General features: G+C 41.5%; 1 protein-coding gene and 2 long non-coding RNA genes across 7 annotated transcripts; all 3 read left to right on the plus strand.

Annotated features, from left to right (window-relative positions):
• The first annotated feature begins 804 nt into the window (after window positions 1-804).
• Window positions 805-10,906, plus strand: LOC125149310 (uncharacterized). Its single transcript, XR_007145893.1, has 3 exons — window positions 805-882; window positions 3,076-3,157; window positions 10,524-10,906. It is a non-coding gene; the product is annotated as an uncharacterized LOC125149310 (long non-coding RNA).
• A 19,943-nt stretch (window positions 10,907-30,849) lies between these two features.
• LOC125149609 (uncharacterized) lies at window positions 30,850-32,746 on the plus strand. The gene is made up of 2 exons (XR_007145982.1): window positions 30,850-30,890; window positions 32,502-32,746. It is a non-coding gene; the product is annotated as an uncharacterized LOC125149609 (long non-coding RNA).
• Window positions 32,747-60,065: 27,319 nt separating this feature from the next.
• Window positions 60,066-436,926, plus strand: SETBP1 (SET binding protein 1). 5 transcript variants are annotated; one of them, XM_047827602.1, is made up of 7 exons: window positions 60,066-60,255; window positions 64,615-64,794; window positions 80,241-80,897; window positions 249,144-249,197; window positions 323,093-326,552; window positions 406,025-406,195; window positions 431,496-436,926. In XM_047827602.1, exons 3-7 carry the CDS (start codon window positions 80,412-80,414, stop codon window positions 432,116-432,118), a joined length of 4,794 nt encoding a protein of 1,597 aa, XP_047683558.1. In that variant the 5' UTR covers window positions 60,066-60,255; window positions 64,615-64,794; window positions 80,241-80,411; the 3' UTR covers window positions 432,119-436,926. The 5 variants fall into 5 exon arrangements, with proteins under 5 accessions (XP_047683558.1, XP_047683559.1, XP_047683557.1 ...); XM_047827603.1 differs by having other exon boundaries at window positions 64,615-64,790; XM_047827601.1 differs by lacking the exon at window positions 64,615-64,794.
• The last annotated feature ends 139,790 nt before the right edge of the window (window positions 436,927-576,716 follow it).

Genomic DNA, 576,716 nt, shown 5'->3' on the forward strand with positions numbered 1-576,716 from the left:
TCCATTCCTACATGCCTATTTTGCCCACTTTAACCTTCAAATAAAGTATTAGCATCATTGTGACCTGTCACAGTGCAGTTATATATCATACAATCATCAACTTTTGCTCACTCTTTGCCCAAAAAGTAGACACAAAACCCTATATGTCCTTTCATCTTTCAATAATGCCCTCCATTTTAAGACTCAGACAAAATTTCCATTAGTATCTTGTAATTTAAGCCCTGAATTATAGGTTAACCTACAATTAACATATATTAGAAATCGCAGATTGGGAAAGTGAGATGAAAGGATAGGTAAACATGTAAAGTACATAAAAGCAAGGAAGAAAATATGCATAACTCCAAAGTTCTCCTTTCTGATGCTGATCACATATCCAGGGTTGACTTAATAATTTCCTTCTCACACCATACATTCCATGTTTCCTTTGTCCTCATTCAGCACCTCAGCTTTTGATGAATCTTTACCTGGCAGGGTACTCTATGACTGGTTGTCAAAAAAAAAAATGATGGTTATAGAAATTCCACTGAGGGCAGGGAAATCAAATACAAACCTAGGCTACATCTATTTTAATAGAGATACCTTGTTACTCTTGGTGGGGAAGAGGTTCAATCTAATCACCTGTTTGAAACCACATAAGGGTTTCGTTGTTGATTTTTCTATAGGCAGGTTTGGCATTCAGCTATGTAGCAGACAGATCAGGCTTAATGAATAAAGGCCATATTGTTGACATCATATATAACTCCACCCCTGCCACTATGGGCCCATTGTTCATGAAATCATTGAGCAACACTGAGGTATCAGGAAGGAGGCTAACTGACACAGCAGCATAGGTCTTCTCAGCCACCTGAACTTGGGGAACCTCTTACCAGGAGTTACTATCTGGTGAGCATTTATTGGTACATAAATATCGCCATATTTTCTGTGCATCTGTGAGACCTTTCCACCAACTTCTCCCACAGACTTTGTTATTACCAACATTCTGATCTTCTTCCTACTAAGTCCATGACCACCTAGCTTAATCATGCCTGAATAAATGTGTATCCTTGATCATCTTTCCTATAGAAAAAGTGAACAAAGAAGTGAAATACTCAAACTTCTGCCCACTTGTAGAATTTCTCTTCACCACTATCCTCAACTACTCTCCTGAGACTGGCCACTGTACTCACTCACCCATTTTTTGGGTGGTGCTACCATACTGTGCAGAATTATTTATAAAGCAGGTCTATTTTATTCTTCCTTAATTGGCTGGAAGTAGAGAACTTCCCATGAAGCCATACATGTTGATTGAGGAAGAGTTATTAATGTGGCAAAAAGAAGTGCCATGAAAGTCTAGGTACATTGTTAAAATTGCAATGACACATTGAAGCTCCTAATATTAAGAGGTGGAATCTATTTTCCCATCTCTTGAATCTGGGATAACTTAATATCCTTGCTATCAAATAGAACGTGGCAGAAATAACTTTGTTTTGGTTCTGAAAATAGGCCTCCAGAAATCTCACAGCTTCTACTTGTATTTCTTGGAATTCTGTAATCTCCATGTGAAAAATCCTGGGCTAGCCTGAATAAGAGATATATAATAAAGTCACCTCAAATGTTCCAGCTGATGACCTGTGAACAGCTACACGGGTGACTGAGGCCAACCTAGATCATTCAGCTGCCAGGTGACAGAAGAAGACATATGAGCAAACCCAGCAGAAAGATCAGTGAAGCTGGCCCACAGATAAAAAGACTTAAGTGATCTGTAGATCGTTAGAGATGTAAGATAAATAAATGGTTGCATCTTAAACTGTTAAATTTGGGGTTTTTTTAGTTTTTTTAATGCTTTTATTTATTTTTGAGACAGAGAGAGACAGAGCATGAGTAGGTGAGGGGAAGAGAGAGAGGGAGACACAGAATCTGAAACAGGCACCAGGCTCTGAGCTGTCAGCACAGAGCCCGACGCAGGACTTGAACTCACGGAGTGTGAGATCATGACCTGAGCTGAAGTCAGACGCTTAACCGACTGAACCACCCAGGCACCCCTTAAACTGTTAAATTTGGAGGTTCCTTGCTATGAAGCAAAATTAATTGAGATAGAGACGTCTGGGTGGCTCAGTCTTAAGCGTCCAACTTCAGCTCAGGTCACGATTTCACAGCTCGTGGGTTCGAGCCCCACATTGGGTTCTGTGCTGACAGCTCAGAGCCTGGAACCTACTTCAGATTCTGTGTCTCCGCCTCTCTCTGCCCCTCCCCCCACCTCTCTTTCTCAAAAATAAATAAACGTTTAAAAAAATAAAAAAATAAATTAACTGACAGTCTTGGTCATATACTCATATACCTCAATTATGTATTCAGAGTCTTATCAAGCCTGAACATGTATATTTTATTTCCATGTTTCTGAGTATGCCCAGATTAATGACTTTGAAAGTCACATAGTAACCAATTAAAGGTAGATCATGTCACACAGCAATTTAGTATCCCATGATTAAGTGTCTATCGCTGCCAGAGCCCTGTAGAAAACAGAAGTTGCTTTCCAAAAGAATCATAGTATGTGCCCCTGTTCTCCCCCCACCAAAAAAAATCCCAGCATAACTTTGTCCAGTTTCCTAAAGATTTGGGCATGATTCTCCTGTTGATATTACATAGTATCCCCTATCTCTTAAAGACACTTGGAGCACTACTGGATCTACTTGGTCCTATAACTCAAGAAGCAGAGCACCTCCTGCCTTCTAGAAAGCTTTATGTTTGTTTATCTGGGCCCAACTCAATACTGGTAACAGATATATGGGTCAGATTAGCATGCACTCATGTCTATCTGCTATTTCTAGAATTCAGAGGCCCAGAGATGCTGTGCCCCTTTCTTAGAGGTGATAGGTACAAGGTGCAGGAATTTTTTCTTCACCTTGCAGGGAAATCTCAATATGCCCCAGACCACTAAACACCTAAAAACTTCCTGAAAATGGAAGATATCTGAATTTTTACGGCCATTATTTTCCACCTTTGTGGCTTCCATATGATTTACTAAGACATCTATCTACGGTATTTGCTGCATTGTGATCACCATTTCTAAGCACCATAATATCATTCATGTTACAGATTAGCATCATTCCCTGTGTAATGGTGACAGAATCAAGGTCCCTGCATGCTAAATTGTGACAAAGAGTTGGTATCATTTGAGGTAAGACAGAGAAGCTATACTGTTATCCATGCCAAGCAAAAGCAAACTGTTTATAGAATTTTTTTTTTTTTGCTAACAGGTATAGAAGATAAAAATAATCACCAAAGCAGCAATAGCAGAATGCCAGACATCAGGGATTTAATTGGCTTGTTCAAGTGCAAAACAATAATAACAAAAACTACAACTGAAAGAGCAGTTACGTCTGATGAAGCCACTTGGTTAAGTTTACAAAAATTGACGTTTATTCTCCAAATTCTATCTCTTTTGGGCAAGGCAGGAATGTATATTCCAAATCTCTGAACATATCACTAATCTCTGAAATTTTTCCTAGTGTGTTATATTGATTATGGTTTTCTACCAAACTACCATTTGGTTCTCATCATTGTACCTATCTTTCCAGAGGTCAGGAAGCCAACATGGAAGATTTTGCCACTTTCTGAGTGTGCTTATTCCAAGTACTCATTCAGAAGCTAGGAACATAACTAGTGGTGTTTCGGGTATCACTGAACCTATTTTGAAATAGAACCTAAGCCAAAACTCCATTATTTTACCTGTATAAGCTTCTGCTTTTTACATCTGTAGACTAAAAAGACATTTTGAATCCTCTAGAATTGGCATTAATTTAGATGTCAAGAAATCACTCAGAATTCTAGGTATTCCTCAGTGCATCATCACATTTATTAATGACCACAACTCAATCTGAGGAAGAGCAGGAGGAGGATACATGATATAAATGTTGGAGCAGAGTCCTTCTTCACTATGGTCACAAATTTTCCTTTACTTAAGAATCACAGGATCTGTGGAGTTGAGTCTGAGAATTGGGTCAGGGGCTATGACTTTCTACTGTGATTATGCGAATTCAACCTTAAACTCTTTATTCCCTGGTCTAACACCTATAATCTATTTCTACATACAAACCACTATAAATTGACAAAATATTGAAATTCTTCTTGGGTATATGGAACTTTCTAATCATAAGTTATGCTTTATTCTTATCCTCCTGGGTTTTACTAGGATTTAAGTCTAATTATGGTTCTGGAAGTAAAGAAAGGTAGTCCATGGGTCTAAAAGAGAGTCTGTATTTCTTGCAAGGTGAGTGCCTGAATTAAAATCACTATGGTGTGGTCACGTAGGAAAAAAAATAGCGATGCTTCTGCTGGCAAGGGAGGCCCAGCAGGTTTGGGGTGTTGATACTTAAATTCATTGAAATCTGCCCAGATTTCTCCTCATGATTTTCAAGTTTCCATTCCTTCTTGGTAAATGCTGTAACTTTAATATAAGAGACCTGATAAGTCTACACATTCACTTTGAATTTCAAATTACCCACTCACAGGATTATATTTTTTTATTGGGTTTCAGAAATATTGGCCAGTGGCTACAAGAAATAAAGAATTCCTCAAGACTGTAACTAAAGTCATAGTCTTTGTTTCTTATCCCATTCCTTGAATAACTAATTTAAAACCATGGTATTGAGTTTCTTTTTCCAAGCTTTACATTGCACTCAAAAGAAGCTGGCTCTATTCCACATTTCTTATACTATTTATTTCCACCATGAATTGTATTACTATTACTACTATTGCTACATAGCCTACCAAAGTCTTGCCTCCTGAGGATACATAACTCCAGGAAATTAGAAATGATAATGTAAATAAGTGTTTTGCTACTGCATATTATGGACTATCTATGACCTATCTTCCACCTGCACTGAAGTTGTTACTGCCTCCAATTATAATCCTATGGGAGAATCAATATGACAGTTTCATCCTTAATGTTTAATTATCCCAGAACCAATTTGAAAAAAAAAATCTACTAGTTAGAATTCATTCAAAAAATACAAGCCACTCTATTCCATGTATAAAGAATATATCAGGAAATAGGGGCTTATCAGAAGAACTTAGAAGCACAGTTTGGGGAAGCTGACCCTAAAGATCTTACCTGAAGCACCAACGCAGAGAGTTTCAAGAACTTTCTGGAGAACTGTTTCAATTCTCAAAAATCCCTCAGAAGTTTGTCCCAAATCTCTCAGTTCTCAGAAGTAAACCAAGTGACTTCTCTACACCTCACCAAGACCTAACCTTCAGTAATTCATCTGCCCCTGAATCTGGCTGTAACAACCTCCAAAGAATAGTGACATGCCATTACTTTCTTGTTACCAAATAACATGTGAAAATCTCTCATTGACAAACTTTAACTTGAAACCACAGAGAAGTCTCTCACTTCCTCTCAACAATGCAGAAGACACCATAGAAGGGGATAGCAATTATACCAAGTTTGCCACAGACAGCATGACACAGTAGTCTATCACTTTCACATGATATACCTTTAAATCAGGAGTTAGAAAATGGATCTCTGTATGCTAGAATTTTCACTGACTCTGCTTCATCGGTCTAAATCTTACCAAAGCATCCCCATTGAACATGGGAATTTTTCTCAGCCACTCACCTTGCCTACCTGCCTTTCCAGTCCAGCCTTGCAAAAAAGAGTCTGTTAAAAATATGTAAAAAAAAAAAAAGTTTTAAGTGTTTTAGTCATCCCAGGTGTTAGTGATGTTAATACTATTTCTATGAATTTTCTTTGTTCATTTCAAGCTAGAAAGACATTCAGAAGCTGAAAACAGAAGCTAATATTTGGAACATGGCCGAGTCACATGAGAACCTAGATTCAATTTAACTGTACTCAAGGGCATTTTTTATTTACATAGAGTTTACCTAGTATGGGATATAGGCTAAACAATTAGATTTTAACAGATTAGATTTCCCAGGCAAGGTGTTACCAAGAATTACAATGAAATGAATTGTCTTGGCTCATAACTTTACACCTCCTGATCTATCTAACTGTATTTTTCTCTTTTTCATGAGATAAGCCAAAGAATGAAATTTTTATTTTAGAAATAGAAGAAACCAAGAAGACTAGGGAAGATTGCTCACTTTTTAAAAAAATACTTTTAGAATCATATGGATATATAACCTATTAAAAATAACATAAAATAAATACAAATAGAAGAGATTTAGATTTGGGTTCAGCCAATGTTTTTCTTGTCTGTACCAATTCAATTAGTCAGTAGTGGTAGCTAAGAAAGCTGTGTTAAAAAGCATTCTGAGGTTAAGGCCTAGCTCAGGGGGGAGAAAGTAACATGATCAATTAGTAATGTCAGACCACAAGCCAGGAGGAGAGATGGTAACGCTATACGGTTGCCATATTTTTGACTAGTTATGAAAACCTTGCTAACCAATAAGAGTTAGCACATTTGTCCATACAGTTTTCTCTAAATTATGATTTTATGTCATTCTCAAAAATCACCAGGGAGGAAAGCAGTCCAGATATTATTATTCACATTTTACAAAGGTGAACTCTGAAGCTTAGAAATCTTCAAAGTGTGTTGAATTGCAGGTAACTTGTTGAAATGATCACTTCTACTAAACTAATATGTGGCAGGACCCACACCAAAACACACTGTCTGGGTCACGCATCCAAGCGTTTTTCTAGTAGTCCATGTAGGATGAAGATAACTGGTTTACTTCCTTTTAGAAGCCAAGAAGAGGCATGAAAGTGACTCTTTAAAGGTATTATAACTATTTCTCCATAGGCTAAGGTGTAATAAGTAAGACGGCATCTAACATTGAAAAGATGTTAGAGCATCACGGGCTCATTCCTTATGTCTGTCCTTTAAGGCCAATGTATTGTTTCGTGGGGACACATATAACTGAGGGCTAAATGTTTGACCTGGTGACTAAGAGCCTCAGCTAGTTAAGAAAAGGAGGGGGTTGGGGGGAGAAGAGAGAAATAGCAATGCTGACCTAATTTGTGGGGATGGAATTACCCAATTGAGTGTTGTAAAGTACCTTGAAAAAATGTGGTGTAAACGCTAATATGACTACCAAAGCCAGCTTCATGTTGTTATTCCATGTCAAAGTTCTCACAGTATTGATCAGACATGCCTTGCCTGCCTGTCCACTTCTGTGAAGCAGCATATTAAAAACTAACTCACCACCACATCCATTTTCCCACACCTATTCTTGCTCTCCTTGAATTTACTTTTTCATCTTTTTTTCATGGCCTTAGCTTCACACCATATTCAATTATGAAGAGGTGTTTGGTCCAGTCATCAGCATTCCACAAAATGTCATTAAACCGTAACCAGGTTCCTTCTTTCTTTATGATCAGCTTTCTTTTGTGGCTGTCCTACCTAAGCACAGTAGCTAGGCTATATGCCAATGGCTATCCAAAAAATGACAGTAAGACACTAACACCTCATAACTGTCTAGTCTTTTTATTTCTGCAAAGCAGTCTCCAAGCTACTCTCATAAAAACTATATGAGAAAGACAGGGCAGGGCTGATCACTATGGGCAGCTGAGTTAACCAATACATGAATAGTTTAATGACTCCCAAGTTCCTATAAATATGAAAGGGGGCTAAAATACTCAGCTACACAGTTAGGACAAATTAGTACAGTGCCTGATAAATCATAGACCCTCAATAATATTAGATGAATTAATCTATGAATGAAAGAAATAATTAAGAAATGAAAGCATGTGTTGGAGCTCTCAGCCCAATGCTCTTTGCACTTCATCTACTGATACTGTATTCTGTATCAGTTCTAACCTGGTAACATAGTACTTGGAGAAAGAGTGCCAGGTTAAGGTGAGTCCTGCTCCCACTTCTCCACAACTCTTCTGAGGTTGCGCCAACAAGCCCCGTTCCTGTAGGATTAATGTTCTTTATCCACAATCCCTCAAGGAATAATGGGATTAGAAAGTGACCATTATTTTCAAAGAGCATTTATTGAGGGCCAATTATAATAACTACTCATATTTGAAAATGTTTTGCCATTTGAAAAGCACTTTCCCATCCATTAGTCCATTTGTTCCTTCTAATAATGCTCTGAAGAATGTATCATCATTATCCCACATTTTACAGATGAGGGAAATGAGCTGGAGGGAGGTTAGGTAACCTGCTCAGGATTATATAGCTCATAAATAGCAGATCTGGTCTTCAAACGAAACGTACCAACTTTGAAATCAGTGTTGCTTCTATTGCGCTGTATAGTTTTCCAAAAATAGGAGAGTCATCTCTGGGATGATTTCCAGAGAAATGTAAAATTCTCCATCACCTCCATCACTTCTGTCTATACTTCCTTGAGCCCTCATACGACCACCCACCCAGACTTTCCCAGATTTATGAACAGGGCCCAAAGCAAACCCAGTAAGCAACTGGTAATATGCAGCCCATGAACTCAACCACATTCACTTCCAATGCGTGTGTATGTGATTTAGAGGTCATCTGGTAAAATCCTTTTTCTTTTATAATGCATTTTTAGATGACAGTGTCTTCAAGTGCTATCTTTCAAAAGTCTGTTGTATGCCAAAATGCAAAATTATATAAAAATATGGCAGAACTTAGGGAATTTAGCAGGGAGAGCAATCTAAGGTACATGAAGGCAAGACTGAGGAATGGTAGGCTCCATTTGTGAGTTACTAACCGAAAGGAATGGATATTCCAGAAGCTTTCAGTAAGAATTAGTACACTCACTCTTTCCTGCAAAGACGACTAGGTAACTTTTTACTTACAGGCTTACAAGATGCAAGATGATAATGAATGAGAATGAATGGCTTCCAAAATTATTCAGTTAATGTCTTCCTGTTTTCCACAAGTTCATTTATTTCACATGGCTTTTTTTTTTAACTAAGACAAGGTGGGTCTTATCCTTCCCACTGCAGGTGAGAGACACTGGTTCAATAGCAGTCACTTCATGCACTAGAGGATGACCCTGTTCTAAACTTTGCCAGTGTCTCTTTTTTGTTGTTGTTGTTCTGAGTTTTGTTCTGATCTGCTGTGTTTTTGTTTTTGTTTTTGTTTTAATTTTTTTGATGCCCATTTTTGAGAGCAAGGCTGAGTGCAAGCAGGGGAGGGGCAGAGAGAGGGAAACACAGAAATTGAAGCAGGCTCCAGGCTCTGAGCTGTAAGCACAAAGCCCAAGGCAGGGCTCAAACTCACAAACCAGGAGATCATGATCTGAGCTGATCATGATCGACTGAGCCACCCAAGTGCCCCTGTGTTTTGTTTTTTAAAGGAAAGCTTGCTGATCAGCAAGGCCCAATGTGTCTTTCTATTTGTAACTCAAAGAATCTCAGACAACTCCTAAAGATCACATTAAGGATGTAGGTCCTCTCTCCCACCTTACCCTAAAGCTTACTGTCCATTTACTTTACAAAGAAAGTCATGAGAGGAGGAAGAAAGAATTTGGGTTTGAGACTCATCACTAGAAAAGAGATTGAGGGTTGGCTACTAACACATGGAAGTGACTAGAAGCAAATAGACCTGAAGATTACCATGTTTTTGAGGAAAATGTATTGTGAAATAAAACTGACTACTTCAGACTTAAAGCAAGCTTTGAGTTCTCAAACTGGCACCATAAGCAATAAATGATGGGCAGCCCTCAAGGAGGGCAAACTCCCCAACACCAACCTCACATATGCTCAGAGAAAATGTTCAAAAGGGAGCCACCAAAAACAGTGCACAAAGGAGTTTCTCCCAGATGCGTAATTAAAGTCTGATCCAAAACTTTCCCTTTACAAGGACTGCCTAGCAAGACTTCGTAGTTCTTGGGGAACTTTGTAGATGGGACTTACTATAGTCATTATCCTGTTCCTCCTTTACAACGTATATTGGAGATAGAGGGCTGGGTTGGTGTGTCAGTGGGGTTGGGAGGGCAGAAAACTTGTCCTTAGAGTGCATAAGTCACCAGATCATAGGGAGTCACACAGGGACCTCATGGGTAGGATGTGCATGATCTAGAGTTCCTGCATGTTGAGTTTGATGCACTGAATGGATGGATCTTTTGGGCTGACTTCCATGAGGCAGGGACAAGTGTTTTCTGGAGAATTGCAGGGATATTTGAAACCCAGAAGAGTGGGCTGATTGACAGAGTGTTCCATGCTCACCACTGTCCATTCCTTTCCCTTCTGTGCACATAGTGAGACTACCTATTCCAGCCACACTTGAAATGGCACAGGGCCATGCTTTGAGTTCTGGTCAATAGAATAGAATGATGTATATCATGACCTGGCTTAGCCCATCTTCCCTGCCTACCTTCCCCCACCCCCCGCAACCTGCCAGCCAGAATTTAAAAATTCTAAAGCACAAAAAATGGCAAAACTACCAGATGAAAAGAATCTGGATCCTAAAATCATCATGTAGAAGGCAGCCCACTAAACATTGGGGTGAGAATAAATTAGCTTCTATTGTGTTAAGCCATGAAGATTTTAGGATGTCACTGTTTGGAACTTTGTGACACCTAATAATAAATAAAACTTTATTTTGAATGCTGGGGAAACGGTTTGAATTTTATTCTTCTGTTTCCTGCAGCTCCTGGAACAGTTCCTGATGCAGCTTCAGCACAAAGCAGGAGATGGACAAAAAAATATGTTTTCAATAAATACCCAAAGACGTGAGTGAAGACAGCTACATTAGAATGTTGAAGTATAGGATGGGGATTCCCCTAATCAAATCAAACAGGGAAGACTCCTTAGTTGTTTCATCTGCTCAAGGGGGTTAATATCTCCTTCATAGGGATGTTCTGAGAATGAAATTATATGATAGATGAAAAGTACTTAGCACAATGCTGAGCACAAAATGAGCACTTAGTACGCTGTTCCATTATAAGCTGCAAACTCCACATAAAGTGGTTTCTTAGATACAACAAACCATGTCTCTGAGAACAGAGGGGCAGTTGTTCTCCTGAAATTAAATCCTGCATCTCATTCATGTTGTGTTATTCCAAAGGCTCAAGCACAATCTTTTTTTTTTTTTTTTTTTTTTGGCTCAAGCACAATCTTACACAGAGAGCTGTAGGTAACGGTGAATTGCCTTCTATGGAAAGGACAAGGAAGAGAAATCATTTGAATTATATTAAAAAGAAATACAAAAGTGAGAATGTAGATAATGCTAATAAATAATGCTGTTGATTTATTATTTCTGTGAAATATAGTGTTGTGGTTTTGAATCAACATTAAGAAAATGTTTACTGTTAATTTTATTGTTAATTATCAAAAACTGAGCATAAAATTGCAAAAGGTCAGAATATTGCTGTAATTAAATCTCTGTAAGGTCCAAGATAGAATAAAAATACATGGAACCACTCCATTCAAATCTCGAGTTATTGGAGGATAAACCTATGTAGATATCCATTGAACATTTCCGACTTGGGAGTATTAGGAAGGCATCTCAACACCCATCTCAAGTCCCTAGGAGTCTCCTTTATGGGCATTTAACTATAGTTAAGTAACAAGTATAAAAATATTTATTTTTTCTAATATTTCCATATATTCACATAAAAAATAATTTAGTTATGAAGGGTAGAGGAAAAAGCAAATTATGCTAGCAATCTCTTGAAAATTCAGTCTCAAGACTTCAAAATAGAAGTATATTACAATAAATCAGAAAATGCTATTTATACTTACATGTGACATTTATTACCTGTGGAATGGGATAAGATGCAATAGAACAGATCTAAATAAGATCAAAAGGATTTAAATGTTACTGACTTAAGCAACAATTTCAATTCTGCAGCTCTCTATAATGAGAGACAATGGGAATTTTCAAAAGCAACCTCATTTTGTTCTCCTGGGTAAATGAATGATCTTAGGTGTCTCTAGATGTTGGGGATGGGTAGTCCAGGCACATTTCCAAACACTCCACATTCTTTGGAGAGAAGATATTATCACTTCTCAGTGTAGAGCCTTGTTATTAATTCAGTGAATCATGGGAGAAGAGAGTTGTGGGTGGGCCTCATGTTTCTTGAGCAGCCACAGCAGGGATTCAGGGTGGAAGTCAGGCAGGGATCCAGGACCAGCAAGGCTGGGAAAGGTGGTGATAGAGAGATGATTCTGCCTTGGCTTATGTGAGGGTGTGTTGTCAAGAAAGTCTGGGCTCCAAGGCTAAGTGCCAGCATTCCAGGTTCTTTCTCTTGGCCTAACAAGGAGACAAGCACAGAGTTGATCAAAACTTGCTCCAGGAATGCACTGAGAACACTGACTCTGTCGTCTGGAACCGATTGCCCAGGGCAGGTCATCAAGATGGGAGTTCACCTGAAAGCCCAGGGTGTGGACAGTCCTGGGAGCAGACAGTCTGGAGAACTGAGGATCTGATTAACCAGGTGAACACTGGCAGACATTACATACTTGGGCAAGCAGAAGGCTGCATTTCAGAATGTCAGCTCCGAAGCAACCAGTAGGACTAGCAGAATTGTCCAGGTCATGGAAGGTTAGCAAAAGTGATCCTACAAAAGCAGAAAATACCAAAGAAGCAATCTGATATTGGAGAAATGTTCTCTACCTGGTTCTGTCCTTCCTCTGGAAGCTGAATAGTCCTTGACTTGTTCATTCATCCATTCATTAATTCATTATTCAATATTAAGCACCAGTTATGTGCCTGTAATAGTCCAGACACTGGGGAAATAGCAATAAAAACAAAACAAAAACACAGGCACAGCTCTGTCCTAACAGAGCTTACAGTCCACTGTTAGTGGGCGAGACAAGCAGAGATAAATTTTTTTAAAGTAAAGAAAAATGTGTGGTTTGTCAGAGAAAATGGAGAAAAATAAAATAAGAATAGAGGTCAATAGAATCCAAGAGTTGCTATTTTACTTAGGACGAAATACATTCAGCTCCATTTCTCTGCCTGAGGATTTTCCCTCTGGAGCTAGGGAAGTATGTTCAACTCATACACCGGGCTGCTTAAAAGTACCAGTGACCAGAAATTTGACACCCTGAGGCAACCCTCTATCAAGGAGAGATGTAACTTGATGGATGGATGCCTGGGTTTCCTGTCCTTCTGTGGGACAGCTCTGAGGCTCCTTCACACAGACCACCATGCGACTGAGCCCCATTTGCACACAGTTTGCTAACACACACTTTACTGCTTTTTCTTCTTTCTGGCCTTTCTGCTTCCTAAATCATTTCCAAACCTAGTTACTTTCCCTCCATTTCTTTCAACACTACTTTCTGGGGGGATCCAAGTGCAAAAGGTGACAGGAGGGTGGTAGTTCAGATGAGAAGCTGTCAGACTATTTTGAAGTTTGAAGTTGAATGTGTTGTAGAAGAATAAAAGACAAAGAGAAAAAGTTATCTGTAATTTCACATTTAGAAGTAAATATTGTTAGCCTTTTGATACATATCATTACTAGCAGTTGAGTCTGCTTGGATATGTTGGTACGTGTGTATGTATACATTTTACACAAAAAGAATCATACTACGCATGCTAGATTTTAGCTGATTTCTCACTTAATATATTACAAGCATATTATTTTTCAGGAAACTCAATGAATATATTTATAAATTCAAATACTTAAAGTTTACATAGCATATTCTACTTCACATAGTGCAAATTTTAAACTAATTCCACTGTTGAATATTTTGTTTATTTCCAATTTCTCAATACTATTAACAACACTTCAGTGAACATCCTTGTACAAACATCTTTGAACATTTGTCTGATTATTTCTTCAGGATAAATTCTAAAATTGAGACTTCTTGGTTAAACCATGTTTATAATTTCAAGTACTTTACATATTGCCAAATTCTGCCACAAGCTTTTACTAATTTACATTGCTATGACAGTGTGTTTCTCTTTAATCAAGGGCAATACCCTGATTAGCTTTTGGAGGAAGGGAGGGAGAGAGAAAGAGAGATTGATTCTAGAGTGTACCAAAATCTGTTTCTATTAATTATTTAATTTTCATTTTAGTTGATGCTTAACTTTTAGAACGTATCAATTTAGTAATATTTAATTGAAAGATTCTATGGTGATTTATGAATATGAACATTCTAAAATATAAACTATTTTCAAAGAATCATTTTTCTTATAAAATAAAACAAAAATATTACCCAACAAAAAACTGTGCACCATTTTCTCATTAGAATCCACGTTCTGGTTCCCTGTATCCTTTTATAAAAGAAATAATACATTTCTCATAGGCATGAGGTAGGCCATAGTGGTTTCCATAATTCTTAGCAATAACAAAAATTTTCCAGAAGAGTAATCTATTAAACTCCACACAATTAACAAACTCTGATCTCGAAAATATTAGCATCACCTTTGTTTTTATTTTTGCCAATCCTTTGAGGGGAAAAAAACATACCTGGTATTTCATATTGTTTTAATTCATATTTCTCTAATTATTAATAAAATTAAAACATATGTAAATGTATGTGTAAACACACACACACACACACACACACACACACACACTTTGTTTTATTGTTTTATCTTATGTTCCATTCCCCCTCACCAAATTTACTGAGAGATAATTGACATGCAACATTGCGTAGGTTTAAGGTATATAACATGATCATTTGATATACATTTGTGAAACAATTGACACAATACGATTAGTTAACAACTCCATTTCTTCAAATAATTACAATTTTTTGCATGTGTGGTGAGATTATTTAAGATCTACTCTCTTAACAACTTTAAGTATATAACATTGTAAACTGTAGTCACCATGCTGAATATTATATACCCAGAACTTACCTTACAACTGGAAGTTTGTACCCTTCAACCAACATCCCCCCATCACCAGCCCCTGGCAACTTCCATTGTACTCTGTTTCTATGAGTTTGGGCTATTTTTTTTCTTTTTATATTCCCATATGTAAGTAATATCATACAGTTTTTAAACTTTCTCTGTCTGCCTTATTCCACTTACCATAATACCCTGAAGGTCAATCCATATTTTTACAATTGCAGGATTACCTTCCTTTTTATGGCTGAATAGAATTCCATTATATATGCATATATATACACACATGTAAACTTCTTTTATCCATTCATAACTCAATGAATGTTTCCACATTTTCTTTCACCATTCATAAGTCAATGGACACTTAGGTAATTTCCATGTCTTGGCTATTGTAAATAATCCTCACCAACACTTGTTATTTCTTGTCTTTTTGGTGTGATGTGATATCTCACTGCGTTTTTCATTTGCATGTCCCTGATGGTTAATGATGTTGAGGATCAGTTTGGGTCCAAGGCCCATTTTTAACTGGATTATTTATTATTTTTTATTTTTTTAGGTTTTTATTTAATGAATTATTTTTGTTTTTGAACTGTATGAACTCCTTATATATTTTAGATATTAACTAATTATCTAATATATGGTTTGCAAATATTTTCTCCCATTCTTAATTTGTCTTTATTTTTTCTATTTGTTTCTTTTCCTGTGCAAAAGCTTTTTAGTTTGATGTAGTCTCATTTATGTTTGCTTTTGTTCTTTGTATTTTTGGTGTCATATCCAAAAAATTAGTGCCAAGACCAACATCAAGGGTTTTTTTCCCCTAAGTTTTCTTCTAGGAGTTTTACAATTTTAGGTCTCATATATAAGCCTTTAATCCACTTTGAGTCAATTTTGTGACTAGTATAAACAGGGGCCTGATTTCATTCTTTTGCATGTAGGTTTCCCAATACCATTTATTGAAAAGACTATCTTTTCCCACTGAGTATTTTGGCTCTCTTATCAAATATAGTTGACCATGTATTCATGGATTTATTTCTGGACTGTCTATTTTATTGGTATATGTGTCTGTTTTAATGCCAGTACCATACTCTTTTAAGTACTATAGCTTTGCAGTATAGTTTGAAATCAGGAAGTATGATGCCTTCAGCTTTGTTCTTTTTTTCTCAAATTTGCATTGGCTATTCAGGCTCCAAAAAAATTGTATGGATTATTTTTTTCTATTTCTATTTAAAAATTACTCTGAAATTTTGATAGAGACTGAATTGACTTTACAGATGGCTTTGGGTATTATGGATATTTTAACAATATTATTTCTTCCTATTCATGAACACAGAATATCTTTCTGTTTAATTGTGTCTTCAGTCTCTTTCATCAATGTGTTATAGTTATAAGTGTACAAATCTTTTATCACTTCAATTAAATTTATTCCTAGGTATTTTATTATTTTTGATGCTATTGTGAACAGAATTACCTTCTTTATTTCTCTTTCAGTTATTTTGTTGTTAGTGTATAGAAATGCAACTTATTTTTGCATGTTAATTTTGTGCCCTGCATCTTCACTAAATTTGTTTGCTAGTTCTAACAATTTTGGATAGAGTCTTTATGGTTTTCTCTATATATGATCATGTCATCTGCAAACAGAATCAAGTTTATTCTTCCTTTCTATTTTAGTGACTTTTATTTCTTTTTCTTTTCTCATTGTTCTGACGAGGACTTACAGTACTGTGTTGAATAGGGGTGGTGAAAGTGAACACCCTTTTCTTGTTCCTAATTTTAGAGGAAAAGCTTTTGGCTTTTCACTATTGAGTATGATGTTAGCTGTGGGCCTTGTCACATATGGCCTTTATTATGTTGAGGTATGTTTCTTCTACATCTGATTTGTTGAGAACTTTTATTATGAAAAGGTGTTGAATATTGTCAAATGCTTTCTCTGCATCTATTAAGAAGTTCAGATGATTTTTATGCTTTATTCTATTACTATGGTGTATCACATTTATTGATTTGCATATGTTGAATCATCCTTGCATCCCAGAGACAAATCCCACTTGATCATAGTGTATAATCCTTTTAATGTGCTTTTTAATTCAGTTTGATAAAATTTTGTTGAGAATTTTTGCATCTATATTTATCAGGAGTATTGGTCTGTAGTTTTCTTGTAGTGTCATTATCTGGCTTTGGTATCAAGGTAATACTGGCCTCATAAAATGAATTTGGGAGTGTACCCCCTCTTCTACTTGGGGGTGGGGGTAGTTTGAGAAGGATTGGTATTAACTCTTTAAATGTTTGGTAGAATTCACCAGATGAAACCATCTGGTCCTGGGCTTTTCTTTGTTGGGAATTTTTTGATTACTGATTCAAATTCTTTGGTCATCAGTGGTCTGTTAAGATTTTCTATTTTTTTATGATTCAGTCTTAGTAGGTTGTATGTTTCTAATAAATTATACATTTATTCTAAGTTATCCAATTTGTTGGCATATGATTGTTCATAGTAGACTCTTAAGATCCTTTGTATTTCTATTGTATCAGTTATAATATCTCCTCTTTCATTTATAATTTTGTTAATTTGATTCTTCTCTCTTTTTTTCTTTGTTAGTCTAGCTAAAGATGTCTCTATTTTGTTTACCTTTTCAAAAAACTAACTTATTTTCATTGATTTTTGTTGTTGTCTTTCTAGTCTCAATTTCCCATATATCTGCTATAAACTTTATTATAATTTCCATTCTTTTGCTAACTTTGGGCTTACTTAGTTTGCTCTTCTTTTTCTAATTTCTTAAAGTGTAAAGTTAAGTTTTTATTGAAAGCTTTTTTTTTTCTTAATGTAGGCATTTATCACTATAAACTTCCACCGTAAAATTGCTTTTGTTGCCTCCCATTAAGTTTTGGTATATTGTGGTTTTACTTTCATTTCTCTCAAGATACTTTTTGATTTCCCTTTTGATTTCATCTTTGACTCATTGGTTGTTTGGGAGTGACCAATTTAATTTCCACCTATGTTTCTCTACTGTGAATTTTTCAGTTGATTCTATTGATTTCTAGTTTTACACCATCATGGTCATAAAATATATCAGATATTATTTCAGTCTTCTTAAATTTGTTAAGGTTTGCTTTGTGGCCAAACTTATGATCTATCCTGAAGACTCCTTCATGTGTGTGCTTAAGAGGAATGCGTATTCCGGGGGTGCCTGGGCGGCTCAGTCAGTTGAGTGGCCAAATCTTGATTTTGACTCAGGTCACAATCCCAGTCAGGCTCCACACTGAACATGGAGCTTGCTTGAAATAACCTCTCTCTCTCTCTTTCTCCCCTCTGCCCCTCCTGCATTTACATGCATGTGTAAAATTATGAACACAAATAAATTATACACAATAGAGAGTGAAAAACAGTAGCCTTAAAGAACTTCAAACTTCATCCTTCCCTGCATTCCTCGCTCTCTCTCTCTCTCTCAAATAAAAAATTAAAAATTAAAAATTAAAAACAAAGAACATGTATTCTGCTGATATTGGATGGAATATTCTGTATATGTTAGGTCCATTTGGTTTATGGTGTTATTCAAGTCTGCTGTTTCTTTATGAATTTTCTGTATTGGTGAACTATCCAATGTTTAAATGAAGTATTGAAGTTCCCAACTATTATTTTATTGCTGTTTATTTTTCCCTTCAGTTCTGTTAATATTTGCTTTAAATGTTTACCTGCTCCAGTGTTGGGTGCATATATAATTGTTATATCCTTTAGATGAATTGGCCCCTTGATCACTGTAAAGTGACCTTCCTTATTTCTTGTGACTAATTTTGACTAAAAGTCTATTTTATCTGGTATACATATAACCACTCCTACTGTCTTTAGGTTACCATTTGCATGAAATATCTTTTCCTATCTCTTCACTTTCAACCTATATGTTTCCTTAAGCTACAGTCAGTCTCTTATAGACAACATATTGTTACATCTTGCTTTTTTATACATTAAGCTACTGTGTCTTTTGATTAGAGAATTTTGTCCATTTACATTTAAAGCAATTATTGATAGGTAAGGACTTACTATTATTGCATTCATTGTTTTCTGACTTTTTTAAGTTTCTTTGTCATTTTTTCCTTTCTTATTGTCTTCTTTTGTGATTTATTTTTGTGATAGCATGCTTTAATTCCTTTTTCTTTATATTTTGTGTATCTACTTTAGACTCAAAGCCAAACAGGGCTGTAACTAAATCCTCAGGGATACAGAGCTGTTTCTGTGTCTGTAGCCAAGACCACAGTCAATGAATCAGCTGCCTGGTTGCAAGCCTGCATTCTAAAAACAGCTCTCCTTAGTCTTGGACTACACTGGAATTTCACAATCTCCTTCCTGGATCCCAAAGTTCCCAGGAAGACACTTTTGTCCATGGATGGATGCCAAATTATTGCTGTTGAGGGATGGCTGCACATGAGGGGCACCTTATTCAGCCATGTTGCTAATTCATGGGGGCCTTTGCTCTATTTTCTTTATTGAAGTAACTGCTTCTTTTCTTATAGATTTGAAAGAGCTTTTTCATAATAAATTTAACTCTTTTGTAATGAGAAAAAATAAAAATAAGCATATCTTAAAAACTGTAACTGAATAAAACAGATTATTTTATAAATATTTACCTCAGATTGTTATTTCCCTTAACTTCTACTCCCACATACAAAAAAATTTCATTGCTAATGGTTAGACTAATTTTTCTTCTAATCTCCAATTGGCTCTCCATTTGGTGTTACACTGAGAAAAAACTTATCTTGAATTTTCTTTTAGTTTGCTAATTGATTCATTTTTTTAGCATTTGAATTTCTAGTTTACCTGAAAATTATTTTTATATAAAATTTAATGTTTAAAGTTTTATTAACATTTTCAATGTCATGTACTAAATAATGACAATAATAATAATAGCTTACCTTTTTCCCCAGTATCTACAATGTACCAGATATTGTTCTAAAGACTTACATACATTAACTGATTCCTCTGATTTTGTCTAATTTGAAAGCCTATTTTTACCATCAAGTAAATTATTTTATGTCTTGGGTCTATTTCTTCTCTGGAATTTGATGTCTAAAGCAGATGTTACACAGGCAGCTAGAAAGGGTTTACCTCCTCTGATCTCAACAGGGTGAGAGATCTATCCAGGGAAGGATACAGTTTAAAGCTCTTTCAGGCTACTTTTTTTTTCACTCTCTACTGTGTATCTTTTATTTGTGTTCATAATTGACAAGGTGTTGTGTTTGATTTGTTTTAGTTTGGTTATTTTTTCTCCCTATAAAAGTGATACATATTTCTAAGGAAGATACAGAAAACCTAGAAAACTAAAAGACAGCTATCATTCTACTACTTTTAGTTTTTTGGAGCATTTCCACTAGTCTTATTTCCTAGCATAGTTGGTGGGGGTAAAGGATTGTTTTGTACACTTGTGATTATATATGATTTTAATTTTTCATATAACATTATAATATTATAATGTTAATATTTTTCAGTTAGCATAGAAGGTTTAAGATTTATGCTATTCTTCTAATTTAAATAATAGTTATTATAATTTAACTAATTTAATTATTATCCTAATGGACATTTTGTTACCTTTCTTTTGGTAGCTATGTAATGCTGCTGTGAACATCTTTGTGCATAAAATTTTCCTATGTTTAAAATTATCTTCCCAGCATATGTTTCCAGAAGTGACTGTATAGGGCCAAAACCCATGAACACCTTATAGCTTCTTTGGTCTTTGGTCACAGGTCCCACCTTTATTTTCAGTCTTTTTTTTTCCCACAAATTAAGCAAATCTGTTCTAGCTATATAGATGAATTCCTGATGTACAGCTGAAATGAAAGTTATGTGTCTGTAAATACAATGGTTTCTGTCATAATTCCAAGAATGATCTGCATTAGAGTTTTGACCAAGCAAACAAGGCTCTATAGTAATCAATACAAATACTGTCAGGTCTTATCATTCATATTGGGGGAAGATTGTCTTGTCTCCCTGCATTTTGGAAACAAGATGCGGAAGGTTAAGGCAAGGCTACAAGATTGGGCTGCATTTTATAAAAGAGGACTATTTCTAGAGAAAAAAAAAAGAAAGAAAGAAACCTGGGCAGGAGGACAGTAGCACTCAAAGAAAGAACGATTACTATGGATTCAGGCCAATATGGGAGAAAGGGAAGCTGGCAATAGATAGCACTGCTGGAACTAGGGAGTGGGGCACTAACTTCTACATCTATCTAGCAACAAAAACTCTTCCACTGGGTCCTGAGAAGACTTCATTCAAAATATCAACTTAAGTCATTAGTATAGTTTCTTCTACCATATTTACTTTGGAAACCTAACTAGAACTGAGCCTACAAGTGAGAAAGCAGATGCGAGCCCAGCTCTTAAGAGCCAGAGGCAGCCTCAGGGGAAAACAGGCAAAAGATGGCAGAACACACTGTTTGCAACTGAATAGAGGGCATCACACTCAAGATCTCATCACACCCAATGTCTCTATGCATTCTAAAGGACCCTTAATAGAGAGTCTGAGCCCAGATCCTCACTATTTCAGTGGCCTTATACAAACTGCATAAGCACTGTTCCAAATCTCCTCAATGTTGAGGAAGAAGATAGTACAAGAAAGACTCATTAGAGGACAATGTGAAAATAAATTGTGATACACTCAAAGAATGGAATACTGTTATAAAACTGTGAAAATGAATGAACCACAGACATCTATCAAAATAATATAAATCAGATATAAATAAAATATTAAATCAAAAGAAAATCATACTGATGAACCTAAACAATATAAAGTTGAGTGAAAAAGAAAGTCCAAGAGCTTATATGTAGAATGATACTTTTTTCCCATTTAAGAATACTTTTTTAAAATGATACTCAGTTTCAGATGAAATGTAACAATATATCCTAAACAATATGCAATTTTAGATACACACATATGTATAGTAAAACTATATTTCCAAAGGAAGGAAATTATAACACACAATTCAGGATACCCAGTACCTCAGGTGGGAGGACAATGTGTGTAAGGGAGGGAGGGGCCAGTAGGCAGATGACAGTTTCTGATAATGTTCTAGTTATCAGGTTGGATAATAGATCTACAGTGGTAATCACGATTCAGTTAATAATTAAATAAGCAAATAAATAAGCCTATTACTAATACCATCCTATGATTTTTATTTATTCATTCAGCAAGCATTTAATGGATTTCTGCTATGTGCCAGAGGAAAATAAACAAAACAAAACAGATGTGTTACACGTCAGTTGTGCTCTTATGAAGCAAAATAAAGCAAGACAGTGGGCCAGAGAGGGATAAGGGCGCAATCTCAGGTGGGGTGATCAGGAAAGGCCTCCCTAAAGAGGTGGCCATTAAGGAAAGACCTGAATAACATGAGGGAGCAAGCCATGTGAGGGTCTGAGGGAAGCATGCTCCAGGCAGAAAGAGCATCAAGGGGAAATCTCTGAGCCAGACATGTGCTAGTCATCCTTAAAGAATAGTGAAAGGACAAGGTAGGTGGGATGAACAAAAATGATAGAAATTAAATAAGAGGAGAAAGGCCCAATCAGGAAGGGTCCTCAAGGCTGTGGTGAGGACTTTGCATCTTACTTTAGCTATGGTGGGAATTCACTGGAAGGCTCTGAGCAGGGAATTGACAAGAACTGCTTTACCTTTCAAAAGGATCTTCTTGTCCACTGTGTGGTGAATAGACTTTTGACGGTCTGAATTGAGCAAGACCAAATCTCTTCACACACTGCTGTATGTATTTCTTTTCCAATACTGACATGCTAATGGCCAGATCTCAAGATAAAATTGCTTGCTTGTATATGTATATAAACAAATCTATCTCTCTCTCTCTCTCTTTTGTGAGAGAGAGAGAGACACTCACAAGCATATTGATAGTCATATATTATAGTTTCAATAGATAATACACTAAAAATCTGGAAGCTAATGAAGTGTATAAAATATTTAGCCTACATATGTGGTTTCATGTACTTCTAGTGTTAAAAGGAATTTAATAACATTTTGTTCTACAAACAGAGCTATTTGCTACATGAAAATATTTGACCAATGAAAGGTATGAACTTGCAAAATTAACACATTTGTGAAAGACAATTTTCTTTTATTGACTAAGAGCCTCCATATGAGATGTGTCCTCTTGGCTAAACATCAACTTTGTGAACAGGCATGCAGACAAAAACACAACTCATAGATAGGCTAATATTTTTTTTCTTTGTAGCAGGCAGATCTATCTTGAGCCATGAAGTGACACTAAGTCTTGGGTCACTCAAGGCTTTTCCCTTGTGTTTTACCTTACGTGGGCAAGTATATATTTCAGGATGTGGGACACAAGCCCTTGTAAACAAGGAAACTTTCTGGATTTGCAGATTATTCTTGAGAATCACTACATCACAAATCTATTACATTTAAATCACTCTGACACAAATATACAAATTCTTTATTTTTTTAAGTGTTATTTATTTAAGTAATCTCTATACCTGATGTGGGGCTCAAACTCGTAACTGTGAGTCACATGCTCTCCCAACTGAACTAGCCAAGCGCCCCTACAAATTATTTCTAAGGCCTAATTCTTCAGGGTTATTTCCTTGAATGTGGAAAATCTCATGAGCAATTCAGATGTTATACTTTCTTGCAGCACAAACTCCCATATATGTTGAGAATATTCCTACCTTATCAATTTTCTACTCATTCCTTGGGATGACCAGCTGAATTCTCTGCAGGGATCCTATATTTCAAAATCCAGATAAAGGCATTTTGCAGGCCTCCTATTCTGAGCCAAGCTAAAATCCTACCAACCCTAGGGGACTGTTGGTCATCCTTCTCTCTAACGCCTCCAAATTAGTCACCTCTGCTATGCAATTTCACATTTAATTATACAATATTGTTCTCTCTTGCATAGGGTAAAAGTTTTGACACTAATTTGATGCAAAATTGTTACGTATTTTCTACATCTTTTCTGTATTTTACCAGGTTCCTAGTAAAGTGCTAATTACATATAAGATAATAAAGCATCTGGATTAGAAAAACAATAGCAAAAACAAATATATACATATTTTAGATTACATATATTAATATTACATATATTAAGATATAATATTAGATTACATATATTAATATTAATGTCAGATTATAAACATTATATTATATACTAAGATTAAATATATTAATATATGTATTTGATTAAATGGATATGCTACCTGCCTATGATGTACTTTGGAAATTGTGGAATCTATACAAGTGCAATGCATTGTTACCTATATTAATATTAAATCGAGTTAAGTACTAGACAAACTACACAAGCTACTAATAATAACTCATTCTAATTGCCAAATGTTAAGAAAGTAGGTTGGGCCACCAAGTCAGCAGTCAGGTGCATCTTTGGCATTTAGGAGGTCAGGCTTTGCATTACTGGGATATTGGAGAAGTCACATTGACCTGAACCTCAGAGAGCCCTCCAAGAGACCTGGCCTCTGGGCTCTGCTGAGCCTGCTGTAGGGAAGGATTGCTGCCTTCCTAGGGGAAAACCTTACCCTTTGTCAGGATTTGACTGTGCATGTCTTCTTTAGCTGTGAATGTTCATTATTTCTATTTGTACCTGAGCCTATATTTATGGATAATCTATTGAGGGAGGAAATATGGCTCAGGTGAGTGGGAGTGACAGGGCTGTATTTAATGGCTACAGCAAATAACCTTCTAACGGCCGAAAGAGTGTCATATCTCACAGTTATGATGTCTTCAAAAGGTGATATTTCTGGCTGTGTCATCATAGCTGTGAAAAGCATTTTCTCAGCATCTAAGAAAAATGGGAAGACCGTGGGTTGATGGAGGTACACTCTAGACAGATTGGCATTAATCACAACATCCCAGCCTCAACTTTTGTCTACTTTTAAGGAGAGACATTTGGGGTTGGGGGAGGGTGGGTGGGAAACATGTAGACTTCCCACATTTTAAGGTGGGTAGTTCATGGTAATGCAACCATGGTGGGGCCATGCTTTGGGAAGATGGGTTAGCAGCACTGATTTTCTGTGATGATCCCCACTTCCTTCCCCACAGCTCTGTTCCTCCTATGCTTTGACCCATAGTTCTGCCTCTGGCCAGTACCAGCAAAGCCTGGAGTTTTTGGTCTATCACCTTATCTCACCTGCCAAACCTATCAAAGTTCTTTATGTGTCCAATCCACCTGTAAATGTGAACTGAGTTCTTCACAATGTACCAGGAATGATGTTGGATGTTATAAGGATACAGGAATTATAATACAGAACACTCATCCTTCCCCTCAGGTAATTCTCTGGAGACACACATTCTACAGAAGCATATACTTGACTGACACTGTAAACTTGCACAAAGATATTCACTGCATAATGTAGCTATGAATTTATTTTCTCTATTTTTGTATAAAGGGTTCACTCTTGGAGTTGTAGCATAAGGATCACTTAGGACTACTAGTTCACCCTGCTACCTCCACGAGAGCTGTTCCTGAAAATGTATCCTTTCCTCTTTACCTGGCTGCCCTCTAGATCTGACTCAATCAAACCTCTTTCATGGATCTAGTGCATGTCACTTTCTGCTGTCTTTAACACTTTGGGCTCCTATTGTTCTACAATACTCTATTCTTGAATCTTTGACCCAGAAATTTTGCACTACATTAGTATACAAACGTGTACTTTTGACTGATTGTTTCACGTAGTTTATCCCTGTAAACCTATAGAAGAAAAGACGTATTTTACATTTCTTTGTACTTCATGGTATTCAATTTAGATTAGGTATAGCTAAAACCTCTTGGCATATAAAAATTTGATTTCTGGTGGGAGTCTTAAATTTCCCGCTTTCTTAACCACACTCTGAATCTAATTAATCATCTCACTAAAATAACTATTATTATGTATCAGTACAAAGAATCTTTTATTATCCCCATGTGCTACAAATAAGATTCAGGTTGTTTACCTATCTAAAGCCACTTACAGCACACACGAAAGTGTTCTTTTAGCACACCTTTTTCTCATGAAAATATTAAAAAAGGGGGATAAGGAAAAGAATGTGGATGACCTCACATGGTTAATTTTCAAACTGTAATAGCAACTCAGTGTGTTAATCACAGAGAAAAAGTCTCAATCATGGGAAAAGATAGAGTTTAGGAGAATGTCCAGCACATAGAATGAATTCAATAAATATTTGCTATTATATGATATGTATTATTATTATACCTATTTATTATTATTAGCAATAATCATGCCTCAGGTAAACTTCATTGGCTATGATATTGACACTGTGCTCCATTATTATTATTATTATTATTATTATATCAGAATCATGTGGGAAGCTATTTTTCCCCTAATTTCACAAAACATCCTTTCAAACACGTATTCAAACAAATTGGGGAGGAAGAGAACAGGCATAAAGATGCACAATAAGATTTGGAATAAGTCTCAGATAATTCTGGTGCATCTCCCCTGCCCACCCCCTATAAACCCTCCATACACACACACACACACACACACACACACAACTCCTACTATTGATCCAAGGAACCCAGACAATATGATCAGTACTCTATTTCTGAAGTATAATTCAATTAACAAGCATAAATTGATTCTTTGTTATTATTTTGTGCATATGATGATGATAAAATAATAAAAGTGACTTGCCACTTTCCGTTATCAACACACACTTTAGATATGGTCCTATTAATTTCTCTGGTTAGTAGCCACAGCAGTTGGCATGACTGCAGAGTGACTGGGGGACTCCACATAATAAAGGAGGAATGTTGACCCAAAGAACATAGCCACATATGTCATCCACAAAATATGTGATGCAGAGGGCCCACTGGCAGTTTGATTGCTACTTGTTTGGAAAATGTGGCAGGATTTCTTGTGGTTCTGTTGCTGAGGAGAGTTGTAGTTATGCCAAGTGGGTGTCAGCAAAGTTTTGGGGGCACACCTCCCCATCATGCTTGTGTCTCTATAAACAAAAGCTCAAAAGGAATTAAGATCTCTGTTACATGGCTCTAAAAGAGGGTATCATTTTCCAAGCTACACACACAACAGCTGAAGTGTTTCCCCTTAAAGCAATTTGCAACTTGCAAAAGTTATTGTTCAGCTCTTGGATTTCCCCAAATCTAAACAAGTAGGAATAACTCCAGTAGAGAGCCTGGTGGAAAATATTACAGGCTACACTCTATGCATGCATAAGCCTTAAATCAAAGGCAGGACAGGTAAGTTGGTTCTGTTTGTTTACTGGGGTTTCCATGAGCGCATAAGAACAATATCCCATTTATTGTACAGCTTTCTTGTTTCAAGTTATATTTAAATGTTGTTATTCATCTCAGCCCAGACTTTTCCATCAGAGTTTCTATTTCTTTTTTTAAATTTTTTTTAATATTTATTTATTTTTGAGAGAGGGAGAGAGACAGAGTGCAAGAGGGGGAAGGGCAGAGAGAGAGAAAGACACAGAATCTGAACCAGGCTCCAGGCTCTAAGCTGTCAGCACAGAGCTGATGAAAGGCTCAAACTCATGGACTGTGAGATCATGACCTGAGCCAAAGTCGGATGCTTAACCAACTGAGACACCCAGATGTCCCAGAGTTTCTATTTCTAATGAGCCTTTAGGTACTGAAAGAAGTGAAATTTTAGCTATTTGTAAAAAAAAAAAAATGCAGGAAACAAATAATTCAAGAGAGTTATCTACACAAGTAGGTATTTAAGCATCCACGTTCATTCTTATGTTAACCATTTTTAATGAAAGTATTCTTTCCAATCCTTTCAAACCAATCGTACAAATACCTGCTACAGACCTGATGTGAGAAAACAGGGTCTTCACAACTTATTGGGGTTATGTAGATGTGTTCCCAGATTAAAAGCTCTCAACTGTTGTGCTCTGAGATTCTTGTGCTTGGTTTGGTTTATACAGCTCTTATCTCAGGCCATGATCTGTCACTTTCACTGGGCAGCATATTCAACTATGACAGTCCCTTGTCTATTTCTATTCTTACCACTGCCATGAAATCCAAGCCAAATTGGCTCTACAGGGGACCTTCAAAGGGACTCTTCTAAAAGGTAAATGCTCAAATGTACATATAGATGTTTGTGGAATCTGTGTTGCTACTGAGAGCCATTGTTTGCTTCTTTCTGTTTCTGTGTTCTGTGTTCTGATGGTGAGTGAGATTAAAGGTAGTGAAATCCCAGATAGGTGAGATGTTACTGACCTCTCTAGACTATCTTTATTTTGCAAATACCTACTGGCTTTGTGGAGTTTCCACAATGACAAGACAGAAATCATCTAATAATACCTACCATCTATGACACATCCACCAATGCTAGATCTTTAAACTGAATGATCCCACTGGATTCTCACTACTACAACTAAGAATGTTACTATGACAACCTTAAGAGAAGTAAGTGAAGTTTTAGAAGTGAAGGTATTCTTCCAACAACACAGAGCTTGTTAGTTGCAGAAATGATATTTGAACCTAAATGTGACTTGTCTCTAAGGCCTGAGTTATTTCCAGTGACCTTGCCACAGTCAGTAATTGAAAATATTTTAAACTGTGGCAAGATTATACTGAGATTGTATTTCCCTGTCGCTTTGCTAAAGTTTTTTTTTTAATATTATACTTTAATAACTTGTGGTGACTAACCATTCTATGTATTTTTTTTATTTTTTTTTATTTTTTATGAAATTTATTGACAAATTGGTTTCCATACAACACCCAGTGCTCATCCCAAAAGGTGCCCTCCTCAATACCCATCACCCACCCTCCCCTCCCTCCCACCCTCCATCAACCCTCAGTTCTCGGTTTTTAACAGTCTCTTATGCTTTGGCTGTCTCCCACTCTAACCTCTTTTTTTTTTTTTTCCTTCCCCTCCCCCATGGGTTCCTGGTAAGTTTCTCAGGATCCACATAAGAGTGAAACCATATGGTATCTGTCTTTCTCTGTATGGCTTATTTCACTTATCATCACACTCTCCAGTTCCATCCACGTTGCTACAAAAGGCCATATTTCATTTTTTCTCATTGCCACGTAATATTCCATTGTGTATATAAACCACAATTTCTTTATCCATTCATCAGTTGATGGACATTTAGGCTCTTTCCATAATTTGGCTATTGTTGAGAGTGCTGCTATGAACATTGGGGTACAAGTGGCCCTAGGCATCAGTACTCCTGTATCCCTTGGATAAATTCCTAGCAGTGCTATTGCTGGGTCATAGGGTAGGTCTATTTTTAATTTTCTGAGGAACCTCCACACTGCTTTCCAGAGCGGCTGCACCAGTTTGCATTCCCACCAACAGTGCAAGAGGGTTCCCGTTTCTCCACATCCTCTCCAGCATCTATAGTCTCCTGATTTGTTCATTTTGGCCACTCTGACTGGCGTGAGGTGATACCTGAGTGTGGTTTTGATTTGTATTTCCCTGATAAGGAGCGACGCTGAACATCTTTTCATGTGCCTGTTGGCCATCCGGATGTCTTCTTTAGAGAAGTGTCTATTCATGTTTTCTGCCCATTTCTTCACTGGGTTATTTGTTTTTCGGGTGTGGAGTTTGGTGAGCTCTTTATAGATTATGGATACTAGCCCTTTGCCCTTTGTCCGATATGTCATTTGCGAATATCTTTTCCCATTCCGTTGGTTGCCTTTTAGTTTTGTTGGTTGTTTCCTTGGCTGTGCAGAAGCTTTTTATCTTCATAAGGTCCCAGTAATTCACTTTTGCTTTTAATTCCCTTGCCTTTGGGGATGTGTCGAGTAAGAGATTGCTACGGCTGAGGTCAGAGAGGTCTTTTCCTGCTTTCTCCTCTAAGGTTTTGATGGTTTCTTGTCTCACATTTAGGTCCTTTATCCATTTTGAGTTTATTTTTGTGAATGGTGTGAGAAAGTGGTCTAGTTTCAACCTTCTGCATGTTGCTGTCCAATTCTCCCAGCACCATTTGTTAAAGAGGCTGTCTTTTTTCCATTGGATGTTCTTTCCTGCTTTGTCAAAGATGAGTTGGCCATACGTTTGTGGGTCTAGTTCTGGGGTTTCTATTCTATTCCATTGGTCTATGTGTCTGTTTTGGTGCCAATACCATGCTGTCTTGATGATGACAGCTTTGTAGTAGAGGCTAAAGTCTGGGATTGTGATGCCTCCTGCTTTGGTCTTCTTCAAAATTCCTTTGGCTATTCGGGGCCTTTTGTGGTTCCATATGAATTTTAGGATTGCTTGTTCTAGTTTCGAGAAGAATGCTGGTGCAATTTTGATTGGGATTGCATTGAATGTGTAGATAGCTTTGGGTAGTATTGACATTTTGACAATATTTATTTTTCCAATCCATGAGCAGGGAATGTCTTTCCATTTCTTTAAATCTTCTTCAATTTCCTTCATAAGCTTTCTATAATTTTCAGCATACAGATCCTTTACATCTTTGGTTAGATTTATTCCTAGGTATTTTATGCTTCTTGGTGCAATTGTGAATGGGATCCGTTTCTTTATTTGTCTTTCTGTTGCTTCATTGTTAGTGTATAAGAATGCAATTGATTTCTGTACATTGATTTTGTATCCTGCAACTTTGCTGAATTCATGTATCAGTTCTAGCAGACTTTTGGTGGAGTCTATCGGATTTTCCATGTATAATATCATGTCATCATATCATTGTGGTGACTAACCATTCTATGTATTTTTTTAACTGCCAAATAAAGTTATTACTCAGAAAGTACTGAAAGTACCCATTATAAAGAATTCCTTCACATCAGGAAATAGAACAAAATGTTGCAGGTTACAGAGAGGAATTTGCAATTCTCCTCATAGATTTTTCCCCCTCTCTCTCTCAATCTCTCTCTCTCTCTCTCTCTTTTTATTGTTTTATTTATTTTTAAATTTAATTATGGGTAGGTAATGAATTCACATGGTTCAAAAAACAAAAATTGTCTTAAGAAAATACATAGAATCAAATGTCTCACTGCCTTACTTATCCTTCTCTGGTCCCATCTCCACCCATCCCAATAGGCCATTGACAAGCTTATAAATCTTCTAGTTTTCATTTAGCTCTATAGAAGTATTTCATATTTTAAAGTTAGCATAATATTCATTCTTTGTTTGTTTTTTTTTTTTTCAGCTAATTGTATACCCTGGAGATCTTTCCATATCACTACATGGAGAGGACGCTCATTCTTCTCTACTTTCAGTGTATTCTATTGTATGATTACATCACAATTCATTCAAGCAGTCTCCCATTGATGGACCTTTAAGGTTTTTTCCATTTGTTTATTCTTATAAATAATGCTGAAATGAATAACTTTGGACAAATGTCATTTTGCACTTCTGCAAGTTATAGGATCCATTCTCAGATATGAAAATCTGGATCAAAAAAGGACATACACATGTCATTTTAGATATTTTTCACTTGCTCTCCAAAAGGCTTGTGGCTCATTTGCCTTCCCACCATGAATGAGATTGTCTGTTTCTACATAGCATTGCAATAGAATATAATGTTAAATTTTTGGATTTTTGCCAATCTGATAGGTGAAAAATAACATCTCAGTGACATTTATATTTACATTTCTCTTATTTTGAGAAAATATTTTCATATTTGTAAATATTTTCATATATGTAAAAGACTTTTACATTTCTTTAACTATGAACTGTCTTCTTATTTGATTTAACCATTTTCCTATCAAGTTATTGATCTATGATGAGTCGCTCAGTGCTTTTTTCTGGTCTGCCATTTGTTTTATGACTTTGCCTATGGTAGAATTGTGTTTTGCTTTTTTTGGTGTGTATAAATCATTTTTTCCCCTTTTTTCTAACATGTTAAAAAATTATCAATCCTTTCTGCATGTTTTCTGGATTTTGCATCATAAGTTAGATGGATTATTTTGGCACTTTAGACCAGGCTCTGGATTTGATGATGTCTGAGTTTGTGGTATAGAGTGAAGCACACTAGAATAAGATTCAGAAGGTTCAGGCACTAGGCCTACCTTGATATTCATCACTGGGCAAACATTGTCAAGCTATACAACCCCTTAGGGTACAAAGCTACAGAATCAACTAAAAACTACCCTCTTGTTTTCTGAAGGTATAAGCAGCTTATTTGAGAAACAGAAGGAGCTTCATAGTTGAATAACCAAGTTGATTCTTGTTAATTGATTAAGAACAAATAAGCCTAAGCAATTTAACTGTGTGTCAGTCAGCTTTGGTTGCCACAACAAAGTACCATAGACTGGATGGCTTAAATAACAGAAATTTATTTTCTCACAGTTCTGGAGGTTGAAAGTCCAAGATTGAGATGACAGCTCTCTTTTTAGCTTAAAGACAGCTACCTTCTTACTGTGTCCTCATATGCAAAAGAGAGGACAGGGAGGGGGGGGGAGAGAGAGAGAGAGAGAGAGAGAGAGAGAGAGAGATCTCTTCCCCTTCTTATAGAGCTCCAATTTGATAAGATTAGGGCCCTGCATTTATTACCTCATTTAACCTTAGTTACCTCCTAGAAGCCCTATCTCCAAAAAATAGTCCCATTGGGGGTTAGGGCTTCAACGTATGAAAACTGGGGGTAAACAACCCAGTCCATAGCAAACCAAATAAAGAGATTAACAGACTTTGCAATGCAGAAACAAAATTTCTTCAAATATAAACCACACATTGAGAAATAAATCATTCAAAAGAATTAGAATGGCAAATCAGAGCAATAAAGAATAAGCATCAAGCTTGGAATCATAAAGCCCTATCTTAATTAACTTTTGCTTTGTTTTGGGTTTGTTTTGTTTCTTGAGATGGTGTGCAAATGAGTAGAATAGAGAGTGAGACTGTGTTCCAAAGAAAAGCATCTTTAAGAGAGTCTGATTAAAGCTTTGCCATGAACAGCATCATCAGACCTGATGCCATGCACCTGCTCAGCTCTGCACCAGGCAAAGATGCTGAAGGAGGCTGGCCCATCACCACTTCAGACTTTCTCCCATCCCTTGAATCGGCTCACCTCCCAGCAGCCCCCAGTTCTGGAGACTCAGCTTTCAATCCATGTGACAGGCAGAAGAGCCAAATCTACAAGTACAGTAAAAATATTATGAGGCCTTCCATTGGCAAAATGCAAATATAAAAATGTAACAACATACCCTTCATCCACTAATTTTATAATTCTTTTGAGACAAGCTGTAAAGTTTTTTCGCCTGGTTTTATTTCTCTTTCTTTATATACACACATAATGTTTCCCATTGTATTCTTTATGTTTACAGATAGTCTCTTTGCTCCATTACTTTCCTAAATCAGATGGAAATCACTTGCAATGTTTCCAAGGCTAAACAGGAGTAAAAATGGGGAAAAGTGGTAAATTGGACACCAGGGATGGCCCTTAGGCAGACTGTTTTTACATGGTAACCAGCTCTCTCCTTCTGAGGCTTGGTTGATCTGATTGATATTAACTGATCTGATGAGACTATGAAATGGACAATCTGTTGATAATTGCCTTATCCACATATACCACACTTTAAATTTCAGAGAACTGCAATATTCACAGCCTAATTTGATCCTGACAGTAAGTTGAGTAATTAAGTGGGTACTTAATAGTAGGTACTTACGTTCATACTCAACTTTTTGGTAACTGTGGATAGGAGAGGTCCAGACATTTGGCATCCAAGGTAGAACTCCAGCTCATGTCTTGGGCCTCCTGGTAATTGATTATTTTGGCTTCAGCTGCCTAGATTCAGCCTGAAGCTGATTGAAATAGCATGGTTTACTCAACCACTGCCAGTCAGAAACTCATGGCTTCAGGCAATTGCTGCAGAAAGGACAAGGAGCTTTGGATCCAAGTGGATAGTTACACTAGTCACGTCTGATCATGTGTATTTATTATCAGAATTATCTGATCAAGGTTGTTCAGGCAATGTGTGTCTCTATAGAGCCAAAAGATAGTGAGGAACTGAATCAGTTAACTATACTTTCTGGCTGAGGGTTGTACCTGCATTGAATCACTAAAACTTGGCCAAGGCTCTACTTCAATCCGTGGATGTAGGGATATTCTTCCAAGAAAAAGGAATGTTCTACAAACAGTCTTTTAATTAAATAACCATGATTGTATTCAGAATGATGCTATAGAAGGTGAAATGAAGGTGTCATGCTACAGTGGGGACATCTCAAGGAGTAAAAAGTGGGTTCAAGGGGTGAAAGTGGAATGATAGACATACATGTATCATAAAGGCAAACAAATGAAGGTGACTCTAGTATACAGAAACCAGGAAGAAGGCAGTAAAGCCTACATAGGCTGTGACCATATCTGCGACAGTCACTCTGTTCTTCCTCTCAACACAAAAGGTCAAGCATGGAATCATAGAAATTCAACCTTTAAAACTCCTACAGGGTGTAGTTATTATCTTTCTTATGGTATTTCTCACATTATATATTTTGAGAATTTGAAAAGTACAAAGAAGAGGGGCACGTGGGTAGCTCAGATTAAACGTCTGGCTCTTGATTTCGGCTCAAGTCATGATTTCATGGTTAGTGAAATCAAGCCCCATGTTGAGCTCTGTGCTGACAGCACAAAGCCTGCTTGGGATTCTTTTCCTCTCTCCTCTTCTCCTGTTTCACTTGCTTGCCCTCCCTCTCTCTTTCTCTGTCTCAAAAATAAATAAACTTAAAAAAAAAGAAAAATACAAAGAAGAATGGAGCATTTTTCCATAGGCCTATCACCCATAATTAATCACTAACATGATATATTTATGTTCCTTTCCTCTAGAAACCAGCTGGCTTATGCTGATCTTGGTTCTTTCTACATGTCCCTCTGCAGAGACTCACCTGGGACTGAACTTCAAAATCCATATGTCTTTCTTCCATCTCTCCATTATCTAACCATGCCAGCCTTGTGTTCTGCTCCTTCCCCTCTATCTTTGACATTCAGATTTCCAAAGATACAGACAGCTGATCTGATAACCCATTTTGACAATTAATGTGTTGATTAATGGATGCTACTGTCCAAACGGCCCCACCCTTTAGTCTGTGTGATCTGTACACCTCAGTTGTGATACGCTTTCTGCAAACTCTGAAACTTGACCTGAATGGGAATATAGGTCACTGTAGAGGTCAGAAGAGAACTCTCAGGGTGAGGGGCAGGACCTACATTTCACACAGAATAGGCAATCACTTGTTGCAAGTAACATTAAATCAGTTTGTCAGACAGCGAGAAGAAGAGATTAAAGAGCTCTAAGATCCAACCAAACTACTTATGGAGAGGGCCTGGGTAGGCCTGGGTCTAAGGTTCTTAGGAGCTGGGAGAAGGCAGGCAAACATTAAGCAAGTTATGGAACACAACAGCCCTGGCCTTCTCTGAGCTTCATTTTTTTGCAAGAAGGAAATGGTAACAGCTAAATTGGGTCAGATCTGCTGCAGTGGCTTGAACAAAATAACAAAAGCAAAAGCTTGCTGTGTAAAGAATTATAGGACACATGAAACCTCATGAGACCATCTATTCCATCCCTTGCCAACCCAAGTCTTAGATGTGCCCAGAGAGACGTCTGCCTTTCCCACAATGCTAGGTTTAAAGATGATGGCCTTGGATGTTCCAGCCTCAGAACCATGGTGAAAACTCCTGACATCATCACTGGTGCTTCTGCATGTTCCTGGCTGGTGAGTTGTTGATAGAATAACGGGATAGTGCTACACCTGCTCTAAATGGCTTCTGGTTGAGAATCAGACATTTTAACAGGGTTAGAAATGAACAATGTATTAGACATGTTTTGCCTGTACTTTATTATATAAATTTCATAAGTATGATGAAGGCAGATATTATTTATAGAAAAGGAAACCAAATCTCAAAAATGTTAAATAATAGGCTTGTGGTCATGCAACTACTAAAGGGTCAGAAACAAAGTTGAAATTTGGACCTACACAGCCCTGAAGAACTTTCTATTATACTCAGTTATCACTGATGCAAATGAATCCGGGAAATTCAGAGACATTTTTCTTTAGGTCAGTCTCTATAAAGATCATATTATGCAATATGATATTCACCCAAAGCATGAAGACAACATATGGATGGAATGGCAATTCATCATTGCCTTCAATTCTTCAATTCGCTTCCAGAATTTCTCCTACCTTTTATTTTATTCACTCTTTAAAACATCTGCGAGTTAAAAGCATAAAGCATAAATGTTAAAGGTGGTTTAGCACAAACTTCCAGTTCCCCATCACTTTCAATAACTATTTAGCCTCCACCCAAGACTTTTGAGTTTTTCATTAAATGACAAACCCATGTCAGCCAGGCGGCTCCAGAGGCCTTTTTTACCCTATTCAGAACTAAGGCTGGATCACTTCCAATTATTGTTTCCCTTCCTACCGTTGATGAAAATCAATGTGTTTCCTGAACAGCAAGGCCAGATGCTTTGGTTTTATCTGACCCCAGTTTTGCCCCTTCCCTTCCCCTCCCAATGTTGGTTTTCCCAAGGAGTGTCCCTAAAAAGAATGCTATCAAGATACAAGAGAAGTGCTCTGAATTGGGAACCCAGAGACTGTTCCAAGAAAACTCTCAACAATTCCCTACTAAACCACAGTAGGGCCAGATGGTGCTATCACTTCAACTGTAAGAGGTATGCAATAAGAGGAGGGAATGAACACCATCATGTGAATCAAAGGGCAGTCACTAACAGTATAAAATGAATTAACACAATTACCAGTTTTTTCTTGAAAAACTTTGAATTTGGGGAACATAAAAGAAGGTGGGAAAATAATAACTAAAGAAAGAGGCTGGGAGTGGGTATGGAGTGGGTCTCATGTTGCTTAAAAATCTTATTTTCGATTCTTGGAAAAACCCTAGAGAATAACTCATGATTTGCACCATAAAACTTTGTCATAAGAGATGTATTTAGCTAACTATTGGATATATTTACTCTAGAACTAAAACTATTCTAGAAGTAAAACCAAAAGTGATATTCCCTATTTGGCAATTTTAGATCCTCTGGGACATTAACCTAATGTGTAAGTGTTAGATATTCATTCAGGCACAAACTAATATTTTAACAAGAAACCTCTGGTGACAGTATCTTAACACAATTAAATCAGCCTATGGATAGTCATTTCATTTGATAAGGAACATAATTTGGGCTAGGTAGGACCCTTTAATAATACAAATTCTTCCTCGTTAAAAAAACAGATCAAAAGTAAGAGATGTATACTGACTTTGGAATTCAAGCACAATGAAATATTACCTCCATCTAATGTGGTCATTAAAATACTAAGAAGTCATATGAGCTTATTGAGGTGCAGAAATAATAGCATGACATTCTGAAGAGCGCTGATTAGTTAGGAGTAGGCTAAGCAGTGAGTAAAGGAAACCCTGAACAAACGGAAACTTCAAGACAGTAGTTTCTCCTGTAAAATCCCAGTAGATGATTCTGTACTGATATAGTATTCCAAAGTGTCAGACTCCTTCTACCTTATTGCTTTACAGTGGGTAGTCTCAACCTCATAGTCCAAGATGTCAGCATCTGCATTCTAGGTATTAGAATAGAGAAAGGGAATGTTAGTAAAGACATTTCCTGAAATTTCGTATTCCACCATTCATTGGCTACATCACCTGACCACATGTGGCTGCAAAGGAGGCTAGAAGTACCATCTTTATTCCCAGTATTCATAAAAAATGTGAAGATACTATTATGTTGAGGACTAATGAGTGAATTGGTATCAGGACACAACTAGCAGTATCTGTCACAAGTCCTATTAAGAATTAGGCAATACTGGATTAGAAGCCATCAGAGTTTCATGTGTGTATGTGGGTGGGTGGGAGGGTATGCATCGCATATACGTGCTTCTTCACTGAAGGGGCTTTCAGTTATAGACAAGACATATATGTGAAGAAAGATACATAGAGAAACAGGTAGGAAATTAGAAGAGCCATTAAATGATAAAATGGGAAGTACAATGGTTTTGCTTCAGAAGATTATGGCTTCAGTGGTAGGCTTCTGGGAAGAGATGAGATTTGAGCAAGACCCAAAAGAATACTGACATTCATAGGTAGGCAGAGAAGAGTGGGAAAAGACATGGGAAGCAAGAGATCCCATTGGAAACAACATAAGGTAAACAATGGCATAGAAGGGAGGGTAGGTCTAGTCAGGCTCCAATATCCCTACTATGCTGTGCAGGATAAGCATTTTCCATTTTCACTTCCTGTCTTTTCAATTATTTATTTATTTATTTATTTATTTATTTATTTATGTTAAAAATTTTTATTTTAACTCCTAAGGTGTTTTCTGTACTTTGTGTAGCATATAAGGTGATACAAAATTATCAAATATTTAATTATTTCAAATGTTTATTTAATGCTCAATCTGCACCTAACACCATGTTAAAAGGCATGACTCAATTCAGAACCCTCCTTCTGAGAATCATGAAACTGTTCAAATGAGGATGTTAAGGGAATATATAAAATAATAAAATGTTTAGGTTATAAAATTAAAATAAAGATAGGAAATATTTGAGAAGTATAGTCCAAACAAAATCAAACTTGGTAATTAATCTGAATTAATCAGAAAAGAGAAAAGGGTTATGAGGTTAAAAACAAATAATAAAAGTCTGATTAAATTAGATAATTATTCCCTCTTGCCTTTGTCTCTAAAATATGAAAAACAAATTCCTTCTTGCCTTCCTCCCTCCCTTAGCTTGTTCCTTCTTTTTTGTTTTTCTCCACATAAGCATGACTATTATACTATAAATTTGAGAGAATCCAGATTTGTATCTATATTCCTTGCTGCTCTACTTCCAGTGCTCAACACATTGAAAATGCAAAAAATATTTGTTGAATTGAATTGAAATTTTATTCACTAATATGTATGTATACATTTAATAATATTATTTATGTAGCACACATATATACAAACCCAACATACATAATTAAAAATAAGTTCATCAACAAAATTATGTTGTAAAAACCAGTGCTTTTTCCCCATTTTTTTAAAAGTTTATTTATTTATTTTTTAGAGAGAGAGAGAGGTAGAGAGAGGGAAAGAATCTCAAGCAGGCCCTGAACTGTCAGTGCTGAGCCCCATGCAGGACTCAAACTCATGATCTGTGAGATCATGACCTGAGTTAAAATCAAGAGTCAGATGCCTAACCAACTAAGCCACCCAGGCACCTGTTTCCTCATTTAAATTTTTTTTTATTATTTATTTTTGAGACAGAGAGGGACAGAACATGAGCAGGGGAAGGGCAGAGAGAGAGGGAGACACAGAATCTGAAGCAGGCTCCAGGCTCTGAGCTGTCAGCACAGAGCCCAATGTGGGGGGTCGAACTCACAGACTGTGAGATCATGACCTGAGCTGAAGTCGGATGCTTAACTGACTGAGCCACCCAGGCGCCCCTGTTTCCTCATTTAAACAAAGATTCAAAGCATCTCAGAAATGCATGTATGTATGCAGGTCAATGGTAAGAAGACCTAGTATATTTTACCTGGTAGAATTATTTCAAATTTATGAATCATGAGCCTTCATGTGATTGCATGAGAGGCTACTCACCCTTTTTCAAAATACCATCTTTGGGCCTGTTAATTTACTGTATATTTGATGTCTTTTTAATTTCTGCCATGATTTTTCTTTATTATTTACTTCCTTCATTCTACTTATATAGGTTTATTCTGATGTTCTTTTTCCTAACTTTCTATAGATGAATGATGAGATCAATAATCTTTCAGGTTCTATTCTTCTCTATTACATACAATTAGGACTATAAATTTGACTCTAAGTTTGACATTAGCTGCATTCCAAAAGTTTCAATATATTGTATTTTAGTTATTACTTAGCTCTAATCTATCATTGTGGTTTCTTTTTTGACTCATGAGTTATTTAGAAGTATATTGCTTAATTTTCAACATTGGGTATTATATGTTATTTCTGGTTATCTCTTTTGCTATAAATTTCAACTTAATTCCATTTTGTCATAGATCATTTTCTGACCTTTAAAATGTTTTAACCTTTTGAACTATGTTAAATAATGCTATATAGTTTATGTTATATGCATATATTTTCTGTATTATTGATTTATGCTTTAGTCTGGATGTCTTTTATTGACCTCACTTCCAGTTTACCAATTCTTTCTTCAATTGTATCTAATCTGCCATTAAACCCATTTATAGAGACCTACCTTTCTGTCACTGAGCTTTCTTCCTTCTAGAATTTCTATTTCTTTCTTTCTTTCTTTCTTTTTTAAATGAAAAGTATTGATCTGGTAAAATTCTGCAACTTTTCTTTTCTTAAACATGTTAATTCCAATTATTTTATAGGCCATGCCTGACAACTCCAAAATCTGGATCAAATTTTACTCAGTCTTTATTGTTTCTTTTTTCTTTTATTTACCTCCTCAAATACATAATAACTTTTGATTGAATGCCAGACATTGTGTATAAAAACTACAGAAGTTATTTTTTAATGTTTATTTATTTATTTTGAGAAAGAGAGAGAAAGTGTTTGAGCAGGGAAGGGGTAGAGAGAGAGGAGAGAGAGAATCCCAAGCAGGCTCTGTGCTATCAGTGCAGAGCCCAACTCGGAGCTTGATCTCATGAACTGTGAGATCATGATCTGAGCCAAAATCAAGAGTTAGAGGCTCAACCAACTGAGCCAACCAGGAACCCCAAACTACAGAATTTCTGATTGATGTTACTTTTTTTTAGGTAGAATGTACTTTTGATTCTTATATTCAATTCACCTTTATTTAATCAGATAGTGAATTCATTTGGAGTTGGGCTTCTATTATTGTAAGGCCTCGTCTGTTTTTAATTTACTCTGACTCCTCCTGAGATGAGGGCTTTCAAGGATTCCAAATGAAAGCCTGGGAATATTTACCAGACCCTTCATTCTTGGTAGAGCCTGAACCATAATATTTTTTTCTCATAAGTTTGGCTTCAGAAAGCTCTGTTCAGCTTCTTAGCCTCTTAGTGTGTTTTCTTCTTGACCTCTCAACCTCTTGCTACATACTGCCTAAGGATCATCACATTTCTTAAGAGGAAAAGTAGTACAAGAGTTATTGCTCTCTGTTGTACTTCTCTTTGTGATTCTGGCCATTCAAGTCCCAGCTGTCTTGGAAGTCCTACACTACATTTTTTGTTTTCCCAGCCCATGATGTCTTCAGACCCTACTCAACTTTTCTACTTTTTAGGTACTACTTTATACTTGGTTTCTCAGACTCTTGCTCTCTGCAGGGCTTCTGAATCAGCAAATGTCTTGAGGGAGAAAACAATAGAAAATATCAGTCTTGCTTCAATGCATTTTCCTTCTTTGGGGGATGCTGGCACTTCATGTTTTGGCTTCCTTGGTTGCTTTTAAATGCCTTCAAACAAATGTTCTTTGTTTTTAGTGGGTAGGTAGGTATGATACAAGCCACTTCATTACAGCCAGAAGTGGAAGTCTATTTATCCTGCCATGTAACTGAAAGCCTACCGTAAGGCATCCTAAATATTAATCTTAAATTCTGTTTAGTCATTAGACATGTAGAAGGATAAAGAGAGCTTGGGAATATCAATAACTAAGTAGACAGGGATACAGGTGGGGAAACACCTGGCTGTAGGTTGCAAATAATCTGATATCTACCACTATAGACAGTGAGTAAACCAGCTGTTGCTCCCCCTGGCCAAAACTTTTGAATGTCCTAGCTTAGCTTCCCCTTTTCACCAATGGCAGAGTATCCTGACTCTTAGTGTGTGAGGCTAGGTAGGACCCCATGTTTCTGGCAGCCCTTCTTTAGGGTGGTAAGAGCTAGGCAGACAAGTATCTTATCTAGGTACTGTAGAAGGAATTGGTGAAAAATACAGAAAATAGTTTAAACAGAAGTTTTCAGGAGGTATCATTTGCTAGGAAGAGTTGTAGCAAGAGAGAAATATATGGTAAGAAAAATCTCTAGCAGTTGTTGGTATCCAACAAATAGTTTGAAATTTCTGAAGCAAAGTGCTTCTTTTCCTGATTCACTTAAAATCCACTGGGCAAGGAACACTTGTATTCACACAAGTGACATAATAATTCTGACTTTTTTAAGTGAACCAATTTTCCATTATTTATCTTTAAACCAACTAAAAGCTGGGCCTTAAGTAGAAGCTATTTTCTAACACAAATGAAACCATCTTTATAATGTATAACGACTTTTTAAACAACTCCCCTCATCCTGCCACCTCAATTCTTCTGTTGGTGTCTTCCTCACCTTTCCACAAAAGGCACATTGATTTCCACATAAAAATTCAATCCTGCTCCAGTCATCAAAGCAATCTGATTTAAGGACGGATTTAAGTAGTCTCTTTATTCTCCCCTTGAGCCAGTAGGGTGATTCTTAGAGCCTGGTCATTGTGTAAGTAATGTTAAAGCAGCTTAACATGCCCTTCTGCTAAATATTTTATTTCTTTTACTGATCATTGGACATGACTCACTGCCTGACCAGGGCTCCATTCTGACCACCAGTGCCATTCCACTTGAGTTTCAGACCTTCTTGCACATCACCACTCTTTAAGGAGTTCAAAAGATTCCACATTTGCTCAACTTCTGTTATGACCACCATTTCTAGTGGCCTGACTTGCATTGTATCCCTTTCCCAGATCTGGGTTTCTGTCTTACTCCAACAATCCCCCCTTTCTCCCAGTCCGTGAACAGATCTTGCAGATGCTACCTGCAGAGTTTTGCTACCCTGGCTTCACTATCACCATTCTCTGCCTTCTTACCTTTGACCCTTTATTGAAATGGTGACTAAATATTGATATCACTGTTGGAAGCTTACCCTCCCTTATGTGGCTGGTCCATTGCTTTTAGGGTGCTTTCCCCACTCTGCCATACCTTCAGGACAAATATAGCACTAAGCTCTGACCCTCTTCACACCTACCCCGGCACAACTAATAAATATATAAATCTTTAGATAGTAAATATAATTGCCTTTTATCAGTTTTATGTTTCACATGAGTGAAAAAATTTAGTCACCACTTTCATAGGGAGGCAGTCTTATTTAAAGAATAGTATTAGGTAAACAAACTAGTGTTTTATTGTATGCACAAAGGTTAAACAAAATTAAATTTTATTAATTTGTTCATTTCTTTTCTCCTTTGTTCTTTGAAACTTGGGTATATTGGCTTGAGATAATTGCATTATGTATCACAATTTTGCAACCATATACAGGTTGCTCCAGTGGTTAAAGCATTGGGCATAGATAGCAATAATCTCCAAATGATGACATGTCACCACGAGCAGAATTTTGAGTGACCTGAAGAAATGATAGTTCCTACAGAAGAGAGAAAAAGAAAATCTAAGTGGGTAAGATAATTTGGAAGCTTCTTCTACACCATCCTATGTATCAACCGCTGTGTTCATTGTCTTACACACACCATCTCATTGAGAGAAGGAATTGACTGTTGAGAAACTGAGGACAAGGAGGGAAATACATGTATATGCACATAGTTTAACTGAGGAAAGTTTCAGGGCCTGGTGGACATCCTTTATGCATATCAGTTTCCCTAATTTTAAGTGCAGATGATACAGATTGATTACAAACAATATAATCAACAATTGGATACCCAAAATATTGTAAATAAGGGATTTCATTTACTTATAATACTATGTGATATGTCCAGAAGTCCGTGACCTTGGTAAAATTAACTAAGGGTCTGCATAAGCAAACCTGCAACTTGTCCTATGTCATCATTTCTGACTGAACTTAGAATGATCTTCATTTTACTTCTCTGCAGACCTGAAACTAAAGGTTATGAGCACTTGTCTGGAATAAGAGTGTCTCCCAGGCTCGGATAATATCTTACCCTTCTTTACACTTCTCATAGTGCCTATCATTACACCTTATACCAAGTGGCTTGCAAGATGGATGGATGGATGGATGGATGGATGGATGGATAAATCAGTCCTACATCTTTCATTATGAATATATGACATTACAATAATTGATTTTGCTTTACAAAAAAATTTATCAACTATTTTCGAAATACCCCATATACAAGTTCATATTTAAAATGTATTCCTAACCTCTCAGAATGTTTTTTCTTTTACTTTTTCTTCCAGTATGTCTTCTTACCACTAGTTATTACAAGATAAAAATTAGAGTAATTGCTGAGAGAATATTGGTCTAATTGTGAAGCACTGAACCTTATTTTCTTTCCTTTGGGCCACAATTCAGGATAAAAATGAGCAATCACAAAAATGTGGGTCAAGTTGTTTTCTCAAACAGAACATCCCCAAGTTTCCCTGTTTTGAAGGTTATAAGGGTGCTCACTTGCTGAACCTCCTAGTTCTTGGTTCTCTTTTTTTTAATCTGAGTTGGTCTGTAGAGGGCACAACCAAGCCCTGGCAGCTGTGTATAATGAGAAAGGCTCTCGAATTGGAGTCCAAAATGTTTCTAAACCTGGCTTTGTCACCTGCATGAAAATTTGGGAAAGTCAGTTTATCTTTCTGGTTCTCAGTTTTCTTTCATCTTTAAAATGAATTGCTTGGTCCAAATTATTTCTAACGAACCTGCCAGCTCTATAATTTGAAGTTTCAATGTTACTGTGATTCATTTAGTTTTGACTGAAATCAACAAGTTCATTGGGTACATTCTAAAGAGGTGAGTGATATAAGGATCATCCAGGTGTCTCTGTGCTGTATACTAGCTAGGCAATACTGTAATAGAGGAGTTTGTATGGAACCATGGATAGGAGGGCAGGATTTGGAGTCAGACTACTGGGCTTCAAAGCTCTGTAAACTTCAAAGCTCTGTAACTTTAAGCAGTTTGTCTCAGCTTCCTCAGCTGGTTGAGTTTCACGGCCCTTGTTTGTACTCATTTGCAACTGGGTCTGATATAAAACCATTTTTGAATATCTATCTAGCTTCCATATCCATAGTACTTTATTTTGCTAGGAATAGCTTAACTATTAAGAGATCAAGAGTGACTCTGTGGATTCCAATCCCAGAGTCTGGAATAAGCCCATTAGCCAAGAGGCAGGGTTCAAATTAATGTTTGCTCATGGCCATTCTCCTACCATTCTAAAATCTGTCCTCCCCCTGTGACCATTAGGTCTTTCTAATGCTCATATGACAATGGTCAAGCCAAGACCCAACTCCAGTCAGCAATAATGGGCTGACAATTCCAGATGTTTATAAAATACTCCGTGGTAAAATTGAGCTACTCAGGTTAGATGCCCCAACTTTCTATGTCCTATATTTCTTTTTGGGGAGTTTAAACTGACCATAAAAGCTTCTGTTTTAACTGTAGCTTACTTGGATTTCTCTTCTCAACTCTTAGTTTCATAGCATTGTATGGACATACAGCACATTCAAGATCATTTCAGTTAATCTCTTTCACTTGAGGGAATCCTTTCCGCATCTTCATATTTGTGAGTAGCAGGTACAGTTTGCATTATCTCTTATATTTTGAATTTACTGGTTCACATATAATGTTGTCTGTCAAAATTGATTGCAAGTGCGTGAGGGTAGGACAAAGCTGTATATAGAGGACTCTTCTGCTATTAAGAGCTACAGCTGGTCTTCAGTAAGAGGTTAAGAATAAGCCGTAATGGGGGAGGAGCCAAGATGGTGGAACAGCATGGAAGTTTTTTGTGTCTCGCGTCCATGAAATACAGCCAGACCAACACTAAACCATCCTACACACCTAGGAAACTGACTGGAGGATTAACACAATAATCTGCACAACCTGAACCACAGAATTCAGCAGGTAGGCGGCACAGAGAAGTGAACTTGGGGAGCAAGAAGGTGCAGGAAGGCAGGTATTTTTGTGAGTGGAGACAGGACGGAGATGGGGTGGGGGGGTGGAGAATACAGGAAAAGCACCCCTCCCCAAAAGCAGCTGGAGAGAAAGTAGAAAATTGGAAACAGCTGCAGGGACTAAACTAAAAAGCGAGAGAGAAAAAAGGAGAAAGGAGAGAGTTTAAATTCCATTAAGACTGTAAACAAGGGGAGTGCAAAGGCTGCAACTCCGCAGCTCGATACCTGGCGATGCTCTGGTGGGAGGCGCAAATCCCCAGGAACAGAGTGGGGTCCCAAAAGTTCTCAGGCCACACGGGGAAAAGCAGTTCCACTGCGGGAAGGACATTTGGTAGAGACTGTTGAAGCCACCTGGTCCCAGCTGACCCCAGGGGATGGCCACACTTGGTGCTGGAACAGGATCGTTGAGGGTGGGGCCTGGTGCCAGATGTGTGTTGTGATTTTCCATAATCCCTGAAGTGCTACTGCTACACTATCTCGCGAACGTTTTCTGGGGCGGACTGGCATCTGGCTGTAGTCTTGGGGCACCAGCAGCAGCAGCAGCAGGGTCCAGCAAGTGTTCCTGGGTGCAGCCGACATTCGGCTATTGCTCATTTGGCCATTGCTCGGTGGGACCCTCCCACAGAGAGGCAGAGCAGGTCAAAGCCACAGTCCTTCAGAAGTAAGGGGCCAGGGAAAACAGCCACATCTGAGACAAAACTTGAGAGAGGTATTGCCTGGGGTCTGGTCACAGAGAGTGAAAGAGTGGGGAGTGGATGAAAGCTGAAGACAGAGGACGGGTCTGCGATTGCTGATCCAGAAGAGAGTGGGTAGCTGCGTGGCGCCATTTTTACCGGTCCCGTGCATGCGCATACGCACCGATGAGCACCGCAACAATCCACCCCAGTTGGCTAGCAGCGCCATCTAGTGGAGAACGGAACCATTACACTGAGCCCCGCCCAACTGGGCCAACTTCACTCTCAAGTACACAAGTCTCGCTGCTGGCTTAGTTTATGGACTATAAAGTGCTACATAGACTGATTCTAGAGGAAAATGAAATAATTTCAGTCCTACTTCAATCTATTAACAGGCCCCTCTATTCAGTTTTATTTCTTTTTTTTTTCTCTTTTACACTGCTTTTTCTTGAATACAGAAAGAGAAAAAACTCATTGTAATTTCGATTTTTATTAAAAATATTTCACTTTAATTTTTATTACTATATTTTTACTTTTATGTAATTTTTTTCAAATTCTATTCACTTCCATCATTTTATTTTAGTCTACTGCAGTGTATTCACTTTTTCAAATTTTCAAACAATTTCCTTTCTTTTCCTTATTTTTTAAAATCTTTTTTCTTTATCATTTTTCTTTTTCTTGAATACAGAGTAAGAAACGATTCATATTTATTTTAATTTTTATTAATTTTCTTTAATTTTTTCTACTTTATTCTTTACTTTTGTGTATATTTTTTCAAATTCTATTTTACTCCCATCATCTCATTTTAGTCTACTTCAGTGTATTCATTTTTCAAATTCTCAAATTATTTCCTTTTTTTAAAATTTTTAAATTTTTTTTCTTCCCTCCCCCTTTTTTTCTCTAATCTGTCAAACCACTTTCGACACCCAGACAAAACACACCTAGAATCTAGCATCATTTATTCTATTTTTGTGTGTATGTGTATGTGTTTAATTTTTTAATTTCAATATATTTTTAATTTTAAATTTTTTTAATTTTAATTTTTCTACTTCATTAATTCCTTTTCTCCCTTCAAAATGACAAAACGAAGGAATTCACCCCAAAAGGAAGAGCATGAAGAAATGACAGCCAGGGATTTAACCAACACAGATACAAGCAAGATGTCTGAACCAGAATTTAGAATCACGATAATAAGAATACTAGCTGGAGTTAAAAAATAGATTAGAATCCCTTTCTGCAGAGATAAAAGAAGTAAAAAAATAGCCAGAATGAAATTAAAAATCCTATAACTGAGCTGCAAGCATGGATGGATGCAGCGGCAGCAAGATGGATGAGGCAGAACAGAGAATCAGCGATATAGAGGACAAACTTATAGAGAATAACAAAGCAGAAAAAAAAGAGAGGATTAAGGCAAAAGAGCACGATTTAAGAATTAGAGAAATCAGTGACTCATTAAAAAGGAACAACATCAGAATCATAGGGGTCCCAGAAGAGGAAGAGAGAGAAATAGGGGTAGAGGGGTTATGTGAGCAACTCATAGGGGAAAACTTCCCTAAGCTAGGGAAAGACACAGACATCAAAATCCAGGAAGCACAGAGGACCCCCATTAGATTCAACAAAAACCGGCCATCAACAAGGCATAACATAGTTAAATTCACAAAATACTCAGTCAAGGAGAGCATCATGAAAACAGCCAGGGAAAAAAAAGTCCCTAACCTACAAGGGAAAACAGATCAGGTTTGCAGCAGACCTATCCACAGAAACTTGGCAGGCCAGAAAGGAGTGGCAGGATATATTCAGTGTGCTGAATCAGAAAAATATGCAGCCAAGAATTCTTTACCCAGCAAGGCTGTCATTCAAAATAGAAGGAGAGATAAAAAGTTTCCCAGACAAACAAAAATTAAAGGAGTTTGTGACCACTAAACCAGCCCTACAAGAAATTTTAAGGGGGACTCTCTGAGGGGAGAAAAGATGAAAATATATATATTTCAAAAGCAACAATGATTAGAAAGGACCAGAGAACACCAGAAACTCCAACTCTACAAGCATCATAATGGCAATAAATTCATTTCTTTCAGTCCTCATTCTAAACATCAATGGACTCAATGCTCCAATCAAAAGACATAGGGTAGCAGAATGGATAAGAAAACAACATCCATCAATATGCTGTTTACAAGAGACCCACTTTAGACCTAAAGACACCTTCAGATTGCAAAGAAGGGGATGGAGAACCATCTATCATGCTAATGGTCAACAAAAGAAAGATGGAGTAGCCATACTTACATCAGACAATCTAGACTTTAAAATAAAGACTGTATCAAGAGATGCAGAAGGGCATTATATCATAATCAAGGGGTCTATAGACCAAGAGACCTAACAATTGTAAACATTTATACACCAAATGTGAAAGCACCCAAATATATAAATCAGTTCATCACAAACATAAAGAAACTCATCGATAGTAATACCATAATAGTAGGAGACTTCAACACCCCACTCACAGCAATGGACAGATCATCTAATCAAAAAATTAACAAGGAAACAATGGCTTTGAATGACACACTGGACCAGATGGACTTAACAGATATATTCAGAACATTTCATCCTAAAGCAGCAGAATATACGTTCTTCTCCAGTGCACATGGAATGTTCTCCAGAATAGACCATATACTGGGACACAAATCAGCTCTAAGTAAGTACAAAAAGATCAAGATCATACCGTGCATATTTTCAGATCACAATACTATGAAACTCAAAATCAACTACAAGAAAAAAATTGGAAAGGTAACAAATACTTGGGGACTGAAGAACATCCTACTAAAGAATGAATGTGTTGGGGCGCCTGGGTGGCGCAGTCGGTTAAGCGTCCGACTTCAGCCAGGTCACGATCTCGCGGTCCGTGAGTTCGAGCCCCACGTCAGGCTCTGGGCTGATGGCTCAGAGCCTGGAGCCTGTTTCCGATTCTGTGTCTCCCTCTCTCTCTGCCCCTCCCCCATTCATGCTCTGTCTCTCTCTGTCCCAAAAATAAATAAACGTTAAAAAAAAAAAAAAAGAATGAATGTGTTAACTAAGCAGTTTAAGAGGAAATTAAGAAGTATATGGAAGTCAATGAAAATGATAACACCACAACCCAAAACCTCTGGGACACAGCAAAGGCGGTCATAAGAGGAAAGTATATTGAAATTCAGGCCTTCCTGAAGAAGGAAGAAAGACCTCAGATACACAACCTAAACTTATGCCTTAAGGAGCTGGAAAAGAACAGCAAATAAAACCCAAAACCAGCAGAAGACAGGAAATAACAAAGATTAGAGCAAAAATTAATGCTATTGACACCAAAAAAAAAAAAAAAAAACAAAAACAAAAACAAAAACGGAAGAACAGATCAATAAAAGCAGAAGCTGGTTCTTTGAAAGAATTAATAAAATTGATAAACCACTAGCCAGTTTGATCAAAAACAAAAAGGAAAACACCCAAATAAATAAAATCAAGAATGAAAGGGAAGAGATCACAACCAACACAACAGAAATAAAAACAATAATAAGAGAATATTAAGAGCAATTATATGCCAATAAAATGGGCAATCTGGAAGAAATGGACAAATTCCTAGAAACATATCCACTACCAAAACTGAAACAGGAAGAAATAGAAAATTTGAACACACCCATAGCCAGTAAGGAAATCGAATTAGTAATAAAAAATCTGCCAAAAAACAAGAGTCCAGGGCTAGATGGCTTTCCAGGGGAATTCTACCAAACATTAAGGAAGAGTTAATACCTATTCTCTTGAAAGTGTTCCAAAAAATAGAAATGGAAGGAAAACTTCCAAACTCTTTCTATGAAGCCAGGATTACCCTGGTTCCAAAACCAGACAGAGACCTCACTAAAAAGGAGAACTATACGGGGCACCAGGGTGGCGCAGTCGGTTAAGCGTCCGACTTCAGCCAGGTCACGATCTCGCGGTCCGTGAGTTCGAGCCCCGCGTCAGGCTCTGGGCTGATGGCTCGGAGCCTGGAGCCTGTTTCCGATTCTGTGTCTCCCTCTCTCTCTGCCCCTCCCCCGTTCATGCTCTGTCTCTCTCTGTCCCAAAAATAAATAAAAACGTTGAAAAAAAAAATAAATAAATAAATAAATAAAAAGGAGAACTATAGACCAATTTCCCTGATGACCATGATGCAAAAATCCTTAACAAGATATTAGCCAATGGGCTCCAACAATACATTAAAAAAATTATTCACCACGACCAAGTGGGATTTATACCTGGGATGCAGGGCTGGTTCAATATCTGCAAAATAATTAACATGATTCATCACATCAATAAAAGGATGAGAACCATATGATCCTCTCAATAGATGCAGAGAATGCATTTAACAAACTACAGCATCCTTTGTTGATAAAAACCCTCAAGAAAGTAGGGATAGAAGGAGCATACCTCGAGATCATAAAAGCCATATATGAATGACCCAACGCTAATATCATCCTCAATGGGGAAAAACTGAGAGCTTTTCCCCTAAGGTCAGGAACGAGACAGGGATGTCCACTCTTGCCACTGTTATTCAACATAGTATTGGAAGTCTTAGTCTCTGCAATCAAACACAAAGAAATAAAAGGTATCCAAATTGGCCAGGAGGAGGTCAAACTTTCACTCTTTGCAGATGACATACTGTATATGGAAAACCCAAAAGATTCCACCAAAAAACTGTTAGAATTGATTCATGAATTCAGCACAGTTGCAGGATATAAAATCAATGCACAGAAATCGGTTGCATTCCTATACACCAACAATGAAGCGACAGAAAGAGAAATCAAGGAATTGATCCCATTTACAGTTGCACCAAAAACCATAAAATACCTAGGAATAAGTCTAACCAAAGAGGTGAAAAATCTATACACTGAAAACTATAGAAAACTTATGAAAGAAATTGAAGAAGACACACACAAAAAAAGGAAAAAGATTCCATGCTTCTGGATACAAAGAACAAATATTGGTAAAATGTTGATACTACCCAAAGCAATCTACATATTCAATGCAATCCCTATCAAAATAACACCAGCATTCTTCACAGAGCTGGAACAAATAATCCTAAAATTTGTTTGGAAACAGAAAAGACCCCCAATAGCCAAAGCGATCTTGAAAAAGAAAACCAAAGCAGGAGGCATCACAATCCCAGACTTCAAGCTATACTACAAAGCTGTAATCATCAAGACAGTACGGTACTGGCACAAGAACAGACACTCAGATCAATGGATCAGAATAGAGAACCCAGAAATGGACCCACAAACGTATGGGCAACTAATCTTTGACAAAGTAGGAAAGAGTATCCAATGGAATAAAGACAGTCTCTTCAGCAAGTGGTGCTGGGAAAACTGGACAGAAACATGCAGAAGAATGAACCTGGACCACTTTCTTACACCATACATAAAAATAAACTCAAAATGGATGAAAGACTTCAATGTAAGACAGGAAGCCATCAAAATCCTCAAGGAGAAAGTAGGCAAAAACCTCTTTGATCTTGGTTGCAGCAACTTCTTACTCAACATGTCTCCATAGGCAAGGGAAACAATAGCAAAAATGAACTACTGGGACCTCATCAAAATCAAAAGCTTCGGCACAGTGAAGGAAACAATCAGCAAAACTAAAAGGCAAACAACAGAATGGGAGAAGATATTTGCAAATGGTATATCAGATAAAGGGTTAGTATCCAAAATCTACAAAGAACTTATCAAACTCAACACCCAAAGAACAAATAATCCAGTGAAGAAATGGCCAAAAGACATGAATAGACACTTGTCCAAAGAAGACATACAGATGGCCAACCGACACATGAAAAAATGCTCAACATCACTCATCATAAGGGAAATACAAATCAAAACCACAATGAGATACCACCTTACACCTGTCAGAATGGCTAACATGAACAACTCAGGCAACAACAGATGTTGGTGAGGATGTGGAGAAAGAGGATCTCTTTTGTATTGTTGGTGGGAATTCAAGCTGGGGCAGCCACTCTGGAAAACAGTATGGAGGTTCCTCAAAAAACTAAAAATAGAACTACCCTACGACCCAGCAATTGCACTACTAGGCATTTATCCACGCAATACAGGTGTGCTGTTTCGAAGGGACACATGCACTCCCATGTTTATAGCAGTGCTATCAACAATAGCCAAGGTATGGAAAGAGCCCAAATGTCCATCGATGGATGAATGGATAAAGAAGATGTGGTGTATATATATACAATGGAGTATTACTCAGCAATCAAAAAGAATGAAATCTTGCCATTTGCAACTATGTGGATGGAACTGAAGGGTCTATGTGAAGTGAAACTAGTCAGTCAGAGAAAGATAAAAATCATATGACTTCACTCATATGAGGACTTTAAGAGACAAAACAGATGAACATAAGGGAAGGGAAACAAAAATAAGAAAAAAACAGGGAGGAGGACAAAACAGAAGAGTCTCATAAATATGGAGAACAAACTGAGGGTTAGGGGAGGGGTTGTGGGAGGGGGGATGGGCTAAATGGGTAAGGGGCACTAAGGAATCTACTCCTGAAATCATTGTTGCACTATATGCTAACTAATTTGGATGTAAATTTAAAAAAATTTAAAAAAAAGAATAACTCATAATGTCTCTTTTCCTCAGGTTCAACCACTAGGAAAGAAAAGGAGAATTACCATCCTGATTCTAACATTGCATGGATCTCTTTCACCAGTCTGAAAGTTGCCAAGGTAAAGAACATTCTTAATGGTTTCTATATGCATAATACTAAGTACAGGTTGAATATGGTAGGTTCTCAATGAAAGTTTACTGATAAGTATGCATATATCTCCTGTACTCCTACAGCATCTACGTAATCTTGGCTATATAGGTGCTTATCATACATTATTTCATTTAACTGCACTTAATCTTCACTAATGCTCTGAAGAGGTAAAGTTACTATCAGTAGGTCTATTTTTCAGATGAAGAAGCTGAAGCTCAGAGAGATTTTTCTCAGGATGAGTTAAACCCAGGCCTTCCTGACTTCAAAGCTCAAGTTCTTCCCATGTGACAAGATGACCTTAGTGTTGGAAATACGTACATTTCCTGGGAGTTTTAGCTCTTAATTCTAAACACACCTGGAGTGCCAGCCCAGCCCATTCCCCATTGTAGCCACATTTCCTGTGGTCCTCCTGAAGAAATGCTTAAGGCTGGAGAGTCGTGTGTGTGCCAGCCCCTTGGCCTCAGTTGTAGGTACCAGGAATGCACCTCAGATTCATGGGAGGTGATCAGGTATTTTTCTATGATAAAATGGAATCACACACACACACACACACACACACACACACACACAAAAGTTTGCAGTTGAGTGCTATCGTGGAGTATAAAAGAAACCAAACACAGATCTATGCCAAAGTTGTGAAGGAGCAAAGCCAAGCATCTTACAGAGAAAATGTGTGCCTGTAAGGACAGAATAGATAGATACAGGAAAGAGTCAATGTGACCCTAGAGAAGGAGAGAGAGAGGAGCTGCCTGGCAACTTCCCCGTTCCCAGGAGGCCTAGCTATACTTCATATATCTGCTTTCCATGAGGTTCCCCTGTAACCTTTCCATAAATTCCCCTCAATTTAAACAAAATGTCTCTATAACACATTTCTGTGCATACTTCTACCTGTTATAGCCCAAGGAGGTAGATTCTTGGGGAGGGGAATGAAGAACCAGTATCTTCCCATGATATTTCTCTGGGATCTCCTTTTGGCTCCTGTGTCATGCACACTGATATAAACATAAAGTCTTTATAGCTGGGCTCCTAAGGCTTAGCTAGAATTGGGGACATTCCAAATCTTGTTGCAGATTTGGGGCACTCTGAAGTCACAGTGACAAAAAATCTGCCAAGGAGCCAGAAAATGAAAACTCAGAAGAATGCCCCTCCCCCTACCTTGTTGCCTTACAAGTAGTGAAAACTGCTCTCTTGGAGCATCCACAAGGAACCACATGCCAAGAATGCTTCTTTTACTGAATTTATTGAAGCCAGAAAGGCAAAGTTTCCTAAGCTACAATCCAGTTGTTGTCAGACCTGGAATTCCCTTCCTGGGACAATTACATTTTGCTCCTGCTTAGCTCCTTGTTGCTTAGCAACCGGAGTAGCATCAGGGAAGCCACTGGAGAGATCCCTTTCCAAAGTGGGGCTGGGTTGGGAGTAATCACGAGTGGAAATTAACTTCTCATTTCCTAAAGAGAGAAAGATATGATGTGGACTTCAGAGGGGGTGAATTAGGCTGCATCTGGAAACAGTCATTTAAATATCCACATCGTATTGAGTAATCAAAGCCAATATTTGAACAGAATTATCTAACTTGGCAATGTAACTTCATATCTGATATTTCCTGTAAGGCTCATGATGATTGATACCTTAGGACAGGATTATAGGTCTCAGCTTATGCATGAAGAAATTCAAGTAGAGGGTGCTGAAATAATGTGCTCAATTTCACCTATCCAGTTAATGGTAGAGCAGGACTGGAATCCAAATCTATCATTTTCTATCTCCCAACTGTAGCTTTTATTGACTGGGTGATTGATTGATTCAAGAATGAATGAATGGATGAATGAATGAATGATATAGGACTGATATTCTTCAAATATGCATAGATCGGCATGATGATATTAAAATATTAGAATTTTTAATTATTGCTCCAAACTCACCCATGCCCTTCACTCTATCACCCTGTTTCTCCTGAACCTCCATATGATCCAAAAACTAAAGAGATACCACCTGAATAAATAAGGTCACATGTCTGTGTTCATTCTGACCAATTAGCCCTATGTCATATCAATTGTTTAGTTTAGTATTTTTGGCATTCCACTAACCCTTACCAAACATACAGTGGGCTCCAAGAACAAATGTATACAGTGAAGATAAAGAAGAGTATTGCAAAGCCCTTCACCTCAAAGAGTTCACAGATTGTGGCTGGAGGGAAGTGAAAAATAAACGCACAGAATGTCTTCTAGAATACTTCTCATGACAGGGAGTTCATTACTATTTAAGACCATCTGTTTTCATCTCAGATCCAATCACAGAGTTTTCCATTATATAGACTTGAGATCTGCCTCCTCATTACATGAACTGATTGGGACTGTTATATCCTCCAGAGCAGAGTCAAGCAAACTAATTCCTATTTTTCCTGAACCTTCCTTACATTTAAGGGCAGCTTTCATGTTCTACTTCAATTGCTTCCAATATGTTCTCACTGTCCCGCTGGGACTCTCTTATGTCTGGGAATCAAATATGGAGAAAATTATATATTGTGCTTGATCCTCAAACATACTTCCAACCTCTACATTTCCAGAATTGCCCCCAAACTCCAAACATGGCCCAATCACTCTGCAGTTCATCGTGACTGTCACCTCCTTTGGTTAGGCGCACCTTCTATTCATGTACCTAACTTAGGAGGTTAGGAGCTTTCTATTTATCCTGATCATATTTTGGGGCATGACCTTTCAATTGGATTGGTGATTCTCGAAGTTGGTTGAATATTAGAAGTATCTGGTGTATTTATTATCAAGAACAGTTAAATCAACACGTGTCCCAAGCATCAGTAATTCTCTTAAGTAATTCTGATTCACAATAAGTGTTGAGAAGCACAATGTTAGATAACATTAGCTCATTTTCCAAAAAAGGTGAGACTCAATATTCTATATGAACCCCAAAAGTGGAGGTGACTGGCTCTGAGCATGTGATTATACATTCTGATCTCAACTTCTTATAAAGGAAGAGTGGATGGGTTTGACCCTTCTTTCTACCATTAGCTTCAGAGTGGTGAAAATGACATAACCTATCCTTGTACTTTGAGCCATACCTTACTTGCATACATGCCCTTTATCTGGTTCTCAAGTCATGTAGGATCATCTTGCATATCTTTGCAGTATCTCTGATGTGGGGCCTACAGCACGGAAATGGGGGTTTCATGACGGCTAATTTACAGGCCAGGTATATGGATGTCTACAGCACAAAGCAACAACGTCAGCTATTTGGTGATATCAGCTATTTGGTGTCCACACTTGTGGACATTGTCCATGCAAGATACAGCTCAATTCTCAACAGTTTTATCTTAGGTTGGAAAAACAGGTTACTGAAAAAATGTGTATGTGTGCAAAGGGGAGAAGGAAATATATATATATATATATATATATATATATATATATATATATATAAAATATTTGTATATATTGTATATTATATATATATTAGACAATAAATATGCAGTAATTCTAAAGAGGATATGGTTTCTGACCTCACCCTAGTATCTGCATCTGTGCTCCATGAACTTTGTAAGTGTCTCCTTTTAGGTATTTCCCTGTATTAGATGTAGTTAGAAGTCTGCATACCAATTTTCCCCACTAGGTTGTGAATTCTGAGTTGGAATCTCTAGTTGTACTACCATTGTGTCCTGCATAGTCCATGCTACATAATTATTTGCTGAACGACTGAAAGATGTTATCGTTGGAGACTGTTTAGAACTAAGAGATATGTGTTGTATGCATGCCCATCAGCTGTCAGGGTGTCCCATTATTTTCTCCAGGATCCTGGGGGCCTGGGAATAGGTTTCCTAAAATTACATAGTAGTAATTTTCAGACTGACTTCTTTACCAGCTTCCGATTTTTTTGTGTTTTAGGGTCCAGTTCTCAGATAACCAAAACTGCCCTACTAGGGAAAGAAGGAATTGCTGTGATGTTTAGCCAGGATTTGAATACAGGTCCTTTTATATCAATAAACATATCATTCAGGTATGGGTCTTTAGTTTTTAGCAATACTTTGTTATTATATACTAAATATTATTATATATTAAAAATTAAAAGTATATCCAAATATATGTAATATATATTATGTGTAGGTGTATATATACATGCATGTATACATGTGTATATGTATGTGTATTTTATATATTAATATATAAAACAAAGAGGGTTTCCTTTCCCTCCCCTTCCTGTAACCTCATAGGATTGAAAAGATGAGCTACACGCAAGGAAGGAACATTGGAAAAGAAGTCAAGGGACCGAGAGTCTATTCATGGCTTTGCCTTTACTTAGTGACTCTTAGACAGTCCATTGCATCTCTATCCCTGTTTTCTCAGCTTTAAGATAATGAGGTTTGACTAGGTGATCTCCCAGGTGAATTCCCAGGTAAGAACTTCTCAGGTGAACTTTTCCTGCACTATAATTCTGTAGACTTACTTAGCAGCTATTATAGTGAATTTTTAATAAGGCATGTGCTTCTTTGAGCTGCTCTTCAAAAAACAAAACAAAACAAAAACAAAAACACACACACACAATAAAGGAAGGAAGACCCTGTAAATAAGCCTGGGTTGGAGAAGGGCAGGGACTTGAGCAACAAGCTTTAGTTCTGGATCCGAGGATACCAGCCAGCCATATGCTCATGGGCAAACCCTTCTGATTCCTGGGGCTCATTTTCTCCATTTGGAAAGTGTTGGAAATGGCCCACATGCTATCTTAGTCCTCTGTGGGCTTTGGTATAGGATTTCAGAAATCTGTGTGCACAAGGAAATGGGCAAAGGTCATCTGATTACAGAGAACGGTTGTTTTGACATTGTATTTTCTGCCTTGATCTCTACTTCTATCAACAGCTCATTCTGCCCTGCTGATTTTTTTTTCTAATTAAGCATTACTTGCCCACCAATAACAATATTCCGATATAAAGGGTAGCTGAAGACCTATTGAAATGCTGTCACAACAGAGGTCTTGCAGTGATGAGTAACAGAGGACAAGTCTGGGGCCAATCAGAACCTTCCTCTGAAACAAAGAAGACAGCAAGGACACTTGGGTCAGAGGCAGGTGAACTATCTTTTCAGAACCAGACTGAAGCTCATCCAGGGACGTGAACCAGGAGAGGAGTTAGGGGCATCCTCCCACCAAGACGCAGTCTCTCTTGTCCCCCTTCACTGCAGCAGTACTGTGACCAGAGTGATGAGAATGAAGATCCTCTGTGGTAAAATGCAAACCAGCAGTCGACCAGAGTAGTCAGTGGCTGATGTGGAGGGTAGGGGGACATCCCCAGTCATTACCAAGTCAATTCCTCAATCCAAATGTTCAAAAACGCCTGTATAGAAGGGAGTCGTCATAGTCCTCCCAGAATCTGAGTTCTGAGTACACTCTACCCAGAGGTCTTTAAGAATAACCTTCCTCGGGGCGCCTGGGTGGCGCAGTCGGTTAAGCGTCCGACTTCAGCCAGGTCATGATCTCATGGTCCGTGAGTTCGAGCCCCGCGTCAGGCTCTGGGCTGATGGCTCAGAGCCTGGAGCCTGTTTCTGATTCTGTGTCTCCCTCTCTCTCTGCCCCTCCCCCGTTCATGCTCTGTCTCTCTCTGTCCCCCAAAAAATAAATAAACGTTGAAAAAAAAAATTAAAAAAAAAAAAAAAGAATAACCTTCCTCAAATCTTGAATCCTGTGTCCTATATTGTGCTATAATACAAATGTCCCCGAGGAGTTCCATTCCTCAGTTGCAAGTGAGTTGCTGGAAAAGCTCCCTTTTTTGCAGCCCAAATACAAACATTCAAAGGGATTAAAATGCCACCATATTTTGTATGAACTGAAGATATTTCATCTTATTCTTTCCACCACCCTAAAGATGGAACTTGCATGCCAACGTTCATGTGCCATCTCTCCGTGTCTTTCCCTTCATCAAGTGTCCAATTTTTGTGAATAATAAAAATATGCACATAAGCAACTGAGTGCATATACGTTGCTTAACAAAATAATAAAGTAAAATAATAAAATAAAATAAAATAAAATAAGGTAAAATAAAATAAAATAAAATTAAAGTAAATTAAAAAGTAAAGTAAAGTAAAATAAAATAAAAAATAACCCCCTGAAAGTGAAATGTAATTGCCAGGTTAAAAAAAATGCACCCAGTTTCCAGAGCCTATCACATCTCGCGCCTCGTCGCGCTGCTCCCCCCCAACACTGCTCCTGTTGTGTCAGATAGTGGCAGTGTTGAGCCCGGGAACCCGCTCCGAGCCCGCGGTGGTCCCCGCGGCCGCCCAGTCCCCGCGTCTGTCTCCGGCGCGCAGGAGCCACTGGGCCGCGAGGGAGCTGGGGAGCGGGAGGGGCGCGAGGGGCGGCGAGGGGTCACCGGTCGGCCTCCACGAACTGTTTTCCTCCTCCCCCAGCAAGATCCCACTCCCTCCAATTGATCGAAATTCACCGAAATTCACCGAGAGAGGGAGGGTGTAGGGAGAGGTCGCTCGCTGGTTAGTGGCTGCGCCTCCCCCGGCTCGAGCCGGGGAAGCGGCCCCCGGTCCGTGGGGCGAGCTGTGTGGGCGCCCGCGCCCCCTCCGAGGCAGATCGCGGGGTGGCGGTCCCCGCTCGGCTCGCCGCGCTGCCGCTCCGATCCTCCCCCCTCCCCCGCCCGCGCCCTCCCCCTTCCTTTCACTAGGACTCCGGGACTCGGGAGAGGGCGCGGGAGGCAGGCACACGGGCCCGACCCCACTCCAGCGCTCGCCGGGGACGCGGGCGGGCGGCGAGGGGACGCGGCGGGGGCGCGGGGCGGGCGCGGCCATGGAGCGGCGGCGGCGGCGGCGGCGGCAGCACTAGCGACCGCGGGCGGACGAGCGGGCGGGCAGGGCCGCCCGGCGCCGCGGACCGAACTGCACAGCTCAGCAAAAGCGCCCTCGCCCTCCGCGCGCCGCCTCCTGCGAGCCCAAACCCGGCAACATTTTTTAAAGCTCCAATCCATCCTTTGAAGAAAGGGGGGGAAAAAATAGCATTGATCGGAGAGACTGAGATATATATATATATATATATATATATATAATTTTTTTTTTTTTTTTTGGCTCCTGCTAAAATTAGCCGGGCTCGCCGCGCGCCTGTGTGCGAGTGTGTGCGAGTGTGTGTGCGTGCGGGCGTGTGTGTGTGTGAATGTGATTACTCCAGGACTCCTCGGGCTCCGGAGACGCCATTTTCCCCCTTGATATCTCTCTCCATAAATCGGTGGCGCGGCGGAGGCGGCCGCGCCGGGCGGGAAGCGCGGGGCCGGCCGGGGCGCCCGCCGCTCGCCGCCGCCTCCGCGCGCCCGGGGGCCCCGGCGCCCCCCGAGCGAGGGCGGCCCGCCCGCGGCTCGCGGTTTGACAGATGCTCATCGCCATGGAGTTGCCGCAGCAGCACCTTTGGGGGCTCAGGCAAGCGACGGGAGCCGGGATCTGAGCGAGCACCGGGGCCAGCGGATCCGGAGCCGCCGGGACATGGGTGAGCACGCGCGGCGACCTTGGCCCGGGAGCACGGCGCCCAGCCTCCCGCGGCGCCCCGGGCCCCCGCACGCCCGGGGCCGGGGGCGGTGTGTGTGCCCTGTATGCAAAAGTTAACGTCGCCTCGCCGGGGCTTTGACTTTGCACCGGGCGGGAAGGGGGAGATGGGGCCGAGGGGGCGGGATGCCGGTCCCCGCCAGGCTGCGGAGGATGGGCGCGATTCCGGCCCGCCCGCGGGTGGGCAGCGATGCTGGCTCATTTGGAGTGGCCCGTTGGCGGCGGCGATAGTGGAAGCGTCGGGCTGGAGGGCTGGTCGCTTATTGAGTTTCGCCTAATCTGATTTCCCCCCCACCCCCCCACCCCGCCTTTTGCACCCTCCCTCGGTCCTGCCGCCGGCTGCCTGGGCTGGCGGGTTTGGCGTTGGTGGAGTGGACTCGAGAGGGGGAGGGGGTAGGGAAAGAGGTGGGAAGGCAGCAGGATAGGTAGACATATATGTTATTTTGGGGGGTCTCTTTGTAACTTGCAGGTTAAGTGGAGCTAGAGAGCTACATTGTAACCTAGTTGGATATGGGGGGGGGGGGGGCATGTATCAGAATCTAACGTGTCGTTAATAGAAAGAAGAACAGGGAAGAAGTGGTCCAGCCGGCGAAGGTTGGTGTGTGCTTGTGTTGTGGCTGTGTGTTAGTCTTTCTCTTAAAATCTTAATCAATGGATCTGAGTCTCTGTCTCGTGCTCTCCGGTTTTGGGACTCTGAAAAGACAGGAATTCCCTTAAAAGCAGACGAATGCCTTTTTTTTTTTTTTTTTTTTTTTTTTTTTTTTTTTTTTTTGAAAGCACGCATTGTGTGTGTTTCTAGAGGAGCCCTGGGCTTGAGAATTAACGGCAGGCTTCCCCGTTCGGTGGTTTCCAGTGGGAAATCACTCCGGAAAGGGAGCCCTTCAGTATCGATTTATTGTTTTTGTCTTTCAAACCATTATCTCTTTGGCTAAAATACTGTCTGAGAAGTTCCACAGAGACAAAGTCAGGTAAACTGGACTGGGCAGATCTTTAGCAAGATGGTGATAACGGTGATGCTGTTTGGGGTGTCTGTTTGTGATGGAAGCCTTGCTGGGTAATAGCAATTTCTGATCGGTAGAGCATGCTGCTTCTAAAAAAATAAGTGACTGCCTAAATGCTGTCTTCCAGTCCCCCTCCCCTACACGCTGCAAACACCCCTCCTCCCTTGACCCACACGCTTACAACAATTCTGAAATCGGATCCAACTGGGAATATTTTCTTTGGAGATCGGAAAGTTGTGCAGTTGGAAGTAGAAGATGAGGCTAGAGGTACTGGGGGAGTTGTGGGGAGGGGGTTCTTATTGCCCCCTGATGCTGCATTTATTCTTTTTGTGTGTCTGTGTGGGTTCTGAGGGTGTGCATATCCATCTGAAAGGACTGTTGAGGGAAGGATTTCCGATTCGTTTCCGCTTCAAATAAACTGTCCTGATAATCTCATGGTTGGCGTCTAATACTAAAAGGCCAATTTGTGTGTCTCTTTATCGCCTCGGAAACTCTTCCAAAAGGGCAGTTTATTCTGGAATTCTACAACAGCTACTTTTCTTTCCACGCCCTCACCCCCTACCCTCCACTATCCACACCTTTCCCCCTAAAGTTTGGTTGGAGTCCGTGGTCTTTAAGGAAATCTAATACTACTTGTTTTTCAATAACATTTTTTTTTGTTCTCTTCCTTTTCATTCCTTTACTCTGTTTCCTGTTTTTCTTCTTTTCCTGTAGATTCATACAAAAAACTAGTTTTATAAAGTAGCTGTCACTAAAACTATCTTGCTGTTGGGGCCCCACCTCTTACCCTCTAGTAGTTCACTCAGGTAAATCTGATTTACCCCCATTCAAACTCATCTTCGTTTGCAAACGTGTGTGTGTCTTGGGAGGTGGAGACAGGAGTGTAGTAGAGAAGAGGGACGTAGAGAGGAAGGGTGTTGTTCTGTGCAGGCCACATCTGCAACACTGGGGCCAGACCTGTACCCTCTGGGAGAGTTTCCTTTGCTCACCCCAGTTAGATGTTGTCTGGCTGGGATGGGGAGGCGGGGCCAAACTGGCCAGGGGCGTGTGAGGGAGGAGAAAGTTTGCAGCTCTTTAAAATGTAGCCAGTTTACAATCCCTGGTCATTCCCTCCCCTTTCTTCTCCTTTCTGTGGCTTCCACCATCCCAGACTCCCAAGACTCCCGCGGGGAGGCTTGATCTCCTGCCCTGACACGGTTGTCCAAGGCTTCAGAGTGTAGCTGAGGATGTTCTGCTTTCCTCTGTGCTTAATGGGATTGCCTCCTACCAGAGACGGGCGTTAGGACAGATCCGAGGAGTGTGGTTAAGCACAGAGTATTTGTAAACTTAGGGAAGGTGGTCTAAGAAGATAGGGAGACCAGGTACTCTGAAAGTGCTGATTTGCACTAGATCTCCCCTCCCCCAGTAAGAAAAAAAAATCCTCGTCTTGGGAAGTAGAATTGGTGCAAAAGCTGGGCTGTGGGCGCTGCTAGCCACTCTAGTAACCTGAGCTGGGCTGGGGGAGGAGGTGGTGAGGGAATGTGATCGGGAGCCAGAGGAGGGAAACGGACTCGTCTCCCGGAGTTGGGAAAATAGACGTGTCACTGGAATAAACAAACTGGAGGTGGGGGAGGGGAGGGCTTGTAGTGAACATAAGGGGGAGTGGCTGAGAAGCAGCGGTATGGTAGGAGAGGGCCACTTCTGGCTTAGGAGAAAATATCAACTGCCTTATATGTTCATAAATGGGCTAAGCAAGTGAAGGGCTGTAATCCGATCTTTTGTACGTTAACATCATAATGTTACATAGGAAGGCGCTGCTGGGCAGGCCCAGTCCTGGACTTCACACGGGGGAATCCTAGGGGTATCCCTGAGTGAACCTAGGAGCCTCTTTGGTGCCATCAGGGCTTCTGGTCATGTACTCACATTATTCACAGCAGGCTACTTTGTAAATCACCTAACCTCAGTGAGGGTTGGGAGACAGAAAACAGTGCATGGAATCTTTGTAGAATTTTGTTGACAAAGGTAGGTGGGAGAGGCAGGAGGCAGGAGTTTGCCGAAGAAGAAATAAATAGGTAGGCATTTCCCCTGGATCCCTGATTCCCTTTCTGCTGTTATCTTGACTTTCAATTCCATTAGGGACCAAATCGATACTTCTCTGGCACAAAAATATACCTCTAGGAGAGTTCTCTCAAGCCAGTCATTATTTTTAGTTGTACTTCAATCTCTGCTTCGAAGCTTCTCTGTAATATGCAAAAGGAGGAAGATGAGAAGTGGCTAGATGGATGGGATGTCCTTTCTTGATTCTTGCAGAGACACTGAAACTTGGCTGGGCCTCAGCCTCCCAGAATGCCAGTTTTTCCCTTGGAGACTTGAAGTTTTAATTGAAACCAGAAAGCTATTGAAGGCAGACCCAGCCAATGAAACCTTGTTTTCTCTCTGCTCAGGAATGGGAAATAAATAATTTTTTGCTGATGGCATTTCAAGTTGCTTCAGTTCTGCCCTTGCCAGAAGAATGGGGTAAATTATTATTAACACATTAGCATTGTCAGGAGTAGCAGTGCCTTAAAAAATGGGATGATGTTATTGAGTTTATTCAGGGACCCACTGTGTGGGAGAGGTCTATGGGTGGGGGGCCGGTGGGGGGCAGGATGGGGGCTGCTCTTGCCCTGAAGTGGGACAGCCCTTCCCTGGAAAAAAGGAAGCCTCACAGAATCCTTGCTGCATACCACTGTGCTTGGTCCTTGGGTTCTTGCAATGAAGGGAACAAGTATCCAACTTCACTCCTGTTCTGTGGTCTATTATGAAACCTGGTGAGCTTCTCAAAATGGTTGAGGCCAGGATTACCGTCGTACATGTAGACATAGGTTTAAGATTCGTCTAGAACTGTTTCTAAAGGCAACCCTGGTATTTCACCAAATTTTCATCAAGCTTCAGTCACTTTCATCAACCTAACACTTGATAAATGCAGAAAAGGAAATAGCAAGGTGTCCACAGAATGTACTACTTCATGAATTTGGGGGATAGATGCCAACCTAAAGTTTTGTTTTGCTGCAGGTTTTCATTTCCATTTTCCCTTAGCCTTCAACTAGATTCTGATGCCCACTTAGACATACCAAGTTGGGGCAATATGAAGTTTGGGGGGGAACTGGTAACCTTAGATGGCTGAGTGCAAGTTAGTGGGCCCTTAGAGTTCTCAAATGGAAGTTCCAACCATCTTTCAAAGTTTCTGGTCAGAGCAGAGTCCCTTTCAGAGTGTTTTTTTTTTCTTTTCCTTATCCATAGAGGATACCCTCCAAAGTTGAAGGAACACTTTTTTTTTTCAGTGGCCTTTGGCTTAGAAACTCCCAGTTGACTTCCTATCCGGTTCAGAGCGAATGATGCCAGGGTGAAGCAGAGAGTGTGAACAGCCCTGAAGTCCACAGAACACCTGGAGAGGAAGCAGTCAGCCCTCCCAGGAACTGATGATGGATTGTGATCAGCAGACCCATGAGAAATAATCGTAGGTAAAGCCAGCTGAACTGACCCCAGGCAAGCTGAGGCTTCTACCCTTCCAAGTGTTGGGGAGGGATAAGGATGAATGGTAAGCAGATAACAGGTGCAGAACTTTGCCAGCTTGGAGAAATGTTTCCCTTACCCAACTTCTCCCATCAAAAGTACTCCCTTTCATATGCATAGGTCTTTGTTCTTTTCAAGATAGCTTCATATCACATCAGCCCCCTTGATTCTTCTAAGGGGGGGAGGCCAGATAAGGAGTTTATCCCCATTCAGAAGATGAGGCAATTGACATAGTGACTTGCTGAAATGACACAAGGTGGTGGCCCACCTGTGACCGGATGGCTGTGTTAAAGTGTGAAGAGCATTACACCTGAAGTGACAAGATCTGCTTTGGATCCTGTCCTTGCTACTTCCCAGTTAAATGGCCCCTGGCAAGTTATTTAACTTCTTTGAGCCTCAGTAACCTAATCAGGAAAATAGGGATAAAGATGCTTAGCTTGCCTACTTCACAGGCATTGTAAGGATTAAATAATACCAGCTAATTTCTGTAATTGAACTCTGAGAGGATTTCCATGCTGCCTCCTGGAAACTGGTGCCTGGGATTATTGTCACCATAGCCCAGAGATTAATAACCCTTTGGTGTGACCAGAAATGCCAACAGGGGCCCTTGTGTTCTAAGACAGTCAGGGAATACTTGTTTTCTGTTCTTGAGTTGACTCACAAGAAAAATTGTGTGTGTGTGTGTGTGTGTGTGTGTGTGTATAAATCAGTTGAATTATTGGAGGCCTTGTATATGTCATGCATATCTAAGACTCAAAGTCTCAGATAAGATGCAATTTGGACTCGCAGGTGTATAGGCACTCAGGAAATGCTCTTAGCATTAGGAATGAGAAGAAGAAAAGAAAAAAGATACGGAGGTGCACAGAGAGTTAGGGCAAGCTGGAGAGAGTGAGGGGGAGGTTCTCCATAGGGAGCCCTAGTGGCTGAGCAGTGACATTCAGGACAGTGTTTAGCCTCTCTCAAGAAAAGAGCTCATAGCAAGATTGCCTCTGTCCCAGAGAACCATGTAGGTTGTCTAGAATCAGGAAAGCTTTTCACAGTCCATTTGCTCCCTGCCTCCTTTAGATTGCTTCTCTTTCTCTCTCTCATGATTCCCCGCTTGTCCTGTCCAGCAACCTGCACTAAGCACCTGGTAGTGTTCTCCAGTGAACCCCATTTTACACAACACTTGCTGGCTTCTGCTCCCATCAGACTGGTTTCTTCACTCACCTTGGGCCCTCTGTACAGGAGTCCACCTCTGCACCTGAGTTCACTCTTTGTTTCTGCCTCCTCTCTGGAAGGTGTCTTGATTGGTCCCTTTTAGTCAGAGCATTTACCTCTTAGGATATCAGACCAGCTCTCAGCTCTGCACCCTGGTCTCTAGAGCACTTCAGGTATAAAGCACTTGCTTGGCAACCAGCTCATGCTGCTTTGCTGTTTGTTGTCACTACCGCCCTAGGCTGTGTGAATCCTTAAAGAAAGGAGCCAGGTTTGCCCACAAAGCCCTGTCCCTACTTAGGAGTGATTTCTGTTGCATGCATGAATCACAGAATTTATGCAAAGATAGGATATTAAAAGTAAATGTTGTTTAAGGTATACCAAAGCTCTGCACTGTCAAGCAACACAATGAGGGCCTCTTAAACAAAGTGAATAATAACCACTTATGTTAATGGCTTTTTATACTTTTGGCCATCTTTCAGGGGCAGTCACCCACTCTGTTTCTCCCTCGAAGCCTAAGAGATAATGATGTTTTACCACGTGCACATCCTAACAGTCACTGATTCACTCATTCATTCAATCATCAAATATTTATTAAGTGCCTACTAGAGGCTCATTGCCACACTAGCACACATAGCTCTTGACTTTCTCTGAAAATTCCGGTTGCATTTTTGTCCACCACACTTCTTTTGGTACTTAACCGTGCAATCTTCTTTGTTACTTTAATCCCAGTGCTTCCCTGCTCCTCGGTGACAGTGAGGCTGGCCGCACTGGAAAGGAAGCCAGAGCAGAGAAATGTGCTCAGTTCCGGGAAGGGCTCCTGAGAGGCAGACTGCATGCTGGGCTGGCCACCCGTTAGCGTATGATGGGGGACACCTTCTTAGCTTGGGGCACCTCGAAGTGAATGAGTTTGGTTGCTATGGATGCAGGGGACCATTCTGAAATTTTGTGATTCTATAGCTAGAAGTGTCCTAGGAGTTTTGAAGCTTTTTTTTTTTAAAGCTCAGAGCTTCTCAGACCCATTTAATGGCAGCCCAGCAACCATCCAAACCAATCCCACTGAGGAGTTGTGCCTTTTGCTAAGTGCTTGCTGTGGTAGAAGAGCTCTAGAAATGGAAATAGGGTCAGCAGAAGTTCCCCAGTTAGAACCAGAGAGCCAGACTTGGAGGACAGGGACAGGGAGAGGCTGAGATGGATGGTGAGCTAAGTGTGAAGAAATATCATAAAGAATAAGATAAAGAATCATGTGGAAGGAAGAAAAAGATTGATTCTCTACATCTTTTTTGAATACTGGCCCCCTTTGGTGAGATAACTGAGTGGAGTAGAGGGAGCTGATGCAGACAGTTTAGAAAACCTGGAGTGTAATATTCCCTATCTGGGCTCTGCTACTGCCTCCTGTGCTAAGTAAGCATCTGGAATCTCTGCTGTGGCTACTCCACAGCCCTCATGGATCTGGGGGGCTGGGTGTTATTTTTGGGCATGTAGGCTGGGCACAGGCTATGCCTGTGCTTCTGGGATGTCCTCTCCATCCCCACAGCAGAGTCTGTCCTGCATTGGCCAGGGTTCCATAACAGCGGATGATTGGTTTCTGTGCATTTTGAGGTCAAAGGGAACGATCCCCAGTTTGTCCGAAGCCAGAAGCCTCTGTGATTTGGGGTGGGGTGGGATTAGGAAAATTGTGCTTTGATCTGAAGCCCTCTGAAAGTTCAGTGGGAATTCTTACCTACTCACCAAGGAACACCTGGTTGGATATTTAGGAAGAGGGAGGTTCTATAAGCTACCAAGACGTGGCAGTTACTTTTATTCTAGGATTTACTTGGGATAGGGGGAAAACCAGGCAACACTATTAGCCTAACTTGGTGAAGAACAATTTCTTCATTTTTCCTTCTGTCTGCCAAAGATTTGCAATTCTGTCAGTAGAAAAAACTGCTTGGGTTTGAAATTGGGGTTGGAGCTGGAGAGATGGGAAGACTGGAGATGCTGAACTTGATGGATCCAACATAGTAGCCTGAGAATGCTCATCAGAAGCTGTGGGGCACCAATGTTGTGTTTGTAGCAGAATAATGAAATCTGGATGGCAAGTTCCTTGCAGTGGTTAGTGGCTCTTTCTGTGACCTATTGTTATTTGAGCTATGAGACCTTGATTTTTTTAAGTATTAAATTAATACTTACTTTGGTTAATAATGGTGGCTAAAAACAATAATATGATGTCAGAGCCATGTGGGCCTTCTTTCTGCTCATCACTTTGTTCTCAAGAGCTCACTTACAGTGAGTTTTTTGATCCACAAATATCTATTAAAATCTCAACATTGCTGCTGTGTGAGCCATTGTTCCTGACACTTTTCAGTGGAAAAGGTCCATGAGACATGGCTTTTGCCCTTGGAGAGTGGATAGTATATCTGTAGAGACATGCATAGCTCAAAAGGAAAGCTTCAGTCTGCAGCCAAAGTAGGAGTATGATCTAATGGAATTATGCTATTTGTGTGATCAGGAGCAGTCGGGGAAGGCTTTGAGAAGGATGTGGTGTTGGGTTTGACAGTAGCATTGGAATAAGGGGATATTCTTAGTGGATAAAATAGCTTTGGCACAGGAGCAGAGGTGGGACAAAGTTCAAATATAAGTTTGGAATTGCCACACACACACACACACACACACACACACACAAATGGATGCTAATCATGAAAAAGTACTGCAACTGGCAGGAGCAGGGTGCCCCTGATGACAAGGTCCAACTGGCTGATATTGAGGGGCTGATCACCCATAGGAGGCATCTTGATGGTCTGAGGACTTCTCAGTGGGAAGGACAAGGTCTCTAAGTTGGACCCAATCTAGCTGTCCATAGTTTTCATTCAAACTCATTTTCAGCTCTCCGATTCAACCGACTTTGTACACTCATTGACATTTAAATATGAATGTGATGAGACTCTGATGGGTGCTGGGGGTGGGGAGGCAAGGACACCAAGGGATGGAGAGGACATTGTCTCTGCCCTCAGTCTGGTGGAAGACTTCATAAGAACTCATGAAAGGCAGCTATCTAAGGCTAACTGAACTGTATTGGGAGTGCAGGGAAGGCCAGAACCGCTGGCATTGGACAGATCCCAGAAAGCTTCAGGGACTAGGTGGGGCTTGGGCTGAGTCCTGAACAATGGGACAGTCTTGCATAGGTTCAGATCTGCAGAGAAGAAGCTCAACTTGAGAATATAGAGGCAGAAGGAAGATCACTTCTCAGAGACCAGGGTTCTGTGGAATGTCAGATGGCCAGACAGATGAAATGGGGGTCCTGTGAGAAAAAGGCCAAGGCTGCATGTTGAGATGGGAACCATGACCAGAGTTTTCAGAATGCCAGGGGAATAGATGTGGGGAGCAGAAGGATGTGCCAGTCAGAGAACTTTCACACATAACACACAGGACAGAACCCTGACATCTGTCTGACTGTCCCATCTACCATTGGTATTGTTAGTTACCAACTCTTCAGTCTGGTATTCAAAAGAGGTATTTTCAGAACAAAAAATAAAACTATATACGAGCATTTAGAATAGGAATCAGCCACTCTGGAGAATAAAAATGCTCTGGTACTGGCATTTATCAACAGGAGTTTAATGTATAATTGGAGGAAAGACATACAAGTTTTGGTAACAATGCGGTATTAAATGGCAGTTCAAGATTCCTGAAGGAGAAATATCATAAAGGAAGGGAATGGAGCTAATATTTGTTTAGCTCTGGTATGCCTAACATCTCCTTTGTGGAAGAAGCACAAGCATGTAGGTGTCAAATTATACTTTATGTTCAAATGACAGTAAGCAAAGCGATTGTGGAATCAGATGGTTGAGAAGTAGAGGAATTTGAATTAGGACTGAACAGGTAGTGGGGTCAGAATTAGAGACCCTTGAGAGAAAAACTGTCAAGTTTATTATTTGCTGGATTGTTTAGTTTATCTCCATTGCCTTCACGTAAGTCTATCATTTTCATCCCCAGTTTACAAATGGCACGGTGGAGGACCAGAGTTTAAGTGGCTGCTAACTCTGGGTATTTGAAGACGGGTGGCATGATGAGTGAGTGGAAAGCAAATGACATTTGGAGTCAAAGAGCACCATCTCAGTGACTTTAATTAATTTCTCAACTCCAGTTTTCTTTTCTTTAAAATGGGCGCATCTCAGGGTTAAATAAAAAACTTAAAGCACTCGTTATATACTAACTAGATGCATGTTAAAACGTAGGATCATTTTCTTTGCCAGGTGGCTCTCTCTACTCTATTTGGACAGGAAATACTATGACTACAGTTACTTCTTACATTTTGCCGTATTTCACCTTTTAGGTGCTATTCTGCATATGCTATTTACTGTTGTCTTTGTAAAGTTTGGTGAAACGACTTGGAGGGCAGGTGAGAAAACTGATACTCAGGATTTGGAAATAAAATGAAAAGTCAGGTGGCAGACTGGTCTTGAAGCTCGTATCTGTAGAAGTAGCTAGGGGTATCACTTTGTGTTTTAGAGTCATTATCATGTAAATGTAAGAGTACAGGCTTTGGAATCTTATAAACCCTGGATTTGATTGTGGATCTGGTGTAGGTAATATGGGCCCTTGAGCAAAGTATTACCCTCTCTGGGCCATTATTTCTACATCTGTAAAATGAAAATAGGTCTTCTGTATTGCAGGGCTGCTGTCTTGATTAAACTCATAATACCTGTTGAGATCATTGGTTATATTTACCACCTCTCTCACGGTGAGTGTGTGCTTTCCTTGACTGCATGGAGAAACACAGGCAACAGATGATATGCCAGAGGTAGAACTTGCCCTACGAACTTGGGGATTGGCCCAGCCAGAGCTATACAGATCTCTCTCCAGAGGCTCTAAGGCTCATGCTGTTGTGTTGTGTTATTGGTTCCCAAAGGAGGCACTATTTTTGAAGCTAGAGCTGGAACTGTTGGTTAATGGAAAATGTGCCAGCCTTAGGCCTCAGAAGTTTGATTCTGCTTCTCTCCCTATCATGGAGATCCCTGAACACAGGGACTGATCCTTAGTTTTGCATGAGGTTCAGTCAGATGGAGCCATAGAACCAGCAGGATCTAGAAGGAAGTTGACAGAACCACCCTAGACTTTGAAGGACTCTGGTTGTCAAGTTCAGGAGATAAGGCTTAGCAGCTGAGAATGTCAGAGCTGAAGGAGCCACAGTTTACGTTTTTGAACCCCTTCATTCTGAAGACAGGGATGGGGAGACCCAGGGAAAAAAAGGAACTTGTCCAAGGCCACCTAGCACCAGATGGCAGAGCAGGGAATTGAGCCTGTAATTTGTGACTAAACCAAGTCAGTTTCCTCCATAAGACAAACTGGGAAGAAGAAGAAAAGCAATAGTCAAAACAACAGCAAACACTTAAGTTACCAGGTGCAAATTAAACTATTTGTATGTGCTTCCTATTGTATAGGGAGTTTGGGGAGGTTGGCCTCCAACCCCTGTCCCCTCAGGCTTTACTTGGGATCTGTGAAGAGAGGCAGCAATTAGCCAAACACTAGCTTAAATGACACAGGCTATGGAAGTAAATCAAATTTAACAAAATATTTGAGTGTCCACTATGGTGATCCCAACATGTTCTTTCATAATTATCTTATTTAATCTTCAATTACTTCTCAAAACAACCCTTGAGGTAGGATTATAACCCAATTTCCAAATGAGACTTGAACAGTGTAAACATATTTTCTAGGAACAGTTACTAAGTGGGAAAGAGAGGCTAAGTAATCTAAATATGTGACATCAGATTGGTGCTGCTTCCATTCTTCTTTTCAAGCGGAAACATAGCTTGGACACTTGCTGTTGGATCCTTACTGTGTATGCTCATTGTGCTCTGAACTGTGTCAGAGATCCATGTAAAACCCAGCTCCAACCCTTGTGGAGTTCCTGGTCTGGTGGGAGAGAGAAATAAGTACATGGAACATTGCAGTAGTTTGCCAAATGCTCTGTAGCAGAATGCTCAGGGAAGTGAGAGCAAGACCATCTGTGAGTGTAAGTGTGTGTGTGCGTGTGCGTGCGCGCGCGCGCGTGTGTGTGTATAAATACAAGGGGAAAGGAATAGAAAAGGAAGTTTCAGCCGGCCTTCATGAAGAATGTGAAACTTGAGGCAAATCCTGAAGAATGACTTAGAGGTTACAGTGTGGAGAGAGGAGAAAGGTCAGCTGGAGGAATTAGTAGGGAATCCCATGAATCAATGCAAATCAGGGGACTTTGGGGAAGCCACAGCTCAGCAGACACTGTTGGGGGAAATTGGTGGGTGCAGAACTCAGGAGCAATGCTTGGAGGAGGTGATCTGTGGATAGGAAGGTACCATCCAGATATGTGGTATAAAAAAGCCACTGAGTCTGACCTTCATTTTTCACTGTAGACCACTGGTGTGTTTGCAGGGTTAGAGAGAGCCATGGTAGCAGAGTTATGTTGCCCTCACTGATTGAGAGCTGGGTAAGGGTTGGGTCACTTGATCAATTTATCAGAGTTTATGGTGCATTTAATCTGGGTATTTCTGCAGCAGGAAGGATTTCAGGGGCAGATCACTCAGAGTCATGGGCACCTGAGTCAAATGGTGCTTGGTGGCCTTTGACACATTCTCTTATTCAGCATTTCCTCAGTGAATGATTTGGAGTATTGCTCCATGGATCAGGAGCTGTGCCAGGCTCTGGGGACTCCATGGTGAGCCAAATAGACTAGCTTTTACCCTCAGGGGCATACTGTCTAGTGCAGGAGGAGGCAGGGTGCAGAGTTGCACCCATGAGTGGCACATGCATTTATAAAATATAATAAATGCTAGTGAAGAAAACCTCTGTGCTGTTAAGGCACAAAATAGGGAGTCCTGATCTGGTTGTGAAGCTTGGGGAAGTGCCTTTAGACCTGGGCCTGAGTAATGAAGAGGCATTATTAATTCAAGGGGGCTGGAGGAGGACCCTAGGTTCATGCCAAGTCTTTCAAATGGGAAAGGCCACTTCTTACTCCCCACCTAAATACCTTAGGTGACATAAAGAAAGATGAACACTGAATCACCTCCAAAACCAGTCAGATCGTGACTGGTTTAAATTCTCTTAAAAGAATTTGAGTAGGGGTTCTTATAGCATTAGGCCAGTGAACCTAGGTTAACATACATTAGCTTCCCTATCTGTAGTTAGGTGGGATCACATTCTATCCTTTTACACCCTTTGCCTTCTAAGATCAGAAACTCCTAATTTCTGTCAACTAGAAAAATAGGCAGTTATCCGGTCTACTGCATGGGCAACTTTAATAAGACAACTGAAGATAGTTTCCTCCCTACCATCATTATATACATATCCTCAAAGTCTATGGCTTTCAGAAACCAAATGGAAAAGTCTGAAGGAGGGAGGTTTGAGAGGGGTGGAAGCAGGGCATTGACTTCTGGGCAGAGATGGCTCCTCAAGTTCAGCTCTGAGGTGGACACAAAGACCCCTTGTCACAGTGCATATGGGGATTTCAGCTCCTCAGAATTTCAAAGAATCTGGCAGAAGAAGCCCTCATCGTCCAGCAAAACAGTAGTAGGTAGATGTCTACTGTCAATGGTGTTCTAGTAAATGCTTAACACCCTGTTCTGCAGATTTGTTTTGAAGCCATTATTTGTGAAGTTTGCTAATTCCGGTGGTGTAAACACTCTTACCATAGCCAATTTTCAAACTACCAGCCTGACCCCATTGAATGTGGAGTTGGGAAGAGAGACACAGGATAGGCTCTCAGGATCCCCTTGAGGCTGCTGTCAGCACACCGCCATTACTGTTCAAGAGAAACTTAGATGATGAGATCATTGATAACAGCAGTAGCGCTGAGACGAGGATTTGATTGCCTTCCAGGTGGACTGAAGGTAGAGTCAAAAGCTGCCCGGTGCTTTTTCTGTAGATGAACACTACCTGGTATGACTCTCTTCTCCTTTACAGCATGAGCAAAGAGCAAGAACCAACAGGAGGCCTTAGAGGGAAAAACACCCAAATAAGGTAAAAGGAACAGTATCATGAAAATTATTTACTACAACTGCAAAATAAGAATTTCAGGAAGCTGCCAGACATCTGCATCAGGAAGAAGCATGACTGCCGGTGGGATAGGAGCACAGAGTCACAGGGAGGGAGTGTGCAGAGATGAAAAACATCAGAATCAGCTGAAAGGAAGATGCATGAAGTAAAGAAAGCCTGCAAGGATCCAAACTGTGTAATAGCAGAATTAAAAATCTGCAATAGAGACAAAGGGAACACGGAAAATAGAATTAAGTTGGTATCATGGAGGGTAGTTTGGGGTTTGCTCTCCCACAATGCAAAATCAAGAAATAAAAACAGTAAGAGAGAAAATGAGGGAAATGGAGGACATAGATGGGAATGCTAAAGTGAGGATTATAGGAAAAACTGAGAGAGAAGCCAGAACCATTGAGTAGAAGAAATAGTTAAAGAGGTACGATCGCAGGGGATATTCCTGCCTCTATAGATCCAAAATGCTCATCGCGTTGTAGGAAAAATAAAAGAAGAGGGATCTGCACTGTACTAATTTTGTCATTCATAAAATTCTAATACAATGGAGGAAAGATCTTCAACTCTAACAACGTAAAACAAGTTGCCTACAAAGGAAACAAACCAGGCTGGCCTGCATTTTCTCTTCTGTTATTTCAAATGTTAGAAGACAGTCTACAGAGTTTTGAGGTGGAAATGTTTCTGGTCTGAGGATTATGCTTTTACAGGTAAAGATGGAAGAAATGACTTATGGGGATTTGCAGGACACAGAGCTGAGGTGGGGCTTGTGGGGGGCACAGAAGAATTCTGTGAGAGGGGGAAGGTCAGGAATGAGGCAGGGGACTCTTGTATATTTGTAGATTGTTTGCCTTTAAGACCGTATGGGGTGCATGTTTTTAATTTTTTTTAATAAAGAGCATGTGTAGTTCTATTAAAAAAAAAAGATAATAGTCATAACCTAATAAGGTAGACCAGGAAGGCATTTGTTCCATCTTGCTGATGAGACATTGAGGCTGAAAGAGGACTTATGAGGGCTCCTACTTGACAGAACTAGGTACGGAATCTACATGTTTGACTCCTGTTAAATATGCCAAGGGCTCTGCCAGCTCCACCATATTGTCTCTTTGGAAGGCAACAGTCCAGCTGATGATGGCCTGCATGTGGGTAGTGCCATGGGAGCAGAGCAGATGGGAGAGGTGGATGATGTTGGGAAACCCAGGCTGTGTTGGGTTGTTCATTTATTAATTCAGTCAACCAGCATTTCTTGAGTGTCCATTATGTGTTGCGCACAGTGCTAGGCATTGGGACTGCATGCATGAATAAAAATGCAACCTTTGTATATTCAGAGACTCAGAATAGTGATGTAAGGGAGAAATACCTTTAAACACAGAGTAATCGTGTTCATTGGTCAAGGCAGGAGATAGGGGTAAGTACATACATTAGGCAAAGCCTAAGCCCATCAGAATCATCTGGAAGGCTTGGGAAAAGCCAGAGGGCTGGACCTCACCCTGGGAGTCCTGATTCAATAAGTGAGGCTTCAAAAATTTGCATTTATGCTGCTATACTCTGGGATTAGTAAGAGTTTTCCAAGGCTTCAGGATTAGGAAAACTTCCATCTTGCAGATTTGAACGGTAGAGAGGATGCGTTCCTTGGGACTCATTTGGGTTCTGAGACACATCTAGCCAACTAGGATTCCCCAGGTCCCTCAGAGAAATAATTCTGAAGGTCCACACTATCTAATGTGGAGTGTCCTCATAGGTCTGTGGCTGTGCAGGGTAAAATTAGAGTCTTGTGTCTGGAAGAGACCTTGTTCTATTCATTGCTGAGTTAAGTGTGGAGTAAAGGACTCAAAGCAGCCTCTCAAATAGTCACTGTAAAAGGGAGAGCCATGGGTAGAGGGCACGTTCCTGGACTTCTCCCCCAGTGTTCTTTCCAAGTACATCACCACCCTTCTTGCCCCTCTGTTTCCGTGGGACCTGCTGGGCAGTTATTTCCTAAGCAAGTTTTATTACTCCTGTGCCCTGACACCAGGTCCTACAGGAAGACACCAAAGAGTTAACTTTATTTGGACTAGGAGCCTGAGCCAAGTACAGAGTGTCCATTGTGCACCCGCCCCCTCTGGAGGAGTCGCTGACTGCTGGAATGTGACAAGGCAAAAGGTTTTCACCTTGCGTTGGCTCCTCTCCTCTGTGAGTGCACAAGTGGGTGCGTGTGCTCACGCTCACATGTTGGCAGGGGTACACCACAAGAGAACTCTCAGTTGTCTCCCAGACTCACCAAAAAAGTGAACGGTGAATTTGGGGTGGCAGGTATGTGCTGGGAGAAGGGAAAAGGAGAACAACAGCTTTGTGTGCTGGGGAAGTAAACAGACAGGTTAGGTTTCTTTGCTCTTCACTTTTGAAAGCTTCTTTATTTTTTTAAGGTGAGGGGTGCATGTGGACATGGGGGGCTAGATTATAATCCTCAGCATAGGCAGTGAATTTCACAGAGGGCGCTTGGGCTGGCAGAGCTGCAGTCAAAGTAGTTGGAACCACAGGACTTTGAATAGCTGTCAGGGGGCTAATTCATTTTCATTCAGAAAGAACTTGAAGCCCTTCAAGTACCCAATCCTGCACTCGGTGTTGAAGCAAATGTAAGGGTTGTACAACCACAGTCGGTCTTAGCCTGAGACTGAATTGCGATTGAGTAAGGAAAATAAGATTCGTGTGCTCGAAACAGCAAGAAGACGATGCAAGACTAGTATTTAGTGGCAAACTATACAGCTGGGTGCAGTGTAAGTCAGGCCAGGGAGTGAATGCTGTGGTCCAGAGTTTATAAAATGTTGCCATGAAGAAGTGAAGGCTTGGGCATGACCTTGAACTATGGAAAGGTTTGGGATCTGTGTGTTTGCTTGTTCATTCCTTCGCACAAACATTTGGAGAGGACCAGTTGTATGCCAGTTATTGCATGGGTCGGTAGAAGGGGATATAAGAAAGATTCTATAAAAATACCAAGGTGGAGAGAATTCTGTGTTTGTAATGCCACAGTGGAGACTGGTTTGACTTGAAAAGGCAATGCAGGTTGGTGGCTAATGAGCCCTAAGACTGGATTCTTAAAGTAAGACCGGTACAGAAAATCTGGAAGTGATGTGTTCGTGAACATTGGGATGATTTGAAACTGTGTTACTGTTTGATCTCTGTTATTTACCATGTCATACTCAGACTGCCCTGGTTCAGGTCCTCATGCCACAAGAATTGAATTTCAGTTGAGCCTCCTTATGGTCCCCCTGCCTCTAATATCAGGTTCCATTAATTCACCCCTTACACTACATGCCAGAATTATCTTCCTAACGCACAGCTTTGATAGTGCCTCTTTCCTACTAACATCCCTTAAATGGCTTTCCATTACCTGTAAGATAAAATCTAACTCATTAGCATAGCATTCAAGGGTGTCCTGTGATCTGGTTGTAACCTTTTATCTCCAGCTTTAACTCTCACCAGTCCCCATTTTGTGCCACATCTCCTGGCCAAGCGTCAACTTTCTCTTTCCTGAGCGTGACCCTCCTGCAGGCTCCTGCTTCAGGCCTCCCTGCATGCTGTTCCCTCTGTCTGCCATGTTTTCCTTCTTCCCACTCCACCTGTTGAAGCCCCTGAAGGTCAAAGCCATATTCTGTGCTCTCCTTGAAGCCTTCCTGTGTAGTTTCCCATCTGTTTCTCTGTACCTCACTGAAGCGGGAAACATTTTCTCTTCCCTTGTTTCTCTTCTTTACTATAGGACATATAAATATCTACTTTGTTGTAGTTGTTTTCCAAATCTCTCTTCAAGAATGCGAACTCTTTGAAGAAAGGGACTGTATTTCAGTTGTTATCTTAGGATCTTGACTGGAGGAACACTGAAAAATAAATTGTTGAATTTTCATTTTTTTGTGGACCTCTCACAACTTGAGTTTTAAGTTTCAAAATGTTGTCTTCAACATCAATTAATTCATGATTTATACCATTCAATATAAGGAACTCTGAAGGGAATTTTTTTTTTGATGGGAGAGATTTTCTTAATAATATACCATTTCACACTACTATCCATTCCTCTAAAGTTAGATTTCATCTTCTTTTATCACAGCACAGAACCTGCGATAGACATTCAGAGGTCCAGGTGGATTTGGTTTAGGTTAGGAACGTTTAATGGAGAACATGGCTCACTTTCTTGCCCTGACACAAGAATAACTTCATAAGTACGTACCAGGGAATTAAATGTCACATTGAAAATTCCTGCCAGAGGAAGCAAACCACTGAATACTACTGCCTTGTGAAAACATGGCTTGCAGTTTGGATGGACCCGGGGTACAAGCTGAGAAAGATCTACTGGACAATTGGTGCTTGACACACAGGGACACATTCTAAGGCATCTTGATGTCTCCTCAACAGCTAGTGTGGTACCCGACAACCAGTAAGAGGGGCCTCAATGAATGTTGACTTGAATATGACTTTTTAATAATTATATAAAGTTTTAGGAAGGTAGATCAGTCTGGATGACACAAATAATCTTACAAGTAAAAGAAACTTCAAGTGTCACCTGGTCTAACTGCCCTCCCCTGCCCCTAAGTGGGGACTTTGTCCCTTCTGTAGCCTGGGGCACAGGTGGCTGCCCAGTCTTCTTGTGACAGATTCGGTGAAGATGCTCTTGCTCTCACTAGGGCAGCCTCTTCTCTTCCAGAAATTCTGTGTTCCTTGGGTTTTCCCCTTAGAGGAAGCAGTTGTAAATGTGTCTTTCTGCAGGGCTGAGTGGTTTCCAGGAGCCGAGTATGCTCCTGGGCTTCTCTGGGGAGCAGAGAATGGCTGCCTTGCTGGCCAGCTTCCTCACACCATGTCAGCCGAAAATGTACTGATTCCAGAGGGAGAAAAGACATGCCCAGTCTCCAGGCTTCATTTTTGGCTGTTCTCAATGTGTCTTTGCAGTTCTTAGGCATTTTCTGGCGGGCACATTTGCTGGTTACTACCTTGAATTGCTGGGCTCCAAGGTAGAAGGTGTGCAGTAATGTCTTCTGCCAGGAAACCCCAGCCCATTGAGCTATTTAAGGCTTGAGTGTGATCTCACCTACAGCCTAGGGATGGAAGAAGATAGTGTCTTGAAATTTTGTGTAGCCCTGGGGCTCTCTGTTTTCTCTTGAGGATGAGCACTGCATTTCCTTTGGGGTCTTGAAAATGACGAGTCTGAAACTGGGAATAATGGGACATAAAGTGAATAAGGGTGAGGGATAGTTTAGCTGCTCCTATGATGGTCTGAAGAGAACCTGACTGATGTTTCTGGTTTCCTCTGGAAGGAAGGCAGACTCAAAGACCCTGGGGGTGGGGGGTGGGGAGAGTCATTGCTGATACCTCCAAAGGCCTGTGAAATGCTCCTTCTCTCTTTTTCCCTTTTTTGTTGTCATGTAGACAGAATGCCACTTTATTTAAGGACCAGAAGGGGAATGAAAGCTGTCTCGAATGGCTATTTTTATCTAAATAATTGATAATGATTAAATATCTTTTGTGTGGACAGAAACATTTTTAGTGATTGTTTTGTATTAATCACAGCATTAGAAGTGATTTTCCACTGAACTCTTTATGTTTTCCTCTTTCAAGCCTGCATCTAAGCTTTGCATTTGTTTTAAGAAATAAAGCTAATTTTGTGTAATTGAAATAATTTACCATGGAAGATGATAAAGAAAGAATGGTCAGGAGGTTAGCTAAATGTCCTTCCAACCAGACAGCGGAGGGCAGCTCGGGGGTTGTATTCAGCTTTGCAAACTGTTCTTTACATGTCAGAGGGAAGTGGTGCAAGAAGCCAGCCAAACGTGGTTCCCACAGACCTGCCTCAACACTTTAGACTTCCCTTTCGTCATGGTTGGTTTTGATGGTGACTCAGCTAGCTGTGGCTTCAGTATAAGAAACTTGTAACTTTGTATTGAACTGGAGGACTGGCTGCTCGTATCTTTATTCTTGGGCCCATAGCCAGAAAAATTAACCATTCAGTGAAGGGCTGTGTGTGTGTGTGTGTGTGTGTGTGTGTGTGTGTGTGTCTGCGTAATATAATCCAATATAATCCAATTTGGGGATGTGCATGTTCTGGTTTGGTTTTTTTCCCATCTTTTTTTTTCCCCCTGATGCCATAGATTAGGGGGAAGGGGCTTCTAGAACTTGAGTTACTTTTGAGGTCATTTTCCTTCCTGCCATGACTAATTATCTCTCTGTTTCTCAGTTGCAGATCTGACCTCTTCTGAACACTTGGTCGTGTCTCCATTCCTGGGACTCTGAACCCAGCAGCTGGACCACTTTGTCCTTGGGATTTCGGGTGTCCTCGCTTCTCACCTTTCCCTTTCCCCCTCTTCTCTCCCACCTCCTGAGAACTCCTGAAGACTGTAGGATTGTCATGGAGTCCAGGGAAATCTTAAGCACCTCCCGGCAAAGGGGGGACGAGTCGGAATTCCTGCCTGTCTCCTCAGCCAAGCCACCGACTGCTCCCGGCTGTGCAGGAGAATCTTTGCTCTCTGCTCCAGGACCTGGGAAGGGGATCCCAGTGGGCGGAGAACGCATGGAGCCAGAGGAGGAGGATGAACTGGGCTCAGGGCAGGATGTGGATTCCAACTCAAATGCAGACAGTGAGAAATGGGTTGCAGGAGATGGCCTGGAAGAACAGGAATTTTCTATCAAGGAGGCAAACTTTACAGAGGGGAGTCTGAAGCTGAAGATTCAGACCACCAAGCGGGCTAAGAAACCCCCAAAGAATCTGGAGAACTATATATGCCCCCCTGAGATCAAGATCACCATTAAGCAGTCTGGCGACCAGAAGGTGTCCCGTGCTGGGAAAAATAGCAAAGCCACGAAGGAGGAGGAAAGAAGCCACTCCAAAAAGAAGGTAGGGAGCCCCGTTTTGTAGGGTTTTTTGTTAATTCATTTTTGCCACACCCCCCCCCCCCCAGCTATTAAAGGTCTGTTTGATTATTACTTATTTATTTTGGAATTATCAATCTCTTTGATGGAACACTTAACACCCTCCAGAAGAAATACCTCTGATATCTTGGTACAGTGTCTAATTTATTATTATATCTTCTACCCACATGAAAATCAACAGCTACTAGAATTATAATTCTGGAACATTTCTATTTATTGTGTAGCAGCCTCTTGGGTAGGTCAGACCTGGCTAAGCTGTGACAAAATTAGAGGGTTTTTTTTTCTTTTTTGGCTTTAATATTTGCATCTGTTATAGTTAAGTGTGGGATATGGAGAGTTTTGGTCAATCAGAAGAGTCAAGAACCTTTATAACCTTCTTTTGGTTTCAACCACCATTGTTAAGCCTGTCTAAAATAGGCAAGTTAATCACTGGACTAAGGAAGTCACCTTCATAGTAATTTAGTCCAGTAGAAGGTGAGAGATCATTGCTCTGAAAGCCAGTGGTGAGCCCTGGAGCTCAAACTGGAGAAAGAAGAAGGGGTGGATAACTGACCTGAATCTTGGTCTAACACATCACAGATGTTTTGAGATTGGGTATTGACTGAACTTGGTTGGTTGTCACTTTCCTCCTACAGGCCTAACTGGTGGAAAGCAGCCCTCTAGGTGATTGGTGGTGGTATTTGGTTGGGAATGAATGGGACCAGGTTTCATTGTAATTATATCACAGGGGGTTACAGTGACTTCCCTTCTTGGGTGGGGTATGGCACTCAGCTATAATAGCAGAGGACTGCCCTAGTCTCGAAAGCGTTCCAAAACTCTCTGGGGCTTGTAAATGCCTCTGAAAGGAGCCCCCTTGTTGACAGAGGTTTTGGGTTCAGGGTGGTAGGAGTTCATCAGAGTCTTTGTAACTTTCTCCCCACATCTTATTTACTTGGGCTCTAGACATGATGGATTAGCTAAAAATAGCACAAATGAATGACCCTCTCTCCATTATGGCTCAGAGATAATCTGTAGCATTTTTTTTACTAGTGGTTTTTGAGCTTTTCTGTAATCATTTTCAGTAGAACTGCTAAGACTCATGTTTTTTCATTGGTGTAAGCCTGTGTCCTCCCTCACGCTAAGTGTTTGGGCTGATATATTGAATTTAAAATCCAAAGACCCGGATGAGGGGAGATTTTCTGGGTGACCAGTGCCTTCTGGTTTGCTCAGACTATCCCAGTTTTAAAACCAAAAGCCCTGAAGCCAGGTACCCCTTCAGTCTTGGGCAAGCCAGGACAGTTGGTCATCTTATTTTAACCTTTGGAATATAAAATAATTTTTAGAAATCAGCTTGTTTTCACAGAGCACAGAGGTTGTGCTTTCCTTCCCCTGTCCCCATTACAAGTTGCAGTGATTTCTGGGGTTTCTGTCATAAAAGATTACCTAAGTGCCTTTGGAAACTTTTGAAATTCTTGCCAGAAAATGGAACAGTTCACATTAGGCTCCACTTGGAAAGTGAGGCTTTGCTTTGGAGTTGGGTCTCTTCAGCTTTGAAAATGAGTATCTTTGTCTGTGGCCATTGAGATGGCCAGTTCTTTGTGCATTGTTGGATTTTTATGTGGGTGGGCAGTCTCAAAAACTGTGGTAACTGTTTTCCCTCCATCCCCATTACTCCAGGGTTTGAGCAACAGCCCACAGTTTGGGGTGTGCAAACCCAAGTTCATTACCCTAGAAAGAGCTACGTTGTCCTGATCAGTTACGACCTTCCATAAAGCCACAGGAGTGTTCCCAAAGATAGTCCTCTGCCTCTTGGAATGCCCCAGAATAAAACTCTGGAATTTGTGACATGGGGATGATTTAGAAGCTGCAGTGTGCAGTGGACCTCCATTCTCATTTCTGAAATTCTGAGGCTGGTCATCATTAACCAAAAAGCTGGATGCCCTTTTTGTGCTTTATCGGAAAGAGAGGTGACATCACTTCTCCCAATGTGTGACACCCCAAGTGAGTGTTTCTAAGTCTCAGAAATTGGAAGGGAGGCAAAGGGAGGGGAAGGACTAAAATTCAGCTCACAGTGTTGTGTTATGCTGGTTATGCTGACACTGTAATGGGAGTAGCTACAAAAATTTTAAATTGTTAGGGGCTTGCTTCATACTCTGCTTCTCCATCCGTCCTAAATTTATTTATGCCTAGAGCAGTTACTTCCCAGAAATGAATGAATAAAGTTATCAGTACTGAGTCTTAATCACTTGATAGATGATGGAAACGTTCTCTGATCTCTATTGGATTAGAATGTTAACTCTCTTACTCTCCAGAGTTCCTGTTGTTTGGAAAAGAGGGAGTTAGTAAAAGCTGAAGTTGAGGTGGAGAGGTAGGAACCTTGCTTGCTGTTTCAGGGCCATGAACTTGCAGAATTTACTCATTTGTAGGAATGTGAAACATGTGATCAGTAACTTCGGACGGGGGAAAGGATGAGGATGGCATTTGGTAAGCAACAGATCAGAGTCTGGCTCTAAAATCCAGTCTTCTGGGTCTTTTTTTAAAAAGCAAACTCTACCCTCAATGTGGGGTTCAAACTCACAACCCTGAGATCAAGAGTCGCAAGCTCTACTTGACTGACCAGCCAGGTGCCCTGCCACCACTTTTTTTTTTTTTAATGAGGCAAGCCACTCATTGGAGAAGTGTGCATGGAGTGGCCCCTGGGACTCAGGTCCTAGACTGGGAGCCAGGAGGGAGGCTCAGCTGACCTGATCCTTGAGTTGGTAGAGATGCCTACTTGGGGGTCACCTGAATATACGTGTTGGCTTAGAGCAGGGGTCGGCAAACTGTAGTCTGTGGGCCAAATCTTGCTCCTTCCCTGTTTTTATACAGCCCACAAGCAAAGAATGGTTGGAAAAAAATCAAACAAAGAATAATATTTTGTAACATGTGAAAATTGTTTGAAATTCAAATTTCAGTGTCCATAAATACAGTTTTATTGGAACGGAGCCACATCCATTTGTTTACATTTTGTCTATGACTGCTTTTGCACGAAGACGGCAGAGTGGAGTGGTTGTGACAGAGACTGTATGTCCCACAACGCTTAAACTGTGTACTATCTGGCCCTTTCCAAAAGGGAAAAAATTATGTAGATATACATGTATATGTGTGTATATATATACATATATGTGTATATATATACACTATTATTATTACCATTATTTGACGAGCCTTTTTTTAGGGAAAGGACATAGAGTTTCAGGATAACAAGGATTTTGTTTCGTTTTGTTATTAAGGATTCAGCCTCCAAACTTGGAGGCTGGGGGAAATTGGGTGTTACATCATTATGTGCTGACTTTTTTTTTTCCTTTTTTTGTAGACCAATTAATTTTGTTCAAGTCATTGTTTGACAGCCTTAGGCAAAGACAGCTTATATTGGATCCCAAATGATTTTCTTTTTCATTGGTTTTTGTAAAAAGAATACTCCTTAGGATAATGATAGCGTTCCTTACATAACAGAGCTAGGTTTTTGCTAGGCTAATTGTATTTCAGTATGTTCTACTACTTTGGTGTGAAGACGTGTGTGTGTGGCATCCTCAAGGGCTTTATTCCAAGACTGAAACCTAACACCAACCCTCCAAACCAGAGAGGCATTATAGATGTTGAGGCAACATGGCCTCTAAAGTGGTAGGATGGTAGGAGGGACCCATGAAGACACTCCCTCACTGGCTCAAGTTTGCATGGACTCTTTCTAACCAGGGGACAGGTCACCTGTCTTCCATATGAAATTGAGATGGCAACTGAAGTGCTATATGGCAGTGGGTTTCTGATGAATGAATTTATGTGAGGTGTAAGAGTAGCATTTGGTGAGAAGTAGAGGCTGAGAAGAGAATTCTGAACATATTTCAGGGCCTCAGAACTGTGCTGTGGATGGACCTCCTTTGCAGATGATCTCATTAAAGAAAGGCAACTTGCTCTTTACCATGGTACCGGCATTGTTGCATATTAGACTTATACTCAGGCAAGTGATGAAATAACATAAACTTCATGTAGTTCCCTTCTAGGTCACTCAGTGAAAACAATAGAGAACATGAGACAGAGTTTCTAGAAGCAAATTCAAGTATAGCACATGAGCGTAGAATGTTCCAACAGTGACAAGTCTTTGAAAGGCTCGCAGCTGGGCAGAGCTTAGCAGCTCTCCTCTTTCCTGAGAACTTTTTGTGAGAATCAGGAACTCCTCTCGAGGTTCAACAGGATGAGAAGGACAGGGGACTTTTACCCAAGCTCCATTCAGTGACCCAGGCTAGGAGATGTGGGTGACAATCTGTACCAACGGGCTCGGTGGCTTTGGATCCGGAGTATAACCTTGCTGAAGCCCCAGTTTCTTTATCTGCCAGATAGAGATGATAATTTCCACATTGTATAACTCAATGGAAAATTTTAGGAAAAATGGGTAACTTACAGAGCACACATCATGATAACCAGTTTGGATTTGTGGCAAGCCCTGTGCTAGCTGTTTTACACGTATTTACCTTCACTATTAGTCCTTATAACAGTCCTGCCAGGCAGATACTACTTCTTCACAGATGAGGAAATTGAGGCTCATTTGCTTCAAGAGAGCAGGAACAGAAATGGGCAGGGTTGGTCTTTGAAGCCAGTTCTTCTGTACTCCAAAGCTAATGTTGTATTCCAGTCCTGAAGTGGCCACACTCTAAAAGACTGCTGGAAGGTAAAGATTCTAAGCACTGGGACATTTCCTCTACACCTTCCAACATTAGTTAGGGTGACGAGATCATAACCTGGTATATTGCCCTTAATTCTAAGTGTTCCAGGTTGTTTGAAGGAAAATTCAAATCCTCATGAGTTAAAGTCTTGTTCTTTTCCTTTGTTGTGCTTACAGATTTTTATTTGCCTTTAACCAAAATGCAACTTCTATTTCATTTCTTTGGATTTAGTTTTCCCTTTTCCCAGCTTCATCAAGAGAACCCGTTTCCTCCAATAGCAAGAACTTCAACCTCACATTTGTCACGTGCCTGCCGTGGTCCTGGAACCATGCTTGGGATTTGTCCTGGACAATCCCACCTATACCATCTTCATGTGTCTATGGAAAAACTTCAGCATTCTTCTCTGAACACTGCCAACCCTCTCTTAGGAAGTTCAACGGGGCATGCACTCATTTGCCCATTCTTTAAAGAGCACCTTCTTTGTGCCGAACGCACAAAGTATGGATGTAGATGGGAAGCGAGGTTAGCATCAGATTGCAAGGAATGATGAATGTCAAATAAATAAATGGGTTTGTATTTAATTCTGTAAGCAATGGGAATGCTCGGTGGGCTTTGAACTGGGGAAAGGGAAGGTTTGGGGGCCCAGGGAATATAATGAAAGTGATGCAGAGCAAAGAACCTTAAAAGGGGAGTCTTTAGGTAATACAGTGTCAGTGATGAGGCCTGTACTAGGGTTCTCCATTTTTCCATAGGGTGTTAAGGGGCACATTTCTCTCTTGACTCTCTGTGGTTGTAGCAGTTTGGCATATCAGATAGTTGGGAGGGGGTGCTGGGCAGGAGAAAAAGTTAGCTCAGAATGCCTGATGTCTGGGTGCTGTACCCATCATCTCCTCCATGGTGGTGGTGGCCCTGGGCATCCAGCAGAGAGCCTTCCACCTTCCTTGTGGCTCAGGTGTCCTTCCCTTCCCATCATTTTGCCCAGCAGCCTCTCCGGTCACTCCTACATGCATCCCTGGGTTTGCCCTCCCTTCTTCTGGGGGGTGAGAATGTGGTGTTTTCAACTCCTGAGAGTATGAGCTTCTTCCCCCACAGCACCCTCAACCTGATAAGAGAGCAGGTCTCACCAGCTTTTCTTTGCAAGAGGCTGAATTTCCCTCTTGTTTAGTTTTATGTTTTCTCGCTATAGATTTTTTTTAAAGCAGCACATTCCTATTTATTCATCAGTGTGCTTGAAAATTTTGTTTCCTGATAGGTTTCTTTCTCCCTTGTTATTTTATAGCTACAGCTGCCTGAAAGGTGGTAAATGACCTTCTCCACAAAGTATTTGTCTTCATGGGGCAACAAGTAATGTTTGACATCTGGAGCTAAAGGTGTGCTGGACAGAACACTGGACTTGGGGACGGGAGCCCTGGGCACTAGCTCTGTCTCTGTCACTAACAGAGACTAATTTCAGCAAGATTGCTTCACCTTCCTGGGTCTCAGTTTCTGCATGATTAAAAAAAAAAAAAAGGATGAACTAAAAACAGCTTTTGACCTCTGCAGCCTTATGTCTGTTCTAAAAACTGGAAACTTTAAGAACCATTCTGCTAGATGGGGCAAGTCTTTCTCTTTAACAAAACTAGTTACTATAAACAAAATTTTTGACCTCTCTTTGGACCCACTGTTCCATCATCAGATTATTTCCTTTCTGCCCCAATGTCAAAAGGCCCACAATTGTGGGAGCAAGCGTCAGAGTTGAGTTTAAAAAGTGGTGAGATTTATCAAACTTGTGTTCCATGACGATATTCTGGGAAAGTTTGGTTCTTTCTTCCCTTTCTTGTATTTTTTTTCTTCTGTATTTGGGATTCTCTAGGGGTTTTAAGCACCATGCTGGCTCTTTTCCTCTTGGTTTTGATATTCCCTTGGTAGTCAGTTTGACTTTGGACTTCTCCAAGGAATATTCTTTGGTGAACTCCATACTATTGAAGATAACCTGGCAGAGTAATGAAGCAGAGAAACTGTGTTCTGTTCCAGTGGAGAGCCCTTCATTCCCTGAAGTGAGGAATAAGGGATCTGTTAGCAAGAGTCCATGCCCTGAGAGTGAATTGGAAGTCAGATCCCCTGTGTTCTGGACTGGGTTCTCACTGTCTTTGGAGGAAGAGACCTTGGGCTCTGTATCCCCTCAGGCACATTACTTAACCTCTTGAGACTGTGTCCTGATTGTGTGAAAATCAGGGAGGATACCAGCACCTTCTTGTTAGTGTCTTGAGGCGATGGAAGGGCCTGTGGGCACTTAGCACAACCCCTCACTCAGTGTGCATTATTCTGATTACTGTGCTAGCATCCAGCACATTTGGACCACCCACAGGACCATCCTCCGTGCAGGCACAGCTGACCCACAGTGACTTGCAGTGGTGCTGGGCTCCTGAGGGTGTGGGTTGTCTCAGAAGCCTCTGTTTCTCTAGGCTGCTTCTGCTTTCATATTGCTACAGGCTGTGTTGAATTGTGTTCGTGGACGGCAGTGCTGCTGTCTCATTTCTGATGCTGCACAAGCATCAACTAGTATCACTGGTGGGTTGGTTTCTTTCTTTTTTATTATTTATTTATTTATTTATTTATTTATTTATTTATTTATTTGGCAGTGGTGAGGATTGCTATGGGGATTTATTTAGAGATGGTTCAAAGGTCTTTTATCTCTGTGGTCATTTATCTGCCAAACCAGGATTGCTGCTGAGCTCAAAGCTTGACTCAAAATGAAAGTGTTAAAGCCGTGTCATAAGAACGACCAGTTGGGGTTCAGTGGGCGCTGCCTTCTCCCCTGGCCACGTTGTCAGCGTTTGCAGAATCTCCCTCTTCTCCATCATTGCAATTTCACATCCTCAAAAAGTTCTCTCAGAGCTGCAATTCCGGTTGATCTTCGATGACATGGCCTTTTTTATTTTTGATAAAAGGTGAGAGAAACAATCCCTTTTTGCTCTGCTCTACCCCCTCCTTTGATTCTTCTGATTCCTGCAACTTTAAGTTCAAACGTCCTGCCTTCAAAGCACTCCCATTCAGGATGTCCCAGGCATCTCAGGATGACCCCCGCCTGCCTTGCTTGTGCATGAGACACGAGTGGCTTTGGTCAGGAAGTCATTGGGCCTGGATGAGGGCATAGGCCGAGAGCAAAGGGATGTGGCAGGGAGGTTTTCAGAGCCTGGGTCCCAGGCCTTGGTTCAGGCTCCTGACTGCATTATATATAGAAAACAGCACAAGCCAATGAAGTCTTGTGGGGTGGGAGGGTTGTTTATTGACAGTAAGCTAAAAATTCAATGTTATAATTTGCATACGGCCTAATTGCTTTGAAGAAGGGGTTTCAACTTGGATGGTTTTCAGGGTAACCTCAATTGGAAGGTGGCCATGGAGACTCTGGGAACCACCCCCCCTCCCCCAAAGAGGAACCAGTGGCCAGAGGGATAGGCTGCCAGTGGGGAGGGCAAAAATTCAGTGGAGCCAGTTCCCCGGGAGGCATACAGACAGACATAGCATGCAAACACCCACATGGATTCACAGTTGCACCCAGCATGTGCAAGAGTCTGAATTATATGTCCTGGCTGGTGAAGCAGTGAGCCCTCTGTGCAAGCTGAGGCTGCTGTCTGAGCATGTCAGAACGTGGCAGTCAGAGCTCTGCGTTGTGGGCAGGTTTGGAGTACAGAACTTCGAGGGCTCCTTCTAGCTTTCCATGGTATTCCAGGGGATCTTGCCCTATGAAGGCAAGGGGCCTCCCTGTATACTTTGAATGTGCATTTCTCTCTGGAGTCCCAGATTTTTATTTATCTATTTTTTTCCCTCTCTGCCTACCCCTCCCTCCCTGGGCCAACTTCTCTCACCTCCCCACCAGCCTGTGACCTCACCAGGGGAAACAATGGAGGCCTTTATTTACCCTGAAATGTCCAAGCAGTTCCCATCTTGCTACCTGGCCCGTGAGGCCATTTGATAATCATCATTAGTATCAAATGCAGGTCACTTCGGTGTATTTTCTAGACCTTGTTTATTGTGTTTTTCCCCAGACCTTCTTCTCTGCCCCCCACAAGTTTCTAGCCAGCCTCACAGTGGGGGATCAGAAGTAGGGAAGGAGGAGAAAATTCTCAAAGCGAGACAAACTGACAGCAGTCAGACAGACTGACCTCAAGGTATGCCACATGCCTTGCCATTAAGAAGTATTCATTTGCAAATATGAATGTGCCCAAGAGCGTGGGCAGCTTTTTATGCTAGGCCAGTTGGTTCATTGGCTTAGTGTTGTGAATGAGAACACAGCTCAGGAGTTGCAGTGTTTTGCCTGACAGACTGGACCCCCAGAGAACCACCCTAAGGGAGTTGCTTCTTCTTATGGCTTCTTATAGCAGTACAGCCAAAGGGAATCTATTTTTAACCTATGATGGGAATTTCCATTTTTCCATCCCTGTCTTTTTTAGGGAGCAAGGAGGTGAAAACCAATGAATTTGGGTGTGTGGCTCTTCCCTGTACCATCAGGCTCCTAAAGTCCCTGTCTGCCCACTGGATTGCTGACATTGAATGGGTGGTGGGTTAGCATCAGGCTGGGGTTTGGATGCTGGTGGGTCATGGAGGAAATAAAGAGTGGGAGATCCAGAAAGGGTCTGAGACTAGGGGTTAAATCCATTGAGGGCATAGGCTGGACTTTGGCAGCAGCTCAGGGAACAGGGGAAGGCTGACCACAGAAGTTGTAGGTCAGAAGAAAAGAAGGGTCCACAGTTGGGTCACACTTCCAGAATCATGGAATTCACTGAGAGTGAGTATTTTCATTTAGCACCCCTACCAAACAGACAAAAGATACCTTCCAAAATCCCTCGTGGACAGTTATCTGTCATTTGGCAGCTGCTCAGTGGCCCTCAGGGAAGAGACTTGGTACCTCCTGAGGCAGCCCTGGATTTAGGAGAACTCTTTTTTTTTTTTACGTTGTGCTGAAGTCATCCTTTTAAAGCTCAAATATTTCCAGTTCCCGAAACTGTTCCTTGGAGTCCGTGATTTCCTGGTGCCGAACCACCTTGGTTCCTATGCTACGGATGCTGGTTTGTCATTGTTTCTCCTAAAAGGCAAAGATGAGGAGGTGGGTACTCACAGAACAGAGTACAGGACCCAGGCCTGGAAGGTGGTCTGGCCTTACACAGCACCAGGGGATTGTGACCTCCCCTGCTCTAAGCACACCACCTCTATTAACAGGACTCTGGGCTGTCCCAACTTTTTGGCAGCTTCAGAATTGTTGGTATGCACTGAACTCAAGGTCAAGGAAACTCACTAATTTAATTTTGTCTTATGCTACTCTTGCTGGTCTAAATGATCACATCCTACATTCAGTGGATATTTTGGACCAAAATTCAGGTGTTTGCATTATCCTTATTCTCATCTCTTTGTGCAGAGTTCTAGGCAGAGATGTGAATCAACTGCTAGTCAGTCTCGTCTGGGTCTGTGGACTACACAGAAGGCACAGAAATAAGGCGGCTTTGAAATGTAGATGGCCGTCTCACTCAGAATCCCTCTTTCCTGCTTTCTCTGGTGGGATATCTCTAGATGGGTCCACCAACTGCGAACATGCTTTCTCATTTACATAATGGCCTTCTTGGTTCTAACGGAAAGGGTTGTTAAAAGTGTGCTGTCAGAAGCAGGTTATTTTCTTCTCAGTTACTGCGTAAGCTCTCTGAGGACAGGTGTTATATCTGTTAATATAATATTCACTTATTTTATTTCCCCAGCCTGGATGTTAAACAAGTTCATGTTCACTGTGTGCCAATGAAGGTAATTCTATGGAAGACACTCTTTTCTATCAAAACACCTTCTCCCTAGTTAGCCCTGTGTATTTTGCATTGGTTCCTTAGAAACATCTTAAATCTTTCATCATGCCGCCTTTTTTTGTGCACTCATCCAGATACACCGTAGCAGAGCTGAGACATCTAAATTCTACACGAATCTACAGAATTGTATGGTGTGCTCAGCATAAGTGCTGTGTGGGGTATAGAAAGACCTTTATTAGAAAGAATCGATCTCAGGGCATTTAGGGAAAAACCCAGGGCAGTATGCATAACCAACTGTCCAAATACGTGTTCCAGATAGTGCCTAGTGTGAAAAATTGGTAGCAACCATCACACCTGACCAGCACCTTTACACAGTGTTCACATCTGCCCAACTGTTGCCTCTTTCCAGTTTGTTCCTTAGGCTAGTTCACTGAAGTAGCTGTTGTTCTTCCGTGTTTTAGAGACTTAGGAAGGGACTTGGAAAGCTTTTAAATGGCTTGCCCTGAAATTACAGGTAATTATGGGGTGGGGGGCCTCACACCCTCCTCAGACCCTCAGGTCTCATGGTTTCCAGCAGCGAGAAGCGATCATTGAAAGATGCACTCTAGCGGGTCCTGCTGAGACATCCTCCAGGAGAGAATCACTGAGTCTTGTGCCATCCACCTGCTTGCTCCTGCTGCACACCCGTGGACTAGCCTGTGGGGGAACCTGGGCATTGTGGCATCTTCCCAGAGACTCACAGCCCCTTTCTCGACTGCCCACAGTCATCTCCCCACTGAAAGACACTCAGCAGGGCACCCCAGCAGTGAGGTGTGGTAGACAGTGATGGCTGGCAACACAGCACAGGGCTGTGGGATAATAGGCTCGCGGCGACTTAATCTAGAAGCTATTGACAGTGTACTCTAAAGTGTCCCGGTTTAGACCGAAAATGTGGGATTCACAAAGAGCCCCTCCAAAACAGGACTCCAGGAGCTCTGTCTGGTCTGAGAAATGAAGGGAGGGTGGCTACCCCACACCAGGGATTCTGGGTCCGAACCCCCGTTCCGCCCTTAACGAATGAATCCTTGTTTCCTCATACTTAAAAGGGATTAGTACTGTCTCTCTTCCTTCCACATCACTTTGAAGATAATCTGAACAAATGGTTCTGAAATGTTAAAAGTGCAGTGGAAATATGAGGTGCTCTTCTGTGCAACTGCCCCGCAGTCGATTTCTAACAAACTATAGTCTCTAATTAAACTTTTTCCATGGCTTCCTCCAGTATCCCCTCAGCGCCTGGCCTCTTTCTTCCCCTGCTTTGAATAAAGCCCCCAGACGTGGCTGTGATGAACAGCAGCTGCGGGTTGGAAGCGGTCAGCAGCCTAGTCCAGATACCCGCCACATGGTGTAATTGCCCTTTGTGAAATTCCGGGGTGAGAGGTCAGCCCTCTTTGCCCATCTTTGTCACTTCTCAGTCATCTGTATCCTGGTGGCAGTTGTGTTATCCCAGTATCCTTCCCCTACCCCCCTCCTCCGCCCCCCTTCTCCTGGAGCCCAGGAAAAAACCATCTGCTGAGTTGGCTTTCAGAAGATTTTTTTTTTAAATACCAATTTCCCTTTGTTCCGAGGCAACCTCCAATCAGAGCTGGGGTCTGCTGGGTTTGGCGAAAGGCTGGTATTGTGTTTCGTGCTCCCGGAGGAAAGGTTGTCCACTTGCTTTTCTTTTTGATTCGATTCCCTGCCATTCTGCAGGAGAATCAGGGGTTGCAGCTGCTGCTGTCAGCTGTAAATAGGGAACCCCCTTGTTTAAGAACCTACACGTTAATCCTTTGGCAGGGGGAGGAAAAAAAAAACAAAAACACAATAACAAAACAGAGAAAAACATTAAAACCAACGCTAACAAAAGTCTTTCTTCCTGTTCCTGTCTCATCCCCTAAGTCACACAAGATCCTACTAGTTGCTTAATCTCACAAGAACTTGCTGGCTCTAAGGTTTTCTTGAAGTGTCTTTGGTGTCTAGCCTCTTATGTTTTCTGATTTCTTGCTGAAGAATATGAACTGCCCATTAGAGGCATAGGAGAACCATTTCTCATGGAAAACCTGAAATCACAGAGAAAGGCTGTGCAGGCTGCTTTCTTGGTCATAACAACGTCTACTGTTTTGGTGCTTAGAGTAGTTGGGAACTTTGCCAAGTGTTTGACACATATTGTTTACTAAATCCTCCCCACAATCACAGTGGAGATGTTATTATCCCCATTTTCCAGATGTATAAGATGAGGCTCAGACACCTCCAGTTACTTGCCTCAGGTCTCAGAGTCAGGAAGCTGTGATCCCAGCATGTCCACCGTCTGAGCTCCAAGGCCCATGACAGCTCACAAGGTGCTCAGGCGGACTGAACTTAGCGTGGACGTCAGAGGTCCTCACCTTCAGAGCTTGCCTTCTAGAACACCTGTGGGTGAGGTGCTTTCTCAATGCTTCCATTTCTCTGCCTGTAAAACTGGAACCACAATAGCTAGATGCCAGGGATCCCAGAGAGAGTTGGGCAAGTCTTGTGAAAGCTTTGTAAGTGCATCAATCTCTGAAGCTAGAGCTTGCCTTTATCCTCTTTTTCTATCACATTCCACAAAATGGGTAAAACTTCTCTCAGCAGATTTAGGACATGCTTTGACACATCCTCTCAAGTTACCTGCAACTTTGGGGACTGCCCTCCCTGTACACGCTCCCATCTTTAGCCAAAGGCCTTTGCTAGATGTTGGCCCTTTACAAACAAAAGAGTGTTTTGCTCCTTTATGGTGATAAGAAGAGGGGTCAGCAAGTGAACACGTGATGAATTCCATAAATTGGTGAAAATCCATAAAATCCATAAAGCAGCTTTGAAACATGCCATCTCCTCCCTCTTCTCACTGTTGGGCTGGGGCTATGACCCAGAACCCAGGAGTTGGAGAGGGGGGGGGGTGCTCTGGCTTCCCTTAGCATGGAATATAAAATAAAACAAGTGTGTGTGTGTGTGTGTGTGTGTGTGTGTGTGTGTGTGAGAGAGAGAGAGAGAGAGAGAGAGAGAGAAAGGTTAATATTTTCTCTTTTGCTTTCTTCTGAGGACATAGAATTTTCCTAGATACTTAAAATATGTGCATGTGTCTGTATTGATTTTAATATCATAAAATATATTGTAGGCTCCTATTAATGTAGATTATAAGAAATGTAGCAAGTTAACTGAGCAATATACTCATCTGGTCTCCAGAAACTAATAGACTCTTGCTCAGCATCTTACTCTATGAAATGAGGTAATTTTAGTAAATGTTCTCTCCTTTACTTTCCAGTACAGTCCAGACGTGAACACAAATCTCACCTGAAGGAATTAGAGACATAAGACCAGGTGAGGGAGGTTGTAAGCCCACAGACTGGGCAAACAGTGGGCCTGGGGTCAAGAGGAATTGTCCTCTTGCTCAGCTCTGTCAGCTGACATGGGCTGCATGCTGGGTTAACCAGGGTCCCTTTCTAGCCTGGTTTCACCCAAGGCTGCAGATCCCATAGTTGTGAGAGCAGGAGAGGCAGAGAGGAGTAGGAAACGGAAAATGTTGACTTCAGAACAGTGTGCTCTGCTGGACGTGAGCAAGATACCCTAACAAAGAGACACAGAGTGAAGATGAGCAGAACTTGGGTGCCTCTGTTAATGGGGACCATCCCACTTAATGTACTCTCTTTTTTCTGCATCACTGAGCCATTCACTACTGTATGCATTCATTTAATCAAAGATATTTTCTTCAATAACTATTTATTGCATGCCAAGCACTGTTGTAACTGGGCATTATTTCTCAAATGTCCAAAGTGGGGTAATGTGTCTCCCTTACTTGCAAGCTCTGTGTCTACGTAGAAAATGAGACAGAAAACCTTCTCCATAGTATTGCCGCTAGGAAGAAGGATGCCAAAATTCTCAGAAAATACCTTGTACTTGACTGGTTCTTTGATTGTTAGGAACAGTCTGTGGCACATTAAAAAGGTTCACAAGAAGCACCTCGTGAAATGAGATGTGAGTTGAAGGTGTCCATTCTGGTAGACACATGTGGCTTTATGGTATTGACGTATTTAATCTACGGGGTGTCCTTGGGATTGTCAGCAGAGAAAGAGGAGAAAAGAATGGCAAGGTTGGTTCTGAAAAATCACATGTCACGTGTTTTGGTACAAGGGACAGAATCCAGGAAAAATAATGGGGGTGTGGGGATAGAAGTGGAAAAGGCTGGTGTTTTGGGGCCAATCTGGTGCAAGGGTAGAAGCCACCAGAGAGCTGGCCACTCCCAGGGGAGGACAGGAAGGACAACATCTGGGAGAAGAGGTATGCAAGGGGATGAAGGGTAGGAAATCACATGTGCATATGGGCCGTGTTGGCATTTTAAGGTCTGGGGGAAGGGGCTGTCTCTGAAAGGCTCTATTGGTCCAGGTGACCTTTGCAGAGGAGGGATGGAGCAGTGGAGACACTGGGTACTCCTGGAGAAGCCTGGCTTGTGGTCCTGGACCTTCTCAAAATTGTTTAATGCTTCACCCCAGGTACTGGCAGGTTGGTACTGGCATGGAAGCCAGTGATGATAGCCTTCAAGGGGCAGCAGTACAGTTGGGTCTGGAGAGAGGCGGCTGTGGGCCAGGCCAGCTGTGCCCCTCTGCCTCCGGGGAGGAGCAGGTGCTGAACCTCTGGATGCCTGGCTTTCCTTCTGGCCTCATTGCTGAATGACAGCTGACCTTTGCTCCCAATTTTAGGCTTTTAGCCGATTCTTCTCTGTCTGGGCCTGACTGTGGAGGGCCTGTGGCTGCTGCGGCTCATCTCATTTAATGCAGGAAGATAATTGTCCATCCTTACAGCTTCTCTTTCTCAGAAAGAGGACAGCTCAGCTATGGGGCTTCAGTCTGCAGGCACTGGAGGCAGGGCTCGAAGAGAGGACAGATATTCAAGGTGATGGGCCAGGTCAAATCAATACACATCAGAGAGGGACCCATAGGCACAGATATCCTTCTGTCATCATATTTCTCTGACAAGCTGTGTCTGAGAAAGTAGTGAGGTCTGGTGTCTACTAGAGAGAATTTAGTGGTAGGTGAATATACGTGTGTGTGTATGTGTGTGTGTGTGTGTGTGTGTGTGTGTGTGTGTATGGCTAGATAGATGTTGCACATGATGTGATAGAGCCGTGGCCCAAGAAGCAAGAAATTAGGTCTGTGAACTTAACCTAAACCCTAAACCTGTGTTTCCTCATGTGCCTCTTGTTCCTCAGGGGCCCATCGTGAAATGAAGGTAATTAAGCAGAAGACCTCAAAGTCTTTCTCAGCTCTGATATTCCAAGAAATACCCATATAAACACTGATTCATATAATTGGGCATTTACACATGTAACCAGGAGGCATATTAATATATAGACAGGATTTTCCTTCATCAGCAGTATAATGATGTGCACAGTTTTTTTTAAATAACTGTCTATAAGGATCAAATACATATTTATTTGAGAAAAAGTGGACATATTCAGCCACACCTAATATGAAAGATGACCAGGAATTAAAAAGGAGGGAAGTCACATGAGCCTCCAGGCAAGTGAAAGGGTACAGAGCCATTATTCCTAATTTATATGGACTTGTCTGGCCTCCAGAGAGACCTCTGAGCTTCGTATCTTGTTGGGGAGATCCGAGTGTGATGCCCATGTTCTCCCAGATGCTGAGGTATGTGCAGAGCCCAGGGAAGGATGGAAGAAGATGGGATGCTCGAATGAACCTTGAAGAAAGCAAAGGACTGAGGCAGGAGGGAAAAGTAACCCGTGGCCTTTCTTGAGTCATTGATGGAGGGCAGAGTGCTCCTGGTGCACCTCAGGCTGATTGGCTGGCTGGCAGGGTTTACCTGGAAAATCTGGAATGCAGAGAAGTCTTGGAAGGCCAGATTAGGGAGATCTGACTTTTTCCTGAGGGCAACAAGAAAGAAATAGAGTTGCCCACTCTGGCACTGGGGAAAAGAGGATGGCAGAGTGTGCAGGGATGGGGGCTGCTTTAGGAAGTCATACTACAGCCTGCATTGGAGAGAAACAAGCCCAAAGGCAGAAAAGAAATAGAAGTGAACTGTAGCACCCAATGAGGTGAGGAAGGACCCTTGGTATTACACTGAAGAGGCCTAGAGAGCCATCAGGCAGGTGAAAAGGTGCCGCCTCTAACATTTTCATTCCTGGGACTTTAAGAAGCTTGGTCATTTTCTTAACAATTCATTGATTCATTTTCTGAGGAATTTCTAAGTGTCTTACTGACACTTACGAAGAGTTGATTGGAAAGTGCCTTGAGAGAAGAGCTTAAGGCATGAGCACAGGCTTCAGATGCTGCCTTCTTATCCTGGGGTTTTGTTTCCACTAGCAATGCCCAGTGCAGGAATGCTAAAAGGAAGGCATTCATCAGATCTATCTTCTTGTCCCTTTACAAACACAAGGTTTCCTGTACTTCAGGTCATCGCTCATGGTGTGGGGAGTTTAGATTTCATATGGAAGGTTCACTGTTTCTGGTCTGTTCTGTTTTCTGCTCTGCCTTGCCACTCATTCGTCTGCTACTGCAGAGTTCCCCAGCTTGGCTCGGGGCTCAGTAAATCTCTTCTTTCCCACGAAGCTTTCAGGGAAATGGGGGGAAAAGCCAGCATATGTTTGCTTCCACTATCATCTCTTCTCCAACCCCTTTTTAACCAAACTTTAAATGCGACCCACCCATACACAATGTGGAGGAACAAATTGCACTTTTTCTGTGTTAGAAAGGAGTGAAAATGCATATGGCTGTGATGGGGAATTTCCCCCACCCTCAGAAGATGGGGGGAACAGGGCAATGGTGTGAAAGAATGAATTAGTTATGGCAAATCTCGTTAGTGTCCATTGTAAGCAGAGAAGCTAAGCCATCTGTGGCCACTTGCAAAATTGTTCCTTGTTTGTTCAGCCTCCCCACCGAAGCAAATCTTTGTGGCTTCTGATAATTTGCATACTGTCACTTGTTTGCCAACTGGAGGGTGTCTGGACATGTGTATATGAGGGGGCATCTGTGTGGACATGTATGTGTGTGCTGAAAAGAACCCACTGTTGGTATGCTGCTGTTGAAATAGATGCCTGGGGGTGGGGGGGAGGTGGCTGGCTTTGACTGAGTTCTGGGCTTAGGAGGAGAGGAAGGAGCCTTGGGGGTCCTGTTAGTATTATTTTTAGACATTTCTAGTCAACATCTTCAACTGCCTTCTCGTGCTTCCATCCCTCACTCCTCTCCTGAGTCCCTTGTTGTCCTGATTCCTCTCCCATATTTGCCTTAATTTCCGAGTTCTTAATTAGTGGTGTGTGTTCTGCAAGAAGCAGAACATGTTTAGGGCAGCTTACTGTCTGAGTTATAAGCCAAGAGAGATGTCTTAGGGTAGTGTATGCCACCAGCGTGACCAAATCGTTCTGTGTCAAAGATACTGCTGTTTTATCTCCACTCATTCTAGACGTGTTTTACAGTGGATCTCCTGTAGACGAGTGGTATTCCAGATGCTCTAGGGGGCTAATGGCTGCATGACCTTTATTACCCCTGTCTTCGGAGAGTTTCTATGGGGTAAAAGTGATGCGTGATAAGCAGCCCATGCTCTGTGGATGGGATGAACACAGTTCTGGAGGTCATGAGTAGAGGGATTGGTCATTGTGGTCCAGCGGCCACTGAAGGCTTTGCATTTAAGGGCCTGTGCAAGACAGATGATTGTGTAGGGTGCATGGTCAGGAGGGTGGTCATTCTAGACTCCTAAGATGCCCCGGCTGGCCAAAAAAATTGGCAAATGCAAATCTGCGAAAGTTAAACAAAAATGTTCCTTCTGCTTATCATCCCATCATCCAATGGGAAGGATGATATAATAGGAGAAGAATCTGGGATAAGAGTCGGAGTTCTTCAGTATTTGTTTCTAGCAGCACCAGCAATTTATTCTCCCTATCTTGATAGCAGCTTACTTGGCCACACTGCACCCTAATGTCTCCCTTGAATAAAGGGTATCATGCTCTTTCCTTCTTCTCACTTCCCTTTATACTAGGCAAACTCTGACAAAAAAGAAAGTTGGCACTTTCATCTCTGTGGAAGACCTCTTTTTATACTTCTGCCTTTTAGGGTGGCATTTTTCATAGCTATCTAAGACGGTCACACTGCCTCCCATTGCTTGATGGCTACACACAAAGAATAGTAAAGATGAAGGAAGCCTTGAAGACCATCAGAGCACTCTCCCCTTTGCAGATGAGGAAACAGCCCAGATCAGTGATGTTTCGTATTTGTCTAGGATCATATGGTCAGTTAGTGATGATCTGAAAAAAAAATAGTCTGTCCAGTTATCATTATGCTTGGGGCTAAAAATGAGACTGGATACTTGATTGCTGTGGCCATTTATTGTCAGTGCATGGAATTCTTCCCTGCCTATTTGCGTGGCCCATCTTATGACAGGTTGGCCCTTCTCTCTTGAACCCTCCTGAACACACCATGGCTTTGCCCAGGAGAATCAGATAAAGGAGCCTTTTATTTCCTAGTTTCCATGTGCTTGCAGCATTCAGAGAAGAGGGCCTGGCAGTGGGAGTGGGGTGGGGAAGAAAACATTTGTCTTTCAATACTGGCCTGACATGAAAGCCTCACTGACGGGCACTTTGAGAACCCAGCTAAATAATGGCCACCACCAAGACAAAAGATAAAACTGACCCACTAGTTATGCGGTTACTTAAACATGATTTACCCTGCATTATACTGGCTGGGACCTGGGGGTCTCGTTTCTAACGAGCCAAGAGACAGCACAATTAATTACATGGGAAGGAACGCTATCAGACAGCAAGCTAGTTGTTGCAAAAGAAAAGGTCCTTAAATATTCCCTACCTTCCTCAAAAACTGTCAGAAACACACAGAAATAGCACAGCTCACATATTGGTGGACATAGGCAAGCATGGGGAAATGATGAGGGCAAGTGGTCCGGGTATAGGATGTAAGCAGGATGGGTGATCACCTGGAACTAGAGAGGTTGCAGTGATGGGGGACAGGGCCAGGGATTTGGAAGGGAATTGTCTTATGATTTGACTGAACATGAAAAGTCAACCAGGAGCTCTACGTTTCCACTGCTCTGGTGGACATGATTTCCATCCTGTGTGTGCATCTGATAGTCCATGGGGGCCTCTACCCTCAATGGCATGCCCACTTGTGGTAGTTAGGATGGGGAGTGGGGTGGGGAGCTAGAGTAGAAAGAAGGCTCAGAAGGTAGAGAAGCCCATGAGAATGGTGGCCAGTTATAGGAAGTTATAGGTGTCCACCATGATGGGCAGTTTTCGAATCATCTTTTAATCTAGAAGCAAATCCCTACAGCCTTCCTCTGACTTAATTGCATTGGGGGTGTCACCATATCTCCCCTCAGTTAAACATAGTGGTCAGAGAAGTTGGCTCTGGAATGGAGTGTGGAGCTGGGAAGATGAGAAGGTAAAGTCTGCAGGGTTTGAAGAGGGCAAGGCCAAAGGTTAAGGGAGAAAGGTTAGCAGCAGGCGAAGACCCAGGATTGAAATATTTGCTGAAGGCTGACAGGCAACAGAATAGAGTCAGACAAGTGGCAAATTCCTATTTTCTCTTCTAATTGAGAAAATATTTTGAGTGGTATTCAGTCAGACTGCATAATGAGTGGGGGTGGGGGCTAGAGATGGAGAGAGAGAATATGAATGAGAGAGAATATTACTAAATTACCACAGAAGACCGAAGTGACTACAGAGTTCAAGGAGTTGTGCAAATGTGCCATCCTCCCTTGGCTCCTCATTGGCCAGCTCAGCCTTCATTTCTTTACCCACTTGTTTAGCACATGGTCACAGAGGCCCTCCTTTAGATGGAGGGGTTGGTGGCTGCCCATAGGCATTAGAATCAGATAAACAAAATAGAGGCCAGTCCCCCCTTTCAAGGCTAGGCAGGTATGTAAGCACGCAATTCCAACACAATCTGTGACCCTTGATTCGATGCTGTTGTTACTATTGTTTTCTTTAAAACCTAAATTTTATATCACCTGGGTCTATGTGCAGTTTAGTGAATAATCTGAGATAATCTTGCATCTAAGAGATGATATAAAGGGAGTTGATGCTTAGTGGGGTTGCCTGCACAGCCCAAGGGATTGGGTAGCAGGGCCGCAGTCTGTGTGGATGGGGGAGTCTGGGTGTGGAGAAGTAGTTAGGAAGTAAAGCAGTTGTTTCTTGACTCAACCAGAGCCAGCTGCTCCCCCTCCTTCTCTGTCCTGCCTGCTCTTTCTTGTAAGAAATGGCTGCGGTGTTCCGGAGAGCGAGTGTGTTTGAGTTTCCCTGCTGGTGGTCAGAAGCACCGGTGGTCTCTTCACTCAGATATTTATGAATTGCAAGAGCATAGGGTTGGAAAGGCTGGGAAGGATCCCTTGCCGAGTGGAGCCCACAGGAGTTAAGTGAGGTCACCACCGTGCCTTGTGAGATTGTTGCAGAGCCGGGACCCTGCCCTCAGCCCCCTGACTCCCCAGGCAGCTCTGGGTACACTACTGCCTCTTTCAGGAAGTGATGACTCAGATTTTTTTCATCAACATCTCTCACCCCAACCCCCCTCCATTTTCTTCCCACAGCCACCAAAGCCAATAATAGACCAAAAACAGTTTCAATTTTAGGCAATTTCCTTTTTTACTTAGAAATCTATGGTTAGTGAGTGGTGATGGTGGCTGGGGGAAGCAGGCATAAGCTTCGGAGAGGATGGGTTTTCCTGGTTGTCAGGTTACCTGGAGGAAATCAGAACCTTCATGGAACCTTGAGTTGGTCTCTGAAAGAGCCCTTCCACTCTGAAGTCCTTTGGCTTTTAAGTTCAGAAGGGAGTCTTCCCCACCTGCCAATTCAAGGCCCATTCCTAAAACTAAATAAAATTCTAACGTAAGTTTTAAACTTTCACAACTAACTCATGTGAGCAGTTACAAACAATTTATAAGTGACATTCCAGGCTTCTGGATTTTAGTTCCAGTAGTCCTAGGTACATATTTCTTTCTTTTCCAAGAAGGTAGAAACTTCTCTTTGTTGCAGGGCTAAAGTTGGAAATCACTTAAAGAAATTATTAATAATCTAATAATAATTGGTATCTCTAACATTTTGTATATTAGGCTCCAAGCCAAGCCCTTTACATACAAATGTATACAACAACCCTAAGAGGTTAGTCATCTTATTCTTATTTTGCTGATGAGTAAACTGTGGCCCCGGGGACTCAGCTAGCATATAGCAAGTGCATATGAGAGTTAGTACTTGAAGTCAGGTCAATATGATTTTAACATTCATACTCTTAATCACGAAGCTATATAAGACCTCCCATTTGCAGTTTGGAGGTCACACACTGTAATAATATAGCTTTTAAATTTCATTAAGTGTTTGAGTCCAAATGGCGTGTACTTAAAGTTTATTAAATTTGTAAGGCACACAAAGACTTCATGAAGACCCTGTTTTAACAAATGCCTTAAGTCACAAACTGTGTATTCTGTTACATTATTTGGTTTTAGAATAATAGGTGGAGAAGAGCCCAAGATGAAAGAACCTGGCTGAATTGTTTTGTATCAGCTATATTCTCACTCTGGCTGTTCCTTTCACATTCTGGGATCAACAGGAAGACAAATCCCTTTGCCGTGGGTCTCAGTGGGCAGGAGGGAGGACTGTGGAGATGATGGCCACCAGAGGATTTTGGGAAGTTTAAAGTGTTATCCAAATGCCAGAAGAGAATATGTTAACAGCTTTTATTTTATTTTATTTTTTGTTTAACACTCTAAACAAACTTCAGTCTCACTTTCCAGATCGTTCTCTTTGAGATCCCTTTCCAGAACGTTCACTTGGGTAACTAGAATGAAGCCTAGTTTAGTTGGAATGTTTGGGTAGCTCAGTGTTCTGGTTCTTAGGAACAGTTATATATATTTGACTCAAATATTTGGTCAGGATGTGCGTAGGAATGTGTGCGTTTGTGTGTGCATATTTTGACACCCAAACAGAACCATATTTTCTGGTTTTACTGTCAGTGTCCTTATTCCTCTCACCCACTTTGGGGTAAGAGATTATGATAAATGATATCTGTGGAGATTTCTGTTTTCAAGACCTTCACATCCTTTTCTTTTCATTTGAAAACATTTTAAGGATTTGTTGCCAGATATCTTATGTGGTTCCTGAAGATGCATTCAAATGTGATTTTAAGCTTGCTGTTCTAGAGGCAGCCTGTGCCAAATGGCCAGCATCACCTTGCAGTCCAGGAGAGTAGGAAGCAGAGAGACACTCTCTTTGTGTGAGCACTGTTGGAGGTTTTCAGCTGGGTGGTTTGAGGTATCCAGAATGTTCCCTCCAACCTCAACAAGAACAGGTGTCATTTAAGCAACCTCTATTGTGTCTTCACCAAGCTCCCCAAATGCCTTAAATGTGAAATCTCAAACACTTTCATAAAATTAGATTCTTCCTGTGAAAGGGACCCATGCTGGTATTCTCAGCAGACACTTAGCCAGCCTCATCTGTGGTTTGTGAGTGGCCTTTCCATTGTTGGAGAGTTCTGGGCTTAGATGCTGCTTTCTTTATTGGGTCAAAGTAATCCTCTTTGTAACCCTACCTTTTAGTCTTATCCAACCCTAGAACACAGAAGCTATGCGAGAGAGTTGGTAACAGTTTTCTAAGACCCCAAAGTAAAACCCAGATTGCATCATAAAAAAGAGACTTGATTTGAGGGGAAGTCCTTACAAGTACCATTCATGCATCCCCTTGTTTGTTCTGCTGTCACTTATTAGGTTCACTCTAAAGAATTAATGAAGGGTCTCTCAGGAAGAAAAAGCAAAGTCTTCCCTCATTTAAGACTCATTACTTAGAAATATTCTAATTCTGAGAGAGTGAATAATGCACTTCTTCTCTATGGTGATCACTTTACCACAGCTTGGCTACTTTATCCAAATTCCTGTGTTGTACTGTCTATTTATTCCAGATAGCAGGGCAGACAGGAAATAGGGAGAAGTAGAAGCCCTCATGGTGTTTAGTGACTGTGCACTATTAGAAACTGGTGGTTCTCAGAACTGGCCATCTCCCTGGGTATCATCACATCTCTCTACTACATTATTTATAGTCTATTAAAAATCACAGAAGGCATGCATGTTTGGGGGAAAAGTTGATGTTTTGCTTCAAGTGCAAGCAATCAAATTTAAGGTACATCTGGGTACCTGTTATTAATGTCCCATAGTGATCATTTATTTGTTCCAGTAACATTTGATGAGTTTGTATTCTGAGGTAGTCATTGTATTTCACTTTAAGAATATAAAATCAAATAGGACATGTCGTCTTCCTTGAAGAATCATGCAAACTTGAGTGAGATAGGCAAACAAAGTGGAAATTATAAAATAATGTATTAAATGCAGTGAACGGAAGGGATGCTCCTCTAAATCACACTGGGGCGAGGAGAGAAAGCGGCAGGGATGGAGGTGAGGTAACTCTTGAAAGTTTTCAGGAGCAAGAGGAATCAGCTGCAGCAAGAAGGAAAATGATCATTCCAGAAAGTAGGGATGGCCTATGTAGAGGAATGGGTGATAGAGTAATAGATCAATTGGATTATAGGAAACACAAGTAGTTCTGTTCAAATTAGTGATGCAGAGAGTGTGTTGGGAGCACAGATGAGGGCAAGCTATGGGAAGAATGCAGATAAGAACTAACTGGTATTTATTGGATCTTTGCTAATGTGCCAGAGAGAATTCTAAGCCCTTCACATGTATATATCATCCAGTCCCCATAAAACACTAGGAGATAGCTCACATTATTCTCCCCACAATACAAATGAGGGAACTGAGGCACAGAAATATGAACTCATTTGTCACTGAGATAAAAAGAGGTGGAGTTTGGAATTGAACCCTTGAAGACTAGCTCTAAAGTTCACTCTGAATCACTGTTCTTTGGGCCTTGAGTATGAGGAGATTGGACATTATCTGAACAACTTGGGTTTACTTTAGACCTAGGAATGACATGGACAGAATTACATTCTGGAAAGGCCGCATGGAGAGCCATGTGGACAGAAGATCATAGGGAAGAAAGGCTGGAGGAAAGGAGGCCAGTTGGAGGCCTTTGACATAATCTAGGTGAGAAGTGATAAAAACCTGAAACACACTGGTGACAGGAGACATCATCAGAAGCGAATTGATTCAAAAGACATAAGCAGGTAGGATCTGCAGGACTCAGTGGCTAATGGGATGTGGTTGTTGAGTGAGAAGGTGGAATTTAAGTTATCCCTTAGGTAAATGGATACCACCATTCACAAAGAAAGGAAGGCTTGGAGAATGGATGCTAAAGCAATTCAGTGTGATTCCTGTTGTTTCAAGGGCCCATGGGATACCCATGTAGCAAGCCCAATAGGCGGCTGAAAATATTTGAGTTCTGCAAAATGTTGTGGGCTTGGCATCTGTTAATAGTTGAAAGCATGGGTGTGGCTTAATTTGCCTGGTGTAACATGTAGTGTCTGAGGACTATGGAGAGAGCCTTGGGGAATCACAGGCATTTAAAAGATAAGTGAAGGGAGAAATGAAAATGTTTTCAAAGGCTGATCTTGCCAGAGCAGGAGAAACCCCAAGAAGTTCCCAGGAATGTATGGTTTACATAGCATAGGCTTTGGCAAGACTGGTCGCTGTGATTTTTGGAGAGTGTTTTCAGTGGAATTGTGGTGAGATCAGAAGCCAGTGAAGAAGGGGTGGAAGAAAATATAGTATAGAACAATCCTCCCAGAAGCTTGCCTTTGAGTGAAACATAGCCCTGCACCAATGTGAGTCAACTTCTTAAACATACATCATGGAACATTTGAAGATACCTGGAATAGAGAGGCTGGGACACTCTGCCCTTGGTGTATGTAGTACTGAATTTCCACCCTTAAACACATATTGAATAGGACTTGTTTTATTGTGTCCAGGTGTGGGCCCGATATGATGGAATATGAAGGAAAATTATATGGTGTAAGTTCTGCCCTCAAATAATTTTTATTCTTGCTGTAGGGCTAAGACAAACATAGGAAAGCAAGAGAAAAAACTTGCTAAGCTGCCAATCAATAGGCTATCACAGAAGGGAGAGATCAGAGTTTTCTGGAGTCCTTGGGGATACAAGAGTGAACTCTATCCTAAAGGATAGAGCCAGGAAGGATCAGGGAACATGGTGTGAGCTTTGACGCAGAGATGCATGGGAATGGCATGCGCAGGTGGGGAGGGAGGCAGGCAGGAGCCCAGCTATCCCTCTCAGATATAAGGCTTTTCTTTTCTCCAGTAGTCTGCTTAACTGTGTATGCCTTTGTCCGGACTCCTCTTTCAGGAACTTTCCATGTGCTCAAAACCTGTGTTGCATGGTCTCTCCATCCAAGAGGCTCTCTCATGTCACTTCTGCCTACTAAGGGGGACGCATTTTGACATCTGCTACCTGTTACGCTTGTACTTTTCTTAGTTCCTCAACAGATCTTTGTTTTTTTAAATGTTTTATTTATTTTTGAGAGAGTTCAAGTGGGGTAGGGGCAAAGAGAGGGGGACAGAGGATCTGAAGCAGGATCTGCACTGACAGTAGCAAAACCAATGTGGGGCTTGAACTCACAAACTGGAAGATCATGACCGGATCCAAAGTTGGATGCTCAACCGACTAGGCCACCCACGTGCCCCCAGATCTTTCTTAATTTCAGAATTTCCCAGTGGCACAAGATATCCCAGTGGATATCAAGGGAAACCGTGAGAAAAGCTGTGGGTGAGAGTGGGAGACAGAGGAGTTGTATGATTGGATCATGTTGGCAGCCCTTTACCGAGGAGGCAGACATTGTTCTAATTAGCTACTGCCATATAACAAACTACCCCAAACTTAGTGGCATTAAAACTACAGCCATTTTATTATGCTGTCAAATTTGTGGATGAGCACAGTGGGGATGGCTCATCTCCATTCCTTGAGGACCAGGAACTCAGTTGGAGTGGCTGGGACAGCATGAATTTGCTGGAAATGTGACCAGGACCTTAGCCCTAGCTGTTGGTGGGGTCTCTTCACTGTTTTTCATGTTGTGTCTGCTGTGCACGTCTGGGGCCTGGGGTAGTTAGAAAAGCTGGGGCTGCCTAGGTGTCCCTCTCTCCACACAACCTCTCAACATGGCTGACTTGAGTTTCTTCACAGCATGGCAGTCTCAGGGTAGTTGGACTTCTTCCATGATATCCTTCCAAAAGAATCTGGTGAGAGCTGTGTGGCTTCTGTTCCTGCCTCAAAATTTCCAAACATCACTTTCTTCCACATTCTATTGGTCAAGCAGGTCACTAAGGCCAGTCCAGATTGTTAGACTCTATATAAGCCCTGCTTTTTCTATATGGCCATAGGAGAGAAAGGCACCACTTGTTTAAACGATGTGCTCCTGACAGTAAACCGGTGTCCACGGAGAAGTTTGTAAGAGTGTCACAATCTGTGTTGAGAAGGTGTTTGTACAGTAGTTTAAAGAGCCCTGAATTAGGAGCCGAGAGTCATGGGTTCTAGTTCTGGCTTCATCTCCATCTAACCAACACTAGAATACCTTTGACTTGTGAATTAAGATACTGGTCGTATTGATTTTATATTTTACACTATTAGACCAAGACCCTGGACTGCATGGAGTGAGATTGAGTGTAGAAGTTAGCGAATAGTTCTCTCTCTCTCTTTCTCTCCCTTTCCCCCTCTCCTTCTTTCTCTCTCTCACATGCACACACACACACACCAAGCACATTTACACACCAGGCAGACACATGCGCCAAGCACACACACGCCAGGCATACACAAATTCTTATATTCTCCATAAACTGGGCAAAGGGTTGAATGACTGACTACTCACACAGACGTTGGTCAGTTCCTGTTTCTGCCACTTAATAAACAGACACATGATCTTTCAACCTCGTTTTCTTTGTCCAATGGGGACAATATTAGTTACTACCTGGCCAGTGTGTAGCTAATATGAAATAATACATTCCGTTTCTGTTTAGAGTAGATTCTCCATAAGAATCATCATAATCATTATGATTAGTTGCACTGATAAGAGTCAGAATTCCCATAACGCCTGGCTGGACTCTTCATTACGAAATACCAGTGTGTGTGTGTGTGTGTGTGTGTGTGTGTGTGTGTGTGGTTTGGTGTGGGTTCTCAGGTTTTGTGTCGGGGCTGTCTAGACTTATTTGATGAAAGATGTGCCGTGCAAATGTACCACTGTGTTGGACTCTGCATGAAGGATTTACAATCAAAGCTGACCTAAGGAACTTAATTACCACTCAAGTAGATGATCACATATCCTCATTGTGAGTCTTGAATTGGCTGAAATTTATATCTAAATATGATATTCTAGGAGTTTATCTTACCACTCTCAAGATGAACAGGGCTGTGAGATTCTATTTTCTTTAACGTGCTGCAACTTGACCGCGGGGGCTGCCTGCCCTGAAGCCCCTGCTGTCTTCTGCATGTACAATCACAAACTCCTAGCTGTAGGAACTTGGAGCCCTGATCAGGCATCCAGTGAAGGAGGAAACCCAAAGCCTGTGTCCCAAAGGATAAATAAGTAAAGATGTTTGTCAAAATGCATAGAGTGCTATTTCTCACCCTTGCGCTTTTGACAGGAGCAAGCATATTGTATGTTGCATTTATTTAGACCCTTACTGCTAAGGGTAAGTGCTCTGCAAACATGCCCTATTTAGCCCTCACAGCATATACTGCTGCTTTTTCTGAGGTCTTTAATTCAATGAAATAAATTACTTTAAAAAGAAGTGCTGTGCAGCCTCTCAGAACAGTAAACAAGAACAGTTCAGGTCTTTTCAGGAACCTGAAGCCAAGGGATGGTTTGTTTTTTTGGTCTCCAGGAAGAGCTGGGACAGAAGGAGGTATTGACCTGGCTACTTTGGCCGGCACCCACCAGGTCCCTCCCTGGCGCTCACATTCCCCAAGCATGTAACTTAACACCTGTCCTTCTGCCTGCAAACAGAGCTCACAGTGATGGCTGAGCCCCCTCCTGCCCCAGCCCTGCAGTGGCTCTGCACCCTTTAACCTATGATTTCAAATCCTGACAAACCAGAACCAGAGAATACACATCCCCCCAGGATTCTGATTTTAGGCCAAGAAAATATTTAATTAGAAAAACAACTCCCAGGGGAGGTCCTAGGATCAGCACATCCCTCTGTTTCTGTTTCCAGACCTAGATGAGAAGAAAAGATGTAGGGGTCGCAGAGACATTTAGGACTCACAAGGAGCTTCCCTCTCTCCCAGAGATGGGCATGTGGGCCGAACAGCGTCCTCTCTCACCATTTCGATGCCAGCCCACATGAGCTACACAACACCCCCTACTATTTCCGTCTGACATAGCCAAGCTGAAACTCGGGTCAGTAAATAATTAATTTGGAAGTTGGGGATGTCAGTGGAAAAGTCAGCTGTGACGGGCTCAAATAACAAGTCCCAAATGTGATAGCCACTCTCTGGCCCTCTGAGAGAAGACCTGCCGGTTCTATTAGACCAGGACAGCCTTGTCTTCCGGCCTGTCTCTCTGCATTAAAGTCAAGGAACTATATCTGTCCATCTTTGAATCACATCTTTGTCCCCAAATGCTTGTGCACACTGGGCAGACTGGTGTTTTCTTTCCTAAGTCCACCAGGCCCATGCAAGTCTGCATGACTCATGAGAGAGATGAGTCTCGGTTCCAATATCTCTGTGGGTTTGGGGAGGGGTCAGGCCGTGAATAAACCATTACGTGGCTGATTCTACATCCTTCTCTTTCACCGCAAAAACCTCAATTTCCCTTTTTGTGGAAAACAAAACCCTCTTTCAGTGCCTCATCAACGGGACTGTGGCCTTTGAATTACATGGTGTCCTTGGAAATTTTAAAGATTAATCGGCTTTTGGATGGAGTGGCTGGGATAGCCCCTGACCCTGTCCACTGGGGAATGACTGGTCTCCACTTCTGTTCCTTCCGACATCGCTGCCAACTTCATGTGTAGATGAGGAAATTGATTGGTCTCTGAATGCTTTGCGAATCCACAGATGTGTGGCTGAGAGGCCCTCAAGGCATCCACCGCAGGACCAGCTGGGTCAGAGAGTTCCCTCACCCCCCACCACAACCCCAGGCCTCCCTGGAGCTGGAGGCAGGAGTGAGTGATGTTGGGGCTGCAAATCCCAGATTGCAGCAAATGAGGACAAAAGCTGGGACTGACTGAAAACCAGAGGACCTCTTGAAGCCTATTCTAGGGGGCTTTCTAGCACACTAAGTTGAGACATTTCTAGAAAGAGTAAACAAACAAAATTGGACACAAGCTGTGTAAGAATTTTAAAACTGTAAACGTGATGTGAGGACAAGATGTGATGCTTATTTCTTGAGAGAGTTTCTTTCCCCTTTTGTGCATCTAGATGTGTCATTTATAAGCTAATTAAATACCTACTCTGTGCTAGTTTTAGCTTCCTCCCTGGTCTTGCCCAAGACTCCATGTATATCCTACTAGGTGTCGGCTATGTGAACTCTCTTATATACTTTGGGAGTGTATATGGATTGACTTAGGCCCTGTAAATGCCAAGGCTCTTACGAGACATAAAAAGACAGTGAAATGTGCTTCCAATTTCACCCAAACTGCTATTTAAAGACTCATCTCTCACGACTTTCTGAGTGGCCTGTTCACTGCCTGACCAGGCTTCCATTTTCCCACTTCCTTTCTTCTCTTCACATTGCTGTGACCTTAAATGCCTTCCTCCCTGTCCTTCATTTAGCCAATAGTCACCTGTCCATTAACAATCCCCTCCCTTTCTGGTCTCCCCTAATCTTCTATCACCAGTTACTCAGTAGCAAATATGTCCCCATTGTCACATTTCTTCTTTTGGACTTAAATTTTATTTATTTGTTTGCTTTTTGCATTCTCTCCCATTTAGATTATGAAATCTCTTTTGGATATAAAGGATTTAATTTATTGGCACTCCCCATAGCACTATGCTCCTTGCACATAGCAAGTACTCAATAAATACTAATTGACTTTATATGATTAATCTCTGGACAATATATGAATATATTCTATGCTATTTCCACTCTCCAGAGGTATTTTGCTATCCATTAAGTGAGAGGAGATGGGGTTACCTGTAAGTCTATATAGAAATCCCACACAGAGATCTTCTTTAGTTAAACATTTTAGAGTTGGGACACCCAAGCTAAATTTCTCAATAGTCATTAGAGAAGAGCACCAGAGAAGGGAAATTTGGCATAAGGGCAAAGGATTTAGTACACGTTTCTGAATCCTGTTGAAAATGTGCCTGTAGATTCACCTGTGGTTGTGAGCCCTCAAGAGAGATTACAGGTTGAAATTGGCCATCAAGGTGATCAGATTTACTGAGGAGTTGAATTCAACAATGCCTTCCCCAAGCATTCTGCAGTTTCCCTAGGAGAACATGTTCCCTTATAGAAAAGGAGGCATTTAATTGATTGGAAAAAGGAAATGTTGAAATTCAGGAACATGACCCAATGGGCAACAACTCTCAGACACACCAATGTCCCACTAGAAGAAAAAAATGATTTCAACAGCTAACTGGAAGGTATTGGGACAGGCTACAGAGAACCAGGAGGTGCAAGGAAGCCTTCTGGTGAAGTCATCAGTGCCAACCAAAGCACAAGCATGGTCTTGGTGGGATCAGAATTGCATGTTGCATATCAGGCTATGAGCTAAGATGACATGACTGTCTTTTATATGGGTTCAGGTGGATGGCTTCCTAGCAGCAGGGGGATAGATTTAAAGGCCTTTAAAAGTGTTTTACCCCTCCGTATTTAATAGCATCAAACTCTTTACCAAGACTTGAACCAGAGAACCGGATTAATAATATTTGTTGTAGGGGCACAATCTGGGGTTTGCTGAATTAAGTTTTCATTTGGAGATAATATACACTTTAACCTATTTCTGAAATATCTCTGAAATAGGGAGTTATGGACCATTTTGTAACAGGGATCAGCTGAATCTGAATGATGCATTGATGCATGGCCAGGATGTAGAGAAGAGGCTCTGAGTTAGGAGGGAGGAGACTTGAATTCCAGTTCCTCCTCTTCCATCTGCTGGCAGCTCAGCCTCGGGCAAGTCACGTTATTTCCTAGCTCACTTGCTCCTTCCTTACAATTAAGGTTCTATTAACTGCCTGAGGTTAGAGGTCAAAACCTATATTAAAATCTATTAAATTTCCTTTATATATCTAAATTCTTTGATTCCATTATTTAATAAGATTAACCTTGCTTGCCGTCACACGATACATTTTAGCAAATAAAAACTCAACTGAACTGACATTGCAGAAACCGGTGCCAAATATCTGAAAGAAGGCAGATTGACAATGGCTGAGATAGACATGCCATGATAGGTTGTAATGGGCACAGTGAGGGTCAAATACCGGAGTGGTGCCATTTTTCTGGGATGAGAACAGAAGGATTGTGAACACCTTTAGAAGAGATTCTAGATGAAACCTGTAAGGTAGCATGGTCCTTCCTTTCTCATCAAAACCTCACCCATGTACCCACGCTCCACAGAGAACAGAGAGCTATGAGGTATTCCATGACTGCTGCTCTTGGGTTCAAGGAACCTCTAGAGAGATGTTAGGGTTGGCTCTTCGTGGGGCCCTTTCCCATAAAACATCTGGGCTGAATTCAGTCTTAAGAATGTACACTGCCATCCTCAGACACTTTGGCTGGAGGAAAGATCGTATTTCTTGGATTCCATTTTAGTAGCTGTCAGCTGGTGCTGCCTTGGAATAAAGAAGAATGTTTTTACCTCCAAAGGCAGATCACTCTACTGGTCTTTTGGGACAGTAAAGAAAATGCCATATTCCTTAAGAGAGTCAGGAACAACTTCTTCTTGAGTATAAATTGTCTCCCTTGTGTTTGCGTAGGCCCTATAAACTGTACAAAAGAACACAAGATGTGGTCCTCAATAGCCCAGAATTGACACTACTGTTGGAAAGACCAGGCTTACATACCTGAGGGTGTCGTTACCCTAAGTTGGGGGCATACTACCATCTTGTCTTGGAAACCTTCCCTGATAACAAGTCATTGCATATTTCCCTTTTCTGATTCCATATTGCCTATATTTGATCATTGGTAATATAGATTCTATCATATCTCACTTTTTCTATGTTCATGCTTCTTTCACATCAGCATGTATTTTAATTATAGGCAAGGTTATGTACACATTTTTATCACTTCAGTAACTCTGGAAATGTATCAAAGCAGAAGTCTTGACTTCTTTTCCTCTTATAACCCATACCACATGTATAAGATGCAGACACACAAGTGCTGACCAGGAATTTGTTTGTTGATTGATTCATTGCCACCATCATTTTGTTTCTCATGGAGTTTTCATGGATTGCAGTTCTTCTAAGGGAGTGACATTACTGGGGCAGACGGGCCTCGTGGGACTGAGAAGTTTATCTGGAACTGTTTTGCAAAGCCTCTCTGACTTCCACTGTGCCCGAGGCAGATGTGGCCACTGTATTCTCTGTACTCCCTACACCCGTGGTTGCCCTCCTGCAGGTGTTTGCCTCCCTAATTATATGTCCAGTTCAGGAGGTAGGGCCTAGCACACAGTAGACACTTAATACGTCCTTGTAAATGAATGAATGCTTAGTGAAGTAATGACTGAGTATTGAGCTCTGGGAGCTCAGATGTGATAGATCAAGGTGAGAAGGGAGAAAAATGCAGTTGCAAGTCTGTCAAGTTGTTTGGTGGGTATTGGCCAGCAGGCCTGGCTTGCTGGAATCCTGCACTGAATTTGTTTGGGTCAGGCCTTCTAGGTCACTTTTGTGACCCAGCAGGAACAGCTTTCATTACACTATAGGGCCCACCTTTCTTGGCTTACTGTGAGCAAAATGAAGTGTTAGTCTCTAGAAGTGTGAGCTGGCTGGTGGCTGAGGTGGGTAAATATAGCCTACTTGGACACAAATGGTCAGTACTCGGTTACCTGCTCTATGAGAGGAAACACTGGTAGCATGGTTTCCCCATGATATGTAGACTCACACACACACACACACACACACACACACACACACACACTACTGATTTGCCTTGGGAGTACATTGTGCTTATTTGTGAGAGGCCACATGGTGCAGTGTAAAATCCACCATATCCGAAATTGGATAACACAGATTCTGCTTCTAACTCTGGTCTTCCCTGAGTGTGTAACCTTAGAAAAGCCACTTCACCATTCCCAACTTCTGTCTGTAGGATGTGTGCATTGAACTTCATTATCTCGGAGTCCAAAACTAGGACTTCTCAGAGGTAGAGTGAGTTGCCTTTATGGCAATGAGTGTTCCATAGCAGGAATTCTGTGCCTTGGAGGTGTGGCTTTGTTAGATGACCATGAGTGTCTTTCCAGCCTGAGACTCTGATGGGGCAACTTTCAGCTGATTTGAAATCACATCAGCATGAGCCAAACTGACATCAGAGGAGAGAGAGGGATTACACTCTTTGTGTGCAAGCCACAAGTGAATTAATTACCCGCCATGGCTATTTTGATGGTAACAAAGTTATCCTCATTGCTCACCATTTTGAATCCTCTTTGTTCAGGCCTGTTATTTGTTGGGCATCTGCTCACAGGCTCATGCCCTTTCTCTTCTTCCTTTGAGAAACTGGCACCTGGAGTCCCTTAGGACTTGCCATAGAAGCTGCTATTGTAGCCGGGGGCTCAGGGTGCCCTGTGCTGGCCATGTCCTCTCTGCAGGAGGCTCTGCAGCCCCTAATGGTCTAATTGCCGTTGTTTGGAGAATGACTTCCACTCTCCAGTCATGTGTGTCCTGTTGTCACTGCCTCCACTCACTCTGTGCAGTCCTCCCAGTGTCTATGCTGCTAGAGATCTTTATCCACATCAACATGCTTCTGAAGCTTCACAGTCCTGAGAGGAGAATTATGTCACCTCCGTTTTACCTGATGTCATTTTCCTGAAGCCATGAGAGGACATGTTTTCACATTTTTTATAACTGTGTTTTATGGAGGGCATACGCATACGTATACACACACACACATACACGCACACACACAGAGTCACAACTTCTGTATTAGCCTCCTGTTGCATCTGTAACAAATTGCCACAAACTTGGTGGCTTAAAACAACCTAAATTTATGATCTTTTAGTTCTGGAGGTCAGAGATCTGAAATGGGTCTCACTGGACTAAAATCAACGTGATTTTAGAGTTGTATTCCTTCTGAAGGTCTAGGGGAGACTGTTTCCTTTTCTTTTCCAGCTTCCAGAAGCTGCCCACATTCTTTGGCTAATGGTTCCATTCTTCTATCTTAAAGCTAGGGACTTATGCTAAATCTTCCTTATACTTCTGTTTCTCTGGTTCTACCTTTTCTGCTTTCTCTTCCACTGTTAAGGAGATTTGTGAATCCATTGAGGCCACCTGCCTAATGCAGGACACTCTCCCTATTTGAAGGTCAGCTGAATAGCAACCTGAATTCCATCTTCAATGTTAATTGCCCTTTGCAATGCACCATAATGTATTCACAGGCTCCAGGGATTAGGACATGGGACATCCATTCCTTATTCTGCTTACCACACTTTATTTTAGCAGTTATGATAATTTGGATTAAGAAAACATTAAAAAACAGATAACTTGCCTTTAACTCTGTAATCTGCAAGTACTTCCCCAAGCACAATCCTTTATACTTGGAAATGAAGCTAATTGCTTTTTGTTTAGTCAAATTTGCTATAATTTGTAGAACTACTGGCATCGTAACACCTTTAAGATATATTTTAATAATAAGACATTTATATATTTGTAAAAGAGTCTGACTAAATATTTCCATTCATCAGAGGTTCTGGAAAATCTGCATTTCACTGTTAGTGATATCTGAATTTGGATTCAGGTCCTTCACATTTGAAGTACTCTGAAAAGGATAATTTGGCTGTACTACTTTAATCAAATGGACAAAGGATATAGAAGAGATTGGCAGTGTGTTTATTAAATTCACAAAACCAACATACTAGATTATAGTCCAGCGAGTGCCTGCCACATCTTACCAGGTGTCTGAAGCCCAGATAGGAGCAATTCTGGGTACTAGGAAAAGACTTTACTGTCATGGAGTTGCAGGTGCACACATGGGGAGTGAAGGAGTGGCCTTGTGATCTTCCATGATGATCCAAAGAATAGGGAGTCTGAAGAATAGATTTTGGTTAGAAAAACAGAAAGTCTGTCTGGAGTTGCTCTGGAATATGCCAGAGGATAGGGTATTCCTATCTGTTGAGAGTCGTCACAATTCCCTGGACTTTGTCTCCCCAGTCCCTGTCAGGGAACCCTCCCAAGAAACTTGCCAAGGTTAAGCATTTACGGGTTTTGCTGGTCTTGAGTATGGAGGTGCTGAAGTTTTGGTTATTATTCTAGAGAGGGGGCTCTGGATGATGGGGCTCCAAGGACTCGATGGTAAATTTACATCAACTCCTTCTGGCATTTTGAAGTGAGAATAGGCATATGCTTAGTGTTTTGCTGACAGCTTAGAAAGATTTTACATTTCACCTTTATACTAATGGCCACATTACATATTACACACTGTGGCCATTACACCAGGAAAGGAAATAGCAAGAAAGCTAGTAAGGAGAGCTGAGGACTGCCACTCTTTCACACTTGTGATCAATTACTTCATTTCCTCATGTTTGGTATGGAAATAATCATTCCTGCCCAATCTATCTCAAGAATTATTATAAAGACTACATATGATGTGGATGTACTTTCAAATTGTCAAGTACTGAGTTTCCAACACTTCAAAAGACACTGGAACAGAAAGGGAAGGTAAGAGGTAAGACTATCCAATTCGATTCTGTGATGCTGCATTGTTTTGTTATTGTTATTTTTTAACCACATCTCCATGGACAATGGGAAAAGGTAGGTTGTCTTTTGTTTTGAGTCACAAACCCTGCACTTTAATTGATGTTTCATTAATTAGTGGAACATCATTCATGGGATGGAGTTCGTGGAGTGTTAAATGGAAGGCATATATGTTTGGGGGTGGGTGAGCACAAGCTGTGGGATCCATTATCAGTTTATTTCTCAGCTTTAATTGTTTTTATTTTAGTGTTTTGTCTGAAATGATGCTCTACATTCACAAAACATTATTGGATGTCTCTCTAGGAAACAGAAGCCTGTACTTGGATAACTAACCTTCCATCCTGATTTCTCTATATTCTTGTGAACGTCGACTAGAGGCCAGTAGATTCTAGGAGCATGAAATGTTAGAAATAAAGGTGGCTTCTAAATGGTCTGGCTCAGAGGGTTTTTAAAAGAGAAAAAAAAACATTATGGCAAAAGTTGGGCATTTTTTCACTATAATATTTTCATTCAATCAATGAATGTTTTTGAGTACCTGTTCTGTGCCAGGCCTTGAGCTAAGTGCTAAATGCACCAAGATGACAGACTCCGTGCCTGTCTGTAAGGAGTCCTTGGTCCAGAGAGGAGCTGGGCATTAAACAATTAGTGTTCAGTGCTCGTGCTGGGTCTGGCTGATAGGAGGCTATGCAGGATAGACCAACAACAAATAGGACCTGTCTCGAAGATTGCCTGGAGGTGGGGGTGGGACGGTAAGGAAAGGCTAAGTATTTCCCATCTCTTTCTCTAGATAAATAAGACTGGGTCCATGAAGGACTAGTTTTCACTGCCTGCCCCATCAGGACCTCTTTTCCTTCTCAGTTCTTTGCCAACCTCTGACCCTGGAAGCCTAAGATCTATTTTTTGCCATCATCCTTCTTATTGTTATTATTTATGACGGTCATTGTTTTAACTGCTCCAAGGAGATAATTGCCTTAGTTGCTAAGGCAACCCAACATATTGGGTATAAGAGCAGCCAGCAGAAAGGGTTTGCCAAATTGCAGGGCTGGGTGGGAGGTGTGGGGTGGGAGAGCAAGGGAGCTCAGCTGTGGAGCTTGAAAATAGCCATGTTCAAATTATCTCTGCATTTCTTCCACTGAGGAGCGTGAAGCCACTTGGAATCCGGTGCCTGCCAACTCCTCACCCACCCCTGACGCTTCCTATTTTCAACCCAGCTAGTGCACTCTTTCACTAACCCTCAGTGCTCAGCCAAGAGCTTCCTGGGGTTCCAGTTCCCAGACTCACAACTCCTGTCTGCTGCTATTCAGCCCTGGAAATGTTCTTGCCCTTGATTTCGGGGGCCTGCAAGAGTGAAGCTGGAGGGGGTTGCAGCACACAGGAGTGTGCCTGTGCACCCCCTTCTCTGGGCACTGCTCATCGTCCATGGCAAGCAAGTCATAGTCCCTGCTGGTCTTGTTCAAAGCTTGTACCCTCCTCCCTAACTTGGGGAAGAAAACAGGGACCGATGACAATGACCTTTTTTCCACTTTAATTTTTGAAGACTGAAACATCTTAAGAGGTCAGCTTCGTTGCCCCCATTAAAAATAGGTAAACTGAAGCCCAGGGAGAAGAAAGTCATCAGATACATTGATGGAGCAAAAGTGGCTGTTCTAGGCCTTGAACCTCAGGCTCCTTTCCCCCTATGCCTCCGTCAATGCCACTGGCTTTTGTCCTTGGCTACTGACTATCTTAGTCTGAGGTTCAGGTGATTATACTCCATCCAGCCTCTGTGTCCTCTAGTTAACTTTTTGTCTCCTAGCCCCGTGTCCTTATGCCAACATGGGGAGTGGTCCAGAGGGAACCGTGGGGCAGGAAGATGCAGGAAATGAGTGTATCTTATTGGCTAGCTTTGTTTGGCAACATTTGGCCATCCAGAAGCAGCTACTGCCATCAAATAGGATAATGGGCAGAGGTAGAGGCAAGATGACAAAAGGATTTCTTACCAGAAAATTTGAGTGGGTGTGATTGATTCTTTCAGCAGCCCCCTTCTCCTCTTCTTTCCTGCTCACCCGACTCACACTCAGCCTCCAGGATGTCTGTGGGGAGGGCCGGGCTGCCTCTGTGTCCTTAGCAGCCTCCAGGGTGTCTCCCTAAGTGTGTCCCAGGGCCCTCTGCTCGAGCACCGCCTCAGAGTTGATCTATCTGAGCAGGTTAAATAAACAGGTCTGTGTTTGGGTTAATTATCACTGGTTCTGTTGCTCTCCATTACTGCTCCATCCGGGACTCTGGCCAAGGAGCAGATGGGAGAGGCTGCATCCTCACCCCTGCCTCCTCATTGTGTCTGGCTCTCCCTCCTTCTCTCTCTCCCTCTCTCTCTGTCTCCCTCCCTCCCTTATTTTTCTCCCTCCTCTCCCTTCCCTCCCCTCCCCCATTCCCTGCTTTCCCTTCCCCTCTTCCCTTCCTCCTCCCTCTATTTGCTCTCTCTTGCTCTCTCTCCCTCTCTCTCTCTCCACCTCTCTCTCTCTCTCTCTCTCTCTTTCTCTTTTTGGCTGAGCAAATAGGCCAGATGGCAGTGAGGGGAACAGACAACAAGTGAGGCATGGCATATGGGGAGCTTGTTTAATTTCGGCTCCTGTAGGGAAGTAGATTGGAGGAGGTGAGCTAAAAAGCAGAAAATGGAAAGGAGAGGGTAAAAAAAAAAAAAAAAAAAAAAAAAAAAAAAGAAAAAAAATAAGAAACCACCACCACAACAACTGACCCTTCCAAGGGGGAAATTGGATTTAATTTACTATTGTTGGCTAGTGAAGCCAGTTGAGAATGAAGTGAATCTAAGGCAGAAAGTACCCTTTGTGCCTCTCCTAGGTTCAGTCCCCTCCTCCAGTTAGCACCCCTTGCACCCCCTCTCCCTCTTCCCCAGGGCTCCAGCTCTGGGGGGCTGCTCTGTGGGGGGCAGTGGGCGCTGGGCAGGATTTCTTATGTGACATGGTAAATGGCTGTTTGTATGTCAATTCCAGGCAGAAGTCTGGCCAGCAGTTCAGGGACAGAAGAAAATAAAGGTGTCTGTGCCTACAGTAGGGGTTGAGGCAAGACTGGCCCCCAGTTAACCTGGTCCTTCCTTTGCTCTGAGCCTTCTGCCTGGTTTAATGTGCCTTCTCATTTTGATTCAGCTCTTCATGGGTAGCTGCCCACAGAACCACACCTCATCCTGTGGACCTTGTCCACTCCCTGTACCTGCATGGAAAAGTCCAGTCAGGCTCTCGGAGAACAGGGTATAGGGACCACAAGAAATGGCCCTTCGGCAGACATCCTTTGTTTTTCATCAGAATTTATTTAACCTTCATGGTGGCTGCCTAGAATGTCAGCCTTTACTCCTTTACTGGGAGTTTTTTGGAGAGATTCTGGCCCATTCCTTGGTCCCCCCAGGGCACGTGTTCCTGAATTACTCTGTGGCTTAGCCTAGCTCCACTCTGCCATTGCTGGACGATCTTTCTCAAAGTAGCAGATTGAGCCCTACCATCCAGGGAAGCAGGGATCTCAGGGACTGGGAGAGACCTAGGAGCCTTAACAATGACCTTAGGAAAGAAAGAAGACTACAATCCAGGCTCATCAGCCTGCCCCCTTCCCTGCAGGAGCCTCCCCAGCTCCAGCAGGCAGCCCGTTCGTGCAGCAGCTGATAACCGGATTAGGCAGCAGAATGGGGAGATGAGCACCCCGAGGGGCCCTGCCTGGGAGCAGGGGCTCCCTGGCCTGGCGTGGCGCTGCCACTGTCAACACCCTGAGCTGCTGCCGCTGGCGGGGCATTTGCATGTGTGTGCCCTACTCTACACGCTGCTGCCAGTGGGAAATGCCTGCGGTGGAGGTTCACACGGGCCACTGCTGCACAAAGCTCCGAGGCCAAGCCGCGCAGTGGCCCTCGCTGGCAAATGTCGCACACTCGGACCCTCGAAGCAGCACGGGTGCCACGGCTGCTCAGAGCTGAGCCAGATGCAGCCTTTGCCTGAGTGTGCCCGGCCGTGTGAGCCAGAGCACAAGCGGGCACCCTCCTGCCTCCCCCAGGCCTCCTCTTAAAAAAGGTCTCTGTCGTGCTTGCTTTTAGTGGCAGGCCGGCAGTTTGATCTCCCCTGAATGCTGTCCCCTCATTTGAGCCTTCGATTCTCAGAAGATTCGGGGCATTGTCCAGGGTGGCGGGATGTCGGATTGATTTCGGGGCCTTTGTGTGGACGTGGGGCTCCTGAATGAAGCTGTTATATGCGTCTGGGGCTGGCGGGCAGGCTGTCCGGCTGCAAGCTGGGCCTCCCTTTGTTGTGGGGGCCTCATTGAGTCCACGGAAGAGGCTCATTTCAGGGTGATTTACTACCACCCAAACACCAGCTGTCTGTTGTGCGGCTGCCTCTGCCGGCCCCCTCCTGGGGGACCGCATCCCCTTCTGAAGCTCTCAGAGCCCCCACCCCTTTCTTTAAACACTTAGGCTATATTCACATTCTATGTGTGTATCTATTCATATTACAGATTTGTGTTATGTGCATAAATACATATGTGTATGCGCATAGATACGTAACATTCCTTTTTGGGTTTGTTTTTTAATCGGGGGCTGGAGGCTTAGGCAGTGAGAAAGCTGCCAGACTGGGAGCTCTGCCCCTCATTAGCTGTGTGACCTTGGGCAAGTCACTTGATCTGTCAGTGCCTCGGTTTCTTAATCAGAAAAAAAATGAGAACATTCTTTTCGGCAGGAAGAAAGTATGGATATACTTCTTGGAATATTAATGTATTTTAAAGCCATGGGGAAAAAGAAAGGAGGTTGTCCTATGACTCTGACATTTTTGTAAAGCATTATTCAGTGAAAAGAAAAACCACCAGGCAATGGGAGCAGGGAATTTTACTAAACGACCAAAGTCTCTCAACCTTGCCAGGTGACATGCCAGGTGCTTGAGGAGGCAGCATCCAGACTCCGCTGCCCTGAGATCTCAGACTCTCATGACATGGCCCTCTCCTGACTAAGGCCATGTTCTGTTGGAGGTGCTAACTGGACGTCAAAGGGGGACACAAGAGGAAGCTTTTGATGACAGGTGGTGCTCAGGGAAGCCTCCTGGAGGAGGTGATGCAGGATTATTTTGAAGTTCAAGGTAGTCTGTATGAGAAGGGGCTGAGAAAGTTATCCTGTGAAGCCTCAGTGGCCATCCCTTTCTGGGCAGCCTTCCCTGATCTCAGAGGCTCCTAAGCACCAAGGAACCTGGAGAGTGTTTGAATGGAGTGGGGGACATGATCAGTTGTACAGGGTAGAGAGGTTGCTCTGCCATTTCTGTTTTGGGCGATTTGAGGGTGGGTAGGTTGTCAGTCAGCCAGAAGACTATTTAGAAGGTGAACTATTCTAATAGTTCAAGCAAAATAGCAGTTAAGGTTTGGCTCATAACAGGACTGATGACCAAGGCAGGGGGAGGAGACATTTATGATGTACAACTGACCTCAAGACTGATTAGATGTCCAGGGTTGGAGAGAAAAGCATGGGTCTGCAATGGTACCCACATCTCTGTAAACTAGGGCAAATAACAATACAAAGCTCATAGCACTGCTAGCCTGGCACATAATAAACACTCAATAAATGCCATCTCTAATGATGATGATTATTATTGCTTTTTTAGGTGGCTGAGTGAGTGGTTGCTTCCAGGCCATGTCCCTGAATGGGGAATATATTTTGAAAAAGAAACAAATTTGGGGGGGTTGGATGGGAGTAGTTGGAGGACTGGGATGATAAGTTTGGGGCATAGTTAAGCCTTCATGGGTGTTATTGGATGTAATTTTGGAGGGGGGGACAGAGTCTGGGTTGTAATTACCTCTTGGTTCCCTCAAAATGGGTAGCTTAGTACTCACAATATGCAAGGCACATTAAAGCTGTTTGATGAATTTATAGAATAACGTATATCCTGAGTCTTAACAATCAGGAACTATCAGCTTAGAGATAATCATTTGCTCTGCAGATACTGAAGAGCACCAGTAAGTGTCATGCATTACAGACACAGTGAGGAGGAACCAGGTGGGTATGTACCAACACGGAGATTGTAGTCTAAAGTGGCTATAAGGATGACCAAAAAGCTACGTGCTCATGTGACTGGAGAGGACTATCAACATTGTCCCTGGCTGTCTAGGCGTTACCTTGGAGTAGGGGTGGGGGACAGGATGCAGGAGGCATCTAAGTTATGCTGAAATACCCCATGCTTTTGTCTAGTGCTCAGTGGTCAGAGCCAGATCTTGGCAAGCGGGCTTGTCACAAGCCAGCCCCAGGCATGGCCACTGTCTAAAGCTGCACTCCTAGTGCTGAGAGAAGCAGCAGGTGGGTGGGGCTTTCCAGTTCCTGAGGATTCCAGCATCAGCCATATTAACTGTGGCCGCCTTCACACAGAGGTCATGGCTTGTACACCAAAAGCCTGCATCTCCCCCATGCTTGCTTTCAGATGTACCTTCATGACCCACAGGGGGGTTTGCTGTTGGTTTCTCCTTCATGTGGCTTGACATCCTCATGAGCTTTTTAAAGTTTAAATTTAGAACAACTATAGGCTCACACTTCTGGGACCTGCTCCAGAAGGTGTTATAGCAAGTACTAGACTCTCTCAGTATCCCAGAAAAGGGAACTGAAAAGAGCCTTAGAAATCCTTGGAAGGAAAAAATTATCCTCCTTTTACTGAGAACAAAAGTAACTCTAGGAAGGAGAGGTGCTGGCCCAATCCACATAGCCAGGGGATGGCCGGGGAGGATTCCACACAGACATCCTGACCTCCCACTTCCGAATGTGCTCTACCTTTTATGTACTGCTTCATATTGCTATTCGTGTGTGAGATTAAGTAAGTTAACGCCCCTCTCTCTTTCTTACTATTCCCATGAGAAAAATAAGCTATTGGACTAGGTCAGCACTTTACAGCGTATAGTCTGTGGAACACACGTATTCAGAACATAAAGAGGTATTAGAGGCTGACAAAGATTCCATGAGCAAAAAAAGATTGGGAAACACCTGGCTGAAGGAAGGAAGCTATATAAGCAGATGTCTTTGCAGTAGGATGCCTCAAAGCCTTTAATGTGTTAGTGACCATCATGGATCTCCAAGTGTGGTTGAGTTTATGGTGTTTCACAAACTCATTAGGTCACAAACTGATGCCTACTAGACCACTTATCCCTGGACCACTCCCAACTTTGATTCTTGTGTAGAGACAGCCTTCTTGGCAGAGAGGCATAGATTTTTGGGTCAGTGGGTCTTTGTAAAGATGTCACACTAATTTTTCTGCCTTGGGAGGCTAGATGGGTTTGGGAGACACACGGAAAAGATTCTGGAGAAAGAAGCTTTGTGGAACACCAATTCCATTAATTGTCACTATCGTCCCCACCTCTGGCCCCCATCACCAAAAGAGAGAGGAAGGAAACAAGGAAGGGAGGGCCAGACAACTAACCTGAAGAAGAGGGCCATGGATGCCTTTCTCTGAATTAGAACAAAAGATGATTTCTTTGTCTCTTCAGGGAGAACACAGTTTAGAAATGTAGGCCTGAAAAAGCAAAGGGGAAGAGGGAACAAACAAGAACCTTGGTTTACATTTCCAGAGGAGGAAAGAACAAGGGGGATATCAGAGCATGCTAGTTTTAGCAACTTTGGCCTCATTTCTTTTATTAAGGAAACATCAGGATGGTTCCTGGTCTTGGTCATACCTCAAGTAGCTGAAGAGTCCATGACTTTGCCAAATGTCGATTGATAGCATGCCTCTCAGAAGGAAGATTGTCTGTGTGCTGGCATCGTATGCATGTTCATGCACGCACCTCGAAGGAGCAATGTGGGTAAAGGGAATTGTGTCCAGAGCACATTTAGCTTCCACCTAATTGGGTTGGTATTCCAGGACCTTGCATCCAGACATAAAGATCAGCCTCTGATAAGCTGCTTTTGGCAACTTAGATTGTGTCTGTTATTTATTGGGCAACACAGGATGGATCACGTAACAAGATATATTTGCACTTGCTGCCTGGGCATGTGGGAGGACACACAAGTAGACACAGACTGATGAAGAAAGATGGTGAGCAAGTGTCTCCCAAGAGCTGGTATGGAACCCTCTGCCAGCTCTTTTCACCATCCGTATCTCCTAATTCTCTCCGTGACTACTGAGTCTTTTCTATTCATCAGCAGAGTATTTCCTGGGGTAGATATTATGGAGAGAAAGGCGGCAAGCTTACAGATTGTTCTCGTGGTAATATGTTGTGTATATACAGAGCAACAACCTTGGGATTACCAAGTATCTTTCCCCCTTTCCATCCTTGGAAGCAGCAGGTCCCCAGAGCAGGCATCTAATAATATTCATGACCTCCTCTGCAGTAGATATGATCATTTAGTTATGTTTCAGTCATTACCCCTTTCTGAGGAGGTAAGTGTAATTGGACCCATTTTGCAAAAGCGAAAATGAGGCACAAAGAAACAAGTGTTACTCTGGGATTCAGAGAGGGAAATCACAGTGGAGTCAGAGTGTGCTCCCAATTCCAAAATTCTATACTGTTGTGGGGAAGAAATGACTAAGCCCCTTCACCACCCAACATAGCCATATTTCTGGTTTCTTTTATCCTTTTTCAGGATAGAAGGAATAATTGGAGAATCCAGACTTCAGGAGGCTGAGCTTCTTATTGGATTTCAGGGAAGTAGCTTCCTTCCTTTAGGAAGAAAGCATGGAGGATCTCTGCTATCCACAGTGTCTTTGCTGAGCAAGTGAAGGAAAACGGATACATAATGTGTGAGCCCTTTCTTAAAAGAGCTTGCAGTCTGTTGAGGAATAAGGACATACATATGAAAACTGAAATACCATATATCATTAAGTCTAAGATGCCACAGACAGTAAGACAACTTCAGAGCCATTAGAATGAAAAAAATCATGCATCCCCAAATCAATGGGATATGGTAGTAATACGAAAGGTAAATGAAAATAAAAGTTGATTATCTAGAGTCCATATGTGTTCACTTACCAGTTGTTTCTTGCTGATACACCAGTGCATGAGGAAGTAGCCGAGGAAGGGTACAGATAGTCATTGCTGTGAGTTCTCAGTGAGGAAGGCTGCCTGGGACATCAGTAGGGCTCAGTACTAAAGGAAGGACTTGCAGAAGATGTGACACTGGATGAGGCCTTGAAGAACAGGGGAGATTCCGAATGAGTGGAGAGGAAGAAGATGTGGTGGGGGATGTTCAAGTCTGGGGAGTGAATTGCCAAAGAATATCATGGAGACACTAATTTAGTCATAGGTGCATTAAAGTATTGTGTCTTAGCTCAAGCTGCTATGGCGAAATTCCACAGACTGGTTGGCTTAGGCAGTAGGCATTTATATCCTACAATTTTGGAGGATGAGCAGTCTAAGATCAAGGTGTTGGCAGGTTTGGCTCTTGGTAAAAAACTTCTTCATCGGTTGCAGATGCTTCTCTTCTCACTATGTCCTCATGTGACAAAGAGAGACTCTCTGGTGTCTCTTCCTCTTCTTATAAGGGCACTAATCCCATCATGGGTACTCTGTGATCTCCACTGGACCTAACTAACTCCCATAGGCCCCATCTCCAAATACCTTCACGTTGGGGTTAAGGCTATTTTATTTTATTTTATTTTATTTTGAGAGAAAGAGAGAGTGTGCATACACAGGGGAGAGGCAGAGAGACGGAGAGAGAGAAAATCCCAAGCAGGCTGTGCACCATCAGCCCAGCGCACAATGCGGGTCCCGAACCCATGAACCGTGAGATCATGACCTGAGCTAAAATCAAGAGTAGGACGCTTAACTGACTGAGCCCCCCAGGCGCCCCAGAAGTTAGGGCTTTAACATACAAATTTTGAGAGCTTGAGTAAAGTAGCATTATCAGGTCTATGTTTTGAGGAACTGTGGACATCTGCTTTAATCAAACCAAATGCCACTGGGATTCTTCTCGGTTTTACATCTCTGTTCCATACAGCTGTCACAGAGTTCTGCTCTGTGGAGGATGTAAGGTGAAGGGAACACATGACCTCTGTTCTCAGGAGGCTTAGCTATAAAATTTAGGGCATGCAAAATTTAAAGTTATGAAAGACTTTAAGAATAAGGCCAGGTAAGATGGAAGGTGTGAGGGGTACTGACAATCTGTTATAAATTGTGAACAGATAGGAGATCACTGTGGGCTAGTTAAGTAAGACAGGGTTTCCTGGGGCAGGTGGGTTTGTGCTGGACCTTGAAGGTGGCAGGGCTTATGGAGTGGGGCTGGTGGAGTGGAGAAGGGCATGGGTAAATATATGAGAATGTGGAGGAGTCAGATATTTGGGGGTCTTTAGCCATATGAGCATCATCCAGCATTTACCTATTTCATGCTGGACATGGCAAGGCAGTTTGTTGTTGATTGTGTTTATTTGTCCAGGGTATAGCCAATGAAAGGACTAGAAGGGGAAGGTGAGGGCCAGGAAGATAAGGGAAAGCACCTTCCACATCAGCCTTGCTGTTCCCCACAGTCTATGGAGAGAGAGACAGAGGGAGGTTCGCAGCTTCCACTGTTAAGCTGGAAAAACTTTCCTGCTTACCCAGCAGCAAGATTTTGAGAGAGTTTCAAAGAAAGGAACAGAGAGCTGGAGGAGAGACAATAAATGAGAGAGCCTATCAGAATGGAAAGGGCAGGGCATTCATACTTGGATTAGTGCCCATTCTTTGCTTTCTATGCCCTTTCCTCCTCTCTTCCATTATTTGGCAATTCACCTTATAGGACTGTGGCCTCTGTTTTATTGTGGTTTATAGTTATTTACAGGTTGTATTGTTGACTTATCTCTTCCTTGCTTTTTAAAAATTTATTGTTATTTGATTCATTTCTTCTCTCTCCAATTACAATGCCAGGTCCTTGAAAGCAGAAACTGCCTTTTTGTATTTCTGAAAGTGTTGGGCTATGTTTTCTTCTTCTTAGTAAATACTCAATAATATTGACTTCAATACTTTGGGGAAATAGATAGGATGCAGTTTTTAAATAAAAGAAAAAAATAAAGATATATATACAATCCACGTCTCTTTATGTGGCTTGTATTTATCTGATGAGTTACACTCCCAATCAGGCTGATTTACCAGTCACATTATGAGACACTTCAGGACCCCAGTGGCATTTGAATGCCTGGATCATTGCAATGTGGGCTGGTGGTCAGTGCTTAAGTGGGCCCACCATCTTTTTCATGGACAAAGAGCCTGGATAACTGTCTCTGGAATCATAAGATGCAAAGTGCGTGTCATGGTGAGAGACGTAGACAAGCTACAGACAGGCTTCTGAAAAATGTGGCAATTCTCGGGGAATGATCTAAATGGAGTGTTGGTGGGTACTTCAGTTTTTAGTTGAATAGAGATTGTACTCCAGTAGTGACAACTGCAGACTTCACTGGTTATTTGTTGCTGTTTCTATGTTGTCTGTTAAAATGAGTACACATGACACGTTTTGTATATTACCTTAAGGGTTATATGGGTCAAGAGAACTCTGTGTAACTGGGGGCTAAAAAGCAGAAATACACTTTTTAAATTTTTTAATACTTTTTCAAAAGTTATTTATTTATTTTGAGAGAGAAACCTAGAGAGTGAGAGGGGGAGGGGCAGGGAGGGGGTGGAGAGAGAGAATCCTAAGCAAGTTCTGCGCTGTCAGCACAGAGCCCGACATGGGGCTCGAATTCATGAACCATGAGATGATGACATGAGCTGGAATCAAGAGTCAAATGCTTAACTGACTGAACCACCCAGACACCCCAAAGCAGAAATGTACTTAATAAAATTAATATTTGCAGGGAAGGTGTGATGGAAAGCTAGAAAGAGAAGCATCAGTGAATATTATGACTGGTCCACAGAGTTTTGAATCTAGGGTCCAAGGTTGCTATAGAGTCCTGTAAGTGGTTTTGAGGTTTTCTCTTAACCTTCTGGAATTGGATGCACAGATTTGTCTGTATATGAATTTAAGCATTTTATGGGAAAGGAATCTACAGCTTTCATCAGATTCTTAAGACCATCTGTGACCCAGAAATGTTAGGAGCTACTGCAGATTCAAACTCCTCAGATCTACAGATGAGGAAACCAAGGCTTAAAGAGGGTTACTGACTTTCTTAGGGTCCATCAGAGCTGGGACGATTATGCAGACTTTTAGTCTAACAGCAAAGCATTCTCTCCACTATTCTTCCCTGACAGTTCAAGAAGTCACCTTTGCTTGTGGATTATTTTCAGAATCCTACTGAGAAGGATGAGCCACTAAAAACAGATTAGAGATTGATTTCCTGCCAGGGCCTCTAATCCACCAAGGCAACTGTTGTATTAGAACCAATGCAAACCCACCACGAGCTCACCACAGAATAGGGATTTTGTGTAATGAATCACAGAACCCTGGAAGGATGATCTGGACAGATCCTAGAAAGCAGGTGTGAAAATGCTCCTCCACCCTTGGTGAACATTGTTTTGAGGAGCCTTACACCCAAGGTTGAGGACCTAAGTATAGGGAATAGAAACTTAGCCTGACTTATCTAAAGTCATAGAAATGCCTTTGCCTAGCCTACGAGCATCTTGTGTATTAGAACTAGTGCTAATTGCTTCAGGCTCTTTTCCTCAATACAAGGAAATCTTTTCCTCAATACAAGGGCATTGGCTTGCTACGCAATGACTGGTGTGACCACGGCAGTGATGCTTTAGCTGCACGTGAGCTTTTTCTTGGAGGCCAGGCATGTAGTATGGTGAGGCACACGTCCCGTGTGGAAGTCAGGGTCAAGTGTCTGGGAAAGAGTAGTGGAACACTGAGGATGGTGTGTGGTGGACCAGGGAGGTGAGGGAGGAAGAGAAGAGAGCCAAATAGTAGTCATGAATGAGAAGGAAGTCAGGGCTTTGGGGGAAACAGGGTGAAGAAGCATGGCCAAACTCTGGGAGCAATTTGAGGCCTTCCCACTTAGTTATGACAGATGAAGTCTGGTTAGAGGTGGCTGTTTGAAGGGTGCTAGGTATCCGGCTACCCACCATTCACGGGCAGCTCAAACTCTTACAAAGTTAGTGCTTATATTACACTGAAATATTGTATTCTTGCATTCCTTATATATTGCCACTGTGCAGTTTCTTAAAACCCCTATAAACCAGGTCTTTCCTTTCTTCCACAGAAGACTGGTCATGCATAGCTCTAGTCTTCTAGATGTTAAACAACCTTAATTTCTCCAGTTTCTGCTCACTCTGTAGGTCATTCTTTGTAATGCTTCTTGAGTGGGAAACATTCCCTCCATGAATGCTTTAGTTAAATATAATTCAAGTATGAATAAAGTGGAATCCATTCCTCCAGATGCAGTCTGATGAGTGCAGAACACAGTGGGATTTGTGAAGGTACTTTCGTAACCACCTTGACTCCTTATGCTGTGCCTGTAATGTAAACCTAACTAGCTTAATCAATGCTAAGTCAATTTTGGATCAGTGTCCAAATCATCTATGAAGATGATTTCAATGTGTTCTCTGTTGTCCATTACTTTGGTTATTCTTTTCTATTTTATGTCCTCAGTGGAGTTGACTTAAAAAAAAAGTTCTATGACTTTATTTAAGTGGATAGAGAATAGAATAAGGTTTAGCTAAGAAGTCTGGGCATAGAGGGGTGCCTGGGTGGCTCAGTTGGTTAGGCGACCGACTTTGGCTCAGGTCATGATCTTGCAGTTTGAGTTCAAGCCCTGCGTTGGGCTCTGTGCTGACAGCTCAGAGCCTGGAGCCTGCTTCAGATTCTGTGTCTTTCCCTTTCTCTACCCCTCCCCTACTCTCACTCTGTGTCTCTCTGTCTCTCAATAATAAGTAAATGTTAAAAAAAAATTAAAAATAAAAAGAAGTCTGGGCATAGAGAAGTCCCTTTATGTCTGTGGTCTTGACTTTTTTTTTTTTTTTTTGATAATGTTGATTTTTGAGAGAGACAGAATGTGAGTAGAGGAGGGGCAGAGAGAGAGGGAGACAAAGAATCGGAAGTAGGCTCCGGGCTCCGAGCTGTCAGCACAGAGCCTCAGGCAGGGCTGGAATCCATGAACCCTCTTAGATCATGATCTGAGCCAAAGTCGGATGTTTAACTGACTGAGCCACCCAGGCACCCCTGTAGTCTTGATCTTTTAAAATGAGTAACATACTCACAGTAATTAGAACATATAAATAACCAGCCCAGGACATAGAACTCCATCTCAAGAATTTATCTAGACCCAGTCAGCCACACTAGTGCTAACTTTGTCATTGTGGTTCTACTTGGCTCTCCCATTTCATGTTGGATCCTGCATGTCAACTTCACACAGCAATCACTGGCCTTCATGAACAATTTCAGATAAGTTTTTCCTGTTCGAACTCACAGTCATCCTTCGGGTATGATTCTGGTGTGTGACATCGCAAACCTCATCAAAAAGAGTAAAAGACACTCCTTCAGCCTACTGTTGATTGGAGAATGTGCTCAATAGAGTGATATTGATCTGTTGATCAATATTCTTTCTGGCATCTTTGCTGATTTTCTTGGATCTATTCACAAAATATCACATGACCTTAGCTCACTAGGAGAAAGAAGAACCACTAACTTGTTTGTGACCCTTAGTAGGTCACTACAATCTCCGTGTACCGGTTTCATATTTTGTAAAATGAGGGATCTTGGACTAGAACAGCTTTTCTGAGAATGTTTTCCAAAATGTTGCTAGGTGTTAGGCTAAAAAATGAGGATAGATGGAAACTTTAGTGATTAAGTAAGTTTTCTAAAAGCTTGTTAACAAATTAAACAAGTTTCTTTATAAAGCATCTCTCAGAACCTTTCACATGTCCGTGTGTCTTATGAAGCTCCAAGAATGACGCTTCATATGCAGTTTCCCCCAAACACTATTTGATCATGGAACACTTTCAGTTGGGACAGATATTCTGTGGGTAACCCTTTTGAAAAACAGTGAACTAGCTAGCTTTGGCAGAATCTTTAGGGATCTCTGTGCTGACAAGTGCATTCTTCACTCAGAGAGCCCAGGGCTGGATGTGAAGGGCAGGTCACTGCCCAGCCATCAGCCAGGCTCCAGTGCCCACCAGGAGAGCTTGTCCTTCTGTTGCAGTTATTACCATGAGGAGGGCACCTCCTGACCATGCCTGACATTGAAGAATGGAGCAATTCCCTGTACATGTCTCTCCCACCATGCCCTCCCCTCCTTCTGCTGTCCCCTCCCCAGCACTCAGGGCATCTGCCTTGTGAAGCTCATTAACCTCTTTAATGATGCAATATCCTTTTTCCATATAAACCTAGGTCCTGAAAATTGGCCACTCTCAGTGCCTTCCAGGAGGAGAGATTTCACTCATGGCTCTTCTATTTCTGGTATGGGGACATGCTTAGGAGAGCACGAGGGGAAAGTTTGGTGGATTTCTTGAATCTTCAGAATGACTTTACTGGTGCACAAGTGTGACCTTCTGGTGCCCTGAAGATCGATTCAGTGCTAAATCCATTTGACAAAAGGCAGACGTCACATTTTGTAAAATTCATTTTTGGGGGGGAGTCACACATCTGAGTCCTGAACCATCTGAGGTAAGAAACTGTTATTAGGATAGGCCCCCTTTGACTTTGTTCAGAAGTACCAGTTGATATAGGGCAGCTGGGGAGAGGACTTGGGTTCATTTCTGAAATCCACGGCCCCCTTCCGTCTGCAGTGAGTTTGGCTTCAGGGCTGGATAGTTTGGGTTGACATCTCAGTCCTGCCACTTGCCAGCAAGTTGGGTGATCCTGGATAAGAAACTTGGTCTCTGATTATTTCTGTCAAGGAAGTATGATCTGAATTAAATACCTTTAGTCTCTGTTAGTAGTTTTTCAACTATCTGTGGCCCACAATACAGCTGTAATCCTGCTGGAACACGTCAAGCATGGCATTATCTGGAGCTTGCTTTACTGCTACTGCCAGTTATCTAGACATACCCTCATTGCCCACCCCCAACCTGCCATGGGCACATGCATGCACACATGCACCCAGCGATACATGAGTCTGCATGCTCTATATCCCCTGCGAGGCTCCACTGTAGTTGATGGGCTGTTGTTGGGAGGTTTAAATAACATTCTGCTAATAATAATAGCTAATGTCTATTCAACATTTACTTTGTGCTTCTCTCTACTATGTGCTTCATCTGCTCTACCTCATTTAGTTTTCCCTACAATTCTGAAGGAAACATTTAGCAGATGATGGAATGGAGACTTAGAGAGGTTAAACAGGGTGTCTGAGGCCATGCCACTGGGATTTAAACCCTGACTCCAGAGTCCAAGCTTTCCACTCTGTTATAAAGTAAGGGAAGCAATTCATAAATCATAAAGTGCTCTGCAGATCAGGGACCATTTCTATGGCTGCTAACGCTCTCACAATTCAAAATGTGCCAAAGGATAATGAGGAGAATCAAAGTCCCAAGGCACCACAACCACATCACTGATGTTTGCTAGGGGAATGCATTTCTTACCACCCCATTTCTGGTTGGAGATGGTCTATGAGGGACCTAAGATTGAGGAGTAGAGGAACTTGTGTGTGACTCTCCACTTTATTGAGAAAGAACTGGGAAGTTCCAGACCCCCTCCTCTCCCATCTGTCACCCACTGAGAGTCCTGTTTGAATTTGGTCTCTGAGCCAGGGGAGTATAGTCTGAGGACAAAGACTACTGAAGTAGAGGATACTGTCAGGACACCACAGAGCACAGGGACAGTACAGAACACACTCCTGAGCTTCAGCCAGGTTAAGGGGATGATCAAATAGGTCAGTCCTCAGATCATTCGCTTGACTTACCAGCACTTTCCTTGGGGCTAAAAAGCAAGCAGTAGCTGAGAATAGATCTCAGGCCCTAAATCTTGAGACTCTAAAAGTAGTAAGGTTAAAATAGATATTTTTAAAGATCTTGCTGTTTATTTAATAACTTGCATCAATGATCCATTGCATATCTTTGACAGCCCAGTCTTTCTAATTGCCTCTGTCCTGTCTCTGATTTGATCATTATCATGTCTTTTGGGAAACTATGGACCTGAGCTCCCATCTATGTTTTCCATGTAAGAAAATATAGGCTTGGATTAAGAGGCCTTTCTTCCATTGTCCACTGATGGAAGGCACCCTGTGGGTTCCTGAGATGCCTACAGGGACCGTCATAGATGCTGTATTTGTGTGATGTCGGTTCATGGTCCAAACTCAAACTCCCTTTATAACCAGGTTCTCAAAGTAACAACCTCCATCAGAAATCTAAACTTAGTCATCTCCAAAGATGGAGAACATCTTTCTTCCATTTAGTTTATAATTGGTGAATTAAGTCCTTTTGGGCTCTTTTGTGATACGGAAGGGAGGTGATATTTATTTTAATTATCAAATGGAACCCATGATGGGATTAGGCACAAGGGTGCTGTTCATAGGGCATGGGAAGGTGGCAGCCCTTTGGTCTTATCTGTGGTGGTCCATGGGCAGTGATCACTGCCTTCTCCTGTTTTATCTCAGGGGACTGTTTTCAATCAGCAGACTGTTTACAGCTCTGCAGCTGCCCCCGAGAAATGCCGTGTCTGCTAAGCTGTACCGCGTGGGGGGAATACTTTCAGCATGTAGAACATAATCCCTCACTAAAACCTTAAATTATCCAAACTGAAAGAACTTTCAGGGTTTAACTAGCTTTTCTCAGTGAGGTGGTTTGTTTTCATTTGCTTCGTTTCTCTGCTCTTGGCCTTTGAGCTGACTCTTGTCAGTTTCGTTCCTATTTAAAGTCAGTTTCACCTTTCGGTTCCCTTCTTCCACCTCAGCCTTGTAGAGTTTCGTTTCCCCATATAGAGTGCATGCTGGGTGGCAAGGGGGGTGGTGGGCTTCATAATTAAGTCTAAAATAAGGAGATATCCCTGAAATATGACCAAAATATTGGACAATAAGTGGAAAGCAATTTGATTTAAGAACAAATCGCTCTTGGAAATATTTGACCTTCCTATTACTCATCTATGCCTAATGGTATTGAAGTAGATCTTGGTTCCCATGGTTCTTAACTCTGGCCGCATGTTGGAATAACTGGTAATTTTTGTAAGAAAGAAAACACCGTGATATCTGTGCTTTATCCCATGCCAGTTAACTAGAAAATCTAGAAATGCCTTCCAGGCACTGGCATGTCAGGTTTCCTAGGTGATGTGGATGCTCAGCCAGGGTGGGAACCACAGGCCTGGATGCTTGCTGAGGATCTTGGTGCCTTCTTAGCTGAGCACTTGTCAGGATTATCATGCTAGTGGCACCTTTGTCATAGCAGCAGCAACAGAACAGGTGTAATGTGTCTCTTGACAATCCCCTTTCCTAGATTGGTAAATACTGTTACTAAAGTAGTATTTGTTTTAAAGGTGATCATCCAGAACATTTCACCTTTATCTTCTTACTACTTCCTTGTTGCGATAGAGGAAGGGAGGCTCTCCCTCATCAGGCCTCATAGAGCTCTCCCAGGATGGGAGGGAAGTAAGCTGGTGTGTGTGTGTGGGGGGGGGGGGGGGTCTCTGCAGAGCACTGACTCTGTGTCTGTGCTCCAGGAGGCTCAGCACAGCCTCTGAGTGATCACCCAGGGCGGGTCCAGAAGCCTGCCTCTCCTTGGTAACCCAAGTTGGCAACATAGTAATGGCCTGCAAAGCTAAATTCTAAATCTTAGTCAACTGACCTCATTTCTAACATCTAAGAATGGAGCAAGGCTCTGACTGAAACCCAGTGAACTTCATTAACTTTCAATGCCTAAATGCTTATTCTGAGCCATTCTGGTTTACACACCTCCTCTTTCCCTTCTCTTCATCCTCTGCAGTCCCTTGCCTACCCAAGTGTGAGAGAAGCACAGAATCTAATCCAAATTATAAGTGTGGTATGCGATAACAATTTATTTGTCAGTTGTTTTGCAGTCAGTAGATGTGAGCTTTTTTTGTTTTTGTTTTTGCTTTTGTTTTTGAAGGTGAGTGAGGAGATAGGGAGAAGTCTTTAGAACATCTTCTAATACACAGTGTATTTAAAAAACATCATATGCCGATTTCCACCATATCATTTTCAGTTTCACAAATAAAGGACATGCAAAAAGAAGCATGGAGTCTCAAACAAGATTTAAATCATGTTTATGGTATTAGAAACATTTCAATCCTTTGCAAATGGCTGATGAATTTGATATGATATCTGTTGTGCATGAGGCCTTTGATATTGAAACTAATTATGAAAATGGCCACAACATTTGTATCTGCAGTGTGCCAGGAACCGACTTAGAAACTTCACACGGAATCATCTGTAATCTTTACCACAAATAGGCGATGTTGTTTTAATTTTACTGATAAATAAAACAAAACAAAAACCGAGGCTTAGCAAGTTTACAAAACTTGCCCAAGGTCACACAAGATAGCAAATAAGAAAGCCAGGAATCAGTCCAAGTTGGTCTTGATCTTAGTGTTCTCCCAGCACCCCTCTGATTCTGAAGAACTGATGATATGGTCCCTCCTCAAGAGAATACTCTTTGAATGAGGGGCAATGATGGGTTACAGTGCTATCCTTGAGCCTGTGTTAAATTCTACCGATACAAATCTTAAGACAACCCACCATATTTTGTTAGAGATTTATGTCCTATGCATATTGATTTTGAATAGAGCTTTGATAATCATTATTGCATATGAGCCACATGATAATGATATGAGGTGGACAGTGCCATTGCTTTACCCTTTTATTCCCCTAAGGAAGAAGACCAAAGCAAGGAGAAATTGATTGCCTTGTTTATATTTAGAAGCTTCTTCAGTGTCAGAGCTGGGGCTGGGACGCGGTCCTTCTGACTCCTGGTACAGTCAGAAGTGTACAGTGCTCTTTCCATCACTTGTGACTGATGGTAGATCTTTGTCCACAGCCTGGCCTCATTGTTGTGTCCTGGCTGAGCAGGTCGTCAAAGACGCAGAGCAGCTATATTAGGACCATTAGGTGACAAACTGGACTGGCTAGCCAGACTGGTCTTTCCAGCTTCATCTCTCACCCTGGCCAATTCACAGTTCTACCAATCTGTTGCTGCTGCTGCTTCTTTTTAAATAATTTTCTATTTCTTTTACTTTTTTTAATTTTTCTTTTTCTTTTTTTTTTTTTTTTTTGAGAGATAGAGAGCGAGAGAGGGGGAGAAAGCAAAGCAGGGGAGGGGCAGAGGGAGAAGGAGAGAGAGAGAATCTCAAGACTCCACACCCAGCACAGAGCCTGACTTGGAATTGGATCTTATGACTGTGAGATCATGACCTGAGCCGAAATCAAGAGTCAGATGCTTCACCGACTGAGCTATCCAGGTGCCCCTGTACCAGGTTTCTAAACACTTTTTTTTTCCTGCTTCAAGGTCAGCTAACTTCTTTTCTCACTCTTGACATGCTCTCCTGTCCTGTCACCCTCTGATAAACCTTTCAGTTCCAGAACCACCCCCCCCTCAGGATCTCTTCTATGATTACAGCCAGTTCTTGGTATCTCCCCAGGCCCTGAGTTCCTAAGATGTTGCTATCCAGACAGTGCAACTCACTTAGCACTTAGCACATAGAGGTCTGAGTTTCGTTCAGATCCTCAAATATACGTAAAGCTAGAGATATTTTTGTCTATTCTTTTAAAAAAAATTTTTTTAACTTTATTTATTTTGAGAGAGAGCGCACATGCACATGTGGGGGAGGGGCAGAGAGAAGAGACAGAATCCCAAGCAGGCTCCACGCCATCAGCGCCAGAGCCCAATGTGTGGTTCCAACTTACAAGCCATGACATCACTCCCTGAGCCAAGATCAATAGTCAGACACTTAACCACCTTCACCACCCAGGTGCCTCCATGTATTCTTTTCTATATGCTAAGTACAGGGATGGACGTGGGGGTAGCGGTTCTTTTTTTTAAATTTTTTTTTTCAACGTTTATTTTATTTTTGGGACAGAGAGAGACAGAGCATGAACGGGGGAGGGTCAGAGAGAGGGAGACACAGAATCGGAAACAGGCTCCAGGCTCTGAGCCATCAGCCCAGAGCCTGATGCGGGGCTTGAACTCACGGACCTCGAGATCATGACCTGGCTGAAGTCGGTCGCTTAACCGACTGCGCCACCCAGGCGCCCCTGGGGGTAGCGGTTCTTAAGTGTGGCTTCGTGGACCTAGTGGACCTTAACAGATACACACTGACCATTCGCTTTTCTCTGGTGTAGTATATAGTACTATCTCAATGGCTGCCAGGGTATTCTGTGAAAAAGAAAGGAAAGAAGTAATTATTTTTAAAGTCAGAACGGATCAAGCGTTTCCCATTGAGCCTGGGAGTGTGGGAGTGGTCCCCAGAGAAGGAAAGAATATGCAAGCCCATTTCTGGAGTGGCTGAGCCAAGACCTTCAGAGCATATTGAACAATTCTGTCACCGTCGACAATTGGCGTGGGCAGAACCAGGAACCAATGTTTCTGAAGAATGGATCTGGGTGTCAGAATTTAAAGATCTTGAATTGAACTCAACCATTGAAATGCTTTTTGCTCTTAAGCCCCATCTTTCCTTGTTAAGAGTCATTCACTCAGTCTCTAACTGTTGAGTACCTATTTGGGACAAGGCACAAATGTTAAGTGATACACAAACAGAGATAATGAAGATATGGTGCCTGTCACCAAAAATATATCAAGTTAGCAGGGTAGAAATGCTAACATGTATATAATAAGTGCTTATGAGTCGGACAAAGAGAAGGGAGAAATTATTCTAGACCTGCAAGTGGCCTCATTTACAGAAATATTCACTGATGAATTTAACTGGGCCTAAAAACTACCTTGAATAGGCAGAGGTAGGGAGGGAAGCATCCTGGTCCAAAAGTAGGGAAGTATTCCAGGTGTTGCTGGACCAGTGAGTAGCTACATGGGTTGGAGTCAATAGTTGGGGTTATGAAACAGTTAGTCATAGAGGACGTTGAACGCCAGGTCATGGAAATCAAACTTTCCTGGACCGAAGGGACATTTTACTGTGGCATAGCATCCAAATTAATGTTCTGGTGTCTTCCCATCTAAAATGAGGCCAGGTAAACAGACTGCTCCCTCTCAGCCCCCTGCTTGTGGTGAGGAACAGGGAGTGAACTGGCATCGAGGCATCTGCATCCTTTAGCTGGAAGCAAACACCACCGGCTACATACAGCATGGAGCTTGGTTATTGAGGCAGAGAGTTATTATATTGACTCTCTGAACTCTCTCTGTGAAGAATTTGCAAACCCAAGAGGGTTGGTAAGTGACATAGCCTTTCTCCAGTTTTCTTCTGATGCATGCTGGAAGCCAGAATTTCAATAATCTTTGGAGAGATGCTCCTAAGGTTCTGATAACATTAATTACTATCTAGTCTCCTGGCCACATTTGTCACATTTGATCCTCTCCTCCTTGAACCACTTTTCCCTTGGCTTCTGGGACCGCACTCTCTGTTTTCCTCTCAGTTCTGCCTGTTTCTTTTCTGAAAGTTTTGCTGATCCTTGTCATCTCCCTGACCTCTAAACGTTGGAGTGCCCCATGACTCAGCCTTGCATTCTCTTCTCTCTGTTATACGCTCACAGGACATTGATTATCATCTATACACATAAGACACTCAAATGTTTCTCTCTAGCCTGGACGTACCAGCTGAAACTCCAAACTCGAATATCCATTCTGTTTTCCACCATAGACGCTCCTCTGCCCCAAATCTGCAATGGCTCCCCATTTCATTCTGTGCAAAAATCAACTCTTTGCAATGGCTTGCAGAGTTGTGAGTGAGCTGGGCCCTGTTACCCGCCTGGCCTCATCTCACTGTGCTCCATCCACCTTACAGAATTCTCTAAGCACCAGTCAACTTCAGGTACTTGGTTTTTGCTGTTTCCTCCCCCATGTATCTGTAGTACTTGCTCTTGATCTCTCTGCTTAAATATCAGTTATCCATGATGCCTTTCCTGGCCACTCTCTATAAAATAACACACTCCATCCCTTCCTACTTTCCCTCTTTCTCCTAACCTACTTCATTTTCATACCTCACACTTATCTCTACCCGATGTGTTATGTATTTTCTTGCTTATTTGTTCATTAGCTGCCTTTCATTAGCTGGCAGAATGAAAACACCTTAAGGTCAGAGACTTTGCTCTGCTCACTGTGTGTCCTTGTGCCTAAAACAGTATTTGGTACATAAGGGGGTGTTCAATAAATACTTGTAAAATGATTCATGAAATCATCTCCTCTAGGTAGAGAACTCAGAAGAGACAGTCTGGGTTAGGATCTGGCCCAGGATGCACTTGGTCAAAGGTCACAGCCAAGGATAGTCCTCATGGTAGAAGTCTTGGATTGAGACCAGGTTTTGCTGCAAACATGCTCTCTGGTTTTCGGCAGTTTGGGAATAAATCTACCAGGCCACAATTTCCTCCTATGTTGAATCGGTGCTGATATCTTACCAACAGGATAGGAGTAAAGATCAGTTGAGGGCATGGATGTACTTCTGCCATTTACCTGCCCCGAAAAAGCAATCAGACTTGGCTCCTCTTGTTTTCTTGGAGAAGGGTACGTGTCCAGTCAATTCTGTTTGTCTTCCTTTGGCACAAGAAAGCAATGTAGGGGTTTTTGTTGTTATTGTTGTTGTTTCTAGTTTCAAGCAGGCATTTTGTGGGTGGATGTGAAGACATTTGGTTTTATTTGGGGGATGGTTTCTTATTTTATCCTCTTGTTTATGTAGGGTTTTTGTTTTGTTTTGTTTTAATGTGATAAATGGCCAGCAACTTCCCTGAACCCTGTGGAAATGGTATCCAGGCTACAGAATAATTATTTAGTGAGTGGTGGATCCAGTTTATGTTGGCACAGATCAAATTAATCATGATTAGTCATGCCTTCTCTGACAGTAACCTCATCCCTTGCAGAAAGGCTCCTCTTTATTAAGAAGGAATAGCTGTGAGGGATTTCTGAGCCCCACTCTGGTTACACTGAGTGTATGGGGCTTTCCCCATATCTTGGCAAGAGAGATTAAATCCGGATTTAATCCTATCCAGATTAAAACAAACAAACAAACAAACAAACAAATTCCCATGAGGTGTCTCTCTCCCTGCTACTACTGCCCACCAGAGGAATTTAACTTGCAATATTAAAAGGAAAACAGTCTTTGCAGTATGCTCCCCCCACCCTGTAAGGGGAACACAATTAATAAATGTAATAGTAATTATAATAAGTCTTAAGGAAGTAGTGTTCATTATAGTGGGACTAAATCCACAGGTTTCCTATCCTGGTACCTTGGCCAGCGTTTGCATCTTGGGGCTGGCAGTTGCTAAACCTGTAAGCTGCTTACCATCTGAAAAGCACTTCCCTGTCTGGGGTGTGTGTGTGTGTATTGACTTCCAAGAAGAAGGCAAGTTCATTGGCTGGGAATGTTGATAAAGAAGCCTCCTCTTCAGCTTCAGTCCAAATGGAAACATAGAACATTTGTAGAATAGGGAAGGACACAGTAGGCAGGCAGTGGACAGGGAGTCAGGGGATCTGTCTTCAGTTCCGGTTGTGAAACCTTAGGAAAGCTCTTAACCTCCCGGAGCCTTTACTTTTGCATCTGTAAAATGGAATAATAATACAGAACATTGTTTAACCATAAAAAGGAAGGAAGTTCTGACACATGTTACAACATAGATGAACCTTGCAGACGTTATTCTAAGTGGAATAAACCACTCGTAGAAGGACAGATGCTATGGGATTCCACTCATATGAGGTACCTAGAGTGGTCAGATCCACAGAGATAAAAGGTGAAATGGTGGTTGCCAGGAAGTGGGCAGGAGGGACTAGGGAATCAGTGTTCAGTGGGTACAGTTTTACAAGATGAGGAGTTCTGTGGATGGATGGTGTTGATAGTGGTGTACTGTGTGAATGTACTTAATGCCACACTTGAAAATGGTTAAGAAGCTAAGTTTTCTATTATGTGTATTTTGCCAAGAAATTTTTTAAAGATTAGAAATGGAATAATAATCATCTCTGAAAATTATGTTTTTGAGTTTATTATCTATTATGTCTCTTCAGAGTGGTGAGGGGTGCGTAAAATGAAGAAAGCATCGGAGGCCAATCTACAGGGTCCCAACAGATTTGGAAATGAGCCCCACACTTCCACCAGGATGTGTATTTGCAGGCCTGTCTACGAGAGGGAGTTAGTGGCATATGCTTCCGCAGAGCAGATTTAGATCCAATAAGTAGGAGTGATAGGGAGGCAGAAATTCATATTAATGTAGGGAAATTTTTCTTTTAAAAATAAATAAAAAGCCCGTGTAAGAGAGATGAGCTTCCCCAGGAAGTAGTCAGCTCCCTCTCACGGGGGTGTCTGAGCAAATGCCATGGTCATGTGCAGAGTCCTTCATACTCTCGTGGGATGCTGGATGACATAACTCTACATTGTTTTCCTTTCCCACATTCTGTAGCTTTCTTCTTCCTCTTGTCACTGGCATGAGTGTTTCCTTTCATTCCCCTAAATAACGGCATCTATTACTACAAAAGAGAAAAATAACCCTGGAGTTATTAAGGACTCCACAGGTTCCGTGGGAGTAAATTGAATTATCTAGAGACAGATCAAATCCACTTGTAAGAAACTGTTTTGTTCTCAGAGGAGTCACCAACTGTGACTTGGACCTCAAACTTAAGGGTTTCCAGTTCACCAAAGGGAAGGAAATCAGCAAACTCAACTCACCGAAGTGAATTTAAGCTTAGGAACACTTTACCTCCTTAAAATGGCCATGCTAAATGCCTGTAGGAAAAAGATTTAATTAGCTACTAAATTGTGTTCAGTGTTATACATGCTTATAACATTAATCTTTGTGATTAGTGCCAACAGAGGACACCATATCAGCCACAGCATCATAATTCTCAGCTAGAAGTATGCTTTTTTACACAGTGCAAAAATTTTGTTATTCTTATATCTTTTAAATTTTGGCATCATCATCGCTTACTTACAGGGTTGATAACAGGTGCTTTTTATGTAATTCTTGGGAATACTATGAAATAACTTCCTTGCATAAAGTCTGTCTCAAATAAGCCTTTAATATACTCATTTCTTGAGCTAGCCAGTCTTTTGTCCCAGAGTTAATGAGTTGATAATTAAAGTCAAGAGTCAGTTCATTCTGAAACAGGCTCAGTGCCCTGAAAACTTTTGGTAAAATTAAACTGGAATTTCATAGCATACTGTCACTACCTTTATCATATTATTTACCTTAATGTTTTGGAATATTCAGATGATTTCTCTGAGCTCCTTGAGATTAGAATTCATGTCTCTTTTACCACGGTATCTCTGTATATAAGTACAGTGGGTATTTAGTAAATGAACCTCAGAATGAATGGTGAAAGTCTGTAATCATCCCGTACAAAGAGAACCCATACCTGTTGTTTGTAACTGGGATAGTGGTCTTTAAGATGTGATTTCAGGAGCTCTTAATGCACTGGGGGGCCAATGCTGGGGACAAAGAGGACAATAAACCTAACCATAGAAGCTTTGCTCTTTATCTGTTTTGCAAGTTTTCTCTAAGAATATTCTGAAAAACACACATGAGCAAATACTTAAAACATTAGCAAATGCTTTCATGGTATATGTCTATGTAGTGTGGTGTATGTTGCAGAGCTTGGGATAAGGTATAATGTTTTCAAGTTTCTTTACTCACTTTAACTCTCTATTAAATGCTTCTCTAGTTTGAAGGAATTGGGCTGCTTACAATACAAGTTGTTCCATTAGGGATCTGTCAAAACTAGCTAAGGATTTTGTTCATATTTACCAAGTTTTTGGTGACTACCAAGTGTTTTGTTCTTTTCCTTCTAAAGAGATTGGAACTTCCCATTAGTGGATTATAGTGATCACAGCTTAACCATATTGGACAATGAATTACACAAGAAACCTATAGTTTCCAAATTGTTCCAAACCCTATCAAGTATATAGAGAAGTATATTTTACCAAAGACTGTTACTTTGACAGTTACTCCTGGTTGTTTAATAAATTCCTCATCTCTGTAGTCATTCCCTATACCCACAAGGGTGATACAGTGGTAGGCTGATAGATTCTTTTTTGTCTCCAAAGGGTTGTATGAAGAGAGATGGGCTGTGTGACCTGTAGGGTATAATATACCTGCTGCTGACTTTCTTTCTTTAAGTGACAGAAGAAGGAGGTTCATGAGGAATGGGGAAAGGGAGAAGAAACAAGCTGGAAGGTCAGGTGAACAGTCAGAACTGTGCCAGCAAGCCTGAGGGTGCTGGGCCTAGGATTTGGTGAGGGGGGGCTGGTCCAGAAAAGGAATTCTTATCCATGAAGAGTTCAGGGGCCCTACAGTTGGACACTTCCCATGGGAATGTGGATAGATCCCTTCCACTTAACACATCCCCAACCCAACCCCCTTTCTCTCTCTCTCTCTCTCTCTCTCTCTGTCTCTCTGTCTCTGTCTCTCTCTCTCTCTCTCTCTCTCTCTCTCTCTCTCTCTCTATTTCTGTGTGTGTGTGTGTGTGTGTGTGTGTGGTCTTTACCATTTTTGTCTTTCTTTCCATGGTAGCTCAACCCTAGACACTTTTCGCTTACCCTGAAGCTGATCTTTACTATTTGGTACAGTTTCTAAAAACCACAAGTCCCTTGGGCACAAAAAAGAAAGAAGTCCTGATATGTTCTTCAAACTATATAAGAAGGTCTTTTTAAAGTGTGTTCTTTATCTCTGTTCTTAATGGGTGGAGATTTCTTAGACTGGTGTTAATTGGAAGAGACCCAATTGGCTCAAATCAAGTTATTCTGGAGACTCTAATTTTCTAAATGCTTCCTCCTTTTTTTCTACCTTATGTAGAAATCCGTGTCTGGAAGTAGGTGTTGGGAAAAAAGCGAAAATGGGGAGTAAAACTTAAAATTTTTATTCTTCCTCATGATTATTCTTATGAAGAAATCTAGTACAAGCAACCCCAAAAGAAACCAATTTCCCTCCCTGCGTTATGTCACAGAAGTTCAGAGAGGGCCATTTTTCTGTTGTCGTGGAATGGAAAACAGCTGAGGGCTGCCTGGCAGCCTTTTAGACATGTGTATCTATATGCAGCAGCTGTGAGGATCCTCTTTCAGCAGTGGGACCTGACACCACCTATGTGCCCGTATACCTTCTAGGCAGTGTAGGTGAAGGCACACCATCTTCTCTGTGGCTCACTATGGGCACTTAATTGCAGACATTTCAGATTTTTCACTCTCAACTACACCATCGAAAGGAAGCCCTAGACTGTTCCTTACTGCTAGCGGATCTGGAAATTTTTTCAGAAGACTTTTTTTTTTTAAAAAGGAAAGTGTTCTTCCCACTTCATCTTTCCCCTACCCTCAGCCCACTGAAGAAATAAAATGCAAATTCTGTGGGAGAGAGACCACTGGTTTGTATTCAAACTGAGGTGTCAGTGACTGGTGACTGATGAGTCCATGAGAAGAGTTTCTATAGAAATAATAGAGGAAGAAGAGAGTAGAAAGGCCTGCTGTCCAGCATGTTTAGGTAAGAGACAGCACAGAACCAGAAGTAAGGGATGCTGAGTGAAGGCCAAGAGTCTGGAAAACACAGCATCTCCTTGGTTTGCCTGAGCCTGGCGGTGAGATGGTGAAGTAACAACCTCACTTCCCTTGACTCTTGATCAGCTTGGCATCCAGCGTGTTCTGAGTTTACCTATTTTGTTTAATTTGTTTGCATTTACCTATTTTTCATCTGGTACTTGCCTTGGCTTATCCTTTTATCCTAGAATTTGGTATTTTTTGCTGTGTCCTTGGGATTGCCAGTGGATTCATCATTTTATCTTTTATGCTTGGATGATACATGCAAAGTAGCTTACTATTTTTGCTTTTGTTTTTTAGCACTTGCCAGAACAAAACATTCCCCAGCCTCAATTGTTCATGAACAGCTCAAGGAAAAAATACTTTGAGTCATTCCTTCAAAAGATTTCAGTGATACGTTACAGATGATAACTATACAGATGTCAGGGAGCTCAGTAAACCAAATCTTATCAGAAGGTAAGGGAGGCATTATAGAACAGAAAATTGTCACGTATTTCATATCACAGGAGAGTGGTGAAGGGTAAAGATGGATTGGAGAAGGTATTCCCAGCAATCGGGGAAGGATGCAGGTGTGCCTCCAGATGCACAACTGTCACTTGAACGCAATGAAGAGAATTGCATGGCACGTTGAAGAGGGATTCTGAGTCAGTTGTGCTCACAGTGAGTATCACAGTGGTCCACTACAAACTGCGCTGCCTGCCTGTCCTGGACCACTTGCAAGGAGGGTGATACCGTGATGTCTCATTTCCTCTAACGCTCACTTGCACGCTGCTTTGGGGGTCACCAACTGCATCAGAATTACCTGGGAGCTTTTTAAGTATACAGATTTTCAGGGTCCACTCCAGACCAACTGAATCAGAACTTCTGAGCGTGGGCCTGGGGAACAGACACAGGCACATGGACGAGCTCACACTCACACATTTTTAAGTTCCCCAGGTGACCCAGGTGAGCAGTCCACATGGGAAGCACAGACGGAATAGACAGAGAGCTTACTGTGCACAAGTGAACCAAACCAAGTCCAGCCATCTCCTTTACTGCCTTGGGCTCTGTGAAGGCACATTTTTCATGGTGGAGTCCCCGAGAGAGGTGGGATCCTCACAGGACTGGCACAGGGATGGCACAGAGACCCCCACAGTGCTGCAGATGCAGGGGACACCATCCATCTCAGGCCTCACTCGGGCCCAGTGGAACCAAGTCATGCCCAGGAAAGGCAGCAGAAGGCGGAGGCAGGGTTGTGCCCTGTGTTTTCATCAGCATGTGACCCTTTCCAGTCTTATCAAAATCTGCGTGGGTATTTCCTGCTGACAGGCCCCTGGAGGTGCAGTAAGCACAGAGGCCGGCTGGGAAGCGAATGGGGGAGAAACTCTGTATTGTGGATTCAATATCAGCTCTGTGATTTCCCCCCCAAGGGATAAATATTGTGCTTTGCAGCTTATATGATGGAACAGACTTCCTATGTGTACGATTCCAGGAAGAGAGTTAATAAAACCTCTTGATACCTTGCCTCCCCGGCAACATTTATTTGTCTAGCAGTGAGGCTGTGTGCTGTTCATACAGTACTGGTGTTAGGTTGACATTTGTTTTGACCTTTAAACTTTATGCTTCCTCCTTCGCCATCCTTTCCCCCCACCCCCGCCTGCCTCCCCACCTCCTGTTGTTCCTAGTGAGTGAGTTTGATCTTCTGCGACCTGGGCTTTTCCAGAGGTTGACTCTCCCAGGCTTGGATTGGGTGGGGTGCAGCCTTTTCCTCTTTTTTCTGTGCAAGGGTCATTGTGCGACTGTAAAATTATTGTCTGGCGGCAGCACGAGAGGCATTTTATGTGTGGGGAGTGTGGAGAGTTTTGTTTTTTCTTTAAATAAGAAAAGGAAAAGAAAACACCTCCGGATCCACATCTGCCTGGGGAGTGCAGGGCTGGGCCTCTTGCATTGGCTGGAGAAGGCCTGCCTCTCCTCTAGAGTCCTGCCTCGGGCCCAGCGGGGATGGGGAGCCCATCCCTGGGAATACTGGTGCTTGTCAGGGAAAGGAACATTCTTGGCTCTGAAGCTTCTTCAGGTCCTGGGGGTATTTTCATGAGAGTGTAACCCCAGGACTAAAGGAAAATTCCACTCCTGGGCAGCCTGGTATTTCTGTTCTTGGTCATCCTCCCCAGCTGCTAAGTGTTGTACTTAAGTTTTCAGGCTCTGCCCTCAGACTGGGTTTGAAGCCAGCTCTGTGGAATACCACTGGACAACCTTAGGTAACTTCATGTTTCTTCACCTCAGTTTTCTCATCTGTTTAATGATTGGAGTTTATGGGGAATCATTGAGAATTAAGTTAATGAGAATTAATTAATTCTCATATTGAGAATTAAGTATGATGGAACGTATAAAAATGCCTAGAATAATACCCGGCATTAAATAGATACCCAAAAGATATTATAACTTAATGTTACGACTTCTTAAGTATCTCCTATCTGAAAGAATCTTTATTCCATAGTATTTTCAGAAACTGGACTTTTGAAGGTGAACTGTGCCCTTCTGTGTGGAAATATCTAGGAGAGGTTCATTTGTTCTTTGTTCCTTTTACTTTCTTGGTATATGTTAAAGACCAGGACATTTTCTTTATTCACGTCCATGGAATGGATTGTTACTGTCCCTCATCTTCCTTCCATACCTACTCCTAATGAATAAGAGCCCATAATTATCTAGCTATGACCTATGGCGAATTATAAAAGATAAATGTAGAGTATGTCTGTAGAGGAAGCATGCTCACTAAGGGTGCCTCTAGACCTCCCATCCATGGTGTAGACATGCAAAGCTTTTCCCTGCAGGTGTTATGTGTGCTGTGAGCAACCTCCCTTCACCACTACATTTTAGAGAGAGGATGTCCATGGAAAGGATCCTCAATGACTGTGATTCTAAGCAGTGAGTCTTAGTTGCAGATATGCCCCCAAAGACTTCGTGGCAAGGTCAGCTCACAGCCAGGCACAAAGACAGGGGTAAGGAGGAACTCTGGCAGACGCTGCAGGGCCGACTTGGCAGGACTGGGGTCTGCAGGTCACCTGCCCACTCCTGCACGGCAGGCAGCACATTGAGGTTTTGCCTGAGTACATCTTTGCTATGCCAACAGAAATTTGCCGCCTTCTTGATCCTAGAATGTAGAGAAGTCGTAGTTCGGATGTTTGGAACCTCACTCTGTAAGTGCTTATTCCCGATTAATGGAAACCAAAGCCAAAACCTAAACAAATAAACAAGTAAACAAATACCCAATCCAACTATTAGGGCTCTGTGGAGTATCTCCGCTCAGCCAAAGAGCATGTGGTCAGATTCCAAGTATAGTACTAATCTCTCTCTTTTCTCCCCTGCTCCCCACTCCCCCTTCTCTTAGGGGTGTATTCATTTCTTTCTTGGCATGGCCTGGCATGGCAGCATGTAGTTCCTAGGTGACATGTTAACATACTTCCTTTCTCCTGCCACAAACACTTAGAGTATCTAGGGACAACACTGCCATCGAATCAGATTAAAAACAGAAGTTTGAGCCAAAGGTAGATCATAGTTATTGAAGGGTAATGTGAGAAGGAGGAAGGAAGGCCCAGGATTCTTGTGCTAATTCCTGGTTTGCTATGGTTTTGAAGATATTTTTCTTAAAAGGATGATAGTCTTTACTGCCTCTTTAGATGTAGGCATGGGCTTCTGCATAGTCAGGTGGAGTCAGTCTCAACTAAAGCAGCGGTGAGGGCACGGGAAATTGTTCTATCTGTAGAACTTCATTGAAACATACATTCCTGGTGTGCCTGGGTGGCCCAGTTGGTTAAACGTCTGACTTCAGCTTAGGTCATGATGTCAAAGTTTGTGGGTTCGAGCCCTGCATTGGGCTCTGTGCTGACAGCTCAGAGCCTGGAGCCTGTTTCGGATTCTGTGCTTCTCTCTCTGCCCCCTCCCCCACTCTGTCTTTCTCAAAAATAAATAAAACATTAAAAAAACACATACATTCCTGACCTATATCTATTGAAGTGTCCTTCAAGAGTATGTGTGTATGTGTATTCCCTGCTCTTCACCCCATACCAAACTGGGAATTAGACAACCCTGTTACCAATGATTGTCACTAGCTGTGATGTGTATCAGAGATTAGCGGGAGCTGTCATACAGAATGTCACTTGGCAGTAGCTTATTTGAGGAGAGGGTGTGAATACCTATGGTTATGGGAACTTTGAGTTGAGGGTAAATCGAGGGTCATCTAACCTAACCCTTTTACGGACATTCTGGAAGATACTCTTCACCCAGCTTGAAAATGTCATGCAGTCTGGAAGCCAGAATTTGAACCTGTGTCATCTGATCCCAGAGCACACACCCTTGACACTTAGGCATGCAGACAAATGACAGTAACCTCGCGATTTGAGTGAGTCAGGAGTCTCTAGATACTTAACAATAGATTCATGGGATTCTACATTTTTAGTTGGATTTTATTCTAAGTCAAATCACTTCAAAGTTGGTATAATGCTTTGCAGAAAGGATAATGACAAGGTCCCTGGAGGTAAATTTAGATTTTTTTTAAAACTTTCCTGAAAATGCTAATGAAAGTCTTAAGAATGCTGATACTTTCAAATCAGTTCCCAAGCCTTCTCACCAGAAAGGAAAACCTTTAGCCATTGGCCTGAATCTTTTCTTTTTCTTGTTTTTCTTTTAACTGCTATTGGGGGGGAAATTTTTCAATGTTTATTCATTCAATATGTTTTTTGACCATTATTTTATAAAGGCTCTGTACAAGATCTGACACATACATGTTTGAGTACGATGCTCTCCCTATCCTCAAAGAACTCATCCTCTTCTAGGAGACACAGACAACTAAATCAACATGTGGATATTTCTGTGTGACAGATGCCGTTAGCAGGATGCAGAAGGTGCTATGGTAACATAGCTGGGGAAGTCAGGAAGGTTTCCAGAGGAGGTAATATAAGGTTATGATGTCTGGACTCCTCTCTTTTTCTCACTGTGCTCCTGCAAGAATTCAGTGCTTAAGTTTTGCTTACATTTTTTTTTTCTGCCATGACTTCCTCCCATAGTCTGGTTTCCAACAAATGAATTAACTATAACTTTTGTCCCTCCTAGTTTCTGACCTCTTTTTTCCTGATAGAGGCATACCTTATTTTATTGTGTTGCACTTAACTTGAGCTTTGCAGAGATTGCGTTTGTTTTTTTGTTTTTTTGTTTTTATTTTTACAAATTCAGGTTTGTGGCAACCCTGCATTGAGCAAGTCTGTCGGCACATTTTCCGAAAAGCATTTGCTCACTTCATGTCTCTGTATCACATTTTGGTAATTCTCACAGTATTTCAAACTTCTTCATTATTATTATGTTTGTTATGGTGATCTGTGATCAGTGATTGTGGCTCTCTGGAAGTTCAGATGATGGTTGGCGTTTTTTAGCAATAAAGTATTTTTTTAATTAAGGTACATACACTGTTTTTGGTTTTTAGACCTAAAGCTATTGCACACTTAATAGATTGCAGGTATAAGGGCGCAGTGGCTTAGTCGGTTGAGCATCCAATTCTTGATTTTGGCTTAGGTCATGATCTCACGATTTGTGAGATTGAGCCTCATGTTGGGCTCTGCACTGATGGCACGGAGCCTGCTTGGGATTCTCTCTTTGCCTGCTTGCTCTCTCTCTCTCTGAAAATAAATACATAAAAACTTAAAAAAAATAGACTGCCGTGTAGGGTAAACCTAACTTTCAAATGCATTGGGAAACCAACAAATATACTTGGCTCACTTTATTGCAGCATTGGTTTTTTGCAGTGGTCTGGAGCTGAATTCACAATATCTCTGAGGTATGCCTGTACTTTTATTTTACCTCATAATTCCTCCACTCAATCCAAGTAATTAAGATGGAGCATAATTTTCAAATTTAACGCAGTTTAGGAATTCCCAGGCTCGGAAAGCACCATTTTTGGTCATTTCTTTCATTATCTTAGACTAAAAAATACCAAGTGGCAAAGACTGGGTTTAGAATGATGGGAATAAAGATGACCCGATTTGGAAGGGACTTTAAGAGTCATCTCACCGACTGCCTGCGTGTTGTCCCTCTTCCACCTGTAGCCCAGTTAGAGCAATGTCTGTCTCAGTCGCCCAGCCTGGTAGGCTTGGGCAGATCTCGGCTCAGACCTCTTTCCTTGGGCTTTGATCTCTGCCTACACTGCTCAGTTCACATCACCCCAGGATGACCCCATCCTGCTTCTGCCTCTTAATAGCCTTTCAACATTCAATGAACAAGGACATTTTAACTTAATTGGTATTTACTTGTATCTCTCTTTTATCTCTTGTGAGGTGGTAATGTATGGTCATCTATGTGGAGCGGCCCTGGCGGGTTAGGAGGTGGTAATTGTGAACAGTCATCCCCTCCTGAGGGTGTTGTGTGGACCGACAGTCCAGGCCTGGATATTAAGTTAAGCACTTTTTTTAGGGCACTTTTGCCACTGGGGCGTTTTTTTCCTTGCCCTCTCCCCCATCTCTTTCCACGGCTCAGTTGTTCACCCAGCCAGTGCTCACATTTAGCTATTCCTGATTCACTCTACAGCACAGCCCGTGCTTTTCATGAGGATGGCCATTCAGACCCAGCCTCCATTGATTTTTCCTAAAAGGCCAAAGAAAATATGATTTCCAAACCAGACAGAATCTACTCTCATTTTATTTAGCAGCACTGTGAGGTGGAACTGTCAGGATAAGACTCTATCTAGCAAGTTAGAAACTCCCAAAGCCAGAGGGACAGGAAATTTCATGGTAAATATTTAAGCTCCTGGGCTCCAGGGCAATTGGAAAGTACGTGTTAAGAAGCTTTCCTCTTTCCCTTTAATTCCCCGTATTCATCACTTGAGCTGTGCCATTTGGGTTTATCCTTTATGCCTAAAGAAGTCCTGCCTTTTAATCTGTTAGCCAGGGGAAAAAAAATTGTAAAGAAATATAAAATACCTTAAATAATGCCACAGAGAGATAATATCCTGGGGGTGGGGGGGCATTTAGCACTCAGATGCCCTTACCTGCATGAATGTACACACAGATGCTCATCTCTGCTGCTGGCCTGTTTTGTAGAGGAGAATACTCGATATGGGATCAGCAGGGCTTGGGGGCTAGCCCTGAACATTCTGTTTACACTTTGTCTGCTTGTGCCTCAGTTTCCACTTGTGAAGTGGGGAGAAAAGTTTCTCCTTAGGCTGTCTCCCAGGATACCCAGAGGATAAATATTAGATAAGTTGGGAGGGAGTGCTTTAGCGGTCAAAGTTGGGCAATGAAGGTCAGATAGAAGTTGGTGTCTCCTCAGTGCCAGCATGACCCTGGTGTGTGACTTGGTGTTCTTTTACAGGGAGCACTGTCTTTCCTTTCCTACCAAATACAGGAGGAGAAACCAGGGATCAAAATGTGAAATAACTTGCCCAATATCCCCCCACTCGTAAGTAGCAGAACTGGTTTATGCACTCAGCTCAGTGCCTGGCGCTAAATAGTCATCGCATCAGCATGGACCATTATGTTGTGACTGTAAGTGTCATCCTCATGGTTATGCTGCGTTTCCTTGTGAACCTGACTTTCCTCTCTGCACTGGTACCATCTAGTATGTTCTTGTCAGGCGGGGAGTGTTCTACCTATTTGCCTCCTGTAGGTCTACTCTCTCCCTCAGAGCAGGCACCACCCTCCTTTCCCCCCAGGCTTCTGAGCAGGTAAACTGAGGACTTCTGGACACCAGTCAGGAAGAGAGCAGGGGCTTGTGACAAGCTGTAATAGGTACATTTTGGGGCCAGTGGTAAAAAATCTGATTTCTCAAGCACTTTATTTGTCTGCTGGATCAGAATGGCACTGATTAGTACTTTCCATGGAAAAATAGAAGTTGGGGAACAGCCTTCCCATTTCTGAATTTGACTGTTATATTTACAATCTCTAAGCAAATTTCTGGAATTTTACCGACAGATTCCCTGGGGCACGGAAATCAAGTTCCTTGTGTGTGCATGGGCTGAGGGGCAAGCTGGCATTTTGTCTTTATCTGCTGGAGCCCCTCCTTCCCTTCTCTCTGAAGGAGACAGTGCCAAGATTTGAGCTGTTTAGTTTGGCTGAGTTTAGAGGCATTGATACTGAGCTGGCCTTGTATGAAATCCACTTGCTGATTCTTTTCGTCTGAAACTGGAAAGTGTAATAGCCTCTGGAGGACAGAGAGGCATCCCTCCTTTCCATCCCTCTGTCATTCAGCCTGCAGGGTGCTGATACCCCAAGATTTGAAGACCTGCTCAGCAAACTGTTCAAGCTGGCAGGGGGCCCCTAATCACTCACCATCTCCTGCCTCGAGTTTTATTCTGGGCATTTTGTAAATGGGCTCAGTGTTGAAAAGTTCATTAGAAGCTTACCAGTGAGAATTTGGTGTCACTGTTTGGCATATCTGTACAGAACTCTTAGGTACTGAATCCTAAATATTCGTTATTGTTATCACTTGATTTTCTTGACCTCATTGCATGAAGTTCATTAAGAATGCAACCCCCTAAAAAAGCCTATGTTTTATTTTTTCTGAGGTCAAAAATGTAATTATTTGAAGTTAGCAAATCCAGTGGTGAGACAGTGTACATTCCGTTAAGTGACTCCTTTGCTTTTGCTCTCCAAAGGTCTAGTGTGGCTTTTGTGCTCACTGCCCACCATTGCTATCTGGGTGCCGTGAGAAGGGCTGGGAGCCTGTGGAGGGCTCTCATGGAGGGCGGAATGGTAGAATTTGTCATTCCTGCCCAGAGCCTGGGGCAGACCTGGGATCTCTCCACTGGAGCCCCTGCAGGGACTGAGCTGCCTGCTGAGGTCTATTTACTTAGCCCCAGAAAGTTTAATCCTGTTCAGTGTGGGGTGATGTCACTGGGTCAGAGCCTTGGAGCTGGGCAGCAGAGTGGAAGAAGAAGGATGAATGGCTGGTTGAGGCGTGAGGTGTTGGGTGGCCACTGCACAGTGGCTGGAGCAGCCTCCTGGCCATCACTGTGTGTTGATTTTGTAGTGAGATCATTACCTTTCCTGGATTGTTAAATGCAGTTTAATCTTCCTTAAGACAGGGCTGGACAATGTTGCTTTTGTGACTTCAGAGAGTCGCTAGACAAGTTAGAAGAGGCTGGGTTTCCAGAATTCCACCAGGAGAAAAGCACAGCCCTGTCAGAGTAGGGAGGGTGGGGGCGGGTGTAAAGCTTCTGTTCTCTGGAAATGTGCACAGTGTCATCGTCATCAGAGCCTCGCGCTTGGTGGGGATGTTGAAAGGATTAAGGGCATGTGTGGAGCTCCCACAAAGTGCTTCGAGCTGGGAAAGCTTGCCTCAGATGGAACATAGCATAGCACACCCCCGAAACCAAGAGTATCAGTTCCTGGAGTTCTAGAAACACCTCATGCATTACAGATGTCAAAATACATAAACTGCCTAGGTGTGTATTAGTTTCCATTGGTGACTGAGGTGAGTCTTGCAGTTCCTTTCTTCTTTCACAACAATAATGGCCTGCCAGTGGTTACTTTGGGGACAAAGTTGGCAGGAGAGGACAGACAGGGAAAGGGAGGGAGAGAGAAAAGGAGGGAGGGAGAGAGAGAAAGATCGCTTGTCCAGGCTGCCCACTGCTAACTGCAGGGAGACTTTGTAAAGAGACAGGCTTTGAGGAAAAATCTGAAAACACGCTTGGAGTCTGTGTGTGAGCTTATCCAACCCTCTCTAAGGGTGGTCACCTAATTACCTACCTTTACTAACACCTCACCTTTCCACTCTTCTGCATCGGCTCCTAAGTTACTACATTGCCCTCCTGCTGCCTTTTATTTTTCTCTGTGGTTATGTTTTCTTCTCTCCTTGTCCAATAGTCTAACAGAGTAAAATTTATTTTTTATTTATTTATTTTTTTTTTTAGAAATATTTTCAACGTTTATTTATTTTTGGGACAGAGAGAGACAGAGCATGAACGGGGGAGGGGCAGAGAGAGAGGGAGACACAGAATTGGAAATAGGCTCCAGGCTCTGAGCCATCAGCCCAGAGCCTGACGCGGGGCTCGAACTCACGGACCGCGAGATCGTGACCTGGCTGAAGTCGGACGCTTAACCGACTGCGCCACCCAGGGGCCCCTAACAGAGTAAAATTTAAATCATAGCATCTACAGATTCTACCAAGCACCACCGTCTGTCACACACAGACATGCTTGCGTGCAACACCACACTTTCCTACCACCACTTTGGGACTACAGGAGAGAGCTCCTTCCTTGCTTGAGAGTCAAGGACTCACAGCCTGTCTACTCCTGGCATGACCTGTGCCCCAGTGTGCAGTCATCTTGTTATTCAGAAACACGAAACACTCAGGTGAGCTGGGCTCCAACTCTCCCGGGAAGACACGTGTTGCAGGAGACCTAGTTGTACTCCATGATGATGTGCTTCAAAAGGCTCCAGAAAACAGGCTCCTGTTCCTCCTCCTTCCTTCAGTTACCCTCCTAATTTCCTACAGAGGAAGAAGATGCATAGTTCAGGGGTGAGGGGCCTCAGGTCCCTGATGACTAGTCACATCCTTGCCTCTCTGAATTGTGTTTCCCATTTTAGAGCTGTCATTTCTCTCTTCCTTTCATCCTTTGGGTACTTACGATTTTAAATTATCCCTATCACTTTTTTTTTTAATTTTTTTTTAACGTTTTATTATTTTGAGACAAGGAGAAACAGAGCATGAACAGGGGAGGGTCAGAGAGAGGGAGACACAGAATCTGAAACAGGCTCCAGGCTCCAAGCTGTCGGCACAGAGCCCAACGCGGGGCTTGAACTCATGGACCATGAGATCATGACCTGAGCCGAAGTCGGCTGCTTAACTGACTGAGCCACCCAGGCACCCCTGTCCCTATCACTTTTAAGGATCATGAATCTCAAGTGTCTGTTTTTTTCCAAAGTTCCCTTTTTTATATTTTAGGACATATCCACTTGTTCTTAAGTTCCAGAATTAACTGATTAAGTCCAAGCTGGAACTTTTCATCCCAGTCATGATTTTTGTGGCGTTTGTCATTTGAAATGTCCATATTCACACCTTCATATATACATTTATCCATTCATTCATCTACTCATCCATTCATCCATCCTTCTATCTAAACAATGGATATTTATATAAAACTGGCTATGTGTCAAGCACTGCTCTAGACCTTGGCCTCACTGTGAACAAGACAAGCATAATACTGGGCCTCATCTTAGAGTTAGAGTCTGCCAGAGAAGAGAGACTTTAATAAGGAAACATGATAAAGCTGTTGAATGTAAGGCCGAGGAAGCAATGTGCTATGGCAGCCCAGAAAGGGCTCTCACCTAGTACTGAGGATCACAGAAGTCTCCCTAAAGAAGTGGTGTCCAAGGTGAGAGCTGAAGACTAAGGAGTCAGCTAGATGAATGGTGGACTGGGTGAGATGGTGACAAGTCTGGCTGGGTCAAGAGAAGGAGTGGCAGTTTGTTCAAATGACCTGAGGCAGGAATACATCTGGTGGTTTGGAGGAAGTGATAAGTGCCAGTATGGCAAGCCTGGCCAAGTAAGGCAAATATGCAGCCAGAAGGGCTAGTGAGGGAGTTCTAGAGGGTGGGGTGGGGAGATGAAGGGGGGCTCATGGTAGAGGTCTTCCTGGACTTCCTCCCGGGGACAATGGACAATCACTCAAGATTTTAAGCATGGAAACAACATGACTTTAGTTAATTATTTCAATGATTGCTCTGTCTGTTCTGTGGAGAATGGGTTGTAGCTAATAAGGGTGGCTATGGAAGATATGCTTACCTAACTGAAATTCTTAGAGACACAAAGGAATTGGCCCACATTGTTCTGATTGGCACCACTCCCACTCTGATATTTTTTAATGTGCCCCCTTTTTAAATCACTAAAGCCACAATGTTCAGGTGTACTTCTTGAGACAATTGCACATGTGTGCACACACATGCACACACCCACACACACTGCAGGAAGGGTCCACATCATTTTCACTTACGCATCCCCCATTGCCTAGCAATAAAAGGTGCCCAGTGAATGTTTGCCAAATTGATGAATGAATGAAGAAATGCGTAATCCCTCATTAGACACCCTTTTGAAAGAATTTTCCCACTATTGTTTCCCTTGATATCCAAATGAGGTACATGACAGAATGCAAGGGAGAAGGAAGGAATGCAGAAAACTGAACTGAGAGCCTGGGTTCTCACCCCACCTCTGCCTCTGAGAAGTGAGCAAGTGGGGCCACACTGCGGCTTCTTGATACTCTGGTTCTCCAAGTGTAAAATGAAGGAGTTGGACTGGAGAAAGTCTATTAATCACCTAGTTTGGGTAATTCTATAACTTAAGGCACTGTAATACTGTTTAAATCAAACACAACCCTTATTATTGACAACCCTCAGCATTTTGAGTTTGTCATAAAATGTCCTTTGCTAGAGGGATGTCAGAAAACCAGGACCACTTTATCATGGGGTATTGCATTATTTCCTTCTGGTCTAAAGGATTAAGGAAAATGAAGTAGCTTTTAGGAATGCAGGACGACCTCAACCAGAACATTAGAAGCCACTTAGAGAGTCAGGCTGCTTCCAGCAGGGCATAGGCAGAAAGAAGGGATTCCATTATAGAGAGATTTGTTTGCTTCTTTCTCTCCCTTAAAGAGAAAGAAAGGGGATAAAAGAAAAACAAGACCTGAACTTTCACATCCTGATAAGAATTTCCTGGTATTTACAACATGTAAAATAAACTTTTATTTTTTTTTAGAGAAATGCATTTTTGCTCCTTGGCCAACATGACTACTTTGGGAGGAAAAGAAATACAGCCTTTTGGTTCCAATATGTAGATCAGACAGAACAAAAGAGCACACAACTTTCTTTCTTTTTAAAATATTTATTTACCTCATAGGGGAAGGAGAGAAAATTCAGGAAGAAACAGAAAAGAAGTTCTGTCAAGAGTGCTAACTCAAATAATGTTTCATGACTGTATGGAAATTGCCTAGTTTGGGTGTGTTGTTTTTCCTCCTGTTGGGACTCCAGAGGGGGCTCCTTTCTTAAAGGACTGGTATGGTTCCAGTGGAGAAAGCTAGATAATCTTTTGGGCTAAGCTCAGGCAGTGAATCCACAGGGATGGATAGAGGCATACTGTGTGCTCTTCCAGATGTCGTGGGGGAGCAGAAATGCCCTGAACCAGTCCCTCCTCTTCCACTCGGTTGTACTCTAGGTAGGCAGACACCATGACAGACAAAGGAAGGTGGCATGTCATGACCACCTTGTCCTTAGGATCATTATATCTGGGAAGCCCTAATGGCTTTCATATACATACCTGATCTCATCTTCGCTAGATCCTTACCTGAAAGAGTCTCAGTAAACTTGAAAGAGCTCTAGACTTAGAGTTAGACTAGTCAGACTTCTGGGATTTTCCACGAGTCACATAACCACAAAAACCTCCATTTTCTCCTCTGTAAATTTGCTTTCCTCATCTCTATTCTCACTCTTCCCAGGATTATTAAAAGGATCAAATAAAATAATGGATTTGAAATTGTTCCTTACATGGTGGGAAACTCAACAAATAGGAGATACCCTGCATATTGTGATGGGCAGGTAATAAGTGTTCTGCACATTCCAGGAATGAAAACACACGATGTTAATGGCAACCTAAAGGCCAGAGACTTGCCCAGGGTCTTGTGGCTTGTCTTCAGCAGAATCCTGGATCTTCATCCAGGAAGGGGTATTTCCAATGTCACCTGTGATTGTTTCTCTCACGGTGGGATTCAAACAAAGAGGAAATCAGTGAGAAGTATAACCATGAGGCAGATTTCATAAACCATCAAGTGTTCATGGAGCTCCTCGGATGCATTTTTTTAAACCCACAAAATAGAAAGTTATTCCCAAGGCCGATCCAAGGTAGTGGTGATTGTGCCACATGGTAGAATGTCAGTGACAGTGCCTGGTCAGGGACCCAAGGAGATACTATATCCAAAAAAAAAAAAAAAAAGAAAGAAAAGAAAAGAAATGACAAGGGTAATGATATTCTATTGTGCTTTAAAGTTTCTTTAGACTTTCATGTATAGTAGAATATTTGATCCTTTCAGAATTCCATAATATAGGGAAGAAAGACATCTCTATTATCCTCCAACTTGAAATACAGAACCTAAAGCCTTGGAGAGTTTAAAATAACTTATCCAAGATCGTAAAACCTATACGTGGTGAGTCTAGAGTCAAGTCTTGTTGAGACTTCAAATTCTTATCTCCATGATGCTAATGCCACCAGTTGTGTACATGAAGCCTTGGACAATTGGTTTATTTTGCCTATATTGCAGATTTCTTGTAGTGAAATTAGTCAGCCCTAGAAAAGAAGTGGGCAGTTTTGTTCAAGCAGCCCAATGTAGGGGTGAGGGGTGGGGCACCCTGACCTGATGGGCTGCATCCTAGAAAGCCACTGACATGGTCTTGGCTAAGTTAGTGTCTTTGTTCTCTGATCTGGAAGATGAATGGGTTGGACTCTTCCCTCTGGCTCTAAATACTATGTTTTGAGAGACATGGATGAAAGGAACTATAATTCTAACCTTTCCTAAAGATATAATATGGAGGATAGGAGTTATTCTTCATAGTATGCTGGTTCTAATAATTCATTTTATTTGGTAGAGTGCTTTAAATTTTTCAAGGGCTTACCCATCCTGTTTCATTCATTCTCACAATTTTCTTTAGAGAGGTTGGCCAATGAATGATTTTTATGACTTCTTCTGACCATTCTTGCCTTTCTGTTCCTTAAATAGACCTAGCCTAGACCTTCATCAGGATCCTTGTACTTGTTATTATCTCTGTTTGGAATACTGTTCTCTGCCATTACTTGACCTGCTCCTTCTTGTCACTGGAGTTGGGCTCACATGCCACTTCTTCAGAGGGGCCTTTGCATATTCTCCCACTCAAAGTCCCTATGGCCCAGTTATTCCTTATCACACTGACCTGCTTTATTTCCTTCAGAGTATTTATTGCCCCCTGAATTGTGAAGGTTATTTCTTTACATTATCTGTCTCTCCATGCTGGAATTTCAATTTCAGTAGAACTGTTTTCCTGGTCTGTATTATAGAACAGTGCTTATTAGCACATGATAGGAGCTTAATCTTTGTTGGCTGAAATAAACATGTTATGGGAAATTCAGCAACTTGTTCAAAATTACATACTCAAGGTGTGAATGAGCTAGGATCAGAATTCCATCTCTCTACTCCTGTACAGTTCTTTCCACTTGATATTATGCAGCCAAGATATATGCATATTTATACCTAGGAGTTCCTGATGACTACCGATAAAATTTAGAATGATGGTGAGGCATTTATGTGAAACCGAATGCATTTCTTAAGGGAAATGAGGAAATCCCTGAGGCTTCTACCTTTTAGCTTATGATAACAGAACTTTATAATCTGTGTGCTTTGTATATTCAACATCAATCATCCCATATTTGTTTTAACTCATTTTAAAAGGAAGCTTATTTTAGGAGCACTTTCAATAGTTTTTATTGATGACGCTTGGATTTTAAAATATATACACACCATCACGCACACACACTCGCGAGAGAACATAAACAGTGACGTATGGGTTAGATTCCCGGTCAAACTGCAGAGATTTTCTCTCTGACAGAATCTCAGAGGGCTTTAAGTGTAAGACATCAAACACATGAAGTTGCCAGGACATGGCTGTTCCCTCTAAAATCAGACTCAGAGGTTACAGTACATGTATTTCCTTTTTTTTTTTTTTAGTTTAATTATTTATTTATTTAGAGAGAGAGAGCAAGTGGGAGAGGGGCAGAGAGAGAGAGAGAGAGAGAGAGAGAGAGAGAGAGAATCCCAAGCATCCGCATAACGTGGAGCCAGACATGGAACTTGATCCCATGACTGTGAGATTGTGATCTGAGCAGAAATCAAGAGTGGGATGCTCAACAGACTGAGCCACCCAGTCACCCCTACACATCTTTCCTTGATGGTCTAGTTTTCCTCAGTCATCCACTATGAATTGTCAGTTTGTTGGAACTTGTTTTGGGGATCAGGCAGAGTTGAGTACCACCTAGGTTACCTCTTAATTGTATAGTTTATTTACTGCTTTGGGAAGCAAATAGTCTTTTGTTTGCCCTATGTTTCCTCTTTTTGGGCATTAAGGAAATTCCCTAAGGATGAAAATTTTTGAGAGTTGGTGAGCAAGGCCATGTTTATTGATTTCCCAGTCTCTGGACTTTCTTGAATCTTCACTCAGCCTTCTACTTCCCTTTAGAGAATAAATGTTACTATTCCATCATTTTAAGACCATTGTCCCCTCTCCTTGTTGATTTTAGTTGTGGTTTTTCCCTTTTGTTATCTCTTTATTGAGATAGAATGTCCCCAGCAGCACACAGCATTTCTAGTTTAGGCCAAGTATGATTTTGTAAAAGGACAAGTCAGCATTGCCATTTTCTCTTATGTCTTTAGTGACCTGCCAGAGTTTTGCCACCTTGGATTTTGTGAGTGTGACCTACTCCTAACTGAAAGAACGTTGTCATTCTCCTTTAAGTATTGTCCAATAACTCACCCTAAATCAAAGTATTACCTATCTGTGTGCAAGCTAAACACTTTTTAGTTCTTTCTTTTTTCTCATCCCCTCTTCCTAGAGTTTTCCCCTCTTTTTATAAATGACCTTGTATAGTTCTATATTTCATGGGGTACTTATTCCCCTGGATCATTGCTGTCTATCAGCCCCACTATGGATTTTTCACTGATGAAGCTTGCAGAGATATGCCCATTCATCCCACCCTTTATTTCTGGTCTGTAAGCTATCTTCCTATCTTTGACAGAGTACCTCCTTTTCCTTGGAAATGCAGTATTTGAGTAGTTCCTGGTTGATGTCTCTTCCAAAGATTTTGAAAGCTACAGAGTTGACATTCTTGATTTTCCCTGTATATGTGCTTATTGGCTCATAAAGAAAATGTGCCTCCCAGACTTTTGGGTTAGTATTGATATCAGCCCAGATTTAGACCTATATTCTAGCACACGTAGAAATGCAAACATGTGATTTTAGGGCTTTTTGACTTTTTTCCCCATAGGATTACATGCTTTTCCATACCACTTATTTATGGCATTACTGTGCCATTTATACAGTTATAAGCAGAAGTCATTGGCCAAAGCAAAAAGGTGGATATATTGTGTGGAACTTAGAAATCAGAGTTTTGGACAAATAAGCTTTCATGGTAAAGACCAAAGGAAGAAGGCAGGGTAAGACCCCACCTAGGACCTACGGGGAGGAGAGCATGTGTTTCTAGCTCTAAGGCAACATCAACTCCGTTTGGCAAAGAGAAGCTATCTATGAGAGAAAGCAAGCTTCCTTTGTCATCAGTCAAGTGTCCCTTGAAGATGTGGGGCTTCCTTCTTCTCCCTCTCCTGCCAATGAGAAGTTCAGTGGCACAGAGTTGGAGGACCACATGGGACCAGAGGAGTGAGGAGATGTATTGACTTTCACTTGATTTACTCAAGCAATTGAGTTTGTCTGGGGAAATGTGATCTTCTCCATCAGCTGTCATGGTGAGATGCTCCTGTCATGCTGTCAATAGCTTTCAGTTTTTGATTCTTCTCTCAAATTTGCTGTCTATCCGCTAGCAGAACAGACGAAAGGTACTTTGGATACCAAGAAGGGAGAGCATTTTGAGCTGTTACCTGGGAATCCGTCTACAGACTTTGAAGGCCTGTCAATTTAATCATGATGGTGTGTAGTAATGTACAAGGAACAATAATGCTTTTGAAGGTAATTTAGATTTCTCTTTAGGAATGATTTTATTTATGAGGAGATGAGCATGAATAGTGCCAGGACGAGAAAGGGCACTGCTGTGTAGGCAGGCTTGTTTCCTTAGTTATGGTGATATAGCTTAATTCGATATAGTACAGTAGCAATAATTGGAAGGATATTTCATTTATATAGCACCTGTCAGCCTGAAGTGCTTTCAGAATCTCCACAAACAGGCACTGATTTCCTTCTCAAAAAAAAAAAAAAATGCCATTGAGTTGAAGATGGAACTGAGACCAGCTCCAGAACCTCCAACAAAATATGTAACTGAGTAGCCCATTGTGGTAGACAACCTGGGAATGGGTACCCCTCTTTTTATGAAACAGGTGAATTAATGAAAATATATGTAGAAATTGAGGTTTTTTGGAAGTCAGTTCTTCAAAACTAAATACTAACACTTTAGGTATTGGCCATTTAAAGATAGTGCAGGAAAATCCTTAAGAAAAGAATGGAAAGAAAAAAAGAAACAAACATTTCTTGTAATGTGAATAAAGACCTTCTGATTTGTCTGTTTCAATCATTTGGACTTGTATACATTAAGGTTTTGTTTGTTTGTTTAGTTTGTTTTAAAGACAGGGACTAAGTTATGCTTTAAAGATCAATGGCAAAATGCAGCCCCAGAGGGTAATTTCCCAGATGATGTTGGGTAGAAAAAAACCCTCCAGCTACTGAAAGAAGTTCACCCTCAGGAGTGTAGAATCTTAGTTTCTGGTTGGTTCCTGAAAAAGCCAGTCGTGTTGGTGGAAAGGGTATCCCTCCTCTTTAGCAAAGGGGAGGGAATCTGCCTCCTTTCACAATGCCTTCCCCCAGCAGCAGAAGGTAGAGGTGGGGGAAAAATATATCCTTGGGGACTTACCCAGTGACTTTAGGGGACAGCATATAATTTTCGATGCATTTTCAAGTTATGATGTCACTGTATAGAAGCTGGCGTGTTCACTGGCAGAGCGACTCAAGTCGAGCCTCTGTTTCTTCTGGATGAGGATCCTATGGAAGGTCTCAAGGTATGACTTTAGATGGCTGAGCCATTAGCAGAGTGAAGGGAACACGTGCCCGGAAGCCACAATATTCTGTGGAGATTTAAGACCTTATCTTTTTAGTATGTTGGCTCCCTTATGTTGTTATTATTAGTTCTGCTAGAAACACTACTAAGAAGGGAGTGGAATTGTTTATGGAAAAGACAAGCACCCCACACTAATTTAATTAGGAAAATTATCATTCATAAAAATGATCATTTAAACATATGAACGACACTCAAGAAACTTATTTTTCCTTGTGGTTTAAAGCTGGCTAAGCAAGTCTTCTATCCATTGGCTTTAAAGTGATCATTCATTCATATATAGTGACTGTGGCTAAGAGGAGAAAAGAAAACATGGGGTTTGTCCCTGCTTTACCAAAAACAGCCCTGGGACCTGAAAGGAATCATTTAACACCCCATTGCTTCATTTTCCCTCTGTAAAATGAAGGACAAAATGATCATAGGAACGTTTTCCAGCTCAGTGTTTCTAAGGCTCAAAAATGTAAAGCTGCCGTCAAATCCAGTTCTTGAAATGATGTTTCCTTCCTGTGTTTCAGCAAGTACAAGCATGCTCTCTTGAGTCTGACTTCATTCAGTTTATTGGAAGATGGAGGGAGAAAAGGACATGATCTAAGTGTTGGTCCAGAAAGTAAGTGGGGGGCCGCTGAGCAGAGTCTGTTTGCAGTGGACTGTGTCCATTTCACTCTCTCCATTCACCCTGAGACTCATGTTCGGGCAGCAGCCCGTCACCTCCTTGCTCTCTTGCTCCTGCTTTTCTCTTCTTGTCTTCTTCAGAAACAAACAGAAGATTTGATTTTTTTTGGTGATCCTCTGTTCTTATCTGTTAACGGAGAAGGAAGTAAGATGGACAGTGGGCTTTTAGCAGCCTGAGTCTGTCCCAACCTGTATGCATAGTAAACTAACTCCTCCCACATTCCTGAAATTTAGCAAAACCAACTCTGACACGCCTGGTTTATGTTAGTTTTATTTCAGAAAGTACTTTTCCACACTGATTCCTCCTGATAAGGCCTGCCTGGGGCTGCTTTGCTGGCCCCGGGAGAGTCAGAAGTTATTGTGTGGCAAGCTGTGTGATCCAATTCACTGGACAAACCCAGGAATGATGTAATTTACCCAGATCTATTCTTCAAACCAAATCTCCACCCATTAGGATATTTTTCTCCCTTCTCCTTTGAGTCCTGGTAGCTGCTGCCTGGATTATGGTTCTAGGATCCCTGCAAGAAGAACAGCCTGTGTTTTCTGTGGAAGAAATAGCCACATATCCCACTGTCCTTTTAATCTTGGGATTATTTTTGCTCCAGAAAGGGGAATTTGGGTACTTGGGGCTCAACCTAAACAACAACACAACGAAAGTAATAATAACGAATCCTCAACTGGACCATTGTGCTCATCAGCAAGTGTTATTCAGTTCTTTCCCTTTACCAGGCACTTGGAAAGATAAAAGGCAAGTCTAAATACTATAGCATCCAACTTATTAGTCCCACATGAACTCATGTTTACAAAGTTTTTTTCTGAGCAGAAGGTATTTATTAGATAATCATTCAGTAATTTTTTCATTTTGATTAATCAAAGCCAACCAGAATTTCTGATCCATAATAACCAGTGTAATCGTATAAGACACTATAAAGCCATATACAAGCTGAGAACTTTGCTGTTTTAGTTAACATGGCAGCATCATTCCCAGTACGTGTAAGCCTCCTCTGTGCTTTTTGAAGTTGATTCCCACGATTCGTTCACAGAGCAGTAGGGTGTAGGCTTTCCACATTGGCTGCTTAGCAGAATCACCTGGAGGGAGGCACTCTTAAAACCTAGGATGCCTGGATCTGACTCCCCCAGGGTCTGTTTAGTTGATATGGAGGTGCTAGCTGGACACTGAGGTTTTCAAGAGGTATGCAGTCCATGTTGAGTATTGCTTGCCTAGAACTTCTTGCCTCCGAGAAATTTACAATTTCTTGGGTGAGATAAAATGAACATCCCTTGAAAGAGAGTAAGTACTCTGAAGAAGTGTATGGCCTAGACAAGCTGTAAGAGTATTTGTTTCCTCAAGCATAATATTTACTTATTCAGTAATGTATTTTTTGAGAAAGATTGACTGAACACCTAGTATGTGCCAAGCACCGCTGCAGACGTGGAGGGCACCAAGGGAGCAGAGCTAGTGAGGAATCTGCCTGTTGTGGAGTTCAAGGTTGCCAGTGGGTTCCAGAGATTCTGAGGAACTGGTTGCCCTGGAGGCAGGCTTGGTGGGATTGGTGGAGAAAAACAGGGTAGAGAGGGGCCCTTTCCTGGCACTACAAACAAGATAGGAGACTCGGCCATCAGACATCAGACCACTGAGGTGCTGAGTATGTGACTTTGCTTTTTTATGTTTCACAATAGAAAATACATGAATTCTGATGAGAATATAAAGATTATGAGTCTTTAGCTCCTTCAAATAGGACCTCGGACACACCCCTTTGAGTGAAATTTTTTTCCTATTAATGTCTATTGGCAGCTTAAGACATTCTAGAACCGTGGTTCTCGGGGTGGTTTTGCCCCTGCCCAGTAGGAGATATTTCAGCAATGTCTGCAGACGTTCTGGATTGTCATGACTGGTTGGGTAGAAGCCAGGGATGCTCCTAAGTATCTTATAGTGCACAGAATGATTCAGTCCCAAATGTCACAATTGCAGTGGTTGAGAAACCCTGTTTTGGAGATAAGGAAGAAAGATGGGAAAAAGACATCCTGTGGGTATTCCTCTCCCCCCTCCCACACATCTCTGTGCATAGTTGTGCACATGCACATCAGTGCTTTGCTTTGTGGGCCCCCCACCACCCCTGGGGGAGACTTGCATCTTCCAGGGGTGGGGCCATAGTTAGGGTCTCCATGACTCCCCTAAAGCACATTGTTTCCTTGTGCTTTCACCACACTGGAGAAATTCCGGTGGAGAAGTGCCCTTTGGTTGCCCATATGTTTTCCTGCTCTGTTTTACCAGCACCTGGGCCTCTGCCCTGGTTAGGGTTGAAACTGAAACATTGTGTTCTTTTTTTTTTTTTTTTTTTTTTCCCTCTGGGGGCAATTGATAGCTAACAAACTCTTCCCTGGACACTGAGAAATTTAGAACTTCTAAATAAAGTTTTGACTCCAGTCTTTAAAAGCACAGGGTGATGTCAGCTGAGGCGGGTGGGTCAGTTGCTCTAATGTGATGGGTGGGGGAGACAGGAAACCATTAGCTATTGCTTCTTCCTCCTCTCCCTAACTGTGGACAGGGCATCCATTTGGAGCCAGAAACCTGCATATGAATCCTAGCTCTGACACCCTTAGCCCTGCAGTTTGGGGTGAATCACTTCATCTCTGACTCTGTTCTGTCTTCTGCGAGGTGCTGTTCATTTGGGGAGCATTAGATTTAATGTATATAATGTGCCTGATACATAGGAGGTGCTTAATAAACGGTAGTTTTTACAGTGTTATTATCTGTAAAGGGAGAGGACAGGACTGGGTGATACCAGTATCCATCCAACTCCAATACTCAAATATATTGCCATGTTGTAAAATAGGCTTGGCTTACACTGAAATAAGGAGGAAATGTTTTATATTTGTGTGAAGGCGAAGATATGAATGTCTGCATGTGTTCCATGCAATTTTTAGGTCACATCGAATCCTATCTCCTCCTCCCAAACGAGCAGAAGCGGCAAGAGCCGGAGGACAAGGTACAGTGCCTGCGGTCTGGCTGAGAAATGGCCAGAGCTGTACCTGAGCCACCTCCCAGGGAGCATGCTGTGCACCCGACGTGCGCTCTGTGTCCCGGCCGAGCTGACACAGGGACAGCTGCCAGTGCCTGCTGGCACATGGACTTTCGTGTTGCCCACAGCTACCTGGAGCACCTGAACCTGCGGCCCGAGTTCGTCCCCCCCTGCCAACCTGGCACCGGGATGTGTTAATTGTCTTTGCCTGACCACTTCCCCCTCCACCGACACCACACGTATCAAGTATGAATGCCAGTGTTTGATGTTGGCTGATGTGAGAAGTTTGCCTCCCACCTTTTTTTTTTTCTCCTTCCAAAGGAGAACAACCTGAATACCACACACGGTGTTATCTTGCTCTGACTTTGAAGAGGAATTTCTCCCCTTAGGGCTCTATTCCTGGTGTAGCATAATCTAAGGAGGAAAAAAAAAAAAAAAAGTTTATCCCAGGGAAGCCAAGTCAGCCAAGAGTTATTCAGAGTGTCTGACTGCCTGTTATATTTAGAAACTACACAGAGGCCAGCTTGAAGAATGCTCAGAGCCTTTCCAACAATGAGTGGTCCTCTTTGAGTCCTTCTGCTTACTTGAAGCGGCCAAAGAAAGTCCCCCTTAGCCTACAGTGTCTGTCTGGCCATCTTATTTGAGAGTGATAGGATTGGAGATGAGGAGACCAGCAGCTCTATACTGTTAGGAACCTAAAATTAAAGGCTGGGATCTCCAAATGGTTTAGTGTCCAGTGCTTCCCTTTCTGCAGAGGCCTGTGTCAAAGCACATACCGCTTGACCCTCTGGACCTGTTTTGTTATCTGTAAAATGAGGGGACTGGACTTAATGCTCTGAACCTTCACTGCACGTTGAGATCATTTGTGGAGCTTGTTAAGAATATACGCACCACTGGGGCGCCTGGGTGGCTCAGTCGGTTGAGCATCCGACTTCGGCTCAGGTCATGATCTCACAGTCCATGAGTTCGAGCCCCGCATCGGGCTCTGTGCTGACAGCTCGGAGCCTGGAGCCTGCTTCAGATTCTGTGTCTCCCTCTGTCTCTGGACCTCCCCCGTTCATGCTCTGTCTCTCTCTGTCTCAAAAAAAAAAAAAATAAAATTAAAAAAAATATATACGCACCACTGCTGTGTGACCAGAGATTCTGATTTACAAGGTCTGGTTGGTGCCCATTGGACCTTGGCGTGTTCTCAGTGCTCCTTCTCAGGTAATTCGCATTTCTAGCTATGGTTGACAATCACCGTCAAGTGCTTCTCAAAGTGTGGCCCCAAGAGCAGCAGCAGCATCTGGGAGCTCATTAGAAATGCATATTCTTGGACCCCACCCCCCCACCTACGGAATTAGAGACTAATGGTTGGGACCAGCAATGTGTTCTGTCAGATTTTCCAGGTAGTTCTTACGCATGAAAAAGTTTGAAGAAGCGGTAGATTGGGTAACTTTTTAAGGGTTCTTACTAGGTTTTAAGATCTATAATCCTATAAACAGTCTAGATAGGGTGTGAGATCAAGCCAAGGCCACACAGCTTGCAAAATAGGTGGTGGAGTATTTACTAGAATCTCTGCTTTCAACTACCATCCAGAGCTTCTTTAATTATCCAATTAGGAAAATGTTTAGGATTCATGGCATGTTTCCCTCTCTCTGTTCTCTGTTCCTTTCTCTCTCTCTCTCTCTCTCTCTCTCTCTCTCTCAATCTGGATTTAGCTTCTAAATCCTGTGAGCCACAGGATTGTGGAGAAAAATGTTATTTTTAGCTCATGGGGTACCTGCAAGGCAGGATATGTCCGTTGTAAAGAGAAATTATTCTTTAATTCTTAGGCATGTAGCAAGGGGTGATCTATTTGGGAATTATTGGCCCGTTTATTGGTTTCTGCAACCACTGTGACCAAGTGGTTTGTGTTGAAGTTGGTTGGCAGGTGAGAATCAAGATCACAGGACAGCCTGCACAGTGTGAAGAGGGGAGCAGTGAACAGGAGGGAAAGTGGCCAAGGCACAGCACCTTTCTCTCAGGACACAGCTGTGATTCCTTTGAGCTTTTCTGCAAAAATATCTACGATTGCCGTCATTGTACTGTGTCTTGTAAAACCCACTCTCAGTAGCGGTTACAATAGTTTTCAAAAAAAAGATGTTCTTCAGCAGGGTCTGGAGTGAGTTTTAGGGCTGAATTTGAGATGTCTTAAGAAGCAGCTTTATCTGATTGTCCTCTAGATTAACGAGGAACTTGCTCACAGCACTCAACAACAAGAGGCAGATCTAGGATTAGAACCTCGGCTTCCTAACACCCAGGCTGAAGTATTAGGGGTTAGAAAGAATAAGCGGGCTTCCGGGACGGTTTGAACTTGCACACAATTGGGGAGGATCCTGGAGGCTAACAGAGTGACCGACAGGCTAACAGGGCGAAGGGAAGGAGCCTTAGAGACTTTCCAGTAAATTGCTCATCTTATGGAAAGGGAGATGGGAGCCTGGATGGGGGAAAATCACCTGCTGAAGGTGACAGGTGCCGAAACAGATCCCAGTCCTTGCGAGGCCATTCTTTTCCAGTGCTCCTTCCATCTGGCACTCCACATTATTTTTTAAAGTCACCAAAATAGAGGATTTGCTGATCCCCTTATCTTCACATCCACCTCAGGCTATGTTAAGTAGACAATGTTGAGGAAGGATGTGTCTTGGGATCCTGATTCAGTTTTTTAGGGATGTACCATGGGAGACAAAATGTTTCTTAGGGTCCAAGATTTATGTGTCATAAATTCCTTGGATTGTAAAACAAAGAAATGTAGATGGACACAAGATCTTCTAACTGAAATGATAGGCAGAGCTCAACTCCCATGGAGGATCATGGCTTTCCCAGATTTAGCAGAGGTCCTACCCTCTGGTTTCAAAAACTGTACATGATTCCCCTGCTGCAGAAAAGCAAGTCACTCTTACTTAAGTGCAATACATCTAGAGTAAGAGAGTGGTCTTATCAGGAGATGTTACTGTGAATAACGTCACTGCTTGCCATGGTGTTTTACTGATATACCAGTGAATCTTCTCACAGTCCCATTGCTGTTTTGCCACCCACTCTCTTTCCCTTCTTGGAATGCCATGGCTTAGGAAAGCGCCATCACTAACCGTGATTATTAAAAGACCATGTGCGGTCTCTTGGTTAGTCAGCCTCAGGTTCTTCTTTGAGGCCCACAATGTCAGTGGTCCCTAAAGTCCTGTTGTTCATGCGTTGCTCCTCAAGCACACTTAAAACCAGGTCTTCTCATGGCCTGGCCTGGGTTCCTTTTATTCACTACAGATTTTATTAGGAATAGAGTGTTGCAGACTCTCAGGGGCGGGGGGAATTTTTTTCCTCTTTCTGTGTCTCAGTCTGCCCACCTGCAAACTCTGGGCTTTTCTGAAGTTGTTTATTGGTCACATCCAGGGATGACACAACCTGATGAGACCCTGAGGAGCTATTTTGAAGTGGAGTAGGCTATCGATAGCAGGTCTATTTTAGACCTGCCTGGGGGCGCCTGGGTGGCTCGGTCGGTTGAGTGTCCAACGCTTGATTTCTGCTCAGGTCATGATCTCATACTTTGTGAGATGGAGCCCCGCATCGGGCTCTGTGCTGACAGCAGGGAGTCTGCTTGGGATTCTCTCTCTCCTTCTCTCTGCCCCTATTCCCCTCACTTGTACTCTTTTGCTCTAAATAAATAAAATTTTAAAAATCAATAAAATGAAATGCCTGAGACAAATACACCACGCTCTGTGCTGACCCGCACATTTTGAAAGATTGAAATCATTGTTTAGAAAACCACCAAATACACACATGCACACACACACACACACACACACACACACACACACACATACACAAGCCCTTGCTCTATTAAATAGAGTTCTCTGAACTCTGAACAATTGTCTGCCGAATTGTTAGTAATGCAAGAGAGATCACCAGGGTCTTTTAAGATAAGTGGAACATTTGCCTCCACAGCAGATGTCCCCAGTCTGTGATTTTCAGTGAGCCCTGTGCTGTGGTTTAAAGTGTTTTAGCTTTCTGTGTCCCTGTCTGGATGCTGGTCCTTCCCTTTTCCACTGTTAATAAACATAAGCAGTTTTTTTCACCAAACCCACCTTCCAATTTGTGCTTCCGATTCGCCGTCAATGGAAAACAACATAGCCAAGCTGGTAAAAAATGTACCAAAAGAGCAAATACGTTCTGATCCAAGACCTGAGCAGCTCCTCTACTGTGGAACTTACCTTCCACAGGTTTTCTTATTTAGTCGGCTTCGGTGAACTCACTTATTGAGTATTTGAAAAGCGAACATCGATATTTTATGGATTGAGTTTCCCTCAGGATTGTGATTCCTCCCAGGGCCACAGAGGACATGGACGATCATTACATATGACTGAGTTAAGCACAGTTTCAGAGCTGGAAGAGTTCATGAATGTCACGCCGGAGGAGACCTGGCGATAACCAAGGGGAAGGCTTATCCAGCCTCTGAGTGTGCATTAGGATGACCAGGAGCTACTAAAGCACCATTGCTTGTTTCCCACCTGGAGAGATTCTTATCTGGGGTGAGTCCCAGGATCTGTATTTGTTAAAACTCTTCCTGTGATTCCAGTCGCAGCAGGAGTTGAGAGCCAGGCATCTCCTGTTACAGATGAAGAATATAAATCCCAGGGAGTGGAGTGGCAGGCAAGACAGCATTGTCTCTGCTCACAGGCAGCCAACAGGCCTACAAATGGCAGAGTGCTGTTCTGGTAGCTTCTTTACATGCAGTCCTGTGGAAACAGCTCTCACTCCTTCAACTGTTCCTCAAGTGGCTTGGTTTCAGGATTTGGCCAACACATATGCACACGCACTCCACAAACACACACACACACACTCCACTTCGATAAACTGTGGGATGTTCTGCAATGGCAAAATGATCACCTCTTTCATTTCCTCTCTTTCTCCTTCTCTGCTCTTTTCTTTTGGACTTCCTCCCCCCTGAAAGAGGGTAAATACGGCCTCAGGAATGCACTTGCTCAATACTGTTCCCTGAACTTGATCTGCCAGTGATGTATTAATTAGCTGGTGCAGTGCACCTTAACAAACAGGTTACAGGCAGCTCCTGGTGTGCGTTAATGCTTAACCAGAGATGCTCAACAGTGGTCTTCTTTGTGGCCTAAATGTAAAGAGGGATGTGGTTGACTTTGTTTTTATAGATGCTTTCTTATAAGTGTTGACATATTGTTTCAAGGCCGTATGCCAGCATATTTGCTATGAGTTGTCTCACATATGTTTAAACTTTTGAATAATAGCGTATATTCTATAAGTTGTAAGTCCAAAGCCTCAATTTCCACATACATGACCATGCCTATGTTTTCTCACGTGTGTGTGTTACTAACTGTATATGGCGTGACTTCCACTCTGCCGTTATGTTTCAAACTTTCCTTGAAATCAGTGAGTGAGATCCCTCTCACGTAATCTCCAAGCTATGGTGGCTTATTCCCTGTTACCCTGAGGAAACGCCTCCGACATTCCCTTGTGCCTACCCACTGTACAGCCTCGTGTGGGGCCTCCCCATCCAGGCTGAATTGCTGATACAGACTTGGGATCTCCCAGTGTTCTCCTGGCAGGAGGAGCAGCAGTATCTGGGGCCAACTCCCACCTGCAAAACCAAGCCTTGTTCTTCCCTCAAACCCAGAACTCTAGGGGCTGGTGCTAATGGAAGGCAGGTGGGAAAAAATGTGTTGCTCTCCTGTGATTGAGAGAGAGAGCTAAATTAGCACAGCAGCCAGTGTTGGTTGGTTGTTTTAATTAAGAACGCAGCATTTGTACGTAAAAAAATTGTTTTTTTATGTACAATTATACTCTTGCACCCGGTTCCCAAACTCTGTCTCCCTTCCGTGTTCCCCGTCCCCTGATCCCATCCCAAATCAGTGCGCATCCTTTTCCTGAAATCTTCCCAACTGTGAGGTCCCAAGGGCTTTTCTTCGTCTGAATCCATAGCACACAGTGGTTAGATGGGTGTGGCAGCTCCTGGGATTGGTCTCCCTTGAATACTTCCCGTAACATCTGAGCATTCACTCCTGTGTTTTTCTGCTGGAAGCACATAGGATCCATATATGGGGCCTAAAAGCCATGGACCTTTTTTCCAGGAAAGATATACATAGGCACAAAATGGTGTGTGCTTTATCAAGAGATTCATGGACCCTCTTAGGAGGCCCATTAACCACACAATAAGAACCCTCTGGGGGGATAGATGGCATGTTATCCCCCAAGAAGTAACAACGTTGAGAACATACTGACTTTTAAGACACATTTTCTAGAAAAAAAAATGTAGCTCAAAATCATAAAGTCCAAGGATCTCATAGATCATTTAATATAAGCTATTCATTTTACAGATGAGAAAATCGAGCCCGAGAGAGAGATGGTGTCTCCCTGGGACCACGTTGCGGTTTGTTACAGAAATGGGACTGAATTGGGGTTTCTGTCCCAAAATTCACTTTTTCTAACTGGCACAATAAAATGCCTTCCAGTAAAGTGAAAGTTGACTTTTTGACTCCTTTTTGGATTCTTTATCACTCTGAGGTATAGGGAGGTAGCCAGGAATTTAACATACAGCCTGAGGTGAAAAGACATTTAAAAAAAAAAAAGAGTCTAATCTAAACTATCACTTCATCTTTCAGAGAAAAGGCATATTTTATCAAGCATCAGAAGCTTTCAACAAAGGTACCTCCAGTCTTCTTTGACGAGTTGCATATTCGTGGGGACTGGGCAGCATGAAACCCAACAGCCAGGCTGAATTTAACCTGTCACCCTGGAAACAGAGGTCCCCACGTATGTCCCAGCTCTTCTCCAGGCGTCAGGAGACCAAAATAACTCTCGCTTATCTCCTATCCTGGGGCCTGAGACCTGAGCAACATTATCTGCAGATAAGTGTAATCTGCCCAAGGTCAACCTCAGACTTAGCTGGAAGTCAGCTCACCTGCGCACTGTAAACACCCTCCTCGGAGCACAAGGGAGGTCCCTCTGAGGCAGGGCCCAGCCGCTGCCAGGCTTTGCCCTCCTCAGTCCATCAGTTGCTTATGTGTCCTAGTTTGGGCTGCTACAATAAAACACCATAGAGAGGGTAGTGTAAAACAGCAGAAATGTATTTCTCAATTCTGGAGTCTGGAGGTCTGACATCTGAGTCTGAGTCTGAGAAGGCCCTCTTCTGGGTGTCAGACCTCTGCCTTCTCGCCCTATCCTTGCGTGGTGGGAGGGTCAAGAGACCTCTCTGAGGTCTCTTTTAGCAGGGCACTAATCACATTCATGAGGGCTCCACCCTTGTGACCGAATCACCTCCCAGAAACCCCACCTCTGAGCACCATCACATTTTGGGTTAGGAATTTCACATATGAATTGGCAATGAATGCCATCATTTATTTAGCCCATTGCATTTTGCTTATTGGACTTCAAATATATAGTTGCCATTGTGCTGGGCACTGTGGACAAAGTCTTGGCTGATAAGCACTGATTAATTCGAGAAGTAAAACTGACATCTGACACTCCAGGATTTTCATGAACATGATTATTATTACCATTAACATCTTATATCTGTGTAGCCATTAAAATGGCAAACTGTGTTCCCCACAAATGCTTAAATAATCAAATGTGGAAAAAAGGCTTAAGACTGTGTGAGAGTCAGTTGGTGTGAGGGAAACAATGTGTGACAGGGCCTTTGCACAGGTGGTTCCCGCTTCCTGGGATTCCCTTGCTCCTACCACTAACCTCCTGCACACATCCCACCCAAACTTGCTTAGATGCGATGTCAGCTTAAGCATGTTTCCCAGGGAAGCCTTTCCTGACTGTTGTCCCTCAGCCACCTCAGATCACAGAAATGCAGGCGCTCATAAAAAGCACACCCCTGAGTTCCTTAGACTCTACGTGGTTGTGCTCTGACATTCATTGCAGTGGTGTGTCTGTGCCTCCAGATGTGAGCTGGGTGTAGGGAAACCACCAATGATGTCTGCAGTCTCCCAGGAGTAGTAATAGCTCAGGGGAACTAGGATCACTCTGGACTTGAAACAGGAAGGGCCATTCTGAGAATGTAGGGTTGTTGGGGAAGGGAAGTAAGCTAGATAAGCAGCCTGTGCTGGGGGAATACTTGACCAGAGCCTTTGGGTCAAGGGGCACGGCTGGTCTGGGGATGATCCAGCAGGGAGGAAGCCAGGAAAATAATACTCCCGACTTTCTTCACCTTCCCACCTGCATCTCCTGCTGGTGGCTCCTCCTTGGCTGAGGCCAGAGGGTAAAGGAAAATGACTCCGTAGAGGTCAGTATCCCCAGGAAAAAGCAAGGTTAGAGTAGATGTGGAGCAGGCCTGGAGAGGCATGTGGAAGATGGCTGGCTCTGCAGGCAAGTTACCCCAGTCTTCTTTCCTCTCAGCTCCTGTTCAGGTCAGCACCTTTGAAACCATGGAAAGCTGTCCACAACTGAGTAATCATTCCCTACCACAGTTAATATTTACTCTCCTTTGGCCACTGGCACCATAGGAACCAGGTGTGTTGGGTCCAGGGGACATGCTCCAGCCCTAGGGAGATGGTCAAGACTCTGGCTGGCTGTTGTCAGCGACTCCCTTAGCCTGAGGGAAGTGGGTTTTTATTTGATGCCAGGAGATCCCAAGGTTAATCATTCACCACGTCCTGCCTGCTACTGTCTTGGTCCAACATTAAAAAAAAAAAAAAAAAAAAAAAAAAAAAAGAACCTGCTTTGGAAGCCATTTCCTTTTGATATTTGGGGAAAGTGATACACTGCTCTTTCATTTACATTTTGTTTTGAGGGCAGGGCATTCTTTAAAGGTAGCTATGGAAAAGCAGTGATTTCCATGGGGATCCTGCTTACAATTCTTCACGGATTTCCATCTCTGATTGGATCTTTATGACAACCCTAGTGGTGATAGGCATTGATCAGACCTTCAAAATGTAAACAATTTCAATCCTGATAAGGACTATGAAACAAAGGTGCCATGAAGGCCTGGAAGGCAAGGGGAAGGTTCTGTGTCAAGACCCTGAGAAGAAGTGAAGGTGGCTTGGGCAGTGCTGCTGAGCTGGAAGGTCAGCATCGTGTAGCTGTGCAGAGCACAGGACGTGATATCATATCACACCACGATGACGTGATAATGTAAGCTAGCGATAGCCAGTAGGAGGAGATGAGACTGGAAAGGGAGGGGGCACCTGGCACCTTGCTGTTGCTTGTGAAGGGGTCTTTCTGGAAGCTCTATGGAGAAGGGATAGAAGGGAAACCAGAAATGAATTATAAGGCTCTTGTGGTAGTTTGGGTGAGGGATGGGGATGAGAGATTAGATAGAAAGTATCACACGTGTTTGGAAGCTGTTTTGGAGGAGGAAGAAAAGGACTTCTTGCAGATATATAACTGCATTTGGGGGTTTATCCAGTTGAAGTATGTCATGAGCCCTGTCACTGCATAGCCATGCTCTGCAGGAATCTTGATTTTGTTACCACTCAGGGAGAGAGAGAGAGAGAGAGAGAGAGAGAGAGAGAGTATGTGCATGCGCACATGTGTGCATGCACACGCACATGTATACCAGAGTTTCCCAACATTGAGACCATCCATATTCAAATGTCCTGAAGGTTTGGATGTATTCTTTTTTTTTTTTAAACCAAATATTGGGATTATTTATTGAGCTTGCCATTTAAAAAGAATGAGGTGTAGAAAGGGGAAAATTTAACACATACTTTTTTATAGTTCTTTGGTCTCTTATTCAGTTTACACAGAACCCAAAAGGAGCATTTCCCACAGTGTGGTTGTTAAACTGTTACCTTTCCAGGCAGACATGCATATAAAGTCATTAATGTATTTATGGGAACCATCTGGCCACTGGAAATGATCCATTTCATTCCCTAAAGAGATGGAGATGATCCATTTCATACCCTTCTCTTGGCCCTTCAGTCCAGTCCAGGTTAAAGGAACTAGACTGCTAGTAGGTGAATTCTGGCTGAAGTGAGCTCCTTCACCCACCTGGCACTTGCCTCCTCACTTCCGCTGCTTGGTCAGGCAGGAATGACTGGCGTGCACCACCCTCCAGGGTTTCTTCTTTTCAAGGCTCAGACCGAGGCAGGCACTTCCATCATTTTTCCCCATCAATGTCACTGGGCCTGTATTTACTTTTGCAGCAGAGACCATCATTCTTCCAAGGACCCAGACTTTCTCTAAGCTAGTTTCTGCTTACCTTTCTTAATCATGTTTCATGGAAGAGAGGCATCTAACTTCCAGTTTGTAGATAAGGAAGTTGCTTCTTGGCAGATACCTTTGTGCACATGTCTTTTGTTCCAGGAATTAATTATGGAGAATTTACTGATATTTGTCAAGGTGCAGGCTTGGGAGCTTTAGTTTTGCAATGGTGTCAGACTATGCACAACTGAAGAATAAGGGGCATCTTTGCTGATTTTTTCTCTCCCGACTGGAGTTCTTTCCTCTGTCTTCTGTGCGTATCAATATGCCAGTCATTCTTCAGGAAAAGTGTCTCCTCCTCTGAAAACTCTTCCTGGGCTTCCCAGATTCCAACTTCCTCTTCTTCCCTCAGGATTCATCTCGAACCTGTTCCTCTCCTCCCCGTATTACTTTGTGTGATTGGTGGTATGCACAAATCAAACTGAATCTCCTTGAGAGGGAAGGGAATAGCTATGTGTGATTTTTGTCCCATACAATCTAACCAGGATGCCCTACCCAGAACAATGATTCATAATTACTTAATATTCAGGTCAAGCTCCGTTGACTTTCTAAACTATTCCCAGACTTAGCACTTCTCTTGTGTAGTATCAGGGTGTTCATTTCTTGGCCATAAGGTATACAGGTTGGTATAACTCTAAGAGCCAGACTTTTTTTTCTTTCAGTAAGAAAGAAGAGCCAAACTTTTTTTTCTTTCAGTAGAAGTGAGCCTTGTTCCCCTGGCATTGGAGGAAATCTATAGGTTTTTGATGGGTCAGCTAGGCCTGGGCATGCTTAAGTAGATACCAGAGGTATTCTTCCAAAGCACAGAGCCCTATGAGGAGTTAAAGGCTAGAAAATAAGGGAAATTCTCAGGAGAGAACACACCATAAAAGATAAAGGACACAATTTTCTTGCAGGGGTCAGGGGTAAGGGGCATCATTAGGAACCAGAATTAATGACTTTGGTCTTCTGAAAATGGTGTTTTGTTATACAGCAGACCATTGAACTGTGTTAATAGTCATATTGGTTATGGTCAAAATGCTGCTTTTTTGTAAATAAACACAGCGGAGTTCTGTAGCTGTGAAGGCCCAGGCCCTTGGCACGGCTATTCCGGAGTAAGTAGTAAAACATCTCTTCAGGACTGCGTGGCAACTTCCCCAATGGAACACTAGTGACTTGAGTTACACTGGAACTAAAAATAGCAGGTGCTGTCATGTACACAAGATCACATGTGACAGGCAGACAGGAATGTGCTCCTCAGGGCTGTGGACTTCTTAGACCATGTCTCCACAGGGGCTGCTTTCAGATTCAGATGCTCCCTCCCCTCCTCCATCTCTTCTCTTTCTTTCCCTCTTTCCTCTTGTGACTTTCCAATTCCTGCCTTTCCCTTTAGGTCTCACTTTCCTCCACAGTGAAAACAAGGAGTTGGACAACTCTTTCCTAACCTTCTTAAATTCCCCTTCTTCTCACTGAGTCTTTCTTCTTCACCTCTTTTGCCCTCTACTTGTTCTCATTCTTTACATTCCTGTATTTTTCTCCAGAACTCCTTCATCTTATCCATGTCTAAACAGGGTAATTCATTAAATGAAGCCTCCTTATATCCTAGATATGATTTACTGTTTTCAGAGAGAAAACTCTTCACAGATTTAGACAATTATTCATTGTTTCCTTAAGTCATGATATCTTCTCATGATTTTTGGAAGATGACAGAGAAGAATGTCGTGTTATTGGAACAATTTTTTTTCCTTTTCCTTTTCCATACACCACTCTTTTTGACTAATAACTTATTCTGGAAAAGAAAAGAGACAAAATCTGGGATAGGTAGATTGCCTTCTGGTATTTGTATCTCTTGGGGAACAAGTTGCCTAGATATGCATGATTTTGAAGGAATAGAGACACTTGAAGCAAGCAAATGGACCAAGCTGGTATAGAATTCAAGGGCTAAACCTCATATGCCTTAAAGTGAGGGATGTACTGTGCACATGTTTGTGTGAGTCTAAGAAGCAGCGTGTTGTGGGTAAGAAAGAAAAGAATAAATAAGTTGGCTTGGACCAGTGGATGATACAAACCAATATATTCTAGGTTCCTCATCATGGGATATTGTACTATGCTTCAAAATCTGGTGTACCTCATTTCAAGCAGCAGATATTTTCCTGAAGAGATACATAACGTGCATTTTTGTTAATTGAACTACAGAGTCAGTGGAGAGCCTGAGGAAGAACATTGTGGAAGATCATTACATGTAAAATGGGGTAAGACAGCTGCTTAAAAGCAATCCTGTGGTGAACTTATTTTATAAGGACTGGTTTTTGTGTCTGATATCTTTTCCCCTTTTAATGGTTACCTTAAAAAAACTCAATGTTTTTGCTAATGGATCTCAAAGTATTTTTGTAACTCTCATGGTCTGTGAGAGAATCTTCAGTTCTATCCATTGTGAGGAAAGCAAAAGCCCACAATTATGATTCAACTTGCCCCAAACATACAGACACAGAACTTGACTATAGAAAGGACCGTGGGGACCTTGAAATTCAACCTTCCTTGTAAGTGAAGAAACTGACCTGAACGTGGAACAGTGGTCTCTGACTTAGTGAGCCTCATCCACTCTACCCTCATTAGAGTCCTATTATGGGATGTTCTTATGTGGCCCAGTCTGAGCTTCTCCAGACGTTGTTACTTACTGGTTTGCATGACTTGTTTTTCCTAGGAAAATAGAGTGAGACATAATTAAAGACTGGATATCCCTTTGGTAGGCATTTGACACAAGGCTGCTCTGGAATCCTGGCCTTCCCTGGAGGTCATGCTGTATGTACTTTGACTCTTGGACGTAGTATTCCCTCAAGACCCACAGAACTAAAGTTTTAGGGCGCCTACGTGGCTCAGTCGGTTAAGCGTCCGACTTCGGCTCAGGTCATGATCTCACAGTTTGTGAGTTCGAGCCCCGCATCGGGCTCTGTGCTGACAGCTCGGAGCCTGGAGCCTGCTTCAATTCTGTGTCTCCCTCTTTCTCTCTGCCCCTACCCTGCTTGTGCTCTCTGTCTCTCATAAATAATAAATGTTAAAAAAAAATTTTAAAAAAAGAACTAAAGTTTGGGGACAACTAATATAGGACATTTCCTCTCTCCAGGGATTTTAATGTATAGAATAATTTGAACATCAACATCCCTCAAGCCCTTGAGGAATGAAATAATAGATTAAGAGCAATAGAAGCATTTTCAGGATACTATAAGTTGGTACTGGAAACTTAGATGGAAAACCTGATCTTTACTTATCAGCTGTGTACCTGAGGCTTTGTGTATATAACAGCTGCCAGGCACCTGTGGGGTTGATTGTGGGTCCATGTGTGTGCATGTGTATAAGAGCATGTGTGTGCATGTGTGTGTGCATACTCCTCTTCCTTCAGTATTTCACAGCCTACCAGTTCTTCAGTTTCTTACTCAAATCCACCCCCATTCCTAAATTCATATTAGCCTACTCCATCATGGTCTTCTTAATCACCCTGGACAGGGTGGAGGCACTTCTTTCATGCTGTTCTGTTGTCCTTATTACCCTTTATGCATTTGCATGCTCTGTTGAACTGTTCTGACTTCATGTTGGGCATTTACTTTTCTTCTTCATGTTGGAGAGCAAGACTGCTTGCTGCTTGAAGGTATGAGTTGTCCTTCTTTTGGGTTTCCCCACAGCTTCAGCAAGACCCTGAGCTCAGCTCTGAGATTGTAGGGTTAGAACATCTTGCGTTTGGGAATCCAAAAAGACATTGACTGGCCCAACTTGTTCATTCAACAAATAAGTTGCTGAACATTTACTCCACTTGCCAAGGTCAACCAGATGAAGCAATGATAGGGCTGGGAAGAGAACCAGCTCACCTAGTCTTATCCCTCTATACTCAAATACAAGTGTCTGAACCAGATATCCAAGCAGAAGGCTGGCAGGTCCTCCATGCTTGTCTGAAGAATGTAGTGGGCAGTCTTGAAATCATGCCTCAAACTTTCCTTTTTTCTTTGCCCGGTTACATACTTGTAGATATCTCCGTTATTCTGAAGTGTCATATCTTTCCACACATGCATGCAGAATGTCGAATGAGAAAGATGCCACATTAGGGAGCCGAAGAAAAATAAAAATGTGGAAGGAATACTGATGTACCTGTGAGAAAAGCAAGAGAGCTTCATTAATTTTTTAAAATTGTTTTCCTTATGGATACCTTTCAAATGGTACTTTTTTTTTAAACTGCAAATCTGTCTTCTAGCAGCAGAAATGATCACAAAAGCTTGTCCCTTGCATCATGTCTGAGTCTCCATGCAATACTGTCTTCTTCTGCTCCCTTTTGGGGAAAAGTTATTTCTGAGTTCTGTATGTGCGTGTGTGTGTGTGTGTGTGTGTGTGTGTGTGTGCGTGTCAAGGGTGTTTCTCTCTGATATCACAATGATCTCTGTATATCTATCTAAACATATTGATATCCCAGTTTGCTTGGGTTTTGCCACCTATGTGACTAGTAGTAACACCTAAATTCTAAACATGCTGAAAACAAGCCTACATCTTTCTAGTAAGTTTTGTGCTTGCACCATGTTCATGACAGGAAGCTTTCCTTTCTGGTAGTGGTGCTTTAATGCAGGGACCTTACAGTGGGAGGACTCAGTTTCCCTCCTCCTTGCCACCTTGGCAGTGGCATCCCATCTTTTTATATCTTAACTCCTACCTGAAGCTTTATCCATCCAAACTGACAGCTTCCATCTAGGGATTCCACTATCACTTCCAGTAGGCTCTCTGCAGCCAGTGCAGAACTGGGCACAAAACCATTGCAAGTGTGTTAGTTTCTACCCCCTGATTACACTGTGTGCTCTGCAAGGCAATGATAGGAATCTTGTATGTTTTCTGTGACAACAACTTTGCATAGCATGGTCTTGGCAGTATAATGTGAGCTGAGACTGATCAAGGCTCACGACACAGGGAAAAGTATATATTAAAACCACATTTTAAGCTTCTACATAGAGTTTGTTTCTTGATTGCATACTTATGTTGTAGATCTTAAGTTTATGTCCACGGATTTCATCTTTCCATCTTACGAGTTTATTTTTTGTTGTTTTCTGTTAAGATCTTAGTAGTTACTCTACCAAGAAGCATTTTAAATTTGTTTTACTCAATTTAGAATCATGGAACCTTTTCCATCCTATCTTAAATTATCCATGCACCATCATAGAGACATTTCCATTCATATTTGGTGGCTTTTTTTTTTTCCTTTGAGACACTTCAAGCCAAGAGTACTTGGCAGTTTCACTTTTACTTTGAAAGCCAAAAAACCCCCAAATGGTAATAACATCCAGAATCCCCTGGGCGAGTCAACATTTTATCATTGTGAATTTATTTGCCGAAAGCCCTTTATACCTTCTTGATTAATTTTCCAATGATTCCTGATGTTGGGGAACTAATGGCATCACTCCTTTCTAAAAGGTTTATATTGCTGATTTAGGGTGTTCTGTACCTGCTGGAACTTAGCACTCTCTGGATCCACAGGGGCTCCTGGTCCAAAAGGGCATGAGGTCAGGGCAGCCCCTCAGAAGAGGACTTGAAGTCATTTTCATTATTATAATTATTTCTTCTCATTGAGCTAGCCTCATATAGTTAAGTTGCTTTCCAAATTTTTTGTGTATGGTTATAACCAATTTTGGAAGCAACAAATGTTATTTCTGAATCTTTCCTGAATTATCTTGACCTTCTGATCACAAAAAGAAGAAATGGGTCCTTTGGGATGTGACCACATGGTAATGTGGAAGAAGTCCAAGATTAAGACAGAATACATGTCTAGTTGGCCCTGTCCCTCTGTCTCTGCCTAAACTCAGAACTTCTTTGGCATTCACTGTTTTGGCACTGATCAGAGATACAGGGGATCATGACTTGGAGGCTGAAGAAATCAGCAATTTCACTCAGGAGGGTTAGGCAAGGTGTAAGGGGAAGAGGGACAAGTAGGCCTTGGCTAGTTAGAGATGGCATTCCAGTTGGGGCCTGGCACTATAGAGGATGACAGCTCTGGAGTGGGGAAGTGGTGAGCTGCATAATGGTGGCTGGGTCTTGATGCCGAATAGCCTAGAGAAGCAAGGAGTTTGGACTTTACCCTCAGGGCAAACAGAAGCCATCAGAGCTTAGAAATAAGGCAGTTGGATCTTCGGATCTGCCCCTTAGAAATTACGTTCCTGGGGCGCCTGGGTGGCTCAGTCGGTTAAGCGGCCGACTTCGGCTCAGGTCATGATCTCGCGGTCCGTGAGTTCGAGCCCTGCGTCGGGCTCTGTGCTGACAGCTCAGAGCCTGGAGCCTGTTTCAGATTCTGTGTCTCCCTCTCTCTCTCTCTGACCCTCCCCCGTTCATGCCCTGTCTCTCTCTGTCTCAAAAATAAATAAACGTTAGAAAAAAAAAAAGAAATTAGGTTCCTTTCCAGTGACAGAATGGAGACTAGATCAGAGGTAGAAGACATTGAAAACCCCCCAACCCTCTGGAAGTTTTTGTGGTTCCAGTAAAGTCATTCCCTTACTGTACCTTAAGTTTAGAGGTAGTAACAGCTTCTCCATTAATCACTGTTTGTGCTCCTCTTGCATCCATCTACATCATTGTAAATTAATTCCCCTTAACTGCCCCGGTTTGGGTACACCATCTGTTTCCTATGAAGACTCTGGCTGATACACCCTTCTTCACACTTCCTTATAATTGCTTGTATCTATGTTTATCTCCCCACTGGCCTGTGAGCATCTGAAATGCAGAGGGCGGCCATGTGTCATTCATTTTGAAGTTTTCACCGTTTCGACTGAAATATGTCATTTGCTAACTAAGTTTTGTTTGAAACAATGATTTCAGAGGCCGAAAAGGTCAGGGTCAAACAGGTTAGCTCAGGGAAGCTTTCAAAGGGGAGACTTGAAGTGAACCAATGGGAACGGATCTGCTGTTTGGGATATATGGAGAGAAACTGAGGGCAGTTCTAAGAAGAACATGAGCACATGTATTAACAGGAAAGCAGGAAAGATCCTTACGGGGACCACAGAGGAGATCGGCTTTCCTAGAACGCACTGGTGGGCTGTGTGGAGAATCAGCAGGAAGTACATTTGAAAAACCCTGTTTCCTTTCCCAAGTTATTTCCCTTTCTAATTACATTTGACCCCAGCAAATCTTAACATGATTTTGCTAACCCCTGATCATTTGCTGCATTAAGACTGGGAAAGAAGTTTCAGAAACTGACCACAGAAGAAACCTTAAAAAATAAATAAATTAATAAATTGTCATTAACCAGCTTTTTGTGAGTGACTGTGAATCCATACAAATCCTTTATTTCCCCATCCTAAACACCAGTAGGATGCAAATCCTAGGCCAAGTAGGATTAGGTGCCCTGTGGTGGTATATAACTGTGGGGCCGGTTGCTTCTCTGTTTTAATTGCTGGCAGCAGAATCCTGAAAGACAGTTTTTGGCATGAAGGTTTCCACTTGCCCCAGTGAGAATATTGTGCTTTTCTTTTGAGGCACTGGAAGGTTCAGATGGGGACATTCAGGAGGATGTAGCAGGAGTTTGGGGAACCAGACTGAAGGAGTGTGCAAGAAATGTTTGGATGACGCTGGGTAATCTGACTTTCAAAACTGCAATTAGATGACCCTAGAAACATGAGACTTCTCTTCATTCTCCTACAAAGGCAGCTCCAGGAAAAACCAAAAGTTCAAAATATGAATCCCATAAATACACATTACCTTTGTGTCCCAGTCTGGAATTAACATGTTTCAGGGAAAAGTAATGTGTGTGTGTGTGGTTCCTAATCTCAGACTTTAAAAGGAAAATTAATTTGCCATCCTGAAAGACTCCTTGGCTCTATGAGGGAAATGGATATAAAGGGAACCGGCCCATAAAAATGGGTCAAGGGGTTACCCATGGCCTCCAGCATTTTGCTGGATCTAGGGAAGAGACTCCGTCAGGCAATTTGTCCTTAATGAAGTCTCACATACAGATAATATTGTTCCTTTAAACAAGAGCTTTGTCTCTCATTGGCCACAGCTCATTACCCTGGTGTCCAAAAGTTGGGGGGAAAGCTGAGGGGTGGGCGGAGTGGAGGAAACTCAAACCCAAGTGTTAGGAGGCATGATTCATGAAAGATCTGGCCAAAATGGACAAGAGAATCTCTGGAGCCTGTGGGTCAGGGGATAATAAGCAGGTTATAAAATAGAAACACTCAGAATAACCCTTTTCAGGAAAGAATCTAATGCAGAAAGCAAGAGTCCCTATGCTCTGTTAGAACAGCCAGTGTTGGGACTGACACAGTCCTCCAGGCTCCCATCTGCTGTGCAAAAGGGAAATTGCCCTTAGAGCCTCCCTGCAAGGGTTATTTTCTCCCCCATTTGTACAGGTCCCCATGGATTTAATGGATTTTATCACTGCATTTGTTGGAAAGGAAAACAGCGGGAGAGCTCTTATCCTGGGTACCCTTTTCTTCATTTCACAAAATATCTCCACCTTTCCTCTCCTCCCAACACATATTCAACCTGCTTTATTTTCCTGTGTGAGGCCTCTGAAATAGGCAGCAAGGGACGAGGGAAGGAAAAAATAAAGATTTGAGAGTCAATAGAACTGAGTTTGAGTCCCAGCCCTATCTGGTGAATGTCCTCCTTTCTGAGCATTCATCTGCAAGGGAGATACTGAACTAGATAATGTACAAGGTGCCTTCCAAATTCTAAAATTATGTAAAGGTTGGAAATGAAAAGTATACTAGAACCCCTTTACAAAGATGGAGGGAGACTAACTTTATAATATCGGGCTGAAAGAAATGTGCCCCTGTCTTCATGGTTTCCTGGTGTCCATTCACAATCAGATTCAAGCAGCACTTCAGTTAGGAGACCCCCCCACCAACTGAGTCGAATAGGAGATGCCAGTTCCCAAGGCTTTATAGACCATCACTTTCACAGCTGAGTGAATAAGGTTTGATTTAGGGATTGGAAACCTTAACTGTAATATCTTTTGCTTCCTAACATGTCATGTCCATTGGATTTGGGAAGCAGTTTTATAGAACTTTAGAACATTTGATGTAACTTTGCATGTAGATCACTGTGTTGAGGGATTGAAGAAAAGAAACATTTGAATGGAAGCCTATAGGCCCCTCCTCCCCCCCTTTTTTTTTGCTCAGAAATATAAAGAATAATTTTTCAAAGCCGGAAGGGATCCTGGGTATCACCTAATTCAGGGAGAGGCTTCAAGTGATAAATCTCTTGGAATGTTGTACAGAATTGTATTCAAATGTGAATATATGTATTTTCTGAAGAGAGACATATGAAATTAAAAAAAAATTGTGAGCAGGGGTCCTTGCCCCAGCAAATTTCCACCTTTCTCATTTTATAGGTTAGAAAGCTGAGACCCCAAGGGGAAGTGCCCGATAGCTCATGGTCTATCTCAGAGCCAGGGCTTAAACATAGATTTCTACTTTCTGCTTATTTTGTTTGGGTCTGTTGCAGACAACTTGCTATCAGCATTTTAGACCAGGCCTTAAATTTTAAATTCTTTGAAAAGGTAGCATACTGCATTTACTTATGAAGAGACAAAACCCATCTAGCAAGAGATTTTCCGGGCTGCAACTCTTAACTCATCCACCCATCTGGCCCCATGTCTCTCTGGACACTCATCCAGACAGATGTTTAAATAAATACATGCATGTACACATTCACATGTGTGGACATGCACATGTGTTATTCCACGTATGTCCCTGTGGCAGTGGCTCACATGCTTTGTGGAAAGAGGGAGACACCAGTGAAAATGGTGCGTTTTTTTAACTGGCTAACAAAAAAAAGGTTACAGTTTTCCGGTCAGCCTGATCATTTTTTACCCTCCCTCTGCAGTGCGGTCATGTGACTGTGATACTAACTTCTACCCACTGTGTTTGGAGCATACCTTACCAGGTAGAGTTTGTATTTTTGAAATGTAACATTTACCATGACTGCTGAAGAAACCAACAGATCTAAGGAGGATGGGGACAGAAAGTAATTTTATTTACAGCTGCAGTTAAACCTTGCATTGACACCGAATATCAGCCTTTGTCTTTCTTCCTTCTGCCATGAGGAGGATTAAAGCAGCACAGAAGCTCATGCCCCCATACGGTGGTGCAAACCTATCATGGCTTGCAGTATGCAAGAGACCTTCAGTCACTGTCTGTTGTTGGGGGTCCCAACAGGGATGGGCATTCTTGGGATGGCTGGTCCAAGAGCTGACACACATAGACGTCATTCGTTTCTCATGCTCCTTAAGGCTGGTGTGGTGACTTTTCTGAGCAGGATGACCGGCTAGCTCAGCAGAGAATAACAGCTTGGTCTTGTTCCCCATAGAAATGAGCTCTAGGAGGCCCAGGAATACCTAACTGGGCAGCCTGACAGGTGCCCCATCAATGCACCCAGGGCTTGTAGGGTTAAGGACTGTGGGAGGCACAGAATGGAGGGCAGTGTTGTCATGAGGATCGTCAGAGGAAGCCTCTGTGTGAGCCTTTGCCAACATCACTCTTTGCCTCGATTCTCAAACTCCTCCTTCCCCAACATACAAACACACAGACGGAGACACACACACACACACACACACACACACACACACACACACACACCTGCAGAGGTTGTGCCTTGTACCACAGTGATACTGGTCTCATTCCTAAAAATACTTGAATAAGTTCGTTTTTTTTCTCCCCCAGATTCAATCATTTTGTATTGATACACAGGATCCCATTGGACATCTATGATTTGGTTAGAATTCTGATTGATTTTTAGTCCTTGGTTCCTCTAGAAAACAGGTGAGCAAGAAGAAATGGTCTGTAACGCCCCTGTGGGGTGAATTGTTTCATTAAATGAGCACTACTTTTTATTCTCCCAATCATTGTATTTGGCTTTTCACATCAGCTTGGCATGGTGCCCAGAGGCATCTGCTGGTGCCTGGTTGAGCACCTTTTCTTGGACTCAGGACAGTTGCCTCTTCCTTGGCAACATTGGTGCTTGTCCCCAACCGCACTTTGAATTGCCTCTTGCCAACACCTTGAAAACCAAGTTTCTAGAGGTGAGTTGCAATGAATCCAACATGTAAGCTGGAAAATGACAAGTCATGGGGCAGTGTTTCTAAACATTTATAGCTGGAGGAGAGCCTTAGCGTGTGGGGATGCCACACTCAGCAGGCCTAGGCTTTCCCTTGTTTTGAGACTGTTTTCTTTAATGTGAAAATCCCACTGGCCAGGGGTGGTGCTCAGACTGTCACTTCTGTGGCATTAACAGTGGGTGACTCCAGGAGGTCTCTTTGGGCCCATGTCAATGATGTGTTCATTTCGAGCATCAGATACCCAGAGAACAGAGAGGGGACATGCTGTAAAAGGGGAGGAAGGCACTAAACTGCTTCTCTGAGAATCCTTTCCCACTGATGTTCCCTACAGTCAAACAAAACTCAACTTGAACAGTCCATTCTGTCGCTGTGTCCTTTCAGACTGTCTTTGAAATTGAGGCGTTACCATTGGAAGATACCCTATGAAGATGGCTTCTCTCCTAGAATGTCAGAGTATGTAAAAAGTTCTGGCTGCTGCCTGGGCGGGGGAAAGCCTTTTCTTCTCTTTCCTAGAGGAAGCTCTCCTTCTCTATCCAGAGACAAGCGCTGGATGGAGATGCAAGGAAAGAAGCCAAGAGCTTCGTGTCTCAGCCACAGGCCTCACAGGCTCTCGGATTTCCTACAGAGCATGACAGTGTGGCCTCACTGACAGTGTACTAGACGGAGAGCAGAAAGCCTTCTGTGAGATCTTGGACCTCAGTGGTCCCATCTGTAGATGAGAAACTGGAATCAGCCCCCAGCTCTAGCAGGCTCTACATGTCTACAATGTTGCCAATCATTAAAAAGGGAAACTGCACAGCTTTGCCTTCTGAGGAAAGAGAGACTACGTGGGGATCGATCCAACTTGTATTTAGTAATTAATTTGTTCCATAAACACATAGTAATTCTACAGTGTGCCAGATACTCTGTTCTGGGATCTGTGGATTTTAAGATTTTAGTCATAACCTCAGGGTCATCTGAGAGCTTACACCCAAATAGTCTGCATCTGTTTCTGGACATGGGGATGCTAATGGGTTTTCAGCTCACAGGTTAACCTGGGCCCCCAAGATCTGCTGGGGTGTTAGAATAGTGCTGGTGGCCTTCTCTGCCAGTCAGATCCGTAAGTCCTTTTGGTCAGGTTCCCTTATGGAGTTTAGAAACACCCCTGATCAGGTGCTAAATTTTCCAAGTCCCATAGGCTAGAAGTACAATGATGAGTAAGGTCAAGGTTCCTTGTTCTCCAGGAACCCCCCGCCTTGCAGGAGATCGAGGCAGAAAGTGGCCTGAGGCAAAGCCTGAAGGAGCAAAGAAGGGGCACCTAACCCCATGCAAGTATAGGGGTAGTGGGGAAAGTGGGAACAGAGAACCTCACCCAAAAGGAGAGGATAGCATCTTCCAGAAGCTACCTCTGCCGTATTTGGTTTGGGCAGAGTTCTATAAAAATACATCCAGAATCTGCCTCATGTTAAACCTGCACCAGATGCAAGATAGTTCTTGTGGAAATAGAGGTTTCTGTGTGGGGAGAGGAGATCAGCTTCAGAGATCAGACTGGCCCCATAGCATGTAGTGACCTGTTTTCTGCCCTCGGGACTCATGCCCTTTCGTTGGAGAGGCAGGTTCTTCGTCCAAAATGGAGACATGCACAAGAGTGAAGGGTAGTCAAAGAGAAAAGTGATGACTTTGATAGCAGATTCTTCAGATGGTCAGGAAAATAAAGCATTTGACCACAGAATGAGGTAAAAGGAAATAACTTTAGAGCCACTGAGACTTGAGTTTAGTTCTGTTCTGAGGTCTCTAGCTGAGAACAGAAAGTCTTCAAACTTCCATTTCCTTACATGTAAAGTAAGGGAGGGCACTCTTGCCTCTTGAAGTTGGTATGAGACTTGAGTTCTAGTGATGTGGAGGTGGAGGGGCTCATTGGAGTGGCTCTGTCTCCAGGTTAGATGATGGTTGGATTCCACACACCAGGAGTCAGTCCTTCATCCTCAGAACATGGGTGAATGTTTTTCCGGACGATATGCTCGACTTAAGGTAGACTGATCCCTCTCTGGAGCTAGGGCCTTTCCCTGGTTATGAAGGCCACCCCAAGCTTTGTCCTCTCTTCCTTCCCCCTCGCTCTTTCAGCACACTTTGCTCACCCTCATCGGTGAGGGTCCAGATTCAACACTCCTTCTGTGTCTGAGTTCTAGAAGGGGTTCCACTGACACACCAGTTGTAAAGCTGCTTCTTCTTCTTCTTCTTCTTCTTCTTCTTCTTCTTTTAATGTTTATTTATTTTGAGAGTGAAAGAGAGAGAGAACATGTGTGCATTGGCATGAGCAAAGGAGGGGCAGAGATGGAGGGAGAGAGAATTCCGAGCAGGCTTCTCACTGTCAGCATGGAGCCTGATGTGGGGCTCGAACCTACGAATTGTGGGATCATGACCTGAGCCGAAAGCAAGAGTCAGATACTTAATGGACTGAGCCACCAGGTGCCCCAAGGCTTCTCGTTCTTTATTCAGCCATAAGTCTTGCATTTGCCCTCCTGCTGGGTTGAGATAGGGAGCACAGGAGGCAGAGGATGGAGAAGAGGCTAAGATTTCCTTTCTCTTCAGGCTCAAGGTAGTGCAAGTGGAAGTGGAGGTTGCTGTGTACAGTTGTGAGGACCTTTGGCTCAAAGGAATCAGAAGAAATTTAATAAAAATCCCAGCCCAAGGGTGAAGTCAAATGCCTCTGGTTCCGTAAAGGTTAATTTATTACAATAAAGAGGGTAAGAGTTCTCTGTGGCTTCTTACACACTCAGAATTGGCAAAGCAGAAATATTATCTATTAGCTTAAATGATGGCAAATTTTAGGCGGCCTAGGAAGTAGGAGCGTCCAGTGGCAAGCAGAGATTAAATAAAATTTCCTTCCTATTTAACTGGATGTTTGATTAGTGGACCCAATGCTAAGTCCTTTAGAGTCAGACCCTCTGAGCAGAAGTACTTGAAGCTTCAGGGAGGAGACAGATGCAAGCTTGCTGCACTGTGAACTATTGCCCCTGATATTGTGCAGTGTACAACTTGTGCAGCTGTGCATGGTATTCCAGGAGGTCAAAATATGAGCAGAATTTTTTAAATTGGATTGCATTTGACAATCATATTTGTAGAAAAGGTTCACCTGATTGGTGATATAGCAGGAATACAGGTGTGTGAGGGTGGCTTACGAACAAGAAACCTATGGAATTCAGGGACGTCGAATCCTGTTTAGCACTTAATGTGAATTAAAATCTCGTAAATTGGGCTATGTGTTCTGCTGCTGGCATCGGAAGTATCTTTTTGGCCAGGGAGGACTGACTGGGTGGAAAGATGCGGAGCTCTTGGGCTTGACATGGAAAGTGCCAGGAGCTCAGTGTATACTTGGATTCCTGTTCTCTCCTCAGTTTGGAAATCAGTCAGCTGATACTTGCTAAGATTTTACCATGTGCCCAGTGTCAGGTACTGAGGTATGATAGGGGAGTATGTAATTCCGGTCCTTAAGGACGCATCTCTGTCTGGATGAAGACACAAAAATTAGACCGCACAATCTGACACTCAGGTGTGTGGTAAAAGTCATCGAGGCTTCAGAATTCAGAGATGGGAGCTGTTAGCAGGGGTTTGAATTGAACTTGACACTGTGAGTCAGATTTGAGGGAGTGCTCTAAGGATGGGTCCACACCTGCTTCCTAGGGTCAAAGAAGGCAGACGTGGGCAATAGAAATTCAGATTATCCAATTAAGACTTATTGCCACTGTTTACTTGGGTCATTTTCTTGGGGCTGAGGTTCCAGAAATTTGAGGTTTTTTGATAGCACCCCCCCCATTTTATTGAGATACTGTTGATGTATACACATTGTGTCATTTAAGGTGTACAATGTGATAATTTGCTGCACATACATATTCTGAAATGTTTAGCAGGGTAAGATTAGTTAACACATACTTACCTCCCATAAGCACCATTTTTTGGTTGCTGATGTTATGGTTGACACTGCCTTTTGCTACTAACACCCGTGTTTAATATCCCTGTGTGATATGGGCGTCTGGTAGCTTCTAGTCTGTGTCTGTCTCTTGTATCCCTGTCTTACAAGCTTGTGGAGTCAGCAGGGTGACAGATAGAACCCTGCTGGAAAGAATGAAGGTGGAGCCAGGATTACACATTTACCGCTTTGGTCAACCGATATGATTGCAGTCTTCCAGATTTTCTTTGAAGCTGAAACATATGTTTCTGTTGCCAGGCAGGTGAGGACCCTGAGACCCAGACAGGCAAAAAGACAGCCTCAGGACACACACATGCTTAGTGACAGGGCTGTAGCCTCTCTGGGCCTTCTGTTTCTTCATCTGTGAAGTGACAGGCTTGAAAGACATGATCTGGGAGGACCCTCCAGCCCAGTGGCCTGAGTCTGTGTCTAATACAGCTTCCCTGATTCCAAGTGAATGCACTCTCTGTAACACCAGGCTGTTTCTTTGGCTGAACAAAAGTGATTTGATTCCCCAAATCAATAAACAAATTAGAGAAACAGTAGAGAGAGAGCCTGGGAACCGAGGGACAACAGATGAGAGAAGGCCTGGCCTAGAGAGGGGAGAAGTGGGAGGGGCTCCCAGGGAGCTTCCTGCAAAAGCCAGAGCAGGGCAGGCAGGGGCAGGCAGGGCAGGCAGGCCAGGAGATTGCAGCCTTCACTGGCCTTTTTCATTCTGTGGTGTCACCTGCCTGGGAACCCGCTAATGGGGGGTGGGGGTGGGGATAGGGGTGGGGGGAGAGGGGTTAGGGTAGACCCCTGAAGGGGGAGAGAAGGAGAGGGGCTGTGTAGCAGGTGCAGGCCAAGGTTACATTGCAAATACTTGGGAACGACCCAGGGGCCAGACTGCAGGGGCAGTTGTGAAAACATTATCTTGGGAAAATGTGGACAGAGGTCTGCAGCTGGCTGAGGGGAGAAGGTGCAGAAGGAGGAAGGAGGGAGCCCTCTGGGGAGGGGCTGGCCAAATTCTACAAAAGGCCAGTGGTGAGTTTTGTACTTCAGTGATACCTCTCTGCCTACCTTTACTGGAAGGGAATTTTCCCATCGATGTCCAGTTATCAAGACAAGACACAGCCCCTCTGTGGACACCAGGGCGTTGCAGAGAGAAGTACAGCCTTTCTCTGAATGAGTCCTCAGCTGCCTGCTTTTACAATCTGTCAGAGGCCTGTGTTCAGTGCAATAGGGCCCCTCAGCTCATCACCCACATTGTCCCCCTCCCCTTTAAGTTTTTATTCTTCTAGACTGAGTTTTAACAAAAAAGCACTTAGAATTTTTTACAAAATATCTTTTAAATTGATTACTCTCCACACTCCCTTCTTCCCCAATGGGTCCTTTCACCTCTTCCTGACCCAGAATACTGTGTGTCTTGCTTTGAGCTGACAAGAACGCATTAAACATGGATCCAGCCACCGACTTAAGGAAATTGACCATCTTCCAGGGCTTGTTCTGTTTGGGGTCAGATAATAATATTGCCCTGGATTAAATCCAGACAGCATTTAGGAATCTTCAGGCTCATTTTGTGCATTCCCTCAATTGACAAGTAGCAAATCTGCACACAGCACCAGCCCAGCTGCATCCTTGAGGGTAAAACCAAGAGGCCATGGATCCAAATGACTTAGTGTAGGGGTAAGGGGAGAGCCAAGAGACTTTGCTAGGAGTGCAGGCTGGTAAGAAAGAAACATTGCATTTGAAAGCTGGAGGCTTAATTATGTTGCAGACCAGCCTCCTCACCAGGCAACCACGGCCCAGACTGGGCAAGTGACTTTCCTAGGGTCACATGGTTAAATACTGGGGACTCAAAAATATAATGTCCAGTGTCTGTCATTGTCCATTTGACTACCCTAACGCAGAACCCAGGCAAGAATCTGGCCAAATAATGAGCATTGCACTTGAGCATTATACATGCGTGGGGAAAGTGTGTGGTGACTATAACCACTTTAAAATCAGTCATCTTGGTCTTGGATGATTGTGGGTCTCTGCGGAGCCAGGAGGTGCACTGTGGGCAGCCACACTTCCGAACAAAACCTGGGACATGTGTGTCCTGGGGACAGTGAGCCATCAGATTATGTGAACTGAGAAATCCGAACTGTGTTGAAAAATCTATGACCTTTCTTCTGGTTCTTGGAAATCTATAACCTTTATGGTTCTTGGAAATCTACAACCTTTCAGAGCATCTTCAGATCTTCCAAGAATAGGTGGGTTATTGCATAGGACTTCTATATCTTGCTGTTTATTTGCTGCAGACTTACCTGTTTCAAGCAGGTGTCTCCATCACTCTGCATCCATGTTGAGTTTTGTAAATTATCACATTTAATCCTCTTTTACCCCAGTGTTAAGTGATCTCCTAAACAGGAAGTGGCAGGCCTGGATTTGAAACCTTGTCTAACACCATGTTACACACTCTTTTGTTAGTCTGTGTTGTCTTTTGAGAGGCAGGTGTTTGTTTTTTTAATTATAGAGATATTTCATTACAAACTGTTTCATATATAAAAAAAGAAATTTATTCCAGTGGCAATGCAGAGGATCATAAAATCACTGAACCTTAAAAAAAGAAGGACTTCGGACTTTGTTGATCTCAGCCTCCTTGTTTTGCAGATGAGGAAATGAGGCTAGAACTATGAAATGACTTTGGCCAAGGTCAGGCAGTAGTGAGCCCAAGACCCTCAGAACAGCGTGCTTTCCACTCTGATGCACGGACTCCTTTGGTTTACAGCTGGTGTCCATGGCCATTGGGGTAGTGACCAAAGGTTGCCAAGGTGACAAGTGTCCTTAGTGGGTTTCATTCAGTGTCTTAACTCCTGCCCCCATTCCACTGATGTGAATCACTTTTGAGAAGATTGAAATCATACCTGCCTACCTCTTGCAAAGTTAAAGGTGGCCTACACAGAGACCCAGGGGACATGAAGGATTATTTCTTTGATGTTTGTTATTTTCACAAAGGCATTTATAAGAACGTTCTGAGAGTTCTTTTCATGAAAAGAAAAGAAATACACATGCACACACACACTCACACATTTAATGGGATTATGTTCAGTTGTTACAGTGCCCTTCTAACCATCTCTGTCTGTGAAAACATGCTTCAGTGCTCCAGTCATTGTTTCTATCCCTGTGAATTTGCTTTCACTTAATATTGTCACAAGTACAGGGCACCTGGGTGCCTCAATCGGTTGGGCGTCCCACTTCAGCTCAGGTCATGATCTCATAGTCAGTGAGTTCGAGCCCCACATCAGGCTCTGTGCTGACAGCTCAGAGTCTGGAGCCTGCTTTGGATTCTGTGTGTCTCTCTCAGCCCCTCCCTACCTCCCCCCGCCCCCGACTTCTCTCTCTCTCTCTCTCTCTCTCTCTCTCTCAAAAATAAAATAAAAACATAAAAAAATTTCAAAAAATATTGTCACAAATACTTCTCCATTTGTTGTTAGTGATTTTAGTGACTAGATAATATTTCACTGAGCACACACATACACATACACACACACACACACACATGCCCCACATTTGTTTTAATAGTCTGCTATTATTGGACTTTTGAAAGCAGGCAAATAATTTTGTAGGTAGCTTTTTATTCTCTGGGATTGTTTCATTAGGACAGATGCTTGAGAGTGAGAAATAGACGTCCCTTTTACCTCTTAATATTTGTGTCATGTTAGTTTTCCAAAGATGAATCAAAATGTCACCTTTAGTTGGGGGTGGGCCATCACCTGGTTTCCTTTGATCACCAAGATCAAGCACTAGATACGACCAGAGCTCATGCCCTCTCCCATGAGAACTGAGGAACACTTACCCACCACTCCGTCATCTGAGAGTGTGGGTATAATTTTCCCTTCTCATCCTTCCTCTGCATAGCAGTGGAGCTTTTCTTTTTATAGTAAGTCTTACTAGCTTATGTTTCCTTCTTTTCAGACAGTCACACAAACATTTTTGGAAGTAGGTGGAGGTGCAAACAGAAATGGAAGCCCTTTCTCTCAATCTTTACAGCCTCCTGAGTGGTAACAGAGGGCACCCCTGTATTGTAGTAGGACACTATAGTCCAGAGGTTAATAGCCTACTCAAGGTACTGAGCAGGCTGCAGAAGTGAGACTCACAGTCAGAACCTTGTACTGGGGATCCAGTGTTTTTCTTTTATTTCCCTAGTTTTACTGAGATGTAATTAGGATATAAGCACTGTTTAAATTTAAGGTGTACAGTGTAATGATTTGACTTGTGTGTATTGTGAAATGATTTTCACAGTGAGTTTAGTTAACATCCATCATCTCATATGGATACAAAAAAAGAAAAAGAAAGTGGACACTGCCTGGATCTGCCTTGGCTCAGGTGATCATGCTGCACTCGGGTTAAAATACAGCCAGCAGGTAGGAAGTGGATACTAAGAATTTCCACTGAGAAAGATTGTTCCAGAATGAAGTAGGTTTGCATGTATCCCACGTGTACACCCTGAGGACAAGGAAAATTGAACTGATCCCAAGCAACAGCAAAAGGTAAAGACCATGGCCAGGTCTGGGCAGGCAGGCTTACTCTTTCACAAAAAGGGGTGCCCTGTGGTACTTGCCAGTCACTGCTGGTGGTGGAATGGGCTGGCAGCTGGAAGCTGTACCAGGCCTGCTAGTCCATGGGGCTTAAGGAGGCTGGCTGGTTCCTGGGGGAGTGGCAGCAGTTGCTGGCGGCTCTTTCTGGCTTGCTCAGCAGGAGAACATTCCTCACCAGGCCAGCCCCAGCTGGGCTTAGAGCCACCCAGCTGAGCGCCACGTGGCAGGTGGGCAGTAACATGACTGGAGCTTGGGTTCTGGAGCCCAGTGCTCAACCTACAGCCCAGTGGTTTCCCTGTTTCAGGGCTTTAGTTTCTTCCTCGATCACGCAAGGTAGGTAAGAATCATAAATGGACCAGGGGAAGACACTAGAAGGCAGTGAAGGCATCCTAAGTCTTGGAGCTTCTGATGCGGTGTTTTCCTGGCCACCAGACAGAAGGAGTTCTGGCACCTGCTTATCCTCTATCTGGCCTGGGCCTGTGAAGTCTAGCCTGGTGTGTGCCTCCATCCTCAGCCCAGCGTTTCTGAATGGTGGGGGAGGCAGGGGCGGGGGCGGGGATGTGGGCAGGGCTTTACACTCAGGCTTTTTGTCCTCTGCAAGCTGTGCACACACAGGGCACAACTTCAGGAAACCTCTGTGATGTTGAGGGAAAAAATAGCACTCCCTGCTCTACCCACTCCATCATTCACACACTTTTTTCATCGACCCCCATGCCCAAGCACTGGAAATACGGGGATGAAATGGCTCTGGTGGACAGAAGCCATGTCTAGTTCACTTAGAGGGAAATACTGCGTGTCTAGCACAGTGCCTGGGACATGGTGATTGCTCAGTTAACACTTGTCTCAGAGACTGACTGAAGACACAGTCTCCGATTTCAAGGAGCTCACGATTTAGTACAGTAAGACAGATGGATGTATCGTCACAGTGACATTCTGGTAAGTGACTTGAGAGAAATGTATACCTGGTAGCTTGGGAGCCATCAAAGTAACATTTCCTTTCATAGAAGTAAGAGGATTACAATTTCTTATTGGCAGGTAAGGATTCTGCTTCCCACAGGATGTCCGGAGAGATATATTGCTTCCCACAAAGATACATTGACTCTGGAAACAGCCTGTGTTGGTGGAAAGCAGTCTGGGTTAGGAGTAGGGAGACCTATGTTCCAAACCTCACTGGCTGACTGCCCTCAGACATAATCTCTATGTGCTGCAATTGTTTTCATATATAAAATCAGGACATTTATTCCTTCTTTGCCCACCGCCCAGAAAGGTGTTGCTTAAAGACCCCTACTGGCTCCACAACACCTACAGAATAAAATCCAAACTCTGTAAAGCAGAATCCAAGCTCTTTACAATCTTACGTCTCTTTCCTTTGCACCTGGCATTGTCCTGAATTTCCTCAGACATTCTTTATCTTTCTCTAGCCCTGTGCATTTGTATGCAGTGCTCCCTCTGTCTAGAATTGACCTATTCAGAGACTTTCCAAGCTTAGCTGTCCCTGCTTTCTCCAGAAGAAGATTTGCATCCTCACCTATAGCTGCTCCCATGCTCCTTCAGCCATCCTTCTAATAAAGAATTCATTTTTCCTGTTTCCCTTTTCCTGTTTATGCACCTGTCTTTCTTCTGCTTTGGTTTCTTAAAGGCTTTGGACTCCCCTCCTACTCCTCTGTTCCTGACACATGGCTGTGTTAAGTAAGTGCTTGTAGTATTGTTGAATATATTGGAATAGACTGGCTCCTGGTCTTTCACAGCAGTGGGTGGGGAAGAACCATGGGTGGAAATAAAAAGAAGCATATTTCAGTTGAGCGTTCAAAAGAATGTCCTCAGAATCAGGGCTGATCATCAAGGATATGGATCCCATCGGCATATCTGGGGATTTGTGTGTTGTTCCTCGCTAGGGACACCTGTCTTGGGGAGCTGTATCCCACCTCTGTGGATGCACAGCTCATTCTGGTGTGGCTCTGTGTAGAGCAGAAAGGCAGAATGGGCTGTGGTTCTCTGGAGCCACTATACAAAGGATATACCTCTACTGATTAAAATCCACTATCTCTCCTTTTATTTCTTTGATTTCCTTGTAACTGTTCAATCATTGTTTGCCGGTTGAGTAACTGCATTTATCAGTATGACAGTGACTTAGGCTCTGCAGAGTGGAGTGATCCAGGTTGAAGCATGACTGATTTGGGGAGAAAATTTGCCTTTGTGGACCTTTAGTTTGACCTAGCATCCCTTTTTTTCTTATAGGGAGTGTGAGAAGAGTTATTTAAGTTCAGGGCTACCTATCCCCAACTTCTTCATCACCAGGCAGTCCAGGTGATGAATTGTAATCTGGAAAATTATAGCTTCTTAAGAAAAACAATCATGTTGTGCTCCCTTTTTTATCTTCTAGCATGTTTTCATAGCTTCTTGCAGTGTCTTTAATATGAATACTTACCAATTTCAATTTGCATCCTAAAATAACTGACAGTTGATACTAAACCACGGATTAGTAAACAAATTCCAATCAAAATGTCATAGGTGTTTCAATTCTTCAGGTATTGATTCCTGAATTCCTTGTAGAATCCACCACCTGCTGTGGAAAAAAGTGACTAGGTTACATTTAGGCTACGAGACTGCAATTCTTTGCAACCTCCTTTACTAATAACCCTCCTGTCCAACCAGCCTCACCCTCCAGCTGCCCCCACTGAAGATATTACAGGTGTCAGCCTGGAGAACTGGACTCTAGCTCACTCCCTACTGTGACAGAGGTGGTGCATGACAATGGCTGGTCTATCATTGAAAACCTAGGTCTCTGAATGAGCTGTCCCCCAATGCTCTTCCTCACAGGTACATGCATGGCTATGGCCCAGAGTCACCAACTATGCAATTGTTTCCAGTTTGAGTATAGAAATAAAAAAGACTTTACCTTTGCTTAGCTCCTTATGAGTTATTCATTAGAATATATGGCTGCCTACACAAAATATCAAGCAGACTCTAAATCCTAGTGTAGATATTGGTTACCTGAAAGCTGTTAGCATTTAATAGCCTAAAAAGAAATAAACATTCCTGGCTTTGTTTTCTTGCAGGTGATATTAATGAAAAAGATACATGCTTCCATCCATCTGGGGGAGAATACCTAACAAAACAAAAACCAATGCTAGGTTCTCCCTCCCTGTTCTAGTAATTGTGGTTCTATTTTAAGAAAATGAATAACTGAAGAACACATCTTTTATTTAGCAGGACATAGATGGCATTTTTTTTTATGCCTAGCCTTATTATTTGGTGCTGAAAACATTTGCTTTGTGATCAGGACTTGCATCCACTAAGGCTTATGAGTTGGGGGTGTCAGTACCACATACCGACAGGAAGCCATTCTAGAACATGCAAGAGCAATACAGAAGGGCCTAAGAGGTCACTCTTAGGTCAAGGAAGTTAAAACCTTGCAAAAACACAGATTCATTGCTTTTCAAATGGGGGCTTTTGTGCAAAAGGGAAATAGGAATGATCTTTATTAGCCAAGTGCCAAAGAAGTAGAAATGCAGATAATGTTAAGTATGAGAACCAAAATGATCTTGGAGTCCAGTGCCCTTGATTCACAAGTAAGAAGCAATTTGACTTTTCTCTTCATGATACTGCTTAGTTGTTACATGTTCTTGAGGTGAGCAATGGGATTAGTTGAATGCAAAAGAGAACAATATTTGATGAATCTTCAGTGCAAAAGCAGTTTGGCTGGAGAGCAACCATGGCTGGGGCACCTGGGTGTCTCAGTCGGTTGAGCATCCGACTTCGGCTCAGGTCATGATCTCACAGTTCATGAGTTTGAGCCCTGCATCGGGCTGTGTGCTGACAGCTCAGAGCCTGGAGCCTGCTTCCGATTCTGTGTCTCCCTCTCTCTCGGCCTCTCCCCTGCTCATCCTCTGTCTCTCTCTCTGTCTCAAAAATAAATAAAACATTAAAAAAAAAAAAGAGCAACTATGGCAATAATTCCAAGTGGCTGAGGGGATGACTCTCCAGTGTCCTGACAATGTCTCTGTCATCCCAAACTCCACCCAGGTCCCATCTCTACACCCCTGCACAAATCCTGAGACTAGTTGTGGTGCCTTGGAAGGTGGGGGGTGGGGGATAGGGGAGGAGAGTATGGATCTGAAGATGGCAGCCCCCCTGCCTCTTGGCTGCTCTTACAGTCCACCCATCCTTCAGTGTTCGTCTCAAGCCTCCCCTCTGCTGGGTCCCTCACAGAGCAACCTGTCTCTAAGAGCCAGTACACGTCTCATCTCTGGTACACTCTGCCTAATACCTGGTCATTCGCTTCATACAACATCATGTAAAGGGTTTTGTATGATTTGTGTGATTCACTTGTATGGCTTTTTAATGTGGCAGGTACACTAGATTATATCCTTTCTAAGGGAGGTTTCTCCATTCACATTTGTTTTTTATTGTCATACCCTACTGACCCAGTGCCTGCCTAAAGTCAGTGCTCTGTAGGTATTTGTTGATGGATTTCTTGATTGCTCTTCTATATTTCTGAAGGTTTCACAAAAAATTTCCATGGGTACGCCCTTAGCTTTTATTCTAAAGAACCCACTAAATATTTAACACTAGCAAAGTATTTTTCTAAATGAGGAGTTACAGCTTTGGGCTATCTCCTATCTCTCCTCCTTTTTTTCCCCCAAGAGCATTGCCATTTTGAGGCAATTCATAAAAAGAAGAGGGGAGAGAAGAAGGAGGAGGGGGCAATGAGAAAGGGACATAGTGGCTAGGAATCCAATGGAGAATGGGGTGGATCACTATGGACAGTAGGTAAAGGGTCCTGGCCCCAGTGCTAGGAGAAAAAGGAGCAAAGAAGAGTCTTGGTCTTGCTGGAGACATGGGGACTGCACTCTTCTGCATGGACACTGTTCCTCTGTTCTACTGGGACTTGGGTTAGTGGCTTCTCAGCTCTTCTTCCAGGAGAGAGGGGCACAGCCTCTCCAGGACATTGCTTACCCAGTCATAGAGTTATTTTTTATCTTTTATTCAGAAACGTGCTCTGTCTTACTCTGCTTGATCTCTAGGTGTGGACATTAAGTAAGATTTTTTCATATTATGGTGATAGCCTGGGATAGGAATGCATATCGGTTGTTTACTTATCAAGAAGTTATACCTTGTCTGTTTCTAAAGGAATTTCAGAGGTTTACAAGCATAATACAAAATCCAGCTATTATGGGAAGGGCAAAGCAGAAATCATCTGAACAGAGTGATAGCTATCTGGTTCCTTCAAAGTTCTGATCGTCTACCTTGGGTGACTGACTTGGGCTGTAGGTTTGCTGGAAGCTACAAGGAACAGGGAAATATTTTATATGACCACTTCCATTTAACAAAATGCACACATTTACCTGCAGAATATTTCCCAAAGTATCTTTAAACAAGAATTGTTTCTTATGTAGTAGACAGTATTTTCAGGTCCAGTTTTAGAAAAGATAAACACTAATCAAGCAAGCTGGCTTTCAAACTGACCTCCTTGAAATGTAGAGGATATAAAGTTAAATTGGAAATCCAGGAAAACATTTCCAAAGTAGAATAAGATGATATGGTTCATCAACTTTGGGGTAACCCTCATCTGACCCATTTATCCCAAGACAGTCATAAGGAATAAAATAATTTCCTGGCTGCTGCAGATTTCCTGATGCAGATTTACTGGATGATGAAAATAATAATAATAATAATAATAATAATAATAATAATAATAGAAGAAATAATAATAATGTCCCCACCTTTTCTAGGAACTTTTTATTCAGTCATATTCAGTCATTCTTTCATTTCTCAAAGGTTACTAGAACAGCAGAATAGAATAGGAATAGTATGGCCCTTGGGATCACAGGACCTGAGCCTAACTTACAATACTGCTACATATTAGGTGTGTGACCCAGGACAAGGGAATTAATCTCTTTGTGCCTCGTTTCTTCACCTGTTAATAAGGAATCACTATTACCTTGTTTCAAGGATTAAATGGAATTACACATAAACAAACAACTAGCATAGTACCTGGAATTTCCTAGGTGCTCAATAATTGTTAGTTGAAATTTGTTGTATCAAAATACAATCAAATATGTGATATCTTCTCTTAAGGAATTTCAAGGGAAGCCAATAAGAGTCCAAAAGGAAAGTTCTGGTAGAGGGCTTTTCACTGGTTGAAAACATACTTGGTCCTTTGGAATCTCAGTGTTGTTGCCTTTCTTACAGGGCAAAGAAAAGGATGACAAGGAGGTACCCCCTTGCCACCCTCTCTCTGAGCTGCCAGGCCCTGGCCCTGGCACAAAGGTTCACTGCATTCAGCTCTCCAGTTGCTTTGTACCTGTTGGGCCTGCCCCCATCCAGGGGCCCTTTTGGCCTTTCTTTTTTCCTCTCTCAAAAGACCCCAAGGGGGTCCCAGGGCCCAGTGGCTGGACTCCCAGGTCGCCTCACAGAGGCCGTGTTGTCCAATAGAAAGGCATGTGGAGTCCCAGGGTGAGAGAGAGGAGGACATTATCAATCATGAGCTGTGAAAAACCAGGAGAGAGCGGGAGGGCTAGGAGAGCAGGGAGGACTGAATTGAAGTAGAGGATTTTTTTTTTTCCTGGTCCTGTTGTTGTCGTTGTTGAAGCCAGCGTTCTTGGACATCTGCCCAGACACATGCTGAGTTAAAGAAGCAGCAGGATAAATTCTTAAAGAGTGAATTGGGAGAGGGGCAGGAGCTGGGGGTGGGGAGGACTAGTGAAAAGGAACCAAGGAATGATTCCAAACCCCAGACAAAGGAGGCCCCTGTAGACGAGCCCAGCCCCAGCCCGGCCCTTCTGGGGCTCAAATATTGGTTTGTTTAGCACAGAATCCAGGAACACCAATGCTCCCTAATAGCTGCTTTGGACTCACAAAAGGGCCAAGGAGGGAAACTACAATTTCTTGAGCTTTCTTCTTTATATCCACTGCAGGCTGAGAATGCTTTTGGGAGAGCTTCTGTCTCTTACTTCATTGATCCTGGAGATACTTATTGATAAGCTACAGTTCATAATACAATAGTATGATGACCTAAGCATGGGGCTAACCAGTGGTGATGGCATCTTCTGTTTGGTGACAAATTTCTGGGTTTGTTTTGTTTTGTTTTGTTTTTGTAGAGAAGAAATTTGTGAAAATCTTGCCTGGATTCTATGGTAGGAAATCAAGGACTTTATAATTAAATAATTGATCAAATCAGACTTTGGAATAGATAAATCAGTGAGGGCTGAGCAGCCAGAGATCTCAACAATAGCTCATTCACACATTTCTTCGTTGCAGCATATATATCTCAACTCTCCACTAAAGTCCCCTTGTGGCCCAGCCCCATGCAAGGGTTTGGGAAGATACAGGTATCTTGGGTCTTAGCCTAGCCTATCAATCCATAGATGACCAGCATTTTCAACAGGACATAACAAACTATTCCTCTCCTGGGCAACTAAGTTCATACGTTCATACCACAAAGAGTAACCACACAGTTAATAGAGGCCTTGGGGGAACCAAACATTATCATTACAATATAGTTCATGTGAATGGCACATCCTTGAGTTGAGCATTACACGCCCTGTGTGCCATATTTGTGAGCCTCAATTGGCTCCTCCATGAGTGTGCCCACTTTCTCTGAGGTTTAATAGGAGGGAGATGGAGAGCAGGAAGAATAGTGGAAATTCGACAAAGCGGTGCAAATTCAGCCCTAGTTAAGCTTAGCACTTTTTATCAATGGCCCCAAATGAAGGAGGATGGGCATGCTGCCATCCAGAGCATGAAACAGTAAGAGAGTAACTTTTCAAAACACAAACTGGGCCTTATTATACTTCCAAGTAAGTGTAGTCACCTCTCAAAGTATTCTTCTAAAGAGGCTATGCACTAAATATTGTCATTGTTCACAATACGTTTGAAATATCTCTTTGTTGTCTTCAAGTCACTGGTTTTAAAAAAAAGAGATCATCGCAGCAGTTTGTAACTTACATAGCTGACTTTTCCCAACAGAGCCCAGGGGATCTATACTTAGGAAGTTCCATTATGCTGAAATGTGGTGGAGCATGGCCTTGTAACATGGCAGTGAAAACAGTGGGGCTCAATGTCTGTGAGCTACCGCAAGTCCTGACTTGCCGATCCTGGCTCTTGAATCATAAGTCATCATCAATGTAGTGGATGAGCCCTCAGATACCACTGAACTGGGTACATCCTTGCGTATGGGGATTCCAGCAGCAGCTGAGGAGATGAGGTGTTTTTGATTCATTCTGATTTGTTTTCAGTCACTTTGAAAATTATTTCTTGAGCATTGACTGTTTTTCCTAGTCTGTGTAATTGGAAGAGTTTGACAGAAAGGAGGTGGATAGAAAGAGAGAGAAGATGATGAGAGAAAGAAAGGAGGCCTCCACAAACTTATGCTTTGCATTTTCAGACCTGCTATGGATTGAATTGTGTCCCCTCATAATTTGTATATTAAAACCCTAGCCCACGATGTAACTATATTTGGAGAAAGAAACTATATAAGTTTGAAAAATGGTCACAAGTTTGAGTCCCTGAGCCAATAGGATTAGTTCCCTTCTATGAAGAGACACCAGAGAGCTTGCTGGCTCGCTCTCTCCATCATGTGAGGTCACCTTGAGAAGGTGCCCATGTGCAAGTCAGGAAGGGAACTTGAACCAGAAGCAGAACTCTCTTAGAATCTGGATGTTTGACTTTGGGGTCTCCAGCACTATGGGAAAGGAAATGTCTGCCATTTTAGTCACCCAGTGTTTGGTGTCTTGTATGGCAGCTGGAGCTGACTGGGCTGACAAACCCTATATCCAGTGACATCTATGATAAGTGAAAAAAAAATAATGAACAATAGTGGAAGTTTCTTTCCTAACTTCTTGAAGAAGGCTGAATCTTCATTTAATTTAACCTAGAGAATGAATGGAAATGGCTCCCACTACAAGGCCCTGTTTGGATCCATTTGGGATTTTTGAAGCTGTGGATGAGACATTAAGGTGTTATTACAAACTTGGTTGCCAGTGCACCTTCTCATTGCTTGTGATCGCCAATTCAGCACGTCTTACAAATGTTACTGATTTGCTCTATTGCACTGGCACCTCTTAATGATTTTTTTTCCCTTTTTGGTCAGGTATAATTCTACTGATCAGACTGGATTCTGCTGATAAAATGGATCTACACTGAGTTTATTTAACTTGTTAAGTCAATCAAACAAGTGAAAATATTTTAGCTTTTCTTTTAACTGCATAGGAGAAATAATTAGTAAAGTGAAATTCTGCAGCTATTCATACCCCAATTTCCATTCTGCTGAAAGAAGAATCACCACCATCAGATTTCTGTTTTGGCAGCATGCCATTTTAGATTTCACACCATCATTAAGATGCCTACTGTGTGTCTGCCATTGTTATGACAAGTGAGTTCCAGAATTGTGGGAACATTGTCTTGTAGTAGAAAGTAGTTGTCTTGAGCAAACAAGAGTCCTAAAGATTAAACTAGAGTGAATTTCTATGGCAGAAGAGTAAGGTGGTCAGTTGGTTTTGTCCTTGGCTTTGATCCCTTTGGCCTGACACAGTCCCCCCTGTAAAATTTGGACATGCCCAATGTCATTTTTTTGGTCAAAGTTTAGAATATCTCAGATCCTTCTGTGTGTCCAAATTCTTACTACTGCTTAGCCCATCTTGTCAAAAGGGAATTGAGACTGGATATGCCCTAAATAACTGAATATAAATTATTATGAAATATTACCTCTGAGTTATTTTCCTTTTAAAGAAGAGAACATACTATGAAATCATGCAGTATTCCCCATATGGCTCACACCGGGACACTCATTTGCCTGCACGTTAGTAGAAATCATATGGTAAAAATTTTAGATAGCTCAATCAGTTTTGGGGGGAAAACAGCTGGGTGCTTAATGGTAGAACCTCTTAGAATCTTTAATACAGCACTTAAGTCCACATTGCGAATCTACAGAAGGGAGGACAGAGGAGGTGATGTAATATGTGTAGCATTTCCCAAACTGATTTGACCATGGGACATTTATTTTGACCCAAGGTCAGAATGGATCAACATTATACAAAACAAATTCACATTTGGGAAATGCTTCTGCAATTTAAAACCTGAATCCTTTTTTTTTTTTTTTTAACGTTTATTTTTGAGAGAGAGAGAGAGAGAGAGAGAGAGAGACAGAGAGACAGAGCATGAGCGGGGGAAAGCAGAGAGAGAGGGAGACACAGAATTAATCAGGCTTCAGGCTCTGATTCATCAGCACAGAGCCCGATGATGCGAGACTTGTACCCACAAACTGCGAGATCATGACCTGAGCCGAAGTCGGACATTTAACCGACTGAGCCACCCAGTGGCCCCTAAAACTTGAATTCTTATGTAAGGCAGTAACCTTATGTAGGTACTCTTTTACCCCACTGTAAAATTTGGGGACTGGCCTAGCTGATGCAAAGGCTTTCCCCAGATTGCAATTTTATACCTCTCTTATTATAAAAAAAAAAAACAAACACCTTAGAGGCATCTCTAAGGGGAGAATTTCAGATGAAGGGAAGTCGTGTAAAAATATTTTGCTCTTCTCCAATCACACTGAAGTTCCCCACCTCCATTTTGCTTATACAAAGGAGGATGTTTCTGCTTATCATCGGTGTGTTGCCAACTTTGGGGATGTGATCAGATGGGCCCTGGGCAGAGCAGTGGTCAGAGAACAGTTACTAGGACTACTCCTCTGCTTTACTGACCCTACTACAGTTTTATTCCCATCCCTCTGTAAGCAGTGAATACAGGAAAACCACGCACAAATTTTAAAACATACTGTTGCAAAAAGATTGGGGTTACTGTGTACTTTTGAGGGAGGAGAGGGGAAGAAACCTTATACATGGAGAATTTGAATTGATTCCAAAAGTCTGGATTCACAAAACAGTACATTGTGTTTTTTCCAGTTTGAAATGTTTCCTTGGTTTCATGAGTCTCTTATAGAGGGAGTGGATCATTCCACAAAGCATTGGGAGGATAGGGAATATGTATCGTTTGGGGTAACTTAAATTCAATTTTCTGCTCAGTGACTTTCCAGAGTGCTTATTTGGTAAGGCCTTGTATAGAGTCGTCTTTCCTTTTTTGTTTTTATTCCCAAACCTCCTTAAAAAAAAAGAGAAAAAAAGAGAAGAAAAATAAAGAAAATGAAGAGCAAGGCTAGTTGCACATTTTCTGAATGCAGCAGAGGGCTGTTTGTGAACATTGTCAGAGATGTGCTTCTCTGATCCTGGCCTCACCTGGTGCAGGATCACACACAGAGGAAAGCCAGCTCAGTTTCACCTGTTTTGGTGGATCATCTTAGACCTAACCTGTCCTGCAGGGATGCCCAAGGCTTTACTGACTCTCTCCTTTCTGTAGAAAAGCATGTGGTCAGGGGAGATCTCTCGGTTCACAAAGTTTCAGATTCTCCCTTCCAAAGGTCTGTCTCTTCCATGAAGTTTGCTCCTTTTACCAACTTCTCTGACCTTTTCTTTCTTTGAGTGTCATTATGTCTTTTAATTATCCTGTCCATTTCTGACACTTAGTTACCTTATATCTAGATTATTCACAATGGATATGCCAGAGGCTGACACAGGTTGTTGGAGCCAGGCAGACCTGACCCTACATTCTAACTCCACTTCTTGCTAGCTGTGTGAACTTGGGCAAGTAGCTAATAACCACAAGGCTCAGAATCCTCATTTATAATTGAAAAATAATTGTACCTCCCTCATCAGGTTTCAGAGAGGATTAAGTTTGCACTGTGCCTGGTACTATGTAGGTATTCCATAAATGGAGGGTTTTGTTATTATTGGTTTTAGATTATACAGGCATAGGGATTTTCTGAATTAAAACTAATAACATCTAGGTGATTGTGATACTGGTTGTAACAGATTTTAAAATAACCACCACCTCCCCCCACCCCCCATCTCTTCCAGTCACTGTGCTGTGCTTTCGGCCTCCTAAGAGTGTCCGTTGGAACTGAGTTGCCGTTTTGATCTGTCTGCACTTCCTCTCAGGCTGTCAGGGACTGTGGCTCATACTTCTTTGTATTTCCCTGGTGGGGTAATAAGAACAAAATTGGTATTTAATAAGTATTTATTGATTACTAAATAGATTAGAAAATGCCGAGAACTAGAAACGAAGTGCTCCCCTTGGCTCTGGAGAAATGTGGTCTTTGGGGGACAGTGTATAGAAGGGAGCCCTCCTTCCGGTCCAGGGGCTCCCTGACTGCCAGAGCTTTTAGGTGAAGTTGGACACCCTTTATGGATTTGATGACAAAGAACTGGAGAGGCCCTCAGCTTCCGGTGCACTTGCAGCCCAAGCTGTTCTTGTTCTGCTGGAACACATGCCAACACAACAGTTACTGGGGAGGTTGTGTAGCATGCAGATGCCCAGGCCAGATCTGGGTCTACCCCCAGGGATGCTGACTCTGCAAATCTCAGAGTGTCTGGGAATCTAGACATTCCCTAAGTGCTCAGGAGATCCTAATGCCCCCCACCCCCGTTTTCTGACCGCTCTCTGAAAAACACCTCATCAGAGAAAAAGCCCCATCACAGAGCCCCCTCCAGCCCTTTCTCTGGTAAGGCTGAATTTCCTCAGAATCCCAGGATGCAAATGAGTCATGACAGAACTAGATAGCAGTCGTCACCCATTCCCTTAAACATCAGGACATTTGCTGGATTTAGCCTATGTCTGCAAACTCACTGTCTACTGGGCTGTCCTCCCAGGGCTCCCTCCCCTCACCCTGCCCCTCTGAGGAACTGCTCATGTGCCCTCTGGGTTCTGATTACAGGGGCCTGGTGGGGCCGTGCTGTGCTAGGCTTCCCACTCCCTGGGCCCTGCTGGTCCCTGAATGAGAAACAGCTGTCTGCCCCGCCCCTCCCCCACTCTGTTTAGGCTGGTTGCACAAAATACACGCTGTTCTGCAAGCCAGGTCCCAGCTCTCCCAGTTCTCTGGCCTCTGAAGCATGTCATATTTGTTTTTCAATCACATCGGACAAATGGCTGCAGCAGGCTAGGGCCGCCCCTTAGAGCAGTCTCCTTCCCAACTCATCACTGCCATGTGTTCCTGGGGGCCCTCAGGGTGGAAGGGAAGCGTTGGCTCTGATCAGGGGCCCATGATGCTGGGCCTTATGTCTAAGAGCACTCAAGCTGGGCATTCTGGAAGTCAGGGTCTGGGCCAATACTTAGGCACCACCAGCACCTGGGAGCTTATGAGAAATACAAAATCTTGGGCCTCAGCTCAGAACATGGGGCTCAGCAACCTAGATGTTTCTGATACATATTCCAGTTTGAGAACCTTTGCTTCTAGAGTCTTTGAAGTTAAGGAGCAATTGAGTTTGAGCTAGGCCTATCTTTCTGGAGAGAGGAAAACTTGCTGAGAGCCTAGCAGAGGTTCGTTTTCCTCCAGTGTTCTAAGAAATGAAAGCATGGCAGTTTGCTGTGGCCAGAGAGCTGGGAGGGTGATGAATAAGCTAGACAAGAGTCTGGAAGACCAGGAGAGCAGGTGTGGGCACCAGAGCCCACATGTGCCATGGTCTGCCTGGGTCAGGTCCGCCTTGGAACTGGATGGGCAGTGGCATGAAAATAGGACCGAGCACTCAGAGCCCAGGCAGTAACAGGTCACAGGGCAGCTCCCAGGAAGGAAGGATAGTGAGCCCTGTGTTCCTGCCCACCAGGGTGACATGCATGCATGGGTTAGTCTCGTTCAATCCCGAGAGCATGGTTTAACCAAGGTTACATTTTCTCTATCGAAAATGGTCACTTTTTACTCCAAGCTCTCCTGGCGTATAGCTTACACTCTGTGTATTACTTACTATAGTTAGAAAATGGGAAAGACGAATCTTTCAAATTATGAGATTTGCCTTTGATTCTGTCTCTGAGACAGTGCGTGGGTTTTTTGTTAACAAATAATTCGGTTTGGGGTATGAAAGGTGAGGCCTCCAAGGCTTGGCATGAAAGGAAACTGTTCTGCCAAAAAAAAAAAAAAAAAAAAAAAAGAAAGAAAAGAAAAAGAAAAAAAGAGAAGAAAAGAAAAGAGAAAAGAAAATGTGTAAAGAGACCAGAGTAGGAAGTGGAAAAACAGGTATGTGCAGGGCTGGGCCGCAGGGGGCGGGGTGGGGGGGGGAAGATCTTGATTCATATCACAATAGAAAATGAAAAATAGGAATACAGATTGGACTCCAAGAATTTGTAGAAACTTGAGGCAGGCATCAGACTTCTCATTTAACATAAAGTAATGGGACTGCACCCATTGTCTACAGGTCTTCTAGGATGATTCAGCTGACCTGTGGGTCACCTTGCATTTTACCATATACATAGAAGCTTCCAGAAGGCTAGGACCTCATTTTCTGGCTTCCTTCCTCACCAAGAACATGATACTAGGCCTTGCTTAGAGACAGCTCTGAGGACATAATTGTTGATGGGAATGGCAATACAGAAAATAGTTCAAGAAGTGGCACAAGGAGATTGATGGTTAATTGCTACATAAATACAAGCTAGACTGAGAGCATAGGTTATAAAATGGTAAACGCTAGCTCAAAACTGTGAATTCAAAGGAAGGCTTGCTCAGTGCTCTCACCAGAGTGCAGGTGGGGAATATGGGGATGGGTAGAAAGTGGCTAGTTCCAGAGATGATTTGTGACCCCCCAGGAGTTAGAGGAGAGGCACAGAGGTGGAGAGAAAGGGACTTATCATTTCTTCAGCAACTGTCCTAATGTAATAATCTATCAAATAATTACTGTACTCATCAATGCCAGGTGCTGTGGCAGGGACAAGAGTTTCAGAGATGAAATAAGACAGCAGTGCTTGCCTTCAAGGAGTTGTGTAGGAAGTGACCCACAGTGGGAGCGCACAGTGGGAATACCATGCAGTTCCCTGCTTACCAGAGTGCCCCCCCCCCCCCCCCCCCCCCCCCCCCCCCCGCCGCAGACTGGAGAGTGGAACGTGATGAGCTAAATCCAAAGAAGAGAGCTGGGAGCCAGGGCCAGTTCTTTGGAAAGGGTACAGTCTCTGGAGAGACAAGCATTTTTGCAGGCAGGTGATGGAGGAAGGGGTATGGCTGGCTTAGAAAGTAGAAGGCAGAGAGACCAGAGAACAGCCTGGGTTGGGGCTGGGGGACAATCTATAGCAGGTCAGATGGGGACCATCTGGGAGCTTCTAGGGAGCTTGGATTTCACTGATCAACTAAAAGGAGCCATGGAAGAGTATCAATGGAGGAGGGAGGTGAGAAAAATTGTTTTAGGAAGGTCATTGTGTTGGAAGGAGCAGTGGAGGCTCAGGGCACAGGCAGAGAACTGGTCACTCATTGCTCAGGACAGCTCTCCCTGGGGCCCACTGCCTTCCAAGGGATGACAGTCCCAGCATCTCACTGAAGCCCATGGGTGAGGATCATTTTGTGAATGTCATCATGCTAGGTCAGCCCTCAAAGAATTGTGAGGGGGACAGCATTATGCTTGGAACTGCTTCCCTACTTCCCCTGTCTCCTTGTTCCCTGCCTTTCCATTCACTGCCCTGCTCTCTCTCAAATTCTCCCCCCTGGAGAGAAAAGCCTTTCTAATTAAAGTTGCCAGATTTAGCAGATAAAAATATAGGACTCCCACAAATATCTTTTTTAGTATAAGTATACATGGGACATACTCACACTAAAAAGTATTTGTCTTGTGTCCAAAATTCAAATGTAACTGCTTGCCCTTTTATCTGGCAACGCTGCATCTCGTACATCACGTAATTTCATTTTAGGGTTTAGAGGGGTCCATCTTATTTACCTGCCCTGTGTCCCTTTCTCCTATGAAGGTGCTGAGGGCCTAAAAGGTCAAGTGGCTTATTTGCCAAGTTCATACCACCCTTAGGCTCCCCCAAATTGTGACTTCAGACCAGCCAGCTGTCCACCTCACAACCTCTTCTCCACACCTAGGAATGAATTAGTTAAAAGTGTCAGCCTTCCCAGAGGTATTTGCATTTTAAAAGAAGGCCTAGGGCAAAAACTCCAAGAGTGTGAATCTTTAAGAATGTAAATGCAGGTCTTAAACAATAGATGTGTGGGAAGGCATTCTGGTCCTGGTTCCTTCTTGGAATTCAGCGAGTGCCTCTCACTGTCTGCTCTGGTAGTCAGGGGAGCCCATGTGGAGCCCTTCTGGCCTCTGATCCAACAAATAACCATGTGAAGTATTTGGCCATGGACAACAATCCCTTCTATTGGAATAATACCCCACACTTTTCAGAGCACAATCACAGGCATCATTTTGCTTAATCTTTACAAGTTTTTTTTTTAATTGTAAATGATATTTATGTACTTTACATGTTTCCAATTTTGTTTCTGCAACCAAACAAACCAGAAAAGTTTCCACAAACACTGAATTACATACCAGCTTTTTATAAACACACTGCAGTCAAATTTTCATTCTTTTCCTCCCCCTGCCACCCCCCACCCAACTTCATTTTTTAAGAATGCCATAGCTTCTCCTTGGTTTGGTCTTGTTTAACAGCACACTTCAGCTTCGGTATTTCTGCTATCCAAGAAAGGGTGTTGGATTGTCAAATTCAGGAAATGGAAGAGCTGGAAGTGTACTTAGGCCCAATCAGGTCATGTTAATGATGGAGCTCACAGGTGTGGAGTCCACAGGCTTCTCCACCACACTCCATTCCACTCTGCTTCATTCCGCCCCACCTCACTGTTTCTGATCCCACTCCACTCCACTCTACTCCATTCCATTCAACTCCACTCCACTCCACTCTACTCCCTTCTATTCTACTCCACTTTACTCCATTCCACCCCATTCCATTCTACTCTACTCCACTCCATGCTACTCCATTCCATTCTACTCCACTCCACCTCACTCCATTCTACTCCATCCCACTCCACTCCCTCCACTCCATTCCATTCTCCTCCTCTCCACTCCATTTCATTTTACTCCATTCTATTCCACTCCAGTCCACTCCACTCTGCTCCATGCTACTCCATTCCATTCCCATCCACTCCATTCCACTCCACTCCACTCCACTCCACTCCACTCCACTCCTCTCCTCTCCTCTCCACTGCATTCTACTCCACTCCATTTCACTCAGCTCCATTCCATTCCACTCCATTCTGTTCTACTCCATTCCACTCTACTACACTCCATTCTAATCCATTCCACTCCAGTCCATTCTATTCTACTCCACTCCATTCTAATCCATTCCACTCCATTCCACTCACTCCATTCTACTCTACTCCATTCCACTTCCACTCCACTCCATTCCACTTCAATCCACCTCACTCCATTCTGCTGTATTCCATTCCACTTCCACTCCACTGCATTACACTCCACTCTACTTGATTCCATTCCACTCCACTCCATTCCATTCTACTCCACTCCACTCCGTTCTAATCTATTCCACTCCACCCCATTCCACTCCACTCCACTCCACTCCATTCTACTGCATTCCACTTTGCTTCGTTCTGCTCCATCCCATCCTACTCTATTCCATCCCACTCCACTCTACTCCATTCCACCCCACTCTACCTGACCCCACTCAATTCCACTCCATTCTACTCTATTCAACTCCATTCTACTCCACTCCACTCCATTCCACTCTACTCCATTCTACTCTACTTTTTCCCCACTCCATTCCATTCCACTGCATTCCACCCCACCCCACTCCACTCCATTTCATTCCATTCCATTCCACTCCACTCTGATCCATTTCATTCCACTCCACTCCACTCCATTCCATTCCACTCCACTCCACTCCATTTCTTTCTACTCCACTCCATCCTACTCCATTCCATTCCATTCCACTCCACTTCATTCCACCCCACTCTACCTGACCCCACTCCACTCCACTTCACTCCACTCCACTTCACTCCACTCCACTCCAGTCCACTCCATTCCAATCCATTCCACTCCACTCCATTCCACTCTACCCGATTTCACTCCACTCCATTCCATTCTACTCCACTTTTCTTCCACTCCATTCCATTCCACTGTATTCCACCCCACCCCACCCCATTCCATTTCACTCCATTCCACTCCATTCCACTCCACTCCACTCCATTTCATTGTACTCCACTCTAGTCCTCCCCTGTCCACTCTACCCCATTCTTTTTTTAGGATTCTTATAGTCCCTCTTTCCTGTTTTAAAACAATGCTTTGATAGCCATGGCTTGCCCTCTGTTTCTTTGTCATATTTTTTCTTGCTTCTCAATATTAGTCTGGGTAGTTCTGGGCTAGTACAGATTTATAATTGTCAGTTTGGCAGATGAGAAAAAGAAAGACCAGGTTTATGAACTTCCCAAGGGAAGGGCAGTATGTGACAGATCCCACTGTCCTTGGCTCTTCCAACTCCTGCCCAGTTTAGTTTTCACTGTGATCTGTCTCTGGAAGGTTTTCTAGTCACACCCAGCCTGTGAGGACCATGGAATTCTTGTTGTGTCCCTATATATAATGAGCCACTTGCAGTTGTTTGGCCCTGTCACTTATATCCCTATTTTCCAGTAACTATATGTGGCCAGGATTTTCTCACTGTCCATTTCCATTTCTCCTTTAAGGATCTTTCCATATTAATTTTTGAGTTGTTTGTACTCTCCAACCCCCAGCCCCCACAAAGGATTGCCAGAGGGCATGACAAGCTCTCCTCCACAGGCTAAGAACCTTGTTTGATGTCTGGGAAACCAGCAGTACTAGCAGGTCACTGTGTAAGTGCCCTGGATATAGGTCCCTGTTAAACTAGGGCGGTCTTTGATATGCACTTCTTCCTTCAACCAACACTGACTGCACAAGAGAACTAGAAATTATGATCTGAGGAGAGAGCAGCAGTGCTTCATTGTGGCTCAAAAAGTGTCAACCAGGCTTCTTGGAGGAGACAGGCCTTCCCCCTGCATGGGAACTCAATTATCTGCAAGTGAATTATCAGCATTGTGATCCACAGCAGGTTTATTTCATTGTTAGTCACTTATTAACACAGTATATATTTTATTCAGTATAGCCTATCTTTTACTTGATAATAACTATGGGGTTACTATATATTCAGTTCTGCAGAAACTTAAGAGAATGTGCCTTTTGTCCATAATCATCACTTAACTGGCTTCCTTGCCTTAAGATGGGGACGCAGAGGAAAGGCCTGGCCTCAAGCACACTGGACAGTGCAGATGGACGTTTTGCCTCAGCCTGAAAGGTGATGCTGTCTGTTTGCTGGAGGCTGGAACTAGGAGAAACAGATGCATTCATAGGACTAGTAGACAGCAGACCCACATCTTTTGAGGCATTTTATTGTTTCATGGAAAGTGTTGCAAGCCCTGTATCTCCTCACACATCCATATCAACTCCAGGACATAGATACATGCTAAATGATGTTTTGATTATCTGTCATTTCAGATTATCTGCCCTAGAGTCCTCAGAGTGCACAGAGACATATGCAAACACACATCTTTCTCTAGGCACACCCAGTTAGTATCTGTTCCGCTGAATTGCTCACCATTCCCTGTTATAGGTTGTGTGCCTCACGTTTCCAGAATCCTCAAGTCTCTTTGCTGCCTGTACTTGTTTCCTCTTGCTGGCTTGTGCCTGGTGGGCCCTCCCTTCTCCCTTCTATAATGAAGATGCTCTCAGTCTGGAGGGTTCTTTCAGGTCTCCTCTGCTAGAAGCGTCCCGTGCCTGGCTGTGCCCTTCGGCTCTCTTAGTCATCCGTGAAACATATTTTGTGAGCCATGTTTAACACGCAGCTGCATTCAGTTTGGCATTTCATTATCTGCCCCATGTTAGCCACCACGTATTTCAACATACAAGTCTCTCCCCACTTATCTCTTCCTCTTGTACTGACATTTAGGACTATGCTACCCTCACTGCAGACACTGTGCAGTTTCTTCCCATTGATAAGAATGGTAGACTTCAATATAGAGCAAAACACTAGAAGAATCTACTCTTTCTTTCTTCTGATGTTTTCACTTAGCTCTTGCCTTCATTTCTAACAAAATGGGAAGGAGTCTGGGCACCACAAAAAGTTTTGAACAGGTGTTGGGGATATCTGGAACCGTTCCTGCAGTTGTGATGGGTCACCTGGCTGAAATTAGGTGGCCCTTGGGGTGTGAGGGAAATGCACACTTGCAACAGTTGCACTGCCTTTGCCACATCCCTTCATAATGTGATTTACTACAAGGCCTTACTCTTGCTACTTAGATAAGTAAGCCCTAGCTGTCTTCTATGGTTCCTCTTCTATCTTTGGCCACTGGGGTATGGAGTGGGCTGGATGGTGATTGTCTTTCCAGCCCCTTCCTGAATGCAAATGAGCAAACCAACCCCATTAATTACTCCTACTCTAAGTCTCATTGTTTGCTTCTTTGGAAAACACACATACACACATACCCAGGCAGACCCCACCCCCCTAACACCTTAATAACATAATGCCTGGAGCTGACAGTTGTTGTGGCATGCAGGAGCCACGCACAGACAGATGTGACGAAGATGAACTGATCCCATTTTTAAGAGAATGAAATAAGCTCTTTAAAACTAATAATCAGGCTCTCTCTCAGGCTGATACACACTCAACTGTCGGTTTGAAGGATGAGACCCTGATGTGACTTCCCAGCAATGAATGATTTTCTTAATATCTTAAAAAAAACCCAGCCTTATTTTTGCTTCTTTCCAAAGAATTAAGTATTACAGAGTAGACAGATGAGAGACCTGGGAAGGACTTCTGGGGAGCCTGGAATACTCATCTGGCAGCATCTTCAGGCATGCGAATGAGCCACAGCAATTGTGCTCCAGAAGTGAGAAGCCAAGGTAAAGAGGCTACCAGCAAGGTGGGAGACATTCCACTCAGCCAGCAAGTCTAATCCCCTCTCTCCTCAGGGGATGGGCAGGCTGCTGTGCAGATATGGAAGGAGGAGATTGATTCAGATACCTGGCTAACCTGGCACTGCCACTGTGGCACTGCCTATCAGCCTACACTGGCTTTTTGAGCACCTACCAGCTCTCAGCTACTGTTATCGGTGATACAGAGAATGTGGGGGGTGGTCCTGCCCGTAAGCATCATCCATTCTCATGGGAGCCCAGCCCTAAGTTTCCAAAATGAGTCTCCACCGCTAGAAATAACACCAAGGCTGAGGCAAATGTGCAGTATCATGGCCAGGCTGTCTGAGGCCATAGCAAGGGGTTGAGGACCAAAGTGGAGCATCCAGATTAGTGGAGATGTGAGATAAAAGTAGATGTGATGAGCATTCTTTGCCCATATGGCTTTTAAGGCACCTGTAAACACTTACTAAATGACCAGATGGAGGAATGAAGGAGGGACTCAGACTTGACATTTTGCTAGATACCCAGGAATGGCATAGAAGATTGTGTTGAAGCATCCTTAGGAAGAACAGGTGAAGAACAATCATGATAACATGTGACTATTAGTAGACTATGAGAAGGTCTCTGGCCATTTGAGGGAAAATTATCCTCTGGATCCATATTGTTATTTATTAATGGATTTAGTGTTTATTTTTCCTCAGAGAAGGAGACCTGGGCTGGTAGTGGAATTCTGCCCATGGATTTCCATGATTCAGGAATATAGCACTCTGACACCTGTACACTACTATCTAGAAGGCTTTTCACCTCTATTGTCTCATTACTCCATAGGACAAGGTCCATATGGCAGGTATATAATTTCCATTTTTACAGATGCAGACCCTGAGTCACAGACATGAACTGACCCATCCAAGGTCTTGCAGCCAATGAGCAGTAAGTCTTTTGGCTCAAATTCCAGTGTGTTACTGCTTCTCAGCACCACAGACACCCTTGCTAGACCAGCAGTGACATGGTACTCCACCAAGAGGGATTCATGCTTTACAGCACTCCTCTCTTTCAGAAGGACTCTGCTAAGCCAAGCATGGCCCACCTTTGCCTCTCTTCATGCAGTGGGCTGAGGGAATTGATCAATGTCTGCTCTCCTCAAATGTGGGCTGTTTCATATTCCCCAGGATGCATCCTGTTCCCCAGGATTCATTCTTATCGTAATGACATTTTACATCTTAAAATATACTTCTTTGTCTCAGGCCAGGCTTCACCAGCTGGAGTAAGGGAATTGTCTTTGGCTCTCCTGGACAGTGTCCAGGCATCTGGAGTAATGGGAGGGAGTTGGGAATGAAGAAATAGACCAACTCTCACATTCCCAGTTCCCAGACCTGCCAAGAGATTTTGTAAAATTGTAAAAAATATTTTAGAACATAAAATGCATCTAGTTCAGTGGAACTCAATCCTGGCAGTACATTTAGAATCACCTGGAGAGCTTTATAAAATGCCAATGCTGGGGCCTCACCAGGCCGAGGGACTTAGTTCCAGTTGGTCTGTATAGAACCTGAGCATCAAATGCTTTTTAAACAGATGATATGTAGCCAGGGTTTAGAACCTCTGATTTAGTCCATCGTTTACATAAAAATAGGGAACTTGATACCTAGAGAGTTTTAGTTTATTCCCTTGTGTTAGTTATCAATTGTTGTATAAAAATTACCCCAATATTTAATAGCTTAAAACAATAAAAATTTATTACCTCTCAGATTTTCTGTGGGTCAAGACTCTAGAAGCAGCCTAGCTACATCATTCCGGCTCAGTTTCATGAGGTTGCTGTCAAGAAAGATGTTGGCCATGACCGTAGTCATCTGATGGCTTGATGGGGCTGTTGGATCCCCTTCCAAGGCTCATTTACATGCTTGGCAGGCTAGCACTGGCTCTTGGCAGGAGGCCTCAGTTCTTCACCATGTGGACTCTCCATTGAGCTGCTTGAGTGTCCTCACAACATGGCAGCTGGCTTTTCTTAGAGTAAGTGATTCAAGGAGGAAGACACAATACCTTCTATGGCCTAGCCTTGGCAGTCACACACCTCGCTTCTGCTACAGTCTGTTCATTAAGAATGAGTCATTAAAACCAGCCCACCCTGAAGGAAAGTGGGATTAGGTTTCATCTTTTGAAAGGAAGAGTATCAAAGAATTCACGGGTGTATTTTAAAACCACCCATGGCCAAAGTGAGGTAACTACGTTTAGTGCCAGAGCTACAAGTCTCTTGACTGCTAGTCCATGGCCCCCCTCCACTAGTCTTATAATTAATTGGTTGATTCTAAATAAGGAAATTCCCATAAAATATTTAAGATTCCATCCATTACCTCCTTCCTGTGAACAGGCTGGTTCTTTAAAATATCAGCATCCAGAGAAAGGTCTCTCACTCATCAGGCATGCGACCATCCCATCCCTTGTGAGATTCACTCCCACTTGCTGCCTCTTTTCACCCATTAGAGTCCTCTGGAGGATCGGATTACCTTGCCAGTGGAAATATATGAGCTCCCTGTGTGATATACCATAACTGCAACAGCACATCATATAATTTTCCCCGAAGGCTTGTTGCAGCCTATGTCGACTCATTTGTATTTATGACAGCTCGGGCGTGATTTAGTGCGACCTCACTTTGATAAAAGCCATTTAAAGCTCATAAATATGGGTGACACGCTGCCTCCCTGGCCGGGGTTTTTAAGGAGAGACTGAGATTTGCATTGCCATTCAACTTTCATTGTTCAGAAAAAAGAAAAGGAAAGAAAAGAGCAAGGGAGTGGGAGAAAGGAAAGGAAAGAAAGAGAGGGACAGAAAGACAGAGGGAGGGATGAAGAATGTTGCAGGTCGCCACCTGGACTGTGGAAATCCGGCTCCCTGCACTTGGAGCTCACTCATCCCTGTTCTTTCCCTGGGAGGGCTGGGGTATGAAGGGCACCAGCTCAGAGGGAGGGCCTGATGAAGCACACAAGAGTGAATAGGTCACCAGACTTTATGAGCCATTTACTTCCTCTTTTAAAAGCATTGTTAAATCACAACCAAATTACAGTAAATTGTCGATTTTTATTGGAACAGGAAAGCCCTGTAGCTTCACTCCTCACAACACTGCTCTCTGGGGACAGGTTTACTACCAGGTGGAGCAGGTGACTACCCCCGTCATAGGATCTGAAGGGCACCAGCATGGGGCCCTCCCTTAACAATATCTCACAGTCACCCTCAGGGTGCCTGAAATACCATTTAAGAGCCAACTTTTTTGATTCGGAAGACTGCACAGACTATGAATTCCCAAAAGGAAGTTGTCTTCAGTTTACCAAGTTATCACATGGATTGTGGAGGTTAGGCCTCTAATGGTGAGGATGCCTTCTGGGTAGCAGAGACAGGATGGGTAGAGAAAGAAGCTGGAAGGAAAGACACAAAATAAACATTTCCCCATTCTATGAGTGTGCTTTGGTCTGGCTGCCCTGCTCATCTGTTGTCCTCATTTCCCATCTGAATCAGGGAACCAGTATAGATAGGGTAGGCCCTGATCTCTCATGTGGATTCCCATTGGCTGTTTATTCAAAACCACCTGAAGATGCTGAAGTCATCAGCCATGACCTTTGAGCTGGTAGGGACCCTGGAGGCCTCCTAGGACAGCCCCTTCATTCTATACATGAGGACCCAGGGTCCACCAACTGATTTACCAAGGAGACTGACAGCAGCCAGGTCACTCAGGCCAGAGCTGTTTCCAAACGCAAGGGAGCCCTGGTGAGCCCACCCTTCATTCGCCGGTTCACTTCTCTTATTCAGAAGTGGTATATCTGTATCAGGAATTTGAGAAGGAGAGAGGTAGGAGAGCATCTCACTAGGCAGTCACATGATGTGAGAAATGGAAGGGGCTTCTGATAAAATTTTGCCCAGAGGCTTCACACAATGGGGGGAGATGGGGTGGGGGTGGGGGACAGGACAGATTCATCCCACAGACATCTTTTTTGATCCAAATATTTGGGTCAAATTTTGACCAAAATTGGCCAACATTTGAAAGTAAGGACATTTCTCACATGCACATACATGCATCAATGTTAGATGCATGTTAGATCCACACATACCACATTCTCACATGCACAAACATGCATATCCACACATACCACATCAATGTGAGAATTTGGGCTTCTGCTGTAAAGTAGTCCCGGCTTTGGTACTCGGGTTCACTCCTCGCTCCTCAGATGACCCACTACACTCACATGACTTGTTTGAATTTGTAGCCTCTCCCATTTGACACATGGGAAAACTGAGTCTCATCCATGAAGGCACAAACGAAGTTAGTGGCAGAATAGGGACCAGAGCAGAATTCTCCTGATAGCCATTTTTCAAGATCCTGCTTGAAAACCCTGCCTACTGGAGCCAGCCACAGTCCTCAGCATCCACACACTTCTATGGCATGTGTCTCTCCTTGGTACTTTGCCAAAGGTCACATATCTCTGCTGTCAGAGGGCAAGCCTTTCAAAGGTATTGTCGTGGGGACAAGGAGGAGGATTGATTGTTTATCCATCATGGTGTTTCATGTGAGTCTGGGCACACAGTGGGACTTCAGAAATGAGCAGCAAATTTGTACATGGAGAGGCTCAGTGCATCCTCATTGACGGTCATTCATAAATTCAGGAACAATTCATCTTCACAAGGACCTCCATTAGAGTGTCCCCATAGCAGACAGAGATAGGATGTTATTTTCCACAGATTAAGTCTCCATTTTGGCCCTGCTGACCTCCAAAGCCCACAAACACTTTTCGTCTTTGATCCAGATTCTTCTGTATTCTCTTTCCAAAGGTTCAATTTTCACTCCTTTTTTTTCCCCTACGTGTGTGTGTGATTCTATTCTTTGACTTATAATACACTTATTTGTGATAAGGGAATTTCTCACTGAAATAAATGAGTTGTTAATTAAAGCTTTTTGATGTAGTACAGAAAGAGAGTATATTTGATATCAGCAGTTATGTGCTGTTTGATTTATAGTTTGTCTAAGTTCTGTCAGGAACATCAGCCTCCCCCATCCACATATAGTTCTCTCCCTCTCTTTGGTGGATTTGTCCTTCCCCTTACTCTCTCTGTGTCCCTCTCCTTCCCTCTCTCTTTCTCTCTCTCACATGCACACACACACACACACACACACACACACACGTACACACACACATGCATACGCACACACACACACTGAAAACTGTTAAGCTGCTGCTGCATTGCTGTGACTTCAGTTAGAGGGACACATTTTCTGCTTCTTACTTTCTCACACGGTGGCCTCTGCTTCTGGCAGCCATGAGATGTGTGGAACCTCAGTCTGTGTGGGAGAGTGTAAACTGACAGAAGTTTTCCTACTTGCTCAAGTGTGCACAGTTAATAAGTCCAGAACTGAGATTTGAAGCCAGGTAGATCTGTTCCACTCATCACACAGCAAGGGGAGAGAAACCATGGGCTTTGTCCTGTAGGCTCTTATCATCCAGCTGGAGGGGCAGGTAAAAATATGACTCAGTTAACCAACTCAACAAGGCACAGACACTGAGTATTTCCATAAGGCTGCTCAGTAATGGGAGTTTAGATGTTCAGAAGGGGCAGTTGCTGAAGGGTCTTGATGGCAGGGGAAGCCTTACAAGGCACATGGAAGCTCCCAGAACCAGACAATCAGGATGGTTATGTGGAGGGCTAAGGTTGTCAGAAGGGCTGATGGATATGGCCTAGGAAAAGTTTGCTTTCTACCATCATGTAACAGTCACAGTTATGCGTAGGGCCAGGAAGGAGGTTGGCATTGTGGGAAGAAGAGTCTTGATATGAATCTGTGATGGATAAGATCTGATCACGTGAGGGAGAGTTTTCTCTGGCTGGTAGAAAAGAGTTATACCTGGCTGTTTTCTTTTACTATAGGGCAATTGCCAGAAAGTTCAGCTGTAGTGATTAGAAAAGAGACAAATACCCCATTCTCTTTAAAACCCAGAACTGAGGACGTTTGATTGAGTGTGGTTATTGTACTACATGGTGCTGCTTCTAACTGTGTTGGTTTTCCCACCCACAGTTAAATAGCCTCTCTGGACCATGGTTTTGCAGAGGCCTGGGACACCTCCAGGAGTCTCAGGCAGCCATCCAACCTCTTTTACTCTCCTCATTACCCTTGGCCCCTCAGAGCTGCCTGATTGCAGTCATTTACACACACAGAACTTTCCAAGAAGCAGGAGGCTTCACACTTCATCTCATTAACCTACATGGGCACCCGTGAGCTGAATTCCCATTCAAGGCCCCAAGATGTTCTGATGTTCTTCAGCAGATAGGCTTTGGTCTCTGGGTGATTAATTCCCCTGTTAGTTTGCACAGTGTGCTGAATATGGAGGAGGAAGACTGTAGCTGGGGGTCTCCAGGACCATAGGCCCCCTTAGGAATGGCCCATTTCACACACCCAGCACTGTGTGGACCTCTGGGGACCTTCCCCTCGGCAGCTGGCTCATTGCTCCCTCTTAGGCTCGTTCCAGGCAAGGCCAGCCCCCCAGCCGCTGCTTTCTCATTTATCTATATTCACCAGGGAACCCAGCTCTAATTAATTACCATCTACCCTCTACACTCAAGAGGGAAGCCGGCTTGGGGGAGGGTGGGGGGATACATGTAGAAATTCAATCAAGATCTTCAGCTAGCACAGCCTGTTGTTGGCAGCAATACTTCTTCCCAGGCTAAATGAGAAGACAGCATCTAGCTTTGTTCAAAGCTGCATCTGAATTTGGCTTTCCTTGTGTCCCAGTGCCTAGCAGAGGGATCTCCTGGAGGTGCCTGAGAGCATGAGCCTCTCTGAGCCTCCTCCTAGAAACTCAGGGGCAGGTTCAGGATTTACAGAAAGAGTCTTGCCTGTGACCCGGGGAGAGCTTAACTCTTAGTTCTCTGCAGTGTCTTTTGAGATGGATCAGGGAGTGAGTACAGTGATTCTCAACCCTACCTGTGCTTCCCAGTGGCTTGTGGAATTCAGATGCCCAGTCCTATTCCTTCATATTCTAAAATGTAATGTTCCCATTGCATCTTTTTTAATAATTGAGATATAATTCATATACTTTAAAATTCACCCTTTTATTTTTATTTTTTTAGATTTATTTATTTTTGAAAGAGAGAGAGAGTACAAGGGAGGGGCAGAGAGAGAAGGAGAGACAGAGAATCCTAAGCAGGTTCCACAGTCAGCGCAGAGCCTGACACAGGGCTCAAACTCACAAACCATGAGATCATGACCTGAGCCGAAATCAAGAGTCAGACGCTTAACCAACTGAGCCAACCAGGCGCCCCAAATTCACCCTTTTAAAGTGAACAGTTCAGTGATTTTTCAGTATATTACAGAGTTGTGCAACCATCACCATTACCAAATCCCAAAATATTTTCGTCACTCCCAAAAAGAAACTCATACCTATTAGCAGTCTCTCTCTACCCCCTAACCATCACCACCAGGTGTAGCACTAGAGATGAGTTTCTGTCTCTATGGACTTACCTATTCCAAACATTTCTTATAAATGGAATATAATATGTGCCCCACCTCATTCTGAACCTTGTGAATGGAAATATGTGAGCATTATCTGTAAAAAAAGAAAAAAAAAACAAACAAAAAACCTCAGATGATGAGGCACAGCCAGGGTTGAGGACCCTGGCCAAGAAATGGTTAAGTGCCCTGACCAAGAGCACCCCACTGGCTCTAATAGTAACTGCTTTGGAAATGGTTGTTGAATAACCAAGCCCCCACATTCTAGAGGAATCTCTCACAAACCAGTGTGATTAGGATGTCTTTCCCCAAAGTCACTGGTTAGTCCTAACTTCTGCAGTTAACAGTTCCATCACTACTGCTTGGAAATCTCAGCCGGAATCCACTCTCATGTCTACTTACCCAAATCAATAAGTTGAATAGGTCTCAATGACTGTTACCATCTCCCCAACTTGTGTAGAACTTCCCTTCCTGGGGCTGTGGCTGGGAGCTCATGAGAGGTGCTGTCCTTTCCAGAAAACTCTAACAGGGTAGTCCTGGTCACTCAGAAGAACTTAACTGAAATGGCCATCCTAGGTTCTCATGAATGCCTCAGAACAAAGCTAGATGGATATTACACAGAGGAGATGAGACACAGCCTGTAACAGATACCAAGTTGGCAGCACTGTGGGGAGGGAAGTTAAGAACAGACGTGAGGGGCCCCTGGGTGGCTCAGTCAGTTAAGCATCTGACTTCAGCTCAGGTCATGATCTCGCGGTCTGTGAGTTTGAGCCCTGTGTTGGGCTCTGTGCTGACAGCTCAGAGCCTGGAGCCTGAGCTCAGATTCTGTGTCTTCCTCTCTCTCTGACCCTCCCCTGTTCATGCTCTGTCTCTCTCTGTCTCAAAAATAAATAAATGTTAAAAAAAAAAAAAGAAAAGAACAGACGTGACACCACTGTGGTTACAACCCAGTTAGGGTCCCAGTCTAGATGATGTTTGTGGGGACTATTGAGCAATCTGAGTCCTGCTTCCCTACTTCCAAGTCCTGTTTTCCAAAGGAGCCTGCCGTAGCCAGAGGCCACTCAGGCCACTCCTGTTTGCATAGTGCCTTACTCAGTTCTGTTATGGTGCCTGTATGGTCATTTATCACTCAGCATCTGCACGCTCAGCTCTGTGCCTTCTGGGATGACAGCACTGAGCTAAGTAGTCCAGGGTTACCCTCTCAGTGGGTACACAGGGCCATTGGCTGAAAGTCCAAATTTGGCCTATAGTTGTGTGACAAAGTGGGAATGATTTACTGCAAACCCATCTCCAGTGCTGGGAACATAAAGCAGAGCCCTTCTAGTAATGGCACAGAGAGAGATCCATGCAGTGCTTTGTTCAGCAGATTCTTGTTGACTTCCTACAGTGTGCCAGGCAAAGTTGGGATAAAGCAGTGACTAAAACAAGACCAGTCTCTGCACTTTGGGGGTTTACAGTGAAGGAGGATGGGATAGGGGGTGGGAGAAGATAGATAATAAACCAGTTAACGTGCATAATAAAATGTCAGAGATAAATGCACAAAGAAAGATAACAGGCCCAGAGGATGGAGAGTGACAGAGGAAAGAAGGAGGTGCTGATGCAGAGAGACAAGCCAGAGAAGGCTTCTGATACACATCATGACCTGCATGAAGTTAGAGGGATAGCAGGCAGGCATTCGAGGAAAGAGAATTCTAAGAATAGCAGAGAATGAGCACTAAAGCCTCAGTCCTCAACCATGGCTCAACATGATCACTCTGGCAACTCTAAAATATTCTCTAGAGTCATACCTTACCCTGGAGAGATTAAATTAAAATCTCTAACGTGTGTGTGTATGTGTGTGTAAAATGCATCAGGTGATTCTGTAGCACAATTGGAATTGTGAACCACTGTATAAAAGGAGTGTCAGAAGCCATTGTGGCTTAGAGCTGAGTGAGCCAACAGTGTAGGGGTTGGGGGTTTATGTGAAGAGGTAGGCAGAGCTCAGCCAGTTCATGAGGAGCCTTGAGGCCACGGTAAGGATTGTAGGTATTATCACAAACAATGGAAAGCCACCAGACAGTGTTGGAGCAGAGGGAACAGTGAACATCACCCCTGCTCTTGGCAGATCAGCACACGTGGGACAAGTGTTCTCTGTATGGAGTTCTCACCAAAGGCTGGGAAGTAGCACACAGAGAAGCTGGCTTTGCTCACAGAGACTGTACACACAGTTAATCCATGTTCGGTTATATGTCTAGAAAAGACATGTATTACCCACATTATAGGCTAGTAGTCTCAAAACTAGAAGGCCTCTGAACTCACCACACTCTAATTTTTCCCCTGGCACATAAGATGAAGAAGATAAATACATCTCTAGGTGCACGAACAAGGAGGGCCTCCAACTGTCTCATTTCTTCCTGAAGAGGTGGTTTAAAAAATGCAAATACAATGAAACAGGATGAGAAGAGTTGCAGATTACATTTCTGACAATGCGTAATCTCTGCTTGTTTGAGCGTTGCCATTAGGAAGCCTTCTGATTATTCTGGCAGCTCTGGTTCCTAACTCCCCACGGACAGAAAGAGACATGAAGAGAATTACATTTCTCCAAGGATGGGGCCAAAGGTCGTTCTGTGCATTGGACAGCTGGCTCCAGTCATATTGAAGCACCATGGCCTCAAGTGTTGCTCACAGAATAGCTGATGGCCCTGTTGTCACTTTCTTTACGCTCACTATCTATTACAAATTAAGCTGAAATTGTGGATTCTCAAAAATCAGGGAAGAAAATCTCCACCTGCTCTCCCCAGTCTCCTGCATTCATTGAGGCCTCTGCAGTTTGTAAAGGCCCCATGGATGCAGCACACTGTGACCTGATTGGTTGCCTGTGCCAGAGCCACCCTGATCTGCTGCTGTTGGGCGGGGAGATTGGCATGGGGCCCATGTGTCCCTGTTGGCAACATATTAGTAAAATACCTCTGAGCATTTTAAGTAGAGCTTTGTCCCCTTGCAACACCAGTGCCAAAAAGACAGCCACCCCTGTGTCCCCATGCCCCCATTCCCCAGCCATTGTTCTCTTCTCAGATACCGCAATTCAACTAAAATGGCACTGAACTGGGAGTCAGAGAGCTGGTTTTTAAGCCTGGGCCTATCACAAGCTAGCATGGTGGTGTTGAGCAGGTGATTAACCTTTTAGAGCTTCAACTCACTAATCTGTAAAATGAGAGGATTCTATTTGAATCTCCCGATGGCGTGAATCTGGGATGGTTTGCCTATCTGGCGAGGCACTGAAGTGTGAGTGGGCAAAGAGGTGAGGAGGGTGCGGTGGTGCCTTGGTTCTGCCTGTTACACAGCTGCAGGACCTCAGCTACGGCCTCTCTGGAGTGGGGCTGAGCCAGCCATGCAGAAGGCCACAGAGAAGAGTGCACAGGCTCGGAGGCAGAGAGAGTGGAATTGAGAGGGAAGTCAGCCCTCAGCTCAGCCGCTTTCCGAGGTGTGGTCTCGGGCAAATGACTTAACCTCAGATTCCTTATCTGCAACATGGGATAACTGATGCCTCCTCAGGAAAGTTGTTGAGAAACAAATGAGATTTGTATGGAGCACACAGAACACACGAGAACCTATCACAGAAAGGCTGACTGTTACCATCGGTCACCTATTCTGTACTGGGTAATTATTGATTACTCATCCTTTTGAAGAATGAGGTTATCTTCCCACAGTGATGAAGAACTCAGCAATAGAAAGATCCATTCTCCTAGTATTTGGGTCTGTTGTAAACGTTTCCAAATTGCCTCTGGATCTTCCCACTTAGCATTCCCCTCCCAAACTTGATCATTCTTGGTGTGAAGGACCCCACAATAGTGTACATAAGTTGGATCTGGAGTGTTCCTTTATTCCCCAAAATTGTGGCATTAACTGAAGACATACCATGGAATTTGTATCCTGGGCACCCATTGTGATATTTAAAAATGCATGAAACTCCCAAAGACTTTTCTCCATGCTGGGAGATTAGAATCTGCCCTAACTCAAGGGGCCAGTCCCATCCAGCATTACTGTGCAAATGGTCATATGTGCAAACCATTAATTAGAACCATTAAGTCCTTGTATCCCCAACGGAAGTGAGGAGCCCTCAGATTCTCTAGGAAAAACTTTTTTTGTGAAAAAGCAGCTTCTTGGCCTGTTCTCCTCACTTTGTCCACTCCCCCTCCCCACCAACCCCAGGTCTTTTCCTCTCTTCTGCCCCTTGAGAATGGTGCTCAAGTTTAGGTGGAAATAGAGGCAGTCTCACTGACCAGGTCAAAATGAAACACATGTTTATGCAACACTCACTGTGTCTTTCATTGAGCCTTCAGCAGGCATTTGCTACAGGTCTCTCTCCAAGGACTGTACTTGGTCTGGAGGCAGATGCAAAGTCTGAAGGTCCAACTCTGACTTCATGGAGCTCCCCAGTCTCCTGTCAAAGATTCAGGAACTGTTCCACCCAAGCGGGTGTGGAGGGGTGTCCTCGAGTGTACCACACAATAGATGCCCTTGGGAGCTTCAATCTGGATGATGGAGCAGGACTCATATACTCATCCTCTTCCAATACTCAAAGGAATTATGTCCCCTGTCAACCCAGGAGCTATGAGGACAACGCATGCTACGTGTCACATGAGTGGTACAGAGAACGTGGTAGAAGACTTTAGGGTAGGGGGTTCTGGAAAAGCTTCTTGAAGGAGTTGAGTCTCCGTTTGGATCTGAATGATGTTCATAATATGGACTACCAGAGAGAAGTGGATATCAAGCTTTACTCAGGCAGAATTTATAGAGGGAAGGGTGGGTCTGGGATTTCACTGTTTTTAGGGAGATGTGGCTCAGGAAGTTACTGGAGCTGACATGTGGCAAGGAATACATAAACTATGAAAGGCCCAGAACATCTTGACTCCTTAGCTGTTCCCACTTTGCCTCTTTAGCAGTTGCATTCTTTCTTCTGTTGGCATCTGTGTCTCCTTCCCAGCTGTGCATCACTTGGGGCAAACCTCCTTTGTCGCATCCTCTCTCCTGGCCCCTTCCCTCTTCCCAGTCTCATTCCTTCCCTCCACACACACATGCAAGTGCCTGCCAGGCATGTTATGTGTTCCTTGTTCTGGGCCTCAGTGTCCTTTCCTATAAAGTGACAGAGTTTAAGAATTTTTTAGGAGTGTAACTAATGCTGAATGAGCTCTGCTTGTCCTCGGTCCACCCCTGGGTCCACCTGCTCCCCCAAGCCTCTGGACTGGGAATGCCAGCCTTCCCCAAGGCTGCTGAGCCTCACATAGGCGAGGCTGCACTTGCTGCCATGGTTCTACTCAGGGTACCCACCCTCCTTCAGACTGCCAGGGGCTGCCTGCCCCGTGGCCCAGGCTCATGGCCTGCCATGCCCTCCCAGGTGCAGGCAGCTCTGGGAAGCAGGCAGGAGCCATGGCTTTGATCACACACACAATAACCTCAGCACTGAGGCATCCATGCTAATCACTTTTGATTACAAATGGATTAAACAGGACAGCAGCTGCACAGAGCTGCTTTGATTCAGGCCTGCTCAATAATGAGATGCATAGGCACAGGCTAGGAGGCTGTAGCCACGGGTCCTGCCCAACCCCCATTCCGCATCCTTCAGGGCCACCTCTGGGCAGGGGGCACTGTTCACAGACACAGGGGAAACAAAGGCAATTCCACTAGCCTCAGTGGTGCCCTCAGCTTCATTCAAGCTATCCTTGTAGCCTCCCTGCAGGCTGTGCTCCTTGCCACTTGTTCAGCCATGTTCCTCACCTGCAGGGAACCCAGCCTGTTCCCTCTGCATTCCCACCGGGCAAGGTATGGAACCACAGGTTACACAGCAGCCGCTCTACTGAGAGGAATCCCAAGTCCAATTCAGGAACAGTCAAATCCACAAAGGGTCCAGTGACTCCTCCCCTGCCCCTAAGTATGTCCCTTATGTGGCCACTGGTATATCGGGGACCAGCACAGCCCTCAGATAGAGACCCATAACAAGTGTCTGCTGAGAGCTGAATGAAAGACAGAGTATCGTTTCTACTATCATAAATAATGATGTCCTCGGTAGTACCCTTCACATGTAGAACAGGAAGGACGGAGGTAGACATTCATAGCCCCCCCCATCCTATTTTATTTTCCCACAAATCCTGTGAGCTGGCCAGGAGTTTTGGGACCTCTTTCAGAAATAAGGAAGTGAAATTTCAGACAGGTAAAATTCAGACCTTTTCTCAGGTGCCTTCGTGTACCCATTCTGGATCTTTGGGGACCAGCCCAAGCTCTGTCATTTTGCCATGTAATCATCTACCAGCTCCTCTTTCCCCTCACTGGAGAATGTCCTGGGTATATCTAGTTTCTGATCATGGCCCCATGACAGCAGTGACCGCCTGTGTGTCTATTTTTGTATACAGATTGAACCACTCTGGGGTTGGTGGGGTATGAGCAGCTGCTTTGGCTAAATTACGAGGCTCCAGGGAGGGAAGGGAGATAAGAGGGACTCGGCACCGAAGCCAAAAGTTCTCAGGGCTATAAGATGCACTAATAAATTTGACCTTGGGGCATTTCATGTTTGGCCAAAAGAGTTTGAAATAGGAATGGGGAATCCCCGGTTTCTAATAAAAGCTTCCAGAGAAGAGGCAGCATTTCTAACCACCTCTCACCCACCCTTGCCCTCAGCCCAGGAAGGCACAGTGTCAGTCTCATGCTGAGGTGTCTACCTAAAACCTGGCCAAAGCAGAGCCGCGGCCAAATCCCTTCACAGTGCCCACAACCCTCTCATGTGAGAGAATTTTGGAGGATCATAGTCTTGAGGGCAGGGAAGGGAGAAGAAGGGGTTCAAAGTTTAATGCCATGCCAGCTATCCTGTCTGTTGATGTGGCACAGGATACTCTCCCCATTCTCTCACTTGAGTGGCCCAAGTTTAGCCTCACCATGCCTCTGAAAGATCTAAGGAAGAGGGAGCAACTCATCTTTATGAAGCATTGCCTTTCTGTGCTCCTGACAGGCATTTATTTCATCATCTAAACATCCCTGGGAGGTGGCTAATATTATCCACTTTTTATGGGTAAGAAAACAGAGGCTCAGGAGTAAGCTGCATGGAAGAATTAATAGCTGAACTTGACCCTGGCTGACCGTCAGGCATGTATTACTTTGCAGCAGTCATTGCCTCATCTACATTCCCACTTCACAGATGAGTAACTCAGCTCTAGGGATGATGTGTGACTGGAACAAGCTCCTAGCGCTAAGTAATGCCAGGCTTCGGCTTTGAATTCAGGAGTCCTAATCTCAGTCTTTCTTTTCACATTATAGATTGTAGGGGCCATTCTGATTTGCAAGCCATTCTCCTGCTTTAGGGCTTTGAGTCTGATGTTCTGTCTCCCTAAAGTGCCATTTTTACAGGTGTCTGTTTAGCAATGTCTGCTCATCCTTCAGGGCTCAGCTTATAGTTGCCTCCTCTGGAAAGCCTTCCTTGACTAGCTCCATCTTGTAAATCAGGTCTCCATTGACTCTCTTGTCATACCCATGCTTTTCTCTCATATTTCTTTTTCCTTGAATGTATCATAACTCTAAATTACATTTATTTTTGTTGTTCAGCAGTAGTGCTGCCTTCCCCAGTTAGACTCTCAAGTTCCGTGAAGGCAGGGACTTTATCTTACTTGTTCATTACAGTATCTGTAGAATGCAGGGTATTTAGCATTCACGTGGTTTCAATAAGACAAAATTAAAATTTAGACATGAGTAGAATGAGCAGACAAGAAGTCTACTGGTCTGAACAAATTCACACCTAACAAAATTAAGAGATGAAATAAGTCCAGGTTCAACACTGCCTTGTCTGTTCAGCTGCTATACCAAAATATCATAAACTAGGTGGTTTATAAACAACACAAATTTATTTCTCATAATCCTGGAGGCTGAAAAGCCCAAGGTCAAGGCACTGGCTAGCTCAGTGTCTGGTGACAGTCTGCTACCTGGTTTATAGACGGCTGTCTTCTTACTGTGTCCTCTCGTGGAGGAAGGGTTGAGGGAGTATTCTGGGGTCTCTTTGATAAGGGCACTCATCCCTTGCATGACGGCTGCACCCTTATGGCCTAATCACCTTCCAAAGGCCCATCTTCAAATACTGTCCCATTGTGGGTTAGGAATTAGCATATGAATTTTGGTGCACACGAGTATTCAGTCCTTAGCAAGTAGATTTACTGCATTTATCTAGGATTTCCTCAGGTACATCTGGAGTTCTGCATAGTGGAGATTTCTCAACATGGCCTACACGTGGATAAACCCCAAAGTGCTCTCAAATCTCCTTGCCCAGGACACCCTCAGCATACCCAGTGTTGCAGGACCAGCTGCACATTAGCCCACAAATCCACCGTGTGCCTCCTGTTCTGCATTGAAGCTCTCAGTTCCCAGCCACACCAAGATGTTCCTGGGCTACTAAACACACCTACACCATCACCCACACCATGCATTCCAGTCTTCACGAATGATAGCTCCATTCTTCCAACTTCTTAGGCCAAAACCCTTGGCATCATCCTTTACTTGTGTCTTTCCCTCTCACCCCATGGCTAACCCATCAGCAAATACTATCGGCTGTTCTCCACACAGCAATCTACTGTGGCCTAAACCTCGAGACTAATATTTAATGGCTTTATGTGACATGGCCTGACTCCACACTAACCTCTAGCCACTGTCCCCCTGGCTTACTCTGCTCTAGCTGTCCTGGTCTCCTTGCTGTTCCACCAACACAGTGAGCACACGCTCATGTCCGTAGCTGTGCCCATCATGTTTCCTCTGTTTGGAATTCTCCCGAATACCCCATGGCTCACTTTCTTACTTAATTTGGGTCTCTACTCAAATATCCTCTGGTCACAGAAAACTTCTCTGACCAGCTTATTTAAAGCAGTACATCCCTAGTCTTTCATTCCCCATCCCCTTTCTTTTTTTTAGTTTTGTCTTTTATTACAATCAGCAGGTTACATCATTATTAATATTCTTATTGTTATCATTTTACCGTATTGTCTGCCTTAGTGAAAACAAGGAGTTGTTTTATATTTTCATTATTATATCCTCAGTTCCTAGAAAAATAAATATTTATTGCCTGAAATCATTAGATGAGTTTTGGCACCCTTCACATTTACTCCATTCATTAGCCTGGTTTACTGCACACTGAAATTTGCACAGAGGACATTTTAACTCCTGAGCTCATTGGAATGTGCCATGCCATACCAGTTGCCTGGCCTGAGGTCCAGTCCAGCTGCCAGTGGTCTTTAGTAGATGGGTTCATGGGCACACCAGCAGTGTGCTGGATGGAGCCAGATTATGGTAGCATGAGTCAGCTAGGTACATCTATTCCCAACTCTGCAATCAGCATCTTCAACTTGGTAGCTTGAAACAGCAGGAGTGCTTATGGGAATTAATTGCCAAATGCCTTACAATGGGACTTTGCTACCCTGCCTCCAAGAGTCAGGTATTAAAGCACTAGTATTAAAGGTACTAGTCAGCACAAGACTAGTAACAATTTCTCTTCCCACTGATACAGTGTGCTAGGATCTGAAAGCCAGTAAGAGAGAGGCATTTATAAGCTACATGATGATGGGGCACCTGGGTGGCTCAGTGAGTTAAGCGTCTGACTCAGCTCAGGTCATGATCTCATGGTCCATGGGTTCGAGCCCCATGTCGGGCTCTGTGCTGACAGCTCAGAGCCTGGAGCCTGCCTCAGATTCTGTGTCTCCCTCTCTCTCTGCCCCTCCCCCACTCACTCTCTGTCTCTCTCACTCTCAAAAATAAATAAACATAAAAAAAAGAAAAACTAATATAAGCTACCTGGTGATGACATTGGGAACCATATACAGAGAAGACGAATTGAAAGCACTGGGATATCCCACCTGGAGATGTACAGATCTGATACCTGTAACCGAAAGTACCAAGGGAGGCCCGTGGCAGGAGGACTAAGCTTAATGTAGTCTGTGCACATGGGCAGAGCTGGAGAATGCATAGGGGAAGAGAGGAGTCTAAAATCCTTTGGGTTTGGTGTATGGCTCTAACTTGAGGTACGGGGTCTGCAGTGGGTTGATTAGTCCATCTGTTTCCTCATCTGTAAAATGGGGTTCCCATTCCCTATTTAATAGGAAGATAATGATGGTTTAAAAAAGCAAGCAGTTAGTTTCTGTTCTCAGGACTCAGGGGATGAGTTTCAGTGAGGCAAATTTCAACTGCATAAGGGTTGAACTTGCTAAAGACTACTGCTGTGGCCCTAAAATAGCAAGTGCCACTTCCTCCAAAGTGTTCAAGCCGGGTGTCCATCTGTCAGAGAAGTTAGAGAAGGGGATTCCTGCATTGGAGGGAGGCTGATCTGAATAATCACCCCCCAAGATCCCTTCCACACTAAGTCTTCTACAGCCAAGAACATGTCCCTGGGCAAGTCACTGACCGATTTTTTTGCCTCATTTCCTCCATCTGTCAAACAAGCAGGATAGTCTCTGCCCCTTTCTGTTTTGTGCTGCTGTCGGGATGATTAAGTGAGATCATCATTTGAAATTTTTTAGGTCTAGGGAGTAAAGGTATTTTGTCATCTCCTACTTCCTTCTTGTTATAATAGAAACACTTTATATCTTGAAATAGGATAACATTCCCTATGACTTGGCGATGAAGAATACCCACCATTTTTCATCTAGTCAATTATAGAGCGAATAATTAAAAGACAGCACTATTGTCAAACTCTTAAATTCTTTGTGGAAATAAGCTGTGTGTCTCAGAATTGAGATTATTGTTAATATCGCATGAGGTCAAGGAAAGCCGTAGGGTGACTGGAGAGATCAGGCCCTGCTGTTGACATGACATGCCTCTCCCATAGCTACAGCAAAGGTGAGCAGCTGGGCACAGCTAGCTGTGGCCTCCCTGCCCTCTTGCCCCTCTTCTAACCCAGAGTCAGGCTTGCTTCACATAGACATGTAGCAATGGGTCCTTTGCCCCCCAAATTACGGGCCTCTCTCATCTCTGTTCTTAACTACAATTCCTTAGATATGGAATTTGTTTTTACCAAAAGACATGGAGGCTCTGATTTTTCTTCTCTGGTTAGAAGTGAAACACAGCAGACAGCTATCCTGAGAATAGTTACACGGTGAGTGAGAGATGGAGGGCATGGATTATTCTGAAGACAAACTTAGGTTTCACTAACTCTTCAGTTGTGCCAAGGGCCCTGCTTCTCCTTATCATCCTACCACTCCATCATTTTCTATGATATCCCACCCCTGAGTACCTTTAGTAATAGTTTGTATGAAGCCTGATAATGCCCAGGTGAGTGGTGGGGCTATGCATAGCCTTTCCCAGATTCATAGGCTGTCTGATCATGAGGTGATCTTGCAGAGTTCCTCACGTCAGAGGTGGGGAACTACCTAAGAGCCTGGTAGAGATGTTACTTGTGAGAGGTCACACTACCAATGAATTGCCAAATATGGCTGCAAAAGTGAACATCACCAGTCCCTGTGGTGGGCCCTTTGTATTTGTGCTATAAATAAATGGCTTGGGCATATGATTACTAAAGGGGTCTCAGACTTAGTTAGCAGCTACATCCAGTCCTGCTGATGTAGCATCTGTGTTGTTCATTCATTTTGTTCAGTCTCAGTGGGCAGTACATAGAGAGGCATCTCCAACTGAGCCAGCCAGAAATCATGGGCAAGTGTGTCCAAAAATGGGTGGACTGTGAGTCAGGCATACAGGAGATTTCAGGGAGAACAATTAAAGGACACTTTATTTGGAGAAGAGGTCCAGGGAGATATAATCAACATTTGACTGAGCCATTTTGATAAATAGGAAACCTCCATTTTTGAGATGCTCCTGTGAGATGATCTTGTTCTTTAGAGTGAAATCATAAGAGAACATTTTTTTTTAGCAAACTGTAGTCAAGTAAGGACTGCCTGAAACACAAAACAGGTATATGCACACCCCAGCGAACAGCTGAATCAACTGTTTCCAGAAATCCTGTATAAAATATAAGAGGGACAGATTTTTAACACAGTACCCAGGTGTGTGTGTATATGTCAAGGAACCATGCATCCTTCAAAGTTGTCATGCTAGAGTCTAGTCCTATTTTCTGAAGGTGTTTTACTCCCTTAATATATTGGGGGACATCTTTACAAGCTGTGGTAGACCCTGTAGAATATCTTCAATGGTGAAGAACCACTCTGGAAACAGCCAGATGTCTTGGTCCTCAGAGAACTCCCATCCCAGGGAGTGGCAGGACCAAACGAGTACTCAGCACTTTTGCAAGGCCTGTAACACTAATGCAAAAGCAGGGCCATTTGTGAAAGAGACTGCACACTGGTTGTGCAGTTTTCAAACAGCAGTTCAAAGAGATTTTCATTTCAACTGAAAGCAAAGCATATAAACAAGCAAGTTCTACTTGGTTAATTAAATAAAATGAATAAGCAAATAACCAGATCTTACTTCCTTAAAAATACTTAACTAATCTTTCTGATGAAAACTGCAAGCAGAGGTATTTGGTAAACAAAAGCTATCTTTCAAATTTTAGTTTGTGAAGGCTGTTTCTTGCAAATGAGAAGAACTCCAGTTTCATATCTCTTATCTTTGATAAAGATGGTTGCCTGTCTCTCCTGAAGATTGTACCTACTGCTGTCCATTTTCATCACTCCGTCAGGTGCAAAACTGTCTTTACTACTTATTCCTCCTAGTCCTCATCCTATGTTGAATTCAAGGAGGACATAAACCATGTTTCATGCCTGTTGTAACAGAGATGGAGTACTTGGGATTTCCCATTTTTGTGTGTTATCTAAAGTGCCCACTTTTATGGTCATAATGATATTATTCTTTCTTGGGATGCAACTACCCACTTCCCATTATTGGTTACCTTTTATTTATTTTTTTAAATAAATGCCTTCCTCATTGTGTCTTAGTTAGCATCTCTAAAAGACAGAGATCTTTTCTAACTGGGATGAGATGACCTGTGACAGCATTTAGATTGCCTGCCAGCCCCACACATATGGAGTAGTTAAGAATGAACATAGGCCATGGTTTCAGGTGGAATTGAGCATATTCTCTGGATCTGTCAATTGCTGTCTTGCAACTTTGAATAAATAATTTCCTGTAGCTAAGTTTGTGCTTTCTCATTTGTAGGATGGGTGTACTCATGGTACTGCTTCACGAGGTTCTTGAGAAAATGTAATGATATGAGCTGATCCCTGGAAAGCATTTAGTAGTTCATGGGGACTCCCAGCATCTGTGACATGCCTGGAACTTAGCATGCCCTGATTAGCTGGGAAGGAAAAAGGAATGGAGGAGAGAAAGGTGGGAGGTGGGGAGAGAGTATAAACTTGGTTAGGAAGTTTATGGCCGTGTAAATGTACAGTGCAGGCTTTAGTGAGTCCTTGGTCAGCTAGAATTCATGAACAAAGTTCCTTGGGAAAAAGTTATCTTGGTTCAGAGAAATTTGAGGAGAAGATCAAGAGAGTGGGCATTACCTTAGATACCTGCATTGTGAGGCCACCTGGGGCTGATGAGAAGCCCGGCTCCTACCTGCATGGCAAGTCATTTGGGGCACAGCTGGCAGTGATAAAAATGTCCCTGGAGCCAGGACTGACTCCCTGGCACCGTAGGAAGGGAGAAAGCACCAATCCATTTAGGGACGACTGAGGGGTCATGGATGGCTTAGACAGAGGTCTGGACTTGTCGTGATTCAGAGTCATGGTCACATCCCAGTTCTGTCACTTTTTGCCTCCATAACCCTGAATTATTCAACCAATTGGAGCCTCAGATTGCTCAACTATAAATTGTTGAAAATAATACTGCCCTGCATTGGTAATGTGAGCATGAAGAGGGATAATGAAGTTAAAGCATCTACCTGGTACAATGACAAGCAAAAGGTGGCTCCTGAAAAATAAACTGTTTTTCATATTATAATTTCCAAGAGTTTAGGGTAGGCTTCCTGGAGGAGATCCTTCTATTTTACCTGAGGCTTAGAAAAGCTATGGCTCCTGGCACCTGCAAGGTCCAGCTTGACTTTATCCCTTTTAGAAATTCACCTGTAATTGGGATTAATTGCTCCAGATTTAGCCTAGGGGACCCAGATTACCAGCCAAACTGGTTTCACTGAGGTGAGGAGCAGAGCTTTTGACTCCAGTGCTCAGACCCTCTCTGAAGCAAGTACCTTCTGACTTTTCCATTTCCTGCTGAGAGTGAGCCTAAGGGTGCGAATCAATTTTCTGGGGTTCACCAAGGGGATGCATTTAAAAGCTTTAATATGATTTGTAGAGCCAAGTGAGCCGATCATCTGGTCAGTTCTAAGCAGAAATTCAGAAAATGATGAGGAGAGAGATAAGAATGGGTTCCTCCCCTCCCCTCAGCATCCAGCCTTGCTTGGCATATGTTCAATGAGGGGAACCTCCTTTATTGGCCTTTTACGGACTTTGGAAACAGCCCACAGATGCTTGCAATGTGATTTCTTCATTTTGTTCAAAGGAAAGGACCTACAGCCCAGATTGTGCTCCTGAGAAGCAACGTATCTTTAGCTCCTTCCTTTCCTGGTAAATTAGTTATGCTTCCTTAAGCGTGTAGCTTGCTGAACTTCAGGAGAAGAGAGCAGACATCACTGCCTACAGAAAGTGTAAAGAAAGGAAGAGAAAGGATTTTCCTGATGAGTAACTCATAGCAAGTATTAAAGGCTGTGTTCCTAAAATGAGGTCTAATGTGTTCCTAGAATGAGTTGTAAAGGTTAATTCTCCTTTCCCCAGGTATATTCAGTTAGCACTGTGAATGGCATGTTCACCTGTCTAAGGGTCTTCTCTTTTAAGGTATGAATTTCCAAAATTTCTATTTTGTAAAGCTTTAAATCATCTTCACAGAGAAGTCCAATATGAAATAACAATAGAAGTTGTGCTGCCCTGAATAAAGGGGGTTGGGGTTGGAACTCAGCTCTCTCCTCTCATCCACTCACAGTCGCCAGGACCCTTCTGTGGAATCCAGGGCTCCATAGGGCACAGTTTGAAAACCACTGTTCTCTAAGTTTGTTATGCATGGTTCATTCCGAGGTGTCAGAAGCATCATAAGAGGATGTGCTAGAACCTGATCATGCATATTCCAAAAATAGCATGGCTCATAGAATATCATGATGTAGTGAAAAAAGAACATGAGTCAGCCAAACGAGGCTCTGATGCCATTCTACCACTCACTTGTTGTATACCTTCAGAAATGACTTAACCTACTTGAGCTACTTTTTACCGAAATAATAAATGGGGATGTGAACATCCACGTCCCCGTGTATACCAGGTGTACCTTTGTTAACTTCCCACCCAATACCACACAAGATGCTGTCCGTGAAATCCATTTTTTTTGGTCTAAGGAACAAGGAATTTAAAAATAATTCTAGTGGGTATTTCAAAAAGGGTGGGACAAGCTTCTATAAGTTCACCAATTTGAAGTAACATAAAACAAAACTCATTGTCTCAGTGAGTTCCAGATTAAGGCATAAGAGACCTTTTCTGTCATTAGGTCTCTGTAGTAATAGCTCTAATCTACAAGAAGAAGGATTAAAGACATTTCCACTCAAAAGTTGAAACAGTTGTGATTTGGGCAACAAATATGAATACCACTATTAGAACATAGGTTGTATGTGCAAGGTTACACATGGAAGCTTAAAAAAAAAAAAGTAGAGCTCTTTTGGCTGCATACCTAGGGCATTTTGTTAGAAATCTCACCTGTAAATATTAGAACCCCTTCATTAAAATAATATATATATATATATGTATGTGTATATATGTGTGTGTGTATGTATATATACACATATATACACATATAAACATATATATACATATATATGCGTGTGTATATATATATGCACACATATATATATATATACATATATATATATGTATATATATACACGTATATATATATTACTGCAAGACCAGGCTTGCTTGCAGTTATATTCAGTTATTATTAGTCATCCTTGTTGCTCTTTGGAATGGATTCCATAGCTAAGACTGGAGTTGTCAGTGGTTTCAGATTCAACCTTTAAAATTCCATGAAGGCTGAAAGGATTTAGCAAAAGGACACTCAGCCCAACCAGAATGGCAGCTTTAAGTGTGTAACTTGCTTCTTTGGCTGGTGGGAAGCCAGGTGCTTGGCTTCTATACCACACACTCCAAATGTCTTGGCAGCTAGACTAATGCTTTTGGAATTGTAAGGTTTTTTACCTTGAGCTCAGATGTGGATGTGACTGCAGGCTTACTGGGATAATGAACCCATGTAGCAATCTGAGTGACCATCTGTCTAAGTTCCTGATTGCACACCAGTCCAGTAATGGAGACACCAGTACAAGACCATCCCACTGCCCTCCTTTTTGTCTTTCTGATTAGGGATACTTCCAGATAGTGTAGACAGTCTCTTAAAGGTATGTATTTGGGAGGAGAGTTGCTGGAAAAGAGAAGAGGGGAGAAAACTAGAAAGAGTCTGCTCCGTCTCTTTTTGGTCCCTGAGGTGAGAAGGACACGTTAGGGTGCTAGAAGTGTATGGCCAGAGAGAGCGTAGAAGTCATTCTATAGGCGGTAAAAGAAGACCTGGACCGGTGAAGTGAGCTGGTGACAGATCCTATAGTGAGTTGAGCTGGAACCAGGGCTAGGACATGAGTTTTCTCCCTCCAAGTCTAACTAATGCCCTTTTGTATAGCAATGGCCATTGACCAGCCCTGTTAGGAGCAGGAACCTAATGGTACCATTTCACCTCCCTATTCCAATTTCCACATTGTCTTTTGTGGTCCTGGTGAAGTAGTGAGCTCACTTATGGTGGGTGCTTCCAGAGCCTGCTGCTTGGTGGAAATCACCTTCAGCTTCTTCCTTTTTCTCTGTCTTAACCCCTGACTTACCTTGCACCTCTCCCCGGCCCTTTCAGAATCTCCCAGTCCTCTGTGTTAGGGCATCTAAAACTTTCTTTCAGTTGCATACATATGGTTGGCTTTGTTCCAGATTATCCATTGGGTGACTCACAATCTTTCTGAGTCTGTTTCCTTTCTGCCAAGTTAAAGAGTGGGGCTAGTCAGTTTTCAACAACCCCAGTCACACATTTGATTTTGTTTTTGTCTTGGCTTGCTGGGACATTGCCTTCCATAAAGGCTGTCCTGAACTTTGTGGATTGAGGGCCTGGATTGGGATGGGTTTCAGGTTCCATCCTGTAGCCAAAGGAAGAAGCAAATGACACTTTACAAAGTGAAGGGGCGAAACTGATCCATTTCCTACAAAATAGGAAAGAGAAAAGGGGAACAGATTGAAAAGTTGTGTGTGTGTGTGTGTGTGTGTGTGTGTGTGTGTGTATGAAGGGGGTTAATTAGAAGTTTTATTTAATGAAAGGATGGTATATTTAAGGACAATTTCAAACTGGAGCATTTATTACCCCAAAGCCATCTTTGCTCTGTTCTTTTATCTATCAGCCTACTCATCCATCCAACCATCCATCCATCCATCCATCCATCCATCCATCTCCCATGCCATCATTTATTTCCCAGGCCCACAAGGGAAGAAATATCTGTAAAGAGAAAATGACCTAGAAGGTCCTCAGTACAATGAGGCTTCAGTGTGTCCAGCTGCATGTCTGTAAGGTTGAGATCCTTCTGGATAGATGTCCAGGGTGACCCACATCCCTCCCTTTTGTGTCAGTGACTCCCTTCCCAGGTACATGTACCCCAGGTCATGATCCCCTGGGGGATCAGTGGGGATATATTAGGCCCCACTCTTCCCAAATGAGGTGTGTCCTTTTGGTAAAGGGCCAGCAGAAGGGAAATACTGTTTCTGGGGAAGGAGGGTACAGGGAGGAAGAGGGAGTAGCCTCCTGTCATCTTCTGAGGGAAGCTTTAGACACTGTGGAAGTTAGTGGGTGGGAGGGCAGCTGCTTGAGGGACAGTCCTAGAGGGCACAAGGTGAGGCTGGCTGCAGCTGGATGGAGGTGACTTTTGGCGAGGCAAGCAGAGGGAGACCCCCATGCAGAGAGCTGGGTGGCAGGAGAGCAGAGAGCAGAATGCCTCTGCACCCGAAGGTGAAGAGACTCCTCTCTCGCCCCCTCAGAGCTTCACAGCTTCCTTCACCCTCCTACCTGCTCCCTAACCCACCCCTCAGGCTTGGAGAGACAAAAAAAAAAAAAAAAAGAACTTGTGCCAAGAGAGAAATTGCAGCTCCTCAAAAATGGAAAGCAGGGTCATCATCCTAATATTTTGAATGTGGACTGTTCCAGAGAACAGCAAGACGTGTCAGGAATGAGAATGGTCTGAGACAGGGCCCCAGGAACACTGCCCACTCCACCAGGGAGATGAAAGAATTTTCTCCTTCCTTTGCCTTTTAAATGTAATTCTGTCTGCCCTTCTCCCCCAACACCCGCTCAACCCTCTCACTGGGAGCAGTGCAGACATTTAGCAGTCCTGGGAAAAGGCAGGATCCTTTTCATTAACTTCAGCCTGATTGAAGTCCCCAGAGCCATAGCAGATTGCATTTTCCTCCCTCTCTGCCTGCCTGTCTTGGATGCCTCCCCGCACAGCCAGGCTGCTCTGGGCAGTGAACGGTTTTCCAGTGGGACAGAATGAGGCCAGTCTCTGAGTAGAAGGATGGTCTGGAGAGGGTCTAGATCAGTGCTTTTCAGGGCAGTGGCTTTGGCTTTGTGGAGGGACACCTGAATGTCTTCTTGCCCAGGCCTCAGTTTCTCCTGTGTTCTGAGCATATGCACCTCTCTTTCAGCACAGAGGCAGGCAGCCAGCTGTGTCTGGACTTAGGGTTGGACTGGACTGAGATGGTCACTAGTGGGGGTTTCTGCAGAGGGACTGGGGATTATAGGACCCACCCGGGCTTCTTGTTAACCAGCCATGTGATCTTGAAGAAGTCATTTATTGGGGCACCTGGGTGGCTCAGTCAGTGAAGCGTCCGACTTCGGCTCAGGTCATGATCTCACAGTTCGTGGGTTCAAGCCCCGCATTGAGCTCTGCTCTGACAGCTCAAAGCCTGGAACCTGTTTCAGATTCTGTGACTCCCTCTCTCTCTGCCCCTCCCCCACTCACGCTCTGTCTCCCTCTGTCTCAAAAATAAATAAACATTAAAAAAAAATTTTTTTAAAGAAGTCACTTATCAACTTCTTCTGCAAAATAAGGACTTAGTCTGGAAGGTTGAAATTCATTTCAGTGGCAGAACATTTGACTCTAAATTAATTTGTGTACATGAAAGAAAGAAAAACAGAACCACTCTGGTTGAAGGGAGGGAGAGGTGGACACAGTAGGAGCTCTCTGACTATACTACCTTCCCTTGCTCCAGTTCCCTAACAGAAGTGGCTCCTGACCCCACTGTAGACATGGTGATTTTTCTTATCCACCCAGAGAGCTTCAGCTGTCTCCTTCAGGTTCTGATAGTCTTTAAGACTAGAACTCTTTTGGGGTACAGATCTGGGTGGGCTGCAATTTCAGAATGCAGGAGGACTTCCTATCCTGTATTTCTAATCTACATCTGAGCACCAGGCTTCAGTGCTGAGGACCAGTCCTTTCTCCTTTCCTGCGTGTGGAATGTGTAGACATTTAGGAAATAATCAGCTTTGTCAGTGGGAGTGGCCAAGGAGCAGGGTCTGTGTTTTGCCAAAGAGTTCGTGTATTTGGGTTAGAGCAAGGGTAGAATCCAGGAGCCAGGCAGGCAGGGAGTCCTAGCTGGATGTTTTGGGAAAAGCAGACTTCTGCACACTGTTCATTCTGGAACCATTGAGGGAGGAAGTCTCAAAGCTTGCCTTTGGCTGTTTCCATGTCAGATAACACCTAGATTATCTCTGTGCTAGATTGTGATGGAAATAGTTCAGAATTTCCAAGGTAAAACATTCTGAAGTTCTGGAAGTACTTGGTAACCATACCCGACACCTCCTCCTGCCTCCCCCAAACCCAGCTCAGATAAACGACCACATCTGAATGGCCATGGGCTCACTGTGTTGTTTCATCCACAGGCAAGGGAGCTTGCCTTCTCTTTCTGGTAGTGGGTTCATTCACTTTTCAACCACTTTCTCTTTCATACCGGCTTTCCTTCAATTTAACTTTGACTCCTACACTGAAGTGTTCACTCATAAAACCTACAGCAAGGAGAGAAGAGCTTGCTCTCATCATGTAAGTTAATTAATTCATTCAAATATCTGAGTGCCTACTTCATGCAGGAAATGCTCTAGATGTTGAGTGCCCTTTCCTCTTGTCGACTTGAAGGGTGTCATAAGCTGTCTCTCACACTTCTTTTCTCCAGGCTCAGCAACTTAGCCGTTCTAGTCTTCACCTCTAGGTTGACAATATTCACCACTTTCCTTTTAAGTCATTTGGCCAACAGGTATTTATTGACTAATCACCTGTTTAGACTCTTCTCATCACTTTGAGGAATGCAGAAGTTACATAAGATATAAATCATGTCTTGTTGGGCCTGGTCTCGTTAAGTGAAAAAATAAAACAAAAAATACACACGACAACACAAAACAGAGCCTTAAATAATTAAGAACTAAGTTACATCCATCTGATTTCCTTTGAAGAGAAGGAAGGAAGATATTAAGGCTTCCAGGAAGGTGGGATAGATCCTAATTTTGTTGAGCTAGGGACATAACAAGTAATAACCAAAGATGCCATTATCTCTATATCCAACGAAACAAATGGATCTGGTAACTTCTCAATCCCAAAACCATTGACACGAGGGAATAGTGCGTATGTTATGATGCTGTGAACACCCTTATGGTTGACTCTAGATGAAGCATCTCATGATAGGAGGAAGTAGATGTTTTGTCTCATGCTTTCTCTCTGGCAAACCCTGTTAAAAGAGGGAAAGAAAGATCCCTGCCTGTTGGATTCCCAAGGCCTAGAGAATTCGAGGTTTGATCCTATGTGTTAACACATGTTGGTGGCTCTGTCCTTGCAAAGGTCACTCCCATGCCCATACCTCACTCCAGACTTTCTGTCACTCCTCCCCAACTCTACCCTAACCTTTGCTCAGCTCAAGTTAAAGGCTTAGACTGCACTGATAAGCTCTGAAGAGTAGATGGTCATTACCAATTAAATGAAAGAATGTCTGGAAGAAGGGTCAGTGAAGGGTCATTCATAGGGATATGCTTTATGTTACTGCCTGTGGCTCATTGACTAATAAAGTAACACTCTTTTTTTTTCTCCTACTCCACCTCCACAAATTATCACCAATGTGCTATAATCCGGAGGCATCATAGCATAGAAGGGAGAGGACGAGCTTTGGGAAAATATAGTTTTGGATACATACACGTACTACCTGTGTGACCTAGAAAATGTTATTTAACCTCCATTGAGTCTCGGTTTTCCCATTCATAAAGTGGAGATACTTTTGATCTCACGCGACAGTCATGAAGCTTAATAAAGTATGTAAGGCAGGGACCACACTGCTGGCTACCTAGGCTATTCTCTACCCTTGGTGTCTCCTAATTCCCTCCTTTCTCCTTATTGTACACCGTGGCTGGCAATGAGCACATGCAAAGGGAGCTGGGCTGGGACTGGCACATCCCTCGTCCATGTCTTTCTTCTTCCACCTGCCCATCCGAAGCCCCTTGCCCTGCCACCTTTGCGTTTGCAAGGCTCAGTTCCATCTCCATCTTCCTAAAGCAACCCTGCCCTGACCTCTCTTGCTTTATGCACACAGTTTGATGCTTACACTCTCCTACCCTCTGCTTGCACTGACATAAACATATCTCCTCCTTTGCCCAATCTGTAGGTTCCTTAAAGGCAGGGACTAACAAGTCTTATGATTAGGTTTGGCCCTCGGTGTCTAGTCAGGTCCCTAATGGCTTGTTGCTTGGTTGTTTCATAACAAACAGAGGGGCCAGACTGTCTGTCTGTCAGGACTGATGCCACCTTCTCCAGGCACCTTCAGCATGAGGAATCTAGCCCTCAGGACTGGGTGTGGGGAGAAAGGTACAGTGTGTACACTGTCTACCTCCTTTCTGCTCTATTCCGGAGTTAACACCACTTTATGTATCATTTTTGGCAAAGTGATTTAGAGAAGCTAAGCAGCCCAGTTGAGCTTTCCTGAAGGCTAGAGGCATTGGAGCCCAGCATGACTCCCTCTCTTTCTTGAACCGAACAAAATATTGTTACAGCAAACATGAAATCTTTCCTCTTTTTCACAGATGCTCTCCAGGCCTAACAAAGCTAGCAATCACACTCCTTGAATCAAAATAAGCATCTGCCCTTTTTCTCTTTATCCTACAATTTCCCAGCATTTTTGTGCAACAATAAAGAATGTGATTATTTTAGCAATTAATCGTACGCTTTTATTTGGTGCTTTCTGGAGAGGATGCAAAAATATCAAAACATGAACTTGACCCTTTAATATTGATTAAACACAGAAACTATATAAACCTGACTCTTATCTTCTAATACTGTGCATGGCAGTTTGAGGCATAAGCTGTGAATACCTACATAGTATATAAGATCAAAGGTAATATATGATGAAGGGAAACTGAGTCACATGTAGGTGGGTAAAGGGAGGGTTATTTTTTACTGGTATAACTGAAGGAGAAGAAGTAGAAGAGGAAGAAAGAGAAGAAGGGGGAAGGGAGAAGGAGGCGGAAAGGAAGAGGAAGAAGAAGAGGAAGAGGAAGAGGAAGAGGAAGAGGAAGAGGAAGAGGAAGAGGAAGAATCAGCCCTCCCGGAGGAGACAGTCTTTAACTGTCTCTTTAGCTTATGATATCACAGACTACTTTGATAGTAGGAAGACAGGGACCCTCTCCCTAAGGAAGTGTTCTACATCTATAAATTCACACATAATTGTACTGACAATTTCAGGAGGCTGTGGACCTGCTGAAGGGCATACATAATTCCATCTGTAATGTAAGACCCTTTGTAGAATTGGAGGTGCATGGACAGGGTGCTGCAGAGGGAGGTGAAGAAGTCAGAGCTGTGGTGGACACCAAGTGAGAAGGCTGTTGGGTCCAGGTTCCTGGCCCAGAAATACCACATTTAGCTCCAGATCTAGATGGTGGTAAGTCCATCACTGATAAGTTGTCCTGAGGACAGTGTGTGCAAACGTGTGCAAACTCAGAAAACCCCTCTGTTCTTTTCCAGCTCCTCACAGCCAGTGACCTTGCAGCCAGTGACCTCAAAGGATTTCAGCCACAGGTAAGTCCACCAATCCTTTTATGAAGCTCGGGAGAGTGAAGTGTTCTAGTTTGGTCATGACCACATGAAGTTGGGGCCAGGGCAGAAACCCCCATCTCGGATTTACATTTTCTCCATCAGACTGACTCTGTCACCCTTGACAATGAGCTCCTGCTTCATGTCATTGTAAACCAAAGTATCTTTTTCTGCTATCTTTCTTAATATTTTATAGCAGGGAAAAAACGTAGGCCAAGATGGCAGTAATGCTTGGTGGTGCACAGTCTAGCACAGGAAAAGGCTAAAACCAGGGAGGTAGAGGATGGGGTGGGGCTGGCTTTCTCCCATGGATTTCCCTTTTAGGGGACACAATACTCACATTTCTGAAAACGTTGTGCAAATATGACTTGGAGTCATGGGCTGGTGGCCAGGTCAGCTCAGACTCGTGCACAGAGAGATGGTTGCGTTTTGCTGACCATGGGCAGGAAATAGGCCACCATTCTCTCTGGCCAGAGTGCTGTTTGGAGGTCATCACAGGCAGAACACACAAGGGAGCAGGCAAGGGCTCTCTGAAAACCCCCTTGGCAGCGGTAAAGATGGAAAATCACCCTCCCTGTCCCTGGAAGAGTATTACTGGTACCACAGGAACACATAAGCATCAACACACATACACACATATACAGAGCAGACACGCTGAGATCCTTTTGTTCCTCCACAGACCCCAGTGGAGATGCAACATGTATACAAAGAGAGGTAAAGCCAAGAGTGACAGCTGTGGTCCTCCATCTCTGCCCCTATCCCTCTTTTAATATAAACCTTTCTGTCACTACCCAACCAATGCCCTTCCTAAGATCCCCATTGTTCTGTACCTCTGTGGGGAGACACCGTAGCTCACAGAAGAGAACATCTGGGACAGAGCAAGTAATTTTCTAGTAGCAAGAATTCCATATATTTGGTAATGTTTTCTTCTTTAAATCTGTTTCATATCCAAGAGCTCACCATGCCCTCACTATACTTCTACATGTGGTACATCCTATGTCCCCTCATCCTGCAAGGGAACCAAGGATGGGGGTCTTGATAAGAAATGGCCCCAGATCACACAGAGAGCTGGGGACAAGAGCAAAGGGTAGAAAATGAGAGGCTTGAGAAGGAGATGGAACAAAACGAAGAGCTCCATGGGTGAGAGTCAAAGATGAATCCTTGCACTGGTTTGGGATTTGGTGCCCTTCTGTTGATCCTTGTTATCCATTGTTGATGCATGAAGTCTTAAAAGTAGATAACCAACAAGCCTTTTGACAACTATTGAAAACTGATAATCACTCGTTCACATATTCATACAAACTTCCAGGTGAGCTAAGGGATGTGAAACAAAGACGAAAGAAAATCAACATTTACCCATACCCCATCCACGGCTACACTCACACACAGTGGCATCCCAGTTAAAGGTTCATTTTTATCTGAAAATTTATAGAAATAAACAGGGTAAAAAAGGCCTCTGATGTTTCATGGCTTGGAAAGGCACATAGTAGAGACTGAGTTTACGGAAGGGGTGTGTGTATATGTTTGCCTCTATGATTTTGGCACTGATTCTTTCTGAGGTGGTCATATTCTTGCCACGTTTTTTGAGCTACATTTCTAGATATTAGATTTAAAGTGAACTATTAAGGAAAGGAAAGGTTAGATATATCTGGGGTATGTCTATAATATTTGAGGCTGTGATTCTAGAAAGGCTGCTTCTGTGCTCCCACGGATAACCCCACACTAGCTGGTGCAGATGGCTCACTCTCCTGGTTCTGTCTGACCTTTCCACATTATTCCATTTGTGTGACTTCCCCTGAGGCTGGAGACATAAATGCATATTTTTCACTCCTCAGGATGTGTGTTCCTGAGGCCAGGAAGCCCTGGGAATCTTGTGGGCAGAGTGTAATGCCCAGATCAAAGTTAATTCTCCAGTGTTATTCCTAAATCAAAAAGGCCCGGATGTGTCTCAAGTCAACACCACCTTTTGGGTGCTCTTCCGAACAGAAACCAAATGCTGCCCATGTGCTTTGGGCTGCCTTCTCCCAGCCCCACTGCACCAAATTGTCGGTTTCTGTTGTTATTTTCCTCTTTTCGTTTCAGATGAAACTGAGCCCCATGCATCCTGATGTCTGCAATAATTCACAGACACGTTCCCTTGCAGGAACTGTGGGGGACTTTCAGGATGGGACCTCACTAAGACATCTAGGACCCCCCCCCCAGTTGCATTGACAGGCTGTCAGCTTTCACAGGATTCATACTTATCACATGCATGTAAAGGGTTTTCTTTTCCTTGGTGCCTGTTCCTGCTGCAACTGTGTAAGGAAAATAGCCACAATTCCCTCCGTAATCTTTGATGGCTCTCAGTGTTGAAAGTGTGGGGCAGCAACTGTATTGAACTAAACTGTTCTGTCTCTTTGTCTCTGTCCTTTCTGCATCCAGATAAAGGAGGGTAAGGAAGTGACTGTCTTTCTCCCCACAATTATTGGTTTGTAAAGACACCATACTCATTCCTGGAAACAGACACATTACGTCCAAGGACGAGCCTGATGATGGATGCTAAGGTTTTAAGTCTGGGAGGATAATGATGAGTGTTCTTCCTGGACTGGTGTACTTGGCCTCTGGACTGCACAGGATGGAACTGTCTCCTAGAGTCAGGCCTGGGCTGACAGGTGGCTGCCATTCTTAGCTAGTTTTAAAGGCATGGGTTTTTCAGAAAAGCTTCTGAAATCCACACTTGGAGCCCCCCCAGACCCTTCCCTTCCATTTGGTTCCAGCCCCAAGCATTTTTATTTTCCATTATCTTGTTCTTTTGCTTTTTTGAAGAAACAGATGCACTGAGTTTCCTTTTCTTCTTGTCTTTGGATAGTTGGAAATGGGGACCCTCATTCCCTTTTACCAGACTATACCTCTCCACCCTCCATGAGAATAAAAGCAGGCATCTCATTCCCTTTAGCAAAATCCACCAATCAAATGCTTTCTTCTCTGATTTTCTTTTTATTCTCCCCACCCCACCCCCAATATAAAAGGTGTAAGTATTCACTGTAGAAAATTTCGAATGTGTGAAGGATGTCAAAAGGTATAAACTTCCAGTTATAAAATAAATAAGTCTTAGGGATATAATGTACAGTATGGTGACTATAATTAATAATACATTATATTTGAAAGTTGCTAAGATGACTAGGTCTTAAAAGTTCTTACCACGAGAAAAATATTTGTAACCTGTGCAGTGGTGGGCATTAACTGTTAAAAAACATAGTTTGGTTCCTGGGTGCCTCAGTCAGTTGAGCGTCTGACTCTTGATTTTGGCTCAGATTGTGATCTCATGGTTCCTGGGTTCGAGCCCTGTGTCAGGCTCCATACTGCAGAGTGGAGCCTACCTGAGATTCTCTCTCTCAAAATTAAAAAAAAAAACCTTGAAAAAATATATAACTTAAAAAATAAATCTCAAAAGTACAGAAAAAACAGAAAAAATCTCCTCTAACTCCACCCCAGAAATATAGATAATGACATTTTGGGAGATAGTCTTACAGTCTTTGTTGTATGTCAATAAATATGCATCTGTTGGATTTTTAAAAATGTGATAACCATATTTTATATGCTTTTTGTTACCTTCTTTGCATGCTTTCCATGTCACTGAAGAATCTTCTAGCAGCTGGCTCTTTTGATCTAGTTGCTGGTCCCATCATATATTTACCACCTCCCCCTTGCTAGACATCACATTACTTTTGTAGACTGAGATCTCCAGGAGCAAATGCAAGTACTAACTCCACTGCCCTCAATCTAGCGTCCAAGGCTACTTGGCATTTAGTTTTTTTGTTTCTCAGTTCTTGCAGGGATGTGAAGACTTGTTAAACTTTCCAGTGAGGTGTCCATGTGAATGTGCCCATGGGCATTTGTGTGCACACTTACAAGGGGTGGGGGATGTGGTAAAGAAATAACCATAGTATAGGGTCCAGACTCAGATGCAGGGCTTCACATGCCCAGCATCTATGCTGGGAAAGTGACCTTGAAAAAACCCATTCTTTCCAGAGGAAAGAGCCCACTAAAGGGCTTGTTCCTCACCTATTTTATACACTCCCCATGGTCTTAGAGGAGAGGAGGATACTTCCTGTAGAAAAAATGGAGTTTTACTTCAAGTGTGCCTCATGACAGAATTTTGTGGGGCAGGTGTAATAGTTGTCCTATCAGGGGTAGCCATGTGTAAGGAACTTCTAAAAGGTCCATTGCTATTATGGTTAAGGGTACAATGTAGTGAAAGGCAAGAAGGAAGTAAGTCAATAACATATAGGAAGACATTTTTCAGTGTCAAGAAAACAGGGCTTTCTGTCATCAAGTTGCCATTTTATTCAAAGGCACCCATGGGGACCTTTATGTGGCACTCCCTGCTGTGCAAAGTCTTTCCCAGAATTCCTCAGTTCTGTAATGTTCTGCCACTGATACCAACTTTGCAACCCTGGGAAAGTTGCCTAATGTCTTTAGTCCTCATTTTCCTTATTAAAGAACAAAAGTTGTGTAGCTAATCTCACAGATAGTTGTAAGGATCAAATGATACAATGTTGTGAAAGCAGCCTACTGTGATGACTGCCAGCCTAGTGAATTAATTTTTTTTCTTCCATTAGAGAACTACTGGTTAAGTTATTAAAGAATTCAGGAGAAGGAGAAAATTTATCTATATAGAGTAAGCTGGGAAGTCTTCCAAGTGGAGGTGTCATTGTACCTGGGCCAAATGAGTGATAGTGAAGTAGTGAACTTATTCCAGGTCAGGGGAAGCCCAGATGAAGACCAAAAGAAGGGTGGAGATGCTTGGGAATGTTCTGGAGACTTGGAGTGAAGATAATAGTTGCAAATTAGGTTGGAACCAAATTGCAAGAACGTCTTAAATATCTGGGGAAATAGTTGGATTTTTTTTTTTTTTTAGATGAGCAGTTATTGAAGTTTTCAAACTCATACAAAAGTAGGCATAAAAGTATAATAAACCTCCATATATCACCCAACTATTATTATCTATTATCCAACTTCAGTGGTTTGTTTCCACTAAAGCCCTGGTTTGTAGCATTTGCTAATTTCTGTGCTTTAAATATCCCCATCATGACCAATTCTAAGCTGCCAATGGTTTAACAAACTCTTTGCAAAGTCCTTGACAGTCAGCTTTCTGAAGCTGATATGATTGGTTCCCAGCACACTGCTGGGCCAGCTTCAATAATAATTACTATTTGCCAATCTTACTTTATACTGCAAGATATAGATATGTATATAGATATCTATGGATATATATAAATATATACACACATATATGTAATTTTATATATGCATATAGATTTTATATGTATATAACTATAATTTTAATTTTAATTTTTGGGGGGGAGTATTTTTTAAAAACTCCCAGTTATGTTATTTCACTCATAAATTCTTCAGTAAGAAGAAACAAATAGTTTTTTTTTAAAAAAAATACAGTCACAATGCCATTATCACACCTACCAAAAGTAACAGTAATTCCTTTGTATTTTCTGATACCAAGTCCATATTCCGATTTCTCTGATTACCCTAACATGTTGTCTTACAGTTGATTTGTTTGAATCGGGATCCAGAGTTTAGATCTTAAAATCCACCTGAAGGTGGAGCCATTGAAGGTTTGAGGATGGGGAGGAGCTGGTGCTGTGGCAGAGATGATGCTGACATAGGTAGTAGGTGGGGTGAAGTGAAGAAGGGATCCAGTAATGAGCCTGTGCCATGGGTCCATTTGAGACACAGGGAATGCAGCTGGACTGGGGTTAGTGGGACTGTTGCTGAGGGATTGAATTCCAAAGAAATTATGGAGGCACAATCAGTGGACCTGGCAAATAGTTGGGTGATTAGAGAAATAGCAGTACCGTTAAGCAAAATGGGGGCCGAGAAGGAAGTGCAGGCTGAGAAGCTGCCGTGTTCATCCCTGGATTGAGAATAAGTATGGCCCAGTATTCAAAAGAGAAGAGCTTTTTCATCCTTAAATAAACTTTACTCCATTTTCCTCGGGCCCCATAGTCATTTCTGCTCATATGTCATCAGGGGATGTAGAATCATCTGCATAACATCCTGGGCTTCAGAAGTTTTTAATGCAAGAACCCCAAATATTTTGTGAGGAAAAGCTGCTTTCTAGGAAGGTGTGGTTATGGAGTTTCTGAGTAGATAGATATCCTAGCTGTGCATCTCTCCAGAGAAGGAGCCATGACAGTAGTCTATGGCTCCATGATGTTCCATGTTTTTGATTGTTATGAATGGGTGCCCCACACTGAGAAGTAGCAGGGCAGGTTGGAGAGTTAGACCTTCCTCCCAGGTACTTTCTTGTTGGCATGAAATTACTGAGTTCCTAAGTTGCTTGTTGTTTCATATGATTATGTGTTTCGCAACAGAATCACAATGACCTGACTCTATTCCAATGAATACCCGCTGCCTACAAGTTCAGCACCAACAGTTCTAAAGATTAAAATGGAAGCTTTGGAAAATCCAGAGCATCCAGCTCATGTTTGACTCAACAGGAGTTGGTGTTAATACATGTTCACACTGCCTTTGGTTAAGTGTACATATGATGAGGACTTAGTAAGAGTATACTATATGCCAGAAAGTGTCCTTTGAACTTTACATGTATTATTTCATTTAATCTTTACAATATGTTTGTGAGATTAGTAATAACATCCTCATTTTACAAACAAGCACAGAGAAGGTAAAGTCACAAAGCCCATACGTGGCAGAATTGGGATTTGAACCCAAGCAGTCTAGATCAGTAGTCCTAAACCACTTCTGCTATGCCACCTTGAATCAGAGCTTATCCATGCTGTTAAGGTAAGTCAAACCCAGACTGACCACTGATAATACAAGGATAAGCAGCCTCATCTTTACTTTTGGTACATTGTGTTGAGTTTTCTTAAACTTCACCAGGTTCCAGGAAAAAAAAAATTTGCACATCTCAGAATAGTAGAGCGAATCGCTACAGAGCATTGTGAACCCTTCCATCTAGGCAAAGAATTCTGTTGTTCTCATCCACATCCTTCACAAACTCCCAAGTGCAGAATTGTGGTGGCTGTTTCCCCTTTTACAGAGATGGAAACTGATTTGAGGCAGAAGGAGACAGTGTAGTCTCTCATCACAGACACACAGCAATGGGAAAACAGGTAGGCTTGTTTTGAGTTAACCACGTAATATCTGCTCTGCCATTTGCGGAAGAGTCCTTCCAAAGCAAGACGATACATAAGAAAGTCCCACAAGTGGTGCTGATTCCCTCCCTCCATTGCAAAACTGAAAGACACACTAGTGAGCACCTAGAGGAGGGGCTCTCCATCTTTTTTTTTTTTTTTTAATTTTTTTTTCAACGTTTTTTATTTATTTTTGGGACAGAGAGAGACAGAGCATGAACGGGGGAGGGGCAGAGAGAGAGGGAGACACAGAATCGGAAACAGGCTCCAGGCTCCGAGCCATCAGCCCAGAGCCCGACGCGGGGCTCGAACTCCCGGACCGCGAGATCGTGACCTGGCTGAAGTCGGACGCTTAACCGACTGCGCCACCCAGGCGCCCCGGGGCTCTCCATCTTGACTGCAGGTGGGAGTAATGGGGGGGCAGGGGTGGCGCTTGTAAGAACTACAGGAGCCAGGCCTCACCCCATCAATTAGTCTGGGTGGAGTCTAGATATTGGTGTTTTCAGAAGCCCACCAGGATCCAAATCAACCTCCTCATTTTCTAGACAAGGCTGTATCACAGAGGAAGTCTTGAAGAGGAGAGAAGGTAAAGGCCCCAAATTCCAATAGTGTTTCCCCTGTGTCAGAAAGGTGCCATGTGCTTCACTTGGCCCGTGGCACCTAATCTCCACATCAGGCCCCTTATCAGCCATCTCACTCTTCCCCTTTAACCAGGAAGAAACCGAGGCCCAGGCAGAGGAAGTAGAGCTAACCGTGGGTTCTGTAAAGCCTATACCTTTGCTCATCCTCTATTTCCATTCAATAGTTGAGATTTGACCAGTATTTTAAACTAGTTAGTTATAGTGTTGGTCTCCTCTGCTACCTGGACATTCTTTCTGAACTCAAAAAAGATATCTAAACAGATCTGACTTTATAACACTACCCCAGGAGAGAATGCATTTAGGTGACCAGCACACCACATCCCCTGGCATCAGCAGCGAGGCTGACACCACAAGTCCTCATTGCTCAGGTTCTTGTTTGATAAATGGATGCCTTTTTCTCAAGGCCTTTCTTCTGGCTTGCCTCCTGTCAGCTGCTGTGGACCTTTTCTCCTTGGTTCAGTACTATTCAGAGCATGGGCTACAGAACAGTGCTGGCCAGTGTGTGTTACTGGCACACCATGAGATACATCTAGAAACAGAATATTTAGAAACTTTTATAGCCACTTGATGGTTCTATGATATCCAAGCATGTGATCATTTGCCTACTAATTTATCTTCACAGTATTTTACCAAAGTAACCGTACAAAAATATGGGTCAGGGTAAAAACATCTGGTCATTAATCAATAAATGTTTGAGAAGCTCTGTTCTAATTATGCAGTTTCTAATTTTATCAAAAGTGTACGATCTAAGACTCTTTTTATCTTTGCCTTTTTCTGTGAGCTCATGTGAATATATTTATATTATGAGTAATGTTTCCCCATCCTCCCTGCAAAATGGCTTTGCCTGTAAAGCTGTCTTTCTGTTTGTAGGATACTTACACAAAACATGGATCTTTTCCCATAATTCCTAAGACAACCCACTTAATTATTTATCTTACTAGCCATGGATATCTATGACAATAAGAGAGCATTTTTAACAGTTTTTGCTCACGTGCATATGCCTACCCTGTACTCAGCTGACACTGTTAAAACTTTTCTTACATGAAATCAGCAGCTTCATACTATAGGTATACCTTTTTTGCACTGTCTTTGTTTTGTTAAAAAACAAACAAACAAACAAACAAACAAAACCAGCATTGGCATTTGGTCCTGGACAGGGAAGTTCTCCAGGTGTTTCCAGAGTGTCTGGCATTTCAGTGGAATATTCTGAAGTCTTAATAAGTTCTCTTGGGATACTAAATCTCTTTAGTGAATATTTTGTTTCTCCCCAGATGCTCTGACCATCTGAAGGCCTCACACAGGTGGGCTGAACTTAAAACATACCTAATATGCAGAAGTTCACACCAGGAAATTGATAGATGGCAGGTGGGTGTTGGGAAAGGAGGGGTTATTCATATGCAGCAAGTTTTCCCATTTTGTTAGAGGAATCAACATAAGTTATCCCTGCTAGTATATTAAAAAATGATTGAGCCTTTTAAAATCTGATTTAAGCTCAACTTTTCAGAATAGAAATATAAACAAAGTGAAGCCAACCAGTGGGGATTAACTTTGAAAATGACTCTCTTCTCTTTCAATTGTAGTATTCTCATCTAAAAACAAAACAAAAGAAAACAAAAGAAAAAACTTTGCAACATAGGTGTAGGATTGGATGATTTCTATCCTCCTTTGAGACTGAAGCCATTAATCACTCTATGACTTTTTCCACTGTCTTCATGTTTCTGGTTTTCAATTTTTTTTTTCTCTCCAGTCCTTTGGCTATGGGGCCTCAATGTGAGCTTCTTAAAAATTGCCCTGTAGCTCTAATCACTTACGGCCGGGGGTTCATTGATGTTTGACGATGTATCTTAAATATCTGTGTTTATTAGTGGATTGAGTCACAGCATCAGATTTCCCTGAGTCTAGATTTTAAAATGATGCATCATTTTGTTCTTTATATTTTTAGGTCTAGAAATGACTCACATGCAGGAAATGCAAATTCACAGACCACCTTAGAACTTGAAAGAAGATGTCCTCTTCATATTTACTTTAGCAGGATATTTTCAAGCCAGGCTCATGAGAAAGAAGGCCCAGCCCTCCAACTCCTTTTTTAAATGCTTTCCAACCATACTGCGTGGCTCACATTTCAACCCTCTTATCCTGTCACCCATCTACCCAACCCCTTTCCTACCACCTTGTTCGGAACAAAAGGGATCCACTGAGAGGCTTGGGGAGACTCCCCCTACCCTGCAGGAGAAGGGCCCCTCCTAGTGGAACAGCTTGCAGTCCTCAAGCGGCGCCTTCCAGCCATCTGCTGGCTTGTGTTTGGAGGCTGTATTAAGCCTGCAAACAACCTCCACCACAGTTTTCTGATATTTCCCTGATAATGACCATCTCCTTCCCCCACTTTAGCTCTGCACATGAGCTTCCTTCCGCATCTTCCACCTTCCTGGAAATATTTATCAGAACCTCTGGGAAAACCACCAATAGGTATCCCAGGCCAATGATGCATGTGACACAAAAACCTTATATGATGTTGCTATAATCTTTATTATTATAAATAGTAAAAAGGGGTGCTTATTTAAAAACAGAACGTAAACCTCCCCTTCTGTATCCAATATCTAACACAGAGAACATTTCCTATCAGTTTATCATTTAATAGTTAAGAGCACCAATGCTGGGCCCAAACTGATTAAGGTAGAATCACAGGTCTGCTGTCTACTAGCTGGGTGACCTCCACAAGTTATGTTACTGTTGTGTGGCCCAGATTCCTCACTAGTGAAAGAAGGGTACCTATCCAATAGCATTTTGGGGAGGACTGAATAGATAGACCCAAAGGACCATGTCTGGCATCTGGTAAGCACTTCATCAGTGTGTGCTATAGTACTTATTACTCTCATAAGTTACATACTTGGAATGGAACCTGGACTTCTGAAGTCAGGTTCGAGCACAAATTGCAGCTGTAGGCTACAATTTGGGATTACCAAAGAATCAAAAAACATCAACAACAACAACAAAAACAAAAAATGTGGATCTCTCTTAATCTTTTCACTAATTTGTTCATGATGCTTGCCAATCCAAGTGAGCAATGGTAGGCACTCTGGCCCTGAATGAGTGACCCTCACAGGGGAGGGAGGAGGATAGAGATGGACAGGAATGGACAAGGGATGGCGAGGGACCATTGCTAGGAGATGAGAACACCCAGAAGTGCCTTCATTGATTGCTTCCTTCTCTTACCACCCATGACACTTTCTGAATTAACATTTTCTCTCTTCCCCCTGTTGAAGTAATAGCCAGCCAGAAATTATTAAAATGATCTTAAACAAATGTCTCAAGAGGTTTTTCAGCCACCAGAGTATTGCCTCATCTGAACCCACTCCTTTGGGTTTAGTGATCCTCAGCACAATTCTGGATGTCCACTTTGGCTCTCACCCTGTAGAAGAATCATAGACACAGTGACTTATTGCCTGGAAAAAGCAGTGAGGAACTGTACCAAAAGGCATTTGGATGGGGGCTGTTCAGAGAGACTGTGTTAGGGCTTGGGGATTTGGGAGGATTTTATGTGTAGCCTTTCATACCTATAAATTCCATTGTTTCTATATTAAAAGTGTGGCATGGGGTGATTCAAGCAGCCTGTGGGTTCTAGATATTGTGGGCCTTCAGACTAACACAGCACCTGCAGAAGAGAGCCACCCTGGCCACAGGACTCCTGTCTCTGGTAAGCAGTCTATCGCTGACAGGGCAAGTAGCTTGCTGATGGAAATGAGAGGTCTGTGCCCAGACGCCAGCCTTGTCTGTACTGTGAGAAAACACAGCTGGCTAAATTTGCCTTTCCTGCCCTTCTTCTGGATAGCAGCAGAAATGCCAAAGTGAGGACTGGGGTGGGGGATGAGTATTATGTAAAGCAAAGAATCCACATGCTTCTAACAAAAAATTCCACGCTCAGTATCTGTAGAACCCATTCTAGGTATGCATGTGTGCACCCCAAGGGTGTAAAGAGATCACTCAAACAAAAATTCATGCATCCAAATTTGTATATTCCTCTAATGCCATCTAACTTTGTGGTTATAGTGAAGATGTCTTCTATTATTTGATTTTTGGAGCTAACAGATTTCATGAGCCTTCTTTAGTACAACCAAATCGTTGGAGGTTTGCTCTTCTTTCACCATTGCTTTATGGTCTAACAGGAGTGTTCAGGCACCTCTGGAATTGGGACCAGAAGTACGCAGCTTTGAATTAAAGCGAAGTTTGATCCCGCTCCACCTCCAACCTCCTGCAATACTGGTGTCTTGTGACAAGAGACTAAGGCCAGGGGCCCATGAGAGAAGTGGGGACAGTGTAGAAAAAAGAAAGGCCTGTAAAATCTCAGCCTGCAGGCGTCTGGAGAGACAGCGCATTTCATTCTTGATAAACTCCAGCAGAAAAGAGCAATCAGCCAAACGAGAGCTGGACAAATTAAATGGCTGAGTATTATTTCAAAGGAGAGCTCGGGCAGCATCAGAAATTCCCCATCAGCTGTAATAACGCCAATTACTTTGCCAATTGCAGATTCCACCGTGATGTGTTTAGTGCAATCAGGCGTCGGACTCTTGCAGGGGCCTGATGGGTTTTGTTTACTGTGAATGTGCATTTGTAGCGAATCTTGTGCACCCAAAGGCTTCGAGCTCTGAATGTACTTACTCCTCCCGGTCAGATTCATACACAGCTGAGGGAGATTATCTCTGAGATGTAGGCAGGAGCAGGCTGGTCAGGCTGGACCCAGTGCCCCTCTCACCGGAAAATGCCTGGATTTAAATACAAAGAGCACAGCTGGGTGTGGTAATTCTTAGTGAGTGTGGCGTGGCGATCTCCAGAAAACCTGTTTAGATTATGAAACCAGTAAATAAATAAATTTTTTCTGATTACAAGCGAGGCTTCTTGGCATGTTGGAATGTTGGACAGATCACCATTAAACAGTAATAACAAACGTGAAGCTCTGGGAGGAGAGAACTCGCCAAGAGTTCATTAAGCCTTAAATACTGACAAATGGGGGTGCGGGGGCTTTCATTGTCTCCCTTTGAGAATCATTTGGTTGGATGTCAAACATACAGATCATTTCAAATATGAGAAGAGATCGTCAGAGAGGAAGATATCCCTCCTCCCTGCAGCATTTTAGCAAGGGAAATAAAATTTGGAGAGTGTACAGGAACATTGATTTTCTATTTACATTTGGCTCCATAGAAATTAATGGGTGTGTGGCTCCAGCTACTTTGGGGAGTGAGCTGTGATTCTCCATTTACACTCCCAATTGAGGAAGGCGCTAATCATGGGCATTTACTGAGCGCTTTGGCCTGACTGGCAGCTGGAGTGGAAGCTGTATCTGTGGCTGCTGGGGGTGCAGACGAAGAGCTAAAGGCTGATTTGATTCCACTTGTGCTCAGCTGTCATCTGAGGCCAGAGCCTGGAGGAGAATGGGAAGCTATTCTCTTCCCTCTGCTTTGTGACAAGCAACCTTTGTGTCATCTTGGTGTTTTTTGTTTTGTTTTGTTTTGTTTTTTAAACCTGCCTCTTCCTCCTTCCTAACTATGATAAAGGTTCCCTTGCCTGGGGAAGTAAGGATTCTCCTGAATTCAAAGACTGCTGCCATTGACTCCAAGAGAGTGATTCTGAGCTCACCAAACCCTCCCTCTCCCAGCTGCTGCTGAAGGCTCCCTGCCCACAATACCAGCATTGGGGCAGGTCCTATTTCAGATAGGAAGGCAGACATGGGATCAGGCGGGGACAGGGGATGGGTCCGTAGGATGTCAGGTTTGCATGGCATGGCTTATGCTATGGGCTTTGGCAGCCTTGCAGATAATTCATTCCAGGAGAAAGAGAGAGAGAGCGTGCGTGTGTGTATGCATGTACACACATGGACACATGTGTGTACACATGTTTGTTTCCCCTAAAAACAGTACTTGAACCAGTGCATTTGGTTTGACACCAGCCTTTCTGCAGGTGGCAGCTATTTAGATAACGTCCCTGGCTCTCAGATAAGAGACAGAGCTTGTCTCCCGCAACCCCCTGGGGATGGCAATGGCCCTTGGAAATAAGGAGATAACATACAAAGCATTAAATGGAGGTGAGGGCATCAAATCATGCCATGCGTACGCAGCCTCAGCTACACTACAACCCGATGGCAAAGAAAGCTGCCATGTCCGGCCTCATCAGCACAACTTGGAAAGTATTCAGGAATCTGTTTGTCTTTGGGGAGATTGTTTATTCACAAGGGAACTCAGAGGACAGCTCTGGCTTGGTGACACAGCCTCCCCCATGGGCAGGGTGCTCCAAGACGTACTTCATCAAAAGTTATCTCAGTGGGGGTGTGATTGTGTGTCTGCCCCCTTGAGCCTGAGCTAGTCTCAGAGTCACTAACATAGCTCAGCCAAGAAACTAAACTCTCCTCTTGCAGCAGATAATCATCTCCCATCTTCCTCTAGAATATCTTTGTTTTTTCAATGCCATAAACAATCCAGCATGGTAAAGAACTTGGCTCTTGTGCCAGTCTTAGTGATTCTACTTTTGCTTAAACCTGAATCTGTCTAGATTAGCTCATCAGGATGTCTGTTGATGTTTGAACTCATCCTCACTAGGTACAGGACCATCTTACCAAAAGCTGTGGCCAGAGAGACTTTTTAAAAAGATATTTAATTCCTCACTCTTGTGAAATTAAGGGAGTTAGGTTCTAAACCCATATATAGGATATGAAACAATAAAAAAAAGCTTGTATTTATGTATGTTGACATTCTATAGACCTTCTTGAGCGCCAGAATCCTGTGAAACAGGCAAGGATAACGAACTCCACTTTACAGAAGAAAAAAGTAGAGGCTGAGGCAGGTGAAGAGATTTGCTGAAAGTCTTCAGTTGTTTAGTGGTAAAGTGACAGCAAGGATTTACCAAGACCTTCAGATTCTGAAACCCCTTTTCCCCTTTTGTTCTTTGCCCTCTTGTCCACAGACATAAGATGGTAGGGCAGCTGGTATTGTTTACCCGTAAGTGCATTTCTATGCATTTCTGTTTTATATAAAGAAGATATTTAGAATTTCTGCTAAACTGTTTCCCAACAGAAAACCTAGAACCCAATGGGAGTTTGTTGAAAGAGGCATATTTCTGGTTTACTTAGGAAGAATTTCCCAGCAAGGGAAGGAACTTAACCCATTGTGCCCAGTTAGTGCCTCATCTCCAGATGCTTTTGAGTGACATCTGAAAGGAAGGCAGTGTAGCAGGGGGGTTCTACATGTCCAGATCCAGGTTTGAGACCTGAGACTGAATCTCAGCTTCATCACCTCCTAGCTTTGTGATCTTAGCTGACCTCTCTGAGCCTCAGTTGTTTGTTTGTTTGTTTGTTTACGTGTACAATGGTGGGAGTAACGCTCACCTACCTGGCTTTAAGAATGTTTAAGTACACATGTAAGGGACCTAGCACTTTGTCTGGGATAAAGTATTTTTTCAATACATGTGATTATGAGACCTCTCCAGCTTGGAATTTCCCCAAGTCATTGCCTCCTATGTGTCTCTTTCCCTGCCACCCTTTCCAAGAAAACATGCACTGCAAGGTGAGGAACATCAGCGCTGGGAGGTCCTTCCAGTGGCAGCATTGAGAGCCTACGGGCCACAGGCCCCACTCCTAGATCGGGGCTCAGAACCTTTTTAAATTCACTTTAGACTCAGAAACCAGAAGGTCATTGGAAAATGGAACTGGAATCTCCAGAAATTCTGAATAATTCAAAGTGTACCATTAAGAAAATAGTTTATATGTGTGCCAAAGGATGATACATGGAAAATGTGTTAGTGGAGATAGTGTTGTTCAAATAAAACTTCTTCCAGTCCATTATGCTAGACCCTGCTGGCATCTTGAAGAAGTCTTTACAAAAATACATGATGTGGGTAATCTGAGTCTCTTAGTATGTTGTGAGTTCATTGCCTCTTAGTATGTTGTGTCTCAGTTTCTTTGTAGCCTCCAGATGACAACTGAGCACAGGTGGAATCAAATCAACCTTCACCTCTTCATCTGCACCCCCAGCAGCCACAGATACAGCTTCCACTCCAGCTGTTAGTTAGGCCACATGTCTCAGTTTCCTTGCCAAATGAAAGAGTGTGATGCTTTAGAAGTCTTCCCTCCAGCTCTATTATTTTACCCTTTTCCATTCTATCCCATTGCATTCTATCCCTTCCCATCCCATCCCAGCCTTTAAGAGGTCAGACTTCCAGAGACTATAAAGAGTATAAATGAACGTTTTTAAGAATAAGTATAGCTCTTCTATAGCTCACTGCTTGGGAGCACTGACTACTTATATTTTTATTTCCTCTGTCCAAGATGTTCCTTGACCCACGTGGATCAAAACCTTTCCTGTTTACTTTTTGATGCCTGCATATTTTTCCCAGTACTTTTTAAATGAACTTTTATATTCATATGTAGACGTGGTTTCAATTTAAAATTAGAATCTGTAGCCCTTGGGTCTGCATAGATGCCTTTTGTGGGAAGAGTCCTATCACTTTTCAGGTGTATTTGATTCCTCTTAAGCTTGAAACGTCCTTTCCAAATATGGAGAAAACCTCATCTTTGGGAGTTTCATTAGCTTGGCAACCTCTTCTCCTTTTGAAAATACTGGACTGTACATTTTACTACTGTTGTTAATTCAAAGGATGCCAGCTATTCTGTTTAATGCCACATATAAGTGACAGCTTTCTAAAACTCCCAAAAAGTTCCCATTAAGCACCTCCAAAGTGACCCTCTAATTCCTGGTGAAAGATTTTCCACACTGAACTTAGCAAAGACCCTTGGTTTGCAGTAGACTCTCAGGAACATTTGCTGAATGAATGAATGAATGAATGAATGAATAAATAAATAAATAAATAAATAAATAAATTGGAGAATGAGTGAGTAGTGTCAAGATGTGGTATTTGGGAAGAATTTGGAGTTGGTATGAGATACAATTGGGTCTGAACTTTGTTCTTCCTTTTAGTAGGTGTATGATCTTGAGAAAATGACTTAACTTTGGTTTGCTCCTTTGTCAAGTGGGGACATGAACTCCCTTTGAGTGTTACTAGAAGGATTAGAAACAACCAATGTAAACTGCCTGATACAAGGGAGATGCCGTTTAAAGAAGGCTTTTTAAACTCTCCTACCTCATGCAGTGCTTGGCACCCAGTGAGCCTTTAGGAAGTGTTTGATGACTGAAGAGAGCCTAGCACCATTCATCTGAGGCCATGAGTCATCGGCATACAGAAGTCACACCTCCTTCATCAACTGGGATGCTATTCTCAGTTGGGGAAGTCCCCAATCTCCTGATTGGCACATCAGTCAAACCAACCATGTGTTTATAGCTCTCTATCCTGAGCATGAAAAAGATTACCTGGGGTTTCCCTTCTTGAAAAGACTAGAGACTCCTACTTTTAGGGCAGTAAAAGCAGCTCCCATAAGATGACAGAACAGAGGACTTTTCTCTGTTCTCACCTAGGACTCAAGTATGGGAAAGCAAGGTGGAGTGTGCAAAGACTGAGGCCAAGGGCTGTGTCAGGTCTCCAGGATAAGAAGACAGTAGCAAGTACTGGCTAGGATCAGTTATTCTAGGGTGAACACCCAGGGTGGGTAAAATTCTTGGACTGCTAACTACAAGAGGAGTCATAGGCAAAAAATACAATGAACCAGTAGCCAACCCTCTCCAGGATGTCCAGGACTTAACCAAGTTTGGGAAAAATAGGTGGACAACAAAGGCCTAATCCAAGGTGGTCAAACATAGATCACATAGAGTAATGGCAGCAGGACATCCAATTGCAAATATCAAGAACATAGGCTCCAAGAAATATAAGGGCTCAGTAGGAAGAAGGTAGGTTTCTTGGGTGCAAGATAGGAAAGCCAAACTAGAATAGATCTTAACCAACAAATAAAATCATTTTCTGGGCTTAATAAGGAACTTACACACTAAAGGGACATCTGGTTTCCATTCTAGATGACAGGCAGCCCCAGCCTCTTCCTTCATGGAGTAGTCCAGAGTACTGGTCATATTCTCTGTCAGGGAAAATGATCAGTTTCTACACCAAGCTCCCAGGGAGTTGAGTTGTATAGGTTGACGCTGCAGCCATGCACTTCAGTTGATGAGAAGTAGAGCTAATGAAACCCAAACCAAGGATTTCATCCCCTCGTGAGCGAGTTAGCTCTGCCTGCATGAAGGCGTGTTCTTAGCAGCTCGTCAAATGTCACATATTGGCCACTTTTAGAACACACTCAGGGGTTTTGTTTGGTTCGGGCCAGTGCTTGGAGGGATATTTTTACTGGATCCCCCTGAAATAGTGTTTCGAAGCTGATACAGTTCTCTCTGTTCTTTAGCTAAAGATTTATCTTCCCTAAAGCTTTATGAATTGAATTCATACCAAAAGGAATAGGCTTCCCATTGGTGCAAAATAAAAAGTTATAGAGCAGATAAAGGAGCTTTGTGCTTTTATTAAAACGGTGACAATCAGCCTGTTCATTTCCTCAGACTTACCTTGTCTACTCAAGGCCTAATGCCCCTCTATTATGTTTATCCCTCATGTTGACTTATACGAGCAGTGACTGTCATTGACATGGCCACTGAAGATTAATAACATCAATGCCACTGACAGCTTGCCCAGGGGTTTGTAGCATAGAAACTGATTGATAGTAAATTGGAGGTCCAAGAAACAGATACAAAGAAAGAGGGTTTGGAAATAGTTGACAACCAATCCTTCCTGGGAGTCAAATCAGCTGACTGCTTTAGTTTTGAAACTTTCTCTTTGGGGACTAGGGAGATGGCTTGATCCATGTCCCAAGTGATGCCCACCCATTCTCTCCCAATGTGTAAGAAGTCCCAAATAACACCCGTGGCCACTTGTCAACCAGTGGAAGCTTTTCTCTCTCGTACTTTTTTATTCTAGAAGTAGAATAGCCAGCTGATTTCATTTGCCTGTAGGCCTTAATTGACTTGAAAGTTGAATATCTTCCCTAGCAAACTTCTGATTTTTTTCCTCTTATTGTAAAGCTGCATCTTTCCCACCTTTTTTCCCTTTAGCATTTCAAAACAGAGATAAACAATTCTGCTGATGCTTTTAGGATTTCTCTGATTCTTTCATTAATCTCCAGGGACAACAATAGGTCTCTAAAGGCTTTAAAAATGTTCCATTTTCTTGCCAAACTAGGAGGAAAAGAATCAAAAGAGGAAGTTAACTTTGTACAGAGATGTTCGTTCTTCCTCTAAAAGTTTAAGAGCTGTCATTAAAAGCCTAATTTATCACCCCTACTCATGCTTGCCCTGAAAACCAATAAACAACCAAAAAATGACTTGATCAGTTAACTTAGACTGTTTTGATTCTCTGCAGAGCTCAGTTTGGCCCCAGTCATGTGGTGAGTGTACCTAAGAAATGCTGTCTATAGATGCTCAAGTCATTGTCTGTCCCAGAGACCACCAAACATCACTAAGGGGTGGCAAGAGTGACTCCAAGATACGAAAGCACTGACTCTTCACTTGAAGGAGATGAAACTGAGGTCCTCATTTGTTACATTCTGCTGTGAAGATTTTAGCAGATTGCTACTTTAAACTGTTGAAGTGGGGCCTTGTGGTATACAATTAACCCGGGACACATGACAGATTGCATATATAAATGAAATCTCTCTGTGTGTGTGTGTGTGTGTGTGTGTGTGTGTGTGTGTGTGTGTGTCTAGGTACACATAGAAAGGACAGATAGGTGTCAATAATTTATTGTCTAATTTATTGTCTAATTTATTTATTGTCTATGTAGAGAAGCTTTATTCCACAATTTTGACAAATAACTGGTCATTAGAAACTCTTCTAAAATTCCAATTTCTCTGAAAATCTTCTCCCTCTTTATTGGGTAGTATAATTTCCCCCAGCATTTAATAGAGGATTTGTTGTTTTATGTGTTCTTATTCCAGTAGTTTTTTATGTGGAAAGCAGGAGGAGAACACTTTTGTAAAACATAGAATGGTTATTACTTCTATATGTTACCAGATTCTTCTTCTTTCTGGATTTTGCTCCATCTAAGAGATTATTCTGTTACTCTCTGCCCAGTGAGGAAATTTTAGCAAGATGGGGAAGCTACTTCCACAGGAATCTTAGAGCACTCTGAGATGTTTGTGTAGATCCTGTTAAAAATGATACATTAACAAGTTGTTATTAGGACACATTTGCCCATTTTTCTCTGTTCTTTAGTTTAGGGAATTCCCCAAAGTAACCTAAACCTGAAGCTAGAAAAAGAAAAGTGAAGGGGTGACCTTTAGACTGTAACTTATCCATCCTATCTTACATTTGATAGTTCTTTGTGGCTTATAAAAACACTTTCCGGGGCGCCTGGGTGGCTCAGTCGGTTAAGTGTCCGACTTCAGCTCAGGTCATGAACTCGTGGTTCATGGGTTCGAGCCCCGCATCGGGCTCTGTGCTGACAGCTCAGAGCCTGGAGCCTGCTTCAGATTCTGTGTCTCCCTCTGTCTCTGGCCCTTCCCCTCTGGAGCTCTGTCTCTCTCTCTCTCTCTCAAAAATAAATAAACATTAAAAAACTTAAAAAAGCCACTTTCCTAATGATTGTTGCATTTAATTTTCACATCAAACCCACAGCCTAGTTAGGGTAATTATTTATCCAAATTTTAACACTGAGGAACTGAAAATCAAGAGATTAAAAGATTCTCCTGAGCTTCCAGTATTGGTTAGCAACCCTACTAGCTTGGAATTTACATGGGTCTTCTGATTCCAAGGCTAGAGTTCTTGGCAAACACAAAATGCCAACATGTTGAAAAGAAGGAGAAGCACATCAATGCAAATGAAATAAAACAAAAGCACTGTATATACTCATTCATTTGGTCATCTGTGTTTGATCTACACTTTATCACACATATTCAGTCAGCAAATTCTATTAAGTGCCTGCTGTTTGTGAGGCATTCAAGGAAACTGGTTCGAGAAATAGACCTTCAGTTGAATGGAGTCCTAATTTATTTGTTTTCTTTCCATAGACTTAGTTGCAGGTAGAAATGCTCATTTCTATATCCTATTCTCTTTACAGATGTGGACACAATCCTACACTATAGGCAATGCCCTTGGGTCTGCCAGGTCAGAGCAAAGGTGTGCAGAAGCAAAGCAGGATGAGTTGGATCTTGAAGATAGAGCAGGATTTTAATGCAAAGGGAGAGTGAGATGAGGAGGAGAGATTTATAACAAATACGTGTTGTATCTTCTCTGGTCTGGACACTATGGTGGACTTTTAATATTCTAATGTGATGCCTGGCCTCCCAGAGCAGAACAGACATTAATACTGGAGTCAGAGACAGACATGAAACACGCAAGTATAAATGTAGTGTTCATTGCACTACTTCTTGCCAAGCACTTCCTGATCCTTTTCCTCATAATCCTTTCTTCCCACCTGTCTTCCTCCTCCTATCCAGATACCTGTGAGCATAAGGCAGGAGTGGGATAGGGTATCATTATAACATAACCCAACTTCGGCCTGAGAGGAAGTCATATAGTGAGGTTTTGTTCCAACTGCAGTTTCCTGACTTGTCCTGAGTGGGTCTATTCTACCTAAGTGAGCCAAGGTTCCTATAACTGTGCAGTTAACACAAGCTATGAATGTCCTATTCCTGAGACCAAATTATATGTCCGAAGCCTCTGTGATCCCAATTGACTGTAAGTATTTATCAGATTTCATGGGCTACTGCTTAGGCTTCTGTTTTGTTTTGTTTTTCTTCCCCCTGTTTACCTGACCGATTAAGAGTCCTACTTCAGAAATGCCAAAAGATCTTGGTTCTGTATAATGGAGGCATTTTTTTCTTCTTTAGGTCACATGTCTTTTCACAGCAATTTTTGTCTTAGACATCATGAGATGGGAACTGTAAAAGACATTATTTTTGAACATTTGAACATTGCTTTTCATTTTCTCAAAGGAGTTTGCACATGATCGACAAAGACATATTAATCAAACCCACCTACGAGATGAGAAACCCAGACTCAAAGCTGAGGGGTGGGGGAAACCCTGGGTACTCCAGTGCGAGAAAAAAAACAGCAGAAATTAAGCTCAAATGTCTCATAAAATGAGTCCTGAATAATCCTTTTACATTCAAACATTTTGACAGTTTTTAGGCATGAGAGGGAGTGAGCAGTTTACATGGAGCCCAAATTATCTCCAAATTGTTTGTTTACTATTAAATAGCTAAAACAAAATGAAGCAAAACAAAACTCCCCTGTCTCTTCGCTGTAGACAAGAAGAAGTTCTACTGCACAAAGACCAAGCTGTTTTGTCAGTGAAGAGTTATATGGCTGCCCAAGTTTTGATTTTGTGGGGAGCTTTAGGAATGGCCATGTATAGGAATTAAGGATGGGAAGCAAAATGTCTTCTGGACACCTACACAGACTTTCTGGGTTGTGTAGACAGGTGCAGGCAGCATTGAAATAACATCACTTTGCATATGTGTGTAGCTTTGGTTCTTTTAAAGCCCATTTATCTGTGCATCATAATAGAATTTTAGCTCTAAAGAGGCTCTATCTGATTTGATCTTTCTACTAATTCAGGAATTCAACTAGGCACACCTACTAGGTCATCTCATCTCTGCCTGACTGTTTCCAGTGATGAAGAACTTCCTGTTGGGCCAGGCAACTTATTTTGTGGCTAGACAGCTTTTATTGTTTGGAAATTAGTCTCTATATAGAGTTCAAGTCTATTTCATTGGAACTTCTATCTACTGTTCTATCGTAACTCCTACACACTAATTTGTCTTCTTCAGCCACACAATAATTTTTCAGCCATTTGAAAGCAGTTATCAAGGTTCCCCTAAATCTTCCCATCTTCAAGCTAAATACCTCTTGTTTTTTTCAGGCAAGCCTTAAATGATACAGTCTCCATCTCCTCCTCAGTCCAGTTCACCTTTCCCTAGAATAGACTCTTCTGGTGTCTCTGTGACTCTAAAACAAGGTCCTCAGAATTTGGCACATTATTTTAAATGGATTCTGGCCAATGTTATGTGATTGTTAGCAGTATCCACTGAAATTTTCTACTTAAAACTTCTGCCATCTAGGATTATCATGACTATTTCAGGAACCATTGCTAACTCAGAAAGAGCTTGTGGTCAAATGACATCACCAGTCTTGTTCCCAGAACAACTTGGAGTCATTTCTCCCCATTCAATTCCTTCCATCTTCTTAAAAACAAATAAAAAAAAAAACCTCACTGAACAATTTGGTAGTTAGAACAGATGCTATCACTTCGATTTTAGAAGGATTAGATAACCTCACTGACTGCTTACTAAACCTAGGCATTGGTACTATTCTAAGAACTTTTCCTATATTAACTCATCAAATCCTCAAAATAACCCCTGAGAGTAGGTACTGTGAAGGCTCTATTTGAAAGATGTGGAGACTAAAGCATGGAGAGGTTCAGTAATTTGCCCGAGTTCATACAACCTCTGACAAGGGGAGGTGAGATTCAAACAGACTGGCCTAGAGCCTTCATCCTGCTCTCTCGCTGGTGCACAGCTGGTGGTCAACGGAAATAGACCCTCAGTCTCCTGGCTACTAGAGCTATGTTCTTTCCTCACCCCAAAGTCGCCTTCCTGTAGTGTCCAAAGTCTCTCACTTTTGTTCCTTATACTAGATTTTTTTTTTTTTCCAAATGGAGACTCGTGATTCCATTAGCAGATTGTGAATTCAACTTAGTGGGTTACTAGTTGTGAAAGGAGGGAAGAGAGGAAGGAAGGAAGGAAAAGAAAGGAAAGAAAGAGAAAGGGAGAAAGAGAGAAAGAGAAGGAGAGGGGGATGGAGAGAGGTGGGGGACGGGAGATATCAAAATGCATCATACTAAGGAAATTTTGTTTCATAAAAATTTTATTGTACATGAAACACACACAAATATACACTGCTATGTGTATATAGAGTCACAATAAAAAATGTAGTTTTTATTGTTTCCTATGGTCAAAGCAGTTAGGGAGGTGCCGCCTATGTATTATATATGCCAGACTGCCCATTTCTTTATTACAAGGTCAAGCAGACAATAGGGCACACCTAAGTTTTAGATCTGCAGCCAGTGAGAACGTAAAGTTGCAACTAAGCTGAAAGTTTAAGCAAAGAACCTTGGAGAGCAAAGAGGTGATTGGGGCCTGAAATTAAAAATAAAAAGTTGTTCTAATGACAATTGAGTTTCCATTCAGTAGCCACATACATTCCTAACTCATCACCTCAAGTAAGTCACTTCTCTCCACAAGCTGTTTGCCAGAACCAGCCAGAGAATTCAGGAAATGCTATTCTTTTCCTTTGTGAAGCTTGGCAAAATGACATTAATTTATCCAGCCATGCAGGAAGCAATTGTAAATATAAATGTATTTTACATATTCCTCCCAGAGGAGACTTGCAGTTTGCCTCCCTAGCAAGCAGGGGATGCCTAGACTCCTCATATCCCTGGTGACTTTACTTGGATCGCTTTTTCTTTTTTTTTTTCTTTTTTACCTCTCTGTATAGCACTGTCCTTAATTGAGGTAGTAATACTGAGCTTGTTGGATTGTCATGAAGTTTCATTTGTATGCGTAAAAGACCCCCTTGATGCTCAGTTACGAATCATAAGGAGGAAAAGAAAATTATTATGTTGATTAATTATAGGCACATAGAATTTCTGTCAGCTATGTCCACAGTGATATGTAGATTGTAGATTTAAATGTATTAACTCTCCATGGTTGTTTCCAGAGTCATCTTAGGCATTTGAAAAAACACATTCTCCCATTTCATTCAATTAAATAATGTGTAGGAATGAAGCAAGTACAGTATTCAAATCTCCATGAATCAACAAAGGGCCATCAAGAGAATCTAGATGGATTTCAGCTACTGAGAACAGATCATTTAGACCCAATTCACCGTTGAAAACATAAGTGAATAATTATGATTTCACAACAAACACTGTAGATAGAAGTCTTTAACCGAGTCATGGAGAATTTTGAAAAATTAAGACCTGAAGAAAATATCATGAATTTTGAATCTATACTCCCTCTCTGAGTTTGGTCCTCAAATATAATTAGGTATTATTCAAGTGGTGTTCAGTCTTCTCTGATTATGGTTAGGGTACGAAATGGCAATAACCTTTGACAGAAGTGAAATGGCTGCCCAAGGTGTCACAGCAAGTTGTTGGAGAAGGTATTTGGACTCACACAGGAGTGCTCTTTCCACAACCCCATGCTGCCTCCAAGTGGGAAGGTGGCAGTGGTGTTAGGATGTAATCACTCCATTAATCGCCATTTTTTATTCCAACTGGACAAGTGGCTAAGAATTTTAGGATGACTTCTAAACTTAACAACGTAGTGTTTACCATATCATTTGAGGACCAAATGACTTCTCTCCAGGGAAACTAAAATATTTAGTTTTATTTATTTCAGCCAATGAGAAAAAAAACATTCAAGATGCATTATAAGCTATTTATTAATATCAAGTGGCAAATTCAAAGACCTTTTTAAAGAGATTTGGTGTGGTACTTAATATTGTGGATACCACATTCCTGGAACATTTGATCCTCTTACCATGGCTTATTGTACTTCACTGACCACTCCTGGCAGGTGGGATGAACAGGGTGGTGTGGGAGAGATGATGGGAGCAGGCTCTCAGCACATGGAATCTTTGAATCAGAGTTGAAGGGTATCTGGGAGATCCCCTGTTCCGACTTTCCATCTAATGAAGAACTCCCTGTGACAAAAGGACAGTCTGCCTCTTCTAAAATTTCCAGTAGCTTCTTCCATTTCTGAACCATTCTGATTTTCAGGAAAAAAAAAAAAACACTTCATGTTTAGCTGAAATCTGCCTCCTGGTACCTTTCACCTATTGACTTCTTTCTGCCCACTGAAACAAACAGGGTAAGTCCAATCCTTCCACGCCTTGGTCTTTGATATATGTGAAGAGAACTGTCATCCTCCATTGTCCCTACTCTACATCCAAACTTTGATTCTCCAGGCTGAATATCCATGTTCTTCCTCCTGTTGCATCGTACCACTTCCATCACCATCCCTATTTGTACGTCTCCTCCTCTTATCTGGTTTGTCAGTGTCCTTACTCAACACTCTTTTGGTTACAGATATTTAAGCAGCTATCAATCCACCTGAATGTATCACCACACACGCGCGTGTGCGCGCGCGCGCGCGCGCACACACACACACACAGGCACACACACAAGGTTCTATCAAAACTGTGAGGCTTTATCAGAAATGTTTAACCAGCTGTCGCTCAGAGCGTGTTGGCTCACTCCTGTTGGGACTCTGCTTCACTTCTGCCTGGGCAGCTGTGCACTCCTAACTTCTGATTTTCTGCCTTTTGCATAAGAGAGCTGCAGAGGTTGAGATTGTGTTTGAGCTCCAGAGTTGCTGCATTTCTCTACTTTTAAGTTCTACAAAGTCCATTTGGGGCTATTTGAAACCCAAATTGTTGAGTTATATCCCAGTCTGTGGCCATGAACCTCACTGTGGGCTGCTTCCCGCTCCCAAAATGTAAGCTGAAGCTTCAGGGCATCACTGCATCTGAGAAAAAACAATCTGGGACTTTCTGTATATTAGAAAGGGTGAAGATCTAAAGCTTTTGTGGAGACAATATGGTGTTTCTATTGATCCATGTGAGTTGAACATATGGAGGCTCCGAGAAAAAAAGTCTGCCCTATTTAGCGACCCGGGGCTGATGAGAAGGTGTGTTACAAATCCGTATTCCTCCCAGCATGTGGTCTGGGACACATCGACTCATTTTACTGATGAGTTCCTCGAATCAAGCAGGGGCCATCATCTCTTACCAGTTTATGGCATTAATTGAGTTGTGTGAGAAACACTGCAGGTGCATCTGTGAGAGGGGGAAAAAGAGGAAACACTGTTCCTGCTCTCAGAGAATAGGTAAATAGAAGAGAGTGAGCAGACGTGTAACTGGCAGCAGATGAACAAGAGCAGATGTGCAGTAGTAAAACAAGGTCATCTTTTTAGACGGAGGTAATGCGGGAAGGCAATCTAGTCCTGAGCTGTGAGCTTTTCCTCTGAGTTGTGGTGACCATATTCACTGAACAAGAAACACAGACCCATGGCCTGAGAAAGGATGTGGTGAATTAGTATAATTTGGATATTAAAACATTGAGATTTTTAGTATCTGCCAGTGGTATTTGGAGATAGTGAGAACATTGGAAGTACAGGCTGTTGTAGGAAAGCTAGTGGATAAACCCTAGTCAGAGTGCCCAGACTTCTGAGGAGTGGACATCCTGACTGTAAACTCAGATGAGCTACTAATTCAAGGCACCTTTGCCTGTTCCCTGGCATGGCTAGAAGTCTAGAGATGCCCATTTTATTGTCCCTTCACATTCTTTCTGGGTCCAACAGCAGTAACCCATAGTGATCAAAGGCCTTTTCAGCTACACCATTAATTGAGTTTATATATTTATAAATCATAATCTTTAAAGTGGGGTATAGTACTAACTACTGGTGAGTTTTCTAGAAGTAACAGAGAAATACAATGAACATACATTAAGGATGTGGCTAGCTAGCGACTTGATTCTCACTTTTGGTACACATGAGAATCACTTGGGAAAATATAGGTAGATGATAGATTGATTCCATGTCTCCAAACTCCAATTTACTATGGCTGGAATGAGACTCAGAAAGTTAGGATTTTAATGAGCCCTCCAGGTAAATCTGCTGCAGGGCTCCAAGGTCCACATCTTCAGAATATTAGCTAGAAGAGGGCTGTCTCCAGGGGCTCCAGTTTCCTGAGTTTCTGGAAAGAAACCTGCCTCTGGGATTCATCTCCCCTTCTCACAGTCTGTGAAAATGCTCCAGGTTCTACTGTACAGAATCTTGCCGAGCAGAGTTTGGAGCAGAGTAAATTCCTTTTAGGATTATAGGATTAGGAAGCTGAAAGGTGATTCAAATTCTTGATTAAACAGAGAGAAGGAAACAGGAGGGGATGCTCCCGAGCACGCACATCACTCCAATGTGTTTTCTCTGTAATTAGAGGAAGTGATTGCAAAATATTTGAAAGGATTAAACGCTCAGAGAATATAGTGATCAAATAACATGAGATGCTGCATTCTTTAAAATGATCACTGGCTTGGCTTTGCACGTGTTGTTGAACTGCTGTCACTCCTCAATACTGAGGGAATGAATGCCCGAAAGGAAATGCTCTCTGCTGCAAATTTGGGGAAACAGCCCCAGGTTTCATGCTGGGAGACACTGGGTTCTAGTTTGGGGTCCTCCACTAAATTTTGGGCGGTGACAAATTAAGGTATATTGTCTCTTTGCTCTGTTTTCTCCTTGGTAGAATTACAACAGTAATCCCTGCAATGTTTGGCTTCCTTTTAGCCTTTATTGATATCCACTAATTCAACAATAATTTGTTGAAAAGCTATTTTAAAGCCTTTCTAGGACAAGAGGAGCAATGTTTTTATATAAATAATCACATTTATTGAGTGGCTTCCACATGCCAAGCTTTTTTGGGAATACAGAAATGCATTTCACCCTCAAGAAGACAATGGGGACTGGGGCACCGGGTGGCTCAGTTGGTTAAGTGTCTGACTTCGGCTCAGGTCATGATCTCATATTTGTGGGTTCAAGCCCACATTGGGCTCTGTGCTGAAAGCTCAGAACTTGGAGCCTGCTTTGGATTCTGTGCCTCCCTCTCTCTGTCCCTCCCCTGCTCACGCTCCATCTCTCAAAAAATAAAATAAAACATTATTTTTTTTAAAAAAAGAAGATAATGGGGTCTAAGGGAGAACATAGTATAGGGATGTTGGAAATAGACTTGGTGTGGTTTTTCAAGAAAAAAGATTCCATCTCCAAAGGATAACTTCAGTACTTGGCTGTGGCAGTGCATGTTGGCCATGGTGTATGAGCCTGGTGGATCAGCCATGTGGGAGACAGTTCCAAACCTCAGAGCTGGCCAGGTCAGGACTGGACACTTGCTCAAGTCATAGGCATGTGGCATATGTGGTCACACGGGGCTCCGCACTGAGAAAGCCCCACACTTGGTTGGATGCTCTGCTCTCATCATCCTGAAATTCATCACAAGTATTTAAGAAGCTGCATAATTTTGTTATGCATTAAGCTCCATGAACCACATAGCTGGTCTTGATTCAGATTCTGTGTGCTTTTGGGGAAATTACTCGACCCTGTGATCTAGAAGGGACCCAGAATCCATCTATATGATTGTGAAGGTAAAATACAAAAATGTATATTAAGTGCCTTGTTTATGGAAGATGATTAATAAATGTTATGTGCAAGGGAAAGAAAGAAGACTAGAACTGGAGATGGCCGGCTTTTTCTATAACAGGCTAGATAGTAAATATTTTAGGCTTTGCAGGCTATTCTGTCTCTGTTGCAAGTGCTCAACTCTGCCATTGTAGTTTGAAAGCAGCCACAGACAATACATAAATGAATGGGAGCAGCTGTGTTGCAATAAGACTTTATTTAGTAAAACAGATGGTCATAATTTGCTGACCTCTGGACTAGAGGCTAGGGAAGTAGAAGACAAAGAAAGCCGAGACGAATAGACCAGGCCTTTCAGAGTGTGGTCCCAGGACATGAAGCATCACTACCACCTGTTAGAAATGCCCGTTCTTGGGTCTTACCCCAGATGCTGTATGTGGGAATGGGGCCCAGGAATCCAGAAATTTGTGTTTAACAAATATTACAGTTGATATTGATGCATGGCTCATGTTTGAGAACCACTTCTCCTAAAATAAAGAAATCCAATAGTCCAAATATACAGCAAAGAGCAAATGTAAGAAGACCCCAGCAACAGATTATTGATTATCACAAAGGCATGTATCCTGATGCTGCACTATGGTGTTGAACACAACTCCAATATCACAACCAGCCTGGGATTCATAAGAGAATAAAGAGAATGAGAATAAAGTCTTACAGAAAATGATTTGATTTTTCTCCATTCTCCCAAAGATATTACACAGCTTAGGAGAAAAATTAATATAGTACATACAATGAATGCCATGGAGCATTTGCTTTCAAAGAGTGGTCCCCAGAAGAGCAGTAACCTGGGAACTTGTTAGAAATGCACATCCTTGGGTTCCACTCCAGGCCCACTGTCGGAGTTGTAACTGACCCTTCAGGTGATTCTGAGCACACTCAAGTTGGAGAGCCACTAGGTTATCACATTAAGGCTTAATTCCCAACCCTGCTTACAAAGGGCAGCCACAACCACCCAGTGGCTGCTCCAGGCACTTGGACAGTACTAGGAAGGGTGTGGACTTGAGGCCAGGCCTTCCCATTGTGAGTCCAGGGCCCCTTGTACTCCTGCCAAGTAATACTAGAAACAAACAAAATCCCCCCTCCGCCCCCACCTTCTAATTTAACATATGAATCTACTTAACTCCACAAAGGCCATAAACTGCACATGGGTCTTAAATATATAAAACCGAGTAAAACTGTTACATCTGACACCCTGAGAAGATTCCTCTAATTCACTTGAGCTAATAACGTTATTTTAGTTTAATTCTCTTTCTTTTGGGGGAATTAGCTGCCTCTCACTTTGATAGGTCCCCTCCTTCGCCCTCCCAGCATGAGGAGTCATCCCTGGGTCTGTTGCAGCACTGACTGTTCTGTGCTCTTCTGTCTGTGCTGGGATGAGACTGGACCTTCTTGTCCTTTGTTCAGGCAGAAGCCATGACATTGCAAAGCTGAAAAAAATTAGTACATAAAGTCTACGGGAGATAATCTTCAGATATTCTAGCTTTCGAGGCCAAACAGCTCCGTCTCATGAATTGAGTCTTTTCCTGGTTCTTTGTGTTTCTAGCATCATCTTTGCTGCAGGGGAGTGACTTCTGTGCCCAGGAGGGGCAGCACTTTAGCTCACCTTTATGTGGGAAGCAGCCTTTTCCTCTTGGCTGAAGCTTTTGGTGGAGATGGGAGTAAGGAAGGTAGAGAAGTGGGTGACATGACCCCTTGCCATGGCATTTAACCCACTCAATGGGCCTAGAAAGATCCTGGGGATTTGATGTACCCCACCTTCTAGAATCCACCTTTTCTGTCGTAATAGCCTATCATTTACTATACTTGATGCATAAACATACTGTGTGTATAAACAATATGGAGCGATTTCATACTGAGCGGATCTGCTCTGCAATAATTGTGACTTGATCAGTTAAAAATAGTACCCAAGGACAAGCATTCCTAATAGTAAATACATTAAGAATCACCACTTTTCCACTTTCAATCTTTCCCCACCGATTATATATCTTAACATATCTTTTTAATTCCCTTAGGAAATGTTCATTCTCCAGTTACCAACTCACTCGTAAAAGCCAGTTATCCTGACTCTCATCCCTTTCATGGGCTCATGTCCCTCTGGAGCTCAATAGTTCACTACGGTGGCCACTAGCCACATGTGGCCATTTAAATTTGAATTAATCAAAATTAAATAAAATTTCAGTTGACCTTGAACAACAAGGGGTTAAGGGTACTTAATCCCCACATGGTCAGAAATCCACATATAGTTTTTGACTTCCCAAAACTTAACAACAAATAGCCTACTGTTGACCAGAAGTCTTACAGATAACATAAAGACAATTAACACATATTTTGTATGTTATGTGTATTATGTATTTATGTATGTATGTATTTATGTATGCATATGTACATGTATTTATTCTTACAATAAAGATAGAGAAAAGAAAACGTTAAGAAAATCAAAAGGAATAAAAATACATTTACAGTAATGTACTGTATTTATTGCAAAAAAAAATATGTGCATAAGTGAACCCATGCAGTTAAAACTTGTGCTGTTCAAGGGTCAGCTATGGTTCAGTTCTTTAGTCACACCAGACACATTTAAAGTACCCAGTAGTTAGATGTGGCTAATGGCTACCACATTGGATAGTGTAGATGCATAATATTTATATTACTGTGGAAAGTTCTATTGAACAGCAGTGCCCTCACCCCCATCCGTCTCCCTCTTGCTGTGTTTTTACCTCTACCATCTCTCTCTCTCTCTCTCTCTCTCTCTCAGGAATCCCATGTAAACTCTCATGTTCTTTCCTCCCTTCACCTCTAACCAGCGTGTGTATTAGATATTCATTTGTACATAATATAGTCTGACTAATTACTAACACTGTTTGCTATGTGTGCATTTTAATATGAATAAAACCCTTCAGCTAAATTGGGTTGGAGCCAGAGAAAGCGTAGGCAGAGGCAGAGTGGACTAGAAGTGGGCAGAGGGAGGTGGGGAGCATTCAACCCGGCCTTGGAGTTGCCCCAAATCACACATGATAGGCATTTTCTAACCAATGTTTTCCTTGGAAAATGTTGGAAAATACAGAAAATTTGAAAGAATAATACAATGAACATTCATGTATTGTTTACCATCAAAATTTATCAAATTTGATGACCTGTTTGAAAAGTAGATTGCAGGCAGCATGCCCAATTACTGCTACCCTACTTCGGCATGCATCTCTGAATAGGAAGGGAATTCCCATATATAACCATGTTACCATCACCACACACACAAAATGAACACTAATTCCGCATCAGTTAAACATTTACACACAGTAAATACTTCCATTGTATCCATTCTTTCCCAAGTGAGAAATGAATTTTGGGTGCACAGTGAGGATTTTGTTTCCCTTCTGCTCTGGGCAGTGCCTATCTGATATGTGTACACCTGCTGTCTCACTCAAGGAGACCAGAGGATTTTCTCTTCCCTTGGTTGCCCCTAGATGTCAAGGAGAAGGTGAATAAATACATCACTATCTGATGTTGCCAGCAACGCGGATCCCCTTCACTTACTGGCCATCCTGTGAGAGAGCTTGTAAGCCAAGCGACAGGGAGCCAGCCCAAGGGGAGGCTTGAGGGAGATAACTCAGGTAATGAGAGGGCGAAATGAAGAAATGTAAGGAGCAACACTTGCCCTCAAAGACTTTATGAAATAGGCCTGGCTTTTGAAGTGGACAAATATCATTGCCATGATTATCATAACACCTCATGCCCTTTCTTTTTCTCTTCAGTCAGCTTCCTGCATCATCCTTATCCTCAGTGCTTAGCACAAACTAGAAACAAAATAAATGCTTATTAAAATTAAAATCTTAAAATAGCCATCAGAACAAATTCATCTAATGTCACCTGTTAGATGCCCAATGAATATATTAGTTTAATTGAATTGATTTATCAATCTCCTTTCTGAAAACTCTTTGACACTTAATACCTGTACTTCTCATTTGATGGTCTGAAGTTGTTATTTAATCCTTGACATTTCATTTATTTTTCCTTATATATAGCTTGCCTCCACATTAAATTATAAGGTCTGTTGGGCCAGGAGCCATATCTTCTAATTCTTATTACCCTACATAAAACCTGCTACAGTGCTAAGTCTACAGCAGACTATCCTTACACATTTACAGAATGGATGAATGGATGGATGAATAAATGAATGAATTAAGCAGAATTGAATTTTACCAACAGGAAATATAATTACTTTAGAGACTGGGTTTAGTGTGGATCCATGCTATGAAATCTATGATACTATCTCTTTTTAAAAGATAAGGGTATAATGAATAGCCCCTCTGTGACTAATTTTTTGTTCATGCATAAGATTTCTGGACTTCTGACAACATGTGTACACAAAACACAACATAAACACAAAGCTACCTGTTGTTCCATGCCTGGGGGTCAGCGCTTACCTCTTCTTGTCCAGGCATTTGTAGCTTCTATTCATTTTGCCTTGAATACCTGACTTTTGCAGGTGTAATGCTGTTGGTTTAAATGCCCTCCTTAAAGCGTTTTCATCATGTTCAAAGATGCCAATATTGAATTATAAATGACGTTTATATTACAAAAAAATCTTCCCCAAATTTAAACTCATTTGTACAAACTTAGCAATGCAAAATCTTATAATTATTTGAAATAAGCTAGGTGCAGAAGCACAGGTTGGAATGGGTCTGACTTGATGACTGTGAATCTGAAAGAAGACCTGGTTATATTAGTTAGAATAGGATAAATGGACTTAACAAGTCTGTGCTAGTTCAAGGCCAAATGTTTCTGGTCAGTGATTAGTACCTCTCCATATAGTGATTCAGGGGCCCAAGCTCTCCCCATCTGTGGCTCTGCAATTTGCTAGAGTCTTGTCTCCTTGATTCAAATTAGAAAGACAGGAAAAGGGGCGTGGCAGAGAGCATCATTTCACCAAGGACTTGTTTGTGAAATGGCACACATGTCTTCCACTCATATGCCACTTGCTAGAATTCATTCTGGTCGTTAATCTAACTAAGAGGAATCTGGAAAATATAATCTAGCAGCATGCCCAAGAAAGAGATGGATTTTTAATGAAGAGCTAGCAATCTTTGACACTGTTTTAGGTGACTTCAAAATGAAAAGGATAAAAGGAAAATGTAAGCCCCATGAGCAGAAATATTAGAGCAGAAATATGTAAGAGAGGCAGTAGTTTTAGGAAAGTACAGACTTTTGCTTCACCATAGGAACACTCACAGCCAGTGGTCAGAATCTGCAGTTGGCCACCCTTTCCTTTTCACGTGCCTTTGCTGCAATCCTGTGGACCAGAAAGGTCAGTCACTGCATGATGAAACCTCTGAATCCTACTTAGGAAATAGCCAGGCTTTGTGTAGATGGGGTCACTAGCACCAAGATTCCAGGAGACACTAGAAATCTTTGCCTTTCCAGCTGAGTCTGGAGATTGGTTGTGATCCGTGGAACAAAACAGAGCCTGGATCACCAGAATTGTACTCTTAAGAAGGCTCCAGGGAAGTGGCGAGGAGCCACCTTCTCCCTCTTCCAATAATGGCCTCAGCAACAACTGAAGTGACTGGCATCCACTCTGTCTTATCTTAGTATTCTTCATGTTCTTAGTGACTTTTTTACAGATTTGAAGGGAGAAAATACTTCCACAAAGATACAATTTTAGACAAACTACTCTTCAGATCTCACTTGCATCAAGAGAGAAACTGCCAGAGCACAGAAAGAAATGGCCTCCTTTTTTTATAAGAATGAAGAAATGCAATATAATAAATGTCCCAAGTTGTGTTTGAAAGTAAAATTTGGTTAGTTTTATATGTTTATTTACAGCTGTTTTTATTCTAGACTTGATTGTAAATGGTTTCGATGACAGGCAAAACTTAACAAGGTAGGAAAAATGAAAAGACACAGAAAAGGAAAAGGAAAATGGGGACATAAATTAATTTAAGTGACTAGACTAATCTAATCCTGTTTGGGTTGTCAGGTCAATGATTCTGTGACCTTGGTAATTCTCTTAAGCTCTTATTTTGCTTTTAATAACAGATTTAATGAAGTATAATTACACACCATAACATTCACCCTTTTGAAGTGTACAATTCAGTGATTGTTAGTATATTTGCAGATTTGTGCAGTCAACACCACTAATTCCAGAACATTTTTATAATTTCCCCCGCCCCCAAATCCTATATTCATAAAACCCATTACTCTTCCTTCTCTACTGTCTCCAGTCCCTCACAGCTACTAACCTACTTTCTGTTTCTAAGTTAGCCTATTCTGGACAATTCACATGAATGGAAGCACACAGTATGTGGCCTTTTGTGTCTGGTTTCTTTCACTTAGCATTACGTTTTCAAGGTTTTTTGTGTGTGTGTGCTGTCGTATGTATTGGTATCTCATTCTTTTTTATGACTGAATAATATTCCATCATATGGATGCTCCACATTTTATTCATTCATCAGCTGATGGACATTTGGTTGTTTTCACTTTGGGCTTTTATTAAAAATGCTGCTGTAAGCATTTATGTACAAGTTTTTATGTGAACATGTGTGTTCAGCTTTCTTGGATATGTACCTTGAAGTAGAACTGCTAGGTCGTATGCTAACTATGTGTAGCTTTTAAAGAAGCTCCAAATTATTTTCTAAAGTGGATGTAGCATTGCACGGTCTCAATACTAATGTATGAGGATTTCATTTTCTCCATATCCTCCCCGACATTTGCTATTGTTCATCTTCTATATTATAACCACCCTAATAGATATTATGTAGCATTTTGTTGTGATTTTGATATGCATTTTCCTAACTGCTAATGATGTTGAGCATCCTTTCATTTGCTTTTAGCTGCGTGCATATTTTAGGGAGAGGAATGCCTATTCAAATTTTTACCCATTTTTTAAAGTGTTTTTATTCATTTTTGAGAGACAGAGAGTACAAGTTGGGAGGGGCAGAGAAAGAGGGGGATAGAGGACAGCACTGACAGCAGCGGGCCCAATGCGGCGCTTGAGCTCACGAACGGAAGATCATGACCAGAGCCAAAGTCAGACGCTCAACCTACTGCGTCACCCAGGCATCCCAAATTTTTGCCCATTTTTAAATTCAGTTACTTGTCTTTTTACTATTTTGTGGGAATTATTTAAACATTCTGAATACAAGTCCCTTGTCAGATATGAGTTGCAAATATTTTCTGTCACTGTGGGTCATCCTTTTATTCTCTTGATGGTAACCTTTGAAACACCAAAATTTTTAATTTTGATGAAGCCCAATTTATTTCCTTTTTCTCTTGTTGCTTGTGTTTTAGTGCTATGCCTAAGAAGGCTTTGCCTAACCAAAGATCAGGAAAATGTACTCCTGTGCTTTCTTCTAAGAGATTTACAATTTTGCTGTTACATTTAGATCTATGCTCCATTTTGAGTTAACTTTTGTATATGGTGTGAAGTAGGGATCCTACTACTTCTCCTCTGTAGACAGTATATACAGTTGTCCAGCACCATTCACTGAAAAGACTTTTCTTCCCCATTGTATTATCTTAGCCGCTTATGTAAAGTCAATGTGTAATAAATGTAAGGGTTTATTTCTGGACAGCCAATTCTGTTTTTTTGATCTATGAGTCTGTCTTTATGTCAATACCGTTCTTTCTTGATTTCTGTAGTTGTAGTAAATTTTGAAATCAGGAAGTATGAGACTTCCAACTTTGTTATTTCTCAAGATTGCTTTAGCTATGCTGGGTCCCTGGCATTTTGCCAGGAATTTTAGGATCAGCTTGTCAATTTCTGCAAGAAAAGGACCATCCTACATCTTTTAGGCCTCTGTTTTCTCATCTGTTTAAAAAGATTGATGATCTGTGCACTGTGGAGTTTTTGTGTAGCCATGAAGGACATAAACTTGCTTTAAATGTTAAAAAAAATAAAAATTAAAAAAAAATAAATAAAAACTAAACTATTAGGTGTGACTGGGTGGCTCAGTCAGTTAAGCGTCCAACTTGTGATTTCAGCTCAGGTCATGATCTCACGGTTTATAAGATTGAGCCCCACATTGGGCTCCCCACTAAGAGCATGGAGCCTGCTTGGGATTCTCTCTCTCTCCCTCTCTCTCTCTCTCTCTCTCTGCCCCTCCCCTGCTCATGCCTACACATGCACTCTTTCTCTCAAAATAAACAAACTTAAAAAAATTAACTAATTAAAAAAACACTAAACTAATTTAAATCCTCCTCTTCTTTTGCCCTTTTTGTTATCCTAGCTTTGCTAGGTCATGACTAGTATTATCATTGTCCTGCTTCTGGACTCCATGGAAACAATGAGGCTTTCGAGTTTACACAGGGGCCAGGATGCTGCTGGGTCCCTGTGTTAGAATCACAAAATTCTGAGTCCATAAAGGGAAATGGCCTCACCTATCTGAAGGTGGGATAGGGTTACTTTCAGAAGAGACAAGGGAGAAACAATTGGAGGGAAAGAAAAATGAAAAGAAATGGAGAGATTCTTTGGCTGCTGGCAGTGCATAGAGAATTAGACCACAAGTGGTCTGTCTCTTGAGAGGTTAGTATCTGGAGGGCAGGTCTGAGGACAGAGTATTTCTCTACTCCCTGCAGACTCCACCCCACCTCTGGTGGGAAAGCCCATTATTGGAGTTGATCCAAATCCAGGGATCCAGTTTGTGTGTGCGTGTGCTTGGCTGCCTTTCATTATAATTGTGGGCTCCTAAATGCAACCCAGAGCAATGAGACAAGGGAGACCATCTTGGTCAAAGTCTGCAGCCATGAGGTTTTCTCAAGCAGACTGCCCTTCTGAACTTGGGATGGAGTAGCATAGCCTTCCTGCTTTGGGGCTGGGCTCAGAGTGGCCTGAAGCAGACAGCAATCCCAACAGCTCTTCATTCTCCTTTCCCCTTTCTACTATTTAGAGTCACTAATGTTACCATTACAGTTATATTAATGAAGTTTATTGAAGGTAAGACATTATGCTATGTGTTTTGTATGCAATATACTGTTTAATTATGACCACAGCTCTATAAAGTCAGCACAGTTATTATTATCCCCATTTTACAGATGACAAAACTAAGGCACAGCCAGGTTATATCTTATGTCAACATTATAGAGATTTAAAGGAGGCATGTCTGGGATTGATATGAAAGACACTATGTTATAGTCTGCCAGGAATTCTTCTTTTTCATGTCTCTTTTGGTTCAAATGAAATTTTATCAGTTTATCTATATATGGTGATCAGAGTCAACTTTCAGCTCTCAGAAATTACAAGACTCTCAAGGTCGAAATCCCATTGCTCCCTGGGTATTGTATGTAAGCAATGAACCACGGGAATCTACCTCAAAAACCAAGAGCACACTTTACACACTGTATGTTAGCAAATTTGACAATATATACTAAAAAATATATTTTCACTGGATTGACAGATATTTCAATTTAGCACTTGAAAAATGTGCTCCTTCAGAGAATTACCATATGATCCAGTAATTCCACTAGTGGGTATTACCCAAAGAAAATGAAAACACTAATTCACACAGATATATGCACTCCTGTGTGTATTGCAGCATTACTTACAATAGCCAAGACAGAGAAGCAACCCAAGTGTCCATGCATAGGTAAATGGGCACACACACACACACACACACACACACACACACACACGGAATACTACACAACCATAAAAAAGAATTAAATCTTGCCATTTGTAACAACATGGATGGACCTAGAAGATATAGTGCTAAGTGAAATACATTAGAAATAGCATATGATTCCACTCATATGCAGAGTTGAAGAAACAACACGAATGAATAAAAAAAAAAGGAAGAAAAACAAAAAACACTCAAAGAGAATAAGCTAGTGGTTACCAGTGGGGAGATGAGTGGGGTAATATAGGTGAAGAGGATCAAGTACTTACCATGATGAGCAGTGAGTAATGGATAGAATTTTTGAGTCATTATGTTCTATACCCGAAACTAACATAACATAGTATATTGTACTTCAATTATAAAAAAAAAGAAAGAAAAAAGAAAAGAAAAGAAATCCCATTGCTCCAAAGAAGCATGTTCCAATTCTCCTCCAGACCACACTATGCTCTCCTTTCTCTAAATTCCCTGTTGTATTTATAAAAAGTTAGCACTGATTTTATTTTATTTTTTTTTTCAATATATGAAGTTTATTGTCAAGTTGGTTTCCTTACAACACCCAGTGCTCATCCCAAAAGGTGCCCTCCTCAATACCCATCACCCACCCTCCCCTCCCTCCCACCCCCATCAACCCTCAGTTTGTTCTCAGTTTTTAAGAGTCTCTTATGCTTTGGCTCTCTCCCACTCTAACCTCTTCCCCCCCCCCCCTTCCCCTCCCCCATGGGTTTCTGTTAAATTTCTCAGGATCCACATAAGAGTGAAACCATATGGTATCTGTCTTTCTCTGTATGGCTTATTTCACTTAGCATAACACTCTCCCATTCCATCCACGTTGCTACAAGGGCCATATTTCATTCTTTCTCATTGCCACGTAGTACTCCATTGTGTATATAAACCACAATTTCTTTATCCATTCATCAGTTGATGGATATTTAGGCTCTTTCCATAATTGGCTATTGTTGAGAGTGCTGCTATAAACATTGGGGTACAAGTGCCCCTATGCATCAGTACTCCTGTATCCCTTGGGTAAATTCCTAGCAAGTTAGCACTGATTTTATAACCATTGACCGAGTTTGTCTGGAGACTATGACCCACCTGCTTTCTGGTTGCTGACAATGCCTCATCCTCTCCAAGAATGTTTACTATGTTGAGCAGTAGGCTCTCAATAAAGATGAGCAGACTTCATTCTATGGCCTTCATGATGTAACCTGCCATCAACACCATTACTGTTTTAGAATCACAGGACACCCACCATGGTGACTAATGGTGAAGGGCTGATTCAAGAGACAGCAATGAGTTGAGGAGAGGAAGGGAAGGCCAGGGAAGGGGAGATGCCCTTGGGGCACTTTTCCTCCCTTTGTAGCTTCATTCAGGCCAGACCTGCTTTTCCCAAACCTTTGTGTCTTTGATGGAGTCAAGAAGATGAAAGAAGCTGTTTCATGGATGATCCAAAGCACATGCCTCTTGACTGATTTCCTCCCTAAGTGAACCAAACTGAATTGAAATTTTGCCCCATGTTTGTTAATTAAAGCGCAATGCCCAGATATCAGTGATACAGGCAGGTGTCCTGCCAAGGTCAGTGTCAAAGCCTTCCTGTCCTTATTGGCGACCCTCTTCTCTCAAAGGAAATGAAATCTCTTGCTGAATGAAAACTGGCAGGGTTTTTGTTTGTTTTGTTCTGTAAGTATACACAAGAGCTCATGGTTTGATTTGATGTTGTTGGTAGCCAGAAGGGGTTATTTCTCCATTTAGATCCCATCTAGTGCCTCTTCACAGAGAATTCTAGCCTCTGAATCCTATGCGTTTTTTCAGTTTACAGGCCTCAGGGTTCCTTCCCCCCACCCCTTCCCCCTTCCTACCCACTCAGCACGATTGGCCTTTGTCATTCTTTGAAGTTATGGGGAAGGTGACGTCCGGGCAAGTTGTGGTTATTGATGAGGCACTTAGGTTTCCCCACTTCCCTGAGTGTGTACCTGTGTTAATGCTTTGTAACACAAGTCTATCCAAAGGTGTGATTTCTTTTGAAAAGAGAAGAAAAAAGAGAGTTTCCATAAAACCAAGGCACCATTGGGCCTGGCCCTGAATTTGAGGTGAGGGTGAGGGAAACTTAGCAACTGTGACAAGAGGCAATTAGGTCTAATACAATCACCCCTATTTTCTTTCATGTATCTTTATCTCACTGTGGCTGCAATTACCGAAATACCCCCAGCTCCTTAAGTGGGACCTGTGTTAGAGTGGAGAGCAGGCAGAGAATTGAGAGCTGAAGGGCCTTTAGAGATCCATTGCTCTGCCCTATTGCCCTACAAATGATGTTCTCCAATGAGGAAAATTAAAGTGACTTTCAAAGACTCTCAACAGAATCCAGGTTAGAACCCAAAAGATGTTTCTGCTGCCTACCAGCCAACTGCTTTCAGAGCACGTGCAAGTTTAGTTTTGATTCTTAACAGATCAGGAGACCTTCATTCAGGCTGACAATGGCTCCTTCCTGAAAGCTAGCTTCCCCTCAGCCCCTTTCTGTGAGTGGGCTCAGAAACAAAGAGTTTTATCTCCCCAATGTTAAAGCAAAGCAATTGCATTGTTTGATTTGAAGAAGTTGAACAGCATCTCATTAAAGATGTGGAAATGATGCCACCCTGTAGGCCTCCCTCCATTAGGGGGTAATGCTCTCCTGGCTCTCCTTCACCTGTTTAAATTCTACCAGCACAGCCAGACTTTACTATAAGTCTGAGCTCTCCAGTGAAATTCTTCATCATAAAAGGCCTGTAAAACACGGTTCAGCTTCCCATATCTCTTCTGTAATTGACAATGAACCAATATTCACCAGTGCCTAACTACATACCAAGTACTGGGACAGACGCCATGGACAAGGCAAAGATTTATAGGCAAGTCTCAAGGCTCCTGCCTTGAGCTTCTTGAGACTCCTGCTCTCAAGGCTATGTCAGGGTTAGATTCAAGTGTAAACTCCCTAATTCAAACCATTGGCACTGTGGGTGTTCTGAGAAAAGAGAGAAGTGGAGGGAGTATGCAGTATCAACTTCATGGAAGACCAAGGATGGAGGTAGGTTAGGACTGGCGGGTGGTGTGTGTGATTGGAACATGTAGAGAAGGAAGGGTCTGGAGAGCAGAGAAGAATGCTCTTGGAAAGGAGTAGGGCAGGAAAGAAAGTGTTTTTCTGCACTCCAGCAAGGTCAGAGCTAGACCATGAACTTGCCCTGGCTGCCCCTACCTATCTAAATTAGAGCCTCATAGTGCTGCTGGAATAGTAAGTGGAATGTGTGTCTCTGCCGTGGTCAACCGAGAACTGTATGTTGTTTCCAGTGTGCTCTCTCAGAAATCCTTGAATGGCCCATGGTAACCACAGGTGGTCATGTAAAAGTCGAGGTGACATAACACTATGGCCGAGCCTATTCCATTTTTAGCTACTAAGGAAGGAGTCTTGGTTTCCATTGGTTTATTTTCTGTTTACACCCTCCCTCTGCTCCTTTTTCAACCTTTGCAATACAGGACTTGCATGCCATTTTGGTGAGCTTAACAAAACAATACAGGGCTTAGGACGGGTTCCCAGACCTGTCCTTTTGGTGTCTATAGCTTTTGTCCTTAGATGGGGAACAGACCGTAGGCTCATTATAGAGTGTCTGGAGCTGCAGAAGCCATTCTCATCTCCCCTACCCCAGCCCAAGACATGCCTTTCTTTCATGTTCTTTGTGTATAGTTTCCTTTGGCTACTTGTAAATGCTTTACACAGATGTCAATTCAAGGTAAATTGCAGTGTCATGAGTTACCTGAGATGAGAATATTTGTCATTCAAAACTTGACCATCACTATTAGCTGTTAATTATGAAAACATTAGACTAGAACAGGAATTTGACTAATGAAGCAAGGCCCTGCCCTCTAGGAAATATTCTGCTCCTAGGCAACACAGAGTATACTTGAGTGACTGGGGAAATCATGCATCATATTTTGTTTTGCCTTTTGAACACTCAGGCTTGAAGTTTGATTTTTAGTTTGGTTCAGTTTGTTTTTCCTGGGCAGGATCAAGGTCACAGTTTCTCTATATGGCAGGCAAAGGTTGGCAGTAAATGAATGGATTTGGTATTGTCTTTGCTCTTTGAATGACTATCACCTTCTAGACTCAAACAGGAGAGACATTTTTTTTCCCTAAGAGTCTGTGTAATCAGATGATGGTAGCAGTGATAGGGAAAGATAAGAATGGATGCTATCAGATGTTATTGATTAGACCAGAGTTAGGACTGAGGTTTACCTTCTGAGGTGAGGTTTTTTTATTTGTTTTGTTTTGTTTTGTTTTTAGAACATGAAATCTGGAAGGAGACTCAAATTTCATCATGACCAATCCCTTAATGTTACAGACAACGTATTTAGTGACAGAAACAGGACTAGAAACTGGGATTCAATTCCCAGACTAGTGATCTTGACAGTAAGCTTTCTCTGAGCACTATTATGCCAAGACTACCCAGCCACACATTCTGAGAATAGATGCCTTAGCACCTGGCTCATGGAATGAGCCTCTGATTTTCGAAATCAAGGCCTATTTTAATTCCTTCACGGATCATAGACAGTGAAGGAGTCCATTAAAAAAATATTAAAGTTTACTAAGTAAATTGCTCAGGTTGTGACTGATATCATTACTGGGTTGTAAATGTGTGCATTAAATTGATTTGAATATAATTGTGGAAACACATGATGAAGAAATACTGTCTACTGCACCCTCAAGTTGGCAACCAAAGATCCTTGATATATGGGGCGTCTGCAGAGGAGCTTGCAAGAAACATTTGCCCACTTTTTTTCCCCCATCATTCCATTAATCACCAAATGACTGCTGTCCAAGCAGCTCTCTCAACTTCAGAAATATACTCAAGGACCAATCCCTGAAGGATGTATGGGTTTCATTTGGTGACTCAGGGAAGCATTATAAAACGACTTTTTTTTCCAGTCAAAAGGACAGTATCACGTGGAGGATACAAGACACTTAACTAACCAGTGAGTCATTTAATAAGTATACACAGGTACTTAATAGTGGGCTGAGCCCTATGCTAAACACCGTGGGAATTTAAGAGTGAATATGACCCCAGACCTCAAGGGGCTCAGAGCTTTGTTTAGAAGAAAACAAGATATAAACCCATAAATATAATAACAGATTATTAAGGGTTTGCATTAGTCAGGGTTTTCCAGAAAAACAGAACCAATAAGGTATACATCGTATACAGGAGATGTATTCTGTGGAATTGTCTCATGTGGATTGTGGAGACTGAGATGTCCCACAGTCTGCCGTCTGCAAGCTGGACACCTAAGAAAGCTGGTGGTGGAGTTGTAGTACAAACCCAAGGGCCAAGAACCAGGGAAGCCAATGGTGTACGTTTGAATACAAGTCCAAAGGTACAAGTACAAGGAGTGTTGATGTCTGAGGTCAGGAGAAGATGGATGTTCTAGGTCAAGTGGAGAGCAAATCCACCCTTTCTCTGCCTTTTTGTTCTAGTGGGGCCCCTAACAGATTGGATGAGGCCCATTCTCATTGGTGAGGGTGATTTTTACTCAGTCTAAGGATTCAAATGCTAATCTCTTCTAGAAATATCCTCATAGACACACTCAGAAATAGTGTTTCACCACCTCCCTGGGCATCCCTTAGCCTAGTCATGATGACACATAAAATTCACCATCAGAGGGCTCAAACGTTCAGTACTGAATAATAGTAGCAATCACATGTTAGACATATGAGATAAGATATAGTTGAACAAGAATCCAGGGTAAGCTTCTGGAAGACACCAGAGCTGGGTTTTACTTCAATAGAATGTGGTTATATCAGAGGAAGGGGAAGCTTGGGGAAAGTCATGCACCAGCACCTGCTCAATTTACTGAGCACCCTGGGCAAGGCACTTCACTCGTCTCCTCTCCTTCCGTCCTCATAATAAGCCCATGAGGTAGCTTTATGATCCTCATTTTACAGATGGGGAAATGGGAAAAAAGACTAGATGCTTGTTCCACATCATCCCACTAGGATGTAAGAGTTAAGATTCCAACCTATGCCTAGACGACTCCAAGAAGTTTCCCCTAGCCATACTCTTTCCCCCTTCCAGTCATCCCATCAGTACTATTCTAAGTGCAAACAAAACCTGTTTTTTCCCCCTGATTTCCCATTTCCAGACTGACTGAAGATTGTGCAACCAGGAATCCTGATTCCATGATGAAACATTCCTCAGAGTTTTCTCATGAAGAAAAATCCACTGCCTACTGCCCCCAGATGTTTCTTTCCTTACTTCTCTCTCTCCTCTCTTTCTTCCTTTCTGTCTCCTTTTTTCATTGCACAAATATTTATTAAGCTCTTTTCAAACATTCAAATTTCCTAAATATAATTTGGATGTAAATGTAAATATGGTTCCAGTTCAGGTCACAAGTGAATCTGATACTGAGACTCTACCTCATGTCTGAAGATGAAGCATGAATCGGTGTTGCCCTATTTGGGGAATGTGGGATAAAGTGTCCAAGAAACAACCCAGATGTAGAGAGCATATTTTCAGAGCAGGCAGTATAATGAGGTTGAATGAGTACTAAACTATGTCAAGAAATCTATATTTAACTCTCAACTTTTCTATGAATTCCCTCTACCTCAGAAAAGTTGTTTGAGCCCTTTATGCTGCACTTGCTTCAAGTATAAAATGGGACTCAGAATTCCTTCCTTCCCTTTTGAACTTTACAAGGATGTTAGGAGGCATGAGAAATAATGTATGGGTAAAAACTGTTTCAGAAAGTATAGACCACCCTGGGCCCAGTGACACTTACTTCCCAAATGAGCTGCTTTCCTTGTTCCCAGACTTCATCAACACATGGCTACTGGCCAACTTGCCAACTCATTGACTACACCATGCTCTATTAATTGACTCTAGGTAACCCTGTCAAAGGAAGAAACTAATAGATAGTAATGGCTTGGAGGTAGCCCCATTGTCCAGAGAACTTCCTGAATGTCCCTCTGAGCGGACAACAGGAGAAGGACACCCTTCTCATGATGCTGTGTGGGGTAGAAAGCACTTGGACCAAGATACCTGTAAGCCATTTCATCTGGCAGGTGGCTTCGCACCTGCTCTTTCTCTTTAGGCCTCAGTTTTCTTATTTGTAAAATGAAGGATGATTAACTGATTTGGTGATCTTGAATGGTGCTTTCCAAGGGGTCTGTAGCATCTACTTCAGGGCCATTGCCTGGAGAGAAGTGGTTTAGAGCAGGATAATTGGGAGCATTTCCATCCCTCTGATCCCAGGGTGGCTCAGGTCTTATCTTTTTTATTTGTTTATGTTCTAGCTGAGATTTCACATAAACCAAGAATTACAAAACAAAACAAAACAAAACAAAAATTTAACCATAGAGTGAGGTGATATTTAAATGCCTTAATAACACTCTGTAATCCAGTTAATGAGTGAATTATCTTCGACTCCCTTCCCCTAACCATCAGTAAGTGCAAGGGGTTCAATGCTCTGACTTTTCCCCAGCCACTCCCAGCAGGAGGGTTGGGACTCTGACTCCTAGTTTCAGGGCTTTGAGTCCCCCAGCACACCCTCTACCCTCTCCTGCTTGTTCCCAAGGCTGCTAGCATCTGACTCCTGCAACAGAGGTTGTGAGGTGCCCTGGATCTCCTTGTTCTCTCTGTGTGCATTCAAAACCAGTGCACATGAGGGCTCTGGGGTGGTGTGCTTCCAGAGGATGATTGCAGCAGTCAGCATGACTTTTGGGACTCCCAGGAGCCAGGTGTAGAGAGGGAAGTAGGAAAGGAAAGGCAGTTCTGAATGTCAGCCCCTGCTGCTGTGGGCTTGCATCTCGCCTAGAAAGCCTCATGTTGCTCACGTGCCCTTACATGGACTTGTTCACCATGGCCTGCCTGAAACATTCTGCCCTAGGTTTGTATTTTTGGAGAGCTTAGTAAAGTAGATGAGATGTTTGAAAGCCAAAAATCCTTCCCAGTGCTGCCGAGCCATCCATATTTTCTTCTCAATAAACAGTTGTCAGAATTTGATTAAGTGAACCCCCACACACAATCTATTTCAAAATAATAATCCACGGGACACCATGTACCTCTGCATAATGTGTGTTTGCATTTGAATCTGGTCATTGTGCTCTGGTTGTGCTTCCTGGGGGCATGCACTTATGGGTAGGGAACACCAGGGTGGAGTGAAAGCCTCTGCCTAAGGAAGAGGGGCCCAGGCTTTGGTGGAATGGCCTGGGGCTCAGTTTCCCCTAGGCCAGGGCTCCTCCATGGAAGGCTTTCTCAGCCCAGGCCTGAGGTGAATCCTGGTGTGAGAGGGTCCCAGTGGAAAGAGCACTTGACTGGGAGTCAGGAGAAATGGAATTTAACCCATCTGACCACTAACAAGCCACTGGGCTGCCAAAAAATGGAAGAGATGCTGTGAGTCATGGGTGCTTTGTTATTGGCAATGTTGAAGCAGAGATGGTTGGCCACTGCTCAGAATTGCTGAGGAAAGGAACCCAGCAGTAGTCAAATGGTTGGACCAAGTAGCCTCAAAAGTTCTTTCCAACTGAACATCTCCCATTCTGGATATTTTGTTCAACTCTACCTAATCCACAGAATTGTTAGAATAAACAAAATGATGTATAGAAAAATACCTGACTACTGTCACATGGCATGGGAATGTGTGAGGTTGTGCTCTAGCTATCAGCTTTAAACCCAAGTTCATATCTGAGGTGCATTGCCACTGGCCAGGACCCCACAAATGGCCTCATCTCTGTCTTAGCAGAAACTCCACTTCTTCTGGATCAATTAGCTGAGATTATGGCAGCTAGCACTGGACTCTTCCCCTAGGGCCTGATACCTTCCAGCCCTACTTTGGATTTTGTCCGAGATAAAGAAGCAGCAGAGGCAGCATAGCTGGAACCAGCACCCCTTGTTGTGTCCATGTGTGTAATGACACCTGTCCCTGCACTAGACCCTGCCCTCCACGTGAGCAGAGCCATGCCGACTTCATTCCCCACTGTGTACCCATCATCTAGCCCACAAAGTCTCGCATGGAGTTAGTGCCAGGTAAACACTGATTGAATAAAAATAAAATACACTAGGAGAATGAAGAAGTAGGGGTCTGACTCTACGTGTACTAGTTATTTAGAAAAGTGTTCAGTTCAGCTAGGTCTCTGCTTTCATGTCACTTCCTCAGAAGAGACCAGCCTGTCTCAGTCAAATCCTCCTGTCTTTAAACCTTGTCTTCATATCTTGCTTTATTTTTTCTTAATAATTAATGTCATTGATTAATTAATATACATGTATGTGTATATACTACATGAGCTTGGATGGAAATATACATGTGTATGTGTACATCAGATATATGTATGTGTATGTATATGTAGGTATAAACACATATAGATGTCTGTATAGTTTTCTGTTAGTTTCTCTTCTCCCTTCTCCCCACTAGAGTACAAGCTTCATCCCTACATCCTAGAATAGGATCTGGCATCTAGTAGTTGCTCAAAAAATGTCTCTTGAATGAATGGATGGATGGATGGATGGATGGATGACTAAATGAATGTTTAAAAGACAAGATGGACTTGGATTGAGTCTTAAAAACTGATTACAATTTTACTAAGCCCCCAGGAGAGGGAGAATCGTGTACATGAGGGGTGGCAAGATCAAAAGCAGGTTATTGAAAAGAAACATAGCAAGAGTCCAGTGATTTAAAAATAATATCTGTGTTTATTTATTATCATGTGGGTGGCAGACAGCTGTCAGCGGTTGTCCAATGTGGTTTGCAGCTTCTGCCAACACCATCCGTGAAGGTCCCTGCCACATGTGTTGGGGCCCTCAAGGACAGCAGCCACTTACTGGGAGTCTGAAAAACTCCTCCACTCAGGCTTCTCTAGAACTTAGGTCTTGAGAATATAATAATAGATTAGCTAGAAAGTAGCTCCCAGCGTTGAGAGAGTCACCTTAACTTTTTGCAGATGACTTGCTTGTTTACCGATTGTTCTTCAACTTTCCCCTTTGTTCTCATAAGTACTAAAATATATCTACTAGAACATTGCTAATAACAGGGATAAGGTCTGGTGGAGACTGAGCTGAACTGACAAGTCTGAGGTCTATGTTTCAGTCCTTGCTCTATCATTAACTAACTGGGTGACCTTTCTAGTTTTCAGTTTCCTTACTCCTAAAGGGAGGTGATTGGCCTACAACAATTTTAAGATACTTTAATTCTCAAACTAAGCCTCAAATTCTAAAGTAAAACCTTGACTTATAAACAAAGGCAATTTCTAAACACTACCATCAGGCCCATTGTGAAGATTACCTAAAATGTAATAAATGATGGGTAAGTTCCCAAGCTAGTAGCAAAATTTGCACAGGCTATTTGAAGGTTGAGGTAGTTGACTGCCCCACTGCTGGTCCTCAGCATCACTGGCTTGTGGGCATCAAGGGCTAAATTCTTCTGAGGCTGGCCTTGTGAGCCTTGAGCAGGGGGCTGGACATATCTGATGGGACAGAGTAGGGGTTCCAGTGGCAGCAGGTCTTGGAGCAGCTGTGTTAGAGGGGCTAAAGGAAAAGCAGAAGGCACACATTGAGCCCTTCCAAACTAAGGTTTGCGCACTAGGGGAAGCCTGCAATCAAAAGAACAAAAATGCTCTGCTTTCAACAGTACTTTACAACTTCTGATATGTCACTACAATTTTTTTTATCGTCATAGTCAGTGCAGGTGCTAAATGTTGTAAGGGATCCCCTCAAAGGATTTACAGTTGAGGAGGGAGAATAGTAACAAGCAACTACACCATAAGGCTAGCTGTGCTAAGTCCTATAGAATATGCAGAGCAAATATCATGGGAGCCCAGCAGACAGAGGGATAAATGGCAGTGTGAGGCTTTATGAGGGAGGTGGCATTAGAGTTGACTTTTGCCAGATGGAAACCAGGCATGCAAGGGGAACAGAGAATGGCTTTCCAGGGTGGAAGGAACTATGTGACCAGCATCACACATGGAGGATCTTTTATGATGGGGTCTGCCGTGGTGCGTATGTTTCAGGATGTCAGTTTGGAAAGACTGATTGGCCTGGCAGAGGAATTTGAACTCTATTCATGAGTCAAAGAGTAACCAGAAAAGACTTATAAGCATAAGGAGTTACTTTGCTATGTGAAAGTAAAATAAAGAAGCTTAAAGTAACCTTGTTTTCCAAGAACTTATAGTTTATTATAGTAAGGAGCACATACATATGAAGAGTTGAAAAAAAAGAAAACATAAGCAATCTTACCTTATTTCTTCCTCACTGTAACTCTGTATAAGGCATTCTCATGTCCATTGTATCCATATGTGCAAATAGAGAAATAGAGACTCTGGTAAGTGGCTTGCCCAGAATCCCTCACATACTAATTACAGAGCTGAAACAAGGACTTGAACCTGCAGAATCACAAAACTGATGGTCTTTTTAGTAAAGTACATACTTGGCCATGTCTATGAACCCCCACCAAAATCCTAGGAAGAGAAATTTTTTCTGCTCTATCAAGTGTTACCATGTGAACTACAGCCATTGTTGGAATGTAAGGTGTTGAAGTTGCAAAAATTACTTTTATAAAGAGTTAGAGTAATTATCTCTTTTTCCCCTCCCCCAAGCCACCAGGGCTAGAATCTTAGCTTTGTGTGGCCCAGTTAAAAATCTCTTTTCTCCAGTTCTTTGGAACAGCTATTGAAAGGACAAAGGCCTTGTTTTAATGACAGTGTTTTCCTTGCCTAGCTGAAGTGAGCCCCTATGAGCAGACAGACAGCATTGCTTAGCTCTCACCACTAGGTAAAGTGTCTCTCTTCTCTCGAGCTGAAGGGGCACAGTATCCATAAAGAAGGAAGTCTAATTACATGGCACATGTTCTATCTTAAGATACTGCCAGTTATAAAATGTTGGAGGAGCAGAAGCATTAGGGAAGGCACTTACCAGAGATGATAGAGTCCCCTGAGTATTGAGAAGAGTGTTGGGATCTCTCTGGAGGGTAATTGACCCAGAGCTCAGAGACTCCACAGGTTGATCATCAAACCATGGATTATCTCAGCCTTGAAAAGAGCCACTTTTCTAATTGCCATAAGCCAGCTGCCATGTTGGTTAGTGTGTAGCAAGAACTGTGGTGTCATGATGCTGCAGATTTCTAGGATGCTGGGAAGAAATTTAGAGATCGATTCATCTCACCAAATGATTTTATATTGGAGGACACAGGAAAGTGAAGTGAGTCACTGAAGGTCAAAGGTTATGACACCATGAGCATCTGGAGGACATGTAACTTCCCCTAAAAGTATAGATTTAAGCTCAGTACTATTTGTGTGGCATTAACTACTTTACTCCTGCACAATATGGCTGAGCACTCAATAGGCAAGGACAGTATTCCTATTTAACTGGCAAACGAACTGAACTCAGAAATATGTATGCCCATCTCACCAAAGGGTTAGGCTTGCAGTCTGCACCAGGGAGATGTCCTGGTGCAGTTGAGCTGGGTTTTTTTTTTAATGTTCTTATTTATTTTTGAAGGAGAGAGAGAGAGACAGAGCATGAGCAGGGGAGGAGCAGAGAGAGAGAGAGGGAGACACAGAATTCGAAGCAAGCTCCAGCCTCTAAGTTGTCAGCACAGAGCCCGATGCGGGGCTCAAACCCACAAACTGTGAGATCATGACCTGAGCCAAAGCAGGACACTCAACCAACTGAGCCACCCAGGCGTCCCTGGTGCAGTTGAGTTTTTGCATGGCATCGACTCACAATTATTTGGCCATTTACTTGGGATACACTTGTCCTGAGCCAATCATGCTCTTTAAAATTAATCATCCTTATGGCCAAGAGTATGCATTTGTGAGCTAGCTGACACTGGAGGCAGAATTGAGTAAAGTTAACTGGTTGACACACTATTGAACATGGAGTCCTAAGCATTGAACAGTAAGTAAGTAGTTATCCACTTTGCTTCTCTTCTATGGACATGATTGAATCCTTAGCCTCCCCCTTCTTATTAGCCAGAGTTTCAAGAATTTGTTGTTACTGAAGATGAGATACCAAGTAAGTTAAAACCCATACTGCCTCTCCACCATGCTGTAATGCCTCCTGGAAGAGCTAATGCAATCCAGAAGATACAAGGAAGTATCTTTGATACCATTAAGAAAATAAGCCAGTGTGGTGATGGTTTGAGGGTTAAGAAACTAAGGTATTGGGTTGTGTTTATAGAAGCTCTATACCTGCCAAAGAGACCCACTCTCTAGACATTTTTTTTCCATCTCCTGCCAATTTTTCTGCTTTTCAGGAAATCCCTATAAGCCTACTTTTTATTTGGTTGTAGATAGACACAAACAGGAAAACTTCAAAATGACCCAGTCATATATGTGGGACCCTTGAGACTGTGGCCTCCTTTCTACTGTGCTAAGAGGGCGACTGCCATCTAGTTAATAAATGATGACAGGTTGGAGGTTAGGCACCTCTGAGCTCCCAGTTCCCCAGGCTCTTGTCATTCTGTCCTTCCCACTGATAAACAGGCTTTGGGATCAGGGAGTCAAATGTCATCCACAGCCTAGGGTGTTTTTGTAGAATCAGCTCATACAAACCCTATAAGAAAAGGCTAGAGAGAGAAAAATCACTTAAGCTGTTTTTAGGGCTTTCAAGAATCTTTAGGATTTAATCCTAAATTAAGACTAACTGCATTTTAGGGGCACATGGATGGCTCAGTTGGTTAAGCATACGACTTCAGCTCAGGTCATGATCTCACAGATCATGAGTTCAAACCCATATTGGGCTCTCTGCTGTCAGTGCAAAGCCTGCTTCAGATCCTCTGACCCCCTCTCTCTGTACCTCCCCTGCTCATGGCATTCTCTCTCTCTCTCTCAAAAATAAATAAACATTAAAGAATAATTTCATTTTAGAGTTTACAATAGTAGAGCCCAGATGAACCTCATACATCTTCTATCACACTATCCATTTTGTTGTTTGGATGTAGAGGCTGACGCCCAGAAGGGCAGTGCATGCACTAGAAATCAGGGTTCCCGACACTCACCCTAATGCTTTATGCCCACTATGCTCGGACTTCCCTTGCATGCGAGCAGCCAGCTTCACCAGCTGAGTAGGACATGGGTCATTCAGAAGAAACCTGCAAACACACCACATCCCAGGGATGTCTCAATGCCAACTCCTCTGCTCATTTGGTGAGAAACAGACTCCCAAAATACATTGCTCGTGCCACTTGAGGAGAGTCGATTCATCTAGCACCCATTTAGTAAATCACCTCATGTATGGCATCAAATGTTTTCCCAGGTGGTTCAGAAGAGCACAGTATGCTCTCAAGAACCATGAGAGAAGAGAGCAACAGAACTTCAAGGAAAGGTGGCTCAGCTTAGCTCCTTTTCCTTCTTGAGACTGTGTGAGGTTTTTTTCTTTTCTTTCTTTTTTTTTTTTTTTTAATTTCACCAGAATGACCTAAACTTTCCAGGGCCCATTTAATGGCTGAGAAAGTTGCTACAATCTTGCCTGGATTTTTTTATTTTCAAAACCACAGTGCCCAAGCTGTCTGGTACATACCCATGAGGCAGCAACCATAAAAGAGAGAGACAATTAAATCTTAGTTCCATCTCCAGAATGTATACCTCCCCCACCCCTGTAAATTCACACATAATAAAATATTTAAAAATGCTTTTAATTTCCCAATCTATGCAGAGCTGTGCGTGAGGAGAGTAGGGGTGAGGAGAAGAGGGCAAGCTATAGCCTGCTCCAGAACTGGGACCCACTCAAGCTGTACACTCACTGCAAAGAAATGAGGCTGGGTAGTCAGGATCCTTTTATGATGGGAGAAACGACTGTTTTTATAGCACACTAAATAAAACCTGCTTTGGAGCTGGAAGTTTATTGCCAGAGTGGGGAGGGCTGTTGTTTTTGTTTTCTGTTTCCCTCCTTTCTTCTCCCCTCCTTCCCTTTTAGCTAAGACAGGGAAAGATGGTTGGTGAGGTTTTAGGAGTCCTTAGTAAGTGTATAGGAAGAATATGATTTTTAAAGATACTTAAACTTATCCTAACTTATCCCTGCATCTCAGGCTGATATTACAGGGATTACATTCAGCGTTCTTGACTTTCCAAAATCATTAGAAGAGTTCTCACCCACGCGATGGAAGTAACTTGCATTTATATAGTGCTTTATGATTTCCAAAATGTTTTCACTTTCATTAGATCCTCAGGGCATCCTGGAGAGACAAGCAGGCCGGGGGTGATCATTTCTCTATTAGAAAAAGAAAGATTGATGCTCAAAGGGTTAAGTTACTTGCCCAAGGTCACACCACTAGTTAAGGGTTGAACAAAAACCAAAACCCAGATTGGTTAAATAAAAGGGAAATAAAATCCTTACCTGGTAAGTGGAGATTTGTCAGGGTAGTGAAATGAAGGCTAGGTAAGGCTAAGACATTAGTGTGAATGTAGATGTTATAGAAGGTGAATTTCTGTTGACCTGCAGATGCCAGTGGGATGTGCCTTGGACTTTAAAAGCCTTGTGTCTTGATGCAAATCAGCAAAGGCAGGGAGAAAATGACCTAACATGCCTAAACACCCATGAGGCCATAGAAGAAAGCTTTTCACCATAAGATTTTTATCTGATAGTTAATGCCACATCGTCAGGAAGCACCAGGGCAAGGTGCTTGCCCTCTCTGAGATTCAGTGGCCTCACTGAATAGCAGCGTGGTCTCTAAGGGGCAGCCCTGGCTCCCTCAGCCCCCATCTCTTCTTGGATGCAAGGAATTACTGAAAACCGGCCTGGAATTACCTGGCCTGAGGCATGGTGAAGCCAATGGGCCAAGGAAGGAAGTCCTTGGGGTGTTGCTGTTAGAACAGTTATTGGTGACACAGGAGTCCCCACTTAAGAAACAAGTGAAATGATCAAGGCCAAGCTCTCTAACCAGGGTTGACAAGGAGCTGACAAAAAGGCAGGCACAAAGTCTGAAAGAGATAGTGCAGCAACCAGGCTGGGCCAGAAGCTCCAGCTGGGCCTCACCTTGGAGACAGGTTCAAGAATCCAGAGCTTTGAGAGAAGGTCCAGCAGGTACAAAAAGGGTCAGCAAAGTGCATGGGCTTGCAGGAGACCCAGAGCATAATGTTCGACCAAAGGGTTTCATTACAGTGCCTTGCACCTCGCCTCCCTGTGGAAGAGGTTCTCACAAGGGAAATAGAAAAATTCCAGAAACTGTGGAACAACCCTGGCCCTGATTATCTATGTGAAATTAAACAATCCATTTGTCTTTGAAGACTCAGTATCTTCATCTGCAAAAGGACAAGAGGGTCTCCAACATCCCTCCTACTCTAAGATTCTATAACTTTGTGAGAGCACCATATTCTCATCTATAGTGAGACCAAATATATGCTTGATTAATGAATAATTCTAGGATGAATTGAGTCAGATGCATTTGACCATTACCTGTTAGAGGCAAATGTAGATTTTCAGCCCATGTCCAAACTTCCCTGTCACCATTCAATGATGCCAACTGCTCACAGACAGGCACCAGTACCCATAGGTGATATGTGGTACATCTTGCCCCATAACTTTATAGTATGATGGCACCCCACCCCAGAGTACCCTGATGAGGACTCCATACAATGTCTAGCTTTCTCTCTCTTGGTGTAGAAAGAGCTTAAAACCCCTATTAAGTTAATCATGACAGTCAAAGACAAGTGGGCGAATGTGTGTCCAATTTACAATGTCTAGACAATTGACTAACACTCTGAGATATTTTTATTCCATGAAAGCATCAGGTACAACTAGAGAGACCAGGTCCAAACCATTTGGCCCAGGATAACCCCACAGAATCATGACCAGTGAGTTTGCTTGGACTGGATTCTCCTTCAAATTAGTTAGTGTCACTGTGGTTATCAGAGATCTCCTCCCAGACCTGGCACCACACCCCAGGAATTTTATCTAAAACTCTTATCAAAAAGGCCATGGGGATAATGAGGGGTAAAGGGTGCAGTGACCCCTGACCCCTCTTACCAGAGAACCATGTTTCTGATAGGTGACAGAAATAATTAATAATGACATCATAATGTTAGTAATAACTGGCATTTGTTGAATACTTACAATGTGTTCTGTGATAACATGTTTACCAACATCTTGTTTAATTCTTAAAACAATGCTATTAGGTAGTCTGTGTCACTTCCCCCATTTTCCCCCATTTTAGCCCTTTGTCTCAGGTCACAGAGGTAGTAGGAGGTGAGGCTGGGACTTGAACTTAGATCCTTCTGATTCCTGAGCCTGAGTGTGCCCTCAGGATCCTCCACTGCATAGTAAACACTGAGATAGCCCTGACCATGACCGAGGCACTGTTTGATGCGCTCTACATAGATTGATATAATCGATTTACCTTTTGACTTTATGTATTAAGTATATTATTATCCCCATTTTATAGGTAAGAAACTGGGGCACAGAGGTTAATCCACTTGCCCAAGGATACACAGCTAGTAAGACTTGTACTCAGCTGAGATTCAAACCCAGTTGTCTTAGCTCAAGATTCTGTTCTCCTAAGTGCTAGACAGTTCTGTTCCACTGCCTCTCAGAAAATAGATAGAAGACAATCCACAAGTGACAGATGCCACATTACCCTCAGCAAGAAGCCTCCTAGAGAAAGTTCAAGAGCACAGTTTGAATAGGACATTCCAAGGGCAGTCAACATGCGTTGACATGGGGACCCATGTGACTTTCACACCACGACCATCATTGTGTCCATACTTGTCCACCCAGGATATGAGCTTGTTCCTCCAGCATGACAGGGGAAAGAGTGAATCCAAGTCAGCCCCTACCCATGAGGCCAGCTCCCCCATCCTCGCTCTCCCTAGCTGGCCTTTGAGAGGCCTTGTCATCTTTCCAGACTCATGCTAGATGAATGATGCGCGGAATGCCCGCAGTTTGCAGTGTGAATGGGAATCTTTAAAAGCTGAATTTTCAGGCAAATTCAGCATCTTCATGACATTTTAGACTCAATTTATAATCAACAGTTATTTTAGCTCTAATGGCAAAAAGCACCAGTTTTGCAGTAAAAAGCATTTATGAAAAGGAAAAAAGGAAACATGAGGTAAAGAGGAAAAAAAATACTTCTTTTTCTCCTTTTCTCCACCCTCCCCCATCCTCCCCTCTTCTCCCCTCCCCTCCCCCTCACCCAAGAAGCAAAACTAGATACCATCTTTGGGCTTCATCTTTGAGCCCTGTCTTGCTCTTGCTGGCATTGACAACCTCACATCAGTCTCTCTGCTGCTCCCCACCCTGGAACAGAATGAGCAATTCTAAACTCCCCTTCCTTGTAGAAACCCTTAGGTCACCGTGTTTACCAGCCTGGGCTGAAGTAAGGATCTCTGGGTCCCAGCCCAGAACCATGACTCTGAACTTGCAAGAGAGAGGCTTGGCAAGCTGTGTATTTAACATAGGCCACTGGTGAATCTTATCCACCGGGCTTTGGGAAATGCCTTTTGAGGGAGTGAGGGGCAGGTTAACTACCTATTTCCCTTTTGCATTTAACTTTCTTGCACTTTCTTCCTTTGCCATTCTGGCTTTGCCTCTGGATTGCACTTAAAATGTTGTTACTCTCTTATACATATGGCATTCAGACCTTAATACTTCACCCTGCTAATTCTGCCACTTAATCACATGCTACCAATCTTCAAGGAAGAGGCAAAAACATACTCTTCTCCCTCCTCCTTTGAAGGAGTGGAATGAAGAGCAAAGCCGCAAGGGAGGATAGCTAACAAATTTTTAAAACCTCACTGTTGCTGCATAACTTCTTCTTTAGAGCCACCTGTAATTGTTGCTCAGTGCCTTCACTGCAGAATGTGTCCAAGGCCAGCACTGAGCCCTGATTTCTGCACGGGATGCCTAGTCCAGGGCTCCCAGAACCCAGCTGGTGGTGTAGAGAGGCAGGGGCAGGGAGGGCAGAGCCTGCTGCTGGACCAAGGCAGATCTTGGAGCTGGTAGCAGGATTCTAGCTCAGCAGATCCCCAGCACCTGAATGACACAGTCAGAAGGCTTCTGGGACCCTCTGGAAGGATGTAGCCACCTTGATACTCTCCCATTAGTCCTGCCAGGCCTGCTCCATGACTGCCTTTTGGGTTTTTTTGTTGTTTTTTTTGTTTTTTTGTTTTTTTGTTTTTTTTCAATATATGAAGTTTATTGTCAAATTGGCTTCCATACAACACCCAGTGCTCATCCCAAAAGGTGCCCTCCTCAATACCCATCACCCACCCTTCCCTCCCTCCCACCCCCCATCAACCCTCAGTTTGTGCTCAGTTTTTAAGAGTCTCTTATGCTTTGGCTCTCTCCCACTCTAACCTCCTCTTTTTTTCCTTCCCCTCCCCCATGGGTTTCTGTTAAGTTTCTCAGGATCCACATAAGAGTGAACACATATGGTATCTGTCTTTCTCTGTATGGCTTATTTCACTTAGCATAACACTCTCCCATTCCATCCACGTTGCTACAAAGGGCCATATTTCATTCTTTCTCATTGCCACATAGTACTCCATTGTGTATATAAACCACAGTTTCTTTATCCATTCATCAGTTGGTGGACATTTAGGCTCTTTCCATAATTTGGCTATTGTTGAAAGTGCCGCTATAAACATTGGGGTACAAGTGCCCCTGTACATCAGCACTCCTGTAATCCCTTGGGTAAATTCCTGGCAGTGCTACTGCTGGGTCATAGGATAGGTCTATTTTTAATTTTTTCAGGAACCTCCACACTGTTTTCCAGAGTGGCTGCACCAATTTGCATTCCCACCAACAGTGCAAGAGGGTTCCCGTTTCTCCACATCCTCTCCAGCATCTATAGTCTCCTGATTTTTTCATTTTGGCCACTCTGACTGGCGTGAGGTGATATCTGAGTGTGGTTTTGATTTGTATTTCCCTGATGAGGAGCGACATTGAGCATCTTTTAATGTGCCTGTTGGCCATCCGGATGTCTTCTTTAGAGAAGTGTCTATTCATGTTTTCTGCCCATTTCTTCACTGGGTTATTTGTTTTTCTGGTGTGGAGTTTGGTGAGCTCTTTATAGATTTTGGATACTAGCCCTTTGTCCGATATGTCATTTGTAAATATCTTTTCCCATTCCGTTGGTTGCCTTTTAGTTTTGTTGGTTGTTTCCTTTGCTGTGCAGAAGCTTTTTATCTTCATAAGGTCCCAGTAGTTCATTTTTGCTTTTAATTCCCTTGCCTTTGGGGATGTTCCATGACTGCCTTTGAAGGGGCTGCCCTGTAGCTCCATACCGTTTTCTCCATTTCTCTAAATTTTCTAAGTCAACTGGCGAGAGGCTGGTTTTTTGTGGGCCACATAATTGAAATCCCAGTTTTTGTCATTTTTCCCTGTACTAGTAACACATTTCCAGACCCACAGAGGAATCCCCTTAAAGTCTGGGAGTTGTGGGAGTGGGCCACCAAGAGCTCTCTTCCAGGGGCACATTTACTCTCAGTTGCAGGGACCTGGTCTTCAGATCTAGGCCAATGCATGAAGCAATGCTTGTCTCCTTGACTTGTCAGAACTATCTAAGACTTCAGCTCAGAATAGGAAAGCACTGCCTAAGAGAATAATGTATTTTGTGCAGAAGTGAGCTCCCCATAACTGCATATTGTCGAGTAGCTCCCAGGGAGGCCATGAAGAAAGACCTTGAATTCTGAACATTGGCTTAGTTTGAGAAGGAGTGGCAATAGACTTAGCCAAGAGGGTCTCTATAATGGGTGATTGCAAGAAGGCACCATCTCAATTTAAATGAGCTGTCCTTGGTTAATGTCTCCACCACAATCTCCATTTCTGCCAGATGTTGCTTTTCAGAAAAGCAGTTTACTGAAAAACACATAATTATGATAGCCACATTTATATAATACCCACTGTTGGCCAGGCACTAGATTAAATATTTGACACCAACGTTTAATCCTTCCACCACCCCCCCTTTGAGATAGGCACTGCTAACAAACAATCCTAAAATTTGTATGAGACTACAAAAGACCCCAAATAGCCAAAGAAATCTTGAAAAAGAAGAGCAAAGCTGGAGGCCTCACAATCCCTGATTTCAAACTATACTACAAAACCATAGTAATCAAAACGTATGGCATTGACTAAAAACAGACACATAGATCAATGGAACAGAATACAGCCCAGAAATAAACACACGTATATATGGTCAACTAATTTACAACAAAGGAACCAGGAACATATGATGGGAAAAGGACAATAAATGGTGCTGAGAAAACTGTACAGCCACATGCAAAAGAATGAGATTTACACTGTACACAAAACTAGCTCAAAACAGATTGCAGACTTGAGCGTAAGACCTGAAACCACTAAACTCCTAGAAGAAAATAGGTAGTAAAGCTTCTTGACATAGGTCTTGATGATGATTTTTTCAATCTGACACCAGAAGCAACAAGAGCAAAAATAAACAAGTGGGACTACATCAAACTAAAAAGCACCTTCACAGCAAAAGAAACCATCAACAAAATGAAAAGACAACCTACCAAATGGGAGAAAAATATTTGCAAATCATGTATCTGATAAGGGGCTAATATCCAAAATATATAAAGAACAAAATATACAAAAAATATATAGGGGCATCTGGATGAGTTAAGTTCCTGACTCTTGGTTTTGGCTCAGGTCATGATCTCATGGTTCATGTGTTCAAGCCCCGCACTGGGCTCCGTGTTGGCAGTGTGGAGCCTGCTTGGGATTCTATCTCTCCCCATCTCTATGCCCCTCCCTCACTTGTTCTGTCTCTCTCAAAATGAATAAACTTAAAAAATTTTAAATACGCACACACACACACACAATTCCATAGCAAAAACAAAAAACAAAAAGCAAAATAAAACCATAATCCAATTTTAAAATGAACAAAATATCTGAATAGACATTTCTCCAAAGAACACATACAGATGGCCAACAGGTGCATGAAAGATCCTCAACATCAGTAATCATCAGGGGAGGGCAAATCAAAACCACAGCGAGTTATCATCTCATACCTATGATGTGGAGAAAAGGGAACCCTTCCTTACTCACCGTTGGTGGGAATGTACATTGGTGCAGCTGCCATGGAAAGCAGTATGGAAGTTAACTCTGAAAAATCAAAAAATAGAATGACCATACGATCCAGCAATTTTACCTCTGGATATTTATGCAAAGAAAACAAAAACCCTAATTAGAAAAGATGTATGTACTCCCATGCTCATTGTGGCATTATTTGCAAAAGCCAAGATATGGAAGCAATATAAGTGTCCATTGATGGATAAATGGATAAAGAAGATGTGGTATATGTATACATTTATGTATATATATGTAGTGCAATGTTATTTTTTTTTAATTTTTTTTAACGTTTATTTATTTTTGAGACAGAGAGACAGAGCATGAATGGGGGAGGGTCAGAGAGAGGGAGACACAGAATCTGAAACAGGCTCCAGGCTCTGAGCTGTCAGCACAGAGCCCGACGCGGGGCTCGAACTCACGGACCACGAGATCATGACCTGAGCCAAAGTCGGATGCTTAACTGACCGAGCCACCCAGGCGCCCCTGTAGTGCAATATTATTTAGCCACAAAAAGGAATGAAATCTTGCCATTTACAACAACATGGATGGACCTGGAGGACATTATGCTGAGTAAATCAGACAGACAAATACTGTAGGATATCCTATATATGGGATCTTAAAGGAAAACAAAACAAAATAATCTCATAGATACAGAGAACACATTAGTTGCAGGATTGCAAGAAATGAGGTGCCTGGGTGGCTCAGTTGGTTAAGTGTCTGACTTCGACTCAGGTCATGATATCACAGATCATGGGTTTGAGCCCCATGTCCGGCTATGCGCTGACAGTGTGGAGCCTGCTTAGGATTCTCTCTCGGTCCCTCTCTCTACCCATCCCTGACTTGCGCTTTCAAAAAGCAGTGGGGGTAGAAATAGTTGCAGTGTTGGTTGTTGTTGTTGTTGTTGTTGTTGTTGTTGTTTCTTATAGATTTAAAAAATTGAGTATGTTTTTAAGAGGGAAAAAGGCACTGCTGTTAGTTGCTAGATGAGGAAGACAAGATACAATAGGCCGTTGACTTGCCCTGTTAATTGTGGGGCTGTGAAAAAGAGTCCAGCATAGAGCCCAAGCTCCTTCACTACACTGCCACCTCTTAGCTGTCCTTTGGATCTCAGGAATAGTGATTCTGGTCAAGGGCCTGGGAATAGAGGGTCTACTAGACCACATCTCAAATGGTTGGCCTTGGGCATCACCTTGTAGCTTGGTAGAAATGCAGAATCTCAGTCCACCCCAGACCTCCTGAATCAGAATCTGCAGTTGCACAGGATACCCAGGTGAATCCTGTTCAATTTAAATTTGAGAAGTTCTGAATTCCAATGTCACTCACCTGTTTGCTCTGGTTCTTTTCATCTCTGACTGCCCTGTCCCTTAATCTCCCTCCCATAGTTGAGATGGGGAGGTAGAGGGAACAATGAACAGACTCTAAAATCTAAAGTAATGTCCGTACTCTTATTGCTTTGATAAATTGCTCTCACCTCCAGATATTTTGGTCAGTCCTCATTAAAGTCCTGATTTTTACTGACTGGGAAAGGGACTCAGGCTAGTTGGAAGGGAGGGAAGCAGCAGAGACCAACGGTCCAGTCCCCTTGGGACCAAGTCCTATCCTGGGTCCCTGGGTCCTGCCTACCACCACTCTACACTCGCCCACTCCCCACTCCCTTCACTGTCTGCTTCCCTTCTCTGTGGAGCATAACAAAAGGTGGCTCCCCCACCAGGAGAGTCCAGATTAGTCCCTGAACGTGACAGTCCCTCCAGCCACAGCCGATGTTATTAATTTTTAAAACAAACTTCCTGATTGAGGTTCTGGCTGCCTCTAAATTGTCTCTACAAGGAGACTGTGTACTAATTAACCCATAGAAACAATCAATGATGTACCTTTTTCAAGTTTCAGGGTGATTAGAATATGAAAATGAAGAGCACAATGGTGCAGATGTTTTAAAATCACAGCAGACAGCAATTAGTGACACGGAAACCAGCTGCTTATCTCTCCAGATAAAGCCTCTTAATAGGGAATTACACTGGAGGAGTCATTACCCAGATGGATCTCGTATGATTTACAGAGGAGGCGGGGCAGCGCTAACTTTGATTTGTGAGCAGGTTTTTGTCAGGCTTCCTTCCTTACCTCAAACAAGGTGGATTTGTGGCTGGGAGGGAGGCAGGCTTCACCTTTCTACCTTTTGGCCCAGGGCAGGGATGCTGCCAAGAATGGGGCCTGCAGAAGCCGCAAGCACCTGCCTCCTTGATTCAGGCTCCATTGTTTAGGGATCAACTCCATCAGCTGTCCTTGTGCAAAGGGGAGAGGGAAGACTCTGGGAAGGGGAAACAGTGAGTAACTGGCTGCCTCAGGTGTTCATTGGAGAAAAAAGTCCCTAAGTTCTGCAGAGTGGCTTTGGGGTGTATGGGTGCATGTACGTGAGTGTCGGATATAAGGAGTTCTTAATCATTGTTTGACATAGTCTCTCTCTCTCATGTAATTGAGGTAAAATTTACATATACTGAAATGTACAGATCTGAAGCATACATTTAAGCAGTTTTGACAATGTATTTTGACAAATGTAATTTGAAATCCTCTCGTGATTTAAAGTATGTCCATTATCCCCAGAAACCTCCCTCCTGACCCTTTACAACCCCACCAGCTATTCTAGAACTTTATATAAATGGATTTGTACAGTATATACGTTTTGAGAGTCTGGCTTCTTTAGCTCAGCATTGTTGTGTGTGTGTGATTTATGTATGTTGTTGACTATATCTACACTTTTATTTTTATTGATGAATTTTATATCCCCCTGTTGATCAACACCTGGGCTGTTTCCAAGTGCTTTCTACTCAGAATTAAGTTGCTATGAAGGTTCTATGAAAGTCTGATTGTGGATGAATAATTTCTTCTCTCCTGGGTAAATCTGTAGAAGTGGAATTGCTGAGTCACAGAGTATATCTAGCTTTAAAAGGTGTGGCCAAATCAAATTCCAATGTGGTTGTACCATTTTACACCTGCTCCAGCAATGGATGAGAGTTTTAGTTGCTCCATATCTTTGTTAACACTTGTCAATCTTTTTAATATTAGCCATCCTATTAAGTACATAGTAGCATCTTGTTGTTGTTTAAATTGGCATTTCCCTGATGACAAATGATTTTTCAGGACATTAGCAGGTGCTCACTGATCATTGCTACTTCTTTTGGCCCAGAATATTTGGGCAAAGGTGTTTTGCTGGTAGGTAATGTTCAGTTGACTGAATGTTGATCCAGTCTTCCATACAGTTTTTTTCCAATTTCTTTGGTCAGTTTGTTCCAGCAAGAAAAGTGTCAACATTCTTTTATTTTTTTAATTTTATTTATTTTGAAAGGGAGTGAACATGAGTGGGGGAACGGCAGAGAGAGAGAGAGAGAGAGAGAGAGAGAGAGAGAGAGAGAGAATCCCAAGCAGGCCACCAGATGCTGAACCAACTGAGCCACCCAGGTTCCCCTTCAAATCCTTTTATTGTGGAATTGTCTCTTTCTTTAATTCTCTTAGTTTTTGTCTCAAGTATTTGAAGTTTTGAGTTGCAAACAAATTTAGTAGTATTGTCTTTTCTTGATGAATTGACTTTTTTTCTTTTTTATCATTTTGAAATGCCCCTAATTATCAGAATACCTTTTGTCCTGGTGTCTATTTTGCATTGCATTAATCGTCTCCAGTATTCTTAATGTTTTTTGTATTTTATCTCTTTCCATCCTTTTACTTTTAAGCTGTCTGCATTCTTACATTTAAAAGTATTTCTTGTAAACAGCCTACAATTGGGTCTTACATTTTTGTTCAGTCTGACAGTCTATCCTGTGTGTTGTTGTTGTTTTGGAGTTAATACATTTCGAGTCAATGTAATTACCAGTAGTGTTCAGTTTATCTACAATGTTATGTTTTCTCTTTGTCCTCTTTTCATTCTTTTTCCTCCTTTTCTGCCCTCTTTTGGACTAATTAAGCTTTCTTTAGTATTCCATAAGTTTCCTTCCATTGGCGTTTTAGATACATGACTTTGTTTTATTTTTAGAGGTTGCTCTAGAGATTACAATGTGCACCAAGTACCAAGCTACTGTGAACTATTATTACATCCCTTCAAATATAAGAACTTTAATAAACATATACAGTGGACCTTGAACAACAAAGGGGTTAGGAGCATTGAGCCCTGTATGGTTGAAAATCTGTGTATAACTTGTGACTCTCCCCAAACTTAACTCTACTGATAGCTCACCATTAATTGGAAGCCTTACTGATAACATAAACAGTTTATTAACACATATTTTGTATGTTTACTGTATAATCACAATAAAGTAAGCTAGAAAAAAGAAAGCGTTATTGAGAAAATCGTAAAGCAAAGAAAATACATTTACAGTAGTGTATTGTATTTATTGAAACAAATTTGCATGTAAGTAAACCCATGTAGTTCAAACCCATGTTTTTTGAGGGTCAAGTATATTCCATATACAACTCTGTTGTTTCTTGTTTTATTGTTTTACATTTTATTTCTATAAAAGTCATAAATTCTATGATTTATTGTTATTATTTATGCTTTAAGCAATCATTTGCCTTTTAAATTGTATGTGTGCCCACATATTTTCCATTTCCATAGTCTTCATTTGTTCATGTAGATCTGGGTTTACATTTGGTATTATTTCCCTTTACCCTAGAGAACTTCCTTTTACATTTCTTATAATTTTGGTCTGTCAGCAATTGATTCCTTCAGTTTTTATTTATCTAAAAATATTTTACCTTCATTTTTGAAGGATATTTTCACTGGTTATAGAAATTTAAGTTGACTGTTTTGTTTTTATTTTATTAACATGAAGATGTTATTTCATTATCTTCTGGCTTGATTTTTACTGATGAGAAGTCAGACGTTATTTTTGTCATTGTTTCCCTATAATGTTGTGTCTTAATTCTCTGGATGCTTCTAAAACTTTTATCTTTGGGGGGTGCCTGGGTGGCTCAGTTGGTTAAGTGTCTGACTCTTGATTTCAGCTTAGGTCACAAACTCACAGCCCGTGAGTTCAAGCCCCATGTCAGGCTCTGCACTGACATCATGAAGTCTGCTTGAGCTTCTCTGTCTTCTTTTCTCTCTGCCTCTCCCCTGTTCATGTGTGAACATACACTCTCTCTCTCTCAAAAACAAATAAACATTTTTTAAAAAACAACTTTTACCTTTGCTTTCCATCAGTGTGTTTACAATGTGCCTATATGTGGTTTATGTGTGTGTTTATTCTGTCTATTGAGCATCTTAGCTATGTGAATCCATATGTACTAGTCTCCTCTACTTCCGGGAAGCTAACTATATATGTTAGACTTATTGATACTTTTCCACAGGGCACTGAAGCCTTGGTTGTTTGTTTATTTTTGTTTGTTTTTTGTTTACATCTTTCTCCCTTCTTTCAGTTTGGATCATTTCTATTGTCTCCCCCTCATGTTCACTGAACTTCTCTTCTGCATTGTCCTATAAGCTGTTAAATACATCCTTTGAATTTTTCATTTCAGATATTATATTTTTCCAATTTAGAATTTTTATTTGGTTATTTTGGTAGAGTTGTTTCTCTGCTGAGATTCCCCATATATTCATCGATTATGTTCATCTTTTCCTTTCAACACTTGAACATTTTCATAACGGTTGTTTTGGGGGCCTTGGATCTGTATCTACTCTCTTGGTTTGGGGTCACATTTGCCTATTTTGTTGCTTGTCTGATACATCTTTTATTGTCCTGGATATTGTAGATATTATATTGTGTAGATTCTGGGTTTTGTTGTTTTCCTTTAAAGAGTTTGACTTTGTTATGATAGGTAGTTAATTTACTGGCAGATTAGCTTTATTCTACTGAGGATTCTTTTTAAACTTTGTTAGAGAGGGATTAACATAGTTTCTATTCTGGGGCTAGTGTAATCCTACACTTAAGGGGTACCATTTCTGTAATATCAACTAAATGTCTGGAATATTTATTTAAGTTACCCCACTCTGGCTAAGCAGAAATCCAACACTGCCAGGTATTAGTGATCTCAGAACTCTGTGTTCAGCTTATGGACCCCTAGTAGCTGCACTCTGCTGGTTCATGGAGTTTTGCCCTCAAGTGCAGATTAAAAGTTGGCCAAAGACATAAGAAGATCACTATAAAGGTTTCTAGGATTTCTTTTCTACACGGCTTCCTCTTCTCAATTACCCTGTCTCTCATATCCCAGTTCCCTCAGCCCCATACTCTGATCTCTGTTTCTTCCATGCAGTGAGATCACAGATTTCTGGCTTCTACTTTTCTGGGTCCATGTTCGGAAAGTGCTCTCAGCCAAAAAAAAGAGGGATATGGAGGCCTCATGAGTTTCCTTATCTCTAGAATCACAGCCCATATTATCTCTTGTCCAGTGCCTGAAAACAGTTGCTTCATATATTGTGTTCAGTTTTATATTTGTTTCCAGGGAAAGGGTAAGTCTAATACCTATTACAACATTGTGGCTGGAATAAAGTCAATGATCATTTTAAATTATTCAGAATTGCCCTGTACTCAAGGAAACATATGTTAGGGGCCTCTGTCTTTGCACCAGCTGTTATCACCCCCAGGAAAAGGAGTGTGTTAGTATCGCTCACAGCCCCCAAACAGCATATCAGGAATAGTTCCTATGGGAACTAAATCAAGGTGACTTCCCAGGGCAATTCATGTGACAGGAAATGAGGACACTTTCACTTTATATACATAATTGAAAACTTTATGTTCGTTTAGTAGCTGAGTAGTGTTTCTGTTCAGGCTGCTATAATGAAATACCATGGATGGGTGGCTTATAAACAACAGAAATTTACTTATCATAGTTCTGATGGCTAGGAAGTCCAAGATCAAGGTGTTGGCAGATTCACTGTCTGGTGAGAACCTGCTTCCTGGTTCAGAGATGGCTCTCATATGTCTCTTGCCTCACATGGAGAAGGAGAAGAGAGTTCCTTGGGGTGTCTCTTTGGGGGGGAGCATTAATCCCATTCATGAAAGCTCTGCCCTCATTACCTAATCACACTGTGTTCCCAAAGACCCCATTCCCTAAAACCATCACATTAGGGCTTAGGATTTCAACACATGAATTTTGGAGGGCCATAAACATTCAGTCCATCACACCCATGGAATCAGAGGATCATAAGACCATGGTTCAAATAAGGTACTCAGTGGCATTCTTCTATACCTACTGTTAGCAAGTGCAGGAATGAACTGGGTTGAGGAGAGATCCTCTGGGGTCAAGTTCAATGGAAGCTGATATATACATTTTTCCTCTTCATGAGCCTAACGGGTCATTCTCAAAGTCTTTCTTTAAGTGATAGAACCATCTCTCCCCAACCCCTACACTCATAAATGAAATCCTTTGCAGGGCTGTTATGTTTATTTGAGGGTTAAAAGAATGATGTGGAGCATCTCTCTTGCCCCATCCACTGGCTATAGTTCAGAAATGTCTTTACAAAATCCTAGGACTCTATGGAACACATTTGAAAACCACTGAACTAGAACATATCCTGATAATATCAGAGCCTCCCTAGTCCCTAACCCAGACCCCTGTCTTTGATATAATCCAGTGATTCTCAACTTTGTCTGCCCATTGGGATAACCAAGAGCTTTGAACAAAGTACTACTGTTCAGACCCCACTTCTAGAATGCAGATTTAATTGGTCCAGGTCAGATCCCAGGCATGGTATTCTTTATGAAGCTTCCTGATGATTCTAACGTACAGCCAGGGTTGAGAAGCTTTCATCAGACAGTTTCTGGTTACATTCCTTGTCTCCCACACTCAGTTCTTGCTCAGGCTCGAGCACTTGCTTTGAGCCTCAGAGATAAATGCCAGGATACCCCAGGGCTCTGGGTATTGGCCTGCATGAGTTGGGGAAATAGAAATCCCAGGGTGGGAGGTCATGAACATCTGCATTCCAAAGTCTTTCTGGGAGGACAACATACTCATCCACCCACACCATTGACTTTTCTGGCCACCTCACCTTGCAGTGTACTTGGAATATCTGAACAGGGTACAATGTTAGAGTGTCTTACTATGTAAGTTATAAAGAGTTCAGAGAGCAAAACAAGAATGCTCACTGGTGCCAGATTGCATGTCCTAACAGGCCTATGGTGATTTGTTCTGCACATTTACCACCAAAATGTGCTACAGATGTCATGGCAACCACACAAGAGCCCCACCCCAGAGGAATTATAGTATTGAAACATTAGATCAGTGCTTTTAAAACTTGATTGTGCTTCAGAATTATCTGGAGAGCATGTTAAAATGCACATTCCTTGGTCCCACTCTAGAAGATTGCAATCAGTAGATCTGCAGTGGGGCCCAAGGATCTGTATTAACAACCAGTACCTTAGGTAATTCTGGTACAGTGGCCCAGGATCTCATCTTGAGAAGCATCAATTGCCAAATTAAGAGCAAAAGTTCCCCTCGTTCCTTCATACCCAGGCATATTTTCCTACTCTTGTAAAGCAAAATATCTTACAAACAGTAAATTTAAATTATCAGTGTCAGCAGAAAGTAGCACAAACACAGCTAACCCAAAAGAGTAGTTTATCTCCCACAAAGTCATGCTTGATTTTTGATGAGTTATATGATTTTTCTCAGACCCAAATAGCCCTCTTCTCTCATTGTGACAACCCTTACTTTAGATAAGCCATAGATAAGACTGGGTGACTCATTTTCTTCCCATTTTTATGGATTTTTCAAGTTTTTATGCAGTGATCTCATGCTTGTTCTTAAAAGTAGACAAAAATCAAGTGCTTTTTACAAGGTAATCTAACTTACGCAAAATTTAAATGTATATGATCTATTATACATTGTGAAGTTATCCACTTCACAAAATAATTCTTCACATTGCAGAAGAACTTGCTTCCATAAACACATCCTTTAGAAGAGATATCTGTGTAGTTTTCAGAATGGTGGTTCAGTGATGAGCATTTGGCATCTAGGCTGAAGGGGCCCGGAAAGCATTTTTCTTATAAAAGTAAGCCACACCTTCAAAGTGACTGTATGTTTTCAAACAGTTCACGGGGGCGGGGGAACAGCCAAGAGAAATGCTGGGCTTAGTTGGTACTAAAAGTTTTCCACAAAATAATCAGCCCAATGTAGAATTCCATCAGGACTTGCCTTATTTGGTAACCATTTCAGGCAACACCCCTGCCATGGATGAAAGGTAGCAAAGAGGCTTTAAAAGATTCAGGTCTTACTCCCAGAAAAATGTAGAATCTAAGGGGGAGATGGAAACATGTGCTAAGTAGGTCAATAAAGCCCTCAGTCAAAGACCCCCCTGGGGAGACTGACTGCTGGAAGGGTGGGAGGGGGAGCCCCTAGCTTGCCCCAGCCAGCATTGAGCTAGGGGCCTGTTTTGCCACGTCCATCTCTGTCTCAATGGAGTAAGTACTCAATTCACAGTGAAGGACATATTGGAACTGACAGCCTTACCATTGTGTATATAATATGTCATGGCTGACAGATGAAGAAATGGGATTCCGTGAAATGCAATGGGATATAGCCATCAGCCGAGGCTGGAGAAAAGCCGTGTTCTCCTGGACCCCTTAGAGAACACTCCTCAGTTCTCTTTGCCCCTTCACTGCAACCCATCTCAGTGCAGGGTTTAAAGCACCATTTCCCCCCATTAGTCCTGATCCTTTGTTGTGCTTCCCTTTTGTCCACCCTGCCCTTTGATTGTGCAGCTCTCCCAGCAGGGCAAATTGCAGCTGAAATGGTAGAAACAATGAGATCAGGCAGTGTCCAGATGGAGGCACTGGGAACCAGGCACACTTAACTGCATTACTTTCAGCCGGTCTGCCCTGGGTATAAGTGAGCAGGCCCCACCTTTCAACTGCCGGAGTGAAATCCACCCTCCTGACAGTCACATGGCCTTCCCCAAAGGCAGAGTTAATTGGAAAGTGAAATAATTAACAGGAGATGAGAGAGAACTAAGTAAAAATTGCATTGAAGGGGAGTTACCTTGCAAATGCCTTTAGTCCTTAAGTATTTGGGAAAGATTTTTTTGTTGTTGTTCAACACCTAATGCATTTGAGCGCTCCAATTTCCTTACAAGCATTATCAAATGAATGATTGGCAGTTTATTATCTTCTGTGTGCAGCCACATATTTTATCATGGCAATAGGCATCTCAAACATGATTTTGCTTATTCACTCAACAAACATTTATTGGGAACTTTCTGGGTGGTTTGCTTTGTAGTAGGCATAGGGGATAAGAAGATAAATGAGTCTCTGACCTCAAAGTACTTACAGTCTAGGAGAGGGAGACAGAAAAGTACACAAATAAATGACACAAAGCATTATGGGGATTGTGATCGATGCCTTTATGAGAGACAATGGTGTTTGCAGAAGGGAATGGCATAAGGAATTAGGCTGCAGGGGGTAACTGTGTTTGAGACAATATGTTATAATATACAGGCCATTAATCTCACTATTGATAAAAAATAAAATATCCCCATAGCAAAATGTGTGTTCCTTTATTTATTCAATAAATGTTTATTCAATAAAAGTGCCTACTACTACTCGCCAGGTACTGTGCTTGGTACTCGTGTGATGATGTGTACAGGCTAGAAAGGGAAATGGGCTTTAATTCAATTAATGCACAAATAAAATGTAAAATTAAAACTAAAATAAAAGTACAACAAAGATGACATACCTGTTTTCATGAAAACTTCTAACAGGAGTACTTCTCTAAGGTAGGGGGCCTCCCTACAATCGAGCTGAGATTCAAACGTGAAGAGTAATAATTAAGGATTCTGCTAGGTTCCAAGAAGAAAAAGACGGAGCAATCGAGGGAAACTGGTGGGATCAGAGACCAAAAATTCCAGTTTCACTATGAAGTCCCAGTGTGAACTTCAGTGACCAGATCTAGAAAAGTGTGGGGAGGTGTGGCAAGAAAGTTGGGAGGGGGGCAGGGGAAACAGGTGACTATAAGTCCTGCTTTGCCGGAGTCCAAACTAGGAACTCAGATTTTTCTCTTTTTTTTGCACTGTAATGTTTAAGAAGTGCCAGCACTAATTCTCAGAAGTGTTCTAGTATGAGTTACCGCTTATACTATTGCACTAAAGAGTGAGAAATTTTGTTTCCAAGCCCTTTTGTAGACCTGTCATCCTGTGAGTACACACACAGTGCCAACTAAAATCTGAAATACAAATGACAAATTAGCAGAGCCCTGATTCATAAAAGATAAGTGGCATTCAACATTTTATGCCATGAATAAGATTCCTGTATTTTTTAAAAAATGGGACAGCAGCTTATGTCCACAGCAGTAATTTCTAGCAAAGCCAAGTGCAGGATTAGTCTAGATGTTGATGATTAGTGATGTCCCCTAAAACATTGCAAGATGAAGAAAAAGTAAATACAAAAAAGTAAATTTTTGTCTTAATTTTCTCCTAGGCACTTATAGGCTTAGCCTGGGGAGACTGTCTCATGATACTTAAAAAACAGAGTCCAATACTGGAAGTATAAACAGGATTTCACAAAATCAGGGAGGCAGAAAATAACTAGGGATTCCAGGAACCACTGTGAAAAAAACCCTACTTGCTTTACTGCATTGAATTTTACCCATAATGCTTTCTGACACCTGTGTTTTGATTCTTAATAGGGACTATAAGCAGTGTTTTCTAATGAAGCGTAAATGCTAGAACATCAATGGCAAATAGGCACAGATAGATGATAGAAACATGGGTAGATACATAGATAAAGACAGATACATATTACAGGTTAAAACTTCCTAAGTCCACTAAGCCAACCATCATTTACTTCTCAGTGGAGATATTATCCAAAGCTTTCTTCAATTTACTAGTATTTTCCATTCTTTAACACATCTTAGGATAATGCATCCTGTATGTTTACTGCTTGTGTTTATAAAACAGTACTTACGATAAACTTTGAAGAATGCTTCTTTACACTGGTGGCATGGCTTAAAATCTATCTGCAATAATGTTAGTGTATCTACATTAAAAAAAAATTGGGTTTATGTCTTGGGCAAGCTGGGTGGCTCAACCAGTTGAGCATCCACCTTCAGCTCAGGTCATGATCTCATGGTTCATGAGTTCAAGTCCCTCATTGGACTCGCTGCTGTCAGCACGTAGCCTGCCTCCGATCTTCTGTCCCAATCTCTTTATGTCCCTTCCCAGCTTGTGCTCGCTATTAAAAATAAATCAACCTTAAAAAACCTTTTAATATCTCAAAAAGACATTCATTAACTACTCCCTCTGTGACTTTGTAGGCACTGGTTATGTCTGGCCTCTAGCACAGGTTCTGCCTTTCCGGACTGAAGGGTCAGTCCTCAGGAAGGTGCCGAAGTCTGGAGACTTTCCTGTAGAATTCATGCTGGGAGAAGCACAGCTGACAGAGTTGGGAGCAGTGATCTTGAGTGACTGTGCATTTTTTTTTTGACCCATTTATGTCCACGAGACTCAAGGTTCCTTTTGAGATTGTCCAGGAGTTTTCTCAAGAAAGCTGTCAGTGCCTAACTTGGGTTTCAGGATGCCTCAGCATACTAACTCCCAACACCACATCGCTCCTAAAAGTCAGAAGGGTGGAAGGTCTTTTGAGTTTCTTTCCTACTCCATTTCTTCTTCTCCATGTCCTTGACTGGCTCCCTTGTCTTCACACAGTCTTCAAATTCCCCCCTTAGTTCCTCAGTTTGTGCTGTTTTTCCTTGTTGCAGTGGTTCCCAGTGAACTACTTGTTTGAGCACAGAGATGCTAAACTCCCAGGTAAAGTGCAAACAGAAATGAACTTCAGTAGGAGGAAGCAAAGGAAGGACATGAGTTGGAGGGGAAGCTGGGACAGAAGTAAGAGGCAGCTTGAGTTAGGCAAAGGGACTGGGGAGTTGGAAAGTTCACATTCTCTCCTGGGCTCTGCCACCATAGGCAGGACTCACCATTAGAAAAGTTTCAGCTTTTTCATGCATACAAGTCGGGCTAAGCTAAGTGACCAAGCTAAGTGACCTGCAGGGCCTGTCCTCTATGCTGAGATTGCATTCAACCAAAAGATTGGTAAAAGTTCCTATTGTTAAGGGGGATAAAGATGGTGATCAAAGCATCCTTATTAATGTTCCAAATCTGTGCCACATGTTTTTACTTCTGCAAATGAGAAAACCTTCAAAACCATTCTGGAATTAAAGGTGGCCATTACCAACTTTCAAATAATAAAGCCTTTTGACATTGAATTTTAAATATCTCCAACATGCTCATCTTTGTTTCTCTCTCTCTCCTTCTCCACCTGCCCCACCTTTAGGCTTACGAGCGGCCACAGAAACACTCAGCTCTCCACTATGACCCAGGCCTCCCACAGGACGTCACCAGTGACACCTTAAAACCAAAGCACCAGCAAAAAAGCAGCAGCCAGAACCACATGGACTGGTCCACCAACTCTGACAGTGGACCTGCCACTCAGAATTGCTTCATCAGTCCAGAGTCTGGCAGAGAAACTGCAAGCACCAGCAAGATCCCTGCTCTTGAGCCCGTGGCTTCCTTTGCAAAGGCCCAGGGTAAGAAAGGCAGTGCAGGGAGCACATGGAGTCAGTTGTCCAACAGCAGCAAAGATCTGCTCTTGGGAGGCGTGGTCCCATCCCCAGGCAGCCACAGCTCACCAGCCCCACCCAGCAGCTCTGTCGAGTGCAATGGGCTTCAGCCCTTGGTAGATCAAGATGGCGGAGTTGCAAAGGAGCCCCCAGAACCACCTACTATAGGCAGCAAGAAAAAGTCCAGTAAAAAAGATGTGATAAGTCAAACCATATCAAACCCGGACCTGGACTGGGTCAAGAATGCCCAGAAAGCATTTGACAATACAGAAGGGAAAAGGGAAGGCTACTCTGCAGATAATGCCCAAGAGGCATCACCAGCCAGGCAGAACACGAGTTCTGTCAGTAATCCTGAAAATGACTCAAGTCATGTCCGGATTACTATCCCTATCAAGGCACCCTGTCTAGATCCAACCAGCCATAAGAGGAAAAAGAGACAGTCCATCAAAGCAGTGGTGGAAAAGATCATGCCAGAGAAAGCCCTGGCTTCTGGAATCACTATGAGCAGTGAAGTGGTTAATAGGATACTCTCCAACCCTGAGGGAAATAAGAAAGATCCCCGTGTCCCTAAGTTGAGTAAAATGATAGAGAACGAGTCCCCCTCAGTTGGCCTTGAAACAAGTGGAAATGCCGAGAAAGTCGTTCCAGGAGGTCTGTCTAAGCAGCGGAAGCCACCCATGATCGTGACGCCTCCAGCGTGCACAGACCACTCTCCATCGAGAAAGCTGCCAGAAATCCAGCATCCCAAATTTGCTGCAAAACGGAGGTGGACATGCAGCAAACCAAAGCCCACCAGTATGCTTCGGGAGGCAGTCATGGCCACCTCCGATAAACTGATGGTGGAACCGCCATCTGCCTATCCCATCACCCCATCCAGCCCTCTGTACACCAACACAGACAGTCTTACTGTGATCACGCCAGTCAAGAAGAAGCGGGGGCGGCCGAAGAAGCAGCCTTTGCTCACGGTTGAGACGATTCACGAGGGGACTTCTACCAGCCCGGTCAGTCCCATCAGCCGGGAGTTCCCTGGCACGAAGAAAAGAAAGAGACGACGCAGTTTAGCTAAGTTGGCCCAACTAGTGCCAGGAGAGGACAAGCCCATGAGTGAGATGAAATTTCACAAAAAAGTTGGAAAGCTTGGGGTGTTGGATAAGAAGACCATCAAAACTATCAATAAGATGAAAACACTCAAGAGAAAAAATATCTTGAACCAGATCTTGTCCTGCTCCAGCAACATTGCTCTGAAGGCTAAAGCTCCCCCAGAGACCAGCCCTGGGGCAGCAGCCATCGAGAGCAAATTGGGCAAGCAGATTAATGTCAGCAAGAGGGGAACCATCTACATTGGCAAGAAGAGGGGCAGGAAGCCAAGAGCAGAGCTGCCACCCCCATCTGAGGAACCCAAAACAGCCATCAAGCACCCAAGGCCTGTTTCTAGCCAGCCGGATGTTCCAGCCGTGCCTTCCAACTTTCAGTCACTTGTGGCGTCTTCACCAGCAGCTATGCACCCACTTTCAACACAGTTAGGTGGGTCAAATGGCAACCTGAGCCCCGCCAGCACTGAAACCAATTTTTCAGAGTTGAAAACTATGCCAAATCTCCAGCCTATCAGTGCTCTTCCAACCAAAACCCAAAAGGGAATACACAGTGGAGCCTGGAAGCTGTCTCCCCCCAGGCTGATGGCCAACTCACCTTCCCACCTTTGCGAGATTGGGTCACTCAAGGAAATAACGCTGTCCCCCGTGAGCGAGTCGCACAGTGAGGAGACCATCCCAAGCGACAGCGGCATTGGGACGGACAACAACAGCACGTCTGACCAAGCAGAGAAGAGTTCAGAATCCCGACGGAGGTACTCTTTTGACTTCTGCTCCCTGGACAACCCGGAGACCATTCCGTCTGACACCAGCACAAAGAACCGGCATGGCCACCGGCAGAAGCATCTCATGGTGGACAACTTCCTGGCCCATGAAAGCCTCAAGAAGCCAAAGCACAAGAGGAAACGGAAAAGCCTGCAAAATCGTGATGACCTTCAGTTTCTGGCAGACCTGGAAGAGCTCATCACCAAGTTCCAGGTGTTCAGGATCTCCCACCGGAGTTACACCTTCTACCACGAGAATCCGTATCCCAGCATTTTTCGGATTAATTTCGATCACTATTACCCGGTGCCATATATCCAGTATGACCCATTGCTCTATCTTCGCAGGACTTCAGACTTGAAGTCAAAGAAGAAGCGTGGTAGGCCTGCAAAAACCAATGACACCATGACAAAGGTGCCTTTTTTACAAGGGTTCAGCTACCCTATTCCCAGTGGAAGTTACTATGCACCCTATGGAATGCCTTACACATCAATGCCTATGATGAACCTTGGTTATTACAGTCAGTACCCAGCTCCTTTGTACCTGTCGCACACACTTGGAGCAGCTTCCCCATTCATGAGGCCAACAGTGCCACCACCTCAGTTCCACACAAGCTCCCACGTGAAGATGTCTGGTACAGCTAAGCATAAAGCAAAGCATGGAGTGCACCTGCAGGGACCTGTCGGCATGGGCCTCGGCGACATGCAGCCATCCCTGAATCCTCCCAAGGCGGGCAGTGCCGGTCTGTCCAGTGGTCGGCTCCACAAGAGAAAACACAAACACAAGCATAAGCACAAGGAAGACCGGATTCTGGGGACCCATGACAACCTGAGTGGTCTCTTTGCAGGCAAAGCCACAGGCTTCTCCAGCCACATCCTGAGCGAGCGGCTGAGTAGTGCGGACAAGGAGCTCCCACTAGTGAGTGAGAAGAATAAGCATAAGGAGAAGCAGAAGCACCAGCACAGTGAAGCCGGCCACAAAGCTTCTAAGAACAACTTTGAGGTGGACACCCTGTCTACACTGTCACTTTCTGATGCCCAGCATTGGACACAGGCCAAGGACAAAGGTGACTTGAGCAGTGAGCCTACAGACTCGTGCACAAAGAGGTACTCTGGCAGTGGTGGGGATGGTGGCAGCACCCGACCCGAGAGCCTGGACGTGTTCAGTGACATGACCCCTTCAAATGACAAGTGGGACAGTGACATGAGCGGGAGTAAAAGGAGGAGCTATGAGGGCTTTGGGACATACAGGGAAAAGGACATCCAAGCCTTCAAGATGAGCCGCAAGGAGAGAAGTTCTTACGACTCCTCCCTGTCTCCAGGTAAGGCCGTGTTTCTCCTCAGACCTAGGCTGTCTTATTATTTCGTTGCTGGGCTTTGCACGTCAGGAGTCTGCCATCATTGACACACTGTATTCACTAGTTTGCAGAGAGGTAGGGACCAGGTGGAAATGGGCGTTCTTCACATGTGACTTTGCAGCACTATTTATACACGGGTTACTTGGTATTTACTGCCTTTCCTCTCAGAGTCATTGCCTTGGGATCCATCAACCTAGAGACAGCCCCAGTAGCTACCTAGACTACAACCACACCCACTATGTGTATACTTTCTATTAGAGATGCTATGCTTAAGTCCTCATCCAATCTGATGGTGCAGTTTGTTAGTGGCATAAACCCTCTAAAACTCACTAAGAATTCCAGTAAGATCCCAAGAATGTCAATGCTGGATGGGAGCGATATCTAGTTCATCTGGCATGCTGCCTCCAGAAGTCCCACATCCTAGGTGAGAAGTCTACAGCAGAGCCATTGGAAGCTGCCCACCTGTGCATCCTCAAGTGTACCTAATGAGGGAGCCATAGCTCCAGGCTATCTTGTCCTCATTTTGTCCATGGGCATTTGATAAGCTTCCCTGAGGAGACCCCACTCATCATTTCCCCGCATGAAGGGGAGGGAGCCTGGCTGAAAGGTGTTGCAAGCCTCCTGCCCCTACGGGAACTTACTGCTGCATCTCTTGGCATGTCTGCTGGGAGTGGGATTTTGCCCACTGATTGCTAAACTTAAAGTACTGGTTGCTATTAGAAAGAGCTCATTCCTTGTCAGTTGCTGGCAGAATTTCCTTGCTAACGTTCCCACCCACACAGACCTTCCTTGCCACAGAAACTTGATACTTCGGCGTAAGTATCCCTTTGTCCCTGTCCAGACATCATGAAAGTGATAAGACTCTTGTAGAACAGAACAGTTGTTTATGAGGAAAACAGCAGAAGCACCTTTTTTAGGAGCTACAGAAACTAAAAGGATTTCTCATGCTCCCTCTACCCCCAGATAGTACAAGCACTCTGGCCACAGTCTGCTTTTAAAAGACTAGTCATCTTTATTTCAGGTTTGGGTGTAGTGTTTCTTCTCTGTGATGTGTACCTCTTCCCTCCTGGGTAGTCCATCATGAGTGAAGGTGAGGGCAGTGTATTCATGAGGAATTAGAGTCATTTTTCTAGGCCAGCAGACTTCAGAAGAAATATGATTATGAGTTGGAAACCACTTAAAGATTGCCTCAAATTACCACTAGCTCGTGAGTTGCTGTAGTTGTGGATGTTCTCCTTGGTTAATGAAGAGACCAATTAGCAGTCATGTCTCCTACTGAAGGTGATAAATGGCCCACACTTCATAATTGCCCAAAGTGGATAAATTGCCCAAAGTGGATGTTCTCATCTAAGTTTCTCTGTTTCTCATCATCAGACTTTGTTGAAAGTATTTGTTTTTTTCTACACAAAGCTCAAATTAAGCCCACCTGGACGGAGTTGCTAGATTAAACTTTTACATGAGAAAAACTATTGCTCTCTTTCAATATGGTGAAATTGATCCACAGGTCCAACACCAGCCATGGACAGAGGGTTTTCTTCATTTTTTTATTGTCTTGGCATTATTTAGCAAAACAGTAATGTTGCCATGTTATTACTAAGAAGCCACAAGCAAGGATCCTAACTTAACAGACCTGAGAAGCAAGATCTTAGAAGCCAAAATCTCTATCCATCATTGCTCATTAGATTTCTCAGCAGTCATACCAAGATTTTTCTCTGGTTGGACTACATTTCTGGGTGCTGGTTGACTTCATGAAGGTTCCCAGATAGAGATCCATCTCTGATCCCTGTGTGTCTCTGAAGGTGCCCACCCTCTTAGCCATACAGTTGTATCTGGGTTTGCATTCCCATGATGGCATTACTTTCTTCAAAATTCCCCTTCCTGTCCCTATCTTCTTATTCATTCTTTACTCTGCCACATCAGGTGAAAAGAAACCAGCATTATGACAAGTGTCATAAAAGAAGCTGGGTTCAACCTAATTGGGTATTAATTGGGTACTCTGTGATGTAGGACCTTAGGCATGGCATTCTGTTTCTTTGGGTTAGTGTCTACTCATCTGTATCTGACAGGGTTGGGCCAGACCTCTTTCATATAGTATGTTTCAGTTCTTAAAGCCATTTCGCATGCATTTCTTGATGACACCCTACAATCTTAGAAGAGAGGTATTTTCATTTCTATTTTACAAATACATTGAGGTTCAGAGATCAAGTGACCTGCTCGGGTTTAGAAAGCCATTATTTATGATTTTAAGCCCAGGGCTTTGGCCATCGCATTGCAGCTTGAACACATGCCACCAATAGTTAAGCCAAGTCTAGAACACTGGTCCTGGTCCTCAGCTCAGTACTCATGTATTCCTCTATGGCCCTTCCTCTCAGATATCCATCCATCCCCCAATTACATGCCTTTCCCTAAGGCATCTTCACAGCGATTATGTGATAATTACAGAAGAGAGTAATTAAGGAAAGACCACATCCCTGTATTCAATTCCCAACCAATGAAAAAGGACCCCTAATGGCCCAACCTTTTCTAGACATTAGCCTGGAAATGTCTACCTGGACAGGCTTCCACCTCTGCTCCTACTGCAATCCAGTTCTCGGAGTTATTTTTGCTACTGCTTTGTGCTTACTCTGTGTTATATTTTTTTCTTCTTCAGCTTTTTAATGAATCATAGTTGTTGGTGGTTTCTATATCTATATGAGTTATGTCTGTTGTCCCTACACATTTTGTTGAATATGTTACTGGAGGAGATCAGATTCTCTATCACTCCCCTCCCTTCCAAACCTTGGCCTCATCTCACCTGTATTCCAAATGTCCCTGCTATTTCTGAACCCCAAAAGCATCAGGGACAAAATGCCTTTAGCAGCACTTGGAATTCAATGTCAGAGTTTGTCAAGACTCCCTGAAGAGTGCTCACCTTAATGTGACACACTTGAAGGAACACCAAGTCCCATTGAAAGGTGGAAGGCAGGTGGAGTGAGACTGAGGTTACTGGAGGCATTAAAACCTTTAAGAGACTTTACCTGAGTCAAGGTGTCTCTTCTGTGGATGATACTGAGGGTCCTGCTTGGAAAAAAGTATCAGTATTCCTCACAATTTCTCTCCCTCACCTTTTCTTTCTCCACTCTGGATTCATTCCCTTAGCATCCCAATGTCCTATTTCACATGAGCTAGTCTTTTCTAAAATAGATATGACATAAATATAGATGCCATTCTTTAGCCTGTTGAGGACCAGATTTAGGAGCTAAGTCAAGAGAGGACTTTGAGCATTCCCTGAGATCAGAGCTGATGGAAGACACCATATAAATGGAAGTCATTACCATTATGGAGACAGAAATTAGAGACTTCATTTAGCAATAGCAATAGTTGCACACTCCATTTCCTCTTTCCTGCTTGGAAAATCATTCTTTCTCCAACCCCCTTGGCCCAGCAGATGGATGCATTGTTTTGTTAGCCCCCTTACAACACACCTAGAGCTTAGAAGTCACATGGACTCTTTACCATTTTTCTCTATTTTACTCCTTCTGCTTTGTTTGTTTGTTTGTTTGTTTGTTTGTTTCAGAAGGCAGTGGATCTTTTGATCTGTTTTCTAAATGGATACCATCTGCTAAATCTCCATTTATAAAAATGCTTGTCTGGGACGAAATAATGGATAAGCAGTGGGAAGGTGCCATCCACAGATACCCAAAGCTGGAAGGAGCCTGATGGGCCCTCATGTGCACCTTTCTCCCACCAGGCATCACCATCTTTAGTGTACTGACATGCTGCAGATTCTTAGAAGAGCAATCCTGTCCAAGTTTGATAACACATAGTCAGAAGGATGCCACATGCTCTCAAAGCCAACTTCTCCTTAGGTGGTGGAAGAGGTCTGTAGTGTGAGTGATGTTCTCCCCATTCATACCACTTAGAAACAATTTTTGCATATTTTGACCTAATATTATGCTGGGAACTTCAGACATCTTGAGCCCTGCTATCCAGGCTCCCATATGATGTTGGAGACACAGTGAAAAGAGTCAATTTGCCTATGTTACCTCTTCATCCAATGCCATTAATTAGTCAAGGTAGCCATCCTGAGTCCACAGATGTCAAGTACTTTCCTCACAATGAATGGATGCTGAGAATGAATCCCTGGCTCTCCTCTCAGATGTCAGAATCTTGCCATGTAGGTAGGTAGATTCCCTTGAGCCTGGACGATTCCACCTCTCTTTGTGGCTTCTGCTTTGCCCTTTGCCAGCTCCTCTTCTCAGCGCCATGGGGCATTGTGGGAGGCAGTCTCTGTTGTCACTCATAGGCAGGAAATAGATGCCCAAGCCAAGAATAATACAAAACCCTCCTCCAATCAGGCATCCAGATGAGGAAATTAGCCACATTGATGAAATGTCATGAAAACTATATAAAAGAACTATGTGTGAGGAATGTTTTCTACAAATAGAATAGAAGGAAGAAGAGGTCTCATGGGAGAAAAAGTTAAGACCAGGAAAAAAGAAAGTGAAAAATAAAAAGATGATGAAGTGCAGTCTGTTTAATCTTAATCCAGGTTGAATTCTGGGTCATCCTGTGGGAGGAAATGAAAGATTAATTAGCTAATGGCTGCTGTGTGGTTTAACAGGATTATGAGCACCTGGCCCAGTCTTGTCTCCTCCACTATTCAGCTGAAAGACCTCTTCATCTTTTTCACTCTGTTTTCCCAAGTGGGACTGTGGTAGGAAAAGTTCTGACCAGATCTCATAGTCTCAGATTCTAAAAGTCTCAAATTTATACAGTGCAGTTTGAATGCAAACATATACGCACATGCATGTGCACAAACATACAGATTGGATAGTTAGGAAGAAAGTGCTCAAGTTATTGGCCAACTTGGCCAATTAACTAGCTGTGCAATGAAATTTCCAAACAGATCCCTCTGGTCTATGTATTAAATTATATGACTCACCACCATTCATCTTTGGCTCCAGCCACTTCCTGTAGCCATTTGATTTCACTTTTCAAAAAAGGTGGAACTCTCCATACCTGACCCCCCACCAACAAGTTAGCTCATTCCTTTTCTGTGCTGAACCCACAGTCATCACCTTCGAAAAAAGATTAGAGCACTTGTGTGACCCATTGCCCGGGAACAGACAGAGCATGTTTGCATTTGTATTTAGACTCAGAAGTAAAAGAATCTTAACAATGTAGTATAAACACCTCATTTTGCTGATGAGTACATTGAGGCTTAATAAGGTCAAGTGACTCATCCAGTGATACATACCTAATTGGCAGAAGAGCTCAAACCCAGAAGCTTAACATCAGGGAGAGGGAGAGGGAGGGGGAGAGGGAGGGGGAGGGGGAGGGAGAGAGAGAGGGAGAGGGAGAGGAAGGGGGAGAGGGAGAGGGAGAGGGAGAGGGAGAGGGAGAGGGAGAGGAAGGAGAGGGAGAGGGAGAGGAAGGAGAGGGAGAGGGAATAAAAGAAAAAAAACTAGAAAGGTGAGTTGTGGGAGTGATGTTAAGCTATATGTTTTCTTTTGCTGTGAGCTGTTGTAAAAGGTAAGCATCTATTTGACAATAATTTGGTTTCCAGGCTGTCTCGGGGGACCCATGTTTGGGACTGGAAACAATCTTTGTGGGCTCTGATGGAAGTCATTTTTTTTCCTTTCCTGTCTTAACAATTGCACATACTTATTTTATTGGGCCTCCCAAGGTTCCTCCTAAGGTTTTCTCTTGGAAACCAAGAATTAATCAAATTAAATGTTGTGACCCATAACTTTCTGGCAATGAAAGAAAAAAATCTTAGATTCCCAGCATCTCTTTTTCCACATTAAAATCAGAAATCAAGCCATTCTGCCTTTGGAGCAAGAAGTCCCCAGGCCATTTATCTTCCCACAGTTGGCAAACGCTCCCCTGTCCTGTTGGAAGTTTTTATTTATACCTTGTGGCTTTGGAGAATTATGCAGATTCAGGTGTGGGTGCAGAGAGCTTATAGTTTCAACAGACTTGGCTTTGATACAACATGGAGCCTTTCTTGGCTAGAGAAATCAATAAAGCATGCTTGCCAAAGACTGGTGTGTCACTGGGGCAGAGATGAGGATGGTGCCTTCAGAAAGACTTTCCAGAAACCCATCTCTTTCACTCTATAAATGAAAAGGTAATGAGACTGAATACTTGCTTGGATTGTGGCATAGGCTCGTGTCAGTATAACACTTAGTACAAATTGGCTGAATTCAAGGGGGTGATAATGACAAGCGAAAATGTAAAAAAGGATTTCTTTGGTGGCTGGTACACACACACACACACACACACACACACACACACACATATACATACACACGTTTGGTGCAGTCCTGGGGGAGGAATTCAAGGATTAATAAACTGGATGCTTATGCCCTCAAAGAAATTACAATCCAGAAGTCTCTCCTGTTAATGCAGAGGAGGAAACTGGATGAAGCTGATCTTACAAGGCAGGCTATAAGCGCCATCAGAAGCCACAGAGGAAGCGATGGGGCTGCCCAAATGAGGGTAAGCCACCTCCATGTTTTCAGTACAAGTACAGCAGTGGAATCAGAAATGCTTCTTTGCAGTAGTTGCTATTTAAGATGGGTCTTGATAGATGGAAGAAGCTTTGGAGAGTGGAAATGGTAGAGGACTGAAGGGAGGTGGAGGTGAGGTGGGGAAGCAAGCACAATGTGGAAAGGAAGCCATGTAAACAAAGGTATTTAGGTGGAAGTACCCAAGAAACATTTGAGAAATGGTGTTTACTCCAGTTTTGTTGAGGATAGGATCTGCAGTTGGGGATCATGACAGATAAGGCGAGAAAAGACTGTTGTCCTCATGAGTTAGGGTTTTTTTTTTCCCTGCACTGTGAGGCTTGTGCTTAATGAAGTAGGCAGTGGGAAGTCATTTTTTAAATGGGCAAAAGTCATGAAATGACCAAATTATACTTTGTCTTTCTTTCCTGAACACTCTTTCCCACTAGTCTGGGTTGAGCCAACCTGCTCCATCTTTGGTCTTTCCATACAATATGCTAATTATCCATGTCTTATTTGGGTTGTGCCCACCACCCTGCTTTCCTTCCCTACCCTAGCACCCACATTATAAGTAGCATAAAAATATCATTACTCAGGTGAGTCATTCTTAATTCATCTCTTTTCCTCTCTAGCTAAAGTCAAAGATGATTCCAATATGTTGGCCCCAGACAACTGGAAGAGTGGTAGCATATGAACAGAATTACAGAAATCAAAGAAAGAATCTGGTTGGTGTGCAAGAAATTGAGTTGCTAAGGCAGAAGTCAATAGTGCTGTGCAGAGCAAGAGAGAGAATTATAGAGAATAAAGAAAAGAGGGTGGAAGAGAGGACCCTGTGGCTCACCTTAAAGAGAGAAGCAGAATAAGAGGGAATCAGGAAAGATGCAGAGAAGAAATGCTGGAAATGTTGGAGGGAAACCAAGGAGTCAAAGAAGAATGCATTTAAGAAGAACTCCAGAAGCTTCAGAGAGTTCATGGGAGATGAGAATATGTATGAACATATCAGTGGTCCTGAAACAACAGAAAATTTAAATATGATGTAATTAGTGCCTCATATGGTTATGGCTTGGTGGGCCATGTGCCAAATACAAGTGATAAGAAGTTAAAGAATTAAGTGGACAATGAGAAAATGGGGGCTGTAGGTGCAGACAGTGAAAGTGGTTCTAGCCATGCTCCAGCTTCTAAGGAGATTTTATTTCTTATCAGCCTTTGATGGGAGGTGATGCACCCAATCTTAGTATGTCTTAAGCCTAATGTCCCCACGTCTGGAGGTATAAAAACAATGCGAGAACCTTTCATGCTGTGCCATTCTGCCTTCCCATGAAATCCATGTATAGAAAAGATAAAGGTTATAGTATTTGAAAAGAGGTAAGAGTCTAGGCCAGCTCCCCCTTCCCTGCCCCACAGACACTTGAGCACTTAATTTTTGATCATGGTAATATCTATTTGAAAACTCCTCTCTGTGGTACCGTGGGTGTTGGCTGTGATCCTGAGAACAAATGGAAGATCAGTCCTGGCTGTCACAAGTTCTGACAAATGCATCTTTTATTGAACATTTACTATATGCAAAGTATTATAGACTAAAGCCCAATTGTTGCTCTTCCAGAGGTCTTCACTACTTTGCCGAATGAAGTATATATGCTGGCTCATAAAGACCCTATATTCACAAAAATGATCAGGAGCTCTTTAGTTACTTAATATATATCACAGTGCCAGGGGCAGTTAGACCAGAAGAAAAACAAGCAAGGAAGGGCTCCTACTTCAAGTTCCTTATACTATACTGAAGGGAGGCTAAGTTAGCATACATAAAGCAACCAGGGAATAAATGCAGACCAAATTTAATCCATGCTCAGTGGCCAACAGTGGGGGCCATAGGGATCCAGGATCAGGAAAGATAATAGTATTCAAAAGACAAAATCCTAGAGCCAAGCCTTGGAGAGTGGAAGTGTAGTGGATGAGTGTGGCCACATGCGGTAAAGACGTGCAGTTGGGCATATGTGGGGGGTACAGGAAGGCACCTGGCTGACTGAAGTCTGCAGTTGGGTGGGAAAGGTTTTTAAGAGGCAAAGCTGCCATGCAGAGGATGTGAAACTGCATCCTGGAGGATGCACTGAGAAGGACACACTGACATTAAAGGGTGCTGGGCATGAAGGGTTTTGAGCTTGGTGCTAGCTTGGTGCTAGGTGCCAGGTAAAGTGATCAAGTGCCAGGAAACACGCCTATCCTCAAAGACTTTGTAAAGCTATCAGGAGACAAGCGATGGATATATACACATATGCAAAGCAATTAGACACAATAGTGAGAGTCCATACGTTTAATGACTAGAGATAAAAACCCATTCTACAGGAAGAAAGGACCCATAAAATAACTTTCAGAGTAATAACCTGCATGTTGTAAAAGCAAGTTGGTATTGGTGTTTGTCCCATTGCATAAGGACTCAGAGCAAGTCAGAGGTATTAAGAGAGGATCGGTAGCACATCCCTCAGGCAGCCTCTGCTGTGGTGTTTGCACTCTTCTGTGAAGGGGTTAGGGAGCCTGGGAAGGTGGGGAGTAAGTCCATGTGGAGATGGGGCTCCCCTCGTTGATGGAGGATCTAAGGACACACAGAGATGAAAAGCTTTCCCTGAGGCTGCATCCCAGTCATCCTTACATCTGAACAGGGTGCTATGCTCTTCAAAGTGCATTTCCTTACTTTTATTTGATCTCCAGAATCCACTGAGGTTTGCAGATAGATGTTGCTCTCTCACTTGACAGGCAAGGAAATCAAAACCCAGAGGGTTAAAAGTCTTTGTCCAAAGTCACCGAACCAGTTTTGCACAGAAAAAGTGCTGGCTCCCAGGTTTCCTGATTTTTCTCATCAACTCCCTTTTCCACTAGATTTTCTATGTCGTTGACAAGGTCAATAATATGACTCAGCTTCTAAGTTATCCTTAAAGAACCGTTGCCAGTGGGTTAAATGGTGGAGTGCAGAATAAAGCACTAGCGATTTGGTGTTGGTTAAAATTAGTTTTTTATATAGAAGAAGCTCTTTGGAGACAGGTTCAGCCAGGCACACGGTGTAAGGCTGATTCTCTGTGTAGAGACTGGGGAATAGATCCCCCAAATGGAGCATGAATATCCTGAAAATCACAAAGGAGTGTTTTGTGATTATTCACTAAACTACAAAACACTAAAACTAATATTAAAACTTTGTGGTTTTAAGGAAAAGTGTTACACAGTTTGAGGGACTTTATACATCTCCTAGCAAACACACAGAAACTTTCATCTTGACAGTGATATATGCTAAAAATGAAAACAGAGTGGAACAAGGCCTTAAGGAAACAGTGGGATTGGACTGTATCTCAAAAATTTGGAGAATTGTTAAGTTAGGAGACTAATCATCCCCTTTTGAATGTCCATGAGAACTTGGGGTGTGGGCTGAAAGAACCATTGTTCCAAAAACAATTTGTCATGTCTTATATTCCAAGCAAGACCAGGAGGCCAGAAGTGTTCTTGTATAGGATATACTTTTTGTACTGTTAGTTATGTTTATACTTAACTTATCTACTCTAATTACACCATTGAAAAGTATCAAGTAGCTAAAATGTATAAGACATAGTTAGTACTGGGTAATGTTATGACTGTAAGTATGTAGGGGACACCTTGTCATCCTTCAGTGGAGGTGTCATAGTGCTAGGATTCTGTGTCAGTATGACTTCTACAAACAACAAACCCTTTTAACACTAGATGTTATTTTCCTCTCTGAGACCCCAACAACAACAACGATAAAAATGGATTCCCCACCCATAGCATAAAGCAAATGAGCATTTGGAGAAACATTTATTGTGTCTTTCATTAACTAAAAACAAATACCTATTAGTGTAGAAAATTTCGAAAATTTAGGAAACCATGTATGAAAAAAGTCACTTATAATCTCACTAAATAAGCATTATGATAATGTAAATGCACAGGTGCCAGCTAGGGTCTTTCCTTTCTGCCCCCCTCCCTTTCCATCTCTCCTCAGGAGAAGCTAGAGAAAGCCAACCCATACTCCCCTCCCCCAGTGTCCCTCCTTTTTCTCCATTGTCCCCACCATCACTTTGGTTGCCTGATTGTTTCAACTTTCTCTCAAGTACCTTTCCCAGAATTGACCACGATAACTTTTCCTTCTGCATTCTACATCATTGCCCAAAGACTATATATATATATATATATATATATATATATATATATATATATTTTTTTTTTAATAAATGCAGCAGCAATTGGGCATGAAAACCATCCATATTTCCACACTATCCTATTTAATATCTCCACAAGAATCCAAGTGCTAGGACAACAACCAGGAAGGGACACATTAGTCATGGCTGAAGATGCTTGCCAAAATGTTTTCCTAAGAATCACTGAGTTTTGAGTGTTTCTTCTCAGATTGGAATCTGACAAGGGGGAGGGATGCAGTAACTTTTCCAAAGCTTGAGATCCACGACTCAATGGATCTCAAGTCGTGGTGTGGTGTGGTGTACACACCACAATGAGGACTGCTACCAGTCGGGGTGGGTTACAAATACCATGCCCACTTTACACACAGACACACACAGAACAACTCCAACTAGAGCTGCTCTTATTGGTCAGTGTTGCTGTCACTTATACTGAGAGCATTTAATGGGAAGGAGCCAGCGATTAATTATAGGACACAATTATTATCCAGTTGATAATAATTATAATAGTGGAAACTGTCCCAGTGGTCTTAGAGAGGATAATCTTGTTTCTGGGTTTCTTCTTCATCTTCTTCTGGTGAGGACTCTAAGCCTTGACTCCTCCCAGGAAGTCCACCAGCATAGCACGTCTGTGCCACCTGCACAGGGAAGTCACTCAGACCCCAGAAATGCTTCACTCATAGGGGCTGGCTTTCCACTGGCCTCTGGCCAGTTGCACCATCTTGGTCTCTAGCACTTTTCCTCTACTTAATTTTTCATTTTGTTGATCCTTTTGGCAATAATCAACTCAGAAAAAAACTCTAATTTCATCTATCCTCTCTTACAGCTCTAAGTAAATATATTAATTATTGAAATAGAAAAAGAAGAAAGGAATAGTTTCTCATGAAATATCTGGGAAGGCAACCATAGGTAAATGAATAATTGATGCCAGATGTAGAAATATAAAATCTTATTGCATGAAATCCAAAATTCTTTATCTGGCTTTAAAGAGCCTCCATTATCTACTGTCCCAGCCTCGCCTTGACTCCTGATCATTTTCAGCTTATTCCCTTGCTGTGAGTTCTGCTAAATCTCCTCCTTATCCTACAGAAAATACCATAATTAGCCCTTCATCTGAGTCTCCAACCACCACATTGTCTCCTTTCCACAGAACATCCTCTTCTTTTCTCTCTGGCTTCTGATCTTAGTGAGTCATTTTCTTAGCCATTCTGGCGTCTACTTCTTCTCTAATATAACCAATCCTAAAGTCTTCAGTTTCATTTCTCTTATTAATATATGGCCTTGTATTATTTACCTTTATTTTAGGTAAGGATGTCTTGACTCACCCAAAGAAAATTTGAGTTGGGGGCCAGGGATCAGGATCATGCCATCTTCTCTGTTTGTACCTTATACGACATTCAGATGGTACTGAGCATACATAGATCTTACTAAGGGACCAATTGGCTAGCTTGATCTTGCAGACCTCCACAGGCTCCTGGCACACGCTTTGAGGAGCACCAGCTTAAGAATGAATGCAGCAGCTTCTAAGGCAGCCTAGTAGAGCCAAAAAAAAAAAAAAAAAAAAAAGGAAACAACTCTCAGGAGTTAAAGGCTCTCAGATGTAGATTTGGATGCTAAATCCCCCACTTACTGGTAGTGTGACCTTGGGCAACTTAGCATTTTTGATCTTCCTTTTCCTCATCTGAAAAATGAGGCTATTAATACCTACCTGGCAGAGTTTTTTGAGAACTAAATAAAAGCAGAATATACACAGGAGCATCCAGCACACTGCTTACTACATGATTGTTAATAATGTTCATTTCCTTTCACTTCCACTTTGGATAATATATTCAAGCACAGAAAATACAAGCCAGCAGATTGCTATAGAAGTCTTCTTTAAACAGCAGGCTTTCCCTCCCAATTATGCTCTTACTGGGATCAGTTAAATCCCTCTCCGAATACACATACACACACAGAGGGGCAGACATCAGCTGGACGACAGTTGTATTTGATGACAAAGATAAGGTGTCAGGATTATACAGTTATGGTGAATAAGTAACAAAATACACATTTCACCCAAAGTTCTCTTGAAAGGGGTGGCAATTTCAATCCTCTGGCATTTGGTCTGTCACAGGGAGAGTTTGTTAGTGCCATTCAGTAGCACCTGTTTTGTAGACCAATTTATCTACTAACCCCAGACATAAAAATGCAGTGAGAGAGAGAGTGAGATTTGTATTCGTCTTCTATTGTTGCTGTAACAATTTATCACAAATTGAGCAGCTCGAAACAACACAGATTTATTATTTCACAGTTTCTGTAGGCTGTTGGTCCAGGGACTCAGCTGGGTCCTCTGCTTAGAGTCTTACTGAGCTGAAATCAAGGTGTGGGCAGGGCTCTGTTCCTTACTGAAGGTTCTAGAGTAGGACCAACTGCCATCTCATTCAGGTTGCTGATCCATTCAGTTCCTTGTGCTTTTAGGACTATGGCCCCTGCTGGCTGTTCCAGGGGCTGATCTTTGCTTCTGGAAGCTACCCACCTCCCTTATGCTTTTTATGTGGCTTGTCCATCAGCAGAGGGTCCAATACCTCTGACTTTCTCTTCCTCCTCATCTCTCTGACCCCTGGACATGGCTCTCCCCTTATGCCCTCCTGCCTTTCCCTAGACACAGGTACCACATGCTTCCATGCCTTCTGACTTCACATGCTCTTTCTTTCTCCCAGGACACCCTTCAGAGGGGAAGATACTGACATTTGCTTCATGACTGACTACTTGTGTTCTTTGTATATTTCTCCTTATGATCTGATAAAGGTTTATCTCATGGATAAATTTGGAAACACGATTTTTATAAAGTCAGTTATCAAACCTCATATTGCTAAACTGAATGGTAAAGAACTCAGAAGGGAGACCATTCATTTTTAGTCTGCAGTAGCACATGCAATGCTTCATGAAAGAAGTGTTGTCATACTGGGGCCTGGAAGAATTGGCTGAATTTAGATAGATGGGGAACAGAGAGGAACAGCTTAGGGGGAAATACAAATATATATGTAGTATTCTTCAAAAAAAATATTGCATTCAGTCATTACATATATATTTTAAAACTTTTGAGAATATAAGAATGAATAAGATAAGGCTCCTGTATTTGTTTGTTTGTTTTTTTTAATTTGAGAGAGAGATTGAGCATGCGAGCAGGGGAGAGGGGCAGAGGGGGAGAGAGAGAGAGAGAGAGAGAGAGAGAGAGAGAGAGAGAGAGGGAGAGAGAGAGAGAGAGAGAGAATCCCAAGTGGGCTCCATGTTCAGCATGGAGCCCGACACAGGGCTGGGTCCCATGACCCTGGGATCATGACTTTAGCTGAAATCAAGAGTCAATGGACCGAGCCACTCAGGTGCCACAAGGCTCCTGTATTTGTAAAGTTTATAGTCAACTGGTTGATGTGGAAGAGAAAAAAAAGAAATAAAATAATTAAAGAATAATGTGATCATTTAGAGAGAACAAACATGACGGTCAGCTTGATTTGATTGCTCGTCCTTGTGGAGGGCTAGGGAAGAGGCCTGCCTGGGTAGGTGTGGTCTTATCAGAGAGCTTCTTGTCTTGTGCTAGTTTTCAATTAGGTGCCACCAGCAAGAGGGGACGTCCAGGATCAAAGAAATGTCATGGCAATCACTGTGTCTTCTGCAGATTAGTCTGGCCATGATATGACTGACCTTGATCATTTAAGTAGTTCCAGGCCATCTTGCAATTCTGTGATATGTCTGAATAGCTTAACAAACCCTTTCTTCATAAGCAGGCAACAATGGCTCTCCCGCTAATCCCTGCCTGAACGATTGAGTTATAATGACTTGCACTTTGAGGGTGCCTTGGTGGGCTAACCAGCAACCAAAACCTCAGTTTGTAATCCAGGCATAGCTTGCCCGCTAGGAGGAGGTAACTCAGAACATGTATTAAGTCAAACTATTTCTCACTCTTAATTTCTTTTCACAGTTCAGAATCTGTGTTTTATTCCATGTGAGAAGGAAAATAACTCTCTTGCTTGGATTTCTTGCTGACATTTCTCTTTGGCGGAGGTCAGGAGTGTATGTGTGTGTGTGGGGGGGGGTTTGTTATGAATGCTTACTGTTCCTCATAGTACAGCTCTGTGGCATTTTCATAAAATACCAACCACCAAAATTCTAGTAATCACAAAAACATGTGCTTTCTCCTTATATCCACTAAAATTCTTTCTCTCATTAAAAAAAAAAAAAAGAAAGTTCAGAAATTAAATTAGAAAGCTAAACTTGATATCTTTAAATTCTTTTGGTTTCAAGAGAAAAAAAAAAAGCTACAGTTTTTCTGATTTCCCTTCAGCTAAATGTTACTCCTGAATGGGGAAAATTGTACAAAAAGTCTGAAGATTTGAGACTCTGACATGAGGGGAGGATTTGTATTTCCTTGCTATTAAATGAGAAGAAGAAGAAACCCTCAGTTATGTCTAATCTTTAGGAACGCAGGGCCCTGTCCAACCCACAAACTGTTGGCAGTATCAGAATGCTACACACACAGAATGTTCTTTTAAGCTTTTCCCGCCTCCCAAACCTTTCCTGTGAAGTTATAAATCTCAGCATGTAGAGACTCTTTTATTCAAATAAAGTATGGACTTTAGGTTGGGCCCCTTGGCATCGTTTCTGCTGGCTACCTGCTGGAGGGACGGTCCCAAGAAAAGCAGGCATACTTAGCTCGTTTGACTTCACTTGTGAAATCCCATTTGTCCCTCCTACACCAAGTCCCTACTCTGGGAAGCTGTGATTTAATAGCTCTGTGCCCAGAGGAAGTCTTACCCAACCCCTCATAACATCCTCCTGATTGTTTAGAAAATGAAATTGCTCTGAAGGTAACCCCATCACCACCTTGCATTTCCTCATCTTCTGTTTACAGCAGGCCTCCCGATTCTGCCTACACAATGCTCCCTTCCTCATCATTGCAGCAGGCAGATGTGTGTGGCCTCGGGGGTAGCTGTACCTGGAGGAGTCCCAAATAGTGTCCATTTGGGTTCAGATAGGCGGGCAGATGCCCTGAATATGCTGATGCCTTAAGTCAGAGAATCCTAATTCTCCACATCTGGTTATTTTGCACCTTGGAACAGTGACTCACAGTTTGCAAAGTACATTTGTGCCCTTTCCCTGATCATCACAGCCCCATATGCTAAGAACTCATATTATGTCCTCAGGGAACAGGCCCAGCAGATTTGCTTAGGAACTCAGGCCAGAAAGTGACAGGCACCTTCTGATTTAGAGCAATGAGCAATCATTGGAAGGAACTGGGAAAAGAAAGAGGCTGGCCAAAGAGAGAACTCTGCCTCTGATTTCTCAAGTTCAAACAGGGATAATAATAAATTCCACCTCATAGGGTATGTCTACTTATAAAGTTGTACCATAGTGTCTGACTCATAGAAAAAATGCAATAAATATTGGTGGTTATAATTATTGTTATTATTAAGCATGTATTAGGCACTTATGGTATGTCGACCTTTATTTCATATTTTGTATACAATGATTCTAGTTGGTTTTCAATCATAGATTATATACTGTTGCTATAATTCCAAATAAATGTGATTGTTTTTAAGCAAGTGTATTAAGCATCTACCTACTTTGTTTCAGAGACTCTTAATACACAAAGACTCATATGACCCAGTCACTGCTCCTCAGGGGTCTCTATCCCAAGAGAGAGATGCGCAAGGAGACTGAGAAGGGTATTGGGATATTTTTGGTGCTGAGATAGTTTGTGCCCAGGGTTCAGTGGGGGCAAATGAAGACAGTCGCCGGTACTCCCTGGAGGGCAGAAAAGGTGGCATTTGAATGAAGCGTTGAGGGTCTGGTGGCTGGAGAGAGAGGAAGAGCAGATCCAAGCGTTGGCAGCAGTGAGATAAAGACTGGATTCGTCACACAGCCTGCCTTGTTAGGGACAGGAGGCTTCCGGGGTGAGAGGTGAGGGAGGCCCAGGAGTGATATGGAGAGGCAGACAAAGAGGAGGCGCCGCTCCACCAGGCAGAGGGCTTTGGACTGTTGGCCCTGCACTTTAGGGTACCACCAAAGGTTTTAAGTTGGCAGGGGGTAGAGGGTGAGGTGATTGATATTCTCAGAGTCATACTTTAGAACAGGCTTTTCAACCTATCTGTGGTCAAGGACTATAGGACTCCAGAAGTGTAGAGAGAAAGGGAGGAAGAAAGAGGTGTCTAGATTTCTTCACCTTGCATACTATGGTGCTTTCACTACATAAAAGGCTTTAAGGTTTTAAAATAAGACCCAGAGAGATTCTCCACTGGTTCAGATCTGGTACACTGCTCCGAGTGACTGATGTGACCTCATGAGCCCAGCTCAGGTGAAGTGATTAGATCTACCAAAGTCTGGTTAAACAAAACGCAACCAAACAACAAATACATAGAAAAGGAGAAGGGTAGTACCTTATCTTTTTAAAATAAAATAAAATGTAAAATCAAAACCATCACAAGTAGGAGCAAGATGAGTCAAGAGTAGATCAGTTTCATCTAAATAACACAGACCTTTTATAAATTTCATTTTTCATTTAAATATAAACTATGCTATGTGGAGAAAAAAGAAAGCAATAAAAGATACCTAAGTCAAAAGGCTAAATTAGCCTGTGAGTGGCTCTCCTTAAAAATTACATTCTTTTTGCCCCTTGTGAACACATATACCTCACGAATGCACTTGTGGAAATCTGATTTGACCAATACCTATTTATTAACGTCAGTGTGTGTAGCTCTGTTATCAGTGTCATAAGGTGTATTAAAATCAGTAAGGGGTACATAAATAGGATTGGAAGTCTTCAGATCCAAAGAAAGAAGCTCTCTTCCTTTCAAACATTAGAATTTCTCTGAGCCTGAGAGACCTCCTGTACTAAAAATAAATCTATCATAAAGAACCTGTCACCACTTCACCTGTGGGGACCATTCATTTACCATTTACCATAGAGATGGATTTTAGATTCAGTTCTACTATCTTGCCATTGATTGCCTTGCAGAAAAATAAATTCACTTTTAAATACCATTTACAGTTTTTTCCTCATGTTAGCTATCCAATCATTTGACAAATGCACTAACTATTTATTGTTACTAAAGTTTGCATGTGGAATATGTGCTTGAGACTGCCTGATGTCCTAAAACTAGTTCTTGGCACTGGCCAGCACCCCAAGAAATATCCATAAGTATTCTGTAAAAAAAAAAGTTTGATTATCAAATACGTTTATTAAATTTCAAAATAGAAAAAACATATAATTATCTACAACATAACATCTCATCACTTTTAACATACTTGTGGGCAATGTGAATCCATCCATAGAAGAAAAGTCACTTTTTCCCATTGTATCTGATGATACAACTCCTATTTTTCCAAATCCACCCACTCATATATCAAGGGATACTAACATTCTGAAGAAATAGTTTGGAAAATATGAATCTAGTTTAATCCCCTAAAATTAAAAATGCAGAACCAAGGCTCAGAGGGTCAAGGGTCCTGGCTGAGGTCAAGCAGTAGTGACCAAGCTGGGACTGGAACACAGGTCTACTGATGCCAAGCCCGAGCTTTTTCCACTTTCCCACTACCTTGAGGAATTATTTGCCCAAGTCCCTGCTGCCACCTTCAGTAGACTGGGTGTGCGTACCAGTCAGCAATGAGTCCAGCTTTAGGGGAAGAGCAGGCGTTATGTATATATATTCACACATGCATATACACCACAGCTCCTGGGAGCATCAAGGCTCCTTTCACACAAACCCAGGAAGTGCACTGGAGCAGGAAGCAGGTGCAGGGAACAGCAGACCACACCACAGTGGGTTGGGAGGTCCCTTGTTTGCAGTCTGCATTAACCTTGGGTTGTTGCAAAGGCCAAAGCTTGGCTCGCATTTGAGATCTGAAGCTCTGACATTCAAGAAGCTCCAAAGCAAATGAACCTGAGTGAGTAAATAATTAAACCACACACACACAAAAGCCAGTATTGAAAAAAATGTTAGTGATCTGGTGTAAACTCCAGAAAGCCAGACTGCAGAGAAGCAATCTGGCCTTTACCTGCCCCTCTATGCCTCATCTGGGCACCAGAATGCATCCAGAACACTAGTGAGCCATCACGTGTGTGTGTGTGTGTGTGTGTGTGTGTGTGTGTGTGTGTGGACGAAGGATGGTGAGAGAGGTACATGTCCTCAGGGCTAAGGTGTACTGTTCAGGATAAGTAGGGAAATGATCCATCACCATTATGATAAGTAGATGTCAGGGCCCCAGCTCTGTCACTTACCAACTGAGTAGTCCAGGCGATTGCACACTCCTCTGTAGTTCATGTCCTGTCTGTCTCTTACATCTGCAATATGTGGATAATGATACAGTGCATCAGAGATGTACTATGAGGGTGAAGGGAGTGACCTCGTGTAAGATGCTTAAAACAGAGTCTACCACCTAGCAGGTGCTCAAAAAGTACCTCTGTATTTGTTGTTGCTGTTTTATTCTGGAGCTCGTGGACCCTGAGGTTGAAATAGAAAATATGGCCTTTGGATTCAGACATATCTGCAACCTCAATTTACAGAATTGACTCCCAGCTCTCTAACTTAACTACCTCTGATAGCTACCATAAAATTTAACCTCTCCAAGCCTCAGTTTTTTTGTCTGTAAAATGGGGGTAAATAGTGTTTATGCGAGAACTTCCTGTCAGGATTAAAAGGGCTGATGTGTTTACAGAATGAATGAGGGCTTCTAATCTGTAGTAAATCACTACTACAGGCAACTCTTATTATCTCTGAGACTTCTCCTATCTCAAACCCTGAAATGATTCCTTCGCTTTCACTGTGGGGCCAACTCAGGACATTGAAAATGTCCTGTAATCATCAAGCGAAATGGTTCTAAAATTGTTCCTTCAAGGAGGTACTAGAAAAGAAAAGAAGGTGCCTGTCATGTTCTTTCAGATCCCAGATAGAAAGAGCCCGCAGAAATATCTTTTGGACGTGTTCTGGTCTGTTTTGGTTGGATATAGGAAAAGAAATAGAGGAAGCGTATGTACATGACTGATATTCTGGGGAAAGAGAAAGGGAGGGGAAAAAAGGAGCAAAGAAGGGAGGGACAGCAGATAAGCTTAATCTGAGTTTGGTTAGAAACTCTGGCCAGTGTTCAATCAGGAATGAGCACCAGCCAGAAAAACTGGCTGTAGCTGGCAAATGTCCCAAATCATTCTGTAGAAGGCGGCCCCACAAGTGGGGAAATGCTGCTTGATAGATGAATTGGATTGTGAATAAAATGCTGCCTTCCAGGCACCAGCCTTTGAATTACCCTGATATGTTGATTTAATTCAGATCCTTGATGTTTCCTGAACATTGACTTTTTAACTTTAATTGTCTTCTGATTTATTAGTAGATAGCTGTGTTTTTTTACGTCTCCCTCATAGAAGTTTAAACCTGGCTTCCCAGAAAGATCCTGTAACCTGGGGCAGATCTTACGGCAGCCAGGCTCAATTCACAGGGGCCACTCCGGCCTGAAAACACTAGTTACTGAAGCTTCAGGCCAGTGCCTGCCCAGCTAATAGGAGGCTGTCCCAGCGAGCCACATATTGCCACTGCAAACGAAAAGTGTTGGTGAGCTGGTAAAAATCTTCCCCAGCTTCTAGAGGACAGTCTTCAGATACCAAAAAGCTCAGTGGCATGGGACATCTTTCAGTGTAAGGGCCATATGCTCTCACTCTCCCTATTCTTGAGTCTGGGATTAAGGACACAACAGCAAAAAACCTTCCATACCCCTAAAACACATCCCTCCTCCCACCCCCCACCACAGCCAGGCTGCACTCAGCCCGTGGGCCAACACTAGTTTGAAAAGAGCAAGGGACAAAATAGCTCCATTATTCCTTCCCTTGCAAAGGAAACTGACAGTCACAATTGATGACATAAAACACTGAGACAGGCTCATATTTTAAGAGTGTCAATACAAACTTCACCCTCAGAGGTCCCGATTTCTAGGGGCATCGTATCAACGTTTATTGCAAGCCAGCTTCTTTTCCGTTCCCACTGCAGAAGGGGGCAAGAGAGAAACCAGAAGCTCGGCTTTGTAATAAGGTGTCTGTCTCTGCAGAGGAAACAATGTCATTTTATCTTACATATTGTAGTGATAATAATCATAAAGCCCCCAAATACTAAAGCCCAAAAGGATGAGCATTAGGAAATCTAATCCTAGCAGCCTCATACCACTCAGTATTTACAGTGCCCTTCATCTCCTTTATCTGCTTGATCTTGAAAATGTTCCCCTGATGTGGGTAGGGCTAACTATGATTAGCCCCATTTAACAGATGAGGAGACAAAATTTTAAAGGAGGACCGTTATTGAATGTCAAAATAGAAAACTGTACAAAGTGAACAAAACCAAGCATTGTGAATCTTTGTAGGTGGATATGGCGATCCGTGTTTACCAAGCCTCGTTCAGTCCCATGTGCCCGCCCGTGATGGCACTCAGTGAATTAGAGCTGTTGGTTGACATTTGTTTAAGCTCTAGGATGCTATGCCATTTGACATTTTTCATAAAATATCCTTAATTATCCCAGATCTCTCAATAATAAGTACTATTATGCCAATATTTTCCAGTTTTATTGATGTACAACTTTGTATTAGTTTAAGGTATACAACATAATGATTTGATGTATGTATATATTGCAAAATGATTAGCACAAGAAGTTTAGTTAACATCCATTATCTCACATGGCTACAATTTTTTTTTCTTATGATGAGAAGTTTTAAAATCTACTCTCTTAGCAACTTTCAAATATGCAATAGAGTGTTGTTAACTATAGTCACCGTGCTGTGTGTTACCTCCCCCAGAACTATCCCAGTTTTATAGTTGAGGACGATGATCCTCGAGAAATGAAAAATTTGTCTAATGTCATGTATATAATAAGTGGCTGAACCCAAATCTGTCTGACTTCAGAGTTAGTGCTTTTCTTTACCTGCCAAGGTGCTGATTTGAACAACTCACTTGTTCTACAATTTTTGACTGGAGTTGCCTGTGAGGCCCCCCGAGGTGGGCTTTTTCTCTCACCTGTGGTCTCCTGGGCTAGAAGGTGAGCACAGAGCAGGGCTGGGCTCCCATCTGGTGAATGCTACCTGGACAACTCCATGAAACAATTCTGACCTTACAGACCCAACCCAAATCTGCATTTGCCTCCCTTAGCAATCCAAGAAGTCAACTCCGGTCTGTTCAGTATTTTTCTGTTTGGAACTGTATTCCTGGAAACTGCCTGTTTTTAACTTTATCCATAAGCCTTTCATATTTGTTTGGCCCTTTGTTCTAGGACGACTTCAAAGAAGTTGCCTTAGTTTCATCAAATTCAGCATACTATTGGCATGACTATTAGAACTTTGACTCAGCCTGAGGCTCAGTGTACAGTCTTGAAACAAAATGGAAATCAGTGAAAATTTCTCAATGCCGTTATCTTCCATGATTTCAAAAACAACTTAGTAAAGTTTGGTCCATGGCAGTGATTACAAAGCTACACGATGCCACTACATATAGGTGATATGGGGTGATTCCTTGTATATGTGTTGACCAAATCTGAAACTTTGAGCCGTACTGATAGAGCTGATGACGGGGCTCTTACATGGAGAGGCTTTAAGAGGAACAAAACATGGTCTAGGTTTCGAGAAAACACAGTTGAGACAATTGAATATTCGTTATTTTTCTTAACACCACCTACTGTACATATACATATCTATACCAACTGGCAGGGAAGACATAGGAAACCATCTTGTTTCTCCATTCATGTTCTTTATTTAATACATTTGTAAATATAGGAGTTCCTTCCTGGTTACTAAACTCAACGTTGCTGGAAACCTCTATAGAGGCTAATTTGGACATAAGCAACCTTCAGACTTCATTCCCTGAGCTGATACTGATCCAGTGTCACTGTGTGCCCAGCACTGAACACAGGTGAGCACTCGGTTTAGAGCAGTGGCCAAGAGACATGAAGTTTTGTTCTCACAGAGCTTGTATTCTGGTCTCCATGGGCCCAGACAATAAGCAAGGCATTAAGTCTATAATATAATCTCAGATATCGAGAAAAGCTGAGAAGACAATAAAGTAGTTAAGCGGATGTACAGTGACTGGGTGTGTTTTAATACAAGTGTCAGGACATGTATTTTCTAAATTGCCAAAATAAGACTCAGGAAATAGTAGTTTGCACAGTTAACAGTGTTCAGGGGTCAGCATTATTCGATTACAGCTTGCATCTCGTTGCAAACTATGGTTTAGTAAGGTAGAAATGAGGACGGTTTACTACAACGTGTATTAAAAAAGACAATTTCATAGATCATAGAATCTCAGAGTGAGAAGGTACCTGAGAGGTCACCCAACCCCAAATAGCTTTTCTGATTCACAAATACCTTCTGCCACATTCCTCTGCTAAGGAAAGAATTCTAGTCTTTGGAAACTCATTACTGTGTAAGACAACCAAGTCCCATTTCTGAAGAGCCCCACGCCTCCCTGGCTCCTCCTCTCCTCTGACCAGCAGGAGTATAGAGAGGAATTTCCAAAGGCCTTTTCCTTTTTTCTCAAGCATGGAGGCTGTTACCTTGAATGAACGCATAGACGTCTCTGGCAGGAAGAAAGCACTCCACTCCCGCCTCCAGCTTCAGAAACTGCTTCTTCATCTCTAGATGGAGGTTATGTTTGTGTGTAGCAGGCAGAAGGGCTGCAAGCATGGTTTAGGGAAATGCCAAGGACCCTGAATATGAAGGCAGGGAACACTGCGTTTCTAGGCCTGTGTGGGTGCAACCTCTACAAATCTGTATTTTTTTTCTCAGGACCTCGGTGTATTCATTCACCTGTAAAGCAAGAGCATTGTGTTAGACCAGGCCCCCTGACAGAAAGCAGTAGCCTCAGTTAAGAACTTGTTTGGAATGCAGATTCTCAGGCCTCAGCCCCAAAGGGCTGAATTAGGACCTCTGGTACTGGGAACCTGTGATCCAAAAAGCCCCCCAGATTCTAACACATGCTCAAGTTAGAGAACCACTGTCCTGGATGATCTTTAAGCCTCTCAATTCCAGCTGCAGAAGGCTGTGAATCCCCAAGGCCCAGCAATGAAAGCTGGTCAACCCGGTTTGCTGGGTCTCATCATAATCTCTCAGGTTCCAGTGGCTTTGCTCTCTCTCTCCTTGGATCTGTGAGCCAAGCTGCAAAGCCATCGGCTTCAAGAGGTGAATCTAACTCTCAGGACATGTACCTCCCTTAAAAAATCTATATCCGGTCTTACATGGAATCAATGCTTACAGTCACCTTGTATCTAAGCAAATTGAATAAAGCTGAGAGCTCGAGCAAACCTGCTTATTTATCTCATGACAAGGGAAACAACTTTCAGTTCTGCAGGACTTGACACCTTTGTCAATAAAATCTGCAGATGGCACAATATAGAGTTGTTTTAGAATTCATCTTTCTGACAATAGCAGGACTTTCCAAGAGACGAGCATCTAGGGGTTTTGACGGCAGCCGTGTCTTTGCCCAGAGATTACTGACTGCCTTGCCCACATTTCACACTGTACACAGGAACTATTCAGTGAATTTGCATCAGCGCAGAGATGCTTTTTTTTTTTCTTTTCATGCATCTAAAGGAGGCAACCAAGTTTGATTTTTGTTTTTTAAAGAAGCGCTTAGTTTTAATAGCTGATTAGCCTGCAATAAGGTCGAACTTGTGTTTTGTTTCTAATTAGCAATAAAAACAACAGGGTATTACGTTTGCGGCTGCTTCACTGTAGCATCTTTCCAAGATTTTCTATTCACGCTGTTCGAAAGTGCCATATACGTCGGAAATGTGCATTTATATTCAGAGCGGGCTTATTGTAGGAAGCATAAAAAGAGCTCCCCATAAAGCGGAAGTTTGAGGAAGGTGGGGTGGAGTTAAAGGTAGTAAAAGCCCCTCAATTGCTTGATTGTGTGAATTGAAGTTCCTGTTGGAGTGAATCGCCATTTGTGGCTTCACGGCTCTGGAATAAATGACACTTCCAATAACATTCTCCTATACAGGTGTAAAATATACAAATCGGGTGAGGAAAATGGTAGCATCATTGAAATGCATAAAAGCAGAAAGCCTGGGAAGCAAGCATATGGCAGGGAGCCGGCCTGGGGAGGCAGGGGACTTGGGCTGGAGGATCCACATACCTTGGCTTTCTAGAGCAGTCCTCTCAGGGGGCTGGTGCACAAGCTCCATCCCTCCACATCTAATTTAGATGATTCTGTGATTATTAGATCATTTAGGGTATTCCCTGCCTAGAGTCTTTTTTTCTTTATTTGCGGCTCTGGCTTTACCCACCCCCCACCAACTCTTCTGAGTTTGCATGAGTTGTTGAAAAGCCTATTTAACCAAGTAACAATGCAACTTTTTGGTTGTATCCATACCAGTAAAATATCAAGTTTCCTGAGCAAAAGGTAAATTATTCTCTGTATAGGTAATTATAGAGACTGAAAGTGCTATGTTTTATGTATTTCCCCTCTAGCTGAATATTTGCCTCTTCCTCTTATTTTATTCCTGTTCCCCGTGTGTCATTTAATTCCCTGCAGGCTTATGAAGGCTACTTTGAAAGACTTTTGTGACCTCCACTTTTAAAGGCTTTGGAAGTGAGTGTGGCATCGTTGGTGGGACAAGGGTGAGGTGGGCGGAGGGCATCCAAGTTTTAGTGAGGAGTCAGGGGCTCCTGTAGCAGTGTCCTCTGCAAACCCAGTCCACACGCTAAGGACACCTTTTTTGTTTCTGCACCTGATGTTATAGATGGCAACACCAAGTTCTACAGCAATTGAGAGACTTGTCCAAGGTCACAGGATGGCTTCACTTAAGCCAACTATATAGTTGCAGTGACAGTATGTGTGCTCTCTGAGGGGTTACTGAAAACCCCTGTCAAATATTTCCTGTGGACACTCAGCCTTTAAACTCCCAAGCCTCCTGAAGAACTTATTGGGGGGGCGCCTGGGTGGTTCAGTTGGTTGAGCGTCTGACTTCGGCTCAGGTCATGATCTCACAGCTCGTGAGTTCGAGCCCCGCGTCGGGCTCTGTGCTGACAGCTCAGAACCTGGAGCCTGCTTCTGCTTCTGTGTCTCCCTCTCTCTGTGCCCCTAACCCACTCATGTTCTGTCTCTGTCTCTCTCAAAAATAAATAAACATTAAAAAAAAAAAAGATGGGGCGCCTGGGTGGCTCAATTGGTTGGGCGTCCGACTTCGGCTCAGGTCACGATCTCACGGTCCGTGAGTTCGAGCCCCGCGTCAGGCTCTAGGCTGATGGCTCAGAGCCTGGAGCCTGCTTCCGATGCTGTGTCTCCCTCTCTCTCTGCCCCTCCCCCATTCATGCTCTGTCTCTCTCTGTCTCAAAAACAAATCAACGTTAAAAAAAAATTAAAAAAAAATAAAATAAAAAAGGAACTTATTGGGTGGGAGTCAGGCTTAGTGAATAAATCCCGATTAGGAACACAGTAAAATGAGGAGAGGGAGTATGTGAATAAAGTCATTTTAGTTTATAGAATAATAGGATTGTATTTTTTTGTACATATCAAAGCAAGATTAGAGAATTTAAAAGGTATGAAATAATTTTTTAAATAATAAGTAACCATTAAGGGCTTATTAAGTGTTAGGTGCTATTCTAAGTGTTTTATACGTATAACTTCATCTTTCCTCTGAGCAGCCCTAAGAAATAGATATTACTGTTATCCCCATTACACAGATCAGGGAACTGAGACCCAGAGAAGTGAGGTAGACTTTTAAGGACATAGAGCTCACAGGGAGTAGAACAAAGATTTGCCCTAAGCCAGCCCGACTCCAGAGTCCGTGCTCTTCACAGACACCGTCCCATGGCCCTTCCGGTTGGAGCAGGTTGGCACATGTAATTTCAATCCTTCCTGCTGCAACAGCAGCCCTTGTTCCTCTTGCCAAGTAACACCAGAAACAGCCATCCGCCCAAGCCAGCTTGAGTGGCTTCTTCTGGGCTTAGTAACAGCTGTAAGCTGTCAGCCTGGTTAAGTAACCCCTTACTGTCTACCCTTTGCCAATGGATTGTGATGGTATGAAACCACGGGAAGAACCACAACAGTAAATCCCTGTTTCCTGTCCATCTTTGCTCAGGGGACCCATCTTTTCTGATTTTAGGCTTTGTCATTTATCAAAAGATGATTGTTTCCTGCCTGCCTGTCTTATAAGAGGTGTGGAACCACAAGACCATATATGATATAACTACAAAATGGCGTACAATGATAAGGCGGTGTTGTGGTCATGGCTATGATTATGATTATACACCATAAAGGTGTGGAGTAGATTTAGGAGGTCCTACATCTAAAGTACTTTGCTCTAACAGTGCCTGACACATACTGGGCACATGTTGGTTATTACATTATTAATTGTTGTCATTACTAATGTAGCCTGTGGTGATTTAAAGTTTACATAGGAGGCTCAAAAGTCCACGCTCAGTTTGCAGAGAATGTTCACCGACTCTGAGATAAGCATCAGGTACCATTGCTTTCACTTTCAAATAACTTCTAACTTCATTAGAGTCTCACATTGGCCAGATTCTGCTTCTCTAGAGCTGTGTTTGCTGTTCCTATCTTGTAAGTGGCCCAGACAACCCTGCATTTAACACTATAATAGTAATAATAATAATAATTCTGGACTCATGCATTGATTAATGTTGATCAAGCCGTGGAATCCATCAAGAAGCATAGTCATATTTATTTTGTATGAACCTCACCCAAGGCCACAGTGACTTGTGTGATGATTCTTCCTCATCTTCTCTAAATGGCCTTAATTTAAATCTACATTACTACTGTTCTGTTTTTATAGTGTGTAGTTGCCCTATGAGTTGTTCAGTAATCACTCTATAATCCACCATTTTGTATCCTCAGGGTTACGTTTAATCAGCTTATAGGACTACTCTTCATTTTCAGTGTTCCTTTCAGGGTTCAACCTTTAACCAGATGCATTTTCAAAGTACCATGATTCCCTCCCAGATTTACAATGATGGGCACAGAGATCCTGCAGGGGAAACTATAGAAGACTTTCTGTTTTAAAAAACAATATTTGGAACAGAAAACTAGGAGTATATAATACTCCAGTAGAGTCTTATTGCCGGAGGAAAGGAACAGGCAATTTCTAGGATTTTGGTTTTAATGTGAGGAAGAAACACACACATTAAGCACAGCGTAGCCTGGGACCAATTGTAAAGCGATATTGCTTCCACTAGTGTCATTAGCAGACATCTCCATCCCCGTGGGCATTGCCCCTTGAGATGGCAATGTGTCACCTTATCCCAGAGACATAATCATAGACTAACATATTTAAAGATCCTTCTGCATAACAGCCTTCTGAATTATTTTTTGGACCATTCTCCAGTCATGTATGATGTTGGAGATACACGGGAATAACGAGACTCACGGAGCCACTGGCAGCCAAACCCTTGCACGAGGATTGTTGCCTGCCCGGCAGTGACTAGACGACACAGCTTCTTGTGCAGCTGCCTCTGCTCAAAATGTTTTGGAGCTCTCTTCGAAATGCTTTCAAAGCCCCGCCACATTCTTTTGAATATCTGAAATATCTTCGTCTTTGGGAGGACGATGTGATTTATGGAAACAGCCGTCACTTGGTGCCAAGCCTGGCGGGGAGGTCAAGATGGGTAATGTTAGTGTAGAATTACCCATTTTAGTTGGAAGTCTGGTCCAGGTTTTCCCAGCAATGACTGATTTGGTTCTCTCAGTGAAAATCTTTACTATCCTTAAGCTTGTGGTAGAAAAACATACATAATTAAAGTAAATTTATTATCAGTAACTCCATTCGTTATTCCACTTTACTGTTTCATTTTAGCAGAATAGCACGTACAGGCATATATAGTGTGGGCATGTGTGTTGATTCTGTGTAAATAGGCAAATCAGTCTCTAGTTAGACAAACAAACATGTACAGATAGATATAGCTATATATGCTGTTTCTCATGGGATATTTTTTATTCCCTTTTCCCAGACATAGTTTCCAGAATTCTCTTATAAATGTGAACCTTTTTCATTGTTGATATTCCTCTAAGATAAGCAATTCTTAACCTTTTTTTTAAGTTTATATACTTATTTTAGGTTCTGCTAAAAGTTATAGACCCTTTTGTAGAAAAAAATAGAAATGTACACATATTCAGGAGATTTGGGAAGGAGGAGATGTGGATGCCACATTCCCAAGTTTTGTTTTAGGATTTGGAAAGAAAAATGGCTTAAAATTCCGCATCATAGAATATAGTTATACGAACAAGTCAAACATTACTTTTTTTTTTTCTTTAAAGTAAGCACTCGGCTTACTTTATTTTTTTTTAATTTTTTTTTCAACGTTTATTTATTTTTGGGACAGAGAGAGACAGAGCATGAACGGGGGAGGGGCAGAGAGAGGGAGACACAGAATCGGAAACAGGCTCCAGGCTCTGAGCCATCAGCCCAGAGCCTGACGCGGGGCTCGAACTCACGGACCGCGAGATCGTGACCTGGCTGAAGTCGGACGCTTAACCGACTGCGCCACCCAGGCGCCCCCAAACATTACTTTTCAAAGGAAGCTGCAATTTATTTGTTGTATAGCATCTTCACTTAATTAACTGAATTTCAGATTGTCTGAATAAGGCTAAGAAAAAAAATAATCAATAGTAGTGATAAAGGGCACCCAGGTGGCTCAGTCATTTAAGCACCCAGCTCTTTTTTTTTTTTTTTTTTAATTTTTTTTTCAACGTTTACTTATTTTTGGGACAGAGAGAGACAGAGCATGAACGGGGGAGGGGCAGAGAGAGAGGGAGACACAGAATCGGAAACAGACTCCAGGCTCTGAGCCATCAGCCCAGAGCCCGACGCGGGGCTCGAACTCATGGACCGCGAGATCGTGACCTGGCTGAAGTCGGACGCTTAACCGACTGCGCCACCCAGGCGCCCCAAGCACCCAGCTCTTGATTTCAGTTTAGTCATGATCTCAGTGGTTCATAAGTTTGAGCCCCGCATGGGGCTCCACACTGACAGTGCAGAGCCTGCTTGGGATTCTCTCTCTGCCCCTCCCATGCTCTCTCTCTTTTAATAAAGAAATAAACTCAAAAAAATTAGTTATGATATTAAGGAGAGAAGTTAGTAGGTCACTTTGTATCAACATTTGAAATTAAAATCACAAACACATTTCTATTTTCAAGATAGAGTGGAAAGACATTCTTTAAAAATCTTTTGATAGAAAAATCTTTAAAAACTGGATAAAGTGCAAAAGGCATCTTTTTATTTTTTATTATTTTTTTAATGTTTATTTATTTTTGAGACAGAGAGAGACAGAGCATGAACAGGGGAGGGGCAGAGAGAGAGGGGGACACAGAATCTGAAGCAGGCTCCAGGCTCTGAGCTGTCAGCACAGAGCCTGACGCAGGGCTAGAACTCATGGACTGTGAGATCATGACCTGAGCTGAAGTCGGACGCTTAACTGACTGAGCCACCCAGGCGTCCCCACAAGGCATCTTTTTAAATACATGCCTAGGTTTGTATGTTTGTTGGGAGAAGGGTGGTCTGAGAAGCTAAAACTGATTAAAAAACACTAATACAAAGAGGTAAGTAATCTTAAATTTGACGGATTTTAAGGGGCATCAGCTTATGCCTCGATGTGCAAACTTTTTGGTTTATCAGGCTGCATGTAGGGAATAGAAGACAAATGTAGCGCCCACGCAATACAGGAGGTATGGGCCAAAATCCCTTCATAAAGACTAGAGTTTACACATAAAACTCTCAGTGTAACAATAACTAATATAACTGACCTCACAAAGAGAGAAAGGAATCTTGTCTGCCCCTGCTCTGGTTGGAGGGACCAGTCACCTCTGAGAAATCTTAACCACAAGACATTTCTCACATGAATAAGAGCCAAAATAAAAACATTTTTGTGTGTGATGTGAAAATAATTGTGCCAAATTTTAGTTTAAAATGCTCTTGTCTTGGGATGCCTAAGTGGCTCAGTTGGTTAAGCATCCAACTTTGACTCAGGTCATAATCTCATGGTTCATGGGTTCAAGCCCTACATTGGGCTCTGTGCTGGTGGTGTGGAGCCTTCTTGGGATTCTCTCTCTCTCTCTCTCTCTCTCTCTCTCTCTCTCCCCCCCCCCCCCGCCTCTTCCCCGCTTGCACTCTCTCTCTCTCAAAATATATAAATAAACTTTTAAATAAATGAATGAATAAATAAATAAATAAGTAAATAAGTAAATAAAAATAAAATGCTCCTGTCTTGGTAGAAACCATGGACTCAAAGAATTCTCACACACAAAATGCTCAAAACATGAATGATAATAAAATATCCAAAATGAATGAAGGACCAAGCTTTTATAATAGCAGAAACAAGAAAGTGTACAATTAGACCCACCAAGTCTACAAAATGTGAATCACTCTCAAATATAAACTAAGCAAGCTTGATATGTTTGATACCATAAAGGAGGGCATCAAGAGAGGAATAAATCCAATGGACAGTGAAATAGGACAAATATATTTAAAATCTGTACAATGGACTGTGAAATAGGACAAATATATTTAAAATCTACCCAAATATAATTCTAAAAATGAAATGTGTAGTAATTTAAATTAGAAATGCAGTGGCAGATGATATAACAAATTAGTCATAACTGAAGAGAGAATTGTTGAACTGGAAGACAGGTCCAAAGAAAATATGTGTAACATAGAAACAGTGGAAAGTAATAAACAAAGGTTTAGAGAATCATAGGCTAAAGAGCACATTTTTCACATATGTTATTGAAGGTCCAAAAAAAGACATCATAGAAGGAATAGGGAAAAGAATTATTCTTAAGAATGTACAGGATTGAGGGGCGCCTGGGTGGCGCAGTCGGTTAAGCGTCCGACTTCAGCCAGGTCACGATCTCGCGGTCCGGGAGTTCGAGCCCCGCGTCAGGCTCTGGGCTGATGGCTCGGAGCCTGGAGCCTGTTTCCGATTCTGTGTCTCCCTCTCTCTCTGCCCCTCCCCCGTTCATGCTCTGTCTCCTTCTGTCCCAAAAATAAATAAACGTTGAAAAAAAAATTAAAAAAAAAAAAAAAAAGAATGTACAGGATTGATTAAAGGCAAGGACCCCCAAAATTAGAAAGCCCAAGAAATTTAACAGGATATGTGTAAAAAAAAATTCTCCAGGTAGATACACTATAATCAGAAAGCAGCCAGGAGGAAAAAATAAATGACCTTCAAAAAAACAACCATTAGGCTTTTTGGCTGACTTCTCTACAGGAATAATGAAATCCAGTAGACAGTTGCAAACTACCTTCCAAATGCTGAGAGAAAAATAAATTGTCAGGCTGGAAAAATGTTAACAGCAATACAATCTTCCAAAAACAAAAATAAAGGTATTTTAAGTCTGACAAAACTGAGAATGTTTACTACTGATAGACTCTCCCTAAAGAGATTTCCAGAGTATGTACTTCAAAATAAATAAATAAAATAAAAATATATTAGATATTACATATTCCCAGAAAGAAGATCTGAGTTGTGAGAAAATATAGTGAACAAAGAGAATGGGGGAAAAGGTGGATAAATTTAAATATACAAATATTGGCTATACAAAACAATAAAAATAATGTCTAGTTTTCAATGTTAAGAAAAAGATAGAAGTGAAAATACTAAATAATTATAGTATAAATGCCTAGGAGTAATAAGATTAAAATACTCCAAGTTTATTGTTTTGGAAAAGGCTAATAATAACTAATTTTCAACATTATTAAATATGGATTTCAGAATGTCTAGGGTAGCCATAAACAGGTAGAATTAAAGGTATAATTTACAAACCAGTAAAGGAGGGTCAGGGGAGGGAGAATGAATGGCAAAAAATAAATAAGTCAAAAAAGGAAGAAACATAAGAAACTGAAAATTCTACAATATAAAGGACAAATCCAAATATATTAATAATCACAGCAAACATAAAGTTTTTTTTAAAGATCAGATTCCGGAGTGCTGGGTGGATCAGTCAGTTGCACATCCGAATTCAGCTCAGGTCATGATTTCACAGTTCAAGGGTTTGAGCCCCACGTTGGACTCTGTGTTGACAGCTCAGAGCCTGGAGCCTGCTTTGTATCTCCCTCTCTCTCTCTATGTCTCCCTCTCTATCTACTCCTCCCCTGCTCACTCTCTCTCTCTCTCAAAAATAAGTAAACATTGGGGCACCTGGGTGGCGCAGTCGGTTAAGCATCCGACTTCAGCCAGGTCACGATCTCGCGGTCCGTGAGTTCGAGCCCCGCGTCGGGCTCTGGGCTGATGGCTCAGAGCCTGGAGCCTGTTTCCGATTCTGTGTCTCCCTCTCTCTCTGCCCCTCCCCCGTTCATGCTCTGTCTCTCTCTGTCCCAAAAATAAATAAATGTTAAAAACAAAAAAAAAAAAAAATAAAAAATAAAAAAAAAAAATAAGTAAACATTAACAAATTTTAAAAAGAAAAAAAAAGATCAGATTGGATCCTCAAATTCATAATCCAGAAATATGCTGGTTATAAGACATACATCTAAAATACATGAAAACATATGACTTTATGAGAATAAAGGTATAGGAAAAATATACCACATAAATAGTAATAGAAAGCTGATATACTGATATAATAATAGCCTTTAATAAAAGCCACAATAGCCTTTAATGACTTTTGCCTATAAAAAGTTTTTGGTGGTCAAAAGGATCATAACACAACCTTGATGATTTATTGTTCAGTTAAAACCAAGAGGATTTAAAATCTCTAACATGAATTTAACAGAGGACCATGGGGGAGGGGAAGTAAAAAAAAATAGTTACAAACAGAGGGAGGCAAACCATAAGAGACTCTTAAATACAGAGAACAAACTGAGGGTTGATGGTGGCAGGGAAGATGGGTGATGAGTGTTGAGGAGGGCACTGGCTGGGATGAGAACTGGGTATTGTGTGTAAGTCATGTATCACAGGAATCTACCCCCAAAGCCAAGAGGACACTGTATACACTGTATGTTAGCTAACTTGACAATAAATTATATAAGATAAATAAATAAATAAAAATTCCAAAATAATAAAATCTCTAACTTGTATGTATATAATAACATAGATAAAGACTATATAAAGCAAAGAAGACAGAAAGAAATTGACAGACAATCTCAGAATGGAACATTTCAACCAATCGTTCCCGGTAATAGATCAAGCAAACAAAAACACATTGAGAAAGGATATAGGAAATTGCAGAAAAACAACTTGCAAATCTAATTTTAATAAATATACATAAATGCCACCTCCAACTAATAGAAAATACAACAAAGCACACATAGAACAATAATGAAAATTGATGACACACTATAGAGCACAGCTAACAAATTTCACAGAATCATGTCAGAGTTCATATTCTCTAACAAAAGGCAATTAGATTAAAACCCAATAATGAAAAGGCAATTTTAAAAACCTCAAATTGCTGGAAATTAGAAAACACACTTCTAATTAACTCACGGGTCAAAATATTTAGAATTAAATATTAGCGGAAATACAGCATATCAAAACTTGTAGAGTGCGGCTAGCTTGGTTCTTAGAGAAAAATTTTAGAAGTTTAATGATTTATTTTAGAAAATAAAAAAGGCTCGATGAAAGACTAAAACAAGAAAAGCTTACTATGCAACTTGAGAAATTAGAAATTATTTTTAAATGAATACACCCAAAGAAAGTAGAAGAAAGGAAATCAGAAAAATAAAAGCAGAAATCAATAACATACAAAACACAGATATAACAGAGAAGGTCAACAAAGGCAGACATTTGTTTGAAAAGATTGCTAAAACTAATGAATGTATGACAAGAAAATTGAGGGAGGAAAGGAAGGACAGAAGGCAAAAATATATGTAATAGAGAAAGAAGGAAAGATGAAAACCAGTTATGGAGGGTGTACAGCTGCAAAAGCATTTAAGATGAAGAGACTAATCCGTTATGAACAACTAGATGCCAACATATTTGAAAACATAGATGAAACAGGCACAGTTTTAGAGAAGAATATAACTTACCAAAATTGATTTAAGAAGAAATCAAAAAACCAAATTTCCCTTTAATCGTTAAATAAAGTCAATAGTTTAAAATCTTCTCAGTGAAACCCAGTCCAAAAGAATTGTATTTAGCTTTACCAAGAATTCCATTATTGCATAAACTTGCCCATAGCAGAGAAGAGGGAACTCTCCCCAAGATGCAGTCTAGATCACTATCAGATGAACACAGAATAAGAAAAACAAATAGACGGTCAATCCCACACATAAACATAGATGTAAACATTCCAAACAAAATAATGGAAAAACTAACGTAGCCATGAATTTTAAAGGATACATTCTGAGAAAATTTGATTTAACTCAGGAATACAATTTTGATTTGACATTAGAAAATATATTAATGTGATTCCCCATATTAACAGAACAAAAGGAAAAAGCCAGATGATTATCTCAATTGATACAGAAGTCATCCGATAAAAGTCAACATTCATTTGTGACAAAAGCTTTCTGCAATCTAAGAAAGAAACTTCCTTATCCTGGTAAAGGATATCAAGAGAAAAGCCTCCAGTAGGCCTCATATCTAACAGTGAAACATTAGAAGCCTCCCCTTTAATATCAGAAGAAGGCAAGGATGCCCTCTATAAACACTTGTATTCAAAGTTGCATTAAAGGTCTCAGCCAGCAAGATAAGGAGAGTCAAAGAAATAAATGGTATAAGGTTTGGAAAAGTAAAAAGAGAATAGCTTATGAAATGATTACATTTAAATCCAGAAACAATACATGTACAAGTTATCAAAATTGATAAAAGTATAATAAGATAAAATTACTAAATAAATACGGAAAAGCCTTTTTGGTGTATATTTCTATTTATTGCAGGTATTTAGAAATGCAGATTCATAATAACAAAAATAAGTTACCTACAAACAGATAAAAAGAATATGTGCATGATTTCATTTTTAAAATTGAGACTTACTGAAGTACACAAAAAATGAGATTGGGAAGCTATTTATTGATGGATACACTCATTATCATAAAGGTATCAATTCTCTCCAACTGACCTATAGGTTTGATGGAATTCCAGTCAAAATTTCAACAAGAAGATTTTTTTTAACTTTATAAGATAAATCTAAAACTCATATGAAGGACATAAATGGCAGATTCATAAATAAGTAACGTCCTCCTAAAGAAAAAAAGATGGAGAGACTTACCCCACCATGTATCCAAATACACAAAACACCATGTATTAAAATACACTTTCAGGTGCATAATTAAATGAGATAGCTGAAACTTTAAAATTTTAGAAAACATTGGGGCGCCTGGGTGGCGCAGTTGGCTAAGCGTCCGACTTCAGCCAGGTCACGATCTCGCGGTCCGTGAGTTCGAGCCCCGCGTCAGGCTCTGGGCTGATGGCTCAGAACCTGGAGCCTGTTTCTGATTCTGTGTCTCCCTCTCTCTCTGCCCCTCCCTCGTTCATGCTCTGTCTCTCTCTGTCCCCAAAATAAGATAAACGTTGAAAAAAAAATTTTTAGAAAACACTTTATGACCTCAGGATGAGAAAGTATTTCTTAAGGCAAAAAAAAGTGAAAACTATAAAGAATTGATAAATCTCTCTTAATAAAAAGTGTTTATCAAAAGACATTGTAAAGATAAACTACCAACTGGGAAAGTATTTGCTTCACATATAACCAACAAAGGTGAAGGATTCTGAATATTTACAGCATTCCTACAGTTTACTAAGAAAAGGCAAGCAACCTGGTAACAAAAAACAAAACAAAAACAAACAAACAAAACAACCTGGATGAAAGACATGCAAGGGCATTTCACATAAGAGGACACCAGAAACATTGTCAGCTTCATTTGTAATCAGGAAAATGCAAATGAAAGCCATGTCCACCATATTGGCAACAATTAAAATCTGATAAGACCCAGGGTTGGAGAGGTTATACAGCAATACTGCCATTGAGAGTATCAGTTGCTACAATCATTTTGAAGAACAATTTGACATCATTTGGTAAAATCGCAGCTGCTCCATTCCTAAGTATCTCCTGTAGAGGAATTCGTGCACACATGCATGAGGAAAGATATGCCAAACACTCATTTTTTTTTTAATAACAAAATACTGGGGGCACCTGGGTGGCTCAGTCAGTTAAGTGTCTGACTTCAGCTCAGGTCGTGATTTCATGGTTCATGGGTTTGAGCCTAGCATCGGGCTTGTGCTGACAGCTCAGAACCTGGAGCCTGCTTCAGATTCTGTGTTTCCCTCTCTGCCCCTCCCCCTCAGAAATAAATTTTAAAAAACATTTTAAAAAAAACATTAACAAAATACTGGGCACAACTTGGGTGTCCACTGACAGGTAAATGGATCAGTAAATTGTAGGTTATTTACACAAATGAATGCTATTAGCAAAGAAAATTAGCAACCCAGCCACAACTACATGTATTAGCCTGGATGAATCTCAGAAATAGGATGTTGACCAAGAAGAACATATGACTATTTCTATCAGGTTCAAAAGTATAAAAAAAGAAGCAATATGGCATTCATGGTCCATGTGTCTGCGTATATATGATAAAACTACAAGGAAAGGGAGGTTGGGCAGGGTTGCCTATGGATTTCTGTACATCACACAAGGATATCCAGCCAAGAGAGTGATTGAAGCTAAAATCTAGACCTTTGAAAGCTACTCCCAAGCTTTTTACCCTAGTGTGAACAATGCATCTCAACTCGAAGGAAGGGGGTCACCTTTTTCAAGTTTAGTCAAAGGTACTGTGTCGGGAGTGAAGGTAACATACATGGGAAGGTCACAGGTATTGGCAATACCCTGTGTCTTAAGCTACATGGTAGTAAATTCATAACTGGCCATGTTGTTTATATTTTGTAAGCAAACATGTGAAGAGCACATTTTTAAATGTACATATACATACAAATATATACAACATACACGGATAATTATATATAATGTCTGCGGTCCAAATTTGTATACATGTATAGAATACATGCATACTGTATGTGTATATGCTTAGTATGTATGAGGTGTGACATATCATACAATTTCAAAAATTTGTGTAAAGTGTGTGACATTAAGTTTTCTTAACATGGCTATTTTATTAACTAATTAAAAATGGAGTAAATAATGAATTTCCTATGGCCATAACTATTTGTCTTGGGGGGAAATGGTATATATTTTATATTATATACTTATATCAGGCATGTAACTTTGGCAAATGAATTTTTTTGATTTTTGTCAGGAAAATGTCTTTTCCCAAATTTAAGAAATCAAAACTCAACAGGACCATTGTGAACTTTGAATGAGGTGATCCCCAAAACCCAATACAGAGCTTATGTTATGTAAAATACTGACAAGGCTCCAGAGGATAGCATCTTTAAATAAAGCCTAATGGCCAGGAAGGATGTTTACCTGGAATATGAAAAGTCTTGAAACAATCCCTCAGAGAATTACATAAACTAGAGTCTGCTCACACTGGCCCAGATTTTCAGTGTCATGGGACCATCAGTGTATAACACACTCAGAACCTGTGGAGAAAAGGAACTTCCGTGTGGAGTTAAGGGTCTTCTCCTTCCCTCCTTGACTCAGTTCAGCTCTAAGGTCACCTCTGGGAAGTGCCTCTTTGCTGTGTCAGCACCACAGTGAGAAAGGGAAGCACCGTGGCCTTAACCTTCTTGCCTTAACCTTCACTCCGTGGGGCACTGATAGCTCTCCCAGTGAAGATAAAATGGTTGAACTGATTCTAAGAATCCTTCCCACATATATACAACTCTATAACTTCTAAAGGGCTTTCACCTGTGTTATCCGTTCGAGGTTCTAGGCACTGCAGTCAGGAAGGGACAGAACAGCAGATGTTAGCATTTCTGCCTCATACAACAGAGAACCTCAAATCCTGAGATGGGAAATGACTCTTGTAAGGTCAAGTCAGGCAGGTCTCCTGGCTCCTTCAATATCCTTCCTTTTCATCCCAAAGGGGATTGGTTAAGGCAGAAGCAAAGGAGAAGACAGACAGAAAACGGGGAAAGATTAGGGGCTGATTGAAGAAAGGGGCAGAGGGAACTGGCAAAGTAGATAGAAACTTCCATGCAGAAGCAGTGACAGGAAGTAGGGGCAGGTCTCAGCCAAAGGGTATATACCTGGCATGTTTACTTTGAGCCCTGTCACTCACCAGGGGAGTGCAGATGATTAGATTGGGGGCCAGCATTTGCCATAAGAAAAGTGGTGTAATCAGAGATGAACAGGGCTGTGTGAGGGTGTTTGAGTGACAGTTGAAATTTAAGTCTGTTTGTTCCAAGGCCTTCTCTTTGTTCTCAGCAAGCTGCATCAGGCAGGCCGCATCTGCCCCCTCTGATCCTGGCTGATCATCCGGCTCCCCAGAACAGGCATCCCTAGTATTCCATGGGCATCACTCACAGTCACCATGACGTCACGATGGGCTGAGGTCTTCCCAGAAGCCTACCATCACAAGACCCCATTCTCCAGCAAGCACACACACCTCCACTTGCAGTAAACAGAGGCCTTATGCTTGGCCTCTTTGCCAGTTGGCTCCCAGCTCTAATCCTTAAGCACCACAGCCCATTGCCAGTGTGATGCTGAGTATTCCAGTGTAACTTTTTTTTTTGCAAAGTTCTAGCCAAGCCCTGGCAAGATGCAGTTGAAGACAAGAAAAAACAGTCTCCCCTCAGGTGGAGGTCACTATGCCATGGTGCAATTCTTGGAATCTAAAGATTGAGCTTTTTAAACTAACAATTTGATCTCCATTGCTTTAGTGTAAATTGGAAATGGATACCATATCTTTAATGCTAATTAGGCATTGCATTACTTAGTCTTCCAGGCCTCGTGTAAATAACAATTAGCAATAATGTAGCAGTTGTGCATGCTGGCGTCTTCTAATCCATACCATTGTATACCATTCCAAATTCCTTTGCATTAATTAGGATCATAAGCCAATCAGTACTAATTAGGAAGAAAATAAGTATAATAATAAATGCAACAAAATTAGTGATTTGTATCTGGTCGGTAGTTCCTTCCTTCTGCAGTTCATCAAATAGTCTTAATGCGTAGGAACTTCTTGTAATTGAAACTAATTATGAGGTTTCCCCTGCTACTTCGAGCCTCATGTTCAAATCCCACAAAGCTCATTAAATAAGTAACAAAACTGGAATCTTTAACACATATTGTAACTTGGATCGTGTTAATTAGCACCACACGCAAAAGGCAGCAAGAGGCCGTTTAGCAGCCCCTGCTCTAGTTAAAGGGAAGGGAGATTGGGATCTTTACAGTTCTTCAGGGCTTTGAAGAAGCCAGGCCAGTAATGGGTGGGCACCGTGGTGAGCAAGTGTGTGTGGTATTTCAGGGGCAGAGAGGGGACATGGAATCCGAGGCTGTGCTGTGCCTTCACTGGGGCATTTCCAGCAGCACCCGCATATAAGGAAAACATGTGAGTGGGGTTGGTGGCCCACTTACAGGGGAGTCTAGTTATTCTAGGAACTCGCCCCGGTCTTCACTAATCTATGGCTACCTCTCCCTTATTTTGGGCCAGTTTTAGAGCTTTTCTCTTCAAGGTTGAGTGGTGAGCATCAAGGACCCCAGAGAATTCACTTGCCCTGCACAGACTGAAATTGTATACACATAAACCCATGTGTCTGTTTCTAGTCAAACATATGTACCATTCAGTAGACATATTGACTGTATTCACAGCTTCCAGCGCTGATCTAAACGGCTGCCGTTCCTTTTCCATATACAGCTAGATCTGTAGATAGCTCTCGAGGCCTCATTGGAAAGATGCTGAGAAATACACTCACCCCCCAATGTATCTCTCACCCTCCTCTCCATGCTGTGAGCAATCTAAAGTCAAGCAGTGGGGATAATGGTGGGAGGGCTCGACATGGGACGTCGGTTTATGGTGTGCCCACCTACAGTACCAGAATGCCGTAACAATATTATTTATTGCTGTTTTGTGAGAAGTAGTTCTAAAATAATCCTAACAGAAAACACTTGTTAATTGACAACTGGGACTTCTCGAGCTTGATGGCTTGATGAGAAAAAAAGACAGGACAGGACAGTTCCAGTTCCAGTTGAAACAGAGGTAATGATGCCGTAAGCTATTAACATCAACCTTATATATTTGGGGATAGAATCTTCTGGTTCTTATGTAATAAACAGTCAATTATCCTGAGCATCCATCTAGCCTCCACTAAGGTCTTACTCCTACATAAAGGAGCTCCTCCTATTTATTCTAGCTCATAAAAATCATTTTTTTTAACTCCTATAGCTCTGATTATCAATGAGACCTACTTATGCATGGTTTCAAGTTGTTTGAGGAGAATCCTCCAGGCAAGTTTGGTCTCCCTAACCAGACTCTTGATTATACAAGAGCAGAAAAGTCCTCAGGTGCCATCCTACTTTTGAGCCCTATAGGGGCTAACTCAGGCTGAGAACCAAAAGTTTCCAATAAGTTCTGATTCACTGATTATGTAAAAATTTAAAAGAGCATCTAGGGTTGCCTGGGAGGCTCAGTCAGTTAGGCATCCAATTTTGGATTTTGGCTCAGGTCATGATCTCACAGCTCATGAGATCAAGCCCCACATCAGGCTCTACACTGATGGTGTGGAGCCTGCTTGGGATTCTCTCTCCCTCTCTCTCCGCCCCTCCCACCCACCCCCTCCCCCAATAAACAAACTTTTTTTTTAAAGAGCATCCAGAACACAGCATAAGAATGACACTTTAAAAGTCCAAAAATAAAATTTTCATTCTTATATTCTCACTATTTTAATTTGTATTATGAGTGGGTGGGAATGTGAGAAGTCTATAGTCTTGATATTATCTGCTAAATGATAGCTGGAAAGAACTCTGGGATATGTTCAGTGTGTATCTATATGACTTGCATATTTTATCTGACATTAATGGGTTATGAACGTAGGGCTTTGTCTATACTTATACACAATGGGATAGAGACTTAGAACAACCTAACTCGTGACAAACCCTCTTACCAATGCTCCATAGTAAAGGGGAATATAATAGCAATGAGTTTTCCTGCATTGCTAAAATTAGCTGACCTGGTTAATCCATTTCATGGTGGTTGAATCAAATTGTCTATGTATGCTCAGCCCTCAACATGACACACAAGTAATTTTGAGGACATAATTGCACATCATGAAATGCTGAATAATTGACAATGAAACTAATAAGATAATAGTTACTCCCTGCCACTAGTCGCTTACAGTCTGCAAGTTTTCTTATCAAGCGTTTGTGACTGATCACAGTGAAATTAAATATAGCTGAGTTACAATGTTTAACCAAGAGAGAGAAAAAAAGCAAAACACAAAAGGATTGTTAGTCCTTCTTTACTTAACCAAAGATTATAGTTGCCACCATTCCTTTGTCCATAGTCCGATGTTATGTTATATCACAATGCTATGTTTGCATGCCTGCCTCCCCTACTAGCATTGGATTCTGACTTCCTCGCAAAGGCCAACAATGGGCCTCAGATGGTGTTTACACAACAGGGATCTGATTTGGCATAAGGATGCCTACACTGGGCTTCTGAGACAAAACTCCCATCCCTAGTAGAGGATGAAACAGGAGGCTGGTCTTGGTCATTAGGGAACCAGTGCAGACACTGGACTTGAACAGAGAAGTGTACACTTGGATCAGTAGAATCAAGTCACAAGGCAGAGTCCACAGTCACAAGGGAAAAGCAGGAGCCAGAGATGAGAACCAGGCCCAGGGGCAAAGCAGGGGCTGCAGTGGGCAGCCAGGATGCTGGGCAGCCTATGTGTCATCCAGAGGTTTTCTGTACATGCTCCTGACTGAAAACAGTAGGGGTTTGGGGAGGTGGGGAGAGAAGATATGGAATAGGGTTGGAGACTGGGTAGAGCCCTGTGTATCGTTACAAAGCTTCCCCCACCTGCCACAAAATCTGTTCAAAATGTATCTGTCTAGGGGCACCTGGGTGGCTCAGTCTGTTAAGCTTCCAAGGTCAGCTCAGGTCATGATCTTGTGGTTTGTGAGTTCGAGCCCTGCATCAGGCTCTGTGCTGACAGCTCAGAGCCTGGAGCCTGCTTCAGATTCTGTGTCTCCCTCTCTGTCTCTGCCCTTCCCTGCTCGCACTCTCCCTCTCTCTCTCAAAAAATAATAAACATTTAAAAAAATTCAAAATGTATCTAAATCTTATTAAGTGCAAGTTTAAAATTAAAAATATACATGTATGTTTTAGACATGATAAGCAAATCTCTCAGATTTCTATATCTTTTCCATTTTATGATTTTCTCACTGAAAAAAAAGATAAAGCAGAGTAGTTTTTAGGAATATAATAAAGGACCTTAAACAGTAACTAATATGCTGCTAAAAATCTATACAACTAGATCCAGGGTGCACCACTAAAAATGCGCGTGCACATACACACACACTCACACACACACACACACACACACACACACCCCTAGGAAACGTTACACTAGACAGAGTGCATACTTGATATTTGTGTCTGCTTAAATGTGATGCTAAGTTCCAAAGACAGCATGAGCCAGTAGGTACCAAAGGACCCAACAGAACATAGTTTGTAGCACTGCAGCTCCTGACTACTTTGCAATAGGATGCTTCTTTTTTTTTTTTAATTTTTTTTAACGTTTATTTATTTTTGAGACAGAAGGAGACAGAGCATGAATGGTGGAGGGTCAGAGAGAGAGGGAGATACAGAATCTGAAACAGGCTCCAGGCTCTGAGTGGTCAGCACAGAGCCCGACGCGGGGCTCGAACTCACAGACCCCGAGATCATGACCTGAGCCTAAATCAGACACTTAACCGACTGAGCCACACAGGTGCCCCATGCAACAGGATGCTTCTTTAGCACATGTTCATTTGTTCATTCATTCACTCATTCTGCATTTGCTGAGCACTTCCTCTGAATCTAACACAACACTACATGCTCAGGTTGCCGAGGGCAGCCATGTAGTCTAAGGATCACTGCATGAATCTGGAGTCAGACTGACTTGGGTTCAAGTCTCAGCTCTTCCACTTGCTATGCAAGACATTTCCGGAAGGTTGCATCGCCTCTCAAAGCCTTGGTTTCCTCATCTGCATTAGGAGGGCAATATTAATTTCTGCTTCATTGGGAACTGTGAGGATCAAATCCAGTAATGCCTGAAAAACCCCTAGGCCAGTGCATGATGTGAAGTAGGTGCACAAGAACTGTTAGTGGTCTTGTTGTTGCTTTTAAATCTCAGTATTCTAAGTGAGTAGAAAGTGGAGGGAAGCAAATGCTGACTCACAGGAAGAGCTTCCCAACAGTGAGAGCCTGTCCACACAGGATGGACCCCTCGGGAGGTGGTGGGCCTCTCATTTCATCCCTGCCTGCTGCGTTCATCCCTGCCAAGCAGAGCGTGGATTTCCCATCTGTTGGGGATGTGGTAGAAGGGATCCCTGTCTGAGGAGGAGGCTGGGACAGATGTGCTTTACAGGCTCTTCCAACTCTGCCCTCTCCATCCCATCATGCTCCAAGGGAACCTCAGTGGGACAGGAAGTAACATTTCAGATTGCACCCTGTGTGCTGGCCCACCGCTAGTTGCTTTACAGTTATGTTCTGATTTGAGCCTCACAAGCTCTCTGCAATGCAGATCTTGCTACTCTCCTTTTGCATTAGGGAAATTGAGGTTTAGACGGGCCTAGTAACATGCCCAAGATGGTGCAACCAAGGAGAGTTAGAAAAGACATTAGACCCCAGGTCCATGCTCTTTGACTGTACTACACTCACTCTGAGTTAACTCGTTCTGAGAATCCTCAGGAAACTTGTAAGAGAATGAAGTCAGAGCGGGATTTTGTCCCCACAGAGTTCGAGGGTGATGCCCCTCCCTCCGTCTCTAGATCTGGTGCATCGGCCAAAGCCCCTGCCTCCAAAAACCAAACCAAAACAAAACAAAACAAAAACCTTCCCTAAAAATACCTCAGATCCAGCAAGTCTGAAAAACTCCCTCAGAAAATCCTCACTTCCGCACATTGATCTCTTTCTGAAAAAACAAAGCCACTCCATCACCTAGCTACACTGATGAAAGACAGGCCCAAACCAAGCATTCCAGAAATTCACTATAGAATCCCATCTGTCAGATCTGGGATCGGAACGTGGTAAGGGGTGGAAAGGGTGGTGGAGGGTGAGGGTTGAGGGGATTTTTTTTTCTTTTTTTTTGTCAAGAGAAACAGATTACATTCTTGAATCCTCTGCCATGTTATAAACAAGACTAAGCACACAACATTCCTTCCAAAGCACATGGCCCTGTTTTTAAAACACAGGTCTGGTCTCCCCTGGAATTTAGTGTTTGTCTCAATACTGTTCTTCCTATCCCTTGGGATTTATTATAATTCGGTGCTATTAATGGCGGCCAGGAATGGAACAGCTCTTTTATTCATCCCCTCTTTTCCCTCATCTCTCCCTCCACACCCTCTCTCTTTTATAATTATGTGTGTAAGCCTGTAAACGTTTCCAAGGACACTGCCAAATTTTAAGTGCTGCTTGTTATTACGTTGTGTGGGTGGTTTTACCCTTGTACCTGTAGGCTCCAGTTTTTGCTGGTATGTTGTGGTTCTTTCTCCAGAGTGCTCAGACCTCAGCAAGGACCCCACTTGAGAAGATAGTACCGAGCTTCTTTCCTTTTCTTTTCCTTCTTTTGTTTCTTTTCACCTTTTCAGGCCAGTTGTCAGGGGTCAGTTGGAAATGTGATCCTCAGGGGACCATACAAACTTGGCTGAAGACCAGAGCTGTGGGGGCCTTAATTCTCACTACTTCTTTGCACATTGATTAGTAGTTAAAGACTTGGGTTTTAGGGGTGAGGTGGGATGCCTACTTTGGTATATATGAGGGATCAGTATTAAGTAATTAGATTAAACCATTTAAGAAATATAAGGATATGTACCAAGTCAAATGAAAAGGTCTTTGTCTTAAGAGGATATATCCATACCATAAAGCTGCCATTCCTCAAAGAATTTTTGGAATATTCCTGGACTTGCTTCTAGAGACTTTGGTGCATTTTCCTTTACATATACTGAATCAGGGAAAACCTTCATCCTCTGTCCACAGCACTAGTGAATCAGTATATGTTTTTAGTTCCCAATTCATGATTATCACAGGATCCTGAGACTGATTTTGTTGGTTGCCTCACAATCTAGTTTGAATGGTTCCAAACTTTGAGCAACATTTGAACAATGGCAGTATTGTTGGGATGTATTATTTGCCTTCCGTGATGATTCCCTCCCATCACAAGCCATCTATGTATGTGAGTCAAGGCCTCCTCAGCGAGCTGTTGCCCTATTCAAGGAGCATGGCAATCCAAAGACTTCCAGCTCCATCATGAGTCCAATACCCCGGCAATGTCTGCCTTGAGCACAGCTTCAGAACAAGTGCTTCTCCCTGTAAACAGGGACCACCCACATCCTCACCATCAAAGCATCCTCACCTGAGTTCGCCAAAGATCCTGCCTCCTCATCCACATTAGATGCCTGAGGAATAAGCAATGTCATGAAAAATAAAATAGCAATAATCTGAAAGTCACACTTTTTAAATCTTAACACAGCACTTAGTTGCCCAGGGACTCCAATGTCTATTGACAGGAAGAGTTTAATGCTGTGGCTCTCCTTGAAAAATCAGGAGAGGTGACCTTTCTTAAAGTTGTGTTCTATGATTTGGGTGTGGATAATCTTTGGGAAAGATTATATCCTACTAGAGAAATGGTTCTCACCTTGGCACGATTTTGTCCCCCAGAAGACATTTGGCAATGTGTGGAAACATTTTTTGTTGTCATACTATCGGGAAGGGTTTCTGCCGACATCTAAAGAGTAGAGGCCAGGGACACTGCTAAATACCCTGCAAGGCACAGGACACCCATCTCCCTTCACACACACACACACACACACACACACACACACACACACTTGACTCAAAAACATCAAGAGTTCTGAAGTTGAGGAACCCTGCACTGGAACAGTTTCACCTTGTGAATCAAGCAGCACATGACATAAACATGAACATAGCCCTGGCAAAATACCATGTACGCTGTCTTCTTCTTTGAGCAAGATTCAGTAGAGGGGCTTACAATGGTTCTTTTCCATTCATGCCATGAAAATCAGAGTGTTCCAAATAGATGTTGCTCTTGGCGTTCTGAAGTCATCTTTTCTGTCCCCGTGTCTGGTGCGAACAAGACCCTCATTTTACCCTGCCACGGCACATCCTATTCCATGCACTGTGCAGAAGGCACGGGACATCTCTGCTACCCATGCTTTTGTTCCACTCCATCTTCTGTCGTGTAACCAGATGCCTGGTATAGAATCACAGGATATTTGGACTGAAAAATATCTTCTGGTTTTCTTACCTGTGAGGAAACAGAAATCTCGAGAATTCAGCCAATTCTTCTGGTAGATAGAAACTGAGCCAAGATGAGAATCGGGTCTCCTGAGAGCCAACCTGGGGTTTATCTCACCACCTTATTTTTTACCGCACTTCCTTCTTGTAGGCATAAAGAGCGGCAGCCCCAGGTTAATTGTATCCAGCTTGTAACAGATTTCTTTACATGTACGGGCAGTGAAATCAGGGACTCCACTCAAGGGTGAGAACATATTTCTCTCTGCCGCTGGACCCTGCAGAGTCTCTGAACTGTAAAGTTCAATTCTCTGACTTTTCTGCTGAGATTTAGAGAATAGTTCTCTTTCTTCAGCTCGCTACCCATGTCATGTTTAAAACATCACTAATTGATAGTGGGAACAATCCTGATAAGCTTCTCCATCATTATAACCAGAGAACAAATCAGGAATATAACTGATATGAGACAGAGGAATTTCGCGGATTGTGATTGGTATTTTACAGGTAAATAAGTTGGGGCTTCTGGGTGGCTCAGTTGGTTAAGCATCCGACTTCAGCTCAGGTTATGATCTCACAGTTCGTGAGTTCGAGCCCCGCGTGGGGCTCTGTGCTCACAGCTTAGAGTCTGGAGCCTGCTTCAGATTCTGTGTCTCCCTCTCTCTCTGCCCCTTGCCCTCTCTCTCTCTCTCTCTCTCTCTCTCTCAAAAGTAAATAAACATTTAAAAAAATTTTAAGGTAAATCAGTAGAAGACCTGTCATCTGCAAAGTACTGTAAGGGTTTTGCCACAAAATCTCAGCAAAGGAATGAAACCTGATGTTGACAAGACAGACGCCAAACATTATCACTATACAAAGAAAAATTTGGCGACACCTGGGTGGCTCAGTTGGTTAAGCGTCCGACTTCAGCTCAGGTCACGGTCTCCCAGTTTGTGAGTTCTAGCACTGCAACGGGCTCTGTGCTGACAGCTCAGAGCCTGGAGCCTGCTTTAGATCCTCTGTCCACCCCCCCCTGCCCCTCCCCCACTTGTACTCTCTCTCTAAGTAAATAAATATATGTATAAATATATAACCAAACATTAAAAAATGTTTTAAAGAAAACAAAAAAATTATAATAAGAGTGCACAACCTCAGGATATTAATTAATTACATTTTGTCTTTGAAATTTGCTAAAACTAAAGTCTTGATGGTCAACCCTTTATTTTTTATTTATTTTTTAATGTTTTTATTTATTTTTGAAGGAGAGAGAGACCGAGCGTGAGCAGGGGAGGAGCAGAGAGAGAGGGAGACATAGAATTTGAAGCAGGCTCCAGGCTCTGAGCTGTCAGCACAGAGCCCGATGCGGGGCTCGAACTCACAAACTGTGAGATCATGACCTGAGCTGAAGTTGGACGCTTAGCCGACTGAGCCACCCAGGCGCCCCGGTCAACCCTTTAAAAATCCCCCAAATTAAGGTGCTTGTCAAAACATTCTTAGGCTCACCATCAAGTAAGTGAAAGGAAGCATAATAGTGGTATTTCTGATGGTGGGAAGACTGAGCAGAAGAATCTCCAGCACACCTGCCAGCAGATGGGCCTGTTTTAAGAGGAGGCCCCTAATAGAGTTCTGGTTATAGGGCCAATAGAGTCTTAAAATTGAGAAAGAACTTCTAGACCATTCAGACCAGCTCCCAGTAAATGTACACTGGATCTGGGCTAAGGTAGGTAAAAGAACAGTGTGAAATAAAACTGAGGGAAAGGGATGTAAGTACCATAAACATGGTCCCAAGGGGACAAAATACAAAACCACTTGGAGACTCACCAAATCAGGGAATAAGCTTTAAAACTGTTTGCACCCTGACTCAAGCCCTCCCTACTCCATGAAGTTTTAAAAACTTTGTTAACCAGAATATCCCCCCTTCTACTCAGCACCCCTAGTTAATATATGTTTCTGCTACTGTGCCTTTCAGCTGGTTTTTTTTTTTGTAGGTTTGTTCAGTCTCTGCTGCTGCATTAGTTTGCTGGGGCAACAAATGTAACAGAGTAACAGAGTGCCGTCAGCTGGATGGCTTAAACAAGAGGAATGTACTGTCTCACGGTCCTGGAGAACACAAGTCCAAGACCAACATGTTGGCAGGATTGGTTCCTTCTGAGGACAATGAGGGAGAATCTGTTCCGTGCCTCTCCTCACTTCCAGTGGTTTTCTGGCAAACTTCTGTACTCCTTTTGCCCTGATATCTGCCTTCATATTCATACGGAGTTCTCCCTGTGTTCGTATCTGTGTCCAAATTTCCCCTTTTTATAAGGACTTCAGTCATACTAGATTACAGTCCACCCTAATGACTTTATTTTAACTTGATATAGACTATCTGCAAATAAGGTTACATTCTGAGGCGCTGGGGTTAGTTAGGACTCCAACATGTCTTTTTCTGGGGGGTGGGGGACACAATTCAGCCCACAATAGCAACTAAACCTTAAGGTCTTGAAGACAGGAATTGTCATATTCGTGTGGCTCTATTACACCAGGCTAACTGTGCAGCACAGAGCCAATTTTTTGGTTGATCAGAGATGCAGTGTGAGTCATGAATACACGGTCTGTCCAGGGTCTGGTCTCTGGAGGATTGGTGGAGGGTGCTTTGTGGGAAGAAGTCATTTAAAAAGTTTCACCAAAACATGTCCTATTTCCACCAGTTATGTATCTCCTCGCTTATAAAGTGCAAAGTTGAGAAAACTCTGTGACTTAACCATGCTGTTAGTAGAAGAGTTAGCGTTCCATCCCAGTCAACCCATTCCCGAGCATACAGCTATCCTGCTCCACATTATCTTTTCTCGAATATTTCTAGTTCCAGCTGATCCCAGTCAATGGATCACACTCGTTTTATACAGTTGTTGTTATCTCTTCGATTTACCCTATATAGTGTAAACTATAGTAGATGACTGTTCCTTTCCATTTGTCTTCTTCTGCCTTCCTCTAAATATGCTTACTAGAAAACAATACCCATTTTGGGGGCTTATTGATGAGAAGGAAGAAAAGATGTCCACTAATGCTTAAAATCCCACTTTGATTATTTTTCTCCTGTTTATCGACTTCAGAGAGCCTACCAGACAAAGCCTACGTTCCTTAGCTTGAACATCAAGATGATGTTTCTGCACTCCTTGTCAGCCATCTTGCCTTATGTCCTTACATACATTTTTTGCATCAGGACATGGTCTCCTGATCTCTCCCATCCAGTCTTTCCCACATCACAGGTATGATTTTTTTTTTGCCATTTTTCCTGCCATTATTAGGATTTATTCATATATTTAGCTTGGAGATATTGATCATTAAAGACACTAAAAAATGAGGAATTCCGTCTTCTAAATTAAGTTGGCTGGCCATGAACTCTTTATTAAGGCCAAGCTGTTGCTTGAATCCAACATGATCCAGTACAGTCTGAAACTATTCTGAGGATTCAAAAGGCATCCAGGTTGAACCATGCTGGACCTCCTAAGATCAGAGTGAATCTGTCAATTCAGAGTTCATAAGTCCTGAAAGGCAAATGTTTGCCCAGATTTTCTCTAGAGAGGATCCAGCAATCTCTCCACACCTTCCTGAGGGGATGTCAAGGGCTCTTTTAGAGCTCCTAAGTTATCAAAACTCCACATTATCCCAGCAACTGGACCCTGAATCTCCCTACGAATTCGTGAGAAACCCACAGTTCCTCATTTGTGCAAGCAAGAAGGAAGGCTCGGAGAGAGATCAGGGTAGCTCTCTGGGCATCAGTATTTGATTGTGTTGTGTTTTTCCCCCTTTTTCTTATGGTTTGAGCAACATAAACCAAATTATATCTCATCTCTAGTTTTCTTCATCGACCTCTTGGGTGTTGAGTGGGTGAAAAGATAAACTGAGGCTTATTGAATTTTTAAGTGTTTATTTGAGCAAAAATCAATTCTAATTGAGTAGTACCAAACCGGAAGTGGTTAGGGACACTCCACCAACAGGACCTTGGGAACGACTTTTATAGAGAAGAAACAGAAGCAAAGAAAGCAAGATTGGTTCTAGTTTAAGTGGTTTCCTTATTTGGGAAAGCCTAGTTGGCTGTTGGCAGTTGGTTGTCCTTAGGTTTTGATTTCTTCTTCATCTTGAGGCATTTTTTGAACTTATTTATTTATTTATTTATTTATTTATTTATTTTTGAGAGAGAGAGAGAGAATGGGGGAGGGGCAGAGAGAGACACACACACACACACACACAGAATCTGAAGCAGGCACTCGAACCCATGTTCGAACCCATATACCAACATGGCACTCGAACCCATATACCGGGACCTGAACCAAAGTTGGAGGCTGGACTGAATGAGCCCCCCAGGTGCCCCAAGGCATTTTAGGGTTAGGTTTCTGTTTGCTTACATAAGCTTCTAAGGCATTAAAGCCACCTCAGTCTTATGGCTTTATTGTTTAATTAATTTGACAGTTGTATAGATATATACAGATATGTATATGTATATATATATATATACATATATATATATATATATATATATATATATATATTCAGTGATATCTCACAGAGATGGGGACGAGTCTAGCCTAAAGCCTGCTCTGAAAATGATGTGTATCCTTGATCATGGGCCAGGTATGCTCATTAGGGGTCAAATGGACATTTTTCATCATCGTTTGCCTCTCTCCTCCCCACCCCCCATCCACCTGTCAGGATTAAATCCAGATGTACTTCCCAGAAGGACCGCTCAGAATCTGCTGTCAGGGAAGTGATGATGCTAAAGATCAATCACATCCTGTTTCTTTCCCAAAAGCCCAGCTTGAGGAGCAAAGATTTTGTTCAAAGAGCAAAGACTTTGGAGTTTGATAAATCAGGCTTGGGCTCCAACTGTTTACTAGCCCTGACCCCAGGCAGAATATTTGAAAGAGCTAAGCCTCAAATTTCCCCTTCAGAGAAATGGGAAAAATAATGAACACCTTAAGATACGAAAAGGGAAACAGAAACAGACGCCCTGACTCCCCGGTTCTCCTTCTCCCAGCCGAAGGCAAGGTTCTGACTGTCCTCTAAGCTACAAATCGCAGACCCCGACCCTTGAGGAGGCTTGCTGGTCAGCCAGGCGTGGAGGAGGCGGCCAGGCGCGCTTCCCCCTTCACTGTCCAGGTTGGGTTTGTAGCTCACGCGTCACGCGTGTTCGCAGCGGCTCTGATAGCAGAGCAGTAAAGGCGAGGCAGCAGAACAGCCAGTGTCTCCTTGGCTTTGGGGCAGGATGTGACGCCTCGCTCCAGAATCCGCTTCCACAGATGCAAAACTGGAGGAGACGGGGGAAGCGATTGCCACCTTGCGCTGTGGTGGCAACACTCCTTTTAATGAGGGCTCCTCAGAAGTCATGTTCTCAGAAGGGAGGACGCAGGAAGAACAGTGTTTCCTCACAGCTGCCAACCGTGCCCACAGGGCACCAGAAGGAGTTTAGCTCTGCACACTGGGCCCCGCAGCCAACCTCACAAAATGCTTTTTGGTGTTTGCCAACGGGGAGGCTCGGTCTGCAGCTGCAGCAGCAGGTGCCTGCTGCCAGGTTCCCCGTGGCAACCCAGGTGTCTGCCAGGTTAGCAGCTCTGCCTCGGAGAAATGGCCTCCATCTCGGATGCATGTGGCCCGGAGCACGGACTGGAGCTGTGTCCCCCCACGGTGGGAAGATAATGATGGTGCTGGTTTTTATGGGGCATAATATCACCTCGGTGGGTGGCTCAGTGGTAGCAGTGGTTTTTAGAGGGTATGGAAGATTGCAACACGCTTGTTGCTGTTTCTTGTTTGAGGGATTTTGTTTGTTTGTTTCTGTTGTTATTCAGCCCCGTTCATTATCATTCACGGATTTGCTCAGGCCCTTGGCTAATATGTTTACGACTCCAGGAGGGCTTGCTTCCAGTCACATGATAATTCAAGTTGCTGTACGCTTTTCAGAAATGTTCACATCCAGGATCTTATTTGGGGCTGTCTAGGAAATCATGAGTGAGATAGATTAGGGATTGCTAACCTGGTCTGTTTGCTGTGGGAACCAAGGCCCAGAGAGTGACTGTCCCGGTTATATACCACGTGTCACGGAGCTGGGACCCCCATTCAGGTCTTCTGAGTTGCGTGCCACATCCTTTGCAGCCAGCCGCTATTCCGGCCTCCTGCTGGCCCCTGTGTTTCTGTTTCCAGTTGCTAGTGAACTGTTTAATCACATGTCTTTTCCTCCGATCGGTTGTGGTCTTTCCTTTGGTACACAGATCAATGCCTGCTAACCACAGTCGCCTGCCTCTGAGGCTCTGTTACTGAGCACGGCGGGAGGAAGAGGAAAGGAAAAATCCCGAGTTATAAAAGCATCCTGTCCCCTTCACCACACTCACCTTCTCTGTGGGCTTCTCTCCTTGCACGCAGGCCCCCATCTCCCTGCTTGTAGCCACTTGTTTGGTCATGAGCTGCCTGCCGTACCTCTTGGAGATTCAAGCTAAGTGGGGCATCCAGGGAGGAGTAACCTGGGCCCCAAAACACTTTGGCTAAAGGTCGTCTGGTGCTGAGGCGCCTGGGTGGCATAGTCAGTTGAGTGTCCAACTTTGGCTCAGGTCATGACCTGGAGGTTCGTGGGTTCGAGCCCTGCACCGGGCTCTGTGCTGACAGCTTGGAGCCTGGAGCCTGCTTCAGATTCTGTGTCTCCCTCTCTCTCTTCCCCTCCCCCACTCACACTCTGTCTCTCTTTCTCTCAACGATAAATAAACATTAAAAAAATTTAAAAAAAAAAGATCATGTGGTTCCCCACCATGTTGGTAAATTCACATTCTAGTGGACTGCTCACTCCTAATTCTTCTCAATATAGGATGAAGCCTGAGCCTGAGAAATCCATAAAAGCTGATAATCCCCAAATTACCTATGTACACACACATACACACACGCGCGTGCACTTCCTGTAACTTTTTTCTGTAACCTTTTAGGAACTTGACAGTGATATGTGTCAGGACATTTTTTGCCTTAGGCAGAAGTTCAAATGTGTTGTCATTCCTTAAACATATAACTAAGTACACACGAAAGCAGCCCAGAAGCTTATCGAAACACAGACCTAAGACGGCAGGCATCCCTGATGGTTCTCATGAGCGTTACCAAGAAAGCAGTTCCTGGGACTCGTCCCCTCTACCTTAGTTCCCAATGAACTACTGAAAATAACAACAAGAGCAATAATACCAGCAAATACTATGTGAGCATTCGCCACGTGCCGGACATTGTGCTAAATCCGATGCATGTATGACTTATTTCTTCCTCACAGCAACCCCCTAGATGTGGTTGCCACTAACTTTCACAAATGAAAACTCATGTGTGACCTAGCTGGTGGGGACTCAGGCTAGGATCTGAAGGAAGGCAAAGCTCTAGTTGTTTTGTTTTGTTTTTTGCTTCACAGCAAGTTGTTGTTCATTTATTTGTTTTTATCACTTTATTCAGGTATAATGTATACATGCAAAAAAAAAAACATACAAATTCAATGTATACAACTCACTGTGTTTGGAGATAAGTGTATACCGGTGAAACCACTGTGATCATCAAGGCCACAGACTTATACACCAGCTCCCCAAATTCCTCCTTCCCCCTTTGCCATTATTTTGTGTTGTTATAAGAATGCTTAACATAAGGTTTACCCTTCTTTGAAAATTTTAGGTATACAATATAGTAGTGTTGACAGGGCTATAATTTTAAAAGAAAATGTTAATTTTAGAACTCGAGGCTAAAGAAGTACATATCTCCAATAGGAAAACTTAATTCACGTGACCAAGTCAAGTCAAACACTCTACTGACACGAATGTTGTGGCATCTGGGGATGCCACAGAAATGTGCAGCCCAGTCCTAGGATTAGAGGCTCTGTGGTATGCTGGTGGTAAGATATGCACACGTGGAAACATAAATCACAAGTGAGGATTCTCGTTTGGTTAGAACAGGGCTGTGTTGTTAGAGACACGGAGTTCCAGTGTAGAAGAGGAACGTATGTTGTGACCCTACCGTGCGCCATGGTGTCAGTACCTGATAAAGATTTGGTCAATGGTTAAGTTATATACCAGCAAGACCATATAGACGAATCTCTCTAGTGCAGGAATACTCACAGCTGCAACCCCAGTGCCTCAGACAGTGGGGGCACACATTCCATTTTCTGGCGGGGACTGCATTCACAGTGCCACCGCACAGCAGCAAGACAAGGAAATCACCACAAAGTGGCTGCCTTCGTCCACAAAGTCTTACGTGGAAAAAAGAAAAACACAGGCTGAACTAAACAGTATGTTCAGTGTCATACTTGATTTATATACACGTGACAATCTCTTTCTCTCTCAGGAGCCAGGTAACAAATAGCCTAGTGACCAACAGCTGGTTCGCAGACCATTCTTTGCTCAGCTCCATTCTAGAGCCCTACGTTTGAGGTCCCAGTGCTTTCCCGAAATGCTGCTTCCCCGGGCACGGTGCCGCTCAGTATGCACTGGCCTGGTGTGTGGCCTCAGGAGTCAGAGTGCAGAGTTCTGCATGCCACCTCTGTCCAGCTCCAGCTGTGTCATCTTGGGCCGTCAGTTATTCTCCAGAGACCACAGATGGAGATTGAATGAATTAAAAAAAGTAATCCATGGAAAATTCCTAACACATAGTAATGCTTTATACCTGTTAGTTCTTGTTGCTGCGGCTTCAGATAATGTGGTTAGAAACACTTGTAAACTTTAAAAAAAAAAAATTAAGCTCCCAGGGGCACCTGGGTGTCTCGGTTGGTAAAGTGTCCCACTCTTGATTTTGGCTCAGGTGGCGATCTCGTGGTTCGTGGGGTTGGGACCCACGTCAGGCTCTGTGCTGACAGCGCAGAGCCAGCTTGGGATTCTCTCCCCCTCTCTGTCTGCCCCTTCCTTTCTGATGCTCTAAATAAATAAATAAATAAATAAAGTAAAAAAAAAAAAAATAAGCTCCCAGTAAAATAAATATCCTAGCACACAATAAAAGATAAAGATACCAGCGGCGCTTGGGTGGCTCAGTTGGTTAAGCGTCCGACTTCGGCTCAGGTCATGATCTCGCGGTCCATGGGTACCAGCCCCTTGCCGAGTTCCCTGCTGACAGCTCAGAGCCTGGAGCCTGCTTCACATTCTGTGTCTTCTCTCTCTGCCCCTCCCCCATTCGCACTCCATCTCTGTCTCTCTCAAAAATAAATAAATTTTTTAAAAAATTAAATAAAATAAAGCTCCCAGCTTATATTAAGTGATCCAGGAATGGTAAGAGAGTGACTTCTTTTTAATTCCCCAGCTTAATCCAGGGGAGTTGAGAGGTTTAGGGATACGCATGAATCTTAGTGTATGAAAATGCACACAAGATTTGTTTTCATTGGGTTTGGTAAGACACAGAGACAGGAAAATGACTGTCATGAAGGAAGAAGTTTATATTCACTATCTCTAGAAACAGGAGGTACATCATGCCATGCCTGTGGCATGCAGGGCCACGTGTCATGAAACAAAAGAGCAAAAGCCTTTACTGTGGTCTTCATGGGAAGGAACAGTCAAGGCAGGGTAAGCAGATTTGGTATTGGCTACTTTGAATGATTTCAGCAGACTTTGAGGTGTAGAAATTGCCCCTAGTTGTCTGGTACCTAGTTCAGGGGTACTATTAGGGCAGGGGGAGAGTGGCTCAACCTGTGGAAGCTCCATAAAGGATGCAATTGGAGGAGACCAGCTTCTGATGGACAGATTTGCACATGAAAGCCATGCTGTCCGGGAAGTCATTTGCTATCTCTAAGAATTAGCTAGCCCTGGAGAGGCAGCCTTCCAGGGTCAGTAAGGCCGCAAATGTCAAAGCATCATAAAATAGGGAAAATAGGGGTACCTGGGTGGCTCAGTCAGTTAAGCATCTTGACTTCAGCTCAGATCAGGATCTCACGGTTTCTGAGTTTGAGCTCCACATCTGGGCTCTGCACTGACGGCACAGATCCTGCCTGGGATTCTCTCTCTCCCTTTCTGCCCACCTGCCCCACCCCCACCCAGTGTACACTCTCTCTCTCTCAAAATAAATAAGTAAACATTTCAAAATATAAAAACAAAATAAGGAAAATAAAAAACATGATTATTACAAGTGGCACTGCGATCCTGGATAGTAACAATAGGGTTGGTATTTATCAAAGGCATGATGATGGCTTTTGTCAAGCTCACAGCCAACTCAGCTTCTAGATTAAGGAATACCATGGTATCTCCATAGTAGGGAGTAGGATGCTTGGTTGGTGTTAGCCATGGTGCCCTGACCCTACTACCATCTCCAGTGGTCAAGATGGCTTGGGGAGACCCAAGAGCTCACCCCTTTGGCCTTCAACCTTCCCTACCTGTTTTACCTTAGATAACTCATTTGATGACTGTCCTATGAAAATCTGGTTGCCTCAGCCCAATGAGTGTTTTGAGAGATGTGTTTCTGGATCTGGATCCACTGACACACCTCATTAGGACAGTATCTGATTAGGAGTAGTGGCCCCTGGATACCCTTGCCCTTGTGCTGGTCACTAGGCATCCCTAGTGTAGTCTGAAGCTATAATGGTTGTAGTTGACAGACAACTCACCCACCAGGTTTCTCCCTGCTCTGTTTTTAAATTTGCCTTCAGAAAAAGGCATGCGGTGTCCAAAACACTTTGGGAATACACAGATGTGTTTAAACAACTTGGTTTCTTCTCAGGTTCTGCCTTAATTCAATAATCCATTCATCCTTTCATTCAACAAGCAAATGATGTTTGGCAGATTTTTTTTTTTTTTTTTTTTTTTTTTTTTTTTTTGCTGAATTCCCAGGCAGCACAGCAAAATGAATCACTGAGCTTTGAGACTCAAATTCTCCAAAGTGGGAGGGGCATGCAGAGCCAATGTCTGCTGTACAATAAGCAGGGAGAATGTAGGCTGAGGGAGTTAGTAAAGATAGCCTGTTATCCATCTATTAAGCAACCACTGGACTTCATACAGTCCAGGGCAGGGAGTTGGAGGTTTAAAGGCTCAAAGAAATTGTTTTCATTCCCATGTCACCCTGTTAGTTCTGGTCAGCTTCACTGGCCATTGTCATCGCCTCACACTGACCGCCGTTCTGTGCGAAAGAGCAAAGGAGGCGGTGTGCTGATGAGCCAGGGCGTATCCGCCACATCACAGTGCAAGTAATTCAGGGTAGTTCTTCCTGCTGCTGGGTCAGGCCAGCACATTTCAATTTAAGCCCACCCAGGCAAAGGCATAGTTCATATACTTAGGAATAAATTAATAAATAACGCTCTTATTGAACTGGCAAAGTTGGTTTAGCTTCCTGTTACTATCTGGCCTAGTACCTACTGGCTGAATTTTCTCCTTGCACACACGCAGGAAAGCAAAATATAAAGGGAATCCAGTTGTCTAGTTCTTAAGAGGGTCAAGTATCCAAGTATCCAAGAAACCAGGATTGTATGGCATTGTTTAGTGGTTAAGTCTTTGAAGCCAGCTTGCATGCGTTCAAATTCTGACCCTACCCACCTGTTAGCTGTGGTAATAACAGAAGGCGAATTGCTTACCCTCTCTGTCTCAGTTTCCTCCTCTGTAAAATGGGAATAAATATAACATCTCTTCCACATAGGTTTGTTGTAAATGTGAGATGAATTAATACATGTAAAGGTCTTGGAGAGTGTTCTAGTAAAGCGCATGTTCAATTTAAGTATTTGCTATTACTATTATAGCACAGTTGTGAGAAAAGAGTTTCAGAAACTGGAATGTGTGCCTCAAACAACTAGGGGCAAGCCTTCTCTGGCCTCTCTGCCTTGGCTTCAAGGGTTCCCTGATGAGTACCCGAGCATTCTAGGACATAAAGAGGAAGCTTCTGGAAGGTAAACCTCCCTGCAGGTTTTGCAGGGTTCAGGATACAGAGAGTGAATGGAAAGGAATGGCTCAGAATCTGGCCAGACCAAAAGAGAAGGAGCGATGTGAGCCCCAGCACTATGATGGAGCAGGCATTCAAGTGCTTGAATTAGATGAACTTGTCAAAAGTCATTTCCACTGTCTCGAGGGTTTGAGCCAGATAGGATGTTTAAGTGGGTGTATCAGGTCATCTGACATTTTGGCCCCAATTCAGAAGCCTGCCCCCTCTCCCAGCTGTACATACTAGAAACTGATGCCTGGGTTTTGATCTACCTTCACCACGATCACCATGAAACCTTTACCTAAGAATCTACCCTTACATGGTGTTAAGAAGCACCCTTGCCTTTCCCAAGGCCTTAAACTATAACAGACACATACTTATTTTCTCTGGGTGATCACAGCATGCCTCCAACCAACCCATCCATGCTCCAGGCCTTCAGAAGTGTCTAGAATTATCAGAAGGCTCAGAGGGCTTTTGACGATATATTAACAGTCATGTTTGTGTGAAGTAAAGGAGGAGTATTAGACAACACTGACACGTGTCCCTCTACATTTATCAATGTTTCCCACCAGTGAGTACATGTATAATGAAAGGCAATGAGGGAGGGAGTTGGTTTGCCAAATTATGCTATAGAAACAATCTTGGATTGAACAGAGAACAATAGATCGGTATACATATACATACTTATGCCCATAAATCATCTCTTTAACAGAGAGAAAGTAAAGAGATTTGACATTTGGTCCCGGGAATATTATATCCTTGAGTTAGATGTCTTTATAAGGCATTTTTCATTCAGTTTTCATAATTACCATAGAAAAGGAATTATTATCACTTACACTTAAGGAGCCCACAGCCCAACCCACAGCGTCCACCCACTAGGAAGTTCCTCCCTAAAACAGACAGGTTTAGTAATGCCTCAGAGCATTACCAGAAGATATCAAACAACAAAAGAAAATACAGCCCAGGCGTGATAAAGCTGACCAGCTACTTATTTTGCTTTGTGGAGGCAAATAATTAGCTTGAGCTCTTGCCGAGCTTCCTCTGAACTGGGCTGGTGGGGATGGGGGAGATTTTCCCTTACATATACTATTTTAGGAAAGCCCAAAATTGAATCTAATTTCTGCAGCTGCCGTTCGAAAGCAGGACGGGCAGCAGCAGCATCTGGGGGACAACAGAAGCCCACAGAGCAGGGTGGAAAATGCCGGGTGCAACTGAGAATCCCAGGGCAGAGAGCAGAGCCACCTGCCCTAAAGTGGTACCAAAGGCAGCATGGAGCCGGTGCAGAAAGTGGCGGGAGAGTGTGGCCCTCCCCAGCACCCCGCCCCCCCCCCCCCCCCCCCATCTCACAGAGCATCTAGCAGAGTTCCTGGAGCGGCAGAGCCTTCTGTACCTTTGTTCTCTCTCCGCCACGGCTTGTAAGTATTAGCCTGATGTTGTTTACTTCTTCTCCCAATCTCTCCAAGGAATATGATTCACACGTTTTCAGATTTATTTGAACAAAATGCAATAAATATGCTGCTTCAATTTTAACTGCTGGCCTGTAGCCAGGGTTTTTAATGAATCTGGCCTGTGCTACTGAAGTGTTCCAGGATCTCCAGGGCTCTGGGCACTGTGAGATTATACACACTGGTGTGCGTGCTCGTGCACTCTCGTGCACACACACACGTCCCCACCTCCTGTTCCCTGGAGGGCCAGTGACTCACAGTCAACTACAGGTTTTTCAGAGCCGACTCTGGTTAAAATTAGCAGGAGCCTTTATTGTTCAAGGAGAGGAAAGATTCCTTCATCTCCTTTCACGGCTGCATGGAAATGCCATCTTTTAATTCTTTCCCCTCTGTTGAAATTGCTGTACCCACCACCAAAAGCTGCCATCATGAGCCTTGTCTCTTTTCCTTTGTTTCTTTGCAAATGGTCACTAGACCAGGTCCAGCCTGGGAGGGCTTCCATTTCAAAGAGCTTGGATATGGGGGCTTAATTAAGTGGAGACAAAAGGACTCTGAATTGATTTTCAACACAACCTGTCTGTGCATCATGCTTTTGAGAGATGGGAGGAAACAGGAAGAGGGACACCCACAAAAGTAGTCCCAGGCAGGGCACCCTTTTTCAGAATGAAGGGGAAGAGAATGAGCAGACATGAGTCACACATCTTCCAGACCCCACCTGCCAGGAAATATGGGCAATCGAGGGTAAAACTGAGGAATCTGCAAAATGGGCCCCACTTGGGGACCACAGCCTCCTCTCTCTGCAGGCAAATGACCACCAGGACCTCCTCCAGCTTTGAAAACCTGAAACTCCAAAGTGTGATGTCAAAATGAACACCTAGGGCCTTTATGGGTAGGAATCCAGGAACCCCCTCAGAAGGGGGGGCCTATTGTAGGGAGGGGTGATTTTAGGCTCTGGGTCATGGTTTCCCACTAGTGACAAACAGGTGACTCCAAAGCCATCGTCTGTTAATGTGGTGGCCAGATGCTGCCTCATTGCTAAGAACACCACCACCTATTTCTCCTTTCAAAGAATCAACCATAGTCTGATCTATTAATACCAGTGACTTTCACTGATGTCAGCAGCCCATGTTTGCTTTTACTCTCTTGAAGTTACTGTCAAAAGCAAATTACAGATTGTTGTATGAGAGTCTGCCCACCTCACTCCATCCTCATCTCATTTCATCACATTCCCTGATGGGACCTTCACAGTCATTAGGCAAAAGAAGCAAAGAAGCTTGGAAGTCAATAGCATGAAATGCCTGGCTGCCCTTACTGACCCGGGATGAAGACCAGGGTCCAGAGGTCCAGGCTGGAAGAGCATCACCAAGAGCACACAGCATGAGTTCTGGGAGCCTCCATTTCCTCATCAAAGCAATGATAGAATCCATTAAGTGATCTTTCCAGCCCCAATATTCTGTGACTCTGACTTCCGGATTGCAGACTTTGAGTGGTTTCCCCTTAACATCCTTTACCCTCACCGTATTTAAGAATTAAAGACACTTACAGTTAAACACCTCCTTCTCTGTGTTTCACTTTCTGGAAATGCAATAATAGCTCTTATTTCTGCTGTGATTCTTCAAATCATAAAAATTGCATCCTCTTATTTATAATATTCAAAGAATTATAGGTCTTCTTATGTAGACCAGAAAAAAAAAATCTTGTTTCCACTTCAAGTAGTAGTATTAGTGGTGTGGTCCTGTGTGTGTCTCTTTCATGCCCTTAACAAGCACGGATGCAGCTCCATTAAACACAGATTCATTGATCACATGATCTCTTACTAGCCCTTTGCTGGGTAAGCACTGTTAGAAACATATGAGAAATATGGGACACAGACTCTTTTCTCAGCTTACTAATTATCTTATTGGGAGGTCAGGATTACTGTGCATAATAATAATAGTAATAATAATAACAATGTTAACAACAGTGTGCCTGTTGGGAGCCAGGCAGCCTTCTAGATACTTGATGGAACTTGCCTTCCCTGAAGCCTCAGTAATTTTCATAAGGTATCTTACTTTTATTTCCATTTTACCCACAAGGAATGTAAGGATTCAATTAATTCATTTGCCCAAAACTGAGCAGTGATTGAAGATGTACCTGACTGGTTCTATGCGTTCCAGATGTCCTATAACTATGTGTCAAACTGAATGTAAGCAAGGTTGACAGAACCGTGGTATAGGTGGAGTGCCCCCTGCTAGATTAGGGATGTGGAAGTTCTGAGTAAGGAAGGTTACCTGCCACTTGACTTATTTTTTATTTTTTTAGTGTTTTTAATGTTTATTTCTTTTTGAAGGGGGGAGAGAGAGAGAGAGAGAGAGAGAGCAAGAGCGAGCATGAATGGGGGAGGGGTAGAGAGAGAGAGAGAGAGACACAGAATCCAAAGCAGGCTCCAGACTCAGCTGTCAGCACAGAGTCTGATGTGGGACTCGAACTCACTGACTGTGAGATCATGACCTGAGCCGAAGTCAGACTCTTAACCAACTGAGCCACCCAGGTGCCCCCCTGCCACTTGACTTCGTACTGAAAGGTATAAGCAGGAGCTAACCCTGGGCTCTGGGGAGAAGGCATCTGTCCAGAGGTGAGAAGGAGAATATGGGCCCTTCGTAGATGTTAAAAGGAGCCCTGCTTTGCTACCTGCCATCCTCTTAAACAACGGGCAAGCTTATGATGAGACTGTTGGGAAGAGACAGCTTCCACCTGCCCAAGCCTGGACCCCACTCACTTTTTATGCTGGATGTCCTTCAAGCAAATTCCTGGCTTGACAAAGACCTGCCCCCAGATAACTTTGATTATTTTTAAAACGGTGCTTATAAAAACAAACACATTCCACTTATTATATAACCAAGGCTGGAAAAATAATGTTTTACTGTCAGTTTTATTAGTTGGGAAATGTAATAATTTCCAAGTTTGAGAAATACAGTCTGGGAATTTTTTTTTAACTTTTGTTAAAAGCCTTGCATTTGCTTCGTTGGCCCTTCTTGGCTCCATTTGCTCCCTGAATCCTGATTTTAGCCTCCTGTCTCTTCTTAGGGAAGCTTAATTCTCATGTTTATGTCTATTTTTTAGCTCTGAGTTCATGGATATTTTTCACAGGTGTAGCCTCATTGCACATTCATTCCAGATTTTTTTTTCCAACAGGTTCTGTGACTTCTTAATCCCACATTGGGCCATTATCTGCTTGTACCCAGGGCTAGCTAGACAAAATTAAGAAGGAACCATTTGCTAACAAGAGTTCTTTTCTTCAGTCTTTGCCTAAAGAAAACTTCTCACTGTTTCTGTCACTTTGGGGAGCCCAGACACTGAAGTGTCAATCTGTATTCCTAATAGCCATGGGAAAGGCAGGCTGTTTAAGGAAAAGCCCTTGACAGAGAGTTCAAATTCCTGCTAACATTAATTGTTGTGAGACCCTGGATGTGTCGTTTAACATCTCTGGGCTTCATTTTCCTTGCATATAAAATGAGGTTAATAGTATTTACTTCATAGGGTTATGGGGAGGTTTAGGTTAGAAGTGACACATGTAATTAATCTTCAGCTAAGGGCAGTTAGTCAGTTCTGAAGTAACCAAAAGGACTTCATTAAAAAGCAGCTTCCCTGCAAGGTGGCTCTAAGGTAGGCCCTCCAGAGTTACTGTTACCTTGGGGCACCCACAGCCCATGACACAAACACCCAGATGAGCCTGGTCCTGACTGTTTCCCAGGGCTTTTCATGTCCAGTTACTATTGAATTTTATTTAGTTTATCCGATGGAAATGAGATCTCTGTTGTCTTCTCAAAAATGGAAATGATTCCCACTGTTGGCTCTTAGATCTTTCCTTACAATGGCCAAATGATTTCCCTCCTGTTGAAAATCACAGGAGGAACACCTAGGTTGCTCAGTCGGTTAAGCGTCTGAGTGTTGGTTTCAGCTCAGGTCATGATCTCACAGTTTTGGGAGTTCAAGCCCCACATCAGGTTCTATGCTGGCAGCACAGAGCCTGCTTGGGATTCTCTCCCTCTCTGTCTCTCTGCCTCTCCCCCACTCATGCTGTCTCTCTTTCTCTCAAAATAAATAAATAAACTTAAAAATTTGAAAAGAAAGAAAGAAAGAAAGAAGAAAGAAAGAAAGAAAGAATGAAAGAAAGAAAGAAAGAAAGGCACAGGAAACCCTCCTATCTACCCAAGATGCAGAATCGGAGGGACTTAGAGACCATAAAGAAACTCAGGACCAAAAGAAGTGGCATGCCCTGGGAATCCCACCTCGGAGCTTCTGTGGCCTTCCCCCTCCACACCCTCCAGATTTCCTTTGTGACCAGAATCCTTTAAGTGAGCACATATATGGAGACCTCCCACCCAGCATGGTTCTAAATGAATCGCTGAGCCAGTGTGCAAAATGTTCCAGACAATAACATGGCACATTATCTATTGCATGTGCGCCCACAAATGTGGGCTGTTTCCATGTTAAACTCACCCCCACTGCTCACTATTCCTGTGTCTTTATGCTCAGAGTTTCAACTTGTATGGCTTGCCTTCAGTTAGGGTGATAATTGTCACTGCCCTTTCTCAATTATTGTACTAATTCTTGCCCATCTTTATGCTGTACAGTGCTGGCATTTTTACCAAAGTCTGGCAAAGTTCCTTCTTTATTGTAGAGGCTCAATAGTTTTTGTGTGTTTTTTTTTTGAATGAACAAATGGGTAAATGAATAAATACATGAATATTCCCAGCACATATCAATCCAGTGGTATTTATAACTTGCTAGACTGACTTCAGTTTACAAATTAAACAAGCCATGAAATTTGAATTTAGTAAAAGAATTTTTAGAGGTCTCTATGCCAACTAATAACTATCTTGACTGTGGTTTAACAAGTTGTTTGGATGCCATGGTTTAAAGCTGTAATATACCTGCTTCTTCAGGAACTGACACCAGTCACCCAGCATGGTTTTGTGCTTTTGCCTGGCCACCTCTGCTCTCCTGGTTAAACTAACAGCTTTCCTGTCTTCTTGTGCTGATGAACTGTCCACTCCTAGTCCTTCCTGTTATTTCCTCTTCCCTCTCCCAACCTCCCATTTTCTTTCCCATATTCAAAGCTTCTTTACTGGTCTGAGATCTGAGTATCAGTAGGAGATTTTTGTATTGGGAATAAAATCCTTCAAAAAGCGTATCAGGGGCACCTAGGTGGCTCAGTCAGTTGAGCGTCCCACTCTTGATTTTGACCCAAGTCATGATCCCAGGGTCGTGAGATCCAGCTGTGTGTCAGTCTCTGTGTGGAGCATGGAGCCTGCTTAAGATTCTCTCTCGGTCTCCCTCTGCCCATCTCCTCCTGCTCATGCGTGTGCACATGCACTCTCTCTCTCAAAAAACATAAATGAATATTGAATACCCAGCCCATGAAGACTGGAAGAAAAAGTGAAACTTCAGTGCAGGTGTAGAAAAATCCACACTTGCAGAACACATCCATTAGGTGGGGACTTAGCTTCTGGAAAACATTTTATAACTTTCTAAAAGCCCTCACCTCCAGCTGTCCAAATGAACAAAGCAAGATTTTATTTACAAAAACATGATTTAAACATGGCTTTGGCTGTCTTCATGACCTACTTATCAGTGTCTCTTTCCCCCATAGTGCCTTGAAAGGAATGTCTAATGAAGAATTTGCCCAATAAAGGTTGAGGAAGGGAAAAAGAAACAGAGGGAGGGCAAGCAGGAATTGTATACAGTAGAGCACACTGGTTAACTATTCTGTATCAAAGCTTCAATTTCCACCCTTGATTTTAAAATATCTTATCTTCTGTTGGCGATCTGCTCAGAAACTCCCTGGGAGCAGCTTCTTTTGCTCTAATCCAAGCTGTGGTAGAGAATAAGCCACCTCTTCTCCATGGTTGGGTGTTGTGTGTCTACATGAAGTCTTCTTCATGACCCTCTTCTACCTTCAGGGGAAATCCAGACTCCTGGCACCATTCCCAGCCTGACCCAGGCCCGTCTCTTCTATTATACTTTCCCTGCCCACCCTTGACACTACACTGTAGCCACGTGAGAACTCTTGCCCTTCCCCAAACACGCCATTCAATCTTATGCTTTGAGCCTTTGCACCTGCTGCTCTTCCTTCCTGGGATTCTTTTCATCCCCTTTCAGCCAATACTTCCAAACTATTAAAGACCCAAATCAAATGTTAACCTCCTCAGTGAAGTCCCTTCTGACCCAGCAGGGAAGTCACTCATTCCCCTGCTTAGTCATGGCTCTTATACCTGATCCTATTGTTCTTATCACAGAATATTAAAAATTAATATTTACATGTTTGCCTCCAGCTCTCTGAGAATGGAGATTGTCTTTGTCTCCTCACATTGAACCTTGGGGGGGAGGGATGGAGGGATTGCTACTCTTATTAATTCTATTATTGATGAGAAAACCAAAGCACAGAAAAGGTTAACTAAGTTGCCCAGTTTCCGACAACCAGTAGCTTGTAGAACTATGATTTGAACACAGGAAATATGGGCTCATAGCTCGCCCTTTTTTTCCATAAAAATGATCATGCTGATTACCTTGTTACTTTTACTATGGTGTCTATATTAATGTAAATTATTATTATTAATCAACCTGATCAATTATTTACATTTGTATATGAACTATACAAGTAATACATTCCATCTTAAACTATCGTTCTAGAATATATGCTAGTTAAAATATCCCCAATAAATCTCTAGTATGGCCCCAGGTACAATACAAGATAATATAGGTGGTCTTTTCAGCTCAGGGGAGATTGTTATTTTTATTTAAATTTCTTGTTCCTGTGTCTTGGTGTTTTTTTTTAACTAACTATTTGACTACCCAAAGACTGGACTGTTTTTTTTTTATATTTTAAGGGTCCCCCAAAGGATCTGGAGTTGCTGTGCTCACAGTAGGCACTGAAACTTCTGCTGAACTAATTAACACAGGAACAAAACTGCTTCCTTTCTGCCAGCCACCACCAACATATTGAGAATGTGTCATTGGGTGGAATATTTGAGTTGAGAAGCTTTCTCACTGGGATCCCAGCTTTAAGAGAGAGAGTTGGGAGTTAGTTGGGATGGTGGAAATGGAGCAATGACTTGACCAGCGACATCTTCTCCAAATCGCTAGTCATTCGCTCAGGTGTCTGGTAGCCTCCTTCCCAATCACCTTGTACATGTCCCACGTTTTCTGTTCTTGTTCCTGGCTGGCTTGTTGGGAGCACATTCTCAGTGTCAGCCACTGTACTAAGCATCTTACACATGTTATCTCATTTAATCCCCATGATAGCCCTCTGAGGTAGGTGGTTCATTAAACTATTTTTTTAATAAGGTAATTGAAACTTTGAGAGGTTAAGTAACTTGAACAAGGTCAAATACCTAGTTAAGCAACAAAGCTGGGATTTAAACCAAGGGTCTTCTGACTCCAAGGTCACAGCCTTATTCATTAGCTTAAAACTCTTTTCCTTGAAAGTAACATATTGCACGATTACTGGCTTTTACATTTGGATTCTGATTCCCTCTTATATAGAATGTTTCTGCCTCCATGTCTTTATTTTACTTTCCTAATTCAGCATCTCCCCCTTTTTAAGTAAAAGCTAAAAAAAGTCCACAGATGTTTTTGGTTCTGAACTAGCATGTCCATCCTCACCTTCCTGATTCCATGACCCTGGATAATGTGAGGCAGCTTCTTCAGAAATGCAGGTTCCTTATTATTTTATTTGATTTTTTAATAGCATCCTGCAGTTTTCAGTCTTTGCAACTCCCATTTCTTGGCCCTCCAAATGAAATGCACAATGCAGAAGCCCTTATTCTTTATCTCTATCTAAACACTAGTCCTCAGTAACTTAATTGACTGCCTGTGAGTCTTTGAATCAAAAGCAGTAGTCTCTTAGCCAGTTCCAAACCTCCCCAATGACTAACTTTCCTTCTCTGATCTCAAGCCCCACCCAGGGCTCTTCATCCCCACTGTCCACTTCTGTAAATTTCCCCCCACTCTTCTTTGGATGACCAAGAGACCTCTCGGATTACACTATTAAAATACCCCTCTTTGATTTTTTTTTAATGTTTATTTATTTTTGAGAGACAGAGAGAGACAGAGCACGAGTGAGGGAGGGGCAGAGAGAGAGGGAGACACAGAATCCAAAGTATGCTCCAGGCTCTGAGCTGTCAGCACAGCCCCGACGCAGGGCTCGAACTCACGAGCCGTGAGGTCATGACTTGAGCCGAAGTCGGATGCTCAACCGACAGAGCCACCCAGGCGCCCCAAATACCCCTCTTTGATTTTAAATCATATTATCAGCCTTGCTGCATGTAATGGCATGTCCATTAGCTCTGTATATGCATCACACACTGGTGCCAACACAGGCATTACCCAAACCAGACATATTCTGAGCCACTTTGGAGTCTGGCAACAGTGAAATTTCCTTAGAGGATGGTTGAAAAAAGTACAGTGCATCCCATCTCTTAAACAGAGGCTTGCATAATCAACCAAGTAGAAAGAAATGTTGAGGTGCATTTAACCTCATTAGTTTCAGTAGGACTGACTCTCTCCAATCCATCAGAATTGAGCTACATTAGTGAAACTCAACTATTTCCAAATCTCATTTACATAATGGATGAGATGTGAAATGAGCCCAATGCGAGGGGAGCCGCCCGGAGGCACTAAAGTTTATCACAATATGTAAGAATCCTTTTAGATCATTGCATTAAATTTCCACTAACAAGGTAACAAATTAATTGTCTGTATTACTGTACTAGCCCAAAGTCTATTGAGTGCAGAGTATCAGTGAGGAAGCAGTTGAAGTTTCAAGGACTGTGGGCGGGAGGGATGTTTATAGGGATGTGATGAATGCTACCTTAGCTCTCTCTTCTGCCCCTTTAAGAAATCCTCGGCACCTCTGTAATCTGATGGCAGACTTTGGCTTTATTAGTGAGGTAAGCGAGGATGAGTAAATCAACTGTATCAGACAAGCCTCAGGACATCTAGAAATTGATCATTCTGCCGAAATAAGCACTCTGTGTTTATTAGCTGGGAGTTCATCACTATCACTTCTCCTCATCCAATTCCTAAGAGATTTCAAAGCCATCATCATGGTATTAGCTCGTCTGACTGAACTACTAGAGATAAAGATTAGGAGATCTATCTAATGATGGGTCTGAGTTTCTGTGATTTTTTTCTTCTATTGCAAAGAAGAGAGCTTTTCCAGCACACATTTTGTGTCCATATGTGTATGCCTGCACACAATCTCAGTGCATTTGCATTCTATAGGATGGATTTAAATAGTGAAACAAAGTAGGTGGTTTGAGGAAGACACCCAATTGTCTTGAAACAATACAACTTTGCCATACATAAAGCGATCACTACTTAAAAAGGGATATATGCGAAACTGACTTCTCTAGCTGACACAGTGTGTCTATACAGTGGGTGATACTGCATTGAGGAGAATAATTTGATTCTATAACTACATTATAATCCTAACATCCACACATGGTCAGACTCCTACAGATATGTCCATGAGAAACGAGTACATATTGGACTGATCTTTCACAAACCAGTAACTATGCATTTATCTATTTATACATATATTTATAGACACACATGCACTTAAGCTCCTGATATCAAGCTCTTTTCTCAGTGTGGCTTCTAAATAAGCAGTAATCAAAATGCAAATAAGGTGACCCAGTTAGCATCGAGATCTGTATTACCATGCAGATGTGCTCTGCGACTCTGCACTATTATGGTAAAAAGGAAGACACTACAAAAGATGCTTAGATTAACCAGCCTTGACTACTAAGCCTTTGCTATTAGGGAGAATCTAGGGAAGACACTCCCAGGGTTGATGGTCTTATAGCTTGGATCAAATCTCTGGTTTTTGGCGTGATCTGTTTTTAAGCTGCCCTGTGAGTGCAGAATAACAGGCATGCACCAGAAGAACAAGAAGATGGCTTCTGGAAAGTCTCAGAATGGAACCCTGGCAGCTCAATGCCAACATGCCAGCATGAGACAGGTCAAGAATAAGGCCAGGCTCAGAGTCACGGCTTTGCCATTCTCTCTGTGCAACACTAGACAAAGGCAAATCTCATTGCTGTCTGGGATGAGTTGCCCTGGAAGAACCAGACTAACTTGGAACTGCCTTGATTTTACTGTACTGAAGCTTCATTTTGTTTATCTGTTGATGAAACCTGAGACATGTTTATGTACATTACAGTAGCAAATTCTTAAACTACCTGATCTCCAAGGATGTAACAAGAGCATACTTGGTGCATCAGAGCATTAAGTTGGTTTTAATTACATGTATGCATTGTTTTTTCCCTAGTTAATACATCTTGAAAGTCCCTTTGTTATATTTGTCAGAGAACAGCTACTACTCTATTGTCTCTGCATTTTTTAAAGCATGGGAACAGTTACATCAGCATTCTGTTTGGTTCTGTCTGTCTGCCCTTTGTCCTTCTATGGTGTGCGCACGTGTGTGTGTGTGTGTGTGTGTGTGTGTGTGTGTAGGAATCAACTTAGGCAGGTAAGGCTCTAACCTGAGCTTATAAGTACCTACAAAATGTGTTCTCTCTGTGTATGTTTGTGTATATATGTACTTTTTTCCCCCTAAGAAGAGGTTTTGGTGTCTGAGATAAATGCAGGAAGGTTAAAAACCCCTTTCTCAGTATGTCTCCTCTTTGCAATTTTGATATCTGATATATTTCTGTTCTGGATGATGTCATTGGGTGCTTCTAGAAAACACCTTTCATCTGGCATGAACTTTTCACATTTAGGATCAGGAGAGACTGACTTATGCAGCATTAGAATTTACTGCATAAAGGCTCTGTGAAGTTATAAATCTCTGTGAGGTTCCAGTGGACAAAATATCATCCTCTCAGCCCATTTCTACACCCTTGAATTAAGAGAAGCAAGAACGAATCCAATTGTTTAGCAGTGTCTCTGAATCTGGAAAGCTTAGAAGCAGAATAGTGGAGCTAGAAGAGATTCTGGCCAGGAGGAAAACAAAGTTCAGTGAGATTCCAAGTCTTGTTCAAGTTCATGCAGCGAGTGTGGGGTAGATCCTGCAACAGTTCAGGGTCTCAGAACTTTTGTCTCTTAACTTTTATATCAACAAATTATTTGTCCCTATATAATTTATTGACTGTATTTATTGAACAGTTTCTTTGTATCAGATGTATACTAGGAAAATACAAGAAAAGAATGTGAAGTCTCTGCTTCCTAAAGAATTTAAATCTTACGAGGACACACATAACTTGAACATATGAAATAAGTTTATAATGAGCAAATTAGTGCTAAGACAGTATAGTGCTTAGAAATAATGATAATAGTTAATACAGGTGAGTGCTTATACAGCTAGGCTCCTTAGTAAGGACTTTTATATGTGTGTTAGTTTCTATCACTACTGTACCAAATTTCCACAAACTTAGTGGCTTAAACAACACAAATATATTACTTTACACTTGGAGCTCAGAAGTGCAAAATGGGCCTCACTGGACTAAAGTCAAAGTATCAACAGGGCTGCATTCCTTTCTGGAAACTGTAGGGTAGAGTCCATTTCCTTGCTTTTTCCAGCTTCTAGAGACCATGTGCATTCCTTAATATATAACCTTCCTCCTCCATCTTCAAGGCCACCAATGTAACGTCTCCAGTGCTTCCAACACCACATCTTTTTCTGGAACTCTTCTCTTCCACCTCCCTCTTCCACTTTAAAGGACTTTTTATTATTATTATTACATTTTGACCATTTGGTAATCAAGGATACTCTCCCTCTGTTAGGGCAGCTGATTGGCAACATTAATTCCATCTTCAACTTCAATTCTCCTTTGCCATGTTGCATAACACATTCACAGGTTCTAGGAATTTGGATATGGACATCTTTGGGGAGTTGAGGTACTATTTTGGGTCTACCACAATGTGTAATCTCACTCAATCCTCAGAAGAGCTTCATTTAACAGATGAGAAAACTGAGCCACAGAGAGTTGATATAAGTTCCCCTGAATCACACAGCTAGCGAAGCAGGTAGTCTTATTTGCACAAAACATATCCTTCATGTCAACTCTCTACTACACAGAAGTAGGAGATTTAGAAAAGAAGGCTATGTGTGGACTGAAGCTTTGGGACTAGAAGGATAGAGGTGTTTTTTCTCTGTTCATTCATCCATCCTACACTGTTGAGTATCTAGTATCTATCAAGCTAACTGCTGGGGAATTAAAACAAAGATATGGTTCCTGACCTCTAGGCAATGTTGCAATTGCCTACAAGATTGTCAGAAAAATGAACAAATAATGATACGAGAAGCCAGAAGTCTGTCCAGCATGATAAGACATAGAGGAGAGAGGCACCAACTCTACCCAACAACAAGCTGTGGGTTTCATTTTTCCCAACTGCCTTTCCAAACATATCTCCCAGTATTTGGTTTTTATGACACATCCCCAACGATTCTTATATCGGCTTATTATTCCTGCTTCCACTCTTGTCATTTCCCAGCCCTGGCAGAGCCTCCCTCCACTTCAAATGATGGATTCTGACCCTCAACACTTGGGTTGTTGTATCTGTGTCTGTCTTCCTGAGTGGATGAGTGTTCATGTTCCCTGTGCTTAATGGTGCCTGGCCCACACAGGTCCTTAATGAATATTGAATAAATAAATGGATGAACACAAGACCACCTCAGATCCCACCAAGATCTCACCTTCCTCCTAATTCCTGAGGGACTCATTTGGTTTCCTGTCTTGTGTGGTTTTCAGTTTCATAAGTCTTTCTGTCCTATGTCACTCTCCACTTCTAAACTTTCTCTGCAAATACAGGGTTTACATCTTCCAAGTTGTGCTAGTAGGCACTCAAATAATTGTGAATTTTAAAACTATTAAGTCTAGACTCACTGAATAGCATTCCATTTAAGAGTGACCTTGCCTGAATTTCACCTCACAAGGTCCTAGAACAATGTAAAACTCATTTGACATAAAACACATGTTGATAGAGTCACTATGACTGAACAGGCTGTTCACTGTCCAGTGCACTGGCTCAAGGGGAGGGGAGGGCTGAAATCCAGCCCATGCTTCTGCCTCCAAACCTTAAGCAATGAAGATGCATGTGTGCACAGGAAGCCATGTCTGTTTCTAATGTTCACAGGGTTGCCCTCTCTTTGCTGAGATTTGGGTCATTAGAACTCTATCCCAAAGATACTGTATGAGTGAGTAGTAGAGGCACTGCCTTTTGATGATTAAAACAAAACAAAACAAAACACCTTAAGATCTTTCTGTGTCCTTATAAAAAGTAACAATTACCCTTATGCTATGCCAAGGTTATTAGAATGTAATTCTTAGAAAACAGGGATTTCAACTGTTTTGACCAGTGCTGTGTCCCTGGTACGGTAAACATGCAATAAATACTTGCTGAATTAATGAATATGATAATGCAAATAGGAAAATAACATTTTTATTGACTTTGGCACAGAAAAATATTTCCCCCAATACTAAAGGTATCATGTAGTGGTTTTTCTTTAATTTTGTTTCTTATTTTTATTTATTTATGAAAGACAGTGAGAAAGAGCCCTCGTGCATGAGGGGGGAATGGGCAGAAAGAGAGGGAGACAGAGGATCCAAAGCAGTCTTTATGCTGTCAGCTCAGAGACCAATGTAGGGCTTGAACTCACTGTGAGGTCATGATCTGAGCCAAAGTTGGACACTTAACCGACTGAACCACCCAGGTGCTCCAGGTATTAAGTAGTATTTGGTTCATTTTCTTCTGTAACATATATCCCTCTTTGCACCATGAGTAAAGTCCATTTGTAAGCAAGAAAAAAGAGCAATGGAACAATCCAACAACCAGTTATGAGAATGGGAATTATTATCAAGTTTTCAAGAGTTTTGTCTTATGAAAAATGCGTTATTTACTGATTTACCCAAAAGGGAAAGAAAAGAACATTGAACTGAGTCAAGAGGCAAGATTTTCCACTTCTGCACACATGCCTTGTGTGCATGCCTGCACACGTGATATGTGCATTTGGGCAAATCATCTGGTCCTCTGTGGCTCAGTTTCCATATTTGTGTGTTTGGAATTTTACCACCTGCCTTTTGTCATCTGCAGAGATGCTTCAGGGGGCAACTAGCATTATCTATGTCAAAGCTCTTTGTAAGAAGAAAAGCTGATGACTGCTCAATATCATATACCTCCCACTGCATGCCAAGAGCTGCATTCTGCAGCATGAAGGGGGCCAGGGAGGTGACTGAAGAATCCAACCACCATCTCAGTGGTGTCAGGCTTTCCTGCTCTTCCAGGCTAAGCTTTGTCACCAAGAAACATCTGCATCTGCAAATCAGATAATTAAAAAAATGAATGAAGGTGTTCAACAAGACCATATTAATCACATAGCATTTTCTAGGTCTACTGCTGTCTGCAGTGGATGTTACAAAATGAATTACATATAATCCCTAGGTGATAATTCCATTAGCCCCTTTATTTTAAAGAAATTGTGAGATGAGAACCTTTCTAGAAGTCAGAATCTAGTTCTTAACACTTCCTACTGGCTGTGTGATGTTAGGGAAGTGACGCAACCTCTCTAAACCTCCATTTTCTCATCTAGAAAAGGGGACTGTACTGTACTCATCTACTAAGATTTATGTTTGTTTGTTTGTTTGTTTGTTTTCCCCAAAAGAAAATAAGATAAAGTAGCTTTATAAACCTAGAGCAACATACAAATTACTCTAAGGCGAAGCTGGTTTTTATTATCCAAGGTCACAGAGCTCATTAAAGGGATCCTGGGAAAGTCAGCCACCATAGACCCTGCTTTTCGTCCATGACCCCAGTGACCTTGAACAACCTGGGGAAGAGGTAATTGAACAGCAACTACTACTTTGGAGGAAACAGAATCAAAATATTGAAGCTATTGACTCACCCTTAAGGCAGTAAACAGTGCTTTGGTCTCTGACCTTTTCGCATCCTGGGGCAGTCAATAACCTGGCCGCTAGATGCAGCGCCTGCCACTGATTCTGATTCGGGAGTACTTTAACCTTGAACTAAGCTCCAAGTAACCAAGGCAACAGGAAGTCAGGTTCTGCATCGGAGGAGTGGGAATCCATAAATCAAGTCCCTAATGCAAACACGGTGTGCAGGTAGAGGTTTGAGGGGATAAGTAGTCTATGAGAAATTACCTTTGAAAATGAGTGACTGTCCCTCGATACACTACAGCACAGTTTCAAAGACTTTTTAAAAAGTGTATCAATAGAGGTCAACAGGTTATTAGCAGAATGTTTTCCTATAGGTTTAACTTTTTAAAAAAATTTCCTCTTGGCTCTGTCTTTTAATTATGAACAGATGTTGGATCCACAGTTATTAGCATTGTTACTTCCTCCTTTAAAAACGTACTGGCCTCCAAATGTGCGAGCCTCAGTACAGTTTGTCCTGTGTTGGGGTTTAGGGAGGTTCTGAACACACATCCACCACGTGTGCTCTCTATACAGTCTGCTGTCCAGGATTGAAAAGCAATCCCTCCCCAGATCAAAGCCATGCCCACCTTTACTCAGGTCCCAGGGTAAGTCGCAGTGACATGTCTCAGTGGCTCAGTCAGCACAGTGCAAATATCTGGGTTTCCTTAATGGTGAACCTCCAGTTTCAGACATCTCCCTCCCATGGAGAGAAGGAAGCCAGCCCATGCTGAAAAGAAGCTTTCCAAATGCCCCAGCACTCTGCCCTCACCCCATATCTCTGAGAACTTGGTTCTGAACTATTTAACACCTGTCTGGACATTTAGGCACCTCTCCATGGGGCATCAGCTGCCACCTGGAATGAAGGGAAACAAAGATGTGGGGTGGCCCGCCTGCCCAATGCTCTCTCCCATGAGGGGTCACCCATTCCAGTCCCCGAAGCCCTGTGCTCTCAGGCAGGTTTTTTGGATTACAAATGCTGCTAGATTAGTCTTTGTTGAAAGCTTATCTAATATACTTGCTCATGTATGCTATTTCTGGGATTGTTTCCATAATCCTCTCAAAACCCAAAAATGTCTGAGAAAACGTCATGGCTCTTTTTTCTTTTTCTTTCTTTTTTTTTTTTTTCCTAATTGGTTTTCAAATTCATTGGATGGCAACTAACAAACAGTACTATAATCTAGAAAATCCTGAATTATCTAGGGTTTTCAAGACAGCTAAATAGTGACAATGTGAATTATAGAGTTTCTAAGTGTCATTTTATTACTTTTAACATAAACACTTGAGTAGCAAAGTATGCCCAATAGAGGTATGATCGAACGAACTTTAATGAAATGATGTGGACTGAGACTAATTTGGATTGTGAACATTTGCATGAAAATGGGTACAACGAAAATGACTTGAAATCAGTTTGTTCCCAAGTGATAGTTAGTTAAATATCCACTTGCTAATCCTGTTTATGGCTTGTTCCCTGAGCATGTCATAATTTGAGCAAAGAATTACCTGCCCACCCCGTGTCCACAGGTACAAAGACGACATATCAGTGGGTTTTTCCAAAGGACCTGTTATCCAACAGACCTCTGATGGCTCAGCATTCCAGAGGCGTGCTATGGAAAGGCACACCTGCATCTGTTGAATGGGAGCAGGACATTGGTGGTAGAGAGCACCGAAATGGGGGATCCCCATCAGACCCGGTGTGCTGTCCCCAGTTCAGATTGTTAGCTGCCGGTTGGTCAAGCATATCATTCTACCCCAAAGCCCATGCTCTGGTAGACTTCTAGATTTTCGCCCAAAGTCTTTTTATTTTCTCAAAGGAAAAAGAATTTAAGTTGTGTGCGGTTTAGAGGCCATTAAACGTCTGACTTTGGCTCAGGTTGTGATTTCACTGTTTGTGAGTTTGAGCCCCACGTTGGGCTCTGTGCTGCCAGCTCAGAGTCTGGAGCCTGCTTCAGATTCAGTGTCTCCCTCTCTCTCTGCCCCTCCCCTGCTCATGCTCTGTCTCTCTCTCTCTCTCTCAAAAATAAACCTTAAAAATTTTTTTAAATATTAAAAAAAAAGATGTTTGTGGTTTAAAAAACAGTAACGATAAAGAAGGCTAGGGAGTAAAAGTAAAAACTCCTTCTTCTTCCTCACCAATCTTGCCTGTGCCCTCCTTCCTGAGAATAACCACTGTTTACTATTTGCATATATCCCCTTGTGGGTGACTCTGTATGTATTTTACCTGGGTTATATGTGTGTGTCTAACCTATCCCTGACACACCTGCATTTCTCTCAGATGGGCATACTATACACGTTTGCTGCCCTTCCTGATTTCTTGATGGTCATGCCTTGCAATCTTCCTGTCATAGGATTTGATGTCTGTCTACCTCCACTGTCAAAATGCTATGAAATATAAAATCCAAGGAAGCATAAATGGTATTGTTATTTGCAGCACAAGAGGGGGAGTTTCAGAGGGCGGGATGGAGAATAGGAGGACGGTAGTAGTAGGGTAAATGAAAATGTCATCATGACTTTCTTCCTCAGATGGTTACAGGTGGGTGCTTTTTCCAGGTGAGATACTAGGGCCTGTGCACCCTCAATGTGAACTATGCTGTCGGCAGACTAGGGTGGTGTGGTGGACAGGTGTTAGAAGACGACCAGCTGGGCCAGGATGATCCATGGGTCCAGGATTTAGCATCTGGCTGCTTGCAAAATCCCAGCTCTGACATTAGGGCTGTGTGGGTTTATTCAGTTTTCTCTTAAGCACTCAGAAATGTGTTTTCCTCACCTGCCAAATTAAGCAAATAGTAACTTCCGTGCTACACACTTCACTGGGCTGCCATCAGGCCTACCTGAGCTGGCCTTACTGTGGTGGTGACAGAATGTTTCTCTGGGAGAGGGACTGAACAACTCAAGCTGGTTGGGTTGGAACCAAAGGGTCAAGAACTCTTGTGATAAAGCCTCATTTGTTGCTGGTGCTGTGGGTGGCAGGTAGCCTAGAAATGAAGAAACTCTGTGTAGATGACCATTGGATCAGATACCCCTAGCCTCTGGACTTAGGCTTGGATGAGTTGGAGACTCACCTTTCTGCAGCCAGCGCTGTTGAAGGAGCCCAGAGATCCTTGGTCAAGTCAGAGAAGAGAGCAGATTTGCCAGCTGATTTCAGTTGCCCTGAGGAAGCAGCAGGCTATAGTACTGGCCGTAGTAATTATAGGAATAATAAATAGTAGCAGGAAGCACTTCTATGTCATGGACTGTGTGCCAGGCACTGTGGTAAGCACTCTACATTAATTGACTCAGGGATGCTCTCAACCACCCCTGTGAGGTTATACTGTTCTGCTCCGTTTGTACAGTTAAGGAACCTTAAAGCTTAGAGAGGTTAAGTAACTCGCTTGTGATCGCACAGCTAAGAAATAAGAGAGCCTGGATCCGATCCCAGGAAGCAAGGTTCCAGAATAGCTCTTACAGTTTGTTATAGAGTAAATGTCCAGGCCCTTTTACAGAGGCACCTCACAGGGGCTCTTTTCCGCATCACAAAGACATGACTTATGATGCTTATTAGGACCAGAGACCCTGAAAAGCCCCCAAATCAACTTTCACTCAGCCTGGCGACTGTCGTCACACACCAGACCCCATAGGGCATCTTCTGCTGTAGCAGACTGACCTCTCATCTGAGTCAACTTCCTCCCCAACCATAACTTAGCATATGCTCTTCTCGGCACTGAGAAAGCCATTCCCTCTTCCTTGTGCTTTAGCGTGAGCTCTGGAACTTCTCCCCACACTAATCCCTAACCCCTTAGCACTCCGCAAGCACCAAGGATGAACAACGCACAAGCCTGTCTTTATGTGTTACCCAATTTTTCCTTCTCCTTTAGTCTGGCCTCCCCAGCCAGGTGCGATGAGAAGCTAGGGTGGGGCCTGCTTCTCCCCTTCGCACCCCGCACACAGCACAGCCTCTGTGAAGACGCGCTCCTTGACCCGTGGAAGACAAAGGGTACCTGCTAAATCCTACTGCTTCGTTGGACCTGTGCCCCCACTTCCAGGCAGCCAAACTGGAATGTTGTCACCACTAATCTCAGCCACAAAACCAAAACCAGTCATGCTGCTAACATTTTTTTTTTACACGTTCTAAAATTTCATTCTTGTTGGACCAGAAGGAGGTCAGATGATTTAACCATTTCCTCAACTCACTTTCAGGTTTTCTGTTGTCTGTTTTCCTGTTCCTTTCAAGTAACTGAAAGCTTTGGGGTTATTATCTTTTAGGAATGCCAAGTCCCCACCTAAAAGTGGACCAAACGGCACCACATAGTAAGAACGAGGGCTCCGCGTCCACCATGATGACCAGGAAGAAGCCAGCCGCAGTTGACAGTGTTGCAATCCCACCAACCCCAGTGTTATCTCTCCTTGCTGCTTCTGCAGCAACGTCCGATGCAGGTGAGCACTTCTCAAATGCTTTCGGTTCATCCCTGTGACGGTGGGCATGGAGAAGGAAGGCCCACTGGGCGTGTGCTGTTGCATATAGGTTCTCTGTGTAGTCAACCTCCCACAGACACTGAGAATGCTTCAGCACTGGATTTCAAGTGGAAGGAAAGGAAGGAGATGAGCTCAGGACCTGGGGGCAGAGGCATGTGAGTGGCAACTGAATGATAGCAGTATTAATTATTTTTTATCAAGCCTTAGTAATTCCTAATCTCCACATCAAGGGCTTTACATATGTTATCTCATGTAACTCATGAAATAAGTCTGTGAAATAAATACCTATGTCCTCATTTCAGAAGAGGAAGCTAAGAGTCAAGAAACTTGCCCCCAGACACCTGTGGGCAGTTAGGATTCCAACTTCGGTCTAGTAGCCATGCTCTTCACCACTGCATTTTATTTGCTCCCTGGCTCACTGGGGTTGAGAGATGGCAACCAGAGTTTCCCCAAGGCCTTGATTCATCCTACCCCGTGATGTCATGAATTCCTCATTAGCCACCAGACTCCTCACTAGCAGTTGATAAAATATAAAATCTTTATTCAGGCATCCCAGATGCTCTGCCTTCCTCTGCTCCCCACATAATCTCCTGGCAGCACCTCCCTGTTCCAAGAAGGCAGGCCTTGGACTTGGCTTAACACCTTTTTTTGAGGACAGCCTTCCTCAACTCCCATCCCCATCTCCCCATCCCACAGAACTTCAAAGCCCAGCCTCCTCTGAGTGCACACAGCACCCAGTGTCTGCACCATGCATTTGCTACCTACTCAGAGACTGCAGAACTGTCTTCCATTAACTTCTTTTCCCTCACAATGAAATTGTACATACCTCAGAGGTAGAAGCCATGATTTAGGTTCTTGCTATCTTCATGGCACACAGAATGATGGCACATTGTGGAATTAATGCATTGGTAAATGTTAAGCATATCATAGTATTTACAAGTGCCTATTATACTTAGAAGCCCAAAAGGAGACTCTTTAGTGGTATTCATTCTAAACTCATCTTCTAAGTGACCAGGTTGCTTTGAACAGAGAACTCAACTTGTCTTCATACCTACCTCCTTCATGGAAATTATTGGTAATTAGAAAATGCACCCAGTTGAAATAGCAGTAGGAAATATTTGGAGTGACATTTCCCAAATTGAGTTCTGCAAAGTATTAGTAGGTGTTTTGCAGTAAAAGCTATTTTTATAGTTAAGCGAATATAGGGAATGCTGCTTTATACCTGCTTCTCTTCCATAGGGCTTTTCAGATCCTTTAATTGATCAGTGTGTACTCTGAGGTTCCAGGAGGGAGAGACACCAAATTTCACAATCTTGTCTGACCACAAAACCCATTTTTCTGGCAAGAGCTCTTAATATCTCTTGGAAGAGCTGTTCTCCTCAGCCGTTTGAGAAATATCGCTTAGAAGGAATGGGATAGTCTCTTAAGTGTGATCATGAATCTACCCACCTTTCACACGCTAGGGGTGAAGTGAAAAGTTCTTGGTGGAAATGCCAGGTAAATGATGGCTGCAGTGAAACAGGAAGAGGTCAGAGGGAAAGTTGTAGGTGAATGAGGAAGAAGTTATCTGAGACTTGACAGATGGTGCTACCTTTGCAGGAAAGCGTCCAGGCAGAGGGAGTGATGTGGACATAGTCCTGGACACGGGAGCTGGTGTCAAGCATGGAACTCTGAGAAGGGATCACTTGGCTGGAGTGAAAGATTTGGGTTGGGGTCTGCACTATCCACGCAGATAATTACTTATGCAACCTTGTTGGCTAAGCTCTGGAGACCTCCCTTCATGGATTTAGAAATTAGCCTGTATGTTTCCGCCTTTGCTTGCCAAGCACAGATATTTCCCAGGGGCAAAAGACAGGTGGTCCGCCATTTTTCTCCCCTCAGCTCTTTCCATCCAGAGTGAGAGAATGTGTTTTTGGGACCTCCTGCTTCCACGGGCTTGCCTCCTCTGTTTGCATTCAGTTGTTTACAAATATGCCAAAAAGGCGTAGAAACCAGGTGGGTATTAAACTTTTAAACCTGCCTCTCTGGTAATCAGAGCTGAGCCAAAGCTCTCGTGTTTCAGGATGCGGGAATGGGCTGTTTATTTTTGGCAGTGCTAAAATGAGACCCTCGTGAGAATTTCACAGATTTGGTCCATTTCCGGGTCTCAGGCTGTGATGCAGAACTTTGGGGAGAAAACCAGCCAGAGATTTCCCCAGGTGCTGGAGGCCAGACCTTCCTGAGATTCCACTCCCCACAGATAAATGGATTCCCACAAACCTGAGAGAGTTAGGGTCACACAGCCTGGGCTCATGTCCAATACCCTGTTTCACATGTGATTCACACATGATTGCTCCCGAGATTCAGAGATCTGCCTGAGGTCATGCAATTGGATTAGAACCCAAACTTCTTGATTTACTGCCTGATTTCCAGTGGAATCTCACTTCTATCACAGGCTCAACATTAGAAAAGGCAGATTTCTTTCTCCCTAATTATGGACCCCTACTTCTTTTAGGGAATAGTGAGGGAAAACTCATCATTTGATGTTTTAACTACGGGAAAGCACACAGTAGAAAGGCAGTAAATAGTATCTTGGTTTGATTTCATTTAGTTGTATGCTTCTGCATTAGTCATATATATTTGTGATGAGACAATTCATTTTTGTTTTCTTTAGAGTCCCTTTTTCATCTTTGGCCATAAGCAAGGGAATTTAGACGTACTTCTGGCCTGTTTTCAAAAGGTCATCCTTTTCACAGAATGGTTTTGAAGATCCAGACAAGGGCTGAGGGAGGAGAAAGGAAAGGAGAATAAAACTAAGTGTCTTAGAAAAAAAAACTAATTTGAGAAATCCTGTATTGAGATAAAAAATATATATACTGAAAGAATTCAATTAATTAGAAATTCCTTTCCTTTTAAAATAATGAATGCTACAGGGTGCTTGGCTGGGTCAGTAAAGCATCCAACTCTTGCTTTCAACTCAGGTCCTGATCCCAAGGTAGTAGGATTGAGCCCACATCAGGCTCTGCACTGAGCATAGAGCCTGCTTGGGATTCTGTCTCTCTCTCTCTCTCTCTCTCTCTCTCCCTCTCTCTCTCCCCCTCTGCCTCTCTCTGAAATAAAAATAATAACAATAAATACTAACCTATCTAGTACAGGCCCCTGACACATAGTAGACACTGAATAAGTAATCACTGAGTGAAATAATCATTGTGAGACGGTAGCTGTGTACTTACATAGCACTAAACATGGTGGGAGACATCTGAGAAAAACATGCTCCATCTTGGAAGTTAACAGCCAAATGGAAAACATTTGACGGACATGTGGTAGGCTGTTGGTAAATACTTGCCAAATAATTAATCAGTCTATAGTCCTAACAGTATTTTTTCAAATAGGTGATCTTTGTTAAAAAAAGGGGGGGGGGGGGACATTTCTCACCTTATTTTATCAACATTATAATGTGGGAGAAATGCATATGGTCAGAAGTTAAAAAACATGTCTTTTCTAGCTCAAGTGTGTGTGTGTGGGTGGATGGGGGTGGGGGTTAAGGGGGAGGGTGTGTTTTATTTAAGGCAATTTTTAGCTTCTCGGAGTCTGGGAAGCATGCTGATTATGAAGTTATTGATTTGGAGGAAGAGGCAGACGACGAGCTGCGGGAGAGGGAGGCCAGACTGAGAACATGTCAGTTTGTGAGCTACCGGGAAGGAGAGATGGCCGTGGCTGCCACCGGTGCTCCGGCAGGTCAGCCTTCGTGATCAAACTGCTCAATAGCTATCGATCAGCCACAGTCCCCTGCCACAGTGAAGGGTCTGATTCAAGGGAGCACTGCGTCATTATTGTGAGTAATTAGGGCTAATGCAGTAAAGGCTTCAATAAAGTTTGTTCAAAGTGATGCATAATTTGAAATAACTTCTATTGCGCTGTCCCAATCATGATTTAATAACCATATCAGATAATCCATACCTCAATAAGTCAGGCTAATTTTTCTGTTTTCCTACATATTGAACTAACTTCTCAGGAAGGTCATGCAACGTGTAGAAAATGTGTGATTTCACTACTGAAACACACCCCCCAACCTTTGTATTTAACATGAGACTATATTATTAAATAGATTATAATCTATTTATAAACTCTATTTATAAACTCAGTAAAACACCAATAAATTCTCTGTAGTCCTGCACCTGAAAGACTAGTCATAATGATGGAAAAATGCGCAAGCATATCCATTGTGCCCTTCTCTTTCTCTTTCACACACACACACACAAACACACACACACTGATTCATACTAGATAGCCTCTCATCTTAAATCCCAGGAGAAAAACAAGATGTGTTGTTATCACAGTTGTTATCATCAAATCTTAACTGTTCAAGGTGTGGCTGGGCTAGAGCTAACAGGAGAAAGCAGAGGAGCAAAGCTCCTGGTTTGTATCTGTTTCCTATCAAGGCTAATCCATTATTCTCTAAAACTGTGTGATCTTTGTTTAAAAGTACCAAAACCTAGGGGCACCTGGGTGGCTCAGTCAGTTAAGCATCTGACTTCATGGGTTCCAGCCCTGCATTGGGCTCTGTGCTGACAGCTCAGAGCCTGGAACCTGCTTCAGGTTCTGTGTCTCCCTCTCTCTCTGCCCCTCCCCCACTCATGCTCTGTCTGTCTCTGTCTCTGAAAAATGAATAAGACTTTAAAAATTAAGAAAAAAAAAACCTACCAAAACCTAAGCAGAAATATCAGGTGGGAGGACGGATAAAATAGGTGAGGGGGATTAAAGAGGAGTACGATTGCCATGATGAACACCAGGTGTTGTATGGAAGTGTTGAATCACTATATTGTACACTTGAAACTAATATTACACTGTTATCTAACTGGAATTTAAATAAAAACTTTAATAATAATTACAAAATTAAAAAATAAACAAACTACCTGTAAAAGACAAAAAAATAAATAAATTTCACAAGTGTATTAAATGCTTAGACATTTTGCTTCTGAAGGCAAAGCCTGATATTAGGCAAGCCGTTTAACCAACTATCAGCCCCATCAGAACTGACAGATACCTGTAATCAAGATGCAAAACCTTAAGACTGAAAAGTTACCTTCATAGGGGCACCTGGGTGTCTCAGTCGGCTAAGCATCTGACTCTTGATTTTGGCTCAGGTCATGATCTGGCAGTTCTTGAGACTGAGCCCCACATTGAGCTCTGTGCTGGTAGTATGGAGCCTGTTTGGGATTCTCTCTCTCTCCCTCTGTCTCTGCCCTATCCTGCTCACACTCCCTCTTTCTCTCTCTAACTAACTAAATAAATAGATCTTAAAAAAAAAAAAGTTACATTCACAAATAAAAGAATACATTCTTAATTCTAATGGAATTAGAAAGAAGTCCAGTATTCTAGTGGCTGGAGCAAAATAATCATGAAAATTGCTTCTGACCACCAAATTCTAGCATTTCTGACTTTGCAGTTAACCAACTGCTATCAGTGGAGAGGGTCCCAGAGTAATGAAATAATATTCAGATGCAAAAAGCAACAAATTCCTTTGCAAGAATTGTAAAATTATTTCTTTTATGTGCTTTGAACCTACGTGGAATCATCCTCTGACGCTCCTAGCCAAAATAGCGAATCAATTCAGCCAAAAGCCTTGTCTTTCAAACAACCAAAATAGAGCAAATAAATATGCAAGTTAATAGGATTTGGAACATCTAAGGGCTATAAGTATACAAACTGAAGAAGTCTTCAAATTGTAAAATAAATTCCTATAAGGCCAGATTAATCACTTAAAATATACAGTAGAAAAACTTCAGAAAAGATGTAGAGAAAATAAAGCTTTATTTTTAAAAATCAATTGTTCGGGGGCACCTGGGTGGTGCAGTCAGTTTAAGCGTTTGATTCCTGACCTCGGCTCAGGTCTTGATCTCGCAGTTCATGAGTTTGAGCCCAGCATCTGGCTGTGTGCTCTCAGTGTGGAATCTGCTTGGGATTGTCTCCCTCTCTCTCTGCCCCTCCCCCACTCATGCTTGTGCACGCGCTCTCTCTCTCTCTCTCTCTCTGTCAAAAGTAAACATAAAAATTAATTAAATGACATTTAAACATTTAAATGTCATTAAAAAATGAATTCTTCAAATTGCCTGAAAAGTGCTGCCTATGGGCCCATGTTGAAGCAGCACAGAATGAGTCTGTTTGCCTGGAGACCTCTACTGAATGTGAGGCTCATGAAAAGCCCCCTCCCCTTGGCTCTGGGCCATGAAGAGACCCAGTAGGATTGGAAACTTCTGCGCTTCCTTGAAGATCCCATCACACCAAAGGCCTTCCGAAAAACCTCCAAAAATTATTTTTATTTTTGCCCCATAAGGAAGAAACAAGCCGTTTTCTGATTTGATACAGACCTCTAGAGCAGCTGAGCTGTCCCAATGGCCAAAGCTACAAGCGTCCTAGAGAAGCACCAAACACTCCAGAATCTACCCTCTGCCTCTTCTGCTCCAACCACATCTCCTTAGAAATGTTAGCCAGCACCAAACTCCTTGGGAATCCTACAGTAAGAGTGTGATTTTCAAAAAACTAAAAACTCAGGTCAAAAATTCACTCAACTCTAATGAGGAAACCAACATGGTGATAAAGCTGATCCAGAGAAGAATTAGAGGGACAGGACATTATAGGAATGTAAGCACTGAAGAAAGAACATCAAGCGAGATGGCTCAGTTAATGTCCTAATGGGCAATAAAACCATAACCTCTGGGCTTATCTTTGCTACCAGTCAGAAATCATTTGCATATTTTTTGAGCAAAAATCTTCAAGTTAACATATTTCCTGGCAGAGTCTGGGCCTGTAATCAGTAATGGGTAGCAAATGCAACAAAGCTACATTTCCCTAGGTAATTAATCATGGGGGCAGGCCTGTAAAATGGTACTCTAGGAATCCAGAAAGACATGCACCCTTCCATTTGCCTTGTTTCTACGTTTGGCCCATTTTTCTTCACACCACACATGGGCCATGCACTGCTCTACTTGAATGCATATATCCTTGCTTCAGATCATCTACACTGAGATCTCAGTGCTACACTTAACAGCTGGCTGATCTTGGTCCTCAATGCTCACATCTGTAAAATGGAGGAAAGCATACTACCTAGTGTAAGAGGATTGTGGTGAGGAATAAATGAGATAGCCCTTGTGAAAATCTTAGCAGAGTGCCTGGCACATAACAAGAGTTTAGCAAATGAGCACTGTTGCCACTGCTGTGGTTGTTATTGTCATTGCCATTAAGTGATTATCTGTTTCCCATGCGGGATGTTCCCCTCTCCCTTCACCCACCCTTCAAGTGATATAGATGGCTAATTCATTACCATTCTTCAATACAGAGCATGGCGACTTCAACTCTACGAATCCTTCCCTGTGCCACATTTTCTATATTCCATGACCCCCTATTATAAGCCCATTGATAATTGACTCCTGTATTTAATATGGTGTCTGTGCTCATGCCTGTGCCCCATGCTGGACTGTCCCTTCCCCTATTGTCAGATCCTACTCAACTTTAAAATCCCAGTACCTAGCACCCAGGTGGGCAAACAATAGATAATCATTAAATATTAGTCAAAATGAACAGAACAACAACTTTTTCCTGCATAAAACCATCTGGTGCATGAAAATACATACCTCAGAATTATATTCATTCAAGTTGAGAGACAATGATTTGTCTTTATTTTCCATTAGTACCAGAAACCGCAAACCATCCAAAGAATGGTCAGCAGAAGCAGCTACCTGAAAGGGACCTCCAGGGCCTCCAGAATCTTTTGTTCAGTAATGGCAGACCAGGTCCTGGGTAATCCACCAGGATATTCACAAGGCAAGATTATTTTCAAGTTAAAGAGTCAGCCTATATGGCACAGTATACATAATACACGAGTGTGTTTTTATTCCGAGAGGAGAAGGAGGGACTTGTACACGTGTCTCCCTTCACTCAGTTCTTCTATGATATTTGGGGGATGAGCCACTCAATGGAAAGCTAGGCTGTAATTTAATTATTTTATATATAATAGTCTTGCATTGTGCCCAGAGTGTTGGCTTCCCAAGAGCAACAATCATATTTCCTATTTCAGGTTTGCCCCCTTCAGTGAATATCAAGTATCTCACAAATCCCCAGAACCTTGTGTTGTTATATGGGATGAAAATCAGAGAAGCAAAAGCCAGGCTGTTGAGCAACTTGTAATCATATTTGGGTGTCAAGAACCTTGCAAGGTGCTGGGTACATCGTAAATACTCAATAAACATGCCTGGACTTGATTTAACTATTTTTTTTTCCCCCTCCAGAGTTGAGATTTTAGGAAAGACTGAAGGTGTAATAACAGGTTAGAAAGTGCTGTGTCTGTGAGGAACTTAACTCAATTTATCTTCTCTGAATGCTTCGTACAGATTATGCTTCCCAACCACCTCTTGCCACAGTCAGACCCTCTTAAAAATAGAGTAATGATAATAATACATTTTATCTTCTTCCCAGTGATGGTATCATTCACACCTCCATTGAAGCCCAGTGGGAGGTTTGGCTGTGAGGCATCACATGCAGGGGGAGTCAGGTGCGATTATTGTAATGAGGACACCGTGCTCAGCGAAATGCGGGAAAGAAAACCTCCCATACATGAAGCGATTTCTATTAAGATACTCATTTTATATCAAATATTCAAGCTCCTCTTTATAAATCGAAGAGAGTGAAAAGAGACTCTTCTAGGGGGAGATTTTATGTGGCCAAGAACGAAAGGGCACAAATATTTTATGATCCGTTTTGAGATGAAAGTGGTGTGCCTGCCTCATTCACGGGCTCTTTCCATTTCCACAGGTCTAATTAGATTGTTGGTTTAATGGTGGCGAGATAATTTAGTGGCCACTGAAAGCAACTGTGTTAATGAGAAGGGGGGACAGTGCTTTGGGTTTCCTGTAATTAATGGAGAGTTTTTGAAAAACTTCTTGGTTCCAGTGAAGTTGGCATACTGTGCCCAGCTGTTGAGAACGGAGGCAAGGTCTTTCCTGCTCATTGCTGTGGAAATGGCCTCAGGCAACGTAGAAGAACTGTGTAATGACTGTCATTAAGAATGATCTTTAGTGGTCCAGGCAGGCTATAGTCTGTCTACAGCAGAGAAGAGACAGAGAAAGAGGGATAGGGAGAAAGGAGGCAGTGAGGGAAAAGAGAGTAAGGATTATAAAACAGACGTGGCAGACAGACAGACAGGCTGACCGCACTATCCCTCACCGGTCAGCCCCCTCCATTCCACCTTTGGGAGCAACTAGAATAATGCCCCAGCATCCTCCCAGGGAATCTCCTTCTCTCGTTGCATAAACTGGAGTCTGACCAAACAAGACTGGGTTAGACCGAATGGAAGGGCTTTCCACTAATCCCTTCATGGCAGAGATAAGAAAATTGAACCCAGAGAGGTGAACTGAACTACAAATCTGGCCTGAGTAGGAATTAGGAAACCTGGACTCCTGGCCACCACATGGATATGTAGTGGAAAGTGGATTTGGAATTCAAGGACCAGGGTTATCATACAGCTTTTCAGAACTTACTAATTCTCTTAGTTAAGTCGCTGAGCCTTCTGAGACTTGTGAGTCTCAGTTTCCCCATCAGTGAAATGGGAAAAGTGATTTCTGACCTTTAGGCTGTGGTGCAAAAGAAATGAAATAGCAGATGAAAACACCAATCACATATTCGAAACAATATATCACTATATCTTGACCCCTCTCATGTCAAGAATGAAGTCATGCCCTGTAATGATTTAAGCATATTAAGTCATAATTTAGTCATGTTATGACTCAAATCGTAACATCCATTAACTATCTTTAGAATTTTTTTCCTCACTCACTGCTCCAAATACCTTTATATCTCAGGGCACAAAGCCTCCCTACCCATGAGGGTGTTAAATGCTATATCAAGTTCATCTTACTGGAACTTTTGTAAGGCTTTGTTACAATTGTCAAATATTTTTTTAAGTATCTGCCACACTGATACATAGACGATTAACCCCTGCCCTAAGGAACTTTCATGCTATTTGGGAAGGCCAGACTCTAAAACATGACATGACCAAATAATATTAACAAGTGAAGAGGCTGAATAACAATCTCAGATCCTAACAGAGATATCACTGAGCAATGGATACGTTATGAATTTCTGACCAAATGGTACTAGAGGAGATTGGGGGATATGGTAAAATAATCTGGGAAGAGAAGGACTGAAAGAGCTTTCTGGGGATGGATTGAATTAAATAAGCAGATGGGAGCAGAGGGACAGGTTTACAATGTCTCTGAGATAGGAGTATGTGTGGAAATGATGACCAGTGAGGCTGGAAGAGAGATTTGGGGTCAGAATATGGAGAACCTGAAATTCTAGAATGAGGCACAGTAAACCTTCTGAGAGGCAGTGATCGCAAAATAGCAGCCATGGGCCCATAGCTATCTGCAGTTGTACTCTGATTGGCTTACAGGGGGTTATACATTTTTAAAAACTCAGTTTGTGAACAACGGATTTACCTAATAATCAAGAGTTTTGGCTTTTTGAAATTCAGACTATCTGGTTAACTTTGGGCTCAGGTTCCTACCTGGCAACAACTGATTGATACAAAATAACCTCAGCCCCGTTAGATGGGCTATATTCTCTTTCATTTCTTATTCCCCCGGCCCACCCCACGCTTCCCCGGATCTTCCTTCAGGGTCCTGACCAACTTCACTCATTAGACTGGCAGCCTGGCCCCCTACAGGGAGCCATCAAAGGCATTTGGACTGGACAAAGTAACAGGATCAAAACAATGTGCAGGAACTCCTAATCTAGCAGAAGTAGCAGGAATAGTCTGTAGTAACATCTTGTGTTATTTAACTATGGAATTTGGAGGTTGGAGGAGGCCTTTGAGATTGTGAAATTGAGAGAAATTTGGCACTCTGATGCAGTCAATAGTAGAAAAGTAACAGGGAAACCCAGGCTTTCTCACTCTATCTAGCTCCCTGTCTTCTTCACTTTCTTAAGGAAATATGGTTTGAAACTGGCTTTGAAATAGGGCAGCCCTTGCTTGCATCCTTCAGTCCATCACATCTAAGATGTGTGCCCTTGGGAAAACGATTTAACCTCTGAGGTCCCGGTTTTCATCTCTGTACAGCAGAGGCAGTAATGTTCTCATGTGGTTGCGACCACAATTAAATGAGGATGCATGTGAGATACTGCAAACTGCACTGTAGGTTCCCCAAAAATGTTCATTTCTTCCCCTTTCTCTTTCACATGATAGCAGAAATGTTACCTTGTATCATCTTACCTGTAGACTCCATGGTATGATACAAAGTTGTTGTTACCAAAGTAAATGTTGAGTAAATGAATAATCAAAGACGCTGCACACCTCCCCAGCAAAGAATGAAAGTCCTTGTTCTCCCCTCCCCTCCCCCACCCAGGGCTCCTACAATGTGACATCTGTTACTTAAATGTCCTTTGTAACTAACTCTGTTAGTGTTTTTTTTTTTTTTTATGATGTCTGCTTTTGAAAGGAACACAAGGAGAGAACTCAGTGGCTTCCACCTGTTGAATCCTCTTCCCCAGCAATTGTTACATGTTTCCTTGATAGCACTTTCAACTAAGAGAGACCAGATAGCCTTCTCACAATAATGAGGAAACACGCCATGTGCAGTTTCAAAAGACAGAGAGAAGGTACTAATGGAGGGAATTTCAACTGTTCAATGATCCCAGCAATGTCTGAACACCCTGTGTGGCCTGGACCCAGGGCTTGCCCCATAAAGATGAGAGAGCTGAGAACAAAAGAGAGTAAGCCTGATATTACCTTTAAATTCAGCAGGGGATGCAGGCCAGCCTCATGCAGTGTTCCTGGGTTGCAAGGTATAGTTTCAATGTTCAAAAACACTCCTCCAAGGAATGTTCTTGCCTTCCAATACCTGAAGATATTTTGAGAGGACTTTTCTTATTTTGAAAATCCAGGTTTGTTAGTGCCTAAATATTAAGCCACAATCCTGGTCTTTGTCTCATGCGTGTTGCCAGAGTTAAGTGATTTGGGCTTTACATATGGAAAGTTCATTTTGTTGTGTAATTAATGGGAAGCAGACTTTGGGAAGCTGATGATCCAAGCCCTTATTTATATGAGAGCATATGTCTGTGTTCTGTTTATGACTCACTCTCTTACTCCACGCATTGTAACTTGGGTTTGTTTACACTAACTTTTCCTAGAATCCAAGCCACATGGTATATGAGCCAATAATTTATGGTCTCTAAAAGGGAAAGATGATGAATGAGCCTTTTCCTCTTAAATTGTCAAATCTTAAACTGAGGAAGAAGTATTTGCTGTCTTGAGTCTGCCCAAGCTTATATTTGGAAAAAAAAAAAAAAGGTAATTCAAAAATTAAAAAAAAAAAAAAACACACTACTGGCATAGTGCTTAGAACTTGAATGTATAGGTATTTGCCAAGACAGCATATGACCACTCCCCCACAATATACCATTTAATTCTGATCCAAATGTTCAGCAATGAAAAGACCATTCATCCTCTCTCTTCCTGTCTCTCTGTCTCTCTTGTCTCTCTGTTCCTCTCTGTCTCTGGCTCCTATTTTTGATGGTAGCTAAGTAAAATATAATACGTTAAAATGTCTCCCTTTTTCAGGAGCCCCATCATTTTAATCAATCTGTGGGCTTAAATGTTCAAGCTGCTTTTCTTAAAGGCACTTAATAAATTCCAAACTTATTTTTGTCATTGAATCTGCATGTCTATGGAGTGGTTTGGATATCAGTCTATATTTCACAGTACTTCAGTGCTATGGTCATAGCTTAGATCCTTCAGACAGTTAATGGTGCTCTGAGGAGAGTAGGGAACAGCTGAAATATGTGAAGATCTAATTTAATTTACAGTGATTTGGATCCCCTTCAATAAATCCTTTCATATTTTACACACAGCCTTTACAAAACAGACAGTAAGTGTTGGTTTAGGTCAAGTCACATAGATTGATTTCAACTCAAGTAAGTCAGCTGAACTCTGTACTGGTCACATGGGGGAGGAAGCCATGGAATGGCGTGTCTAACACAGAGCCTGGCACAGAGTGGGCTTAGTCAATGCTTCTTCCAAGAATGAATGAGAATGGATAAGGCATGGTCCTTGTTCCTTAAGAAAACATAATTTAAAAGGAGAGAGAAATGCAGATTGATCCCATAATCTTAACACAGGACAGACTATATGAAATTCTGTCAGAGAGATACAAGCAATGTAGAGGGGACCAAAAAGATTAATATTGAAATGAGAGTCCTCGGTGGCTTTTAGAGGAATATCCAATTAAACTGAATTCCAGCAGAAATTAGAAGGCACTGGATGCATACTGACTATTGTTTTGTTTCTTCTTTTTTCTTTTCCTTTCTTTTCTTTTCTCACTAGGGCAGGAGAATTGCCTGTGGATAAAAGAAAAATGTAAGACTCCCCATCCCCACCCAATCCAACATCAGATGCAATATCCTCTCTCTCAGAAATAATAGAGTTGGGCACACACCTGTAGGCAATGCAAATTCATTGTTTCTGTAGCACATCCATCATCTACTGACCAGACAGACACAAAAATATGTGAAAGTCTAAAGCAATGGGTATAAATTCCTTGTTGTTTTTATGATGAATACAGGGATTTGTGTGTGTGTGTGTGTGTGTGTGTGTGTGTGTGTGTGTATGTGTGTGTGTGTAAATTACCATTTTTTTCTTGAAAAACTTAAATAAAGAGAAAAGCAATAGCGTATATTTGGGTCACACGAATCATGCCCAGATGGAGATAAAGGGACAGTTATTAACTCTGAGGGTATTCAAACCCTCTGTAAATTTTACAAATCTGGGCAGTCTCTGAGAAAACAAAATTAAGATTCAAAACTTTCATAACAGACTAGAACACTGGACGAAAACCAATAAAATAAAACTTTGCAGATTTAAATAGAAAGCTTGTATTTAAGCTCAAAAACCCATTCCACACAGCAATGGCCAGGTTTGGTAGCAGTTTATATGGAAGCATTTAAGGGAGTTAATTGAGCTTCTATTTAATATGAGCCAACAGTGTGATGTTGCTGGGGGAAAAAAAAAAACAACTTTGCAGGTTTTATTTATTTATTTTGTATGTAGTTCTCATTAACAGAAGTGTAGTAGTGCCTTGATCACAGAAATTAATCAACCCAATCTTTCTGCATAATCATTTCATACTTGGAAAATCAGTTCAATACCAGGCACCAAAATTTAAGATGAGATTTGACAGACACTAAAATCTCCAGAGGAACAGGATCAAAATGGAACATAGTCTAGAATTCATTTCATATGAAACACAGATGAAGGAAGTAAGGATGTCTTACCTGGAACAGGGAAGACTTGGAGGTATATGACTTTTTAATTTTTTTTTTTACAAGTAAGGGTCCTGCCAAGGTGTCAAAAATTTGTCTAGAAACACAGAACTGAGGAGTGCAAAGTCTAGACTAGAACCTTATTCTTACAACATCCCAGGCAGTGTTTTCTATCAGATCATAAATAACAAGCCTGAGGATTTAAGTAAACAAATGCAATTATTAAAACTAGGAAGAAAAATAAAGCACGGATACCTACTATTTGACAGAATTCCTAAAGCTCTAGCATGGTCAACAGGATTTATTTTATCTGAGCCTAAATATTAAAAATGTAAATGTGTTCATGAAATCATATTTGCCACATTATTCTTTGTTCCCTGTTTTTCTTTTCTTTTTTTTTTTCAAAATTTAAACGAGAAAATCTCTCACAATCAAGTATGAACACACAGCTACAATAATTGGTGTATTATATAAGGGATGGTATTTATGGTTAAGGATACAGTTATGCCACGTTGGAGAGGAAGGGAAAAAGAAATATAAAGAGGCCTTTGAGAGGGTGTGACCACCCCCGCCGTGTGACCACCTGGCATGCTGTGAGACTCAGCAGATGTAGCGTCAAACTTTTTGGCGTTAACTGCATTTCTATCCAGCCTCTCAAGTTGTCTACTCAGTCTGCTGGGGCTTGAGCCACATGCAACAGACAAAAGCCAAAGTTAATTGAAAGAAACAAAGTAAGCCTAAATGGCCCTCATATTTCCCAGTTTAAGGGTGCCACCACTTACAGTTCATTCCTCGCCAAAAGCCTGGGAAGCCACTGTGGCCCTAATAAGCCTCATGCCCAGAAAGACTCCCAGCTTTGAAACTCTTCTGTGACCCCTTCCGGGGCAGTTCCTACTAACGAATATGCCCAGTGTGCCTTAGAGACAGAGAAAATCGCCTCTGTTGTTCATCTCCTGATCTCTGAGCTCTCTCCCTTCACCTAGCTTTCTTAGGCCTGACCAAGTCCTGGTTACCTCCCCTAGAGGCTCTCTGAGGGACCTAGCTGCATTCTTCCTCTGTGCACTTTCTCTCTGGAGATGAGTTACCACTGCCTTTATCTGTCCAAAGCCACAGTGGTTCTCCCAAAGCTCACCTCATGAAATGACTGGCGTTATTTCCCTGTGGTCAGAGAAGTCAAGGATGCTGAAAACCTAGGGAGCAGGAGCTCAGAAATGACTAACCAAGAGGCATCCAGGTCTGCCTCCAACCTTATGTAGAAGCTCTCCATGGATAGGACACTGTTCCAACTGCCATGGAATTACATGCAATTCAATTAAAGCTGCTCCAGGGAATATAAAGATTATTGATACCCAGACTTTAGTCTCTAGGAGCTTATGATGTGAAATAATCCAGCAAGATATATTAAGCAAGAATCTACTGTGAAAAAGACACCACGCTCTTTGTCACAAGGTGTATGAAGAACACGTGTGGTCTGTCTTTGAGAAGCTTTAATGCTTCTTACGCTGTGCACATGGAAAGTTAAGATCTTCTAGAATTAAAAACTGAGTGAATAAACTCTTCAGGGGTTTAGAAACAGAAAGGGCAACTTTAAAGCAGCCCAAATTTTTGATCATGTGGTGATATCACTAACATACTTTTGAACAGTTAATTCCATGTAAACACTATTCAGAATATACACACTCATATTTTAAAATATGAACTTTGGGGGCTTCTGGGTGGCTCAGTCAGTTAAGTGTCCAACTTGCGGCTCAGGTCATGATCTCACCGTTGGTGAGTTGGAGCCCCGTGTTGGGCTCTGTGTTGCCAGCTTAGAGCCTGGAGCCTGCTTCGGATTCTGTGTGTCCCTCTCTCTGCACCCCTTCCCTGCTCACTCTCTGTCTCTCTCTCCCTCTCAAAAGTAAGTAAACATTAAAAAAAATTTTAAATATAAACTTTGAAATGTTGAGCTAAATCTGAAATCATATTGTTAAAATAATTTTAAATTTCATTTAACTTTGTATTAAGGAAACAAAAATATTTTCAAATTTTTGAAATTGTCAAAATTTCAAAACAAAACTTCAAATTTTTTTTGAAACAAATTTTTGAAACAAAACAAAACAAAATTTCAAAACAAAAATATTTTCAAATTTTTGAAATTGTCAAAATTTCAAAATTGTTGTCAAAATTTTACACTCATTTTAATATTTCTTTCTAAAAATGTTTTGGGAGGGCCAACTAAATGAGTTTGAATATTTCCTTTTGAAAACCTTGTGTTTTTTTTAACACTTGTGATAAACCAATTTGAAGCTCTGATTCCAAATTTAGTTTGTTTCAATACTCATTAGTAGATGTTGTAGATTGAAAGGGTATTTCACATAAACATATATCCAAGAGGACAAAGTGCAGCATTTTGCTTAAATCAGAATACAGTAAAACCTTGTTTTTATGAGCATAACAAACCTTGGTTTGTGCGCATAATTTGTACCAGAAACTTGCTTGTAATCCAAAGCACTTGTGTATCAAAGCTAAGTTAAAGAACCATGGGCTCATGACATTCACCCTCACATTGTACTACTCCTACTGCAAGACATAGCTTGTTTATCAAGTTAAAATGTATTAGAAGTGTTTGCTTGTCTTGTGGAACACTCCCAAAACAAGTTACTTACTTGCAATCCAAGATTTTATGCAGTTTTTTTCAGTCCCATCCATCAGTTAAGCAAAGGTGGTTGAAATTGGTCTAACCAACTTCCTTGACAATCAGATGGTCTTGCATGTCAAAAGGCATTGCATTGTTTCATGAGTTCAAATCTCTGAAACTCTTCATTTGGAGGTTAACTCTGTTTACAAGATTTTTTAATTTGCAGATCTAAGGAATCTTATAGGTTATAATATATCATTTTCAGTAACAAAATTGCCAATGGAAACATTTTCAATCAGTTGTCAAAAATGCTGTCTCAAGTATGAGTTTCTTCCTAAAAGCGGTTAAATTATTTCCCATTTTACCCTAAAGAGACATTAAGTTGTTTGTATTTTTCACTGACAGCCCATGGACAGCACAGCAAAGGTGAGAACATTTAGAACCCTTGTCTTTTTATATAAGAAACTGCCAAAATTCATCTCTGAAAATGGCAACTCTTATATAGTTTGCTAAGAGAAACCAATAAAACTGCACGGCATGTGACATATTTCATGGATATTCCTGATCTTATGACTAAGTAGTTTGATTTTTTTTCTTTTCAAAGATCTTAATTTCCTAAAAAGAACCATAAGGGCTGACCTATTATAGCATTTTGAATATAGGACGTGCCCTTCCCAAAAGTAAGAAACTGATGGATATGCCCGCCAACCCCCTTAAATGAACGTGACCTCTCCCCCTTCTCCTAGGTACCTCCTGCCCAGCAGTGACAGGTGACACATCTGATGTACAGCCCAAATAAGGGCATCACAGTTACCCCAAACATTAAGCATTAGAATGCTTAGCTTAGTTCTTACTTTTTAGATCAAATATAAGTAATATAAATAAAAACTATTAATATGTTTTTCTTGTAGCCAGGTAGATAGTCCTGCTTCCTCCATGGGAACGTGCACCCCACTAAGAAAGTGGCTGAATTAAGAGGTGATCAGAGCTGGAGAGGCACAGAGGCTATGAGTGATGTGGGCAGAGTTGCAGAGGCAGAAGGACAATGTGAGACAAGTTCCTGGATCCCTAATGCCATAATGTCTCCCAGAAAATGTAGGGGAGGCACCCTGGTGGCCCTTGCTGCTTCAGAGCTCTCCTTGTGAACATGTACATCCCGCTGCTTCATTTTCTCCATCACTCAAAAGGCCCACTTTGCCTCCAACCCTCACTTGTCCCAGGGAGAATGAGAAATAAGAGCAAAACAAAACCAGGATCCCCACCTTCCCCCCGCTCCCCCCAACCACCAAGGCACTGCAGCCAAGATAGGATGTTGCTTTACCTTAAACCCCTAAGTGGGAGCTGCCCTGGAAGAATCAACCAGGTACTGTGTGCTTCACACAAGCCAGTCACATTTTCAAAGAAACCCCAAAGTGTATTATGCCTTTAAAAATAGAATGGAGACACCTTTATATCATGACAAATCTCCCACATCTGCTAACCCTTAATTCTAAATTACAGCTTTGAAATTGTAAAGCAGTACTACGGCACTTATGCTGATGACCAACAGCAACTCAGATGTGCCCTGCCTTGCAGAAGCCTCACCAACAGAGGCAACTTGCCATCTTTTTTAAAAAGAGCCTTTAAGGCCAGGATTGTATAAGGTTAATTTAAATTCTAGGGAAAAAGGAAGAACGTTTGCATGCCAAGGCAAGTTGCTTCATACATCCCATTAAAAAATAAAAGGCTGCATTAGGAAAACAAGAGATCATTACTGAGTTAAGTACAAAGTACCAAAAAAAAAAAAAAAAGCACAATTTCATGGGAGAACATTAAACAAGTGAATTCCCTTGAGCTTGTATTTGCTGACCGTGTGTTGCTATATGCCAGTTCCATGTGCTACTGTGTGAATGAGCCTGGACTGGGGATCCTGGGAGTACGAAGAAATGACATGGCTTCTGCCTTTGAAGGATCTTAACTTGGATCACCATACAATGTAATTCATACTGCAGCTGTCTGCCTTGATTGAGGGAAAGAGTGTTCCAGCCCTTTCCACCCTGGAAGGCAACTCCAGGCAGTTCAACAGTCCTCCCAGTATTACCTCCCTCCCTGCAGGGATATTTAAACAGCAAGAAATATTCTAACGAATCTAGAGATGAATTTGCTTCCCTTTCGGACACACCCAGAACTTTCTTCTCAAATTAAGATGTGTCTTGCACATGGGCAAAGTATAGTCTCCAAATCATTAGCACCTATTTTGGAGGAACTTTACATATAACTAAGCTTTGTTAGCCTCTCTCTTGCTCACAGTGCCTATCCTACATCTGCAAAGTCAGTGTGCAAAACACAGTGCTAAGTCCAGTCTTTGATTATCATAAAAGACGTGACCAAATCAACAAATGCTGATGAGCCAATCCTCTGATAATGGGAACTAAAAGACAGAAAAGCTACATCTGGGCCCAAAACCAAGTCAACCATTTGCATGACAATTTTAAATACAGAGAAAGGTCTAGAAGATGATTTGCTTTGCAGTTATGAAGACATGAATTTTCATTTTGCCTTGGCCACTCATAATTATTTTTTAAAACTAACAAAGAGCAGGCAAGATATGGGCCCATTATAAGAAGGAGAGCAAATATGGAATCAATCTTTGCTGCAAGAGCCCAGAAATTACTGTCTAATAATGAAACAATTTGAAGAGAGAAAAATCTGAAAACATTTAGAGGGACAATGAAATCATAAGCAATAAGGAGAAAGATTTGTGAATATCGAATCCTGCCAAGACCAAAGTCCTCACCCCCCTCCACCACCACTAGGATTTCAAAATAATTTGAAATTATTCCACCTCACATTTGGGAAGCCAACTGATAATGAGAATAGGAAAGAATTACAGCAATCTTTAAATCTAGAAGGGAATTTTGAGAGTATCTAGTATAACTGCCCAATGTAATAGATGAGGAGAGATCCAGAGAGGCTAAGATGTTCATCCTAGTTCAGATTTGTTTCTAGCTGCCCCTGCAGAGTCCTTCCCACTGCCCTGCCCTCTGCTGCAGTTCTCATGCAGGGGTAACAAACCTGAACTGAAATATTTGGATTATACATATACGGACAAAATACAATTCAGATGTTCAGTAGATGTGGATACCTCCCCCCCACCTCCAAAGTTTACAATGTAAAAAAGAAAGAGGCATATTAAGTCTTAGCCCCTGATGGCATCAATGGAGATTGGGCCCTGATATGTTTATTCAGTTGGTCACAGCATAAAAGCCAGAGCACTTAATCATTCTCCCAGCCCATTAAGCCAGGAGGGTAGCTACCAGCAGGAATTTTCTAGGGTGATGATACATGCCTTTTGCTGAGGACATTTCTTATCTTTCAAAAATTATTTTGGTGACAGAGCCCAAAAGGGTGAAAAACCAGACCACCCTACAGTCCTAAGATGTAAAGAAAGATGTTTTATTGCCACTTGCCATGTATATGTTTTCAACCAGGTATTATGGAATTATCAAGTATATACCAAAGTAGGCAGAATAGCATAATAAACCACAGTGTACCCATCACCCAGCTTCAGTAATATTAACTCAAGAGTCAATCCTATTTCATCAGTACTTCTACTTATCTCCTCTATTCCTCATTATTTTGAAGCCAATTCCAGAGGATATCATGTGACTTCATCTATAAATATTTTAGGGGCACCTGGGTGGCTCAGTTGGTTGGGCATCCTACTCTTGATCTCAGCTGAAGTCTTGATCTCAGGGTCATGAATTCAAGCCCCACATTGGGTTCCACGCTGGACGTGAAGCCTACTTTAAAAAAGAAATAGCGGGGCGCCTGGGTGGCGCAGTCGGTTAAGCGTCCGACTTCAGCCAGGTCACGATCTCGCGGTCCGTGAGTTCGAGCCCCGCGTCAGGCTCTGGGCTGATGGCTCAGAGCCTGGAGCCTATTTCCGATTCTGTGTCTCCCTCTCTCTCTGCCCCTCCCCCATTCATGCTCTGTCTCTCTCTGTCCCAAAAATAAATAAACGTTGAAAAAAAAAAAAAGAAATAGCAAGTATTTCTAAAAGCTTAGTACTTTAAAACATTGTCATAATGCAGTTATCACACCTAAGTAAATAAACAGGAATTAAATAATATCATGCAATGCCCAGACACTATTCAAATGTCCATGAATTCATGAAATAAGATCTCTTTTGACAGTTTGTTTAAACTGGCAGCAAAATATGGTCATTTTATCTCTTACGTTTCTTTTAATTTACAGTCCCACCACCTCCCCTGCCTTTCTCTACTTGCATCTTATTTGTCAAAGGCACCAGGTGGTTTGCCCAGAGTTTCCCACAGTCTGTATTTTACTGAATGAACCCAGTGTATTTCATGGTGGTTAGGACTAGAACTGAGCTGCCCAGTACAGTAGCCACCAGCCACATGGAGCTATTTAAATTTAAGTCAAATTAAAAATGTAGTTTCTCAGTCACGCTAGCCACATTTCAAGCGCTTAGTAGCCACATGTGTCTAAGGACTACCAAATGGGACAGCACAGATATAGAACATTTCCACCATGGCAGAAAACCCTACTGGACGGTACTCCTCTAGAAGCTTATGCGGTATGAGGTAGCTTTGGAGAGGAGAGTGAAATCTCATCCACCTAATCCTTAGCTCACAATTGAGCTTCCACATTGTTGTCACTTTAAACCTCCACATTTGCACACTGAAAATGAAATAAAAATTCAAGGGATCTGTGTGTTTTTACACTTTTTCAAATGGTATATTTGCAAGTACTTGTATTCACTTTTGTTACCAACTTTTAACCATGTTGATATATGTTGCTTATTCCTTTCAACAGATCTATAATATTCTATTGTTTACGGATTAAACCAATAGATTAAGTCTATCTATTGTAACGGATTATCTCCTTAACATTTAGACTGTTTTCAGTCTTCTGGGCTTCAGGGAACATCCTTGCACATCCTTAGCCTCCCACTACAGATAAGTAAAGGGGCCAGCCTGGACACAGGTTCTCTGGGGCATTGAGCAAGCCCATCTTCAGTGCTAGTGGTCAGTGCCCAGCTGCTCACCAATATGATTAGTTGAGTTTACACTCCTACCAACAGTGTACAAGGACCCCCACTTCCTTACAGTACCACCAACATTAGGTAGTTTCAGCTCTGTAATTTTTACTAATATGGGTTCATGCATATGCAGTAAAAATATAAATAAAAGCATGGGAAAGGAAAGGACTGGAATGGAATTGAGAGGGGAGTCTGACTTAGCTGAATCTATAATATTTTCTTTCTTTAAAAAAATAATGTATAGGGAGCGCCTGGGTGGCTCAGCGTCTGACTTTGGCTCAGGTCATGATCTCGTGGTTCGTGGGTTCGAGACCCACGTCAGGTTCTGTGCTGACAGCTCAGAGCCTGGAGCCTCCTTCAGATTCTGTGTCTCCCTCTCTCTCTGCCCCTCCCCCACTTGTGCTCTCTCAGTCTCTCAAAAACAAATAAACTGTTAAAAAAATATAATTATGTATAGGGGCACCTGGGTGGCTTAGTCAGTTAAGTGTCCAGCTTCAGCTCATGTCATGATCTCAAGGTTCGTGAGTTCAAACCCCATGTTGGGCTCTGTGCTGACAGCTCAGAGCCTGAAGCCTACTTCAGATTCTGTGTCTCCCTCTCTCTCTGCCTCTCCCTGCTCGCACTCTGTCTCCCTCTTTCTCAAAAATAAATAAACATTAAAGTATATATGGCAAAAGTTAACATTTATTAAATGTTAACAGTGGGTGCAAAGGAATTGGTTATGATATTTTTAGTAAAGGTATGTTTACATAACTCAGAATTAACTTATTTCATAATCATTTTTTCAGTACAAGGGCTTAATAACATATTATGCAGCATACAATGAATTACTGAATACGGTATTATCTACCAGGTTCCTTTTGTTTGTTTGTTTTTTGTCACTTCATGCTAAAAAGAAAACACTGAGAGAAACAAAACCAATGCTTGTATTTCTCCCAAATGACCTGCAGTTCATGGAGTTTTCCAGTCAATCTTTAGTCAGTCAGATGTTGACAACTAATTTTCTAAATGTTTTACTTTCTACCTATATATGCTGTATTATATATTACACAGCGTTTTCTTTCCCCCAAAGATGATACAAAGAAAGGGTTAACTTCACATGAAACTTGTACTTGGAATAATGCCAAAGGTTTTGTGGAGTCTTTCTGACTTCTTCTCAATACTCATGAACTTTGTGGACAAGATAGATCACCTGGCTGGGACATGGAGACCTGCTAGCTCCTACTGTCCCTATTTTTGTAGCGGATGCTTTAGAAATCCAAACTTGAACTCCTTTAGAGAAGACTCTGACTACAAGGCACAATGATTAGTGTGATTCATCAGTCCAAAAACAATTTTTAAATCCTGCCCATGGACAAGGCACCACGCTATGCTCTGTGAGGGACATAAAGATGGACAAAAATTGATCCCTGCATCTGAGAACTTACAATTGAGCAATGCTTTTCTTTCACAACACTAACTACAAACATTTTATTTTTGTACTCAGAAGCTCACTCTGGCTTTGTTCTATTTTGATCTTTATAACTTATTTTAAAGATTGTTCAGTAGTTATTCATTGCTCAGTAAGTCTTACAATGACCTTGGGCCAAAAGCAGTAACATTTTGACCTGTCCTATGGAACTCAGAGATTCCCACTCCATAAAGCTAGTGGCGTAAATAACTTCAAATAATACCCTCCTGGAGTTCAGTGCCAGCCACAGCATGAAAGAGAAATGGGGTGAAGCAGGGAAAGGAATAAAGTGGGAGTGCCCAAGAATAAGTGAGAATGGTATCCATGTTTTCAGCATTTTCCCCTCATTTCCCTTAATTATTTTTTTTTAGAGAGAGAGAGAGAGAGAGTACACATGAGCAGGGAAGAGGGGCAAAAGGAGAGGGAGAGAGAATCTTAAGCAGGCTCCATGCTTGGCACAGAGCCCAGTGCAGGGGCTCAATCCTACGACCCTTGGATCATGACCTGAGCCAAAATCAAGAGTCAGATGCTCAACCAACTGAGCCACCCAGGTGCCCCCTCTCCTTATTTCCTTAGGACATAGTGGAAAAAACATGGGATAACACAAGAAACTATGATGCTAAAACCATAATACATGGTCCTGTAATGTTTAGTAGGGTCAGCATCTTCTCCATAGGCATCTTTGGGGTTGAGCATCTAGGGTATATTACAGCAGCAGAAAACTAAGTGAGGACACACTTCTTACGTTCATAAAAAGGGAGGGGATGGTGTGAAGATGGGGCAGAAGAGTATGTGTGAGTGCCTGAGTGTGTGTGTGTGTGTGTACACATGGACGTACATGCTTGCCTGCTTACGAACAGCACAGGGAGAAAGAATAACCTAAAGGAGGAAAGGTCTGCTACGTCTTGAAGCCATTCACACTTTACAGTGTCTGAACGTCAAAACAAAGCAGTTCTGAAGGCTATTTAGCGGTAGCAGTACCTGACTTCTGGAGATTAGAGGTTTGACTCATACAGTACAGGTCCATCTGGCCACCAGGACCTGAAAGGAGCTCTTTACAAACAACACAGCCAAGTAGTGGAATAGTGGGAGTGATTCAGAAACACCCGGCTGGTTTCCCTTGAGGTTTTCGGAGGATGAATTGGTTAAGAAGGACTTGGTCAACTGGACACTATCAGGCAACTAGACAAGTCTAGAACATTGGCGGAGTGGGAGCAGGTGGGGGCGGGGGATCAGAGAGATGGTGTCCCAGAAAATAATCCTCCCTCCTGTCAGTAGAGGAGGGTTAGAAATAAATAGGCACACTTACATACATGCTCCCCGTGAGGTCAAGGCATCTCTTTTTTGAGGTGGATAGTACATGTGAACGATCCAGATTGCTTGTTATAAAGGACTGTCATTTTTTTTCATTCAACATCTTCTACAAAAAGAAAAGGCATAACCTAATCCTAAATTGAATCACATCAAATGTCAAAGGGCTAAATAAAAAATAAAAGTTATAATAGGAACAGGTAATGGGAATATTGATTCTGACATTCACTCCCAGGGTAGATCTTCCTACATGGAGTAAGCCTGTTTCTAAATCCTAGACATGGGGAACAAGAGCATTCCACAGAATTGTTGTAAACAAGAAATAGTATAAATAGAATTGCTGTGTGCACAGAAGATAGCCAACCAATGTTGACTTGTACTATTTTCAGTTTCCATCAAGGAAAAGGAAGACTAGATACTGGGTCACATCCATAGCATCGCTCCTCCAGAATCTTCCTGGACAAATATAATGCCAGTTGTCAGTGCGATAGCTGGGTTTAGGGCAGCTTGCCTCTGGTGCTCAATCTTCTCTCTTCCCCTCCTGCAGCCAGCTCCTCCCTGAAGAAGCGATTCAAGCGGCGGGAGATCGAGGCCATCCAGTGCGAGGTGCGCAAGATGTGCAACTACACGAAGATCCTGTCCACCAAGAAGAACCTGGACCACGTGAACAAGATCCTGAAGGCCAAGCGGCTGCAGAGACAATCAAAGACAGGCAACAACTTCGTCAAGAAGAGGAGAGGGCGTCCCCGAAAGCAGCCCACCCAGTTCGATGAGGACTCCAGAGACCAAATGCCAGTGCTGGAAAAATGCATCGACCTTCCCAGCAAGAGGGGGCAGAAGCCGAGCCTGAGCCCGCTCGTCTTGGAGCCGGCCGCCACCCAAGACACCATCATGGCCACCATCGAGGCGGTCATCCACATGGCCCGGGAGGCACCGCCCCTGCCCCCGCCCCCGCCGCCGCCCCTCCCGCCCCCGCCGCCGCCGCCGCCGCCCCCGCCCCCGCCCCTGCCCAAGACCCCCAGAGGAGGAGGGAAGAGGAAACACAAACCTCAGCCTCCTGCCCAGCCCCCGCAGCAGCCGCCCCCGCAGCAGCCCCTGCCCCAGGAAGAGGAGGTGAAGGCCAAAAGGCAGAGGAAATCCCGAGGGAGTGAGAGCGATGGCCTTCCCTAGGGTGGGTCTGGGCGTCTGAACCTGGGGCTGGGGGAACTGACACTTGGAAGTGCAGTGAGCCGGGGTGGGGGCGGAATCCCACGCTGCAGGGACACCGATGCCCTTCTCTCCAGAAGCTGGGCAGGCAGAATCGCGCCCGATGACGGGGTTGAGCCATCCGTAGCTCTTGGGAAAGCAAAGCAGGGGGACGCCTTCAACAGAAGCTGGTCTGTGCTTTACAGCAGTTCCAAACCAAGCGGCACTTCAGTATGGCTAGATTCTTTGCAGGCGAGAAGACCCATCGAGGAGGAGAAAGCCGGTGGTGGTGCTCTTTGACAGCCACCGGGCCTCCTGCATCCAAGGTGCGCCTTTGATTCCATTGCATTTGCTGGCCAGGAAAATTGAAAGGGAAGCACCCTCAATTAGGAAACATTCCAAGGGGAGAAAAGCTGCAAATTTCTCAACTGGCTTTGTTGTAACCCATTTCCATTTAATTGGTTTTTACTTTTATTTTGGTTTTTCCAAGCTTGGCTAGGCTTTGGGGCACCAACATCATCTTCAGGTGACCTGAATCTTTCCATTAACCATACAGTTTCTCAGATGGATTCGTCATCAGAAGGTGGAATTCTAGTGATAGGCAACCTTAGACATGGATTCATATTCTTCTGTATGCCTCTGCTATATCACACACTGATACTTAGCATAGTCTGTTCCTACCTTTCCTTTGCCCATTGTACTTCCATATACCTTTTCATTAACTTACTTGCTGCCTTCTTTTCCTTGGTACACACCTAAATAATGTAAACTTTATGTGTGTTGTAATGTTCACCCTTGGCATGCTGTCCCAAGGAACTTGGCTTTGAATCCCTATCATTGTGAAACAGATACTCAGTATTGATAGAGCCTTTTTAATAAGTGATTTAGAGCAGCCAAGGATATGTTGGCCGGGGTGTCAATCAGGTTATTTTTATACTTAAAACATATCAGCAGAGAATAGGCAGAACAGAACGGTTTTAATAACCCACAGCAAATGGAATAACTGACAAATCACCAAAAATTGAAACCCCAGACCCACCAGAAAGACAAATGTCTGGCAATGCCTTGGTATGTGAACCTTCATACAAGTAGCTATCATAGATTGTTGGAAAAAAAAAAAAAGAAACAAAAAGACTATAGAATAAGTCCATTATCTCTTGATAATTGTTTCTTAAAAGCAAATGGGAGTAAGTGTTCTTATCTGAAAAAAAAAAAAAGAAAGAAAAGAAAATGCTCAAAGGGTATCACCACTCCAATTGTATCAAGCCACCTTGGACAAAGTATCCAAATTGTGGTTGCCTTAATAAACTAAAACATTTTTGTACATAATGTAATTATAAATCTATCAGTCTGCATGGATGCAAACTGTGTGTGACAAATCGTCTTTTAAATGGTCAATTTCAACTGTACATTTCTCATCCAAGTTGTACTCTAGCCATTGGTTTAGCGTGGACAAATATTCCATCTCTATCACCCATTTCCACAGCTCAAGTAAAACATGTTAAGAAGACTCAGAATGAATATGAAGTTATTCCATTGCCGTAGATGTTTTCTAAAAGTCAGATGTGGAAATTTCAAATAAGTATTTTCAATTTTCTCCCTTCCTCCTCCCCTTACCTTCCCCAAGACATCAAACACCTGGCATGGTAGATTATAAAAAGAGAGACACTGAGAGACAGAATTCAATTTTCTAATGGGAATTAGAATATCTGGTTTACCTCCAAATTAAGTTTCTTTACAGGAAGTTGGGACTGGCTGGAAATTGTATTATCACTTCAAAACACAACACTGTTTCCTTAGAGAGATGGATTTTTGCTGGGAACACAGGAGAATAAGGGATGGGGTATCTATGGGAGTAAACTTAAAAATCCCAAGTTAATATGCTTGCCAACATCACTGCTCTGTCATGGCACCAACAATGGTTGAAATTACCCACAGAGTCATCCTATTCTGCACTGTCACCTTGGACTTAACATCATTTGCTACCCACTAGGTCAGTCACATTTAATCCTAGCAATATGTAAGTTTAAAGGAATGCATCCTCCTGTACTTTAAAGCTTATATCATAGCTACTCCGTTTGTGACCTAGGTGGACCTTTGGCATTTCACAGAAGTTGAACAGCAAAATCAAACCAGCCACTTTCAATCTGTCATTCCCAAGCCATGTCTGAGTGGTTCCAAAGTCACCGGAGAGGAAGATTTAAATTAGCCCCGTTCACCCCACCATGGCTATGAAAGAGCAACCATTTTCATTCCAATTAAACCATAAAGGGGTTTCTCTCCTGCCAGACTTTGAAAATCATTTCCTTCATTCTTTCTTTTGCCCTTCTTCCTTCTGGTGTTGTACCATTTACCCAAACAGGTCTGTGAGTAGACTCAGTCTTCCTGCATAAGAGAATGAGCTGGCACTCTCTAAGCTTCTTAAAGAAGGACCCAAACTCTAATTGACATTAACTTCTAGTTGGAGAGAAATGTCAAATAACTTAAGGATACATTAGAATTTCCAAACCAGCGTAAGGTAATCCAGGAGGGATATAGCAGGGTTGTAACTACATAAATTCAGTTCTACAGTTGCCATGTGACTTAAATGCAAATCCTCTACATTTATGACCCTAAGAATAGATTAGAAAACCACAGAGGACCCAAACTGAGACATGCTAAATAGCCATTGGAAGGTGGAAGCTAGTCCAGGCACGGTATGGTTTCCTCTCTCCCCTGCCCAGCTCCCACTCAGTATCATGTTACTTTTTTTTTTTTCTTATACTTTCCATTAACTTAACTCATCTCATTGGTACAACCATTTTCTTATTTTCTAAGTAACCCCTTTCCATTAGTCTCTCCTCTCCTGTCCTGGCTCAACACTGGGCCAGCCTAGTTTCACCTCATTGGATGCAGAACCAGGATGAGAACTCAGCAATCTTGACCCGGACTGAGGAGTCTCTAGCCAGCCAACACTGCCTTCTGGAGGCTGCATTTTTATTTAGAGAAGATGTCATTTGGTATGCATGGGACTCCATAAACACCTCCAGCAATTATTTCATAAAGAAATCTCTTGGTTCTTTGTTTTTGTTTTTATGGAATACTTTCCTTCAGCAAGCAGGCATGAACCCACTTACAGGGAATCTGATTAGAGGTGAGCAAAGGATGAAATCGAGATGTAAAAGCCTCCTTGAAGGTGATGATGGGTCTCTGATCCACTTCCTAAGTGGCTGAGGAGCCACTTGCTTTTCAACCCCTCATCTCATGTGAAAGAGAAGTTTAACTTCCTCTAATAGCATGGCTCTGGCTACAACCCAAGGAAGACAGGTCAAAAGAAAGGAGAGCATGTCAGGAGCTGGTTTGTGACTTGGCAGGACCGGGACTCAACAGCCACTGACAGCCCAGAGTAGGTGACTAAGGGCTGACAGAGGATTAGCATGTTAACTTGGCTGCTGTTCGGAGTGGGAGGCCATGTTGGATGGCAGTCGGAATTTGTGTTCTGCACAGTGCTGGCTCTATAAATATGATAAGCAAGTGGTGACAGAATTATAGTATAAGGTGATGTACTACATGCACATCATAAAGGATTTGGTTTTAGTACTTTAGTAGAAAATCCCACTCCTACAGCTTATTACCCAACAATATTCAGATAATGAGTTTTTGGAGAATATTTTTTCCCTACCACTAGGAAGATTTACCTGGGAACTGTCTAAAGTCTATACATATATTTCCAAAGCCTTTAAATGCCAACTGTAGCATGGAGAGAGACGGGGTGGCAGAAGCCGAAATGCCTCAAAAGCCATTTAAGTGTTACATTGCAGGATTTTCAGTCTTCTCATTATGTAAAAGTAGATAAATATAGACATTATTCTCAACACTACCCTATAGTATCACAATGGTCCAAATGCCAGAGCTTACAGATAATGTCATCACAGTGCCTAGAAACTCGAACTGTAATATACCGTAGCATTTTCTTGGTGTTTTTTAAAGTTTCTTTCCACAATACAAGGCTCCCTCTGCCTCTTGTTTCTTGGAGAGTTTGCCCCACTAATGAGTCTTCCTTCTGGTGGGACTCAGTCATTTGGGGAACAGTCTTAGAAGCACATATCAACCAAGGAAGAAACTTCCTGGATATCTATTGCCCACGTCCCCAGGTATAATAAACACTAAAGGGGGGAAAAATTGAAAAGAGCTGCCACTGGTCAACACAGAAGGGCGGTTCCAACCTAGGTTGGTGTCTTTCTTTTTCTTCCTTTTTTAAAAAATCTATTTCTTAAATAATAATAAATGCACATGATGTGTTAAATATGTATATATATATTTCAAAAGAAAAAATGGGGCACAAGATTGTCTTACAAGTCGTGCTGGCTAATTTTTAGTTTGTATTCATAAGTGGTTTTTAAAAGCCTTTTTTAAAGTGTAATTTGCATGTTCTACTTTGATTGTATGTAAACATATTTTAGAACAAAAAATGTATTTGTATTTTATTGAATATAGAGGCAAGAAAATTGTACATTGTTTGAAATGTTCTTTTTGTAACAGTTTTTATTCATAAAGCATTTTTGTACATTTAAAATGAACACGGACTTGCTGTTATTTGAGGCGTAGATACATCTGGCATGCTTTACTGTCATGCTCCTCCATGGTCTTAGATGTTGGGTTTTAAACATTTTTTCTAAAAGAAAGCTCAGTCTTTTTCGCTACCAGATCAGGTTAGCACAGTATAGAGCACTTAACTATTAAAAAAAAAAAAAAGTTAATCCTATTCATATGTTATTCATTGTGTGAAATTAAAGACATTCAATTCAGTCTAACATGAGTTGTGAATTCTTTTGTTTTATTTTCCATCTGGTTCACATCACTAAGGAGTTTAATAGTATTTGGGGGGTCTTTGCTCACACCAACTGGTTATAGAATCATTGAGAAAATTCTAACCAAACTTCTGCCTTTTGTAGGAATCTGGGAAGTACATCTTGGGCAAGATTTGAGTCTGATTTACTGGGTTACTGTTCAGAATATATTACACCTGGATGTAAAGCCAAGGGCTAGATTCAAAGAACCAGTCAGACCTCTGCTGAAAGCAAAGTATGTTGGATAATGTTGGAGACCCATCCTGTCCTAAATTTTTACAACATTATGGATGGGGATTAAGCTTTCTTACTAAATATCCCATGATGTCAGATATCTCAAGGATAGATCCCCGGCTGGATTTAAAGTTTGGAGTGATAGGAAAGGGCACTTAATCAACCGTAGACAGTTATGGATCACCTAGCCAAAGTCTACCAGTCTGAACAAGACCCTGAGGACAAGGGCCAGGAGTAAGAAGTCCTTGCTCTGGAGGAATGTACAAGGCCTGTGTTTGAAAAATGAGCTAGCAGTTCTGAATGTGGCAAGTGGTAAGAGTGATGGGGCCTCCGAAAAAGCGAGGAGCCCCCACGCTGGCACTTTCTTCTCTTCCCACTCTGTTCCAATTTTGCTTTTAGAGTCAAGTTGGTTTATAAAGCCCTTTTAAAGTATAATTTGCACATTGTACATTGAGAATATGTAAACATACATATATTTATGTATTTTTCACTCTCTTTCTTTATGCAGTCTTCCAGAGCACTTCTTTCAAAATCCAACAAGGTATGTAGGAAGTGTCAGGAGCAGCTCTCATCCCTATCAATCTGTCCCGCCGTGACATTTATTAGGACTTTCGGTATGTGGAGCACCCACAGTGGAATAACGGAAGTCTGGTGGAATGAATGGAAGTCTTCAGGAGTAGATTATTAGGGAAGCCTCAGGATGGTCAGAGCATTAGTGCTTTGGGTAGCCTCCTGAGACTCAGAGAATTTAGTCAGCACTTCTAACAAAGTAGAATTTGCCCTCTTTTCCCTCTCTGCCAACTATCTTGCACTGAACCAGGAAAATTTAAAGCATTATACAGTCCTCTTTCTAACTCGGGTTCATTAGGCTGGTGGTATTTCTGAAATCAGCAATGACTTCCCAGAGTGCCCCTAATCTCTTCCCGCCAGCAGGGACAAAGCAGTTGCCTTGGAATGGATTGGCCCATCTTTGGGGGTTTTAATCAGCCCACAGAATAGCAATGTGCTGACAATGATTCTTGGGAAAGTCAGATGTGTTCACACATGGGGCTGGTATGAACCTCAGTCTACAAATAGATGGGTGGAAGGAATATACATTTTTAAATTTCTCTGCAGCTCAACATTATTAATTTTTAAGCCCCCATTCCACCAGCATAGCAGAACCTTAGTTACAGACCTAAGGGTCCCTCTTCTAACCTAGAGGGAAAGAAAGGAACGGTCACTATGAAAACCTTGCTCCAACTTCCTTCCAAATTGTTTCTCTGTGCCCCAAGTTCTTTCTATTTTCCTAGTTTCCAGGCATTTGAAACTGAAAAGCCAGGGAAAAAAGTCTTTTTAATTTTGGTCTCCCCTTTGCTTTCTGCTGTCAGATACATGCCCTGAGGGAATGAGCACAAACCAGCCTAGTTGCCTGTATGGGGGGAGGACACCAGTAGCAGAGCGAGGATATTGGAAATCAGTTACGACTTCAAAAAATTTAACCTGTCACACACGTGATCGGGAGTGAGGACAATGGGATATGAAAAGCTAAAGGATTTGCCCAAGGTCATAGAAAGCTCTTTATAGGTCATATGAGATAATGACTGGGTGTGAAAGGGATTGAGAAGGAGGCAGACAGTGGTGTGCACCTCCATTGTTACTACTAATGCTTTCACTTTTATGGGAAAAGCCCGTATCTGGGGTTTTAATTGTTAGACGGTGGTGGTGGTACACTTCCCTAAAAGTGTCACAAGGGCTTTTGTTTACAGAATTAATTAAAGAGAAGACTAGTTCAAAGTGTAATTGACATTTATATCTGCTAAAATTGGAAAGTAACAAATTAGAAATAGTAAAACCTCAAAAGAGTTAGAAATCACACATATTCTTTTCATTATTAAGCTTGATATTTTAAAATGTAATTCTGCTTTTAGTGAATAGAGCCATAACATAAGAGTCAAGAGACCTGGGACGTATTTCTGCTTGGTCACTAAGGAATTTTATGCCCAGGTGCAAAACTTATTGGCATTTCACTTGCTTACTCTCAAATGGGAGGTTAAACTATCAAGGACATCTGCAGTGCCTTCCAAGTCTAAAGTCTCCAATGCTGTCATTTTGTGCCTTCCAAACAGCTCCCACCTTTATTTTCCATTTTTACCCCCACCATTGTGTAATGGTCATATGTCGGGGTCATCACCTCAACATAGTCTATTCTAGGCTAATCTGATTGAAGGGCATGAGGTATCAAAGAAATTAGTGGAAAAAAAAAGTAGAATCATGAGGACATATAATCACATTTTTTTCTTCCTTTCTTCCGTAATTCCTTCCCTATACACAGTGCCAAGCATCAAAAATGTAAGGATGAGCAAGGAAGACAAGGTCTCGCTGAGCTTTATTTAAGCAAATCCTGATCGTGAACTTCCTGCTCCCATTCTCTGCCTGTCCAACTTCTCGACTTTTTATTTATTTTTATTCCTTTCTAATTTAAATTCAAGTTAGTTAATATACGGTGTAGTCTTGGCTTCAGGAGTAGAACCCAGTGATTCATCTCTTTCCTTGTCTTTTAAAGTTCAATTGAAACCACACCTCCTCTGGGAAGTCTCATGGCCACAACCCACAAACTGTAAAACCACTCTTTGGGTTACTGTTCTTAATAATATCGAATGTGACAGAGTATAATCCTCAGCCAGGGCTGCCATGTCAGGTTGGGCAGGTTGTTCCCTGCACAAGCAGACCTGGCTGGGAAAGGAAGTGGGGGCTGAAATCCATCCTGCACATTCCTTGTCAAGCTGTGCACCCTCGGTGTGGCATCTGCACCCCAGATCAACATCTCCTTCTCATTCTCACAAAAGTGATTTTGTGAAAACAAAAACTTAAAAAGAAATTCGAGCTCTGTATATCTCTGGAAGGTAGACATGATCTCTGTTGCTCCTTCTCAGACCATCTGTGCTGCCCTTGCCCCTGAGACCCCCAAGACCAGTCTCCCACGATTTCCCCCTGTACTCCAGAAGACCCTAAATCCATCCCCAAACTAAACAATTGGAAGAAAACAGTGAAACCATATGTGATGGTTAATTTTATGTGTCAGCTTGACTGGCCACAGCTTGACTGGCCTAGATGAAACATTGCTTTCGAGTGTGTCTATGAGGGTGTTTCCAGGTGAGATTAGTGTTTGAATCAGTGACTGAGTTAAGTGGATGGCCCTCCCAGGTGTGGGTGGGCCTCATCCGGTGCCTCCAGGGCCTGAATAGAACAAGAGGAGGAGGAGGAAGGGGGAATTCACCTCTTTTTTTCCTGACTCACTGCCGAGATGAACACCTCAGTGCGTATCTTCTGCGGTCAGAGGATGGGGATGCACACCATCAGCTGCCCTGGTTCTCAGGCCTTCGAATGTGGACTGCATTATACCACTGGTTCTCCTGGGCCTCCACCTTGCAGACAGCAGACTGTGGGACTCCCCTGCCTCCATTACCATGTAAGCCAATTCCTATAATAAATCAATTTCTCTCTCTCTCCCTGTGTCTATATATAAATATAATCTCCTATCGGTTCTATTCCTCCTGTGCAGAACCCTGACTAATATACCAGACAACAGCTTTGTGCAAACATGTCAGGTGGTTTCCGAGTCACATCCCCATGAATATAATTTGCTAAACTAGTAGACGTCTGATGTCTCAGAAGGTTTCTAATATGCCAAAGACTTTTGGAACTTTTATTTGGAAAGAATTTTAGATTCAGGGGAGGATGCTCAGAAATACGTCCGGTGCAACCCACCCCCCACCCCACATGAACATGCCATGTAGCCCCAGTTCAATAACAAAGCCAAGAAACTAACATTGGCACAATTAGCAGAGCTCATTCAGATGTCACCAATTATGCACGAACTCGCGTGTGCTTGTGTGCGCGCACAGATCTCTGCAGTGTTATCACATGTACAGCCCTGCGTAACCACCCCCACATTCAGTCAGTAGCACCATCACCACAAAGATTTCCCTCTGCTAACCACTCCCTCCCTCACCATCCTAATCCCTGGCAACCACTAATGTGTGCTCCATCTCGATAATTTTCTTCTTTCAAGAATGTTACATAAATGGAATCGTGCAATATGTGGCCTTTTTAAAATAAAGTCTATTTTTAGAACAGCTTTAGATTTACAAAAAGTTGTGAAGATAGTACAGAGAGTTCCCATAAACCCTGTAACAAGGCCAATTTCCTTATTATTAATATCTTACATTATGGTATGGCATCTATGTCACAGTTAATAAAACAAATTATTACACTATTATTGACTATGTATTATTCAGATGTCTTTAGATTTTAGCTAATGTCCATTTTTATGTTCTGGAATCCCTTCCAGAATACCACATCACATTTAGTCATGTCTCTTTAGGCTCCTCTTAGCTGGGACAGTTTCTCAGACTTTCCTTGTTTTTAATAACCTTGACCATTTTGAGGAGTATTGGCCATGTATGTCCCTCAGTTGGGTTTGTCTGATGTCATTTCTCATTAGACTGGGATCATAAGTTTTTGACAAGATGATCACAGACGTAAAGTGTACATACTATCAAGACTTATCCCTGCTGAGTTTAACCTTGACCACCTGGCTGAGGAAGTGTTGGTCCAGTTTCCCCACTGTTAAGTTGTTTCCAACCCCCACCCTTTTTCACACTTTGTTCTTTGGAAGGAATTCACTACACAGAACCCACATTTAAGATACAGAGAGTTATGGGGGCTTTTGGCTGGTTTAGTTGGTAGAACATGTGACTCTTGATCTCAGGGTAATGAGTTGGAGCCCTACACTGGGTGTGGAGCCTACTTTAAAAAGGACGAAAAAAAAAAAAATGAAGAATTATGCTTCTCTCCTTCAGGGCTGGGTATCTACATATATTATTTGAAATTCTTATGCACAGAGGAGTGAGTTTTTTATACTTTTTATTCTGAAATAATTTTAGTCCTGGGCACGCAGGTGGCTCGGTTGGTTGAGTGTCCAACTTCCGCTCAGGTCATGATCTCTCAGTTTGTGGGTTCGAGCCCCATGTCGGGCTCTGTGCTGACAACTCAAAGCCTGGAGCCTGCCTTGGATTCTATGTCTCCCTCTCTCTCTGCCCCTACCCCTCTCACACTCTGCCTCTCTCTTTCAAAAATGAATAAACATTAACAAAATAAAAAATAAAAAGAAATAATTCAGGCTTACAGAAAAGTTGCTAAAACTGTACAGGATTCTATTTAATGCCTCCACTCAGCTTCCCCTAATGTTAATATCTTACATAGCCATAGTATAATTATCAAAATTAAGAAATTAACTTTTAAATAGTATTATTAACTGAAATAGACTTGAGATTTCATCAGTTTTTCCGAAAATGTCCTTTAAAATCTTTAAAAAAATTTTAATTGTGGTAAAATACACATAACATTTATCATCTTAACCATTTTTTAAAATAATTTTTTACTGTTTATTTTTGAGAGAGAGAGAGAGAGAGAGAGAGCAGCAGCAGCAGAGAGAGAGAGGGAGACACATAATCTGAAGCAGTCTCCAGGCTCTGAGCTGTTAGCACAGAGCCTGACTCGGGACATGGGGCTTGAGCTCACAAACCAGGAGATTGTGACCTGAGCTGAAGTTGGACACTTAACAGATTGAGCCATCCAGGTGCCCCTCAACCATTTTTCACTGCACACTTCAGTAGTGTTACATATATTCACACTGTTGTGCAAATAATCTCCAAAACTTTATTCATCTTGCAAAAATGAAACTCTGTACCCATTAAACAACAACTCTCCATTCTCCCTACCCCCCAGCCCGTGACAACCACCCTTCTACCTTCTGTTTCTCTGCGTCTGACTACTCTAGATATCTCTTATAGGTGGAACCATACCGAATTTGTCTTTTATACCCATTTATTCATTTACTCAATGATTTATTTCTATTGATATGGACTCATGGATATTGACTTTACATTCTGGGTTATATTCTAATACCACCTTTTTTTGTTGTTGTTGCTTACATTATTAGAATCATAACTATTGGGAGTTCTTTCAATTGGCTCCTATATTCCTTTGAATTATCCCCATCATTACGTGTGCACAATTTTTTTTTTTTTTGGTGGGGGTTGGCAGCACTATTTTATCTTCTGGCATTATAAGATGCTCCAGGCTCATCTTGTGTATTTCCTATGCCAGTCCTAGAATTAATCTTTTCTCTAAGGATCTAAGCTCCTTTTATTAAAGAATGGTATTAGAAGCCAAGATATCGGCACTAGGTTTGCATATTGCTATTGGTGTGTCATAACTTCTTGGGCCTCTTATCTGGCAAAACAAAGAAATCTATATGTGTATACCAACCAGTGTATGTAGACTATATATAAATATTTTTATATGCAACCATCTGCATTAAGCAAAACATGAGTCTAAACCGGTATCTCTAAGTCTAATATGTCACCACAGGAGCATTCTAGTTTTCTTCCCTTGTTCATCTCTACCCTTCTACTCCAACAGTGAAAAACCTGGTTCATGTTATGTGCCTTTCATTTACTCTTCTGTTTAACTCCAGTACACCAGTATCAAAGTGGTTGACTTACACCTACCCTTTAAAATTGGCTTTTTGTCTTCCACATGGCATAATTTTTTTGAGATTTGTCCAAGTTGTGTGTTTCAGTAGTGGATTTCATCTCATTGCTGAGTAGTATTCTAATGCATGGATATACCGGGTTTTTCAACTATTCACCCATTGAAGGATGTTTGGGTAGTTTCTAATTTGAATCTATTATAAACAAATTTGCTATGAACATTGATATATAGATAACTAGGTGAAAATACACTTTATCTGGGAAAATTGCCCCAAGCATCAATTGCTGGATATGTGGTAAATCCATTTTTAGGGTTTTTTTTTTAATTTTTAACTTTATTTATTTATTGGAGAGAGAGAGAGAGAGAAAAAAAAATACATGCAAGCAGCTGAGGGGCAGAGAAAGAATGAGAGAGAATCCCAGGCAGACTCTATGCTGATGCAGGACTAGAACTCAGGAACCATGGGATTATGACCTAGGCCAAAAAATCAAGTTGGATGCTTAACTGACTGAGCCACCCAGGTACCCTCCATTTTTAGTTTTGAATGGAACAGATACATTGTTTTCTAGAGTGGTTATACCATTTTACATTCCCACCAGCATGTATGAATGATCCAGTTTCTCTGCATCCTCATAGGCATTCGATGCTTATTATCACTACCTTCCATTTTAGCCATTCTGACAGGTACATGGTAATAACTCACTGTGGTTTAAATTGAATTTCTATAATGGCTAAAAATGCTGAATGTCTTTTCATGTGTTTGCCATCTGTATATCCTCTTTAGTGAAATGTCTATGCACGAATTTTTCCCCTTTTCTAATTAGATTTGTTTTAATGCTGAGTTTTGGGAATGTTTTATATATTCTAAATATAAGGCTTTATTGAGTATGTGACTTGCAAATATTTTTTTCCTAGTCTGTAATTTGTCTTTTCACTTATATTTAAAGTCTTAAAACATGAGTGCTATTCACATTTTAGCATGAGGAAACAGGCTCAACAAGACAAAGGACTTGTTTTTTAAATACAGAGTTATTAAGGGCATAGCTGGGATTAGAACTTGTACATGCTAACTCTTAGCCAAGTACTTTTCTATAATAGACCATAATCTTGGTGATGTCACACTTGTAATGTGTTTCCCTTTCTTCATGCCAAAGACTCTTTCAATTAATAATAGACTTATTTTGAAAGAAACCTGAGAAAGATTATAGCTCAAGTCCTGCCATTTACAAATGATAAAACTGAGCACAGGGAGATGAAATGAATCAGACGTAGTCACATGTTTACTAATTAATAATGGAACCCAGCCTAGAGCCCAGGACTTGGACTCCCAGTCTGATCTTTTCCCTGTCCTACCATACCTTCCCTTGGTACTCCTCAAGTCTCTCCATTGTTATGTTCACATCTTAAGAGCTTAGGGGGAGGGAAAACAAACGACTTGAGAGCTCAGAAAGGAGCTCTTCACCTGGGATGGGTGAGGGAAAGTGGAGAAGTGTCCTAGAAAATGAATGGCACCAAAGGCAGTGATGTGGGCACATAGGGAAGCCTTGGAAGCTTCACCTATGAGAATGCAAGGGGACTGATGGGGCCTGTGAATGTTATCACTGCATCCCCAAATAGATATTTATTTCCCTGAAATATCTGTGACAATCTTAAAAGAGGCTGTTTGTGCCTAATAGTTTATTGTTCTCTTGATTCAAAATACTAAAATATATTTTTCTTAAATAAGTAAATTTTCCTCAGTGCAGCAGTTTATGTATATATATTCCATTGCTCTATCACCACCCTCTACCCTCTCACACCCATCTTTTTAAAAAGATTTTGTTAATGTTTATTTACTTTTGAGAGACAGCGACAGAGACAGAATGTGAGCAGGCCAGGGACAGAGAGAGAGGGAGACAGAGAATCCAGAGCAGGCTCCAGGCTCTGAGCTGTCAGCACAGAGCCAGACATAGAGCTCGAACTTACAAACCACGAGATCATGACCTGAGCCAAAGTCGGATGCTTAACCAACTGAGCCACCCAGGCACCCCGTAGGCACACACACACATCTTAATGTAGGCTGGGGTGGAGTAGTGATGACCCAAATAGCTAGGAAAGAGGCTCTGTTTCTCTTTCTGCCAGAGTTAGAGGCTTTGGCTTAGGAGAGTGTCAGTTATACGTTGTGTTCTTGGTGACCAAGGAAATGTACATGATTTGAAATAACCATGAAAACCCCAAAGGCTTTCTAAACACTCTGGGTCCCTGGGGACATTTCATTTTTTAAAAAAAACTTTGTATTGTAAAATACAACACCAATACAGAAACCACACAAAATATGGTTTCTTGAATCATTGTAAGGTAAATCCTCTATAAGCATCACCCAGGTCAAAAAATAGAAACTATTAGGTTACCCCAGAAGTGCTTCCATGTTCCTCATCCCAACTCAGCCAATTCTTCCTCCAAAATTCTCCGGACTTTTACAGAAATCACTTCAGTGCACTTCTTTATGGTTTATCATCCAAGTGTATATCCCTGGACATGAACAGTTAGTCTTACCCATTTTTTTTTAATTTGGTATGTCTTTTAGGTCTCTTTGAATCCACATGTCTCCCCTTCATCCCTTACTCTTCTTTACATGCTCATGTTGAAGAATTTTGGCTATTTGTCCTGCAGAGATGCCCATGGTGTGGATGCTGCACACTCCAGGTGTACTTCAACATGTTCCTCTGTCTTCAGAGTCCCCTGCAAATTGGCAACTAGATCCAGAGCTGATTCCAGAAATAGGTGGATTCAGGTCTGATCCCTTAGGACAGATTGTAGGTGGAAATGTATCCATTTATCAAGAGGCACATACTGTCTTGTTATCTCTCTGTAATGTTAACAGCTACTGATGCTTGATGCCTGGAGTTTAAATTTTAGGGATTGAAGAGTGGTGACATTTTAATACTGTCATTACTTTTCACTGATTAGTTGGCATGGTTTTATAAAGAGGTGCTTTCCCTTGTCTCCTTTTCAGTTACCTCATGGTACAGTTTATACAAGAAAAGAAAAAAATAAATATTTGAGTCTTCCTTTTATTTTAAGGAAAATGAATTAGTTCTCTACCACCCTCCAAAAGTGACCAACTAATCTTTTTTAATATTATTTTGAACTCAGGGACTTAAACTTATTTGAAGGGTTTCATTCCATTCCAATTATTATCATTATTAAAGCTCAAATTAGCCCATCTGTGGCCAGTTGGAGTCTCTTCAAGTTGGCTCCTGAATCCTTTTTCGTATAACCCCAGCAGTTTCATATAACCTAGTAGGCTTTGATAGCTTCTTGGCTATCTGATGTGACAAGATGTTCTAAGCTTATCTTGTAATTTTTTCTGTTCAGGCCTTAAATGGGCCATTTCTCTAGGATCTCTTGTTTTGTCTGGTTTCATTTTTAAGTGGGAAACGGTATTTCAAGACCAAAATCTGAGCGCTAGGGATAGATAGATAATCTGAAATAAATTTGAACTGAAAATATCAGTATGAACTTGGTCTTGGCATGTGGTGCGTGTGTGTGTGTGCGTGTGTGTGTGTGTGTGTGGTGTATGTTCATACTGATGCTTCTAAATCAAATTCATTTCAAATTCCTAAATGTGAAGTGGAAGAGATTTTATTAAAACTTATGTCCATGTTTTTCCTTCATATCAAGAATCTTAAGGACATTAAAGGCAAATGAAATAGAATAACCGTAATTATTCATTTTTTTCTACTCCACATCATGTATACAACAAGGTCAGTGGAATAACCTAACACCATCATCAATATGATTTCTAAAAGGTGGGGGAAAAATAACATGAGCTTTCCTCCTCTCATCTTTATAGCTGTTCTATGTCCACATTATTAGAACATAAGGAGCACATATACTTGCTCCCTTTTGACATACATTTAATCTTAGTTCTAAAAAGTAGCTGACTAGTACTTACCACCAGAACTCAGTCAATATCTCTAGTCATTTTGGTGTCTGAAGCTCAAAATCAAGTAAATTCCTAAGAAAAGGTTCTTGGGAGTATAATTTCCTCAGTTCTTGCAGGTAAATGGATCGATGCCCTTTACACTTGCAAGTCCATTGGTTGTTTACAAAATCCTTGTCTCAAATCTTCTTTCTGTCTTTGAAATAGATCTCCTCTGGAATGAAATGCTGTTTTTGAAAATTATGATCTAATGTTCTTTCCTTGTAAGTCACTTGCTTTTTCTTTTTCCTTAAAATCCAATCGTTTTTCTAGAATATGTTTTGGTGTTTGTCAATATTTTCTTTAAATATGTGACTGGGGCGCCTGGGTGGTGCAGTCGGTTAAGCGTCCGACTTCAGCCAGGTCACGATCTTGCGGTCCGTGAGTTCGAGCCCCGCATCAGGCTCTGGGCTGATGGCTCAGAGCCTGGAGCCTGTTGCCGATTCTGTGTCTCCCTCTCTCTCTGCCCCTCCCCCGTTCAAGCTCTGTCTCTCTCTGTCTCCAAAAAAAAATAAATAAACGTTGAAAAAAAAAAAGAAAAAATTATAATAAATAAATAAATAAATAAATAAATAAATAAATATGTGACTTAAATTTTTTTTATGTGACTTAAATTTTTAAAATTTTTCTGAATCATATTTTTTAGTATTTATTCTGTTTCTTTGTTTTTCTTCTTCAGGGACTCCTGTTACCTTCCAGGATTTTCTTTGTGTAGCTCCAATTTTAGTCACAATATCACATACCCTTTTTCTCTCTTGATTTTACTTCTTTTTTATCTAAAATTTATTTCCTCCACTTAACCTTGAATTTCTCTGCAAGTATTTTTGTTTTGTGTTTATTCACTCTGGTATTCCTTTTGCTTTCATTTTCACTTGTGACATATTTTCATTGATTTCAAATCTGTCCCTGTCACTTCATTTCTGAGATTTTCTAATTCATGCTATTCTTCTTTTGTGTGTTTTAACATTTACTTCATATCTTTTAGTTTATTTTGAAATGGTAGGCTGAAGTATATTTTATTCTACCTCTTAATTCTCTTTTTACTTTAACAGATTTTAAAGGATTTAAAAGTTGATACTTTTCTGTTTCTAATTTTTATTTCAAATTAGTTTTCCTAAACTTTTAGAAAGAGAAAGAGAGGAGGGTGAGGACAGTTTTTCTAATTCCACATCACTCTATCTTCTGTTTCCCTATCATGTTAATAGTGTTGGTTCATGTTCTACGATATTCTGCCCGTTTCCCTCACCCACTCTTCTCTGAACCTTCTTTCTCCATCCTCTTTATTATCCCTATCCTCTCTAGTGTCGTTTTATTTTTTATTTATACATGTTTTCTCTCTCTCTCTTTTTTTCCTCAACTTAGCTAACATAGAGTGTTGTCTTAGCTTCAGGAGTAGAGCCCAGTAATTCATCACTTACATATAACACCTGCATATATTGTATTGCATATGTATTGTAAAATTTTTTTAAAGTAATCTCTATACCCAAGGTGGGGCTCAAACTTACAACCCCAAGATCAAAAGTTGCATGCTCTACCAACTGAGCCAGCCAGGCACCCCTCTAATGTCATTTTAAATGACACAAGGATTTGTCATGAGTATATTTACAAGTGTATTCTCGGTGGCCACATGCTAACTACTGGCTAGAATTTAAGGGGCCTACAGGCCATCTGTGCTTACAAGTTAAGGTAGTCTCCACCTTTGTCTATGGATCTGATATGCAAAATGAAAGAAAATGATGCGTCTAGGATACCAGTATTTGAGGAGTTAAAAAGAGAAAAAGAATGTATCTCAGTGAAAATAAGACCCCAGCCTGACCCTAAAGTGAGGATGTAGGCTTCTGGAAAGGGCGAAGAGGCATCCCCTGGCATGTGTCATAAACAGGAGGAAGAAAATATAAGCAAACATGCTGCAGGTTATGTATATGCTATGATCATAGAACAGAGAGATCAAACTGGATGGTGGGGGAAGGCATCACAGAAAAGGAAGAAAGGATCAGTGGGGAATAGAAGTGAATAAATAGGAAAGCATCATAATGTTAAAAAGAAAGAAAATTGGGGCTGAAATTGCTGAGCATTTATGATACATTTTAAAAACAATAAACCAGGATTCAAAATTCCAGAGAGATTGGTTTATGGTTTATGGTCCAAGTCTTATATTTTCATTATGTGCTCCCTTTAATGCTTAGTACTATGCACATAGAATACTCTCAAATTTGCTGATTCAACACAATAATAAATTACCATAGGCCCACTCCATAAAAAAGTCTGTGGGAGCCAATATAAATACAGTGGCCATAACACAGGTGCTGGCCCTCAAGGAAAGTATATCCAATGATGGCTAACATAATTGAGATAAACTATTCACAAACCAGTGTGGCTATGAATTACCATCCCTCAATTAAAACAAAACAAAATAAAACAATACTCTCCTTTTTAATATTTTTAAGAGATGTTCTTTTCAAGAACATCATTTTCAAGGACTTACTTACGTGAAGAAAGCAAGGAGCAAATGACTTTAAACTCACATAGAGGTAAATGTCAGTACTTAAAAAGTGCTATTTTTCTCCATCTTCCTTTCCTTCCTTCCTTTTCTACCACAAGTACAATGCTGCTTCTCCTAGACCAGGAGGTGGCAAACTATAGCCCATGGCCAAATCCTGCCTCCTGCCTGTTTTTGTATGACCTACAAGCTAAGAATGGTTTTTACATTTTCAAATGGTTGGGAAAAAAATTCAAAAGAAGAATAATATCCCATGTCCCATGAAAATTACATGGAATTTAAATTTTAGTGTCTATCTATAAAGTTTTATTTAAACTGAGCTCCACTCATTCATTAACATATTGTCTGTGGCTGCATTCCCACTACCACAGAGCTGAGTAGTTACAACAGAGAATATACAGCCCACAAAGCCTGCGATGTTTACTGCCTGACCCTGTAAGAAAACGCGTGCTGGCCTCTGGCATGCTAACCTAACTATTGGTCACCAGGAAGTTAAAACAGATTGTCTGCACGTGATTCAGCTCATTAGGAACATTGCCTTGTAGCATTTTACTCAGCTCCAGAGAGGGAACAATAATCTCATCTCATTTTTATAACTTCCTACCCCAGTCACTTTCATCCCATGCTTCAGGGGCCCTCAATCACTGGGGCTTCTAGTTCCTAGATTAGGCTGTATGTACAGGTTTCCCACTATCTGAAAGCAGCACGTTCCTTTCAAACCTTTCATAAGCCAAAACGGCGTAAAGTGAAGAAGCTGCTACCATTAATTTATATGGAAAAATGTTTGAGCATTCCCAGACCCCAAAAATAACCTCTCTTAGGGTTTTCTGATACCTTAGGACACATCTTGCTAATGGATGCACAAAAATCCATTGAGATAAAACATTTGGGCACAGTGTGAAGCTCTGGAGGTTGATGCCAAGATGCTGACTGTGGTTCCTGGGGTGGCTTGCACTGCTCAGGGTTTGCGCTGCCTCTGGAACCATAACTGCTGGCTGCAGAACAAACAGTGAATGCTTGTTTGCATTTCTCCTTTTTTTTTTTTTTAAGAAAAGCAAATATCTTCTTCGAATTTCTTTTGGCTAGCAAAAACAGGTACTAATGTAAGTCTTTCATAAAAGTGAAGTGGTATAACATAAACTTTTGAAAAGCAAGAGATAACTATATTTGGAGAGTTCTTACTGGTCCTTTGATACTTCCATTGTGTCTAGGTTTCCAGTCCAGTTAAAGCCTCCTGGCCTCCGGAATTCCCTCCTGTGTTCTACCAGATGATAGCAGGTGCCTCTCTGCCCTTGTGGAGCCTTTAGGCACTAAAGCCAGGTAATCTAGTTCTGATTAATAATTAACTGTCTCTTATTATTTCCACTCTTGGGGTAAATACTCGTGCCTAAGGTAAACACCTCCTTAGAAGCAACAGCCTCTGTTGAGGATTTTGTTCTATCCCTTCTATCAAATGCTAGTCACAGCCCCTTTGGAGATGATCAATATGTATTTGTTGATTGACTGACCGATTGACTGAGCAGTTGAGCCATTGAGGTGTCAGCCTGGGGTAACAGAGGGATCAGAAAAGCCTTTGTATGAACACTTTGCCTTGGGCAATGTTTGTTTTGTGCTTTTTCTCCTTGGAGTTCTTCTGGGTTTGCTGGATTTGAATAGCATTTGAGAAGGAGAGAAGATGGTGCACGTGAACCAAAGAACTCACTCGCCTCCATCTGCCTTCAATTCTCAGACTGGGGAAACATTTCCAGAAGGCCTGGTGCATGAGAACCTGACGTGGTGACAGAACGTTCTGTCTCCCTCTTATTACATGAGCAGCACACAGAGTTTCTGCAGGCTCATAAATCCTGAGGGCCTTTTCCAGCCGCAGCACTTGGGCCGCTGGCCCCCATTCCAGGAAACAAACACTTTGAAACCCCCATCAAAAGGGAACATTGTGTTTCTGCACATCCAGGCCCACTGTGGGCTGATTTCTCCCAGTGCAGGTAGGCTGGGCCGGCCGGTTAAGTCATATGTGCTTTATGCTTCCTAAGCTCTGGCCTTTTGGAAATCTGCAGAAAAATTCAATGGCCCAACACTGTTCAGTGGTATGTCTGGTGAACTGAAGTATGTATTATGAATTTATTAAGTTAAATTTTCCGGGAGAAAACCCAGGAAAGTGTTTCCCAGGGGCTAACATAAACTGGTGACTCAAGAGAGCAAGTGGGGAAGACCGAGTGCCCAGGGAGGGCCCAGGTCAAACCTGAAGAATCTGTAGTGGGCCCTAGGTGAGCACCTCTCCAGCTGGCTGCTTTGAGGGCTCTCCCCTGTCTGCCAAGGGGAAGAAAGTCTGGTGCACAGCCTGGAGGTGGAGGGAGGGTGAAGGGAGGAGTTAAGTGAAAACTCCCTGGGGTTCTTGTTCTCCTCCCCCACCCCCGCCATCTGTCTCATTCACACACACGCACACACATGCATACACATGTGCACACACCATCAGCCATCAGCATCAGTCTTGCTCAACACTCCTTCACACACTACCCACGCCTGACACCAGGCAGCTCTTTGGTTTTGGTTCTGCCTTCTCTTCTGCTTCTTTTGCCATCAAGATTTGTGGTGTTCCTGGCCACATCTGGAGCATTTAATGTTTGGCTACACATTAAAAAAGACATGTAGCAGACAGAGTATTATATACTGGCTTGAAGGCAGAGTGCTAGATATGAGAACTTGGGCAAGCAATATAGTCAGTTCCCTCTTCTGTAAAATGAGAGACTGTAGTATTGATCTCTCAGTGTTACCATGAGAGTAAAATAAGACAATAGCTGTGAAAATCTTTCATTAACCACAATACAAGTGGAAAACATTATTAGTATGCCTGGCAATATTATGTAAGCTGCTACTGTTAAACTTGCTACCACTATGACTTCTTGTCTTGCTAATACTACCAGTGATTTTCATCGAAGGGCTGGATAACAAGGGTAAAGAATCTGGAAACCACATCATACCTGAGAGGAACAGTTGAATAAACCAGCTGGAGTTGGCACAAGCAGAAATCTCAGTGGGAAAATAACTGTCTTCAAGGATCTGAAGCTTTGCCATGTAGAAAGGGAGGTAGCCTTGTTCTGAGTGCCTCCAGTGAAAACTCAAGACAATGGAGAATTACGAGAAATATTTTATTAAAGGACAAGAAGAATTTACTCTTAATATAATTGTCAAACAATGCAAAATACCACCTTGGGACATGGTGAAGGCATTGTCTTTGGAAATGTTGAGGTGGAAAGAAATGAACATCTCTATGGAAAGACGTTACTTATGCAACAATCTCTCTGGATGGCCCACTGAATGGCAGGCAGTGCTTTAGGTGCTCTCTTAGATTAGACTAGACTAGATTAGATTAGATTAGATTAGAGCAGAGCAGAGCAGAGCATTGGGTAGAGGTTGGATGCTATGCCATGGCTGTCATTTCTTATTGCTTCCATCATTCTGAGTCTTCTAGAATACTATGATTTCACAGGTGAGCAATTAAGAGGACAGAAGGGGACAATCAATCTGTTTTTGACTTGCATGTAGATTCTCCCTTCAGCCTAGCTCTGGAAGTAGAGAATGGTCATGGAAGGAGCCTCTAAATCCCTGTGAATCCTTTCCCTAACTGAGCAGCATTCCTTGGCTGAGAATTGGCTGTACTTTCCCAGTGAATTTCAGGATCTGGCTATCCTGGGAGCTGGACTTATAAGCTTCTAAGACCACTTGGAGCTTCTGCAAGGTGAGCAGCAAGGTTCTTGCACCCAGGCAGAGGTGACAGCAGACAGGATGATGTAACTCTCCCCTGCCTAAAACACATCTCCTCTTGCCCTGGAGGTAGCCTGCAATTCCCCCAGGCAGCCTCTCTTAAAATGCAAATATTCCTGACAGGAGTACACAGTACTGCCTGCATTCAAGCAGCCAGCAGTTCTAAAATTCACCCTCCAAAAATCTCATCTGGCCATCTCCTTCTTCCTCCATATCACCTCTGCCTCTCCACATCTTATCTAAACAGCTGCAACAGCCTTCTGCCCTCCCCACTATAAACCCTCTTATCCCTCCTGTGAATGAAACCTCCATGACAGTCTTCTTCTTCACAGCCTGCCACTCGTTGATTAACCTTCAGTGGCTCCCTGTTGCTAAGACCATGGTCTTTAAAGGACCAGAACCCTGGGAAGGAAATACTATAACTTCCATGAATATATTTCTCTAAAAAACAGGAAAATTAATCTGTGGATAGTAGCAACGTACAGATCAACAGAGGGTCCTTATCCAGTCCTTTTGTCTGATTGTCAGGGGTTACTTAGGGCTCCTGAAGTATTTACAAAGTTAAGGAGGTAGCTCACAGGAGTTGAGTACCATTTTCATTAGTGTACTGAGAAACCACAGAGCCTGGAATCAGAGACACCTGGATTCAGTCTCATTCTGCCATTTCCTGATGCTGCCACCTTGAGAAGGCAACTTACATCATCTCTCAAAACCACAGCTTCCTCTTCTGTAAGATGGACATAACAGGCTTACCACATACTCTTGTGGTAAAAATTAAATGAGATAATGAGTGATTTTTTGTAATTGCTAAGACACAGTTCTCCATCAATGTTAGTAACTACTTTACCAATACTACAATACAAAATTGCCTCATTTATATTTTTGTCCAGGGTTGTCTTTGAGTAAAATCTATAAAGTGCTAGTATTTGAATGACTGAGGGAATCAAAGATCATCCTGAATCGGACAGTAAATGCAGAAATCTCATGTGAGGCAGGATTTGTAGAGGGGAGGATGTATACTACTGAGATGTATGCCATCATGTTTATGAAACCACATGGCAAACATCCAAAGTATCTATTCACTCATCTATCCTCTTTCCCACCCTCTCTCCCCCTTCCTTCCTTCCTTCCTTCCTTCCTTCCTTGTTTCTTCTTCTTCTTTTCAGGCAGGATTAGAGAAGCAAGAGGACTGAACAGCTGGGGAGAGGAGCAGACTCTAGCATTCGTGGACCATTTCCTCAAGTGCATGAAGCTCAGTTCTTAAATGAAACCCTGAACCATAAGGGCTACAGATGGGTGGGATGGTAGTTTGAGATATCCAGGGGGTGTGGAGTTTGCTATTTTACAAAAGAGTTAAATATAATAGTAATTGAGGGAAGCAGTTGGATCAAAAGGAATTATTTGCTAGGCAGTTTCAAAACCAGAAAATGCTTAAAATGCAAACCACAAAATGAAGAAACCTCAAAGGTTAATGAAAACCTGCAAAATAGACAAAGGAAATGAAGAATTGCAACAGAGCCCTCCTTCCAAATCTATTAAGCAGTCATACCAACATCCTTCCAAGTGGGGAATGCTATCCAGCTCCATTTATTCTGCCTTGGAAATGCTGAAATAGGGACAAGATGTTAAGATAAAATGCCTCAGTATCTTCTCTCTTCACTAGACCAAGAAGACACTAGTCCCTACAAACATTGCTGAGACAGCACAGGCTTGTGCAGCTATCCCTGGTAGGTGTCCCATGAGGATTTGTTGAATGAATTAGAGTCCCTGGGTCTAACTAGTTAAAATCCAGGCATTTACTAAGAACTAGAGAGAACAGGGGTAGAGAAACTGTGTGGTAGGTCTAAGGTAGAGCCAAAAATATTGGTCCAGGGAAAGCATTTGGACAGTCAAATAATCAAAAGTCAGAGAAGTAACCATAAAATATTAAAAGTAGTGACAGGGAGGCTAGAAAAATCAAACTGGTCAAGAGGTTCTAGATTGTGAGAAGAGAAAACAGTGCTATAAAGGGCACAAGTTCAAGATTCAAGAATTCAAGAGTATGCCCACATCCAAAACAGAGGAGGACATGCAGCCCTGAGAATAGACCTGGGACTGGTAGATATGGGCCTGGAACACATAAGAGTGAGTTGCCCCTGGATGGTCAGGATTTATGCTTCATGGCCCCTGGCCTTACTTCCTTCAGAATGCGTTCTTAAAACAGTGCCATGTTCCCTGCACTGTAGTCTGGCAGTGGATGCCTGAAAACCAAGAATTGTGACTTCCTGCCAGTGCCTAGTCCAGTGCCCTTTGAGAAGTCACTGAACTACATACATTACAGAGATCGAATAAAGAACCAGCTTGCATGACACAAAACATCCAGGGCATGGGAGGAAAAGAAAGCCAATGGACAGCTGTCAGGAGGCCTGGTTCAAGGCCTAACTCCATAACCAACTCATTTGTGGCTTTGGAAAAACCTTCTAGACTCTGATTTAGTTTACTCACAAAGAAGATAGTGATAAAGTGTCTTATAACTTGCTCCTAGGGATATTGTAGAACCCAAGGAGGAAGTACTATGTAGACTTTAAGCACTATTCAGACATCAGGACTTTTTAAATTCTGACAGGAGAACATCTAGGTTTGCAGCCAGCACCAACCAAAAAGTGTGAAATTTCTTTCTAAGGAAGAACTGAATTTTGTTGTTTTTGGTCAGTTTTGTTTTATTTCTCTCCCCAAAGCCTTTAACTTTTTCCTGGTAAACTGATAGTTGGCCTGATACAGGCCTGGTACACACATCCTTTTCTTTACCTGGCACTAGATTTCAGATGCTTTGATGTCAGACGCTCTTGTTAGCATAACCAGCACATGCTGCATTTTCCTGTATGTCTCACAAGCTGTCAGGACAACAGGAAATTTTAGAGTTGGCATCAGAGTGTAACTCAGCCACCCTGGACTCTGTTCTCTCCAAGAGATAAGCTTAGTTGACCGTGAAGACGAATGGAGGGTAATTCTGCGGAAAATCACAGAGAATTGGCCCATTTGGGTGCCATGTTGTGGCGATCTTGTGCACATTGGGCAAATTGATTTTCAATGAAAACATCACCTCTGTCTGTTCCTTTTTTGCTGACAGCACACAGAAGGAATGCTGAGCCAGGAGAAATGGTTGCAAAGTTTGGCCTGTTGTCTTCCCCAAACCTCTCCACAAGTATCTCCCGGCAGAAGCAGCCTTTGGTGGGGAAAGTTCAACTGCAATACAGTTACAGATTTTCCCTGTGTGCCTTTTCCCTCCTCTACCTCTTTAACCATTGTTCTCTCTCCTGTGGGCCCTCAAAATTTGTTTGCATGAAAGATACTATTATCATTAATTAGGCCTTAGAGTAATGTATAATTCAATGAGCCCAAACAGTGATTTAAGAGGCTAGGGTTCAGTTCTGAGTCTTCCATTGTGCATTTGAGTGGCACCATTTGCCTTCTTTGAGGCCCAGCTGCTTCCAGTGTCAATAAAGTGAGGGATAATAATTCCATAGTTTCCCTACCTGCCTTATATACTTGTGAGGGTCAAATAAAACAAAAATAGAAAGGCACTGTGACAAATGTAATGTTACAGTAATTCAGATGGGTTTTTATTATTACTGTTAGTAGCAATAATAGTATTTGTATTGGTAGTAGCAGCAGTAGTGACCTGAGTAGCAGTGGTCTTTATAGAATCCCAGAGTCTTGGAGTCAGAAAAGACCAATTTCTCACCAAATATAATACTGTATTACCTATTAACTTCATTATCATAATTACTATTTTATATGCTTCTTTCATTCTGTTTTCTCTAGGGCATTCACTGAAGTAAAACTAATGTCTTCCTATCCTCTTCCATATTCTCCCCCATCCAAACCTGCTTTTAGGGAATGATCTGATCTCAGTCAATAAAACCTGATGGTAAAAGTAGTAGAACAAGGATCCTAAACCTAGAGAAGAAAAAAAGTAAAAGGAAGGAAAGAGAGAGGCCAAGACAGAGGAAAAAGAGAACATTTTCCTAGACTTAGAAGCTCTGGGAGAAGAAAAGAAGAAAGAAAGATGATATTTAATGTCTCATTAGGACTTGCCTGCTCCACTTCCCTAGGCCAGGAGCAGTTTGGCCAATGGTCATTTTCATGGCTGGCTTAGATTTCCTCACTATGGGAAAAGATAGCTCTTAAGAAAGTCCCGGCAGGGTTGGAATACAGGCGACTCTGCAGTTCAGGGTAAAATCTCTGTGTTATTTTACACAATTAATTACTTCCTCCACATTTGCTTTAGGATGCTATTTTCAGATTGGAGTGAGCCACAGGAAGCGCGAAGGCTCCCTGGGCTGAATGGATGGACTGTGTCCTGGTGATCAAAATTCATTTCCAAGTTATTTCCTGAAATGGTGTTTTGACACCTGGGTCATATGTTAGCTTTATGGAGTTCCTCTGCGACATGCAACAACAACACAGATAGGCAAGAGAACATTATTCACAGGGAGGTAACTTGGGAGTTCACTGCTGCTTGTCAAACTGCATTAAGTAAAGGGAAATGTTTAAGACATGAGATTTACTCAAATGCAGAATGCAAGCAGGTTAGCTTAATTTCCAGCTGGGAAGATCTTCTGTGGCACAGTTCCAGACCCTTGGTAAAGATCAACTGGGATTCAGAGAATTCCATATTTTAGGGCTAGAGGGACCCCAAAGGATCACCTTTTTTAGACATCTCCCACAAAAAAACAAAAACAAAAACCAAGAATCATTATGATCCCCAATTTCCTGATGAGGAAACTAAGGCACAGAAATTCAAGTTAGTCATGATCATGCAGCTGACAGGTGGTGGCCAAAAGGCTCAAACCCGGGGCTTCAACCTAAGTAGAGAGCTGTCTTGAACTTTTACCCATAGTCATCCAGGGTTACTATTACAGGCAACAATGAATTACTCTTTACCCTGGGCTTGAGAAAGTTCTAGAGGTAGTCACCTTTGGCTTTCCTAACGTAACTGTCAGTGTTTCCTCTGCACACATTGGGCCAGCACCATGAGTTGGCAGAATAGGAAGCTGTTTAACAAGATGGACTGTCTCAGTCAGTCCTCCAGAATCTCCAACACTTGAAATACCTTCGCCCAGGGTCAACATCTCTGTCTTTATTAAATGAGAAGACTTAAAATGCAAACATTTCTGTGGCAGCATGCTACCCTAAGAGAACAGGTTTCACATTCAGGAAAGCCCAGGACCAACTGTCTGTGTTATGGACTAGCTGTTGGCCCTCGGGCAATTACTTACATATTATGATTTAGTTTGCTTGTGTGTTAAACAGCAGTAAAACGCTTATCGTGTGAAGTTTGTATCTGATTAAATGAGATCAGAATATCCAGGCACATAGAACAGATCCAAGGATTCCATTCTGCAAGGATAGGGAAATAGGACAGTCCTTGGCTCCCTCCCACCGACCAACTCTTGAAAAACTGTAGAAACAAGAAGCTAACATGAATTCTAGGAACTAATAACAATCACAAGTGAGGAATCCTCAGGAGACTGATGTATTGGGAGGTGCTCAGCTACAGAGGGCAGTGAGGGATAAAATTGGAGGGAAAGGTTATATTCTGCTCTTGCTCTCCCTACGTTAGCATAACTTTGGGCAATGACTGCCTGAACCTTTGTGCTATAAATCTGCAACAAGAACCCAGATGACCAGGGCAGGTCAAAAGTCTCACTGGTTGAATAACTGAAAAGCAGGTGCAAGGGAATGTTTATCTTTGGGCATTCATTGCCACCTCCGCCCTCCCTCTTTCCTTTGTAGACTATCAGCTGATGTATTAGTTTCCTATTGCTGCCTTAACAAATTATCACAAACTCAGCAGTCAGTTCGGTATGTTACAGCCTGGGTACAGCATGGCTTATTTGGGTCCTCTGGGTAGTCTCACTAGGCTGAAATTAAAGTATTGGCAAGGTTGTGTTCCTTCCTGAAACCCTGGCCAAATTCAGTTCCTTGTGACTTGGGGGCTGAGGTCACTGTTTCCTTGCTGGTTGTCATCCACGAGCTGGTCTTTCCTCCTAAAGGCTGCCTGCATTTCTTCTTATGCTTTCCGTGTTGCCTCTCTCATGCTTCAAATTTCCCGAACTTCTTTTACTTCCATATCTCTCACTTCAGCCGGAGAAAGTTCTCGGCTTTCAAGGGCTCATGTGATTATATTGTGTTCACCTGGATAATCAAGATAGTTTCTCTATCTGAAGGTCTGTAACCTTAACTGCATCTGCAAAGTCCCTTTTGCCAGGTACCATGACATACATGTTCTGGAGATTAGGGCCTGGACCTCTGTGGGGAGATTATTCTGACTGCCATAGCTAGCATGCATACAGGCATATTTTTTTCAACATGAAGAACTATTCCACCACCTGCTCAGAGCTCATCCCTTCACCTGTGTGTGATCTGGATTCTTCCTCTCCTGCCTTCATTCATCAGTTATTTTCTCTTTAGCATGTATTCTTAAGCTGTTTCCTCATAGTTCATTCCTTAAGCCTGTATGAATTTTCTATTACCCCCATCTTTTGAAATCCTTTCTCAATGCTTTATCTCTTTATCTTTTTTTCACATTCTCCTCCAAATAATATTCTGTACTTGTCTCTATTATTCCTTCATCTGCTCACATCTCAATCACCATAACAACAGCCAAAGGAAACTTTGGCCCACAACAGCCAAAGGAAACTTCTCCACCATGTGTCATTAATGACTTCCTAGCTTTCTGACCCAAATGAATGCAAATCCATGATTTTCTTATGTAATCTCTCTCTCTCTTTTTTTTTTTTTTTACATTTGATGTTATCCATGATGCCCTTCTTCCTCAAATGCTCTCATCTCCTAGTTTGATGTCCTCCCTATTTCCAGATTTCTCCCATCCCTCTAGCCACTCTTGGGCTCTCTAGCCCACTCAATTCTTTAAATGCTGGAATTCTTAAGAGTTTCTTCTGAGGTCATCTTCTCCCTTCACTTTATATTGTCTCCTTAGGCAATCTCACCCAATTCTGAAATTTCCATTGTCATCAGTATACTCTGGGTTCTCAAATATTTACTATAAATTAATGCTTTGAAAGTGAATTCCATAGGCTTATATCAAGCCACCTCTTGGATATTTCCACTTGAATTAATCACTTTTTCCCCCAAATCTCCCCTTTCCCTTTGTTATCTACCTATCAATTTTTGTAAAAAGAGAAATATAATTCTTGATTCCTCTTTCTTTAACTCTCAACATGAAATCAGGGACCAAGACCTATCCAGTAGATTCTGCTTCTTTAGTGCTTATATACATCCTTACACCTTTCATCCTCATTGCTATGCATTTATAATGGCTATGTTTTATTCAGTCCCTTTGTATGTGAGACATTGTATTAAACATCTTTTGAAAATTATTTCAGTTTATTTTCACAAAATCTTAGGCGGTAGACAACCTTATTTCTGTTTTATAGCTGAGGATACTTAAGGCATGACTAGGCTAAATACCTTGGCATGGGTCACATAGTTTCTAAGTAGTATCTCAGGTCCATCGAGTCCCTAAATCAATATTCTTTCAAATGCACTGTTGCAATTTACTGTTTGAGCTCTTAGCATTCTTCATATGGACTCTTGAAAAGTTTTTTTGTTTTCTTTTCTTTTTATATTTTAGAGAGATAGAGAGAACTGGGGAGAAGGGCAGAGGGGGACAGAGAACCTCAAGCAGGCTACACTGTCAGCATGGAACCTGATGTCAGGCTTGATCCCACGACCCTGGGATCATGACCTGACCTGAAACCAAAAGTCAGACACTCAACCTACTGAGCCACCCAGGTGCCCCTTGAAAAGTTTCTCTAACCAGTCTTCCTACAATCCTCCTTGTCCTCTGCTAATCCCTCTCTCACACCTGTGGTCAGAGAATGTATATAAAATGAAAATTCAATCATGTTACTTCCTGGCTTAAAACTTGTCTTTGGATTGCCTTTGCTATGCTAGGGTAATTCACACCTCTTTAGATAGTCTCCTTTGTGATCTGCTTTTGTCTCCAACTTATTTTCTTGTCTTATCCCATCTACTCCACACATTAAGCTTTGGGCCACTCCCAAAGTTATTTTCTTATTTCACACTACACCCTCCACTTGGGGTCCCCCTTCCTGCCTTGTGTTCTGGAGAATCACCCACCACCATTCAATATGCTTCAGCTTAACATTCTCATTGAAAGTTTCAACCTCCTGGTGCAAACTTTTCTATTCTTTCAAAAACAATGCAGCTACATGCTCTTTTGTGTGTGTGCATCCACCATACTCAGTACATATTTCTTTGGTTGAACCCAACATTGCTGCACTCATTTGTTTATTTACATGTCCTTCCCCACTCCACTGGAACAATAAGGTCCATGGATCAAGGAACACATATTACTTGTATTTACATTCTTAAGACAGTGCTTCTCATATGTGAGGATTCAATGATAAATGCTTGAATTCATGAAAGATAGCAATTTGAAGGCCAGACTAAACAGTCTGGATCTTATTCCCTAGAGAAAAAAGAAAAAGGAAAAAGACTGAACTTCTGGGGGCATTTGCTTATTTTTGAGCATGAGAATGCCATGCCCAAGGCAGATTCAACTGACAGCAATGTATAAGAAGGGTTGTAATGGGGAGAGCTAGGCACTGAGGAAACTTTACTGGGCCATTTCTATATGCCAGTAAGAGATGCAGATAAGGTGGAGGAGATCATTGGTGATGACCCCTAAGTCAACGGCATTCACCAAGAGAAAAAGAGTGGAAGCATTATAATGATTGTGCAATAATTCACTCTCTTGATGTGACACATCCACAGGCAGAGAACATGGGAAAAACAGAATTATCAAGAGTGATTTCACAATGCCTTTGGATTTTGGAAATGATGGGTGGATGGGGGGAGAGTTTATCATGTCTTTTATAAAAGTCATAAATATTCTTGGCACCAATTGAAACTAAAGGCAGCAGCCTGAGTATTTATTTAGTTTTTATGGTCCATTTATTGTCTCATATTCCCCCAGTCAAAGATAATTATTTCTTAATTAATCATATGTAAACAGTCTATATCCTTTGCAGAACTGGCTACTTAAAAGGACATTTATCATAGCAATTGGTCCCCAAAACCCAACTGCAAATCAACCACTTTCAGCTGGTTTTGCTCTCGTTGACTCCTGATCATTTTTGTGTTTCTAATGGTTTTGGGGGAAGGTGGAAGTTGAAAGGGGCTCTAGAATGTATAACATGTAGAACTGTCCATTTTTCTTGTTGTTTATTTTTAGGAAAAATGTCTGAAGATAGTAAGAAAGGAAGGAACAAAAATTTATGAGTTGGGATATTGGCAATTTGTCTTAGAGTTGGTCAAAAAGTGATTTTATTTCATCTACAAGAAAGGACCCATCAAGAATTTGCCCAATAGAGTAAGAGGCTTTTTAGGGCAGTGAAAATGGGTACATGGATATACAGACACATGTGTAATAATGGATACATGTCATTATACATTTGTCCAAACCCATAGAATGTCCAACACCAAGAGTGACCCAAATATCAACTATGGACTTTGGGTGATTATAATCTGTCAATTTAAGTTCATTAGTTGTAACAAATGTACTACTCTGATGGGATGGGGGAGGGGGATGTTGATCACATGGTAGGCTATGCATGTGTGGGAATATATGGGAAATCTCTATACCTTCCTCTTAATTCTGCTGTGAATCTAATATTGCCATAAAAAGTAGTCTTAAAAAAATGTTTGCCTGAGGAGAATAGTCACTACCCTTTTCAATTTTGTGGGGTGGTATTTATAAATGACTCAAAACTACAGGAGTGTGCCAGTGCCCATCTTGGTATGGATTGTATCATCCTGGAAAGAATGTACTGAATGTTTCATCTTCCTGGATTCCCAAGTGAAGATGCAATAATAGCATTTTGGCATCAAACCAAGGAACATCTAATCATTTTGTCTAGGGGTTCTTCAGTCAGTTTAGAAAGTGCTGATCAGCTTTCTCTACCTCCCGTGGACAGTAGCTGATTGACATACAATATAAAAGATTTAAGTTAGTCTAAAGTCAGGAAGGATATAGAGAGCCTAATCACCTGGGAGCACTTGTTGCCTGGAAAAATCAAAAGTACTTTATCTAAGAGAACATAAGTGGACCCCAGGCCTACATCATAAATGTTAAGTCTAAAGGACAGCGGCTTCAGGCCTTTGTATAGGTCGTTCTCTCTGAGAGCAAGGATGCTACCTTCTAGATCTTCATATAACCTCTAGAAATTAGCACAGTTTCTGGCTTTAAGTAACAATAGCTATGGTGATGGTAGGTATTTTTACAAGACTTACTTACTATGTGCTGAGTGCTATTCTAAGTACTTTGCACATAGTAGCTAATTTAATCTTATGGACAGTCCTAGGAAGTAGGCTTCTATTAGTGTTCCCATTTTGCAGATAAGGGAATTGAGGCATTAAGAAACTAAGCAACTTAGTGGCGCCCGGGTGGCTCAGTTGGTTAAGTGTCCAACTCTGGCTCAGGTCATGATCTCACAGTTTGTGAGTTCAAGCCCTGAGTCTGACTCTGGGCTGACAGCTCAGAGCCTGGAGCCTGCTTTGGATTCTGTGTCTCCCTTTCTCTCTCTCTGCTCCTCCGCTGCTCCCGCTCTGTCTCTCTCTCAAGAAAATAAACATTAAAAAAAATTAAAAAAAAAAGAAACTAAGCAACTTAACCAAGTTTTACACAGCTTGTATGTGCCAATGCCTCATGCATGTGAAACCATGGGATTGAACTGAATTGTTATTTCAAGGATGAACTGAGCCAGATTTTCTCAGAGTATGTGTTACTATTTGCACTGCTTTAGATCCAAGATGATCCCTCCTACCCAACATGTCACTAAGATAAAAATTAAAATCGCATTCACTAGGCCTTCTTTACTGCCAGCTGCACATACTAGCTATGGTGATTAACTGACATTGGCCATACCATTAGCACAAGTTTCATGGCCAACCTCATTGTTCCTAGTGGAACCTTCTTTCTGTATGCTTCCTTCAGATAAAGAATTGAGGGAAAACTTGCATTCTCTCTCCTCTTCTTGGCTCCCTTCTTTGTATTTTCTCTGTCCATATCTAGCCTGTAGATTATTCTGAGGAAAAGAAACATGTCTAACATGTCTTACGTTTGTTTTCCTAATCCCTTTCTACAAAGTAGGCTCACAATAAAACACGTTAAATAAATATTTAAAAATTGGGAAGTTTAATGAATTCTTTCATAGTACCAAATTCTAACTTAATTGTACAAACAAAACTTTGTAAACCATCCACTAATGAGAAAACTGGAGTCCACTGGAGGGAACTGACCTGTCTAGTGCCCAGTTGGCTAAATTGCAGGAACCTGGAAATTAGGCTAATATGGGATATTTTTCCTTCATTCTCTCCCTTTCTTCTACTTTTTTCTTCCTTTCTCTCTTCCCTCTCAATGTTCATGTCCCTAATGTTGTAATTAAGGCTCCACTCTGTCTATCTATCTATCGTATCTATCTACCTACCTACCTATATACCTACCTACCTACCTATCATCTATCTGATTTTTGAAAGTTTGTACCCTTTACTAACCTATCCTTACTTCCCCCTACCCCCAGCCTTTGCAACCACTTTTCTACTCTTTCTTTAAGTTTTACTCCCACCACACACATATATATAGTGGTATTTGTCTTTCTCTGTCTGGCTCATTTCATTTAGTATAATGTCCTCAAGGTATATCAATGCTGTTGCAAATGGTAGGGTTTCCTTCTTTCTCATGGCTAAATAATATTCCATTGTGTATGTAGGGGTGTGTGTGTGTGTGTGTGTGTGTGTGTGTGTGTGTGTGTATCACATTTTCTTTATTCATTCATCCACTGATGGATACTTCTGTTATTTCCATACCTTGGCTATTGTGAATAATGCTGCAGTGAACATGAGAATGCAGAGATCTCTTTGATACCCTATTTCCACTTCCTGGTATATACCCAAAAGTGGGATTGCAGGATCATATGTTAGTTTTATTTTTACTTTTCTGAGGAACTTCCATATTGTTTCCCACAGTGGCTGCACCAATTTACATTCCACTAACAGTATATGAGGATTTCCTTTTTCTTCATATTCTTGCCAACACTTGTTATTTCTTATCTTTTCAATAATAGCCATTCTACCAGATGTGAGTGGTATCTCATTGTAGTTTCGATTTACATTTTCTTGTTGAGCACCTTTTCATATACCTGTTGACCATTTGTATTTCTTCTTTGGGGAAAAAGGAGTATTCAGTTCCTTTGTCCATTTTTTAGGCAGATAATTTGCTTGTTTGTTTGCTATTGAGTTGTATGAGTTCTTTATATATTTTGGATATTAACCCCTTATCAGATATACAGCTTGCAAATATTTTCTCTCATTCCACAGGTTGCTTTTTTGTTGTGTTCATGGCTTCCTTTGCTATGAAGAAGGTTTTTAGCTTGATAGAATTCCTCTTGTTTATTTTGCTTTTGTTGCCTTTGCTTTTGATCTCCAATCCAAAAAATCATTGCCAACACCAATGTCAAAGCTTACCCCCTGTTTTTTCTTCTAGGAGTTTTATGGTTTCAAGTCTTATGTTCAAGTATTTAATCCACTTTGAATTGATTTCTATGTGTGACATAAGAGAGTGGTCCAGTTTCATTCTCTGACATGTAGCTGTACAGTTTTCCCAGCACTATTTGTTGAAGAAACCGTCCTTTCACTAGAGTATATTCCTGGCTCCTTGGCCATAATTAACCATGTTTGTGGTTTTTTTGGGGCTCTCTGTTCTCTTTCATTGATCTATGCATTCATTTTTATGCCAATAATATGGCATTTTGATTATGATAGCTTTATAACATAGTTTGAAATCAGGATATGTGATGTCCACACATATATTTGGTCTTCATAAAAATTTTGTAAACTGAATATTTTTTGCCCTTATTTTATAGATTTAGAAACTCAAAGTTTATGAAAGTTAAGAAACCCATTCAAGGCACATGGATAGAAAGTTATGAAGCTGGGTCTATCTGATGCCAAATCCTGTGTTCCTATCTCATCTACTCTGAGAACAATGTGTCTTCCTGAAGGAGAAAACTTTATACTGATATGGAAAAATCAGCAAGGTATACTGATAAGAAGATAAGATATACAGAAAATGGGGCACCTGTGTGGCTCAGTCAGTTAAGTGTCTGATTCTTGATTTCAGATCAGGTCTTCATCTCACGGTCGTGAGTTCAAGTTCCACATTGGGTTCCATGCTGGGTATGAAGCCTACTTAAAAAAATGATACACAGAAAAAAAACCTAGAGTATGATACTTTGTGTAAAAAGGAAAGGAAAAAAATATATACCTCATTGACTTACACATGCCAAAATATTTATAAGAATGAATGGCAAATTAGTCACAGGAGTTACTTTTTGGGAGAAATGAAAACTGGGCAAATATAGCAAGGGTGGGAGACTTCTGCCTGTAATTTAAAAATACATTTTAATATTTTAAACATGTACATAGATTATCCCTTAAATTTCTTTAAATTTAAAACAGGTCTTAACAAATATATGACTTTTCATCTTGGCTGTTTTAACATGAGGTATTTTAACATGGCCTTAAATATACAGCTTTTGTAACTGTGTAATTGCAGGTCAGATACACTCCATTCCATTGTTGAGCCATGGCAAATCAAAACTGGTACAGAAGCCTGATGAGGATTATGTCCACAGCTTCTGCTTTGACCAAAAGAACCTGAAAAATTTGAGAGTCATTGTGATCCTGATTCCTCAGCCTTTAGCTCTCTGGCTCCCACAATTACTCTGTGTACACCATGTTGATAAAACCACAGTTCATGGCTACTTCTTCAGCCTTATGAGCTCATACTCTTGACTCTTCCTCTTGACCAAACGTGGATCTGCATCCCCAGAGTAGACTCACATTATACGGGTTTATGAGCCTGGAATACAGAGCACAGAGCCAGCTTACTGATTTATAATGAGGCATACAACAGAAAAGGTGACACATTCTCTCCCTCTGGGCAAAAACACATGGCAATGCAAACTGTATTGACAGATTGCTTATCCATATGTCATGAGTTCAAGGGGGATGAGCTCTTTGGTGGCAAGTGGTAGGTCAAGGATGAGGCTACCATCTCTGCAGTAGGGACACTTCTGACATCAGAAGGACCTAGAAGTTTATGTTCTTGAGTCTAGCTGTCTCTCCTGTGGTTACAGCCTGCATGGACACTGCTAACATCTGCCTCAGGACTCCAGGGTATGCTTCTGATAGATGCATTCTCCCTTTAGAGAGGTTAAAATATTCAGCTTGATTTCTTTTGATCTGGTGACTATTTGGCTTTTTAAGATGACTCTGCCCAGTTTAGTTCTTTTAATCACCAATTTATTGATTATGTGAATCTACAATGGATAGTCTCATTTCCCTTAATCTTCCATTTTAGTCTCCTCCTTGTCAGCTCCATGCCACATACTGTTCGTGCCATGAACAGTCTGTAGAACCCCTGTTTCCCACTCTCAGCTCCCCAGCTCCCTAGGTTTTTTCTGTCTACTCATGTACTCTTCCTGGGGGCTGACCAGTGGCAAGTGGTGGCCAGCTAAAAATACTCAAGAATGATATCTGTCATCCAATCTGGATGCCTTTCTTCCTTGTATGGAAAACTGTATTTTCAATTCCTCTGTTTACATGGGAAAGGAAATCTTTATGTTTGTATTAGGGCTGCACATCTGTGTAAGTGTGAGTTGATAGCCACAGGAAGGGTCAGGATGGGGATAGGGAGGGACTTTACGGCAGTTCCCTTAAGGGGAAGGGGAGTGGCTACAAAGCTCACCTGTCAGAGAGTATTGAAAGAGCCAACTATACCCTAGATCAATCTCACAGTTTTGCGGAGAGCTGATGCTGGAAGAGAGAATCCAAAGGAATCCAAGATCACCAAATCTATTTCTCATTCCTTGCAAGGTTGCTGTGCTAATGGAAGGTCATTAGCATTTTTTTAAAAAGCAGATTGCTGGGGCGCCTGGGTGGCTCAGTCGGTTGAGCGTCCAACTTCGGCTCAGGTCACGATCTCACGGTTCATGAGTTCGAGCCCCGCGTCGGGCTCTGGGCTGATGGCTCAGAGCCTGGAGCCTGCTTCCAATTCGGTGTCTCCCTCTCTCTCTGCCCCTCCCCCGTTCATGCTCTGTCTCTCTCTGTCCCCAAAATAAATAAACGTTAAAAAAAAAATTAAAAAAAAAAAGTAGATTGCTTGGGATAGATAATATATCCAAAGTCAAAGTTTAGAAAGCAGTGCTGGTCCATGAACTGTTTGCTTCTGGTGCATCAGAGAAATTCAGAGTAAGAATTAGAGAGTTAGAAACTTTTATAGCAATGTGACATTGTCAACCAAGCACAAAACCAATGGACTCCAGTCCAGGAAAAGGTCAGAGACTAGTTAGATGTCATCAGATTCATGTGGTAAGCAACATGCAGAGCAAGCTGTATGCAAACATGCACAACAAGACTACCTCCTGGGCTGTGATGAATGTGATGGAAAATATTGAGGCTCCCTTCCTGCCACAGGTAGTTTGAAAAGCACTGCTATATAGTGAAAAGCCTCCCTCCTATTCCAATTCCTCAGCCATCCAGCTCCCTCCTGGAGGAAACAAAGCTATTGGTCTCTTGTGTGTCTTTGCACAGTTCACAAACATACATGTATATGTGTGACACACAAATGGTAGCATGCCAAATATTCTGCCACTTGTTCTTTTATTTAACGATATAGTTTGGAGGGGTTTTTCCCTCAGTTTTAAAGACAGCTACAGAACAGTCATCTGTATGGAGGCACTATAGTTTATTTATCCACTTTTCTAGTTTGGTATTCATATAATGCTGCAGTGAATAATCAGATATACATTTGATTTCACACATGCAAATAAATCCTTGACACTGAATAGCTGCAAATTTTTTTAAGCAGGAGGCATGCATAGTATGTACATAGTAGGCATTTAATAAATGCTTGCTGAATTCAGTGAAAAATACAAAAATTGGTGGAGCTTCTGAGGGGAGAGGGGCAGATAGTCTGCAAAACCTTTAGTGCACCGAAGAGTTGGCCTCATGTGGTGGGAACCATGAGTGGAGGGACAGCCGGCAGAGTGCTCAGTACCACCTTTGCCTGGCTTTGTAAGAGGACAACAAAGTGGCAGAACTGGGCTTTGAACCCAGGCCCCTTCTATCCCATGCCTCCTTCAGTTCCCTGGGATGCTCTCTGCTCCTTATTTCCTGTTAAACTCCATAGTGCTGTCATTACTTGTAGGTTTGACTTGCATCTTTTTGCATCTTTCCTCTGCCTTGTCAGCACCAAGAGACAGAAAAGCGGAGTGAGATTAGGCTTTGGTGTAGACAGAAGATTTTGGCTTTGAGGCCATTTCTAGCTGTGTGACTTGGGCAAGTTGCTTAACTTCTCCTTTCTTGTCTCTAAAATGCAGGCTGTAATGTATCCTCACTGAGTGGGGAGAATAAAATCATCTGGCTCATGTAATGCTCCTGTCCTGGTGCCTGAGATATAGTAAGCTCTCAAAGAATTTTAATACCCCCAATTCTCCCTTGTCCCAAGCCTAGGCACTCCATAAATGCTCATGTAACTGAATCTAATTACATTAAGCACCACTTGTACACTTTTGTGCCTCCTCCCATGTAGGTAGCTGCATTCTGTCCTCTTCATGTCTCTAAGATGCATTTGTTCCCAACTCCTAGAAGCTCATTAGAATGAGAAAAGCACAAGGAGCTGATTTTCCCCCAAGGAGGGATGGGCAACACACTAAAGGAAATGGAGACTGCTGCTATTCTAGGAGTTCAATGAGAAACAGAGTCATTAGAGCCAAGGCCTGCTGTGCAGAAAACAGGCTGAAGTGAGAGCATGGTTTGGATTCAATGACCCGAAGTGCGTGTTTCCCACCTATTTGCTTCAGTCTTACATTACGTTAACAAATGTCAGCTTAGCTGCTGAAGGTACACATGGTGCACTGCACAGGATGAACTGAACGAGTTTTAAGCTCAGTGTCGGTAACTCCAAAAGGACTAGGGTAGGAGGGAATCACCGTAACTAAAAGCTACTTGGCCAGTTTAGAGTTGTTTCCTGGAAAATTCGTTCAGAGTGTGGGTGGTGGCACACTGGCTTTCTGTGGAGCTCCTGTTATACCTAGGCTATGAGCTCTTTAGCTCAAGTATACTCACATGCTCACAAGCAGCACTTAAACAGCACTTGCTGAATGAATGGCAAATGTGTTAGCAGCTTCCTGGCCTTTGGTAAGATATGCTTACTGCTCAGCAACAGTCCAACACAGGTCTAAACCTACGTAATAGCCATTACTGAACAGAAACCCAAACCAGGAATCCCTGCCTTTTGTTATAAACAATTTAATTCCTCTACCTTTCATGAAAGGTATATTTTTGATATTAAAGGTGTACTTCTACCTCCAGAAGAAAACATTTTATTTAGCCTTAAATACTGAGAATTGTTTGGCTCCTCAGGCCAATGTGGGCATGGTCTCTTTGTTTGCCTTTTGCTGATACCACTTAATACAAATGTCAAAGTCTCATGTAATACTAGTACATGTCCTTGGCTTTTGAAAGAGACTGGTAAAAGAGGATTTTTCATGCAGTAAGAGGAGGATCCGGCCTCTCCAGGAGACGAGGCAGAGCTCATAGTGATGCTAAACTTTTCAACTGAGCCCTGTATCATCAACCATCCATCCTCCCATACATTCATGCACCCATCCATACACCCATCCACTCAGTCATTTAACATGTATGGAATAGCTACTATATGCCAAAAACTGTGCCACAGAGTGAAGGATAAAGAAATCATGGTCTCTGTCTTTAAACATCAAGAAATGAGCAACTACCCCAGGTTCTCCAGGAATGACAGGAGGCCACCCAAACTCAGTGCAAGGAATTATCAGTGAGACAGAGGTCTGATTGATGATGGATACAAGAACAGCTATTTCCATCATGACTCTTGTGAGGTTACAATTTTGTTGGGCCCTCTCTTTTTATGTAAATAACACTGGCCAGAGGCTGCTTACCTGATTCATTCCTGTTGATCCTGTCTCTCAAGCCACAGATTCTGTTTCAGTAATGCCTAGCATTTGGTAAACACCTGCAGCATAGGAATCATGTCTTCTAGAATGCCACACTTATTGCTAAATAAATGTATAATTAATAGATGGCTCTCTGGCTTGTTATAGCTCTGGTATAATCTTCTGGTATTAACATGAGTACAGAGCAGAAACAGGAGACACTAGCAGAAATGCCAGTCACTCCTCCACCTGTCAGTTTCTCCTCATTCATGCCCATCTCCTAGAGAGTCTCCTCTTTAAGACTCAGTCCCAGTATCAGTGGTTCCATAAATCTGGCCACAGGTTGTGTCTCTCGGGATATAAAAAAGAATTCACAGATTAAATACATCAAAAAATCAGTGCTCAATGCTTCAACTAGAAGGCTATGTAACCTTGGGGTTGTGGCCATTTGGGGACTGCTCTGGTTTACATGATGGATACATGAATAGAGAAGTTCATCTGTGGTAGAGAAAAATGGAGCAGCAGTAAGAAACTCTACCTCACAACCCTCTAGGTCCTAGGATGCCATGCTATTATGGTAGCTATTGAGTTCTGAGTTATGCATTTACCCCTTTATAACTCACTTTCTAAAATTTAAACTACTTTGTGTGGACTTCTAATACTTGTAACCAAAGGATAACTGACTAATATAGGGAAAATAAAGGTCTAGATCCTTATTAGGAATATGTTGAGATAAAAGGCTATTTTATAGAAGGAACATGGTATGTGGAGGTCAGGATGCATTAGTCTGTGAAAATCCAATATTCCAAATAAAACAGGGAAAATTATCACATTCACTGCAGTTTTTGCCCCACTTTTCCTGGACTATTTGAATCTAATGCATTTAGTCCATTCCCGCTTCCCTGAGGACCTATTTGGCATCAAATCATTGTATCACCTTCATCTATAGCTATATCAGCTTGTCAGTATCAAGTCTTGTGACTTTATTTTTATAGCAGCACTGTCCAACAGAACTTCCTGTGATTATTGGAATGTTCTATAGCTGTGCTGTACAATAAGGAAGCCACAAGCCACATGTGACTGTTGAGCACTTGGAATATGGCTAGTGTGATTAAGGAACTGAATTTTTCATTGTATTTAATTTTAATGAATTTAAACATAAATGTAAATAGTCAAATGTGACACTCTATCAGCTACTGTATTGGATAGAGTAGGTTGAGAATATATTCCCACATCCCAACACTTTTCTGTCTTCATGTGACAACCCACTCTAATAGCTACCAACAGATCCCATGCTTCTTCTCTTACCTCTCCATAAGGTCACTTGAAGAGCTGTTGGAGAGATATTTAAAAACACAAATCAGATTTAGACCCCTGTTCAGAACCCTCCTGTGTTTGTATTTAAATGTGGAATGAAATCTAAACTTCTGTAGCCTGCAAGGTTCTACCTGACCTGGGGCTTGCCTATCTTTCCCACACTTTTCTTCCCAACTCCCTCCACCATTCTATCCCATACACACAACCCTTCAGCCTCATTGGCCTTCCTCCTGTCCCTTGAACACTTCAGGGTTACCATAAGCTCAGGATCTTCATTTAATGACTTTTCTGCTTGGAATGTCTTCTCCCACGTCTTGCTATGGCTGGCTCTTTCTCATCATTCAGAACTACTCAGTATATGTGTCATTTTCTCAGAGAGGCATTTCCTTCTGGTCACTTTAGCTAAAAAAAGTTTCTGCAATGCTGCAATGGACCTCTCTATTTCTTTTTAAACACTTTTATTTTTATTCAAAGGACTTATCACTTTTCGGAATTTATTTCACACATATATATCAATCAGTCCATCTGCCCATTCATCTATCCATCCAACCATCCATCACCTCTGTATACCCCCAAAATAACGAAGGCCCTTAAAGAAAGAGGATTTAGGGATTCCTGGGTGGCTCAGTTGGTTAAGCGTCCAACTCTTGGTTTCGGCTCGGATCATGATCTAGCAGTTTTGTGAGTTTGAGCCCCGTGTCAGGCTCTGCTCTGGCAGTGCAGAGACTGTTTGGGATTCTCTGTCTCTCTCTCTCTGCCCCTCCCCCATTTGTACTTTCTCTGTCTCTCTCAAAATAAATAAACTTAAAAAGAATAAAAGAAATAAAGGAAGATTTATCTGTCTTAGTCACTGCTGCAGACCCAGAGACTAGAACCCTGCCTGGCACATGCTAGTCATTCAAAAATATTGGTTGATGGATTGAATGACTACCCATTCAGGGTTTGGACTCCTTGGGTGTGGTCCTCCCAATATTCCCTTCTCAGCCCAACACTGGACCCACTGGGAAGATCCTGATATGTCAAAATCTGAACTTCTGACCTTTCTCCCCAAACTGACTCCTCTGCACTTGTCTCCCTCACAGTGATATGAACATCCTGGTGATTGTGCAGGCAGAACACATCAGTGTCATCATTGACCCCTCACTTTCTCTCACCCCAATCCTATCCATCATCAAATTGTTGGCTCAAATGACCACTTCCTACTACCTGTACCTCTTCCTCCTGATCAAAACCGCTATTATGTTTTCATATTTTGCTCAGATCATAGTAGGCCTCTCCAAACTTCCCTAACTTCTAACCTTAGACCCTTCATCCTAACCTTAACAGAATGCATCTGTTAAAATATCAGTCAAATCATGTCACTCATTTGCTCAAAACCCTCCAGTGCCTTCTCATTTTATTCAGGGTAAAAGCCAAAATTACTTCATAGAGATCCACAAGGCCCTACATATCTGAGCCCTCCCCTCTCAGACATCACCTCTAAAACTGCTTTCTCTGCCTTGGTCCTTATAGCACAATGGCCTCCTGGTACAACAAAAATGCCAGGCACACTCCACCTTGGGCACTTTGCCATGTTGCCTTTTTAACCGGAAGCTTCTACCCAAGCCATCCTTATCCCCCTTCCCCTTTATTGTTCACCACAGAACTTCCTATTTTTGAATATACTACATGGTTATTTATGTATGCTGTCCATTTTTCATATGTTCCCCTAGCATATAAACTCTATGAGGGCAAGGACTTCTACTTGCTTTTGTGTTTGTTTTATTCATGACTGTATCCCCAGTATGTAGAACAGTACTATGCAGCAGAATTCAATTAATATTTGTTGAATAATACATGAATGATTAAATGAATGACACATGACAGCCAGAAATTTAACTAAAGGTAATTTAAATATTAAATGAGGTTTAATTTCCTAGATAAAGTGAATTGATTTTCTAGACAGATCAAGATTACATAAATTTATTAAGGGCCAAAAGTTTGACTTACTCAAACACTTATGTCCCAAAGTCTTGAGGTCACTGAGAGACCAGTGGATTGATCCAATTATCCAATTTCAGAGTAGAACATTCTCTTTTGTCATTGTCACTTAACACTGATGGCTTATTCAGACTTCCTTGGCTAACATATATTAGTCAGCTAGCTACAAATGCAGGTAGGAGGAGAAATCTATAAATAAGTTAAGAAAGTGAATTAAAATTTTCTTCTGCCATGGTTTTCTTGTTAGCATCGTTTACAAACTGCAGGCTCTTTAGAACTGCTTGCCATACTAGGAGATTACACCAGGGGCCCAGAAAGAATTAAAAGGGATATTGAGAAAATGTGTACTTTGCTCCAGGGTAGGAATTGGTATTCAGACTGCTCTATTCCAAGAAAAATACCCCTGGCATGTGGACATAGAGCTGTGAACACCTCAAGAAACTAGAGGTCTACTCTCAAGAAGATAGAGGAAATGCAGACAGACGAAGAGCTACATTGTTAGCCTTTCATACCACCTTAGTTGTACCAACACTTTAATACCCACTCTCAACCTTCTTAGAGGAAACTAACAATAAAGCAAGAAATAAGATATATGCAAGCAAGCATTATGTATTCCATTTAAAAATAATAAATCAAGACTTGGAGAGGCCAAAAGTTTAGTTTTAGGAAATATGATTAGTTTATATAGTAGAGCAGCCACAGAAGAACCCCTCATTCATATCTGTGAATCTCCAAACCTCTAACTCACATCCTTGAGGTGTAGTGAACTGAAACACCCATATTTTGACCTTAAGTGAACATCCAAGTAAGCCACTGACTTCTCTGGATCCACTATGCATTCCAGTTCTCCATTAGGGGGAGAAAAGAAAATAAATATTTCCTAGGGATTGATGATTTTGTAAAACATTTTGTGGTCTGACTCTACTCTTTTATGTTTTTATTCAATTGTTCAGTAAATTTGTATGGAGTATCTATTTGGATTAGATCTACAAGGACAAAGGACAGGAATCTGGTGGTGGAGTCCAACATGTAAACAGTAAAGATAGAGTGACAGCTTCCTTGTGGCTGAACACATTGGAGAGCCATCCTATTTGAAGAGTGGTTTCTAAAGCCTAAAAACATGATTCAAAATAAAAATTATCTTGAAATCCCAAAGAAAACAGCAATTTACAACTTCTCAATATATTCAACTCAGCCAGTTTTTCCACCAGAGAACTGTTCCTTGGCTGGGCACCAGAGAAGTGGTTGGCTTTTGTTTAGGGGTCATGTGGAATACGAAATACAACTCTTCAAACAGCAAAATCCCAGTCAACATGGGAAGATTCTCACAGAATAAGGGTCACGTGAGAACTAAGACCAGCTTAAGGCAGACACTCATTAAGGGAAATGACTACAGAATCACCAAATTTTATAGCTTGTTCTCCCCTCTCCCATTCTCTTCTTCCCTCTACCTTCCTCACTATTTTGGCTAAACACATATATTTGAATTTGAGTAATTCCAATGCCTGAGTAAAGCAGCTGGTTGTTACTGTGTATTGGATGCTTTGTATACTTCTCAAATCCTCAAAATAGTTATATAACATATATGTTATTATGTCCAGAATATGAGATACAGACAGGGCAGATAACTTGGCCAAAATCACAGAGCAAATAAACAAAAGTCCTTGTATCAGTCACAGATGGCACAATAAAATTGGGCATTTGAGGATGGTATAATAAAAGAACTATTGTCAAAGGTGTGGGCAAGGTGCAGTGAACTACAGTGAATAGTGCAACACCCTGGTCTAGTGATAGGGGCTGTACTACCATCTGTCAGCCCTAAAGGAGTAAGGGGGAAGGTTGTGGTTACAAGACGCCTAAGGAGAGAGAATGTTGGGAGCAATGCTAACAGGAGATATGGCTTTAAGTTGAGAAATGCAGCCAGCATAGGTGACCAAGCAAGGAGGGAGCTGGGGGAATAAATATTCCCCAAGTTCTCTCACTCCCAGTCCACTGCGTCTGCAAGGTTCTGCATAAACGGAACCAATCAGAAGACAGAGGGCAAGAGAACTTGATATGGTCCATACTGCTCAGTCTTCTGGGACACTGAAGAGGGTGGGTGGTGAGTCAGGATGGGTAAATGAAAGCTAACCAGCACAGTTCTCTGCTAGAGAATTGGTAACTCCTCCAAATCAATGACAGCAGTGTCTTACTTGTCTTCATATTCCACTGAACAATGCCTGCCATATCATAAATGATCAATAAAAAATGTATTAATACTTTTTTCTTTCTTTCCTCTCCATCCTCCTATCCTCAAAACCTCAGGCCAAAAGTGAGAATGGCATTGCCAGTCAACTGGGGACAGCTGGTGATTATCTAATAAGAGAAAAGTGTTATGTCTTTCCCTACCCCTCATCAGAGTTCAGGTGGTATGAGTGGAGAACATTCTAGAGGATTCCCTCTTATAAAAGACTCCATGTTCCTTGCTCTTTTGCAGTTGCCCTGGAGGCTGGGAACAGGGAGGGTGGACTGTTTCTTTTTCTGGGGAGGTTTCCAAGCCATTTTGTAGAGCGTCAGCAACTTTAATTTGGGTCATAACCAATGTTTGAGAACCAAGCTATTCAGTGAACTTCTTTACAAGATGTTGAAAAAAATAAAACAAAACCCACTGTTTTTCAAGCAACCAAAATTGTTGTCAGAAGCATTTCAGATTTGAATCATATTCACGAGAAAAATGTGGCAGAGGAGGTCTGCATATCTGTTCCTTCAATAGGTACTTATTAACTATCAAGTGCCCTTATACCATAACAATCAGCTAGAGAGGACATTAAGGAATGAATAAACATAGTTTAAAGGCTAACACCTCTTATGATTTTTTTTCTCAAATCCCCTCCCAAAAATCCAGTGTCTCATAAACAGGTCAGTCCTGCTCTGAGGAGGTCGTCTTGCTCTAGTTGGAATATTTGTTTCTTACAGACCTTTCATATGGTTTTTGATGATCTTTTAACTATAAGCAGCTGGGATCTTGCTATTTGTTAAAATTTCTCTGGACACATTTTGCTCAATAAGAGAATGTGTTATGGAATCTTCAGGCTTGAAGATACTGGGGAGGTCATCTGGTATGTTCCCCTGTCTTTTTGTACTCAGTCTTTCCCACACTAGTTGATAGGACTCTTCCTGAGGGTGAGGGCCCAGAAAAAGAGAAATTATCCTTTCTTCCAATCTGCCTTGCCTTGCTATAAGAAAGCAAGCTACTCTCTTTAATCTTGCCTGTTCAGAATTAAAAATGGAAAGTACAACAGTTTAATACATTTTATGACCTTCATGTTTTATTAAATTTCATAAAGGCATTCCATTTGAAAGAGGGTCAGATTTTAAATTAAGGCTCTACAACAAATATTTAAACTCAGATTTAATAAAAAAGTTATTGTGTATTCATGCAATTGCAATTGATTATAGAAGACTTAGGTATTGAAATTTTAAAAGGGTAATAGATATTGTAAATGGATAATAATGTTTAACAGGATACTGAATTTGGCATTTATTTGGCCTATTTTATGTACATTTTGAAAATTTATGGAACAATGGTACATTGTTTTTTAGATACAAGTGCTTCACATATAGAAGGAGCATAATAAATATTGATAGAAAGAATATGTGGATTATATGAGTGAAAACATATCTGCAAACTTCACATTCTTTTTTTGTTATGAGGACTAATACATTTAATTAATTCAATGTAACAAAACTTCATAGAGAGTATAATTTATTCTAGTATTGCTAAGCTTTAAAAGAGTTATATGAAATGTTTGTGCATCCTTAAGGAGATATAGAATTCCTAAGGAGCTATGTGAAATGTTCATGCATCCTTAAGGACCTGAGCAGTGGAATGAGGAAGCATGATCACTGAGAGAACAAGAAGAAAGAGATACTTCCTGGTTCTGTTCCAGTAATCAGGGGAGCTGAAATGGTTAGGTTTAAGACTTTATGAAAGAAGTAAAATTGAGGCAGCTCTTAAGTAACTTCCAAAGGAGCATATAGTCCAATCTCCTATTTTATCTGAACAGTTAAAGAATTGTCAAAGAATTAGCCAAAGGTTCTCAGCAATGTGGCATACAAAGGTTATTTAAAGAAATTAAGCTCCCTTCTCTACTCCAGTGTCTATCTCTACTGAAATGTTCTCTTTCATTTTGTTTCTGAAAGTTTAACTATATGGTACTTACATATGATGTTTTTGTATTTTCCCACTTATGCCTCACTGAGCTGTTAAACCTGTGGGTTGGTATCTTTCATCAGAATTAGAACGTTTTTGGCCATTTTTCTCCAAATATCATTTTTTTCCTATTCCTTCTCCTTTCTTCTCCTATGATTGCAATCACATATATGTTAGATAGTTTATTTCAACTTACACATTTCTTTCCACTCTTTCTTACTGTTTTTTTTTCTTCTTGTGCTTCAGTTTGGGTATATTCTAACAACCTCTCCAATTATCCTATCTTCTATTGTGTCCAGGCTATTGTTAAACCCATCCGATTTCAGATACTGTATTTTGTACTTCTAGAGTGTTAATGTAATTATTTTTTAAAAATAGATTCTGTGGAAATATTTTTTCTTTTATCCATTCCATCCATTTTCCACTCTAGTTTTTAAATTTAACATAGTTTTTTGATGTCCTTGTCTGTTAATTCCAATATCTAATTCCCTCTGGATTTGCTTCTGTTCCTTGTCTCATCTCTCTATTGTCAGTCACTTTTTTTCTCTTTCATTTTATGTCTAGTAAATTTTGATGATATGCTGGACATTTTAAATAATGTTTTGCAGAGGTTTTGAATTATGTTATCTTCTGTTAAAAGGAGTTGAATTTTATTCTGGTAGGTGATTAAATTATTGGTGAATCTCCTTGATTCTGTTCAGAGCCTGGTAAAAGCTCTGCTAAAGCAGATCTTTTTCAGTTTTTCCCCCTTATTGTCAAGGCATGGGCCTTACATAGTAGGGTTTTTTTAGGATCTCTAATTGTCCAAGGTCTTTCCCAAAATACCCCCACTCTTCTGCGGGGTCTCTGTGATCTCTGATGAGCTCTCAACTCCCCAGCATCTGCTATCACCCAGCCTTCCTATAGTCTCATGTTGTATCTGCAAAGACTGGAGATTGGCTCAGGACCTGGGGCCTATTTCCACATATATTTTTGAAATGCTCTTCCTATTGTTTACCTTTTTCTGACACCCTACTCCAAAATTCCAGTTATGGTAGTAGATCCAGACTCTGAATTTTCTTCTTTTGCCTATAAAGATCACTATTCATTATTTGGGTTTCTCTTTCCTTCATTAGAGCCTAGAAAACATCCTCAGGGAGAAAGTCTGAGTGAATGTGGGTATCCTTTTCTCCGCCTTCATTCTCTTAAAGAGCATAACATTTCATGTGATTGTTCCTAAAAATATTCAAATAATTATTTTATATGATCTATTCTGGTTTTATAGTTATTTGGTGGGCAGGTGAGTCAAGTACCAGTTACTCTATCATGGCTGGAGTCTCCCTACTAAAGAGAAGTTCAAACTCATATATACACATGCATAACATATGAGTTTACTTGTATACTCACACTCAAATGTTCATATACAGATACATACATGCATATAGGCTTGCTTATGTGTGTAGATATGTACACATGTGAACATGTATATTTATATCTATATGTCACATGCATATAAGTTTGCTTGTGCATATTCACATATATGACTATAACTATGCATACATACACACACACATACATGAATGAGGTTTAATTTATGCATCGGAGTTAGCTTTGGGTGATGACAAGTTTGCCTTCCTACTGCCAGATAGTCTACTGGAGATTTATTTGGTAAATTGAGAATTTTTATGAGGGCTAATTCATTGGCCACTGATTCATTTACTGTAAATTCCTTGAAATAAGCTCTCCTTCTGGTAAAGTCCCACATGGGTAAATGCTAGACCTGGCATTCCTGATCAGGTCTCCAGTGTTTCACCCAGTTCTCTTTCCACTATATCAAACTATCTATTTTTAAAAGGCATTAGTCTTTTCCTGGTATTCTTCATTCCACTAGGTACATGATTTCTTGCTGCATTGAGTATTGGCTACTAATTGAGAGGTTCTTGAGTGGCTCTCTGGAGACTCAACTTTATCTTTCTGTTTTGGTTTTAGGCACAGAGTTTCAGAAATCTGTCTTTTAATTCTTTCCATAAACAAAAGAGACTGTTGCTCACTCAAGCAGGGTGAAGAAAAAGAGAACTAACATTCAGACAGAAGAAAAGGGTAGAACAAAGCAAAAGTGAATGGCAGTTGTAGGCAACTTGTCTGTTCAGGGGCTTTTGATTTTGATGTCTCCTCTCATCTACATCTGGTCTTGCCCCATCTTTGTAGATCCAGAGGTCCTCAATGTATATCCCATTGACTTCTCTGGCCCTCAATTTCTAATTCTCTAGTTGAGATGACAGTGACCAAAGACGATAAGCTCCAAGTTACTCCCCTTAGAGACACGTGTTTAACTAGGGAGTCTTAATCTTACATTAATGATGTAAAAGGTAGTGTTTCCAGCCTCAGAGAGTAAAGCGGAAAGGATTGGGCCAGGACTTGGGAGTGAGGCAGAAAAGTCCTTGTGTACTCCTAAATTAGATGCCTGAGGGACCAAGAATACAAGATGGCTAAAATCCTAAGCTTCTGCCCTTAGTGCCTCCAGGTATCTTGGAGATGAGCATATTACTACACCCAGAGTGAGGTGATGAAGGACTTTGTTAAGTGACATAAGATGAAACTCTCTCTTTTGAGTTTTTTTTTTTTCAAGCAGATAAAATGAGTGTCCTAATCAAAGTTTAGTTTAAGAAAGCTGTTTATAGATCCTAGGAAGCTGTACATGGCAACAAAATCTATTCTCCATATAGCAGTCAAACTATATCTTAAAAATGTAAATCATGTCATGCCTTCTTGCAGCTTAAAACCCTCTAGTGTTTCTTATTGTGTGGAGACTGAGCTATCAGTCCCTCTGTGATCTGGCCTCTGTGTTCTCCTTCTCTAAGTTCCAGCCACACTGACCTTCTGTTTCGTAAAGAAGCGCAGCTTATTCCTGCCTTGGGAATTTTTTACTTTTTTGTTTTCAGTGCCTAAATAGATATTCCCTCATGTATTTGTTCCTTCTTGTCATTCAAGACTCACTTCTAATGCCACCTCCTGGGAGACACTTCCAAGACCTACCACATTCTGTTACATTCCCGGGTTGTACTTTTCTTCAGCAATGATCTTGCTTATTTATGTGTTTGTGGCCTGAGCCCTCCTGTCCCATGAAAGTGTCCTTTTTGAGGACAGTGACTATTTTTGTTTTGCTCACCATATATGCACTATATGTTTGACTTCCAGAATAGTGACTGGCTCAGAGCAGGTGTTCAGTAAGGTACTGAAAAAGGAATTAATGAATCAATGAACAAGTAGTTTACTCTGGTATGTTTATAAGAATTTCACATATAGATTCATAAAATGTCTAAACTGAGAAGCCCACAGAAAGCCTCTAGTCCAATTTCTACTTAATGCAGCTCCCACACCACCTACAGCATTCTTGAAGCTACATGTGTATAAGACAACTTTATTCAGTAGCTCATTTCACTCAGGACAGTCTTCCTAGTACCTCACTCAGTGCAGATTGACTTTTTTTTTACTACACAATTTTCACATGTTCATATGGATTCTAAGTCCTTAGGAGACCTGCAGAATCAAATCAGAAGAGAAGGGAGGGGACTGTCACAGAGAGAGGAGAAAGACAGGACATCTCATAGTTTGACAGTAGAAGAGGAAGGCAAAACTCCCTAGATCCCATGTGGAAACTCAAAACTTGGAAGCTGCACCCATTTAGGTAAACAAAAAGTTGTGGATGCACTTCAGTACCTGCAGGGCTTCATAATATCACAGAAGAAAAAAGCTCTGATAAGAACCCAGGCACTGCCATTGAACTGACAGGGTTCAAGTCCAGTAGAATGACCTGAGGTAACAACCTTGTAAGCTCCATATTTCTCACTTGAACATTTGGGAAATAAAGTCTCCTTCAGAGAGATATAGTAGGCATGGATATAATCTTTGTAAAATACTTAGCTCTATATACTGACATGGAATAAACCTTCAATAAATGTGAGCTACCCTTATTATAGTAATAATGTTCAGTGTGATGGCCTTATGTTATAAATAAGAGAATAAATTCTGTGCAATAAATTTTATGAATATATCCAACACTATTACTCTTTTTAAGTTTTAGCATAAAGTAAATAAAACTTCAAATATCCAAACAATCTGGCACAATTCATATCAATGCTAATACAACTTTTATTTTGACAATATTTTTTTTTTATTTTTCAAACCCCTTTCATGGATAATCTCTCATTTGATGATTCACAGCTGCTTATTCACTGAATAATATAAAACTTTAGAAGTATTTTGTAATAAAATCTACCTGTATTCCAGTGCAAGAATCTCCTCAGTCTTAATGTTTTGTTTGGCCAAATCTGATTTCCTATGCCAGAAACTACAGAGCCAATTTGTTCTCTTGAAAGCTCAAATATTAAACGTAGGGAAGAAAAGTCTTTATCTTAAAAAGGCAGCTTGGAGGTGTCAGTTAAATTCGCTGCCGCCCACAGATGCTTAACCTGGAGAAATCAGAAATAATGGAGGATTAAAGATTATGCGCCTACAGTAATTTTGGAAAATGAAGGAGTCCCTCAGGTAGAAACATGATCCATTAGCCCAAAACTTTTCAAGTTACAGCCTATAAATATTTGAAGTGTTTAACTTCTAAGGAGGCAAAGGAATTATTCAACCCAGTACAAGGAAAGGTGATGAGGAGTAATGGCATGACATTAACAAAGAGAGCATTTTTTCAGTAGGGAGAACAGGTAACGCAAAGGCTCCACTGAAAATGGAGACTCCTTGATTTAGCAGTTAAAAACAAGATGGCACTTTATAGCAAGAGCTGATGGCTAGTTCCATTTTAAGTTCCTGTGGCTAGTGACCTGCTCATAGTACACTGAGTGATTTTAATGGTTCATTCAGCACCTTTTAAATTGGTTTGAGTGAACTAGTAAAAAGAATAGTCAGAATAAGTAAAAATGTTGATAATTCCCTGGCATGTTGACACCCACTGTTGCTGTTTTCTTTCTTTTTTTTATTTAACACTGGCATAATGAATACTCACCATTTTGATATTTTATCTATTTACTTGAATCTTCTCAGTGATAATTAAATAAGGGAAGGAAAAGACAAGAGGTGGGCGTGGGGAGTTGGAGAGGGAAAAAGGAGGCTATTAAACGGATCCTCGTGCACATGCAATCAATTGATGAATATGAACATTGCCCTTGTTCAAGCATGAAGGCAACTGTTCCTATTTGTACATCTAGACCTCTTTCTGGTTCCCTTTCCTGAATTCGTACCAGTCAGCCTGCCTTTTATATTACCAAATACAAGGAGAGAAGAAAACAAATATTAAAAATAAGAGGACTAGGGTCAAGATGTCTCTGAACTCTAATTTATCAATCTTGAAGTTGATAATGAGGATTTCAAATATTTAGATGAAGTAAATGTTGTATTAAACAAATATTGCATGATTCCATTTACATGAGGACAGGCAAATTCTTCGAAACACAAAATATAATAGAGGTTGCAGGGGCTAGGAGAGGGGGAATGGGGAATTATTTTTCCTGTTTGAGATGAAAATGTTCTGGAGATAGATGGTGATAGTTGCACATCATTGTGAATGTTTTTAATGCCACTGAATTGTACACTTACAAATGGCTAAAATAGTCACTTTTATGTATGTCTTACTATAATAAAGCTACTGTTGTTATTATTATTTAACTTAAATAATAATAACTTTTGAAGTCAAGGGATTAATTTTGATTGATTTGCTAGCTACAGGAAATCTTTTTCAAGAGAAGTCTGTTTTCCAAATTCCTTAGAGATCCAAATCATTCCCTAGTCCTCCCTCTCCCCACTACCACCATCAATAACTTTCTAATATTTAAAGTAAACTTAAAAACTGCACTCAAATATTTATTATAGCCACATATTGATTTTAAATTTATGGTATATTATAACATATAATAAAAATAATTAATTCATTTACTAATTCATGCCACGAACACATCTAAGCCCTTACTGGCCAAAATAATATTCTAGGGAGTAAAATAAATAATGGTGGTAGGTGCAAAGATATTAGTGATATTAGTTTCTACTCTTAATGAGCTTAATATCTATTAGGGACAATAAGACATGTACACCAATAATTGAAAAAAATGTATAAAATAACACATGTTGAAGATACTACAAATGTCTTTAAATTAGTATCTTACATTTGAATAAGTTTTACGGTTTGGCAAATATATTTGCCTAAAAGGAGGCAGATTTGGTTTAACAGTGAGTCTTTGTAGAGGACTGGACTTTCATCCAGGCCATAGAAAACAGCAATTATATTTATTGACATTTAATAGGTTATATAGACTTTGCATACCTACATACAACTTAACAATTTAATGGAGTATAGATATTACATTTTGAAAGGAAGCACTGAGATTTGGAATCAGACCTAGATTTAATTTCTTTTTTTTTAATGTTTATTTTTGAGAGAGAGAGAGAGAGAGCGAGGGAAGGGCAGAGAGAGAGGGAGACACAGAATCTGAAACAGGCTCCAGGCTCTGAGCTGTCAGCACAGAGCCCGACGTGGGGCTCAAACCCACAAACCGTGAGATCATGACCTGAGCCGAAGTCAGAAGCTTAACCAACTGAGCCACCCAGGCGCCCCAGACCTAGATTTAATTTCTAACTGTACTGATTACAACTATGGGATTGCGTGTAACTTAATTATTCTCTTAGAGTTTCAGTGTTGTTTCCAGAAAATGGAGGCAGTAACTCCATCATGGTCATGTACTGATAACTGAGATTATACATGTAAGGCACTCAGATGTAGCAGCTGCTCAATAAATAGGAGTTGCCTTTTCTAGTTGCGGATGCCGTAGCCTTTAGGTTGTTATGACCAAATGCTGATTGAATACATGATTTACTTAGTGTGATCTCTGGGTCTGGCATACCAGTTCCAATCATAACATTGTTCCTATCTGAAAATATAATTTGGCTCTCAGTGATCTGTGTTTGATAATCCTTTCTGGTGTGGTTTCCAGGAATATGGTTTGATGAAAAACAAGGACTGTCTTATATGAGTGTGTGTGAATACCTATATACATATATAAAATATATTTGTACTATTTTCAAGTACTTTAAGTAATGCAGTCTAGTGTCTAGCAATGTATTACAGAACAGGGTTCCTACCAGATGTGTTTGAATGACTGGCTATCAATCATTTGTAATTAGCACACTGTATGTAAATTTATGCAATTTAAGTGCTTGAAAACAATTTATTCTTGTAAGTAGATTAAATTGTCCTTTTTACAATCCTGTTTACATTGGTAATTTATTTAACAGACCCTCATTTCATTGATGGTAAACTTTACCCCTGCCCAAGTTCAAATTCTCTCATTTTGGCTAAGTGCCATCTGAATTCATGAGGTTATATTGTACTAAGAAAAAAAAAAAGGTGGAGTACCAAATTCCATCAATCAAGGGCTGGCTGTCAGTGACAGGAAATTGGCACTTGCACAAGGACCCCTGACCAGATGGTAGACATCTGTGCTTTTCTCATCAGCAGGGCCAGGTCAACTGTGCACCCTCCATAGATAGGCCTCAAAGAGTTAGGGCCCCATAGGTGGAGGGCACCTCAGGGCTATTAAAACATTTGGGTTATGAACAGCAAAGAGGAAACTGACACCTTGGGATGCCTTAAACTTTCTTTTTTTAAATTATGTCTTGGAACTTAGGACAGGCGCCAAGTTTGATCTCCTTGAGAATTTCCAAGACTAAGTCAGTACCTGCATCTTGAGAATACAGAAAAAGAATCAGAGGAGCAGTCTTCCAGTAGAGCATTCTATTAGAAAGTGTCCTGGGAGGGAGATGTGGGGACTCTGGCTCTAACCTGATTTGAGAATGCGGGTTACTTCACAGGTTGGAGTCTCAATTTCTCTGGGAAAAAGAGTTTCAGGGTCCCATGAGCTGAAGGATATGAACGTACTTCTCAAATCCAAAGAGAACAGAAGAAAGCATTGCACCACAATCCTCTTCAACTACTTAAATCCAAGTTACCCTTCATGACAAAATTAAGCATTTTGTCCTCCATGAAAACTATCCCCATTCTTGATACCCAGGTCATGCTTTCCAAGTCTAAAGTGCTAGAACCTCTAAGATCTAACAGGTTCTTGTTCTGTTCTTGACTCCGCTCTGAAATGGTAAGAAATCTGAGTGCAGGAGCCATGTCTTCTCATCCTCTTTCACAGGAAGATGCTAAATAAAAATGTGTTAACTGATTCATAGCTCTGACATTTCCACTCATATTCACAGCCCACTAGGCTGCAGTACTTTTCCCTGAAATCTCTGGCTGAAATCCTGTTAAAAGGACAAGCAGGATATTTCCATTCTGGGGCCTTGTCAGTAAGCATCAGCTCTGCCAATGCCCACAGATGAATCTCTGCCTCTTCTGTTCTATGAAAGTAAAGGGACCCTGTCAACAGCCTCTTGCTCTCTGAGAAAGTCATCACTGAGCCTCAAATGCACTTGAAACTCTGACTCTCTTTAAAGACTACTGCTGTTGGATTTTCATCAGAAAAGTGGTAGCAAGGACAATGAGAGAACGGAATAGAGAGATTCCTTATCCTTGTGCTGGTAGGAAAAAAAGCAGTGGGCATAAAGATTATAATTATCTGCTTTTAACCAGCTCTGTAACCTTGAGGAAGTTATTTCATGAGCCTGAGCCTCAGTTTCTGCTCTTCTGAAATGCTCATTTGGACCAGATGGTCTCGTGACCCTTATTGTTCTACTATTTGACGATTTGCAGTAGAAAAGATCACAGATAGTCCTAAGAGGGTATGGAGCAGTCAAGGAGGCATGTGAACTCTTACAATTTTTCTTGAAAACAAACCAAAAAACCTGGGTAGTTACTTATGTGTTAGAATTAGGTTTCTGGTACAACAACTTTTGAACTCTAACAAAGGTAGAATCTCTGTGGATGAGCAAGACAGGAAGTTTATTTATGTGTTTATTTGCCTGTATATTCATTCATTCATTCATTCATTCATTCATTCATTCATTCATTCACATATTAACTTCTTCAACAAATATTTATTGAATATCTAACATGTTCTAGGCAATCTTTTAGGCACTGGGGATACAGCTGTATACAAATAAATAAGAAATCCTGCCCCCCATGAAGTTATAGTCCAATATTCTAGTAGTGGCGGATAACACACAAACAAAGAAATACATAATATGTGGGGCAGGGTTAATAATCTGAGAAAGTAACAAAGTGGGATAAGGATATACAGTCAGGAATGGGGAAGGTGCTATTTTCAATGTACCTGGGATGTTTAAGGAACAACTAAGCAACTAGTGGCTAGAGCCAAGAGAACATTGAGGAGAGTGGTAGGAAATGAGGTCAGAGCAGTAGTGGGGCCAGACAGAATAGTGTCTTATCATAGGAAGATAGGTCTTGACCTTTTACTCTGAGAGGGGAGCCATTGTAGGGCTTTGAGTGGAGGAGTGTTGTAATCTGATTTACATTTTAGAAGGATTACTGTGCTGTTTTGTGTTGAGCAGACTATGCAAATGCAAGGATGGAAGCAGGGAGACCAGTTTCGAGGCAATTTAAATAATTCAGGAGGAAATGGATGACTGTTAGAATAGGGAAGCAGTAATGGAAATGGAGAGAAGTGGTCTGGAATCTAAATATATTTCCAAGGTTGAGCTTACAGGAGTTGCTGATGGATTGGATTTGTGGCACCAGAGAAAGACAGATGTCAAAGATGACTCATAACCAGGATGACTCTAAGTTTTTCTGGTCTGAGTAGCTAACTGTTAGAATGGAGTTGCCATGTGTGAGACAAGGAATAGAGTGAGAGCATAAGGACTTTGGTGGAAGGCTCTGAATCAAGAGTTTCATTTCAAACACGTAAAGCTTGAGTTGCCTATCAATATCCAAGTAGGAATGAGAAGTAGGTAGTTAAAGACATGTATTTGGGGATCAGAAAGAGAGGTCAGAAGTAAAGATATAAATTTGGGCATAATCAATGTAAATGTTATTTAAAGCCATGGGACTGAAGGAGTTCACTAGGTAAAAGAAAATAGAGAAGATAATCAAGAACTGAGCCTTAGAGTTCTGTAATATTTAAAGATCAGGATGATAAGAGAATGATAAACTCTGTCAAATACTGCTGGAAAATCCAACAGGATGAGGGATTTTACTTAGAGTTTCCATTGTGACACAGGTGACTTTTTCTCTCTCACATACAATTATGATTCCCACCAATAGCCTTTCTTGCTAATTTGAATATGAAAAATGACCACTAAAATGAAACCAAATCTTCATCCACCACTTGCATCAAGACTCAGGACTAGCTTCTATTTGAGATGAAGTGTGTGTGTGTGTGTGTGTGTGTGTGTGTGTGTGTGTGTGTGTGTGAGACAGACAGACAGACAGAGACAGAGAAACAGAAATATTATTCAGAGAAGCACAATAGAATTAGACATTGTCCCTGGACTTGAAGAGTTTCTCTAGAAAGATAACAGAACCACTAACAAGTCCATGTGGATTCAAAATATACTTAAATAACTGCCTACAGAAAGCCAAAATGGAAAGATTAAGCAATCAGACAGGTGCTATGGGGCTGGGAAGATCTATAATGCCTGAAAATTATTGTGACTGTCTTTGGGAAAACTAAGGAATTAATTTATTTTCAGGAAGTCATGCCTTAGAGTCTTTTCTCAAGTTACATTAGTACATTCTAGCTTTTGCTTAAGAATGTCCAAAGGCGTTCCATTGTTTAGAGGATAATCTCTCCCCATAGCCCTGGCTGGCATTCAAGGTTTTTCAAAAACTCATCACAATCAGTCCTTTTAACTATTCTAACTTACAGTGAGCTCTCCCTACAAAGTCTTAGACCACTAATTATCTACCTCGCATTCATTAGTTGTCTTTAAAAAATTATTAAGACTTGGGGCGCCTGGGTGGCTCAGTCGGTTAAGGGTCCGACTTCAGCTCAGGTCACAATCTCACAGTTTGTGGGTTTGAGCCCCACGTCAGTCTGTATGCTGATAGTGCAGGCCTGGAGCCTGCTTCAGATTCTGTCTCTCTTTCTCTCTCTCTCTCTGCCCCTCCCCTGCTCAAGCTCTGTTTCTCTCTCTCTCAAAAAGTAAACATTAAAAAAAATTTAAAATTATTAAGACTTTATTGTTTTAGAGCAGTTTTAGGTTCATGGCAAAATTGGGAGGAAGGTACACAGATTTTCCATATATCTCCTACTCCCACATATGCATAGCTTCCCCCATCATCAACATCCCCTGCCTGAGGGTACATTTGTTACAACTGATGAACCTACATTGACACGTCATAATCAGCCAAAATCCACAGTTCACATTATGTCTCACTCTTGGTATTATATATTCTATTGGTTTGGACAAATGTATAATGATAGTATTCATCATTATAGTAACATACAGAGTATCTTCACTGCCCTAAAAATACTCTGTGCAGAACCTATTCATCCCTCCCCCCCCAACCCCTAGCAACCACTGATCTTTTCACTGTCTCCATAGTTTTAGAATGTCATATAATTGGAATTATACAGTATGTAACCTTTTCATATTGGCTTCCATCATTTAATAATATGCATTTATGTTTCTTCCATGTCCTTTCATGTATTGGTAGCTCATTTCTTTCTTAGCAGTGAATAATACTCCATTCCCTGGATGTACCAGTTTATTTATTTGCCTACTGATAGACATCTTGGTTGCTTCTAAGTCTTGGCAATTATCAATCAAGCTGCTATAAACACCAGTATGCTGATATTTGTATGGATGAGTTTTCAATTCCTATGGGTAAATACTGAGGGAATTGATGGATATGTTTAGTTTTGTAAGAAACCACCAAATTATCTTCCATTTTGCATTTCCACCAGCAATAAATGAGAGTTCCTGTTGCTCCATATTCTTGCCAGCATTTGGTGTTATCAGTGTTCCTGCTTTTGGCTATTCTAGTAGGTATATGGTAGTATCTTTTTATTATCATGTTTTTTAATAAGTGTGAGTCTTATTTCCTCCAACAAATTATAAGCTAAGGGACAAATTAGACCATATGTTACTTTTTTTTCCTCTCCAGTACTACAGAACTATTATTAAATGGGTATTTACTAATGCTACTTGAATGAATGCACAAAATAAAAAACAAATATTTTCTTTACCTGCCATTTCTAGTGTTTACCCAGATGTAATGCAAATAAGAAAAAGATGGACAGAAACATTTTGGAGTGGTGGATGAACCACTGGGCAGATATTCAGCTGCTGTGTTTCTAAATTTAAGCAGAATATACAATGAGGGAGTTTAAATCAAGAACTGTATTATTTATATTCAGAGAATTTCATGAAACTTCTCTCAAAGCTGTTCCTCCTGACAAGGGGCATTCCACAAAAAGAGAAAAAGCAATGCCTTGACCCACGGACCTTAAAAAGAGTGACCAAATAATTCATCATCTGAGTTGGGACAACTTTGAGAGTGAAAGGGGATTCTAATAAAAATTATGTCAGAGAAACAGGCATAAGCCAGGACTGTCCTGGATACCCTTTGGGGTCACAGACTCCTTGGAAAAAGGATGGAAACTGTACTTTCTATGGAAAATTTTTACCTTAAGTTATAGGATATAACCCCTTAGAGCCTGTCTAATACAGTGTCTGAGAATCTCTAACCCATACTATCTTATGTCCATCTGAGTATGCTGCTCCTTCAGTAACTCACAGCCCACATGAAAGGGTTAAAATGAACTTCAAAGTTCCCCAAATTAAAGCAGAACAACAATATACAGTGATTATTTTCTGTAACCGATATACACTTTCAAAGTTATGCCTATACAGTTCATATCTATGGAGAAAATCCTGTTTTCTATAGTTTGCATTTGAAAGTGGGAGATCTGTTCCTATTTAGGGAAACATGTTAAATATTTTTCTATCTATAAAAGCATAGTAATTACTTTCGACATAAATTTCTATTTTTTCAGTACTTTCAAAAGGCAACCTAAGCTCTTTGTCCTTGATCTCCTTTGGGCCTCCTTGACACACAGTTATAAAGTCACCTAGCCTCTGGTAATATCTGAGGGAACTTGGTTACTGTACTACATCAGGCCAGTAAGTGCTGCTGGAACATGCTAGGCTTCTCTGGGAAAATCATTCTTAAATTTTGTATTTTTTGTGTTTTCAAATTTTTTAATGTGATTGTAATAATTTTATTTTAAAGCTTAAATAAGGCTTCAGGGGTATGCCTCCACTCTACTTATTCTGTCCTTTCATTTTCCTAAGTATGATGAGCAATGAGCAAAAATGTATGTTTGGCAAGAAGCAGTCATAGGATGTCACCAGTCACTCATCCCAAAAGATACACACACACACATATATATGTGCATTTTGGGGACAGACTTTTATGTCTCAAGGACTATTATTTTTAAACAATTTTTTTATTTATCTTTATATAGTTCCTTTAAAATGTTTACTTATTTATTTATTTTTGAGAGAGAGCAGGGGATGGACAGAGAGGGGAGGGACAGAGAGAAAAGGAGAAAAGGAATCCCACACAGGTTCCACGCTATCAGCACAAAGCCCAATGTGGGGCTCGAATTCACGAACTGCAAGATCATGACCTGAGCCAAAATCAAAAGTCGGGTGCTTAACTGACTGAGTCACCCAGGCACCCCAACAATACTTTTTTTTAAATCTAACGTTACTGCAACTTCATTGTACAAAATCTGAAATCACACACAAAAAATATATAGCAGAATATGTTTAAATCACCCATAATTCTACCTTCTAGAGATAATCGCTAATAACATATGCCTATGTATTTTTCCATTTACTTTCTTATGTATAGTAAATGCATTTAAAAAGTCCATATATACATATATACATATACACATATATACATATATATGTACTTTATACATACACACACAAACACACACACACAATCTCCTGCTTATATTTTTTAAGCTTACATAAAAGCATAGGCATTTTCCAAAAATCTAGAACTTAGAGTCAGACAACACATTAATGATCTCCTTGTTTAATGTTATATTACAGATGAAGAAATTAAGACATGGATTTTGCATCTACTTTTTTATTTTAAATGAATAAATACACAAAGAACCTATATTTTCAGTAAGTAAATTTATTGATGTTCTCAAATTTAGATGTCACATTCAATAAATGTATAGGTTCACTATGATAACTACAACTACCCTTTTTTTAATAGTACCTGGAAGATTACAAAGAACTTGCTGGTATATTATTTTCTTTAATCCCTATAGTACAAGAAATACTATTATTATTATTATTCCCATTTTAGACATCAGAGAACTGAAGTTCAAACAGGTCAAACTGTATGCCAAGGTCATACAAGATGCTTTGATTTCAAACTGCATATTGTTTTAGTATAGTATTATATTCCAGGCAGTAAAGTTAAGAAATAGAACTGATCCTTAGATGATCTTGCAGTTTTGCTGGAGAGACAAGAATATATGAACAGACAGACAAACAAGCAAAAATACCTAGAATTCATTGAATATTCACTGGGGACCAAGCCCTGTGCTAAAGAATTTTATTGCATTATCTGATTTGATCTGTGAATTATTTCCCCAATTTTACATGTGAAAAAAAAAACGAAGCTTAGAGAGATCAAATGATAAATTGGTTAAAGTAGGATTCAGTCCCAGGCAGCTGGATGGCATAATCATTAAACTGAATAATGATGTAAATACAATGAAACTTCTTCACTGAACATCTTGAAATTGTTTTTGTGCCATTAAATCTGACATATTTCTGAATGTTGGAGTACTGGGAAGAAGCTTCATAGAAGTTGTAGGGTGTTAGATTATTGATAGTCAAGTAGACACTTAAACTGGACTTTGACATTGAGTAGCAACAAATGGATAAAGTGAGAGTAAGAACAGAACTGTTGTCATTGCAGATGTGGTAAAAGAGAAGGGTAGAAACAAGAATGTGGCATTTCCATTCAGTACAGAATAGTGTAGCAATCTGTGCAGCCAGAATACTGAGACCCCACCTTGAGTAAGTATTTAGAGCCAGATCAGGAAGGGCCAGGAATGCCTAGATGAAGAGTTTGGGCTTTGCCATTAAAGAAATGAGGACCACTGAAAATTTTTAAACATGAAAGTCTAACAATGGTGTGCCACTGGGGAGGTGTGCCTGGAAGGAGAGGATGTCTAGGTTAGTATAATTGACACTGAGCAGGAGCAGCTGTCAGGAGCTTCAGCCTAAAAGCTCATCTTTGGTTTTGCCTACCGAGTTAAGAAAAAGAATCCTTGCTGTCCATGGTTCTATTGCAGCTACAGCCTGAGGCAAGGTTGGAAAAAAAATAGATATCAGTCTGATTTCTTTTGTTGAAAAGCAAAAAAAAAAAAGAGCGTAAACTCTGCTCTGCTTTAGCAGTCTGGATTTTAGGATTCACATTTCAATGGTTCTCAGGCCTGTTACCTGGGGCACTATTCAAAGGCACAAATGCTCTGGATCCACCCCTGGAAACTCTGCTTTGATTTCCTGAGGGAGGAGCCCGAGCATTGAGAATTTTGAAATCTCCCAGATTATTCTAATGTGCAGCAATGGGTCAAGAACCATAGCTGCAATGGAGGAAGTTAAAATTAGTACTGTGTGTCTTTCCTTATGGTCTTAAAACAAAAATGCTTTTCTAAATCTGTTTTTTTAAACCTGAGCATCCAGCCTCTTATAGCCAGAAGAACATGGTCAAGTATTTTATTTTATCTCATTTTATTATTTAAAAAAAATTTTTTTAACGTTTTATTTATTTTTGAGAGAGACAGAGACAGAGTGTGAGTGGGGGAGGGCAGAGAGAGAGGGAGACACAGAATCTGAAGCAGGCTCCAGGCTCTGAGCTGTCAGCACAGAACCCAACGTGGGGCTCGAGCTCATGAGCTGTGAGATCATGACCTGAGCCGAAGTCAGACCCTTAACCGACGGGGCCACCCAGGCGCCCCATGGCCAAGTATTTTAGAGGGTATCTTTGGATGCTTTCTTTTTACATCTCTGTATAACTTTGCTGTAGAGACTAAGAGAAGGGATGGGAAAACTTAATTGTCCTGTCAGGGTTTATTTTTCCCTCTGATTCTACCTGTCTTACATTTCTCAATATATAGGGCAGGAGCTAATGTTACATGAGAACATACCATTCAGACCTACCTTTTTGGCTTATCTTTTTATTTTCCCTCCACTAACTTTGTCTACTCATTCACAATTATCATGTTCTTAGCAATTGGTGCCCAACACAAGTAAAACACTCTTCCTTCCAGAAGTCTTTGGTTGAATTATTCTCCAGGGCTCAGCCAAGGCAAGCCTCACCTCATGAGTCTTTCACTGGTGGACTCTATCCTCAGATATCATTTTTCCTCACTTATTGGTACTTATGTCAGAAATAGGGCCTGGAGGCATCAAGCTTTTTGTATGTAAGGGTTCTATCTCTTCCTCCTCAAAATGCAATGCCTTGGGTACCTTTATATCCTGCTCAGAATAGATGCTCCATGTATCTTCCCTAACAGTCTTCTAAGATAAACTTCTATATTCATCATTCCTTATGTCTGCTTGTGGGTCTGAATGCTCAGGTTGTACAATACTCTCTCACTTTTGTTAATTTTCTGTTTTTCATATGCTCATTTTAAATAGAGTTAGTGATTCATGGACCATAGCTTTTTCGGAGGCAGCTTCCACAGGCTCCTGAATTCCTCCTTTTAGGATAGGACCTGGAAACTTGTATGTTTTTACAGCTCCTAGATGGTTTTGATTGTTAGTCAAGTTTGGAAAGAACTTTCTAGAGCAATATTTTAGTCTTATACTGCTATGAATAGTAAGCAATACATTGTCACACTGTGACTCAATATTCTACACACCCATAACTGAAACAAATATACATCTACCTTTAGTATATGAGGTATTCTCGTATTTTCTATTCTATTCTATTCTATTCTATTCTATTCTATTCTATTCTATTCTATTCTATTCTATTCTATTCATATATTTTTTTAAATCCTGATCTTGCAATTCTCTACTGGATTGCAACTCTTACCTTCAAAAGTACTCTTCCAAAATCTAGCACAGAGTTACTCACATAAGTATTAAAAATGCTAGTGGTATTGATTTATATCTTTTTGTTTTACTTCTAGGGAATGGTTTTTACTTAAAAATCTTTCCCTAACCCATCTCTCTCTCTTTTAAACTAAGTTATGAGTGTGAGCCACTTCCCTGAGGCTACTTACTCCATTCCAGTTCTCTGTTTCTTTAAGTCTTCAGAAGTCTTGGTGCTTCCAAGAAGCATTTGTTTGGAGAACCTCAGCTCCAGCCATGGGACAAGCTCCAGCTTAGAAGGACAGGGAAGTGCTTTCATTCAGCACCATAAGGACTTTACCAATATCTTGGTTTGTGTGTATCATATGTCTTCTTTGGTGGACTTTAGCATTCTAAAGAACACAGACTTTTCCTGCCTCTATCTTTATTTCAAGAAATGGTAATACTGCTGTATACCATTTGTTGGTTCAATGCATAGTTGTTGAGTGGTTGTCTTGTGCCTCCTTGCTTGGTCTATGTGTAATAAAACTTGACATCAATTTATTCAGGCAGAGACCTCTTAATACACCAAGCTGTCACTTCTAGCTTCCCAGTTGAGAGACAAGACGGTTGACACTTGCACCAAGATGGATTGTGTCACCTGTTCTCCAAAGTGACAAAGGAAGGACGAGAGCTAAGCCAAAGGTAATCAGCAATACAGAAACTGATTCTTTTCATAATTGCTGATGAAGCCCTAAAAATAACTGACCAGTCAAATCACTTAACTGCAGAAGTAGAGCTATGAACAGCCCTCTCAGTTGTACATTCTGTGTTAAGTGGACTAAGGATCATGCTAAGAGGAGCCCTCTAACCTTTAAGGTCTTTCAGACACTTGGCAAAAGCTGGTGCAAAGCACCTTACCTTGCATGTTAGATTTCACATGGATGCTACTCAGAGAAAATGTCTAGATTAAAAACTTGGTTTATGAGTAATATACTGTACTCTGGATGAAATTCCTGGGGTTAAACTTGGGCTCACCCTTTTAAATGTTCCATTTTAGCTATCTAGGTTGTGGTAGACTATATCATGACCATATTACAAAAACTATGCAGGAAAATAATAATAGTTAAGACAGATAGAACATCTCCATGCTGAAAGGCTGATTTTTTATTACAATGAAATCTAGGTAAATTTATAGGACCATATTTTATATACATGCAGAGACACATGTATAGACATATATGTACATATACATATACATATATATACACACATACATACATTTATAGACTAACCAACACCATTAAAAAGGTTCAAATTCTGTTGGACATGTGTAGTTGTGTAAGGAGAGAGAATGAACTCCTCTAAACTGACTATTGATATTTAAGACTGATAACTTCTTTGAATGAATTGGATTAAATAATTGCATGAAGATCATAAGATACAATTTCCTTTTGATTTTTATAAATTTGCTTTACAGATTTCTTTTCATTCATTCAACAATAATTTATTGAGTACTCATGATGTGTCAGGCAAAATGCCAGGTTCCTGACATTAAGAAGCTCTCAATCTAGTCAGAAAGCATGTAAACAAAAAGGTTTTTTGAATGATAAGGTTCAATAGAAAACATAATAAAAGCCTTCTTGGCTAATGCAACTCAAACCTGTATTTTGTATGTTTGGAAAGTTAAAGAGAAGAACTATAAAAAAATACTAATGCTACAAATGCTATCCATTTTGCTTAAAATGTAATTAACTAGTTTTAATGTAAGTCCAAGGACTTTTTTTTATGGGTTCACTAATTGGAGTTTCATATGGTCTTCCTTACACAAATCATATCCATAATGCATTATATACAGTTTCCAATTTTATTTTTCTTTCGTTTTAAAGAAAGGAAAAGTTAAAAATACATCAAAACTATCTGAATTTTGAACACCTCTGGAATTTTATGTTTTTGCTCTTACTCATAATTTTTCACCCATCTCTAATTTGACTTGCTTTTATCAATTCTTTCTAAACAAATTAACTTGATTTTCATAGAAACAATATCTCCTTGTATTTCACACTCATATCTCATCAGTTTAAATAATATATGATTAAATTACATAATTACAATGAAAAGTTTGATTGTCATAAACAAATTCGGAAAGGAACATGGTTGTTTTTTGGGAAGTGTGCCATTTGAAGGCTGGTAGGAACTAAAGTATGAGAATGCACTAGGTAGTACAGTGCCAGCCTCGCACATTCAATGTACCCTATCTGTTATTGTACAGGAGAAGGAAAACACGTTAATGTGACAAATTAATTATTTGAAAAGCTGGGAAATTCTTAGGATAGTAGGTACTATAATTGAAAGTCCAGCACAATGAAATAAGAGCATAGAAATGTCTAACTGGCTGGGGAAGTTAGAGACAGCTTCATGGAGGTGATGGTATTAGAACTGGATTTTGAGGCTCGAGTAGGAGTTTTCTACATGAAGGAGGAGGCAAGGGATATTCTAGTCTGAGGAAACATCATGTACAAAGGTAGAGAGTCAAGAAGAATATGGGCTATTTGAGGAGGATTTGGAAGTTGGGGCTGAGTGCACATAGGATTCAATGGGCAGAATAGTAAAAGATGAAGGAGAAGGAGGATGGTGTAGATTGTATAGGAGTATACTAATTAATTAGATGCTTAAAATATATTTAGAAAACATGACTTATTAATTTATAAAAGTAAGCAGGGTACTTATTAGGTATATACTAAATGAATGCAAAGGAAAGCAGTGAAGTGCCTGCTACTGTGCATCACTTTAGCAGAATAACCCGGTTAAGAGTAAATCTTGCCTAGAATGTAAAGTGTATACATATACATATACATATACATATACATATACATATACATATATATGTATATGTATATGTATATATACACACACACACATATATACAATTTCTACTATATATATATACACACACACACATATATATACAATTTCTACTATATATATATATAAAGTATATATAAAGTATATATATAGTAGAAATTGTCTACTATATATATATACATATATAAAGAAACTGTCTACTTTATATATATATAAAGCATATATATAAAGTAGATATATGTATATATATATATAAAGTATATATATAAAGTAGAAATTGTCCTCCAAGTAGAAGGCTTGAAGTAATGCTTGTTACATGAAAAAGTCTTGTGTGTCTTAAAACTCAACATTAATAAAAAATCCAACTACAAAATGGGCAAAAACATGCACAGACATTTCAATGAAGAGGGTATACAGATGGCAAATAAACACATGAAAAGATGTTCAACATCATCAGCTATTAGAGAAATGCAAATTTCTTTCTTTTTTTTAAATTTTTTATTTTTTTTAATTTTTTTTTTCAACATTTATTTATTTTTGGGACAGAGACAGAGCATGAACGGGGGAGGGGCAGAGAGAGAGGGAGACACAGAATCGGAAACAGGCTCCAGGCTCTGAGCCATCAGCCCAGAGCCTGACGCGGGGCTCGAACTCACGGACCGCGAGATCGTGACCTGGCTGAAGTCAGACGCTTAACCAACTGCGCCACCCAGGCGCCCCAGAGAAATGCAAATTTCAAATGCAGTGAGATATCACTACACTCCTATCAGAATGGCTAAAATGAAAAATGGTGGTGAGGATGCAGAGAAACTGGATCACTGCTGGTGGGAATGTAGAATGATACAGCTACGTTAGAAAATGGTTTCTTTCAAAACTAAAAAAATCTACTGAACATCTAACCCAGAAATTTCAGTCTTGAGTATTTACTTCAGAGAAAGGAAGACTTATCTTCATGCAACAACGTTATGCAAATGTTTAGAGCATATTTGAGATACTTCCTGACTGGAAACATGGAAACTACCCATGTATCCTTTAATGGGTGCATGGTTAAATAAACTGTGGTAATCCATACCATAGAATACTATTTAGCAATAACAATGAACAAACTATTGGTATATACAAAATGTAGAAGAAGCTCAAGAAAATTATTCTGAATTAAAAAAATCTCAAAAGGAAGTATAACATGATTCCATTCATGTACCACTCATGCAAAAACATAATTACAGAGATGGAGAACAGATTAGTGGTTTCCAGGGATTAGGGGTATTGAGGAGGGCATGGAAAGTATGGCTCTAAAGGGATAGCATCGGAGAAATCTTTGGTCATAATGGTACAGCTGAGTATACTGATTGTGGTGACAGTTATGCAAGGCTACAATGTGATAATATTCCATAGAACTTTAAACACACACCTAAATAAATTATTGTATCTATAATTGGTACAATTTTAATAAACTCAGTGGATTATGCTAATGTCAAATTCCTGGTTTTAATTACGTAGTAGAGTTGTGTAAGATGTTAACACTGAGGGAGCATGACAGAATGGTGCACTACACTTCTCTGCACATTTCCTTGCAGATTCCTGTGAATATAGTTATTTCAAAATAAAAAGTTTCTTAAAACTCTATGCATGTGTTATAATTTTGATATGTCCAACCCATTGTGCCAAGTGTCAATGCTCAATGATCTCTGTCACCTGGTAGTAGCTCTGTGTCGGTAATTCTTTGCTAGGATGTGGAAAATCTATTCAGTATTCAATAGTTCAAAGCCATAATACATGTCATGGGTACATCTGTTACCCTTGACAAAGTGACAGGTTCTATGATGGTTGGCTTCACAATTCCCTGCATATCTTGTATAGTATGGATCATGGCAAGATAGAATTGTTCATGGGAAATGCACATTGATTATATATATATATAATCATACATAATGAATACATAATCAATACATATACATAATCAATGTATATATTAACAATAAATTTTATACATATGTGTGTGTGTGTATACACACACACACACACACACACACACACACACCCAAGTTAGCATATAGTGCAATAATTATTTCAGTAGATTCCAGTGATTCATCTCCTATGTATAACACCCAGTGCTTATCCCAACAAGTCTTCCTTACCCATCTCCCCCCACAACTTCTCCAGCAACCCTCCGTTAGTTCTCTGTATTTAAGAGTCTCTTATGTTTTGTCCCCCTCCCTGTTTTTATATTATTTTTGCTTCCCTTCCCTTATGTTCATCTGTTTTGTATCTTAAGTTCCACATGTGAGTGAAGTCATATGATACTTGTCTTTCTCTGATTGACTTATTTCACTTAGCATAATACCCTCTAGTGCCATCCACATTGTTGCAAATGGTAAAATTTCATTTTTTTTTAATTGCTGAGTGATTCTCCATTCTTTATCCATTCATCCGTCAGTGGACATTTGGGGCTCTTTCCATACTTTGGCTACTGTTGATAGTGCTGCTATAAACATTGTGGTGCATGTTCCCCTTCAAAACAGTACACCTGTATCCTTGGATATATAACTAGTAGTATAATTGCTGGGTTGTAGGGTAGTTCTATTTTTAACTTTTTGAGGAAACTCCATACTGTTTTCTAGAGTGGCTGCACCAGTTTGCATTCCCACCAGCAGTGCAAAAGAGATCCTCTTTCTCCACATCCTCGCCAACAACTGTTGTTGCCTGAGTTGTTAATTTTAGCCATTCTGACTGGTGTGAGGTGGCATCTCATTGTGGTTTTAATTTGTATTTCTCTGATGATGAGTGATGTTGAGCATTTGTGAGATTATTTGTTTTTTGGGTGTTGAGTTTGATAAGTTCTTTATAGATTTTGGATACTAACCCTTTATCTGATATGTCATTTGCAAATATCTTCTCCCATTCTGTAGGTTGACTTTTAGTTTTGCTGACTGTTTCCTTCACTGTGCAGAAGCTTTTTATCTTGATGAAGTCCCAATAGTTCATTTTTGCTTTTGTTTCCCTTGCCTCCAGAGACATGTTGAGGAAGAAGCTGCTGTGGTTGAGGCCAAAGAGGTTTTTGCCTGCTTTCTCCTCTAGGACTTTGATGGCTTCTTGTCTTACATTGAGGTCTTTCATCCATTTTGAGTTTATTTTTGTGTATGGTGTAAGAAAGTGGTCCAGGTTCATTTTTTTGCATGCACATTGATTATATTGAGTGATATACACCACATGTCCAATCTCAACATATTAATGCATCTTTTCTTTAGAGAAGGGAATATAATATAGCACATTCTAAAATAAACCAACTGAAGCCTAGTATCAACAAAGATGCTTTTCTGACCAATATCATGATAAAAGATATCACTTCATATGAATATATATGAATTCAAGAAAATTCTGAAGTCTCCTGGAGTTTCATTCCATATGTAAAATTAGAGCAATCTTCATTTGCAGGCTTATAAGGTATGGTTTCAGGGTTGTCCTAAAGATGTTTTTACCTACCCTCCCCCACGCCACCCGGCTCCTTTAGATGCCTAAACTTTCATAGAAAAGGCACAATGCTTTTTCTTTCAGATGCAGGAATCAGATGTTCTGCAAGCACCCCCACATCCACCCAGGGGTAGGGGTGGATAAATGATGACTTAAATTTCTCTTAAGACTTAGGTTACTGGTATAAGGCACTTTAATAATTATAGGTTTGATTCGGAAGGTCAACAATCACCTGAAAAGAGAAAAGAGACATGGCCTCTGAAGAAAGACTGACACAGAAAGGAGATGGAAAAAATGGCTCCCAGCAGGATCTGGAAATAGTCTTGGGGTTTAAATTCAAGCTCTGTTGCTTGTTAGCTGTGCCATGTTTCCCTCCTTTAAAAGGCATATTCATAGAATTACCTTATGGTATAGCCATGAAAAGTATGGAGGCCCAGAGTCACATTCATAGGGGCCTACAGTCAATGACGGGCTATGGTAGTGGTGGCAATGATGGCTGTAGAATTGTCAAATCCCAACTTGACACAGGATGCCTCTCATGTACTCTTTACATTTCCCACCTTGGCTCCCAGTCCTGAAGGTCTATACAGATTGCTGACCCTGAGCTCCGATAAGTCCCGCTTTCAATAAAGAAAGACGCAACTCTATCCAATACTTAGAAAAATCTTTCCAACTCAAGTTATAACTCCCTAAGAAGCAATAACCCCTTCTTTCAGTTTTGAGTGTCTCTGGCAGGATTTAATGTGCTACATACAGCAAGTGATCAATAAATGTTTGTTGACAATCATGAAGAAACTAGAGTATCTTATAGGTTTCTTGAGTGGATGAAACAGAAATCTACTAAATCCAGGTTAGCAAAAAGATACAGGAAACATGCATAAAATCCAATTGTCAGATATGCAGTGGGTTTTATGCCCAGGACCTGGAAAGCAGACAGGCAGCCATTCTTTCTCCATCTCTCTGAGACAGCTTCTCTCTACGCTTAAATCTTTCATTCTCTTTTCTGCATTAGAACATCTTTCACAAGGTTCTTAGATTCTGCTCCCCCATAATGTGAGCTTGAATGTGGCTTTGGCATTCTGGCACCCACTCCAACTTAAAGGAGTTACATTTAGGTGCCTAACAATCTCTGACTGGTTTAATCTCCATTCTCCTGAGAATCTGAGTATGCCTGACCCACCTCATTCAGGTATTCATCTCTTCTTCAATGAATGGTGAAAAGGGAGGGGTCATGTGGTTTGAATGCTGCTCCCATGGGGCTATGGGAGTAGCAGCTTCTCAACTAGAAAGGATGGCAAGTGAGAGTGTAAAGGGTATCTATAGAACATGGACATAAATATTTCAGGTTTTTTCCCCCTAGAAATCAAAGGAATTTTTAAATTGAATATGAATGTAATTTGCTAAGTAATTTCTAGGATAGGTCTTGAGATTGATCCAATGTTAGATTCAGGTTATAAGGATTGTCTTCATTTCTGTGCGGAATAAATGTTCCTTTGCATTTGTGAATTCAGGGCTAGCAGCAAAAGTCCCTGCTTTAAGCACCTGACCTTAAGATAGGCCCTTCATCCTTTGATAATCCAAATGCTACAGTTTTGTTACTTTTGCCCCAAATGTCAATGAATGTACACTTTTCCCTGCCACAGGTTAAGATCTCCCTAGTACCCAGCTCTTTCACCTTCAAAGGCACCAAGTGCCTGTAGCAGCCCTAATGCGCCACCGTGTTGTGGATCCTGACTCTTCATCCAATTCCCCTGGTCTTGTTGTCTCAGTCTCTGGTGCCTCAGCTGCTCTCTGTAGCACATTAAAGACTTGCTGTCTCTATTAGCCACCAATAACGCACTAATACATTCGTTCTCCTATTACCTCGGACACTAATTTGGTGGAATTGGATAGTGACAGCACATTGATGTTGTTGAAGTTAATGACCCAGCAATTTACAAGATAAGTCACATTAGTAGTCAAATTGATTGTAATCATTGTTTCACTGAGCAGAATCTGCATTAAGTACAGTATGTTGTGCTCTGTCCTTCACCACCCCATTAATGGAGAGAAAGAGGCAATCAGAATCTTTGCCTTTGATACCTTCCCTCAAGTATTTGCAATGAATACACTGGGACTTCTATCTTCTTTTACATCTTTAACAGAAAGATGCTAGGAACACATGGGAAAAATAGAATTCAACTAGGCCACTCAAATAGTTATTGTTATTTATTTCTTCTTTTATTGGGTACTTACTATTTTCTTAGTCTAATGATTTCCACTGAAGGCTCCAGGACAAAATAAGACATGGTTTCTGCTGTCAAAGAGCTCATGTTTAAGTAAGAATCATGCACCTCATGATGAGATATTAGAAGACTCTGAAATTCCCAGTGAGTGGAATAATCATTTCTGAGGAGGGAGAGGTTGGAATAGATAGGAAGAATATCATGCTGGAGACAGAATTTCAGATGGGGATGAAAATATTGCTAAGATTTTGATAAATACCAATGATCAAGTCTTTATCCTTTAAACTGTAGCTAGAAAGTATTATTTAAAATATGCTTACCCTTTGTAGTTGTCTAATTCTGGCAGATTATTGAACCTTGTTTTCCTCCACTATTAAATGGGAATAATATTGTTAGCTTTATATATCTTTGATAATATATGAATGATCAAAGAGGACATAAATGAATCTTCCTGGCAAAATGTTGGCATATAGTAAGTATTTCAACAGAAGCTCTTTGATTCCATATGTGATTTAATTTTTAAAGAAAATTAAAAGCCAATTGATGCCAAAATAGAAATAAGGTAAATAGTCAGACTTAAATACATCATTTGGGTTATAAATTCACAAGAGGTATCGTTGAAATGATTGCCTCATCTGTGGAATGTGTCTGTGTGCACATGTGTGCTTGTATATGTGTGTATGTATGTGTGTCCATACATGTAGCTGTGGATGCAAATCATCTCTAAAGGCAATGGAAAGAGAGATATTCTAGAACTGTTTTGACAGTCAGTCGACTAGCATGGTAGGATGTGAGAGGGTAGGTAGGGAGGGCTAAGAAACTGTGTGGTACTACCTCTTAATTTTACACATGAAGAAACTGCAACCCAAAGACAGGAAGAAACGGATTGCTCCATGACACACAATTAGATAGGCATGCGGTGTGGATTAGAACCCTGGTGAACTCACCCCTAGAAAAATATTCTTTCTACCTCTTCAAGACCCTAAGGTATCTCCTATGAAGGATAATACTGATTATATATTCTGGCCTGTTTTCTGAGTAGTTAGTCTCGTTTCTTAATCTTTGTGTACCCTTTTGAAAACCTTTCCTCTCCTCTGGGTCTTATTCTCACTCATTTATTTCTCTAAAACACAGGAATCTCCCCACATTCTAGTCTCTGCTCATCTGAGCCTGAAGACCTTACTTTCTCTGATAGTTATATTGCTAGCTGCCTTGACATGGCAGACAAGCATCCTGATCTGGCCTGAGCCTTGTTTTGCCACCAGTCCTGATTAGTCTTCAAGTGACTTCCCTGTCATCAGGAACTGTCCAATTACAAAGTACCCCATGTCCTTATAAATTAAAATGATGATGTTTGATGTTTCCTCATTTGAACTGCTTTTGTGCTGTCAGAGAGAGTAAGGCCTGCATAAAACCCTCCTTTTGACTGGGATGTCTGCCTGCTTTGCAAGCCCAAGGACCCTTTAATTAATGCCAATGAAAAACTTAAAAGCAAAGGCAGACACAAACAATATCAATAATAATAATAATAATAATAATAATAATAAATGGGTTTCTTCTAGTCCAGAGAAGCCAGAGGGAAGGGCATGTCAGCAACTTACACTGTGATGTATTGTGGGAATGCAACCGCCCACCCCTGAGCAGCAGCACATACCAATTATAAATATAAAACATGCTTCACTGACTGCTGCAAAGGCGGCCTGGCAAAATTGAATGGCAAAATTACTGTCCGCCCATGTTATACTTTTCTATAATCTCATCATAATTAAAAGTTTTTGGGATGCTGTGCTTCCCCTAACCCTTTGTTGGTCTCCTTAGAGTATTTTGCGGTTTAGGATTCAAACTGTCAGGACTGGGTTACTGTAGTATAATGGTGACATGAGCCAGAAAGGACCAAAAAAGTCATGTTCAAAAATGCTGGCAAAATATGGAGGAAGATGTGCAGGCAGGAAATCAAAGTTGAGAGTGTGTGGGGAAAGGCTTGGCTCCCAGAGAGGATATCAGGTAATGTGTGAGCATCAGGACAACAGAAATGGGGTCCCTAAGAGTTACAGGATAAAATAGGCAGAGTGAATAATCAGCCTCAGCATTTAGAGACAGAGATGGTTAAATGGGCAAAGGCAGAAGCAGGTGTCTAGAAGGCTTTAGAGCTTTTTATATACGAAGCTAGACTTCAGAGCTGACACTAGGAAAGTGGGGGTCTAGAAAGAAGAGTATAAGTGCCAATGCCATGCTAAGGTGTGACAAGCTAAAAATGTTAATACTAGGACACCAGAGTAAGCTGCCATTTGCCGTCTAGTGCCATATTTTCTTTCTAATCTAGTGATGAAATCGCTATCTCGAAAAGATAATCTGCACTCCCATGTTCACTGAAGAATTATTTACAATAGTCAAGACATGAAAGCAATCTAAGTGTCCATTGATGAGTGAATGGATAAAGAAAATGTGGTATATATACACAAAGGAATATTATTCAGCTATAAAAATACAGAAACCTTTCCATTTATGAGACATGGATGGAACTTAAGGGCATTATGCTAATTGAATTAAGACAAAGAAAGAAAATACTGTATGATTTCATTTGTATGTGGAATCTAAAAACACTGAACTCGAAGAAACAGAATAGAATGGTTGTTGCTAGGGGCTGAAGGGTTGGGGAATTGGGGACACATTGGTCAAGGGTATAAATTTTCAGTTACAAGATGAATAATTTCCAGGAGGTTCTAATGTACAGCATGGGGGCTATAATCAATATTTTATTATATACTTGGAAGTTTCTATGACAGTAGAGCCTTAATATTCTCACCATAGTGGCAACAATAACAAAATGTCAATTATGTAAGGTGAGGGATGTGGTAACTACCCTTATTGTGATAAACATTTTGATATCTATCAATCATATCTATTATCTATCTAATCACCACATTGTACACGTTAAATTTACACGTTATGTGTCAATTGTATCTCAATAAAGCTGGAATAAGAAAACATAATCAAACCTGGAAAATAAACCCAGAACACGTACAACAAACGTGTAGCCTCCACACTTTGAGTTTGATACTCAATATGTATCCATTAGACCAAAGGAAATAACGGCAATATAAATATCATTGCTAATATTTTATAATTTCTGAGAGAAATGTATTGAAATTTCCCACACCTCTAATGATGTATCTGTCAATTTCTCGAGAATTATAAAATTTTTGCTTCAGATCTTTTTAGGCTCTTTTAGAGAACACGTATGAATTTAGAATTGTTATATATCTTCCTGGTGAATTAAATATTTTTGAATCTTTTATCATTGAATTGTGACCAACTTTATTTCTAATAATCTTTGTCTTGAAGTCTGTTGACTTCAATATTGTATCAATATTGCTACATCAGCTTTCTTTTGGTTAGTAACTTCTGGACACATCCCTCTTTTCCCCCTTATATCATCTTTCAAACTTTCTATATCCTTATTAAGGTGTATCTTTTGAAAATAGTCAATAACTAGATTTAGTGTTTATAAAAAAAATGCTGTCTGGCAGTCCTTGCATTTTTTGCTGTTGTTGAAGTAGCTTCCTGCCCAGCACAAAGCCCAATCCAGGGCTTAAACTCATGACCCTGAGATCAAGACCTGAGCTGAGACCAAGAGTCAGATGCTTAACCAACTGAGCCATTCAGGCACCCCAATCCTTGCCTTTTGAGAATTTAGTGTACCTAAATTTACTGTGATTACTGATAAATCTGGACTTACTTATATCATCTGATCATGGCTTCTATTTGCCTTGCCTTTTCTTCAGTTTGTCCTTCTTTCTTGCTTTCTGTTGATTTTTTCCCCTCTTCCCCTTTATTAGGTCATTTTTTTCATTATATTTATAAACTATTTTTCTGGTGTGTATGCATGTGTATGAGTGTACACATGTGCTTACAGTAACTATTTGAACATGCATTTGTAACAAAGTCTGATGACTAAAATGTTTGCCCACTTCCTAAATAATACAAGGGTCTCAGAATATTTTAAATATGATCAACCCTCCTGAACTAATATTCCATTGTTTCATTGTTGTCCAGCATCTTAGTTTTAGCCAGTTTTCCCTCCAAGTAGATATGTTAATTATATTATAAAGTTAATAGTTTTTTTTTAGCTTTACACCCATATGTTCCCCTCTGTATTCATCAGTCTTTTCTTGCATTTCATCCCTTCCATCAGGGGTAATTTTCTTCTGGCCTGAAATACAGCAAATCATCTTTTTGGTGTAGCCTACGAAGTTTTTGTCAGTGAAGGGAGATGAGCCTGGAGATTCCACTGTTTGACAGTTTTTAAACAACAAATTCAATCTCTTTAATGGATAGAGATATGTCATCATTGGGTCAAGTATTCAATAAAATTCAGTTATATCAAGTTGGTTGATAATGTCGTTCATGTCTTCTATATCCTTACTGATTTTCGGCCTGCTTGTTCTAGTTGATACGGAGAGAGAAGTATTAAACTCTCTAGCTTTAATTGTAGATTCATTTATTACCTTACGCATGGGAGAGGAACTGGTTTTGTCAGACTTATTTTCTCCATGTCTGATTCACCATTAGCACTGAGTCTTCTCTTTGTGTCTGAGACTCACAGAGAGAGGGTCATTCTGGATATTCTTATCCTGCCCCCTCCTCATAAACTACTGTTATTTGTTACTCAGTTCTTGCTAGCCTGGTTGGAAGCAGGAGGAGCAGGTAGGAATTCTCTGTTGTCCTGGACCAGCGTCAGCATTAGGCAGATGCTTTGTCCCTGGGTCTCATGTGTGGGGCTTTCTCCATGACTCTGCCTCTCTCTCAGTGGTGTGGAATCTCTAGTGTTCTGGAAACATGTTTTCTTGTCCCCCCTCTCTTCCCCAGAAATACAGGGTTTTTTTTTTTCTGTTTTCTTCCCCTAGCCATGATGCATGTTCACTTGTACCTTGAGAGTTATAGGGTCTTAGCTATTCTCCTAGCAGCTTAAGCCTTTTGTCCTGTAGGAAAGACACAGGAGCCAAATCTAGGTGGGACTTTTTGCCTTTCCTGCAGTTGGTGCTGCTCTCCCTTCCAGGCCTGCACCACATCAGTGGGGGGAGGGGGGGGCGTGGGGGGGGGGGAAGGGGGCTTCCTCTACTCTCTTACCATCTTTTTTTCTCCTATCTTTCTTGTGAGTTAAGCATCTGACTTTGGCCTAGGTCATGATTTCGCCATTCCCAAGTTTGAGCCCCGTGTCAGGCTTTGTGCTGACAGCTCAGAGCCTGGAGCCTGTTTCAGATTCTGTGTCTCCCTCCCTCTCTCTGCCCCTCTCCCCCTCTTTCTCTCAAAAATAAATAAACATTAAAAAAAAGCCTGAAAACAAGTACTCATTTTCTTTGTGTCTGAGGCTTCTGGTGTTTCCATATTCTCATGCTATGCCATACTTAGCCTTTTGCAATAGTTGCAGATGTTAGCTGAGTACTTCCTACCAGCTTGTATGATGCTCAGCACCTGCCCCAGATGCATAAGTGCTGGTGCCCTGCTCTTCTTGGATACTTCTCCTTTCCATGGGTTTCAGGCTATGCTAGCCCTGAAACCTTAGCTCTCTAATGGCTTCAAGAAAAATTTTATTTTCATAGTTTACTCAGCTTTTCTTGTTCTAAAGGTGAGAATGATTTTTTTTGAGCTTTCTACATCCTACACAGATGCCAACTATTTATTTTTATTGTTGTCTAGTTTGCTAACCTACTTTTTATGGTCTGTTCCCTGAAGATATTTTCAAGAGCTTTTAATATTTTTAGATATAGATATAGTAAACACAGTTATTTGATAGTATTTGTGCAATATTTATAAAACATGACATCTTTGTAACTATATTTTTATTGTCTGTTGTTTCTGCCAGTTTGCAAACATATTCGTTTGTTTGTGTTCTTGTTTATACTGACTGTGGGCTGGTCATTTTCCTTGAAAATTTATTTGTAGGATGAAGATATTTTCCTCCAGAAAAAGTTCATATTTATTTTACTACTTTTTAAGTACTAAAATTGACTTGGGATTGAACTGATTCTCTCTCCTTTCTGTCTCTCATTCATTTCCCCTCTTTTCTCTGGTTCTCCTTGATAACAAGGCAATTATCCCCCAGCTTTAGGAAGGTAAGCTGTCAGGATCAAACACTCCAGAAAGTCTCATTCATACTGACACATCAAGACACAGGAATACGAGACACTTGTATCCAAAGAATAAATTTTTTATGATAAAATATCATACCCTCACTGCATATTATTAAAGGAAATAGTCTGTGGAAGACTGGGAGACAAAAAGGGTCTCTTACAAGGGACCCTCCAGTCTGTGATATTAACCATCTCTCTTACACAGACAAGTAACAGCTGGCCCAGAAGACCAATTCCTGCAATGTAGGCCCTAGACAGAAGTCAGCTCGATGCTGGATCAACAACTTGCTAAGTGGTCTAAGAAATGGAGGGTAGAAACCTGGGCTAGGGACAGCATTATCACTTTGGGGACTAGGCTGGGAGTTTCAATTGGCTGGAATGCATTCTATAGAAAAGGTCATTGAGACTTGGCCTGAGTCCAGCTTCCTGGAGCCAATCAGTGGTTTCCTGGGCTTTTCTGCATGCTGGTTACTGAAGCCTTTTTTTCACTAAGCATACTCTCCATATTCTCCACAGGCCTTCAGCAAAGAACAAATGTTGATCTTACAAATTTTTTTTGACATAAAAATCTATAGCTCTATAGCTTTCCCTAAAGCAAGACAGAGTTCAGAGTTTATCAAAATCGATAAAATTTAAGGAAAAGAATATCATTACAGCTTGGCAAATCAGGAACATAAATAAGGGTCAGCTTTCCCCATTTCCTACCTTCTAGTAGATGAGAACTTCAAGGCCTGAAATTATATTTTTGTTGCTCAGACTTGAAGACTCCAGTATTGGTCTTTGAAATTCACATCTTGGCTTTGTTTCAATTTGTTAAGATCATGAAACAAAAGAAGAGATTTTTCTCTTGTATTCCTTCAGGGGACTCTGCCTACTTGTATAGCAGCAAAACAGGCAAATAGTTCTCAGGAAATTCACCCCTGAAAGCTGTAATGTAACCCTAGCCTCATGCTAACCCTGGGCTACAGGCTTAGATGATAAAAAAGTAGTGTAAATATGATTCTTATTTAATCAGAAGGGATTGTTCAGTCTAGAAGAGACTTAGGTAGCTTACCAAATTATGCAAAATGGTGAGAAATAAAGAGAAATTAGGTGAGAAGAGAGAAGGAAGGAAGTAAATGGATCCAAACACCCCACAGATGCTTCCTATGAGTTGGCCACCAATTTGGTTATTAAACATTTAGTCTCCCTTAAAAAGGAAAATCTGATGAATTACACAAATTATATAGTGTCATATCAAGTAAAATTATATGGACTGTTAGGGAGACCCAGAACTCTCCTAATACTAACACCAGCTAGGAATGTCTCTCATGGAGCACCATGAAGAAGACTCTTGGTAAAAAAATAAACAGCACTTTTTCAAAAGTGATGGGTGGTGACACAGTACATAATCCTCGGAGACTTTTCTCGTGGATCCCTTCAGCATTGACCGATGACACTATATGAAAGTACAATCTATATATGTAATACCATAAGGGAACAAAAAGTATATAATGGGAATCCCAGGCATGTAGGAGTATTTCTGAATCTTGGGAGATTATAGAATGAATTCATGGAAGACATGTTCTTGAAGATGGATATTTGGATAAAGTAAATGATGATGTTGGAAATCAATATCCTGTACATATTTGAAGTCTTCTAAATGTATCAAGCAAATGCATGGCAGACACAGGAAATAAGTTCTCCCAATAACTCTAAGTTCCTTGAGAGCAAGTGTGGTAAGATTTTGTATCTGTGACGTACATCTAGGACATAGTTAATGCTTGACCAGTAGGAGTCATTGAATTAGAGACAGTAGGAGGCAGAAATGCACATGGCTGGCACAAACAACAGTGAGGAGACTGGCCTGGCTGAAAAGGAGGACTTTTGTTGCAGAAACTTTCACACATGTCTTCTTCCAAGAGGCTTTTCTTGACCACACATCTTCCAACTGAGCCAGTTACTTCTCCAAGGAGCTGTCTCTCTGCTTGCCATAGGCTCCTACAAGGGATTTCCCCATAGATTGTGACTATTTGCTTACTGGTCTCCTCCATTGCCAGATGAGGAGTTCCTTGGGTACAAGGCTCAGAATTTTACACTGTTGTATCCCAAGTCTAAATACTCAAAGTAGTGAATTGAATTAATAGGAATATTGGGTCTGATCACTGGATAGTCCAAAGGAGTTTTAACTCCATCCCACAGGAAGACTTTGTTCTACAGAAAAAACAATTAAGTCCCTTGAAAAACTGAGTTAAATAGAAAACTTTTCTAGGAATATTTATTGCAAGAATGCAGGCCTGAAACAATGAGGGCCAGAATCATAGTAAACAAACACAAAACTAAAACAGTTGTCTCAATAGGTAATTTTTTACATCCATATAGATCATGGAGATAAAAAACAGTTTGAGAGGAAGTTTTGGTTAAACTATATTTCTTCCTTTCCTTATACACACATAAAAAATTACTTTCACCAATCTAAACATGAATGCTCTTACATGTATTCACATATCTTTAATATCTTTTGGGGAAAACTATAAAAACAGCATTAATAAGGCAGTACTAAAAGCTGCTATGAGGTTTGTCTGTTTTGAAGGAAATAAGGATAAAAGGGAAGTCACATCTCTGAGACACTGAAAAAATTGGACTTTTTCGTACTCCAACACTAGTGTTGGGAAGTCACTTAACATTTCTGTGTCTATTTCCTTATTCATTAAAGGCAGAACATAAAACAATAATAATTTCTACACCTTAGTCATGGGGCCACTGAGGGCAGGGACCTAGTCATACGCCCTGACACTAAGCACAATGTAGATGATCAATAAATATTTGTCCAAAGAATGGATAAATTATATACTGAATAGTATAAGGTCAGGGCAAGGAATTGACATTATAAAAAATAAAACCACCTACATTTGTGCCATTCCATTTGGAACTTCAGCCACAAAGAGAGAGGCAGTTTTTGCTCATGTCCTGGCATTTGCTGGAACATGGTTAGTTGTGAGGCAGGGACAGAGGGCACTGGTGATGGAGAAATGGTGAGACAATTTAATCCTTTAGCTGGGTGCCTTGGGAGATGTCTACAGAGCCTGGTCATTTCTGTAGAGGATTCTGGATTCCACCCAGCTTGCCAGAGGCCTCATGTCAACAGCCAGAATTAATGTGTGTCTAATTTTAACTCAAGTGGAACAGACATTTATTTTGGGAAGACAGGAGCTTTTTGAGAATGCCTGCAATTGCCCGTGAGCGGGGTCAGAACTGAATTTCTTGATCATCTTCCTTAGCTGGTGGGAAGATTTTATTGAACTTTCACCTGGCTATGATATGATCTCTCCCTCTAACTTTCTAAAGAATGATCAGGAGAATTTATTTTTAACTCTCCAAGATGCCTTACCTGTTGCATACTTCCTGGAGTCCATCTGGTTTAGCCTTCATATATGTCTGAAGGAATGTTCTAGCAGTAACCTTTGATGGCATTTCCCCTCACCCTCCAGGGTACAGCAGCTGTAATGAGAGGAAGCATCACCAGACTGAGGGTTAGAAAGACCAGGAATCCATTCTCTGATCCTTCACTTATCAGAAGCATAACCTAAGGCACCTCAGGCATGAGACTTGTTAGGAGCCTCCATTTATTCTTTTATAAAATATATATTTATGTAAAATAATATTGCTTTTTTTGACTCCATAAATATGCCTGGAGCTTATGTTGTTCATCTTACACCTAAACCTTTCAAGACATATGTGAATTATTATTCTTGGAATCTCTGAGGCTGATTCCACAGTCATTCTTTAAATCTTTTTTATACTGCTTTAGAAGGGAATTGGTATGGGGAAAAAAAAAAGAGATAAAGGAAATTTCCCAAGAATGCCTTCAAAATAGGGTTGCTTCTATTTAGAAGCCAGTGATATCAGTAAATACCCAAAGTAGGACAGAATTACTCCTTGGCAGGATGCTACTGGCATATTACTCCCAGCAGGATGAGTACAGATGGGTGTTTTCTCAAAACCAAGTGCTATTGTAGAGGTACTTGCAGGGTCATGGGGCAACTTATTCCATTCAAATTAAGAAACATGTGCTGGAATCTTCTGTATGCCTGAGCATATGGTATATGTTACAAGAATAACTATAAGAAATGGTCCTTGCTCTGAAGCAGTTCACAGTTTACTGTGGGTATATGATACAGACACAAGAAGTATTCAGAGAACAATGATGCATAGTGTACAATAAAATCTAAGTGGAATGCAACCCAAGTAGGGTGGCAGAAAAAGCAATGGAATGTCTGAAATGTCAGCTCAGGTTGTACTAGCTCTGTCAACTTCAAAAAAAAACCACTGGTTTTCCTAGGCCTCATTAGTTCATCTTTTAAATAAAAGATGGCATAGTGTAGCCATTACGTGTAGAACCCCACCAACAGGTATGGGGGGCACAACCTTGTCAGGTTCCTAAAGCTGCCAACCTCCCTCTTGTCAAGGCCAGGTGGGCACATTCAGTTTTCTACTGATCAATCATTTTGGCCCCTGTCTTCCTTCCCTCCATGGGCCTGGAGGACATATTTCACCTAGCAAACCTTCAGTGACAGCTGACAAAACCTGTCTTCACCAAATACTGAGATGTCTCTAACAGAGAAAGCTGTCCTCAAAAATGGGATGGCCTTGGACTCTATCACTGCCTCACAAGGAGGCACCTGTGCCACTGGCAGCAGGACACTGTGTTCACACCCTAGGATTTGGCTAATGTGCCGTCTTCATTAAATCCCATAGGGATTCGAGTGAACACCTGAGTGATCTGACCCCAGCCCAGGAGGCTTAATGAGTCAGTGGTTTTAATCATGAGGCTCTTGGTGAAGAAAACTGTTACTTACTTTGGGAATCATTCTCTGGATGCCGTTTTCTCCTGCGTGAGCCTCGATTGCTGCCCTGGCGGACGCCTCAGGTGCAGCTGTGTAGCAGCCGAAGGAACCACCTCCACCCGAGGGGAACCTTGCTCAGCCCCGGGCATGAGGGGCAGGGCGTGGTTGGACTACGAGAGGGTCACGGGGGCTGGAGAGCTGGAGGAGGTCCCGGAGGGGACGCGACTGGCTGACCCGGGATCTGGACCCTTGCAAGCAGAGGCTCCTCACCTCCTCACCCTCTCTCGCAGGTCGGAATGTACGTTCTGCCCGCCGGCCCTCCGCGGAGCCATTTCCAGCACGCAGGGAGCGAGCGCGTGGTGCTCAGATCCTCTGGACGCATGCGCGCAGTTAGCCGTCCTGCCTCGTGGGAGCGCCCAGAACCTGCGGTGAGGAGGTGCGTGTCCTACGGTGCCTGGAGGAGCGAGTCTCCTGGGTGAGTTCCAGGCTCCAGAACCCGCCAACGCTCCTTGGCTGCGGGCTCGTCCTCTCTCTAAGCCCTCCTCGCCCTCCTTCCAAGTGCGGGGATGCAGTTTGCAACCAACACTGAAAGAACACGTGGCAGGCGGGGCTTCCTCAAGGCCAGGGTAGGTGTAGCCTGTGTGAGAGAGCAAGTGAGCAAGTTCCCTTTCTTGGAGTAGAAACTTCCTGTTAGGAGAGCCACGAACAGGGCGTGAGTATTCCGGGAGTATTTAGGTATGAAAACCAGTTATGAGAGGGTCACTGTCGCTACAGAGATTGTGCAGGTGGTGGGCGTTACCATCGTGTCTTCACATTGCAGAGAAGCGAGACGTCCAAATGACCCCTGAAGTTCTGAGGCTAATGTCTATTCCTCCAGAAGAAATGACACTTCCGGTGCAAACGTGCTGCATGATTTCCTAATGAGATGACTGATGTCACTCCATTCCCATCTCTTGTAGGGAGTCTGCCTTTCCTCTCTGGCAGCTTTTAGATATTATTCTTCCCTTGAGTTTCCGAAATGTTACAGCTGTGTGTCCAGGTATGTTGTCGTTGGCAGTTCTCCCCAGGTTTTCAGGTCCGTACAAACCAAGACTCACGTCTCCCCTTCCTCTTAGTTTGGGGACATTTTTCTGCATTATTTCTGTAAATATTCTCTCTTCCCCATTTTTTTTTTTTTTTTTTTTTTTTTTTTTCTGATTGCAGTTTCTGGAACTCAGATGGATTTGGAATTTCTGGATCAAGTTTTCCTATCACTTAATATTTGTCTTACATTTTTCTATCTCCTTGCCATCTGTCTGTGTGAATTCAACTTTATATTAGCTGTTTGGCTAGACCTTCATCTTCTTTTTTTTTCTTGCCATTATATTTTTCATTTTAAAAATCCGGTTCCTTGTCATAGTCACTTACTCTTGTTTCATAATCTCCTGTTTTGGTTTCATAGCTTTTCGGGGGAATATGATCATTTTCCTGAGAAAAATTTAAATATTTTAAGAGGTTTTCAGATTACTCTGTTTCTCTGATTTCTTTTATAGTGTTAGCTTTCCTCTAATAATTGGTGGCTGTTGATTAAATGTTTGTCATTAAGAAAATTTTTCCACACAACTTTCCCACACAAGTTTGCATTATCCATGAGACTCTTTGTGGGATGGCAAAGTAGCAGGTATCTGTCCTCATTATCACCATGGCAGTGACTTTTCCTGTCATTCTGTGTTTCTCTTTTATAGATGTGTTTCTTGTTCTTGAATTTGGCTTTGCAGTAATTTATTTATTTTTATACATGTGATGATTTGGTACAAGACGTATATATATTTATAAAGTGCTCAGTCCACTTTCTTAAAATCAGAAATCCAGAACTGCCTGTTTCTCAGGTCTCTTATAGGTCTGAAATTCTATAATTCTTTAACTTCCCTTTGGTATATAATTGTATATTGAAAAACATTGTATAGGTTTTAAGTCTTTGTTTTTCATTTCTTAAAAAGGTCAAATCAGTGTTTGCCAAGCAAAACAGAATCTGTAGTAAAATATTACAAGACACTGAATTTTGTTTCTTTGTGTTTTTACTTTACTTCTGTTTATTTCCAAACAAAACTAAAGCCATGTTTAATTTTTTCATATGATCTAGAACTGTACTATCCAATATGATAGCCACTAAGTACATGTGGCTATTTAAATTTAACTTAATTAAAATGAATAAAAAACTAAAAATTCTGTTTCTCAGCACTAGCCACATTTCAAGTCCTCAGTAGCCATATGTGGATAGTGGTTACCATATAGTACAGCACAAATATAGAACATTTTCATCATCACAGAAATTTCTTTTAGACAGCATATTGATTTAAATCATTGAGGTTCCAGGGATATAAACAGAATTTGTCTTTACAAATATATGTATTTATATTTATGTGGTTGTGTGATTTCACATATAACGTTGAGTTTCTTTGCTGAATGATATTGAGTATGACTAGCAAAGCACCAAGAATATAGTTCTTTAATATATTGAATATATTTATTTAGATCCTTTAGCTAAAAACTTATCCATATGAATAGGCTGTGAGTTCCTCACTGGTAGAATTCCAACTGGAGTGGTCCCAACTCTATTGCTGTCTATGGCTTGTACCTCCCTGTCCTTATAGATAAGGAATCAGGATTGATCACAGTAATGTAAAAGACCTATATATTCCATCTTTCAGGAGAAACAACAACTACATCTTGTAACCATTTTTGTCTGAATAATAAAACTGCTTCCATCTTCCATAAAGATAATGTGTTAGTGTTCTAGGGCTTCCAGAACAAAATAACAGACTGGGTGGCTTAAATCACAGACATATATTTTCTCACAGTTCTTGGAGCTGGAAATCCAAGATTAAGGTGCTGGCAGGGTTGGTTTCTTCTGAGGCCTCTCTCCTTGACTTGCAGATGGCCTCTTCACCTGGTCTTTTCTCTATGTGTGCACATCCCTGCTGTCTCTCTCTATGTCCAAATTGCCTCTTCTTAAGAGGACACCAATCATATTGAATTAGGGGCCACACTAATAGCCTCATTTTCACTTAAGCACCTATTTAATGGCCCCATCTCCAAATATAGTTATATACAGTACTGGGGTCAGAGCTTCAACAAATGAATTTTGAAGGAACATAATGCAGCGCATAACAGATAACGTCTATATAATTGAAAAAAAATTATAGTCAATTCCTCATATACTAGGAGGCTAGGAGTTCTGTTAAATTTAATTCTTTGTGTACTTGGAGGACAAGTAGAAATTCCCAGTGGTCTTACCGCATTATTTCCTTATAAGTGAAGTCTGTTGTGTATCAGTACTTGTTTTTCCCCACTAATGAGGAGGCATCAGAGTCTGGGAGTAAATATTTCTTCTAAAATAATAGAGAAGGTTAGAGAGTCATCTTGGAATTGTCATTGAACTTCTTTGAATCCCCATGTCCTCCACTATAAAATAGAAATATCATAACTGTTTTATGATGCTGTTTTCTGAAGCAATGCCTGTGGAAACTGCCTGGCACAAATCCCATTTCATTGCCCATGCCCAGAAATATCTGTTGGAAGCAGAGGAGGCTGAGTCTGTGTTGACTTCCAGATAACCTATACTTAAAAAAAATTTCTTCATCTATAATGTTTTTCTTCCACTTTCTGATAAAATTAAAATATTCAGTCAATGTCATGAGATCCAGTAGTTAAATATTCTAGTTAGATGAACTTTAGCTTATTAAGGTTTAACAAAACCGTAGGAGAATTTGGATGAAAAACATTTTTCTGTTCACCAGAAGATTGGTGGTGATCCCTGTATGCAATTCTTGGGGAATCATCTAGTTGGAAACGGCCACTATTCCTGGCAGTCTTCTCTTGGGAGAGTCCCTGTGCTCTTACAGTCCATCTGGGAGTTTCCTGGAAGAGTTTGCTCCATTATATGTCTTCTTGACTAATTACGTCACTCCAAGAAATAACGAAGAAAAGAACACAAATACTTTTGAATTAAAAGGAAACAGGAGCCAACCTCCCACCCAGTGGAAATATCCTTTCTCCTGCACCTTCAGCCTCCCTTGGACAATTGTCAGCATATTAAGCTTGCTGTCTGACAAGAAGCATCTTCCTCTTCTCAGATCTAATTGTTAAGAATTCCTAATATATAGTGAAAAAACAAAAACAAAAACAAAAACAAAAACCTTCCTGCCTAGCAATTCTAATCCTAGAAGCAATTTCAACACCTCCCAGCCTAGTCTTAAAAAAAAGCCACATATATGGTCTAGAAAGAGAACAAACTCATTGATTTAGTGACAGCATTCACATTTCACTGGCAGTAGTTTTAAAATGCTGCTCTGAGGACCATCCCTGCAGTTCAAGTTTGCCCGTTGTGAATTGAGTCATTAAAGGTGTGTGGGTGAGTGGGTGATGCCAACCTCATGGAGAGTTGGCTGAATGATTAATGGCCTTGCCTTCTGATTTTAGAGGTTCCCATTAATTACAAGGGATTGAGTCTTTTTTGTGAAGAGTCTGTTACAGCTTCTCTTGCCACCTCCTCACTTCCTTTTAAAGTGAGTAAGATGAGTATTTTTAATTTTAAAGTGTGGAAATCATTTCTTGTCATTTCCTTTTGGAACTTTCTGGACCAAATCACCCTAAAAACACATTTCTTAATCTTATAATATCTGAACAGTTCTGGAAAAAGAAGGAAACTGGTAAAGGTGCCAATGAATGTACTTCTCCAGCTTTGTCTGTGACGTCATTACCTTTATCATGGGGAATTTTAAGGACAGCATTTATAGAGATCTTAGCAAAACAAGAATGTCAGTATCACCAGAATCATTAAAATGTTGAAGAAGCTTTCATTTGCCATCATTGTCTCTTTACCATGGATGAAGGGTTCTATATGAGAGCATGGTGTGGAGTGGAACTGACCCCAAAATATGGACCAGGAAATCTGGGTTTGAATCTTGGCTCTGAAATGAACTGGTTGTGTTGCATATAACTTTTACTGGCCTCAGTTTTCTCATCAGAAATAACAAATGGAAAATATAGATAAAATAATGTGAAGAACATGTAAAAGTCTATGTAATTATTAGTTAAATTCTTATTTAACACCCACCCATTTCTTGTCTTACTACCCTTTATGATTCCCAGATTTTAGCCATTCTGTGCAAAATTGAGGTTGTCCTTTTGGATAAACTTTCAAGGTCAGCAGCAAACTGACCAATGGAATTGGAAAGTACCATAGTGAGGTGAAAATAATTTGGAGTCATACATTCCAGGATTCAAATTCTAGGTTTATTTGCCCATGTAATCTTAAATAAGCTACTTTACTTTCTTGATTTCATCTCTAAAATGGTAATATGCAATTTATTTAATAGGATTATTATAAGGATAAGAAAGATAATATATATATAAAGTAAGTGCCTGGCACCTAGCAGGTACTCTTTAAATGTTATAAATATATAAACATCTCTCCTCCCTCCCTCATCCCTCTCTCCTTTCTTTTCTTCATTCCACAAAAATCACTCAATCTCCAACCACCCAGTATGGAACATGTGACAGGGGATTGAGGAGGTGGAATAAATAGTAGATTTGGCTGGATCCAGAGTCAGCAGGGCAAGAAAACAATTTACCGTGATCTTGCCCATCTGTTACAGGGTGAGAATTCTGTGAGGAATTTAATATCTTCTTTCATCACAAATCCTGATGGGTCCTCCTTACAATACAGTAGAGGAGCAGCAGATAGGGCAAGGAAAGATCTTTGATCTTAAATATTTCTATAATTACTCTCCTACAATATCTCATTTCCTAGGCCTGGACACCCTAAAAGTTGCATTTTTGACTTATAATTCACATAGCAAATGAGGGAATCTCAGATTCTGTTTGCATGAAACCAAACTGAGGGTTCCCTTACTGTCAAAATCAAGCTACTTGGAACCTCTTCCCAGTAATACTTCTCTAGTATGAGTAGGTCACAAATACTCAAGTCCATTCCTGCCAATCTAACAAGCCAAGTGGAAGTTGATCCTGGTGGCCATTAATCTCAGAGTGCACTGGAGTGGACTGGGTGAGGTCCTAATTATGCTTGCATCTAAAAGGTTCTGATCAGACCAGAAGCAGCCCAAGGTAATGTAAAGAACTCTGCAGGGTAAGTTCAGAGACAAGGATGCTAGTCCAGACTCCACCAGGACTTGTTTGGGACCTCAGGCAAGTCTTTTGAGCTTTCAAGGACTGATTCCTCATCTTTAAAATGTGGATAACGATCATTATATCTCTTTGCCTCACAATGCTATGATGAAGATTAACATAGATTATAGGTGATTATAGGTGTGAAAGTGTTGTGTAAAAACAAAACACTATTATTATCTTTAATAATAGTCTTCTGAAGTCTTGCCATAGCTGTCCTGGGGCTCTAATCTATGGGAGCACTTTATAATGAGGTCTTTTGGGAATTTCACTAACCAAATTTCCTTGGATGCCATTCAAATTGGACCAGAATCATAGTATTAGAGAGTGTTAGAGCTGGAAGGGATAGTAACACATCTAGTTCAACCCTCTCATTTCACAGATGAAAAAAAAAAAAAAAAAGGAGTCCTAGATAGAGAGAGGGACTTGCCTCAGGTCACCCAGCTACAAAGTAGAAGGGTTGGTGTAAGAGCCCATTGGCTCTTTACACTCCATACACCGAATTTTACTTTTCCATGGAGAGAGCTTAAAGCAAATCCACTTTTCTCCTTAATCGCTGCCACAGCTATATCTTGACCCCTTCTCATTTCTCATCTGAAGTCTTAACACTAGTTCCTCCTAGCTTGCAATTTACCTGTGCAACTTCATTCTACTTACGTCCACTGGGAGCTTTTTGAAGTATGGATCTGTGTATAATACACATGCATACATATAAACACATTATTTAATTCCTTTATTCTTTTCCATTACCTTCAATATAAAATTAAAGTTTCTTCAAAATAGGGAATACGTGGGGTGCCTGGGTGGCTCAGTCGGTTGATTGTCAACTTTGGCTCAGGTCACAATATCACAGCTTGTGAGTTCAAGCCCACATCAGGCTCTGTTCTAACAGCTCAGAGCCTGGAGCCTGCTTCAGATTCTGTGTCTCTGTCTCTTTCTGCCCTCCCCTGCTCATGCTATGTCTGTCTGTCTGTCTCTCTCTCTCAAAAGTAAATAAATTAAGAAATAAAAATAAAATAGGGAATATGCTATCCCAGGATCAACCATCCTTTTACCTTACCTCCAAACTCACTTTCATGTGGACTTAACATTCTAGACCTCCTGACTTATTTGCCATTAGATAGATGTTCTGTGCTCTCTGCTTCTTCCTTCACTTTGAGAGTGATCTTCCCTCTACCTAAAGCTCTGTTTCCCCCTTTCTTAATATGGCAAATCCCTCCTAGATACCCATCATGTAAACTTCCCCTCCACTTCCATGCCCCCAGTTGTAAGTGCTTTATTCTCACCCAGGCAAACCTTTATTGTAGCATTTCCACATCATGGGAACAGGGAGGCAGAGATTGGGGCTGGTGCAACTGACCTTTAAGTCTGTGCCAATCCCAAGATTCTATCATTCTATGCAATCACTGAGGAATGAAGCTTCAGGGAAGACTGTTTATGTAGAAGTAGGGATTTGAAGGATAAGGGGGTTTGGCAAAAAGGGAGAAAAAAAGATATATCAATTTTTACGTGTTTGTATATTATTTTATAAGGCACTTAAAGGTGTCTGTTATCTACATTATATTATTATTCCTTATAGGCAGAGCTCAGGTATTTCTAATTCTTGACTCTTGCTCTCTCCCTGTCCCCACACATCATGCCCAAACAGGGCTTTAGATGAAGAAATGTGGTGGCACAATTTGGCATATTTGTCTTAGAATATTGCAAAGAAAAATTGCTACCCTGTCATTTCTGTGATCAAATGATTCCATTGTCGTCTCTCTCCTTTTTCTTCTCCCTCCTCCTCTTCTTTTAGGTAGCATCTCAGGGGAACTAGTAGGAAGGATGAAGGGGAACTCTTCCAAGTTACTCAGAAGGAACTGTTTAGCTATCACTAGTGACCCCATTTATCTTAGACAAAGTGAAAAAAAACTATTCTAAAAATAGGATTCAGTAATTATAGCACAACCCCACAGATTTTTAATTTCTTCAGTATTCTAAAACATTAGATGTCATAAAAACCTATGAAGCAGGTGGAGACCAATGTTATTATAGCTATTTTCCAGATAGAGAAGCCGAGTCTAAGTGGGGCTAAGTAGCATGTCTGATTGGAAATGCTAGGATTGGAATCTAGGGCCCTGACTGTCCATTCTGTGATCACCATGGCCAAAGTTCTGCCACAGATGGAGAGGGCTGAGCCTCTGTTCTGACCACCTCTGATGAGGGGGGATCCTCCTCCCTAAATAGTACAAGATGTTTGAGCACCTGACACTTTGACACTGGACAAATGAGGTTGATAGAAGTTAGTTTGTAATGTACACTCACAATGTGGGATTGGAGAGAGGGGAGAGGACATTGCACACAATGTGGGGCCACATGGGAGTGGTGCCTAGGATAGAGTGAATAAGCAGAGGCACAGGGAAGCAAGACTTGTTGTAACAAGAGGGTGAGGTGACCTCTGATTCCCAAAGGAGGATATGCTTGGCTCCTTTGAATAAGTCTTCAGTCTGTGAGGGAGGTGAATCCACTAGGTTAAGGGCTGAAGATGGTGTAGTTGGTCCAGCTAATAGGGAAGCTAGCTGGGTGGCTGCTTTGCTATCAGATGGGGGAGTATATTTGGAGAGAGAAAAAGAACTCACAGTTGGGCTTTTTTGGCTTCATGGGGCCCAAATATACCAAGGCAGCACATGAAATTTTAGGTCTTAACAAAATTTTAGGTCCCGTAGCTCCCCTTCCCTGAACACGCTGCATCTGCTTTGCAGAAAATACCCTTATTCATTGGCATTTCCATTAGGGCTTTCACCAAGATTTCCTTTCTCACACAAATGACTGTTCATAAAAGAATTCTGTCAAGGAGCTGGCCTGTCCCTTGATGGCCTGGTAGATAAGGAGGCCTGACATTAATTTATTTGCCTAATGAATAACATGGTAAAATCTTGGTTTGATAAGTGCACCACTTACACCAAGGTCTTTCATTCACATTCAGCTTCGTAAAATGGACATCCCTGTAGAAACTAATTGAATCTTGTTGGTATCTGGGATAATGAACAATGTCAGCACATTTCAGAGATTAAAGACCTACACCAAAGGGATGTGGCAGCAGAAGAGATTAGCTGTGCTTCCTGGAGACATCAGTTGAAGCAGGATGGTCTCCCGTGGTTGGACCATGTTCCCCACTGCAGGCACCAAGATAACCATAACACCCTCTGGTTTTTCCTTCCTAAAAGCCTACACACTTGTATCTCAAGATTTCATTGAAAGCCCCTGACTTCAAAGAATGTTCATGTTCAATGACCTGCACAACAGCTCATAGGAGAATATTATAGCTGGATTTCCAAACAGGTTTCCAGTTATTATTAGGGTTGGGTTTTGGCTCCTACTCCATATCTCCTAATGATTATCGAGAGTATAACCAGTGGGGCTAGATGGAAACATTAGATGTCTGTGTCCTCTCTTCCTATGGATGTTGCCTTGTCACTAAACTTGCAAAGACTAGCGTCATTGCAGTGGCCCCATTAACTTGCACCTGAGAACATATAGTTTCCTCTGTTTTTGTCTTTGCTACACTATAATGGGCAAATAGGATTTTGGACTTATGCAGCAATGGGAAAGGGAAAGCCTAAGGAAACCATGACTTAATGTCCAATTAAATGCTTCTTATCCCTGCCTGTGCATGAGAATGATCTATGGGATAATCTCTATACATATACGGGAAACTGTGCTCCTTCTATTTCTGCTAAATCAAAATAACCAGGGCAGAGGCTATGCACCTGACTTCACATGTGATTTACATGTGATTCTCATGCACAGCCAGGCTTGAGAAACCCTCATACCTTTTACATAGAGAGGATTATGCATGACTACACATCCAGGAGAGCCATGATTTCAGATCAGAGGATCCATAAACTGGAGCAGAGCAAATGGGTCCAGAAGAAAGAAAGCAAAGATGTTACCAGGAAAGTAAGTTGGCATAGTTACCAGGAAAAGAAGTTACCAGGAAAGAAAACTAAATCCAAAATCAAGCAATACAAGAGCAGCTATAATGAGGAGGCTGATATGAATGGCTGTATATGGGAACATGGGTATGAACTTGGTTTATATGCCACATTTGGTGGAACCAGGGCTCACCGAGGTTGTTGCTACATGGTAGATTTAGACAGATTCTGATTCCAAGCAAGCCCAAGGGTGGGAGGGGTGGAAGGATGGGGTTGTCAGAATAAGTTCTATAAGGTGACACATAGATTCCAAAAAAATAAATTTAAGAATTAATGCATGTATAGGGGCACCTGGGTGGCTCAGTTGGTTAAGCATCTGACTCTCGGTTTTAGCTCAGGTCATGATCTCACGGTTTCGTGAGAGTGACTGACAGTGCGGAGCCTGCTTGGGATTCTCTGTCTCCCTTTCTGTCTGTCCCTCCCCCACTCATGCTGTCTCTGTCTCTCTCAAAATAAATAAATTAATTAAAAAAAAGAATTAATGCATGTATGTACATGTGTATACAACATCCATCCATCCTACAAAGTATTCTTGGCACAATTAGCTACTTTTATTAGTAAATAACTTATGGCAAAATTTTACTAGCTGGCAAAATTTTATGGCAGAATTTACTAGGATACCAAGAGGTAAAAACCACTGTACTGTAATTAAATTCGTCATTGAACTTAAAATCTGGCTTCGAAGGCAAAACTCATTCATATTGATTATTCTAAAGTCAGAAGAAATCAGGATGGGTTGAATTCTTCTCTTAATAAACCTCCACATGCTCCTACACTCTGGAGATAACCAAATGACTTCTAGTTTCCTAACATGCCAGGCAGTTTCACATCTTCTTGCTTTTACTGGTGTGCCCCCCTCTGTTTGAACTAGTCCTAACCCACCAGTGCCTTTGCCTCATTTAAGACCCAACTTCAGTGTCAGTCCTTCTTGCAGTCTTTTCCCCACTTCACCTGTCTTCAGAGAACTACACCTCCTCATTTACAAGTCTGTCTGCCTTTTTGAATGAGCGCTTTTGGTTATGACTTGTTACAGGGTTCACCATTGAACCATGTCTTGAATTTTACTTGTTTCCTGGGGGTTGCCTTCTTCATGGTTTTGCAAGCAGATGGGAAAGAAACACACAATGCTTAAAACAATATATTTTTGTTTCAATTGATGTAAATGTGCATTGTATAGCAGAAATGTTGAGAAGTGTCAAGGCCATTTCATAGTCAGTAGGAAGAAAAACTAGGATTGTAGTGAATGAATGGCAGGCAAAGGACTTTGACTGCATTCATCTTTTGAAGCAAGCCCCTTAACTATCTCATTGTCTTGAAAGCAGGTATTTGTACATGACTACTTTCTGACTTTAATGGTGTATGACAATATAGATTTAGTTAATAATTATTGAGAGCTCACTGTACCAGGAGAAGTTCTAGATGTTTTTACCCATTTTAGCCCGCATCATCCACACAATAGTACTGTGAGATAGGTCTTTTTGCAGCTGAAGATGCTGAGGTTCAAAGCAACATAGCCAAGAAAAAGCAGAGATGGGTTTTAAACCTGGGTTTTCTGGATCTGGAGCCTATGCACTTAACCATTAGGTTGATTTTCAGTGGTAAATCTGGGAAAATCCTGGGCAAATTGGAGCACGTTGGTCACTCTAGCTATGCTCCAGGATCAGGGCAATTGCAGTGCCATCTTGAGGGCTATGTTAGTTTCCTGGGGCTCCCATATGAAGTACCACAAACTGAGAGACTTAAACAACAGAAATTTGTTGTTTCATGGTTCTGGCAGCTAGGAATCTGAAATCAAGGTGTTTTCTCCCTCTGAAGGTGCTAGGCCTTCACATCTGCTCCAGGCCTCTCTCCTTGGCTAATAGATGACCATCCTCACATTCACATGGTATCCTCCCTGTATATGTGTTTATCTCCAAATTTCCCCTTTTTTTATGATGACACCAATTCTATTTGGTTAGGTTCTACTCTAATAACCTCATTTTAACTTGATTATCTCTGTAAAGACCTTATCTCTAAATAAGGACTGGAAGTTAAAACCTCGGCATATGAATTTGGGGGGATATGATTAAGCCCATAACAAAGACCATCCAGTAACCAGGGGTCACAGGTTAACATCAGGCCATGGAGTAGATCAAGGGTTTCTCTGTTTTATTACATCATTTAGGTGATGTAAAACATACACACACACACACACACACACACACACACACACACACACACTACCTTCAACCCCTATAGCAGCCCAATTAAGTAAGAATTTTGATGGTGAGCCAAGGCATTAGAAGAAATTTTAAAGTTCTCCAGGTTATTCTCATATACATCCAGGACTCAGAATCCCTAATCTATCTGAGCTGAGGACCTTTCAAGTAGCAAGACCAGGAGGAAGAAAGTTGGGCGAAAGGGTAAGACAAAGCAGAGGCAAAGGTATGACCAAGGAGCTGTATCAATAGCAAAATTTGCAACTTGGGCTGAACATGGGGCACGGGAGGTCAGGAGACAGAGAACGGTGAGACAGGTTGAGGCAAAGAGGTAATGGACAAAAGCAAGGTGCAGACTTGGGCCTAGATGTTTGATACTTCAGTCCTGGTAAGAGCAGTTTTCCAGACAGAAAATGGGAAGTAGCTAACCAATGGTCAAATTCAGGGGCTAGATTTGCTCAAGTGTCTGTAGGGGATTTGCCCCTTCTGATGCTGCCTTTTACTCACATTATGGACTCTGCCAGCCTGTGTACTACCTCTTGCCAGGAGAAACTCCAAGTAAGATTCAGTACCCTGAAATGTTCAGGCTCACACCTACCCCACTTTCAGCAAGTATATGTTGTTTACAAATCCAGATTTGTAAAATAGATGCATTAGAGAATATTTGCTTTACAAAATGACTCACAATGGGTCTCTTTTAAATAGCGAGTTTCCCCTGGGCCAACTGATTTTATTTTCCAGAAATCATTTCACACGATAGTTTTCCATAAGCACATCTAAATTGTGAACTAAGTTTCAGGAGACAGTATCTTCTGATGCTTAGCAGTTTTGAGCTTAAACACATAATTTACCTCTCTGGGACTTAGTTTACTCATTTACAAAATAGGAATAATACCAGTCCTAATTAACTCAGTATTTTCAATTAATGAATGTGTGAAATTAATTAGAAAATGCTAAATGTCTTCACAAAAGATAATATTTAAGGAAGTTACCAACAGCACTAAAAAGTGACTTGAGGAAACCTCATGTTTCCATTGACATTTATCATTGACATGGTATTGCATATAAGATGGAGGTGGCTTGCCCAATGGATAACTTCAGGAAAGATGCTTAATGCTGCTCCAAATCAGGAGCTGGATCCCCTGCCTTTACCACAGTGAAGGATTGAGGAAGAGCTCAGCAGAGAGAATCCAGGCAGGGCAGGATGCTGAAGCTGGAGAGGGAACTGCAGACCCATCAAGTCATTTCTGGAATTTACAAGCAAAGCAGGCAGCTAACATCTTGTAAAACATAGGAAGGCAATTCATGGTTCCAGAAGTACACGTTCACATGGAAGCTTGGGCATTTGCAGATGGAAAGATTGAAAACTTAATAATAAGGGCTCTGGAATAAACAACAAAAGTCAGTGCAGTGAAGATCGGCTGTGATGGCTCACAGAAGTGGGGTTAGCAGAAGGGCATTGTGGGGTGTTCCAGAGAGGAGGGGAGTGTTATTGAATGCTTTACCAAAGTGTTCTTTATGGGGAAGAACTAGGAGGTAATATTGGAAACTTACTGGACAGTATTTATAGCTAATTATTTAAAAGCTTAAGATAATTTTTAATGAAATGTATACCTCTCATTAGCCATTCATTTTTGACAGTCTTTTTGCCTAAATAATGAAATCCTACAAATAATCTCTCTGAGCCCTGCTATATACAGAATGGTCCTGCCTCACTCTGAGGCAAGCTGCCGATGTTGTAGTGGACACAAGCAATGAGCAGCATCCTTACAAGATGGTGACCGGATGGATTTGAGTCTGGCCAGCCTGCATGTTACACACAGGCCCCTTCCCTCCACCCTGAGCCACACCCTCTCCTGGCCACTTCTGACAACCAGACACATTTTCACTTCTGTCTCTGGCTGTCCCTCCTTAGCAGCAACACAAACACAGGAGTAGATCCCAGAGCCAGAAGGTCCAGCAGATACAAAGAGCAAACAAAGCATGTGGAAGGTGTGATGGGATGACTGTCATCTGAAGAACTAATATTTCATAAAGGCAGTTGGGAATAGATTTTTATAAAGAGGAGGAAAGGGAATTAAAATAGGAAGCATGTGTCTGAAGGCAAACGCTGAAGATCTTAAAGAAGGCTTGTCAGCAGGCTTGCTTCAGCACTGGCTAATTGTTCTTTTCTGAGTCTAGCTATTTCTCATCCTGTATTTGCTGTATTTGGGAGAAGATTCCAGAGATAAAGCAGGACTGAGCCACATCTGGGAATTTGAGTGGGGAACTGAATTTCTTTCATGAGTTGCATGGAAGGTAAAATAGGCAATCAGGGAAATAGCTTTTGAGAAAGAGTCTTTCAAATTCCTGAAACCATAAAGCATGTTGAACAGTTACTAAGGTCTAAGGTCATGATCTGGGTCAGCTGGAAAAACTTCTTTAGAACACACAGCATTTGGTGGTATACATATCTAGAAAGTGTTTAAACATTATACCTGGAGTCAAGGTAAATGAATTGTCAGACTAACGCCATCTGATTTCTTCCAGCAGGTGAGAATATATGTTTTTGAAGGTCTCTAGTTTAAAGTTTAAAATACTGTGCAAATGGGGGCACCTGGGTGGCTCAGTTGGTTAAGTGGCCAACTCTTGATTTCAGCCCAGGTCATGATCTCACACTTTGTGAGTTCAAGCCCCGCATTGGGCTCTGCTCTGACAGCATGGATCGGGCTTGGGATTCTCTCTCTCACTTTCTTTCTGCCTCTCTGACCCACCCCTCTCTCTCAAATAAGTAAACGTTAAAAAAATTTTTTAAAAATACTGTGCAAATTAATCTGAAAGCAGATTCAGTACAGCAGCTCTGGCGTGGATTGATTCCTCTCACCAGGATTGGAACACACTCTGGACAATGTCAAGCCCCTGTTGTAATGCTCATCATGTCTGAGGAGAAGGTTTCCTAAGTCTGAAGGTGATAGGATTTATTATCTGACCCACAGTATATATGACCAAATGTTTTGTAATTACTTTCTCTCTTCTTGTAAACTGGGTTTTAAAAGTGATCTGCTGTACTACAAACATTACTCAACATAAGCACGTGGTCTTAAGATCTTTCTGAATCTGGCCCAGATTCTACTCTTGAGTTTAATTGGCTGGACCTGGTATAGACGCCAATCTGCTCTGATAACCACAGACTGAGTTTGAATTTCAGTTCCATGACTCATAGGTTTGTGCCATCAGGCAGTTCACATAAGCCCCCCACCCTGCCCCGCCAAGCCCCGTTTGTACCAGTCACCTTGAAAGCAATACAAACATTCCATAACACCTGGGATGAATAAATGAACTAATGCATATGGGTGCTCTGTGAAGAGAGTCTTTCTCAGTATACAGTCCTGTTCTCCCTAGATGAGATGTGGTTACTTACTCCTATTCTCTGAGGCCTCTGGCCTTGGTCCTGTCCCCAAACTGATTTGGCTAAAGGCCCAAAGAGGGCAGCATCAGCCTGTCTGTCTCTGTGGGGTTCTGTTACTCTCTGTTCTGACTCATAACCCTCTGAATGTGGTGAATTAGGATAGTGTCAGTAACTCAGGGTTGTCCCTTATGGTTCCCAGGGGAATGTTATACTCATTGAGGAAAAATAGGTAGCCACACCTGGCCCTGCATCATGACAATTCCACAGAGTATCCCTATTTGCACTTGCTACTGCTCCACTAGGAGGGGTTACTTCTTTGATAGGCCACTTGATATATTTTATGTTGACAGCATGAGATGTAATGACTTTCAAACATACTGACAGTTTCTTGTTTACTATATGCTACATGCTACTGAATAATGTCACTATCTTTGTTAATCTTCATGTGCTGTTGGGTCAATGTCAAGCCTGGGCGCAGCCCTGGATGTCAGTCCCCCCACAAACTGTTGATCATGCCTCTCAATAGCCACTGAACTGACCACAACCACAAAGAAGGAGAACCATGAATTTAAGAGCTAATGCTTTTCTTCTAGAAGCTCAAAACAGGAAGGCACAGATAAGACAGAGCTGACAAACACTTGTATGCAGACTGTGTTAAGCATTGGGGCTGTAACCTGACTTCAGTTGTGTTCTGCCCCTGTCACTACTTTTATGGAAGTGGTGAGGCATGTTTATTTTTTTTTTTTATTAAATTTTTTTTTCAACGTTTATTTATTTTTGGGACAGAGAGACAGAGCATGAACGGGGGAGGGACAGAGAGAGAGGGAGACACAGAATCGGAAACAGGCTCCAGGCTCTGAGCCATCAGCCCAGAGCCCGACGCGGGGCTCGAACTCACGGACCGCAAGATCGTGACCTGGCTGAAGTCGGACGCTTAACCGACTGCGCCACCCAGGCGCCCCAGAGGCATGTTTATTAATAAATCTACACTCTCCATTCTCCACAATAGACCAGTCTGAGTGTACAGCCAGTGGGTGGTTTCTGGCTGAGGAGCTTGCCAGTGGAACTTGGAGACCCTAGGCCCTTTTTCTCCAAGTCTCACCTTTCACTGAAGCGCCCCAAGCAACCCACCTTCCTGCCTTCCCTCCTGGCAGCAGCTAGCCTACCCGTCTGATGACTCCAGCTGGTGCTGATTCAGGGTTTCCAGGTAGTGTCTGGTTTTGTACCAGGTGGAATGTTATCTGAGCTCTCTGCTCAGATGGGAAACAAGCTAAGACAAAAGCCTTTGTCATTTTCCAGCTAAGTTCTGCTGTCCTGTGTCATAACCTGATTTGAGCTCAGATTTTCTGTGTAGGCTTCCCCTACATGCTGTTGTGCTCCTTTGTCATTTGTATAACTAAATGAGCCTGACTGAGGTGTTATTGCAGATCTACCTCTACTGAGCATGGCTAGCTCAAAAAACAGCCAGTTTGTTGAGTAGCTTGGTAGAGAGTTCATGCACTCTTGGTATTGCCCTGGATCTGCTACTTCATAATAATGCTGAATAGTTCCCTTTCATAATTGTATGGTTCATGACAGTGTCATTGTTGTTAAGCTTTATCTTTCTCATTTATTGCAACTTTGTTTAAGGTAATGCATAATTGATAGAAGAAAAATGAGCTATTTTGCCTTAAAGCTTTTTATTTACTTCCTACATTGCTCTAGGGCAAAAAAAAAAAAAACCCTAATATGACTTTTAGTATTTATGGTTAAGGCAAACAACTTATCACGTTGTATAGCCAATAGCACGTCATCTGTAAAGCCGAATTTTTTAGTTGAATTCTGGGTGAACCACATGGTAGCTTTGTGTCTATGAGCAAGTTGTTAATCTCTCAGTGCCTCATCTACCCCATCTGTAAGATGGAAATAATAATTAATGCCTACCTCTTATAGTTTGTATAGATTGAATTCAACCAAAACCAAGAAGGGTTAGAACAGTACTAGCCATATAAGAAGCACTCAGTAAGTTATAGTTTTTAATAATATCTTTGACATGGACTTACATTTGAAGCACAAAACCTACACATGTAAGTCCTTACATCTTGGTAAAAGTGACTTCCTTTAGAAATTTACCCTATTGTGATTTCAGTGCTTGGAATATAATTGATCATGAGAAATCTTCTTTTGTTGAAGTATTTTATTTTATTTTTATTTATTTTTATCCCTTTCACCCATTTTGCCTGTCTTCCCACTCTCCACTTTGGCAACCACAAACTTCTTCTCTAAATTTATGAATATCTTTCTCTTTTATGTTATTATTTGTTTTGTTTTTTATATTTCACACATAAGCGAAATCATATGGTATTTATCTTTCTCTGTCTGACTTATTTCACTTAGCATAATACCCTCTAGGCCTAGCCATGTCATCATGAATGGCAAGATTTCATTCTTTTTTATGGCTGAGTAATATTCTATTATGTATATATGCCACATTTTCTTTATGCATTCATCTATTGATGGAAACTTAGGTTGCTTCCATGTTTGGGTATTTTAAATAATGCTGCAATAAACATAGGGGTATATGTATCTTTCCAAATTAGTGTTTTTGTTTTCTTTGGGTAAATACCTAGAAGTGGAATACTGGATCATATGGTAGTTCTAATTTTAGTTTTTTGAAGAACTTGCATAGTGTTATTCATAGTGACTACATCAACTTGCATTCCCAGTAACAGTTCTCCTCACCAACACTTATTTGTTTTTTTGATACTAACCATTCTGACTGGTATGAGGTGATACCTCATTGTGCTTTTGATTTTCATGTCCCTAATGATTAGTGATGTTGAGTGATTTTTTCATGTGTCTGTTGGCCATCTGTATGTCTATTCTTCTGTCCATTTTTAATTTGATTATTCGGTTTTTCAGTGTTGATGATGAAGCATTTTAATCAGGGTATTGTATTGGGAAAAAAGAGCTGTCTTTTTATGAGGCATTCAGTGCCTTGGAAAAGGCTTCTGGTGATAGAATGGACTTAAAAATGAAGAAATGTATTTTCGGCATAAATCTGCTGCTCCACATTTATTAAAACTTACTATATATTTTAAGTCCTGTGTCAAATGGTGTATAAATAGTATGTTATGTTGTTGGATCACAGGACCAAGTTCACTAAGAATAGAGGTCATGCCTGTTTTGTTTACTGTTCTATATGGGCCACTGCTCAGGTCTGGACACATAGTAGCTGGCCCATAAATGGTTAGTAGGTAGATATACAACCAGTGAAGGTTTGAGTTTGAGTCACTAAGAAATTAACCATATGTAGTTTCTCTGTTTATGCACATTCCTCTTATTCTAAAATTCTGGGGGAAAAAAAGAGTTTTCTGAAAGAAAATGGCATTGATAAAAAGCCATATGCTTTAAAGTCAATTATTTGCCAAAAGGTTGGTTGTTGATGAACTTCCCATATGAAATATAATATATATATATATATCATATTTTAAGTTCTACCAAGTTTAATTTAGTGTTCTATGGAATTTTTGTTGAAACTATTTGGTAGCCCAGTCCATTCTGACATTGAGACCTGTGACTGCCACATGTCACCTTCTGCAGCTGATTCCATCATTGATCTGGCAGCCAACATTGACATGCCTGGTCCTCATTCAGCCCTCTCCCTCTGCTCACTGATTCACTCCATTTTTAAGGTTGCTCCCACTGGTGTCACCTCTAAAGCTCTTTGGTAGGGTTGTAATCACAGTGTCACAGTTACATGAGTTTTTTAAAATGCCCCTAGCATAATAATACCTCTTTCATGTGTCTCTCTTAACCTATTTATGACAAGTTACTCTGATGGAGTAGGAATACAACAAGATACAGTGAAGTTCTTCACAAGGCCGTCTCTTTTCTATCATTTTTAGCCTGTGTCCCTGGAATAATCCAGGGCATTCCTTCTCCCTTTTTCCACAGATGCTTCTCTGTGCTGAACGCTTTCCCTAGAGTGAAGTACAGCCATACTTCCTTGCTTATGAAAGCCTCAGTCCTTGGGTACAGCAAATGGGTGACACCATCTATCCATTTTTTTCCCAACAGAACCCTCAGGCATTTAGGAAAATAGTACTCCAGAGGGACACCCAATCTCCTCTTAGCAAAAGGAATAGTTTTATTTTAGAAACTTGCCAACAATAAAAACACAACCTAAAAAGGATGAAGTACTTTAAGAGAGCTACAAATAAAATGCTGTCCGTAGTTAAAGGAGAGAGAAAGAATATTTCTGGTTGGGATGATAAGGAAAGCCTTTAAAAAAGAGGTGGTAGCTAAAGGTGGTTCTTGTTTTAACAGAGAATCCCAAGCAGGCATTAGCATAGAGCCTGATGCAGGGCGCGAACTCAAGAATTATGACATTATGGCTTGAGCAAAAGTCAGCTGCTTAACCGACTGAACCACCAAGGCACCCCAAGGTGGTTCTTGAAGAAAGAACTTAGAAAAGGTAGAAATAGGGGCGCCTGGGTGGCTCAGTCAGTTGAGTGTCCGGCTTCGGCTCAGGTCATGATCTCGCAGTCTGTGAGTTCGAGCCCTGCATTGGGCTCTGTGCTGATAGCTCAGAGCCTGGAGCCTGCTTCAGATTCTGTGTCCCCCTCTCTCTCTGCCCCTCCCCCACTCATGCTCTGTCTCTCTCTGTCTCAGAAATAAACATTAAAAAAAATTAAAAAAAAAAAAGAAAAAGCAGAAATAAAAGACTGGGGACATTTTTGAGCCTTGGCTCTGTCACTCTGCTACAGAGTATTGAATAGATAGATCCAAGGTCCATCTTTTTTTCATATCTAAAGCGATAGTGTCACACTAGATTCCTAGGTCTTCACAAAGCAGGGACTATGAATAAGTAGGATTTAGAAAGGCAGAGACGGTGAGCATTAGAGATGGAGACAGAAGAGCAAACAAAGGTTCAGGGTGTGTTTGGGAAGTGGTGAGTGCTCCATGCAAGTAGGTAAGACTTGAAAGAGAACAGAACCAGCATGGAAATGAAGTTAAAGTAAAGAACTTTATTTTACGGAGAGAAGTCGGTTGGTACCCTTGGTTTTTCTAGGGGCAGGAATACACAATATTGAATGTTTTTATATGGACACAAAAGGAACTCACTATCATATGAGACATTCAAAAGCATTAGGAAGTTTGGTGCCTTGCAAAATGGATCTTTTAAGTTAAGAGAAGGTAAGACCAAACTGGCAAATAAGAATTCAGCTTTGCAAGTGACTTTATAGTAATTTTCAATTCACTAGAAGAAATTTGATCAATTTATATTTTTCATTATCATTGGTAACAACTGATCAACTGTTGTGGACCTTAATGTTAATTTTCATTGAGTCCCATCCTATTTTCTTGTGGGCCCGGGCTAATGTGGTATGATTCTGTTATCTTAGCTTGAAGAAGAAGCAGACTGTGACTTAATAATTGGGAGCAAGTACATGGGTTGTGAAGGAGTCTCAAAGGAATCAGCCAATTTTGAAATAATAAGAAGCACCACTTGGGGTAGGAGGAGATGTAAAATGTGTAGCATCTAGCTCTGTCTCTCACAGGACTAATAATCTAGTTAGGGAAATCGGATGGACCCATACAGTCAAAATGTTGGATGATAACATAAGTAAGTGTACATAATGGTTCAAATGAAGTTCTGTGGGACTTTGGGAATGAGGAGAAAGAACTCTGGTCAAAGGTAAGGTTACTAAAGTTAAAAAATAAAAATATAAGATGCCCAGTTAAATTTGAATTTCATAAAATTACTGAATAATTTTTACCATAAGCATATCCTAAATATTGCATGAAATATACTTACACTAAAATATTCAAATTCAAATTTAAGTGGATGTAGTGCATTTTATCAGTCAACTTAAAAAAAAAAGTCTGTTTTTCCTATGGCTTGATGGATGTGAAAACCTGCAGAAATAATTGGATATTTGGAGAAATGAAGAAATGTATAATTTTAAAAAGAGGCCACCATTTGCAAAGGGATGGTGAGTAAAACAGGTAGTCTAGAATTAAGAGCTTATATAGAAGAGAAAGGTGGACCAGCAGAATCCACCACTGTAATTACATGGGAATTTAAAACTGATAGGTCCAATGACCTCAGAGTTGAAGATATAAAAGTCAGATAGATATAATCTTTATTTTTTATAAATGTAAAAAGTTCATGGACAATTAATGCTGGAAGAAATCTTAACAGTCATCTCTCCCCTCGTTTACAGATAACAAAAGCACAGCCCAAATTTATAAAGCTGAGACTATAATTCTGATCTCTTAATTCTCAGGCCAATGTTCTTTTCACTTCACCATGCTATAGTTTCTTATTTCTCAAATAAACCAGTAGTTCCAAACCACCAGTGGGCCCAAACCAACAATCTATTGGGACATAGTGGTGAAAGCTAAATAATGAAATTTTTTGCAAAGTTCCACCATGAATCCCTCAAATCATCTTAAACAGTTTTGGAAACCTTCCTCTGGTGTTCAGATTTCTCTAGGGTACAGCTTCTTTTATTAGCCCTCAGGGGGCAAATTGCCACTGACGTCCTAAATTTAGAGAAGCTGTTTTCCTTCAGAGTTCTTGTGGTTGTTATTTTCCATAGACAACTAAATTCTCCACACACAGATTTGTGCCAGAAAATAATCTTCCATGTGTATCAATGTCGTAAGCAGTGATTGGCTTGGGTTGAGCATGTAAATAAGTCTTGACTTCACTCAAAGAATTATTCCCTTAGTTACTCACTCCCTCCCTAACCTTTGTCTTGCATTCCCTTCACACTAAGCTGGCACTGGAGATTTGGCTCAGGCTATCTCCCAAGTTGGCCTCCTCCCTTCTGTATGCCAGCCAATATGTCCAGCCACCATCAAAATAATTTATAGAAAAGAGCCCAATCATCCATAAAGTTAATTCAGAGTTCCCCTTTTAGGTGAGATGATATTTCTTAGGAGCCAATGTCCTTAATGCAGTAAAATAATAAAGAGTCTAAGTGGAATTGTCATCTCAGTAGTCATCAAGCATGTGGAAATCCTGTTTTATCTTAATTTTCACGGATATTGGTAATAACTGGAGCTTTTCTGGCAAGCCTGAGCTATATCTACTGGATTATCTACCTTGTCTACATATTCACTTAGTCATAGAAATTCGTGCTTTCATTTATTTACCATTTTTGGTATCTTCCATTTGCAAAGCAATGTCATGGCCTATTAAAAGTTATAGCTGCGGGGCGCCTGGGTGGCGCAGTCGGTTAAGCGTCCGACTTCAGCCAGGTCACGATCTCGCGGTCCGTGGGTTCGAGCCCCGCGTCGGGCTCTGGGCTGATGGCTCAGAGCCTGGAGCCTGTTTCCGATTCTGTGTCTCCCTCTCTCTCTGCCCCTCCCCCGTTCATGCTCTGTCTCTCTCTGTCCCAAAAATAAATAAACGTTGAAAAAAAAAAGTTATAGCTGGGAAAGGAAGGTAGGTATTTAGAAACTGTCCATGTTCTTCTCCTTATTTTACATATTAGGAAATCGAGAACCAGAAAGAGAGCTGGTTTTTCCCTAAAGTCTCCACTTATGAGCAAAACTGTGACAAAGTCCTAGTTCTTCTGCTTTCTGATCCTGATTCGTTCCTAGATTGCCTCAACCCTAATGGAAATGACTTCATAAAATATAATTGTTAGAATTGTATCACCAACACAAAAACAGCTAGTAAAGATTACAGCTGGCATTTGGAACTTTTACTATTAAATAAACACTAAATTGGTACTATCAAACTGCCAAATGCTCTCTCCTAACTTAGAATGAGTAAAGACAAGAGGAGCAATGGATCAATGTCACATCTCTTCTAAAAGGGCAAAGGGGAAGCCACTTAATGTCATTGTTAAGATGCTAATGCGATTAGCTGTCAGGTAGTGAGTTCTCTGTCAGCAGGAGTGTTAAGCAACTAGATGGCCCTTTGGCAGGAATGCTGCATAAGGAATTTTGAAATGGGTGAGAGACAACTGATATTTTTAATGTTTCTTCCATCTCTAAGATTCTGTAATCAAGTTTAGGAAGTCTTAAAGTAAAACCCATTTCTCGTCATTTAAATCTAGAAACAATGACAATAATAATAATGAGGCATTGCATAGGATGCCTAGCAGTAGTCCCTGCTCAACATAGAAGGCCAATATCAATTTGTTTTATCTCTTGTTGGCATGCAGTTGAGAGCTAAAGTGTCAAGAGTAGAGATCACCTGAGAAAATATTTGTAAAGGAAAACGAAAGCAAGGCAAAATTTCATGGATGGGTGTGGGAAGATGACTCAGCCAAATGTCCTGATATTTAACACTGCTAGGTCTGCTGTGAACATAGGTGTTTAGGGCCTGGAGGGTTGTAGAAGAGATGAGGGCCTTTGGCCTGTGGCAGCTGGGAAGACTTTAGTAACTGACTGGCAACTTGAAGCATGAGCAGAGTACCACAAATAATTGTCAATTATTTTCAATCAGTGATAAGTATCACTTAAGTATAAATTTTCTTTAAATTCTTGGAAACTAAATTCATGGCCCTGTTTGATAGCACCCTAGTTCTGTGCCCCATCAGGGAATCATAGTAAATAAAGTTGACAAAGGGTCCTGAGATGCCCCATCCTCCTCCCACCCCATTTTACAGAACCAGAAACTGAGCCCAGGAATACTTTAACAATTTGTTCTGGGGCACATAAGCTCTGACAGAGCTTAGTCTGCTGGTTTTACTCTGTTAGGTTGGTGGTCATTTTTCAAATCATTTTCTGAGTTTCACCTTAAATGATATTATGGAGTAAACTCTGTTACCTCATGGATGTGTTACCAGGGCAATTCTTGCATTTGATTATGCTTCCTTCCCACCCTGAGCCGCTCCTCAACTGGGCTCGCTGTTTCTATTTTTAAAGCACAGGGTAGATCAGATATGTACACCTAGGGAATGAGTTTTCTTCGTGGCAGTGAGCATGTCATAGCAGATCTCTCCCACCACATCAGCATCTCTATTAAGAATGACACTCACTCTACCTTCCCCCTAGCGATGACAGAGTCCTGGCCATTTTTCTTCTTTGCTACTGGATTTCCAGGTGACTGACAGGTGGTTGTAAAGGTGATTCCTCCTGGACAAGTTCCCTCAAATCCCATTCTTTGCTCCACCATTTTCCTAACTACTATCTTGAGAGTAATTGTTCTAGGAAGACCACTCTGGGGAGGTTACACATATTCTTTAATTTGCACGTTTCTTTCAGAACTGGGAAGAAATGAAACCTTGCTATAAGTGGAGAGAGTCTGCCAGAATCACCATTAAAAAAAAAAGAGTCAGAGCTTGAATGTCAATCATAAATTGCCATTCCTCATTTCTTTCCACTTCTAATAATAGTCTCATGTACCCCTTCACCACATACATACACTTACATGTTTATTAGTAGGGAATTAAGGCAGGAAAGGGCCCTGACCAAAAACATAAGGATTGAGTCCCAGGGTGGTATGTTAAAAATTATGAAGAAGGGGCTATACATGTTTAAAATCGGAGAAAAAGAACAACCTGATGGATGGATACATATGAACAGAAATGAAAATGCAAAAGGCTCTTATATGAAATGATGCACAACTCATGCATAATAAGAGAAATGGAAATTAAAATTAGACTGTGATCCCATTTTTTACTTATCAGATTGGCAAAAATCCAAAGATCAAAAACATACCCTGTTGGCAAAGCTGTGGGGAAATAGACCCTTTTCAGACATTGCTGGTGGGAATTTATATTAGCACAACCCCTATGGAGGGCAATTTGGTGATATCTGTCAAAATTACAAATGCAAATATGCTTTGACCTAGTAATACCACTTCTGGGAATTTATCCCACAAATATTCTTGCACAGGTGCAAAATAATATACTTACAAGGTTATTAATTGCAGCCTTGTTTGTAATAGCAAAAGATTGGAAACAAACCACTAGTCTGTCAATAGGGCCTTTAAAATAAATCATCATATATCCATATAATGACATAATATGGAGCTTTAAAAAAGAAGAGAGCTCTCTGTATTTTGATATATAAAGATACCCAAGATATATTAAATTTAAAAAGAAAGGAAGGTTGAGGTGCCTGGGTGGCTCAGTCAGTTAAGTGTCCAACTCTTGATTTCGGCTCAGGTCATGATCTCACGATTTGTGAGATCAAGCCCCAAGCCCCACATTGGGCTCCGCAGAGTCTGCTTGGGATTCTCTGTCTCACTCTTTCTCTGCCCCTTACATGCTCATGCACACATGCACATACACACACACACACACACACACACACTCTCTCTCTCTCTGTCAAAATTAAAACAAAAAAAAGGTGAAAAGGTTATCTACGTTTGATAATCAATAAATGGGTATAGAGGAACAATAGTACAAACTGACAACTCCAGAAGATTCCTGACAGACTGTAGCTTTGGTTGCCTGTGGTAATACTGAGACCTTTGTGTGTGATAGCTGGGTAGGCAGGGAAGAGGAATGAGCCTCTTCACAGTGTTTGACTTTTGTGACTTAGAATAGGTTGTGTTACATGGAAAACAGAACCACAGACCTAAATTCTTGAGTAAGCTGTTCTCTAAGGTGACAGACAAGAAGGAATAAGACTTGGGTTCAATAAGTCACACTGCGAGCTGTTCATTGTGATGGGTTACAACATTATGGAATATTCTGTGGTATTGACTTATGATTGGACCACAGGGTTAGCAACCTTGATGAGCCTGCTGTAAAGGGTGCTGACAGTGTACTTTTGAAAGGGGTCACACTCTTTGAACACTTATTTGTTCAGGGGAGTAAAACATAAGGGTCTTATCAGTTTGCTGAGCCATTAATTGTTGTTAGTCTATGTGACAAGTAATTCTATTAAGAGGAGCTGATTTCTTCTTCAAATACCTGTTGAAATAAATAAAATAGAAAAATTATAGCATAAAAGAGTCTCTGACTAATAACCTACTATTTTCTCCATATAAAATTCATATAAGAACCAGAGTAGATAATATATCTTAGCAACCTGGTGAAGCAGGTTGTGAGCCTGGCAGTGTAGACTGCTAGGGAGACTGTCAGACTGGTGTGCAGAACTGGTTGTCTACCTCTGCTATCCCCTGGAAAGAGAATAAGCTTGTTCTCTTGAACTAAAAATTGTAGCTGATGCCCAATGTGTATTCCAAAGTGCTAGGCACTGTCAGGAGTACTGTGCAAATATTAATTCATGTAATGCTCACAACCACAACAGGTGGTAAGTCATATTTCGATTCCCATTTGGCAGATGGAGAAGAGCACAGGAAACTTGCTCAAGATTCCTTAGTTAGTGAAGAAGCAGAACTAGGATTTGAACTCAGTCTAACTCCGGAACCAGTGTGATGATTTTGCCACATCACCATTACCTCCCAGTCCCCAAACCCTGCTTCCCCATCCCCGTAGAACCCGCCCCCCTTCCCTAGTTCAGATACACAGGATCTGCATCATACAAAAAGCTTCCACACAGTAGCTACTAGTTGTCCAGCCTAGATTTTTCCTTTCACTTCCTCCCTCTCCCAGCTAGTACTTCCATTTCCATATGTACTCACAGATGGAAACCCCCAGAATAACATTTTTATAATCCTAGCTAGAAAGATAAGAAAACTAAGGTGACAAATTTCTTATTTGGCATTGTTGGCCATTAGTCCTTCTGGAAACCCTTCCTTCCCTCAGTTCCTTTCACATCTACTCTCCTGATTTTCCTTCTACATTATGGACATTGTAGTCTGATTTGCTTTTTTATTCTCTTCCCGCAGCTCGTAAATGTGGAGTTGGTTTCACAAGGCCCAGTCCTAACCTGCTTCTTTGTGCACACCAGTTCCTCTTCCTTAGAAATCTCTTGGGCATCGGGGCCCCTGGGTGGCTCAGTCGGTTAAGTGTCCAACTTCGGCTCAGGTCATGATCTCACAATCCGTGAGTTCAAGCCCCACGTCGGGCTTTGTGCTGACAGCTCAGAGCCTGGAGCCTGTTTCAGATTCTGTGTCTCCCTCTCTCTCTGCCCCTCCCCTGTTCATGCTCTGTCTCTCTCTGTCTCAAAAACAAATAAATGTTAAAAAAAATTTTTAAAAAATCTCTTGGGCATCTACAGCATTGGCTGCTGCCTATTCACCAAAGACTCACAAAGCTTACAAAATAAGCCTAAACCTTTATTTTGAGCTCGAGATCTGCGCTTTAGTTGTTTTCTTGAAATTGTTGCTTAGATGTCTCTATAGCTTCTCAAACTTAAATATTATCAACAATAATCTCAAGCTTTTTCTTTCAAGCCTATTTTAAAATATGATCTCAGTGAAAAACTCTACCATCTAGCCAAATTGCACAAATTAGGATGTAGGGGACATCCTTGACCTCCTTTCTCCTTCTACCCCATTCTTTCACCAAGTTCTGTTACTTTTGCCCTTCATATGTCTCTCCAATCTACCCATCTCTGTCCCTATACAACTAACCTGCCATTCTTTCTTACTTAGGACACTAAAATAACCCTAGCTGGTTTTACTGAGTCCATGATAAGTTCTCTAATTCAATTTTTACTCTCCAAGCAGGGAGATTTTCTAAAGACCATATCAGTAGCATATCACTACAATGCTTAAAATCTGGTTAGTGGTATTCCATTGCTTTTAAAATAGAGACCAGTGTCCTTAATAAGATGTGCAGACTCTACTTAAGCTGGCCCCTGGCTGTTTTCACAGAGCACTGCATTCCACACACCCCTTGCATCCAGTCTTTCATCAGTGTATTTACATATACTGTTCCCCCCATCTGGAATGTTGTTCTTCTTATTCCATTAAATGACTTCAATTCAGCCTTCAGTTATCAGCTTAAATGTCAGTTCCACAGAGAAGTCTTCCTTGATAGCTACCGACACTGAATTTGTTTCTGCTCTAAAATATATATGTTCACCACATTACTCTTTCTCCTCACAGTATTCACAAATTTACAATTATATCTTGTTAATATTATGTGTGTATGCTTCTTGAGAGATACCAAGGATGTTTTGTTTTATCCTCAGTGCTCATTATATACATACAACTCATAGTTATTAAATGCCTGTCTACATGAAATAGGAATGAATGAATGAATGAATGAGTGAGTGAAAGAGGATGACCTAAAGTAAAGCACTGCAGGTAAAGGTAGAGGGAAGGTTCTGCTCTCAAGATATCCTCTGTTTTTTCATGTATTTCATCTGTTCAGACTATCAAAGCTAAAGAAGAAGAAGACACTGAGAGTTGCAGTCCAGTGTTGAGCTGCAAACCTAAGAGAAAGATTTGACCCACAACCCAGAGGGCAAAGGGAAGAGCCCCAGGCAAAGAGCCTGTCAGTGGGCAACAGAGGATCTCCGTTCTTCTCTTCCATGAAGAAGAAACAATTCATTTGTTATTGAGGTCCATAAAAGACAAAACACTTAAAATAATAGCAGAATTTCATATCAAAATATAATAAAAGTGAACTGCTATGAAAAATCATTTACTATGGAAAGCAGAAAATTTGAAAACAGTTTCGCATTCTTAGTAGGAAGCAATAGGATCTAGTCTCCATAAAAGAAGTAATTGAAAGTCATATTAGGAGGGAGAGTAATGAGATGAAAACATTGGTGGATGAGATGAAAGAGATGGGTACTATAAAAAACAATCACAAGAAAACCAAAAACACAGTAGCAGTATTAAGGTATACATTATTGGCATTAAAGAACAAGGAAGACATAATGGAAAATTAAACCAGTGATTTAGAGGGCAAACCTGAGATGTTTTACCAGACTGTGAAGCAAAACCAAAGTAAATAATGAAAAAAACATAAGTATAAATGCTTCTGAATAAACAAACAACAGAATTATAGACATTCCTGAGGAAGGTGCTAGAATAATTGGAAGAGAATTGATAGTCAAATATTCAACCACAGTAACAGCTAACTTTTATTAAGCCCCTTACTTTGTGTCAGGTATATGCTAAAGCATCTTCACATCGTTGCACAGAACAGTGCAGGTAGGTGCAGCATTTACCTTTGCTTTACGGGTGAGAAAACCTGAGCACGGGAAGATATAATTTGGACAAGTTTCCACAAGTCACACATCAATGAGCTGTTCCCACACCCTGACTATTTGAGTCTGGCACCTGTAACTTTGCTCACTGTGATTAATTAGAAAATACATATTTTTGAGCTGAAGAAAATGTCTGATCACATAAGTAGAAGTGATTAATCTCTTTCCCAGCACAATTCACACTTAGAATACTGCAACAAGTTTATATCCAGAGAACATTATAAAATAGATACTTACTGAAGATGTCAGCTAGGGCATTCCTTCCCCAGACAGATTTAAGTAAATGGACTTCAATCTCCCATTCCTTTGCCTAGGATAGTTTGAAGCCTTCCCAGGTGATTTCTGAAAATTCCCAGGGAGATTACCTTCTCTTTACTTCTTTGCTTACTTCCTGTGCTTTCCCAGGCATTGTTGTTCTACCTTTATCAATCTGTGTGCCAGACCCAGGACCTTCATTAGCTTTCACAGAGCCACATGTGATATGAGTGCTGATTCATCTGTTCACATGCATGAGCTTAGATATTTGGGAGAGGTCCTAAGGAGCCTTTGCAGAGCATCATGTAGGGTCATAGGCCATCTTGCTGTCTCTCACTTCCTTTCTCTCTGCCCTCCCAATCTTCTCTTTTGTCTCCACCCTTGCTACATTCACACTACTCTAACCAGCTTCCTTTGCCACAGAAACATGCTCTTAGAATCTTGCCTCTTGGCCCTGCAGTTTATCAGTATTCTTTCTTGACAAAGAAAAGCAAAGAGCAAAAACAACCCAGGGTTCTCCCTGAAAGTTATTCCATGAATATTTTTTCTACCTTGTTAATAAAAATATGTATATATTTTTGTTTAAAGAATATGCTCTGTGTTAAATGAATTTGTATTTCATAAATGAAAGGAATAAAAAATAATTCTCAGGCATATAGGGACTCAGAAAATATACCACTCCAATACTGTTTTTGAAAAAAGGTACAAGAACCTATGGAAAAATTAATTAAAATTAAGAGCTTACAGGTGAGAGGCAGTAGAGCAGATCGACTGAAAACATGGGCTTGGCACCTCACTGCCTGAGTTTTACATCCTGCTCTGTTAATAACTAGTCATGTGACTGTAGGCACGTTATAATTCTGTACCTCTGTTTGTTGATCTATAAAATGGGGATAATATTAGCACTCATTTCATGGGGCTGTTATGAGGGTTAAATGAGTCCTTATTCTTATGTGCTTACAATTCTTGGTACCAAGGGATCACTATGTAGTCATTTGCTAATTATAATAAAGAATATGGACATTGAGGTATAAAAGATTGAGAAATAAGCATTGAAATGGTTCACTTAAACATAGAATTAAAATAATTCTTGGGGCTCCAGGGTGGCTCAGTCAGTTAAGCATCCCACTCTTGGTTTTGGCTCTGGTGATGATCTCACCCTTCATGAGTTTGAGCCCCACATCAGGCTCAGTCCTGACAGTGTGGAGCCTGCTTGGAATTCTCTCTCTCCTTCTCACTCTGCCCCTCCCCAACTTGTGCATAGACATGCTCTCTCTCTCAAAATAACTTAAAACTAAATCTTATAAAGTAGTTGCTTAAAAATAATTTAAATGTTGAAGAATTTGAAAGATGATACATGTATCATAAAAAGAATAGTGATTTATCAACAAGCTGTATAAAAATGCTAGTTTATTATTTTAAAAGAAGTATCAAGTCAGAGCAATAAAACGATGCTAAATCCCTTCCCTTGTATAAATAAGACTCAGGAGACTCCGTTCTTGATTTTAATAGTTACAGAAATATCAACTAACACTTAATAAAATGATATTTTTGGAAAACTGAAAGATATTCACTAATAGAATTCAAAACAGGATATAATCCCTTCGAGTCATTATAGCATATAAAATCAAACAACATATTCCACATAGCAAAATATAGAAAATAAAGGAAAGAGCACAGAAGTTTATGAATAGAAAGTGGGAAGCAATGTGTTATTTGGGGCCCTTTGATTACAAATTCAGATACTCTTGGGTTCCCTAAGGTGAAAAGGGGGCACAGGGAAGTGGGGCAGCCCAGAACACCAACCCAGCACATGTGATGGTGACCTGAAATGCCATTCAGCTCTCACCTGGTTGTGCTTGTTTCCCACATCAGTTCCACACTGCAGCACACCTGCTGGACTCTCAGCCTCCCCAGATACTACGGACTGCCTGCTCTGTCATTTCATTTCTTCTACAACTTTTCCATATGCTCAGTGTATTTCAGAGGTTTGTATTCTCTATTGACTGCTGACTTTCTTTATCATGCTTTCAAACTCCTGTAAGGTGAGGGAGTGTTTGGGCTGCCCCACCATTACTATATAAGTGCCCTATTGACTCTTGAGTCTGGGAATTTCATAGGGCCTCTTTGGATCAGATGCCTGATCCAAATCAGTCCATTTACTTATTCCTACGTCTAGTCCTATATCTAGTTCTCTTTCTCGCCCTATTACCTCAGCCCAGCAGAGGTACAAAGCCCCAGGAAGGAGGGTATGAGTAGAGTCAGCAATGTGGCTTTTCAGATGGAAGTAATGTAACTCAAAGGATTATTGCATAGTCTTTTCATAACCCTGAAGGAGGGCCAAACAAGATATAAAGTGAATGTAAAATATCTTAACCCTTCTTTTGTAAAAGACTCTCTTTGTAAAATTCCAATATGTGTTCTTTTATAAACAGCACTCAAAAAAGTTAAAACTAAAACAACAACAAAAACCTGTATCAAGCAAATTCAGACATTAGAAAAAAATAAATGACAATATTAATTTTATATAAAGTAAAATAAAAAGAAAAAATACACAGAATAAGACAAAGCGTCATTTAAAAAAATAATAATAAAACAAGTTTTAAAAAATAAGTTGAGACACCCTAGAGCCCCGAGAAAGAGAGAGCACATGTGCATGAACATGCATGAGCATGTGGGCATGTACAAGTACAGGCAGGGGAGTGGCAGAGAGAGAGGGAGAGAGGGAATCCCAAGCAGGCTCTGAACTGTCAGCACAGAGCTTGATGCAGGGCTCGAACTCATGAACCATGACATCATGACCTGATCTGAAATCAAGAGTTGGATGCCTAACTGACTGAGTCCCCAAAGGGTTATTTTTAATTGATAAAAGATGTCATCTGAAGCAGAGATTTATGTACCAATCAAAAATATCAAAATATTTTTAAAACCCATAAGAAATAAGAAGAAATTTGCACAAACCTTACCTTAATAAATCTGTGACACTCTTTAATGTATGAAGTAGACTAATTAAGAGATTTAAATATAATAATGAGGTTGCATAAATATAGATTAAATAAGAGTTTATTTTTTAACAGAGGCAATTTCCATAAAAATTTCTTGGATTTGAGAGGAAATAAAAACTATAATTATAAAATTGTTAGTACCGAAAACAAGAGCAGTGTTAATCAAAATGTATGGTTTGTGGGCAAAACAGAATCACTGGGAAAACTCCTACCATTTTATGTGTGTGTGTGTTTTTAATTAAGCAATAAGGAATGAAAGTAATGAATTAAGCATACAGCTTAATAAGCTTTAATACACCAAAAAATAAAGGGAGTATAAGAATAGATATGAAATAAAGAAATTAGTACATTACAAAGTAGAAAAATTAGATAAACAGAATTTTTACAATATCTGGTACATTAGGGGCAAAAATCTCAACAAAATAAATGATCTCTGGAAAATATGATTTTAAAAATATGACAAAAAATTAAAAGGGTATTATAAAAAGAGATCTACTGAAGAAAGACAAATCAGACTTCATGAAAATTTTATAATTTTGTACATCAAAGGACAATGTCAACAGAGTAAAAAGACAACCCATAGAAACAGAGAAAATATTTACAAATCATGTAAGTTATAAGGGATTAATATCCAGAATATATAGAAAACGCCTAACACTCAACAAAAAACCCCAAACCAAAATCAAAAATAAGCAAAGGAATCGAATAGGCATTTCTCTAAAGAAGACGTGCAAATAACCAATAAGCACATGAGAAAATGCTCAGTATCACTAATCATTAGGTAAATACAAATCAAAACTACAATGAAATACCACCTCACACCCATTATCATGGATAGCATAAAACAAAAGCAAAAACAAAAGCAACAACAAAAAAAGAAAATAATAAGTGTTGTGAGGATATGGAGAAATTGGAATTCTCATGTATTGTTGGTAGGAATGCAAAATGGTACAACCACTGTGAAAACACTGTCAGTTCCTCAAAAAATTAAAAATAGAATTACCATATGATTCAGCCATTCCAGTTTTGGATATATACACAAAAGAATTGAAAGCAGGGTCTCAAAAGGATATTTGTACACCCATGTTCATAGCAGCATTATTCACAATAGCTAAAACATGGAAGCAACCCAAATGCCCATTGGCAGATAACCAGATAAATAAAATGTGGTATATCCATGCAATGAAATATTATGCAGCTTTAAAAAGGAAGGAATATGGATGAACCTTGATGACATTTTGCTAAGTGAAATTTGTCACTTACAAAAAGACAAATACTGTATGATTCCATTTAAAAGAGTACTTAGAGTGTTCAAAATCAGAAACTGAAAGTGGAGTAGTGGTTTCCATGAGCTGGGGGAGGGAGAAATGAAATAAGCTAATGGGTACAAGGTTTTAGTTTTACAAGAAAAGAGTTATGGAGATGGGCAGTGGTGATGGTTGCACAACATTATGAATATATTTTAACACCACTAACTTGTATACTTAAAAATGAATAAGGTAGTAGATTTTGTGTTTTGTGTATTTTACTACAATACAAAATTGAAAAAATAATAGATACACAATACTTCAATTTTATTTTTTATTTTTTTTTAATTTACATCCAAATTAGTTAGCATATTGTGCAACAATGATTTCAGGAGTAGATGCCCTAGTGTCCCTTACCCATTTAGCCCATAACCCCTCCTGTAACCCTCAGTTTGTTCTCCATATTTATGAGTCTCTTCTGTTTTGTCCCCCTCCCTGTTTTTATCTTATTTTTGTTTCCCTTCCCTTATGTTCATCTGTTTTGTCTCTTAAAGTCCTCATATGAGTGAAGTCATATGATTTTTATCTTTCTCTGACTAATTTCACTTAGCATAATACCCTCCAGTTCCATCCACGTAGTTGCAAATGGCAAGATTTCATTCTTTTTGATTTCTGAATAATACTCCATTGTATATATATGCCACATTTTCTTTATCCATTCACCCATCAATGGACATTTGGGCTCTTTCCATACTTTGGCTATTGTTGATAGTGCTGCTATAAACATGGGGGTGCATGTGTCCCTTCAAAACAGCACACCTGTATCCTGTGGATAAATGCCTAGTAGTGCAATTGCTGGGTTGTAAGGTAGTTCTATTTTTAGTTTTTGAGGAACCTCCATACTGTTTTCCAGAGTGGCTGCCCCAGCTTGCATTGCTACCAACAATGTAAAAGATATCCCTCTTTCTCCACATCCTCGCCAACATCTGTTGTTGCCTGAGTTGTTAATGTTAGCCATTCTGACAGGTGTAAGGTGGTATCTCATTGTGGTTTTGATTTGTATTTCCCTGATGATGAGTGATGTTGAGAATTTTTTCATGTGTCGGTTGACTATCTGGATGTCTTCTTTGGAGAAGTGTCTTTTCATGTATTTTGCCCATTTCTTCACTGGATTGTTTGGTTTTTTTTGGGTGTTGAGTTTGATAAGTTCTTTATAGATTTTGGGTACTAATCCTTTATCTGATATGTCATTTGCAAATGATATTTTGCATGTTAGCCATTCTGTCAGTTGCCTTTTAGTTTTGCTGATTGTTTCCTTCGCTGTTCAGAAGCTTTTTATTTTTATTTTTTTAATGTTTGTTCATTTCAGAGGGGGGGGGCAGAAAGAGAGGGAGACATAGAATCTGAAGCAGGCTTCAGGCTCTGAGCTGTCAGCACAGAGCCTGATGCGGGGCTCAAACTCACAGTCTGTGAGATCATGACCTGAGCTGAAGTCGGATGCCCAACCGACTGAGCCACCCAGGCGCCCCGGAAGCTTTTTATTTTGATGAGTTCCCAGTAGTTCATTTTTGCTTTTTTTTCATTTGCATCTGGAGACGTGTTGAGTAAGAAGTTGCTGTGGTCAAGATCAAAGAGGTTTTTGCCTGCTTTCTCCTTGAGGATTTTGATGGCTTCCTGTCTTACATTGAGGTCTTTCATCCATTTTGAGTTTATTTTTGTGCATGGTGTAAGAAAGTGGTCCAGGTTCATTCTTTTGCATGTTGCTGTCCAGTTTTCCCAGCACCACTTGCTGACAAGACTGTCTCTATTCCATTGGATATTCTCTTCTGCTTTGTCAAAGATTAGTTGGCCATACGTTTGTGGGTCCATTTCTGGGCTCTCTATTCTGTTCTATTGATCTGAATGTCTGTTCTTGTGCCAGTACCATATTGTCTTGATGATTACAGCTTTGTAGTATAGCTTGAAGTCTGGGATTGTGATGCCTCCTGCTTTTGTTTTCTTTTTCAAGATTGCTTTGGCTATTTGGGGTCTTTTCTGGTTCCATACAAATTTAGGATTATTTGTTCTAGCTCTGTGAAGAATGCTGGTGTTATTTTGATAGGGATTGCATTGAATATGTAGACACAATACTTTTAAAGTAACATACTACTATATAACACCTTAGGGAGGTAATTTGAAATTCTTAAAGAAATGTGTGGTTTTCTTGGAAAAACTATACCTTTCCATATTGATTTAAAGAGAAGAAAAATAATTGGGGAAAAAAGGCCCTCAAAGACCAGACTCCAGCTGACTTGAAAAATATGTTATTTTAAACTTTGGAAAGATAGCTAATCCTCTTGTACCAGAACATAGAAAAAGATGGATAGTATTTAGGAAGAAGACTAATGTAAAAACTACCAAAGTCAACATGAGTATTTGATAATGTAGAAAAAAGACATAGAAATCCAGATCTGCCTCTATTTGGAAAAAAAAATCAGATAGAAAATATTATTTTAAAAAAAGCAAATTTATGAATACAAAAAATACAAAAATACATAAAGCAAAAAAAAACACACACAAAAAAACAAAAAAAAAACCCAAATACATAATGTAGCCAAATATAAAATGTGCTATAGTCACATGAAGAAAGTCAAAAAAATTGACTGAGGGTATAAACATGCCTTAATACATGAGAAATATGCTATGTTTGTATATAGGAAAACTAAATATAAATATGACAATTCATCTCAATTGTAGCTTATAGTTTAATTCAATCTAGTGACTCTAGAATTTATCTGGAAGAATAAAGGATGCAGACTGCCAGGATTTTTTTTTTAAAAATAAAAATTATGAGGAAGTAATTACAACAGTAGGGTATTGGTGCCAGACTTTATAGACTGGTGACTGGAACAGTATAATGGCCAAAAACAGAGGTTAAGTATAGGTTAGAATTATTACCTTTTAAATTTAGAAATATAGTTCACAGGTTCATCTGTTCATAAGCTTAAAGTGATTAGGAAGGTGGTGTCTAAGATGGCTTCTCCCAATACATTCCTACCAAATTAGATTGAGAGGTGGTCTTTCAGTGCTTTAAACCCAGGGATAGCCTTCCTCATGTATTAGCTTATGTATTATGCTTTTGGAAAACCCGTTTTGTGGAAACTGATAAAGACTCCTAAGGTAGACAGGTCTCCTTGAATATCCCTGAATGAGACCTGAAGACATCAGCAGTTAAAATAACGTCACTTGCTATCTTACTGCTCATTTTGATGTGCTGATATGAATAAGCCTTGAACTGGAGTGAATCAGCAGCCTAATCTTGCCATAGAGATTTTATGTTCTCAAACTCCTATCCTCTCAGAATATTTCACAAATGGCTTCTGATGTTGATATTTCTTTAGCCCACACCTAAAATTCTGCCCATTAGTTTTCTTTGTTAGTGTGAATTATTATTTATTGCAGAGGAACCCAGCACTTTCCTGTATTGAATTGATTTGTTTTTGTCCATCAGAATCATTTCTAACTGTGGAACTCATGTGTGCAATTTTGTCAGTTTCTGAGAAACTTCAAATGTTTGTAATGTTTCATTTTTTAAGACTCTGCTTTAAAAAATGATCTCTACTTTGTTTCTGTCCTCATTTTACCATATTCACACTGCTAATTACATTTCTTTTATATGATGGACTTCATGATATTAGTAAAATAAGTCAAAATTAGCAATGAAAAATACAAATACATTTAGTAAATAAACTAAAATGACCACAGATGACCACTAATGGCACCTCTTGGTGCAGATGTAGTTGACATAAATTTGTTCTGGAACATATCATGATTATTATTTATGAAAGTTAATAATGAAGAGATGTCTATTAAAATGTCATCACAAATCAAGGGTTAAATTTAAAAAGTGAAGGAATGACTTGTGCTGACACAATAGTTAATTATTTGGAATGGAGATAGTGTTGGATCCTTACCTCACACCATATACACAAAACAATCCACATAAATGAAGCAGTTTAATTTAAAACTTTTAAGCCAAGGTGGGGAAAAGGTAGGTATTTATTTAATATCACAATTGGAAGCCACTTTTTAAGTATAAAAGTAATGGAAGAAATCACAAATAATGATTGAAACATTAAACAAGGCATAGGTAGTATATTTTCAGCTGAAATTAACAACATAGTCAATTGTTAAATGGCTTAAATAAGAAACTGTGTTGTTTCACAAAAATTGTATTTGCTTCATCAAAATATATGAAATACTTAGGCAAAAATCTGATCCAAAAATTGTAAGACCAGTACACAGAAAACTGCAAAGCATTGCTGTGAGTAAATAAAGATTTAAATAAATGGAGCAATATACATTGCTCTTATGTCAGAATATTCAGTATTGTTAAGATGTCAGTTCTCTTCATATTGGCCTCTAAATTCAGTACAATCCCAATCAAAATACCAGAGGTCTTTTTTTTTTTGTAGGAATTGACAAGATGGTTCTAAAATGCCTAGGGAAATGCAAAGCACTTTGAAAAGAACAGAGTTTGCAGAGAAACACTATCTGATTTCAGTACTTATTATAAATCCACAGTAACCAAGACTATATGGCATTGGATTTAATATAGACATAAGGAAAATAGAACCAAATAGAGACCCACTTATACATGGACAACTGATTTTGGATGGAGGTGCAAGGCAACTAAATGGAGAAAGTATAGTTTTTTCGATATATGATATTGGAACAATTAGATATCCATATGCAAACAACAAAAAAAAGGGAAACAAAAAATAACATCAATTAATATATTGCACCAACTACAAAAATTAATTAAAAATGGATCATAGACTTAAGTGTAAATCCTAAATCTATAAAACTTACAGAAGAAAATATGGAGAAAAACCTTTAGAGACTTCCAATTTCAGCTCCCACACGTAAAGAACTTGGAACTCAACACTCTCTTCCTTATTACAGGAAAAGCTGGATAAACTGAATATTAAGGATTTTTCTTTGACCCATCAGAGAACTGGAGTTTCAGGGTAAATTGCTACCCAAAAATCTGAAGAGACAGGCACATCCCAAGTGTGATAGTTGAGGTCTGCTTAACTGGAGCAGAAGCCACCAGAGTCAAACTGGTAGGAATACTTACCTGGTAATACTTACCAGCAATTCTAATGAATTGCTCGAGGCTGAGTGTGAATGAGTGGGAGAGTAAGAAACTCCTGGGGGCTGCAGTCTTAAAGGGAAGGCTTTACATTTTTGTGAACTTTCTACCCAGGAATTCTACTTTCTACCAGGTTCCCATGGTAAAGCTTTGAAAATGATCTTCTCATCGCTCTATCAGTCTCCTCTAACTGAAACTTTTTATAATCCCAGGACTTTGTCTTCTTAAAAGCCATTCCTTGACATAAATGGCTTCTCAGTTACTCCCTCTGCTGGGATAATCCTCTGTAGTTGCTTGTGAGATCCTTTAGATTATCTTCAGAAATCACTATTGCCCACCACAGCACTCCCTTCTGCTGTCCCAAAGAATCCTTCTTTTGAGAGCATGATTGCTCTTCAAGTTCTCACCACCTGGGAGCATTATGTATTTTCTTTAGCTTAAAATGTTTTTGTCTACTTTGGTAACTGTAGCAGAAACAAGAAATGCCTAGTCCATGACTTATATAGACCAATAATGAAGAACCAAAGAAAATTTGTAATGTTCTGTGTTTGACTGGATAGATAGACTACCTCAAAGTTTAAATGGGGCCTTCCCAATACTTGAGACTGCATATGTAACCAAGATCTAAATATAATCTAGAGAAAGAAGTGGAAGGAATGACAAACTGAATAAGGTTAAATGTCTGCCACCAACCCCAATAGAATGGACTTGCAATTGGAATTAAGTTGTGGAACAATAATGATTCTTGGTTTTGGGGATCTCAAATTATGAACTGAGATTTACATTCCCTAGGATACTCTCCTTGGAAAAAAAAACAGTATTGTTCACTGAAATTTGGGAAGGAGATAGTCTTGGCACTATGGTGTTGGAAGAAATGTAGAAAACTAGGACTTTTTAGCATTAATAGGTGGTTGCCAAAAAAGAAATTGAGGTTGACTAATGATGCCCTTGAAGAAAAACATCTGTGAATCAGGGCAAATGTAGGGTTTCCAGATCATTCCTTCCTTATCTTCTGATAACTATGCTCTTACCCCAGTCTCTGCTTCTGGTAGGAAAAAAAAAAGTTGTTTTAGTGATAGGAAGGTGTTATCCTTAGAGAATATTGTGAAAAAATGTTTATCTTTGTGAAAATATATCCTATTGAGTCAAGCTTGAGTTATCTTATGCCAATGGGTATTACAAGGTCAGTAAAATTTCTTAAAAAGTCTGTGAAAGAGAGTAGGTTCCATTTCTTCAACATTGCATGAGACTACAGGGAAGTATCCTGTCGATGTTAATAGAGGATATTTCCCAACTCACTAAAGACAAGTTTGTGCCATAGGCAGTCTCTGCTTATGCCAAGTGACCTTCAGAGCAGTCTCCATGAAGAAGAGAAGATTTGGGCCAAAGTTCACAGGATGCTTACATATCCTGGGAACGTCAATATTCCCTGTATGGAGACTATAATTTAGAAGGTATAAAAATGAACTATTTGGATGTAGCTCCCACCTACAGGTCCTTATAAACCTGACATAGACTGTTAAGTTGGAGATGATAAAAGATGGGGAGAATGTGTTGGTAGACCAAGAATATAGTTTGAAGGAGATACAAGAGAGAAGTAACCAAGTAGGCAACCAAGAGTAGTCTTCTGTATTGCTCAGATCCCCATTTCTCAACTGCCAACGTCCACAGGTGAGAATTTACAGAATCCCTGGGCACCTGTTCAATGATGATTATTGCTAATTCATCCAGGCCACTGATCCTCATTCAATTTATGTCTTAATCTAGGTGTAAAAAGCTGAGGATCTTTGTTTAGGGAAGTAAGCATAGAAGTAAATCACAAATCCAACAACAAAGGGAGAGCCCAGGGTGTGTGTCAAAGTAGGCAAGCAGTGTCATTCCTTAATTCAACTTAGTTTACATTTAGAAGAGTCCTCCTCTCTCAGTAGTTCCCTGTGGAGTGTCACCTCCTGGCCCCAGAAGACCTCCAAAGGCACAGAGCCTGAGATGGCAGCCCTGGTTTTCCCCAAGATACATCTGATGCCTGGGTCTTGAGTGGGGGCACAGGTTTGTAATATGAATCAGAATATCAGAAAAAGCTTTGCAAGTGAGATAAATATAATTTGTTATTAGCACATTTCCCATTTGGTGGCATTATTTGCATACCAAGTGGCTTTTATAATTTCTTGGGAATCATTTGTTGACCTTTAATCTTCAGCAGGCTAAACATTTTCCTTATTTATACAATAATTTTCTCTACAAACCCTTCCTTTAGATCTTGCTTGGGAAAGCAGGAAATCAAACTACAAAAGTTGGCAAATCCCTTTTGGGGGGACAGACAAATAAATGAATGTTGACACTTAGTGTTGGAACTGACAGACCTCAAGGGCACAGGTTTCCAAATGCTGTTTTAGACTACTTGCATTAGGCATTTAAAATATAGTTTCCCTGTTCATATCGTAGGTTGAATGAAACAGAACTTCTGCATGAGTCTAATAGTCTGCATTTTTTAAATTTTATTTTATTTTTTATTTTTTAAAATTTACATCCAAAATAGTTAGCATATAGTGAAACAATGATTTCATGGGTAGATTCCTTAATGCCCCTTACCCATTTAGCCCATCCCTTCCCACAACCCCTCCAGTAACTCTCAGTTTGTTCTCCATATTTATGAGTCTCTTCTGTTTTGTCCCCCTCCCTGTTTTTATATTTTGTTTCCCTTCCCTTCTGTTCATTTGTTTTGTCTCCTAAAGTCCTCATATGAGTGAAGTCGTATGATTTTTGTCTTTCTCTAATTTCACTTAGCATAATATCCTCCAGTTCCATCCACATAGTTGCAAATGGCAAGATTTCATTCTTTTTGATTGCCGACTAATACTCCATTGTGTGTGTGTGTGTGTGTGTGTGTGTGTGTGTGTGTGTGTGTGTGTGTGTATACCACATCTTCTTTATCCATTCATCCATCGATGGGAATTTGGGCTCTTTCCATACTTTGGCTATTGTTGATAGTGCTGCTATAAACATGGGGGTGCATGTGTCCCTTCAAAACAGCACACCTGTATCCTGTGGATAAATGCCTAGTAGTGCAATTGCTGGGTTGTAGGGTAGTTCTATTTTTAGTTTTTGAGGAACCTCCATACTGTTTTCCAGAGTGGCTGCCCCAGCTTGCATTGCTACCAACAATGTAAAAGATATCCCTCTTTCTCCACATCCTCGCCAACATCTGTTGTTGCCTGAGTTGTTAATGTTAGCCATTCTGACAGGTGTAAGGTGGTATCTCATTGTGGTTTTGATTTGTATTTCCCTGATGATGAGTGATGTTGAGAATTTTTTCATGTGTCGGTTGACTATCTGGATGTCTTCTTTGGAGAAGTGTCTATTCATGTATTTTGCCCATTTCTTCACTGGTTTGTTTGGTTTTTTTTGGGTGTTGAGTTTGATAAGTTCTTTATAGATTTTGGGTACTAACCCTTTATCTGATATGTCATTTGCAAATATCTTCTCCCATTCTCTTGGTTGCCTTTTAGTTTTGCTGATTGTTTCCTTCGCTGTGCAGAAGCTTTTTATTTTGATGAGTTCCCAGTAGTTCATTTTTGCTTTTGTTTCCCTTGCCTCCGGAGACGTGTTGAGTAAGAAGTTGCTGCTTTCTCCTTGAGGATTTTGATGGCTTCCTGTCTTACATTGAGGTCTTTCATCCATTTTGAGTTTATTTTTGTGCATGGTGTAAGAAAGTGGTCCAGGTTCATTCTTTTGCATGTTGCTGTCCAGTTTTCCCAGCACCACTTGCTGACAAGACTGTCTTTATTCCATTGGATATTCTTTCCTGCTTTGTCAAAGATTAGTTGGCCATACGTTAGTGGGTCCATTTCTGGGTTCTCTATTCTGTTCCATTGATCTGAGTGTCTTTTCTTGTGCCAGTACCATACTGTCTTGATTATTACAGCTTTGTAGTATAGCTTGAAGTCTGGGATTGTGATGCCTCCTGCTTTTGTTTTTCTATTTCAAGATTGCTTTGGCTATTTGGGGTCTTTTCTGGTTCCATACAAATTTAGGATTATTTTTTCTAGCTCTGTGAAGATTGCTGGTGTTATTTTGATAGGGATTGCATTGAATATGTAGATTGCTTTGGGTAGTATCAACATTATAACAATATTTGTTCTTCGTATCCAGGAGCATGGAATCTTTTTCCATTTTTTTTTGTCTTTTTCAATTTCTTTCATAAGCTTTCTATAGTTTTCAGTGTATAGATTTTTCACCTCTTTGGTTAGATTTATTCCTAGGTATTTTATGGTTTTTTGTGCACATGTAAATGGGATCGATTCCTTGATTTCTCTTTCTGTCTCTTCATTTTTGGTATATAGGAATGCAACCGATTTCTGTGCATTGATTTTATATCCTGCAACTTTGCTGAATTCCTGAATCAATTCTAGCAGTTTTTTTTGTGTGGAATCTTTTGGGTTTTCCATATACAGTATCATGTCATCTGCGAAGAGTGAAAGTTTGACCTCCTCCTGGCCTATTTGGATGCCTTTTATTATTTTGTGTTGTCTTATTGCAGAGGCTAAGACTTCCAATACTGTGTTGAATAACAGCGGTGAGAGTGGACATCCCTGTCTTGTTCCTGACCTTAGGGGGAAAGCTCTCAGTTTTTCCCCATTGAGGATGATATTAGTGTTGGGCCATTCATATATGGCTTTTATGATCTCAAGGTATGATCCCTCTATCCCTACTTTATTCGGGGTTTTTATCAAGAAAGGATGCTATATTTTGTCAAATGCTTTCTCTGCACCTATTGAGAGGATCATATGGTTCTTGTCCTTTCTTTTATTGTTGTGATGAATCATGTTAATTGTTTTGCAGATATTGAACCAGCCCTGTATCCCACGTATGAATCCCACTTGGTCGTGGTGAATAATTTTTTTAATGTATTGTTGGATCTGGTTGGCTAATATCTTGTTGAGGATTTTTTCATCCATGTTCATCAGGGAAATTGGTCTATACTTCTCCTTTTTAGTGGGGTCTCTGTCTGGTTTTGGAATCAAGGTAATGCTGGCTTCATAGAAAGAGTTTGGAAGTTTTCCTTCCATTTCTATTTTTTGGAACAGTTTCAAGAGAATAGATGTTAACTCTTCCTTAAATGTTTGGTAGAATTCCCCTGGAAAGCCATCTGGCTCTGGACTCTTGTTTTTTGGCAGAATTTTGATTACTAATAGTCTGCATTTTTAATAGGTGTCCCATATTATTAGTGTAAGAAGTTGGGTTGGAGAATCATTTCAGGTCAGTCTCTTTGGAATTTCTGTCACTGAATCAATTACCAAGTTGGTCAACTGGTCTAACTCCATGAGAGATAAAGATGGGCTGCAGCAGTGTTATAAAATTCACCAGAATCCACCTCTCCCTTCCTCTTGTCTCCAGCTCAGTGAGAACAAGACATCTTCTTGCCAATTCCATAACACGAAGAAAGTCCACCCTGCCAGCCATCTACACAGGGTCTGCACTTTTCACACAAACTTCAGGATATCACTGAATTAATCAACTAAAAGCAAAGGTATTGTTATTATTCAAGTTGTATAGATGTAAAAATGAAGAACTGAGAAGTGGTAAGTACTGTGTCCAAATCTTCATAGCTAAGAACTGCAGGTGCAAGGTTATAAACCATGTCCATTCTCTGTATTCCACGTAGCCTTGTTTAGAAGGGAAAGGCATAATGTTTACCTTGTTCCAGATAGGGAATTTTGGCTTTCATGCAACATGGTCCAGAGAGAGAGGACACTGTTCTTGCACCAAAGGGCTTACAGTTCAGTGGGGAACCAGGAGGGCAACCTTGTCTTCTCCCAGCTGACAGCCACCTCCATCTCTGCTGAGCCTCCCTTTCCTTGTCTGTCTCTCCAAGGCACATTATAAGCCAGATTCCTGTATGACTCCAGTCCTCTCCTCCAGTAGACTATGATCCCCACTCTCTTCAACTCTTTGAAGACTGAGAGGTGATGGAGCTGTAGAAGAAAACTTTGAAGCTAGTAGAGCTTGGTTAATGAGGTTTATGGAAAGAAACCATCTTCATATCATCAAAGTGCAAAGTGAAGCAGCAAGTGGTGATGTAGAAGCTGCAGCAAGTTACCCAGAAGGTCTACCTAAGATAATTAATGAAGGTGCCTATACTATTTTCAATATGATGAAACAGATGTATATTGAAAGATGCCACCTAGGATTTTCATGACTAGAGAGAAGTCAATGCTTGGCTTCAAAGCTTCAAAGGACTGTCTGACTCTCTTGTTACAGGCTAAGACAGCTAAATGGTGACCTTAAATATAAGCTGGTACTGATTTACCATTCCAAAAATCCTAGGGCTTTTAAGCATTATGCTAAATTTATTCCACTTATGCTATATAAATGGAACACGACCAGGATGACAGCACCTCTGTTTACAACATTGTTGCTGAATATTTTAAGCCCACTGTTGAAACCTACTTCTCAGAAAAAAAATTTTTTTAAGATTATTTTTAAAAATATAAGTATTTTAAAAAATATCACTGCTCATTGGCAATGTGCCTGTCCACCCAAGAGATCTGATGTACAACAAGATTAACATTGTTTTCATGCTTGCTGACAGCATCCATTCTGAATGGATCAAGGACTAATTTTGACTTTTAAGTTTTATTATTTAAGAGATAAATTTTGTAAGGTGTCGTAGACTCTGAGTCTGGAGTTCTTTCTTGTCCAGCAAGAAAGCGGGACGCAAGATTAAAAATGCTCCAGGTGGCTAGTGTCCGGGAGAAGACAAGAGTCCCGATTAAGGGTCCTTGCTCCATTCTTATTAGGATCAGAAGCTTACAAACATGGTGATGGACGTGCACAAAGAGACAAACTGTGAACATTAACTCATGGGTATGAAGGAAAGGGGGTTTTGAGGATATGCAGGGTTAGGGGTTTGGGTTAATACAAAACAAAATCCTGGCACTGAGCAGAAGGTTATTTACAGCAGATGTGAGGCACCACCTCTGTTTACCTAAATTGGTCTAGGGGACAAGAAAGAGCAAGCTACCCCAGGGTCAACAAGGCACCTTTCTTTTGCTAATTAACTTGCTCTGGGCAACTTCTCCCAGCAACAGTCTATATCCCTATTTGCTTGTTTACCTAATTTGGTCCTTCCTTCCTATGAAAGCAGCTTTCTGCTGTAGTACTAAATTGGGGAGCATTTCCGCTCTGAATACCTAATCTTGTTTACCTCATATATCTTTGGGCCTTTGCCCCACCCTGTCTATACTAGGGCCTTTGCTTGCCTTACCTATTCTTTTTTTTTTTCTGCCTTACCTATTCTTATTTACCTAATCTTGTTTACCCAAACTTGGGTGAGGACATCTATGGCTTTCTAATTCTTTATGCCTTGTTAACCCATCACTGTAGGCTTGTTCCCCACAAGCTATAGCTATAGCTGCCACTGGCACTGATTCCTCTGATGAATCTAGGCAAAGGAAATTGAACACCTTCTGGAAAGGATTCACCATCCTATGGATGCTATTGAGACCATTTGTGATTCATGGGAAGAGGTCAAAATATCCATGTTAACAGGAGTTTTGAAGAAGTTGATTCTATGATGATTTTGAAGGGTTCAAGACTTTGGTGGAGGAAGTAACTGCCGATGTGGTGGAAATAGCAAGAAAACTAGAATTAGAAGTGGAGACTGAAAAGATGGCCGAGTTGCTGCAATCTCATGATACAGCTTTAATGAATGAGGAGTTACCTTATGGATGAGCACAAAAAGTAGTTTCTTGACATGGAATCTACTCCTAATAAATATTCTTTGTTGAAATGACCAGAAAGGGTTTAGCATCTTACATAAACTTAGTTTATAAAGCATTGTCAGGGTTTGAGGGCATTAACTCCAATTTTGAAAGAAGTTCTGTGCTCAAATGCTATCAGACAGCATCATATACCATATGTTCATGAAAGGAAAAATTAATAGATGAGGTAACCTTCACTGTTGTCTTATTTTAAGAAATTGCTACAGCGTCCCCAGCCTCCAGTAACCACCACCATGATCAGTTGGCAGCCATCAACATGGAGGCAAGATCCTACACCAGCAACAAGATTACAATTTGCTGAAAGCTAAGATGATAGTTTGCATTTTTTAGCAATAAAGTATTTTTAAATTAAGGAATATGCATTATTTTTTTATACATAATACTACCGCACAGTTAACAGACTACAGCATAGTGTAAACAAAACTTTCGCAGGCGTTGGGAAACCAAAAAATTCATTTAACCTGCTTTATTGCAATATTCATTTTATTGCAGTGGTCTGGAACCAAACCTGCAATATCTCTGAAATATGCCTATACCACAATTTGTTTATCTGTTTTCCTATTGATAGACATATGGGCTGTTTCAAGTTCTTGGCTATTACCAATAAAGCTGCTATGAGCATCCATGTACAAATCTTTGTGTAAACATATGTTTTTTTTTATTTCCCTTGGGTAAAATACTTATGATTGGAATGGCTGGATCATATAGTAGGTGTTGCTTAACTTTCTGAAAAACACTAAAATCTTCAAAAATGCTTGTATCATTTTACGTCCCCATAGGAACGTACACAACTTCCAGTTCCTCTACATCTTTGTCAACACTGGATATGGTCAGCCTTTTAATTTTAGCCTTTCTAGGTGTATAGTGTGGTATCTCAATGTGGTTTTATTTTTCTTTCCCTAATGAGTATCTTTTCATGTGCTTATTTAATTTTTTTTTATCTTCTTTGATCAAGTGTCTGTTGAAATCTTTTGTTCATATTTCTATTGGGTTGCTTATTTTCTTATTATTACATTTTCAGAGTTCTTTATGTATTCTGGATATAAGTCCTTTATCAGATATATATAATGTGTCAGTATTTTCTCCCTGTGACTTATCTTTTCATTCTCTTAATATCTTTTGAAGAGCAGCATTTTTAATTTGAGAAAGTCCAATTTATCAAATTCTTTCTTATGGATTATACTTTTGGTTCATATATAAAAATTTATACTTTAAGGATTTACATTTAGTCTGTGATCTATTTTGAATTAATATTTGCACATGGTATGTGTATCCAAGGTCACTTTAGGCATGTGAATATTCAATTGTTCCAGTACCTTTTGTAGGAAAGAATGTCTTTCTGAATTGAATTTTGTACCTTTTTAGAAAATAGATTGTCCATATATGTAGTGATCTATTTCTGAATTCTCTATTCTATTCATTGGTATATTTGTCTACTTTTATGCCAACACCATACTGTTTTAATTACTGTGGATTTATAGTAAGTCTTGAAATCAGGTAGTGCTAGTTATCCAACTTTGCTCTTTTTCAAAGTTGTTTTTGTTTTTCTAGATTCTCTGTATTTCCATATGAATTTTAAAATCAGTTTTCCATTTTCTACAAATGCCTACTCAGATTTTACTTGGAATTGCATTGAATCTATAGATGAATTTGAGAAAATTGACATCTTGGGAATATTATCTTCTACCCCATGACCAAATTTACTTAGGTCTTCTTTACTATCTCTCAGTAATTTGTAGTTTTCACTGTGTACATTTCTCAAATATTTTGTCAAATATTCCTCTCAATATTACATACATATATATATATATATATATATATATATATATATATAATTTTAGAGAGAGAGAACATGTGTGAGCTGGGGAGAGGGGCAGAGGGAGAGAGAGAATCTGAAGCAGTTTCCATGCTGACCTGGGGTTCAATCCTACAACCCCGAGATCATGACCTGAGCCAAAACCAAGAGTGGGATGCTCAACCAACTGAGCCACCTAGGTGCCCCAAGATCACATTTTTTATGGTATTTTAAGGTTTTTTTTAAGTTTTAATTTACAATTTCAGTCTTCTTCCTATTGAAACTGGGGATAGGAGGAGGGGATTGTAGCTTATTGAGTGGGAAGCCATCTGTGGCCTCTCAGAAAGCCCTAAAAGGAGGTGTCTAGTTGCAACATTTCATTTTGAGTTGGGGCTTTGGCCTTACACACAATTCAAGACAACAAGAAAAGCTCCAAAAACATATCTGGCCAGGTACAGAAGTTACTAAGAAAGAGATCTTATCAAATATTCCAAAGAACTCCTTACTGATCAGGAGGTCACTAAAGTGGTTGAAGCAGTTACTGAATGGTAGGAGAATAAGAAATTCTTATCTGGGATATAGGAAAAGTAATTTCTGTATTAGAATCATAAATTCAATATGTTTAGTCATATGCAACATTCAAAAAATGAATTAAAATGGGATAGAATTTTATCATAGAATAGGAGAAGATAAGACAAGACCTATAATATCAACTGAACCACATATAGTAGTTAGAATTTCCTACAACTTTTGTTTAATTCTCATTTTCTTCCTCTCTCATTCAATCACACATATGCACTCTGCTGCAATGTAAAATGGAGTTCTTACTGTAGATCACATTTGAAGAATTTGAAGCTCCTGAGCTAAGGGACTTTTCCTCTGTGAGGCTCTGATTCTCTCAAGTGGCAGTAAGGTAAGGTTTACAGCTATTGTTGATTACCCTTTAGGTGCTCCCTGTAAGTCCAAATCTGCTTTGAGTTTGCCAACCTTAAGGTAATATTGAGGAATATTTCTTAAACAGACTGCTACCTTTGTGGAACAATGGAGAAGTATGAATATAGACAATTTGAGAGTGGTCTGTGCCCCATCTTACTCCACCAACTTCAAGACTTTAAGGAGGGCTGATCCAGAGGAGTGGAACTGGTGTCTTCTCTCAACAGAGGACTTGGAGTTATATGACTTGCCATGAAGCAGTCAAGCAACACATAGCTAATTCTCTAGTGCCTGGTAGTTGTCAGCACTGTTCTCAAACTGTGTTTCAGTCCCTGAAACAAGGGGCTGCTTTCAGAGGCCTCTCTTGTTTACTTGGCAAACAGAACAAATATCCCTGAAATAACTCAGGCCAAGACAACTTGTAAATAACTGCTAAGCTGCATATAACATTAAGTACAAAAGGAGTTTAAAGACAACAGGAAACTAATGAGCAAAGGGAGAAGCTTTCTCTAAGATGGACTTGGACAAATCATGAAGGATGGAAAATTCAGGGTTATAAAGAGGTCAGGGTGAGGACCAATATGGTCAGGAGAGTCATACTAGAAGAGGTTCGTGTTTGTGTTTGTGACAATCCTGTGGGTCCTATCCAGCCAACCCTTCTCAGCAGTGACTCAGCAAATTGATTTCAGAGGTAGCCTCTGGGCACTTACATCCCGCTGATGGGTTTATAATGAAAATGCTGACGCACTGCTAAGTTGCACTGGGACAGTTGAGCAGCACTACAGAATTGAGTGCGTCATTTCCCCCTGAACAATGCATCTCATTCATTGCTTGAAGTGTGACCATTCATGTTGAAAATGAAATTCCACAGAGTGATCTGCTTGAGGAAATTATTCAGACTACTCACTTAGAGATCTTGCTATCTTTTGTGGTCCTCAATTAAGGCTCACAAGAACCACTCCAGGGTAAATTGGTGCCAATCTAGGCATTGAGAGTAGAAGAAAAAGTGATGAAAGCCCAGACTTGTATGAACTTTCAAAAGTCATCTCTAAGGACCCCAGGGAGCAGCGAACATTGATTATAACCAGAACACCTAGAATATTGGTGTAAAGGGAAAAAGTATGGACTTGGAATTAGGAGACCTTGGTGCTAGTTCTGATTCTTCCTGTAGCTGCCTGGCTGTTTTTTGGTATTTTCAGAAATATATACGTTTTTTTAGACATAGAAGGAATAACTAAGCCTAATTTTTTTTAATGGAAAAATGTAAGGCATACAAACGTAAATCTAATAATACCTGGGTTTGCATCACCTCCAATTACTAAGAGTGAATATTTTGTTTTCTTTTTTAAATATTAATAATATATAATTAATAAATGTAGATAAAGTCTTCTTAGACCTCTCACTCAATATTCAACCACTATTATGAGTTTGATTCTTTCCGTCTATTTAAAACATTCTATAGAGTTGGTTACATAAATATGTATCTGCATTATAATTTATTAGGGATTTAAAACTTACATAATAGGCATCAATGGTATGTATAAAGTATTATTCTAAAAATTGCTGCTCTGGGGCGCCTGGGTGGCGCAGTCAGTTAAGCGTCCGACTTCAGCCAGGTCACGATCTCGCGGTCTGTGAGTTCGAGTCCCGCGTCAGGCTCTGGGCTGATGGCTCAGAGCCTGGAGCCTGTTTCCGATGCTGTGTCTCCCTCTCTCTCTGCCCCTCCCCCGTTCATGCTCTGTCTCTCTCTGTCCCAAAAATAAATAAACGTTGAAAAAAAAATTAAAAAAAATTGCTGCTCTCTATGTATTTGGATTTATTTCTATCATCTTATTTTGTATATTCTCTTTATGTTACTTTTTCTTTACTTCTTTTCCCCTCTTCATTAGTAGCCTTTTTGGGTTGATATAATTTTCTGTCTTTTGTTCTTTTCTCCCTCATAGTGGTTTGTAAATTATGCATTTTTGTTCTCTTAGCGGTTGCCCTCAAATTTTCAATATACATATTCCATTACTAATTTTCTAACAATGTGTATAGGGAAGAAACTTAGTATACCTCATACTCCTTAGATCTCCTCACTCTCAAATTCATGCTATTGTTGTTTAGAATTTTAATTCTAACATGTTTTAAACACAAAAGAAGCATATTTTCTTTTTTTGTTTACAGTAAGTATGTATTTTTATCACTATATCCAGTTTCTTTGCTCAACAATTTTCTTGAATCCCACTCCTCATTTCTGAATTTATTTTTAGTTTTGATGAATTATATCCTTTAATAGTTCTTGCAGTAAGTTAGTAATAAACTTAGTCCTGAAGATATCTTCATTTACATTTATTCTTGAAGGCATAACATTTTACATTTACAATTTTTTTCCCATAGCACTTTGACACATTCTTTTATTAGTGAAAAAGTGAGCTGGGTCAGCCAGGTTACTGTTATTTTAAGGTAATTTTTCTTCTCTGGTGGGATTTACAGTCTTTCATCCATTGCAATGTCTATATGTGGATGTATCTTTATTTGTCTTGCTAGGCAAATATGGTTTCCCCAATTTGAAGACTCTTACCTTTCTAATTCTAGAAAATTTCAGCCATTACCTAACTCCTTTTGACCCTGTCTCTCATTCTTTGTATATTTTTTCTTCTGAATTTCTTATTAGACATGTTAGTACTTCATAGCCTTGATGTCAGTTTCTTTCATTTTTTTTTTCTGTCACTATGTCTTTCTGTTTTCATCCTGGGATATTTTCTCAATTTCAGCTTTTACTTCACAATTTCTTTGGTTGTTAGCCTAATACTTAACACACTATTGAGTCTCCCAATCCTCCCATATTTCTTTGAGGATTTCAAAGAAATTGATTTTTAAACATCTTTTTAGATTTTTTTCAATTATTTCTATTTCCTTGAATGAGAATTCTCCCATTTCTTTGGTTTCACTCATCTCTTGGGGAGTTCCTCCCTATGCCTCTTTCTGGGAAGGCCATTTCATGATTGCTTTAGCCGATGCCTCTTGGTGTCTGGATACAGACAACCTTATTTTATCAGTTCAGCAATACTCTCAGTGCTCATGCCTACAATAGCCTGGAAAGCAGGCTCATGTGAGAATTTTGACTTGGCAGTAGGTTCTGAAGGACCATGTTTTTAGAGGCCACCTGGGCAGACAAGAGAAGATGTTTCAATCTCTGTTACACATAGTCTGAGCCATTTGGAGCCCACACATTCCCATCTGAGGGCCCCACCTGGACCATACATACACAGCTAGTCTTATCCCCTTGGTGACCATGGGGGCTTTAGCCTCTGCCTATACCATACTTTCCTTTCCTTTTTGGTCCTTGGATTTTTTTTTTCATAATATTTAGTGCATTTATGTATTTATTTTACAATAAATTTATTATATTCTATGTGTTTGGATTGGAGGAGGGTTTGTATTCTACATGAACTTTCCTCTATCATGAATGTACCCTTCATTTTCAGATAGGGAAACTGGACCCCAGAGAAGTGAGACCACTGACCCAAGCTACAATCTAATTATTGCCAACATGTAGATCAGGAAGCACTTCTCTACATTAAATGTGTTGTGTATTTTCCCTTTGTGTCAAGATTCTTGATGTTTACAATGGAGAAAGTAATGTCTACTTTGCCTTTTTCAATTCATTATTCTAGGAATTGGCATTGCAAATAAATGTGAAAGTATTTTGAACATAAAAATTTTAACCTCTTATTAATGTTATCATTTTTAATGTTTTATTGTGATGGAGATTTTAAGTTATGTCATATATACTTTCCTTGCTAAGAAATTCTCATTTTTCCACGATAGAATTCCTTTTTTTTTATATACCACTTTTGCCCTCAAAGTCATTTTGGTATTAATTAAAAGAAGACCTCCTGAATAGAAGGTGATTTACTAAGGTCAACTCAGAGAGAATAAAGAATAAATTTTATTTTCATACATTCAACAAACATTTGTTGAAAGTCAATGTACCATACACTTAAGCTTTGCCTAGGGTATAGTAAATAAATTACATTTTTAAAGGAAACAGTCTTTTTATTCTAGAATAATTTTAGACTTATAAAACAGTGCAAAGCTAGAATTCCCATATGCCCATCCTTTTTGCCCCTATATTAACATCTTATATCAGTATGGTATATTTATCTCAATTAGTGAACCAATATTGATACGTTATTATGCTTTTATTCAGATTTCCTTGTTTTTTATCTTGTTTGCTTCTAGGATCCCACAGAGGATACCACATTACATTTAGTTATCATGTCTTCTTAGCCTCCTCTTGCTGTGACAGAAGGTCACACTTCCATTTTTGGATATCCTTGACAGTTTTGAAGGCTAATGGTCAGTTATTTTGTAGAAAGTCCTTAAATTGGCATTTTCCTAACATTTTTATCATGATTGCAGTGGGGTCATGTCTCTCTGGGGGGAAGACCACAGGGCTAATGTGGTATTCTCATCACTTCATATCAAGGGTACATGCTATCAAGATGAGATCATTTTTATGTTTGAGATAATGTTTGTAAGGTTTATCAACTAGAAAGTTAACTCTTTTTCCCTTGTCCATATTGTGTGGAATCTCTTTGGAAGGAAGTCACTTTAATAAGCAGCATGCACTGAAAAGAGTGGGGAGTTATGTTTAACCTTCTTGAGAGCTGGTTATCCACATAAGTTATTTGGAACTGTTCTGCTTGGGATATTTGTCTATTGTCCCCCATTTATTTATTTAATCATTTATTTATGTCAGTATGTACTTGAAGGAGTTCAGTGACTTCATGTTACTTCAAAAGTAACATGAAGTACATGTTACTTCAAAATATATCATTTTAGCATACTGATTTTTTTTTTTTTGAGCTGAAGGCATTGAGAAACAGTAGATACAGGAGAGTTCTCTTTCTCTTTTCTGCTAAAACCAGGTTCTAAAATTTCGCATGAATAGATGGCCTCTTTGTATCAGCACAAGAACATTCTTTTCACCAGAGACTGGAATCATTTCCAAAATATACCTGTATGAACAAACCTACTAAAATAATCCTTATCTTCCATTAATTTCTCCCATATATTTCCTGGCCAGTGTCCAAAGATTTACTGCCTCTATTCTAAATGTGTGTGTCTTGTCATATCCCCACAATTTATTGGTTTTTGTTTAAAAAAAACCTATATAAGCTTTTGAGCTTAACAGTTTCTTTATTTTCCTTCTGAAGATTCCTGTGTACATGTAAAAATATTACATAAAATTTGTATCCTTCTTGCTGTTAATGTCTTATGTCAGTTTAACTCTTAGGCCCCATCACAGAACATAAGAAAATAGAAGGAAGTTTTTCCTCCCATACAGACTCGTGAATACTTATTTTACTACTTTATTTATTTTGTTGTCCAAATTGTTCCAGCTTTGGCCATTGAATGCTTTTGCCTCTCTTTGTGTTCCTTTCACATTCTCACCATCTGTTTGTGTCTGTGTATTTAAATTCTTACTTCTTGGTGATGCAAGATTCTCTAAGCTTATCTTATATATTTCCTGTACCAGTCTCAGAATCAGCCATTTCTCCAAGGAGCCCTGGTTCCTTTTATTAAGGAGATTATTAAATAAAAGGAAATGTTGCATTGAATCCAACATGACTAGACATTGTTTTCTTTATTTATCCCCATTTATAAAATATTTGGTACTTGTTCTCCTCTAAGCCTCATGGGAATGCTGAGAGCAGAGTGAATGGCCTCACAAAACCATTAGATTTCTTTGAAAGGGAAGACTTTAAAAATAGGAATATACACCTCTTAGAGGAAATTAGGAAACTCCTTTAAAGATAACAGAGAACTTCACTCTCAATTGCCAGTTGAGACCATACATCTCTTCTAAACATAGGTCTCATATTAATTTATCAGATGGAAATGCCTTAAATGCAGGAGCAAATCAACTTGGAAATATACTAAATTTCAAGGAATAGGATCCATTTTCATTATTCAGAACCGAGACAGTACCTCAGCAGTTATTAATAAGCTGTTGTTGCTGTTGTTGCTGCTTTAAACAAAGAACCGAAAATGTTTATTATTGCAGTGTGTCTTTTTATGTGTGCCAAACCCCAAAGCCTAGTTTTATTTGTAAGGTTCCCCAACAGAGTGGTTGCTATAGATATAGGAAAAGCCCAAAGGGCAGCATGCTGAGCCTTTGGAAAAACAGTTGCATTTCCCAAAGCAAGGGATAGATATTGAGGCTTAAAGGGAGTTGATCCTTAGGATAAAGTCATAGCTAATGTAAGGGTTTCAGAATAAAATATAAGATTTCAGGGAAATCTAGGGACCAATTATGTGATGTTCAAAGGAAACTGTGAATATGAGTGAGCCTTAGTTTTTACCCTATGCTTAAGGCAAATATGTGCAAATCATTCTGCTTAAGGTTGGGGAATAAAAGACTATTTGTGTTTCTTTTTGTGATAATGATAATGAAGGAGAAGAATGAAGTGAAGATGAAAGCTGACATTCTAGGCACCTGAGTTTAAAATTGCTTCAGTTCAGTCATAACCACAGGGATGGAATTTGACTTTGGTTTGGTCCTCTTCAGAGAGGAAGGGACAAGATCCTATGTGAAGCATTTATCATGACCTTTTCTCTGAATCTGCCTCTGTTTTCTGAATTTCATGGTAAAGTTTGTTCATGTACCAACCTTCAAGATAGTCAATTAGTTTCTCAAATGGAGTTTTCCATCCTGGGAAGGCCAGGTGTACCAGCCCTCCTTATCTTCAATCAGCTCAAAGACAAAAATGTCTTATGAATATAAGATTTGTAAAAATTTAACCTTTCAGTAATGTGTAAAGAAAAAAAGAGGAAACAATGTGGCAGAGGGGAGACCAAGCAGAACCAGAGTGGCCACAGGAAGCATGATCTTCCAATAGTTCTCGCTGGGGCCCCTGAGATGGGTTGTCTGGCTACTTAATGATAAGCAAATTCTCCAATGGGAGAACAACCTGATCCTCACGTAACACTTGACCATTGAAGGAGAACGGGATGCTAATGAAGGCAGTCCAAGGGGAGGCACTTCAAAAGCAGATCTCCTAGATTTGCCAAACCCACTTTAGTGCTCAGTTGCTGATAAAGAATAAGGAAGGACTGAGTGAGCCAAGATAGCAAACACCTGAACACACATGTGTCCCCCATGTCAGCTGCCTTCTTCACCTTGACCACCTGAGAAGGATCCCAAATTCTTATTCAGAGTTGTCTCTTTGGTGACATTGGCTACTCTTCTCAAAACCATCATTTCAAGGCTCAGGAGGAACTGCAGGGTAAGGCATAGCTTTTTCTAATTTTGTGCCGTCTTACTAACATTTGGAAATTTGTTTCTGCCTGTTCATGGAGGAAATTATTGGCTTCTAAGCTTCTTTTCCTTTTTCTCTCCATCCACCAAAAATCCTAACATTGTGTGTGTGTGTGTGTGTGTGTGTGTATGCACATATGATCATTTTCCCATTATTAAAAGATTTGAAGTGCTTGTTAGCCAATAGTATAGATGATTTGAAAGCCTTTTGAGGATAGGATCCTACTTTCAATGGCATGGAATGGTATAGCTGTTATTTCTCATACAGCATCTCCCAATTAGTTTACTTTCAACCCCCCTCCACGCCTCTGACTCCAACCCCAATTTAGATTACAGTGTTAAAAAGATCATCATAAAATGTAGCCTTGTACAAGGAGATGATCTAATTATTCAGCCTTGCCATACCAGCCTAATAAATTATGCTGTTTTGCCCGCAGTATTTCACCTGAGAGAATGAGTGTGTCAAACACTATAGCACACGAATTCTCCAGCCAGCTTGTGTAGGTGCCTGAGCAGTTGAGTGTTTAGTGCCACGATCTGAAAGTTGGTTTTACAGAACTTGAAGAGTAAATGTTAATAACTCATTTTGGCTTTGGTTGGGGTTGAGAATATGCATTACCCTAAAGGGACTTGTATGCACATAGAATATCCTATATGTGATAATTGTTGTATATTTAATAATGTTCAAACAAAGGGCATGCTGTCACTTAATTATGTGTATATTATTCCATAGTGGTAATGACAAAACTAAAGGGAATCCCCCAAGAGTTCAAACAAGTTTTTTTGAGATGGATGAATATTAGCCTCTTGAGGCTCCTTTTAGAACAAGAGGACATATTTACAGATCCATCTGTGCACGTAGGAGGAAGTTCCAAAATCTATTCCAACTATTCAGGCTCACTGAATGGTTGTTAAATGGAATCCTACTAGTCTACCTGATGATTTGCTCCACCATTACCATAGTGTGATTGCAGAGCTGAAGTGTATGGCTCCCTGTTAACTGTGAAAGCTTCTGACTGGTCTAATGGAGGGTTGGGGTTTGTTGACTTTTGAGAATGTTGTATGGTGGGGTGTCTAGATTCTTTGTAAGTGTGGGTATAAAGGCAATGATGATAAGTATGTGTTCTTATTTTGTATTATCAATAACATTCTTGAGAATAAAGTAGATATTGCAAATTTATTATGGCTAAAAATCCCAATGCTAATTGGCCTTACCTATAAAATAAATACTGTTAACAAATCATTGCCTTATATGCAGGTTAACTGGTTAATGTCAAAGGAAAGTTTACTGGATATGTAAGCCTTGATTTTATATCAGCTAGCCAAATTTAATCAAAGCATTTTTGTGAATTAAAAGCAATTTCCAATTTTTAAACCTCTTTTTGTGGTTAAAAAAAATCCCTTTTCAGGTAAGGTACCTACCCAGTTGCTTGCCAGAATGAACCCCCTGCCTTACAGTCCATTATATAAATTTTGCATGAAGAGAGAATGCCATGAGGTGAGAAGGAATGGGAAGTAGGGTAGAGTTTGCTGAGAGGAGATACCTGTCTTTGGTAGTAGCTTTTTCAGCTCTGTTCAGAATACCTTGATAGAAGATGTAGGTGTTGAGGTATAGTTGTAGTGTTGACCATGATATGGAACTAGTTGAGAACTGGAGCCTACAATTTGATGTTGAACATGGGAACCACTGTCCCAAGAGCCTTTCCTCCAACATCCCAGCATCCTAGCAGCAGTCCAGCAGGCCCTTGACCTTCCCCCAGCAACACCAGTCAGGCAGCATAGAGGGCCAAAGATCAGCATTACCATTCATCTGCTGATGGATGATGTCTTCAGATCAGCAGGCCAAAAGTGGTGTAGGTGTCATGTGCATAGGTTGCATGAACTTTGAGCCAGTGAATGTAAAGGACAAGCTGGAATGTTCTTTTAGAGATAAAAGAACAATTACCTGACAAAGGATCTTTAGTGACTTCATGCAGTAAGTTCCAAATCATTTTATTACAGTTAACTCTAAATTATCTGGGGATGGAAGGACCAGAAATAGCTGGACATCAGGATTTGTTGAACAGAATTATATACTGAGGACCACTGGGGGTTAAACCCAGAAGCAAGAAAAGGGTTATTGCCTTTCTGGTGCTTATGAGCCCTTAATAGAAAAAGAGATTGAGAAAATGCAACTCAAAGACATATGACTCAAGACTTCATGTGTGCCTTGAAGCTAAAATCCCATCACTAGAAAATGAATTTGATGACTTTAGAGATCTTTTCAGTCTTTCACATATTAAAAACATGAAGATCCGGTGGAACATGGAACATGTCAGAGAGCAAGACCTTATAGAGAGGATTACTGGCTGGACCCCTTCTGGAATCCATCCATTCATTCTTTTATTTCACAGATGCAAAGTGAACACTTCAAATATGTGAATCTCTGGGATCTCAACAAAGGGATCTGCTACAGAACCCCTCAGCTCCAGTGCAAGAAGACAGGAGTGTGGAAAGAGAGAGGGACTTCCAAAGGGAGAAGAGAATGGGAGGCAGAGCAGTAGTTCAGATCACAGATTCTGCTTTGGAGTTCTGCTTGAAGCAGAAGGATCTCCAATAGAGCCTGAGATGGACACATGAAATGGAGAGGCTGGTGGGGATAGGCAGGCCATGGAAATAGACAAGTAGTGTGTACCTTTTCATCTGCATATAGGAGATAGTGGTCATTCAGAGCAGACTTAGTCTTTTTTTTTAATTTTTAAAGTTTGTTTATTTTGAGAGAGACAGTGTGAGTGGGAGAGGGGCAGAGAGAGAGAGGGAGAGAGAGAATCCCAAGCAGGCACCGTGCTGCCAGCACAGAGCCCTACTCAGGGCTTGAACTCATAAAACTACGAGATCATGACCTGAGCTGAAACTGAGAGTCATATGCTTAACTGACTGAGCCACCCAGGCGCCCCCAAACTTGATTTTTATATTGAAATTTAGAAGATAATTTTTCTAAAAGTCCAGATGGGGATGAGATCAAGTTTGACCTTACCTCCCAAATATTCTCTGTAGCTCTTGTGTAACTCAAGTTAGCCACTGAAGAACACACCTTCCTGAAAGGCTGCATGACATGAGGGTACTGGATTAGGAAAATACACACAGACACTTACACACACTTAATTTGAAAACGAGTTTGCCTTTAGTCCAAGGCTAGCCTTAATATGCAATAAGTTGTAAACAATTATATTACATTTCATTCCAGCTTGAAAATTCTATGATATTTATGCAGGCCTTTCTTGTTTATAATTCAGTGCCTATGGCAATTTACTTATTATTTCCTAGGGGGTATTACTTTTCTTGACCTTGTATTTTTGAGGAAGGCCAAAATACTACACTTTAAAGACAAAAATCATCTGAGAAATTGAGCACCATAAGCAGCTGGTGTGCAGGTGCTGGTTCCAGGGGTTGTGTGACGCAGGCCTTGTGAAGGGGAATT

This window comes from Prionailurus viverrinus, chromosome D3 (genome assembly GCF_022837055.1).
Source record: "Prionailurus viverrinus isolate Anna chromosome D3, UM_Priviv_1.0, whole genome shotgun sequence".
In the NCBI taxonomy this organism is placed as follows: domain Eukaryota; kingdom Metazoa; phylum Chordata; class Mammalia; order Carnivora; family Felidae; genus Prionailurus; species Prionailurus viverrinus.

What these genes read in the sequence shown, in the direction of transcription:
- SETBP1 (XM_047827602.1), top strand. Translation starts at nt 80,412, where the DNA reads ATGGAGTCCAGGGAAATCTTAAGCACCTCCCGGCAAAGGGGGGACGAG. An exon ending in GAAGCCACTCCAAAAAGAAG is followed by an intron (nt 80,898 to 249,143) that starts GTAGGGAGCCCC and finishes GTTCTTTTCCAG; the next exon opens with CTCCTCACAGCCAGTGACCT. An exon ending in TGCAGCAACGTCCGATGCAG is followed by an intron (nt 406,196 to 431,495) that starts GTGAGCACTTCT and finishes CCCCTCCTGCAG; the next exon opens with CCAGCTCCTCCCTGAAGAAG.